This window comes from Tamandua tetradactyla, chromosome 5 (genome assembly GCF_023851605.1).
Source record: "Tamandua tetradactyla isolate mTamTet1 chromosome 5, mTamTet1.pri, whole genome shotgun sequence".
In the NCBI taxonomy this organism is placed as follows: Eukaryota; Metazoa; Chordata; class Mammalia; order Pilosa; family Myrmecophagidae; genus Tamandua; species Tamandua tetradactyla.
The window spans coordinates 116348503-116925218 of record NC_135331.1 but is presented as its reverse complement, the minus strand read 5'-3'; the positions used below and the strand labels follow the sequence as shown (position 1 = coordinate 116925218).

Here is a 576716-nt window from a genome sequence, read left to right as displayed (position 1 = left end):
TGTGCAAAATGACCGATTTGTTTAATAAGTAATTAGCACCAGGGCGATGCGATGGTGGCTCAGTGGTAGAGTTCCTGTCTGCCATGCTGGGGACCTGGGTTTGATTCCTGGTGCCTGCCCATGCCAAAAATACTGTTCTAGGCACTTGGAATAGGGCAGCAAACACAATAGATGGTCTCATGAAGCTGATATTGGTCTGGAATAGGGCCTATAAATATATGCATACACATGTCAAATGATGACAGGTGCTGTGAAGAAAAGTTAAATGAGGTAAGACGTGGCTAAGTATATGATTTAAATAAAGCTGGTAAGGACCTTTAAATAGAGGTCTGACTGTAAGGAGGAAATAAGCCATGCGGATATCTATGGAGTGTTCTAAACATACAAAGAGATTCTCCAAAGCATTGTTTATAATAGTAAAAGATTGAAAACAACCCACAAAGAAAGCCTGATTTAGTAGGCTCAGTATATACATTCCAAACTATCTGAAACATGGAGAAGAACATAACCACTCCTGGGGAGGAGCACTGGGTAGCTAGAGCTGGGGTAATGGCTTGAAGACTTACTATTCACTGTATCCTACTTTGTACCTTTCAAATTTTGTACTGTATGAATGCACTCTTAGTTTCACATACAAAACACCATATTGAAGTGGTTGGTGTTAAATAAATGTTTCAATAGCCTGAGGTAAAAATATCTGTATTGTTTGAAATATTTCTAGGGACTCTGGAAACCCAAAATGATATACAACCTAAAAATACCTGGTGTAAATGTATGGACAAACATATCTCAGGTGTGACACTAGGAATATTTTTGGACTTTCTGATAATGACAGACCCTTAGTAGGAAAAAAAAAGTTGTACATTTGAAAAGAGCAATTCAAACAACACATCATCATCTATGTCACTAAAGGGGAATGAGCCTCAGATCCATAATGTCTTGTCAAATTATAAGAATTCATATTATCACCCTTTCACTAGAAAAAAAATTTCTATGTATTTCCTTCCTTCACATTTTAAAGAAAAATGGTCATAAAGCAAAGGCCTAAATCAGAAAATAAATTCAAACCCAAAAACCAGCACAACAAATTAAAACAAACACACCAACACTGAACTCAGGGTCCTTATGAAAATCAAGGTTAAAATAAATTCAATGCACTCAGTTTCCCTGTCTCTTGATTTTTCATAGAATGTGAATGTATGAGGAAACAATGGATTTGATGTGGAAGGTGAGCTAAAGGACAGAAGATAGCTTTAGTTACAGGACAAATTCCCAATATTTATCTCCTAATTTGTAATCTTGATCATATTGACCAGGCACACCACATCCTGATGGCTGTCATCTGTCAGTTATATCCATAGCCATGCAGGTTGACCAGAGGCCCATACTGGGGGAAATGCCAGCAGGTGTCATGAAAGGGTCATACCAGTGGACTTGAATGCTCCACTCCCTGCCACACTTCACACAGAGTCTAGCTGCATCCTCCCCCCAGATGTCAATAAATCCAGCCTGGAGAGCCTCAGCATCAAGCAACTGTGACAAGGAGAATTTCAGGGATTCTATTCATTTTGCTTAATTATTTTCAAGTCTACGTAAAGAACTAGAAAATGCACCATGGGAAAGTGGAGCTGAAGGGGTTGTGGCTTGGGGTAGAAGAAAATAATTTCCCCAAAGTATGTTATTGAACTTTGGGGTAGCATTATTCCCTAAGGCAGCCTTGGAGCTCAAGGGTTATTATCCAGTTTGGACTCAGGAGGCAAATATTTGGAGGCAAGCTCAGAATTTTCTGCTTTCCCATTTTTATGCTCTTGTTATCTATATGTTTATCTTCATTGGTTTTGTAGCAAACAGAACATTCCCACTGGGTTTTCCAATCAAAATACTGAGACTTACACAGCAGTTGTCTTGCATGTGGCATTCCCTGTAATTGACAAGAGTGTCATTGCATAAGTCTGCTCTTATTTTTAGAGCATTCTCATTTTCTTTCAAGCCCTAATAATAAGCTACCAGAATCAGCCAGAGATATTTACAAAATAATATCCTTTCCATTCATTTTTCATATATCAAAGTACAGTTACATCTTACTACTTTCTATATATCCTGGTAACTATAGAGTATAGGCAAGTGAGAGCTATACCCTAGCTCCAATCAATCCCAAATCATTTTCAGATATCATAAACTCCATGAATGATGAATGGCCTGTATGACTGCCAACTTGCACGTCACAAATATTATTCCATAATAATAATATGGAAATAATAATAATATTTGTTGAAACTGCTTTAATTTTTTTACTTTACTACATAAATGTATAGCAATAAGGGATTTGTGTGTGAAGAGAGAGAAGAAGGAGACAGAAAAATTGAAAATGAAGGGAGACAGATTTTAAAATGCTCTTCTAAAAGCAGCCCTCTGCAATTTTGACAGTTTTAATTAGGAAATCAACATTATATTGACCTTTGCAGTCTCACCTTTTTCTGAAAATTCCATCCTAGCCTGCGCTGCATGGCGAGCAGATTGAACATGAGATACAAAAGAAAAGGAGGATAACTGACCTTACTCTTGGCTCTTGAAAACGATAGCACGAAAAACAGATCCAGCTGGATTTCAAGAATATCATTGTTTCCATGGAGTCCCATAGAAACTGTTTCAGGGTTTGGCAACAGGGCCTTTTTGTTTCCTGTGCAGATGTAGACACACATGGTGAATAACAATAATTCCCAAGCTGTAAAACTGAAGTTGTTATATTTTTCACACTGCATTCTGTACAAATTTGTTTCCAAGGTAATTGGAGTTTTCTACCTTAAGTCTCAAGAACATATAGTGGAATCTGATCAGTGAAGATTTCATCTTCAGTGCAAACTCTGAGGCCCCCAAAAGTGATGTAGGATAATTACCAATAAAAAAATCAGGATAAGAATGATGAGTAATATTGGAATATAGTTGCGATAAGATCTATTCGTGCTCTTCGTTTATACTGACTATTTGTATATATTGTTATATAATGATGATACAGGAATGGACAACTGAGAATGAAAAGGATGTGAGATTCTTAATGACTAAGAACTGTGACTACCGGTAAGATAATCAGTCTCGTAACTGAAGGGTCTACCATCAAGTGGCTGCTATAGATTAAAAATGCCAGACACATCAGAGTTAGCACTGCTGTCACCAACAATTAACTGTTAAATGTCCGCAAAGAATGCAATGGAAAATAATTACTGTGCTGTTTTCAAACATGGCACAGCCAAATACAGCCTGCTTTTATTAGGCAGAAATAACATGAGACAAGATAGAGAGAAGAAAGAGAAAAGGACTTATGTCAAACCCAGCTAACACAATGTACAACATCTAAAATCAAATTTCTTGTTCTGTGAAAAACTTTTTCAGAATTTTTTGACACTCTGGATCCAACTTAAACAGTGGTATTTGGGAATGTGGATTATAACCATAAAATTATTTCCTTATTAGTATATTATTACAGAAAAAGTGTCAGTTTGCTCTTCTGAGTTATCATGCCTTGTTTGTGTCAGATAAATATGAAAATACATTAAGAATAATAAGACGTAAGTCCCAGGCACTTTACCTTTCATCTTCTAAGAGGACAAGTTTGACTTTGAAAATAAGATTTCCCTGCTGTTAGTATATCACACAAGACTATTACACTTCAGGATTTTTCTGAACAGGGAACAAAAGAAAAGCATTCATAGCACAAGATGCACCTTATTGTTCCCCCAACACATTCTCTGGGCTTCTCACTTTCCCATCCATGAGAAGTTTTCATTGATTTGTCATTGAGTGCTCCCTGGAGTGCCATGAAAGCATAGAAAATGTGACCATATGTTTCAGCCATGCCCTTGGTCGGGGAGCTGCTGACACCTTCATTGTCCAGCCTTCGAAATTCTTTAGTACATTTTATGTCTTAGAGACAGAAGTTATTTTAAAGTGATTGACTGAAGCTGAGCTTCTGGAATTAGAACAGGTGTGATTTGCGTACACATCTGTTTGGTCATAAAATATTGGCAAGTAAGTGGGTATCCAGGTTCACAGCTGCTTTCCAACAGCTCCACGCTGCATTTAATACACTTCCAAGACAGGAAGAGTGAGAAATGAAATAGTCTCTCATCGTAGACAACAAAAACCAAATTAGTAATGCTTTTCTTACAGTTTATCCTTTTTTCTGGATTCTTAATAAAGCTAAGTTATGTAAATTCATTGATTCTAACTTATACCTTTCTTTAAAAAATGCCCATTCTGATTTATGATGGAACACACAGCAGAGATGTGAATGTATAACAAGGTAAACAATTTGAACCATGCAGAAATATTCCCATTTGCTTTCATCATTCCTTTAGAATAAAATGCTGAGGAATAAGTATAATATTTCTTAAGTATTCCCAGAAAACATGCATATAGACACATATATGCAAACCCACACATACTTGTGTGGACATTCCATTGATATTTTTTCTCTTTTATAAATATATGTATTAAAAAGTATTAACTGACTTTTGAGGTGGACATTTCTAGAAATATTTTATTAATATAGTCATACAATCAGACCTATATCTTTTAGTAGTATACTAACACATAAGAGAAAATAAATTTTTGTTCACTTCTATAATTTCCTTTAGACATTTATACAGAAATATTTTCTTAGTCCAGGAAACAAACTACCAAAGGAAAAATTAACCTTTCACAAGAAGATATAATTTCTTCTTAGTTTTTCTCTTGACAAGCCCAGCATTTCCATTGAGAGAGGTTGCATATGGCAAGATTTCATATTCATTAGAAAACCATGACTTGGAGGCTATTTTCATCAGTTTCCTACCCCAAAGGAACTCTGCATATAAGCCATTTGGTTTTAAGTGATTTAAGGCAAGGAAACACATCTTGCTTTCACAGGATTCCTCAAGTTTATTCTTTCCCTATACCCACTACAAATATTTGTTTCCCAACTGACAATCAACTCCCTGGTGGACTTCAAGACTGTAATTGAAGTTACCAGTATTTCACTTTGTAATTCCCTAGCAGTTTTCAAACATATACAAAGCACTAAGCACAGTGCTAGGTATAAAGTAAGCCTAGAAGACAGTGTCGGCCAATGACCAAGCAGAACCACTGAAAACTAAGGCCCTCCCCTGCCCTCACGTAAGGACAACCTAATACTGTCGCCCAAGAACTTTCAAAGGCTCACTCATAGGAAAGCTGAAATATAAAGGCAGGAGAGAAAAATAATCAGTATAGGCCTCAAGTTGTGTAAGGATCAAGAACCCTCTGAAAATCCAGTTGGTCAGTAACTAAGAGTCCCTCCTTTGGCAATTCCCCAGAAGTCCTATGAGAATTCCAACCAGGAAGTGCACTACACATTCTGTCACAAGGACTTTTTACTGAAATGCTCTGTAGTCAGATGGGATGCCAAATCAGATGACAACTCTTCCCAACTGGAAAGAGAGCAACCTTCCCTCTATGTCTCACTTCTAAGTGCCCTGTTAGGAATTATTTGTTTTTTACTTCCACCATTGAGCCACGCCTGCTTACAGGAACCATAAGGTTGTGTGAGTCAGCCTTCTCAATCTTCACCTCATTCTCCACCAAATTCAAGGATATGTAACTATAAGCCCAACGAGGGATGTCACACCTGATGTGTAGTTGGCCTTCAAAAAAGCCAAGTTCCTATTTAAGCCACTTCAATTCTATGCTACAATATGATCAAAGTTAATGCACAATAGCTCACATGTTCCTGTGCCAAAACCTTCTGCTTCCACTGTTTTCCCCACTGACCTCTTGATTACGCTCTCTGCCCTAATTACAGAGATTCTATAGACTTTCCATTTGAAGTGAAAATATTTTTCATGATCATAAATGCCCCTTATATTTCCAGAAGGTTAAGTAACGATATGTAAGGATGACATTGAGAATGCACCCTTGTAAGTTAATTATGTAATACATTTAATGCCTCATCAAATATTTTTTAACCCAGGGTCATTAGGCAAAAGAGGTGACAATGTGATCCTTCACAAAACTAGGTCGGCATTTGGACCAACCTAACTGTTATATCAAACAAATTAAACACATAAAACACACAAATACAGGGAAAAAAGGTTGTTTTATTTTAGGATGGGGTTCTTAAAACTTCTAGCACTCTAGTTTGTTAGCACATTTCCTTGCCTGAATCAGTCTTCATGCTCCTGTTCTTATCTTTCTAAACTCTTCATTCACCATCTCAGTGCTGATGACTCCCAAAGTTATATCTCCAGCCCCAAATTCCCATTTGCATATTCTGTTACTGTCTCAAATACATGTCCGACATTGTTTTCCTCAGAAAAGCTGAAACTTACTACATTTATCTGCTTCCAGTTCCTCTTTCCCCATTTTTTCAGTTGTACCAGTTCTTTCCAAACTTCCATAAAATATCCTTTCATCAAGTTATCCCCCTGTTGAACATCCTCTAAAGCTTCTCATTACCTTCAGGATAAGATAGATGGTATTTCTAGCAAGACATTCTGCAATCTTTCTCCGCAGTATGGAGACAGTGGAAGCCTATATTCAAATTCTCTTCAAGACCTGCCCTACTTAACACTTCAATCTTAAAATGGCATGTTTAGGCTCAATCTCTTTTCTATGCTTTTGATCATGCTGCTCCTCTCACATGGAATTCCTTCCCCTTCCTTTCTACCCCATTCCTGCTCATTTTTAAAGAAACAACTCATTTAACATAAACAAGGGATTCTTTCTGAACATTTCTGGCTGTATCGACCTTCATGTACCTATACAACTTATTTGGATCATTTATATATTTATATATTTATGTATCATACTTATGAATCATATTTTATGATACATATTTTTATGTATCATATTCATGTATATGATTTATATTTTTAACTATAGTTCTTCCTTGAGAACAGACACTTCACTTTTACATGGAGTATGATCTGGGGAGAGCTCAGAATAGGGGTCAAAGCTGTGTCAGGTCTGCAATGACTCCTGTTCAACTGTAAGTTGACATTGCTAAAAGTCCCTATTTCACTTCAAATACTTAAATACATTTTAAAACTCAATCAAATGTTAATTTATTTCATGAAAATAAATGCAGGTTAAGAGTATAACTGAAGCAACAGTTTCAATCTAACATGCTTGAAAAATTTTTAAAAAACAACTATCTTTGGCCTTGGTAGGAAGAAAAAATATATTTATATATGTATATCAGTATAATATGTCAGGAAGGAAATATATATTAAACAATTACATGCGACCAAAATAAAAATCCTGGAAGGACAGCAGACACAGAGACCAGTTTTAAAAATTTATTTTCTTGTCAAAAGTAGAGTCTAGTGTTTTTGAGTAACAATTTCTATTCAGTCATTCTGATATGTAAATGTCAAAATAGTAAGGTCAGGGATCTCTGTAAAATAAAGACCATCTTAGGCTCTTTTAAGTCTTATGAGAAATATCTAATTGCAAAGATAGAGCTTAATGAAAAAAAAACTAGCTGTGCGCTTACTATATACAAGGCCCTGTGCTATGAGTATTCTAACTTAATCTTCACAGCAAACCTATGAAGTAGATAATATTGTTATTCCCATTTTACAGCTGAGGAAACTAAAGGTAGAGAGGCCAAGTAACTTGCCCAAAGTCACACTGCCAGTAGCAGGCTGAGCAGGAAAGGGCTCCAGTAGTATAACTGCCCTGCTCAGAACTCTCACTGAGCTCACACTGTTTCCTTTATCCATGCAGGTAATCCAATAGTGATATACAACATCAGGCTCAATAATAACCCATAATTGAAAGGTGAAGTTTTGTTTAACACAGAGAAACAGAGGATTAGGTACATTTTCAAAATATCAAATCCTGGCTAGAATCTGTTTTAATACTCTGTGTTATTGTTTGTTTCAACATCCCTATCACTTTATTCAGCAAGCCTAATGGACTTCAGCCACTTCACCAGTCTATGAAGAGCTGGGTGAAGAAATAGAAAGCATCCCTGCTGATATTTCTACCCCTACTAAAACATGAAAGAAAAATAGCAAATATAAAAAGAAGAAAACAAAAATTCTCAAAAGGTCTCTTCTCTCTGATAAAATGTAATACAAAAGCTTTCTCAAGTCAACAGCCTGGAAAGAAAATTTTGACTATTCAAAGGACCATATTTGATGTTCAGCTGCTGTTTAAAGTTCACAGAAATGGAATCTTATACACAATAGAGTGTGACCTTAGGGAAATTAATGTATTCCATGGACCTGTGTCTTCATCTACTGTGGTGGCTTGGGGCTCTGCATTAAAAAAAAATGTTCTTAAATTTAATCCATTCCTATGGGTGTGAACCCACCGTTAGTAGGAACTTTTGATGAGGTTAAGTCAGTTAAGGGTCTTAATCCTATTACTGTTCTTATTCTTATTCCTGGAGTCCCTTATAAGCAGAATGAAATTAAGTCACAGAGAGAGAAAGCACAGAGGGAGCCGCCAGAACTGAACATCAGAGGAACCCAGAAGAGAAGGGAGAGACAAGAAGATACCACCATGTACATTGCAATGTGTCAAGCTAAGGACTAAGGATTGTAGCTGGCAGCCAGCCCCTGAATGCCACTGTTTTGGGGGAGGAAGCACTGACTTGATGATGCCTTCATATCCAGTTTTTTCCTAAACTCAAAACTGTTAGCCATTAAATTCCCATTGTTTAACCTGACCTATTTCATGATATTTGCTTGAACAGCCCAGGAAACAAAAATATCTGTCAAGCAAAGAGACAGATAGTTTCTACTTGTATCACTTATTCCTTGATGGACTTATATGTTTATTTCTTACATTTGCCTTAATTCATAAAGAATTTGAGATAATTGCATGGTCTATAAATATTCCTTATGTATTTAAATGATGATTTAATAACTTGATGGTGACTTTTTTGTTGTTTACCTTTTATTCCTCCAATTTTTATTTTGAAAAATTGCAAATCTATAGGCAATTGAATGTATAGTTCAATAAATATCATATACCCATCACCTAGATCCACCAATTGCTAATATTTTCCCTCATATGCTTTCTTGATCATTGCAAATCCATAGGAAATTGAAACTATAGTCCCATAAACACCATATACCCTTCATCTAGATCCATCAATTGTTAATATTTTCCCACATATGCTCTTACTCTAGCATTCTCTCTCACACACATTTTTTTACAAAACCATTTGAAAATAAGTTATAAATATCATGACACTTCATCACTAATTACTTCAGCATACCTCTCAAGAACAAGAACACTGTCTTACATAAACTCAATACTATTGTCATATCCAAGAAATTTAACATTGACACAATAATATCATTTAATATATTCCCAGATTCAAATTTCCTGATTGTCTACAATGTCCTTTCTAGCTGTTTTTCTTAAATGCAAAATCCAGTAAGGATCATACATTCCATTTAGTTGTCATGTCTCTTCTGTCCCCTTTAACCCAAACAGTATCCTCCCATTTTGTTGTTTTGTTTGTTTGTTTTCATGACATTGAAGTCATTTGCAGAGTTCAGATCAAAAGTCTTAGAAAGTATCCCACAACGTGGATTTGTCATTTTTTAATACAAAATCTGCTGTAAACCATTACTGTCATTATTCTTTCTATGATCATGTTGTGCCAAAGTTAGCCAGCCAAATGGTTGTTACTGTGTTCTTTCAATACACTTTCAATTCTCTTTCAGCAGTCCCTTGATTTCTCACACAAAATGTTCTAGGTTTATCTTGTGCTTTCTCCTCACAAGACCTGAAATAGCCAATATTTGAAGGAGTTCTGGTTCTTTTGAGTGGGCGATGGTATTTAGAAGCCAATATCTGGGTGCTTGTAGGTGTCAATGTATCATAGTACTTCCACTGGACAGAGCAAGAAAAAAAAGAATCTATTAAAATCATGAGTTCACTAAAAACAGTGATCAATTTGGAGTCGATTATGACATGTTATTATAGACTCCACTTTCTTTTTTTTCCAAGTCTATCCCATTGTGCAACACCATTTATTTAGAACTCATCTTTTCCACAGTACTTTAATATATAATCTTACCATACACTAACTTTAAATATACAGCTGGGTCTAATTTCTGCATGTGCTTGAGTCTATCTCTATCCTCTCTATTCTTTTCCAATGGCCTATCTATTCATGTGCCAGCATCATGTTCTTTTAATGACAGAAGCTTTAGGATATGTTTTAATATACAATTCAATAAATCCTTCCTCATGTTCTTATTTTTCAGTGATTTCTTAGTCTTTGATCCAAATTTATTACTTCCATATGATTTTCACTTAAAAAATACTTTCAATTTACATAAAAGTTGCAGAAATAGTACATAGAATTAACATATACATTTCATCCTGCATCCCCAATTATTTACCATTTCTGAACCACTTGGGAATAAATTGCAGACATGATAACCCTTCACTCCTTAATATTTCAGTGTGTGAAAACTCACCTATACAACCACAAGAAAACCATCAAAATCAGGGAATTAACACTGAAGTAGTATTACCATCTGTTCTAGTTTGAAAGCTACCAAAACATGATATACCAGCAATGGAATGGCTTTTAAAAAGGGGAATTTAATAAGTTGCAAGTTTGCAGTTCTAAGGCTGTGAAGATGTCCAAATTAAGGCAAGCTTATGAAAATGTCCAAACTAAGGCATCCAAGGAAAGATACCTTGGTTCAAGAAGGCCAACCACATGGCAAACATGATGTTCTAGTTTGCTAGCTGCCAGAATGCAATATACCAGAAATTGAATGGCTTTTAAAAGGAAGAATTTAATGAGTTGCTAGTTTATAGTTCTAAGGCTGAGAAAATGTCCCAATTAAAACAAGTCTATAGAAATGTCCAATCAAAGGCATCCCGGGAAAGATACCTTGGTTCAAGAAGGCCAATGAAGTTCAGGTTTTCTTTCTCAAGTGAGAAGGCACATGGTGAACACAGTCAGGGCTTCTCTCTCGGCTGGAAGGGCACATGGCAAGTATGGCATCATCTGCTAGCTTTCTCTCCTGGCTTCGGGTTTCATGAAGCTCCCCGGGAGGCGTTTTCCTTCTTCATCTCCAAAAATCACTGGCTGGTGGACTCTCTGCTTCGTGGTGCTGCAGCATTCTCTGCTCTCTCTGAATCCCTAATTCTCCAAAATATTTCCTCTTTTATAGGACTCCAATAAACCAATCAAGGCCCACCCAAACGGGTGGAGACATGTCGTCACCTAATCCAATTTAACAACCACTCTTGACTAAATCACATCACCCAGGGAGATGATCTCATTACAGTTTCAAACATACAGTATTGAATAGGGATTATTATACCTTTATGAAATGGGATTTATATTAAAACATGGCTTTTCTTACAGGGCATACTCCCTTTCAAACCAGCACACATGGTGACGTCTGCTAGTTTTCTCTCCAGGCTTCTTGTTTCATGAAGCTTCTTTAGGGGCATTTTCCTTCTTCATATCCAAAGGTCTCTGGCTGCATGGGCTCTAGAGCTTTTTCTAAAAGCTCTTAAAGGGCTCCAGTAAGCAAACCCCACCTTGAATGAGGGGAGACACATCTCCATGGAAACCATCTGTTTTAGTTTACTAGCTGCCAGAATGCAATATTACCAGAAATTGAATGCTTTTTATAAAGGGGAATTTAATAAATTGCTAGTTTATACTTCTAAGGTACTAAGAAGACGTTCTCTTCAATCAAGAAAGGCTGATGAAGTTCACGGTTTCTCTCTCAATTGGAAAGATGTGGAAAACATGGCAACATCTACTAGTTCCTCGCCAGGTCTATTACTTCATAAAGCTCCCCAGGGGCATTCTCCTTCTTCATCTTCAAAAGTTGCTGGCTGGGGGACTCCGTGGTTCTCTCATCATACTGAAGCTTTCTCCAAAATGTTTCTCCTTTTAAAGGATTCCAGTAAACTAATCAAGACCCACCTGGAATGGGTGGTGTCACATCTCCATCTAAAATAGTTAATACTCACAATGGGGTGTGTCACATCTCTGTGGGGATAATCTAATCAAGTTTCCAACCTATAGTGCTGAATAAGGATGAAATGAAAAGGTTGCTCCCACAAGATTGGATCAGGGTTAAAACATGGATTTTCTAGGACACATAAATCCTTTCAAATCAGCACACCATCTAATCAAAAGTTACCACCCACAATTGGGTGAGTCAAGCTCCCATCCAGCAATAATGAATGAAGAGTAAAGGACATGGCTTTTCTGGGGTACACAACAGATTCAAACTGGCACACCATCTCATCCAGAGATCCCAATCAAATAATTTATTTTATAGATTCAGGATGAAATTCAGGAAAACATGTTGCATTTAGTTGTCATTTGCTTTAGACCCCTTTAAGATGGAACAGTTTCTGTCTTTCCTTGGCTTTCGTGACTTTGAAATTGTTAGAGTATAGACTAGTTACTTTGATGAATATCCCTCAATTTGAATCAAATATTTCCTCATACTTTATACATTTTTGACAAACATGTCCCAGAAGTGATGCTTTGCCATTTTTTCAGTATATCACATTAGGAGGGCACAATATCAGTTTGTCCCATTTCTAGTAATGCTAAATTTTATCACCTCTATAAGATATCTGCCAATTTCTTCACTATAAAGTATGCTATATTTATTAATTAATAGGTAATTAATAAATATTTCCTGGGGAGATCCTTTGAGGACATATAAATATCCTGTTCCTCATTCATCTTTCACCCACCGATTTTGATATCCATTGATGATTCCTATCTAAGTCAGTTATTACTATGATGGTGAACAAACAGTGACTTCTAAATTCATTATTCCTTCCAGATTTGTTAGGGCACATTCTACTGTATGAAAGTGCTTTCCTTTCTATTTCATTTATTTATTCATTATTTATGTCATTATGGACTTATAGATTTATATTCTATTCAATGTGTCACAATTCATTACTTTCATTATTAATTTTCAGGCTTAAATTATCCTAGACATGGCTAGTAGGAGCCCCTTAAAGTTGGCTCCTGTGTCCTTTTGATATGTTTCCTTCATTCTTTGATATTGTTCTTTCTTTCTGGAACAATAAGATGTTTAAACGCTGACCTTGTATTTTCCCTATCCAAGCTTTAGAGGCAACCATTCCTTCAAGGAGCCCTGGCTCCTGTAACTGGGGAACTGTATTTAGAAACTAAGATCTGGGTGCTAAATATTCTCATTGCAACCTTGTCACTGCTTCTAAGCCCTCTCAAGAAACAAATCTAAGAAATAAACACATACACATACCTGTATATATATCTTTCTGTATCTAACTACACAGATGAAAAACCTTGAGTTCACACTGAAAAAGCTCCAATTCCAATCTAACACCATAGGTTTTTTCGTGGTTTTCTTTTTATATTGTAGCCCCCTTCTCTGACAGCAAGAAGCCTCATTCCTGTTATCTTCAGGGTATGTGCTCATTTGCTCAATCCCACTTGTGGGTAATTAGACTCCTGGTTACACCATCTGAAACTCTGCACCTGACACACAATCTATTCTCCACTCCCACCCACACCCTTGCCTACCCAAAGCAGGGAGAAAGAGAAAGATGGAAAGGTCGACTAGATACACGTCCGTCTCTGGATGTACTGGTCTAAAGCAGCCCAGGAAGGGAAAGAAGAAGGGGAAAGATTAGAAAGCTCGGCTCCAGGTATGCCACATTGGCAGTCTCACCACATAACTGGGTTCACTAGTTCAAAGCTGGGTCCCTAACGTGCCAGTCCTTCCCACCCCATCCCCCAATGGCCAAAACCTTGGCCTGGAGAAAGGAGGGGTATGGATGGAAGGCGAGGGAAGGAGGAGCCACATGAGATTTTGAATCAACCTGTCTAGCCCTAGAAAAAAATCTTATTGTTATTTTCATTGGGCTCACATTAAAATTTATCTTGGAGAAAATTGTTAACTTTATGATACTGATTATCTTAGAAACTAAAGATGATTTTCCAGTTGTCCAAGTCTACTTTTGTGTCTTCCAGAAATATTTTTAAAGTTTTCTCATACAGGTTTTGCACATTTCTAGTTAAATATGTTGTATTTTTGCTGCTATTGTAAATGGGGTTTTCTCTTCAATTACAGCTTCTGATTAAGTATTTTTTACAGATGACACTTATCTTTGTATGTTAACTTATCTTACTACCTTACCAAATTCTTTTATTTTGGGGGTTAATTTTATCACTGATTCTTTACATGTTTTCAGATATGTTTTCTTACTATCTGCAAATAGAGATTGTTTCACTACTTCTTTTCCAATTTTTATGCCTCCAATTGATTTCTCTTGTCTAAATTAATTAATTTAATGAACTGTTATACCAAAAGAAGTTCTCAGTACTGCAGATACTGGCATCCATGCCTTATTCCTGTCTTATTGGTAAAGTATCTAGAGTTCTCCCTTAAGTAAGATGCTAGCTTTAAAACTAAGGCCTGTGTGAGTTTCTCTAAGTTATGACTATAGGAATGGATTGCTGATATGCCAGATACTGTATCTTCAAGTTTTCTCCATGTTGTTCTCCAAATGGTTATTCAATTTATTCTCCCATTATAAAAGTTCTGATACTCTATGCCCTCAACAATAATGGGTAACTTCTCAGTGCAATTTTTGCCCATCTAATGGTTATCTCATTATAGTTAACACTAGGGTAATTTTTAAAAAATATTTTTATTGACAAATCTTCAGATACATACAGTGCACACATGGTGTACAATCAGTGGTTCACAGTATCATCACATAGTTGTACATTCATCACCATGATCATTTTTAGAACATTTGCATCACTCCAGAAAAAGAAAAAAGAAGAAACACATACATCTCATACCCCTCACCCTTCCCTCTCATTGATCACCAGTATTTCAATCTATCCAATCTTTTTCACCCTTTATCCCCACCCATAATTTATTATTTTTATCCATAAATTTTTTAGGTGCATGATCCTGGAAATATCCATTATTTTTTTACTAATCTGTTCATTCCCTGGATAAAAGGGGCATCAGACACAAGGTTTTCACAACCACACAGTTACATTGTAAAAGTTTTATCACTATACATCATCTTCAAGAATCAAATACTTCCCTCTGGCCACTCTAACACACCATAAACTAAATAAAGATATCTATGTAATGCATAAGAATAACCTCCAGGATAACCTCTCAACTCTGTTTGAAACCTCTCAGCCACTGAAACTTTATTTTGTCTCATATCTCTCTTCCCCCTTTTGGCCAAGAAGGCTTTTTCAATCCCATGATGCTGGGTCCCAGTGAATCTCAGGAGTTCTGTCCCACAATGCCAGGGAGTCATGTCCCACATATGTGTCATTAGAGCTTTAAATTGCAATTTCCTAATCACCAGTCACTAAATTAAGCATTTTTCCCACATATTTATCCACTATTCATGTTTCCCTTCCTTCAACTTGCCTGGATTTTCCCCATTTTTCTTTTGAATTGTTTGGCTTTTTCTCATTCATGTGAAGGAGTTTTTTTTACATTCATACATGCATACATATACATATATATTTTTTTTAACCCAGAGCTCAGTTTGCGACAGATGATTTTCTTTGTCATCTCCCTTTGCTAGCAGTTGAAGAGTTTTAGTACATCCTTTTCCACTGAAAATTTACCACACAGAACTGCTTTGTTCAGAAGTCTCAGTCTCAGCTCTTCATTCTGCACAGGGCCAAGGACTTGGCTCTTTCCCTCTATAGTTCCAGTTTCTCACTGTCAGAAAATTCTCTCAGAGCATTCCTGGGCTTGCTTACCTTTGTAATATCCTAAATCTTCTCTTTGGCCCCTGTGAATATTTCTTACTTTCTTGCAATTTCAACTATGCCTTCAAATGGAAGTTTATTGTATTTTATCCAGCAAAGGGTTTCTTGTGGTAGCTGACTTTTTATTTTGCTGGAAGCTCAAGTCCTATATTTTATGTGGTATCCCATAGTATGGATATGCTATAATGTACTTGATGCATATTTATATGATTTTTAAGTTTTCAGTATTAACAGAAATGCCTCAATAAACATTCCTGTGAATATATTATTGTGTCCATATGAAAATACTTCTATTGCATACACATCTACAAGTAGAATTGCTGTTTCAAAGGGCATGTGCATTTTTAATTTCCTCATCAAAGAGTTGTGTAACCTTACATTTCCACCAGCATTAGATGAGAGTGACTGGGATTTTATTACCTTACTAACAGTAAACTTATCACTCTTTATCAGGCATGAATAGTTTTTCTTCTTCTTCCAAACTGGATAGATATTTTTTGCAAATTTTTCTATTGTGCTGTATATGTCTACTTACAACTTTGAAAAACATATTTTATTATTCAGATATTAACCCTTTTCTGAGCTATAGGAATAAAATATTTTCTTCTAGTCTGTTTTTTCTTTCAGTTTTATTCATAATAAACAACTTTTTCATACAGAAGTTTCAAATTTATGTCAATTCAGATCTGACATTAATTTTTATATCTTTCCATTCCCCAAGATGATAGAAATATTGTACCAAATTTTCTTTCAGTACTTTCTAGGTTTTAAAAATCCACCCACAAAACATAATATTGTAACTGAGAAATTAAGAAATAACAAATGATTATGATTACTGAATTATTACATAGATGTTTTTCTTCTCTCTATACTTGAAATAGGTAGAAGTTAATATCTGAATTTACTGAAATTCAACTAACCTCACCCTTGTTTATGGTTACTATTGCAATGGTTATTCTAGCCTGTTCTCAGTCCTATAATGTAATTGTAACGATAACAACTCCATCTCCTCTTGTTTGAACCCATAAAACCGTGAACTTTTAAGACTCTGGGAGACAGATATTTAGACCTATAGGCCATCTGATCTCCTGCTTTATGTGTAGCATTAAACTCTTTCTCTCTTTGAAACCCCAGTGTCATGGATTGGCTGTTATGTGCCTCGGGCAGGGAACCTACCACATTTGTTCAGTATCAACATTAAGCAAATATCAAAGTTTTAAAAAATCAATAGCTAATTGCCCCAACATCATTTAATAGTGTTTTCTTCATTGATTTATATATACCTTTTAATATACATTTGATAACTATACTTTTCATATATATATATACATATACATATATATATATATATGAATGGGGATATGTGTCTGTGATACAGAAATTGTTACTCTGCTTCTTCAATCCACTTGCCTTTTCCTAAGCCAGTACCACAGTTTTGATTACTGTGACTTTATAGTATTTTTTATATCTGGTGTGGTAGGACCCTAATCAAAAGAGGATCCTTTTTAAAAATCTCTTGGTTATTAGGCATGACCAAATGAATTTTAGAACCATTATCTTTTCAAGATCTTCCCAATGGAATTTTATTTTCTTATTTTCTAAACAGATATACACTTTCCTTCACCAAACTGGGTGCTTAAAGAATCCTTTATGATTCGATTAGAAGTCCTGGAAATTGAATTCCATGGAAGAAATAAAAAGTAATAATAAAAACAACACTCATCAACAATCACTGTCCTTTCAAATGCTTTGTAAATATTATCGCATTTCTTCCTTTTAACAGCCCTGCTAGGGATGTTTTCTTAAACTCATTTTAATAGCAAGGAAGGCTACCGAGCTGGTAGCCTAGAAGTTACCCAGCTGAAAAAGTGGTAAAGCAGAGTTTATAACAGAATCCCAAACTAGAGCAAACATTTTTTTTCTCTTATCTGTAGAGTAGTGGTTCCAAAGTGCACCTGGATCTGCAGCATCTTAATCACCTGGGAACTTGTTATAAATGCAAATTATCTGGTGTTGGCAAAGTTCTTGAGGTATAGGAGAAAGAATATGGAACTATTAAACCTTACCATCAGGGAATCCCCTGATACTGTGTCAAACTTTAGGGACACCCAAATCAATAGGCCATGCCCTTCATCATGAGGCTTACTCTTGTGAAGCTTACGTAGGTAGCGGAGAAGCTTACACTACCCATAGGCATGCCCTAGAGCTACTTCTGAAGGACCACTTTGGTTGCTCAGATGTAGCCACACACTCTCTCTAAGCCCAATTCTGCAAGTGAAATCATTGCCTTCCCCCCTACTTGGGACATAACATCCAGGGATGACTATGTCCCTGGTTACATGGGAGATGACTCCTCGGAATGAAACCAGCCCTGGCACCATGGAATCAACAATTCCATCCTGACTAAAAGGGGGAAAAGAAATGTAACTAGTAAAGTATCAGTGACAGAGAGATTTCAAATAGAGTCAAGAGGTTACTCTGGAGGTTGCTTTTATGCAAACTTCAGTTAGACCTTGCTACCTATCATAACCTGTCAAACCAGGATCATCTCAGCCAATCCTAAAGACACCTTGGGCAATATATAAGTTTCCACAAAGGTTCCGTGCACTAGAATAACTTTCCAGAAACTTACAACCTCCAGACGGGTTCCTGGTCCAGATAAGTCCTGAAACTAAAAGGGCCCAACCTCTCCAGAACATCAGATAGTTTCATCTCCCTACCCCATATTAGTGATAGACCCTTCCAAAAAAAAATGCAAATTATCTGGCCCCACCTTGAGACCTGCCAAATCTGAAACTCTGGGTTTGGCCCAACAACCTTTGTTTTAAAAGCTCTCCAGGCATTTTGATGAAGCTAAAGTCTGAGAACCAGTTATCTAGAATCTAAAGGCTGAAGAATAAGAAGAGGCAACAAGAAATACTGTGTGAAAAATTAACTATATATATATATAAAACAAAAATGAACTGAACTTGTTAAACTGAAGAACAAGATGTACCACAGACATTTTATTAAATGACTTGTGTTTGGTAATAACAACAATCACTTTAGGACTCAAGAGGATGAAAAATAAAACAAAAGCACTTATGTGAAGAGATCCCTTACACTTTTCAGGTCAGAAAAATTGGGAAGCCACTAAACTAGAATTTTAAAGGACAATGCAGTGGTGGCTCAGTGGTAGAATTCTCACCTGCCATGCTAGAGACCTGGGTTTGATTCCTAGAACCCGCCCATGCCAAAAAGAAAAAAAAACCTAAGATATACCATCTCAGTTCTCTGAGATCTACAATGGATAAATGTATTAGTAACTATTTTTTCACATACAGATTCCCATTCATAGGAATTTTGACCTCCTTCAGAGGCCAGACCATAAGCAGAACTTGGCTCCTAAGTGAGGAAGGAAATTGGAAACCCTGTAAAGAAGAGAGAACACTGAGAGATGACAGAAAACGAGAAGGGATTGTTGAGAAAGACCAGCATAAAGCAGCCAGGGCAGCTGAAAGACGGAGACGCGGTTATGGGCCAAGGGAAAGAGTGAAGACTGCCAGAGTGGACTCTGGGGAGGCTGGGCCCCAGCACCATCTGGGGTAGTGAGGTGTGCCATATGCCCTGTGCATTTGGGGCCTTCCATAGCCGCCTCTGTGATTAAAAACGGGACAAAAATAACTTTTTTGTTATTATTTTTTAATTGGATACATTTACCATTATTTGCAGCAGGCTACAGTTTGGCCAAATTCTCATTTAGTGAAATTAGCATGGTTTTCTCATGCAAAGAGGACTTGGTGGGTTCAGATGTTTACCTCTTTGTAAGAATTACCTATTAATTAGGTGATTAAGGATAATTAGCCTTTTGATTAGGTATCCTGTCAGGATTAGGGATAAAACCTTGGAGAAGTCTGGCTGTAAAAAGCACAGGCTTGCATTGAATGCATTAAAAATATTCACTAAGTCTTTCATTTGGTAGTGATGTGCCTGCATGGCTTAGAAAATTCAGCCAACAAGATTTTCAGATTCACTGAATGACTAAGAAAATTGTTACTGTAGCATAGCTTCACCACCCCCTTGGAATTTAAAGCAGCATTTTCAAAGTTTATTATTTATATGGCTTTTAATAGAATTCTTTTATGAACCTTTTTAATGAGGAGTATTCAATTATTGCTTCCTGAAAACACTGTAATATCATACTCCTTGCTGTGAGGCCTCTTTCAATAGAAGTATATGTGATCTGAATGGAGAATAAAAGAACTATTAAATAGCCTTTTCTTTCTTTTACCGTATCAAGCTTTCTGCCTGCCAATGTTGGTGGACTGTGGATATATGCAAACATTCCATCTTTCTAGTTTGGGAAAGCCACCCAGTTTAAAAAGAAAATGTATTTAAATGTTAAAATCCATAAAATGGGACATTCGTCAGAGAAGGACTTTTTCAAACTGACCTGTCTCTTTTCTTTAAAAAATCAGAAAAGGATTGGGCAGAAGTTTCCTAAATCTGTGAAAAGATTGATTAGAATCCAAAAACAAATGTGCATATAATATATAAAGCTCTTATCTGGAGTGTTAAACAGGATTTGGCAACTTGGAGCATACACCCCAAGGCATGGCTCAGATGCTCTGCTAAAGAAATGTGACTGATAAACCTGAAGGAAGGAACCCATAATGTTAGTTCACTTTGAATCACTAATCATCAGAACCTTTAGGACTACTTAGTAAAACAAACCAGCATGGTCTTCCGTTTAAAGTGTTATTTGCCTTTCATGCATATTTAACTGCAGCTCTGAAAGTTCTCATAAGTTTGTGTATATAATAGATAGTATTCATTTTTAAGAATGATGACTGAGAATTTTCAAAATGGGCTTAGGAGGGTCTAGAATACAGCCATCACTGATATCCTGGATGCAGTGGGGAGAACATACTTATCTACCAAATCAAGACTGCCCTGGTCTGGCCTTTTCAACCAATATTTAATGACCCCAGCAAACTTCAAACTTCTATATAGAAAGAAGAGCATTAACACTTTGTAATTCAAATATTTGTAACTTGAAATTGGCCGACTTCATCTACAAAGTGAACTATAATTTATAAAAGAATATTCATTAACTTCTGTTGGGTAGTTAGGAAGTCATGAGCCCACCTAATGGGAAAAAGGGGACCACCCCAAGGCGACCCCCAGGAGCTAAAATCACCTTTAACAGATGGTTAAATTGAGCAAACTGCTGTCAGAACTTTCCACCTCTAACAGATGGTTAAATGGTTAAGTTGAGCAAAGTACAGTCAGAACACTCTGTTAAAGTAAGAAACAAAGCAACACTCTGTTAAAGTAAGAAACAAAGTCACAAAGGAAAAACCCCAAGAAAGCCCCCTAGTAATGTGTGTGCAATACTACCATCGGCTGGCCCCATAAAACCCTGAACTAAACTGGAACTGGGGCCAGTCTGGTTCTTCACCAACTGAGCCCATCCTTCTTTAGGATGTTTTTATTACTCTCTTAACTCACTGCTTTTAACAAATCACCTTGCTCACCCAACTTGACTTGAGTTATAATTCTTTGTCTCAGTGAGTCAAAGGCCAGGACTCCTGGGCCAGATAAGGCCAGGCCAACACTTCCATGGAGATGTTCTGGCCTTCCTTTGACATTTCAGTCCACACAGCTTAGTATCAACCTGTGAGAGAATGACACAAATCAGAAATTATGTGAACAAATAATGCTTCCTCTGAACAAAAAGTATTACAGGGATTATGCCTACAATAGGTGTGAATTGATGTGATTAAATTAATTTGAGTTCTGGAAAGGCAAAGTCCCAGGTCAGCAGGCACCAAGAAGCAGTCTATGGAGAACGTGGAGAAGGAGTAGAGCATCTTAACCCACCCCAAAGATCTCTCACCTCCATCTACCTGCCCCATCCCCATTCTTTGATATTAACAGTTGTCATTTTCATAATTTTAGGCAAAGTGATTGTTTTAGTTTTGCTAGGCTGGCATTACCTGAAACAATGGAAATTCATTGGCTCATGGTTTTGAGGCTAGAAGAGGTCCAAAATTGAGGTGTCAGCAGGGCGATGCTTTCTCTCTCAAGGCTGTAGTGTTCTGATGCTAGCTTCCAGGGATCTTTGGGTTCCTTGGTTTTCCCTGCTACATGGCTATGCACGTGGTGATGTCCTTTCCATTCTCTTCCAGGTTCCCACTGACTTCCAGCTCTTCCCATGGCTTTCTCTTCTTGAGACCTTGAGTTACAAAAGTAAGACCTCTACTGATTCAGTTCATCACACCTTAACTAAAAACATCTTTGAAAAGTATTTTACAATGGGTTCACACCCAAAGAAATGGGATTAAGACTGAGAACATATTTTTATCTGGGGTGCATAATTCAACCATGGTGCAATACTGATACAAACTCAAAACAAGCCTCCAGCCTCCCCATACCTTCCCAACTAAATTGCTACACTCTTTCTATAAAGAATATGTGGCTCTGTTTCTAGTATAATATGAATTCTTAGTACTACTGGAGGTTTTTTGGCTATTATCACTTTTACTATAATTATTATTGTAATTGTCCCCAGGTGAGGTAGAGAACTCTCAGAACTTACTGTTACAATTCTCTCCCTCCTACTGAGCTAGAAATTACCACCCATTATACCATGTTTTATTCATCACCAAAGGGATGCATGGGTGTGGGGGTATTGTTATTAAAATATTTTTCCTAACAGCTGATGATTTAGTCAATATGATTATCTTATTTAATTGAAGGGGAAAAAACACTGAAGCCAAGAGACGTCATATACTTCCTTGAAGTTAGCAGCAAGTTAGAAATTATATGCCCTGAATTTCTTGCTAGTAGTCAAAAAGCTATAAAATTTTTAAAAAAAACACTTCTGGCCAAGGAAATGTTTATCCTACAGTAAGGCAAACTGATATTAATAAACTTACCTTATTAGTTCACCAGACCATTGCCCCTTAGCACTCATTCATCAGCTATTAGACCATTCTATTGCTATTGAAAAACCTTACCAGGGAGAGAAATATCCCATCATGAAGAATGTGGCCCAATTTAACCAGCTTTTACTGACCATCCCCCATTAAAAATGTACCAAGCCTAGGGCTGTGAGGTTTTCAAAGATGAACAAAGTGTTCCCCTGTCTGTAAGTACTTTCCAGTCTAGCCCCATTGGGAACAATTCCTGTGAATCTCACCTGGCCTGTTGAAACTTGGTACAAATACCTCTTCAGATACTAGGCTAATGGGATGCTTATAATTCACCTCTCAGCCTCTGAGGAACCAATCTTTATCAACCTCTTTTATGTTCAAGTTAATTTAGAGTTTACCAAGTTTAGCAAGACAGCACAGCAGAAATCCCCCCAATATTAATATCATCAAAAAATGTTTTAGATTGAATTAAAATCAAGTCAAGCAATATTTTGAGTCCCAAATATGCAAGATACAATGTTACGTACCAACACTTGTTTGGTGCTGATAAAATCAAATAACAATAGTAAATGTAATGAATATGCCTTCAACCTATGCTTTTATATCCTCTCTGTTCAATAATACATCTATTCAAATAACACTCTGAACTGGCATCAAGATGTGCCCCTTTCAAGAAGTCTGTATTGTCCAACCTTACTCTAGATGAGTCTTTTCTTTATTCTGAACTCTCTGATATCTCTTCCTCACCATTCTATAAGTTCCTCAAGTGCCAAAATAAAACACCACTGCTCTTGAATGATACGGAAGTAGTTTCTAGAAATAATTCGTTTTCAGATATAAAATATAATTAGGCTTAGGTAATAAAAGTTTTTTTTTTTATTTAAAGGTGGTTTGTTTTTCCAACCTACATGAATGTGTGGTGAAATATTCTAAAGTTGTGTGAGACATAGGAAATTTCTTCACCATGTTAGCTTTACCCTCTAAATACTGATGATGGGCTCCAATCGTTTTGACAACTATTAAAGTCATTTTTATGACTTGTAAAACCTGTCTTATTGCTTTATAGAGTGTTTTATATGTCATACTAGATCATACACTGCCTTGTAATGACCTGCTAGTAATTTTTATGAATTTCTTATCTCTCTAACAAAGTAGCTCTTCAAGTGTCAGGGGTCACGAATTCTTCTAGTTTCGAATCATGTTTATAATCTAAAACCATAACTGATCAATAAAATCTGGATGAATCATTTATCTTTGTATTCTTACTTGATATTTTACTGCATTGTTCTGGGGAGGTAGTGGGAGGTGGGTCTCGTGACTAGCAGTAAAGAAATTGCCCCACAAAACAAATTCAAAAAAATAATCTATTAATTTTTTCATGTATATTTTAGAACAATGTAAATAGCAGTATTCAGTACTCTTGGAAACAGTGTTCTTTCAAATGTTATTCAAATAAACTCTCAGTTATTCAGGAGCTAATTATTCAAGGGTTATAACCCATGAATTCAATACTTATTCAAGTTGTCTTTCACTGAAAGTAATAAAATACAAGGTCTCAAAAAAGATACCGCCCTTGAAGATAGAGAAAAGAAATCCAATTAACAGCTCAAGAACAGGTAGGTGGGAATAAAAGATAGGTGGTGAACACAAAAACCAATTAACATGAGATATCTAAATAATTGTAAATCTGGTTATAAAACTAGGAGCAAATGTCAAAAAGATCTTTTTTTAAGAGAAAAAAGTCCTTGTAAAAATGTAGCTCTAAACCCTAAGACTCATTAACAAAGACTGAGAAGTAGTGAGAAAAGAACAGAAATCTTCTTCAATAAGAAGGAATTCAAAATAAGTCATTTCATGAAATTTGCCTTTTCATATCAGCAAACAAAATAAAAAATAAGACAACAATTGAAATTTGCCTTTTGATATCAGAAAGCAAAATAAGTAATTTCACTCTTGATTTTGACATGTATAGAAAATATTAATGAATGCTTTAAAAACACTTTAAAATAATCATACATAAAATGGAAAGCAAGGTGTATAACTTCCAAAACGCTAAAGAAACATAAAGTAAAACAAATGGCTGATTTATTAATTTATTAAATATATTCTAAACATCAAATTGTTTGGTGCTCTCGTTTGCTAGCAACACTTTAGTTTTGGGATGTAGAGTAGTGCTTTGCAATGCAGAGACCAAAGTGTCAGATGACTCCTCTTAAATTAATGAAATTTAACTAATTTCATTAATTAATCATTAAAATAAAAATGATTTTTTAAAATACATGCTATGTACAAGAAATAGCCATTAAACAAAACAAAATCTCTATGCATTAATGTGTTTAAATTTTTATCATAATGAAAATAAAGAAGTTATATTTGTAAACCCACATTCCCTAGCAGTAGGCACATTTCTCTACTATTTTGAATTGTTTGGGTTGCCTGTAATTATTTCATGTGTTCCCAGCTCTTTACTGCTTAATGAGTGCTGTACTATATATGTGTGTATATATACAAATGTATATTTAATTTGTATTTTAAAATATGCTTCTATCTTTAGCCATTTTTATTATTAGGTATTTTCGTATTTTTTAATTTGTAAGAAAGAGCTTTTTATATATAGGAATTTTTTACTTTAATCAAATAATACAAATATTTTCTATTTATCTTTTGGCTTCTTTATGGTACTTTTACAGAAGATCATGTTTTGTTTATAGTCAATCGATTGATTTCTATCTTAATATCTTCCTTGGATGTCATACTTAGAAAGTCTGCCTAAGTTTATTTGAATGTTAAGTTATTATTCTTTCATTTTGTGGTTTCATATTTGACATATATTTTTATATCTGAAATCTAATTATCTAATCCATCTGAATTTTTAAAGCTTTTTATTTATGAATAATTTCAAGCATATGTAAATAGAGTAGCTTCCTGAACTCATATACCCATCATCACCCAGTTTCAATACTTAACAGTCCATGACCAATTTTGCTTCATCTCTGCTCCATCCATTCCCTACTACTCCCAATCCTGCTTTAGATTTCTTTTTTTTTGGGGGGGAGGATGTTTTGTTGAAATATGTTCACATGCCATGCAGTCCATCAGGGATGTGCAATCAATGGCTCTTAGTGTGAGCTCAGAATTGTGCATTCATCACCACCATCAGTTTTGGATCATTTTCATTACTCCAAAAAGAAAAACTCCATGCACCTTGTACCCACTATTGTTGACACTTAGCATTAGTGTGACACCTTTGTCACGACTGATGAAAGAATGTTAAAACATTACTGTTAACTATAATAAAAAAAAATCAAAAGACTAAATAATGCAAAGACTTGCCAGATCTAAACCAAACAGAAAGCAATTGTGGCTTCAACATTATCCATGGCCCATCCAGGGTGTGCCACCCTTGACTATCCCACTGTGTTGTTAACTTCCAGGATGACCCAGGCCTAACCACCTCTCCAGTCCCACCTAAAGCATCTCTCCCCCTCAGTCACAGTATTCTTTTTTTCTCCAGGGTACGGTACATTCTCCGGGAAGTGTTTTATAAATTTTTGCTGTCACAATGTTTGAAGGCCACTATTGGCATTTAGTGGGTAGAGCTAACATGGCAAAGAAATTTCCCACATCTCACACAACTTTAGAATGTCCCACCAGACCTTCAGGTAGGTTAAAAAAGAAAACCATATTTTTAAAGTGTATTACCTAAGCCTAACTATATTTTTAATAAATATAAAAAAATTATTTCTATAAACAATTTCTATATCAATCAAGACCAGCGGCATTTTGTTTTGGTCAGAATTTTAGCAAAAGTTGTAGGAACATCATATCATCAACAGCAACTCAACACAAAGAATGTGAGTCACCAACCAATATGCCTGAATCTATCCGCATTTATGGCTGCCACATTTGTGGTGATTGGATGTGTGGGTACAAGCATCTGACAACTTTATTATACCATCTAGAATACTTCTGGACACAAGTTCGCTCATTAAAACACTTATTAATTTATAATATATGTATTTCCTTGTGCTATTCTTTCATATTACAGTTGGGATATTATATTGGAATTTTATTGAAAGTATGCATCTAAGTATATTATCTGTGAATTTCATTTCAGGACAGTATAAGGGATGCTGTAAATTATTTTGTTATGAAAGAGGGCTGGGACCAATGAGAACCACTGTGGTAGCCACTTTGGCTTCCCTTAGGTTATTCCAAAATGCCAAGCTTTTTTCCAACTCAGTGTTTCCATATTGGTGAAGTTCACTGCCCTCCCTACTTACCTCAACTCTAAAATTCCCACTTCCCGAACCAAAGGCTAGCTCTTTATCTCTCTTTCCTCAAGCTTCCCATCATGGCTGAAAGGTCATCTTTGCTGAGAAGACTTTCCTAATACCCTAGCACTTGGGTTTCCTGTATATAGTCACCTTGTTCATTCCTTTCCCAGCTCTTATGATTGGTAATGACTGCTGTGTTGGCTTACTTGTTTAATACCATCTCTCCCAATAAAAGCAAGGCCAAGTCTTTTTGGTTTTGTTGTTCATTAGTCTATAGCCAGGGACTAGTACAGGGCCTGAAACACAATGAGAGCTCAATATTTATTGGTTGAATGAATGAGAATTGTTATAAATTCAAGGGAAAACTGAAAGGAAAAGAAAAAAGCTCTCAATTTTAGAGTTCCCAATCTTGGAGAAAACAAATATGCAATTAATTGATCAATCAATGCCAAATCTGAATAGTATGATTAATAAGGCTGCTTTCATGGACATACACCAAACTTTGTGGCCTTACAGGATATTCATTTTTTTCCAGTAATTTTGAAATATTTTGAAAATAGATCATATAATAAACCACAAAATCACAATTATTTCCAAAAAGCAGAGATTAGACCACCCATATTCTATGATCACGGCACAGAAATTATGTTCCCATTCTATAATTTATTGAATTTATTTATTGTGAGCCTACTATGTGTCAAAGATCCTTCACTAGGCATTAGCAGTATAGCAGGGAATAAGATATGCAAGATATTTCTTTCATTGTGCTTATATTCTAGCAGAGAGGGACAGACACTATACAAATCAGTAAAACAAAAAATATCAATTAGGAAATCCTGTATTATAAATTGACAACCTCTCTCTCCTAAGTAACTCCAACATCAAGGATGAAAACAAAATAGCCACTGTGCTTTAGGAAGTCAGTACATTACAAATCAAAATTCATAGGCTGCTGCCAAAAGTATGCTTAAAGGAAAATTCCTGGCCTTAAATGCTTTTATTATTTTAAGAAAAGAGAAAGTACTGGGCTTTACCAGGTTACTGTTGTGGTTATAAGGAGGAATGGGAAATGTGGTCTCCAGCTGGGTAAGTACGGACCCACTAAAAACAGACCTTCTACTTTAAGGGATTTGAGTTTCAATCTTTCTCAGTCCCGAGGCCATGCAATGACCAGAAGACCTGGAGGAACCCTAGTTCCAGGAATGGATATCAATATTGGCTAACTGTGTATTCTTGAGATCAGTTTTACTATAATTAAAAATAAATAAGGGTAGGCCATGGTGGCTCAGCAGACAGAGTTCTCACCTTCCATGACAGAGACCCAAATTTGATTCCTGGTGACTGCCCATGGGAAAAATAAATAAATAAATGAGTGGTAAGTACATGGAAACTTGAATAGGGCATGAGATTTTGTAGGTTTGTCCAGGTTAGTGTGATGCCCCAATAAATCAGAGTGATTTGAACAGTGAATAAAGAACTATTTGCAAAGTCCCCTTGGGGGAATGGGGAGACAAGGGGAAAATTCAACTTCCCCATTTGGAGAATTCCTGGTATTCTTGCAAGCAGTGGGGACAACCAAATGAATAGGCTGAGACCTCAATCTTGGAATTTGTTCTTATGGGGCTTGTCCCCGTGGGAGATAGGCTGGGCCTACTTGGAATTGGGCCTGGAAGTTGCCCCTAGAGAGCCTCTTTTGTTGCTCGGATGTGGCCTCTCTCTCTCAGCTGGAATAGTGGGCGGGCTCACTGCCCTCCCCCTCTCTGCATGGGACATAACTCCCAGGGGAGTGAACCTCCCTGGCAATGGGGGATAGAGATCCTGGTATGGGATGGGACTTGGCATCAAGGTATTGAGAGGGCCTTCTTGGCTGAAGGGGGGAAGAGAAAAATGAAAAAAAATAAAGAGTCAGTGGCTGAGATATTTCAAGCAGAGTTGGGAGGTTGTCCTGGAAGTTATTCTTATGCAGTGTATAGGTATACCCTTTTTAGTTTATGGTGTGTTGGAGTGGTTGGAGGGAACTGCCTGAAACTGTGGAGCTGTGTTCCAGTAGCCATGTTTCTTGAGGATGACTGTATGGTGATGTGGCTTTCGTGGTATGGCTGTGTGATTGTGAAAACCTTGTGTCTGGTGCTCCTTTTGTCTGTGGTATGGACAGATGGGTAAAAAATATGGATGAAAAGATAGACAAATGATGGGGGGAACAAGGGTTGGAATGGACTGAGTGGATTGGGATACTGGTGGTCAGTGTCGGGGAGTGGTGGGGATATGTGGCATGTATGAGTTTTTTCTTTTTTCTTTCTTTTGCTGGAGAGATGCAAGTGTTCAGGGGAGTGATCATGGTGATGAGTGCAGAACTATGTGATGATGTGGGTCATTGGTTGTAGCCATGTTGGGAATGTTTGTGTGTCTTTTTGTTGCTTATAATAAAAATATTGATAAATAAATAAATGAGTGGGAAGAGGAGGGGTAAGATGGCAGCTTTGTGAGGTATGGCATTTAGTTCATCCTCCAGAAATGCTAGTAAATGACCAGGAACTGTACAAAACAACTGCAGGGCTACATCAGCAACTGGACACACAGCACATGCCAACCTGGACCAGATGGAGTGGCTGAGACCCACACAGAACTGTAAGTCCCCCAGGCCATAGAGGCCAGTGCCCCTCCCCCAAGAGCATGGAAGACTGGTTCCCCCAAGGGTTAATGAAACAGACTTTACTAGCAGCAAGGGTTTAGCTCAAACAAGCTCCAATTGCAGAATTAATTAACCAACCATGACTACTGAAAACAGACCCTGAGCACAGATAAACCGGGGGTAAGTACTAAAGGATCCAGGATTTTTCACTGCTGCACTGCCTCCCCTCTTACATACCCCCCACCTCACCTCCTAGAGAGGAGGTAGGGCTAACAAAAAAAAAAAGAGGCTTTTTGAGTTTGGCAGCACAAAATACTGGAAAAGGGCTGGATCCCAAGGAAAGGGGGCACATAAAACCTGGAGATACAGAAAGCCATGCATCAACTCAAGCTCTTGATTGGCAAACCTGGGAAATGGGGTCCAACTCTGAAAATGCTTTTTGCATTTTTTTTCTTACCACTTAACAGCTCATTAGATAGAACTGTAAGCACTCTCAATCTCCAGTACCCAGGCAAGGGCGGAACTAAGGCCTGTCTGAGAGACAAAGTAACTAGTCAGATGAAAGGGGCTAATTGTCTAAAGGCTGTATCTTCCGGAAGAAATGGGGGTGGGAGGGGTCTAGCTCAAGGGAAGGCCCACCTTCAGGGAATTCAGGCCCCAGCAGCTGGAAAAGAGAAGCAATCAAAGTCTGTCTACTAGTTCAGCCTCTGTCCCAACCATGAATCTGCTGGAAGGGAGAATCTACTGGAAGGCACCACATCACTTAACACTGGTGGAAAGCCACAGGCAGACAAGCACCACACGCTGGGCAGGATGGGAAAACCACTGAGGTAGAGGGTTCATTGGAAAGTCGGACAGACTGCTGGATCTCACCCTCAGGAAAAACTGATGCTGGCAACTCTTTCTTCCTGAAAGGAGGCCAGTCCAGTCTGGGAAAATCTGACTGGGGTCTATTATATTTGAGGAGAACCCCCTAAAAACAAACAAACAAACAAACAAAAAAATGACCCCATATAGGCAGGGCAAGAAACAGAAATACAGGAACTGAAAATTTCTGATCAGCTAAACAGAACCTATAATAGAGATCTAGAACAAGGTGAACTGATGAGCAGATAGAGAACAAAGCCATCCAGCAAGAAAACCCTAGGTAAAAGAGTGAAAACAACCTCCAGAATAAACTAATTAAGGAAATGAAATGCCTAAACACCAGCAAAAACAACAAGTCATACTAGGAAAATTGGTGATACGGTCCAGGAGTCAAAGGAACAAACCAACATTTCAAATGAGATACAGGAGTTCAAACAACTAATTCAGGATGTTTGAACAGACATGCAGAATCTCATCAAAACTCAAATCAATGAGTTGAGGGAGGATATAAAGAAGATACTGAGTGAACATAAAGAAGAACTTGAAAGTTTGAAAAGAAACAAATTGTAGAACATATGGAAATGAAAGACACAATAGAAGAGATGAAAAATAATAGAAATCTACAACAATAGATTTGAAGATGAAGAAAGAATGAGCAAGAGGACTAGACATCTGAAATCCAACCCCCCAAAAAAATAAACAGGGAAAGGAAGGAAAAAATATGAGCAGTGTCTCAGGAAATTGAACAACAAGAAAAAGCACATGAATATAAGTGTGGGTGTCCCAGAAGGAGAAGAGAAGGGAGAAGGAGTAGAAAGACTAATGGAGGAACTAATCTGAAAATTTCCCATCTTTTATGAAAGACATAAAATTACAGATCCAAGAAGTGCAGTCCCCCAAACAGAACAGGTTCAAATAGACCTACTCTAAGACAATTACTAATCAGATTGTCGAATGTCAAAGATGAATAATTCTGAAAGAAGCAAGAGAAAAGCAACCCATCACATACAAGGGAAGCTTGATAAGACTATGTGTGGATTTCTCAGCAGAAACCATGGAGGCAAGAAGGCATTGGCATGATATATTTAAGATTCTGAAAGAGAAAATCTGCCAAGAATTCTATACTCAGCAAAGTTGTCCTTCAAAAATAAGGAGGAGATTAAAATATTTTCAGAAAAATGGTCACTGAGAGAATGTGAAATTAAGAGGCTGGCTCTACAAGAAATACTAAAGGGGGCACTACAGGCAGATAGGAAAAGAAAGGAGAGGAAGTTCTGGAGAAAAGTGTAGAAAGGAAGACTATCAGAAAGGTAAAAAGAATTAGATATGGCATACAAAAGACAAAAGACAAAATGTTAGAAGAAAGTACTGCTTTTACAGTAATAACAATAAAAGTGAATGGATTAAAAGTCCCAGACAGACTGGCAGAATGGATTCAACAAACAGGACCCATCTATATGCTGTTCACAGGAGGTACACTTTAGGCCCAAGGACAAAAACAGGTTGAAAGTGAAAGGTTGGGGAAAGATATTTTATGCAAACAAGCAGAAAAGAGCAGAGGTACCTATACTAATATCCAACAGATTAGACTTCAAATGTAAAACAGTTAAGAGAGACAAAGAGACACTGCATATTAATAAAAGGAACAATTCATCAACAAGACATTACAATCACAAATACTTATACACCAAGAAAGAGTGCTCCAAAATACACGAGGCAAACATTGACAATACTGAAGGGAGAAGTAGACACCTCTACTATAATGGTTTCAGACTTCAATTCTCCACTCTCATCAATGGATAGAACATCTAGACTGAGGATATTTTAGTTTGATACCTGCTGGAATGCAATATACCAGAAACGGAATGGCTTTTAAAAAGCGGAATTTAATAAGTTGCTAGTTTACAGTTCTAAGGCCAATAAAATGTCCCAGTTAAAACAAGTCTACAGAAATCTCCAATCTAAGGCATCCAGGGAAGAATACCTTGGTTCAAGAAGGCTGATGAAGTTCAGGGTTTCTCTCTCAAGTGGAAGGGTACATAGCAAACACAGTCAGAGTTTCTCTTTCATCTGGAAGGGCACATAGAGAGCATGGTGTCATCTGCTAGTTTCCTCTCCTGGTTTCCTGTTTCATGAAGCTCCCCAGGAGGCATTTTCCTTCTTTATCTCCAAAGGTCTCACTGGCTGCTGGACTCTGCTTCTTGTGGCTATGTCATTCTGCTCTGCTCTCTCTAAATCTCCAGCTTTCTCCAAAATGTTTCCTCTCTTATAAGATTCCAGTAAACTAAACAAGACCAACCCAAATGGGTGGAGACATGCCTCCATCTAATTCAGTTTAACAACCACTCTTGATTAAATCACATCTCTAGGGAGATGATCTGATTACAGTTTCAAACACACAATACTGAATAGGGATTGGAAGAAACAGCTGTCTTTACAGAATGGGATTAGGATTAAAATACGGCTTTTCTAGGGTACATAAATCATTTCAAACCAGCACAGAGGATCAATGAGGATTTTGAATAACACGATAAATAAATTCAACTTAACAGACATTTACAGAACATTACTCCCCACAATAGTAAGATGCACATTTATCTCAAGTGCTTGTGGATCATTCTCAAAGATAGACCATATGCTGGGTCACAAAACAAGTATCAATAAATTTTAAAAGATTGAAAGCATAAAAAAAACACTTTCTCAGATCATAATGGACTAAAGTTAGAAATCAATAATAACAGAGGGCCAGAAAATTCACATATATATGGAGGCTAAACAACATACATTTGAACAACCAGTGCATCAAGGAACAAATTACAAGAGAAATCAGAAAATATCTTGAGGCAAATGGAAATGAAAATACAATATATCAAAACTTATGGAATGCAGCAAAGGCAGTACTGAGAGGTAAATTTATTGCCCTAAATGCCTACATTAAAAAAAAGAAAGAGCAAAAATCAAGGAATTAACTGTTCACTGGGAAAAACCAGAGAAAGAACAGCAAACTAACCCTAAAGCAAACAAAAGGAAAGAAATAGCAAAGATTAGAGCATAAATAAATGAAATATTTACTGCAAATATTTCTTTATTCACTGCCCAAATTACTATGGGATATATTGGGGCACCACAATAACCTGGACACACCAACAAATCTCATGCCAGATTCAAGATTCCATGTACTTATAGTGTTCAACTAAACTGAAAATAAAAGTTAAATTAGGTAATGCACTACCCAAAATATAAATTTTGCACCAAATAAACATCTCTCCGTTTGGTTTCACACAGAAGTTGAAGTTTTAAAATATGGATGATATCACCATTTACTGTGTATTCTGATCTACCTTATTTCTGTCCAGATCAGCTTCCTTCTTATTTCTAATTCCCCTTTGGGGAACTGAGGAGAAAGGAGGAGATATTCAACTTCCCCATTTGGAGAATTTCTGGTATTCTTTCAAGCAGTGGGGCCAACCAAACCAATAGCTTGAGCCCTTGATCTTGGGGTTTACCCCTATGAAACTCATTCTTGCAAAGCCTACTTAAAATTATGCTAAGAGTAGTCCCCAGGGAACATTTTTTGATTGCTCAGATGTGATCTCTCTCTCTAAGCCAACTCTGTAGGTGAACTCACTGCCCTCCCCTCTACATGGGACATGACTCAGATGTAAACCTCCCTGGCAACATTGGACACAAGTTCTGGGAAGACCCACAACCCAGCATCATGGGACTGAGAAAGTCTTCTTGAACAAAAAGGAGAAGAGAAAAATAAGACAAAATAAAGTTTCAGTGGCTAAGAGATTTCAAACAGAGTTGAGAGATTATCCTGGAGGTTATTCCTATGCATTACATAGACATCCCTTTTTGTTTGTGGTGTGTTGGAGGGGCGGGAGGGAAGTGCATGAAACTGTTGAGCTGTGATCCAGTAGCCTTGATTCTTGAAGATGATTTTATAACTATATAGCTTTTACAATGTGACCGTGTGACTGGGAGAACCTTATGTCTGATGTTCCTTTTATCCAGGCTATGAGCAGATGAGTAAAAACATAAGGATAAAAAGTAAATAAATAATGGGGTGGGGACAAAGGGCAAAAAATAGGGCAGATTGAAATACTAGTGGCCAATGAGAGGGAGGGCTAAAGGGTATAGAACGTATGATTTTTCTTTTTTCTTTTTATTTCTTTTTCTGGAATGATGCAAATATTCTAAAGATGATCACGGTGATGAATACACAACTTTGTGATGATATTATGAGCCACTGATTGTATACCATGTATAGACTGTATGTGTGTGAAGATTTCTCAATAAAAATATTTAAATAAATAAATGAGTGTGTTCTAGAGGGGTTTCAAGACAAATATACAAACAGCAATGGAAATATGGATAATATAAACACTATGTCTTTTGAGATTACCAAGTTGACACCAAAACTACATTTTGGAAGTTCTCTGGGACTCCAAGTCAAAGAGTCTTTTGAGGTACCTAAATTTGAGTTTGTATGTGGATGGATATCTTAGTGAGTTTGTTTGGGGGGTGGGGGTGGTGGTGTTGCAAATAATAGAAACCAACATAGACCAATGAGCAAAAAGGAGCACTCTATTTTGAACTATTACCATGGAGGAAAGGGCCTGTTACTGGTATCCCTAAAGATCAGGATCAGGAAGCTGAAACCCATTAGAGACCAAGACAGCTACTCTGTTGACCTCCCTCTCATACTCACTTGTTCTTACTCTCTCTACCCAGGTGGTCTCATCTCTTCATGTCTCAGCCAATTGCCTTCATTTTTCTCTTTCTCTGAAAACTAGCATGACTCAAAATGGCCTGCCCACCATTGTAGCCTAAGTTCAATGTCTGTGTCTCCTTAGAGACACAGCTGTAGAAATTAACTAGCATTTCTGAATTCCAATTCCACATTCCTGGTATAAAGACTAAAATTGACCAGGTTTAACACAACAAGCAAACTCACTGCCCTCCCCCGTCTACATGGGACATGACTCCCAGGGGTGTGGACCTTTCTGGCAACGTGGGACAGAAATCCTAGAATGAGCTGAGATTCAGCATCAAAGGATTAAGAAAACCCCTAGAATGAGCTGAGACTCAGCATCAAGGGATTAAGAAAACCCCTAGAATGAGCTGAGACTCAGCATCAAGGGATTGAGAAAACCTTCTCGACCAAAAGGGGGAAGAGCGAAATGAGACAAAATAAAGTGTCAATGGCTGAGAGATTCCAAACAGAGTTGAGAGGTTATCCTGGAGGTTACTCTTATGCATTAAATAGATATCACATTGTTAGTCAAGACGTAATGGAGAGGCTGGAGGGAACTGCCTGAAAATGTAGAGCTGTGTTTCTGTAGCCATGTTTCTTGAGAATGATTGTATAATGATATAGCTTTCACAATGTGACTGTGTGATTGTGAAAACCTTGTGTCTGATGCTCCTTTTATCTACCTTATCAACAGAGGAATAAAACATATGGAATAAAAATAAATAATAGGGGGAACAAATGTTAAAATAAATTTAGATTGAAAAAAAAATTGACCAGGTTTGGTTAGACGTTTGTCCCTAGTTCAATCTGCAATCACCAAAGGGAACAGTCATGCACAATCATCATTATTAGACCTACCCCTGTGGGTAGGCAATGATGGGAGGCTCTCAAGGGAAGAGATTTCTTTGCTGGGCAGATGCCATAAAATTTTATATACTAGAACAGAAGTTTTTTAACAAAAGACTATAAATTTAAATAGCAAGTCAAAGTTCAGTCCATTTCTCTGAAGAAAACTACTACAACAGACTTATTTTAAAATTAAATAAAAAAAACAAGAGCCTACATTATAAACTGCAACACCACGGGCTAAGAAGACTATAGAGGAAAATGGCTATATTGATTTTTAACATCTACACAATTTTTCCTCCATTGAAGAAAGCTAAAATGTAATTAAAGGAAAAGCCCCAAGACCATTATCAGAAAGCTTAGGATCATTCAAAAAAGGAATATAATTCTGCATCTCTTTTTCTACTCTTTGACTTTTTTTCCACAAGTAATCAGCTGAGTTCAGCTAGAAAACCTTTTACAGTGTTTAATGTCTAGAAATAGCAATAGAGAAAAGCTTTTTCAAAATAAGAGATTTCTCTCTGTCTCTGGAAGGTATTTCCCACAGAATTTGTTATCAGTTGTTTGGTTCTGATAAACATGTTATACTGTTCTTTTGACATTGACTCTGGGATAAGTGGGGCAAATGAGAAGTCTGTCATGTCCAGTGCCCACATGACTTAATTGAGGACTAATCAAACATTTGCTTGGAATTGAAATGTAGTTCATAGAATGGGAGATTTTGACCTCATTATTTATGGATGATTTCTCTCCCTCAAAGAGTTGACAGACTTTCTGAAATGAGAAATAGCTCCTAAATTTTGCTTACATTTATGAAAGATAGAAAAACTCTTTAGTAATTAAACCAATATGTTTTCTGTAAGGATCACTTACAGTACTAGGAAGTAGGACTGACAAATAGTGTAGAATAGTGTGTCACTTCATATTAGTTTTGGTCAAAGTTACCCTACAAAATAAGGTGAGGGAAAAAAAAGAAATAAACACTGACAGGAAACAAACTTATTATATAGCAGCATATTTTCTTTAATCTTAATTTCACATCTACCACTAGCTTTTATAAAGTCAAAGAAAGCTCTTCTATTGGAAACCTTTTTTGAACAGCTCTTCTGGATAAAAATGTCTTCCCTGTGAAAAGCCCTGAAACTTCCATTCACAGGTCCTAACATTATCCATGGTAACCACAAGGAAAATAGATAAAACTATAGCCAGATAGAAAACAGAAGGTACTCAATATGGTACAACACAAAATATCAAATAAATATAAATGTAGACGTTAATGGAGGAATTAAGACATACACTAAACAGCAAAATGGAAGAAAGACCTGCATTATCAGTAGTGCCTTTAGGGTAAATAGATTAAACTCTCTAGCCAAAAGGCAGAGATTAGAAGAGTGGATCAAAAGCATGAAGCAACTATATGCTGTCTACAAGTGACTCACTGTAAATCTGAAGAGTCAAGTAGGTTAAAAGTAAAACGATTGAAAAAATATACCATGCAAATAGTAAACAAAATAGAGTTGGGGTGGCTATACTAACATCATATAAAACAGACTCTAAAGTCAAAAACAGTTACAAGGGACAAAGAGGGTCATTGTATACTGATAAAGGAGACAATTCAAAAAGAAGATACAACAATTATAATACATAAAGCAAATACTGACAAGTTTGGAGGGAGAAATTGACAGTTCTACATTAATAGTAGGTGTCTTTAATACACCACTTTCAATAATGGATAAAATATCTAGTCAGAAGATCAATAAGGAAACACACGACTTGAATGATTCTCTAAATCACATAGACCTACAGACATTTATACAATACTTCACCCAACAAAAAAGAGAATACACATTCTTTTTGAGTGCACATGGAGTATTCTCCAGGATAGAGCATATGTTAAGTCACAGGAAAAAGCCTCAATAAATTAAAAAATATTGACATCATACATTGCATATTCTCCAACCACAATAGAATGAAGTTATGAATCAGTGATGAAAAAGAACTGGGAAATTCATATATATGTGGAAATTAAACAAAACACTCTTAAACAACCAAAGAAGAAATCCAAGGGAAAATCAGGAAATAACTTGAGACAAATGAAAATGAAATTATAACATACCAGAACTTATGGGATGCAGTAAAGGCCATGCTGAGAGGCAAATTTATAACTCTAAATACTTACACTAATAAAGAAGCATCAAATCTGAGACCTAACTTCAAAACTGAAAGAACTAGAAAAACAGCAAACTAAACCCATGTGAGCAGAAGGAAGGAAATAACCAAGATTAGATCACAGATAAATGAAATAGAGAATAGAAAAACAATAGAGAGAATCAACAAAATCAAAAGTTGGTTCTTTCTAAAGATCAAGAAAATAAATCTTTAGCTAAACTGACAAAGGAAAAAAGAGAGAGGATACAAGCAACAAAAATCAGAAATGAAAAGGGGTACATTACTACCAGCCTTGGTGAAATTGAAAGAACTATGAGAGGAAACAACGAACAAACATACATTAATAAATTAAATAACCTAAATGAAGTTGACAAATTCTTCGAAACACACAAATACCTACAGTGACTATGTTGGTTTGAATCTGTTATGTACCCAAGAAAAGCCTACGCTCTTTTAACCCAATCTTGTGGCAGCAGACCTATCATTGGATGGAACTTTTGATTAGGTTGTTTCCATGGAGATGTGGCCCTGCTCATTCAAAGTGGGTCTTAATTCACTTGCTGGAGTCCTTTAAGGGAGAGACATTTTGAGCTGAGAGATGCAAAGAAAGAGAAAGAAAATGCCTACAGACATTTTGGAAAGAAGGGCCAGCAAACATCACCATGTGCCTTTCCATGTGACAAAAAGAACCCCAGATGTCATCAGCCTTTCTTCAGAGTCAAGGTATCTTTATCTGGATGCCTTAATTTGGATATTTTCATGGACTTAGAGGCATAAATTTGTAACCTAATAAATCCCCTTTGTAAAAGCCAATCCATTTCTGGTGTGCTGCATTTGGCAGCCTCAGCAAACTGAAACAGCGACCCAAGAAGAAACAGAAGCTCTCTACAAACCAATTACTAGCAGAGAGAATGAATCAGTAATAAAAAAACCTCCCAGCAAATAAAAGCCTAGGACTAGATAGCCTCACAGAGGAATTCTACAAAGCATTCCAAAAGGACTTAACTCCAATTCTGCTTGAATTCCTTCAAAAACTGCAAAGGAAGGAATACTCCATAATTCATCCTACAAGGTCAATATCACCCTCATAACAAAGCAAGATAAAGATACCACAAGAAGAGAAAACACAGACCAATATCTCTTATTCATGTAGATGTAAAAATCCTCAACAAAATATTAGCAAACCAAATTCAGCAGCATATTAAAAGAATTAACACCATGATCAAGTGGTATTTATCCCTGACATGTAAGTTTGGCTCAACATAAGAAAATAAATTAATGTTAATATACCACATTACCACAATGAAGGAAGAAAAAACACATGATCATTTTAATCGATGCAGAAAAAGGCAATTGGCAGAATCTAGCACTCTTTGATAAAAACATTTAGAACACTCTGAACAGAAAGACATTCCTTCAACACAATAAAGGACATATGAAAAGCCAACAGCTAACATTCTACTTAACAGTGAAAGACTAAAGGCTTTCCCTCTAAGATCAGGAGCAAGACAAGGATTCCCACTGTCAATACTGTTATCAACATTGTACTGGAAGCCCTTGCTAGAGCAATTAATCAAGAAAAAAATGAAAAGCATCCAAATTGGAAAGGAAAAAGTAAAACATTCCCTATTTGCAGATGACATGATCCTATACAGAGAAAATCCTGAAAAATCCACAACAAAGCTCCTAGAGCTAATAAATGAATTCAGCAAAATGGCAGGGTACAAGACCAAATGCAGAAATCCAGTGTTTATATATGCACCAATGAACAATCTGAAGAGGAAATCAAGAAAAAAATCCATTCACAATAGCAACTACAGGAATCACACATCTAGGAATAAATCTAATCAACAGTGTAAAGGATTTGTACACAGAAAAGAACAAATATTGATAAAAGAAATCAAAGAAGACCAAAATACATGGAAAGACATTTCATGTTCATGGACTGGAAGACTAAATATTATGACGTAAATTCTACCCAAAGCGATTTATAGATTCAATGCAGTCCCAACCAAAGTTCTAAAAAACCTTCTTTACAGAAGTGGAAAAGCCAATAATCAAATTCATATGGATGTATAAGGGACCCCAAATGGCTAGTACCATTTTGAATGAAGTTGGAAGGCTCACACTTCCCATTCTTAAAACTTTTTTCAAAGTCACAGTAATCCAAACAGCACGGTACTTTCACAACGACAGACATATAGACCAGTGGAATGAATTGGAGCTCAGAAATCAACCCTCACATTTATGGCCAAATGATTTTTGACAAGGCACAAAGACCATTCAATTGGGAAAGAATCATCTCATCAACAAATGGTGCTGGGAAAACTGAATCCTCATTAGCAAAAGAATTAAGGAGGACCCCCACCTCATTCCTACAACCAAAATCATTATAAAATGGATCAAAGACCTAAACATAAGAACCAGAACTATCAAACACATGGAAGAAAATGTAGGGAGGCATCTTCAGGACCTTGTGTTAGGCAATGGTTTCTTATACTTTACACCAAAAGCACAAGCAACAAAAGAAAACTAGATAAATGGGACCTCTCCGAAATTAAAAACTCTTCCTCCTCAAAGGACTTTATCATGAAAGTAAACTGGCAACCTACACAATGGAAGAAAATATTTGGAAATATTTTCTGGTAAAGGTTTAACATCCAGAATATATAAAGAAATCCTCCAATGTAAAACACACACAGTCCAATTTAAAATGGGCAAAAAATTTAAATAGACACCTGTCCAGAGAAGGTATACAAATGGCCAGAAAGCACATGAAAAGATGCTCAACATCATCAGTTATCAGGGAACACAAATTAAAACCTCAAGATGATACCATTCTACACCCATTACATTGGCTTCTATTTAAAAAAAAAAGGGGGGGGGGAATAAATGTTAGAGAGGATACAAGACATAGGAACCACTCATTCATTGCTGGTGGAAACGTAAAAAGATGTAGTCACTTTGGAAGACAGTTTGGTGGTTTCTCAGAAAGCTAAGTATAGAACTACCATTTGACCCAGCAATCCCATCACCACATATATACCCAAAAGAACTGAAAGCAGTCACTCAAACAAGTATGTGCACACCGACATTCATAGCAGCATTTTTCACAATTGCCAAAAGATGGAATCCACTCAAGTGTCCATCAACTTATAAATGTATAAATACAATGTGGTGTATACATATAATGTAATATACTCAATTGTAAAAAGGATTAAAGTCCTGATACCAATGACAACATGGATGAACCTTCAAGACATCATGTTGAATGAAATCAGCCAGACACTAAAGGACAAATACTGTATAATCTCACTGATATGAAATTATTAGAATAAGCAATTTCATAGAGTCAGAAACTAGAATATAGGTTACCAGTGGCTGAGGTGGGGATAGGAATGAAGAGTTAATGCTTAACTGGTACAGAGTCTCTATTTGGGATGACAGAAACTTTTTGGTAATAGAGGATAGTGATGGTAGCACATTGTGAATGTAATTAACAGCACTGAAACAGTTAAATGTGGTTAAAAGATAACATTTTAGGGTATATATATATATATATATATATATATATATATATATATATATATACACTACTGGAATAAAAAAAATTAAGAAAAACCACAGGTCTGTACAACACTGTGAGCCCTAATGTAAACTATGGATTATAGTTAATATTATAATTATAATAACATTGTTTCATCAATTTTAACAAAGTTACCACACTAATACAATGTGTTAATAATAGGGAATGTATTAATAATAGGGAAAACTACATTGTGAGGGAGGTATATAGTAATCTCTATTTTCTGTATAATTTTTTCTATAAACCTAAAACTTCTCTAATAACAAGCAACAAAATATAAGCCTGTAAGTTTCCCCCTTGTCTAAAATAGCAGTTGAGAGACAAATGTGGACTCAGTTAAAGGGGAATGACATGGTCAAAATGACCTTTAAGAGGGAGCAATTATTTTTGACGCTCTCAAGGAAGGAACGTGCAAGAAGACTGACACAGGAGCTTTATAAGTGCCCAGAGGAAACCTGATTAGGATCTGGCTGTGAAAATGGAGGAAAAGAGGCAGATAGTTTAAAATGTTGCCCAAGTATAGATGGAACTTGCTCTTCTCACCTCCTGCATTTACTTCACAGAGATGTGATAAGGACACAAGAATTGTACCCACAGCAGCAAGACTTTATCTCCATTTTTCTATTTCCATCCTAAATTTAAGAAAAAGAATTGATGAATGTAAGAATATGAGCATTTTTGCATTTCATCAGACTTGCCAGGACACAATTTGTGTTTTGTTTTTTCCCAAAATGGGTTCCTTTGTTTTACTAACTTTAAACACTGTAGTTAACTTTAAATACTGCAGTGTCCTAACAGTAGGCCATCTGCCTTTGCTATCTAAAAGCCCCCACCTCGGTCCCCATTTAACCTACGTTTTCAAACACAGATGCTAAACTGGGATTTCTTTACAGACATTAAGTATATCTCCTACATACTATCAAAGGTCATAGACTGTCTCTCAGTAGTTATTCTAGGGACATATTAATTTTCTCCAAAGGTTTGTTTTTTGTTTTGCAAAGGAGGCAAACTGTGTTCTTAAGCAAAATGTCCAGGCATCCTTTATCTCACCACTGTAATCTAATAAGCCATCTAGAACACTTGTCAAATAAGTCATTTGCATTCTAAGACATTTACTTTTAAAGGCAAAAATTTGACCCAATTAGTTACACCCTGATAAAAAAAACATGTTGCATCCCTTTTTTTTCCATCTGCCCCTGCTCAGCAACAGTGTGGAGAATCTGTACAACAGGTGGCTTATTGGCAGGCCTTGAAAGTTTAAATTCCTGCTTTGAGTCTCCAGAGAGAGATGAGACATCTTAATGAAGGATAACAGAACACATAAGAGAGACTAATGAAAAAAAAACACAGTTATTCCCCCAAAGGTGCCTATTACATTGTGAATTCCATTGTAAATAAAATCTGATCATTTTTAGGTTCTTATCAAATGCATTCTATAAGCTTGTCTTTCATTCCTGCTGCAGGAAATTATTTTCTGATGCTGAATTGAAGAAGCGATTATTTTCCCCAACTGATGGCTTTGTGTTTCTGTAAAGATGACTTTCAACATGCAAATTGGATTCATCAAAAATCATTCTGATGCAAGACCAGAGCTTCACAACTCTTTTTACAATTTCAAAATGAGTTTGCTGCCCAAAGGAAAACATAAAACACAAAGCTTGGAGAAAGAGAATAACAGCTCCAAATAGCTTAGAAATTTCTTCCTGCCTGAAGAACTGCTTTTATTAGTCTATTGTTTTTCCCTAATTTAGAATGAATGTTTCTAAAAATGGATGACAGGTGAAAAGTTAAAAGGAAAGAAGCCAATGGACTTGTAACCACAGTATATCTGGACTCAAACAACTAAGAATGCAACAGTAAACCAGCAAAGATGCTATTGACATAATAATGATAGCAAATATGCTCAGAATGCTCATTATGAGCCAGGCATTGTTGTCAACCCTTTACATATAGTAACTCATTTAATCTTCGCAACAAGAGTAACTAATTTCCATTTTACAGATGAGGGAATTGAGCCACAAAATGGAAAAATATGCTGCCTAAGATCTAAGAGTGGGTTAGTGGTGCAACTGGGATTTAAATACAGTTAGCTCAAGCTCCATATTCCAGACTCTAATCACCATGAAGCACTGCTTAAGACGTCGAGCTTTGGACAACTAAAAATATCCTGTGGGTCTGGAAGAAATTGCTAGACTGTTTTCTTGGGACAGTGAAACCAGAGAGGGAGAGTAGAATCTCCATCCTTCCTTATCTCTTAAAAGTCTTCACAGTTTCTTATGGGTAGTAAAAGAAATATTTCCCAGGGAAAGCTGGTCCAGGGGAACAATAAAAATAACAACACTGCCTAAAGCTCCCTAAAGTGTCTGTCAGGAATTTCATAAGAAAACACAACAATTGCCTGGTTTCAACCATCCCTCCTGCTACTTTAATGGACCAAGATGTTTAGTTATATCTCTTTCAAGTTTTTATAGCAAAACGAGGTTTATAAACAATTTGTTTGGGGGAAGAAATCTACAAAGAACATTTCTGCATTTTAGTAGTAAATGGTGAGCATTTTTGGTCACTAGAGGAATTTTTGTCATTGAGGGTCAATAAGGAGCCAATGAAAATTACTCAATATCCAACAGGTCGATTGAATTATCTTATAAAAGCTGTAACTGATCAGGGAAGGCTGAATGTGCCAAATTATATATTATGGTTTGGGTTTTTGTCAGCACGATAAACTTAGAAAGATGTCTGCCTGATTAGGTTTTGTTTTCGTAGTTAGATAGAAATCACAAGTTGCTTAAAAAGGAAACATACTTACATGCATCTTTTCACATAGTAAATGTTTTCCCCAGGATTTTATTTGTTTCAAATCATTATTTTACTGAAAAGGAGGGATATGAAATCTGATGATTCATTGTTGGAAATAATGTTTAATTCATTTAATTAAAAAGAATTTCAGCTTCTTATTTCTCTGCCTTAAGTCAAATCTTATTATAGAATTTTAAGGCCTGCTGGAATCTTAAATACAGATTATTCATTTATCCAAGAAATTTTCCTTGAGAATCTACTCTATGTAAGGCATAATTCTAAGGGCTGGCATTCACTCTCCTCATTTCAGAGATGGGGGAAAGACCCAGAAAAGGAAACTGTCAACTCAAATTTAAAGAGTCTCAGGCTCTTTAAGCCTTAAGACTGCCTTGTTGAACTTTTTATTTCAAAGGCATGTTCTCTCCTTCTCCTGACACTGCTTCATGAGGCGAGGACATTGCTATGTGCTATGTGAAACATTTAACATGCAATAAAGACTATTTCCTCCAAAATTCTTTCAGTTTATGTGTGGAGACAGAGGCATATCAAAAGGAAAACAATGGTACCAGAGTTAAGTTCTGTACAAGGTACTTGTGTAAGTATGAATGGTTGTCTCACAGAGCTTGATGTCTCTCATTCTACTTACCCCTTCTGCAGCTCTACAGACCCTTAGAGGAAAAAAGGGCTCACATTCATTGAGCATCCACTCTGGACAAGGCACCATGATAGACATATCACTCAGGAGACCATTTCTTTTCACAAGGGTATCAGGGGAAAGATATTCTTACTTTGCATTTAGGACAGTGAGACTCACAAGAACTCACTTTGCCCAAGGACATAGGTATTACGTCTCAAAACTGGAATTTTAGCCAACAATTGCCTGATACCACAGCCCAAGCTCTTTCTGCTGCAGTACACGGCCTTCCTTTGCAACACAGAGAAGTCTATGGCATTTCCCTTTCTGAGTCAGAGCAGAGAGGGGAAAAAGGAGTTGCAAAGAATCCTGAAGAGTGGCAACCACTGTGCACTAAATCCTTGGCTTCCTCCAGGAGCCAAGGCAGTGTGGGAAATAGCATGAGGCACCACACAGTACTGTGGGTGGGACTGCTCATCTCCAAGCTATTTATGCTCAAAACAAAATGGAGTTTTGCATTTGTGATAAATTGGATTATTGTTCAGAAATATTCAGTCTGTCCCCCCACCCCACCCCCACTTCCATGGGGTGAAACCCTCATTTCATTAATTTTGGTCATGCTCATATGACTTATGTGCTGGTTTGAAAGGATGTATGTCTCCTAGAAAAGCCATGTTTTAAACTAAATCCATTTCATAAAGGCAAAATAATTCCTGTTCAATACTGTATGTTTGAAACTGTAATCAGATCATCTCCCTGGAGATGTGATTTAATCAAGAGTGGTTGTTAAGCTGGATTAGGTAACAATATATCTCCACCCATTTGGGTATGGGTCCTGATAGTTTCTGGAGTCCTACAAAAGAGGAAACATTTTGGAGAAAGAAAGAGATTCAGAGAGAGCAGAGAAGAACGACATAGGCATGAGAAGCAGAGAGCCCACAAGTCAGCAACCTTTGGAGATGAAGAAGGAAAACGCCTCCCGGGGAGCTTCATGAAACAGGAAGCTAGGAGAGAAAGCTAGCAGATGACACCTTGCTCGCCAGGTGCCCTTCCAGCCGAGAGAGAAATTGTGACTGAGTCTGCCACGTGCCTTTCCAGAATAAGAGAGAAACCCTGAACATCATTGGCCTTCTTGAACCAAGGTGTCTTTCCCTGGATGGATACCTTTGCTTGGACACTTCTATAGACTTGTTTTAATTAGGACATTTTCACGGCCTTAGAACTGTAAACTAACAACTTATTAAATTCTCCTTTTTAAAAGCCATTTTGTTTCTGGTTTTGCATCACGGCAGCTAGCAAACTAGGACAACTTATTTTGACCAATGGGGTGTGACACAATTAGAGATCTGCAATGTGCTCACATGGTTGGGCTTGTTCTTTTGAGCTTCTACCATGACCATGAGATGAGTGTGCTCCACTAGACATGAGGGCCACAATGGACTCCCCGTGTGCAGTCCCCAAATCTTTACGCTACTGAGATTTGGGGTGCATTTTACGTAGTAAAAGCTGATTGATTCACTACTATAGACCTATGATCTAACATGTTGAAAGTAAAAAAAATAGATAAATAAAGGACCCCTCTCTAACTTTAGTCATTTAGTGAAACTTTGACTTTTCCATTGTAGGTTAATAGTATCAAATTATTGGCTCTGGGCCATTATTCTCAGATATTAATCTTGCCATGGTGGCTATTTAAAAAAAAATTGACACAAATAAATTGGATATGGTTTTAACAAATACTATACATATGCAAATAACATCCATCTCACTTTTGTGAATAATACATTTTGCTTAACCATTCTAGGAGCCACATTTACTGACACCTAATATATTTATGATACTCCTGTGAGGAGATATTCAATAGACAGAGATTTCTTTGTCTTAAAAGAAACACTTATAAGATCTAATGAATATTTATGCCTTACATTTATAAAACCCCTTACCACCAGAGAGCTCAAGATTCTATTTTAGTTCTCTCTCAGTCTTTAGATGGATTTTAAAAAAGAAAGTCACTTACCAGTCAATGCATAACATAGGGATACCCAGGGAACATCTGGGACAATTATTTTCCTCTTTTTGCCTCATTTTATTGTTCTTTTCCAATCTGATGTTATTTCTCCAAAATAGCTAGAGAAAATTCCATTTCCCGCACATAATGGTAATAGGCTGAACCTCACATGTGTTTATGTTGATCTTTACTGCAATTCCATTAGATTTGTCTATGTTTTCACTCCATGTTACAATAAAAAAAAATCCACATATAAAGAAGATGTCATTACTTATCTCTCCATTTTTGGTGAGGGATGGAGAAATGACTAAAGTGCAGTCTATAAGGGATTTTCATAATTGGAGCTCACTTTCGTAATTAAGAAGAATTTTTTTAAAAAAACACTTTGGGAAAAATCTCTTCCAATGATGGCAGTGTTAGTTCTCAGATATGAAACTATTATAAGCCAGTAGGAAAAGAGCTAAATAAAGTCAACAAAATTTTACTAAGATAATGATAACCCAGGCTCTCTTCTCAGCCAGGCTATCAATTTCTACTTATCTGAGGATACAGCATTTCCTCTTGTCAACTATCTCTTGACATACATCCTTCCGTTATTGACGACACTTCACGCCAGTCTTTCAACCTCGCCAGGCAAGATTCACCAGTGTTTTAAAGTCTATATTGTATATGCACAGGTGAACAACCCAACAATAGCCTAATTTTTATAGAGAGAATGCCATAGGAGTCATGCTATAGCAAATCTACATCTTCTGAAAACTAGAACAAAAAAAATACCAAAAACGCTCCCTCCTTATTGTTTACTTTTTCCCTACACAGAGAAATATTTATCCCTTCTAAAATAAAATGGTTGATTCTATTTAAAGCATTTTCTACAGACTGGCAAGATTTTTTTTTTAATCCAAGCTCTGTCTTTAAGAAGGCAATCTGTCAACACAAAGTCGAAAGATCTTGACTGGCATCATGGCTTGCTCAAAGTTTTGATCTTGGGAAAGTTGTTTGCCTTCTCCAAATGTTCATTCTCTAATTTATAATATAATGATGCCAGGTACATCAACATCAAAACATTATTAAGAGTATAAAATGATAGAGTGCTAGAATTAACCTGATTGATGTTTAAATAGTACTGAAGATAAAATAATCAGTTAAAACTTAAAGAAATATCAGATGATAATGAAAAGAATACAATGATTAACTTACATTTAGTGATACTCAGTGCTGTTATACCATCATTTAGGTTAATATCCAATTTGAGGATAGTTTATTAGGTGTACTGAATCTTTCTATAGAGCCTCAAAGTTTATGCTCTGAGAAATCCTTATAGGGTACCTTGGTAGACTGAAGAATGTCTTCCACTGAAAAAGATATCCATGTCCTAATCCCAGGAACCTGTGAATATTATCTATCTGGCAAAAAAGGGTCTTTACAGGTATGATTAAATTAAGGCAGTTATGATGGAGGATTATCCTGGATTATCTGGGTGGGCCATAAATGCAATCACAAATTTATCAAAGGAAAGAAAAGGGAGAGTACATAGAAGAAGGCAGTATGACCACAGAGGCAAAGAACTGAAGTGATGCGGCCACAAGCTAAGGAATCCTGGCAGGTTTCAGAAACTGGAAGAGGAAAGGAAAAAATTTCCTCTGAAGTTTCTGAAAGGAGCATGGCTCTGCAAACACCTTGATTTTGGCCCACTGATACTGATTTTGGACTTCTAGCCTCCAGAATCATAAGAGAATAAATTTCTCTCTTTTTTTAAGCCACCTAGTTTGTGGTAATTTGTTATAGCAACTTTAGGAAACTAATGCAGGAACTTTGAATGAATATTCATTTAGCCTACAGTTACTAGTTATCCTGGGATAGGGGGCAAATAGACCTACTTTATACGAAATGGTGCTTAATAATAAATAAGTTATATAAAGCAACAGACTAGGAATTAAATATGTTTTTGTTTTCCCATTCTATCACAAAGCATAAGAACAAGGTTCTGCCAAGTGGCTAACTTTCTTTGGGTAGGGGGACTGGGAACATGGGCTGGCAATTGAGCCTGAGTCTCCCACATAGAAGGGGAGAATTCTACCACTGAACTACTCACGTACCTCCAAATGACTAACTTTTACTGAGAAATTACTATATACCAAGTAGTGATTTAGATGTTTTATGTTCATTAGCTTTATTTCATCCTCACAGTAATGCCTCTAGTTTTCAGATGAGGTCATTGAGACACTGTGAGGTTATATAACCTGCCCACATCACACAATAATTAGCAGAGCTAGAACTAAAATGCAGGTGGTCATGGTCTAGAGACAATTTTTTAACCATTACACAACATGATGTCTCAGTGTAACAGGGCAAGATTAAATGCCATTCTCAAAGAAATTACAGTCAAGAAGTATCAAGATCAAAGCAATGTAATACTCTGTGAATCTATATAATATAATCACTGGTTTCCTGCAAATAGTTCTGAAGTCATGAAAATGTCCAAATCAAGGCATGTTTGAAACACTACCTTCTTTCTGAAGACCTGTCAGTGATTCTTGACTTGTCTGTCATGTGGGAAGGCACATGGCAGTATCTGCTGCTCTCTCCCTTCTTTTCCAGGTTTTGTTGTTTCCAGCTTCTTGCTTCCATGCCTTTCTCTCTCTTTGTCTGAATTTCACTCTCTTATAAAGGACTCCAAAAAGAGGATTAAAGGTGGAGCAACACCGGCTCAGTGGCAGAATTCTTGCCTGCCATGCCAGAGACCTGGGTTTGATTCCCAGTGCCTCCCCCCACAACAAAAAAAAAAAGAGAGAGAGAGAGGATTAAGACCCACCCTCATTCAGACAGGTCACATCCTAACTTAAGGATCTATTTAAAAAAAGAAAAATACTATTTACCCAAAGATCCTACTTACAATGGGTCCACACACATGGAAATAGATTAATTTTAAGAACATAGTTTTCTAGAGTAAGGCTTCAAACCAACACATAGGCATTCTTTTGGAAACTCATACAATCAAGAGGGATGTGGGTAATGGTGCAGTGACACCTCTTGGCCACCCAATATACCATGTGTCTGCCCTGCCTCACCCAGGAAATCAAGATGCATAGATATCTTTCAATCTTTCCAGAACTTCACTGGGCATATTTTCACAGTTTATTAATGTGGTTTGCAATCTGTCCCTTGTCAGTACAGTCAACAATATCCTTCATTCATCCAGTCAACAAATAGTCATTGTGTGCTAACCACATGAAGAGTTCTCAGGTGAACATTACTTACCTCCTTCCCTGAAACAACCTACAATTTTGCAAGAGATCCAGTCTGCCAGGTTGTGTTTCTGAAGCACTTTATGATGTAGTACTGTATATCTATAGGTTCACTGGATCTTGCTGTTTACCATAAACCATGGTGAGATAAATTCCCTTTGGTGTTATTTGCATCACCATTATTTGTAAGCATTGTCAAAGGTCCTATTTCCATCATAAACAGAGTTTTTCCTGGAACATTTAGAATGATATTTTCAGGACAGCTGTTCTAGGGTGTTATGGTTCTATTTTGTATTCTGCCTTGTAGGCACTGAGCTATAAAAGTGACCCTGTGAAAATCAAGAATGCATGTCATCCTATTCACCAAACAGTGAAGAACTGAGTTCAGAATTCTATGTTTCTCTTGAAAGAGCCGGGGACATTAGAAGCATCTAAAGCAGAGTTTTCACCTGCATTGCCTGTAAGTCTTCAGCTCCTAAGATAATAACAGAAACTTGCTGTATTTTTCTTGTGTAAATGAGAGAAGACTGACATCCCAATTTTTTTTTTCAAGACAGTCTGAATTCTCTTTCTCTCAAAGCAATGTCAGACAATCCTGACCTGTTTTTGAAACAGACTACATCAGTTAAGAACTTGTTTCACTTAATATGTGGAAACAGCCCATCCTAGGCCAGGAGAGAACAATGCATTTCACCTCTACAGGTCATTTTTCATCCAACTTTAGAAATGTTAACCAAAAGTTCCAAAACATTCTTAAGAGAAATTAAGGAAGCTATTGCATGCAATTTCCATGAAATATTACACACACTAGAAAGGGAAGTTTAAATGGGGAGACATTTTGTGACATTGCATTGTAGACAAGTTCTAGAAGCAGCAGCCTTTTTTGATGGACCACTGGAGTGGTGGACTATTATCTACAGCTGTCTATTTTAGGCCATGCATAAATATATGTAGAGTACAGAAAACAGATAAAACACTTAATTTTTGTAGGTGAGCAGTATGTGCAAGAATCTGTACTCAATGCCTTCAACATGTAGCAGTTTAGTCATAAGATAAAAATAAACAGAAATAGGTCTTTTATCAAATTCCAATATATGCCAGGAACTGACTATAATGCTTTAAACATAGTCCTTCTGATTTCCCAACAATACTGCAAGGTAGATATTATTGTCTCTAATTTACATGTGGGATTCAGATAATTCACATGGTCAAAATATTACAGGACTAGACACTGTTCTATGACTCCAAAGCTCTTGCTCTTTCTGCCTGCCAACATAAAAGCACTAGGCAGCCTTTTTTTCAGAGACACAAGAACCACGGGAGCCCAAGCAGCCAGAGACCTTTGGAGATGAAGAAGGAAAATGCCCTTGGGAGAGTTTCATTAAATGAGAAGCCTGGAGAGAAGGCTAGCTGACGTTGCCATGTTCACCATGTGTCTTTCCAGTTGAGAGAGAAATCCTGAACTATATTGGCCTTTCTTAAGTGAAGTTAACCTCTTGTTGGTGCCTTAATTTGGACATATTTATAGGCTTGTTTTAATTGGGACTTTTCTTGGCCTTAGAACTGTAAACTTGGAATTTAATAAATTCCCCCTTTTGAAAGCCATTCTATTTCTTGTATATGGCATTCTGGCAGCTAGCAAACTAGAACAGGTTTTGGTACCAGAGAAGTGAGGTGCTGCTGTGGTTTGCAAATACCAAACATGTTGGAATGGCTTTTTAAATGGATAAGGAGAAGATTCTGAAAGAGTTGTGAGGAGCTTGATAGAGAAGGCCTAGAATGCTTCAAAGGGACTGTTGGTAGAAATGTGAACTGTAAAGATACATCTGATATGGCCCAAGACAGAAATGAGGCACATGTTACTGTAAACTGGAAAGAAGGCAATCCCTATTTTAAAATGGTAGATAATCCGGCAAAATTGACTAGTGGCTTTGGCTGGAAGGCATATTTTAAAAGCCATGAACTTGGATATTTAGCAGAAGAGATTTCCAAATTAAATGTGGAAAGTGTGGCCTGCTTTCTCCTCGCAGCTTATAGTAAAATGTGACAGGAAAGAGATAAGCTGGGAACTGAACTCTTAGGTACAAAGAAACCAGAAACTGATGTTCTGGAAAATTCTGGTCTCCTAGGAAGGGAGACCCCAGACAATAGTGCTCCACATGAGGATTTAACCAAATGTGGAACCAGTCAGCCATTTCAGAAAAAGCCAGGATTGGAAATAGAGTTATTCAGGAAGGATTTGTGGAAACACCTGCTGTCTGATGGGCATGATACTTGCTTGTTACATAGAAAGCCAACAAGAGTGCTAGGGGACCTGTATAAAAGTAACTGTTGCCAGTCTCAACTGTGGGGGGCTCAGAAAGGGACAATATGAAGGTAAAATAACTTCAGAGGCAGAACTATGGAAACTAAAGTTTAAAGTCAAGAAAACTTGGGACAGGAGAGTGGACCCACCCAAGTATTTGGTGAAGGTGAGTTTGCCCCAAAGGCAGAGCATGGGCCTTCTACCTTGTTGCAGTGGAAGAGTTGTTCCACCACAGGCCTTGGAGAGGCTGCAGCACATTCCTTGGAGTTTGGGGAGAGGCTGGCTGCCACCACATGGAGGGTTTGAGCGTGTGCCCCGGAGATGGCAGAGGGCCTGGGTGCAGCCCCAATGCTTGGAGAGGGTGGAGCCAAGAAAAATGTGGTCTCCCCACAATGTTCCCCCAAGATTGCATTCAGAGGGAGGCAGGCCACTGTGTAGGCCCTTGGAAAGGGTGAGACTGCCACTTTCTAACACCCAGAAGATAAATGACTCTCAGAATTTGAAATCTAATGATCTTTGCCCTGCAGGTTTTAGGAACTGTTTGGGTCCAGTAACTCCTATGTTCCTTCCCATTCCTCCCTGTGGAAATGGGTACATGTATCCTATGAGTGCTCCTCCTTTGTATGTTGGCAGCAAATAACTCATTCTGAGTTTTACAGGTCCAGAGTGAGAGGAGAGTTTTGCTTTAGGACAGACCATGCAAGTAACAGAATTTGATGGGATTTTGTAATGTTTCTGACTTTGTATTGTATTTATATTGTAACTGATATGGTTTAAGACTTTCTGATATTGTGATGGAATGAATATTCTGCATTTGGAAAGAACATGCCTTTTGGGGGTTCAAAGGGTGGAACGTGCTGGTTTGAATTTGTGGACCCCAGAAAAGCCATGTCCTTTAATCTTCATTCAGTATTGCTGGCTGGGAGCTTTTTTACTATTCTTATGGAGATGTGACTCACCCAATTGTGGGTATTAACTTTTGATTAGAGGGAGATGTGACTCTACCCATTCTAAGCCTTGACTGGAATCCTTTAAAAGAGGAAACATTTTGGGGAGAGTCCCTTTTTAGAGCTTCAAGACAGCCATGAGAACCACGAGAGTCCATGCAGCCAGAAACCTTTGGAGATGAAGAAAAAAAATGCCCTCGGGGGACCTTCATGAAATAAGAAGCTGGGAGAGAAAACTGGCAAACACTGCCATGTTCACCATGTGCCTTTCCAGTTGAAAGAGAAACCCTGAACTTCACTGGCCTTTCTTGTGTAATGCCCAGATAAAAGGAGCAACAGAAAAACTTGCACAGTCATGTTGTAAAAGTTCTATCTTTCTGCAGTGGTCTTCAAGAATCAAGGCTACTGGAACACAGCTCAACAGTTTCAGATACTTTCCTCCAGCCCCTCCACTCCACATGAACTCAAAATTGATATCTATCTATCTATCTATCTATCTATCTATCTATCTATCTATCTATCTATCTATCTATATAGCACTAGGCAGTAGGAGACAAGGTTCAAATGGACGCTACTGTATTAATCTAGAAGTTTAAGGGGTCTCTGTCAACACCTCCATACAGAGGGGATTCTCATAAGGTGATGTTTCTACTGTGATCACTGACTGGGAATAACATTCATCCGGAATAAGGTGCAGGGCAGCTGCTCTGGAGCTAACTGCAGAGCTGTAGAGTTGACTGTAGAGCAACTACAGTCTATAGATGTGGATGAACAGAACCAAAGACCACCTTTGCCTATTTTGCAACATTGCCCAAGGCCAGCCCTGCTGAGAGATTTTTTTTTTATTATTAATTAAAAAAAATTAACAAAACATTTAGAAATCATTCCATTCTACATGTACAATCAGTAAATCTTAATATCATCACATAGTTGCATAGCCATCATTTCTTAGTACATTTGCATCGATTTAGAAAAAGAAATAAAAAGACAACAGAATAAGAATTATAACGATAATAGAGAGAAAAAAAAAACTATACCTCACATGCAGCTTCATTCAATGTTTTAACATAATTGCATTACAATTAGGTAGTATTGTGCTGTCCATTTCTGAGTTTTTATATCCAGTCCTGTTGCACAGTCTGTATCCCTTCAGCTCCAATTACCCCTTCTCTTTTTTTTTTTTAATTAACGGAAAAAAAGAAATTAACCCAACATTTAGAATTCATACCATTCTACATATGCAATCAGTAATTCTTAACATCATCACATAGATGCATGATCATCATTTCTTAGTACATTTGCATCGGTTTAGAAGAACTAGCAACACAACCGAAAAAGATATAGAATGTTAATATAGAGAAAAAAATAAAAGTAATAATAGTAAAAACAAAACAAAACAAAACAAAAACCTATAGCTCAGATGCAGCTTCATTCAGTATTTTAACATGATTACTTTACAATTAGGTATTATTGTGCTGTCCATTTTTGAGTTTTTGTATCTAGTCCTGTTGCACAGTCTGTATCCCTTCAGCTCCAATTGCCCATTATCTTACCCTGTTTCTACCTCCTGCTGGACTCTGTTACCAATGACATATTCCAAATTTATTCTCGAATGTCCGTTCACATCAGTGGAACCATACAGTATTTGTCCTTTAGTTTTTGGCTAGACTCACTCAGCATAATATTCTCTAGGTCCATCCATGTTATTACATGCTTCATAAGTTTATCCTGTCTTAAAGCTGCATAATATTCCATCGTATGTATATACCACAGTTTGTTTAGCCACTCTTCTGTTGATGGAGATTTTGACTGTTTCCATCTCTTTGCAATTGTAAATAACGCTGCTATAAACATTGGTGTGCAAATGTCCGTTTGTGTCTTTGCCCTTAAGTCCTTTGAGTAGATACCCAGCAATGGTATTGCTGGGTCAGATGGCAATTCTATATTCAGCTTTTTGAGGAACCGCCAAACTGCCTTCCACAGTAGTTGCACCATTTGACATTCCCACCAACAGTGGATAAGTGTGCCTCTTAATCCGCATCCTCTCCAGCACTTGTCATTTTCTGTTTTGTTGATAATGGCCATTCTGGTGGGTGTGAGATGATATCTCATTGTGGTTTTGATTTGCATTTCTCTAATGGCCAGGGACATTGAGCATCTCTTCATGTGCCTTTTGGCCATCCGTATTTCCTCTTCTGGTAGGTGTCTGTTCAAGTCTTTTTCCCATTTTGTAATTGGGTTGGCTGTCTTTTTGTTGTTGAGTTGAACAATCTCTTTATAAATTCTGGATACTAGACCTTTATCTGATATGTCGTTTCCAAATATTGTCTCCCATTGTGTAGGCTGTCTTTCTACTTTCTTGATGAAGTTCTTTGATGCACAAAAGTGTTTAATTTTGAGGAGCTCCCATTTATTTCTTTCTTTCTTCAGTGCTCTTGCTTTAGGTTTAAGGTCCATAAAACCGCCTCCAGTTGTAAGATTCATAAGATATCTCCCTACATTTTCCTCTAACTGTTTTATGGTCTTAGACCTAATGTTTAGATCTTTGATCCATTTTGAGTTAACTTTTGTATAAGGTGTGAGATACGGGTCTTCTTTCATTCTTTTACATATGGATATCCAGTTCTCTAGGCACCATTTATTGAAGAGACTGTTCTGTCCCAGGTGAGTTGGCTTGACTGCCTTATCAAAGATCAAATGTCCATAGATGAGAGGGTCTATATCTGAGCACTCTATTCGATTCCATTGGTCGATATATCTATCTTTATGCCAATACCATGCTGTTTTGACCACTGTGGCTTCATAATATGCCTTAAAGTCTGGCATCACGAGACCTCCAGCTTCGTTTTTTTCCCTCAAGATCTTTTTAGCAATTCGGGGCACCCTGCCCTTCCAGATAAATTTGCTTATTGGTTTTTCTAATTCTGAAAAATAAGTTGTTGGGATTTTGATTGGTATTGCATTGAATCTGTAGATCAGTTTAGGTAGGATTGACATCTTAATTATATTTAGTCTTCCAATCCATGAACACGGTATGCCCTTCCATCTATTTAGGTCTTCTGTGATTTCTTTTAGCAGTTTTTTGTAGTTTTCTTTATATAGGTTTTTTGTCTCTTTAGTTAAATTTATTCCTAGGTATTTTATTCTTTTAGTTGCAATTGTAAATGGGATTCGTTTCTTGATTTCCCCCTCAGCTTGTTCATTACTAGTGTATAGAAATGCTACAGATTTTTGAATGTTGATCTTGTAACCTGCTACTTTGCTGTACTCATTTATTAGCTCTAGTACTTTTGTTGTGGATTTTTCTGGGTTTTCAACGTATAGTATCATATCGTCTGCAAACAGTGATAGTTTTACTTCTTCCTTTCCAATTTTGATGCCTTGTATTTCTTTTTCTTGTCTAATTGCTCTGGCCAGAACCTCCAACACAATGTTGAATAATAGTGGTGATAGTGGACATCCTTGTCTTGTTCCTGATCTTAGGGGGAAAGTTTTCCATTTTTCCCCATTGAGGATGATATTAGCTGTGGGTTTTTCATATATTCCCTCTATCATTTTAAGGAAGTTCCCTTGTATTCCTATCTTTTGAAGTGTTTTCAACAGGAAAGGATGTTGAAGCTTGTCAAATGCCTTCTCTGCATCAATTGAGATGATCATGTGATTTTTCTGCTTTGATTTGCTGATATGGTGTATTACATTAATTTATTTTCTTATGTTGAACCATCCTTGCATACCTGGGATGAATCCTACTTGGTCATGATGTATAATTCTTTTAATGTGTTGTTGGATAGGATTTGCTAGAATTTTATTGAGGATTTTTGCATCTATATTCATTAGAGAGATTGGTCTGTAGTTTTCTTTTTTTGTAATATCTTTGCCTGGTTTTGGTATGAGTGTGATGTTGGCTTCATAGAATGAATTAGGTAGTTTTCCCTGCACTTCGTTTTTTTTGAAGAGTTTGAGGAGAGTTGGTACTAATTCTTTCTGGAATGTTTGATAGAATTCACATGTGAAGCCATCTGGTCCTGGAATTTTCTTTTTAGGAAGCTTTTGAATGACTAATTCAATTTCTTTACTTGTGATTGGTTTGTTGTGTGGTCGTCTATTTCTTCTTGAGTCAAAGTTGGTTGTTCATGTCTTTCCAGGAACCCGTCCATTTCATCTACATTGTTGTATTTATTAGCGTAAAGTTGTTCATAGTATCCTGTTATCACCTCCTTCATTTCTGTGAGGTCAGTAGTTATGTCTCCTCTTCCATTTCTGATCTTATTTATTTGCATCCTCTCTCTTCTTCTTTTTGTCAATCTTGATAAGGGCCCATCAATCTTATTGATTTTCTCATAGAAACAACTTCTGGCCTTATTGATTTTCTCTATTGTTTTCATGTTTTCATTTTCATTTATTTCTGCTCTGATCTTTGCTATTTCTTTCCTTTTGCTTGCTTTGGGATTAGTTTGCTGTTCTTTCTCCAGTTCTTCCAAGTGGACAGTTAATTCCTGCATTTTTGCCTTTTCTTCTTTTCTGATATAGGCATTTAGGGCAACAAATTTCCCTCCTAGCACTGCCTTTGCTGCATCCCATAAGTTTTGATATGTTGTATTTTCATTTTCATTCACCTCGAGGTATTTACTAATTGCTCTTGCAATTTCTTCTTTGACCCACTCATTGTTTAAGAGTGTGTTGTTGAGCCTCCACGTATTTGTGAATTTTCTGGCACTCCGCCTACTGTTGATTTCCAACTTCATTCCTTTATGATCCGAGAAAGTGTTGTGTATGATTTCAATCTTTTTAAATTTGTTAAGACTTGCTTTGTGACCCAGCATATGGTCTATCTTTGAGAATGATCCATGAGCACTTGAGAAAAAGGTGTATCCTGCTGTTGTGGGATGTAATGTCCTATCAATGTCTGTTAAGTCTAGCTCATTCATAGTAATATTCAGATTCTCTATTTCTTTATTGATCCTCTGTCTAGATGTTCTCTCCATTGATGAGAGTGGGAAATTGAAGTCTCCAACTATTATGGTATTTGTGTCTATTTCCCCTTTCAGTGTTTGCAGTGTATTCCTCACGTATTTTGGGGCATTCTGTTTCGGTGCGTAAATATTTATGATTGTTATGTCTTCTTGTTTAATTGTTCCTTTTATTAGTATATAGTGTCCTTCTTTGTCTCTTTTAACTGTTTTACATTTGAAGTCTAATTTGTTGCATATTAGTATAGCCACTCCTGCTCTTTTCTGGTTGTTATTTGCATGAAATATCTTTTCCCAGCCTTTCACTTTCAACCTATGTTTATCTTTGGGTCTAAGATGTGTTTCCTGTAGACAGCATATAGAAGGATCCTGTTTTTTAATCCATTCTGCCAGTCTATGTCTTTTGATTGGGGAATTCAGTCCATTAACATTTAGTGTTATTACTGTTTGGATAATATGTTCCTCTACCATTTTGCCTTTTGTATTATATATATCATATCTGACTTTCCTTCTTTCTAAACTCTTCTCCATACCTCTCTCTTCTGTCTTTTTGTTTCTGACTCTAGTGCTCCCTTTAGTATTTCTTGCAGAGCTGGTCTCTTGGTCACAAATTCTCTCAGTGACTTTTTGTCTGAGAATGTTTTAATTTCTCCCTCATTTTTGAAGGACAATTTTGCTGGATATAGGAGTCTTGGTTGGCAGTTTTTCTCTTTTAGTAATTTAAATATATCATCCCACTGTCTTCTAGCTTCCATGGTTTCTGCTGAGAAATCTACACATAGTCTTATTGGGTTTCCCTTGTATGTGATGGATTGTTTTTCTCTTGCTCCTTTCAAGATCCTCTCTTTCTCTTTGACCTCTGACATTCTAACTAGCAAGTGTCTTGGAGAATGCCTATTTGGGTCTAATCTCTTTGGGGTGCGCTGCACTTCTTGGATCTGTAATTTTAGGTCTTTCATAAGAGTTGGGAAATTTTCAGGGATAATTTCTTCCATTAGTTTTTCTCCTCCTTTTCTTTTTTTTTCTCCTTCTGTGACACCCACAACACATATATTTGTGCGCTTCATATTGTCCTTGAGTTCCCTGATACCCTGTTCAAATTTTTCCATTCTTTTCTGGATAGTTTCTGTTTGTTTTTGGAATTCAGATGTTCCATCCTCCAAATCACTAATTCTATCTTCTGTCTCTTTGAATCTATCATTGTAGGTATCCATTGTTTTTTCCATCTTTTCTACTTTGTCCTTCACTTCCATAAGCTCTGTGATTTGTTTTTTCAGTTTTTCTATTTCTTCTTTATGTTCAGCCCATGTCTTCTTCATGTCCTCCTTCAATTTATCAATTTCGTTTTTGAAGAGGTTTTCCATTTCCTTTCGTATATTTAGCATTAGTTGTCTCAGCTCCTGTATCTCATTTGAACTATTGGTTTGTTCCTTTGACTGGGCCATATTTTCAATTTTTTGAGCGTGATCCGTTATTTTCTGCTGGCGTCTGTGCATTTAGACAGATTTCCCTGGGTGTTGGATCCAAAAGTTTGGAAGATTTTTCTGTGAAATCTCTGGGTTCTGTTTTTCTTATCCTGCCCAGTAGGTGGTGCTCGTGGCACACGTTTGTCTGCGGATCCCACCAGTGAAAGGTGCTGTGGATCCTTTAACTTTGGAAAACTCTCGCCGTCCAGGAAGTTCGCTAACCGAAGCGGCTTGGAAGAGTGCCAGCCGGCCTGGGGTCCGAACACGGGGAGGGTCTCTGGCCGCCGCAGCCCGGGAAAGCGCCCGTCCAAATTTCCTATTCGGCCTGGGGTGCCAAGCATGGCGGGAGGGCACCAGCCGCAGCGGCCCGCCCGGGTGAGTGCACCATTCCCGGGGAGTCACGGGTTTGGAAGGGGCCCCCCCCGGTCACCATTCTCCGCGGCCTGGAGATTTCCGATCCAATTCTCTCAGTTGGTCCGGGGGCCGCGCGTGGTGTGGGTGCCAGCCACCGCGGTTTGAGGGGACCGCCTGTCCAATTCTCCCAGCCGGTCCGGGGAGGGGGAAGGGAGTGACTCCGGCCGCTTGCTGCCCCCCCCGGTGAAGCCCACGCCCCTCGGTGATCTCACCAGAGCGGGTTCTCTCAGCCAGCCAGCCGTTCCAGGATGGGGTACTCTGTCTTTTTTATCTCTGTCGTGGCTTTGGGAGCTGTTCTGAATCGTTTCTACTCCCCTAGTAGCTGTTCTGGAGGAGAAACTAAGATCCGCGCATCTTACTAAGCCGCCATCTTCTCCCTGCTGAGAGATTTTATCATGAAGATCTCTTTCTTAACAATTTCAAATCCTTGACATGCTGCTATTAAACATTCATTTAATGCTACTATCAGGCTACTAGTCAATTGTTGCTTCAGCACACCGAGTGATATCCCAGTGGTCTGAAGGAAGGACTGCAACTCCACAAAGTTCCAAAGCAATTTTTCCCACCCTTGTTAAAGTCTGACTCAATGCCTCCCTTTTACTAGTGGACTATGGGCTAAATTTTAGTCAGATATTTCACATATGGGTGTCAAAAAAAAAGGGTATATGTTTTATGTTCTACCACTATAATAACAATTCTTGATTATTATTGCCAGGCAGTTTACCTACATGATCTCAAATTCTATCAAAACCCCTACAAGCTAAGTGTTATTATACCCATTTTAAAGGTATTGAAATGGAGGCTAGGAAAACAAAGTCCAGATCACAAGGAAGCAAAGGAACAGAGTCTGGATTTGATGACAGGTCCAAGCACATTCCAAAAGACTGCACTGCTGCTCTACAAGGGAGGATCTTTCGTTTTCATTTATCGGTACTACTGATCCTCATCCTCATTACCATCAAACAAGACTTGAGGGCTATTACCCGCCAAGAAAACAGAACAGAGAGATGCAGCTACTTAGAGAGCTTATAGGTGAACATACACACAAAGAAATGATCAATAGTTCAAGAAAGCATTTGTTATGCTTGAGGAATAATACACACAAAGAGGTCTATACACGTTTTTAATCATTGAAGATTACCATGATCAGAATAAAGGGCTTTGGAGGACAATTTTATTAGTACCCATTAGAATGATGCTGTAGAACAGAGTTTCTCAACTTCGGTGCTATTGACATATGGGTCAGATAATCCTGTGTTCTGGGGCTATTCTGTGCTTTGTAGGATGTTTAGCAGCACCCACACCTCTATTCACTAAATTTAATAGCGCTCCCCAGACATATGACCAAAACTATCTCCAAACATTGCCAGTTATCTGCTGGGAGGGAAAAATCAGTCCCAGTTGAGAACCTGCTGTCCAAGAAATGTTTAGCAATATGTGAAGATTTTTTTATAATATATCATTTTTAGGTGAAATATAGTTATAGAAAAAAATATATTGTCTGGGCTAACTTTTTTTAAAGATGTATACTATGCAAAAATAGAACTTTAAGAAAACATTAAAATATTAAAGTGTCCAGCCTGGTGTTAGGTCATAGGCAATTTTTATTTTCTTCTTTGTGTATTTCTGAGCTTTCCACATTTAAATATAAATTTCCATTGTAGTATATCATGACAGACTAGGATTTCTAGGCATTTATTTGTTTTTAAATCTGCACAGCAAGACAAGAGGGAACCATATCTGTCTCTGGACTCAAGAAAAAGGAAAAAGGAAAGATAAATATTCTTTAATAAATTTAAACCCCAGGTTCTTTAAATCACAAATTTGAAAGCTTAATTTCCTCTACGTTTGTGGTCTAGGGACCTCTAAACTTAGAAATTAACATAAAAATTGGTCCCAGATCAGTGGTATCCCTGGAGCATATGGCAAAAGTAAGTAAACAACTGCTGTAGAGGAATTCTTCCCCATCCCAGGCTAAATGTAAGTGGATGGGGGTGGGGATAGGGGGTTGGTGTGATATTTTCACCAAAAAACAGAAGCAACAAATAAATCTCTCCTAAGAGTGAGTCACAGTAATTTGGGGATAAATAAATCACCATGGGAAAGAGTCAGCTGACCAAACAAGAGGATTAGAGCTGCAAGAACTTGAAATAACTAAAAGAGAATCTGAAAGAGACTGTGAAAATAGAATGTTTAAAGTAATAAGAGCAGGAATAAACCATCTCAACCCAAACAGAAGGACAAAGTGAAAACAAATAGATAACCAGTAGGTGTCTAGAAAATAATAAAATAACTTTGAGAAATGCAATCTACAGTAAAAAAAAAAAAAAAAATAGAGAACTGAGAGGTAAATTTGAGAAAAGTACTGCAGCACAGAGACAGAACTTAAAACAGACATGTTAAAAAATAATGGAGAGGGCAGTGCAATGGTGGCTTAGTGGCAGAATTCTCGCCTGCTATGCCGGAGACCCAGGTTCAATTCCTCATGCCTGCCCATGCCAAAAAAAAAAAAATGGAGAACCAACTAAATCCAAAATTTTTTAAATAGGACTTTCCAGAAGGAAGGAATTAAAAGAATGTGAGAGAGGCACAATTTAAAGAGATAACAGCTGAGAAATTTTTTAGAATTGATTAAATCCATGAATTTTCAGCTTCAAGAAGCCCAAGATAAATAAATAAAAATCCATAGCCACACACATAGCAATGACTTGTTAGAACATGAAAAAGACAACTAGATTTATAGCTTTTATCACAAAAGAAACAGTAGAGATTGTTAGGCAATGGGGAAGTAACTTCAAATACTATGGAAAATAGCTGTCAGCCAAGTATTTTATTCCCAGATAAATATTATTCAATAGGGAACACAAAAAAGACATTGAGACAACCATTTACTTTTGCTGAAAGAACTGCTAAAAAACATAGTTTAAAAAGAAGGTAACTGGACAAGCCACGGTGGCTCAGCAGGCAGCAGAGTTCTCATTTCCTGTGCCAGAGACCCAGGTTCAATTCCCAGTGCTTTCCCCATACAAGCAAAAAAAAAAAAAGGGAACTGAAGCCAGAACGAATGAATGAGGTGAAAATGCAAAGATGGACAATAAAATTGATAAATGTGGGGTTAAACAGGTATTGCCTGTGTAAAACAACAGTGACAAATTTTAGGGAATACAAACGATAGAACTAAAATACTGAACTATTTATCTTTTTATTTCTTAGAAAACATATAGAATTATTTACACATAAAAGATATAATGTCTGCTATTTACTTTAAATAATTCAAAGGTAAGTGGAAGCAGTAGGGGGGAAAGGATGAAACAGAATGGAGCATTACTGATAATTATCGAAGCTGAGTGAAGAGTACATGGAGTTGCTTGTTTTCTCTTTTGTTATAATTTTGTGAATATGGGGAAAATTCCATTATGGAAGGTTTAAAATAAAATAAAATACTAAGAGAATCATATATAAGATAGAAGGGAGAACTGGAATCCAAGAATTTTCTGTTCTTTTATTTTTAGGGGGAGAGTAGAGAAGTACTGATTCCTTTAACTGCTGAGCCAAATAGGGTATGTTACAAATTTAAGGGTAACTACTGAAAGAATAGATATAAAATATATAACTTTCAAAACAGTAAAGGAAAAATAATGAGGTAAGGAAAAGCAATCGATACAGTAAAAGGAAGAAAAAAAAGGAAAACACACAAGGAAAGCATGGTAGATAGAAGGCACTAAATAAGATGATAAAAGTAATATAAAAATATCACTAATCACTAATCAAGGTAAAGGCAAACAGACTAACCTAGTAAAAGGGAGATCTGAGGCTAGATTAAAAATAGAAAAGAAATTCAGTTATTAGCTAAAAGAAGAAACAGAAAGATTAAAAATAAAAAGGCAAATATCTAGCAGCATTAATGCAATTTGCTTATAAGGCAAAAACAAATTATTAGAGATAAAAAGGGACACAACATAATGAAAAAGAGTTGCTTTGGCAAAAAACCTGAAATCATTCTTGATATTTCATTCGTTTGTATTACAAATCCGAACTACCAGCAAATTCCTTTGGCTCTATCTTCAGAAGAAATTTCCAGAACCAGACCATTTTTTACTATCTCCATTTCTATCACCTTGGTCAAGCCATTTTCTTTTCCCCCTATAATCACAAAACCTCCCAATGGGTCTCCTAATTCTGGCCTTTTTCCCCTTTAGCGAATCCTCAACACAGCAGTCAGAGTGATCCTCTAAAAACAGAAGTTATATCATGTCATTCCTCTGCTCAAAACCTTCCAATGGCTTCCCATTTCACTCAAAATAAACACCAAAGGCACTGAGATGGCTTTAAAGACACAAACTGTCTGTTTGTGCCATTACTTCTACAACCTGTCTCAGTCCTTTCTCTCACACTCACTCCACTGTAATCACACTGGCCTCCTTGCCAGTCCTGGATCATGGCACTTAAGGGCAATTTCGCTTGCTCTTCCCTCTTCCTAGAATGTTCTTCCTCTAGATATCTTCATTGCTAACGCTCTTTACCTTCTTTAAGTCTTTACTGAAATGCCACCTTCCAAGTGAGGCCTTCACTAATTGCCCTGTTTAAAATTACAAGTAACCTCCCTCGAACAGATCCTGCCACCTTTTCTATCCATTTTTCTCCATAGCACACTTATCATCATCTGATATAAATAAATAAGTATATATATATATAAGTATATATAATAAGTATATATATAATATATAATTATATATATTATATATATTATATTATTATATGTATCATATGTAATTATATATAATATAATTATAATTATATAATATATAAGTATATATAATAAATAAGTATATATATGTGTATATATATGCATATGTGTTATATATGTGTGTGTGTCTGTGTGTGCGTATATATATATTTATTGGTATTGCTTATTGTTTTTCTTCACTAGAATGTAGACTCCGTGTAAGCAGAACCTTTTTCCTTCTGTCTCCTACTATATCTCTAATCCTTTGAGAAATGCCAGACACCCAGTGGACTTTATGAAGCGAAGGAATAAAAGAAGTAATTCATGAAGAAGATATATTTCTCAACTTATATGTGCTTAACAACATAGCCTCAAATATATAAAGAAAAAATTAGAAGAACTACAAAAAAAATGCTTGGAAATTTCAAAACATGGCTCAAGAAGCCTTCAAAATGATGGATGGCAGAAAAACATAAAGCTAAATAATGTTTAAATAGCACATATCAAAATTGGTAATACAAACACAATCACCTGATTTATGACTTACTATTGGTAAGATGTGGAAACAATCTCACTATGACTTAGTTGGAAAACAAATTAATAAACCAGTATGTTCATATGATGGAATATTGTATAGCAATTTAAATCATTGCAGTTCATCAATAACTATCTGCATGGATAAATCTTAAAAACTATGTTAAGAAGGAGGAATGGCTGCATCACTGCTTTCCCCAGTTAAAAAGCAAGTTGGCCAGAAGCCAGGTGGACAGGAGTGGTGTTTCCAGCATTTCATGAAATGGTTCTATCCTGTATGCACAACATGCATGGAGATAACTATAGTACTCAGGGGGTGGAGTTATTTAAGGGTTTTTAACATTGCAGAAAACATTCTTAAAATCCACGTTTTCTTATTTTAAATGTACAGTATTCCCCCCACTCAGTATGAAACCTAAAATATGTCAAATAGTGGTATTCTAACAGTTGCAAAAAGGGGTAACAGGGAGCACTACAACCCACACTGCAGGTGCTGCCAAGGACAGAAGCTGATAGGCAAAGATGTGCCACAGCCAGGACCTGTGGTCCCTGCAAAGTTGGCAAAGGAAATCTCTCATGTTAATTGTTAACCAGTTGGTAACCAGACATTTACTTAACTATCTTATCAATTACAGTACTTATTAGCACGAGCAGACTCAAATTGAGAGGTTTTGGCTTAACCTGGTTTATTATAGTTGGTGTGTGTTTGTAAACAGACGATCTGTAATGTCTGGATATTTGCATTGCAGACCTACAGCTGCCTTGGACTTGAATCTATGCAATTTTTAGAGTGTGAAGTTGGTTAGTTGTTGACATTTTCTTACTGTATCAGTGAAATACATATTGTCATGTCAGTTCTTCCCAGGAATTTCTCAACAAAATGGAATTTTTTTTCAGTATTTCAATACATATTGCCATGCCCAGCCTGAGGGGGAAAAAAAAAAAACTATGTTAAGAGGGAGGAAGAAAGTAACTTTGCAAAAACTAATAATATATATGTGTGTGTGTGTATTTGTTGTGTGTGTGTGTGTGTGTAATATTGTTTATGTTACTTTCCCAAAAACATGCAAAATAAAGCAAATGTTGTTTATGGATGCACACAGATATAATAAATATATAACAACATGCATAAGAATGCTGAACCCCAAATTCAGAAGAGTGGCTAACTCTGAGAAGAAGAGGTCAAGAAGGGTGGAATGTATGGGCTTTAGCCATATTAATAAAACGTATTTATTTTTAAAATAAGAAACATTAAGCAAATATGACAAAACATTTATATCTGTGTAATCTTGGTGAAGAGTATGTGGATAACTGCATATAATTTCCTATGATTTTCTAGTATGTGTGAAGCATTTCACAATTTAAACAGTTTGAGTAATGGCTAGAATTATCTCAGCTTTATTGAAATTTCAAAGAGAAAGAGTCCATTTAGAGACAATCTAAGGTGGTCTACTTGATTCATAATTTGGATCTCAAACATCTCCCACCCCCATAAGTACCCAATCTTCCCCTCTTTTATCAAACTTCTGAGTTTCATCAAAATGCAGGGTAAGAACGTGACAATGGCAACCAGATTTAAATATTCTGCTTAACAACAAAGCAGAATGCTTTTTAAAAAAACTAAATAAAAGGGGCGCAAGGGTAGTTCAGTGGCAGAATTCTTGCCTGCCAGGAGGAAGACTTGGGTTTGATTCCTGACCCATGCATTTCCCCCCAAAATAAATAAATAAATAAACAAGCAAACAAAAACAATAACAAAACAAACAAACAAAAATTGAACAAATGATGCTGCAATAACAGGATACTCACATGGAAAAAGAATGAATGTGGCCCCCACCATAGAGCATACAAATAAAAAAGACTAAACTAAATAAAGCATGGAAACCAGTTACAAAATAAAAGCATGGATTACTCCTATCCTCAAAATCATGCTAAGAATCTCTACACAAGTCTTCTAGTCCAACTGTCTTCCTAAACCCTAAACATTTCTCCCACTGCTATTAAAGACAGACTCCACTTCCTTCTTAAGTGAGGGGGTAAAAGTACAAACAGCACCCAGACACTCACTGCTGTCCTCAGATCTATCACCTGGATCCTAATTGTGTTTAGTGTGGAAATCCCTTTTCCTAGGCTCAGAATTTTCCAAGGTTGTGGCAGTTATTGGGTTATATGTCTCAGCTCTTTAATTTTAATGAACCACTTTATACAGAAAAGGAAAAATTCACTTATTTGTCTAATTATATAATAAAAGGTCTAAATTCCAAACGAGAACACGTCCATCATATTTTAACAGTTAACACTATTAATGGGGGATATTTGAGTAAAGAAAATAAAACTGGCACATTTAACCTAGTATTTTCATTACATAAATCTGAAGCATGTATTTAAATTTTGTGTACACAGTGCAACCAAATTGATTATTTTAACTAGAAAGAGTATTAAAAACTTTGAAGCTGGATGAACACTTGGATTAACTTGCTGTTTGCATAGAATTGCCTGGGTGCTTCTTTTCTTCCTTTCTGAAAAACACTAAACACTAAATAAGCTACATTGATAACACAATGAGTGGGTAAAACATTAATCTCTCTTTCTTTGAGAATGATACAGTATGCAAGATTTGCTTACCTTTTCAGTTGACTTTCTAAATCAGTCCAGCCTGTGCATTTCTGGGTAAGTATACAACATAACAATTTTCACTTTTTTGTACAATATAATTTCTGAAATTCAAAAGCTTGCATTCTCCATCAAATATCAACAATTTCATAAAACCCAATTTCATGACGAACAATGACAAAGCCTTCAGTCAGAGCAAAAATTTGGCCCTAAAAGTTTGTCGTGCATGTTTCTGCCTAAACCTGACTGACTAATCATACAATATACCTTCAGTTTTTTTAAAACTGTAAGTACTGTAACAAGGCCAGAAGCTTTAAAATGAAGCTTTCTATGCTAAGTCAAATGTTATTTGTCTGTTGGCTTGCTTACTTGTCTGACATATGTGGAAAAAATGGTCTGGGAGTAAATACATTTTCTAAGAGTTTTTATTTGGATTTGGATTTGCATTTGCATTTATGAATCAATAATAGCTACTGGGTATGTTTCAACATTGTGCTGGTATGATTCTTTCCTTCCTTCATAAATTGCTAGAGAAACGTGTACATCACCATCCACTCTCATTTCTTTTGCGTTATTAAGCAAAAATCAATAGCCTTTCCCCAGAAGTTTTTCTTTCCCCTTAAATTCTCCAGTGAATGCAAACATGGCTTTTTACTGGATGTAAAGAAGTTAATGAATTTCTTCCAGCTTTGCAATCCACTGAAAACCATTTATTTCATTGTCTAGTCTACAACTATTCACTGCTGTGATTCTGCTAATGGAAAGCAAAGAATACATTTTAGAAATTTAATAAGACTTTAACCTTGAAAGAAATACTTAAAGCCTGTCCTTGTTTTTGTTAGTAAGAGAAACTTGGTGGAGGGGGAGAAGGGTGGGAAGGAATTGTTTGCACAGTTACCTGAATATCTGTATTTCTAAAGAAATTAAAATAAGACATTTAGCTGAGACTCATTTACAGTAGTTTAAAATACTTTCTACCTCTGCATTCCTTCACCTCTCTCTTCTCTTATTTCCTCTGACTTAGAATTGAGTTGATGTATAAGAAGATCAGCAAACATTCTATGAGAATCTAGCCTGTGGATGAGGGAAATTTTTTCGTGGCTACAAGTTGCTGGACAGATATACATAACAAGACAACCCAAAAAATCCAGGCCATGTATGCTAGGGATCAAATGACAAGATACACACTGTGGAATTGGGATTAACAGAGATGTTACCCGTAAAATGCTCAGCATGGGACAAGTAGCAAACTATTAGCTTAAAAATAGAGCTCAAATGGGAGATCAGGTCTAGAGAGGTCAATTATGGCACATAAATTTTAAAACTTGAAAATCTCTTAAATTTTCAACATGGATAGCATAGAGATTAAAATCAGAGGCCTGGAAACTAGTCTAGTTCGGACGATACCAAAGAAGAAAAACAGGAAGTTGAAACACTGGAGAAAATAAAAACATTGCTAGAGAAATAATTCTTACCTGCCATGACCTTACAAAAGATAGACAGGATGGGACAATAAGGAGAGGCATTCTTTTTCTGAGAAGTAAAATGCAATGTGGTGAGAAGCTAATGATTCAGCAATGGAATTTCAAATGGAAAACACCAAAAGCTATTAAGAATGGATGCAGAAATGTGAAGCTCCCAAAATGTCCACCTTGCTGGAGAAGCTGTATTAAGGATCAAGTAGGATAGGCAAGTGTCCCAAGAACTGTGCAAATTTCAGTGGACAAATATGGGAGAAAAATGAAGAGAAGGGACCAAGTAGAGTGAAGATGGATTGGAGTGAGTCTGAATTCAAGAGGATAACTGACTTGCCCAGCCAGTCACCTAGAACTGAAAAAAAAATAATAGTAAAAAAAAAGACCTGCTCAGGTCTACTTCAAGGAGGTAGGAGGAAGGAAGTTGCATAGGTTTCTGAATCCTTTACTAAAACATGGCAAAATAGGTGTCTTTGGAATCTGATCAATTAGATCAACAAGTATTCCTCCCATTAAGGCAGTTGGAAAAGAGTAGAAGAAAAGGAGCAAGTATAGTGTGAGAAGAAAGACAGATGGCACCAGGGTTACTGTCTCCTTGTCTTCTGGTCTAGCCATCATGTAGGATGACTCCAGTGTTCATCCATCATTTTCCCTCCATCTCTTCAACTCCAGCCACCTTAACTTACCTCTGCATCGACAACCCTCCTGCCAATGTCACATGCTGAACAAGGTCATTCACAGGAGCACCACATCTTTGAAATTCCTTACACCTGCCACACAAACAGGTGCCCTTGCTCCCAACTTCCTCTCTTTCTCTCTCCCAAATACACCTATCCTTCAACCTCATTCAGCTATCCTGCTCCACTCCATTTCATCAGCATCTCTATAAAGAGGCAATAGATGTAGTGATTAAAAATAAGGAATTGAATAGCCAACTCTGTTCCATGGGTGTCAGAAATGTTCAAGTGAAATTCATCATCTCCCCTCACCACTTGCTTTTTTTCCTGGGTTCCCTATCAGTGTGTATCCCATCTATTCCACAGTATGCAGCAGAAACCTTAAAGCAAAATTTTTCAACCTCAGCACTATTGACATTTTGGGCCAGATAATTCTTTGTTGTGGGGACAGTCCTGTGCATTGTAGGATTTTAGCAAAATCTCTGGCCTCTACCCACTAGATGCCAGTAACAATGTCTCCTTCCCCGAGGTGGGTCAGTCAAAAATAAATCCAGAAGTTGCCAAATGGTATCTTGGAGGTAAAGTCGCTTCCAGCTGAGAACCACTGGCTTAAAACCATTCTTGACTCTTCTGCCTCATCTGTATCCCATTACCATCAATAAACTTTAACTTGTATTTTTCCTAATAATAATAGATAGCATTTTTTAAGCACATCCTGTTATGTTGGGCAATATGGTAGGTCTTCTATATACATTGTCTCATGAATTCCTATATTCTAGGAATGTTGTAGTGATTACTATGGCTATTTTAAATATGAGGAAACAGCTTCTGAGAGGCTCAGTACCTTGTCCAAGTCTATACACCTAATTTTTCTTCTTTTTTTAAATTTATATTGAGCTATCTTCATCCAATGGTTCACACTCACAGTTAATCTCTAACAAGGAAAGATTTGAATTTGGTCTGACTAGGAAACCTGCATTATTTTCCATTACATTACACTGACTTCTTTTTATCTCTATTCACACAGCCTTGGTTCAGGATTTCATCTTTTCTTACCCAAGCAGTATATATAGCATATTAACCTGGCTTCCCTGCTTCTAACTACAAAGTGACACAAAAATCACATGATTCCTCTGCATAAAAATTTGCAGTGACCCCACATCACCCAGGATGAAGTTCAAGCTTCTGAGCTTACACAAAAGTCCCTTCACTGTGGCCCAGCTCTCTCTCCCCATCTCTTCCGTGCCCTTACCTGCATCTTACTCAGGACGCTTAGATCTGTTCAGGCTTTCTCCAACAAGCTGGGCTTCTTCTTGCTCCCATGCCTTTACCCATGCCATTCCCTCTGAACGGTAAGTCTTCTCTCAACCTTTCCGTTCATCTCACTGATCCCTTCTGTGCTAGCAACTCTAAACTCATGACGCCTCATCAAACCCCCATCCCTGATTCCTTGCCCCTCTTCACACTTACTGCAAGTCTCTCGACCAGTTACACCTTCTCCTCGAAACTTCCTCCAGTTAACCCAACCACATTATTTCTCTCCTTTAGGATCTCATTTGCCATACAAATTAGCAACTGATTCACATTCCGCTGGGCTTCAGAATCTCACCTGGAAAGCTAATTAAGAACACAGTTGCTAAAAACGAAATGGAGCAGGACCTGGGCCTTTGTATGGCTAACAAATAACACAGGTGATTCTGATACCAACGAAAATTGAAAACGACAATACTATAGTATCTTGCATTGTTCACTAATGGACCAGGTGAGGGGTTTCTCCAACATGAATTGAAATGCCTAAGGAGAACTTCGTATTTTGTACCTCTCTTCCTAGCCCAGGGCACTTCCTCATCATCAAGATAAATTAATAACTATAAAAGCTGCAGCTCTCCTGTACCAGCTCTTTGCAGTACTATGATTTTTGATAATTTGGGGTGGGGTAGGATGGAGATGCCTAATTCTGAAGTGTAAGAGAAATAGATTACAGTGAGCAGCACTCTGTGTTTTGCCCAATTATTAATTCTGTGGTACACTTGGAATGGTGCACTGCCATTTTCTGTTTGATAGTTTTGTGTCTGCTCTTTGGACAATTTGCCTCAGCATTTGCACAATGCCAACAAATAAACATGATTTGCTCTATACTATAATGTTAAATATAATAATCAAGAAAAAAATCATAAAGTTTTTACTTCCAACTCAGCCAGTTAATATCACACCGAACTAATAGAAAAAAAACTGACTTACAATTCATTCAAGAAGCTGGAATACTGTGTACCCTATGGACACCTGAAGGCTTTTGGAACTGAATATCATTTGACTCCATTGTGCATAATCTAATTCCAGAACTACAGAGACGGTAGTTACCCTCAGAAGGCATTTAGTCAGCGCGGCCTCCAGAGATAACTGCATCTAAGAACTTCCTTACAGATTGCTATGTATCCAGTGCATTAGTTCTCCAGGGAAAGGGAAGCAGGTCGCCTGGGTAACCTGTCCCAGGCCCTCACAGCATTTTATCATTGAGTCCTGTCAGGACCTAGGCCCTGGCCTCAGACCTCCCCTCTGACCCACTAAATCAGAATCTTTATTTTAACAAAATCCCCAGGTGGCCCATGCGCACATTAGGGTTTGGGATGCTCTGCCCTGTTTCAGCAGGCTGAGAATCTAAGTAGGAAGCAAGTGCCTTTGCAAGTGATGAACTAGGCTTTGTAAGCATTGAACTAAATGTTTAACATAATTGAACTCGTCTCCTGACTATGTAAGAGATTTTAGGAATAATCAATCAACCCAAAGGATTTGGTGGGGGTTATTCTGTACCACCAGAGCACAGGCATTAGGTTCTGCTTTAAAATCTCGGAGAATATAGGGGAGAGACGCCCATGGAAGATGAGACCGTGAGGGGTATTAAGTCAGTTGGCAAGGGGAGGAGGGACCACTTCTGCAACATTTCACCATAAATTAAACTAATGCATGGAATTATTTCAGTTACAGCACATGGGATTATTTAACAGAGGTGCCCCTCACTGTACCAAATAAAGTGGTTCTGAGAAGATGTCGAAGGTGTGAACGCAATACAATTTCTTGACATTGCTTTCTCAGAATCACCTCAAAGGTTGTCACTTTCAGTTCATATTGCCTTTCAGTGATCAATGTTTCCTAATGCCACATCTTTAAATTCATTTTCTAAAGTATTTCCCTCTCAGGATTATTGAAATATCTATAAAGAAAAATATAGCCAACAGATGAAAGCACATCTTTTAAAGACAGTTAATCTTAACAATACTAGTGCATAGAATGCTCATTATGTGCCAAGCTTTATATAGATTAAATAATTTGATTCTCACAACAAATATACGAGGTAAATTCTACTACAGTCCATTGTTCAGATGGAGCAACTCAGATGCAATTACTATTTTTGGCTAATTTGTCCAAAGTCACATAGCCAGAAAGCAGCAGAGCTACCTCTGAGTTTAGGCTCTTAACCATTATATGCTGCGCCAGTGCAGAAACACAGGTGTGCAGTAAAATACATGCTTTGATTTTCTACAACTCACCTTAATTCACCACTAAGCCGGGCTTATTCCTGGGGCTTCCCCATGCACACTCCCTAGCATGGCATCGATTGCAGGGTGATAGAGGGTTCCCAACAGCGGCGAGGCCTGACTTGTCGTTGGTCATCTTTCCACAGTGACAGCGTCCAGAGCACTTACCCTGCTCCTGCCCACTCTTTTCAGGTTTCCTGGTCTGCTATTTCTGTACCACACAGAGACTTGGGCATCTTAGACACAGTCTCTCCAGTTCTCCACATTCCCTGGTGTCCCCAGGGTACCCCATCAGGTCAGGTTCCCTGGTGTGCCATGGGGCCACGCTCTCAGTTTCCCACAGGGCCATCCTCCCTGGTCCCCTACGGCCACATCTCTGGTATGGCCAAGGTAAAGGACTCAATTATACAACCTCTTCTCCCCACCAATCCTGTTCTGATCAATTGAATTATGCTTTTGAGAAACAGAACAGGAAACATCTGAAATGAACCTTCCCCAAGGCAAGGAAGAACAGGGTTCACTGTCTGCTTGAATTGAGAAGGAAACAAAGGACTGTCTGATAATATTGTACAACTACACTTGAATGCTAGTCATTGAAAAAATAAAAATTGAGAGTGTCAAGGAGGTGGAAAATTTGGCTCCATTAGAATGAAAAAGAACAAAAGGATACCTAGATTAAAAATAGGTCCTAAGGCCAAAACTCAAACACGCATAAAGAGAGGGATGGAAAGATCAAAGGTGATGGTGGAATTATACAGAGAAGATAGGATTTAACAAATGAATATGAATGCTGAATCATTAAATTGAAATCTCTTTTAGACTCTAGTATCTGAGAGCTGCTAGAAGTAAAAACCTAAAATTGTGGAATCGTAAGCCCTGTTAAACTTTGAAATGTGCTCTACAACCAATTGTGGTGCTGTGCTTTGAAATTTATTGCTTTTTTGCATATATGTTATTTTTCACAAAAAAGAAAGAAAAAAGTCGATTGTGGTGATAAAAACATATTTAAGCCTTCTAGCCTCCTATATTCTGGGGTAGCTAGAAGGAAAAATCTGAGAGGATCATATGGTAGCCCATGACCAACTCTGGGATCTGTCCTGTAACTACTTGCTGAAGAGTGCTTTGAAAACTATTGTTTTTTTATTTCTTTGCTTTATATATGTGTTATACCATACAAGAGAAAAGTTGGAAAAAAAAGGGGGGGTCCTAAGGATGGTGAGATAAGTATGACCTGTTTAGTGCTGGTATGGAATAGCAGTGACTAATCAAGAGGAAGCTATGGTCCTCTTTTGTGCAGTCTGCCCAGGTCATCCAAAGCAGATCAGGGCTGGAAGTTGAAGTTGGGTTTTTTCGGTCTACCTCCTTGGTGTAGCTGCACGGCCTCTCTAGTACTATACTCAGGGCTGCTGGCTTATATTCTGGCAAGGATAGAGGGAAGAAGTACTTGTCCAGATGAGATGAAAGGATCTGTGACCTGTGACCTTTTAAGCTTCCTTTTAATCTGTGATGACCAAATTTCTGACCATAAAATACCATAAAAGCCTTTTCATATTTGTCTTCACAAACATTAGAAGCTAAAGAAAATGCCTAAGTCACCTGTAAGTCTCCCCACTAAATAAAGCATTTCCCCCTTGTTTTTGTGGTTGTTAAAGCTACTGAAGTGCAACATACCAGAAAAGGAATGGCTTTTAAGAAGGGAATTTATTAAGTTGTAAGTTTACAGTTCTAAGGCCATGAACATGTTCAAATTAAGGCACAAACAAGACGTTACCTTTACTCAAGAAAAGCTGATGCCATCCCAAACACGTTTGTCAGCTGGGAAGGGATGTGGCTGACATCTGCTGGGGTCTCTGGCTTCTGGAAACTTTTGTCAGCTGGGAAGGCAGATGGTCATGTCTGCTAGCTTTCTCTCTTCATTTGGTAAGGCTTCCCTGGGAGCACTTTCCTTCTATATCACAAAAGATCTCTGGTTGTATGGGCTCTGTTGGCACTGAAGCTTTTTCCAAAATGCTTCCCTCTTAAATGACTCCAGAAAGCAACCCCACCTTGAACGTGTAGAGACATATCTTCATGGAAACCACCTAATCAAAAGTTATCACCTACAATTGGGTGGGTCACATCTCCATGGAAACAATCAAAAGATCCCACCCAGCAATATGAATGAAGATTAAAGAACATGGCTTTTCTGGGGTATGCAACAGTTTCAAACTGGCACACCCCTCAAGCCAAAAAGATTTAAACCTTGAAAAAACAATTAGTAACATGACCATCTCCCCTGCAGAGGGGAAGGGTGGTGCTTGGAGATAGGAGAAAGTGGATTCTAATATTGTACAATTCAGCTCAGCAGTTTAAGTACAGGTGCACCCCAAAAACCAAGAGCAGTGCCTGTTCCATAATGGAGGATCCACAACTATTTGCTATCTGAATGAATGACTGAATGAACCAAATAACAAACTGGGACTCTGACTTGGGCCTAGGTATGGAAAAGCATAGAAAGACTCTACTGGCTCTGACAGAGCTGAAGCCTGATCATTGCATCATGCACACAAGTCTCAGAGGAACACAGATGTCAGATCATCCCACAGGACTTGGGGGGGAGGTAGAGAGACTCTTGTACCTTTCATATCTTGGATAGTGCTGTATTGCACTGTATTAGCTAAGATTAGGTTGGGCTGTGAGCAAAACTTCATATGACAGTGGCTTGCACAAGACAGAAGTTTGTGTCCTTCTGGCTTAAAAGTTGAGGGCGAGAGGGGATGGATTGGGAGTCAGTCCAGAGTTGTGTGACAGCTCTGCTCCATAGAGCAGGTTTTTAATTTAAGCTGGCATTGGGATTCCAGCTAATTTGCAACTCTGTCCTGTATAGCCTCTGTTCCCAGAGTTACCTCTGTTTTGTGGAACTTTTTTTTGGGTGATGAGGCATAAACACAGCCAGTAAGCCAAGAATGCATGAAAGGACACTTTTTTTTGGATCAAAGGCTTTAGAGAGGCAGAAGGGAGAACAAGGACCATGGAGGCCTTATCTTACCTAACCCAGGTTCCTGCGACAGTCCTGGGGGAGGCGGGAGAAGCGCTTGTAGTCTGGGATTCTTTCCTCTACCGTGACACGAGAAGAGAGAGCTTTCCCACGAATCCTGGGGATTGAAGGTTTCATTATACGGCATGAAAAGCAGAAGCAGCAAGGGCCATTTTGGAGAAAGTGAGGGCAGTTTATCTTTCAAGTCATATGGAGATACAGGCCTTGCTAGTGAAGTATGCTGGGCAGCCCAGGCAAGCGCCACTCAGGGAAAGTGGCAGGGGCCATTTAGAGAAGCTAAGGGCTGCTCTTACCATCCAGACCATGTGGAGACACAGGCCCTGTTAGTTGTAGTTATGCCAGGACAGGGCTAACCAGGGTGGTTCTCAAAGGAAAACTTACAACTAAGCCAGGCAGGATGAAGAGGCACCAAATAGAATTTATTTTATGCCATTACAACCTCTCAGTCCAAAATAGCACCTACAGGCCCAGCCATCTTCCCAGCTTTCCAATCAAAAGAAAGCAAATGGGTGCATCCAGATATGTCTGATGAATGTAGACTTAGTTCTGGATAAATACATGTCCTTAAAAATTCTACTACTGGTGCACAGGTAGTTCAGTGGTAGAATGCTCACTGACAAGCTGGAGACCTGGGTTCAATTCCCAGACCATGAACCCAAAATTAAAAGAAAAAAATAGTTGTTAGCCTTGATTCTTGAAGACAATTGTATAAAGATATAACTTTCATGGTGTGATTATGAAAACCTTATGTCAATGCTCCTTTTTATCCAAGGTATGGACAGATGAGTAAAATATGTGGATAAAAACAAAATAAATAATAGGGGGTGTAAGGGGTAAAATAAATTGGGTAGATTGAAATACCAGTGCTCAATAAGAGGGAGGGGTATGGGGTATGGGATGTATGAGCTTTTTCTTTTTTCTTTTTATTTCTTTTTCTGGAGTGATGCAAATGTTCTTAAAAAAAAAAAAATGATCAGGTGACAATACACAACAATATGCTGAAAGAGTAACACCTGGGATTTTTTAACACTTTCTCCCCAAAGAACCCCTTGTTTGCATATAACTCACCCAATAACAGGAAAGACCAAGGGCTGTTACTTTATGTATGTAGACAGAAGCCATGTTAAATGATAATGAATTTATTGCTGTCATTTACCTCATCATTCCATTAACCCCCTACAACAACCTGATGATAATGATACCAAAACTGAGGCCCTAAGAGGAAAAATAACTTGCCAATAATCAGAGGAGGTAGAATTGCTTCTTGGTGTTCAATGCCCGAACCTGTGATTTCAGACTTGGCAATGTATATGCTCATTGGTTAGCACGGAAGGCCCACCCTGTATGACCAAGTCTGTTGATTTTTTATTATTTTTTAATCATGCATTAAAAATATTACTGAGCACTTATTATCCTGGTGCTGGTGTTTCAAGGTTATATATGGTGACCAAAAAGAGACACAGTGCCAAGTCTTATGGAGTTTAAGGACTTGTGGAGGGTTAAGTTGTTAATTATCTAATTCTAAGAATAACTATTAGCAAAACTGTGAAAGCAAATGTTCATGATTCCATGAAAGCATAGAATTTAAGTATGTGACCTAGTCTGAGGGATCAGGGAAGACTTTCACAAGGAAAAGACAGTTGAATCAGGATCTGAGGGCCAGTATGGGGTAATGGAGGCTGAAAGCATTCCAGGCAAAAAGTACAGCATGTGCAAAGGCACTGGGGTTTCAGGACAAATGGCGTAATTAAAGAACTGAAACAAGGCCACAAGGCAAGGGTGGTTAGTGTGAAGTGAATGTGGCTACAAGGTGAGGCTAGAGGGATATACAGGGACTTGATTATGAAGGCCGTTGGATGGATTCTGGGTTTTAACCTACGAATAACTAGAAATCTATAGAAATATTTTAATATGAAGTGCTGGGGAGTGGGCAGATGGGAGGAGGAGTGGCTGAAACTGTTTTGTATTTTCATAAAGGTAGAACTTTATCTACCTTGCTCCCACTGTACACCTTACACATTATAGGCACTAAAAACATTTTTAAGATGAAATAGTATATCAATAGGTAACATTGAGAATATCACCGTAGCTATAGCGTAGAGAATAAATATCTGAGGGTAAGCTAGATGATGTAAAGGAGGCCAGTTCAGGGGGCAGCCCAGAAACAATAGAAAGACCCCAGCTAGGGGAGAGGAAGGCATCAGAATAGCTTCTAGGTTTCTGGCCTGAGCCACTAGGCAGATGACAGTCCCATTCATTGAGACTGGGAAAAGGGCCAGGCTTGAGGAGGAAGGTCACATCATAGCACAGAAGTAACTTCCATTTATGTAACCACAAGCTGTGAATTCTGTCTAAAAAGGTAGCAGGAAATAATGAAAATATGTCTAAATGAACCCAAACTGCAAATGCTAGAGCTAGCAGTAGCGCTAGGTCTCCTGACCCTGTCCAGTTCTTCAGCTTTAGGAATCATCAATAGAAGTTCACATAGAATCTCCCCATGCACTCTTGTCCTCAACACTTGTGTAGGGCTCAAATAAATCAGAAAAGTCCGTCTGTGATGACAGATGCATAAGGGAGGTAAAGTTGTTCAAAGTGTATTTTGCCCTGGTAACTCTAGAGGCAATTTGGGTGGATGGTATGTGCATGAATTTCAGGGCTTTCGAAAAAATAAATCACCACTAGATTTACCTCGTCACTGAACTGGTGGCCTTTCTGAGACACTGCTGAATTACCATCATGTATATTGTTCTTTTTACCCCCTTTTCACCTCCTTGTCCTTACCACTACCACAACTACCAAAAACAGTTTAGAATTCACAGTGACCAAACAGCTTGTCTGAGCAATTTTTTTATTTCCCAGTGACACTTCAGTTTCATTCAATCTGAGGCACCTAGACTGTCAGACTTGATAATACAGTTCTGCCCTGGGAAGGAAAATTTATGACCTAGTAATCTGATAGACATAAAATGAACTGCTTTCATAGGCTAGGAGATTATTCCTGTACTTTAAAATCTGAAGTCTACAATCCGCATATCCAGGAATTCATCAAAAGTGCGAGATGTTAAAATAGCTTTACCACTGGCATCCTGCTTTATCCTTATACAGGACAGTAATTTTCCAAAACTAAAATCTCATGGTTTCCCTGAGGTAAGAATGATTGACAATGTTTTATACTACAGATGGTTGAGCAGATGTGTGCAGAGGCATGATACCTCACTGCAGACAACCTGGCCAATCAGTAAGGAGTTGAGAATTGCACTCTGAAGCAGTTACAACTTCTATCCAGGGAGATTAAAGATCCAACTCGTATAGATAGAATGGTCCCATTTACAACTATGTTGGAATGCAGAATTTGACTATCCTTGAACCTAAGCAGGCATTATCTACAACCCATTCCCATCCCTAAGAGATAAGCAAGGAGTGCCAGTCCAAGAAACCTTTTGCTTAAACAGTATTAGGCATAAAGAGCACAGTCTATACGGACAGACTTGATGTTGAATCTCTACTTTGCCTGGGAAATGGAGGCTCAGGTGCCTCATCTGGAAAATGATATAATGTTGCACACTGTGTAGAGATGAAAGTATAAATAAGGCTACAGTGTTTGGCATATACCAACAGAGAAAAGAGTATTATTAAATTTTAGAATTGCATATATATCAGAGTCCTGCAAATCATGGCACAAAAATACTTCACTGTTTCCCTGGATCAGAAGAAATAAAGTGCCACATAATAAATATCAAAAATTCCTATGGTGATTTTGGAGTTATAACCCCAAACAAGCAGCTGCATGAATGTATTTCTTTGAATTCTTCTGAACCTTCATAAAAGATGGCAACATTTATTATACTATATAACATATCATTATATTTTGAAATTTAAATTAACTACCCTTGAGTAAAATGTCCTCCAGTAAAATATGCCAAATTTATCCTATATCGCTTAGTCAGGTGGTCTGTCTCCATATACGAAGCGTGATGAAGAAGGAACAAGTAGAATGGAACCAGACATGGCTTGAAGGCTTGAATTTTGGCTCTACTTCTCACACGGGCAAGTGACTTACCTCTCTAGTTTCCCATCTGTAGAATTGGAATAAAATATATCTGTGTGGGTTCCAATCTGTTGTGTACCCTAGAAAAGCCATCATCATTCAATATTGTTGGGTGGGAGCTTTTTGATTGTTCCCAGGGAGATGTGACCCACCGATTATAGGTGGTAACTTTTGATTAGATGGTTTCTGTGGACATTTGTCTCCACCCATTCAATGTGGGGTTGCTTACTGGAGTCTGTTAAGAGGAAACCATTTTGGAAAAAGCTTTAGAGCCCAGGCAGCCAGAGACCTTTGGGGATGATGAAGGAAAATGCCCCTGGGGGAGCTTTGTGAAACAAGAAGCCATTGATGAGAAAGCTAGCAGACTTCACCATGTGCCCTTCCAGCTGAGAAAGAAACCCCTAACTTCCTCAGCCTTTCTTTAGTGAAGGTAATCTCTTGTTGCTGATATAGTTTGGACATTTTCATAGCCTTAGACTGTAAATGTGCAACTTAATAAATTCTTGTTTTTAAAAGCCATTCTGTTTCTGATATATCACATTCTGGCAGCTAGCAAACTAGGACAATATCTTTCACATGGTTTACTTTCATTTCCTCTCTCCTATGACACCCAACTCTCCATCTCATCTCTTCTGGCCTTTTCAAGTCCCTAGAAGTTTCTAGGTACTGCAAAATATAATACTGTATAAACACTGATTTTAAGCATATTTAGGGAGTGTAGTTCCAGGCACCATAGTAGAAACTGAATTAGTGAAAAATAACTGAATGTCAAAATTCTAAAAGTAAATGTCCATGATGAGATCTGGCTCTTTCTGATATAGCCTGGAAAGTTATGCACGATAAAATTCTGGTGCATTCTATTCGTTACAAGCAAATCATGAAGGCCAGCCTAGAGTCAAAGGAAGGGGGCATATCCCAATGGCTTGATGGAAAGAGTTCCAAAAACTATGTGTACTTGTTTTAAAACATGTATTATGGAAATTACTCTCTTTTTATAGTTCATAGCAGCTTTATTTGTAATAACCAAAAAATGGGAAATAACTCAAATGTCTCTCAACAGATGAATGGATAAACACATTAGGGCATAACCATATAATGGAATGGGTAAGCAAGCTAGGACATATCCAGCAATAAAAAGGAACAAAAACCATGCAGAAACATGGATGAACGTCAAAATAATTATGCTGAATGAAGGAAACCAGGCCAAAAAGGGGGCATACTATATGATTACATTTAATAAAATTCTAGAAAATATAAGCTATTTTATAGTGGTTGGTTGGGGTTCAAGAGGCAGAGAGAGGGGATAAGGAAAGAGCAATTTCAAAGGGGCATGAGGAAACTTTTGGAGGTGATGAATATTTTCATTATTTTATTATGGCCATAGTTTCATGGTATATACATATGTCAAAAGGCATCAAATTGTATACTAAACATATGCAGCTTACTGCACTGTGGACCTTCATAGGGAATGAAATGAATCTTGATTCCCAGATTATACCATATACTAAATCAACTTCAAGTAGATTGTAGATCTCGATGTGAAAAGTAAAACAATCAAACATCTAGAAAGCAACCTAGAAAATATCTTTATCACCATCGGACAATGCACATATAACCCCAAAAGAACTTCTGCCATACAAATCAGTAAGAATAAGACAGTTAACCTCATTTCTTTTAGAGATGGGTGAAATACTTGAACAGACACCTCACTCAATCATCTGGAGTCTTTGCAAATGTGATTAAGTTAAGGATTTTTTAGATGATGAGATTATCCTGGATTAGCTGGGTAGGTCTTAAATGCAATCAAGTATCCTTACAAAAGGGAGGCACAGACAAAAAAGAAGACAATTTGACACCTGAGGCCAAGAGCAGAGTCATGCAGCCACAAATGAAGGAAAGCTGGCAGCCACCAGAAGCTGTAAGAGGCAAGGAACAGATTCATCCCTAACGGTGTGAGAACAAGCATGGCTCTGCCTAGATCTTGAAATTAGTGATTCTGGTTTCAGGCTTTTGGCATCAAAACTGTGAAAAAATAAATTTCTGTTGTTTTAAGCCACCAAGCTGGTGGTAATTTGTTACAATAGTTACAGGAAAACTAATATGACCAGAAATTCTACAGTAATGACCACAGGGCAAGTTACTTAGTCTACGCATGCTTCAGATCACTTATCTGTAAAATATTAACTGCATTTATGGCATAAGGTTGTCAGTGAGTAAAGTGCTCTAACAGTGCTTGGCACATAATAAGCCAATTAATAATTACCAAATTCCTCTCCATTTCCCTGGCTGAACCATAAGTTTGAGGGGACAAGTTCTTGTCTTGTCACAAGAGTGAGGCAGAATTTCAGGTTTTAGAAGTGTGGCACCAACCAGAACAAAAAGTAGCTGACTTGAGGCATCTAAGCTACTTGGCAGATTCTCTTGTGGGGTTCAAGTGATCCCAGAGAGCAGAGCTGAGCAGATGACAATGACAAGGGTCTCTAGCTGTAAGGAATGGGAGATACAGAGGCAAAGAGCCCCGGAGAGGTTCTTTTGCAAAGACTTCAAAAGATGCCAAGGCAGAAAAGGATGCTACTTTCTTTACCACAAAAGGAAGTCTTAAGTAAAATGAATTTGTAAATTATGCATTTATTGGATAATCACACATTTCAAGTGATTCAAAGAATTGAAGAAATTTAACAAAGTTAGATGGGCATCCTGAGACAAATGCGGATTAGATTTAGAAAAGACACTGTGGAAAATTATACACAGGCAGATAACTCCCAGTGGGTCTCATCATTGTGGAGCATAAAAATCACTGAAAGTCATTTTACTCATTTGATGTTAACAGCTATTCACCATTTTATTTTGTGGTTCCCCACAGTGCTGAGGAATCAACCACAAGACTGGATAGTGCTCCACCTTTGGCCACTGACACAAGAAATAATGCAACAGGCACTGCAGGGCAAGGGCCGGTGGCAGAGGTACAAGGCTCTCCCACACAGGGAGTGGCTCCCAGCAGGCCTTGGGTGAGTTTTTAAAGCGGGTGTCAACAAACTTGATTCGAAATGCATGGCGAGGCCTCTGTAAATTGTTACATAATATATTATGGGTAAGAAAAAGAAAAGGAAACAATGCAACAGAGAGACTGTCAAAGCCAAGGAACTCCTGCTCCTTAGCAGAGAAAAGGCAGCTTACTAAAAGACTTAATGGGGATTATAGAGCTAAACCAGGAGATAAGAGCTCTCCTAATGCAGCAGCAAAATTAATTTGGTGAATTTTTATCGTTTTTTTTTTATCTTTGCTGCCATTATAGATGGAAATATCAAGAAAGTCAAGAATCATTTCAGGGATCAAAACATTTTTCTTAGTTATACTACGTGTTTTACATGAAAAAGATTTGTAATAATTATATTTCAAGTGATATCATCAACTGAAAAGTAAAATTTGGGATATAAATTCTATTGAGTAAGAACATAAGTGCCTCGACGGTGGGAACTAGTTCTTATTTCCTGTTGTGAACCTCACAAAGTGTCTTGCATATAACAGGTTCTTAGTAAAGATGGACTAAAAGGAAACTCGAAAGAGGAAGCCTTCACAGAGAAGGCCAATTTAACGGTGTACTTTGCTAAAACTTGGCAAATTCTCAGTGATGTCAAATGCACTTATAATTGTTCAACAAATATTTGTCAAGAACCTATGATCTTAGAAACTTGTGCTTGGCTTCCTCCAGACTTGACCCCAAGAGTCTTTTTCCTCTGCTAATTTTCACTTGTGTTCTTTTGCTATAATAAATCATGCCCATAAGTACCACTATATTGTGAATACTGAGTCCTTCAGTATTAATATTAATGAACCTGAGGACAGTTTCAGAGACCCCTGACACAGGGTACAGAGGTAAGTACTGGACTTGCAACATCGATGCATGCCTTCCAGGAGCTTAAAGGTGTATTGATAAAGAGGCATGGATCAAATGATCATACACTAAGAGCAAACACAACCGTGATAGGTGGGATGAAGAAGGTCATGGTGCAGGAGGTATATAGTGAGAAATCTGGTCTAACCAAAGAGGTTAGGAAGATTTCCCTAAGGAAGGTATGATGGGCAGGAAGGAATCAGTGGGTTAACAAGGAATATAATAAGTATCCCAGTGAGAAAGAGCAAGTTATGGAAAGACACTGGGGTAGGAAGTTACTGGAGCTGAGAAACAGCAGGTGAGCATCATGAGAGACAAGGCTAGAAAGGCAGGCAGGATACAGTCCACAGAGGGCCTTATGGTCCAGGTTAAAGGAATTGCCCTTTATTCTAACAACACTGGAAATTCACTAAAGAGCTTGTATATTCAGATGTGTGTTTTAAACATGGATTGATTTAGAGGGGAACAAACTTGATGTAAAATAATATTAACTATTAAGACGGAGAGGTAGTACTTCAGGCTTGAGCTTATGGAAAATTGGACTATTGAGCTTATGGAAAATCGGATGGTAGCAGTAGATATGAAGAGAAGGTGATGGATTCTGGAAATAAACTATGCAAGTTTTGTTGATGAATTTGATATGAGGTGTGAAGGTGAGATAAGTGTTAAGAAGGACCCTGAATTCCCTGTGTAGCAGGTTGGAAGCTTATTCCACAATCTGTGTGTAAGAAAGATCACATTATAACTTTCTTAAATTTCAACTCTAAGACCTCATCCTGCTATTGGCTACTAAGACTTCTTCCCTTCACCTCTTCCCCAGGTTTATGATTAAATTTCTGGTAGTCCTTCTCCAAGGTCACTGGTGATCTGTTCAAACTGGTTACCCTTAAGCTGTCCATTATTTTGAGTGCCCCCCTCCATCCCTTTGGCTCCTAAAATATTCTACACCTGGGTCACAGAAACCTTTGATGAGGCTGAATCCAGCCTCCCTAGGACACCATAGAACCATTCCCCTGAATGCTAGCTGTCTCCTAAGAAAGCTACCATGGAAGTGTCCCACAGGTTCCACACAGAGATTCTCAAAGGCTCCTCTCTTTTCTTCCTACTTGGGGTGGTCTCCTCCCTCCTCTCTCTTTGTCCTCCAGAGCCTTCCCCTACTCAACTCCTGTCTCTGTAACTGGCTTAAACCATTTCCAGAAGACCGGCCCTAGCCTGTTGACCACTTGCTTCAGGGTCAATCAAGAGCCTTAAGGCTTGGAGTCACAGTTTTTAATGAATACGAAAGGAAAAGTATTGGGAGAAGAAGCACAATTCAGCATTTCAATTCACTGTTCTGCCACATTTCACTGGATGATAGGTGATACATGCACTGAGGTAAGGAACACAGTGAGATGGCCATGTTTGAGGCAGGAGACTTGTTTCTTGTGTGTTGAGTTTGTGGTATCTTTGAGATATCCAAGAGGAGACATTTACAAAGCAACTGGATATACAAGTCTAGAGCTCTGTGGCTAGCTTTATGCAGACCCCAGTGCAAATTGCTATTATTTTCCCACTTGGCCATTTCCAGTAGGGACGAATAATATGTTTCCTCATTGTGCAATAACTTATAGAGCCAAGCTTATTTATTTCCAATGCTCTATTTGGTTCTCTAGTGTCACTAGCATCCTGAAAACTACTTATAATTTCATGTTGGAAGAAAGAACAAGAATAGAAGTTCAGCAAAACATTTTTGCTTTCCTAGGAGCATTTAAGGTCCATGAACTTATTTAAAGGCTCTTCAACTTGAAAACAAATTATTACAGGTGAAAGAAAAATATGTCCATGGAGATGAATGTCTCCTTTCAACTGACCACAATCTCCTACATTGTTGGACAAAAAAAAAAAATGGTAATAAAAATATTTAATAAATCATAAGAAATTTACACTCAAAAAGGTGCTGATTCAATCCCTAGAAAATGCCAGCTAGTTAATCTTGTTCTCAACTTCCATGACTGTTACCTATTGCTGAAGGGACAATTCAAAGAGGGGGGACAACCCTAAAGAATGGTTTAGAGTGTAAAAAATTTTGAATTGAAAATAATTAAAATTATAGGAAAATGCTAGGAGCACTCTGTACTTAATGTTTTTCTGTGGCATTGGTGGATTTTCATCCATGTGTTTTATGTCATAGTGGGATGAGCTGTAAAACCAGGTTATAGCCCCAGCAGAATGAAATATAAAGTGAAAAATAGCACGGAGTTTATTGTACACACACCAAGAGCAGAGCTACCTGGAAATGCTACCATGATACAATGGTATCTCTACTCTACCTGGGGTTTCTTTTCATCACCTAAGGTAGAGCAAGCCTGCCTGATGAGAACAATCTACTCTCCTTCATTACTGAACATGAGAGAGAAATGCCACTAGCAAAAGTTTGTCTACTTCAAGGTTCTCTTTCAATGAACAAATCACAAAATTTGAACCAAACCTACCACAAAGGGCTAGAGTCAGCAAACAGTACTCTTGTCAACAATATTGTAAAATTGGGTGAATTTTCATGATATTCAAAAATCCAAAATAAGGAGGTGCACAGGTAGTTCTGTGTTAGAATTCTCCCCTGCCATATGGGATACCCAGATTCAATTCCTGGTCCATGCACTTCCAAAGAAAAAAAAAAGCAAAAACTTCAACAAGTGGTGCTGCAATAACAGGATAGTCATATGGAAAAATAAATATAGAAAACACAGTTGCCTATGTAATGAAGTCAGATTCAATTTGTAGTTTCCCTCTATGCTGTGTGAAGTGAAATTTGGCAGAATTCTGATGGCATTATGGACAGAGAGCCAAAAATGACAGGTTCCTTATTTGTTCACCCCTTCTCCCTGAGAAAATCTGGACTAAGGGAGTTATATTCAAAATATGATAGCAGATTTGGAATCAAAGTCAAACTTGAATAATAGCTGGACAGGTACCCACTATACTCAGTGCAACAACTCTGTGATAGAAGTCAGTTTGGAAAACATAGCCTAGGTCCAAAGGCCCAAGTGAGGACCCTTGCTCCCTCCCCACTCCTCTCTCACCTCCCCAGCACAATTTTAGATGGTTGGAATCCCCAGAGTAAGACCTGGAATGGCTTACACTCTCACCTGTGTGAATTAGGGTACAAATACCTTCCTTCCCTAAATGTAGTCCAACAAATGGCCTGACAAACCTGAACAGCAAAAAAATCCTTCCTTGGTTGGACGGTGCTACAAGACTGGGCTGAGATGAGTCTGATGCAGAAAGATGAGTAGAAATGCCTCACTCCTAACAAACAGCTCTTATTATAGTGGATAGTGGCTTTTATCAAGACAACTTTATATTGATTCAACCAAAAATTTACTGACTGTCTCTCATATTCAAACTGCTATCACCAATGTTTTTTACTTAAGTGCCAATATTAAATAATTAGTTAATTATAGTATAACAAAATAGGTTATTATATGCAAGACATTGGGCTAGCTACTAGGGAAGATATGGCAATGAATAAACGCATGAACTCTGTGATGGTTAATTTTGTCTGTCAAATTGATTAGGGACCAAATTGTTCGGTCAAATACTAGCCTAGATGTTGCTGTGTGGGTATTCTGTAGACGTGATTAGCATCTACAGTCAGTTGCCTTTAAGTAAAGGAGATTACTCTCAATAATGTGGATGGGCCTTATCCAATTAATTAGAAGCCTTAAGAGCAAAGAACAGAGTTCAAGAGAAGAAATTCTGCCTCAAGACTATGACATCAATTCCCCACAGAATTCCAGCTTGCTGGCTTCCCCTATGGATTTAAGACTCAAGATTGTAACATCACTCTTACTGGAATAAGATGTAGTGCTCGCCTGTTCCACAAATCTTGGACTTGCCAGCCCCCACAATCATGTGAACCAATTTCTTAAAATAAATTATATATATCTCCTGTTGGTTCTTTTTCTCTGGAGAACCCTGACTGATACAAGCACTCTCTTCAAAGGATTTATAATCTGGAAAAAAAGATCAGATAATCAATTCATTCAGTAAATGTGTCTCCTCTAATACCAGGCAGAATGTGGTAAGCACAGGGAGAGGCAATGAGAATTCAGTTTGAGATTCCCTTTTGGACTGATAAGATCAGAGGCACCTTCAAGGAGGTAGTTAGATTTGAACGAGGCCTGAAAAGATTGGTAAAATGTTTAAAAATAAATACATATGTTTCCCCAAATAAAAGCAGTGTGTGCTCCTAACAAATGGTAGCTATCAGGTGGGAAATATTTTTTTTAATGAAGAAAAAGAAATAAAGCAAAGCACCAATTGTCCCACCAGATCCAAATTATTTTGAGAGAGAATAATGGAAATGGGGCATTTCAGAAGAAAGGACAACACACTCCAAGGCACAGAGGCAAGAAGGGACTAGGAGAGGTAAGAATACCTCAAGGGATCTAGTTTCATTGGGATAGAGACTTTATGTAAGGGATCATGCAACAGTCTCTACCTGACCCATACGTCTGAGATAGACCAAAATGCCTAACAACTTGGCTGGGCTAAGATACTGCTGGAGAGAGAATTAGATGACACCCTCCTCTCTTGTTGCCCCAGACCCCATTTGTCCTTGAGAGTGGGATTCTTCTCAGCTGTGTACTGGAGCAGTGTCCCCTCTCTAAATACCTATTTGTATCTACTAATTTCCAAAGACACTAAAAGTTCTACTTAAAATATACACCAGATATGCTGATTATCTTCAAGGGTCAAATATATCACAGCCTGTGATATTATAATATAATCATATTATAAGAAAGACTATGGAGACCCTGCAAAGAACTCACCATATTAACCCAGACTCCATGAACTCCAATTCAGAGAACTCATGAACTTGAATGGAAAAATAAAAATCCATCTTTATTTTCACTAAACTCTAACTGCCACATAGCACTTCCTTCCATTACAAACCAGGGCAGTGTTAGCAGTGTCCATGGGACTATGTCACCAACCAAAAATCACAAAGTACACGAACATCCAAGCATAAACAGCCCAGACAAATGACCAAATCAAAACTCCAGAGGGAATACAAAATATAGAACAACTACTCAAGGATATTTATAAAGAAATAAAGAATATCAGGAACATACTAGAAGAGCATAAAGAAAGTTCTAGTTTGCTAGTTGCCAGAATGCAATATACCAGAAACAGAACAGGTTTTAGAAGGGGCAATTTATTAAGTTGCAAGTTTACAGTTTTAAGACCATGAAAATGTCCCAATTAAAGCAAATCTATAAGAATGTCCAAATTAAGGCACCAACAAGAGTTTACCGTCACTCAAGAAAGGCCGTGAAGTTCAGGGTTTCTCTCTCAACTGGAAAGGCACATGGCGAACATGGTAGCATCTTCTAGCTTTTTCTCCAGGCTTCTCATTTCATGAAGTTATCCTGGGGATGTTTTCCTTCTTCATCTCCAAAGGTCTCTGACTGCATGGGCCCTCATGGTTTTTGTGGCTCTCTTGCAGCTCTCCACTTTCTCTAAAATGTTTCCTCCTTTAAAAGATTCCAGTAAACTGATCAAGAACCACCTGGAATGGGTAGAGTCACAGCTCCTTCTAATCAAAGGTTAATACCCACAATTGGGTATCTCACATCTCCATGGAGATAATCTAATCAAGTTTCCAACCCATAGTGCTGAACAGGGATTAAAAGAAACAGCTTTGTCTACAAGATGGATCAGGATTAAAATTTGGCTTTCCTAGGGTATATAATCCTTTTAAGTTGGAACAAAGAATTTGAAAGATTAAATAGAAAAATGGCAAATCTTACAGAAATGAAAGATGCAATAGACTAAATTAGAAATAAACTAGAGACACATGATAGCAGATTTTAAGAAGCAGAAGGAAGAATACGTGAGCTAGAAGAAAAAATAATTGAATTACAGCGCACAAAAGAGCAGATGGGCAGAAAGATGGAGAAATGCAGTTGTACTTTAGGGGAATGATAGACAACAATAGGTGTGTGCGGTTTGAATCTGTGGTGGACCCCAGAAAAGCCCTGTCCTTTCATTGTCATTCACTATTGCTGGCTGGGAGCTTTTTGATTGTTTACTTGGAGATGTGACCCACCCAACTATGGGAGGTAACTTTTGATTAGATGACTTTCATGGAGTTGTGACTCCACCCATTCCAGGTGGGTCTTGATTACTTTACTGGAATCCTGTAAAAGAGGAAACATTTTGGAGAGAATCACTTTTAGAGCCAATACAGAGCCCTGTAGCCAGAGACCTTTGGAGGTAAAGAAAGAAAATGCCCCTGAGGGGAAACAAGAAGCCTGGAGAGACAGCTAACAGACGTTGCCATGTTCACCAGGTACCTTTCCAGTTGAGAAAGAAACCCTGAACTTCATTGGCCTTTCTTGAGTGAAGGTAACCTCTTGTTGGTGCCTTAATTTGGACATTTTTATAGACGTGCTTTAATTTGGACAATTTCACAGTCTTAGAACTGTAAACTTACAACTTAATAAATTCCCCCTTTTTAAAAGCTGTTTCAGTTCTGGAATATTGCATTCTGGCAGCTAGCAAACTAGAATAAGGTATACAAATATAAGAATCATTGGTATCCCCAAAGTAGAAGAGAACAGTAAAGGGCTGGGAAATTTAGTTGAAGATATAACTGGGGGAAACTTCAAAACCCTGATAAAAGACATAAATATGCAAATCAAAGAGGTCCATATAGGCCTACTCCAAAACACATACTCATCAAAACTGCCAAATGTTTCAGATAAACAGAAAATCCTGAAAGTAGCATAAGAATAGCATTCTACTACATACAAGGGAAAACACATAAGACTGACTTCAGACTACTCAAAGGCACCATGGAAGCAAGAAGGCAGTAGTATGATACATTTAAAATCCTGAATGAAGGCAGTGGTATGATATATTTAAAATCCTGAATGAAAAGGTTTTCAACCAAGAATTCTTTATTCAGCCAAGTTATTCTTCAAAATTGAGGGAGAGATTAAAACCTTCAAAGACAAATAAAGACTGAGAGAACTAGTCAACAAGAGACCTGCCCTACGAGGTACTAAAGGGAGTCCTATCAGCTGAAAAAAAAAAAAAAAACAGGAGAGGGAGGTCTGGAGGAGGACACAGAATTGAGGAATACCAGTAACAGTAATTTAAAATATAAAAAGAGAGAGAAAGAAAAGAATACATAGCTCTGACAAATAGAAACTAAAGGATAAGATGGTAAACTTAAGAACTACTTTTACAGTAGTTACTTTGAACATTAATGACTAACCTCACCAATTAAAAGATACAGACTGGCAGAATTGATTTTAAAATATAGTCCTTTTATATGTTCTTTATAAGGAGACACATCTTAGATTCAAAGACACAATTAGATTGAAAGTGAAAAGATGGAAGAAGATCTTCTACACAAGCTGTAACCAAAAGAAAGAAGGAGTAGCTATACTAATATCAGATAAAATAGATTTTAAATGTAAAGGTGTCATAAAAGACAAAGGACACTACAAAGTAATAAAATGGACAATTCAGCGAGAGGAAATAACAATTGTAAATTTTTACACTCTCAATTAAGGAGGTTGAAAGTATATGAGACAAACATTGGCAAAACTGAAGAGAGCTATAGATGTTTCAACAGTAATAGTCTGAGACTTCGATACACTGTTGTCTGCTACAAATAGAAAAACCAGATAGAAGATCAACAAGGAAAAACAGAACTTAAACAATAGGATAAATGAATTAGACTTAATAACATATACAGATCATTGTACCCCAACACATCAAGCTTTTCTCTAGAGCTCATGGAACGTTCTCCAGGATAGAGCATATGCTGGGACACAAACTGAGTCTTTATAAATTTGATAAGATTGAAATGATGCAAAGCTCTGACTACAACAGAATGAAGCTGGAAATTAATAATCACCAAAGAAACAGAGCTTTCACAAATATATGGAAATTAAACAACACACTCTTAAATAATCAGTGGGTCAAGAAAGAAATTGCTAGAGGAACTGGTAAATATCTGGAGACAAATGATAGTAAAAATAAAATATATCAAAACATGAAATGCAGCAAAGGCAGTGCTGAAAGGGAAATTTATTGCATTAAATGCCTATATTAAAAAACAAGAATGAGCAAAACTTGAAGATTTAATTGCTCACCTGGAAAATTTAGAGAAAGAACAGCAAACTAACCCCAAAGCAAGTAAAGAAGAAACATAACAAAGATTAAAGCAGAAATAAACAAACTGGAGAACAACAAAAAAAAAACCAATAGAAAAAATCAGCAAAATCAAAAGTTGGTTCTTTGAGAAAAACAATAAAATTGATGATCCTTAGCTAGACTAACAAAAAATAAAAGATAAAAAAGAGAGAGGGAACGTAAATAAACAAAAGCAGAAATGAGAGGAGGGGACATTACCACAGATCATAAAGAAATTTTAAAAATCATAAGAGAACATTATGAACAACTATATGCCAACAAACTAGTTAACTTAGAAGAAATGGACAAATCCTAGAAATGCACGAATTACTTATAATGACTCAAGAAGAAATAGAAGCTCTCAACAAACCAATCACTAGTAAAGAGATTCAGTCATCAAAAATCTTCCCACAGAGAAGGACCAGATTGCTTCACAGAGGAATTTTATCAAACATTCCAAAAAGAACTAAGGCTAATCCTGCTCAAACTCCTCCAAAAAATTGAGGAAAAAGGAATGCTACCTAATTTTGTGAGGAAGCAAACATCACTCTAATATCAAAGCCAGGTAAAGATACTACATGGAAGGAAAACTACAGAGCAATCTCCCTAATGAACATAGATGCAAAAATTCTCGACAAAACACTAGCAAAGCAAATCCAATGACACATTAAAATAATTATACATCATGACCAAGTGGAGTTTATACCATGAATGCAGGGGTGGTTCAACACAAGAAAAATCAGTCAATGTAGTATGGCACATTAACAAATCGAAAGGGAAAAATCACATTGTCATATTGATTGATGCTGAAAGAGCATTTAACAAAATCCAGCATCCTTTCCTGATAAAAAACATTTCAAAAGGAAGGAATCAAAGGAAACTTCCTCAATATCAAAGGGCATACATGAAAAACCCATAGCCAGCATCATACTTAACAGTAAAAGATTGAAAGCATTCCCCCTAAGATTGGGAATGAGTCATGGATGCCCATTGTCAACACTATTAATCAGCATTGTACTAAAATTCCTAGCTGGAGCAATTAGACAGGAGAAAGAAATAAAATGCATCCACATAGAAAAGGAAGGAGTAAAACTTTCATTATTTGCAGATGACATGATTCTATACTTAGAAAATCCGGAAATATCTACAATAAAGCTATGTGAGCAAATAAACAAATTTAGCAAATTGGCAGAATACAAAATTCATGTACAAAAATCACTAATGTTTCTATATACAAGCAATGACCTACCTGATGAGACAATTAAGGAAAAAATTCCATTCAAAATAGTAACCAAAAGAATCAAGTATCTAAGAATAAGTCTAACCAGGGTCATCAAGAACTTGTACACAGAAAATTACAAAAATTGTTAAAAGATTTAAAAAATCACTTAAATAGGTGGAAAGACATTCCATGCTCATGGATAGGGAGGTGGAATGTCATTAAGATGTCAATTCAACCCAAACTGATCTACTAATTCGATGCAATATCCTATAAAATTCCAACAACCTATTTTGAAGACTTGGAAAATCTATTATCAAATTTATTGGGGAGGGAAGGAGATCCTGAATAGCTAAAGATATCCTTAAAAAGAAGAATTAAGTGGGAGGACTATCATTTCCCGACTTCAAAGCTTAATATAAAGCCACAGTGGTCAAAACAGCAGGATACTGGCACAAAGACAGAAGCATCAACCAGTGGAATAGAATCCAGAGTGCAGAGCTAGACCACCAAATCTGTGGACAATTGATCTTCGATAAGGTCCCCAAATCCACTGAACTGGAACAGGATAGTAGTTTCCATACATGGGTATGGGAGTATTGGACATCAATAGCCAAAAGAATGAAAAAGAACCCCTACCTTATCCCCTATACAAAAATGACTTCAAAATGGATTAAAGACCTAACTGTAAAAGCCTATACTGGTGAGGTGGTGGTGGCCGAAGAGGCAGCGCTGGCAGTAACTCTGGAGACCACATTTCTGGTCCTGGCCTCGGCCCTACCATGGAGACCCTCACCAAGCAGCTGGTGCTCCTGACCACTGCCTTGGGCTACCTTGTTAGCATCGATGCACATGCCAACAGTCACTCTTCAAGCGGGTCACCTCAGGCACCTCATCTTCGAAGCGGCTGAGGGTGGCTTCCTGGACATAGATGTAGAGATTTCAGAGCCTGATAATAAAGGAATTTGTAAAGGAGACCAAGAGTCCAGTGGGAAATATACATTTGCTGATCACATGGATAGAACACAGAAGTTTTGCTTTAGTAATAGGATGGCCACAATGAACTCCAAAGACACTGATGTTCACCAATGATACTGGGGAAGCCCCAAAAGGACAACATGGAAACAGAAGCTCACCAGAACAGGCTAGAAGAAAGGATCAATGAGCTAGCAATGGCAGTGACAGCTGTAAAGCATGAACAGGAGTACATGAAAGTTTGGGGGAGACTACACAGAGCGATCAATGACAACACAAACAGCAGAGCAGTCCTTTGGTCCTTCTTTGAAGCTCTTGTTGTAGTTACCATAACACTGAGACAGATCTACTACCTGAAGAGATTTTTTCTTAATCTTGTATGCTGTGTGGTGGGGGTCACATTTCATTCTTTTTCCATTTGACTATCCCATTATTGCAGTACCATTTGTGGAATTTTGGGGTGGGGTGGAGGGAGTGCACAGGCTGGGAATCGAACCCAGGTCTCCACAAAGCAGGTGAGAATTCTACCACTGAACCCATACACCTTGAAGAGATTTTTTTGAAGTCTGGAGGGTTGTTTCAAAGCCTTTTTCTCATATCTGACTGTTTACCACACAATGTCAGTAGCTTTTCTGTTTTTTACTTTCTGAACTGTACAATCACAGTTTATGTTTCTTTTTTATTAATAGTTATGGGGAAAACATTTTTTTAGGAAAGTGATAATGAATATTTGATGTTTGATTTGCATTAGTTCTTATTTGAATTTTCCATTATATAGTTCTTCCAGAACTCAAACACTGTAAATAAAATATAAGAGCATGGTCTTTTTTTCTCTGTTTTCATAATAAAATGCAGTTTGTTCAAGAAATCAGCAGAAGGGCTGATAGTACTTCACTAAACTTACTGCATTCTTTGGATTCCTCTCATGCAGTTCAAGTCATTAAAGATTCTTTTTTTTGAGTCATGAGATACAATCAGTCTGCATCTTGACATTTTCTGCCAAGCTAATAGCACAGCTCTCTCACTTTGGAGAATGCTACCACAGCTGGGTACTTTAAACTTCCTTTCTTGTTTTTGCTTTAAAGATAAAACTTACCCCAATAAGCATTTCCCCCCTAAATTTTTACATTGAAGCTTAAGACTCAGTCACCTCCATGTAAATTGATGACACAAGCAGCTAGCAACCATTTTTTGGTTACTTCCTAACTTATAGAAGTCTCTTAAAGCCAATTCTCTGGGTATCTCAGCAAATGGTAGCTGTTTTTCATTCTGTGCTGGTATGTCTACTTTCTCCACTTTTGGAAAGGAGGAAGTGTATATTCACGCAACTGGAAAAATCTGGGTTTCTGATGCCAAAGGGTTAAAGCCAGTGTAAATATATATATATCATTGCAATGATATACAGACACTACATTATTTTTGATCAGTGGCATTTGGGGCCACTATTTAATTAGCATACTGGACATCAGCGTCAGTACTAGGGTTTTGTCTTTGTTTTTGTTTCTCTTGGGTCTTTCATTTTTGGCACACATGAATTTTGTAGAAAATGAAAAATCAAAATGACTCTTGGTCTCTGATGATGGGTTTAAAATTAAAGGAGCATCTGGTCTGGTATGGGGACGATCCAGAATTATCCTGTGATGGATGTATATTAATTACTTGAACATTTTTTTTGGGATCTTTGCAAGGGGAAAACTAGAAGTAACGAGTTTTATATAATTAATTTAAATTTGTTACAGGTTTTCATATTCAGAAGAAATAATTTTTTTTTTTACTTGGGTGAAAATATTTGCAACAGTTTTTTGGTAAGGTGACTGTGTTTCACTTTAGGACAACTGTTGGCATACCAATCATTTTTGTGTGTGTGAAAACACTTCAAAATTGAATTTAAAGATATAAATTTAAAATTGGTTCAGTAAATAAGCAATTCTTTCAAAAAAAACACAAAATTTTAAAAAAGCCAGTACCATAAAACTTCTAGAAGAAAATGCAAGGAAAAATCTTCAAGATCTAGTAATAAAAGGTAGCTTCTTAAACTTCATATTTAAAGCACAATAGTGAAAGAAAAAATAGACAAGTGGGAAGTCCTTAAGATCAAGAGCTTCTGTACCTCAAAGGACTTTGTTAAAAAGGTGAAGAGGCAGCCAACTCAATGGGAGAAAATATCTGGAAACCACATATTGGATAATGGCTTGATATCCTGTGTAGATAAAAAATTATATAACTCAACAATAAAAGAACACACAGCCCAATTATAAAATGGGCAGAGGATATCAGTAGACACTTTCCTGAAGAACAAATACAAATGGCTATAAAGAGCACATGAAGAGATGCTCATTTTCATTAGTTATAATGCAAATGCAAATTAAGATGACAATGAGATATCACCTCACACGTATAAGACTGACTGCTATTAAATAAACAGAAATCTACAAATGTTGGAGAGGATATAGAGAAATTGGAACAAGTATTCACTGTTGGTGGGAATGGATAATGGTACAGTAACTGTGGAAGATAGCTCGGTGATTCCTCAGAAAACTAAATATTGAGATGCCCTATGACCCAGCAATACCAATATTTGGTATATACCCAGAATAGCTAAGGGCAGTGATATGAACAGACATTTGCATGCTGATGTTCATAGCGGCACTATTCACAATTGCCAAAAGATGGAAACAATTCAAGTGCCCATTAACAGACAAGTGTATTAACAAAATCTGGTATATGCATACTATGGAACATTATACAGCAGTAAGACGAAATGATGTCCTGGAACATGAGAACATGGATGAATCCTGAGGACATAATGCTGGGTGAAATAAGTCAGACACAAAAGGACAGATACTATATGATTTTGCTATTGACTCTGGTAAAGGTCATCTCAAAGGTTACACTGCAGAATTTAACTGACCTAGAGCTACATATAAACTAGAGATAGAGGAAAGGCTACCCAAAGAAGTTGAATCTAAATGTAAGGTAATGTATAGAAGTGACAGTAACTAATTAGCAGGTTTATAAGTAACAGTGCCATATTGAAGGTGAGTATGATTGAAAGGGCATGTATAGTGCCATGTATCCCACTGTTTAAATTTACAATTATAAATAAGTTCTCACATGAACTATTTCAATGGCTCGATAGTGAACAAAGAGTTGGCAGAAGAAGGTTATGGGGGGGATTGAATTGCATGATATAGCCAATAGTTAACAAGATTTCAACAGTAGCACAGTACCACCAGGGGCAACTGGGGGGTGGAGGGGTGGACAGAGGGACAAGTGATAAAAGGTAGTTTTGATTTGACAGCTGGTGATGTGTTTTCTGGTTCTTTGTCATTATGGCCCAATGAAAATTGTCTAAAATTGAGAGTACTGCTGATTGTACAACCAAGCAAAGACACTGTAAGACATGGTTTGTCTTATATTATTACATTATTTTGGACATTATCCATGATGCCCAATCGATGGAGGGAGCCAAAGGATACAATGACTGAGAAACACAATGGTGAATGGTGACACATTTATATGATGGAATAGTGCAGCTACAAAAAGGAGGGATGTCAAGGGGCACACAACAAACTGAATAAACCCTGGGGACAATTTATTGTGCAAAATAAGCCAGACACTAAGAACAAATATGCTAAGGTCTCTCTCAGAAAATACGTATAAGAAAATGGGAGCCTATATTGTGGGCCCTTACAGAAGCCACTTGGTTGAAGTTGTAGATATAATCCTGGATTCTGAGACACTGAACTATAGGTGTATCAGCTGGTATTTCCCTGGAACTTTGAGTAGCTCTGTGACACCTAAGACCCAGAAACAGAGTGCTGCAGACCTGAAAGTAGCATAGGTATATATAATAACAAAGTAACCAAAAAAAGAGATCAGGCCTCAGTTAGAGTTTAAAACAAAGCCAATCTGGCTGGGTCTAAGGTAAATTAGAATGGAGGGTAAAAGATGGTAGTGTACATACTCTAGACCTTTAGCTACTGTATGAGATCAAAGGCAGGTTTATTATGTCAAAACCTAAATTTTCTGTAATATGTAATCTAAATCAACCTGTCTGGATAGCTCATTTAAAAAACCCAAACTCCTGGAGTCCAGAACAGGAAAGAGGTCTTGTAATTCTGTATAACTTAATGTAATACCAGGATATATCTCATACTATGGTGGGCCGATAAATAAAAAGTACTGTTAAAGTCCCTTGAGGGTCTTAAGAGGGGATATATATAGAGAGAGAAAAAAAACATATAACTATTAAATTCTCCAATCTGGAAAACCCTGGGTACTTTCTCAACCACTGGGGACTTCGAAGAAAATAAGCCATGTCTTAGATTTTGAAACTTACCCTTATGAAACTTATTTCTGCAGGGGGGAAACTATGACTACCCATGACAAGGCCTAAGAATTGCTTCCAGGAAGTCTCTTGTTGCTCAGATGCAGCCTCTCTTTCTCTAAGCCCAACTGTGCAAGGGAAATCGTTGCCCCTCCCCACTATGTGATACAAGCCATTCAGGGATCAAAATCTCCCTGACAACATGGGGCGTGAATCCCAGGGATGAGTCTTGCCCTGGCACCGTGGGATTCACAATGCTTTCCTGACCAAAAGGGGGAAAATAAGTGTAATAAAATAAGGCATCAGTGCCTAAGAGATCAAATGGAGTCAAGAGGCTGTTCTGGAGGCTGTCCTTATGTAAGCTTCAGTTAGATGGTGCTAACTGCCATGATTTGCTAAACCCCAACCAGCATCATCTAGGACTTGAACTGTTGACTCTTAAGAACACCTAGGGCTTGAACTGAGACTCTATAAAGGTTTCATGCACTAGGTTTGCCTTCCTGGAACATCTAATTCCCAGAAGTTTCCCAGGTCAGATAATCCTGAAACTCAGAGGACCAACCTTTCCAGAATTATCAATTAATTTCATCCCCCTATCCTTTAGTGTGGACACACCTTCTCAACATGAAAAAGCCAGAGCAGGCATTGCCCAAAGATCCCTATAGATTGGGAGAAGGATTAAAGGAGAAGGAGAAGGTATAACAGAGAAAACGGGATTGAACAAATGAGTATGGCTGCTGAATCACTATATAAATATTCCTTCTGGCCTCCAGTGTTTTGGAACAGCCAGAAGGAAAATATCTGAGATGATGGAATGGTGGCCCATGACAAACTCTGGGATCTGTTCTGTAACTACTTGTTGAAGAGTGCTTTGAAATTATTTCTCTTTTTTCTTTGCTTTGAATATATGTTATATTATACAACAAAAAAGTTTAAAAATAATGTTATTACTATTTCTCAATTGGTTATTAGACCCACCACTGGATCTTGTATTAAATTTATTAATAAAAAGTCTGAATTTTGGCAAGTACTTGGTTAATTATATTTCATTATAATCATAATTATCAGTCAGTTGGGTGAAGCCACATGAAGGAGGCTCAGGAGGAGCCGCTGAGCCTGACAAGCTGGTGTCTGAGCACTGAAGGTGTCTGCTTTCCTGTGCCGTGCCTTTGTTCCAGGTTGTCGAGGGGCTCCCCGTGGGTTCCCTACCCCCCACAGCGATGCTCTTTGCCTAAAACCCCTTGATCAGGACGTGGAGAAAGCAAACAGTGAGGAGAATACTGCTGAGGACTGGAGCCTCATTTTGGGTAATTGTGATAAAGTTGGTCAGTCTCCCACTGGACCTAAAGTTTGTCTTTAGTCCACTATGACAAGGGTCAATCATAAAGATCTTCATGCTGCTATGCAAGCTCTGGTACTTCTAGGACATGAGTATCCACGGTGAAATGTTTCATTTAGAAGCACGTCCAAGAGATTTTGCTAGTGAAGTAAGCAGCATATTAAATAAGGGTCATCCTAAAGTATGTGAAAAATTAAAAGCTCTTATGGTTGAATGGACAGATGAATTTAAGGATGACCCCCAGCTGAATCTGATAGCAGCAATGATCAAGAATCTTAAATAGCAAGGAGTCACCTTTCTCAGTGTTGGTTCTCAGGCTGAAGAACAGGCCTAAGCAAGCCGAGTTCTGGCAGCTAAAGACCCTAGCACAGCAACTAACAGCAAGGAAGAAGATCCAGTAAAAGGCACTGAGTTAGCCCTGAAGGAACAGAGGCAGTCATCAATCCCACCTTTCAGTTTGTATCCAAGCACATTCAATCTCTTAACTAACTACCAACATGAAGGATTAAAAGTTCATTCTATATACGACTTTGAAGCTGCTGAAGATAATGAACTTACTCTAAAGCTGGAGAAATTATTACAGTTCTTGATGACAGTGACCCCAATTGGTAGAAAGGTGAGACCCATCAAGGCCTGGGGTTATTTCCTTCTAATTTTATCTCAGCAGGTCTCACTGCTGCAGAAATGTTTAAAATGGAGAAGAAGGCAATAGAATTCAGTGACAATGTTCAGGTAGAAACACTAGACCCCAAGCCAGAATCAGCCTTCATTGATGGAGATAAAGTGGAAAATTGGTACATAAGATGCAAAGTACAGACCCTAACAGTGACCAGCCAGAGTTCCCAGAGCACCTTCATCTTGAAGTAATGTGTAGCCAGATAGGACCTCTCATTGAGGCGAAGCTGGAAGATATTAATAGAAAATATTCAGAACTCTCAGAGCTTAATGTGAAAGTGAGGGAGGCTCTTTAATTGTCCGCCACGTTAATTAATGAAGACATTCCACATATGCAAAGTTACAGAATCTACAGTATTATGTACAGTCACCTGGTGATTCTGGTTCTCAGGTGTACCCAGGACCTCCTCTGAGTGGTGCTTATTTGATGATGGGGAATACCCAGATGAGCCATTTCCAAAGCTACTGTCTTTCCCTCAAGCAGCTGCCTGCTCTCAGCCAAGGGGCCGTGCCTCTATCTGCAAACCTGGCCCTTCCCTGTCAGCATTCCCAGGCTTCTTACCCTAACATGATGGCCAGTTCTTTCACAGAAATGCATATCTCAGCAAGACTGCAGTGTACAGTCTTCCTCCTGCTGCTGCCATTGTCACCAACCTCACTGGGTACCAGAATGCAGAGACTATTATTTCCCAGCTGCTAGACTATGCCCATGGGCAGCTAGCAGCCACTGCTACTGCAGAAGCTGTATTCCCAGAAGGTTCTGCATAGGGCTTGGAGGCCTGTCTGGGGTCAGTGTGTGCTAAAGGCAGTTCACAGCATGAAGATAATCTTCCTGTCTCAAGATTGGTTTGCCCCAGCTTATAGGAATCTTGATCAACAAGTTCAAATGTTCTAGAAGACAGAACTCTATTCAATTTGTACTGATTTTTTAGTAGGATCCCCTCCCCTGAGGAATGAAACTACTTACATTTAATTCCTTCCTTTCATAATATAAAAAAAATGATACCAGATTATTTGTCTTATAAAATTGCCTGGTCTATAACAAATCAAACTCATAAATACTGTTGTGGCAAATATTATGTACATACTGCTGTATAACTTCCTAGGCCATCTTGTATCACAATGGCATTCATGTAAATATATTTAACAGTTAAATGAATTTATATTACTATTTTATTTTAATCATGAATAACTACCATGTTCCACAGAATTTTGTGTAGATGTAAGATAATTATGCTATTCTTCTAAACTGCAAGAGAACCAAATTGTACCATATTGACATGAGGCACTATGTTATCCCAGTTTCAGTTTCACATTAGACTGAACCTTCCCTTTACTAACTGTGAAAGATAAAGAAAGGAAGGAACAGAGAGAGGGAGAAAGGAGGGAGGGAGAAAGAAAAAGAAAGAAAGTTCTCTGGCAAAAATACGGATATGGGTAAATATAAATGCTAGTACTATTGTATTTTTGATTTGTAGCTCCAATTTTTACTTCCTACAGGACTTAAAAGGCAAATGAATAAAACATAATGATAAATCAATTGTTTGGGGCTTATAATGTATAAATTTGTAATTTGTGACAAGACCTACTTGAATATTGGGGGACGAAGGATATAGGAACATAGTTTATTTATGTATGCTATTGAAGTTATGTTGACATCAAAGCAAACAAGATTGTTATAGATTTAGGATGTTAAATTTAAGCCCCATGATAACCACAAAGAAAATATCAGAGAATATGCAAGCTCACAGAGACAGAAAGTAGAGTACAAGGTACAAGGATTTGGGGGGAAGGGGAAATGAGTTAATGCAAAATGAGTGTAGAGTTTGTTAGGTATGAAAGGGAATCTAGTAACGGGTAAATGGGTAGGATACTGCAACATTGCAAATGCAATTAATCTCACTGAATGGTATGCTTGGGGAGGGGCTGAGATGAGAAGATACAGGTATATATTTTTCCACAATTAAGAAAATAAAGAGAAACTAAAGAGATGGTGACAATAAAATGCAAAACATGAGACTGGATGGGGACTAAGAATGAAGGAGAAAAGGCTCAAAAGGAAATAATTGGGACATAAGAAAGAAATTGAAAATAAAATGTAAGCTTTAAATCAATGTTAAATTTGCTCACCTTGATAACTGCACTTGAAGTGGTAAGTGAATTTTTTTCCATTGGAAATTGTACATGGAAGTATTATGTGTTCAAGGATTATGATGGGTCCAACCTGCTTTCAGATATTCAGAAGATAGATAGATAGACAGACAGACAGACAGACAGGCGGTACATTGAATGACATGGCAAAGGAAGCAAGGTGTTAAAGCTGGTGGATTTGGGTTAGGGTACACTGGAGTTCTCTGTATGGGGTTTGTATTATTTTGCAACTGTCCTGAAAGTTTGAAATAATTTCAAAATAAAAAGTTAAAAAAGGGAAGCAGGTCCAAATAAGAGGACAATAATTTAGTGCTCAACTTAATTCTACCCATTTCCCTGCTCTTCACTTTGGAGGCAAGACATGCAGGGTGCTTTTTGGAACATGACATAATGAAAAGTCTTACACAACATGGAAATGCTGGCTCCACAGTTTAGAAAACAGTAACAAGGAGGACTTCCCAGATTGTCTCTTTTCACGTCTGCTTTGAGAGATTGGACTGAGGAAAATGGTTCAGAGAGTGATGATTCTATGTAATGGAAGATCTGTAGTCCACCTGCGACCTTCATATTACTAAGGCACTTCTGGATGGTTTGCCTAGGGAAAAGACAGAGAGATATTAATCAGAGCTAAAAAAATTCTCATGGGGAGAAAAAAAACTTGCCATAAATAAATCAAAACAAAACATGCAAATCTAATATTTTAATTGCAGGATTGTCCAACTGCAGTTAGGGCTGTACAAAGATATTCAGGGTAGGAAGAAGGACTTGAAGTGAACATAAAGAAGAACTATCCTGTAGAGTATTAAGAGAACAGTGACAATTTTAGGTCCCTAGAAACCAAATCAAGTTCCTTATCACTCTTACAAAAAGGTCCTCACTTATGGGAGTATCTCGTTAAGTAAACACTCTTTCATGATAATCAGCACTTAGCAGCTTAATACTCAGAAGCAATGCAATGGTCAACCCACAAGAGGACATGGACAACTTGAAGCCCAGAATCAGACTTCCCATCTGAAAACTCCTGTCTTTTATTATGAGCAGTGAGAAAGTGGGGCGTTAAGGAGCAGAAGATGTAATACATATAACTATTTAACACATTATTTAAAAATTGCTTATGCCTTTTCAATTGGAAGAAAGCCAAGTCCTCAGTTCTGGGAAAAGTAAATTGAGGTCAACCCATTTTCAATAGAAATTCTTCATGCATCCATCTCCAAACATCACTGCTTGAAAATTTAATTGAACGTGTTTTCATGCCCAGGAAGCCATGAATAATGGCAACAGGGATGGTAAATAATAATTCAAGGTCCTTTGGAAATCTTAACTTTCAAGTAGACAGTAGCCCTCACCATGTCTCAAAGTTGAAATGAACAAATTTACATTGTCTAGTATTTTCACTAAACAGTATCTAATGTCATACAGGTACTGCATGTGGGGGAGAGATCTGTGGACAATAAGGGATGAGGATCATTTTTTAAATGTTTTTTCCTTTCTTTATTGCTCAAGGGCAAATGCGAGCTGTTATGTGGAGGGTCTTTAAGCCCAGAAGGGTGGTGCCCAAGTTTGCACTGGCCTCCCATTGACTGTCTAGGCCCCTGACCAATTCCACTTTGGACCTCCATCTTGCCCAGGGTAAGCCCCACCCTTTGCACAGACTTAAATAGTGAACTGGTATGAAGCTTTCTAATTATATGGTGCAGTGAAAATAACACTGATCCAGGAAATAGGAGATCTGTCCTCCAGAATTTACTACTAACAGCTGTTTTCCATGAGTGACCATTTTCCTCATCTGTCAAATGAGAGAATGGACTAGATCAGGGCTCAGCAAACTTATTCTGTAAAGAGTCAAATAATAAAAATTTCAGGCTTTGTAGGAAACCATGCTCTCTTTCACAGCTACTCAGCTCTACTATTGTACACATAGGCAACCATAGACGATACATGATCAAAGAGGTGTGGCTGTGTTCCAATAAAATTTTATTTAGAAAAAGAGGCAGCTGGCCAGATTTTGCCCTAGGATTGCAGTTTGCCAACTCCTAGTTAGATGGCACCCCAGGTCCCTTACAGCTCTGAAATTCTGTGAGTCTGTAATTCTAAAAGTGAGTTATGCAGAGTGAGGCCCATCAGATAGGTTTGCACTGTCTAAGAATCTCCAGATAAATCCAAGATGACAGCAGAGCAACCCAGGATGCTTCAGTTGTCTCTGCAGTTTATAAATCCACCCACAACTAGCCAGTTTAATACTGTAGGAAAAATAAATAAGCTATATGGATTTAAAAGGACATAATAAAACTGTCATTATTTGTAGAAGATAAAATTGCATATATTGAAATATACATACATACAGGTAAATCATCAGAATAAGTGAATTTAGCATGTAGGCCAGTCAGCTACCTATTCATGCCAGATCTATTTTCCATTCATTCCCTGTTCTGCACCGGTTGAAAGGAATGAAATTTCACATACTCCTTTGCCCTCTGGAGTCTACAAACATTCAGCCAATGGAATGTGCTGGCTGATTATTAGTAAGCAGGAGGGTTGAAGAAGCCAGTGGATTTTCCTTCCTCTCTCTGTTTTCTGTGGCTGATCAGCTGATTCTCTCCAGCACCCACTGCACCCTCTGTAGCTCTAGCTTCTGTCAAGTGCTCCTGCTTTAGATCTGGGGATAGCAATGGCCAGCCCTGAGATACTGCAACCTCTCTTGCTGAGTTCCCTTAATCTGGCTCACACCTTGTAAATAGTCTCTTTACAAAATTCTTTTAAATCCCCTTTTAGAATATACTGTTTGTTTCCTGCCAGGAACCTGACTGATACAAAGCCAGACCCAAATGCTAACCAGTAACATTTATATAATATCAAAAAAATAAACAAAACTAACCTACGGTTTTGGAGAATGCATACCTAGGTGGTGAAATTATAGAGAGAAGTGAGGAAGTAATTGCCATAAAAGTCAGGATAGTGGTTAATTGTGGAAAGGGAGGGAGTTGTGATTGCAAAGGGCTTGTGAGGTGATTCTGGGGTGTTGGCAATGTTCTATTTCTTTACCTGGGTGATAGGTAAATACTCTCTTGTTTTATAAAAATCCTTTAAGCTATACATTTATGTTTGTCGCATTTTTATGTAAAGTGTTTTCTCTTTTTCACCACAAAAACAGTTCAGGAAAAATAAAATAAGGGGGAAATTTTATTTGATTGCTGCATCCCATTAAATGTGCTTCTGTTTTAAGAACATAGATGTCAAGTGCATAATTTAATCAGCTTCACACAGTTTGGAGAGAAAAGCAGAAATCAGGAGTGTTGAGAGCCCTGTTCCTCTAATTGCACTGAGAATTAACCAAGGTTTTTCCATTTACAAGTCTTCAGTTGATTTAGTTGGCCCAGGAGAATACAACAAAAGGCAAGAGTACAGAGAAATGGAGGCAGAGTGCTTGAGCAAGAGGGGCACAAAGATAATGAAAAGGAAGAGATGAAAGAGATTTCAGGGATACACAAGACCAAGTTATTTTTAGCATTGTAGAGGTAGCTGGATACAAGAAGGGCACACAATAAATGTATGCCTGCAAGCGGAGCTGGGATTATTAACACGGAGTTGTTATGGTCCTTGATCTATTAAGTTCTTCATAATCCTCATGAAATCTCAATAAAATAGATACGAATAAAATTCAAAATGTTTACTTGCCTAAAGCTATAGAAAGAATTTCTTAACAAAGGAAAACTAACCACATACAGTCTATATGAAATGTGTCTTCTAACAGGTGAGGTCATTCCTTGCCCAAAGGAAAGGAAAATATAAAATATTAGGAGAATAAATATAGGGTCATAGTATGAATGCAGACTATAGTGGATTCACATTAATATTTTACTACATAACTGTGTGTAAGAAGTACACGGCCCCATCTAGTCCTACTCTTTGCATGTGTTCACATCATACAAGCAGATCACAAAAATTACCAATTTGTGTAGCAAATGGCATTCCAAATGCTATTGTAAGCTGTGTCTTGGAGAGTCTCAACAATTGCCAATTCGTCAAATTTCCAAAAATGAAACATAAAAATAACAAAACATAGTTAAGATTAGGAAACCTTCTCTGTTGTGGAGAGGATATCTTGGAGCACATTTTACTCTGTGGAAGGAGGCGGCAGTCCGCTATACTTAGTTCATGGCTGAATTTGAGTTATCCTTTCTATATTCTTTGCGGTTTGAGTTAGGGTGATTTGACTACTGCAGCCATATTACTTGTATTGGAATATAATCCAGTATTAAAAGCAACATCCTCTCTATATATTTTTCATTAATCCAGGAATTCTTAATCATACTTTCTGCATGTAACTCTTTTGTCATATTCCTTTGACACTTCCTAGAGAACTAAATTGCATACAGAGTTAAAAATTTTGACATAACAATTTAACCTACAACTGCAGTGAAAATTTTTCTATTGTCAGTTGTATTTTTTTAAATGTTAAATTATATTTGTACCAGGTGCTAATATTATCTTTTCCAAAGCTCAAATGTAGAAGAGGGTATGCCATGAAAAATCTCCCTTCCATCCTTCTTCCCCAGGCAACCAATTCCCTACTAATGGGCGGGGTTACAGAGCTGAGAAGACTCCAACTGTAGAGTCTCCCTCCCCATTCCACAGTAAAAACTGTTGGGAGGTCCCCTGTTCACAAGGACCTTTACAGCCAGACCACTCCATTTGTACAATGCCCTCTGGGTTAGGGGGCCTAAGATGGGTCCAAGCCCTGGACCTGTTTATGAAATACAGCATCCCCTCAAGGTAACTGTTCTAGTTTGCTAGCTGCTGGAATGCTATATACCAGAAACAGAATGGCTTTTTTAAAAGGGGAATTTAATCAGTTGCTAGTTTGCAGTTCTAAGACCGAGAAAATGTCCCAATTAAAACAAGTCTATAGAAATGTCCAATCAAAGGCATCCAGGGAAAGATACCTTGGTTCAAGAAGGCCAATGAAGTTCAGGGTTTCTCTCTCAAGTGAGAAGGCACATGGTAAACACAGTCAGTGTTTCTCTCTCATCTGGAAGGACACATGGTGAACACGGTCAGGGTTCCTCTCTCATCTGGAAGGGCACATGGCGAACACAGTGTCATCTGCTAGCTTTCTCTCCTGGCTTCCTGTTTCATGAAGCTCCCCAGGAGGCATTTTCCTTCTTCATTTCCAAAAGTCGCTGGCTCGTGGACTCTGCTTCATGGTGCTGCAGCGTTCTCTGTTCTCTCTGAATCTCCTTCATTCTCCAAAATGTTTTCTCTTTTATAGGACTCCAGTAAGCCAATCAAGACCCACCCAAATGGGTGAGACTCATCTCCTCTAATCCAGTTTAACAGTCACTCTTGATTGGGTTACATCTCCAGGGAGATGATCTAATTACAGAGTCAAACATACAGTATTGAATAAGGATTAGTCTGCCTTTATGAAATGGGATTTAGATTCAAACAAAGCTTTTCTAGGGGACATACATCCTTTCAAACCAGCACCACAGCAAAGCTTTAAATGAACTGACCAGCCCATCTGTGGTCACTGGGTCGCCATGGTCATCACTGGCTAACTCCTATAGAATCTCACAGAGATTGTATTCAATCACAGAGATTGAATCTCTCCCTAGCCTTGAATTCTATTTACTAATACCCATCTCAGGGGGATTTTTTTCATCAGCAAAGGGGCTTGCTTACTCCCTCCCTATGCTGTCACCTTGGCAAATACCATTCTCCCCTACACTGTTGATTGAGGACCCCATAGGAATGTTCCAGGAGGAACATTATGGTTGACCCTGGCATATATATTCGTTTGAAATTTTACCTGCTTCACATTGCACAAAATAACAATCTTGTGATGTGAAATAAAGTTTATTTCCTATGCCAATTTTATGGATCTTTAGTATGATTGAAGCTACCTTACATCAAGAAAAAAAGAAGAAGGGGACATCAAAATGTGAGGAAATTTGATTGAATTTTCAGTGCTCATTAATCACTGCTAAAGGATGGCACCTGAAACTGAGGAGACAAGAAGATAATCTGGGGGTCTCAAGGGCTATAAACCAAAGTAATTATTTCCTCTGTGTGAAGGGGAGAAGGGAAGGAGGATTAAGCATGTACTTATGCATTCATTTTGCTTACCTGCATTTTTCCTCAAATGTATGCTTCTACAATATAAAGAAATTGCAAGCTATTAAAATACATAAGAAACCATTGTTCCCATTTTATAGATAGCAAAATGAAAGCAGTAATGGGCCAAGTAACTTTGCCACTGTACCTCAGAGATTCAGTAGTGAAATGAATGGCAAATAGAATCCCTCTAAGTCCTAGTCTATTTTTTAGCCCACTGACTCTGTCTTCTTTTATAAGAGTACTGTATCTTGAAAGAATCTCTTGAAGACACCTCAGAGGTTAATGCCTTAGAAAAACCTATCAAACATAATGACTTTGATAGAGACCATTTCATATTACTTTTACCAATCTATTTTTCTTGGTTCATGCTCTCAAAAATGTCTAACTTTTCCCAATGACACTGTTCACACTGATTCTAGTTTTTAACAATACAGGCAAAGATTTAAACTGATCATCTATGAGGCGAAAAGAAAATGACAGTAGAATTCAATTCTCCAGGATAGACAGAGAATATGCAATATATCTCCTTGTTAGAAATCATCAGCACTGCATTACCCAGCAAGCACTACAGCTGCTGAAGCGGACAATCCTGGCAGCTTCACAAGGTTCTTGGAGAAACCTTTCTCCCCTCCCTCCTCTCACTCATCCCCTAGAACATCGTTTGTAGCTATTGAGGTTGCAATGTCAGTGGCTCCATAGCCCTGAAATATGAATATAGTGGTGAGGAGATGTAGGAAATATAGAATATGTAATTTGCAGAGAATAGAGGATTCTGGGGATAGATATTTAATCTAATTCCTTCACAGACTGAACCTTAAAAAAAAAATGCCAAATCTTCAAATTCATTAACAAATTGTAGGCTCTGCTTCCTCCCAAGAATTTACATCTCTGTGAATAAATAAAAACTTTTTTTTTTAATTTACCCAGAACTTTTTTTCTGGAAAAAGGAGTGGGAGCAGAACTAGTGGGTGGGGGTAGGGTTGGGGGTGGCGGATCTTTCAAGGAGAATCTAGGAGGCAGGATGTCTGAGTGCTCCAAGACCTCACCCCTTTTAATTGACTTATTAGACTTGCTATCTCTCCTCTAATGTCTGAGTTCTTCTCCCTCCATGCCATGTTTTCCATAAGACATAAATCACCTCTACCCCACGGGACAACTGGCTTGCCCCTGAATCTAGAGAGCTGTAGCAAAATCAGTTGACATGGGCTAAACAAATCCAATTGGAAAACCTACCAAGCTACCTGGAATCAGAGCTAGTTCCTCAGGGGCTGATCAACAAGTTGACAATTCAGATGTGAACAGCCTAAGAAGTTGGTTTGGGTCCTATTCCTCAAAGAAGAGATGAGAGTCATCAGGAAGTCCAATATACAAAGGTCCAAGGATGGTCATACATAAATAAGACTCAGGTGCAGGAAAAGATCTGGAACCGAGCTGGTCAGAGATGAAGATATGGAGGGTCTACACAATTTGGAGAATAGAATTGGAGATGCCATCACTTGCATTTAATTTATCATTGGACAGAATATCTAGGATTCTGATTGGCTTGAAATACAAGGTTGGTTGAAACAGAATACTACTATGTATAAGAGTGGCTCCTCAACCCATATCTCAAAGCCCAGTGGGAATCTCAGATTCATGTTCCATGTAAAGTTAAAATGTAATTTACTACCTAGAAGTCTACTTTACCTCCCCTCAGAGCATGGGTTAGCTGCAAGCAACAGAATTCAATGATGGCTAATGAAGCAAAAAAGAGATAATCCACAGAAATGTTAGTAGGGAGGCCCAGAGAACTAGGCTCAAGGAGGAGGTCAGGCACAATGCCCAGAACTATGATGTGCTGGCCTGTTAAAGAAACAACTGCCATTGCTATAGTCTCACCAAAGACTGAGGGAATACACTGTGGCCCTGCTGACTCTGTAGCCAGAGAGCAGGAAGCTCCATGTAGAGCCTGGTTGCTTACTTTGCTCTCATCTGTATCAGAGTATCCCATGGATACATCTGATGCTGAATCCTAAGACACATGCCTACATTTTAGCTGCAAGAGAGTCTAGAAACTTGAGCTTTGACTCTGCACGGGAAGATGGGACTCAAAAATGAAAATTTCTCCAAATATAGAAAACCATTCAAGAGTACAATGATAATTCAATAGGGAAAAATATTCTTTTCAATAAATGGGCTGATAGCTGGATATCAAAAGAGTGATGTTGGATCTGTTTCTTATACCATACACAAAAATTAACTCCAAATGAATCAGAGGCCTACATGTAAGAGGTAAAGCTATAACACTCATGGAAAACATAAGGAGTAAATCTTCATGACCTTAGATTAGGCAAAGGCTACTTAAATACAATACCAAAAGCATGCATGACTAAAAAAAAAAAAAAGAAAAGATAAATTGGACTTTATCAAAATTAAAGCTTTCATCTTTCAAATGACACTGTTAAGAAAGTAAAACACAGTCTACAAAATGGGAAAAATGTTTTCAAATAATATATTTTATAAAATACTTATATACAGAATATATACGAACTCTTACAGTCCAACAATAAAAACACACATAATGACAGTTGAATAATGTATAAAGGGTTTAATGGGTATTTCTCCAAAGATTGTATCCTAATGGCCAATAAGCACATGAAAACACATTCCATATCATTAGGGATTAGATAAATTGCAGATCAAAGTCACAATGAGATATCACTTCATACCCACTATGATGATTATACTAAAAAAGACAAAGAATAGCAGCTATTAGTGAGGATGCAGAGATATCAGAACCCTCATGATGGCTGGAAGAATGTAAAGCTGCTTTAGAAAACAGTTTGGCAGTTCCTCAAAATGTTAAACGTAGAGTTACCATATGTTTTGATTTGCTAGCTGCTGGAATGCAACACACCAGAAACGGATTGGCTTTTAATAAAAGGGGATTTATTTTGTTAGTTCTTCAGAGGAAAGGCAGCTAACTTTCCACTGAGGTTCTTTCTTAGGTGGGAAGGCACAGGATGGTCTCTGCTGGCCTTCTCTCCAGGCCCCTGGGCTTCAACAACTTTCCCCAAGGTGACTTCTTTCTGCATCTCCAAAGGCCTGGGCTGAGCTTCGAGTGCTGAGATGAGGAATGCCGAGCTGCTTAGGCTGTTCTATGTTGTGGTCTCTCATTTAAGCATGAGCCAATTAAATCAAACAGCAGGCACGCCTCCTAGCCTACTGCAGATATAAATCAGCAACAGATGAGGTTCACGTACCATTGGCTCATGTCCACAGCAACAAAACTAGGTATGCTCACCTGGCCAAGTTGACAACTGAATCTAACTATCACACCATATGAACCAGAAATTCCACTCCTAGGTATATACCCAGGAGAAATGGAAACATACATCCACAAAAACTCTCGTATATGAATATATACAGCAGTATTAGTCATAACATCTAGAAAGCATAAACAACCGACATGTCCATCAGTTGTTGAATGGAAATCGATTTGGAGAAGTTGTAGACTGCACAATAAAAACAGACCCAGTCACTGGAAGACTAAGAGGATTTGGATTTGTGCTTTTCAAATATGCTGCTCATGTTGATAAGGTTTTGAAGCTGAAAGAATACAAACTGGATGGCAAATTGATAGACCTCAAAAGTGTAAAGGCTTTAAAAGGGAAAGGACCCCCAGAAAGGTTTTGTGGGTGGATTGAGCCCAGATACTTCTTAAGAGCAAATAAAAGACTATTTTGGAGCATTTTGGAGAGATTTAAAAAATATTGAACTTTCCATGGATACAAAAAGAATGAAAGAAGAGAATTTCCTTTGATCACAGATATAAATGAAGAGCTAGTGAAGAAATAATTAGAAAGCAAATATCATTAAATTGGTTCTGGGAAGTGTGAAATCAAAGTTACACAACCCAAAGAGGTATTGGTTATAGCTGCTCATAGCAGCAACTGGAAGAAGGAAGAAGGGCTGCAGTTGCTCAAGAAAGTGGCACTAGGGGTTGGAAGAGATCAGGACTCATACCAGACGAAGCATTGATTAACCATTATGATTGAGGACAAGAAATCAGAATAGTGCTCATGGTGGTGATCAAAACGGTAGTAGCTATGGTGGATATGGTCATACTGGGCGAATCTATGGGGACAATGGATATGGACAGGGATATGCTGGCTACTGTGGCCAACAGAGCACATAGGACAAGGCATCTTGAGGGAGTGGCAATCATCAAAACAATTACCAGCCATACTAAAGCAGGACACTGGGAAAAAGAGGAGGATGTGCTAAAGTAACCCATCTTGCAAGATAATGTTGAAGATTGGTCTTCTGTTGACCTAATGATTATTTTGTAAAAGACTTTCTGGTGTAAAAGACAAAACTGTCCAACTGCATATAGCTACCAATTAGTTTTCTTTGCCCTTCACTATCTGTGTTATGCCTTGGTGTGGATTTGTGTTTATACAAATTTTATTTGTATGATTTCATGTTAAACCTCAAATAAATGCTTCCTTATTTGAAAAAAAAAAGACCAAAATTTCTATACTGGATGCATATTTAATCTCCCCTCACCCACCCACACACACACACACACACACACACACACACAAACACACAAGTACAGGTCTACCTCTTGAACTTCATCCAATACTACTCTCCTCTCTCATGTACTGCAATCACATGGACCTTTCATTTCCTGGAGCAAATCAGTCTTTCCTGCCTTGGAAATGTCACAACTGCCATCATCTCTGTCTACGGTGAGCTCCAGTCCTGCCCTATCCACCAGGCTCTTTGCCTGATTGGTTTCTTATTCTTTTCTATTCTTATTCTTATTTTTTCCTAATATGAGATTAATATCACCTCATTTCCTGCCCAGACTCCCTCTTATTATTCTTATTATAGAATAAAAGAGAATTCTTATTATTTTTTCTTTTTATAAGTTCTTTGCTGTTTATAACTGTAAATTTATTTACTTGTCTATTGCATCTCTACCTCTACTAGATTGTAAACTCCATTAGAAAACAACCATGTCTTTTATAATCTTCTAGACCCAATGTCCAGAACAGTGCTCTGAATATATTAAGACTTTATTAATAACTGTTGAGTTAATAAATAATAATAATAATTGAGACTTACAGAATCAAAGAATACTTACTTTAGGGTTACAAAATCAAAAGACCTTTATAAGCCAAAGGATATTCTTCTGCAAAAAGTAGTTATGCCTTCAGTATTACCTTAATATTTAAGTAACATATTAAACACAATGGTGCAAAATCACTCCCATTCACATTTCCAACAGCTGCATATCTGTGCATATGGTTGTGTTTCTTCCTTAGCAGTTTATCTTTTCTCTTCTAATTCCTGTTTCCAGTACTTTCTGAGTTAGACTGAACAAGGGCTGGGTGGAAAAAAAATTTAAGCTCTTGATTCCTACTAGATTATTTGACCTTAAAAGGCCACCTATCAGAAGCCTAAAAATGTCAGCATTTCCCCAGATGCAGAGGCTTGTCTCATTTCTTTTAACCACTAAACTAAATGATAAATCAAAGACAGTGTATGGGGAAAAAAAACTATCAGAAGTCTTACTTGTAAAGCAGAATTGAAGTTGAAAAGAAAGGAGGAAAGAGACACACTATATGGGCATCAGAAGTCATGGGGGAATCCTGCCAAAAAGGTAGAAATAGCTTCTCAAGGGTAACCATTCTCAATCTATTTTATTTCTTTTTATTACTCTTCCTAGGTAAAAAAAAAAAAAAAACAAAAACAACTTCAACTGATATGAAACCTTTTAACAAATGCAGCTTGTAATATGGTCTATTTATATTCTTATTTTATTTGATTCAATTATTCTTCTCTAATTCTCCTGGTATTAAAAGCCTTTTTGATGGTTGTTCTGTTTTCCATTTCCAAAGTCATTAACCTCCATTCCCTAGTGGAGGCATGAAGAATGTGCTGTGAGTGACAGCCTTGTTTACAGAGCGCAAGAAAGGACTTGGCAGCTGTTCCAAGGTGTCAAACTAGATAGCCTGAAGAATGCGATAGAAAAGTCACCAAATGGGGAAGCGACATAACACTAACTAGACTGCTTCCTTGTTGTCGACTAATAGAATTCTCTGACATGTACCTGTTGAGAGAGGAAGAGTTGCTTGGAGGGAAGAGTGCAAGATAATTTCTTTGTGCACCTTTCATATGACTTTCATAGTCTTCAAACTCTCCAAACGTAGAAATTGGCTTAAAAATGCAAATAATGAGAAGAAACAAACAAACAAAAGGACTGTATTCATTTGAATAAAAACAGTGTCCTTTTGAGAATGAAAGATTTTATTTTTAACAGCTCAGAGTACCTCTGTTACACTAAACTATTAGCACAAAATTAATGCTTTTCAATAATTTCGAATGGCATGTGCCAAGGTGTTAATCTGAACTGTGCCATTATTTAAAAAACATTAAATCAGGTAGTAATTGACCAAAGTGCTATAAAATATTTAATCAGTCAATATTCTATTCTCTTGATATACCTAGTCCCTTGATGAGTTCAGTTTGTTCATTCAACACACGTTTCTTAACTGTGTCCTGTTAGGTACTTAATCAAATAAAACAAAATTTAAAAATTTGTTTTATTAGTTGCACTAGACATACTGACGAGATATCAAATAGTTCAGAGCCTATGGGAAAGAGAGAAAAAAGGGTGGCTATAGTAGTCGAAAGAACATCCATGAGATTTTATTCTCCTGCGCTTTCTCTGGACCTAACTCTTATATCTAAATTTTAATTCAAATCTTTGTGTATATCTTCCATCTTGATCTCAAAGTTGAAATGTTCAAAACAGATTTTGCCATTCTTCCCAACTGCAGCCCTTATTCCCATCCCTGGATTCCCAATTGTCAAAACAACATCTACATTGATCACATCCTATGTGCCAGGCAATGCGTTATGTGCATTCATGGATTATCTGGTTTAACTGCTATAATTTTCCTTTGAACTGAGTTCTATTACTAGCCCCATTTAAAAAATAAGACTCGTTTACACATCAAAATTCCTAGAAAGTGGTGGATCCAGTCAGGTTTTTCAGACTTAAAAGTGCACTGTTTTCAATAGCTTCATGCAGCTATTGAGTATTTGAAATTTGGCTAATACAACTGTGAAACTAAAATTTTTATTTCATTTAATCTTAATTATTTTAAATTTCATTTTTAAAACCAATACTTACGACATTCAGTTATTGGAAAAACTTTCCGTTTGTTTGGAACAACTTGGGTATGTGAACATACATTTCCAACTGTAAATTTTATGAAATCTAAATACAAAGTCTTTCTCATGAAAATTTAGCTTATGCATTGATATATGCTGTAAATGTAAAATACACATCAGATTCCAAAGACCTAGTGTGGAAAACAATGTGAAATAGGTTGTTGCCAATTTACTTTGACTATGTGGGGAAGTGATAATATTTTAGACATATTAGGTAAATAAAAATATGTTATTAAAGCTAACATCTATTTCTTTTTACTTTTTTAATGTGGCTATGAGAAAGTATTAAACTACAGATAGAGCTCATTATATATTTCTATATACTTACATTGGACAGCGCTGGTCTAGAAACTATATGCTTAACCATTACACTATACCAGTTTCCAGGTAGGTTTAGGCTCACTATTCATGCAGGAACAAAGATCTATCACTCAAATTGGAAGTGCTAATTTCAGTCTCCTTGCTTTTTTCCCCAATGTCTGTCACTTGTCTTGAATTATCCCCCTTCACCCTCTAGCCTTGTCTCAACGATTCTTTAAGAACTAACTTAAGTTGTACAACTACAGGATGATTTTTCTTAACACCTACTCCAAAATACTTTTTTTCTTTCTTTCACTTCAAGATCGAAATGTGGAAATTGCCAAACAGAGCAATCTAATCCAGTATTCTATTGCAATGAATGGCAACAAGCTACTTGCTTGTGGGAGTGTGCGTGTTCATATATTCATATTCATATTTCAGCTTCTTTTTCTAGTTCCCTATGGCTATGTCATTCATAAATTCATTCAAATAATTCTTGAATTCATTTAGATTTATAACTAGCACCATTTATTAAGCTCCATACGTCTTCTACAAATGCTTTCTCCCATATGCCTAAATGACCTTCACTCAAGTTTTACAGACTGCCACATTATTCCTTCAAAGTTTGATGAGATAATGCGTCAACCTTATCTTTTGTTTAATTTATAGATTTTTATCATGTCCTATTTCAATTTTAACTCCCTAGACTGAAGTTTCTCAATCATTCTTTAGGCCAGTTATTATTACCTAAAGCCAAAAACACATCTTCGGTAATTGTATCCAAATCTACTATATCTTTTCTGAGCTGCATCAGAATTAACTATGGTCTTCCATATTTCAGCCTAAAATACTGTAAGAGAGTATAGAATATTTTCTGCTTAGTTTCTAGTTCCCTTAATACTAATGCCGGGTATTTTTACTCTTTAGGATTACATTTATCTTATGTTCTCAGGGAACATTCTTTAACAACTCTTCTCTTTGGGTTACAATCAAACTTTTTTATTTTTTACAATGAAGCTGTATAACTATTTTATAATTCTGTTTGGTATTCAAAGTCATTTGTAACGTTCTATTTATATGCATTGACTCATAAATATTCACTGCTGTCTCTATCTTCCTGAAATTCAATGACTAGGAGGTTAAGAGCAGTCTTGGAGATTTTGCCACCTACCTTTTGATCATTTATACCTCTACTTCTCAAACTTCAACATGTATAAGATCACCAAGATCTTATAGGCTAGGGAAGACAATGAGAGAAGTAAAAGCATGCTAAGGCCTTCTCATACTGATTAACTCTGGACATTGACTGAAAAACATAATATGGAAAAACTTATCCATAGAAATTTGTATTTTTGGCAACAAGGTGAATTAGATAGCCAGAAATAAACTCCTCACATAAAATACTCACAAATGCTAGATAACACACAAACATTCTTAGGAATACCAAAATGAAGTTATAAGAAAGTAAATAAAATTCTCAGGGGCCAACCAAGAGGGAGCAGACAACTAAGAATTCATAACCATGGCAAAACTTCATATTGATTTGGGGGTTGGAGTAATGAGTTCCTGGTCTAGGAAACCTCAAAGTGAGAAATCGAAGTGGCCCCAGGCCTACAATTCTCCTGGGCTGTCTGGCAAAAACAAATGCAAATCCTCAACCTAGCCCATACAGAATTTCCACACATAAATTCTTATTCAATATAGGCTTAAACTCAACCTAAAAATACACAAAGAAATGAGAGTCAACCCAAACAACAAAGAGAAGAATTAGACACAAAAATTTCAAAGAGAGAAATTATATGTATAATACTTAAAATTAAAAAGAGGAAATTGGATAAAGCTGAAGAGAGAATTAGCAAACTGCAGGGTAAATCTGAAGAGCACAGTATAGAGAAAAATGAATATAAAATGAGAAACTTAATGTAAACATAAAAGTGTAGGGGAGGAAAGAATAGAGAAATAAAGATGATATATGTAGAGATAATAGTTTAAAATTGTTCAGAATTATTGATGCATGTAAATTCAAAGACATAAGGAAAGCAACTTTTATAATATTATCAAAGGAAAACTAATAAGCAACAATGACAAATAAACAAACATAAAGAGAAGATCATAAAAGCATCCAGAAAGAAAAAACATAATACCTTTAATGGAATAATAACTGTATTGAAAATAGACTTTTCAACAGCAAGAGTGGAAGCTATAAGACTTTAGAATAATATCTCCAAAGTGCTGGAAAAGTTAACTATCATTCTAGAATTGTTTATGGAATAATAATTTCTTTCAAATAATGAAGGTAAAATATTTTTTCAGACATACCAAAATTGAAAAGAATTTCCACCTAAAGGTCTTCACTAAACTTTATAAATGGTATTCATTCATACATGATTATATCTTTTGGAAAATTACATCATTGGATCTGTACTTCACAGCATACACCAGGATAAATCGCAAATGAATTAGATATCTACTGAAAGAGCATGGGAGGGAAAGAGGGAAATTGAAAGAGAGAATGAAAGTGAGAGAACCATAGTACTAGAATAAAATATCATAAATTCCTCTATCGTTTGGGAATCAGAAAGAAAGGTTTCTAGACATGACTCAAAATACAGAAGCGTTAAAACAAAAAATAATAATTTTGAAAAAATAATAAATAACTTTTGCATGACCAAAACAGTAACACAATAAAGTCAAATGACAAATGACAAACCAGGAGGAGATATTTGCAATCTCAATTACAGCAGAGAGTTGATATCCCTAATATATAAAGAGTATCTAAAAATCAAGAAGAAAAAAACATATACTAGAAAAATAGGCAAAAGAGGATGTATAGTTGTATAAAAAAGGACAGATGCTAATAATAAGAGAAATGAAGTTAGAACGATAAGATACTATTTCACATCTACTATATTGGGAGAAAAATGCCCAATTGACAATATACTTTATTAGAAAGGCTTTGGGAAAACAGGCACTCTCAAACATTACTTGTGGAACACAAAATGCTAAAATTCCTATAAAAGTGAATTTGCCAAATTTATGTAGTTGCTGTTTGACTCAGCAACTCCACTCTTCTAGGAATCTATCTTAAGATATACTGACAAAAATGCAAAATTGCTTTACAAAAGATTATTTATTACAGAATTATTTGTAATACATAAAAAGATTGGAAATAATAGTCATGCCTTTTTTTTTTTTTTTTTAACAGGGCCACCACAGATTGTACATTCATCTGATTTGGCCTCCCAGGCCCAAGACAGCTGTCACTAAGAAGTCCTTTCTTTGTGATAAATCAATGTCTAGTTTATCATCAGTCTTACAGAATTTTCATGTCAGCGTGTCCTACACTAGTTTCACTTCAGTAAAATAACAGTACCCAATTATGTAAAATGTAGACAGTGGTAGAAAAGTCCTTCCAAACATTATTATGACAGGTAAAACTGTAGACAGTGTAAATGTTCTTTATACTTTTTAAAATGCTTTCTATACTTCAGTGACTCAAGCAAATTCCCTTTACACCTTAGAGATGTTGACAAGTACATGAGAATATACGTAATGTGTAATACCTAGAGCACAGTATTGCCCAATATACCATAATCAGTGTATTTATTTTCTATATGCAATACTATTTCCTTATCCATCAAGAAAAGTCACCCCCAAAATATCTTACTTATATACCAATATTCATAGCAGTATTCACAATGCTGTAAAGTGGAAACAACTTAAGTGTCTACCAAGAGATGAATGCACAAACAAAATGTACATACATACAGTAGAATATTATTCAGCTGCAAAAAGATATAAAGTTCTGATACATGCTACAATGTGGATGGAACCTTGAAGACTTCATGTTGCATGAAATGAACCAGACATATCAAGAAATATGAGTCCACTTATATGTTATATCTATAACAGGCAAATTCATAGAAAATTTGATAATTTGATATAGAAAGTTGATTACAGGTTACCAGGGGATGGGTGCAATGAGGAGTAACAATAAAATGTATATCAACCCATTTCTGATCCTATAACCTGAACTCTGAAATACAGGTCAATTAATCAATGCCTGTTAGCAATCAGACTTCATTGTCACCATATTTACAGTCCCAATTAATTCTCTGGTTAGCTCTGCAAACTGAGGACTTTAGAGAAAGCACAGAAACATCTTAAGCCAGACAACCCTATGCACCAATGTTCCTGTGGGTCAACATGACCCTCAGAGTCTGAACAAGGGGCATACAGTCAAATCAGGCCATCTGCCTTTTTAAGAAGTTTTATTGAAGGTCTATATAAAGCAATATCCAGACTCCAGAGCCAACTACCAAGGAAATCCTTTTATGCAGTAGGGACGGGTTGGGGCATGGCAGGTGGCTCTGTCTTCCCTCCCTTCTGCTCTGCAGTGGGAGTGGTGGGCAGGATTTCATCTTTTGATCCCATGATGCTCACCTGGTCAGGCAGGGGCTTCTTTGGACCACTCTTGTCACTGGGGTCCCAGGACAACATGTTCTTCACTTTGACACCCAGCATCCAGCACACCCTATCTGAACAACACATCGTGCATGATGGTATCAGCATAGTCATCAACAGGTTTCCCACTGAAGATCATTAGGACATCCACAAACTTCATGAATTTAGCCCTCTGTCCTTAGAGTTTCCCAGAAACCAAGACCTCACAGCCCTTGGCCCCATTCTCCGTGATGAAATAAAGCACACCATAGCAGGCCCTCCACACACAAAGCCCTCCTAGGAGACTGCAATGCAGAGACTCTGCATAGGCAATGGCACAGAGACCTCTTGCAGTCACCTTTTCAGCATAAAGCTCTACACCGCCCTCAGGGAAGCCAAACCTCTTCTGAACTACAGCAGTCAATTCCCAGATACACCAGCCTTTCTCACCAAGAACATTCTGTGTCCTAGAGGCCAGAATAATAATCTCTGTCTGGTTGGTATACTTTGAACCTCAACTCCATAGTAGCTTCAGCTAGGCCCATAGTGAGGAACTCATTCAGTTCATCTTGGAAGATACCATCAGTGACAAACTTCCTGTTCTTGGAATTTATACCACCATCTTGCTGCCAGGTGCTGACAAAAGGGGAAAGGCTACTAAGGTCTTTTAAAAAGTCACTGATTGAATAAAATATGATACTTTCCCAAATGGAATACAATTCAACTGTGAAAAAAAGAAAAGAATAAGGAAGATCTCTGTACTGACATGGAGCCCCAGGGTATATCATTAATTGATAAAAGCAATGTGCAGAATAGCAATGAGTTATTTTGCATTTTTACAAGTTTTTATTTTTGTCAAACAAAAAATAAAAAGGACAAATTACAAAATAATAAAGATGCTTGGGACTAGAGGAGAAGAATGGTAACAGTATTCTAGTTTGCTAGCTGCTGGAATGCAACACACCAGAGATAGATTGGCTTTCAATAAAAGGGGGTTTATTTAATTAATGTATAGTTCTTCAGAGGAAAGTCAACTAACTTTCAACTGAGTTTCTTTCTTATGTGGGAAGGCACAGGACAATCTCTGCTGGCCTTCTCTCCAGGCCTCTGGGTTCCAACAACTTTCCCCAGGGTGATTCCTTTCTGCATTTCCAAAGACCTGGGCTGAGCTGCGAGTGCTGAAATGAGGTATGTTGAGCTGCTTGGGCTGTGCTGTGTTGAGCTCTCTCATTTAAGCACCAGCCAAATAAATCAAACATCATTTATTGCAGCAAGCACTCCTCCTAGCCAACTGTAGATGTAATCAGTGACAGATGAGCTTCACATGCCATTGGCTCATTCCACAGCAATAGAACTAGGCACCTTCACCTGGCCAAGTTGACACCTGAACCTCACTACCACACAGAGTAAAGGAGACAGGAATAGAAACAATGCCTCTCTAAATGAACCTTTTTTATATACACTTCTAACTTTAGAATCATTTAAATGTTTCCAATAAAAAAACAAAACCATATCTTTAAAATGTCACTAAAAATTGAAAGCAAATTAACTGCACATCAAATTGATGGTGTGGGCAAACAGATAAAGAATGACTCTAACAGAGTTTATGATGTGGTGTTTTGATCCTATATCTTTAGTGGGATATACACTAAGGACAAAAATGGCCACAAAAAAATATTAAACTTTAAACCTAGTTGTTAGTGATAATATTGATAATATCCATATTGGTATTGTTACTTAGAAACTATTATATACATATATTATGGGGTTAAACAAATGAGTTACTATTAATGTTATTAGGTATCAATAGTTTCATCATGACATTAAAAATTTTAACTAAACACCATGTAATCTTGAATTAAATAGCAAATACAATGTGAACATATATTTATTTCCTTTTTATTAATATGTATTTCCTAGCTTTGTCTACGGAATAGGCCTAGAAACAATGTCAATCCAGGAGCAATACAGCATGTTCTCAAAGTTTATATACCATTAAAAGAGTCTAGATTTTCTGGGAAATGGCTTATTCCAGACCTGAGACAGGAAATACACAAGATGGGCCTGGAACATATTGCGCCAGACAAAAAACAACCTCTAAATTGCAAATAGGGTTGTATAAAAAATTAATAGGTTTCCTGCCATGAAAGGGCTACAGTTAGCTACAGGAATTGTTCTCCCATTATAAACAGGGAAACCAGGCAAATTATATGAAACAAAAGGTTTTCAAATATTTGGCAACAGTCAAGATTGTGACCCCTGAACAAAGGGAAGCAAATGAGGTGAACACTAACTCAATACCTGGAAACCCCTTCCAGGTACGGTTTAGAGAAGAAGATCCAAATTAAGGAACATGGATCAAAGTTTGGGGAGGCTGAGGCTATGAGAATTTGCAGATCAGAAACCAAGAGGAGATTATTTCAAAAGAGCCATGGGATTCTGCAGAAGAATCCAATCAAGTGTTTGGCTTAGTGCTTAGATGTGTGCACATGAGTGGAGACTACTCAGGCTGGCTGAGTGATTCTCCAAGGGCTGGAAATAGTCATGTTCCCACTTGCCAGAGTGAAGAGACTCCAGTATGGGGCACTGAATAGAATCCTCTGAGAGTCATGCGTTACTATTGGGACTAAATTAACCTAGACTAAAGGCTTCCCTTGACACACCCTAACAAAGTTTAAAATTAAGCTTAAAAGAATAAGGACAGTCTGTGTGTTACTTGACTGCCTGTCAGAATAAAATCCAACACTCCTAAAAGAGATACAATAAAGTCCAGCATACAAAAACATAAAACACAATGCTTGCATGAATTAGAAAATCACCAGGCATGCAATTAAGTAGAAAAATATGATTCATAACCAGCAGAAAAGTCAGTCAATGGAAAAAGATACAGAAATAACAGAAGTGATCAAATGAATCTTTTAAATATGCTTAAAGATGTAAAGAAACACATGAACAGGCTGAGGAGAGAAATAGAAGACATAAAAAAGGCCCAAATGGATCCTCTACACACATATACACACACTCACACATGTACACATACACACACTATTTAAGATGGAAAACGCTGTGGATGGGATTAACAGCATATTAGATGCTGCAAAAGTGAATAGAAAATCTGAAGACAAAGCAACCAAAGCTATTCAAAATGAAGCACAGAGAGGAAAAAAGACTGAAAAAAAAATCAGAGCCTCAGTAAGCTGTGGGACAGTATTACGAAGTATGCAATTTGAGTAATATACAAGAGGCAGAAGCAGGACAGAAAAATTATTTAAAGAAAAGTGGCCACTCTCCCTCTTTGTCCGCCGGCCCGGCGCGCGGCGCCCACGCCCCGCCAGCCAGCCGGCCTGCCCGCCCTCCTCTCCCTCTTTGTCCGCTGGCCCGGCGCACAGCGCCCACACCCCGCCAGCCAGCCGGCCCGCCCGCCCTCCCCTCCCCTCTTCCCCCTTCTGCTCCGGCGGCACTCCATCCGCCATCTTATCCTTCCCTTTCTCCTCCTGCTCCGGCGGCTCTCCAACCACCACTGTGCCCTCTTCCGCCTTCACCGGCTCCTCTGCCACCAGCCTCGACAGCCTTGCCACCCTCACCTTTCCTCCTCCAGAACAGCTACTGGGGGAGTGGAGAAAATATAGAGCAGCTCCCAGAGCCACGACAGAGATCAAAAAGAAGGCATACCCCATCCTGGAACGGCTGACTGTCTGGGATAACCAGCTCCGGTGAGATCACCAAGGGGCGCGGGCTTTCCCGGGCAGGACGGCAAGCAGCCGGAGTCCCTCCCTTCCTCCTTCCCAGGCCAGCTGGCAGAATTTGGCAGGCGGTCCCCTTGGGCCGCGGCGGCTGGCGCCCACACCACGCGAGCCCCCCGGACCAACTGAGAGAGTTGGGTCGGAAATCCCCAGACTGCAGAGAACGGTGACCGGGGGGTCCCTTCCAAACACGTGACTCCCCGGTCTGGCTGGGAACAGTGCACTCTCCCGGGCTGTGGCAGCTGGCGCCCTCCCGCCACGCTTGGCACCCCGGGCTGACTAGGAAATTCGGTCGGGTGCTCTCCCGTGCTGCGGTGGCCGGCGACCCTCCCCGCGTTCAGACCCCCGGGCCGACTGGCACTCTTCCAAGACGCTTCGGCTGCCGAACCTCCCCTATGGCGAGAGTTTTCCAAAGTTAAAGGACCCACAGCAACTTTCACTGGTGGAACCCATAGACAAACGTGTGCCATGAGCGCCACCTACTGGGCAGGATAAGAAAAACAGAACCCAGAGATTTCACAGAAAAAATCTTTCAACCTGTTGGGTCCAACACCCAGGAAAATCTGACTAAATGCCCAGACGCCAGCAGAAGATAACGGATCACGCTCAGAAAATTGAAAATATGGCCCAGTCAAAGGAACAAACCAATAGTTCAAATGAGATACAGGAGCTGAAACAACTAATGCTGAATATACGAACAGAAATGGAAAACCTCTTCAAAAATGAAATTGATAAATTGAGGGAGGACATGAAGAAGACATGGGCTGAACAAAAAGAAGAAATAGAAAAACTGAAAAAACAAATCACAGAACTTATGAAAGTGAAGGATAAAGTAGAAAAGATGGAAAAAACAATGGATACCTACAATGATAGATTTAGAGAGACAGAAGCTACAATTAGTGATTTGGAGGATGGAACATCTGAATTCCAAAAAGAAACAGAAACTATCCAGAAAAGAATGGAAAAATTTGAACAGGGTATCAGGGAACTCAAGGACAATATGAAGCGCACAAATATACGTGTTGTGGGTGTCCCAGAAGGAGAAGAGAAGGGAAAAGGAGGAGAAAAACTAATGGAAGAAATTATCACTGAAAATTTCCCAACTCTTATGAAAGACCTAAAATTACAGAGCCAAGAAGTGCAGCGCACCCCAAAGAGATTAGACCCAAATAGGCGTTCCCCAAGACACTTACTAGTTAGAATGTCAGAGGTCAAAGAGAAAGAGAGGATCTTGAAAGCAGCGAGAGAGAAGCAATCCATCACATACAAGGGAAACCCAATAAGACTATGTGTAGATTTCTCAGCAGAAACCATGGAAGCTAGAAGACAGTGGGATGATATATTTAAGTTACTAAAAGAGAAAAACTACCAACCAAGACTCCTATATCCAGCAAAATTGTCCTTCAAAAATGAGGGAGAAATTAAAACATTCTCAGACAAAAAGTCACTGAGAGAATTTGTGACCAAGAGACCAGCTCTGTAAGAAATACTAAAGGGAGCACTAGAGTCAGATACGAAAAGATAGAAGAGAGAGGTATGGAGAAGAGTGTAAAAAGAAGGAAAGTCAGATATGATATATATAATACAAAAGGCAAAATGGTAGAGGAAATTATTATCCAAACAGTAATAACTCTAAATGTTAATGGACTGAATTCCCCAATCAAAAGACATAGACTAGACAGGACTACAGTTGTCAGCTTTATATTACCTGGATATGGAAGGAAACTATTTTTAATCTGCATGTTTTGTCCTAAGTGTCATCTTGAGCCTTGCACATGATAGATTCCTTACCCTTGCTTAGGAGTAAAACATATTTTATAGGGTGATAATATCTTCATAGTTAATTGAAGTGGTTTGGAAAAAGCAAGATTGACTTTTCTGACAGTGGATAAAATCTACAAATCAGCCCTAGAGTTGTTCGGTGGTAATTGAGGAAACTAAAATACATCCCATGAAAGGAAGATGGAAGGAGTGGAGTGTGGTTTGCAGAAGAGCTGCATTTCACAGCTTTTCCAGTTAAATTGGAGCACTGAATGTTTCGAATGCATATCAAATTATGCATGGGCCCTTGATCACACATTTAAGGCTGGCTACCAACTTTGACACTGCACTCTTCATCATCTGGCCAAACTACTGTGGTTAAAAACATGTAAATTGCTTTTTAGCATCTGATACTATGTAAGACAAAGCCAAAATGCAAAATTAGGCTTTGATTTGCACTTTTTGAAAAAAAGACACAACAAAAATGGGATGTGATCTGGATGGCCACTTCTGTATTTAATGTGAGCTATTTAGATACTTTTGAACACTTAACAGTTTTTCTTTGACAATGACTTTTGTAAGGATTGGTACCATCTATCATTCCTTATGACCTGTACATTGTCTTTCACTAATTCTTGAATTTTGCTGTAATGTCACCTAAATTGATACAGGTACTGATGAAAATCTTTAATGGATAATCATAACACTTTTGGTCACGTGTTTTTCCTGCAGTCTGAAGGTTTTTAAAAGAAAAAAGATATCAAATGCCTGCTGCTACCACCCCTTTAAATTACTCTCTTTTAAAAAAGCACCAGTATGTGTTTTAGATTGATTTCTCCGTTTTGGGAAATGACAAGTAGTTTTCAGTTTTGATGGTATAAGCAAAACAAATAAAACATGTTTATAAAAGTTGTATCTTGAAACACTGGTGTTCGACAACTAGCAGTTTATGTGATTTACCCCATGCATTGTTAGTGTCACAAATTTTATGCTTATCTCCAGCAGTTATTTCTTAGTACATACACTTAGCTTGCATTGTTAGTGTCACAAATTTTATGCTTATCTCACAGCAGTTATTTCTGTAGTACATACACTTATCTTTTCTCTGATTTAACTCTAATTGAATTCTCCCTTTCTCATGGAGGCGTTTATATTCAAAGTGGTGATGTCTTCCCTTGGATGCATAGGGAAAGTTGCAAGTTTGATAGAGAATGGACAGTTAAGTAGTGACTTAGCCTTCCCTATGTACTATGTTGGAATTTGTGTTAGCAGTTTGAGCACTAGTTCTGTGTGTTTGTGAACTTAATGCTACTTCTTGTTGAATCCTGCTTTAACTTCATGGGAAATTAATATCATCTATTAAGCAAAGGCTACTAAGTTAATGGTATTTTCTATGCAGATATTGAATTTTATTTCAGCCTTTAGCTAAGGAATTTTTTTCTATTAGTTGCCTCATCAACTTAAAAAAAAATCTCCAACATTCATCATCAGACAACTGGAGTTTTTGCTGGTTTTTTAACTTACTACAAATGGATAGGCAATTGAACATTCCACATTCAGAAGTTTTATAGGGTTGTAGGGATGGGGATCTTCAATGTTTATTTTCAAATAAAATAAGTTCTTGACTTATAAAAAAAAAAGACATAGACTGGCAGAATGGATTAAAAAACAGGATCCTTCTATATGCTGTCTACAGGAAACACATCTTAGACACAAAGATAAATATAGGTTGAAAGTGAAAGGTCGGGAAAAGATATTTCATGCAAATAACAACCAGAAAAGAGCAGGAGTGGCTATACTAATATCCAACAAATTAGACTTCAAATGTAAAACAGTTAAAAGAGACAAAGAAGGACACTATATACTAATAAAAGGAACAATAAAACAAGAAGACATAACAATCATAAATATTTACGCACCGAACCAGAATGCCCCAAAATACGTGAGGAATACACTGCAAACACTGAAAAGGGAAATCGACACATATACCATAATAGTTGGAGACTTCAATTCACCACTCTCATCAATGGACAGAACATCTAGACAGAGGATCAATAAAGAAATAGAGAATCTGAATATTACTATAAATGAGCTAGACTTAACAGACATTTATAGGACATTACATCCCACAACAGCAGGATACACCTTTTTCTCAAGTGCTCATGGATCATTCTCAAAGATAGACCATATGCTGGGTCACAAAGCAAGTCTTAACAAATTTAAAAAGATTGAAATCATACACAACACTTTCTCGGATCATAAAGGAATGAAGTTGGAAATCAATAATAGGCGGAGTGCCAGAAAATTCACAAGTACATGGAGGCTCAACAACACACTCTTAAACAACAAGTGGGTCAAAGAAGAAATTGCAAGAGAAATTAGTAAATACCTAGAGGCGAATGAAAATGAAAACACAACATATCAAAACTTATGGGACGCAGCAAAGGCAGTGCTAAGAGGGAAATTTATTGCCCTAAATACCTTTATCAGAAAAGAAGAAAAGGCAAAAATGCAGGAATTAACAATCCACTTGAAAGAACTGGAGAAAGAACAGCAAACTAATCCCAAAGTAAGCAAAAGGAAAGAAATAACAAAGATTAGAGCAGAAATAAATGAAATTGAAAACATGAAAACAATAGAGAAAATCAATAAGACCAGAAGTTGGTTCTATGAGAAAATCAATAAGATTGATGGGCCCTTAGCAAGATAGACAAAAAGAAGAAGAGAGAGGATGCAAATAAATAAGATCAGAAATGGAAGAGGAGACATAACTACTGACCTCACAGAAATAAAGGAGATAATAACAGGATACTATGAACAACTTTACGCTAATAAATACAAAAATTTAGAGGAAATGGATGGGTTCCTGGAAAGACATAAACAACCAACTTTGACTCAAGAAGACATAGATGACCTCAACAAACCAATCACAAGTAAAGAAATTGAATTAGTCATTCAAAAGCTTCCTAAAAAGAAAAGTCCAGGACCAGACGGCTTCACATGTGAATTCTATCAAACATTCCAGAAAGAATTAGTACCAACTCTCCTCAAACTCTTCAAAAAAATCGAAGTGGAGGGAAAACTACCTAATTCATTCTATGAAGCCAACATCACCCTCATACCAAAACCAAGCAAAGATATTACAAAAAAAGAAAACTACAGACCAATCTCTCTAATGAATATAGATGCAAAAATCCTCAATAAAATTCTAGCAAATTGTATCCAACAACACATTAAAAGAATTATACATCATGACCAAGTAGGATTCATCCCAGGTATGCAAGAATGGTTCAACATAAGAAAATCAATTAATGTAATACACCACATCAACAAATCAAAGCAGAAAAATCACATGATCATCTCAATTGATGCAGAGAAGGCATTTGACAAGATTCAACATCCTTTCCTGTTGAAAACACTTCAAAAGATAGGAATACAAGGGAACTTCCTTAAAATGATAGAGGGAATATATGAAAAACCCACAGCTAATATCATCCTCAATGGGGAAAAATGAAAACTTTCCCCCTAAGATCAGGAACAAGACAAGGATGTCCACTATCACCACTATTATTCAACATTGTGTTGGAAGTTCTAGCCAAAGCAATTCGACAAGAAAAAGAAATACAAGGCATCAAAATTGGAAAGGAAGAAGTAAAACTATCACTGTTTGCAGACGATATGATACTATGCGTCGAAAACCCAGAAAAATCCACAACAAAATTACTAGAGCTAATAAATGAGTACAGCAAAGTAGCAGGTTACAAGATCAACATTCGAAAATCTGTAGCATTTCTATACACTAGTAATGAACAAGCTGAGGGGGAAATGAAGAAATGAATCCCATTTACAATCGCAACTAAAAGAATAAAATATCTAGGAATAAATTTAACTAAAGAGACAAAAAACCTATATAAAGAAAACTACAAAAAACTGCTAAAGAAATCACAGAAGACCTAAATAGATGGAAGGGCATACCGTGTTCATGGATTGGAAGACTAAATATAATTAAGATGTCAATCCTACCTAAACTGATCTACAGATTCAATGCAATACCAATCAAAATCCCAACAACTTATTTTTCAGAATTAGAAAAACCAATAAGCAAATTTATCTGGAAGGGCAGGGTGCCCCGAATTGCTAAAAACATCTTGAGGAAAAAAAAACGAAGTTGGAGGTCTCGCGATGCCGGACTTTAAGGCATATTATGAAGCCACAGTGGTCAAAACAGCATGGTATTGGCATAAAGATAGATATATCAACCAATGGAATCGAATAGAGTGCTCAGATATAGACCCTCTCATCTATGGACATTTGATCTTTGATAAGGCAGTCAAGCCAACTCACCTGGGACAGAATAGTCTCTTCAATAAATGGTGCCTAGAGAACTGGATATCCATATGTAAAAGAATGAAAGAAGACCCGTATCTCACACCTTATACAAAAGTTAACTCAAAATGGATCAAAGATCTAAACATTAGGTCTAAGATCATAAAACAGTTAGAGGAAAATGTAGGGAGATATCTTATGAATCTTACAACTGGAGGCGGTTTTATGGAACTTAAACCTAAAGCAAGAGCACTGAGGAAAGAAATAAATAAATGGGAGCTCCTCAAAATTAAACACTTTTGTGCATCAAAGAACTTCATCAAGAAAGTAGAAAGACAGCCTACACAATGGGAGACAATATTTGGAAATGACATATCAGATAAAGGTCTAGTATCCAGAATTTATAAAGAGATTGTTCAACTCAACAACAAAAAGACAGCCAACCCAATTACAAAATGGGAAAAAGACTTGAACAGACACCTATCACAAGAGGAAATACGGATGGCCAAGAGGCACATGAAGAGATGCTCAATGTCCCTGGCCATTAGAGAAATGCAAATCAAAACCACAATGAGATATCATCTCACACCCACCAGAATGGCCATTATCAACAAAACAGAAAATGACAAGTGCTGGAGAGGATGCGGAGAAAGAGGCACACTTATCCACTGTTGGTGGGAATGTCAAATGGTGCAACTACTGTGGAAGGCAGTTTGGTGGTTCCTCAAAAAGCTGAATATAGAATTGCCATACGACCCAGCAATACCATTGCTAGGTATCTACTCAAAGGACTTAAGGGCAAAGACACAAACGGACATTTGCACACCAATGTTTATAGCAGCGTTAGTTACAATTGCAAAGAGATGGAAACAGCCAAAATGTCCATCAACAGAAGAATGGCTAAACAAACTGTGGTATATACATACGATGGAATATTATGCAGCTTTAAGACAAGATAAACTTATGAAGCATGTAATAACATGGATGGACCTAGAGAATATTATGCTGAGTGAGTCCAGCCAAAAACTAAAGGACAAATACTGTATGGTCCCACTGATGTGAATGGACATTCGAGAATAAACTTGATATATGTCATTGGTAACAGAGTCCAGCAGGAGTTAGAAACAGGGTAAGATAATGGGTAATTGGAGCCGAAGGGATACAGACTGTGCAACAGGACTAGATACAAAAACTCAAAAATGGACAGCACAATAATACCTAATTGTAAAGTAATCATGTTAAAACACTGAATGAAGCTGCATATGAGCTATAGGGGTTTTTTTTTTTTTGGTTTTTTTTTTTACTATTATTACTACTTTTATTTCTTTTCTCTATATTAACATTCTATATCTTTTTCTGTTGTGTTGCTAGTTCCTCTAAACCGATGCAAATGTACTAAGAAACGATGGTCATGCATCTATGTGATGATGTTAAGAATTACTGATTGCATATGTAGAATGGTATGATTTCTAAATGTTGTGTTAATTTCTTTTTTTTCCGTTAATAAAAAAAATAAAATAAAATAAAATAAAAAAAGGAAAGTGGCCAAAACTTTGATGAAAATGACAAAGCAACAGATACAGGACGCCTTTCCTCAGAGGTCACAGTCTTGTCCTTCTTGTTGCCGAATGTTTGAAAATCAAAGCAGAAGAAACATTAAAAAAAAAACATACAAAAGCATATTATAATGAAATTACTGAAAACAAGTGATAAGAAAATATTAAACAAAGCTAGAGGATAAAATGTTATCATTTACAGTTGAAGAAAGATAATAATTACAGTAGACTTCTAGCTGGAGACCATACAAGTCAGAAGACAATGGAATGACATCATCAAAATGATAAAAGAAAAAAACTGTCAACCTATAATACCTTACCCAGGAAAACTATTTTCTAAACATGAAGGCAAAATAAAGTCTTGTTCAGATTAGCAAGTTGAGAGAATTTCTTAAGGGTAGACCCGAACCTAAATAACCAAAGTAATTACATTATTTCAAGTAAAGCTATATAGGCAAAACACTTTCAATTCCCTCAGTAGATTCATTTCATAGACCATTACTCTGTTGTCAAATACTGTAACTCAGTGATTTTTGAGCCTCCCTATACATTAGAATTACCTGAGAAGCGTTTTTAAAAGCAGAGTTATCATTTGGGGGCAAGATGGCAGCTTAGTCAGGTGTGGGATTTAGTTCATCCTCCAGAGTAGCTAGTAAGTAGGCAGGAACAGTACACAACAACTGCTGGGGCTGCATCAGTGACCAGACACACGCAGCGTACACCAGTCTGGACAAGCTGGACTGGCTGAGACTCCACACAGAATGGTAAATTTCGCAAGCCACAGAGGCCGGCACTATTCCCCCACAGGCACAGCAGACTGGTTCCCCAAGGGCACAGGAGATAGACTTTATTAGCAGCAAGGGTTTAGCTCAACCAAGCTCCACCTGCAGAATCAATGAACAAATTCTGACTACTGAAAACAGTCCCCCAGCACTGAGAAACAGGGAATAAGTACTAAAGGTACTAGGAGTTTTTGCCCTGGCAGAGAGGGGGTGGGGCTGATGGAAACAAACAAACAAACAAAAAGCCTTTTTGAGTCAGACAGTATGAAATACTCCAAAAGGGCTGGACCCCAAGAAAAGGAGCACTTAGAGCCTGGAGATGCATAGAGTCACAAACCAACTTAAGCTGTTAATTGACAAACCCCAGGAGTGGGGATCCTGCTCTGAAAAGGTTTTTGTTTTTGGTTTTGTTTTGTTTTTTTGCTTTGTTTCTCCTACTTAACAGCTTATTAGATAGAAGTGGAAGCCTTCTCAGACTCCAGCACTGTTCCAGGCAAGGGCTGAATTAAGCTTGTCTGAGAGACAAAGTAACTAGTCAGGTGAAAGGAGTTAATTCCTTAAAGGGTGTATCTTCCCCAAGAGAATGTTGCAGCCCAGCTCAAGTGGAATCCCTCCCTCAAGGAATTCAGGCCCCAGGGACTGGAAAACTGAAGCAATTAATGCCAACCTACAACCTCACCTCTGTCTCCCTGGCAGGGAGAGTCTGCTAAAATGAAAGGTGTCACATACCCTGGTGGGAAGCCACAGGCAGACAAGTACCACATGCTGGGCAGAATAGGAGAATCATATTGTCTAGAGGCTTTGTAGGAAAGTCTGTCAACCTGCTGGGTCTCACCCTCAGGGAAAACTAATGCAGGCTACTCTCTCTCTCTCTCCTCCTGAGACATTGGCCAGCCCGGTCTGGGAAAATCTGACTGGGGTCTACACTGTCTGAGGAGATATCCTCAAAAAAAACAGGCCACCATATAGGCAGAGCAAGAAGCAGAAAAACAAGAACCGAAAGATTCTCATCAGTTAAACAGAATCTATGCTAGAATAAGTTGAACTGGATGCCAAAGAACAGATAGAGAAAAAAGCCACCCAGGAAGAAAATCCTAGGTAAAAGAATGAAAACAACCTCCAGAAAAAAACTAATTAAGGAAATCAAATGCCTAGATACTAGCAAAAAAAAATAAGGAATCAGACTAGGAAGACTGAAGAGATGGCCCGTCAAAGGGAAAAAACAACAATTCAAATAAAATACAGGAGTTGAAACAACTAATTCAGGATGTTCAAACAGACATGGAAAATCTCATCAAAACTCAAATCAACAAGTTGAAGGAGGATATAAAGAAGGCATTGGGTGAACTAAAAGAAGAAATTGAAAGTTTGAAAAAACAAATCACAGAACTTGTGGGAATGAAAGGCACAATAGAAGAGGTGAAAATAGTTTCTTCAACTCAACAACAAAAAGACAAACAATGGGAAAAAACATTAAGAGACATTTCTCAGAAGAGGAAATACAAACTGCTAAAAGACATGAAAAGATGCTCAATTTCACTGGCTATCAGGGAAATGCAAATCAAAACCACAATGCGATATCATCTGACACCCACTAGAATGGCTATTATCAAAAAAACAGAAAATGACAAGTGCTGGAGAGGATGTGAAGAAAGAGGCACACTTATCCACCATTGGTGGGAATGTAAAATGGTACAACTTCACTGGAAGGCAGTTTGGCAGTTCCTCAGGAAGCTAAGTATAGAATTGCCATATGATCCAGCAATTCCATTGCCATGTATCTGCTCAGAGGACATGAGGGCAAGGAAAAAATAGACATTTTCACACCAATGTTTGTAGCAGCATTATTTATCATTGCAAAGAGATGGAAACAGCCCAAACATCCATCAATGGATGAGTGGCTGAATAAGCTGTGGTATATACGTATGATGGAATATTATGCAGCTGTAAAACAGAATAAAGTCATGAAGTATGTAACAAAATGTAGATGAACCTTGAGGATATCATGCTGAGTGAAATTAGCCAGAAGCAAAAGGACAAATACTGTATGGTCTTACTAGTATGTACTAAGATTAATAAGTGAAATGCAGAATTAAAGTTAAGAACATAAGTTATCAGGAGATAAAAATAGGGGAGAGATTGGGCAATTGGTGCTGAAGGAATACAGATTGTGTAACAGGACTGATTATAAAAATTCAGCTATGGATAGCACAATACTACCTAACTGTAGCACAATAATATAAGTACACTGAATGCGAGTATGATAGAGGGAGAAGGGCTGCGGGCCCATATGAAACCAGAAGGAAAGAGAGAATAAAGATTGACACAGTATAATTTAGGCATGCCTAGAGTATACAATGATGGTGGTCTGATGTACAAATTAAAAAATGTTTTTCCATGAGGAAGAACAAATGAATGTCAATATTGCAGGGTGTTGAAATAGATGGGGAAAAGTATAATCAGTGTAAGCTAGGATCTATAGTCAACGGTAACATTGTAATATGCTTCCACTGAATATAATAAAGGCATTATGCCAAAACTAAATGTCAATGGGACGGGGGTGGGGGGGGGCTGCTGGGAAAGCATATGGATTCTTTTTGGAAGAAGAAAAGGAAATATCTTCAGATAGAGTATGGTGGCAAATTTATGTCTGTACAATTAAGCAGGACTGTATGATGTGTGAATAAAACCTTAAAAATGAAACAAACAAACAAAGAAAAAAACAGAGCTATCCAGGTCCCACCCCAGACCAGTTAAGCAATACTCACAGTGTGAGGGGCCTGGCCTCCTCAGGGGATTCTAATATTCAGCTAGGGTTGAAACCTGCTGTTTAACCTCATCCCTTAGCGTCCCACCGTGTTTTGGTTTGCTAAAGGTGTTGGAATGCAATATATCAGAAATGGGTTGGCTTTTACAATGGGGATTTATTAACTTATAATTTACAATTCTTAGGCCATGAGAATGTCCCATGTAAGGCACCAATGGATGATACCTGGACTCTGAAGTCAGGCTGTTGACATCTGGGGTTCCTCTGTCAGATAGCAAGGGACATGGCTGGTGTCTACTGGTCCTTCACTTCCAGGTCTTGTCTCTTTCAGCTTCTGGTTCCAGTGGCCTCCTCTCTGAGATTTCGTGGGTCCTTTCTTAGAACTCTGGGGCTTTTCTTTCCAAATTCTTTGGCAGTTTCTCTCTGAGCTCTCTGGGATTTTTCTGTCTTTTATCCTCTCATAAAGGACTCCTTAATTTTAAAAAGGATTAAGACCCACTTTGAATGGGCTGAGTCACCTATCAATTGAAATAACCTAACCAAACGTCCCACCTCCAATAGGTCTACATCCATGGGAATGGATTAAAAGAACATGGCCTTTTCTATAGTACATAAAGGATTCAAACCAGTACATACCCATTCTCAATCTTTTACCTGTCCACAGGTATGTTTCCATTAGTTAATTAAAAGAAATACAATGAACAGGGAAAAGTCACATAAGGAATAGAAAGTGAATAATTTCACATTACACCTACCATCAAAATCCAATAAGATGTATTTTATTTCACCCACTGTACTGAAGGATCCCTTTGGCCTCTCCTGAGGTCATCACTTTCCAATCTTCCAGAACTGACAGGCAAGGCAATCTTGTGCATATTCCTGGAATACTACAATATATGGTATCTTTAAGAGAAAACAAAAGAGGAAAAATAGCTGTTCCTTTTATCTTTTCTTTGTCATCTTGACTGCTCCTTCCTGTGTCCACCTTTTCTTTTCTCCTTTACACTCTTTCTTTGCTGACTGACAAAGGCCTGAAGTTTCTATGGTCAATCAGTCTTTCAAGGGCATCTCTTTCCCACTTCAATCTACACTGAATGCTGAATCACTGTAGTGTTAATAGCAAAGAACAAGTATATTTCTCCCAATCTGGCTCATAGGCTTAGACCTAAGATAAAATCAAAGCAAATGTTTATGGGTCCCAGATATTCATTCACTTTTCCAGTCTTTTCCATAACAAATGTACACTTTTGTCAAACTTATGTTAGGTGAATTCAATTCTCTGCTAAGAATTATACAAGAAGAAAGAGCTTTTCACAAGAATACGGAATGCTTAAACCAACCTATTTCTCAATAAAATATCTGAGAATGTGAGGATGTTATGCTCCTATTTTAATTCTTAATAGCATGCCTGATTATTCTCAAAACTGTCCTACTTTGGATGATAAATATATATGTTCACCCTGTTTGTAGACCAAATGAAAACGAGCTTTCATCAGAGTGTTGCACCAAAGATTTTTATCCACATTAGTCACATTAAAAAACTAGCAGAGCTCCTCTTCCTCTTTCTCCGCCAGTGCTCCCGCTGCCTCCAGCCCTCCTCTTCCTCTTTCTCCGCTGGCAGCGCTCCCGCCACCATCCAGCCCTCCCCTCCCTCTTTCTCCGCCGGTGCTCCTGCCGCCATCTAGCCCTCCTCTTTCCCTTTCTCCGCCAGTGCTCCCACCGCTATCTAGCCCTCCTCTTCCTCTTTCTCCGCCGGTGCTCCCGCCGCCATCTAGCCCTCCTCTTCCCCCTTCTCCGTCGGCGCTCCCGCCGCCATATAGCCCTCCTCTTCCTCTTCCTCTGCCAGCGGTGCTCCCGCCGCCATTCAGCCCTCCTCTTCCCCCTTCTCTGCCGGCGCTCCCGCCGCCATATGCCCTTCTCTTTCCCCTTCTGCTCCGGCGGCACTCCATCCGCCATCCTATCTTTCCCTTTCTCCTCCTACTCCAGCGGCTCTCCATCCACCACAGTGCCCTCTTCCGCCTTTACCGGCTCCTCCGCCACCGTCCTCGACAGCCTTGCCACCCTCACCTTTCCTCCTCCAGAACAGCTACTAGGGGAGTAGAAATGATACAGAACAGCTCCCAGAGCCACGACAGAGATAAAAAAGACAGCGTACCTCATCCTGGAATGACTGACTGGGAGAACCAGCTCCGATGAGATCGCCGAGGGGCGTGGGCTTTCCCGGGTGGGGCGGCAAGCGGCCGGAGACCCTCCCTTCCCCCTTCCCAGGCCAGCTGGCAGAAATGGACAGGCGGTAACCTCAAGCCGCGGCGGCTGGTGCCCCCACCATGCAAGGCCACCCAGACCAACTGACAGGATTGGATCGGAAATCCCCAGACCGCGGAGAACGGTGACCGGGGGGATCCCTTCCAAACACGTGACTCCCCGGTCCGGCTGGGAACGGTGCACTCTCCCGGGCAGCGGCGACTGGCGCCCTCCTGCCACGCTTGGCGCCCCGGGCTGACTAGGAAATTCGGATGGGCACTCTCCCGGGCTGCAGCGGCCAGCGACCCTCCCCACGTTCGGACCCCCGGGCCGGCTGGCGCTCTTCCAAGCCGCTTTGGCTGGTGAACCTCCCCCATGGCGAGAGTTTTCCAAAGTTAAAGGACCCACAGCACCTTTTACTGGTGGAACCCGCAGACAAACGTGTGCCACGAGCGCCACCTACTGGGTAGGATAAGAAAAACAGAACCCAGAGATTTCACAGAAAAATCTTTCAACCTGTTGGGTCCAACACCCAGGGAAATCTGACTAAATGCCCAGACGTCAGCAGAAGATAAGGGATCACGCTCAGAAAATTGAAAATATGGCCCAGTCAAAGGAACAAACCAATAGTTCAAATTAGATACAGGAGCTGAGACAACTAATGCTGAATATACGAACAGAAATGGAAAACCTCTTCAAAAACGAAATCGATAAATTGAGGGAGGACATGAAGAAGACATGGGCTGAACAAAAAGAAGAAATAGAAAAACTGAAAAAACAAATCACAGAACTTATGGAAGTGAAAGATAAAGTAGAAAAGATGGAAAAAACAATGGAAACCTACAATGATAGATTTAAAGAGACAGAAGATAGAATTAGTGATTTGGAGGATGGAACATCTGAATTCCAAAAAGAAACAGAAACTATCCGGAAAAGAATGGAAAAATTTGAACAGGGTATCAGGGAACTCAAGGACAATATGAACCGCACAAATATACGTGTTGTGGGTGTCCCAGAAGGAGAAGAGAAGGGAAAAGGAGGAGAAAAACTAATGGAAGAAATTATCACTGAAAATTTCCCAACTCTTATGAAAGACTTAAAATTACAGATCCAAGAAGTGCAGTGCACCCCAAAGAGATTAGACCCAAATAGGCGTTCTCCAAGACACTTACTAGTTAGAATGTCAGAGGTCAAAGAGAAAGAGAGGATCTTGAAAGCAGCGAGAGAAAAACAATCCATCACATACAAGGGAAACCCAATAAGACTATGTGTAGATTTCTCAGCAGAAACCATGGAAGCTAGAAGACAGTGGGATGATATATTTAAATTATTAAAAGAGAAAAACTGCCAACCAAGACTCCTATATCCAGCAAAATTGTCCTTCAAAAATCAAGGAAAAATTAAAACATTCTCAGACAAAAAGTCACTGAGATAATTTGTGACCAAGAGACCAGCTCTGCAAGAAATACTAAAGGGAGCACTAGAGTCAGATACGAAAAGACAGGAGAGAGAGGTATGGAGAAGAGTGTAGAAAGAAGGAAAGTCAGATATGATATATATATAATACAAAAGGCAAAATGTTAGAGGAAAATATTATCCAAACAGTAATAACTTTAAATGTTAATGGACTAAATTCCCCAATCAAAAGACATAGACTGGCAGAATGGATTAAAAAACAGGATCCTTCTATATGCTGTCTACAGGAAACACATCTTAGACCCAAAGATAAACAGAGGTTGAAAGTGAAAGGTCGGGAAAAGATATTTCATGCAAATAACAACCAGAAAAGAGCAGGAGTGGCTATACTAATATCCAACAAATTAGACTTCAAATGTAAAACAGTTAAAAGAGACAAAGAAGGACACTATATACTAATAAAAGGAACAATTAAACAAGAAGACATAACAATCATAAATATTTACGCACCGAAACAGAATGCCCCAAAATACGTGAGGAATACACTGCAAACACTGAAAAGGGAAATAGACACAAATACCATAATAGTTGAAGACTTCAATTCACCACTCTCATCAATGGACAGAACGTCTAGACAGAGGATCAATAAAGAAATAGAGATTCTGGATATTACTATAAATGAGCTAGACTTAACAGACATTTATAGGACATTACATCCCACAACAGCAGGATACACCTTTTTCTCAAGTGCTCTGGATCATTCTCAAAGATAGACCATATGCTGGGTCACAAAGCAAGTCTTAACAAATTTAAAAAGATTGAAATCATACACAACACTTTCTCGGATCATAAAGGAATGAAGTTGGAAATCAATAATAGGCGGAGTGCCAGAAAATTCACAAATACGTGGAGGCTAAACAACACACTCTTAAACAATGAGTGGGTCAAAGAAGAAATTGCTAGAGAAATTAGTAAATACCTCAAAGTGACTGAAAACGAAAACACAACATATCAAAATTTATGGGACGCAGCAAAGGCAGTGCTAAGAGGGAAATTTATTGCCCTAAATACCTTTATCAGAAAAGAAGAAAAGGCAAAAATTCAGGAATTAACTGTCCACTTGGAAGAACTGGAGAAAGAACAGCAAACTAATCCCAAAGCAAGCAAAAGGAAAGAAATAACAAAGATTAGAGCAGAAATAAATGAAATTGAAAACATGAAAACAATAGAGAAAATCAATAAGACCAGAAGTTGGTTCTATGAGAAAATCAATAAGATTGATGGGCCCTTAGCAAGATTGACAAAAAGAAGAAGAAAGAGGATGCAAATAAATAAGATCAGAAATGGAAGAGGAGACATAACTACTGACCTCACAGAAATAAAGGAGGTAATAACAGGATACTATGAACAACTTTACGCTAATAAATACAAAAATTTAGATGAAATGGACGGGTTCCTGGAAAGACATGAACAACCAACTTTGACTCAAGAAGAAATAGATGACCTCAACAAACCAATCACAAGTAAAGAAATTGAATTAGTCATTCAAAAGCTTCCTAAAAAGAAAATCCAGGACCAGATGGCTTTGCATGTGAATTCTACCAAACATTCCAGAAAGAATCTCCTCAAACTCTTCAAAAAAATCGAAGTGGAGGGAAAACTACCTAATTCATTCTATGAAGCCAACATCACCCTCATACCAAAACCAAGCAAAGATATTACAAAAAAAAGAAAACTACAGACCAATCTCTCTAATGAATATAGATGCAAAAATCCTCAATAAAATTCTAGCAAATCGTATCCAACAACACATTAAAAGAATTATACATCATGACCAAGTAGGATTCATCCCAGGTATGCAAGGATGGTTCAACATAAGAAAATCAATTAATGTAATACACCACATCAACAAATCAAAGCAGAAAAATCACATGATCATCTCAATTGATGCAGAGAAGGCATTTGACAAGATTCAACATCCTTTCCTGTTGTAAACACTTCAAAAGATAGGAATACAAGGGAACTTCCTTAAAATGATAGAGGGAATATATGAAAAACCCACAGCTAATATCATTCTCAATGGGGAAAAATTGAAAACTTTCCCCCTAAGATCAGGAACAAGACAAGGATGTCCACTATCACCACTATTATTCAACATTGTGTTGGAGGTTCTAGCCAGAGCAATTAGACAAGAAAAAGAAATACAAGGCATCAAAATTGGAAAGGAAGAAGTAAAACTATCACTGTTTGCAGACGATATGATACTATACATCGAAAACCCAGAAAAATCCACAACAAAACTTCTAGAGTTAATAAATGAGTACAGCAAAGTAGCAGGTTACAAGATCAACATTCAAAAATCTGTAGCATTTCTATACACTAGTAATGAACAAGCTGAGGGGGAAATCAAGAAACGAATCCCATTTACAATTGCAACTAAAAGAATAAAATACCTAGGAATAAATTTAACTAAAGAGACAAAAAACCTATGTAAAGAAAACTACAAAAAACTGTTAAAAGAAATCACAGAAGACCTAAATAGATGGAAGGGCATACCGTGTTCATGGATTGGAAGACTAAATATAGTTAAGATGTGAATCCTACCTAAATTGATTTACAGATTCAATGCAATACCAATCAAAATCCCAACAACTTATTTTTCAGAAATAGAAAAACCAATAAGCAAATTTATCTGGAAGGGCAGGGTGCCCCGAATTGCTAAAAAGATCTTGAGGGAAAAAAACGAAGCTAGAGGTCTTGCGCTGCCTGACTTTAAGGCATATTATGAAGCCACAGTGGTCAAAACAGCATGGTATTGGCATAAAGATAGATATATCAACCAATGGAATCGAATAGAGTGCTCAGATATAGACCCTCTCATCTATGGACATTTGATCTTTGATAAGTCAGTCAAGCCAACTCACCTGGGACAGAACAGTCTCTTCAATAAATGGTGCCTAGAGAACTGGATATCCATACGCAAAAGAATGAAAGAAGACCCATATCTCACACCCTATACAAAAGTTAACTCAAAATGGATCAAAGATCTAAACATTAGGTCTAAGACCATAAAACAGTTAGAGGAAAATGTAGGGAGATATCTCATGAAACTTACAATTGGAGGCAGTTTTATGGACCTTAAACCTAAAGCAAGAGCACTGAAGAAGGAAATAAATAAATGGGAGCTCCTCAAAATTAAACACTTTTGTGCATCAAAGAACTTCATCAAGAAAGTAGAAAGACAGCCTACACAATGGGAGACAATATTTGGAAATGACATATCAGATAAAGGTCTAGTATCCAGAATTTATAAAGAGATTGTTCAACTCAACAACAAAAAGACAGTCAACCCAATTACAAAATGGGAAAAAGACTTGAACAGACACCTCTCAGAAGAGGAAATACGGATGGCCAAGAGGCACATGAAGAGATGCTCAATGTCCCTGGCCATTAGAGAAATGCAAATCAAAACCACAATGAGATATCATCTCACACCCACCAGAATGGCCATTATCAACAAAACAGAAAATGACAAGTGCTGGAGAGGATGCGGAGAAAGAGGCACACTTATCCACTGTTGGTGGGAATGTCAAATGGTGCAACTACTGTGGAAGGCAGTTTGGTGGTTCCTCAAAAAGCTGAATATAGAATTGCCATACGACCCAGCAATACCATTGCTGGGTATCTACTCAAAGGACTTAAGGGCAAAGACACAAACGGACATTTGCACACCAATGTTTATAGCAGCGTTATTTACAATTGCAAAGAGATGGAAACAGCCAAAATGTCCATCAACAGACGTGTGGCTAAACAAACTGTGGTATATACATACGATGGAATATTATGCAGCTTTAAGACAGGATAAACTTATGAAGCATGTAATAACATGGATGGACCTAGAGAATATTATGCTGAGTGAGTCTAGCCAAAAACTAAAGGACAAATACTGTATGGTCCCACTGATGTGAACGGACATTCGAGAATAAACTTGGAATATGTCATTGGTAACAGAGTCCAGCAGGAGTTAGAAACAGGGTAAGATAATGGGTAATTGGAGCCGAAGGGATACAGACTGTGCAACAGGACTAGATACAAAAACTCAAAAATGGACAGCACAATAATACCTAATTGTAAAGTAATCATGTTAAAACACTGAATGAAGCTGCATCTGAGCTATAGGTTTTTTGTTTTTGTTTTTGTTTTTACTATTATTATTACTTTTATTTCTTTTCTCTATATTAACATTCTATATCTTTTTCTGTTGTGTTGCTAGTTCTTCTAAACCGATGCAAGTGTACTAAGAAATGATGATCATGCATCTATGTGATGATGTTAAGAATTACTGATTGCATATGTAGAATGGTATGATTTCTAAATGTTGGTTTAATTTCTTTTTTCCGTTAATTAAAAAAAAAAAAAAACTAGCAGATCCATATGGCCTAACCATCTACCTATGCTGTTGGCTAAAAGAATAGTCAATCAGTAATTGTAATTAAGGCTGAATGCAATTAATTCTATAAGGCTGGGCTGTGATGTTTAATTCTCCTAAAATTAAATCATATAACTGGAGTATTAGAAAGGATTGCTGACAAAATGAAAACAGAGTAAGTATGTATAAGACCTGTGAACCTGGCTTGTACCTATTATTCGTATGCTAAGCTTGGACCCTTCTTTACCCACCATTGTTCTCAATAAAACATTCACATGGCTTTTACATATTCAAATTTCTTGCCAGGTGGTGTCCACCTGAAACAATTCAGATGCTTCTTATGTTAACACCATTTCTCACAACTTCTAGCTTCATTTCTATATACCTCTATCCACTCTCAGGAGCTACTGACATCTGGTTTTCCAGTTTTCCTGGTTAGAAAATTCCTTCCTACTCAGGTTTTATATAGATTCTGGACTATACATTGGTAGTATCATATCACAGCATAAGGTAATATCCACTATTAGAAAGAATAGGAAGAAATACAGTAGAGTCACTCTTATTTAGCCTAAGTTACTGAAATGGAAATACTAAATTTTAAAAAAAAGAATATTTATCTAACTCCCTATAAGGGTCGAAAATATCTAACAGTGACTTTCGCACTCAAGCAAGATGTCCTGGGAGAAACTGGGTGAAGACTGACCTTGCTTCCATAGTCCCTAAGAGCAAACTTGGTAGCAATAGTTTGGTTGTATTTCCTCCAGTAGATCCACATAAAATATTCTTTGACAGTAATTTTGTTGTTTTTCTTGTTGATGTTGTTTTTTAGCAACGAACAAATTTGCGACAATCATTTCTACATGGTTATTCACCGTAAAAAACACCAGACCTTACACCCAGGACATCACTGAAATATTGCAGACAGTTTTCTCTGTAGAGTTAAAAACCAGAGTGATGTGCTACATACATTGATCGTTCTAAATAATTTTGTTTTGTGAACAAAAAGGCAATGCTAATTTCTTCAAGAGAGAACTGAAGCAGTTCTCAAAAATAAAAGAAACAGGACACAATAGCAGCAAACTTCAAATGTGCTCTGGATACTGAAATAATGTTAGCAAAGGAGATCAGTGACCTTGAGAATGACAACAAACTAAAGTAGGATTTGGAGGTTCCCAAGTATAATGTATTCACTGACACTTTTTATTTCAAATGGATAAGCAATGGAGCAGAATTAATGCCCTGTGCAACTCATGGTTGTGCATTGAAATCTACCAAGTTACCATGACTTATTGGGCCTTCCAGACAACCCAGGTGAAAGTGGCACTCTTTACAGTGTGCCTGACTAGCAGAATACAGATTTGATTTTCTGACCCTTGAGAAAAATATAAAGCAGTCACTTTGAGCTAAGACTCCAAATTAAAGCTGTGGCTCAGCTAAGATTTCTTTTGCAGGATAAAAACTTGCTGACTAAGGCCATAAGATTTGATTTATCTTTTCCTTTTAATGGTGTTTATCAGAATAGAATTGGCCTCTTGTTACCACTCTGAATGCATTGGGCTTCACTGGATACCTAGCCAGGCACATTTATTCTAACCTCTTTGTGGCTATCAGGACATGAATTTGCTAATTAATAGCAGAAATCCAAGATTAAAAAGAGAGAGTAAATGCAAAAGGATTATATTCTTTAGGAACAGTGTTGAACTATATTTCAGACAATTCCCTCTTGGCCACCTAACACACCCAAAACAAATCACACAGGGACTTTCAGCCATGAAGAGCCAGAGAAAAGAAAAGTACGGCAGATTGAATGTAGAAATAAAGAATTTGTCATCTCAAAAGGCTTCCAAAGTTGCAAATGTACAATAGAAAACCTGTCAAGAATGAACCTCAAATGATTCTGGAAATGAAATGACGTCAGCACTTGATGAAGACCCTTTAGGAAAACATAGCTGCCTCAGTGAAAAACTAATGGAGCCCTCAGCTTGGCCTAATGGTCCATGGGCAAAGGCACTTTCTAGGGTCACCAATTCAATGTTGTCACAAATCAGCATGATGGAATATACCAAAGACACTAGGCAGTCCCATTTGGTAGTGCTTGCCAATGAGACCCCCTCTGACTTCAACTGGAAGTACTTGTGATAAGAAAACCAGGGCTTTGTCAAACAATGCTCAGGAATTCTTTTGTCAGCTTACCTGGGGTTAAATAATGTTGCTCATTCCCCAATACAAATCAATACAAATAGTAAGACAGCCTTTTATTTTATCCCCTTGGAAAATGGAAGGAAAGGCCTAGGCCCTATATTTCTTTAAAATAATTCCATTTATTTCTACCAACATTAACCAAACATTTACTAAGTTCTAGACAGACACTGTACTTAGCACTGGGGATACGCAAAAGTCTCAACACTTATTCTTATGTAATCACTACCTAGTGGAGGATAAATTTTAACATTATAGTGTGGTTATGTTAAAATCATACATGAAGCCTAGAATGATTTGTTATATCTGAAAGGCCAAGAAGAATTTACTCAGGAGGAGATGCCTAAGTGTGATTTTGAAGCATGGATTTGAGTTCAGCATACAAATGAGTCAGGGAAGGGTAAACCCACCTGGCACTGAGCATGAAGTAATTGAAGTGAATATCCAGAGCTGCTATTGCCAGGGAACATTTAGGGTGTTATTCAGCAAATGTCAAGTTGCTGTCCAACTGGGTACCCATTTAAGTTTAGACCCTAAGGAAGCATGAACAAAGATTTCCCAACAAGTCTTCCGTTGAAAGAGTTGTCTACATTATTTTTCTCTGATCCCTCTTTTTTCATTTTCTCTTAAACTTACACAAAACAGAAACAGGTTTTTTACTCCACTACTCTGCTAAGACGTTTGCCAAGGTCACCAGTAATCTTCATGTTGCTGAACCAAAGGCAGTTTTCAATCTTTAAAAATTGGACTTAACCACAACATTTGATATAGTGTATCACATCATCTTCCTGGAAATAACTGTCTTCCTTTTTTCCCCACAGTCTCTTGATTTCCCTCTGTGGTAGACTGAGTTACGTACCCCTAAAAACACATGTTCCCGGTCTTAGGCTGTGTTTCTGTGGGTTTGAGCCCATTGTAAATGGAATTTCTTGAACATTAGTTTGGGTATGGCCCAACTGAATGGGGGTGGCCTTAATCTGATTAGGAGAGGCCTTTATAAACAAAAAAAATTTAGATATTGTCAGAGAAAGTCATGGGGAAGAGCCAGAAGATGGAAGTCTGAGCGACCCCAGAAGAGAAAGGACAGGGCATCACCATATAACAGGAAAGACAGGGAATTCACTGAGGCAACTATGTTTTCCCAACGGGCCAAGTTTACTGACTAGTCAGAACACTGGTGACCTTGGGAGGAAGCAAGTCCCCAGTCTCCGAATCTGTGAGGCAATAAATTCCTATTGCTTAAAGCCAAAACCAGTTCACGGTATTTGTGACAGCAGCCTGGCAAAACCAAGACATCCTCCTATCTTCAATCCCTTCCTAATTTCTTTGCACTCCAAATGTCGGAGAGCCCCAGACTCAGTTTTTAGAATTCTTTGCTCTATTCAAACTGACTTGCTAGGAGATCTCACCCAGTCTCATAATTTCAAAAAGCATCCATATGCTGATGACTCCCAAATTCATACCTTAGACTCAGATCTTAACCATGAATCCCCAATTTCTTTTATCTCATTGCCTACTAAATATTCTTACTTTGACTCTGACAGGAATCTCAGCCTTAACATATCCCAAATGAAACTGCTCATCCCTCTCCCAACCTATTCCCTAGTCTCACCATCCCAATTAATGGCAACCCCATCTCCCCATTGTTCATGCCAGAAATCTTGTTGTTTCCCCTGGCCTCACTCTTTCTCCTATATCCGATATCAAATCCAACATCAAATTTTGTTGGCTCATCTTTCAAAATGCAACCAGAATCTGAGCCCTTCTACTCTACTCCAGTACTTGGTCCAAGCCACAGTCATCTCTCACCCAGACGATTTTAATAGTCTCCTCACTGGGTCTCCCTGCTTTTGTACTTGTCATCTTACAATCCAAATAATTGTTAGATCATGACTACTTTTTGCTCAAATCTCTTCAAAATCAGAGTAAAATCTGATTTTAAATTTTAAGTAGGTCTTAAAGTGGCTCAAGTTTCCCTCCCCCACCACCACTACTCCTGACCTTGCCTCCTGTCACTTTTTTTTGCCCGCTTCTGGCTCACACTACCTCAGCCACACTGGCTTCCCTGCTAGTCTTCAAGCATGCCAAGAACTTGCCCACTTCAGAGCCTTTATACTTTCTCTTCTCTCTCCTTCAAAATCTCTTTTCCATATAATCACACGACTTGCTTTCTGACTTTCTTTAGTTGTTTAAATATTACTTTTTGGTGAAGTCTTCTGTATTAGTTTGTAAGCTGCTGGAATGCAATATGGCAAAAATGTAATGGTTTTTAAAAAGGAAATTTAATAAGTTACAAGTTTATAGTTCTAAGCCTATAGACATGTCCAAACTAAGGCATCCAGGGAAAGATACCTTAATTCAAGGAAGGCCAATGGGTCTGAAACATTCTGTCAGCTGGGAAGTCACATGGCTAAGGAAAGGCTGGCATCTGCTGGGCCATTGCTCCTGGGCTCTCTGTTTTCAACCTCTGTGTGGGGATTCCTCACTTTACTTCTCTGGGGCTGGTTTTCATCTCTTGGCTTCCCTTGGCTCTCTCCAGGCTCTGGCTTGCTTAACATCTCATTGCAACTGCTTTTTAGGTCTGAATTCCTACCCACCCACCCACCCAGGCTCTGGCTTGCTTAACATCTCATTGCAACTTCTGGGCTCCAAGTATCTCCAAATATCTGTGTCTCTGTTCTCCAGGTGCTGGCATCCGTGTCAGCACTAGCTCTCTCCAAAATGTTTCCTCTTTTAAAGGATTCCAGTAAACTAATCAAGACCCGTCCTGGGATGGGTGGTGTCACATCTCCATCTAATCAAAAGATCATACCCACAATTGGACATATCACATCTCTGTGGAGATAATCCAATCAAAATGTTCTACCTACAATATTGAATCAAGATTAAAGAAAACAGCTGCTTCCACAAGAATGGATCAGGATAAAATCCTGGCTTTTCTGGGATACATAATATTTTCAAAGCCAGCACACCTTCCATGACTACTTTTTAAAAAAGAGTAGTTCTTCCCTATTAGTACAGTATTGATTGACTATTGCCCTTGCTCTACTTTTTCTGCATTGCATTTAATAACAGTCACATATTATATGTTTGTGTATTTATTTATTAGTTTGTATACCCTTACCAGAATATAAGTTCTGTGAGGGCCAGGACTTTATTTGTTTTGTTCAGTGGTGTATCTGAAGGAAATATGTCAAGGTTTTAAGAGTTGACAAAACTTGGTGATGTTTTTCAATGTTTCTCAATACTTTCCTATGTGTTTGACATATTTTGTAATGGAAGATTCTGTTACCCAATGTGTGAAAAACCAGATAAACAGCCTCTTACCACAGTGTGATATTAATGATGCTCCATTATATTTACAAGGGCATTCCAGGTGGAGAGAACTGTATTTGCATAATTGTTTATTTTCGATAACACGAGTAATCAGAGTTAAATCATGAAGGACCTTTTCAGTCATGCTAAGGAGTTAGAATATTGTCCTATAGGCACCGGAAGTTCATTGTTTTTTAAGCAAGAGATTAGCATGGCTTGATTTACAAATTAGTGAGATCATTGTTAGGGAGCAGCTTGGAGAACAGAATTGGGGTGGGGGGAACTGAAGTGAAGGGTGGTAGCAAGACCAATTTGGGAACTTTTCAATGATGCATGCAAGAACTGAGGAGGTCCTGGCCTAAGTTAGTGACAGCAAGGGTAGAGAAAAGTAAGTGAATATAAAAGTATTTGGGAAATAAAATCCATAGGACTCTGATAGGCACAGTGCAGAAGGAAGTCCAGGGAGACTTCAGGTTGTTGGAATGGATGACAATGGTTACTCCAATGGGATGGGGATCTCAGATGGAGAAGCAGATTTGGGAGTGGTAGGAAGATAGAGTTAATACATGTTGACTTCTGGCCTAGGGTGAGACATCCCAGAGGAGGATACAAACCAAACAGGTAGATAAGTCTGTATCTCTGGGTGAGTGGGTGGGAATTCAGATATAAAAATAAACATTTGGTGCTCATCTATCAAGAGTTGGCAATTAAAATGATGAAAGTATATAAGAGCTCTTTAGTAAGAGTATAGAGACTGGAGTTTAAGAAGAAAAGAGAACCAAAGAAGGAATTCTGGGATCCTCACATTAAAAGGGAGACACTGAAGATGACAACAATGAGCAGAAACAGGTGGCGGTATCGAGGGAGAACCTGGAGATCATGGAAGGCAACTCCTTGCCTCTAAGCCTGTGGGTTTAAATTCATCAGCATAAATCCTCTGCCCCTCCCTAGTATGGAAAATGACTGAGAACTGCCTCCTCCTACTGATTTCTCCACCTGAGCCTTAGAGGTATTCAAAGCTGGGTATATAGACCACCAAGGGACATTGGATATTTTGTCAAGAAAAGCATTAAAGTAATCAATTCCCAGATCCTCAAATTCCATATGAACTCACTTAAAACTGACTTGCCTGAGAATGTACTTTGGATGCATTAGAAAAATTATCCTTTTCCACCTTCCCTTTTCTAACATGCTAACAAAATAACTGAGGGAAGATAAGAGACATGAGAGACAGCCCGAATGGCACTGTCAAGCACAAACTGATGGAAATATTATGGTGCCTCATCCAAAAGCCCATGTACTAAAAAGAAAAGTTAAATGTGGTTGGCTTAGCTTTCATTTGCTATTTACCCAGGGAGAGAAATAATCAAACTGCTCCAGTGGAAAATTTTAGAGTATTTTCCACAGGATTTCACATTTGAAAGAATCACAAAACTTTCCCTAGAAATATCTTTAGAGATCATCTAGTTCAACATTCCCTCCACCAAATTTTATTTCATACCCTATTTACCCATTAGTTGGCATGGAAGAATTGCCTGTATTTAAAAATTCCTATACACACACATAATTTGTGTATAAATATCCAATGTGAAGCAGTAACAAAATATATACTTATTATACATTATTTACTATATTTTTGTAGCTTCCTCCTTGAAGCTCTAATACAATGATACTTCCTGAGTAAATATTATTTTAAAAACCAAGGGTGCCTAGGTGGTTCAGTAGTAGAAAGCTTGCCTTTCATGCAGGAGACCCAGGTTCAATTCCTGGACCATGCACCACCCCGCCCCCCCCCCAAAAAAAAACCACATACATTAAATATTTGATCCTGAGAATCCCAACCACTAGAAGAGAAAGGAGTAGTGTGGGATGGAGAAAAGGCAAAATCAAACTATTGAAGGAATGTAGGAAATCCAAGGGTAGAAGGAGGAATGGAGCAAAAGAAAGACTCATATTCTAAACTTAGTCTAAGTAGAAACTCAGTACCACTCACCAAGGAGGGAAGTGGGGTAAGAGTCAGTAAACAGATCCACTGCTTGGAAAAAAATAATATCAAGGTCAATTTTCCTCCCACATCCACTTGTTTTCATTTGGAATAAGAGAATCTGAACATGTTCATCCTCCTTGCCTGCTACCCCTGTGCTTGCTGAGTGGCAGAAAAAGTGCCATGGAAGAACTAAGGTTGGATGTAAAGAGCAGTGGCTTGGGATTAGGGTGTGGGGGAGTCAGGTTCAAAGTTCTGTTCTGATCCGAGTTGCAGAATTACCTTGAGGATCCCCAACCTTTCCTAGCCGCAATTCCCTTATCTGATAAACCTCTATAAGTCCCTTTCCAGCTCTAACACCCTATGATGACCACCTGAAAGGAGAAATAAACCAGAGCCCTGCCTTACATAGGCTGCCTTGCATGGGATTCAGTGAAATGTGCATTCATTTAGGTTCCTGTCTTAGTGAAGCAAAAGGACCTCATGAAAGCTCAACACTCCTCTAAAACTACCACCTAAAATGAGGATCTGCTCGAGCTTACTTTTGGAAGCTGCCTCTCTCACAAGGCTTCATAGTGTGCCTGTAAACTGCAATGATGAAATAAAATTCATTCACTCAGTAAACGTTAATGCCGGGCTCTAGGGTTGGAGCTGGGAGCAGGAAGATGAAAAGCAGAGCCCTTACCATCAGGAGAGCAGAGATAACTTTACTCTGTGAGCGGGAGAGAGAAGATGTGCATGGAGGGCTGAGAAGGCCAAAGGGAGAGATAAACTCTGTGTGCAGGGAGGGATGTTGAAAGGAAGGCTGCACAGCCTTTGAGCAGGGTCTAGAAGAGCAGGAGCTTGTAAGGTGGATGCATTTCAAGCAAAGAGAACAATTTGGGTAAAGGCACGGTGAGAGGCATTGCTATTTAAAGGAATGCTGGAAAATTTACCAAGACTGTAATATCAGACAAAGGATTACAGTAGCCAGAAATGAAAGGGGCGAATTAGTTTGAAGCCAAATTGTAAAGCACCTTATATGCCCATCAAAGGAATTTGGAATTACTCCTGTGGGCAACAGCTGGGAGTTGAGAGGTTTTCGAGCAGGGGAGAGAGACTTGGGTTTGTTTCCATGAGGAAAATGTGCTGGCGGCAGCATGGAAGATGGAAGAGCCCGAGGAGAGGCTGGTGGAAGGGAAATGAGAGGGGAGTTCCCTGCAGGGCAGATGAACTGCTCACAGGGCGCTCCGTTTGCGAAACTGGGACTGCATTATGTTTACATGCTCCACTATACTAAGTCCTTCTGATTTGACCAATAGTCGACATGAAAGTGCAGAAACCCCTCTAGGAGACATCGTGGGAATAAGCCCACTATAGGTCAATAGTGAAGGTCTTTAAACAGCACCATTCATTATAGAAATTATAATATGCCCATTGTCCCTGTTATAAACCATATCCAAAGTGAAGACTCCCAAGGACAGAGTTAGATGCCCATTTTACCACCAGCAACATTTTCCCAGCTATAGGTAGTAAGACTGCTGGCCATTTTTGAATGATGATCATATGGATACTGTTACATTGTTTTGCTAGAGAAGTGGTAGTTATTAAGATATTATTGTCCAGTTGTTGCTGTTTTTATTGTTTGCTTTTTTTATTTTAACAAGAAATAACCAAGTAAATCGGTTTTCACAGACTCGCATAGGTATACAAAAGGCTCAAGTCTGGGGCCAAGATGAAAATTTAACTCAAGATTTCTAGTTTCTCTCCACTAGATTCCACTTCTTATTCATAACAACAATTCAAAAATGCAGTGGTGAGAGACTGCTGTAACCCTGAGAGAGCAGCTCTGAAATACCAAGAGTAATGGCATTTTAGATTACTATAGCAGCCCATCTCCTCCCAGCACCTCTTGCCTCAGGATCTCCCAATGCTCTACAAAAAAATTCATTAAGGGTCCCCTTGTAAAGTAGGCAGCATTATTATTCTCATTTCTCACATTGACAAAACAAGATAGAGGGATGTTTTTCAGTTGCCTGCCCAAGGTCAATTACAGTGGCACGACTAGAAACACAACTCAGTTATGTAACCCTCAACTATTGTCAGGCAGCTTTGTACTTTCAAGTAAAGCTAAAGTAACCTACCGAAAACCTGAGTAAATTGCATTTCAAAATGGGAATGAGGATGAGAACTGCTGCTGCCTCTTGCATATTACCTGTGTCTTTTCCACTGAGCACCAGTGGATCTTCCCTGAAAGGATGTGATCTGATTACTACCCAGTTAGATTAATGTAACCCATTTCAGACCCTATCAACCCCACATATGGTAACTGAGTCACACCCATAAATAAATCTACCCCTAGGACAGTCAGGCCAGGTGGGGAGGGAAAGGACTACTTTTTCTTTTTTCTTTCTTTTTTTTTTTAACATGGGCAGGCACCAGTAATCAAACCTGGGTCCTCTGGCATCGCAGGCAAGCATTCCTGCCTGCTGAGCCACCGTGGCCCGCCCGACAGGGCTACTTTTAAAGAATGAACAGCAAAGAGATATAATGAACAACTGAAAATGAAAAGTTATAAATATAAATATATGTATAAATAAGTATATATTTCTATGACAATGAAATTTAAGCTGCAAAATAGTATGGCTCAGTATATTAAATAGCATGGAACTCAATAATGCCACTCATGATATTTAATATACAAAATATTTAATACCATGCTAGTGGACTGACTTTCTATGAGGAAAAACACCTATATGTGTGTATGTTTGTCTATATACATATATATATATATTAAGTTTTTTAATTCTATAATTATGATGAAAACTGTAGTTCTAAAATAAGAGATGGCATGTTGAAAAATCATAGCTAGGGAGTTCAGACAATAAAAATATACATTTTGAAGAGAAAAGCTAATTTCAAATTAAGCAAACATCTACTCATAATTGGAAATCTATGAAGAGATGGAGAAATACATTTAAAAAGCAATAGTCTGTACATAAAACTTACATAGTAGGATAGTTACAATATAATATTACTGGACCATATACGTTATGCTTGTAAAAGAAAGACGGTTTAGAATTTTAAGAGCTAAGTTGAAAACTTGTTTTTAACCAGAAGATAAAGTAAGGAGATGAATAATGCTACATGGCTTACAGAGATCAGTTGAGATTTGGCAAATAAAATTTGAGTAAAATTGTGATATATACACACACACATATTTCTGGTCTTTACAAAATGGTTTCACAGCTCAACAGCATTTGAAGAAACAGAAAATGTAATTGCTTAAGCTATATGCATTTACATTAGGTCTAAGCCACAATAAAATTATTTTCATCTATAACATGTAGAATGACATTAACAGCTCTTCTGAATAATGTCCTACAGAAGCCATCTTAGAAATTTTATGGTTAACTCTAGATACTTTCTAACCTGCCATGTTTGAACTGAATTCTTCTTACAAAAGTTTATTTTCTAATGTGGTGTTAGTGAATGCAATTTGCATGATGATTAGCATCATACCTGATGTTTCAGCATGGCCACTCCTTGTTTATTAAGTGAATGAATACACTCTGCCTAAACACTTGGAGCTTCTCACCTGTCTTGTCTTACCCTCACCAAGAGAACGAGAAGCCAGAGTGCCTGGGACCTTCCAGACAACATGAGGCAAGACCACGTGCAAACTGCTCAGCCTGACACTGGCACCTGGTAAGCCCGCGGTTATTGTCTACTCACTTCCCTTCTCCCCAGGGCCATGCACAGAATCCAGGGACACAGAACCTATGGTTTGTGGTGTTTTTTTCTTCCATTTTACTCCTTACCCATTCTCTTCCAACAGTGCAGACTGCCGGTGAGCAGAAAAATTTGGCCTGCCTTTGTAGGTTCCAGAATTATGCTAGTGGCCTAATTGTGCAACTCTATTGGAATGTCAACGTTGATATTTCTCAACTCTGATTTATCATAGATCATAGATTTTTGTCCAGGTCTGTCTTAAACTGGGTTCCCCACAGGCAGACTCTCAAGACTAGGATTTGAGTGCAAGTAGTTTATTTGGGATTTGACATTAAGAAATACCAGTAGGTGCGGGCCTTACCGGGCGGGGTGGCAAGCGGCCGGAGTTACTCCCTTCCCCCTTCCCGGGCCGGCTGGGAGAATTGGAGAGGCGGTCCCCTGAAACAAAGACGGCTGGTGCCCACACCACGCGCAGCCCCCGGACCAACTGAGAGAATTGGATCGGAAACCCCCAGGCCGCGGAGAACGGTGACGGGTGGGGGAGGCCCCTTCCAAACCCGTGACTCCCGGGGAACGTGCACTCTCTCGGGCGGGCCGCTGCCGCTGGCGCCCTCCCGCCACGCTTGTTGCCCAGGGCCGACTAGGAAATTCGGACGGGCTCTTTCCCTGGCTGCGGCGACCAGCAACCCTCCCTGCGTTCGGACCCCGGGCCGGCTCAAGCCGTTTCGGCTAGCGAATCCCCAGGATGGCGAGAGTTTTCCAAAGTTTAAGGTCCCACAGCACCTTTTACTGGTGGGACCCGCAGACAAACGGGTGCCACGAGCGCCACCTACTGGGCAGGATAAGAAAAACAGAACCCAGAGATTTCACAGAAAAATATTACAACCTTGCTGGGTCCAACACCAAGAGAAATCTGAATAAATGCCCAGACGCCAGCAGCAGAAGATAACTGTCCACGCTCAAAAGATTGAGAATATGGCTCAGTCAAAGGAACAAACCAATAGCTCAAATGAGACACAAGAGCTGAGACAACTAATGCTGAATATACGAACAGAAATGGAAAACCTCTTCAAAAATGAAATTGATAAATTGAGGGAGGACATGAAGAGGACATGGGCTGAACATAAAGAAGAAATAGAAAAACTGAAAAAACAAATCGCAGAACTTATGGAAGTGAAGGATAAAGTAGCAAACATAGAAAAAATAATGGATAGCTACAATGATAGATTTAAAGAGACAGAAGATAGAATTAGTGATTTGGAGGATGGAACATCTGAATTCCAAAAAGAAACAGAAACTATAGGGAAAAGAATGGAAAAATTTGAACAGGGTATCAGGGAACTCAAGGACAATATGAACCGCACAAATATACGTGTTGTGGGTGTCCCAGAAGGAGAAGAGAAGGGAAAAGGAGGAGAAAAACTAATGGAAGAAATTATCACTGAAAATTTCCCAACTCTTATGAAAGACCTAAAATTACAGATCCAAGAAGTGCAGCGCACCCCAAAGAGATTAGACCCAAATAGGCGTTCTCCAAGACACTTACTAGTTAGAATGTCAGAGGTCAAAGAGAAAGAGAAGATCTTGAAAGCAGCAAGAGAAAAACAATCCATCACATACAAGGGAAACCCAATAAGACTTTGTGTAGATTTCTCAGCAGAAACCATGGAAGCTAGAAGACAGTGGGATGATATATTTAAAATACTAAAAGACAAAAACTGCCAACCAAGACTCCTATATCCAGCAAAATTATCCTTCAAAAATGAGGGAGAAATTAAAACATTCTCAGACAAAAAGTCACTGAAAGAATTTGTGACCAAGAGACCAGCTCTGCAAGAAATACTAAAGGGAGCACTAGAGTCAGATACAAAAAGACAGAAGAGAGAGATATGGAAAAGAGTGTAGAAAGAAGGAAAATCAGATATGATATATATAATACAAAAGGCAAAATATTAGAGGAAAATATTATCCAAACAGTAATAACACTAAATGTCAATGGACTGAATTCCCCAATCAAAAGACATAGATTGGCAGAATGGATTAAAAAACAGGATCCTTCGATATGCTGTCTACAGGAAACACATCTTAGACCCAAAGATAAACATAGGTTGAAAGTGAAAGGTTGGGAAAAGATATTTCATGCAAATAACAACCAGAAAAGAGCAGGAGTGGCTATACTAATATCCAACAAATTAGACTTCAAATGTAAAACAGTTAAAAGAGACAAAGAAGGACACTATATACTAATAAAAGGAACAATTAAACAAGAAGACATAACAATCATAAATATTTACGCACCGAATCAGAATGCCCCAAAATACGTGAGGAATATACTGCAAACACTGAAAAGGGAAATAGACTCATATACCATAATAGTTGGAGACTTCAACTCACCACTCTCATCAAGGGACAGAACATCTAGACAGAGGATCAACAAAGAAATAGAGAATCTGAATATTACTATAAATGAACTAGACTTAATAGACATTTATAGGACATTACATCCCACAACAGCAGGATACACCTTTTTCTCAAGTGCTCATGGATCATTCTCAAAGATAGACCATATGCTGGGTCACAAAGCAAGTCTTAACAAATTTAAAAAGATTGAAATCTTACACAACACTTTCTTGGACCATAAAGGAATGATGTTGGAAATCAATAATAGGCAGAGTGCCAGAAAATTCACAAATACGTGGAGGCTCAACAACACACTCCTAAACAACGACTGGGTCAAAGAAGAAATTGCAAGGGAAATTAGCAAATACCTCGAGGCGAATGAAAATGAAAACACAACATATCAAAACTTATGGGACGCAGCAAAGGCAGTGCTAAGAGGGAAATTTATTGCTCTAAATGCCTATATCAGAAAAGAAGAAAAGGCAAAAATTCAGGAATTAACTATCCATTTGGAAGAACTGGAGAAAGAACAGCAAGCTAACCCCAAAGCAAGCAAAAGGAAAGAAATAACAAAGATTAGAGCACAAATAAATGAAATTGAAAACATGAAAACAATAGAGAAAATCAATAAGGCCAGAAGTTGGTTCTATGAGAAAATCAATAAGATTGATGGGCCCTTAGCAAGATTGACAAAAAGAAGAAGAGAGAGGATGCAAATAAATAAGATCAGAAATGGAAGAGGAGACATAACTACTGACCTCACAGAAATAAAGGAGGTAATAACAGGATACTATGAACAACTTTACGCTAATAAATACAACAATTTAGATGAAATGGACGGGTTCCTGGAAAGACATGAACAACCAACTTTGACTCAAGAAGACATAGATGACCTCAACAAACCAATCACAAGTAAAGAAATTGAATTAGTCATTCAAAAGCTTCCTAAAAAGAAAAGTCCAGGACCAGATGGCTTCACATGTGAATTCTACCAAACGTTCCAGAAAGAATTAGTACCAATTCTCTTCAAACTCTTCAAAAAAATCGAAGTGGAGGGAAAACTACCTAATTCATTCTATGAAGCCAACATCACCCTCATACCAAAACCAGGCAAAGATATTACAAAAAAAGAAAACTACAGACCAATCTCTCTAATGAATACAGATGCAAAAATCCTCAATAAAATTCTAGCAAATCATATCCAACAGCACATTAAAAGAATTATACATCATGACCAAGTAGGATTCATCCCAGGTATGCAAGGATGGTTCAACATAAGAAAATCAATTAATGTAATACACCATATCAACAAATCAAAGCAGAAAAATCACATGATCATCTCAATTGATGCAGAGAAGGCATTTGACAAGATTCAACATCCTTTCCTGTTGAAAACACTTCAAAAGATAGGAATACAAGGGAACTTCCTTAAAATGATAGAGGGAATATATGAAAAACCCACAGCTAATATCATCCTCAATGGGGAAAAATTGAAAACTTTCCCCCTAAGATCAGGAACAAGACAAGGATGTCCACTATCACCACTATTATTCAACATTGTGTTGGAGGTTCTAGCCAGAGCAATTAGACAAGAAAAAGAAATACAAGGCATCAAAATTGGAAAGGAAGAAGTAAAACTATCACTGTTTGCAGACGATATGATACTATACGTCGAAAACCCGGAAAAATCCACAACAAAACTACTAGAGCTAATAAATGAGTACAGCAAAGTAGCAGGTTACAAGATCAACATTCAAAAATCTGTAGCATTTCTATACACTAGTAATGAACAAGCTGAGGGGGAAATCAAGAAACGAATCCCATTTACAATTGCAACTAAAAGAATAAAATACCTAGGAATAAATTTAACTAAAGAGACAAAAAACCTATATAAAGAAAACTACAAAAAACTGTTAAAAGAAATCACAGAAGACCTAAATAGATGGAAGGGCATACCGTGTTCATGGATTGGAAGACTAAATATAGTTAAGATGTGAATCCTACCTAAATTGATTTACAGATTCAATGCAATACCAATCAAAATCCCAACAACTTATTTTTCAGAAATAGAAAAACCAATAAGCAAATTTATCTGGAAGGGCAGGGTGCCCCGAATTGCTAAAAACATCTTGAGGAAAAAAAACGAAGCTGGAGGTCTCGCGCTGCCTGACTTTAAGGCATATTATGAAGCCACAGTGGTCAAAACAGCATGGTATTGGCATAAAGATAGATATATCGACCAATGGAATCGAATAGAGTGCTCAGATATAGACCCTCTCATCTATGGACATTTGATCTTTGATAAGGCAGTCAAGCCAACTCACCTGGGACAGAGCAGTCTCTTCAATAAATGGTGCCTAGAGAACTGGATATCCATATGCAAAAGAATGAAAGAAGACCCATCTCTCACACCCTATACAAAAGTTAACTCAAAATGGATCAAAGATCTAAACATTAGGTCTAAGACCATAAAACAGTTAGAGGAAAATGTTGGGAGATATCTTATGGATCTTACAACTGGAGGCGGTTTTATGGACCTTAAACCTAAAGCAAGAGCACTGAAGAAGGAAATAAATAAATGGGAACTCCTCAAAATTAAACACTTTTGTGCATCAAAGAACTTCATCAAGAAAGTAGAAAGACAGCCTTCACAATGGGAGACAATATTTGGAAATGATATATCAGATAAAGGTCTAGTATCCAGAATTTATAAAGAGATTGTTCATCTCAACAACAAAAAGACAGCCAACCCAATTACAAAATGGGAAAAAGACTTGAACAGACACCTCTCAGAAGAGGAAATACGGATGGCCAAGAGGCACATGAAGAGATGCTCAATGTCCCTGGCCATTAGAGAAATGCAAATCAAAACCACAATGAGATATCATCTCACACCCACCAGAATGGCCATTATCAACAAAACAGAAAATTACAAGTGCTGGAGAGGATGCGGAGAAAGAGGCACACTTATCCACTGTTGGTGGGAAAGTCAAAGGGTGCAACCACTGTGGAAGGCAGTTTGGCGGTTCCTCAAAAAGCTGAATATAGAACTGCCATACAACCCAGCAATACCATTGCTAGGTATCTACTCAAAGGACTTAAGGGCAAAGACACAAACGGACATTTGCACACCAATGTTTATAGCAGCGTTATTTACAATTGTAAAGAGATGGAAACAGCCAAAATCTCCATCAACAGAAGAGTGGCTAAACAAACTGTGGTATATACATATGATGGAATATTATGCAGCTTTAAGACAAGATAAACTTATGAACCATGTAATAACATGGATGGACCTAGAGAATATTATGCTGAGTGAATCCAGCCAAAAACTAAAGGACAAATACTGTATGGTCCCACTGATGTGAACGGACATTCGAGAATAAACTTGAAATATGTCATTGGTAACAGAGTTCAGCAGGAGTTAGAAACAGGGTAAGACAATGGGTAATTGAAGCTGAAGGGATACAGACTGTGCAACAGGACTAGATACAAAAACTCAAAAATGGACAACACAATAATACCTAATTGTAAAGTAATCATGTTAAAACACTGAATGAAGCTGCATCTGAGCTATAGGTTTTTGTTTTGTTTTGTGTTGTTTTGTTTTGATTTTACTATTATTACTTTTATTTTTTTCTCTATATTAACATTCTATATCTTTTTCGGTTATGTTGCTAGTTCTTCTAAACCAATGCAAATGTACTAAGAAATGATGATCATGCATCTATGTGATGATGTTAAGAATTAATGATTGCATGTGTAGAATGGTATGATCTCTAAATGTTGGGTTAATTTCTTTTTTTCCGTTAATTAAAAAAAAAAAAAAAAAAAGAGAAGGGATAATTGGAGATGAAGGGAGACAGACTGTACAACGGGACTGGATATAAAAACTCAGAAATGGACAGCACAATACTACCCAATTGTAATGCAATTATGTTAAAACACTGAATGAAGCTGCATGTGAGGTATAGGTTTTTTGTTTTTGTTTTTTTTGTTTTTTTTCTTTCTATTATTGTTTTAATTCTTATTCTGTTGTCTTTTTATTTCTTTTTCTAAATCGATGCAAATGTACTAAGAAATGATGAATATGCAACTATGTGATGTTATTAAGAATTACTGATTGTACATGTAGATTGGAATGATTTCTAATTGTTTTGTTAATTCTTTTTTTAATTAATAAAAAAAAAAAAATTTGAAAAAAAAAAAAAAAAAAAAAAGAAATACCAGTAGGGGATCTCACACCCACCAGAATGGCCATTATCAACAAAACAGAAAATGACAAGTGCTGGAGAGGATGCGGAGAAAGAGGCACACTTATCCACTGTTGGTGGGAATGTCAAAGGGTGCAACTACTGTGGAAGGCAGTTTGGCGGTTCCTCAAAAAGCTGAATATAGAATTGCCATATGACCCAGCAATACCATTGCTAGGTATCTACTCAAAGGACTTAAGGGCAAAGACACAAACGGACATTTGCACACCAATGTTTATAGCAGCGTTATTTACAATTGTAAAGAGATGGAAACAGCCAAAATCTCCATCAACAGAAGAGTGGCTAAACAAACTGTGGTATATACATACGATGGAATATTATGCAGCTTTAAGACAAGATAAACTTATGAACCATGTAATAACATGGATGGACCTAGAGAATATTATGCTGAGTGAATCCAGCCAAAAACTAAAGGACAAATACTGTATGGTCCCACTGATGTGAACGGACATTCGAGAATAAACTTGAAATATGTCATTGGTAACAGAGTTCAGCAGGAGTTAGAAACAGGGTAAGACAATGGGTAATTGAAGCTGAAGGGATACAGACTGTGCAACAGGACTAGATACAAAAACTCAAAAATGGACAGCACAATAATACCTAATTGTAAAGTAATCATGTTAAAATACTGAATGAAGCTGCATCTGAGCTATAGGGTTTTTTTTGTTTTTGTTTGCTTGTTGGTTTGTTTGTTGTTGTTTTTTACTATTATTACTACTTTTATTTCTTTTCTTTATATTAACATTTTATATCTTTTTCTGTTGTGTTGCTAGTTCCTCTAAACCGATGCAAATGTACTAAGAAACAATGATCATGCATCTATGTGATGATGTTAAGAATTACTGAGTGCATATGTAGAATGGTATGATTTCTAAATGTTGTGTTAATTTCTTTTTTTTTTTCTTTCCGTTAATAAAAAAAAAAAGAAATACCAGTAGGGGAAATAGGGAATGAGACGGGAAAGGGAAGAAAACCACTAGAGGCTGTGATGATAAGCACATTATTACTGGAGGCCACTGGGCTCAATCCTGCTGGAACTTCCAGGAGATGGTTGACAAAAGACTTCAGAGCTGACATACACAAGAGCTGAGGAAGCTGGGAGAGCGACCTGCTAACTATTGTCACTTTTGGTGGAGGACTGCTCCTGGAGTTTCCCGATCACCTGGCACTTGCAACCTGCTGTGCAAGCGGCAAAGCAGACTCCTGAGGCCAGAAGACATCCTCAGGCCTCTGTGACCTCAGAATCACAGCGGTTTTCAAGAGGGGCTGCCCTAGTCTTACGTGGTACTGTAATGTGAACCTTTGGATACTTGGCCAGGGTTCCTCCTTTTCCTGCAGTGCTGGCTATCTTCCACTCTCTTCTCTATCCCTGTCCTTCCAGTCCTAACGGTATGTAGTTGATTCTAGTCCCAAGGTACTGCGGTGTGCCTTATGGCTTTCCTACATTCTTCCCACACCTTTATAAATCATCCTGCAACTTTGACATCAGGAAAATCTCTTCACCTCCACTATGGCAGTCATTAAATCTCTCTAAAAAAAACCCTCTCTAAACTCCAATCCCTTGGCCAATTTAACCTCGACCTTTTTACTCCCTCCCTGTAAAAGAAGAGCTAAAGGTCAGAAAACCAGTTGGTGTACATCAAATTTGCAGGGGGTGGGGGGCACAGTTTGGAATGTGGAAGTGGTTAGTTCCTATGATTTTAGAGTTTGGGGCACGTCTGAGGTAGAAATATAATTATTCACAGCTAACACAATCTACTTCGTTCCTGAATTCGAGGAATACCTGTGGTTTGATTTTAACATAATGTGAGGACATAAACCAGAGAAGCCATAAATTTCTAGATAAGGCAAAAAACAAAAACAGACAACCCTGTGTAGGTGGATCTAAAGGGTATGTGCACATTTCAAAGCATGGTAGCTCTCTGTACTAAGACCACTCCGGCCACACATCAGTAACTTCAAAGAAACATGTTTATGATCTTGTAGATCCCAACTTTGAGCCTGGGATTTATAAACCCCAGGGGTACATGGAGCACTACTTCGAACATCCCACGGCCACCCAGGACCAGCTTTCGGCTTGTAAACTCCCTAATAAACTATTTTGCTATATGGAGTGGTCTGCTTCATTTTTCAGGCTCACGTACATATCAAACTTTGGTGGAACTTAGTCTGTAGGCTCATCGTCAGACACATAACATTAGTGGTATTTTTATAAATTTCTCAAAAGCTTCTCATAAGATGCAGCAGAGGTGGTGATATAGCTTGGAGAATTCGAAGCCAGTACACCTTGGTGCACTTTCTGTATCTGTAACTTTGGGAAACTATTTCTCAGCAGTAAAAGGAGGTAAAACGTGGACTCATGTTTGTGTTGTGACAATTCCGTAAGATAATGTCTGTAATACAGAGCCTATAACATAGTTAATTGCTCACTCATTCGTTCATTCATTCCTTAAAAAAAAAGTATTAAGAATTTCCTAGTTACTAACCACTGCAACTGAGTTTACAGCAGTGAAGAGAACAAAGTCTCCACTCAGATCCTAAAAAGGCTAACACGTATATCAGACGGTGATAAGTGCTATAATAATAAGAAGGTAAGGAGGATAGAGAGTGATGATGGAGCAGAGTTGTTCTTTTTAAAGGGTGGTCAGAAAGGTGTTTTTGATCAAGTAGTATTTGAGTAGAGATTTGAAGTAAGTGAGGAAATAAACTCTGAGGATTATTCGGGAAAAGCCTCTTCCAGGCAGAGGGAACAGCAAGTACAAAGGGAGAGGATACTTGGTATATCTCAGGAATAATGAAGAGGCCTGTGTAACTACAGCAGAATGAACAAGGGGGAGAGTGAGAAGACAAGGTCAAAGAGGTTATGGGGACATAGACCTTACAGGCCTTATAAGTCATTGTAGGGACTTGTAATTTTAGAGCAAGTCAGAAAACCACCAGAAGGTTGTGAGTAAAGGAGTGACATAATCAGACAAGTTTTAATAGGGTCACTCTGGCTGCTATATTCAGAATAGACTGAAGGGAACCAGCGGAAGTAGAGATGCCCCTTGGAAGCTACTGTGGTAATCCAGTGGCTTGGGCTAGGGTGGGAGCAGCAGAGACAGTGAGAAGTGGCAAAATTTTGGATGTATTTTAAAGCTAATAGAATTTTCTAGAAGTTTGGATGTAGAGTGTGTGAGAGACAGGATTCTAAACCTAAAGTCGGTTTAAGGAGGTGATTACAATTAAGAGTTCAATTTTGGACAAATTTATGATGCAGGGAAATGTCAACTGAGCAGTTGGATATGCACGTGTGAGGGAGGAAGGAGGGGTATGAGTTGGACCCATGAGAATATAGAGCTTATATATGGTATTTAAAGCTTTGGGACTGGAGTATAACACCAAGGTAGTAATTTAGATACAGAAGAGGACCAAGGAATGAATCCTGGCCCACTGAAATATAAAGAGGTCAGGGAGACCAGGAGAAACCAGCAAAAACCACAATTCTCCCCAAAAGAAGGAAGTCCAATAAAGCAGGTGAATGATGGCAACTTCATGATCCATTAATAAGAGCATTTCATGTCATGCTATAAATGAGCATGTGCCTTAAAAGAATTTTCCAGCATAGAATGATGTTCTTCCCCAAACTGGTCAATTTCAGTGAAAAGAATAATCTAATCCAAACTCATAAACATAGCCGAAACTGGAGCCACATAGAACATTAGTTGCAATTTGGCCAGAGCGCTAATTTTAAATTGTGGTGGCCCAAGGACTTTATTTCAATTGACAGGATATTGTTTTCCAGCTCATTAGAACTGAGCTTTATACTTCCTGGAAACACTAGGATTGTGCTATGGAAGGCAATTTTATCTAGGTTTAATTTTAACAAATTTTTTTAATATAAATACTCTGAAAGTTTAAGAATAAGGCATATAAAAACTACTGGCCATAAAGGAAAGAAAACGTAGCATGCTCCTTTACAATGGTTTTACTAGAACACGAAATATATACTACCGCGCAGGGTCAGAAAACTTCTTCTTTAAAGGGCCAAATAATAAATGTCTTCAGCTTTGCAGGTTATATAGTCTCTACTTCAGCTGTTCAACCCTGCCATTGTAGTGGGCAAGCAGCTGTAGACTACTTACAATGGGAATGGCTGTGTTCCAATAAAACTTTATTTACAAAAACAGGTAGCAAGTTGAATTTGACCCATTCCCGTTTTCACCTCCCCCCCCACCATGCAAAAGCTTTAAAAAAAGCAGCTATTTCTTTTTTTTTTTTACATGAGCAGGCACTGGGAATCGAACCCGGGTCCTCTGGCATCGCAGGCAAGCATTCCTGCCTGCTGAGCCACTGTGGCCCGCCCAAAGCAGCTATTTCTGACTTGTGCATTTTGCTGTTCATGAACAAGTAAAATATTGTCTTTTCCTTGAGCTGTCATTAGATGCTCAACAAATTTAGGTAAAGGATATATCAGCTAGATGTTATTACAGTAATTCAGGCAATTGATAAGAACTTGGAACAGGCTGATAGCCATGGAAGTGGTTGAAAATGGTCACATTCTGGATACATTTGATGGTAGAGGCAACAGGATTTGCTGAAGAATTGAATGTAGGATGCAAGAGCATAAAAGGAGTTGATGATGGCTCCAAGCATTTTGATTTACCCAATAAATAGTAGCTATTATTATCTTTATAAATCTTACCTTATTAACCTGGCTTCTGTAAGCAGTCCATCAAAATTGTGTTATGTTCATGATCCAATTTCCATACCACTGCTCCATGGATAAGATATTCTTCATTTCAAGGAAACTGTATTTTAGGAACCTTGCCTTGCCATTCATTCTTAAGGATATACTTCATAAGGGACATCACAAAACAGCATAATCACTCTCCCAAAGCCAGTCTTTAGTTATGGTTTTCTTTATTTTCCCTTTAGCGTCTCATTGGTTGGTATGAGTTCTCAGAGACACAGCACTGATGAAAATCTTTGCCACAGTATGAGTTCCCTGGTGTGCAACCTCTTCCTTAGGCTTATCAACTGTCTGTAACATTAGTACACTCATTCAACAAAGTGACTCATTATCATTTGCATTTTGCTTTGACAACTAATCATTAACATGAAGTCACTGTGCCTGACTTTCTGAAGGACCCATGAAGATGTTCATGGGTTGTTGAACTGTGAATTTCTAAGAGAATTCAAATTATTCTAGGCTAAACTTCTGGGTCTTAGAGTGTGTTCTTTGGTTTAACTATGAAAAACCAATTGTGAGTCCTCGTAAATGACTCAGTTTCAGTCTACTGGAGAAAGAGGCCTAAATAGTCAGATAAGGAACTATTAACTCTGACTTAACTTGCTGCGAGGCAGCCTTAAAGTCTTGAGAATCTTTGGAATGAAATTCAGTAGGAGGCATTCATTCATTCATTTATACATTCAACAAATATTTATTGAATGCGTATTGAATTTCATGAATTGTTCTAGATGCTGTGTATGTGGAAATCAACAAGATGAACAAGATCCTTGTTCTGTGGAGCTTATCTTCCTTGATAGATACTCATAAGGACAGACAATAAACATGTAATCAAACAATATGAGACAGAGTTAAGTGCTATGAAAAACATATTGGGACAGGGAGTGCCCTAAGATTGGAACCATTTTACATAGTTTTTGTTGTTGTTCTTGTTTTGGGTTTTTTTGCAGATGATATTTGAGCTGAACCCTGAGTGATGACAGTTGCAGGAAGATTTAGAAGAACATGCCAGGCAAAGGAAAAGCAAGTTCAAAGACCCTATAGCGGAAATGAGCTTGACATTTATGGGGATATCGGGCAGCATTTTAAATATTTAGGCATTTGCTGACTCACGATTATCAGCCAAAACACTCAAAAGCTGAGCAGAGCTTTCAGCCATCTCATGAGATAAAAAAATGGAAAGTGGCCAATTGCCCCAATTTGCGTGGAACTGAGAGGTTTTCTAGAATGTAGGACTTTAAATACTAAAACTTGGAATGTCCCAGACACCCTGGAACAAGTTTTCAAGCAAGCCCCAGGAAGAGAAAGGGTCTTTTTAAGCATTCTTTACTTTCATTTTAGACCCCTCAAAAGCTTGAATAAAATAAAGGAGAAAAAGGCTAGCCCTTGCAAAGACTGAAACCTACCCTGGAAAGATAGCCATCTGTGTCTGAACCGTGGTAATCTGCTCCTACCTCAAGCGGTGACAGAGAAGATGAAAAGCTGAACAGAGCTTTCAGTAGGCTTGTGGGAGTCAGGGAGATAAAAATTGGAGTTCAGGACCTTCCAAGGAGTCTAGGTCTTGGTAGAAACCCAAGGCTTCCACCTAGGACATGGGAAAGCCTCCTTTCTAGGAAGTGAACAGTGAAAAATAGGCCAACTCTCACAAAGACTGAAACCATCCCTCAAATCACTTTAATTCTTGATTGGATTGAGGTGACATGCTCCTGCCTAACTGCTTGGCAGAAACAAAAGTAAATCTTTTCTGGAGGAAGATATTATCCAGAGCTTCAAATTGTATCTATAATTTTTCATACACTAGTCTGACATCCAATAAAAAATTATGGGGCAAACTTGGAGATAGTCCATCAAACACCAAGGAAGAAAGCAAATAATAGAAACAAACCTAGAGGCAATCCAGATATGAGTTAACAAACAGGAACTTTAAAATAATTGTACATATTATGTTCAAAAAAATTTGAGAATTAGAGAATTTTAGCAGAGAACAGCAAACTACATAAAAGAATTAAATGGATATTTTAGAACTAAAAGATATAACAAACTAAAATCTCAATGAATAGGTTTAACAGCTGAGTATACAAATAATAAAAGAGGTTTAGTGAATTAAAAGATAGGTTAGCAGATAATTTTCATGAACTGAAAAGGGTCTTAAGATTTTACCCTACTTCTAACCTAGTAAGTTAGCCTGCTGCAGTTTCATAGATGCTAGCAGAAAACATGAAACTCCTGGGTTAGAGAAAAGTACTTTATTACTCAAGATTTCACATTTGCGTGAAATTTTTTTCCTCCTCTGTCCCATGAGGATGATATGGAGGTGGCTCTAGATGGAGGTTGTGGACATATCAGGTCTGCAGCACAGCTGAGGAACACTGAGTTTACAAAACCCTTAATCTGATAAGGGGCTTCTAGCTAATATGCCCAATCTGTGTTTCAAAAGGAGACATTATCTTTATTATCTTGATCAGGAAACAAAGCTACCCTCTGTTCCAGAGGGAAACTTAATTCTACCTATAAGGCTGCCTGTTATACAAACATACTTTAAAACGATAGCCTGAGACATATGCCCAACAGAAATTCAGATACATGCATAACAAAAAAATAGGTACAAAATGTTCATTCATTACAGATAATGGTCAAAAACTAGTAATAACCCAAATGTCAATTAAGATTAGAATAAATAAATCATGCATATTCATGCAATGGAATACTGTGCAGTAACACAATGAACTATTGCTATGTTTAACAGGGATGAGTCTCACAAACATAATGTTGAACGAAAGAGCAAGCCATTGCACAAAAGAGTACATACTGGATATACAATTAAAAATATAGGGAAAACTAGTGTATGGTATTAAAAGTCAGAGTAAGTGATTATCTTTGGAGAGGAAAGGGGGCTGGTTACTGGAAGGTGAGGGCTTCTGGAGTGTTTGCAATGTTCAACTTCTTAATGTTGTTATACACATGAGTTCAGTTTGTAAAAACTTGTAATTTCTGTTTTATGTACTTCTGGTACATATCTTATATTCAAATTTAAAGTTTATTAATAAATGAAAAGAGGAAGCATGACAAAGCAGGAAGCTTGAATAGTAAGAAGGTAGATTGGGATAAAATTCTAGAAGAACAATTGGAATAGTATAAAAGCTATAATAAATCAAATTCAAGCAAATGAATCAAGGAACCTACAGAAAGACCATCAGAAGGAAGGAAAATCCTTGACAAAGTTCTGAGCTGAATTGTCTTAGTATCTAGTGGTCTGCTCTGGTGTTACTGGAGGATATAAAAGCAAAGGGATAAAGCAGAAACATCCTTAATCGTTTGATACCCTTTGTTCTAGTTTGCTAGCTGCCAGAATGCAATATACCAGAAACAGAATGGCTTTTACAAAAGGGAATTTAATAAGTTGCTACTTTACAGTTCTAAGGCCGAGAAAATGTCCCAATTAAAACAAGCCTATAGAAATGTCCAATCAAAGGCATCCATCCAGGGAAAGATACCTTGGTTCAAGAAGGCTGATAAAGTTCAGGGTTTCTCTCTCAAGTGAGAAGGCACATGGCCAACACAGACAGGGCTTCTCTCTCAGCTGGAAGGGCACATGGCGAGCAAGGCATCATATGCTAGCTTTCTTTCCTGGCTTCTGGTTTCATTAAGTCCCCAGGAGGCATTTTCCTTCATCTCCAAAGATAGCTGTCTCGTGGACTCTCTGCTTCGTGATGCTGCAGCATTCTCTGCTCTTTCCGAATCTCTGTCATTCTCCAAAATGTTCCCTCTTTAATAGGACCCCAGAAATTAATCAAGACTCACTCAAATGGGTAGAGACACATTTCCCCCAATCCAATTTAACAACCACCCTTGATTGGGTTGCATCTCTAGGGAGATGGTCTAATTACAGATTCAAACATACAGTCTTGAATAGGGATTATTCTGCCTTTACAAAATGGGATTTAGATCAAAACATGGCTTTCCTAGGGGACATACATCCTTTCAAACCTGCATACCCTTGCTACCACTTCCCACCCTCATGCCATGGGTCTCCTTTTCCGAAAGTATTGGAAACCAGAGTGGGGAGAAATCAAGAAAGCAATAGCTGCAGAGCTCCAGAGTTGCAAAAGCAGCCATGTGGTTAAGGCAAAATTTCCAAGCCAATATTAATTCCATGTGTTTTGACAAATGCTAACTGACACAATTTATGCTTGGTTTGACCTTCAAATAGATAAGGAAAAAATGCCTTGGGATGGTTAATCAGAATTCTAGGATTTATTGAAAACTTGAAGATCATTAGAACAGTGGGAAAGTCTCTGATTGAAAAATTTTATCTGATATAAAACTCAGAGAGGAAATGGTAGACAATATGATTGCACAAAGAGGCAATTTATAAGAATAAATATAACCTGTTAGCAGTTGAAGAAATTCAAGATATTTTGTTCCATAGTTTTAAAAATAAGGGAAAAATTAGCTGTGCACACACAACTGAATGAATACATATATCATCATTAAATAAAACTTCAAATTTTCAGCTATCTCCTATTACGTATAAAAGCAGATTCCCAAGAGAAGCCTGAAATATGGAAATGGCCTTCAGTGGACTAAGAATTCAGTCACTTCTGCATTTGAAGCAAAAGAAGGAAAATGAGGTGAGGAACAGAAAAATAAATATAAAGGGTCATTTGACCATATAAGTTGGGTCTCTTTTTAGATTCTGTTTCCTTATACCTATCCTTACTTCAACATCACACTATTTTGACTATTGTAGGTTTATATTAAATCTTGAATCAGTAAAGTAAGATTTCCAACCTTTTATTTCTTGTTCAAAATTAGTTTGGCTTTTTTGAACTGTTTGTGTTTCATATAGATTTTAGAATTAGCTTAATTTCTGGAAAAACAAACAAGCAAACAAAAAACCCAAAGCAACAAAAAACCTGGCAGGAATCTATAGATCAATTTGGAAGTATAGAGGCTAAACATTAACTGTTCAAATCCATAAACATGGTATGTCTATGTTTCTCCACTTATTTAGTTCCTCTTTAATTCTAGCTGTGTTATGTCTTATGTACATGTCAATTATTACATTAATTCCTAAGCATTTCATGTTTGGGGTGCTATTGTAAATGGTATTTTAAATTTTTCAATTTTCACCTGTTTGTTGCTAGTATATGACTATAAGTATTTTTTGTTAATGAGCCTTGAATCCTGGAACTTTGCTAAACTCACTTATTCATCCTAGCAACACTTTTAGCAATCATAGGATTTTTCTATGTACATAATCATTTCATCAGTGAATACAGTTTTCTTTATTTATTTCCAAGCTGCCTTTCATTCCTTTTACTTCCCTTACTGTACTAACTAGGTTTCCAAATAAAATGTGATGAGAAGTGGTGGAAGTGGACATTTTTGTCTTGTTCCAGATCTTAAGGGGAAGGCATTTGGTCTGTAGGATTTTCACAGATGTCCTTTATCAGATTAAAGAAGTCCCCTTCTATTGCTTTACTGACAATATTTTTATCATGAACAGATGTTGACTTTTGTCAAATGCTTCTTCTGCATCTATCGGGATGATCATGGGTTCTTTTCCCTGTTATTTTGTCAATATGGTAAGTAACATTGATTACTGAATGTTAAACTGGCCTTGCAGTCCTGGGATAAATTCCACTTGCATCATGATGTATTGTCCTTTTTCTATGTTGCTTGATTGTATTTACTAATGTTTTGTTAAGGATTTTTGCCTCTATGTTTATAAGGGGTTGTGCCAGTTTGAATCTGTGGTGGACCTCAGAAAAGCCATGTCCTTTAATCCTCATTCAATATTGCTGCCTGGGAGCATTTTGATTATTCCTGTGGAGATGTGACCCACCCAATTGGGGGTGGTAACTTTTGATTAGATAGCTTCCATGGAGTTGTGACTCTACCCATTAATCCTTTAAAAGAGGAAACATTTTGGAGAGAGTCCCTTTTGTAGAGCCATGAGAAAGCCGGCAGATGCCACCATGTTCACCATGTGCCCCTCCAGCTGAGAGAGAAACATTGAATGACACTGGCCTTCTTGAACCTACGTATCTTTCCCTGAATGCCTTAGATTGGATATTTCTATAGACTTATTTTAATTGGGACATTTCTCAGTCTTAGAACTATAAACCTTACCACTTATTAAACTTCCCTTTTTAAAAGCCAATCTGGGCAGTGCAATGGTGGCTCAGTGGCAGATTTCTTGCCTGCGGTGCCGGAAATCCAGGTTTGAGTCCCAGTGCCTGCCCATGTTAAAAAAAAAAAAAAAAAAAAAAAGTCCAATCTGCAGTGGTAGAATGCTTGCTTTCCATGTGGGAGACCTGGGTTTAATTCCCAGACCACGTACCCACCCCTCCCCCCCAAAAAAGCCAATCTGTTTCTGGTATATTGCATTCCGGCAGCTAGCAAACTAAAACAGGGGTATTGATCTGGAATTCTCTTTTCTTATAGAATGTCATTGTCTGGCTTTGGTATCAGGGCAATACCAGCCTCATAAAATGAATCAGAAAGTGTTTTATCTTCTTTTATTTTCTGAAACAGTTTGTGTAGGATTGATATTATTTTTTCAATAATTCATAGACTTCACCAGTGAAGCCAATTTTTTTGTGTGTGTGTGGGAAGGTTTTAAACTAAAAATTCTATTGTGTAAATTAATATGGGCTATTCAAATGTTCTACTTCTTGAATCGGTTTTGGTCATTTGCATCTTTCAAAGACTTTGCCCTTCTCATCTTGGTCAGAGATTGGCAAACTGTGTCCCATAGGTCAAATCTGGCCTGTTGTGGGTCAAATCTGGCCACCGATACACCCATTTCTTTATGTATATCCACAGCTGCTTTTGCACTTCAAGTTTAGTATTCGTGACAGAGACCATAGGGCCCACAAAGCTAAAAATACTGACTATATTGGTTACAGTCTGAATTAGGAAACTCAGCTGTGTGTGCTATTAGACAGGCTTAAGAAGGGAATACAAAAATGGAATTTGGGTGGATTATATTCTCCCAGTAAGTGGGAGAAATCTGCCAACAGCCTTCCTTATTAACTCTGTTGTCCTAAATAGTGGAGAACACATTCACAAATATCCTATTTTTCCTCATTTAAGTTTAAGGTCACCTAGAGACATTGTACATTCCCTTTTACCTTGGTGCTTTTCACATCCTGAAATTCTAATATGGTTAGAAGTTGTATGTAACCCTGGCCCTTATTTTCTTTTGATGTTCAAGTTATTAGAGACAATGGGTATGGATTTAAATGGCATGCTCAGTGCCAAGAAATTGGGTGCACCCCAAATATGGGACTTCCACCATAACAGCACAGGGGGCTGGGTGGGACACCAAAAGGGAGAAACCTAAACTTCCCTCTTTGATTTCTATGATTAGCAACACGAATAACTTCTTATGTGAGATAGGTTGTTGTGGTCTAGGGAGGCGGATTGAATTGAGAAAGGGCAGGTGCCATAGTGCAGAAAAGGTAATAAAAGTGTACTGTGACCAAAGTATGAGAGGAGACGTTGAATGTTTTCAAGAAGCTGGTGGGTAATACAAGGCATATAAGATTTTCCCATGACTTTGTGTGATGGTTCTGGCTCTTTTTGTTCTGGATTATTCCATGATTCCAAGGAAGTCACAGCTGGGAGAAATTCTGGTAGCAGAAGCTTCTTATAATTCTGAGAGTCTATAGTTTGTTTTATCTGAAGAGGTAAGAGTTCTGGAAATTTGATGCTGTGGGATAAATTATAACATCATTTTTTTTTTTGTTCTCAAAATTTCAAGTAGAAATTTATTAGAAACATCAAATTTGTTCTAGTAATGACCTACGTTACTGAATGTTTTCAAGTTTTTCATTTCAGGAAAATATAAAGATACAAATGCTTTTTACAATTCACATATGAAAACCTTATCTCTTATAATATCATAACTTTTAAAATCCATTTTATCATATTACACAGCTACTTGTGCTTTGTTTTGGTTACAACTTACATAGAACAACTATTTCGATCCCTAACGTTTTCAATCTGTTTGTATCTTTGGGTCTAAGATAAACCTCTTATGAGCAGTATGTAAATAGATCACATTATTTAATCCATTCTGCCAGTCTGTGTCTTTTAATTAGTAAGTATAGTTCATTAACATTCAAATTTACTGATATAAAAGCAATTCTTGGATCTAGAGTCTTATTCTATAGTTTTTTTTCCCAACATTCGTTTAGTGTTCCACCCTTTCTCCACTGATTTTTTTTCCTTTTTTTTTTTGTGAAAAATAACATATATATATAAAAAGCACAGCACCACCATTAGTTGTAGGACATATTTCAGAGTTTGACATGGGTTACAATTCCCCAATTTTAGTTTTTTACTTCTAGCTGCTCCAAGATACTGGAGACTAAAAGAGATATCAATTAAATGATTCAGCATTCATATTCATTTGTTAAATCCTATCTTCACTGCATAATTCCACCATCACCTTTGATCTTTCTATCCCTCTCTTGAGAGGTGTTTGGGCTATGGCCATTCTAAATTTTTCATATTGGAAGGGTCTGTCATTAATATGGGGTAGGGAGATGAAACTATCTGATGTTCTAGAGAGGCTGGGCCCTCTAGGTTTCAGGATTATCTGGACCAGGGACCCATCTGGAGGTTGTAGGTTTCTGGAAATTTACTGTAGTGCATGGAACTCTTATGGGATCTTACATATTGCCCTAGGTGTATAACAACATTTTTAATCTTAAAAACACAAAATGTTCTATTGTGGCTTCCAAACTTTATTTTGGATAAACCCTTACTTCCAATGGAATTTAACAGAATCCCTGTATAATAATACCTAACACTTACTTAGTGCTTACCATGTGCCATACTGTGTGCAATGCATTTTACATGAATTATCTCATTTGACCTCACCAATAATGCTGTGATGTAGGTAATATTACTATCCAAATTTAAAGCTGAGAAAACTGAAGCAGGATAGTTAATTAATTTGTAATGTAATAGAATTTGCTTAGTCTACTTGGGTCCTGCAGTTTGCATTGCTCAGTCATGGGAACTGTCCGAAGGCCCTCAGTGTGAAAACCAATGATGGAGAAGAAAGAGCACAGTTCAGGGTGTCACAGTACCTAATTTGGTCAGGTTGCTTGTGACCCAGTTTAGGAGATTCAATCTCTCGGTGTCTTATCTTCTTTTTTAAGAAGAATTCAGAGGATTACTATTCCAGAGGTGCCATGGTGGCACCTAATCTGATCTGTCAAAGTACATTTTAAATGCTTGGAGATTAAGTGCCACACAAGGCATCATTTTCATTAGGAATCATATGTAATCACTAAAATGTCACAACCCTACGAGAGGAAATTTTAGGACACTCTGTTCATACTGAAGCTTTAAAGCTCAGGTTGCCTCAGTTCTTCCTTTGTTAGGATAAGCAGTGCTCTGTGATACCAGTTTAACAATTTTGATACCTCATGATGGAAGAAATCCTCTACTTTCATGTTTGCAATTATCCATCCACCTTAATATCCACAATGGTGTCAAAGGTGTGGCAGTTAAGGGATGGAGCCACTGACATTAGCCTTTTTTTTTTTTGCATAGGCAGGCTCCGGGAATAGAACCTGGGTCTCCAGTTTGGCAAGCAAGAATTCTTTGCCACTGAGCCACCATTGCCACTAGCCTTTTTTGGTAAAACTCTGTTTGGCTGATTTTTTTTCCTGCCTATATAATATAATGTTCACTAAGGGATCACTCTAGGTAAGAAGGGATCTTCAGAATAGATAACCCTCAAACAGGGAGGGCCTCATGTATAAGATTTTGTTGGAGGGGCTGATAACTAAATAACAGTTAACATTTATTGAATGCTACCATGTGCCAGTCAGTGTTTTGAGTGCTTTAGACCTAATAGAATAAACCCTTAAATTAGGTGCAATTATTATTCCCACTTTGTAAGTGGAGCAAATGAAGAACAGGGAAATAAGTCAACTTATCCAAGTTATACTGTTACGTAGTGGCCCAGGTCTGCAGCCCAGAGTCTATTCCACCCCTATATGTAGGCTTTGGACACAATAAATGACAGATTCTTGTAAGATGGTAAGAAACCATTCATTCATTATACAAACATTGACTGAGTACCCAGGATTTCCATACTTCATACTGAGAACTAGAATTATTAGGGATTCAAATATGAAAGTAACATAGTTCCTGTTCTCAAGAATTGCACAGTTCAATGAAAGAGAACTCAAGTAACTAGGTTATTAGAATATAGTACAAGTGCTGTGATATAAATACGTTATATGGCCTTAAGGGACAATGAATCCAGACTGGAGTCAGCAGAGAAGGCTACCTAAAAGAGTTTGTGCCTAACCTAACTTTCACAGGTCAAACATACTTAGCAAGGAAGGAATATGAGTATATTCTAAGCAGGAAGAGCAAGAAGGATAAGAGAGTGAGAGAACACTGTGAACGGGCAGGGAATGTGTGTCAATGACTAAATGACAGGGTTGGGTCAGAGAACAAGAGGGTGAATGGCAACATATGGTACTTGACAGGTAGGCAAAGCCAGATCATAGGGTCTCACACATTAAACCAAAGGCATGAGGACTTCATCACACTGGTAACAGAGGGCCATTTTTAAGAAGACAGTACTTTAGGGGAAAAAAAAGAATAACCATGTACCTTGAAGGATGTGGCCTGTTGTGCAGGGTAGGTAAATGGAGACTAGGATACTAAATTAAGAGCATTGTGGTATACAGGCTAGAAGTGATGACAGAGTAATCGAATGTAGTATAAGTAGAGATGAGAAGGGAAGAAATTCCTTAGAACACAGCTTCTCAACCTCAGCACTTCCTTCTCCTCCACCCCCAATAATGTAATAGGGTGATAGTCATCATTATTGAACACCCATTACCCATTACCACCTTCATGAGAGGAGTCCTATCTCATGGAGGACAACAGAGATATGAGTCCACGCCAACAAAGGTGTTGGAACCGACAAAAAAAGACACAACTTTACACAGGCGCGGGACGGAACAACACTTCACTCAAATAAAGAAGAGACAGAGCAAGGTCAGCTTCAATAGTATTAGTCCCCTGTTGCCGGCAAGCCTTGATCCATGGCCATTGTAGGGAGATGGTCTATACAAACCCCTCTTGTGCAAAAGGCAAAGGATCCCACTGCTCTCTCTCTGCCAGGAATTGACAAGCAGTAGGGGTGAGATAGATGCCGTAAAATATACATATAGCCAAATAGTCTCTAGTGAATGTCTATATATACTTGGGACAAAAGGCGACGGGATGTACCAGCAGGCCACTATTTCCTAGGGGATGGATTTTATCTCCAGGCACACCCTGGAAGAGAGTCAAGCCCGCACTGATCATCTTAGGAGTCAAGCTAACATATCCAGTCCCAAGCACAGGGTTCATTTACGAGTTCCAGGGAAAGGCAGCAAGCTATACTTGCACAGTCTCCTACCACACTGACATTTTGGACCAGATGTTTGTTCATTTTGTGTGAGTGCTTCTGTGTGTGTGTGGGAGCTGAACTGGTGGCCAATCACTTGATGCCAATGGCACCCCTCCTCCAGCTGTGACAACTTAAAATATTTCCATAAATTTCCAAATATCTCCTGAGGGGCAAATTGAGAATCACTTGTTTAGAACATGCTAGTAGTAAAACAGAATCAATTGGACTTGGATGTGTGGAGGAAGAATAATCAAAGACAACTTTGATTTCGACATTAATTTTGAGATACTATGGGATATCCTGATGAAAAGGTCCTGGAGGCAGCTGGATGGATGGATCTGTGCTCAGAGGAGAGATTTCAATTGGAGATGCAGATCTGGGAACCATTTGCATATAAATGAGGACTAACACCGTGAGAGTGGATGAGATCACTCAGGGAGATTCATGGAGTGAGAAAAGCACATGGCAGGAGAACTAAGATTTAAGGATGGCAGATTATTAAATTATAATTTTAATTCATTACAATAAAAGAGAAGGATGCAGCACTTCAACCTTTTTAATCAGTAATGAAGGTCTTGGTATCCTTTTAGGACCCAAGTGGAAGCTTAAGTTAAAAAAAAAAAAAAAGGTGTAGGAAGAAGAGCGGCAATTGAAAAGATTTGCATGAGATGGTTAGTTTTCTCATTACAAAATCCTAAGTTACATGCGTCATTTATTGAATTTACTTTTACTGTATGCTTTCAGTGCAAAAGTAAAAAAAAAAAAAAAAACAGCAACAACAAAAAAACAAGTACTCTTAAGCCTTATAGTGCTATTACGGTGAATGGATACATAGAAATGCAGGGCTGAATTGAAAAATCCATCATGCATTTATTAGCAGTGTTGTTTCACTACCTTGCCATCAATGTTCAAAAACAATATTGCAATTGAAGGCTCAGGGGAAATACAAGAGCATTATACACAGACATATTCTTTAGCTTTTGATAAGGTTCTGTGGTGATAATTCCTGGAGAAAATAAAATGTCATGAAGCAATGGATGAAAAGAGCATATGGAATAGAAAGCAAATCCACTAAAAGGAAATAGTTTCATTTTTGGCAGGAAGGTCAGATGGAGTGGGAAGATAATTTTCTACATGTAACAAGATTTCCATACAGTCACAAACCTAATTGCCTACAATGCCAATTATGGTGAGAACTACACTAGAGCAATAGTTGCCTGTCGAAAGGAACTCAACATCCAAAAGAAGGCCAGATGCTTTGGGTAAAGAAGGGATTACCTGAATGTAAATTAGATAGCCTTGTGAGAAACTAACTGTCAAGCCAACAATGTATCACTGTTAGTCTGCTCCCAAATAATGCTCTATGTCTTCCAAAGCGCCTGATGAGCACATTGGGACACTGTTTAAAATGCAACTTCCACAAACTGGTTCTTTCTTTGTTTTGAAAGGCAGACAAACCAAATAAAGGAAAGTTCTTGAAATAAAATTTCCCCACTGTATTCATTTGTCAGAAGGGGTTATTTGCCATGATTCTCCACAGCACAGGGCCCTCCTTGCCTAATTTCTATACGGAGCACTAGGCTGCCTTCCTGGCTCTAGTCCTTCCTATCTCTCCCTTAACCTCCTCTTCCCCTCCTTTTCTCAACATTAGAAAATAAATCAACAAATGGATCTAATTACCACAGTGGTTTGAGGCTTCTCAATTTTTTTTTCCCTTCCAGCTGTAAAGATGTCCTCAGACTGAGCTTCACATTCAGAACTGCTGTCAAACTCTCACTTTAATGGGCACTTAAATTTAATGTCAAGCTGATGCCTGTGGAAGACCTTGATTAAATTTGCAAACAGTAGACTAACCAAACCAGAACTTTTAGAGTTTCTCATTTTGCCTCTCAAGCTTAAATCCCAGAAGTTTTCTTTTCTTCTTTGCAAAGAATTACAGAAGTTTGCTTGCAAAGACCATGAGTACTACTAAGACAGCAAAGTGTAACAAGCACAACATTGCATGCTTTTGAGAGAGAAATCCCTCAGCTTATTAAAATTCAATTTGAATTAAAGATCTTTTCCATTGCTTTATTCTGTTTCTTCTCATTCAAAAATCTCTAGTCACTTTTATGACTCTATATCATATGAAGTCCTAAAAAGTTTACTTAAAATCTTCCTTGTGTTCTCTTATGCACACTGCAATTAGGAGTTTTATATTGTATGGGCAGAGTAGAAACATTATGGAGAAACAATATGAAAGAAATGGTAGAATCTCCACTAACAATATAACGTCACTGCTCCAAATCAGCTACAAATTTCCAACCTAGTTTTTTAAAATCTGCTGTTTCTTCTTTTGTCTCTAGTAATCATACAGCCTCTCCCTCTTGAAGAGGTTACAAAGACTGAAAATAAAAGATCTGGAAGATTCATATTTTTTTTCATTGGTTACTGTTTTGAAAAGAGTCTTTTTTTTGGAAGGGCGGGGGCAGTGTTCTTCCTACATAGCACAATTCAAACAAGTCTGCTTTCAAAGAAAACAAATCAAAATTGTCAAGACCTATGAAGCATGAAAAATAAATTGCTTTTTCCAACTCCAAAAAGCTCCGGAAAGCATTAATTTCTATCTTCCTATATAAAGCTCTAATCCTGTCTGCTAATTTACAGACTTCACAAAATGTTTATATATTCTTTGGTTTAACATGACAGGAAACCAAACCTAAATACAAATAAATTGAACTTGTAATACAACCAATACTTAAACTAGTGTTATTTTTGAGTTTCACAAGAAATATAAAACATATAAACAGCATGATACAAATTCTTAGGGCTGTCAGTATAAAATAGTCAACTAAGACACATCTGCTGCGTTGTTAATGGTTCTGTCCTTTTAGCTGGTGTAAGAACAGGCTTCCTAAAAGATGGAGAACATAAGGCAGCAGAAAAAGACAATCTCACAAAATGTTGCCAGGCACAAACTGTTTTCTCATGAGATTTATCATTGACCTACAGCAGTCAAACCACTTCTAATATCTCCTTTCTTTTAATACAATGGAGACCTACATTTTTATGCTCTGCTTTCTAAAACTTACTTCTGTGGTTAAATCAGCCCCATGTAGTACTTGTTCTTAACATTAAAAAAAAAAAAAAGACTGGTGCTTTGCAGTTCACAGATAGTGAAAAGTAGTGACCAGATTCCTGTTAAAAACTACACGAAAAGAACAGTAGATGGCTTCAGAACAGTGAGATTTATAGGGAAATTTGTAGCAGAATAGTAGTATTTTCTGAACTAGGTATTAATTCACAAAGACAAGTAAAAGTTCAGACACTATCTCATTTAATTATTTGCTACTAAATAGTCCAAGAAATCCTTGACTCAGAAGCCTAATACAAAAACTCAGTCACGCGACTTTTTAAGGTTCTGATGTTCTCTTTGATCCTATTTAAATCCTTATTTTTATATTAATGCAGTTTATCACAGGATTACAATTGTGGTGCCTCTAATAGTTCAGTTTTCTGAACACAATGTCTCCTTTCCAGTTTTTTTTTTTTCCAGTTGGTATTTGATTCAAGAGGATAAGGGAAAAGTGAAGACTGAAGTAGACCAATATTTTTCTCATAGTTCAAGGTAATATATGTGGAAGGGTATGTTTCAAACTCAGTCTTCCTCCTAAGGGCCCCAAATTCTCTAGCTAAGTGAGTATAGACCATGGTGGAGAAACTCAGATACTGGCATTCACAGGACAATGCAGTGCAAATGGAGGTCTATAAGGTGCGAGAATATCAGAAATTCTCCAAATAGGGAAGCTGAATATTCCCTTCTTTCTCCCCAGTCCCCCAAGGAGACTTTGCAAATACTTCTTTATTTACTGCCTGCCCCCCATCTCACGCAAAGAGAGTATTAATCTAGTACGTTCATAATCATCCATAGCATTTGGTAAATTCCATTGCTGGCACTGAAAGGATGGTGTTTTGGTTTGCTAAAGCTGCAGGAATACAATATACCAGAAATGAAACAGCTTTTATGAAGGGAATTTATTAAATGAAACAGCTTTTATGAAGGGAATTTATTAAGTCACAAGTTTACAGTTCTAAGGCCATAATAATGTCCAAACTAAGGCACCTAGGGAAAGATACCTTGATTCAAGAAAGACTGATGGGTCCAGAACACTTCCATCAGCTGGGAAGGCACGTGGCTAGCATCTGATGGGGTCTTTTGTTTCTCCTTTCAAAGAGTTTCCCCAAGGGCATTTTCCTTCTGCATCTTCAAACCTCTGGGTCTCATGTTGGCTGTATCAGCTTTGAAGCTTTTTCCAGAATGGATCCCTTTTTTTTAATATATATATTTACTGAGAAATCTTCACACATACTTTTCAGACATGGTATACAATCAATGGCTCACAATATCATCACATAGTTGTGTATTTATCACCATGATCATTTTTTTGAACATCTGCACCACTCCAGAAAAAGAATTAAAAAGAAAAAATTCATACATACCATAAACTTTACCCTCCTCCTTCATTGACCATAATATTTTCATCCACCCAATTTATTTTACCTTTTGTCCCCCCGTTTTTAATTTTTTAATTTATTATTCCTATTTTTTTACTCATCTGTCCATACCTTGGATAAAAGCAGCATCAGACATAAGGTTTTCACAATCACATAGTCATGTTGCAAAAGTTTTACCTTTATACAATAGTCTTCAAGAATCAAGGCTACTGGAATATAGCTCAACAGTTTCGGGTACTTCCCTCCAACCACTCCAATGTACCATAAATTAATAAGGGATATTTATATAATGCATAAGAATAACCTCTAGGATAACCTCTTGACTCTGTTTGAAATCTCTCAGCCACTGAAACTTTATTTTGTCTCATTTCTCTCTTTCCCCTTTTGGCCAAGAAGCCTTTCTCAATCCCATGACGTCAGTTCTGGCTCATCCCAGGAGTTCTGTCCCTTGTTGCCAGGGAAATCTATACCCCTGGGAGTCATGTCCTATGAAGTGAGGAGGGCAGTGAGTTCACCTGCCAAATTGGCTTAGAATGAGAGGCCATATTTGAGCAACAAAAGAGGTTCTCTGGGGGTGACTCTTAGGCATAATTTTAAGTAAGCTTAGCCTATCTTTTGCAGGAGTAAGTTTCATAGGCACAAACCCCAAGATCAATGGCTCGGCCTATTGATTTGGTTGTTACCTATGCTTTCAAGAATATTAGAAATTCTCCAAATAGGGAAGCTGAATATTTCCTCCTTTCTCCCCAGTCCCCCAAGGGAACTTTGCAAATACTTCTTTATTCACTGCCCAACTTACTCTGGGATACATTAGGGCATCACACTAACCTGGACAAACCAACAAAATCTCTCTTCCTATTCAAGACTCCATGTACTTATACTGACCATAAAAGTGAAATTAGGAAATGTACTACCCAAAATATAAATTTTGCACCAAATAAACATTTCTCTCATTAGTCTCACATAGAAATTGAAATTTCAAAATATGGATGATATCATCCTTTACCCTGTATTCTGTTGAAGTCTGATTCTTTTTTCAACTTTTTAAACAGTTTCTGTATGGGGTATTGCTGACTTTCATTGCTTCAGAGCTGTAACTCCGAGTCTCAAGTGTTACATAAATACCCGAAGTTTTTGGAAATGATCAGGTTATAAACAAACAGCTCAGTATCTCAGAACGTAGAAACAACAGTTATACCTCCTGAATACATATGACTGCTGTAAGAGCTTACAATCTAGGACCCTTTACAATAGACCCCAACCTGATAATCCATGTCCTCAACTTCAGTTTACTGAGTTTTTATATTATAGTTAATCCATAAGATTGAGGCATGACAATATTTGTCTTTTTGTTCCTGACATTTCAATCAACACACAGTCCTTAAGGCTCATACACTTAGTTGCATGCCTCACAATTTCATTCCTTCTTGCAGCCACTCAGTAATCCATTGTACTTACACACCAAAGTTTCCCCTTTCATTCCTCAGTCGTTGTACCCTCAGGCTACCTCTATTCACTGTGGATGGTGAACACTGCCGCCATAAACACCAGTGTGCAAATGTCCATTCGTGTCCCCACACTCAGTTCCTCCAGGTATATACAGGATCATATGACAACCCCACCCCTAGCCTCCTGTGGAATCACCACACTGCCCTGCAAGGGGCTTCACCTCTCAGTTTCCCTACTGACAGTGAATAGGTATATCTCTTTCTCTGCATTTTCTCTAGCACTTGTTTTGTTCATTTTTAAACTGTTTTATTCATACATCACACAATCTAACCTAAGTGTACAGACGTGCCTTTGTCACCATAATCTTTATGAAGGCATTTCCTTTTCTCTCACAAGAATCCATACCCCTTCCCCATGGCCTCCTATTCCACCACTCCCCACTGACATTTAGCTTTGGCATAATGCTTTTGTTACATTCAGCGGAAGCATATTACAATGTTACTGTTGACTATAGACCCTAGCTTGCATTGACTGTACTTCACAGATATCTCCTATACCCTTTATAGGATATCTCCTTTACAGATATCTGTTTCTCCCAAATGTGGGATCATCTCCATTGAATGAAATTAATAAAAAGATCTCATACAGCAATAGTCAATCAGGATTAAAGAACATGGCTTTCTGGGGTACACAACAGTTTCAAACTAGCACAGATGAGTTATTACATACATTAGAATAATCATTACTGAAGTTAATCGATCTATCAAGCCTATATGAAATTTCATAACAGCCACAGAAGCAATAAGGTGTGGAAGGTGGGGCATGGGCTGAGGAAACACTTCACTTCAGATTTTCCTCACAATGTTCTTTCCATCCATCCATTCATCCACCCACCCATCCATCCATCCATCCATCCATCCATCCATCCATCCATCCATCCTGAACCTGACTGCAGAGTGAATGAAAAATGACAAGAGATAAGGAGGAACGTAATTTTGTATAATAAAACACTCTGCTTCATTAATAAACATAACTGACCATACAAATTCTGTTTTTCTTAATTGTCAAGCAACACTTCATTTCAATAGAGTCTGTTGCTATTCAAAGGGGCAAAAGTTCTTCTGGCTGATGTGGAATAAATGTATTAAAAAAAAGAGGGGAAAAAGAAAGAAAGAAAAGAAGGAGGGGAGGGGAGTGGTGGGGAGGAAAGAAAGAGGGAAAGGGAAAGGAAGGGAAGAAAGAAGGAAAAAAGAAACAGTATAAAATCTTCATTGGTGACTTGTTCATATTGGATACTCTAAAATACCACTTGAAAAACTGAGTCAATGTGCAATCTCTTATGACATAATAAGACTTTTATCTATACACAAACACTCTCATATATATTTTGATATTTATTAATAAAAATGGATCAGGGTCAAAATTACAAAGTAATAAGGCTAAAATAATACTTGTTTCCAGTTATATTATTTCTAGGAGACTACAACCAGACCAGGAAGCTGTGTTTATCTCCTAAAACAGGACATAAATCACATCAATCAGGTGCTAGATTTCAACAGAAACTCTTCCTCTTCCCTCTTGTTAAGGCAAAATAGAGTGGAGGTTTTAATGTTACCTGCAAGCCTGCTTTCCTTAGAAATGTGTGGTGTGTGGTAGAAGGAAAACTTAAACAAAAAGGTTAAAAAAGAAAAAGTCAAAATATTAAAAATAGGAAATGAAAGCTGGTGAGCAAAAAGGATTACTAAACTACCCAAGAATTATTCACTGAAGTAATCTTCCAGTCCCTCCATATCCACTTCCAGAGAGGAATTTAAAGAAGACAGAGCAGATGATGCACCCTGGGTTTTCTGGACACTTGGTTTGGGTTGAGGAGTTTCAGGTTGGATGGATTCCTTCTTAATGTCTTTACCACCATTTCGAATCCGCTGGCTCTCAAAAAAGAACTGATTAGGATGACTCAAAGAAAAGCCACAATCATCCACCTGTGTAAGGAAGCAGAGTTATCACATCAATATATAGTAAAACTGTAAGCAAAGCAGTTTCAAACACTGTCCTAACCCTCACTTAAAACCTTTTACTATCTGGAATGTGGACCTTAGTACTTCTTTTTCATAATAGTCCACTACTTATATGATTTCATTCAGAGCCAGCTTCAATTACTACTGAAACAGGACTTCATAACTTAATTTTTTTAATTTATGACTTCTGAATTTACATTTCCAGCCCAAACCTCTGCACTTAGCTCTAGTTCCTTATACCCAACTTTTATCTAACATCCCATATGGCTCAACTGCAGCTCAGACTCAACATTTCAACTAGAAATTCATCCTTTCCCCTCTCCCCTGCTCTTCACTCCCAGTGACTGCTATCACCACCCATTCTGTGGGGCCTACTTTATGTCTCCTCCCCCTTACTTTCCAAGCATCTCTCCCTGCCACACTCTGCCCTCAATCCTGGCCATGTCCAAGTCATTATCAATTCTTATTGATGATTACTTTGAAATTAAAACTTGAAAAGAATAAATAAAAATATGTTTGAGAAACAAACATGTTTGTGAGTGTGTGCGCCACAATGCACTTTGGTGTAAAAGTTCTGACAAGTCTAAGTAAAGATACCTATCTAATTTTGTTCAGCTTCTTTTCTCCCAATGTTTCTGTTTCCGAACAAATTTTTTACTTCCAAAGAGTACCTTGGAAACACTGTCTTACAGAATCACAGCATTCTATGGACTCTTACGGTTCCTGTAGCATCTTGCCCAGGATTTACTAGCAAGTAAAATGTTGTGATGGTTAAGTTCATGTGTAAACTTGGCTAGGTTCTGGTATCTAGTTGTTTGTTCAAGCAAGCACTGGCCTGTTACTGTGAGGTATTTCACAGATTTAAGTAATTCATCAGTTGATTGCATCTATGGACGGTTACATCTATAATCAATAAAGGAGACTACCTTCAGCGATGATAGAAGTCCCCTCCAAACAGATGAAGGCCTTAAAGGGAGAAGTGGTGATCTCAGCACTCATAAAGAATTTCTATGTCTACCTCAGCCAGCCAGCTTCTCCAGGGAAATTCATCAAAACCTTCCTCAGAGTTCCCAACCTGTGGCCTGCTGCATGGAATTTGGACTTGCTAATTCCCACAGTCACATAAGCTAATTCCTATAATAAATGCCATAATATTTACATACCCACCCACCCCTCTCCTGTCGGTTCTGTCTCCCTGGAGAATGTTAATACACACACATACTTAAAATCCTCTATCAAGAATGGAAGAGTGACAAGGATCATGGATAAAGGATTATTTTGCTCCACAGCGGAGAGAAATTCTGTCTGAGAAGATTGGGGAAGACCTGGTGAGGGGAGTGCTAGTCTAATCAGGCCTGGAAAAACAGTGAGAATGAAAACCTGGGAGAATGAGGGGAAAAAGCATTAAGAGCAGGAGGACCACATGAGCAAGGTAAAGAGGGAATGTTCTAGGAAACTAAGTAGTTCAGATAGCCTGGTGTGAAAGGCATATAAAGGGAATACAAAAGAAGGATGGAAGGAAGGGCTGGAGCCAGACCTCAGAGAGCCTTGAAAACCAGGTCTATAATGTGGACTCCATTCAGTAGGCAACAGGGAATCACCAAAGATCTTTAAGTAGAGAAGTGATGTGATTGGAGCCATGCATAATCTATGGTAGATTAAAATGGAACAGCAAGGGAGAAAAGGAGTTGCTGGGGTCCAGGATGAACACTTCTGATGGGTAAACCAAAAAGCAGAAACATGGTCTCTTGTGGTAAACACCTGAGCACCCCGGGATTCTCTTTAGACAGCTGCTGATGCATGTGGGCCTACTGGCCTATTTTACAATAAAACTTAAGGGTACCACAGATTCCTAGTATACAAACTGACTTTAAAAGTTACTGCCTAGATCACCAAGAACACTTTTTAATTGGCTACTATGTTGCTTAATTTCAAAATGTTTTCTGAATTTTGTATGATATATATTTATATTTTTTAACAAATGAACTCATTTGCGAATTTCCTTTATTATTTTTAATTTTTAAACCAATTCATTAAAAACTCAAGAGATAGAAACTGTGCAATTTGCAAAGTTTGCCATGAAAAGTAAGTTTATTGTTTAACACATTTCAGTCAGAAAATGTTTCAGTTTGCTAACTGCCAGAAGGCAGTATACCAGAAATGGATTAGCTTTTACAAAAGGGATTTATTAGCTTACAAATGTACAGTTCTAAGGTCATGAAAATGTCTAAATTAAGGCATCTAGAGGAAGATATTTTCTTGGAGGAAAGGAAGCTGGCATCTGGGGGTTCTCTGTCACATGGAAAGACACATGGTGACATCTTCTAGTTTTTCTCTCCAGGCTTCTGGTTTCAAAATCGCTCCCTCAGCTCCTATAGGGTCCTTCTTGTGTCTCCCCAGGGTGTTTTCTTTCTTAACTTCTCTAAACTCTCTTAGCTTTCTTAAAGGTCTCCAGCAAGCAGATTAAGACCCACCTTGAATGGGTGGGGTCACATCTCCATGGAAACAACTTAATCAAAATGTTCCACTCAACAACAAGACTACACACACCAAGATTGGACTAAAAGAACATAGGCTTTTCTGGAGGTATATAACAAGTTCAAACCAGCACAGAAGGCTTTAAGTTTTATAAATAGAGAATGTTAAGAGATTGGAAGGATCTTGGGGATCCCTTAGTTGAATGTCCTCCAATTATAAATTAGGAAACTGAGTACTAAAGAGATTACATGGTTTACCCAAAGCCATAGAACTACTAAATGCTTTTGTCTGAATTATAATTAAGTTCTCTTGACCAGATGATTTACTTGCTCTGAAGTCTGTTTCAAGAAGTTTTACTCAGAGTCTTTAATCCTTTAGCCCCTTAAAAGAGAAGCTTATATAGAAAAGGCCTCGAGAAGCTAGGAGAGAACCCACAGAAGCTCAGAGAGGAAGCTACTGGAAGTCGAAAGCAAGGAAACCCAGAAGTGAAGGAGTAGGAGATGCTAACTATGTGCCTTCCCATGTGACAGAGGTGTCCCAGACGCCAGCAGTCTTTCTTCAGAGAAGGTATCATCCTGTTGATACCTTAAAATTTGGACATTTTCACAGTCTTAAAACTCTAAATTTGGAAGCTAATAAATCCCCATTGTAAAAGCCAGTCAGTCCATTTCTGGCATATTGCATTTGTCAGCTTTAGCAAACTGAAAGATTTTTCATTCTGTCATATTAGTTTGGAAGTCCCAAGGTACTTTAAAAGATATGAAACAAGATCAGCATAGCTGGAGTCTAGAGGAAGGAGGGTATAGAGGCCTTTGTAGGCTACATTATAAATTATGGACTTCATCTGAAGAGCACTGGGAAACTCCTGAAGGTTTTTTAAAACAAGTTATTGAAATGATCAGATTTCTCCATTTAAAAGATCACTCTGCTTTTGCCACATCTACTGGAGAATGACAGCAATCAGATTGTCAACATTCCAGAAAACATCAATATCATGCTGAAGGGATACACAGTTATTGTGAAGGGTCCCAGAGGAACCCTGCAGAAGGGTTTCGATCACACCAGGGTAGAACTCAGTGTCCTTGGAAAGAAAAAGAAGAGGCTTTGGGTCAACAAATGGTGGGGAAATAGAAAGAATTGGCTACAATTTGCACTATTGATAATCATGTACAGAACATGATAAAAGACGTTACACTGGGCTTTCCTTACAAGGTGAGTTCTGTATATGCTCATTTCCCCATCAATGTTGTTATTCAGGAGAGTGGTCTCGCTTGTTGAAATTTTAAATTTCTTGGGTTAAAAATACATCTGCAGGGTTCAGATGAGGATTGAGTTGCTTGTTCAGTATCTCAAGCCCAGAATGATAAGTTAATTCTTGAAGAAAATGACACTGAACTTGTATCAAATTCAGCTGCTTTGATTTGGCAAGCCACAACAGTTAAAAACAATTTTAATTTTTGGATGGTACCTACATCTCTGAAAAAGGAACAGCTCAGCAGGCTGATAAATAAGATCTAAAAGTTGTCCAGCTTTGGACACAGTAAGATGCCAGATGATTCCTAAGACTTTTTTGTGATAATTTAAAGATGCAATAAAACTAATCTGTTGGGGGTTGGGGGTGGGGTGAGTAGATCACTCCAGTAGCTGTGTGGAGGACAAAGAGATGGAATAAGGCAAATGTAGATGCTGTGAAATGAGTTAGAAAGCTATTTCAGTGATCCAGGAGAGAGATGATGGTGGCTTCTAGCCCAGCACTTTAAGTGATATTCATATTGATGATCCTGAGTTATAAAAAGGCTTAATTATACTTGGTATTTGCTGCTCAAGATTGCAGGAAAATGTGTGATAGGTTTTAATGAGATTTCTGTATCAATTTATATGATAGAAAAAAAATTATGCTCAGCTAGTTGGAAATAAGCATCCAGAGTGACTTATTGCACAAAAAGGTCTATTGCTAAAGAAATTATTTCCAATTAAAATCCAGAAACTATCTTACACAAGGCCTAGTGTTTTCTTTTACACATGGAATAGGTAGAAAGTAAAAAACACACAAAATGATAAAATTATATTAACCATTACTCCCTAAAAACACTGAAGCAAACATGTTTCAAGCAGGCCAGCTTTTGACATCTACTAAATGATTGTCTCTTGCTTGGAATCAACACATATTGCGTGCAATGACCTTCATACAAGCATGGGTCTCATATTTCTGCTATAGCAAATGTAGATTTTGAAGGAATGGGAGCAATATTGTTTTACCTATGGGATCTTTGGGTTTTAATCAAGAGGTTTTGCAATGACAGCTTATAATGAAGCAGCTGGTATTACCAAAAAAGCCATATGGAACTATCATAGTGCTGCTGCAAATGGTATCAATTAACTGGCTCATTTTCAAAACTTTCATCTAAGTGAGGTTTGATCACAGAGGGCTCAGGAAAACAAACATAGGTTATGGCTTTTTTTGGGGGGGCAAGGGGGGCAGGATGGCATAAACCTAACAATAAAAATAAAACCTATTTTAAATCAAATTAAAAAAATAGTAAGGAAAGAGATATTCACATCTAAAAATCTGTATGGGATATCTAGTGAATATAAACAGCCTTTTTATTTCACTGAATTACATGTGGTTTAACTTAGTCTATTTCTATATGGGGGAGAATCGAGTTACATATCTTTTCAATATCTTCATTAATCTAAGGCAAGTTTCAAAAATTGGCAATAGTAGTAGCAATACCCTTATGAGAATAATCAATAGGAATGACAGACTAAAACAGCAAATTTGAGGAATAAAATATATATATATTCCTTACTTTTTAAGTGATTATGTCACAAACTCAATTTTAAACCTAATTTTCAAATCATATTAAAAAAAGAAAAGGCAACAGGGAACAGAACTCAATTTGTGAAAATTCTGAGACCTTTTTAAGAGACTCCATTACAGGAGTCACATATATTCAGGAGTTGTAACTGTTATTTCTAAATTCTGAGATACTGAGCTGTTTGTTTAAAAAAAAAAAGAGGGTCCACAAATAATTAAAAACATGTATGAAATAAACAGTCTGAAGCTGAGCAAGCAAATTAAGGAATGCAATCTACAAGAGTAAGAGTTTTGAGAAACTAGAACTGAAAACAACAAACACGTGGCTTATCTAGTAAAGATTCCTATTCTGATAAAACAGATTTTGTGTTTACTTAGTATTTTTAAGATGTTTCATCCTTTCAATTTTGTAAAAGGAAATTCTTTATGTTTTTAAATAAGAAAAACATTTTTGGAAGTTAGGTACAGTAGAAAGAGGACTAGATCCACAGCAGACTTGGGTTCTAGCTCCAGCTTTCCCACTAACCAGTTGTGGTACCTTGGGCAAGTCACTTAGAATCTCCAGACATCTATTTCTTCATATATAAACTATGGACGTTAGATCAGATGACCTTTAAAGTCCCTCCATGCTTACCACTCCCATGAATCTAGACGCAAAATGCTAAGCAATTATTATTTCAAATGTGCTACCAGATACTACAGTATAGCACAATCATGGTTAGGCTCATAAGCTTTGGCTGAATTAGATAGTCTGGGTTCCAACCCAAGTTCCACCCCTATAAGCTGTCAGACCTAACACAAGTTACTCAGATTCTCAAAGCTTTATTCATAAACGGGACTAATAGCACCTAGCTGTAGTGCTACAGTGTGCACTGAAATATTGGTTGCTATCATATTTTCATTATTATTGGTATTATTGCAGAATATATTCTTCCCATGAAACATCTTATCAAGTAGGATATTCTGCAACTATACAACCAGAATTGAAAAGCTATTTCATGAAAAAGAAAACTCACAAAAGTAATTCAAAAAATTAACAGGGTGGATGCACAGGTGGTTTAGTGGTAGAATGCTCGCCTTCCATGTGGGAGACCCAGGTTCGATTCCCAGATCATATACCACACTCCCTCCAAAAAGAAATTAACAGGGTATGGTAGCTGATGATGAATGCAATAAATGCAACAACTTTGAGTGTGTGTATGAGTTATGGATCCCTTTGAAATCTGATAAATACCATGGACCCCAGAAATATGTACATATGCTTTCATAGACAAAATGCTTCCAGAGGTGCACGGACCTCCAAAACCCATTCTTGGATATCTGTCCCAGGTTAGAAACCTGTGCTCAGAATCAGAGGCTGCAAACTGGGGGCACACAGGCTCAATTTTTTTTTAATAATCTTTTTTTTATTAATTAAAAGAAATTTTTTTAAATACCAAAAAACATCAAACAAATGTAAACATTCATAACTTTTGATCATTCCATTCTACATATAATATAACCAGTAATTCACAATATCATTACATAGTTGCATATTCATCATCATGATCATTTCTTGGAACATTTGCATCTATTCAGAAAAAGAAATAAAAAGAAAACAGAGGGCAGGCCATGGTGGCTCAGCAGGCTGAGTTCTCGCCTGCCATGCCAGAGACCGGGGTTCAATTCCTGGTGCCTGCCCATGAGAAAAAAAAAAAAAAAAAACAGAAAAAATTTCATACATACCATACCCCCCACCACTCCCCCTCACCAATCACAGTATTTCACTCTAAATTTATTTTAACATTTGTTTCCCCTATTATTCATCTTTATCCCATATGTTTTACTCATCTGTTGATAAGGTAGATAAAAGGAGCATCAGACACAAGGTTTTCACAATCACACAGTCACATTGTGAAAGCTATATCATTATACAGTCATCTTCAAGAAACATGGCTACTGGAACACAGCTCCACATTTTCAGGCAGTTCCCTCCAGCCTCTCCACTACATCTTGACTAACAAAGTGACATCTATTTAATGTGTAAGAATAACCTCCAGGATAACCTCTCAATTCTGTTCGGAATCTCTCAGTCACTGACACTTTATTTTGTCTCATTTCACTCTTCCCCCTTTTGATTGAAAAAGTTTTCTCAATCCCCTGATGCTGAGTCTCAGCTCATCTAGGGGTTTTCTCAATCCCTTGATGCTGAGTCTCAGCTTATTCCAGGATTTCTATCTCACATTGCCAGGAAGGTCCACACCCCTGGGAGTCATGCCCACATAGACGGGGGAGGGTGGTGAGTTTGCTTTTACTGGAGAGAGAGGCCACATCTGAACAACGAAAGAGGTTCTCTGGTCTAACTTTAAGTAGTCTTGACCTATCCTTTGTGGGGTTAAGTTTCATATGAACAAACCCCAAGATTGGGGGCTCAGCCTATAGCTTTGATTGTCCACACTGCTTGTGAAAATATCAAGAATTCAACTTGGGGAAGCTGAATTTTCCCCCTTTCTCACCATTTCCTGAAGGGGACTTTGCAAATACTTTTTTATTCAATGTTCAAATCACTCTGGGATTTATCAGGGCATCACTCTGGACAAACCAACAAAATCTCATGTCCTACTCAAGGTTCCATGTACTTAAAAGTGTTCAATTAAGCTGTCTACATAAGTTACATTAGGAAATGCACTAGTCAAAGTATAAATTTTGTACCAAATAAACATTTTTTGCTTTAGTCTCACACATAAGGTGAAATTTTATTAATTACCATCTATTTTCAGCACCCTGTAGTAATGATATTCCTTTGTTCTTCCTCATGCAAAAACATTTTTTAAATTTGTACATTTAGTCACTATCATTATACACTCAAGGCATTCCTAGATTATACCATCTTAGTCTTTATCATCTGTCTCTTTTTCTGATTTCATTTGTGCCCCAGCCCTCCTCCCTCTATCATTCTCACATTCAGCTTCATTCAGTGTTTTAACATAATTGGATTACAGTTAGGTGGTATTGTGCTGTCCATTTCTGAGTTTTTACATTCAGTCCTGTTGCACAATCTGTATCTCTTCAGCTCCAATTATCCAATATCTTACCCTATTTCTATCCTGATGGTCTCTGTTACCAATGAAATTCTCCAAGTTTATTCACTAAAGTCAGTTTATATCAGTGAGACCATACAGTATTTATCCTTTTGTTTCTGGCTAATCTCACTCAGCATAATGTCCTTAAGGTCCATCCATGTTGTTACATACTTTATAACTTTATTCTGTTTTACGGCTGCATAATATTCCATCGTATGTATATACCACAGTTTGTTTAGCCACTCGTCTGTTGATGGACATTTTGGCTGTTTCCATCTCTTCACAATTGTAAATAATGCTACTACAACCACTGGTGTGCAAATATCTGTTTGTGTCCTCGCCCTCATGTCTTCTGAGTAGATACCTAGCAATGGGATTACCAGGTCATATGGCAATTCTATATTTAGGTTTTTGAGGAACTGCCAAACTGCCTTCCACAGCGGTTGTACCATTTGACATTCCCACCAACAGTGGATAAGTGTGCCTCTTTCTCCACATCTTCTCCAGCATTTCTCATTTTCTGTTTTATTAATAATGGCCATTCTGGTGGGTGTGAGATGATATCTCGTTGTTTTGATTTGCATTTCTCTAATAGCCGGGGAAACTGAGCATCTCTTCACGTGCCTTTTGGCCATTTGTATTTCCTCTTCTGAGAAGTGTATGTTCAAATCTTTTGCCCATTTGGTAATTGGGTTGGCTGTCCTTTGCTGTTGAGTTGAACAATCTCTTTGTAAATTCTGGATACTAGACCTTCATCTGATATATCGTTTCCAAATATTGTTTCCCATTGTACACAGGTTCAATTTGACATGCAGATGTGTTCTATTGGTCTGCATGGTACATTTTTTAAAATGTCAGTGGGAATACCTTTAACTGTGTACCATAGTTCCTACAATCCTGTCTGTTCTTAATCTCAGCAAGCCTTATTTTTTTTTGAGTTTATGCCTGAGAACTATATGAAGTGTCACTCACAAGGTAAAGACTCAGATATTCTGCAAGAAGATGGGAAAAGGCTTTAGCTCTTTTGGGCAGCTGTGGCAAAGGTTCTAGATCTAGTACAGGGGTCAGCAAACTAAGCCTATTGGGCCAAATCTGGCCTGTCTTCTGTTTCTGTAAAGTTCTATAGGAACACAGTATACCCACTCATTTATATTTTGTCTAAGGCTGCTTTTGTGCTTCAAGGACAACAGAATGGTTGTTATAGAGACCATATAGCCCACAAAGACTAAAACATTTACTATCTGGCTCTTAGAAATATCTGCTGACTCCTGGTCTAGTCCCTATATGTAGAGTGGTGAGTGACTGCTGCAATACATCTCATGATGTAGTTTCTCCTAGTTACAATATTCCTGGTTCTGTAGCATCCAGCTTTGATTCTCTGGTCTTTCTATAAATTTATAAGCAACCTAACACCATCTAATAAATTCCTATCTGCTGAAAATAGCTACAGTGGTTTCTATGGCTGTAACTGAGAATCCCGAATGAAATACACAATAACAAAAGATAAAGAAATACAGAATAATAACAGGCGAAAGAGGCTATAAAGTTAAAAAAAATTCACTTACATTATGTATCATCTCGAAGTACTTTTGACAGGCTACCTGGTAATGTGTCCCCTTTATTAACTCTAAAATCTAAAACAAGGAACAAAAGAAAGAAAAATTAGAAATTAAGTTTCCTTTAAGCCATGTAGTTCATAGTTGTTAGCCTTTTCATAATCCTCACTGCAGACAGGAAATGCATTAAATTATGTACCATGTAATTCTACAGTATAGACACTGTGATGATTTTGAAATTAATCAGTAGCTGTTTAGGTCAGCATTAAACCACTGATAACAAGAGATAGCAAGTGATCTTTCTGACAGACCAACTGTGAATTTTTTTTTACCTCAATAACAAGGTGAGATTAGATACCAGTATTACAACTATGATAATTATTGTCAGAACATCACATTGCAACATCTCTTCCAAAATTATAGATACAAATCTAGTAATCTATGTGGTTGGTGCATGAATCAAAGAAGTATACCATTTATATTTTTATTTTCCATATTACCAGTTTATACAGATACAGCATAAAATATTGCTGTGTGCCCATCAGGAAAATTTAATGTAAACCCTTTAGACAAGTATCTGTGGAGAGGGAATGCTTTACCTTCAATCAGATTTGTCCTTTTTTTAAAATGAAGTTATTTCTAGTAAAGCTCAGCAGAATATGAGTGAATAGCCTATTCTGAACACCTATTAGGGACATCATCCTATCTTTTGTAAATACAATTTGCTTTCCAATTCTACTTCATGTAATCTCTTCAGAGAGGTGCAAACTCCCATTCCTATCAGCAGAATGCAATACCAGTTGAAATTTGTAAAGTCTCATTGCCTCCCCCCTAATAAATAAAATGTATATTCAGGCTGTTTATCAAATATAGTAAAATGCTGGAATTAAGAGATAACCTCAAATGAAGGGAAATATAATTCTGGGGAAATGTTCATTTCCAGTCCTTTTCAAAAGGCTGACCTTCTTGTGACAAACAGAAATGTACATGGAGTCTCAAATTCCTGCTATATTTTCATTATTTATGAAAATGATGTTTTCATATTTACTTAATATGGCTTTATATGTTTTGACAGATATACAAATAAATTATAGTTTCAGAATGAACATCATAAAATGCTGACAAGACTGTGCTTAAAAGAATTGTTTTTCTCTGACTGCCTTATAAATTAAATTTCTGATTTTCATGACATCTTTCGCTAAATCTTATATGAATGACCTGCATTAATGCCAGCCAATCACAGCACCCAGAATTTGACCTGTCCAATTTTCCTGAATTATTAGAGCAAAAAAAAAAATTAAAATGAATGACTACAAATACAAAAAAGTGAAGGAAATCCCAAGTTTTCCAAATAATTCTAACTTAGAGCTCAAGTCTCTGATGCTTTTACAAATAGGTATTAAAATTGCGTTGAGATGAACTTGCAATATCAATAACAATATATTATTATTGTTAATTATAATCTGTGAATAAAAATTTGGGGGAACTGTCCAAACATAAATTTAAGATTAAAATGATGCCATAAATTATTCAAAGAGAAAATGAACTCACAGAATTAGACAAACAGGCTCAACTGTGGTATAAAATAAGATCCTTTTATGTAAAAGCAAAGCAAAAAGTCCATCATCTCATTCTATGAATAAAAATTTCTTGTTCTATGAATGTAAAATAGAAGTAATATATTTAAAATATCTCTCTTATAACATTATATACACACAATTTAATATATGCTTGTGAAATATACCATAAAGAAATACTTACAAGAAATACTAATAAAAATAGAAGGTAATATATACATATGTAAAGAAATCTTTAAGGAAAATCTACAGGAGTAACAGAATGTGAGAAATGCAGATTTATGTGTCTTGCAATTTTAGGTTCTGTCAAAAAAAATTAAATTCAGATTAAACACGCAACAATGACCTCCACCCCTCTCTCCACTACCAGAGAGGCTCTTTCATGACAAAAAACATTTGCTTTTCCTTCTACTTTGGAAGGAAAGAGTTTTCTTCCTTTTTTTTAGGAAGAGTTTTTATTTGAAATGTACTTGCATATCCATAAATTAATCATTCAACCCTCTATCCTTAACTCTACCAGTCACATCACAGCATATTTGAGATGAGTGAGAGTTTCTGCACATGTTTTATGTAAAGGCATGAAGAGGAAAGAAGCAAGAATGTTTTTCACTGGTATAGGACAGCAATCCAAGGAAAGGAAGATATGTTTAGGTCTAAGTGTCACGGGGAAGGGGAAGGGAAGGAATCTGTCAAATAATGGAGATGCAGGAAAAAATGCATGAGTTTAAAGGAGCAATCCAAGAGAAAGACTGGTTTGAAAGATTAGATATTATTGGTAAGAATTATTTTCTTCATTTCAGAGATGAAGAAATATATTCTCTTGAAACTGGGGGTCTGCCCTAGAGAGGACGATTGAGAAAGAATTAAAAAATCATATGCAGGGGAGTTTCTGGGTAAGATGGTGGAGTAGGGAGCTTTAAGACTCAGTTAGTTCTCCCGGGCAGCCAGTAAAAAGCCAGAAATTATCTGAAACAATTGTGTCGGGGCACCGAAGACTAGAAGAACATTGTACACCACCAGGGAAGAGTAGAAGAAGGAAGAGGCTGATAACCTGTGGTGAAGAACTATGAGTAAAACTCTCCACACCCCGGAGGCTGGTACCATTCCCCATCTCACAGCAGGCCACCCAGAATATAGCCTCTGACTGGAAATAAAAGTTGTCTTTCCAAATAAGGGGGGAGGGGAGGCAAGGACAAGCACTGATTCTGGCTTTTCATTAGTGAATTCAGAAGTCAGGCCTAGGCTCTGAGGGCAGTTACAGTTTCAACAAGCCCGGAACAAAAAGCAGCTGGCAACCTCTGTTTCAATACTGTTCCCAATAGGGTTGGAAGCAGGGGTGATTTAAAAACACGGCACCTTCCTGGGGCTACAGGGAACAGTTTGCTGAAGGGTAGCTGTTCCCCAAGAATGGCTAAAAAGCACAGGAAAAGATGGTCAACATTACTAGTCATTAGGGAAATACAAATCAAAACCACAATGAGCTATCATTTCACATCTACTAGAATGGCCACTATTAAACAAACAGAAAACTACGTGTCAGAGAGTATATGGAGAAATAGGAACATTCATTCACTGCTGATGGGAATGGAAAATAGTGTAGCCACTGTGGACAAGTTGGGCGGTTCCTCAGGAAGCTAAGTATAGAATTGCCAGATGATTCAGCAATCCTGCTACCAAGTATATACCCAGGAACTGAAAGCAGGGACGTGAGCAGACATTTGCACGCCGATGTTCATAGCAGCAATATTCACAATTGCTAAAAGGTGGAAGCCATCCAAGTGGCCAACAACTGATGACTGGATGAACAAAATGCAGTGTATACATATCATGGAATATTATTCAGCTGTAAAGACAATGAAGTCCTAATGCATGTGACAACATGGATGAACTTTGAGGATATTAGGTTGCATGAAATAAGCCACACAAAAGGAAAATATTGTATGATCTCACTAACATGATCTAATTATAATAAGCAAACGCACAGAGTTAAAATCTAGACTATAGGTTACTAGGAGATGAGATGAAAAATAGACAATGGAGAACTGATGCTTAATTTGTGAATTTTTAATGACACTGATTATAAATGGTACAACCATTACATTAGGATTCACTGTTTGTGTTGGACAGTCCTGTGACATTTAAAAAAACTTATTCTACTAATCTGTGTGTGTGTATATGCAAACACACACCATAAAATGTCCCCTTTTAACTACATTCAAATACACAATTCAGTGTGTTCATGATATTCACAATATTGTGCTACTATCAAAAATATATATTATCAAAACTTTTCCATCATTCCAAACAGAAATTCTCTACCATTAACTCCCTATTCCCTAACATCCCCCCAATGCTGATCTTCTGGTACCCTATATCATAGTTTATAACTCTATGAATTTTATTCTGATTATTTCATATCAGTAATATCAGAAAATATCTGTCCTGTTGTGTCTGGTTTATTTCATTCAATATGATGTCTCAAGGTTCATTCATGTTGTTGAATGTATCATAGCTTCACCCCTTTTATGGCTGAATAATATTCCATTGCATGTATATACCACATTTTGTTAATGTCATAATTAACACTTCAAATGTGCAAATATCTGTTTGAGTCTCTACTTTTCTACTCTTTTGGATATATAACTAAGAGTGGGATTACCAGGTTTATTAGTCAGGGTACTCTAGAGAAACAGAACCAACAGGAGAGATCTGTAAATATGAGATTTATAAAGGTGCCTCATGCAACCGTGGGAATAGAAGAGTACAAAATCCATGGGGCAGGCTGTGAAGCTGGTGGCTCCAATGAAGGGTCTGGATGAACTCCACAGGAGAGGATCACTGGCTGAAGAAGCAGTGAAAGAGTCTTTCTCCTTCTTTAAAAGCCTTTGATTGATTGGATTATCAGTGAGAGGCACATCTTAATTAATCACAGATGTAATCTGCCACAGATGCAATCAATTGACTGGTGATTTAATGTACCAGCCTTCCGGTTTATCATCCAGCCATGAAATGTCGTTGCAGCCGCAATCAGGCCAGTGTTTGCCTGACCAGACAACTGGGCCTCATAACTTGGCCAAGCTGACACCAGAATCTAACCATCACACCAGATTATATGGTAACTATACTTAACTTTCTGAGAAAATGCCAAACTGTTTTCCATTGTGGCTGTACCATTTTACATTCCTGGCAATAATGAACAAGTGTTCCTATTTCTCCACACTCTTCTGTGAAGATCTAGGAATACTCCTCAAATCACAGTTCAATTTTCAGTTTTTAATGCCCATATTTCCAGACTAATACACAAAATGTCAAGTGTAACAATCGATTGTTCTAATCTAGTTCATAAGTAATCAAAAAGATAAGAAAAATTAAGAGGAGTACTGACATCAGATTACTGTATTTTGGTAATTCACATTCTTTAACTTTTTTTTCTCTATTTTTAATTATTTCCCTTCAAGCTAATTAAATTCTACCAAGAAGAATATTAGATCTGCTTTTTATAATGCAGTCTGTAATCTTCACAAGGAAAAGTTAGTTCACCATATTTGTATTTGCTACATTTAGTTAAGGTTTTAACTATACTTCATTTATTCTTTCATCTTCAAGCCAGATTGTTGTTTTGGGTTATGAAGCGGCTAACCAAGATATCCTTGCAGTTACAGAACAAACAGCAAATAAGGTATTTTTCTTATTTGATCAGTGACAGGTCATAGCCAGCTGATGAACAAAATGACACAAAATACTGGGGAGGAATGTTTATATATGTGTGTTATAACTGAGTTATGCTTCCTTCACTCTTCCTAACACTCTCCAATATTCCCTGCCATCTGCAACATACTTTCTGCCTTTTGCTTCAGTGCCTGCCAATGAGATTCAGATGATTACCTGGCAGCAGAATGTAGCCACCTGCCTGTCTTTGGCTTTGGTGAGAAGAGTGTGCTGTACAGTTAGGTCTTCGGCACTCACCAATTAGATATGCAGTTAACCTGTCTCTAATTCAAGGTCATATTCTGTCTTAAGTAGCGTCAACAAGCTTGTTTCTTCCTAAAAAGCTTAACCTTGCAAAACTAGACCTCACCGATATTTTTCCTCTCCACTTCTTCCTTTATTTCAAAGGTGAAAGAAAATGTGGTAGAGATGTAGAATCTGGAACATTTTTTAACATACTACTTTGCTCCCATTTCTCACACACACAGCATAACTTAGCTTGCCACTGCCTTAAATTCTGCTGTGACCTTCATTTCTTAACAGATCAGAGTAAGTTTCCCTCTTTTGACGATGCAACTTTTGTTCCTTTAAAACATTATATGCAAGGCTCATCTTTATTGGCTATAAACATAGTTAACTGAATGAGTTGATTATACCTCCAAATGTCTTTAAAACTTGCCTTCTCTCCACTGTTCAGAACATTATCATTCTCTTTTTTTCACTGAAAAGATTCTTGATTTATCCTTTTTCTCTCTCAGGGCAGCTTCCACATCGCCACCAAAGAAACTTCTCTAAACCTCAAATCTAATCCTGGCATTGCCTCTGCTTGCTGGCTCCCAGCCGTGATGGGGCACAAACCCTTCATCGTGGCTCAAAGGCTTTCCCTCGGGTTCCAGTCTCCTTCTCTGGGCTCCTCTCCTGCCCAGCTTACACACTCGGCCAGCTTCTCTGACAGTTTATTATTTGGAATTTAAGTTCACAAAATTCTAGTGATTCAGGAGTTCTCTCATCTAATACATTGTTTGATTTGGCTTAAATTCAGAATTATCTAAATTTCTTTATGGCAGGAATTTTTGGGGTGGTGTTTCTGAAAATAATTTGTTACCAGAACCTGTTTTCATAGATCTCCCAGACTAGGTTTCCTCAGACATACTGTGACAACCTTATCTAAATTAACATGCTCCTCTCCCTCAAATCTCTTTCTATTCCCTTATCTTGTCACGGTTTTCGTTCACTACACTTATTTGTTGATTGTCCATACCTGGTGTCATGGTTAGGGACAGGTGTCAACTTGGCCAAGTTGTGGTACCTGTTCATCTGATTGGGCAAGCGCTGGCCTGTCTGTTGCAATGAGGACATTTCATAGGATTAGGTCATGATCACGTCAGCTACATCCACAGCTGATACCATTTGTAATCAGCCAAAGGGGAGTGTCTTCTGCAATTAGTGATGCTAAATCCATCATGGGAAGCCTTTTAAGGAGGACTCAGAGGAGACAGGTTGTATTCCTGCTTTGGCTGGTGAGCCTCTCCTGTGGAGTTCGTCCAGGCCATCCATTGGAGTCATCGGCTTCGCAGCCTGCCCTGTGGATTTTGGACTCTGCGTTCCTACGGTCACGTGAGACACTTTCATAAATTTTATATTTGCAAGTGTTCCCTGTTGGTTCTGTTTCTCTGGAGAACCCTAACTAATACATCTTGGTACCAGGAGTGGTTCTTAAGGAACAGAATCTTAAAAATGGGTTTTTATGAATGGTTTTCTACTCTGACTGGGCTCAGAGACACTAAGGACTCTGATTCCCGTAATCAGAATGACACTCCCAATCCATGGACTGAGTTGGCAAAGGAGATAGTCAAAATATCATTATTCGATTTTCCTAATGCTTCGCTTGTACGAAGCCAGACTCTGGGGGATAATGTTTTTGACACCTTTACAGAGTTTTGTAGGAATAAGAGTTATAGAGATGTTGGTTGGTTATTGTTAGATACACTGTCTACATTAAAGGGTGAAAGGGATGGGCTTAAGGCTTCAAACAAGAAGCTTAAGTGCCGTCTGAAAGATGTAGAGGTTTCTATGAGTATCCTGAAGGAAAATTTTATTTCCTGTAGCCGTAGACTTGAGATCTCTGAAAATCAGACTCAGAATCTTATTGTTAGAGTAGCAACTTTACAACGTAAACTGAAATCTCAGTCTTGCATGGTGTCTGCCGTTAAAGTGAGGGCATTGATTGGAAAGGAGTGGGACCCTGAAAAATGGGATGGTGACATATGGATTGATAATGATGTTGGGGGTGAGGTTGAAACCCAAGACCATGCTGAGCCTTCTTTAGATAACCCTGTAATAGTCTGCCCTGAGGACATAGCCACCCCACCTCCAGCCTGCCTTGAGGAATTGGCCACCCAACCTCCTCCTGAAGGGATTAGCCCTAAAGTTATTAATCCTGTTTCACCAGATGAAACTGCAAATGAAAGCCCTGAAGCAAATGGCTTGGAAGATATTTCTAATTCTTTTCATGACCCACCCCCACCACCCCTCATTTCTTCTAGACCTATAACTAGACTAAAGTCCCAACAGGCCCCTAAAGGTGAAGTACAAAGTATCACACATGAGGAGGTACGTTATACTCCAAAAGAACTGTGTGAGTTTTCCAATTTATATAGACAGAAATCAGGGGAATATGTGCGGCAATGGATTTTAAGAGTGTGGGATAATGGTGGGAGGAATATAAGGCTGGATCAGGCTGAATTTATTGATATGGGCCCACTAAGCAGAGATTCTGCATTCAATGTTATAGCTCGAGCAGTTAGAAAAGGTGTTAATAGCTTGTTTGGGTGGTTGGTTGAAACATGGATCAAAAGGTGGCCAACATTACCTGTGGTTGAAATGCCAGAACTGCCCTGGTATAATGTAGATGAGGGGATCCAGAGGCTTAGAGAGATTGGGATGTTAGAGTGGATTTATCATGCAAAGCCTGCTCTTACACCCCAGGAATGTCCACAGGATGCACCTTTTACCAGAACAGTGAGAAATAAATTTGTGAGACTAGCACCATCATCCCTCAAGAGCTCTGTGGTTGCACTTCTCTGTAGGTCAGATATTACTGTAGGAACTGCGGTCACTGAGCTGGAATCCTTAAACACAATGGGGATGACAGGATCCCGAGTTGGCAGAAGCCAGGTGGCAGCACTTAATCACCAAAGACAGGGTAGACGTGGCTATTATAATAGACAACAAACTCAAAGGAGGCATCAAAATTATATGACACGCAGAGATTTGTGGCATTGGCTAGTAAATCATGGGGTGCCTAGAAATACAATAGAAGGGCAGCCTACTAAATTCTTGTTGGAGCTGTATAAACAAAAGAGTTCTAGGTCAAGGGAACAGAAGTCTAACCTGAATTACAAAAACACAGAGTCACGGCCCCTTAACCAATTTCCGGACTTGAAACAGTTTACAGACCCTGAGCCCCTTGAATGAAGGGGAGGCCAGGTCCCTATGGGGAAGAAACCTGTTACACTGCCACAAATTTATACTGTTAACCTTCCTCTAAGTCTTCCCCAAGGAGACTGACGGCCTTTTACCAGGGTAACTGTGCATTGGGGAAAAGGAAATGATCAGATATTTCGGGGATTATTAGACACTGGTTCAGAAGTGACATTAATTCCAGGGGACCCAAAACGTCACTCTGGACCACCAGTCAGAGTGGGGGCTTATGGAGGCCAGGTGATCAATGGAGTTTTAGCTCAGGTCCGTCTCACAGTGGGTCCAGTGGGCCCCCGGATCCATCCTGTAGTTATTTCCCCAGTTCCGGAATGTATACTTGGCATAGACATACTGAGCAACTGGCAGAATCCCCACGTTGGTTCTCTAACTCGTGCAGTGAGGGCTATTATGGTGGGAAAGGCCAAGTGGAAGCCACTAGAGCTGCCCCTACCAAGCAAAATAGTAAATCAAAAGCAATACCGTATTCCTGGAGGGATTGCAGAGATTATTGCCACTCTTAAGGACTTGAAAGATGCAGGGGTGGTGATTCCCACCACATCCCCATTCAACTCTCCTATTTGGCCTGTGCAGAAAACAGATGGGTCTTGGAGAATGACAGTGGATGATCGTAAACTCAACCAGGTGGTAACTCCAATTGCAGCTGCTGTTCCAGATGTAGTATCATTGCTTGAGCAAATCAATACATCCCCTGGTACCTGGTATGCAGCTATTGATCTGGCAAATGCTTTTTTCTCAATAGCTATTAGTAAGGACCACCAGAAACAGTTTGCTTTCAGCTGGCAAGGTCAGCAATATACTTTCACTGTCCTACCTCAGGGGTATATCAACTCTCCAGCCCTATGTCATAATCTTGTTCGCAGAGACCTTGATCGTTTCTCCCTCCCACAAGACATCACACTGGTCCATTATATTGATGATATCATGTTGATTGGACCTAGTGAGCAAGAAGTAGCAACTACTCTAGATTTACTGGTAAGGCATTTGCGTGTCAGAGGATGGGAGATAAATCCAACAAAAATACAGGGGTCTTCGACCTCAGTAAAATTTCTAGGTGTCCAGTGGTGTGGGGCATGTCGAGATATCCCTTCTAAGGTGAAGGATAAATTGCTGCATCTGGCCCCTCCCACAACCAAAAAAGAGGCACAACACCTAGTGGGTCTTTTTGGATTTTGGCGACAACATATTCCTCATTTGGGTGTGCTACTCTGGCCCATTTATCGAGTGACCAGAAAAGCTGCTAATTTTGAGTGGGGACCTGAACAAGAGGAGGCTCTGCGACAGGTCCAGGCTGCTGTGCAAGCTGCTCTGCCACTTGGGCCATATGATCCAGCAGATCCAATGGTGCTGGAAGTGTCAGTGGCAAATAGAGATGCTGTCTGGAGCCTTTGGCAGGGCCCTATAGGAGAATCACAACGCAGACCCTTAGGATTTTGGAGCAAAGCCTTACCATCTGCTGCAGATAACTACTCTCCTTTTGAGAAACAGCTTTTGGCCTGCTACTGGGCCTTAGTAGAGACTGAACGCTTAACCATGGGCCACCAAGTTACCACGAGACCTGAGTTGCCTATCATGAGTTGGGTGTTGTCTGACCCACCAAGCCATAAAGTTGGGCGTGCACAGCAGCACTCTATTGTAAAGTGGAAATGGTATATACGAGATAGAGCCAGAGCAGGTCCTGAAGGCACAAGTAAGTTACATGAAGAAGTGGCACAAATGCCCATGGTTTCCACTCCGGCTGCCACATTACCTTCTCTTTCCCAGACCAGAGCTATGGCCTCTTGGGGAGTTCCTTACAGTGAATTGACTGAGGAAGAGAAAACTCGGGCCTGGTTTACAGATGGCTCAGCATGATATGCAGGTACCACCCGAAAGTGGACAGCTGCAGCATTACAACCCCTTTCTGGGGTGTCCTTGAAGGACAGTGGTGAGGGGAAATCCTCCCAGTGGGCAGAACTTCGAGCAGTGCACCTGGTTGTTCATTTTGCTTGGAAGGAAAACTGGCCAGAGGTGCGTTTGTATACTGACTCATGGGCTGTTGCTAATGGTTTGGCTGGATGGTCAGGGACTTGGAAAGACCATAATTGGAAAATTGGTGACAAAGAGGTCTGGGGAAGAAGTATGTGGATAGACCTTTCTGAGTGGGCTAAAAACATGAAGATATTTGTGTCCCATGTGAATGCACACCAGAGGGTGACTTCAGCAGAGGAAGATTTTAATAATCAAGTGGATGAGATGACCCATTCTATGGATACCAGTCAGCCTCTTTCCCCAGCAACTCCTGTTATTGCCCAATGGGCTCATGAACAAAGTGGTCATGGTGGTAGGGATGGAGGTTATGCATGGGCTCAGCAACATGGACTTCCACTCACCAAGGCTGACCTGGCTACAGCCACTGCTGAGTGCCCAATCTGCCAGCAGCAGAGACCCACACTCAGCCCCCAATATGGCACCATTCCCCGAGGTGACCAGCCAGCTACATGGTGGCGGGTTGATTACATTGGACCACTCCCTTCATGGAAGGGGCAGCGATTTGTTCTAACTGGAATAGACACATACTCTGGATATGGGTTTGCTTTCCCTGCACGCAATGCTTCTGCCAAAACTACTATCCATGGGCTTACAGAATGCCTTATCCATCATCATGGTATTCCACATAGCATTGCTTCGGATCAAGGAACACACTTCACAGTAAATGAAGTGCGGGAATGGGCACATGCTCATGGAATTCTCTGGTCTTACCATGTTCCCCATCATCCAGAAGCTGCTGGATTGATAGAACGGTGGAATGGCCTTTTGAAAACTCAATTACGGTGCCAACTAGGTGGCAAAAACTTGAAAGGCTGGGGTAATGTTCTCCAGGAAGCTGTGTATGCTCTGAATCAGCGTCCACTGTATGGTGCTGTTTCTCCCATAGCCAGGATCCATGGGTCCAGGAACCAAGGGGTGGAAATGGGTGTGGTGCCACTCACTATTACTCCTAGTGATCCACTAGGAAAATTTTTGCTTCCTGTCCCTGCTACCCTAAGTTCTGCTGGTCTACAGGTTTTGGTTCCAAAACGGGGTGTGCTTTCTCCAGGAGAAACAACAGTGATACCACTGAACTGGAAGTTAAGATTGCCACCTGGCCACTTTGGGCTACTTATGCCTCTGGATCAACACACCAAGAAGCGGATTACATTATTGTCTGGGGTAATTGACCCTGACTATCAGAAGGAAGTAGGACTGCAACTACATAATGGAGGTAAAGAAGAGTTTTCTTGGAATATAGGAGATCCCCTGGGGCGTCTATTAGTACTACCATGCCCTGTGATTAAAATCAATGGAAAACTGCAACAACACAATCCAGGCAGGACCACTAATGGCTCTGAGACTTCAGGAATGAAGGTTTGGGTCACCCCACCAGGCAAAGAACCATGGCCAGCTGAAGTGCTTGCTGAGGGGAAAGGGAACATGGAATGGGTAGTGGAAGAAGGTAGTGATAAATATGAACTTCGACCACGTGATCAGTTACAGAAACGAGGACTGTAATGCTGTTTTGTTTGTGTTATACTATTTAAGTTGTAAGATATCAAGTTTAAGAATGAATGTTGCCCAAGGATTTGCACGCTATTCTGGAGAGATTTAATGTGTTTCCAGTTATATGCAGGACAGTTGAGTATTGTCAGGTAAAAGAAAAAATGTGTGCTTATTTGTTTGCATTTGGAAATTAAGTATGGTCTAAGGTGATGTATATATATATATATATATATGGTCTAAGGTGATGTATATATATATGTGCCAAGTTGACAAGGGGTGGACTGTCATGGTTAGGGACAGGTGTCAACTTGGCCAAGTTGTGGTACCTGTTCATCTGATTGGGCAAGCGCTGGCCTGTCTGTTGCAATGAGGACATTTCATAGGATTAGGTCATGATCACGTCAGCTACATCCACAGCTGATTCCATTTGTAATCAGTCAAAGGGGAGTGTCTTCTGCAATTAGTGATGCTAAATCCATCATGGGAAGCCTTTTAAGGAGGACTCAGAGGAGACAGGTTGCATTCCTGCTTTGGCTGGTGAGCCTCTCCTGTGGAGTTCATCCAGGCCATCCATTGGAGACATCGGCTTCGCAGCCTGCCCTGTGGATTTTGGACTCTGCGTTCCTACGGTCACGCGAGACACTTTCATAAATTTTATATTTGCAAGTGTTCCCTGTTGGTTCTATTTCTCTAGAGAACCCTAACTAATACATCTGGAATGCCAGCTCCATGAAGACAGGGATCTTGCTAGCTTTATTCATCGCTATACTCCCAGTGCCTTTAAAAATGACCAGAATATAGCATTCACTCAATTGTGGTATTGAATGAATGCTGTCCCTTTTACTTCATATGCCTCAACTCCCTCCACTGGGGAAACTCCAACCCAATTTTCAAACTCACTTCAAATGCCATTTCCTACATTCATCATTCTCTTATGTAACACCTCTTCTACCTCAACAGAAGATCTCCCCCCTCTTTTTGATTCTACAACTAGCATTTTGAATATATATTTATTAAGGGTGCCTGTGGTAGATTATGTACGATAGAAAAAGATGCTCTTAATCTTAAGCATCCTGTGGGTGTGAACCCAATGTAAATAGGATCTTTTGAAGATGCTACTTTCAGAGTGGCCCAACTGTATGAGGGTGGGACTTAATCTGGATTGTTGGGGACTTCAAAAAAAAGAGAGCCACAGAGAGGAGGTGAAAGCAGGAAGCCATTGGGAACCAGAAGAGCAAGGAGAGGAGGTTGCCATGTGACAAAAGAAAGCAGAGATGTAAATGAAGGAACTCCAAGGATTGTATAATCTATACAATTATACCAGAATGCTACCAACACAAGGAGAAAGCAAACCTTCCTAGCCTCTGAAACCATGAAACAATACATTCCCATTATTTAAGCCAACCCACTGTAAAGTATTTGTGGTAGAAGCTCAGACAAACAAAGACAGTGCTTATCCTACTTCATTATAATTAATTACGCCTTTTGACTCCACTAGACTGAATATTCTAAAATAGTTTCTTTTTCATCTTCCTACATCCAGATTTGAACATAGTGAAAACTCACCTACATACCAAGTACTCAATAAATGTTGAGTAATAAAATGAAATGTCTTTCCTTGCCAAAGCAGCTTCTGTTTCAATCAGTCTTACCACACTTTTGATAGAACCTTCGCAATTAGTTGCTTTTCATTTCTTTTTTGTAGCACTACAGAAAAAGATGATTAACATAATTTAGTTCTTCCACAAGGATAAAAGGGCTTGAGAGGTTTTTCTAGTCATATCTAAGGACACTTTGGAGAAGAGAATAAAAATTCTCTTTCAAATTAACTTGAATCCAAATGTAGAAATCTGCTATTACTACAGTCTTATACATATTTGCAATCATAGTAATTAATATATACAAGTACAGAACAGCCTCTGCTAACACCTTTCAGATGAGCTTTTACTATGAATTGATTGAGCGAGTCATTTATTTACACACTCCATTCATTCAGCCAATATTTACTAAGCACCTACAATGAACCAGGCACTGTGTTAGGGATTGGATTTGATAGAGACATAAGATATGATTTCTGCCCTCAGGGAGGATATGACAGCAGTCACAGTCCAGAGGGGAGAACAAACAAGAAAATAAACCACACAATGCTCTATTGTGTTTAATGCTCTAATACAGGAAAACACATTTAGAAACAGAAATTTTGTCTAGAAAAAAATAACTTGTAAATTGATGGTAGATGCTGCCAAGAAGTCTGTAATGGCATAAAGCTGAGCAGACTAAGAATCTGAAACACTCACTTTATGAAGTAAAGTTACTTAATTTTCTGGGTACTTCAAGTTTCTGTAAAAAAAATAATGGGCCCTAGGTGAACACTCTAAAAAACTGATCATGAAATCAAGATAAGAGAATAGTCGATTTATGTCTACAGGTAGACAGGATGGACTTTAAGATAAGAATCCTGAAAGTGTCAGTATCATATGTCATCTAATGAAATTCCTCTAGACACAGCAGTAATTACTCATGTAATGAATAAATATTAAAATAACTAAAGAATGATATATATATATGTAAACAGAGTGCCAAATTTTCTTTTAGGAAAGAATGTTTTCCATTTTAATGTAATTTTAATGAAAGTAAGCTGTGATTAGGAGGTTTGGCTAATTATGGCCTATGTTAGTCGACTTTCAAACTGATTTTTCTTTGAACCACCTTCAAGAACATTAAATAATGTTCAGGCGACAACTTATTTTCAGCCTATAAAAAAGGAAGGTGAGGGCGGGCCACGGTGGCTCAGCAGGCAAAAACGCTTGCCTGCCATGCCAGAGGACCCAGGTTCGATTCCCGGTGCCTGCCCATGTAAAAAAAAAAAAAAAATACATATATATATATATATATTCTTAAAAAAAAGGAAGGTGATACAAAGAAGTCAAGTTAGATGTTTAGTGATTTTTTTGGGAGGTGTAGGCGGTGCATGGTCCAGGAACTGAACCTGGGTCTCCCACATGGATGGTGAGCATCCTATCACTGAACCACCCATGTACCCAGATGTTTAGTGATTTTTGTGATAAAGCCAAAACTATAACCATAGCTTCCTGATACCAATTTTAATGCTCAACTTACTTTCTTTTCCTTAATGCAGTTCTAAGACTTATCAAGAGCAATATACTCCTTTTTAACTACAACACTAAGAAAAGCAAAGCTAAGTACAGCAAAGTATTGCTTTCATAATTAAGTAAAGATATTCTTGGAGATGAACTAGATAGAAGAGTTGCTCTTAAAAGCAGTTACTGTTCATAAAGTAAGGGACAGACTGAGTGCTATATTTAACTGATAAGTACTCCTTACTTAAGAAAATCACAGGAGTTTTAAGTGGTTCCAATTTTAATGAATAGTTAAGTTCCTAGCAACATGTCTAGCAATATTCTAAAGACTTAATATATTATCTTATTTACTCTTCATAACAGATTTATGAGATGAATCTTATCCCCATTTTATACATGTGGAAACTAAGCCACACAGTAACTGTCACCACTCGGATTTGAATCCAGATAGTCTGAGTCTAGTGTCTATACACTTAACTACTATGCTATATTGCCTCTATAACAGGAGTAAAAACGGTACTTAAAACTTCACAGGATTGGGTGAGAAAATGAACTGATTTACAGAAAGCAGTCAGCACAGTGCCAGGCATAACATAGGGAGCAATAACTGATATAACGATCATAATAACGTGTGATAGGCACCATAAGAGAAGTATAAAAAATTAACACGGGAGCATAGAGAGTGACTGACTGGCCAAGGAGTTCCAGAAGCTATGACAGAGCAGGTGACACTCAGTTGGATATTAAAGGAGAGATATGCTGAAGAAGGCAGGGAAGAAGCATACTGCAGGCAGAAGGAATCATACTTTTTTAAGACAAGGAAGAACGAAAAGGCACAGAATGAATGGGTACAGTATCTTCAAAGAGCAGTAAAAAGTTCAAGATGGCCAAAGCTGCAAAAGTTAATTTTTGCTAAAATTTCATTCTGCATCTATATTCATGATAGTGGTCTGTAATTTTTTTTTTTCTTGTAATCTTGTTATAAAATTCGTTGAGAAGTATTCTCTCCTCTGTTTCCCGGAAAACTTTGTGCAACACTGGTATTAATTCTTCATTAAGTACCTGACAGAATTTACCAGTGAAGCCATCTGCTTTTATAGTTTTCTTTGTGGTAAGGTTTTCATTACAAATTCAATTTCTTTAACAAATGTAGGGAAGATTTACTATCTATTCTTTAGTAAGTTTTGTTAAATTGTGTTTTAAAATCATAGTTACTTTATCGTAGTTTCTTATTCTTTTAATGTGAGCAGGATCTATAGTGACATCACCTTTTTCAGTTCTGATATTGGTGATTTGTTTTTAATCTTTTCTTGATTGGTTTTGCTAGACGTTTATCACATTTTATTAAATCTTCAAAGAATCAACTTTCAGTTTTATTATTCTTTTCTGTTTTTTATTTAATTGATTTCTATTCTTATTTTTCATTATTTTCTTTCTTCTACTTAATTTGAGTTTTATTTGTTTCTTTCTAGCTTATCAAGGTTGAAACAGATCACTGAGTTTACATCTACATTCTTTTCTAATATAAGCATTTAAAACCATAAATTTTCTTCTAAAGATTGGGTTAGCTGTGTCTTGCAAATTTTCATATGCTGTACCTTTATTATTATTCAGTTGGACTTATTTTATTGTTCTTACCGATTTATTCTTTAACTCATGGGTTATTTATAAAGATCTGTTGTTGAGTTTCCAAATATTTGGAGATATTCTAGTTATCTTACTAGAATACTGCTAGGCATCTTATTAGGTACTTGTGCTGGGTTGAAACTGTTATGTACTCCAGAAAAGCCATGTTCTTAATCCTAATCCAATCTTGTGGGGACAGACCCAATGTTTGGGTGGGGTCTTTTGATTAGGTTGTTTCCAAGAAGATGTGATTCACTTAGTTGTGGGTGAGACCTTCTGATTAAATGGAGATGTGACTCTGCCCATCCAAGGTGGGTTTAAATTCACTTACTGGAATCCTTAAAAGATCCAACACTGAGAGCAGATGCCTAGACACTGATGTTTGCAGACAGCTGGAGAGCCAACACAGACAGATGTTTGGAGATGGTGAGCTAAAAAATGAAATCCAGAGTTTGTCCTGGAGAAGCTAAGAAAGAACCCATAGATGTGAGACAGATGATGCCACTGGAATTAGGAGTTGAAAGCAACAAAACCTGGGAGCAAAGGGCCAGCAGACATAGCCATGTGCCTTCTCATGTGACACACATCAGCTTTTCTTTGGGGTCAAGGCATCGTTAGATGCCTTAGATTGGACATTTGTATGGCCTCAGAACTGTAAACTTGTAACTTAATAAATTCCCTTTATAAAAGTCAATCCATTTCTGGTATATTGCATTCTGGCAGTATTAGCAAACCAAAACAGTACTCAAGAATTTACCCCAAGAAAAGGGAACACATAGAGCCAGGAGAAAAACAGAACCACATATCAATTCAAGCTCTAGATTGGCAAACCCGAGGTGTGAGGAGCAAGGGTCTGGCTCTGTAAAGGCTTTTTTACTCTGTTTTAAACTTTGTAACAGGTCATTAGATAGAACTGCAAGCACTCTCAGGTTCCAGCACTGCCCCTGGCATGTCTGAGAGACAAAGTAATTAGGTGAAATAGGTTAATTCCCTAAAGAGTGGATCTTTCCCAAGAAAAGGGGGTAGGGCCCAGCCCAAGTGGAATTTCTCCTTCAAGGAATTCAGGCCCCATGGGCTGGAAAATAGAAGCAATCAAAGCTTGCCTACTATCTCACCTGTCTCAACCACATCCCTGGCAGGGAGAGTCTGCTGAAATTAAAGGCACCACATCACTTTAAACTGGTGGGAAGCTGTGGGCAGACAAGTGCCACATGCTGAGCAGGATAAGAAAAGCAAAGAGTCTAGAGGCTTCATAGGACGCCTGAAACCTGCTGGGTCTCACCCTCAGGGAAAACTGATTCTGGCTACCTTCTCCTCCTGAGATGTGGGCCTGTCTGGTCTGGGAAAATCTTACTACAGACTATATCTGAGGATACCTGCCTTAAAAAAAAAGAAGTCTTCATATAAGCAGGGCAAGAAATAGAAAAACAAGAATTGAAAAATTCTGATCAGTTAAACAGAACCTATACTAGAGGTCCACAATAAGTTGAACTGAATATCAAGAAACAGATAAAGAATAAAGCCATCCAGAAAGAAAACTCTAGGTAAAAGAGTAAAAACTATGTCCAGAATAATCTTATTAAGGAAATCAAATGCCTAGATGCCAGCAGAAAATAATGAGTCATACTAGAAAATTGGATATGGCCCAGTCAAAGGAACAAACCAACACTTCAAATGAGATACAGGAGTTGAAACAACTAATTTAGGATATTCGAGCAGATATGCAAAATCTCATCAAAAATCAAATCAATGAGTTGAGTGAGGATATTGGGTGAGCATAAAGAAGAACTCATATGTCTGAAAAACAAATTGCAGAACTTATGGGAATGAAAGGCACAACAGAACAGATTAAAAAAAATGGAAACCTACAACAATAGATTTGAAGAGAAAGAAGAAAGGACTAATGAGCTAGAGCACTGTACATGTGAAACAAGACACACAAAATAAAATAAAAACAAAAACATGAGAGCTCTTGAGGAACTGAATGACAACATGAAGCACATGAATATATGTATTGTGGGTGTCCCAGAAGGAGAAGAGAAGGGGAACGGAACAGAAAGACTAATGGAGGAAATAATCACTGAAAATTTCCCATCTTTTATGAAGGACATAAAATTACAGATCCAAGAAGTGCAGTGTACCCCAAACAGAACAGATCCAAACAGATATACTCCAAGATGCTCCCTAATCAGATTATCTAATGTCAAAGACAAAGAAAGAATATGAAAGCAGCGACAGAAAAGCAATCCATCACACACAAGGGAAGCCCAATAAGATTATGTGTGGATTTCTCAGTAGAAACCATGGAGTCAAGAAGGCAGTGGTCTGATATATTTAAGATTATGAAATAGAAATACTGCCAACCAAGAATTCTGTACCTACAAAACTGTCCTTCAAAAACGAGGGGGAGCAGAATTCTCACCTGCCATGTGGGAGATTCAGGTTTGATTCCTGGTCTGTGCACTTCCCCAAAAACAAACAAACAAGCAAAATAAACAAATAAAAGGCAAACAAACAAAAATTCAACAAATGGTGTTGCAATAACGGGATACTCATATGGAAAAATAATGAAATGCAACCCCACCATACAGCATACAAAAAAAAAAGAGGGGAAAATAAAAATATTTTTCAGACAGTCACTGAGAGAATTTGTGACCAAGAGACCAGCTCTACCACAAATACTAAAGGGAGCACTACAGACAGAGAGGAAAAGACAGGAGAGAGAGATCTGGAGAAGAATGCAGAAAAGAAGACTATCAGTAAAGGCAAAAACCAAAAAAAAAAAAAAAAAAATTAGCTAGGATATATAAAATCCAAAAGACAAAATGGTAGAAGAAAGTATTGCCTTTACAGTAATAACATTAAATGTTAATGGATTAAACTCCTCAATCAAAATATACAGACTAGCAGAATGGATTTTTTAAAAAGGTCCATCTATATGCTGCCTACAGGAGACTCACTTTAGATACAAGGACAAAAATAGGTTGAAAGTAAAAGGTTTGGAAAAGATATTTCATGAAAACAATAACCAGAAAGGAGCAGGGGTGGCTATACTAATACCCCCAAAATTAGACTTCAAATGTAAAACAATTAAAAGAGACAATAACTTTGTATTGATAAAAGTAACAATTCAACAAGAAGACATAACAATCATAAATATTATGTACCAAGCCAGAATGCTCCAAAATACATGTGGCAAACAATGACAACACTAAAAGGAGAAATAGACACTTCTACCATAAAAGTTAGAGACTTCAATTCTCCACTGTCGTAAATGGATAGAACATTTAGACAGAAGATCAGTAAGGAAACAGAACTTTTGAATAATACACATTATTATACATATGTGATGATGTATAATAAAAAGGCAATTTTCCTACAAAAAAAGCATAAGACATGGCAGGTTGTTATGGGTGCCAGCAAAAAAAAAAACTGCATTGTGAAAATTTCACATGAACTAGACTTAACAGATACTTATAGAACATTACAGACATTTATAGAACATTACACCCCACAACAGCAGGATACACATTTTTTTTCAAGTGCTCATGGATCATTCTCAAGGATTAACCATATGATGGGTCACAAAGCAAGTCTCGATAAATTTAAAAAGACTGAAATTGTACAGCACTCTTTCTCAGATCCTAACGGAATGAATGAAGCTGGAAATCAGTGACAAGAAGAGAGCCAGAAACTTCACAAATATATATAGGCTAAACAAGACACTCTTAAAAATAACCCAGAAACAGACTTCTGAAAGCCACCTATAATTTATACTTTGTGAATTATTCTCATCATTATTTATCAATGTTTAAATAAGGGATTAAATATATTAATTAATTTTAGGTATGTGAAAAACACTATTAACTTTACAATAATGGCTTTCTCTGAAAGAAGAAACCACAAAGAATTCAACCTGAATTTAAAAAGAAAAAAAGAGAAAGGAAAAAATGAGATTGTTTATGTACAGCACACACACCCTGCCCCAGTCATAGTACTTGCCAATAGGCAAAAAAATAAACAAATAAAAATAAAGTACTGTGGCCTCAAATTGTTCTGTCCCCAGTGACAGAGTGAACACTCTACTCATTCCTACTTAATAAGAAAAAACAACTAGTAAGGAATAAAAGCATCCATAGATTACAACAAGGGTGTTGCCTCTACTGAAGCATATATTACAATGAACTAGATCTTTCTGATTAGTCTGCAAGCAGCAATTATTGCTGTTTATTATTAAATTCTGTGAGAATTAAAGGTATACCATATGTGATGATGTATAATAAAAAGGCAATTTTCCTCAAAATGAGCATAAGACATGGCAGGTTGTTATGGGTGCCAGCAAAAAAAACTGCATTGTGAAAATTTCACAGGAACCTTTCAAAAAAGAAAAAAAAAATCTCTTCAGAGTTAAGACTATTCAGAGATTTTATTTTTAATATTTTGAAGTCATTCTTAAGTTTTCTATATGTCAAGATATAAGCATTTCCATCATAAAAATGCAGTTTTTCCTTGAAAGCTAAAAAACAAACTAAAAATGTCTTTGGAATAAAGAAAAAAACATATCTAAATTAGGCTGGCACTAACCACAGATACGGTTGACTGAACAAACTAACAAAACATGTAAAGGATTGTCAACTCAGAAAAATTTTAAAGAAATGTTAATAAAAGTAAATTGAGATTAAAATGTACATCAATTTTTTAGGAGAAAAGGTGAATGAAGGTGCCAATAAAAATTTGGAAAATGTAGCTCATAGACATATATTATTTATTCATTTCAATTTCTATATTGGTCATCTGCTAAGTACTGGTGAAACATAGCCATCCAGGGGTCTTGAGTTTCTGAACACTGAAAGTAGAGGCATCAATGGCCTTTGTTCCAGGCCACTTTTTCAAGGATATTCATATACCGTCAAATTTGGAATATATAGAGCCTTCTTCTGAATCAAAGAATAGACATGCTTACTGCCCATTATAAAAGATTTAGATTCCTAAACTCAGGGTTCCTCTCCTATAACAAAGCCCACTGCATATACAGCTATTATCTGGCCATCCTCACATCACTCTGTGGGAGGTGGGGCTCAAAAAAGTTGGGGTCCAACAAAATGCTGAAACTCCAGCTACTGCTATTGCTGTAATAAAATCCTTTGTCTCTGAGCCAGGAATCTCATGCCTTCTGCTAGCATCCATGAAACTATGGCAGACTTAAATTCTAGAGCACCATGTACTATGTTAGGTGCTGGGAATACAGAGGTATAAAGGTTAAAATCTCATACATGAAGGTCTCACAGTCATCTATTACTACTGCTACTGCCATCTACCCATTAGGCAAAGGACCACTTAAACTTCATGTATAATCTCATAAAACTTGTTTTCTTTTCTAACCCTTAATCAAAGTAATGCTTTGGAAGTGAGTACAACAAGTACAGTATGGCATGATTAACATCAACAGATCCCACATCACATTTCTTCCCATGCTTGGTCTACTTCCAAGAGGCAATTACTTCTGACTCTTTCCATTTTTATTAGAATGTTGTCTATATAATTCTAAATGATATGCTTATACACTGAATTCTTGGTTTTAAATTAATTTAATCTACTGAATCCCAACTATGAAAGATGAATATATGGCACATTTATGCTACCTCCCACTTACCCTTTTTTTCACCAAAAAATCAGTATAATTGTCATATAGTAAAATATATGTTTTAGAGTAGTTCTGCCAAATTTGACAAACTCAGTCATGATACCACAATTACCACCACAATGAAGATCCCCCCAAAGTCCCCCATATCCCTTTATAACTAACACCTTCCCTCATCTCCTGCAGTCTGTTCTTTGTCTCTACAGATATGCCTTTTCCAGAATGTCACATACATGGAATAATACAATAAGTAGCTTTTAACTCTGGTTTCTTTTATTAAGCAAAATTCATTTCTGATTCATCCATTTGTTGCATGCATAAATACTATGTTCCTTTTTATCACAGCTTAGCATTCCATGTATGTATGACTCTACCACAGTTTGCTTAACCAACTAGCAAGTGAAGGGCATTTGTGTGGTATGCCAGTTAGTAAGCTGCCAGAATGTGATATACCAGAAACGGAATGGCTTTTAAAAAGGAAAATTTATTAAGTTGCCAGTTTACAATTCTAAGGCTGTGAAAATGTCCAAATTAAGACACCAATAAGAGGTTACTTCCACTCAAGAAAGGCCAGTGAAGTTTGGGGTTTCTCTCTCAGCTGAGGGAGTACATGACAATGTCTAGCTTTCTCTCCTGGCTTCTTGTTTCATGATACTTCCCCAGGGGCGGTCTCCTAAATCTACAAAGGTCTCTGGCTATATGCACTCTGCTGGTTCTGGTAGCTCTAAAGTTTCTTCCAAAATGGTTCCCTCCTTTTATTTTTTATTTTATTTTATTTTATTTTTTATTTAAGAAAACAGACAATATACTTAGAACCATCAAAAATGGATATCTTAGTTAGCCTAAACACAGGCATATTTAAATAACCTAGCCATACAATCATTGTAAAACCTGTGTTTGTGCAGTAAGTTTCATAAACCAATTTAAAATTCAAGTACTTTTTTTTCCACCAGGAAAAAATCTACATATTCAGATAGCAAAGTTCTTAAATTCTTATTAAAAACTAACTTAGATACCATTTGATCAGCTGTCAAACTGTGAATGTTTTCAAAATATCAAGTAAAAAGTTCTAACAAATATCTACATTGCTATAGTAATGACCCATGTCACTAAATATTTTCCTTATTTAGGAAAATATGAAGATACAAATCCAAAATGGTTCCCTCTTAAAGGGCTCCAATAACCCCACTTTAAATGGGCAGAGACTCATCTCCATGGAAACAGTAAAAAAGCTGCTACCTAGCAATACTGAATGAGGATTAAAGAATTTGGCTTTTCTGGGGTACACAACAGATTCAAACTAGCACAGCCGTTTTTCAGTTTTGGGCAATTATGAATAAATCCAATATAAACTTATGTATAAGTTTTTGTGTGGGTTTATACTTTCATTTTAATTTTTTTTTTATTGTGTAAAAACCTAGTTATGGAATTGTTGGATCACATGATAAGTGTATATTCAAACTTTTTAGAAACTGCCAAACTGCTTTCCAAAGTGGCTTCCACTTCCATTTCTTCTAGCAATGTATGAGACTTTCAATTGTTGTACATCTTCACTCACACTTGGGGCTGTCATATTTTTTTTTGGGGGGGGTCAGTTCTAATTGACATACAGTATTATTCAGTTTGATTTTAAAATTCACTCTCCTGATGACTAATGATGTTGAGCACTTTTTCAAGTATCTACACATATTTTCTTTGGTATCTACATTTTTTTAACAAAAATGTCTATTTAAACCTTTTGCCTATTTTTCAAAGTGCTTTCTTATTATTGTGTTTTTTTTAATTATTATTGAGTTTTGAGAATTTCTTGTATATTCTAAATACCAGTCCTTTATAAAATATGTGATCTGCAAATATTTTCTTCCAGAAGGCGGCTTGTCTTGTCATTTTCTTAATGCTACCTTTCACAGAGCAAAAGTTTAATTTTGATAAAGTCTAATTTATTATTTTTTTCTTTCATGGAATTGTGCCAAACTCAAGGCTATGCAGATTTTCTATGCTTTCTTCTAGAAGTTTTACAATTCTACATTTAATATTTCGGCATAAGATTCATTTCAAGTTAATTTCTATATAAAATATTAGGTATGCGTTTGGGTTTGCTTTTCTCTTTCATATGAATAATCAAATATTCCATCATTATCTGCTGAAAAATACTATCCTTTCTTTGTTGACCTGTACTCTCACCTTTGTTTAAAAATCAATTGCCCCTATATATATGGGTCTATTTCTGGACTTGCTAATCTGTCCAATTGATTTATATGTTAATCATTTCTCTAATATCATTGTCTTGATTACAGTAGCTTTATACTAAATCTTAGTAGTATGTGCCTCTAAGTTCTTCTGTTTCAAAATTATTTTGCTATTTTAGTCCCTTTGCCTTTCCATATGAATTTAAAAATAAGCTTGGCATTTTGATTAGAATTACAAAGAGTTCACAAATCAGTTTAAGGAAAACTGATATCTGAACAGTACTGATTATTTCTTCCAAAACATAAACACTAATTTTCTACTTATTTAGATATTCTTCACTTTCTTTCATCAGTGTGCTGTAGTTTCAGCATAAAGATTTTGCACATAGTTTGATACATATCTAAAATTTATAGGTTTTTTTTGTGGTTACCTCCAAAAATTAACTTCTAATTGTTCACTGCAAGTATATACAAATACAATTCATGTTTGTGTATTGACTTAGTATCCTGGAACCTTGCTAAACTCATCTATTAGTTTTATTATACAGTAACAAATTTGTAGGTTCTTAGATTTTCTACATAATGGCATTGCCTGAGACTATAAAAAGGTTATTTTTCTACCTTCCCAATCTGTTTGCCTTTTATTTCTTTTACTTGCCTTATTACACTGGTTAAGTCAGAGAACATACTTTGTATGATTTTGATAATTTGAATTTGTAACTTTTTTTTAAAGACCGAGAATATGATCTGTCTGGGTTGTTTTTTACATGTGAAAAAAATGTATATTTTTCTTTTGGTGAGTGATCTATAGAGGGTAATTAGATCAAACTGCTTTTCAGTGTTGTTCATCTTCTATTTCCTTACTAGTATTCTGTCTACTTGTCCTATTAATTATTAAAGTATCCAAAAATAATTGTAGATTTGTACATTTCTCTTTTCAGTTCTTTCTTTTTAATTATTCTGAAGCTATGTTGTTGGGGTATACACATTTGGAATTTTTATGCCTTGTTGGTGAACTGACCACTTTGTTGTTTTTCTTTTTGGGGAAGGGAAGGAAGTTAAGTGCAGGACTACCTATTTTCTTTGGCTTTATTTTTTGTTCAATAACTATTTTGTTAACGTGGATACACTCCTCATTAATTTACAGTGATTTTGTAATACTATTAAGGATAAATCAAAAGGAAGATTAAATATGATACTTTAAGTATGCTTAAAAAAAATGTAGGCAATGCCAGATAGGTCAAAATTACCTCTCTTCAGATTATCAAAATTCTGATTATTGAAAATATTCAAGTGTTTTCCACAGTTGAAGGTATCTTGTACAAGTAGTTTTCCTTTGATACAAAAATGGTTACCTTTAATTTTACCTTAAATGTACTTTTATGGTATGTTTCTCTTGACTTTCATTCCATATTTTAATATACACTTGGAGTATTGAAGATATAATTATACCAATCTTTGTTCTAGTTTGCTAGTTGCCAGAATGCAATATGCCAGAAACGGAATGGCTTTTAAAAAGGGGGATTTAATAAGTTGCAATTTTACAGTTCTAAGGCCAAGAAAGCATCCCAATTAAAACAAGTCTATAGAAATGTCCAATTTAAGGCACCCAGGGAAAGATACCTTGGTTCAAGAAGGCCGATGAAGTTCAGGGTTTCTCTCTCAAATGAGAAGGCACATGGTGATCAGGGTAAGGGTTTCTCTCTCATCTGGAAGGGCACATGGCAAATACAGCGTCATCTGCTAGCTTCCTCTCTAGCTCGCCCTGAGGCATTTTCCTTCTTCATCTCCAAAAATCTCTGGCTGGTGGACTCTCTGTGGTGCTGTGGTATTCTCTGTTCTTTCCAAATCTCTTGGCTTTCTTTCTCTTTTAGGATAACAGTAAACTAATCAAGATCCACCTGGAATGGGTGGAGACAAATCTACACCTAATACAGCTTAACAACTTCTCTTGATTGAGTCACATTTCCAGGGAGATAATCTAATTAAAGTTTCAAACATACAGTACCGAATAGGGATCAGAAGAAATGGCAGCCTTTAAAAAATGTGATTAGGATTAAAACACAGCTTTTCTGGGGTACATACATCCTTTTAAACTGGCACAACCTTCAACTAAGTATTTGTCAACTAAGCATTTATCAAAATATTTTACATGGATTTTTCATTTATCAACTCTCTACTCTTTAAAATACAGTCTACCAGCTGCCTTACTCTGCTGAGATCCACTCAATAACATCAAATAAAAGCAAAATATCATTTACAGCTTGCCCACACACATTATACATCTGTGTCCATTTCAGATAAAAGGTTACAATGAAAGTTTAAAGGCAGTAGAAAGAAGTGGAATTAGTGAAGACTGATTTTAGTTTCAACTAAGTAAGGGACATAGCAATGGGTAAATAAATAGAAGAATAAAGTGGAGTCAACAGAGAGTGCAAATGTAGTTATTACTATATAAACATTAATCTTACTCTTAGGTCAGCAAGTCTTAAAAAAAAAAGATGATTCTTTACAAGTGCTGAACTTGTCTCTAAGTCCCCTTTTCTGGGTTTCCTTTCAAATTTGTTAGTGGCAGCTCCTAAACTTTCCTAAGTACAGAACATCATTCCTAACCCCTTTACTTTCACAGCTGATGACTAGACCTTTTACTTTATGAGGAAAAGCAAGGCCACTTGATAAACTCCATCAATTTCCCTTTGCTTTATCTCAAATCTTTTTTCTTTATTTCTCCACTGGCTGTGTGGGTCATGCCTTTCTCTATCACCATCATTTTGTCCGAAGATATTTCATATTTATTCAATAAGTTACTTTCCCACTTGTGTCCTTGCTTTAGGACCCAACTCATATCTAAATATACCTACTTTTTCAACATTTTTTTTTTTTTTTTTTTTTTTTTTTTAAAGGAAAGACAGAGAGAAGGAAGGAAGGATAGAAGGAAGGAAGAGAGGAAGAAAGGGAAACATCTTTTTTAAACATTTTCTTGTTTTTATTGTATTTTGTTTCTCCGTTTTCGTTACATGGGCTGGGGCCGGGAATCGAACCGAGGTCCTCCGGCATAGCAGGCAAGCACTTTGCCCGCTGAGCCACCGCGGCCCGCCCTTCAACATTTTTTGAGTACCTATCAGGTACATGTTGCTGAATTAACAGGAGAAAGAAAGTTAAGTAAAAATCCAATCCTCCTTTCAGAGAAGTCACAATCTAGTGGGAAAGAGGAATAGGTAAACAGATGATTATAGTCTACTATAGTAAGCATTAGGAGCAAAGGCATGCAAAGTTTACTCATGGTATAAAGGAAAAAGCACTTATTTCCATGTGGTTGGAGAAGGATTTCCTTTCTCTTATCTTTATCAAGTCCACTCTCTGATGGTTCTATTTTTTTTTAATGTTCTGATTAACAGATCTTAGCACACATACAGTCCATACATGGTGTATAATTGATGGCTCACAACATCACCACACAGTCATGTACTCACCTCCTTTAGTTATTGGATCATAAACTAAAAAGGGGCATCTATATACTTCATAAGAATAACCTCCTCTGATAAGCTATCTTTTCTTCCTACAAACAGGTTCAGATATCCTCTTCTCTAAACATATAAACAAATCATCCTGTGATGTTTAAACACCACTGTGCTGGTTTGAAACTGTTATGTACCCCAGAAAAGCCATATTTTTAAAATTCTGATTCAATATTGTGGGGGGTGGAAACTGGATTGTTTGCATAGAGATGTGACACACCCAGTTGAAGTTGGGGGTGTGGGCTTTTGATTAGATCAAGATGTGACGCTGCCCATTTGAGGTGGGTGTTGATTAGTTTATTGGAGTCCTTTAAGAGGGGAGACATTTTGGAGAAAACAGTTATTTCAGAGCCAAGAGAGATGCAGACATTTGGAGATCCTTGGAGTGTCAACAGAGAGAGCAGACACCTAGACACCGATATTGGAGATAAAGAGCCCAGTAAATGTTGCCATATGCCTTCCCATGAGATACCAAGCAATCCAGAACCCAGAGTTGTGTTCCAGAGCTGCTAAGTAAAGGCCCACAGATGCTTAAGAGAGGAAACCACTGGCATCAGACACTAGAAGCAATGGAACTGAGAAGAAGGAGCAGAAAACACTAGCCACATGCCTTTCCATGTGACAGACATGAGCCTTTCTTAAGTCAAGGTGTCTGGATATCTTAGTTTGGACATTTTTATAACCTTAGAATTGTAAACTAGTAACTTAATAAATTCATTTTTTAAAGGCCTTTCCATTTTTGGTATTTTGCATTCCAGCAGCATTTAGCAAACCAGTACAACCACTATCTGTCATCTCCATCACTGGTATTTTTTTTTTAAAAGGTCACCTAAACACACTGACGCACATCTAATGCACTGTTCTTTATGCATTCATTCCTTGTATGTACGACCTTGCTTTTGGTTTTCATTCCTACACTGGGATGATTCTCATCAAAGTCAAAGTTGAGTACCTTGGTGGGAGTAACTTACTCAACACAAGCCAGTAACCTTTTGCAGTCCCCACCCTCACAATCTCTCTCCTACAAGGGACTATGAACCATACCCTATTCTGCCCAAAGGCTTTCATGATACTTCACTTCCTTAATGTTTCCTCCTCCTCTTACCATTTCTGTTCAGTCTTCACTGACTCCACCTCCTTCTACAGCCTGACAAAAAAAAGCATTAGCCAAGACTCAGCTTGAGATACAGCTTTTGACTCTACTTTCTCTCATTTTTCCTCCCTCCCCTACAGCAAACTAATGAGTGGAGTTGGAAAAAAAAAAACCTTATAGTTAGAGGCCTAGTTCAATTTCTGGTTCTAGCATCAACTTTACTAGCTGTGCATCCACCTGCCTGTCACATCCTGGTATTCCAGAAAAGAAAGAAATGGAATTCTAATTTCTCTTCAAATCTAAACACCTATAATTCTAACTGAAAATGATGGATTTCTAGTCTTAACTTCTCTCAATTAGCTAAAAATCTATTTTCAGTCTGCCACTTAAATGGTTCACATCTAAAACTACTCCCCCAAACCAATTACTTCCTTTAAGTTGCCTATTAATGTTTATGTACTGGTGCTACTATTGTCCTAAACTTGTAACCCTAATAATCTCATACTTTATCTGCCTTTCACTCATGTGTTCTCTCTTCCTAATTCCCAACCCTCCCTCAAGATGTAATTAAAAAAAGCATCTCTTCCAGCAAGTATTTCTTGGCTTCCTTGGCTGGTTATCATCTCTTTTTCCTCAGAAGTTGAAAGATATTATCTATACCTGTCTTATAACACTTGGCTTGTTTCCCTCTAGATCCTGGTTCTGTGGGAGCAAGATCTAGATCTGATTCTTCTTTGCACTACCTCTCCCCTCTCTTCCTCTCCTTTCTCTCTATCACTGGCCATATCACCTTGGGCGATGCCTTGACTAGAGGAGGGACTCAAAACTATTTAAGATTTGAAATGTGCTAACTAAACTCAACCTGAACTTAGCATGTAGTGGAAACAACAGTCTTCTCCAGTGATTATTTTCTTCAAGTAAAAATAATTGCTTAAGAATTCATAATGATTTAGACATTTCAGCTATAAAATATATATTGTTCTTCTTAAGCTAAGGAAGCAGAAGTTACTCTTCAACTCCCTCAAAATCCAAGTCAACGCAAAAGCAAATCACAGTAGTCTTTGAAATGTGTGTGTGTATATATAAAAAGCATTCACTAAAAGATGTACTCAAATATTTAGTTTTGCAATTTGTGCATTTCTTTTTTTTACTTAATTGATTAATTAATTGTTCATACAAAACAGGATTTTGATAAAATAAATAACATTTGATGGCTATCAGAATATTCAGCCAGTATACACTGTATCATCTTCTGTTCTAACCTATATGCAGCATAGAAAACAATTTCCCAAAATGAAATATGCTGTCATTAATTTTTAGCTTCATTAATAAGCTTCAGTGCATTGCTCTAAAAATTTATTTTTTAAACTGTGGTCCTCAATTGAGATAATAAAATAAATTGAAAGAAAAAAGGTTTCCAGCTTATTTTATTAGCAAGAAAAACAGAAATGCAATCTCCTTCACAGATAAACTATAGCTTCCAAGCAGTCTAAACCAGAAGAGTCAAGGCTTTAGCTTAGTTCATCTAGAAGATAGGATGTCCGGTGTGAAGTCTGACAAGAAATACACAGTATCACTGCAAGAACATTAAAAGAAACCAAGAGGAATTACGTGTTGCCTCATTACTGAGGATGATGAGAGAATCTGACCTACCTGGTTTATCCCCCCGGAAGAGATCTTGTATGACTGCAACTTCTGCTTCAGCAGCTCCGGATCACTGTGACGGAATGGGCACCCTGACAACAACAACAACAACCACAAAAACCAGTACATCAACAAGGTTATTTACCAAGGACTTAGTACAACACCACACTTGAGAGACTGTCTGAACTCCCCTTAATTGTCTAACAGCTTATTAATAAAAAAGTTAATTGCCCATGGGTATAACTGCTTTCCTCTCTTTATCTAAATGACAACTTAGCTGTATGGTTATCAGGGAACTACAGGCACAAGAGCTACATAAAACATTACAGCATTCTCAGGCTAACATGTCCATTCACTTGGAAGCAGATTATAGCTTTAGTTATGCTACTTGCTAACAAACAGAGATAACCACAAAGTAGCCATAATAGTTTATCTAAAAACTATACAATCTCACTTTCCTTCTAGTCTAAAAAGAATTCCATAAAAAGCATATTAGAAAAGGGAGAAATATAATGAGAAAATATAAAAAATACATAAAAAGAAAAAAAAATCTCCCATTTTCAGATATAAACTTTGTGCCTATTTCCTGTAGAATATAATTTAAATAAATTTAGAGGATTTTCAGATGGGAAAGAAATGGACAAACAGGAAATCATTTCATAAGAAAACAATTCATAGTAGATACATATCATTTCTATATCATTTCAGGAGAAAGACAGATGTACTACTACAATATTTGTACAAATATGAACATAGGAGATTCAAAACATAAAAGCCTTTCTTTATTAAGCCAAAATTTAGAAAATTTTAGACATTTTAATAGGAAATTGTAGTGGTAAATCAAAATACTTATTTAAAAATTCAATAACACAGAAGTCTGGATTTTTTTAGTCATAAAGTTGATGGCTTTATAAGTTAATTAGAAACAAACGTGCATTTTTAATGAAATCAAAAGGAAAGTGGTTGTGGTTAAAATAATAAAATAGGCTGAAAATGCCAAACCAATGTGTTTGCCAAAATTCTTAACTATGAATAAAATCATCCATGATAACACTATGGACTCTACAAATTATGAAATTAAAAAAATTTAAAGCATGTACTTTTAATGATATTTTTATTGAGATTAAAATTATAATGTAAAAGGAAACATACTGAGAAGCAGTATAGTATATGGTTAAGGGTTTGTAGCTAGACTCCCTGGGCTTAAATTGTTTATCATAAGAAACCATTTTCCAGCTGGGGAAACCCAGGTAAATTTTTTATCTTCTTGTTGACTCAAGCTTCAGTTTACTTAATGGTAGTAATTGTACCATGTTACAGAATGCTTACGAAATGGAATATAAAACTCTTACACGTGCCTACTACATAGAAGCATTCAACATGTGCCAACTATCATTATTATTATTATTATTATTGAAAAATCTGATTAAGATATTGTAAAGGACAGGACTTCTGGTTGACCAAAACGGTGGAGGCAAAGGATTTCTCACCAGAAACCAGAAACCAGAAAAGAAAAAAGTGGGATGAAATATTTAAAGTGTTAAAAAGAAATAATTGATTTCTTTGGCAGCGAGACTGCCTTTCAAAAATAAAAGAGCAGTTAAAACATTCCTGGATTTTAAGAAAAGCTGAGGTAATTTGTCACCACTAGTCCTGCCCTACTGAAATGAAAGAACACTAGACAGGAGATTGAAATGGCAGGAAGAAATAAATATCTCTGGTAAGGTAACCACATGGGTAATTTTAAAGGGTGGTACTGTTGTATTACATTTTGGAATATTACTCCACTTTTTACTTCTTACAGTTTCAAAAATGAAAATTTATAAAAAGTAATATAAATCTTTGGTTCTGGACACACAATGTCCAATAAGCATATGAAAAGATGCTTAACATCATTAGCCATTAGGGAAATGCAAATCCAAACTACAATGAGATGCCATCTCATAACCACTAGAATGGTTACTATTAAAAAAGAACAAAAAATAACAAGTGTTGGAGATGATGTGGAGAGATAAGAATACTTTAAATTGCTGGTAGACACATAAAATAGTATAGGTGCTGTGGAAAACAGTTTGTCCATTCCTCAAAAAGTTAAGTACAGAATTACTACATTACCCTGCAATCCCAGTACTAGGTATTTATCCAAAAGAATTAAAATCAGGAACTTGAACAGATATTTGCACACTGACATTCATAGTGGCGTTATTTACACTTGCCAAAAAGTGGAAGCAACCCAAGTGTCCATCAACAGATGACTGCACAAAATATGATATAAGTGTAGAGCGGAATATTATTCAGCCATAACAAGGAATGAAGTTCTGACGCATGCAACAACATGAATAACCCTTGAAGACATCATGCTGAGTGAAATAAGCCAAACAAAAAAGAACAAATATCATATGATATTGTTTATAGGAAATAATCAGAATATGCAAATTCTTAAGGTCAGTAACTAGAATACAGGTTACAAGGTGGGGGTGTGGCATGGGACATTAATGCCTAATTGGTATGGAGTTTCTGATTGGGCTAATAGAAAACTTTTGGTAATGGATGGTAGTGATGGCAGTACAACATTGGAAATGTAATTAGCACCACTGAATTGTATAATTTAAAAGTGGGTAAAATGGGAAATTTTAGGTTGTATGAATGTTACCAGAGTAAAAATTTTTAAAAATCCACAGAGCTGTACAATACAGAGTGAACCCTAATGTAAACTGTGGACTACACTTACTAGTCTAATTAAAATAATAGTTTCTTCAATTGTATCAAAGGTACCACAGTTATGCAAAATGTTAATAATGAGAAAAACTATGAGTGTTGGGGGGATTGTGGGAACTCTACCCTACCTGTATAATTTTTCTGTAAACCTACAACTTCAATAATAATAATAATGATATAATAATTAAAAAAAACATTAAAGAGTATAAAATAATGCTACCCTTCCTAGTAATTTTTTGTTATTGTTTTAGAAAGTAGTTTTTTTGGATAATAGAAATGTTATTTATGTTAACAATAAAAGAAAGAAATTGCAAAGGATCCCAATGAGAAAGAAATGAGGCTGCATAGGGAATTCTTGATTATGCTTAGAATTTTAAAAGACACAAAAAAAGGTGGACTAAATTGAATGACCTAGATTACACTGGAAATCATGACTAGACCTGTATGAAAAGTCAGAAAGCATAAAGACAAGAAGAAACTGAAGATTGCCAAAGTGCTAAAATCACTAAAAGGCCTTCTAAAACTAAGCATACAATAAGAGAGCAGAGAAAACAGACTACTGCTTAGAGAAGCTGATATTATTTTAATGGTTGATGGAAAACAGAACTCATCAACTCTTATTCTGTTTCTATCTTCCACATCAAAGAGAATGATCTTCAAATTGGAAGATTTGAACTAAACAAGGTCACGGACAAGGTAACTAAAGATGACATGAATGCATACATAACTAACACTGATTTCAACTAAGTGTTTGACAGTTTCTCAACATATGTTTGTGGAAAAGATGATGTAGGCTGAAATACACTATACCTACATAGATCCATAACTGGTTGAACAAATGTTTGCAGGCAGTGTTGGTAAAAATAATGTTAACTTAGGGAACTAAATAGTTTTGCAAAGAACACAAAACTAAAATAGAAAGATAACTCAATCTCTCCAGTTAATATGAGTTTATCAAGTATTTGCTAAGCATGATATTTGATAGAGTTTAAATTAAAAACAAAATAAAACAGAATAGACAATTTAACAGAAATAAGAAACATAAAATACCACATTTAAGCTAATAAAAATAAACTAAATATGTAAAGTGTGCTAAACCCTGGAAATTCGTATAGAAAGAATCTCTAGGATTACCTGGCTGGCTATAGGCTCAATGTGAATTAACTGCCTGATGTACTGCTAAGGAAAGCTAAAATAGCTTCCTCAAGGGAGGTATCTAGGTCAATAGTTCTCAGAATCCAGAAGACATTCAGGGAGTTTGTAAATAAAGTAGACACCCAGGTCAGTTTCCTATAGTTTTGGAAGTGAGGCCTAGAATATGCATTTCTTAAAAATCCTTGGCACAAGCGATAAGGACCACTTGTACAGAACTGACCATCTCTTCATCTATCTGTGCATATTCATGATTGTCTACAGACAGAAAGAGCCCAATGTCCAGCAACTGGTGAGTGGATAAACAAATTGTAGTATATACATACAATGGAATATTATGCAGCTGTAAAACAGAATGAAGTCACCATGCAAGCAACAATGTGGATGAACCTTGAGGACATTATGTTGAGTGAAATAAGCCAGAAACAAAAGGACAAATATTGTATGGTTTCACTAATAAGACCTAACTATAATGAGCAAACTTTTAGAATTAAATTCGAGAGCACAGGAGATAAAAACAGCATAAAGATTGGGCATCTGATGCTTAAGGAGTACAGAATGTTTAATGAACTTGAATGCAAAGGTTCAGAAATATAGCACAATATATGTAGCACAATATTTTAAGTGTAATGAACAATGCTGAGTGTGAGTATGGTTGAAAGCGAAGGCTAGGGTTGTATATGTCACCACAAGGAAAGCTAGAGGATAAAAAGTGGGACTGTATGACCTAGCAAAACCTAGAGTGAATGATGACAGTGGTTAATTACACAAATGTAAGAAAGTTGTTACATGAACTAGAATAAATATTTGAAAAAAATACAATTAATGCAAACTGCAATCTATACTTAACAGTAACACTGTAATATTCTTTCATGATTGTGACAAAGGAACTATACTAAAGCTGAATGTCAATAATAGGGGGATATCAGGGAGGGGTATGGGATATATATTTTTTGGAGGGGAAGAAATGGAAATGTTCTCATATAGATTGTGATGAATGCATAACTACATGATTATAGGAGGAGCCAATGATTGTACACTTAGGATGGACTGTATGGTATGTAAATAAAACTGTTAAAAAATGAATACAGATGGCATATTTAATGTCTGGATATGCAGAGCATGTTTCTAAAAATTCTTTTTCTGATTATTTGATATTTAACATCTGGAAGTGTTTAAAAATTTTTTTAAAGAGTTTCATTTAATTTTTCTTTTTAAGAGTTTCAAGATTGTAAAAAACAAGTTTGGACATATACTGTGGTGAGCTTTGGTAATCTGGAACACTAACTAGCATGGACTATTAAATCAATCTATGACAGTATCAGACAAATGAGGAGCTTTTCAAGGTAAGTTTTAAGAACATTTTTAGAAAAGAGTTGTTGAATTCAGAAGTTTATAGAAAACAGTTTGATGTAGTTTTTTTTTTAACCTACAACTCAGGCAAATTTATAGTCTGATACCACAACTTGTTAAATTCCTCAGCTAGTCCTTGTTTGTTAATCAGATGATAATAATGAGAATAAGACATACTTTTCCTGAGTAGTCTTTTGAAAATTAGTATCGACTATTCCAAGAGTAGAGTTTGTCAATTTCAAAAAGCTTTGAAAAACTTTTCTCTCAGTCTTCTAAGACACTTGAGAAAGACAAAGAACAGCAGGTAAAGGGAAAAACTGAGAACTGAAAAGCCTAGCCAAGCACAAACTAAAGAGTAGCTTAATGAATTTTCTTTTCCTTGACTTGGTGCAGTAATAAGACAAATCCTTGGAAGAGTAATAGAGCTCTAGCTTGACACTGATGACTGACATAAGTTACAAACTAGTTCTTGTCAGTAATAGAGAAAGCCATTAACCTGTGTCTATGTTTCTTACAGAGCTCTTGGTTTCTGTATTTTACAAACATATCCAGTAGAAGCAATTACCATGATAATCCCCTTGGCTTGGTGGATTGGTCAGAATAATCTTGAGGCAACTGAAAGGAGTATAGTCTGTCCTCTTGCCTTCCTTTCCATAGCTATGACGGATGTTGTAAGAGTAGCCTTTATCAAACTGATTGGGGGGAAAGGAAAAAAGAGACAAGATTAGTCACTATTATATACTGATGTCAGCAAGACAGAATCACAAAGTACAAAGTGGTATTTTTTCAAATAAATTCAGCATTCATAGACATACATTCATGGTATATATATCATTAAGGTCCTTTATTTTTTTAAAGGTGCAAAACCTACATGAAACAAATTTCTCAGGTAGAGGGCAGCGAATGTTACCTACATGTTTAAAGATGAAGACAATCCTTTCCTGAGAGGAATATCTATTTACTCACTTTCGAGTTTGATTCTAGAGAGTATACTAGAGATAAATCACTTTATAGCCTCTTTTCTACCCTCCTTCACCCATTATCCCTGAATTCTCACATCCTAACCATTCAACTTATGAAATGCCTCCTAACATAATTAAATCCACTCTACAGAGCCAGCTATTAGTAAATGATTGATGGAGGATTCAACTACTCCAATTACCTGGAATCCCTGACTACATGTTTATGAAACAAACTAATGGGACGGAAAGGATTTTGAAATAGTGGGATATATAGAGAAAAAGGAACTAATATTTATTGAAACACCATTAGGTGCCAGGTACTATACTAAGTGCTTTTAAATATGCAACCCCATTTAATCATTTGAAATCCTAACAACTCTACTATGATCTTACAAATGAGAAAATTGAGATTCAAAGAAATAAAGTAATATGACGTAAGTCATATTAGCTATTAAGTGGCAGAGCTAGAAATCATGGATGGACCAATTTGATTCCAAAACCCATGTTCATTCCATAATCCTGTACCTTTTTCAATAATGAGATAATTTAAAAATCATAGGTTCCAGTTAAATCTTTGTAGGACATAAGTTCTTTCTTTTAGACCCTATTTCAAATGCCTTTTCATATTGGAACCCAGAGTCAGAAATAATCTCTTCCTTCAGACTTTAATAACTTTTTACCTATACCTGTAACTCTCCTGAAGGTAAATCTTCACTGCATATTTGATTCTTATAGAGCTTATCTGTATTTCTCTTATGACATATTATCACTCTACCTTCTATTAATCATCTATCTGTAACCTTCTCCCCTCCTGGAACTAAGTGTCTGAGGCAAGATCTATTTGATTTTTGTACTTAGTTTAGTAATACCGTGCATGTAAAAATGAACTAATGAATATAGAAGGAGTCTTAGGTATACTAAAACATTTGAAAGGGGACCTACCACCCATTATCCTGCTTTCATTATATATTTTCCAATACCTGATAGTTGGTGATTTTACCATTCCACGATTAGATGACACCCATTTGGCATAGGAGCCCATACCCCATGGGTCAACCGAAAGCAGACAATGCACCAGATGTGTGACAAGAAGCATATTTAATGCTCATATTGAGTCTTACACAAAAGCCCAACTTTCCTGGGAAGGCGCTGGGAGGTGGGTGTCTCATGTCAAATGAGGAAAAAAATGTAGGCCTGAAACCACTAAGTTTCTAAAATGAATTTTAGGCCATGACAAATGACAAATTTAATCAAAAGTTATTTTCTACTCTAAAATGTAAATGTTTGGTTAAAACAAAAGCTTTGTCTTGTTTATTCTGGAGCACAATCTTAGGCTATCACCTGCTTTTACTACTCAGCGATCTCTCAGGTCCTTCAAAAGCAGAATTATAAGACAATATGAAAGGTCTGTAGGGTACCTCAAATATTCCTATATAACACGTTGAGCAATACCTATTAAATAGGGAGAAGTCAGGGAGCACAAGTAACAACTCATTTTCAAAGGGCAAAATTTTCAAGATTTTGAATTCAATGATTAGAGTTATATGGCTATAAGGAGGTCACGGTACTTCTGTGATTCTTTAAATTTAACTTATAAAACTTATACTCTTAACTTATGCTCTGGGAAGCTTAGAAAATGATAATTCCACAAATTTTCACAAGTGAAATTACTAAGCACAATTCTACAGGTATTATTATATAGATATAAAAATTAAACATTATTTTGAGTTTATAAATAATGATGAATGTTCACAATGAATTGAAACTTAGGAATACAAAAGGTGGATAGACCATATTTTGGAAAATAGCTAAATCCTTCCTATTTTAAGTGACCCCATGGAATCTCAGTCTGGCAGAGTTAATCTTTGCTTCCCTTCTCTAGGCTCATACCAACAGCAATACACTGACAGCAAGGTTGTTAGAGAGAAAACATGCAATACGGTCAGATCCCAGGCTTCCAGGCTTTGGAAGCAAAGGGATCTGGTACAGAACACCTTGGCCATTTACAAAGGGAGTGACTGCAATCCTCAATTTTCTTAATGTATAGGGACATTAATATTACTTAACACACTGAGTTTACTTTAAGATTTAAATTAAATTCAAACATTAAGCAGAGTGCCTGTCATATCCTTTCTTCTCAATATATGTTACTGCTATTAGTGAGAAAAAAAAAGACAGATATGTTGGCATCCAAATTCAACACTGACTATGCTATTGATAAAAGCTACTATCATCAATAGCTATTAATAGGATCTTTACCTGAGGCTCTAGGAGGATGAAAGACTCATTGAACTATTTAACTGAATTTCTAATTATCCGCTTGAAATATCCTTCCTTTTTCCAACTCCTACCCAAAGCTCTGAAAAACTATTCATACAAACTTGGCTTAAATATCATTTCCTCTATGGAATCTTCTGAAGCTCCCTAGGCAGAGGAAGTGGCTTGCTCAGGAGAACACATGGCAGTGGTTTGTACAGTACTGTATTTCTCTTGTTTAAGCAGAATCTATTTGTCTCCTCTTCTGAACTATGGCCTCTCTAAGGGCAGGGATGGTGTGGACTCATCTTAGTTTGCTTACTTGCTTTTAGACATAGTGTCTACTTGCAGGATGTGCTCAATAACCTTTACTTGAATAAAAGACAAATAAGTGGTTGGCCAAAAAGATGAATGTAATAAACATACTTAAAGGGCTTTTAATTTAATTTATCAGGATTAAATAACTATTTTCTTAATGTTGTCTTCTGATGAGCACATGTTTTTGCTTTTGATGAAGTCCAATTTATCAATTTTTCACAGTAATGCTACTCTGTGTCCTCTCTAAGATAGATTGCAAGGTTATTCTCTTATGTTGTTCCTTAGAAGCTTTAATGTCTTAGCTTTTAAGGCAAGGTGCAAGATTCAACACAAATTAATTTTTCTTTGTGGTGTGAGATAGGACAGGCTTTTTTTTAATCCCCCATATAGATATTCAATTTTTCCAACACCACTGTCCTCATTAAGTTTCTCTGGCGCTCTTTTTTAATTTGACCAGATATATATGGGTTTTTTTTGAACTAGGTATCACTGCATTGATCTACATATCTATTCTTTCATAGTTGCACCACTGTTTTTTGACTATAATATTTCATAAATCTCAAACTCAAATAATACTCCTGCTTTGTTTTTTCCTAGATCTTTTTGGCTATTTTCTGTCTTTGTACCTTCATACAAATTCTAGAATCAGCCAGTCAATTTCCAATTTGAGATTTTGGATAATCATTAACTTATGACTTCACAAATACCTATCTCCCAAAGGTAGCCAACTACCACATGAAAATGGCATTTCTATGTAAAGAAAATGTTCAAGAAAGAAGAAAAACCTTCAAATCATCATTAAATTTCATTGGCAAAGACAATGATATGAAAACTTTCAGCAAATGCCATTCATAAACAATTTGTTTTTTTCTTTATTTTTTTTTCAGTCAGAAACATTAACTATAATCAATCTCTTTGTGCAAAGTTTTAGGTATAAATTGAATTTAATTAGATACAAGATTTCTGTATGTCCTTTAGAAAACAGTGAAAAAATGCTTTGCTCAGCTATTCTGTTAACAATGAAAAGCTACTCTCTCTAAAGGGAGAAAAAGAGTACATTTTAGCTTTGTCTTCTTTCTAAGTTATTTGCTGCCTGTGTATGTATATATATATATATATATATGTGTGTGTCTGGAATTTGAACCTTACTAAGTTTTCAAATTATCCACATATTTATCACATAAACTGTCTTTTCTAGTCTTCAGAATAACAAATTCTTGAAATATTGTACAGAAGGTGTATTTACTGGGAGTTTCTTTCTAGAAGTATTTTTTAGGTCTCAGGTTTAGTTTCCTTGGCTGCCTAAGCAAATACCATGCAATGGGTCGGCTTAAACAAGGGGGAGAAGGCCCAAGTCAAGACCTCATCAAGGCGATGCTTTCTCCCTGAAGACTGGGGTTTTCTGGGAACAGCTGCTGACAATCCTGTAACTTAGCGTGTCACATGGCAAGTTACAAGGCAGCATCTCCTGGTCTCTCACATCTGTTCTGGGTTCTGTAGATGTTCAGCCTCCAGGTATTCACTCCTCCTGTCACTTTTTCTCTCTTTCTGCTTGAATTTCATTCTTATGAATGACTCTAGTAAGAGGAATAAGACCCATCCTGATTGAGGTGGGCCACAACTTAAATGAAATAATCTCATTAAAAGATTTTACTTACAATGGATTCACACCCACTGGAATGGATTAAGAACATGCTTTTCTGGGTACACCTCTCCAAACCACATAGACTCCATATCCACAACTAAAAGGAAAATCTTTCAGTATTAACGCAGGAAGAACTAAGCGGAAAACACACTTCTTCCTTTTTGGCTCCCCCATTCTACCTCATCCAGTGAGAAGAAACCCAGAAAGTCGACAGTGGTCTGAAGGTGGGTGAGTGGCTGTTTACAACCTCCCAAATTAGTAGTCCTGGCATCCCAGATGTGGACCTGGCAACATACATTTCTGCCAAACACAGCATCTATTATTTCCAGGAGCAGTTTGTAAGTTATCAATTGAACCTAAGAAAAATCATAAGTCAGACACACCTTTATTCTGTTTCAACCTCTCTTTAACAGACTCTCTCACAATTTTACGTTCTATCCCATCCCACCCAGGGTCTGGTGACCTTATCCTATTATACTATAAAAAGTATTTATGCCCAAATCTACTCAGAAACCAGAGTGTAAATATATGATTGCCTCCAATAGTAGAACATGGGCTTCCTTAGAATCAAGGCTCCAAAACACTCAATACTGCTCCTACTCTCAAAGCAACTGCCATTGATCATGGTCACCCTCAGCTAGATCTGAAATAAATAAAGTAATAGACAGTAAAGTATGAGTGGTTAAAAATGAAGATATTTTTAATCCTTTTTTAACTGACAGCTGAATCCTATCCTCACAAATGTGGAATTCTAATTTGCTTAAAAAACAAAAAAAAACCCAGAAGGTCTCCTAAACTGCAAAAGGACCTCATTATTCCAATACTTACCAATGCCTAGAATTCAGCATAACAAAGATAATAGACTAGGAGGTTCCAGGAAATTTAGTTACTATAAATACTAACAAAAAATTCATAGCACATCATGCTCATATGTATATATGTGAACTTGGAACTAGGAAAGGGCATGAAATCACCAGATGGCCTTTTCTTGGTGCACATTCTTGCTGACTGCCCTACGATTTGACAGGTTTGACCTTCATCAGCTACTTCTCTAGATTAAATTTGTACCTACAATTTTAATGATCAAAAGGTATGCTATAAACCTTTTTATATATTAATATATATATTGTCCCTCTTTTAAAATGCTTACTTATTAAACTACTCAGTCACTATCTATAAAGCTAATATTGTAATCAGTCATTACAGATTCAAAATACTTTCTTTACCGTTGTCTTTTAATTTCTAATGTGGTAACATACACGACACAGAATTTCCTATTTTAACCACCTTCATGTGTAAACTTCAGTCATATTATTCACCATTTTCTGCTACCATCACCACCACACATTACCCAAACTTTTCCACTACCCCAAACTGAAACCCTGTTCCGAGTAAGTTTTAACTCCCCATTTCCGCTGCCACTCCACCTCGGCTCAGTCCCTGGTAACCTGCAACCTACTTTCTGACTCTATGAATTTGCTTATACTAGGTAATTCATATACGTGAAATCATACAATAGTTGTCCTTCTGTGTGTGACTTATTTCACTCAACATGATGTCTTCAAGGTACAACCATATTATAGCATCTATCAAAACATTCCTTTTTTTTATCTTTAATATTTTTATTGAGATATCTTCACACACCATATAGTCCATACAGAGGTTATGGAGTCGATAACCTTTGTGGAGATAATCTAACCAACTTTCCAACTGATAGTACTGAATAGGGATTAAAAGAAATGGCTGCCTCCAGATTTGTCAATCAAGAGCTGGAGTTGGTACATGTCTCTATGTGTCCTCAGGGTTCTATGTGCCCTTTTTCTTGGGATCCAGCCCTTTTCCAGGATTTTGTGGAAATCCAACTCAAAAAGCCTCTGTTATTGCTGTTTTTCCATCAGCCCCATCCCCTCTACCAGGGTGAAAACTCATGGTTACTTAAGCGCTTATTCCAAGCTTATTGGTGCTCAGGGCCTGTTTTCAGCAGTCTGAATTCGTTAATTAATTCCACAATTGGAGCTTGGTTGAACTAACTTTCTTGCTCTTAGTAGGGTCTATCTCTTTACTCCTCAGGGAACCAGCCTGCCAAGCCCATGGGGGAGAGGCGTCGGCCTCCCTGGCTTGGAAGACTTACAGTTACATGTAGAACCTCAGCCATCCTGCCTTTTCCAGACTTGTAAAAGATGCATGCCAGTCACTGATGCCCACCCCCCACAGTAGTTGTTCCTTACAGCTCTTGGCTATATACTAGCTGACCTGGAGAATGAATTAAATTCCACACTTCACTATGCCGCCAATTTGCCCCCCATTTCTTTTTATGGCTGAAATATATTTCATTGTATATACATTTTGTTCATTCATTTATCTGTTGATGAGCACCTGGGCTGCTTCCCCAGATACTTCCTTTTAACTCTTAACTTTAACTATAGTTTAACTCTTAGAAGTAACTAAAACATCACACATATGTTAACCATACAAAGACCAAGGGAGACTTGGAGCTCCCAAAGGGCCAGGAATGCAGAAGGTTAAGACAAGGTTTCTGTAACTGGATAAACCTGAGTTTAAATCTTGTCTCTATCACATGCTATCTTTGTGACTCTGAGTAGGTTACTTCATCTCTCTGAAGTCTCTCAGTTCCTTTACATATACAAAGTGAAGGAGTTATAACTATTATATAGGGTTGTTGTGAGGATTAAATGAGTTCATTTTCATAAAATACTTGGTATCCTGTCTGGTATAAAGTAATCCTTCAATATTTTAGAAGCACTATCATTATCAATATGGCCAGTTTTACTATTAACTAGAAAAAGCTATCCTGAATGAATCAGATCTGATGTCTTATTTAATACAACCTAAATTACTTATATGCTTTGCTCCCAGCTCCCTAATCAGAAAAACCTGCATCTAATCATTCCTTCTCATAGGACCTTAAAAAAAGTCAGTTATTTAAAGTCTATAACACAGATGGAAGACACTTCTGCTATTACTATAATTTAGTAAATTACCTCTTATGGTAGGCTAAATAATTCTTCTTCTGCTCTGTAAGAGTTAATTCATTTCTCATTGGTGAGGAAAATTTTATTGGCTTATGAGATAACACAGATTTTGGTTCTACCTCTGCCAGCTCTATTAGCTGAATAATGTGAGGCAATTATAAATTATCTCTCTCATTTTATTCATTTTCCATTTAGTAATAATTGAGACTGTCCTTCACTCTCTACAAAGCATATTGCAAATTATAAAATGCTATTTTTATGCTAATAATTACAGAAAACCAATCATAGTATATATTCTATAGAACATATTTTAAATATTACATAGCATATATTATATTTTACTATTATATACTATGGTTATCTTTCTACAATTACTTGTATAAAATTTGTACAAATTAGTTTGTGCCACTTTTGGAAAGCAAAATTATAATAATACATTTTGTTTTATATTCAAAACACCTGTGAACACTCCTGGGTGCTCACTTGCAAAAGAACCAACAACACATAAAAATTTTACCCAAAAGGAAGGCATATGCTCTCCATCTTTTGCAGCCTAATCCCTTCCCCTTAAGCCAAGGAGAAGATTTTCAACACTGGACCCCAAAGCATGCAGATTTTCTTCTCAATTTTTCCTTGAAGGAGTCAAACTAAAATTATTTTATTTGTTGCCAGAAAATGGAAATGAAATGGAGTAAAATGCCAAAATCCACAGAAGAAGTATTAAATGGAATAATCCTATGTAATCTGATATGATAAATCATTTTGAGTAAAGTCAATAGAGCAAAAGAAAGTTCAACTGTGTATCAAAACCTGTCACAATGAACAACAGAAAATGAAGAGATATATGTCCTGGAATTCAAGCAGTGTGTGTGGTCTAGTGGTTTTGTTTTGTGTTTTTCATATGCTACTACAAGAATTACACCCAAATAGACTCACAAAACAAAGACTGGAGTATCATCTGTCGCATAGGGTTATGTGTTCTAATATCATTTTAACTGTATCTGTTCAGACAGATATTAAATGAAGAGGATTATTTCTAGATTACAGAAGAGGAATTCAGAAGAAATGCACTATTGTTATTAGTAATAAAAATACTAAATGATATTTCAAATTCCTAACATTTTTACAGATCTTTAAAAGTTAACAGGATGATTTTTTCTGCCGGCTTCACTACCTGTAAGGCTTATAAGACAGGTATCCTTATTTTACAGATGAAAATATTAATGTTTTAAGAGGCCAACTGAATAGTTATGAAATAATTACTTTGTGGAAAACCTCAAATTAAAATAAGTCTTCTACTTATCAGAAAATACTATAAAACTGTAAATGGAGAAAATAAGTAAAAACGGACAACTATCCATCATCCATGGCAAACAATGAACAATAAGATGTTTCTATCCTGTCACTCAATTGCTTCAGGGACATCTGGAAGTCACTCTGAACCCCAGGTTAAACAAAATGGTTTTGATTCTACCTAGTGAAAATCCAGAGAAAAGTGTTGACTCTAAAGAAAAAGAAACTCTAACAAGCTAGTCATATATCATTTATTCACTTTTGAATTTACCATGATTTTAGAGTAGTAAAATATGGAAAATTACAAGCTAAAAAGTCTGAAATGAAAAAGCCTAAGTAGTATTAAAGAATGCTTTCAAACTACCAGTTTTTCAGATTCCTCCTTCTATAACTTCCTAGCTGGGAACACAAGGAACTAGAATATGAAATTAGAGAATAGGGAGAATAAAAAATGGAAAGGAAATGGCAGAACATAGTGGCAATCTGATTTAAAGCTTTAGCAAATTTAGCATCCTCATCGGTTAGAATTAGAAGGTAAGAATTGGGAAGGGCTTTAGACACCATCTAATGTTGTCTAACCTTTATTATACAGAAAAGCAAGGAACGGTTATTAGATTAATGTTAAATAACAAGGTGAGTTAGGAAAAGAGCCTCAGCCCCTACACTGCCTAGTTCATATACTACTTTTCATTTATGTAAACCCCTGCCAAGCACAAAACCTAGCAAACTGCAGTTGCTCAATAAATGTTTACCCAGCTGAACTGTAAAGAATCTTTTTTGTGCTCATGTCCATAGGGTTGTCCCTACCAGAGGACTGAAAGCTAATCTTATGATACATTATTCTGCCTTTCGGTAATAAAAGAGATTTAGCAAATTACTACTACTAAATACTGTAATTTAACACACTATTTAAATAGAGACCTTCTACAATTCAACCTGGAGGAAACGGTTTGGGAGAGTTGTGTGACAGGTCATTTTAATTGGCTATCTGTTCAGCCAAGTGTGCCAGATATTATGGAAAGGGTAGATTAATGTTGCAAATTTTGGCCTCTCACCTGACATATTTGTTTTAGAAAAATCCACTTTGTTCACTGATATGAATGCCACAGACATAACAATGAATGAAAACTTATTAAAATCCCAAATGTAATTTGCCAAAATTTGAAGGCAGAAACCACAGACGACTCCTCATTCACTAAAGTGAATGCATTTATGGAATCATATCCTCATGGCCTAAAAGACTAAACAAAACTGTTAAGAGGTGGCCAATTTAGCCTCTATCTCACTGGTAGGAAAACAGCCAACATAATACAAATATCACCAGGAAACAACAGGAGCAGGCTGACTGATGTGGAATGAGCTAGTCCAAGACGAGTTGGCTCAGCTTGAATAAACTGGTCTTTTCACTCACTGGAAACAGTGAGGCAAACTGAACACATCAGCCAAGCCTGCAATCAGAGACTGCACAAAGTAGCTGATGAGGGCCTCTAATCTCCAAGAGAGGGGCTCCTTCTTCTTTACAAATATAGGAATTACGATTTTTAAACAACATTTTGAAGTAAAAATTATATGTAAATGCATGTAGCATCTGCTAGATTAGTTTCATCCCATTTACTTATGTTTCCAGATGTATTTTTCCATAATTTGCTTTTCCAGGTTTCCTGACCTGGCCACTTTAATTCACAGTAAATATTTTGTAGATCTAGTTTTCTAGTATGATGGAATTTTAAAGACCTAGCTTTGATCATTAAAAATTGTTCAAGATACTACTTATACCCTAATAAATAAAAAAAAAAAAGTCAATGAATCTGGGGTTTTGAAGAGCTACCAGTATGACTGCAAAATATAATACCCTCAGCCCCACTAATGTTAGACGCCTCTAAATAATTTCACAAAAATATTTACACAAATATTAATTTATTTCAAAGATGTGTTTCTAGGTTCAGGCTGGTCACATATTCTTAGTAGGCAATATAACTCTTTTTCCTGCTTAATACTTTAATTCTTAAATTCCATTTTGTGTGATATTGTCACTCCAGCTTTACTTTTGATCCCACTTGCTAAGCATCTTCCCCACCCCACCCCCTATCTTCCCACCCCTTACTACTATTTTTTTTAACATTTTTTATTGTGAAATATAACATACATGCAGAAAAGTGATATATTTCCAAAGGACAATTTAACAAGTAGTTACAGAGCAAATTTCAAAGTATGGTATAGGTTACAGTTCCACAATTTCAGGTATTTCCTTCTAGTTGTTTAGTACACTGCAGATTAACAAGAAATATCAGTATAGTGATTCAGTAGTCACAATCATTAGTTAAATCCTATCTTCTCTGTTACAACTCCTCTCTCTCATTTGATCCCTCTCCCAATCTTCAGGGATATGTGGGCAATGACTTTTCTAACTTCTTCATATTAAAAAGCCCCCCCCTTACTATTTAATTTCCAGTCTTTTGGTGTCATTCTAGAAATGTCTTGAATAAACAGTCACCTATTACCACCCTCTAGTGTTACTCACAGCATATTTAAATATATATTTTTCTATCCATGTCAAAAATGAATCTGATTCTCTACATAAAAGAAAAGATCTTTAAGCATGTTTTTACTTCCATTATAATCATAAAATTAGCTCCAAAATAACTCTAAAACTGAAGTTCTGAAAGGCTTGAATGATTTCCCAAAGTCACAAAAATATAGTGAGATATTTCATTTATTAGATTATATGTCATCTTCTAGTTATCTAAGTTTACCTACATAACAGATGACCAAAGAGAAAAATTACATTGGATTTTAAAAACTAGCAATATATTACAGAAGAATATATCATGCCCTGAAATGACAAAAAGCACTACAGAAAGTTTTAATTTATGGGGAAAAGCAAGATTGCTGATCTACAATTTCAGGGACAAAGGGTAGATGAATATGGATTTGTTGCCTCCTGTTGTGGGCAAGTATTTTGTTTCTCTTCTAAAGGTTACGAACAACAGTTCATTCTGTAAGACTAAATTTCCTAAGACTGCATCTCAAGGAGATCAAAAGTAAAAGACTCAAAATATTCTACCAAAAATTAGAAAAATGTTTAACGGGTGATAGGTGGCTAATTTTTTTTTTTTAAAGAGCCTTTACAAAGTTTTTTGGGGAAGTGGTTGATTCCACGGCACAGGCAGGGAAAACACAGATGAGCTTGGAACATCTTGGGGTACCAGAGAGGATATGCTCAAAAAAAGAATGGGGGCTGATGAAAGGGTACTGGAAGCAACCTGAAAGAGTTCCCAATGGCCAGAGCTGTAACAGTCTGAGTAAAATAAATGACAATATTGGATTATAACCCACAGAATCAAATAAATATACATGAGTGCATACTCATAAATAATTGAATAAATAAATGAGGAGAAAGGACAGCTCTTCCTTACAGAAGAATTGCATTTAATAAATGTAGAGGGAATAAGGGAGTTACCATTAGAATAGGCAAGATCTACCCAAGGATGCTGAAATTAGTGGAGAAACAGGGTTTACAAGTTTAAGAAACGATATTTTGAGGGAAAACAGTAACTCTACATTAAAACCCACAGATAACACCTTTAATCAAGCGATTAAGGTTAGCATTACCAATAATAAGTCAAGTCGAAACATATGCCCCCTGGTATATCACTCTTGCCAAAAACGCATTCTCTCAATCTAATCATAAGAAAACACAAAAGATTTGATCTTATAATAAAGGGGAATTTACTATTTATTTAAGAGAAGTCATTTTAATTTATTGGAACATCCAGCAAGTCTTGAAGAATTGTACAAATTATAGCACACTGCTATGTTTTGGGCTATAAAGCAAAAGAAAGGTTGTTTGGTAATAAAAGCCATTCAACTTCAACAGGCATAGATGTTTTATTATACAGTTGAAAGATATCTAGTAAAGAAAACATAAGCAACTTTTCAGATATACCTTAGTTTTTTTCTTGCAGCATTGTAACACTGACCTATATAACCTCCACATGCAAAAGAAAAGCATATCGAATCCCAGAAATATTGAGAAATAGTAAAAAGTTCCTGATAGAAGAATACTTTTTTCCCCTTTTTAGTGATATATGATCCACAGGCAAATATATGAGTGCTGTATTACTCACAATAACGGCAGGTTATTTCATCTTGTGAATTATGATAATCAGAATTACAGCCTCAAAACAAACTAGCTGCTTTCTTATAACCAAATGCAACTGAATTAAATCATTGATGGATTATGTTCTCACTAATGTAGGAAGACGGCTCTATCAAGAGAGAGCTATGTAAACTTCATTGTATGACTTTGGGTTATCTCTTTGCTTTTCAGCTTTGATGTGACTGCTCATTAAGAAACTTGAGTTTATTTTGCCACACTATTCTTTCTAATCTACACTGGAGACATTCTAACAGAAAAAACAAACCAGGAAAATGCATATTTTTCAATCTCACTAGCTGAATGATAAAAGTACATAACTTAAATGGTAGAAGATGTTTTAAATTAACAAGTTTCTCATATATTCATTCATAGCATTTAATCTAAAAATTAACATATCAATAATATATTATAATGAACACACTCAAAAGAAGAGTTGCGAACATTCTGCCCTCTGAACAAAGACTAAAATCAGATGGTTTAATTCACTTCTAAACAAAGTACCTTACTCAAGAAAAACAAAAAATCAAACAAAAACATGCAGATTACATGAAACTATGAATATGGAAACTGTATTCTATATTTTATATTGCAATTCTCAGCCATAGAGAGTGAATTTTCAAACCACTTGGTAATTATTATTTCATTTATTTTGAAATCATTCCAATATGTAGGAACACTTAATTTTTTATATTTGCTGATATATACTCAAGTATTGAATTCCTCAATAGCAAATCTGAAACTTCAATCTAATCCTGTTGATTTGCTTATCAAGAGCTCATTCACTGAATCCTAACACATCTAAGCTATTTGCCATGTGTACTGAAGGATACAGAATAACTTGTTGTAATGTATTAGAAAGAGCAAATACATCACAGCTGTGTTTAGCAGTCTACCTGACTCCATTTTCTTATCTGAGTATACTTTAAAATTCAATAGTTAAAAATCACCTTTTTTGGTGCTACAGAAATTGCTGACAATTACTTATTGGATGTATCTTCTCAATAAAGAGAGAGAGAGAGAGAGAGAGAGAGAATCTTTGGCTAGGTCCGTTTAGCCCTGATTTCTACCTATAAAAAAGGGAAGATCTAGGTGTATTACCCAGTCACCAGGAGATTGGCTTTGGGCATGTTAATGTTCATAAAATCTGTTAAGGCATCCAAGTAGAGATGTGGAGTAGGCAGTAGGATATATGAGTTTGGAGTAAGGAGAGAAATCTGGGCTGGAAATTAGAATGTAGACCCCATGAAGAGGGAGATTTTTGTCTGTTTTGTTAATTTCTGTGTTCTTAGTACTTACAACAATGCCTGGCACACAATAGGAGCTCTATAAATATTTGAAGGAACAGCATGGAACTGCCATGATATTACAGAGTATTTTTGATCTATATAAATAGCAATTTTATGGCTCCACCTAATATTTGTTAAATCATGGTAAATTACTATTTTCCATTTCACAGCTTCTCCGCTAGAGCTAGAAAAATGGTTATCTTTCTGGAAAAAGAGTAAAAGAGAATGAGTGGGAAGAGCCCTAGGTTGGATTTTGCTCCTTTTTTTTACTACAAGGGTACTCAGGCTCCCTCTTTCCTCCCTAGTGCATTATAGGCACTGCATAAAACATGTATTATTTGTGGTGCTGATGAAAGAAATTTCCTTTTCTGGGTATTTCCTATAAATAGTTATTAGAAAATTCAGAAGTAGTCACTAGTAAATTATATAAATAGTTGGCTTTAAAAGCATTTACAATACCTTTCTCAGTAGTACAATCACCATTTTATAGCTAAAATAACTCCAAAGCCATAGCAGAAGATCAGGGAAACAAACTCTAGGTCCTCAACTTAAGTTTTGTGTTCAATTCATTACAACCTGTCTCTGTCACCAACTATATAGAAATATTATATATGTTCAATATAGGTATGTAGCCTTGCTATTTAATTACCTTAAGGAATTTTTTGTCCTTAATTTAATTTTCTTTCTATGCTATGTCACATTTAGAAACTTTTGCAGAAAAATCCAATTATTATAGTTTTACATGAATAGTTTATCCAGATAGACTGTCATACAAAAAACATCTCCTCCTGAAACACACACACAATCTTTAAAAAATACAAATGTATAATGGTTTAAATTACCACACTGGTACAGAAATTTCAGTAGTAACTATTTTTTTTGGTTTATCATGTCAAACTGAGCATTTACTCAAAATTATTATTTTCTGTTTTGTTTCACAAGAAAAGCTGTTCCTGAAGTAAAACCCCTTAATAAATATTAATTAAAACTTAACAATTCTAATGGCAAGGTAGTAACAAAAAAGAAGGCTGTGGATATCTGTGTAAATCTAAGCACAACACTTTGATATGACAACTTCTAAGATCACAAGTCTACTAGCCACTTAATATGGAGATTAATTTTCTTTAAAATCTAAAAGTTGCCTCTGGTGTCCTATACAGTAGAGAAATGAAATGGTAATGAGAAATATAACACATGTAAAATTACAGGAATAATAATATTTTGATATGGAGCTTTAAAGATAATTTGTTGAATACTAATAACCTCCAAATCAAGTTGATACACTTAACTTGTTTTTTAAAAATAGAAAAGCACAACACTTTTGAAGCATAAGTGCTGCAGATGATGAGAAATCTTTCACCAAGCAGTGTCAACATTAGATGATTTACAGAAATTCTGAAGAATTTGTTTTACATTATAATACTGAGCAATTTACATTCCACAAAACTTTCTGCTCTGAGTTGTGTTTAGCAATGAATATTCCCCATTATGTGTTTTGGGTTTTTCTTCCTTAATTGTATCAGTTGATCTGGATAGTGAACTGTGATGGCAAGGACTTCTCTATATTTCCGTAATCTATCTGCCTCATGTCCTTATGAGATCTTCAAAATTTATAAATCAAATTCCATAAATGTGACATAAAATTGCATATGAATGTATAATGAACTGTTAAACAACAATTCCTTAAAGATTCAAAGGACCATTATCTACTCTTCCCTTCTGTGTGAAAACACCATTATCTACTCTTCCCTTCTGTGTGAAAACACCATGTCCCACAAACCAGCAAAATTAAGCTACCCAAACCAACAAGCACCAGCTGTTTAGCCCCTAAATTGAGGTGACAAAATGTGCAAAAGGAAAGTCACCTTAATTCTAGTATCGGGGGAAAAAAAATGCACTAAAACCCATCTCTCTCAGCTGAGCCTTCATTCAATATTGAAGCCAGTAATTTCAAATTCTATGGTTTTGGCTGTTGCTCAACCCTATTTCATTCAACTGGGGATTGAACAAAGCAAAATAAAAAGCTTTAATCTGTCTTTTCTTTTTGCTATACTACACTGACAGCATCTTGTTCATTAATTAATTTTTTTTCCTTAAAGAAATAGACTGTGAGGTATTATGTTGGAATACACTGGAGGAAGAAGGCATAAAATAAAGGACATGGTTTTAAAAATTTCAGTAAGAAATGCAAAATATCCATGAATGATAAAACCAATACAAGGAAACATTTCAAAAATAAGAGCTGGTAAGAATTTAATACATCCAGGATTGAGACAGAGGCAGGATGAGGAGTAGCTGGGGTTCCTCTCACAGATTACACATGAATCCAGTTTTCTCTCATCCATTAAATAGAAGGGCTAGAATTTAAGTCTTTAGAGACTATGAACATAGTTAATAACGACTATAATCTGCTAAATTTGCTGGCACCCTCAAAACAATTTTTGGTTTTGTTAGTCTTTCACTGCATAGTCTTTCATTTCATTATACAAGAAAAGAAAGCATTCATTATTGTGTTCGCTTTACAATACCCAGCACAGGGAGAACATGGGGTGGGGGTAGGGACGGGAGGAGGTAATTCTTATTCATTACCATATTGATGTGTAAGAACTTTTGCTTTGATGATAATTTAAAGAAGATATGTCATTTCTAATTTTGCCATCTTATAGCTCAAAATAATGCAGTAAAACTCTAAGTTTATGCAAAATCTTTTGACAGAAATGATTGGTGATCTAAAGGGAAATGACTGAAAGGTAAAAATGATGACAAAATGCTTTAATTTTTTTTTTTTGCTTTTTATGTATTTTTGATTTGGGCTTTTGATACCTCAATACAAGGGAAATAAAGGAACACAGACATCTTTATTGTTTTATCAGTATGTAAATCAAATAGATTTTCTTTTCCAATAAAATTCTATGGATAAATTGCCAATGTATGTATCTTGAGGGCAAAAAAATTATAGAAATGATACCAGTTTGATGGTAACGTCAATACAAATGCTGCTCAGTTTTACACCTGAAGACTTTATATACCTTCCTGAAGTCTCTCACTAAAAAACTGATGGCCAGTTAGAAGAATATTCTCTGATTATTCATTATATAGTAATCCCAGAATTCAAACTAAGCAATAATCTTGAATTCATATTACATCTTTTATTTACTTGCTGGCAAAGAGAAGTCAGTTTCTAACTAAATGATAGCTACCTCTCATCTCTCAGGTGCTTTTTCTGTTCTAGGCACTGCTTTACATGTATTATTTACTGATTCACCTTTTTATTTTGCTTTAGTCCTAATAACTCTATGAAAAAGACTCCAGTCCAATTTTAAAGACAAGGTAACTGAGGCTCAAAGAAATGAATTAACTTACTCAACCAGAGTTGGGGAGTTAATCATGCCCCCAATAAAAGGCATGTTCAGATCCCAACTCTTGGTCCTATGAGTATGAACACACTTGTAAATAAATAGGGCCTTTGAAGATGTTTAGTAGAGGACTGTCCAAACTAAATGAAGGTGGATCCTAATTCAATATGACTAAAGTCCTTATAAGCAAAAATGAGACACAGAGAAGTTATGAAGAGAGAAGCTGGAAGCTACCAGGACCCCAAAGGAGAAAAGAGAAGATTCTTTCACATGCATTGCGATGCATCAGAAAAGCCAAGGACCCAAGGAATGCTGCCAGCCGGCCCCAGAACACCATAGACTTTGGGGAGAAAGCAGCACCTTGCTGATGCCCCAATTTTGGACTTTTCCTAGCCTCAAAATAGCAGGTCAATAAATTTCCTATGTTTAAACCAACCCATTGTATGGTAGTTGTTTTAGCAGCAAGAAATTAATACAAAAAGTCAGTGGTGGAACTGAGATTTGAATTTAGGTGCAACTGACTGTAAAGTATCTGCTCTGAAAGCCTTTTCTTGCTAATCAAATCAGTGAGTTAAAAATTTGAAATATGCAGGCCATGGTGGCTCAGCAGGCAGAGTTCTCACCTGCTATGCCGGAGACCCGGGTTCGATTCCCAGGGCCTACCCATCCGAAAACAAAACAAAAACATATCTGCATATGAACAAATTTGAAATATGAAATTCAACGTGCATCAAACATTATTTGCAAAGTCTGATTATGATTACTTCTTCTACATTGCCAAAATGAAAAGTAGACACCATAGTCACTTATTGTATCTAGATCATACTGTCCAATCGGAAAAATACAATGTTCAAAGAATGAATAAGTACACCAAAAGTTGTCAGCCTAGATATAAGATTAGATCTATTGTACATAAATAAAAAGTAAAATTAATTTAGCTAACAAACACTTATGTCATCTGACAACATTCTTAAAAATACATGAGATTTCACTCTCTGAAAGCACAAGTAGTTACTGTAATTTTATAGGACAAGATATTTTATCATTTAAACAAAATTCTCAATGCTTTAATTATAATCATGAAATTTATTATTGAAAATGTTGAATGGTGTGGTTTATATTCCTCCTAACTGAACTGTAGTTTTACAGGTCAAAGGCTGAAAAGAACTTTTACAGTTTATCTAGGATATCCTACAAAGCCACTTAATACCCCCTCATTAGAATTCTGAGAAAGGAATCCATTCTTTCATTGTTAAGTACCCAAGTATTTTTACAACACTTAAAATCGGATAAATTATTTTAATATTACACAACAATGCTGTTTATTGGTACCACGAGAAAGCCAGCAGAATATACAGAACTGTGATAATAAAGATTATTGAAAGCAAGTGGGGAAATAAAACTGTCATGATCAGATTCATGTGTCAACTTGGCCAGGTGGTGGTGCCTGTTTGTCTGGTTGGGCAACTACTGCCCTGTCTGTGGCTAAGAGGACATTTCATAGAATTAAATCATGATCACATCAGCTGCATCCACAGCTGACTGCATTTATAATCTGCCAAGGGGAATGTCTTCTGCCATGAGACATTTAATCTAACCACTGGAAGGCTTTTAAGGAGGATTAAGACAGTCTCTCTCTTCCTGGTTTGGAGCCTCTCCTGTGGAGTTCGTTCAGACCCTTCATTGGAGTTGTCAGCTTCACAGCCTGCCCTACAGATTTTGGACTCTATATTCCAACGGTTACGTCAAATACTTTTATGAATTTTATATCGATGGCTATTTCCTGCTGATTTTGTTTCTCTAGAGAACCCTAGTTAATACAGCTTGGTATCGAGAGTGGAGTCTTAAAAGACAGGACATTAAACATCGGCTTTTGAAATTGGTTTTCTACTCTGACTGGACTCAAAGGCACTAAGGACTCTGATTCCCGTAATCAGAATGATACTGCCAATCCATGGGGTGAGTTAGCATAAGAGAGAGTCAAAATATTGTTGGATTCGTCTAATGCTTTGCTTGTACGAAGCCAGGATTTGAGGGAGAATGTTTTTGACACCTTTATAGAGTTTTGTGGAAATAGGAGGTAGAGAGATGTTGGCTGGTTGTTGTTAGATACACTGGATACATTAATGAGTGAAAGGGATGGCCTTAAGGCTTCAAATGAGACATTTAATGCACTGTCTGACAGATCTAAATGTTTCTGTGAGTGTCCTGAAGGAAAATCTTATTTCCTGTAACCACAGACTTGAGATCTCTGAAAATCAGACTCAGAATCTTACTGTTAGAGTAGTAACTTTACAATGTAAACTGAAATCTCAATCTTGCATGGAGTTTGCCGTTAAAGTGAGGGCACTGATTGGAAAGGAATGGGACCCTAAAAAATGGGATGGGGACATATGGACTGAAAATGATGTCGGTGGAGAGGTTGAAACCCTAGGTCATACGGAGCCTTCTCTAGATAACCCTGTAACAGTCTGCCCTGAGAAACATAGCTGCCCTCACCTCCAGCCTTCCCTGAGGAGTTGTTCACCCAACCTCCATCTGAAGGGATTAGCCCTAGAGTGATTAATCCTGTTTTGCCAGATGAAACTGCAAACGAAGGTCCTGAAGCAAATGGCTTGGAAGATACTTCTAATTCTTTTCATGACCCACCCCAACCACCCCTCATTTCTTCCAGACCTATAACTAGACTCAAGTCCCAACAGGCCCCTAAAGGTGAAGTACAAAGTATCACCAATGAGGAGGTACGCTATACTCCAAAAGAATTGTGTGAGTTTTCCAATTTATATAGACAGAAATCAGGGGAATATGTGTGGCAATGGATTTTAAGGGTGTGGGATAATGGTGGGAGGAATATAAGGCTGGATCAGGCTATATTTATTGATATGGGCCCACCAAGCAGAGATTCTGCATTCAATGTTATAGCTCGAGGGGTTAGAAAAGGTATTAACAGTTTGTTTGGATCGTTGGTTGAAATATGGATCAAAAGGTGGCTGACATTACTTGAGGCTGAAATGCCAGAACTGCCCCGGTACAATGTAGATGAGGGCTCCATAGGTTTAGAGAGACTGGAATATTAGAGTGGATTTATCATGTAAAGCCTGCTTTTACACCCCAGGAATGTCTGGGGGATGCACCTTTTACCAGAACAGTGAGAAATAAATTTGTGAGAGTAGAACCATCATCCCTGAAGAGCTCTGTGGCTGCACTTCTCTGTAGGTCCGACATTACTGTAGGAACTGCTGTCACTGAGCTGGAATCCTTAAACACAATGGGGATGACGGGATCCTGAGTTAGCAGAAGCCAGGTGGCAGCACTTAATTGCCAAAGACAGGGTTGATGTGGCTGTCATAATAGACAGCAGAATCAAAGCAGGAGTCAAAATAATTTGACTCACAGAGACTTGTGGCATTGCCTAGTAGATCATGGGGTACCTAGAAATACAATACATGGGCAGTCTACTAAATTGTTTGAGCTGTATAAACAAAAGAGTTCTACATCAAGTGAACAGAAGTCTAACTTGAATTAAAAAAACATAGAGTCATGACCCCTTATTCAAATTCTAGACATGAGACACTTTACAGACCCAGAGTCCCTTGAATGAGGGAGAGGCCAGGTCCCTTTGGGGGAAGACGCTGTTACACTACCTCAAATTTATACTGTTAATCTTCCTCCAAGTCTTCCTGAAGGAGACTGATGGCCTTTTACTAGGGTAACTGTGCATTGGGGAAAAGGAAATGATTAGGTATTTCAGGGACTATTAAACTCTGGTTCAGAAGTAACATTAATTCCAGGGGACCCAAATGTCATTCTGGTTCACCAGTCAAAGTGGAGGCTTATGGAGGTCAGGTGATCGAGATTTAGCTCAGGTCTGTCTCACAGTGGGTCCAGGGGGCCCCCGAACCCATTCTGTAGTTATTTTCCCAGTTCCAAAATGCATAATTGGAATAGAGATACTGAGCAACTGGCAGAATCCCCATATTGGCTCTCTAACTCATGCAGTGAGGGCTATTATGGTAGGAACGGCCAAGTGGAAGCCACTAGAACCACCCCAACCTAGCAAAATAGTAAATCAGAATACCGGATTATTGGAGGGATTGCAGAGATTACTGCCATGCTTAAGGACTTGAAGGATGCAGGGGTGGTGATTTCTACCACATTTCCATTCAACTCTCCTATTTGGCCTGTGCAGAATACAGAAGGGTCATGAAGGATGACAGTAGATTATCGTAAGCTCAACCAGGTGGTAACACCAATCACAGCTATTGTTCCGGATGTGGTATTATTGCTTGAGCAAATCAGTACATTTCCTGGTACCTGATATGCAGACATTGATCTGGCAAATGCTTTTTTCTCAATAGCTATTAGTAAGGACCACCAGAAAGAGTTTGCTTTCAGCTGGCAAGGTCAGCAAGATACTTTCACTGCCCTTCCTCAGGGGTATATCAACTCTCCAGCCCTATGTCATAATTTTGTCTGCAGACACCTTGATCATTTCTCCCTCCCACAAGACATCACACTGGTCCATTATATTGATAATATCTTGTTGATTAGACCTATTGAGCAAGAAGTAGTAACTACTTTAGACTTATTGGTAAGGCATTTGCATGCCAAAGGATAGTAGAGAAATCCAACAAAACTACAGGGGCCTTCCACCTCAGTGAAATTTCTAGGTGTCCAGTGGTGTGGGGCACGTCAAGATATCCCTTCTAAGGTGAAGGATAAGTTGCTGCATCTGGCCCCTCCTAGGACCAAAAAAGAGGCACTACGCCTAGTTGGTCTCTTTGGATTTTGGCAACAACATATTCCTCATATGGGTGTGCTACTCCAGCCCATTTATTGAGTGACCAGAAAAACTGCTAGTTTTGAGTGGGGACCTGAGCAAGAGGAGTCTCTGCGACAGGTCCAGGCTGCTGTACAAGGTGCTCTGCCACCTGATCCAGCAGGTCCAATGGTGCTGGAAGTGTCAGTGGCAAATAGAGATGCTGTCTGGAGCCTTTGGCAGGCCCCCTACAGGAGAATCACAATGCAGACCCTTAGGATTTTGGAGCTTATCATCTGCTGCAGATAACTATTCTCCTTTTGAGAAACAGCTTTTGGCCTGCTACTGGGCCTTAGTAGAGACTGGACACTTAACCATGAGACCTAAGTTGCCAATCATGAGCTGGGTGCTGTCTGACCCATCAAGTCACAAAGTTGGGTGTGCACAGCAGCACTCCATCATAAAAATGGAAATGGTATATATGAGATGGGGCCAGAGCAGGACCTGAAGGCATAACTAGGTTACATGAGGAAGACCAAACGTCCATGGTCTCCACTCCTGCCACATTATCTTCTCTTTTCCAGACCAAAGCTAGGTCCTCTTGGGGAGTTCCTTACAGTGAATTGACTGAGGAAGAGAAAACTCGGGCCTGGTTTACAGACAGTTCTGCAGGATATGCAGGTATCACCTGAAAGCAGACAGCTGCAGCACTACAGCCCCTGGGATGTTTCTGGGATGTCCCTGAAGAACCGTGGTGAGGGGAAATCCTCTCAGTGGGCAGAACATCAAGCAGGGCACCTGGTTGTTCATTTTGCTTAGAAAGAGAACTGGCTAGAGATGTGTTTACTAACTCATGGGCTGTTGCTGATGGTTTGGCTGGATGGTCAGGGACTTGGAAAGACCATAATTGGAAAAGTGGTAACAAAGAGGTCTGGGGAAGTGGTATGTGGACAGACATTTCTGAGTGGGCTAAAAACATGATGACATTTGTATTCCAAGTAAATGTGCACCAGAGGGTGACTTCAGCAGAGGAAGGTTTTAATAATTAAGTGGATAAGATGACTCGTTGTATAGATACCAGTCAGCCTCCTTCCCAGCAACTCCTGTCACTGCCCAATGGGCTCATGAACAAAGTGGTCATGGTGGTAGGGATGGAGGTTATACATGGGCTTAGCAACATGGACTTCCCCTCACCAAGACTGACCTGGCTACAGCCACTGCTGAGTGCCCAATCTGCCAGTAGCAGAGATCCACACTCAGCCCCCAATATGGCACCATTTCCCGAGGTGAGCAACCAGCTACATGGTGACAGGTTGGTTACATTGGACCACTCTCTTCATGGAAGGGGCAGTGATTTGTTCTAACTGGAATAGATACATACTCTGGATCCAGGTTTGCTCTCCCTGCACACAATGCTTCTGCCAAAACTACCATCCATGAACTAACAGAATGTCTTATCTATCATCATGGTATTCCACACGGCCTTGCTTCTGATTAAAGAACATACTTCACAGCAAATGAAGTGCGGGCGGGAATGGGCATGCTCATGGAATTCTCTGGTCTTACCATGTTTCCCATCATCCAGAAGCAGCTGGCTTGATAGAATGGTGGGGTGACCTTTTGAAAACTCAATTATAGTGCCCACTAGGTGGCAATACCTTGTAGGGCTGGGGTAATGTTCTCCAGGAAACTGTGTATGCTCTGAATCACCAATCACTACAGTGCTGTTTCTCCCATAGCCAGGATCCATGGGTTTAGGAACCAAGGGGTGGAAATGGGAGTGGCACCACTCACTACTACCCCTAGCAATCCACTAAGAAAAATTTTGCTTCCTGTCCTTGCAACCTTGAGCTCCGCTGGTCTACAGGTCTTAGTTCCAGAAGGAAGAGTGCTTCCACCAGGAGAAACAACAATGAATCCACTGAACTGAAATCAAAGGCTGCCACCTGGTCACTTTGGGCTACTCATGCCCCTGGATCAACAAGCCAAGAAGGGGATTACTTAACTGGCTGGGTGACTGATTCTACTGGGGGAAATAGGACTGCAACTACACAATGGAGGTAAAGAAGAGCTTTCCTGGAACATAGGCGATACCTTAGGGTATCTTTTAGTACCACCATGCCCTGTGATTAAAATTAATGGAAAACTGCAACAACCCAATCCAGGCAGGGCTACCAATAGCTCTGAAACTTCAAGAATGAAGGCTTGGGTCCCCCCATCAGGTAAAGAAACACAACCAGCTGCAGTGCTAGATGAGGATAAAGGGAATATGGAATGGGTAGTGGAACAAGTAGTGATAAATATGAACTAGGACCACATGATCAGTTACAGAAAGGAGGACTGTAATGCTATTTTGTTCATATTATACTATTTAAAAGTTGTAAGATATCAAGTTTAAGATGAATATTACCCAAGGACTTGTACCCTATTCTGGGGAGATTTAATGCATTCCCAGTTGTTCACAGGACAGCTGAATATTGTTAGGCAAGGAAACAATGTGTCTTCTATTGTTTTCTATTTAGAGATTAAGTATGGTTTAAGGTGATGTGTATAGCTGCCAAGTTAACAAGGGGTGGACTATCATGGTCAGGGTTCATGTATCAACTTGGACAGGCGGTGGCCTGTCTGTTGCTATGAGGACATTTCATAGAATTAAATCATGATCACATCAGCTGCATCCACAGCTAACTGCATTTGTAATTAGCCAAGAGGAGTGTCTTCTACCATGAGACATTTAATCTAATCACTGGAAGGCTTTTAAGGAGGATTCAGAAGAGACAGTCCCTCTTGTCCTGCTTCAGTTGGCAAGCCTCTCCTGTGGAGTTCATCCAGACTCTTCAATGGAGTCATCAGCTTCAAAGCTTGCCCTATGGATTTTGGACTCAACATTCCCATAGTTATATAAGACACTTTTATAAATTTTATATCTATGGATATTTCCTGCTGATTCTGTTTCTCTAGAAAATTCTAGCTAATACAACGACCAAGTTCACTTAAACTTGAGAAATCTATTATTTTAAGAGATCTCTTAATTAAGCAGTAACAAAAGAAATGGTAAGTATCATTTCTCACTCTACAATACTAACAAGGGATGAAACCAAAAAGTTGAAACAAAGACATGGCTTTCATTATAAGTCTATATAAAACAGCAGAACTTTTTTTAAAAGGTTATACATAACTCTTTCATATCAGTTAACTCTGATTCCTAACATTTTCCCAGGCAAGTGTTTCTATTACCTTAAAGATGCCGCCATGGCTCAGCAGCTGCCATGACGAATTAAACTAAAAAGAGGGTTTCTCATGCACACACAATTCATTTCCACATCCTCAAGAAAATAATCAGCAAGAATAACTAATATAGATAACCAAAGCTGAGTGGAAACTGAAATGAAAGTTGGAGGTTTGTGAATTCATCTCAGATTTCATAGGTAGGACATGAACTTTAACATATATTTTTCTTATTTATTATACTTTTACTTTCACAACTTTATGTTCAAATTCTAGTTTAAAAAAATAGTCTGAATAATGAACATAGGAAATGATAGCATTCAGGGAAAAAAGAAAAAGATGTAATGAAACTTAGACTTAGAATTTCCTTACTTACTGTAGTTATCAATCCCTTGGTTCAAGAAAACTTTTTATTTCTTAATTTTGCAATGATATTTAATTATTCCTATTATCTTTAATAAGAAAATCATTTGAGACTCATACTCTTCACCAAATGCCAACATATTAATATGTACAACTTCCTCCTGGATCTACCAAAGTGCTCATTTGCTTTCTTTTATATTAATATGCATAAAATGAATATTTGATAACTATCAAAATTTTCTATAAGCCAATAACAACAACAACAAGGGCTACCATACACAGAGTACCTATATACTGGGCCTTTGACAGACATTATCACTGCTCCTCACTTGAACCCAGGTAAAATAGGATTATAATTTCCACAGAGAAAAGAGGACACATGATGCTGGTGAAGTTAGGTATCTTGACCAAGGTCATAAAATTCACTAAGCCAAATCTTAGTAGACCCAATCGATCATCACCATACTCATTCATACCAATATAGTTTGTCCTAACTTAGGTATAATAGCAATCTGTACTTTAGAAAGAATTCTCACCTCCTTGAAACGTATTCAATCCTTGTCCTCACATAAAAAGCAGATATTATTTTCTTCATTAGCAGGGGAGAAAACAAGAGAACCACAGAGGGTGACGGTATTCTTTGGGAAAAGCAGATGTCTATGCAGTGGTCTATAGCCTGTAGCCTTCAGATACAGTTTTCTTTTCAATAACCCAGTCTTACCAGAACAGTTGTAAGAGTATGTATCTATCAAAGTACCTTGACAGGTTAAACTCTCTGAAGACTTTGACAGCTCTCTAACCTTCAAATTTATCACATACTTGCTCACCATTTTTATTATTCCCTTAATGTCTATACAAGGATAGACTTTTACAAACTTCTCCTTTATTTGAAAATCAGCTGGGGTTTCCCCAGTGATAGAGTTTATTCATTCCATATTTTTTTCTCCCATCCCTTAAGGGACTTTGCCAATACTTTTTGATTATCAATGAGCAGTAACATTTTGAAAGGAATCTTAATTTCTCAGCAACAGGTCTCAACAGTGGGTTTAACACATGCCATAAACCATGTGTGAACACACATATTGCCATCTAGGCCTTGTTTTTCCATTTACAGAGCATGGGCAGGGTAGATTTAACATAATTCTTAAGGGCCCTGGGATTTTCAGAATGGTAAATGAGCACTGGCTTCAACTTAAAGTCACCAGCTGCATTATCACCTAACAAGAGAGTAAGGCTGTCTTTAGAAGTTCTGAAACTAGGCCTTGACTTCTCTTCTCTACCTATGAACATCCTAGTGGTATTTTCTTCAAATAGTGGGTTGTTTCATCTAACATTGAAAATCTGTTTTCTAGTGTAGCCACCTTCATCAATTCTCTCAGTTAGATCGTTTGGGTAACTTGCTGCAGTTTTTCCATCAGTACTTGCTGTTTCATCTTGCATTTTTATGTTATGGAAATGGCCTCTTTCCTTGAACCTCATGAATCAACCTCTGCTAGATTCAAAGTTTTCTTTTGCAACTTCCTCACCTCTCTTGGCCTTCATAGAATTGAAGAGAGTTAAGGCCTTGCTCTGGATTAGGCTTTGGCTTAAGGAAATCTTGTGGCTGGTTTGATCTTCTACCCAGACCACTAAAACTTTCTCCATAACAGCATTAAAGCTGGTTTGCTTTCTAACTCATGTGTTCACTGGAGTAGCACTTTTCATGCCCTTCAAGAACTTTTCCTTTGTATTCACAAATTGGCAGGGAGGAAAGGATGGCACAAGAGGCCTAGCTTCTGGCCTATCCTGGCTTTCGACATGCCTTCCTCATTAGGCTTAATTATTTCTAGCTTTTGATTTAAAGTGAGAGGTCTGTGACTCTTCCTTTCACTTGAGGCCACTGTAGGGTTATTAACTGGCCTAATTTCAATAATTGTGTCTCAGGGAAAAAGAAGATCCAAGAAGAGGAAGAGAATGGGGTATGGCCAGCTAGTGGAGGCAGTGAGAACATGCACAACATTTATTAAGTTTGCTGTCTTATATAGGTATGGTTTGTGGTGCCTCGAAACAATTATAATTACTATTACAATTACAGTGAACCAAATTACAGTGACCACAGATTACCATAAGAGACATAATAATGAAAATGTATGAAATATCGCAAGGATTACTGTTTTAGTTTGCTAGCTGCCAGAATGCAATATACCAGAAACAGAATGGCTTTTAAAAAGGGGAATTTAATAGGCTGCTAGTTTACAGTTCTAAGGCTGAGAAAATGTCCCAGTTCAAGCAAGTCTATAGAGATATCCAATCTAAGGCATCCAGGAAAAGATACCTTGATTCAAGAAGGCTGATGAAGTTTAGGGTTTCTCTCTCAAGTGAAAGGGCACACGGCAAACCCAGTCAGAGTTTCCCTCTCATCTGGAAAGGCACATGGTGAACACAGTCAGGGTTCCCCTAATCTGGAAGGGCACGTGGCAAACACGGCATAATCTGCTAGCTTCTTCTTCTGTCTTCCTTTTTTCATGAAGCTCCCCAGGAGGCATTTTCCTTCTTCATCTCCAAAGGTCACTGGCTGGTGGACTCTGCTTCTTGTGGTGCTGCAGCATTCTCTGCTCTCTCTGAATCTCTTTCATTCTCCAAAATGTTTCCTCTTTTATAGGACTCCAGAAACATATAAAGATCTGCCCAAATGGGTGGAGACACATCTCTACCTAATCTAGCTTAACAACCACTCTTGATTAAATCACATCTCTGGGGAGATGATCTAATTACAGATTTAAACACACCAGTATTGAATAGGGATTATTCTGCCTTTACAAAATGAGATTTTGATTAAAACATGGCTTTTCTAGGGGACATACATCCTTTCAAACCAGCACAATTACCAATACGTGACAGAGAGACATAAAGTGAGAATATACTGTTAGAAAAGTGGTCGACTGACTTACCTGACACAATGTTCCTACAAACCTTCAATTTGTAAAAAACACAGTATCTGCAAAGTGCAACAAAGTGAAGCACAATAAAACAATGTATTAGTCTAATTTCAGTTTTTTTTAAAATGATGTTTAATGAACTTTCATCAGATCATTCACTTTTGTAAAACAGCAATAACTTAATCACTGCCATTTTAAGTCTTTTATCATCTACAGATAGAATTTCTGAAAACATTTGCAATCAGCTTTAGGCCAGAGTGCTTCATCTTCAACAAAAAGAACTATCTCAGAGACTCATGGGAAGAACCATGCCACGTACTCTGGGGTACAGGCTTCTAATGATATTGCTTAAATAACTTTGACATGGTAGCATTGGACTGAGTCAAAATTTCCAGAATTCTAGTGAGAAACCTAATGGATTCATGAGATTGCTAACACAAGATTGAACAGGACAAGGACTCACTACTATTCTGGTTTGAAACTGTTGTATACCCCAAAAGAGCCATGTTCTTTAATCCTGACTCAATATTGTTTGGTGGGATCTTTTTGATTAAGTTGTTTCCATGGGGATGTGAGCTACCCAATTGTGAGTGGGTCCATTTGATTAGGTGGTTTCCATGGAGATGTGTCTCTACCCATTCAGGTGAGGTTACTTACTGAAGTTCTTTAAGAGGGAACCACTTTGGAAAAAGCTTCAGAGCTGACATAGACTCAGACCTTTGGAAATGCAAGAAGAAAATGCCTCCAGGGCAGCAATTTGAAACGAGGAGAGAAGCCAGGAGAGAAAGCTAGCAGACACTGCCATGTGCCTTTCCAGCTGACAGAGAAACTCTGAACATCATTGCCCTTTCTTGAGTCAAGTTATCTTTCCCTGGATTCCTTAGTTTGGACATGTTTTATGGCCTTAGAACTGTAAATTTAAGATTTAATAAATTCCTTTTTTAAAAGCTGTTCCATTTCTGGTATATTGCATTCTGGCAGCTTTAGCAAACCAAAACAACTACCTAGGACTGAATGAACTAATAAAGAATGGTTAGAGTTTTGTTAGAATTATTGCTGATGTTTTAATGTTTTATTTCAAGATACAAGGAAACCCTTAATTTTTCCTTTGAGTTACCTATAATTCATAAGACATTCATCCTTTTCTCCCTGCTTGATCCCTCTAGGATTTAGAAACTTGAATTGAATATTCTTATTTTTATAAAATAATTATTTGCATAGTTCCCATCTGAATCTTTCCTCCTTGTAAAGAGGACATAATTGGAGACACTGGTAATATAACCAAGGCTTTGACTAGAATTCCATGTTTGAGAATGATGTTCATTTAATCAGACATGATTAGAAACTTTGAGGGAATTAAGGTTGACTTTATGGAGTCAATGCTTATACAACCCTCTCTGAAAAACCAGTGTGGAACATGGTTCCAGGGTTCCAAGCCTTACAGGTAAGTAACAAAGGTTACTTTCTGGCAAGCATTGGAAAAATAATACTGTGGGGACCTTGAGAAAGAGGACATTGCCCAAATCTATAGATACTGTAGTTGAAATATGGTGTCAAGATTTGGCTTGGCTTCCTAGCCTCAAGAGACTTTTAAAAGTCCAATTTGAGGTTCTTTATGAAAGTTACATAAAGAAAACTAAAAAAGCCTATATGGTAAATCACCACTTGTTCACCTATGTAAATAATCAGACCAAATCTAATAAAACCAGCTTTATTTCATGATCAAGAATACTCTCTTTGGGATTACCTTATATGAAAAGAAGGGTGACTGCAGAGAGAAATTTTGTGCTTCAGTAGAAACTATGGCATATTCCTGTGGACTATCCAACTTTGCTCCTGTTCATTATCTGAATTATTTTACATCCCCTTTGTAATCTGCAGATAACTGCTTGGATTTTGTTACCTAACTGTAAATTGAACTGGTTGCTGTGATCTTGCATATATTGTATACCTTAAATGCTCATTAGAAAGCTAACGTCAGATCTTTTGTGTCTCAGACCTCAAACTGACATAAGAGGGATAATATCACCAATCCCTTAACCTACCATAATTCAGGGTTCCACTCCTTCACGTACACTGTCATACTCTCCCTAGGAATATATGACCCAGACTAAGCAGTTTTAAATACATGTGGGGTCATGAAACGGAGCCTTAACACTACCCAAATGCTCTTCAGGCCCTCTAAGCTGAAGTTAACAGCTTATCATCAGTGCTTCTTGTAAAAGATACCCTGACTGCCCATGAACAATGTTGCTTTTGTGTTAATAAATCTGACACAATGATAAAAAAAATCTGAATATTTTAAAGGACCAAATTAATATGTTTCATGATATTTGTCACTCTCAAACATTTCAATGGACAGGCTTATTTCTTGACCCAGGTTTGGTTTAATGGAATATGGAAATAAATAACTTTCACACTTTGGATTTATACTTTTAATGTGATTATCCATCTTTATGTTTTTATTTCTTGTACAACTGTTTCAGGATTCTGTTCAGATTCTTTAAACCCTCAAGTCAGATAGTTGCTCTTGAGATAGCTACATAAAAAGAAAAATGAGACAAACATGGTACTATTTCAGGTGGACCAAGACTAAAAATAAAAATAAAAATAATAGACATCCTGACTTGGAAAGAGAGCTGTGCCTGTATTCCACTCAACTGAGTAAATAGCCCCTTTCCAAGGGTTTTAAATGTAATTTGAAGAGCTTCCCAATGAATTCACTGCAACCAAGAAAGGAAACAAGCATGAAAACTGAAAAGGGAAAATGGCACAAAATGAATGATCAAGCCTATTGAACTGCCTGACAAGAAAAAAATAAATCAATAGTGGGGACCAAAGTATATTGGTTAAGTTTACAATGAGATCATTTGAAAAGTAACTACAAGGGAGATCTATTAAGTAAAATAAAATGGCCACCTACATTGGGGATTGCTAGGGACCCTTCTCTGAGAAAGGATTTTCCAGAAGACAAACACAATTGACCTGTAGAGACTTTCCGAGAAAATGGAGCGCATCCTACATAAACAACATGGTGGCATAAACCGATTTTAGTCCAGTAGCGACAGCCTATCAAAATGGATAATTATACCATATTAATCAAACGATATCTGCTCCCCACTTTGTAAGACCCTCGTCTATATAATGGAAACTTAATTTTAGCCAACTAGAATATTTCCTCACCTGCTTCAACGTTTGTCCTACGTAAGCTTCCTTTTCAACGGAGCGCCCTTCTCCATTTTGAATGGGGTGCTGCTCAGTTCACAAATCGCTTGAAAAACTTGTGAGATACTAAACTGCACAAAAAGCTTTTCTTTTTAATAATATATAATGATAAGGCTATAAACAACTTCATTGTAGTATATCTGAAAAACATATAATTATTATTTCCCCTCCTTTATAAAGGATATAAATACTTTGGTAAAGGCATCTTTTAAAATCACCCAAAATACAACAAAGATATGATTATAAACAGAATTTAAATGAGGGGATATCATCTATAACTCTAGGAAGTAGGTCATGGAATATGGGAAAGAAAAGGAAGAATGCACTTTGCTTTTCTCACATACTAAACAATAAAGAATTTTATGTCCTGTTGAAAATATGACAATATATCTAGCAGCTTTTCCTACCATGTCCAGGGAAAAATCTAAAACTCCAAGGAGAAATATTCTTCACTTTAAGAAAGTCAAACATTAATAAAAATCGATAAAGCAAAACATTTAGATTACATGTACCTTTTCAACTACTATCCACAATTTCACTAAATAACTAGTCCTAAGTACGTAAAGAAACTTTTTTTTAAGTTTCTCTGCAGTTACCTGTGTTACAGAAACGCAACGTTCAGAGTTTTCATTCTTTACATTCATTCTATTTCTTAGGCCTTCATATATGATCACTCTAATACTGACCTAACATCAGTTTTAGCATCAGCAACAGGACATAATACTGATTCCTTAACAATTACAACAGGGAGAGGGAGGGGGAGGAGGAGAGGGATGTGAGGGAGGGAGGGGGAGGAAGAAAGAGGAATTCTCCTAAATTATCCTATTTCTCACCCTTTAACTTCTAAAGTTATATAACAATAAATAAGATTTTGTTATATGTCAGTCAGCTGGCATCTGAGGTAACCAGAATTGGTATCAAAACTTGGGTTTGATTCAAGTGTTAAGTAAAACAGAATGGCTGCCAACAGTGGTCATTGCAGGGAAAGTCCTTTCCAAGAAAGATTTTCCAGAAGAAAAAAACAATTGACCTGCAGGGGTTTTCTGAGAAAATGGAACACATTCTGCAGAATTGCAGATAAGCAATACCTGGTGAAAAGACAGCTTACCAGAACGGACAAGCCTACCAATCTTCTCCCCACTTTTTAGACCTCTCCATGTAATAAGGAATTTAATGTCAGCTAGTCATTGTAACCTACCACTTGGAAATTCCCTAAATGCCTTTATTGGCAGCCATGACCACATTGCTATTGAGACTCTCACTTTGGCTCTCCTGTTTTACGTACTCCTGCTTAAGTAGTTTTTCTTCAATAAAAGGAACAAAACTGAAGTTTTGATTACACTGGTGAACTTAGTTTCATTTGACAGGAGCTATATAGGTTACTAGGTTTATGACTTCAGGCAATTCATTAAACCTTTCTACAATATCAAACTATAAAATGGGGTTCAAAAATATTAGCTTCCTTGTGAATTGTATTTCAGGGTGACCAAATATTTAAGATGATGAGGAAAAATGTTCTTTACAGACAAATTCCAGCTAATAAATGCAGAAAGAATGACAGAAATGAAAACAAAATAATTGATTTGGGAAACATCACTCAATGGATAAAACTAATAGATGAAAAGCGGATGGGGAACTTTATAATGGTGCGTTCAGGCCACTGCTACACCATATGTCTCCTCATGTGACACAATATGAAAAACAGTACAAGTGTGAAGAGCTTGTAAAAAATGTTCAAAGTAAATCTAAACAGATCTTTAGAACTAGCTTCTATTTATAGAAAAAATGGGAAATACTGGAACAAGTTATATGGCATTACAAGGAAGGCAAAAAAAAAAAAAGAAAAAAAACCCAGAGTATGAAACATTTTATAGAACAACCGGTTGAAGCTCTTCTTGAAGGGAGGAAGGGTAGACAGGAGGGAGGGAGGGAGGGAAGAAGAGAGGAAGTAAAGGAAAGGTGGGAAAGAGAGGAAAGAGAAGGGGAGGTGGGTGTAGAGTAAGGAATTTGGCCTCCTGAAAGATTTAGCCTCAGTCCTGACTCCTAGAGGACAATCTGTAATCTGATAAGGAGTTTTTGTTATTCATGGTGGGCTCTAGAATGCACCAGATAGTTCATGCTAAGGAGAAAATTCAGGAGGGAGCTGGCTACACCACACTTTTAGGGTGGAAACTGTGGACACACCAGAAAGACCAACCATGTGATTAGAGGGCTGGGGCTGTGAGCTTGTAAAATATGACCTTACTCAGGTAGAGTCAGAAATGCAGTGAATAAAGCATTACTAAGGGAGATTTATGAAACAACAGGCAAAGTAACAAGTAACCTGATGTGAAAAAAAAACAACAAAACATTTTTCAGGCAATCGGGGAAATCTGAACATGGCCTAGAGATTACATGTTATTAAAAGTATTGGCAAATAAGGTAAGATAATAGTATCGTAATTATGTAATAAAATGTCCATATTTTTAAAGAGATGCATATTGAAGTAGGCATCACACAGCATAGTGTCTGGAACTTGCTTTAGGCTAAAATACAAAGAAAAAAAGATAAATAAATCAAGCATGGAAAAATATTGGCAATTGTTGTCTACAGTGACAAATTTATGGGAATTTGCGTTTGAAACATTTTATAATGCAAAGAGTTTAAGTATGTTTTCTACTTGTTTCATAAACAGTTGGTCGCTACTAAAAAGAAAAATAATAGTAGAAGCACATATTAAGCCCTTGACAAATGTCTGTTTGAAAAATGAATAGAAAAAAACTAAAGAATCCATGTTCTAAATCAGAGGTCAGTAAACTAGAGCCCACTGGCCAATCTAGACAGCTGCCTGTTTTTGTAAATAACTCAGTGACATCCATTCATTTAGATACGGTCTATGACTGCTTTTATGCTCTAACAGCAAAGTGCAAAAGAAATCGTATGACCCACAAAGCTAGAAATATATACCATCCTGCCCTTTAGAGAAAGCTTGCTGACTTCCGTTCCAAATTATGCATTTTTTACTGTTTGACAGAAAGTTAGCCTCAAAAGATTTTCAGTCTTTTGTTTTTTTAAATATACTTACCAAGGATTTTCTTTTATTTAGCTTCTCACAAATAAAAACAAAACTCCTACAAAAGTAATATTTAGGTAGCCTCACTAATTTTATCCCATAAGTGAAATCATTTCATAGCCTCAAGGAAGTTATTTTTCTGCTAAATCTAGAAGCTTCTGAAAGATAAATAAAAAAAATTCAAAAAAGCAAAAAGGTTAAGTACACATACACACACACACACACACATATATATATAATTTCATGTTATTATTATTGTTTTATTTCAAGTTTCCAGAGTTTAATAAAATAGCTCAAGCAGAGGGAGGGAGGGAGGGAGGGAAGAAGGAAGGAAGGAAGGAAGGAAGGAAAGGGAACATACACAAATAAATACCAACCATGCTGGAATTTTCTTCAAGTGAAATCCAGCAAAGAATACTGTAAACCTGTGGTTACTGTTTTCAAACTATAAACTTCGGTATGTTTTGGATTAATAGCTTAAACACATTCTGTGGCATCCTTCAATTTAGCTTACATAACCTTGGGATACACCCATGAGCTGATTAGTAATTTAAGGCCCGAGAAAAGCAAAGTTTCAGAGGGAAATCACAGAGACATGAATGAGTTTAATATGCAAATATACTAGCTAAAGGGCATAATTAAAACTACATCACTCCTTTAAATCTACATAATTATGTCCCAAAGACATTCTCATTAGTATCTTTTACTTTGCCACTAAACTAGTAAGGGCCTCAGGTCAACACAGTTAGGAATTAAATATAAAGTAAAAAAGTTAAGGCATATACAAGTCAAATAAAATTCCTGCAAAATTCAATGACAGAATTTTCCTTTTTTAAGTAGTGTGTAAAAGTCCACCAAACTTCATTGCTAGTGAGTTCACAGTACCAATAGGCAGACTTAAGCCCCAAATTTCAGACAGGAAAATAACCAAAAACCGTTTAATAAACTATTTTCAGTTTTAGCAGAGAGAAAGATGCTTTTCTCTGACACTAACTCAACTAGAAATGTCTACTAACCAGCACTTCCTTTACTATGCAATGATAATTGATATTCTTAATGATCAGCCTGAAGCTGCTCCAAATCCTGGAAGTTTGTTCTAAATCATTAAAAAGATGAAATTTATGTTCACGACACTTTTGATAGTAAGTGCATTTCATTAGAATCTTATTATTTTAAGCGTAGAAATATATTTAGGATATATAGGGCAACTGTCCATCAAAAGACAGCTCTACTCAAAATCAGACACTCGAAGGGGCCATACTGAAAGGCTCTTAAATTATCGTCAATTGATAATACATGGGGGGAAAAAATCACCTCACCCAAAATTTATGGCATGATGCTAGGGGGTATTAATAGAGATTTTGCTCAAGGGTTTGAAGGGATTTTAAATTTCCTTTTAGAGAAAATATTGGCCCAAACAGTGGCCTTTCTTCTACTTTTTTTATTGACACTGATCAGTCCTCTGAAATCAAAGCTGGAAGAGCAGCTAGTAAACTGTTGCAGTAATCCAGATGAGAGTTCATGATGATGGTGTGGACCAGGGCTGCAGCAGCAGAGATGCAGAAAAGTGTCCAACTTTAAAGGTAGAGCCAAATGGATTTGCTGATAGATTAGATATTAAAGAGAGAAAGGAGTCAAAGACTATATACGTTAAGATTTTGGATCTGAACAATTGAAAGAATGGAATCACCATTAATGAGGTAGGAAACACTGTTAAAGAAGCTGGTTTGGGGCAGGCTGGTAGAACAGGAGCTCAGTTTTTGGATATTTTAAGTTTGAGATGCCCCATAAACATTAATGTGGAGTGTCTAGATTATAAGCAGGCAGTTGAATATTTGGATTAAGAGCTCAGGGAGAAGGTGAAGGCTGAGATTTAAATTTAGGAGTCATCAGCTTATAGAAATGTTTAAAGCCATAAAACAGGATGAGAGCACCTAGGGGGTGAGTGTAAAAATAAAAAAGAAAAGGACTAAGATGTGTCATGGGGCACCATACTATTCAAGAAAAATGCAGTACTGCTTGAGAGATGTTGACTATCTATGACACATATCCTGTTTATGATCTATCCCATCAGGTATTCCATGAACCCTTCAGAACCATCCTTCCGATTCTGATCAGAGGGTAAATTTATCTTTGCTGCTTCTGAAAATAGCTGTTTATTGTGACATCAATTATATGGGACCCTGAACTGAGAGGTCCTAACATACAATTATGAGAAAGGCAGAACTTGCTGCAGGTAAGAAGTATAAGATAAAGACAAGAAAAAAGTGTGTGAGTATTCACTAGAATTAGTAAAACACTGAAGTTGAGGCTCAATGTTTTGCTCAGACAATGATCCAGTGCTGAACAGTGATTTTTGCAATAACTTCTAAGGATTCAACTTAATTCCTTCAAGCATGACTCCGAAAATTCAAGTATCCAAAAATGTTTGACAAACATAAAATTTAAGAGGCAGTGATCTAAATCATCTTTGTATCCCCTCAGAGCCCAAAAGGAATCTTTTAAATGGCTACCTAAAAGACAGTACTTTGGCACTCATTGGAAAATTCAACTATGAAGAGATCTCTCTCAGCTCAGCATCAACTTCCTTTGGACATCTGACATTTTAAAGGAAAGCTAAACAGATGTATCAAGCAATAATTTATTCAGATTTTCTAACCTCTCTCTGTGTGTTACATAAAATCACTGGTCAACAAGGAAATCAGCCTGTAATGTCTCAGAAGCCAACAGGAATACTCTCACTGAGATATGATAACATGTCCTCAGCTTTTACAGAGGTTTAATATAAGACTCATCTATTTGAGTAATGGTTCCGCATCATTAGCCAAACCATGGTTTAAAAGGTCCTACATTACATGATACCCAAGAGTGTAAATCTCCCTGGCAATGTGGAACAGAAATCCTGGGATGAGCTGGGACCCAGCATCAAGAGATTGAGAGATTTGGTCATCTTTTTGACCAAACGGGGGAAGAGAGAAATGAGAAAAATCGTGTCTATGGCTGAGAGATTTCAAACAGAGTTGAGAGGTTATCCTGGAGGTTATTCTTACACATTATATAGATATCCCCTTTCAGTTTATGGTGTATTTGAGTGGTTAAAGGGAAGTACCTGAAACTGTAGAGCTGTGTTCCAGTAGCCTTGTTTCTTGAAATGATTATATGAAGATATAACACAATGTGACTGTGTGATGATGAAAATCTTGTACATTATCCTTTTATCTAGAATATGGACAGATGAGTAAAAAATATGGAAAAAAAATAATAGGGGAAACAAAGGTTAAAATAAATTGAGTAGACTGAAATACTAATGGTCAATGAAAGGGAAGGGTAATGGTATGCTATGTATGAGTTTTTCTTTTTTATTTCTTTTGCTGGAGTGATGCAAATGTTAAAAAAAATGATCATGGTGATGAATACACAACTTTGTGATCATACTGTGAGCCACTGATAGTATACCATGTATGGAATGTCTGATGTCAAGATTGTTTGTAGGTTAAATTTTTACAATAAAAATATTTAAAAAATAGAAACAAAAAAACAAGTTCCTACATTATGTTTCCAAGAGCCTTTATGTAAACACTCCACGTATCATAAATTACTCATGTGCCCCCAAATCTATATGTTCAAATCCTATTATCTTTCATGGTTCAATTTAAACATCATCTTCTGTACAGTATACGTAACATCTCACTCCTGTTCTCCACTTCATACTATACTTATCACTTTCTGGTTCATATTAAATGACAACTAAGGGAAGGGCATTTTATTGAGTAATAGTATTATCATTTATAATCTCCATATCAATTCTATCATTATCCCTATTTGAGAGATAAGAAAATTGAAGTTTTTTTCTCTTAATTTCTTCTCTCTTAATTTTTTTAAATTAAGAGAGGCTGACATGCAAAATCACATGGCTAATAACTGGCAGATGATATCTGAGCTGTGGTCAGATTCCAGAGTTCACATTCTCCCCCACTATACTAAACTGCATTTTTTTTTTTTTTTTTAATGTGGGCAGGCACCAGGAATCAAGCCTGGGTCTCTGGCTTGGCAGTTGAGAATTCTGCCACTAAGTCACCGTGGTACCGCCCCCATGCTGCTTTTTGAAACAAGGTGAACTACTCTGCTTAGGAAGCTAGTGTTTTACTTAGTGTGAAAGATTTTTGAGTATCAATAAATGTTGTTTGAACTTCAACCCAAAACCAAAACACAGTCTTTGACCTTCAAAGTGTTATAATTAACTGGAAATAATTCAACGGCTGTTTTGTAATTAGGTAGGCATTATATCAGTCCAGTATACACTATGCTTCTTGAGGTCAAGAATCATGTCTTATGCATATTTTTTCACTCATAGTCCTTAAAGCTATTATAGAATTTAATTAATATGAATGTGTAAGCTGTTTTAGTTTTTTTTTCCAAACTTTAGATTTGTTTCCAAAAATGAGGATCATGAGATTCGCCCCCTTAGGTAAATGTAGGGCTCTAGTACAGTAGTTAACTTAGCTAGATACTCAGAAATGTCTATTTTTGTTTCCTTTAATATTGTCTTTATTTTTCATGTTCCTAAATGAAGAAGACAGTATCATTAAAGCTAATCTAGTGGTCATGGTATGGCTGATCTGACAGGAAGATGAAGCAAGTCGTAGAGCATCTACTTACTAGCAAATCCACTGAGCTTCAGGATGTTTCTTTGCAAAATTTAGATAATAATAATACCCACTCTCATATGATGAGTTCCTGAAGATTAAATAAGAATATTTATAGAAGGTGCCAGATACCTTGCAGGACTAAATTAATATTTGCATTTCTACTGTGATAAATTACTTTAAATTCCTTAACCATGTCAGAGAATGGAGAGTTTAAGTCAAGCATCTTCTCTAAAATCCATTTGAAATACTAAATATGTTTCTAAAAAAAAAGGGAGGGGGGTCACGGTGGCTCAGGAGGCAAAGTTCTTGCCTGCCATGCCAAAGACCCGGGTTCAATTTCTGGTGCCTGCTCACGCAAAAAAAAAAGAAGAAGGCACTATTTATTTGCTTCTTTAGCTTTTTTTAGCAAACTTAAATGTTGTATGACCTACTGACAGATGTTCCTTCTTTCACTCTAAATATACCCTACAAACAGTATAGAAAATTCTCTTTTAGGACTTTGACATAACTTTATAAAGAGAAAATATAACATTCATTCTAGCACTCAAAGTCCATTTGCTCTAAGGATAAGATACCTTATGTGCAGGTTTGAAGCTGTTTTGTGCCCAGAAAAGCCATGTCCTATTTCCCGATTCAACCTTGTAGGGGCAGCCATATTTCTTTAAATCCTGATTTAATATTGTATGGTGGAAACTCTGGCTTGTTTCCATGGAGATGTGACATACCCAATTGTGGGTGTGGCTTTCTGATTTGATGGAGATGTGACACTACCCATTCAAAATGGGTCTTGATGAGTCTACTGGAGTCCTTTAGAAGGGGAAACATTTTGGAGTTGCTTCAGAGCCGACACAGACAGGAACATTTGGAGATGCAGAATCCAGCAGATATTGCCTTCTCATGAGATGTAAAGCAAGCCCAAACCCTGAGTTGTGTCCCAGAGGAGCTAAGTGAAGGCCCACATGCACTTAGAGAGGAAACCACAGGCAGTGCAATGGAACCAGGAACATGGACCAGAAGACACCAGCCACAGGCCTTGCCATGGAACAAACATCGGCCTTTCTTGAGTCAAGGTGTTTCCCTGGATGCCTTAATCTGGACATTTTTATGGCCTTAGATCTGTAAACTTGTAACTTAATAAATTCCCTTTTTAAAAGTTGTTACATTTCTGGTATATCACATTTCTGCAGCTTTAGAAAACTAAAACACCTTATAATAGAATAGCAAATTCTCTGGCTGGAGGGATTCCCTCACAGTGACAATATGTTCCTAATTAAGTATACTATTTAAATGAAAAGTATTGCTTTATTACAACAACTAGTTTCAAATATGAGAGGGGGAAAAATAGCACATCCTGGGCTTTTAATAAAGAAGACTAATGCCTTGACATATTTAGGTTCATTTTCAAGCAATGAATGCATATTAAGGAAAGACTGGTTTAGTTTGTAAGCTGCCAGAATACAATATAACAGAAATGTAACAGCTTTTAAAAAGGAGAATTTATTAAGTTGTAAGTTCACAGCTCTAAGGCCATGAAAATGTCCAAACTAAGGCATCCAGGGAAAGATACCTTGATTCAAGAAAGGATGATGGATCCAGAACACTTCTGTCAGCTGGAAAGGCACATAGGACATGTTCGCTTTCTCTTTTCACTTTACAAGACTACCCCAGGGGCATTCTCCCTCTGCATCTCCAAAGATCTCTGGTTGTATGGGTTCTGTCAACACTTTCCAAAATGGTTCCCCCTTAAAGAATTCCAGTAAGCAACCCCACCTTGAATGGGTAAGACACATCTCCATGGAAACCATCTAATCAAAAGCTGCCACCCACAACTGCGTGGATCCCATCTCCATGGAGACAATAAAAAAAATCCTACCCAGCAATATTGAATTAGGATTAAAGAACATGGCTTTTCTGGGGTACACAAGAGTTTTAAATTGGCACAACTAGGTACAGGACATTCTAGCCAGTGAAAAGAGACCAGTGGGGAGAATATAAAAACTTTAAGATATTTTAAGATAGAGTCCCTGCTATTTAGACACTAAAAATCTAGTTGAGATTTAAAAAGGGGCTTTGGGGGATGGGGAGTCACTGCTGGCTTGACATTCAGGAAAGGATTTATACAAGAGATGGGCCTTATATAATGAACAGGAAGGATTCTTTGGCTCTTACCAATAATGCCTAAAAACTAAATCTAGTTTATCCTTAGTAGTACTGACATTAATTCTATCTAACTGCCCCCTGATAACTCAAAACTCTCTTTCCATTAGAAAATACAATTCTTCCCTCCCTTTCACTAGATAATAAATTAATACTTACTATAGATAGATAAAATTCACTTTTAAAAAATCAAATAAGGCTTTACAAATAGACTTGAATGTGAATATCTAAGTTTAAGGAAACATAACTTTTAAGGTGTATTTACATGTAAATAATATGTGCCATGGACTTCATAGGAAGGAGTTTCCATTATTGGCTGGAATGGTACATATTACAATTATAAACAGAGATTCAATGACTTTACCACAGCATTATTCAAAGGATATCCTTCGGGTAAAAGGCCTCAAGATGTAATCAATAAGTTAACAATTAAACCATATAAAACTGTAGCAGATAATAATCACCACAAAATTATGTTAAAATATGTTTAAGTGTTGACTTGTCAGAAGGGGTCCATTATTATAAATAGATTTTTTTTTGTACTATTCCTAGAAGGTCTATAAATTGGAGAGAGAGAGAATGATCAACATATCTTTGCGAAATTATCTTGACTATAGTTCCCAAGAATATGGAAACTGGAGAAACACACTGCCTGACCTCATGTGTGGCCCAGGCAAAGCTCTGCAAGGGATAAGGAAGCAAGAACAGGGGACAGAAAGTAGCGAGAAGTGCTGTGATCCCTTTGAAACTGTAAAGACTAAGCTGGAGTATTTCTGCAGAATGAGAAACCACAATCCCCTTTAAGGACAGAAAGAATGGAACATTCTCTAGAAAAGCAAGGAAAAGACATCATCATCTTCATGAATTACCTTGCATGAGATCAATCTTGCTAGTGAATATTATATTCTAAATATGTAGATTAAAACGTATGGAACTATATTTCTTAAATACATATTTTCAAGGGGACATTACAAATGTTTTAAAATTGAAGGTAGAAATAAAAGTATAATCATGATAAAACTCATATCTAAGAGAATTAATCAACATATACTCTTTTTCCTCTGTGGGAAGACAAACGTCCCATCTATGATATATCTAAAAGGATCATAGTTGTAAGCAATAGTCGGCACAACTAATTTTTGCATGGGTTTAACAGTATTATCATTATATCTGAATTACAAAATGATATTTAAACAAATGAAAATGCCTTTTAACTCACCACACTTCCAATGAAATGTTGGCTTTTACCACTCTGACTTTACCCTTACATACGCATTAGCAATTTTAACCATTATCTAAGCTAATGATGATATATTGATTCATAAATAGTTACTTATCCTGACAATTGCTTTGTTTTCCACTACACTGTCTAAATACATCTAATAAGGTATAATGCAATTTGATTGTAGAGTTTTTAATATTATAATGGAGAATACAATACCTGAGATGAATTTTTATCACAGCGTTTAATTTGAAAGACTATGGAAAATAGGGTTTAGCCATAAAAAGAACTTCTGTCTAAAGGTTGCCCAGAGTAAGGACCCAAAGATAGCTGGGCAGAAAGACGGATTCTCTGTATAACAATGGCAAAACTGATCAGTAAGAGGCAGGAATAGGATGTGTGATTAAGATAGGCTTGTTTCACTCAGCCTACTCAGTAACAGGGATCAAAGACCTGACAGCAAGAAAGTCAGCCTAGTAAGTTCTAGAATCATCACAGATCAGGCCTGGAACCCTATTTTAAACCATGCTTCTTTCAAAACATGGGATACAGTGCTGGCCTCACATAGTCCCAAGGCTCATTTAGCCTTGTCTCCTCTTCTGTAAACTTCTGCTATGTTTACCGCCTTGTGACTGGGAGTGGGCTTGAGCTCTTAATGATACTGCAATGCCTCTTGCTGGTCACCCTGAACTTCTTTAGGCTGGATCTGACTATATTCCAGCTTGACTCCCTAAGATGCAAATCACAATATTCAAGGGTTCTGAGATCCAGTATCTACTGTTTTTTGATATATCTTGGATAGCTTCCTTGCCTCAAGTCTTCTTCACTATAAAATGGTGAACAGCACTATCTGATTATTCATGTCTCAGATAAATAACAACGTCAAGCTCAGAGTCTTTGTGCAAAGCACAAGGTGTGGTTAAACTGTCATCTTTTTAGTTAAGCCTTCCCTAACTACCTTATTCAAAATTGTACCTTGCCCCTACCAAGCACTCCCTATTCTTTCCCTGAAAAATTTTCTCCATGGCATTTATTATAAACTAAAATTTCATAAGTCGCTTATTTACTTGGTTTACTGTCTCTTCCCCACCAGCATATACGCTCCAGAGGATTATATTTTGTCTATTTTGTTCATTTCTAGTGCTCTAGAAGAGTGTCTGGAAATAGTAGATACCCAACGAACATTTGTTGTATGAATGAATGCTTTATACACCCCTCCAGTAGAAGACAAGTTACTTTAGGCATGTCTGGGATGGCACAAAATGAAATGACAAGCTTATTCTACGGATCCTAAATCAAAAGAAATCTACTTCTTAGAATGCCTCATCAATATCGTCCTCACCACTCATAATTTTCAAGCTGAGTATCTGTGCCTCAATCTTCCCTGGGCTTATTCTTACTTAAAAGTCTTCCTTCACTTAAATGTTGACATCTTGTCAATCTAAAACAGTAAACATCTAGAGCCCTCCCTTGAGCAAACATTCTCTCTATTCCTTATCTGGCTAAGTTCCTGCTTTTCTGATAATCTACACATAACAATAGTTACCACATTAAAGCACATCCATTCTCCAAGTTCCCACAACTGTTAGAACATACTTTTACTATAAAGAACAACACACATATAAAGCCTTAAAATACCTTTAGTTATTTTAAAAATAGAATGCAATTCTTTACACAAAAGTAAGCTAACTGAAAAGACGGTACAGAGTAATCTTTTAAAAAGCAAACAAACAATAAATTCAAGAAAGATTTATAGGAAATTGATGAGTGATAAAACATGCAATAAGTTGTTAAAGAAAGCCAAGAACATAACTCTCACTATGCCCCAAACGTCCCATAATAAATCTTTCAAAGGAAAATCCTCCCATATTGGAAGTCAAATCAATTTTGGAACCTGGACACCCTCAATTTCTTCTCAGATAATTTACTATCAGGACATGGCCAATTAAGACAGACATTGTAAAACCTTAATTAAATTGGCACCTGAAGAAGCTCCTTGTTCCATTATTGTTTCTTCCTAAAAAAACCAAATATATTAACAAAAATTTGTCTCATCTTTTAAAATGTTGTGTGTGTTATTTCAATATAGCTACATAATCCATAAATTATCATTGGCAAAACGAAATTTATAAATTAACGTTAAATTTAAGTCTTCTACTTTTTATTTCATTTCCATAATTTAAGAAGTAAAAAACATTTTGGAGTAGAACACCAAAAGCAATTAGATTTACAAAAGTTAATTTTTACTAGAATAGTGTGATGGGAGGGGGAGGTAATAACACCTGTTGTATTTTAATCATCAGCTTAATCTAATACATAATTTAATTGAAAATAACTAGCTAGATTCCTGACAATTTGTGAAAGCAAGGCCAACCTTCTCAAGTCAATGTTTACATATTAATTTTTATACTGCGCTATCAAGAATTAATAATCCAATTGCCATGGAAGGCACAGAGATACGAGTTAAGCCCTTAACATGTATACATCCTTATCATGCACTATTTAAGAGAGCATATAACAGAAAATTTATTATAATAAAATGTAAAAATATATATATTCTAGATTACCTGGTAATTTCTAAGGTACCTTTAAAATTGCTGCCGAAAAACAACGGTGACAAAGAGTAGACTACTATCTCAAGAAACCATTTTTTATTATATTACCATATTGCTAAAAGGAGCACTGAAGAAAAAAAAGTTTTATTTGAAAGAAAAATAAAACACTTAACCAATTACTATAATTAGCATAGCCAATCAGTAAACTAATTAAGGTTTGCATCCACAAGTTAATAGAGTCAGGTTTATAAATACATTGAGAAAATGTGTGAGTATTATAGAATAAGTCATCATCAAAGTTTTAAAATTAATGTTAACTAATTTGGTTCAGTACTTTATAAATTATGTATTATTTCATATAAATACTTACTTCTTTGCAACATTTTAGTACGCACTGCCGCTGTCCCCATTTTAATTATCAGTGTATTGAAGCTCTAGGGATTAACAGTAAAACCAAAACCCATCATTTTAAATTGTGTCCTCTTTAGTTTACATGGTTGGTTATACCAGTGCAACTTAAACAACATGCTTTGTCTTGCCTATGAGAGTACTGTGTAAAGCACAGGATTTGGACTAAAGTAGTTCTGAGTTCAAACCCAGATTTGATCCTTTACTACCCTTCCTGTCTGGGGAAAGATGATCAAACTCTCCACATAAGGAGGATAATGCCTGTGGGATTAAATGAAATAGGAAAAATAGGAAGGTTACAATAATTGTATGCATCCTTTGCCAATTTCTAAGTCTGAATAAATTTTAATTTTACTTTATGCCCTTTCTGTCTCTGCTTTAAGGCTGCAAGACATTAACAGAGAAAGCAATATAATTGTGCTGATTTAGCTGATTACAAATTTATAGCCTACTAGTTTTCTCATTAGTAAACTAGACATAAATAATACTTACATATCATAAGACCATTTCAAAGATTCCATAAGATGGTATATATAAAGTTTTAATCATACTGCTTGCATATACTAGGCACTTGATAGTCAAACTGCATAGCATAGCAATCTTTGTATTTATTGCTGGTTAATTCCTTAGCATACTCCCACGAGGTTCTATTCTACACCCTCTTCAACTTTCCTTAAACCTCAATCTCACCAAATTCTTCTGATAATCTCTCTGCCTACTTTATTTTTATTTATTTATTTACTTATTTATTTATTTGGCATGGGCAGGCTCCAGGAATCAAGCCCGGGTCTCCGGAATGCAGGCAAGAACTCTGCCACTGAGCCACTGTTGCCCACCACCTGCCTACTTCATTGAAAAGATCAGGGTACTAGGTATCAGTTTCCACATCTCTTCTTTCTTTCTTCAAACTCTCCTTTATCAACTTGTAAATTCTATATATCCTTCATGTCCCAGACAAATAGGGATTCTCATTGAACTCCTTTATCCAATTCATTCATTCAAAAAATTTTATTGAACTTATGATCTTCCAGACACTATGCCAAGGGCAGGATATAAGATGGTTAAAAAGAAAAAATGGTCCCTAGTCAGGGAGCATCACAGAGGGGAACAGTGACGGTAATGGTTAGGGTCTCTTTGTCAACTTGCCCAACTGATGGATCCAGTGGTCTGGTCAGGTAAGCACTGGCGCGACCACTGCTAGGAAGATTAATTCATGTCTACTTGATAAACTGCAAGGATGGTGTATTAAACCATCATCAGTTGATTGCATCTGTGGCTGATGACATCTGAGATCAACTAAGGAACGTCTTCCACCAAGGAGACATCCCAATTAGTTGAAGACTTCTTAAGAAGAAGAGAGACCTTTCACTGCTGCTTCAACTAGCCAGACTCTCCTGTGGAGTTCATTCAGACCCTTCCATCGGAGCTGCCAGCTTCACAGCCTGTGCTGAGAATTTTGGGCTCTTCCATTTTCACAGTTGAGTGAGACATCTTTATGAATCTCATATTCACAGATAGCTCCTTTGTTTCTATTTCTCTAGAGAACCCTGACTAATAAAGCTTGGTATCAGGAGTGGTTCTTGAGAACCGAATTTTAAAAATGGGTTTTTATAATTACTATTCTACTCTGATTAGACTCAGTGGCACCAATGTTTCCAGTAATCAAGATGGCACTGACATTTCATGGGGTGAGTTGGCAAAAGAGATACCCAAAATATTATCATTAGATTCTGCTAATTATACACTTATACAAGGCAAGGTTCTGGGTGAGAGTGTTTCTGATACCTTTATGGAGGTATGTAGAATTAAGAGGTATAATGACATTGGCTGGTTGTTGCTAGATACGTCAAATACAGTGATGAGGTAAAGGTATGAGCTGAAGGCTTCAAATTTGCAGCTTAAGCACCATATGAAAAATGTAAAAGTTTCCAGGTTTGCCCAAAGAAAATCGTATTTCCTGTGGTTACAGACTTGAGATCTCTGAAAACCAGACACAGAGCCTCATTGTGCGAGTAGCAGCTTTTCAATGTAAACTAAAATCTCAACATTGCAGGGTGTCTATGCTAAAATAAGGGCTTTGAGTAGAAAAGAATGGGTTCCTGAAATGTGGGATGGGAATATATGGCTCGATAATGATGGCAATGGGGAGATGGAATCCTAGAATGTGCTAAGCCTTTGCAGATAGATTTATAAAGGATTGCCCTTAGGAAAGAGCTTCCTGACCTCTAGCCCGCCTTGAGGAAATAGATTTCTGGGCTCCAGTCTGCCTAGAGGACTCTGCCATCCAATCTCCACCTAATGAGATTAACCCTTCAGTGCCTACTAATCCTATAAACACCACCTGTGGGGAAAGAGCCCTCACTCCTCTGTATGGAACGACTAATCCTTTTTCACCAAATGAAAATACAATGTAATACCCTGAGGTAATTGTCTTGAAAGAGATTTCTATTTCTTTTCATGACCCACCCCCACAACCCCTCTTTTCTTCAAGACCTATAATTAAAACCCCAACAAGCCTTGAAAGGTGAAGTACATGAGGAGGTACGCTATATTCCAAAAGAATTGCACGAGTTTCCCAATCTATATAGACAGAAATCAGGGGAATATGTGTGGGAATGGATATAAGGGTGTGGAATAATGGTGGAAGGATTATAAAGTTGGATCAAGCTGAATTTATTGAAATGAGCACACTAAGCAGAGATTCTGCATTCAATGTTGTAACTCAAGGGTTAGAAAGGGCATTAACAGTTTGTTTGGATGGTTGGCTGAAACATGGATCAAAAGGTGGCTGACACTAGCTGAGGTAAAATACCAGAGCTGCCCTGATACAATGTAGATGAGGGGATCCAGAAGCTTGAAGAGAATGGAATGTTAGAGTGGATTTATCATGGAAGACATGCTCACATACCCCAGATGTCCAGAGGACACATCTTTCACCAGACCATGAAACTAGCTCCTTCATCCCTGAAGAGCTCTGTTGTCACCCTGCTGTGCAGGTCAGCTATTACTGTGGGAACTGCTATCATTGAGCTGGAATCCTCAAACACAATGGGGATGAGTGGATCCTAAGCTGGCAGAAGCAATTTGGTAACAGTTAATCATCATAGATGGGTGGGGGTGGCCACCATAATGGACAGTAGACTCAAAGCAACAGTCAGAATAACCTGACTCTCAGAAACTTGTGGCCTTAGCTAATAGATCATGGGGTGGCTACTAAATTTAGTAGACATGGGCAGTCTACTAAATTCTTATTTGCATTGTATAAACAGAAGAAATCCAGATCAAGTGAACAAGTCTAACTAGAATTACAAAAACAGAGAGTCAGGCCGTTTAATCAATTCCCAGACTTCAGTGTACAGACCAGATCCCCTTGAATGAGGGGAGGGCCGGGTGCCCTTGGGGAAGGACCCTTTCACACAGCCCAAAATTTACATTGTTAAACTTCCTTACAGCTTTCCCCAAAGAGATGTATGGCCTTTTACCAGCATGACTGTGCACTGGGGAAAAGGAAATGATCAGATACTTGGAGGATTATTAGACTGGCTCAGAAGTAACACTAATTCCAGGAGACCCAAAACATCACTCTGGTCTACCAGTCAGAGTAGGGGTTTATGGAGGTCAGGTGATCGATGGAGTTTTAGCTCAGGTTATTTCATAGTGGGTCCAGTGAGTCCCTGAATTCATTCTGTGGTCATTTCCCCAGTTACAGAATGTATACTTTGAATTGATATACTCAGTAACTGGGAGAATCCCCACATTGATTCTTCAACTCATGGAGTCAGGACTACTATGGTAGGAAAGGCCAAGTGGAAGCCACTAGAATTGTCCCTACCTAGCAAAATAGTGAATCAGAAGCAATATATATTCCTGGAGGGAGTGCAGAGATTAGAGCCACTCTTAAGCACATGAAAGATGAAGGGGTGGTGATTCCCAACAAATCCTCAATCAACATTCCTATTTAGCCTGTGCAGAAAACAGATGGGACTTAGAGGATGACAGTGGATTATCATAAACTTAACCAGGTGGTGACTCCAATTGCAGCTGCTGTTTCAGATGTGGTATCATTGCTTGAGCAAATCAGTACATCCCCTGGTACCTGGTATACAGACATTGATCTGGTAAATGCTTTTTTCTCAATAACTGTCAGTAAAGACCACCAGAAACAGTTTGTATTCAGCTGAAAAGGCCAGCAGTATACCTTCACTGTCCTGCCTCAGGGGGATATCAAGTCTTCAGCCCTATATCATCACAATCTTGTCAGCAGGGACCTTGGTCATTCTCTCTCCCACAAGACATCACACTGGTTGATTATATTGATGATATAATGTTTATTGGACCTATTGAGCAAGAAGTAGCAACTACTTTAGACTACTGGAAAGGTATTTGTGGGTCACGGGTTGGGAGATAAATCCAATAAAAAAACGGAGGGCTTCCACCTCAGTAAAATTTCTAAGTGTCCAGTGGTGTGGGACATTTCAAGATATCTGTCTTTAGGTAAGGGATAAGCTGTTGCATCTAGCCATTCCTACCTCCAAAAAAGAGGTACAATGCCTAGTTGGCCTCTTTGGATTTTGGAGACAACATATTCCTCATTTGGGTGTGCTACTCTAGCCCATTTATAGAGTGATAAGAAAAGCTGCTAGTTTTGAGTGGGGACCGGAATAAGAGGAGGCTCTGTGACAAGTCCAGACTGCTGCACAAGCTGCTCTGCCACTTGGGCCATATGATCCAGCAGATCCAACGGTGCTGGAAGTGTCAGTGGCAAATAGGGATGCTGCCTGGAGCCTCTGACAGGCCCCTATAAGAGAATCCCAGCACAGACTCTTAGGATTTGGGAGGAAAGCTTTACCATCCACTGCAAATGAACACTCTCTTTTTGAGAAACAGCATTTAGCCTGGTACTGGGTCTTAACAGAGACTGAATGATTAATCATGGGCCACCAAGTTACCATGAGACCTAAGTTCCCTATCATGAACTGGGTGCTGTCTGACCCATCAAGCCACAGAGTTGGGCGTGCACAGCAGCACTTCACTTTATATACAAGATAAGGCTTGAGCAGGTCCTGAAGACACAAGTAAGTTTCATGAGGAAGTGGTCCAAATGCCTGGGGACCCCACTCCTGTCACATTACCTTCTCTTTCCCAGACCAGAGCTATAGCCTCCTGGAGAATTCCTTACAGTCAGTTGGCTGAGGAAGGGAAAACTCAGACCATTTTACCAATGGTTCTACGTGATATGCAGGAAATCAACTAGAAGTGGACTGCTGTAACACTACAACCCCATTCTGGGATGTCCTTAAAGGACAGTGGTGAGGGGAAATCCTCCCAGTGGGCAGAACTTCAAGCAGGCACCTAGTTGTTCATTTTGCTTGGAAGGAGAACTAGCCAGTTTTTATAGTGACTCATGGGCTTTTGCTAATGGTTTGGCGGGACAGTCAGGGACTTTGAAGGAGCACGATTGGAAAACTGGTGACAAAGATATCTGGGGAAGAGGTATGTAGGTAGACCTTTATGAATGGTTAAAGAACATGACAAAACTTTTGTTGCATGTGAATGCTCACCAGAGGGTGACTTCAGCGGAGGGTTTTAATAATCCTGTGGACAGAAGTCATCCTTTCCTCAGCCACTCCTGCCACTGCCCAATGCACTCATGAACAAAATGGACATGACGGTAGGGATGAGATTAAGCATAGGCTCAGCAAAATGGACTTTCATTCACCAAGGGCAACCTGGCTATGGTCACTGTTGTGTGCCCAATCTGCCAGCAGCAGAAATCCACACTCAGTTTCCAACATGGTACCATTCCCCCAGGTGATCAGTCTGCTACCTGGTGGCAGGTTGATTACATTGGATCACTTCCATCATGAAGGGGCAGTGATTTGTTCTAACTGAAATAGACAAAGACTCCAGATATGGGTTTGTCTTCCCCACACACAATGCTTGTGCCAAAACTACTATACATTTACACAGAATGTCTTAGCCACCACCACGATATTCCACACAGCATTGCTTCTGATCAAGGAACCCACTACAAAGCAAATGAACTGTGGGAATGGGCACATGCTCATGGAATCTTCTGGTCTTACCATGTTGCCCACCATCCAGAGGCAGCTGGGTTGACAGAATGGTAAAATGGCCTTTTGAAGACCCAATTACCTTAACAATTACAGGTCAATACCTTGCAGGGCTATGGCAATGTTCTTCAGGAGGCTGTGTATGCTCTGAATCGGCATCTACTTTTCGTGCTGCTTCTCTCATAGCCAGGATTCACGGGTCCAGGAGTCAAGGGGTAGAAATGAGAGTGGCACCACTTACAATCAACGCTAGTGATTCACTAGGAAAATTTTTGCTTCCTGTCCCTGAAACCTTAAGCTCTGTTGGTCTACAAGTCTTAGTTCCAAAATGAGGAGTGCTCCTTCCAGGAGACACAACAATGATTCCACTGAACTAGAAATGAATAACGTCTGAATCAACAGACACGAAAGGGGATTACAGTTCTGTCTTGGGTGACTGATCCTGATTATCAAAGACAAATAGGACTGTAACTACAAAATGGAGTTTTCCTGGAAAACAGCAGATACCTTAAGGCATCTCTTAGTAATATCCTGCCCTGTGATTAGAGTCAATGGAAAACTGTCCATCTAGACAGGACTACCAATGGCCCAGAAACTTCAGGAATGAAGGTTTGGGTCACCCTACCTGGCAAAGAATTACAGCCAGCTGAAGTGCTTGCTGAGGGTATGGGGAACATGGAATGTGTAGTGGAAGAAGGTAGTGATAAATATGAACTATAATTATGTGATCAGCTAGAGCAGTGAGGACTTTGTATGAATATTTCTTCCGTTTCGTTATGCATATGTGTGCCTTTGTACATAAGCAGATCTCTTGTTCTCCTCTTATCATATGACATAAGTTGTATTGTTCATGTTATAGTATTTAATTCATAGGATATGAAGTTTAAGAGTGAATGTTACCAAAGAACTTGCATCCTATTCTGGAGAGATGTAGTGAGTTTCTGTGTATGCAGGACAGTGTGAGCATTGTTGGGTGACATATGCCCGTTCTTTTGTTTTATTTGGAAATGAAGCATGTTTCAATGTGATGTGTATAGCTGCTAAGTTGACAAGGGGTGGACTGTGATGGTTAGGTTCTAGTATCAACTTGGCCAAGTAATGATGCCCAGTAGTCTGGTCAGGCAAGGACTGGCCTGACTGTTGCTGCAAGGACATTTCATGGCTGACTGATAAACTGGAAGGTTGACGTTTAAATCATCGGTCTGCATCTGCGGCTGATTACATCTGAGATCAACTAAGGCACATCTCCTACCGTGGATCTAATCCAATCAGCTGAAGACTTTTTAAGGAGGAAAAGACTTTTCCTGCTATTTTAGCCAGTGTGCCTCTCCTGTGGCATTCGTCCATACCCTTCATCAGATTTGCCAGTTTCACAGCCCGCCCTGTGGGTTCTGGATTCTATTCCCATGGTTGTTTTTCTTGGGAGGGACTTCTAATGACAATACCCATGCCTTTCTCAGTTCTGAAAGTACCAAGTATACACCATTTTTAAAAATTCTTCACTTTCTTAGGGCTTTAGATCCTAGATGATTGCTTTGACTCTTTTACTCCAATTTTTCTGATAATTCTAATTTCACTTCAAGTTTTTCTATTTCCATTCCAAACAGTGGATATTACTCAAAGTTGAATCATCTGCTCTCCAAATTTCTCTCTATACTGTCATCCAGCTTATTTATCCTCAAAAGATTTCTCTCATTTTCATTTGAATGACTCTCAAATCCACATCCTCATGTTCTCCTCACAGGAGAAACACTGATTTTCACAACGTGCGTACACAATAAATAATTATTTAATTCATGAATGAACAAACCAACCAATCTACCAACTACAATTTCTACTTGCATTATCAGTTCAACTGTACACCTCAGCTCATGATCCATTTCTCCTTTACTTCCATCCTAGCCAATTCGGCTCCCTACTCATAAATAAACTGTCAAACCTTTCTATATTACTTAGTCTGATCACCTCAGTTAAATTTAACTCTTTGTTTATTCTGTCCTATGTTCCCCAAAAACATTTCTTGTACCCACCCTTTCCTCTTTGTTCTTATTACCTATCACAAGACCTGACCTGGTCAACTGCTTATCTCATTTCCTTTTTATTCTTCTTTGCCTACTTCTTCCAGATTAATCTTCTAAAAACCTAATTTTCTCCATTCAAAATTCATTCATGGCTTTCCTCTGACAAAAGGACAAAGCTCATTCAAAGATACTATGTTCTGCACTAATATACTACTTTGCCTCACTCTCTCTCTCCCCTTATTTTCCACTACTTTCCTACATTCTACACTACAAATAAACTAGAATAGTATTTTTTAAAACACATTTTTAAGTAGCAAAATCCTCCTTTTAAGTGAAATCATAAACATAACCCCAATATACAAAAATATATGAAGATGCAGTTGCACTTGTTAAAATCGGGCCCGAGTCCTGACAACTCAATCTCCCATGTCAATCCCTTACTCTTTTACTGTGGGACATGAGAATTAGCTCCCAAAAATACAGCTTGAATATTTTCCAGTAGACTATCCCCTGAACATTCCCTAAAACAAACTATCCCTACTTGAATTCAGACCCTAATTCTCTTCTTTGCCCTTAGCCTTCCCCTCCATTCTAAGTTATTTGAAGTCCATTAATAACCCAGTACAAATTCTATTCTATCTGTGGAGACTTTCCTGATTACTCCATATCAAACTAACTTCTCTTTTCTACGAGCTCTTAGAATAAGAATAACTAGCACTTACTTAGTCAAGACCTATACTAAGCCTTTACTAGATCCTCCCCCTAATCAATATATAGTCCACATTACTATTTACATTCTGTGGATAAAGACATGTCAGGGAACTTGTCCAAGATCACAGCTTGTCTCTAGTGTAACAAAATCTGAACTCAGTCTGAGTCCAAGCCTGTACACGATACCAGTTCTTTCCAACTCTTTTTGGAAAGAACTGTGCCCAGTGTCACTGAGCACATACAAAATAATATTTATAGGGCACTTGGGGTAAATGGAGGAAGATGATCAAGGTTGATGACAACTGGCTTTGTATATTCCAGACCAGAACCTAGCTTCCCCAAGGGCTCACGGATTATTGTCTGAATATACTGTAAATTCATCAGCAGACACTAATGATCTGAGAGACTCAGCTGTACTTATTCATTTAGTATTTACTAGTACTGGCATGTAAAAGGGTTCAAGGATATATGTGTGGGTTTCCAACTAAGGACAATGAATTATGTTCATAATGCCAACAGGAAGGGGACAGGAGAACAGATAAGACCTGAAGAGTTTTGATACCTATACATTTAGTAAGCAAATAATCAATTTAGACTTCTATAAGGGCAATATCTAAAATAGTAGTTCTCAATCTTTTTTTCATTTTATTATTTTTTTATTAATTAAAGAAAAAAAAAGAAATTAACCCAACATTTAGAAATCATTCCATTCTACATATGCAATCAGTAATTCTTAATATCATCACATAGATGCATGTTCATCATTTCTTAGTACATTTGCATCGATTTAGAAGAAGAACTAGCAAAACAACAGAAAAAGATATAGAATGTTAATATAGAGAAAAAAAATAAAAATAATAATAATAGTACAAAAAAAAAGACAAACAAACAAACAGACAAAAAAAACACAAAAACCTATAGCTCAGATGCAGCTTCATTCAGTGCTTTAACATGATTACTTTACAATTAGGTATTATTGTGCTATCCATTTTTGAGTTTCTGCATCTAGTCCTGTTGCACAGTCTGTATCCCTTCAGCTCCAATTACCCATTATCTTACCTTGTTTCTAACTCCTGCTGGACTCTGTTACCAATGACATATTCCAAGTTTATTCTCGAATGTCTGTTCACATCAGTGGGACCATACAGTATTTGTCCTTTAGTTTTTGGCTAGACTCACTCAGCATAATGTTCTCTAGGTCCATCCATGTTATTACATGCTTCATAAGTTTATTCTGTCTTAAAGTTGCATAATACTCCATCGTATGTATATACCACAGTTTTTTTAGCCACTCGTCTGTTATGGACATTTTGGCTGTTTCCATCTCTTTGCAATTGTAAATAACGCTGCTATAAACATTGGTGTGCAAATGTCCGTTTGTGTCTTTGCCCTTATGTCCTTTGAGTAGATACCCAGCAATGGTATTGCTGGGTCGTATGGCAATTCTATATTCAGCTTTTTGAGGAACCGCCAAACTGCCTTCCACAGTGGTTGCACCATTTGACATTCCCACCAACAGTGGATAAGTGTGCCTCTTTCACCCCATCCTCTCCAGCACTTGTCATTTTCTGTTTTGTTGATAATGGCCATTCTGGTGGATGTGAGATGATATCTCACTGTGGTTTTGATTTGCATTTCTCTAATGGCCAGGGACATTGAGCATCTCTTCATGTGCCTTTTGGCCATTTGTATTTCCTCTTCTGATAGGTGTCTGTTCAAGTCTTTTTCCCATTTTGTAATTGGGTTGGCTGTCTTTTTGTTGTTGAGATGAACAATCTCTTTATAAATTCTGGATACTAGACGTTTATCTGATATGTCATTTCCAAATATTGTCTCCCATTGTGTAGGCTGTCTTTCTACTTTCTTGATCAAGTTCTTTGATGCGCAGAAGTGTTTAATTTTGAGAAGCTCCCATTTATTTATTTCCTTCTTCAGTGCTCTTGCTTTAGGTTTAAGGTCCATAAAACCACCTCCAATTGTAACTTTCATAAGATATCTCCCTACATTTTCCTCTAACTGCTTTATGGTCTTAGACCTAATGTTTAGATCTTTGATCCATTTTGAGTTAACTTTTGTATAGGGTGTGAGATACGGGTCTTCTTTCATTCTTTTGCATACGGATATCCAGTTCTCTAGGCACCATTTACTGAAGAGACTGTTCTGTCCCAGGTGAGTTGGCTTGACTGCCTTATCAAAGATCAAATGTCCATAGATGAGAGGGTCTATATCTGGGCACTCTATTCGATTCCATTGGTCGATATATCTATCTTTATGCCAATACCATGCTGTTTAGACCACTGTGGCTTCAAAATATGCCTTAAAGTCAGGCAGCGCGAGACCTCTAGCTTCGTTTTTTTTCCTCAAGATGTTGTTAGCAATTCGGGGCACCCTGCCCTTCCAGATAAATTTGCTTATTGGTTTTTCTATTTCTGAAAAATAAGTTGTTGGGATTTTGATTGGTATTGCATTGAATCTGTAGATCAATTTAGGTAGGATTGACATCTTAACTATATTTAGTCTTCCAATCCATGAACACGGTATGCCCGTCCATCTATTTAGGTCTTCTGTGATTTCTTTTAGCAGTTTTTTGTAGTTTTCTTTATATAGGTTTTTTGTCTCTTTGGTTAAATTTATTCCTAGGTATTTTATTCTTTTAGTTGCAATTGTAAATGGGATTCATTTCTTGATTTCCCCCTCAGCTTGTTCATTACTAGTGTACAGAAATGATACAGATTTTTCAATGTTGATCTTGTAACCTGCTACATTGCTGTACTCATTTATTAACTCTAGTAGTTTTGTTGTGGATTTTTCCGGGTTTTTGACGTATAGTATCATATCGTCTGCAAACAGTGATAGTTTTACTTCTTCCTTTCCAATTTTGATGCCTTGTATTTCTTTTTCTTGTCTAATTGCTCTGGTTAGAACTTCCAACACAATGTTGAATAATAGTGGTGATAATGGACATCCTTGTCTTGTTCCTGATCTTAGGGGGAAAGTTTTCAATTTTTCCCCATTGAGGATAATATTAGCTGTGGGTTTTTCATATATTCCCTCTATCATTTTAAGGAAGTTCCCTTGTATTCCTATCCTCTGAAGTGTTTTCAACAGGAAAGGATGTTGAATCTTGTCGAATGCCTTCTCTGCATCAATTGAGATGATCATGTGATTTTTCTGCTTTGATTTGTTGATATGGTGTATTACATTAATTGATTTTCTTATGTTGAACCATCCTTGCATACCTGGGATGAATCCTACTTGGTCATGATGTATAATTCTTTTAATGTATTGTTGGATATGATTTGATAGAATTTTATTGAGGATTTTTGCATCTATGTTCATTAGAGAGATTGGTCTGTAGTTTTCTTTTTTTGTAATATCTTTGCCTGGTTTTGGTATGAGGGTGATGTTGGCTTCATAGAATGAATTGGGTAGTTTTCCCTCCACTTCGATTTTTTTGAAGAGTTTGAGGAGAGTTGGTACTAATTCTTTCTGGAATGTTTGATAGAATTCACATGTGAAGCCATCTGGTCCTGGACTTTACTTTTTAGGAAGATTTTGAATGACTGATTCAATTTCTTTACTTGTGATTGGTTTGTTGAGGTCATCTATTTCTTCCTGAGTCAAAGTTGGTTGTTCATGTCTTCCCAGGAACCCGTCCATTTCATCTAAATTGTTGTATTTATTAGCGTAAAGTTGTTCATAGTATCCTGTTATTACCTCCTTTATTTCTGTGAGGTCAGAAGCTATGTCTCCTCTTCCATTTCTGATCTTATTTATTTGCATTCTCTCTCTTCTTCTTTTTGTCAATCTTGATAAGGGCCCATCAGTCTTATTGATTTTCTCATAGACACAACTTCTGGTCTTACTGATTTTCTCTATTGTTTTCATGTTTTCAATTTCATTTATTTCTGCTCTAATCTTTGTTATTTCTTTCCTTTTGCTTGCTTTGGGATTAGTTTGCTGTTCTTTCTCCAGTTCTTCCAAGTGGACAGTTAATTTATGCATTTTTGCCTTTTCTTCTTTTCTGATATAGGCATTTAGGGCAATAAATTTCCCTCTTAGCACTGCCTTTGCTGCGTCCCATAAGTTTTGATATGTTGTGTTTTCATTTTCATTTGCCTCGAGGTATTTACTAATTTCTCTTGCAATTTCTTCTTTGACCCACTCGTTGTTTAAGAGTGTGTTGTTGAGCCTCCATGTATTTGTGAATTTTCTGACACTCCACCTATTATTGATTTCCAACTTCATTCCTTTATGATCCGAGAAAGTGTTGTGTATGATTTCAGTCTTTTTAAATTTGTTAAGACTTGCTTTGTGACCCAGCATATGGTGTATCTTTGAGAATGATCCATGAGCACTTGAGAAAAAGGTGTATCCTGCTGTTGTGGGATGTAATGTCCTATCAATGTCTGTTAAGTCTAGCTCATTTATAGTAATATTCAGATTCTCTATTTCTTTATTGATCCTCTGTCTAGATGTTCTGTCCATTGATGAGAGTGGGGAATTGAAGTCTCCAACTATTATGGTAGATGTGTCTATTTCCCGTTTCAGTATTTGAAGTGTATGCCTCACATATTTTGGGGCATTCTGGTTCGGTGCGTAAATATTTATGATTGTTATGTCTTCTTGTGTAATTGTTCCTTTTATTAGTAGATAGTGTCCTTCTTTGTCTCTTTTAACTGTTTTACATTTGAAGTCTAATTTGTTGGATATTAGTATAGCCACTCCTGCTCTTTTCTGGTTGTTATTTGCATGAAATATCTTTTCCCAGCCTTTCACTTTCAACCTATGTTTATCTTTGGGTCTAAGATGTGTTTCCTGTAGACAGCATATAGAAGGATCCTGTTTTTTAATCCATTCTCCAGTCTATGTCTTTTGATTGGGGAATTCAGTCCATTAACATTTAGTGTTATTACTGTTTGGATAATATTTTCCTCTGCCATTTTGCCTTTTGTATTATATATATCATATCTGACTTTCCTTCTTTCTACACTCTTCTTCATACCTCTCTCTCCTGTCTTTTCGTATCTGACTCTAGTGCTCCCTTTAGTATTTCTTGCAGAGCTGGTCTCTTGGTCACAAATTCTCTCAGTGACTTTTTGTCTGAGAATGTTTTAATTTCTCCCTCATTTTTGAAGGACAATTTTGCTGGATATAGGAGTCTTGGTTGGCAGTTTTTCTCTTTGAGTAATTTAAATATATCATCCCACTGTCTTCTAGCTTCCATGGTTTCTGCTGAGAAATCTACACATAGTCTTATTGGGTTTCCCTTGTATGTGATGGATTGTTTTTCTCTTGCTGCTTTCAAGATCCTCTCTTTCTCTTTGACCTCTGACATTCTAACTAGTATAAGTGTCTTGGAGAACGCCTATTTGGGTCTAATCTCTTTGGGGTGCGCTGCACTTCTTGGATCTGTAATTTTAGGTCTTTCATAAGAGTTGGGAAATTTTCAGTGATAATTTCTTCCATTAGTTTTTCTCCTCCTTTTCCCTTCTCTTCTCCTTCTGGGACACCCACAACACGTATATTTGTGTGGTTCATATTGTCCTTAAGTTCCCTGATCCCCTGTTCAAATTTTTCCATTCTTTTCCCGATAGTTTCTGTTTGTTTTTGGAATTCAGATGTTCCATCCTCCAAATCACTAATTCTATCTTCTGTCTCTTTAAATCTATCATTGTAGGTATCCATTGTTTTTTCCATCTTTTGTACTTTATCCTTCACTTCCATAAGTTCTGTGATTTGTTTTTTCAGTTTTTCTATTTCTTCTTTTTGTTCAGCCCATGTCTTCTCATGTCCTCCCTCAATTTATCGATTTTGTTTTTGAAGAGGTTTTCCATTTCTGTTCGTATATTCAGCATTAGTTGTCTCAGCTCCTGTATCTCATTTGAACTATTGGTTTGTTCTTTTGACTGGGCCATATTTTCAATTTTCTGAGCGTGATCCGTTATCTTCTGTTGGCGTCTGGGCATTTAGTCAGATTTCCCTGTGTGTTGGACCCAACAGGTTGAAAGATTTTTCTGTGAAATCTCTGGGTTCTGCTTTTCTTATCCTGCCCAGTAGGTGGTGCTCGTGGCACACGTTTGTCTGCGGGACCCACCAGTAAAAGGTGCTGTGGGTCCTTTAACTTTGGAAAACTCTCGCCCTGGGGGAGGTTTGCCAGCCGAAGCGTCTTAGAAGAGTCCCAGCTGGCCTGGGGATCCAAACGTGGGGAGGATCGCTGGCCGCCGCAGCCCGGGAAAGCGCCCCTCCGAATCTCCTAGTCGGCCTGGCGTGACAAACCTGGCAGGAGGGCACCAGCTGCCGCGGCCCGGGAGAGTGCACCGTTCCCAGCCAGACCGGAAAGTCATGTATTAGGAAGGGACCCTGGTCACCGTTCTCCACGGCCTGGGGATCTCCAATCCATTTCTCCCAGCTGGTCCGGGGGGCCACGTGTGGGCGGGGCGCCAGCCGCCGCGGCTTGAGGGGACCACCTGTCCAATTGTCCCAGCTGGCCCTGGAAGGAGGAAGGGAGGGACTCCGGCCGCTTGCCGCCCCGGCCCGGGGAAGCCCGCGCCCCTCGGAAATCTCACTGGAGTGGGTTCTCTCAGCCAGTCAGCCGTTCCAGGATGGGGTACACTGTCTTTCTGATCTCTGTCGTGGCTCCGGGAGCTGTTCTGTATCGTTTCTACTCCCCTAGTAGCTGTTCTGGAGAAGGAACTAAGATCCCCGCGTCTTAATAAGCCGCCATCTTCTCTTTCGATTCATTATTTTTTATATCTAGTTCTCAATCTTTAGTGTTCATCAGAATCACCTGGAAGCCTTGTTAAAACACAGACTGTGGACCCCACCCCTAGAGTTTCAATCAGAAATTCTGCATTTCTAACAAGTTCCCAGAAGATGCCAAAGATACTGGTCTGGGTCCAGGGAAAACCACTGGTCGTAAAACAATACAAAACAAATAGCCTTAAAAATAAATATGCTTTACATACACATACCCCACCAGCCACAAATTTAATCCTTTGGCAGGCAATTTTTAACCAGATAAGTCTAAGTTATAATGTAAGCTGGACTCTGGGACAAAAGATAAGCTTTTTAAACAGTGCTAAATGTTCCTTGACCCAATTAAAACAACATGTAGTAGACCTTAAGCGTGCTATAATCAGGGATGGGAATTTCAACTTTATAAAGTGTACATGATCTGTGTTGTGTTTAATATCCAGTAGAGCCAGGTTAAAGCAATTCAGAACAACAATGCTGTAAGCAATCTGATTGAGAGGGCATATTCCTTTAAATTTATTAAAAGAATTACGCAGTTCAATTTACTTCTTAACAAGCTAGTAGTTGAAATGATTTAATATCCAGGTTCCAAATGAAAAATATTTTAGTGGTATGTTTTACACATTCTAAACAGAGGTTTGATTAATGTTATCTCTTGCCCACAGGGTGAGTTTTTTTTTTACCAAGACTGGAATGTAATTTAATTACTAAATTAAATTACAACTAAGAAAAACTTGCATAAAACTTTACTGCGATTAATAAAATAAATTTTATTTGCATAAAGCATAGATGCATTTATTTCAGGAATCCAAGAAATAAGAATCCAAGTAATAAGATGCTCAAACCTCAAATACCTCTTGTAAAACCGTTCACAAATTCAAAGAATCCTACTTGACAATCTAAGTGCAATTTTCAAATGTACCCCACCTCCTACTGACAGAGGTAACTGAAAGGATTTTTTATTTTTATTTTTTAATATTTTACAAGTATTCATAGTCAATACAATTAAATATAAGAATAACAACCCTATGTTATGAAATTTATGGGAGTAAGGTATATCCTAAAGTAATCAGTTTGCTATAAGATGATTTGCAACAACAAAATGTTCTCTTGAAAATATCTGATGTTTGTTTTAGTTTGCTAAATGCTGCAGAATGCAATATATCAGAAATGGAATGGCTTTTAAAGGGAGAACTTATTAAGTTACAAATTTATAGTTCTAAGACCATAAAAATATCCAAACTAAGGCATCCAGAGAAAGATACCTTGACTCAAGAAAAGCCAGTGTCCATCACATGGGAAGGCACATGGCTGGCATCTATTGGTCACTATTCTGGTTCCAGTGCTTCTGGCTTCTGATGCCAGTAGTTTCCTAAGTTTCAGTGGGCCTTAGCTCCTCCAGGGCACAACTTTGGATTCTGGCTTGCTTAGCATCTCCTGGAAAGGCACATGGCTATGTCGGTTGGCTCTGCAGTCCCAAACTTCCATGTTTAGGCATCTGCTCTCTCTGTCAGCACTACAAACATCTCCAAATGTCTGTGTCTCTGTTGGCGCTGAAGCAATTGTGTTTTCTCAAAAATCTCTCCCCTTTTAAAGGACTCCAGTAAACTAAACAAGACCTCCCTTGAATGGGTAGAGTCAAATCTCCATCTAATAAAAGGCCACACCACAATTGGGTATGTCAGTCTCCATGGAGGCAATCTAATCAAAAGGTCCCACTCACAACTAGGTGTGACACATCTCCATGGAAACAATCCAACCAACATTTCCACCCCACAGTATTGAATCAGGATTACAAGAAACATGGCTGCCCCCACAAGACTGAATCAGGAAAAGGACATGGCTTTTCTGGGTACGTAACAACTTCAGACCAGCATATTTTAATACTAAAATCCCTTATCTTCTAGTACAATATACAATCATATAAAACAGTATTCAAATATATTGGGAAGGTTAAATCCAAGGAGAAGTCTAGAAGCAAGCAGAGATTTTAAAATGATAAGTAACAACAACAACCACAACAACCCCTAAATCAGCTAACAAAAAGCATCAGTGAATGAATAACATTTGTGCTGGTCTGAATCTGTTATGTACCCAAGAAAACCCATATTATTCTAATCCATTCCTGTGGGGGGGAGATCTATTGTTGGGTGGGATCTTTTGATTAGGTTGTTTCCATGGAGATGTGACCTGCCCATTGAAGGTGGTCTTAATCCGTTTACTAGAGTCCTTTTAAAGAGAGACATTTTGGAGAAAGGACAGACATTTGGAGAGAAAATGCCTCAGGAGTTGCTAAGCTAACAGATGAAATCTAGAGTTTGCACCAGAGAAACTAAGAGAGGACCCACAGACACCCAGAGAGAGAAATGCCCTGGAAACAGTAAGAGAAGACCCACAGGACACAGAGAGAAAGCCACTGGAATTAGAAACTGAAGGCAATAAACCTTAAGCAAGGACTAGCAGGCAACAGCCACATGCCTTCCAACCAACAGAGAGGGGATGCTGGCAGCCTTTCTTCAGAGTCCAGGTATCCTGTTGATGCCTTAAGTGGATCCTTTTAATGACCTTAGAACTGTAAATCTGTAACCTAATAAATTCCCTTTGTAATAGCTAATCCATTTCTGGTACATTGCATTCCAGCAGCTTTAGCAAACCAAAACAACAGTAATGGAAGAGTAACAAAATAAGGGAAGAAAAATAGCAAAAAATGGAAGAGCAAATAATGTTTTCTCTATTCTCCTCTTATTTTCTTTTTTTTTAACTTTTTTTATTAATTAAAAAAATTAACAAACAAAACATTAAGAGATCATTCCATTCTACATATACAATCGGTAATTCTTAATATCATCACATAGTTGCATATTCATCATTTCTTAGAACATTTGCATCAATTTAGAAAAAGAAATAAAAAGACAACAGAAAAAGAAATAAAATGATAACAGAGAAAAAAAAGAGAAAAAAATCCTCTTATTTCCTTTTATACTGTGTGTTCTTACCTCTCTACCAGTCTATGTCATTTATCTCTTTCAAATCCTAATTCAAGACATTTCTCTAGGATGATTAATCCTAATAACTTCCTTATTCCACACAACATGTTCATAATTACTTTACAGACTACTTCTGACTCTAAATTCACCTCAAGATCAAGCAGATTAAAATCTTAAAGCAAAAGATTTTTTTCCTCAACCCTGGCCCATATGATCAGACAACCGTATTTAGAGAGGCCAAATTAATTTGAACCAAGTGAGAACTTTATTCATACTATTTTCTTTCTGTCACTAAGCTTTCTTCTATATCCCAGATTCATCACACATATATTAAAATTTATGAAATTATGATTAACTACAATTACAGTTATCAATCACACCCAGTAAGCCCAGTTACTAATGACTGATAGCCCATCTACCTTTGGTAAAAACGTAAAAAACATTTCCAGAATCATCCCTTGTACAATTACATTTGTATAATTCAGTTATCACCCCCTAAGGATGGGCTATTCTCTCTCATATGGACTTCTGAAAAGGTTGTCTCCTCAGTGTGGAATTCCCTTCTTTCCCTGGCTAACTCCTTAACTTCACTTGGCAAATACTATATCCTCAATCAGTGAAACACTCAGTAACTATTTCCCCTCCCACAGCTCCCTCCTCTGATCTACTATAGAATCATATGAGCAACTCTATCATAGCAGTAATCATACTGATAATTATATTTGTATTTATCTGAGTTTTGAAGAGACTGTAAAGTCCTCATAAATAAGGCCTGTGTCTTTTTCTGCAGTATCTTTAGAACAACAGCATCTGTCCTCAGTGAACACAATAAAAATCTGTTAAATGACATATACAACATAGATGGCTGAAACTAACTACAACATCACATCATTTTATTGTACTATCAGGAAAAGAACTATTCTACAGAAGTGACTGCTCCAGGTCATTCAAACCCAATTTTAACACCAAACTCCTTTAATTAGGAGTAAAAACAAACAAACAAAAATATGTCTTACACTACATTCTCCAGAACTACAGTGGTTTTTTTTTAGCGTTTTTTAATTGTAAAATATAACATATATACAAAGCAAAGGAAGGAAAAGCAGTAATTTTCAAGGCACACTTCAACGAGTAGTTACAGAACAGATCCCAGGTTTGTCATAACTACCATTCTACCATCTCAGAATTTTCCTTCTAGCTGTTCCAAAACACTGGAAGCTAGAAGGAATATTAATATAGCAATTCAGCAGTCATATTCGCTTGTTAAATCCTAATTTCTCTGTCATATCTCCTCCTTCTCCTTTGATCCTTCTAAATATCTATACGGATATTTAAGCAATGCCCATTCTGACTTTTTCATGTTGAGAAGGGGGGGTCAACACTAAAGGACAGGGGGATAATCTTGATAATCCTTGAAAATCTTGGAGAGGCCCAGCTTTCTGAGTTTCAGGATTTATCTGACCTAGGAACCCTCGAGGAATTGTAGCATCCAGGAACGCAAATTTAGTGCATGAAATCTTTACAGAGTCTCAGTTAGAGCCCTAGGCGTCCTTAAGAGTCAACAGGAGCGATGTTGGTTGGGGTTTAGCAAACCATGGCAATCAGCACTATCTAAGTGAAGCTTTCTTAAGAGTAGCCTCCAGAATAGCCTCTTTCAGAATTATAGTATTTTAAGAAAACAATTTTCTACAATTTTTAAGAGTATTTTCAATGGAAATATCACTTAAAATAGGTGCAATTATTAAATTGAAGAGAATATTTGACAAACTTATTGTATATTACATTACATTTCATTGCAAAAGTATGTAAGAAAAGATATCATTGAGAAAAACATTAATTGACAAAGACTAACAACAAAATACTAAACACTCACAGTAAGTCATAAGTATAACTTGTGTTTTCTTAGTCAAAATAATACATTTGCTGTAATCAATAATTAACTAATGTAACTATAGACTGCTCTATTATCTACAAAGAAAAAAACTTTATTACACAATAATTTTTGAAGAAAGCTACTTTTACAACACAAATACAAATTCTATATGTAATTGTTTTTAAACATACAGTTTTAAAAAAATAAACACTAGAGACATTGACACATAGGTCGTCCCAGAATAACATAAAACAAAGAAGATCAATGAATGGGTGTTCAAGTTAGGAGGGCTAGGATGCAAAACAAGTGTTTGCATCTTCTGGCAAGGCTTTTTCCCTACTCTCTTCTTCCTTCTTTCCCATCATAATTTATAGCAACAATCAAGGTGAAATGCAGCACAACTTACTTCTCAATTCACTTTACAATGACAACCTAAATAGTTTACCTCAAAAAAACCTTTAACTAAAAAGATCAAAAAATATTTTAAAGTAATATACAATGACAATGACAGAGCAGATTCTGACATAACTTGAAGATGGCCTAATCAAAAACTTTTCTGAACAGCCATAGCGTGCATCAAAAACTTTAAAACATTTAAAACTGTTTAAAATTGTCAGGTAATCGTGTTTTCCAATGGACATCTCTAAAGGTCATAATCACAATTACAATCAAAGATTCAAATGCTCAGGATACTGGTTGCTATACATTTACAGCACAGTCAACTTACACATAACCAAACGTTCAAAATTAGGAAAATGATTAAACTAATTACATAACTTTCAAAGGGCAGTATATTTTGCAACCATTTAAATTGATATTTCCAAAGATTACTCAACAATATGGAGAAATGCTTATAATACAATGTCAATTTTAAAATGGGGAAAAAAACACATTATGATATTTAGCTAACTAGACTAAAAAGAAAGTCTGAAATGTTGAAGTAAGTATTTTTGAATGCAGGAATGACAGGCAATTTTTCATCTTTTCTATAATCAGAATATATTACCTTTAGAATTAAAGAACCATAAGTCTAAGAAACATTATCCAAAATTGTATTAAACTGCCACATCTTTGTATATAGTACTTTAAACAAGGACCTGAAATTTTTAATAAAGCAAACAGCTAGTGACATAATAAAGTGTCATTATAAAATTCACTTGCTAAATATTCTTTGTTCTGTAATTTATTTTTTCTAGGAGAAAGCAAACCAAGAAATAAACAATTAAAAAATGTGCTTCATACCACAGAGACATGGTGTAGAAAGGACAAGGAAAGCCATTTGCAAAATAAAATATTTAACTAGCACTACTAAAAAAAATAAGGAGTAGGAGTGGCAATCTGAGTACTATGGATAGGTTTGAAAGCAGTTTTTCATATTTATAGCAATTAATTTCTATCTAAAAATGCTTTATGGGGCGGGCAACGGTGACTCCATAGCAGAGTTCTCGCCTACCATGCCAGAGACCCGGGTTCAATTCCCAGTGTCTGACCACACTAAAAAAAAATGCTTTACGAAAAGTTTTGCATAATACAATAGAAAACATTTTAAATTTCATTCACTTTATTTGTTCTCAACATTTCCTAGTCTTCAAAATACCATTATGCATGTATGTATGTATATCTGTATATACACACACACACACACTCCTATAGAAATATAACTCAGAAAGTAATTTCAGTCTTTTAAGTACTACTGTCAATATATCTACAAAAGAAAAGACTCTTCATTTAAGTATTACTTTATATTTTATATTGTTGCTTCAATCTTACCCTCTGAATTAAATTATCTTTCCCAACCTTTTGTTGAGCACCTATTAGATTAATATTTGAGTTTCTTTTTACCTAAATGCAATTATAATTATCTTCAAAATTTTCAGCCACATTTCAGGGAGAATATTCAAAAGATAGAACTTTCAGTTATCAGACCAAATCAAAATTTTAGTTACTTCTCAGATTTTTAAAAATTACCTTATCTGGATCCATCTTTCCTCTGATAAATTCTTGTTTCCAGAACTGTAAAGCCTGTTCCAGTGTTAAACCAATGCCCTTTAGGAAAAGACCATACTGCATTCGACCTCCATGACGAAGATGGTGATTTTCCCGCAAGGCTTTATGTAACTGACGCATGCAGGGTGGGAAAGACTTGGTAGAAAGCTACAAGAAAAAATAGTTTTGGGTTACTTGGAAGATTTACCAGGTCCCATAATATCTGTTGTGATGGCAAAATTCAGTCTAATCAGAATAAAAACAAAAACTGTAAGGAAGTATTATTGTACTGTTATGACCACAGACAAACCTTTTCTTACTAATACTCTTTACATTGATTATATGTTGAAATTATACTCCGGGTAATTGGGTTAAGTAAAATATGTTAAAAACTATTTCCCCTGTTTCTTTTTACTTTCTTTAATTAAACCTTTTCTTTTGAGATAATTGTAGATTCACATGTAGCTACAATAAAGAATACAGGGAGATACTGTGTGCCCTTTACACTGTTTCCCTCAATGCTTACATTTATAAAACTATAGTACAATATCACAACCAGGATACTGACATTGATACAATACACTAATCTTACTCAGATTTTCTCAGATTTACATACATTCAATTGTATGTGTACATGTGTACTGAGTTCTACGCAAAATTATCACAAGTATAGGTATGTATATCCATTACCAGTTAGGATGCAGACCATTTCCATCACCACAAAGATCCCTCTAATGTTGCCCTTTTATAACATTCCCCATCTCCTTTCTGTACACTCTTTACTGCCATTCCCTACCTGGCAACCAGTGATCTAGTTTCTGTCTCTGTAATTTTGTCATTTCGAGACTGTTATATTCAGTACGTAATCTTCTGTTAATGGCGTTTCTTCAGTCAGCATAATGCCCCTGAGAGCCACCCAAGCTGTCATGTGTATCAATAGTTTGTTCCTTCTTATTGCTGCACAGTATTCTATGGTATGAATGTATTACAGTTTAACTGTTCACCCACTAAAGGACAACTGGGTTGTTTCCAGTTTTAGACTACATGAATAAAGTCTCTGTCAACATTCTCGTACATGCTTCTGCATGAACCTAAGTTTTCATTTCTCCTAGGTAAATATCCAAAAGTGCAATTGCTAGGTCACAGATGACCTTTTAAAATAATTCAGATACAAAGTAGAACACACAAATAAGAGAAATGGCTCTTAAAAGGGGAATTCAAATACATGCATTAAAGAGATCAATAATTAAAAGAAAAAAATGCAGGTTTTTCTTTTAATGTCAAATATGAAAATATCACTGCCCACTTTCTTTTTCTTTCTTTCTTTTTTATTTTCTCCATGGGCAGGCACCGGGAATCAAACCTGGATCTCAAGCATGGCAGGCGAGAACTCTGGCTGCTGAGCCACTGTGGCCCTTTTCACTTACGGTCTCAAGTGCATTATTTCTGACTTCTTCAAATATCCTCCTCCCAAGACTTAAATTCTCACTCCTTTGCATATTCCATGGCAAGTTCTCCTTTGCCTGCATACCAAAGCAGGCCCCACCCTGCGAATCTTGTTGCTCCCTCTAGTGACCACCCAGTTTTTCTTTATCCTTTCACAGTAACAACTTGGTAATTTTTCTATCCCAACCAAGTTCCTTCAGGCCTAGCTCCTTCCTTGGCAGGCCTATTTCAAAAGCCTTCCACTCATTTTCATACTCCCATACGTGTTTCCTTCTACTGCTAGTAGATTTTTTTCCTCAAAAATTGTTCTAATTAAAAAAACGTAATTGATATTCAATATCATTAGTATGCACATGCAAGGTTCCCCCAATACCTGATAACTACATTCACACAATACAAAATAAACACAATTCACACAATATAAGGTAAAAAACCATTCACATAATGTAAAGTAAACATAACACTTATGGGGGAGAAGTATTAGTGATGAAGGAACTGAGAAAATTGAAGGGCAGAACATGTGAGAACAAGTTTCGAAGGGACACAATCTATTGTCATTTCTAGACATAGTACCTGTAAGTGCATGATTAAATTTTTTCAAAGAAGAAGATCTATTCATTTTGGTCTCTAAATCTCATAGATCTTTTTACTCATGTCATTTCAATTTTTTATTTCCAAGTATTAAAAGCTCAGTATGTTTTTAGTTTACTGCAAATAATCTGACAATTGTCTAAAGATTATTTATGTCGGGCTTATTTTCCCTTGTTTAGTGGGCTCATGCTTCAGTTTGTTAATGCTGCTGAAATGCAATATACCAGAAATGGGTTGGCTTTTAAAAAGGGGATTTATTAAGTTACAAGTTTACAGTTCTAAGGCCATAAAAATGTCTAAACTAAGGCATACAGAGAAAAATACTTTGACTCAAGAAAGGCCAATGCTTCTCACATGGGAAGACATGAGACTGGCGTGTCTCATTCTCTCCCACTTTCTGCTTTCAAATGGCTCTCTCAGCTGTTGTGGATCCCTCTGGCTTCTGGCTTGCTTAGCACCTCGTGGGAAAGCACATGGCAATATGTGCTGGGCTCTGCATCTCCAAACATCTCAGACTGGGCACCTGCTCTCGCTGTTGGCATTCCAAGCATCTCCTTTACCATTCAAAACTCCAAATATCTGTATCTGAGCTGGCTCTGGTTCCTGTCTAACATCCAGCAACTCTCTTAGCTCCTGACAGCTCTCTCAGTTCCTGTTTTCTCCTGAGGTTTCTGTATTTCCAAACAACTGTGTCTGTATCTGTATCTGTGTTGGCTCTGAAGCAACTGTGTTTTTTCGAAAACATCTCCCCTTCTAAAGGACTCCAGTAAACTATTCAAGATCCACCTCGAATGGGCGGAGTCACATCTCCATCTAATCAAAAGATCACACCCCTAATTGAATGGGTCAATCTCCATGGAAACAATCTAATCAAAGGTTCTACCCTAAAAAATAGGTCTGGCCCCACAAGATTGGATCAGGATCGAAAACTGGATTTTCTGAGGTACGTAGTTTCAAACTAGCACAGAGCAGAAATCCTATTCTGCATTAAAGAGAAATTATGAGAATTACAGTAAAATGTTTTGCTCTTTCATTTTATTGATTGAAACACGAAATGGAAATAAGCTGGAATGTGCCAACCATTAACCTACTGACAAGTTAGAGATGGGAGCTCATACTAAGCATTTTCCATTTCTCCTTTTCTAAATGTATATGGTATTTACATATAAACAATAAACACAGTTTAGTTATTGTGCTGGTTTGAAGCACTTATGTAGTTCATAAAAGGCCATGTTCTCTTAATCTATCCCTGTGGGAGCAGACCTAATGTTGGGATATTTTGGTTAGATTGTTTCCATGGAGAAGTGACCCAACCCATTCAAGGTGTGTCTTAATCCTCTTGCTGGGGTTCTTTATGAGGATAAAAGACAAACACCGGGAGAGAGGATTTTGGAGAGAAAATGCTGCAGGAGTAACAAGGAAGGACCCAGAGAAGCTAAGACATGAAATCCAAAGAAAAGCCTCTGGAGGAAAGAGAGAGTCACAGAAATTGATCCAGGAACCCTGGATGCCAGAAGCCATTTCTTCAAGAAGGCATCTTCTTCTTGATGTGTTAAATTGGATATTTTCATGGCCTTAGAATTGTACTTTTGTAACCTAATAAAATCCCATTGAAAATGCCAACCCATTTCTGGTGTAATGCGTTTTGTCAGCTTTAGCAAACTGAAAGATTTTGGAACCAGAGAAGTAGAGGTGCTGCAATTTGCAAATACCAAATATGCTGGAATGGCTTTATAAATGGACAAGAGGGAGATTGTGGAAGAACTGTGAGAAACAACAGGAAAGATCTCAAATACTTTGAAGAGAATGTTGGTAGAAATGTGAACATTAAAGGGACTTCCAATGAGGTCTTAGAAATGGTGAATGTGTCACTGCCAACTGGAAAAAAGGTGATCTTTGTTTTAAAATAGCAGAGAATTTGGCAAAATTGAGTACTGGTGTTGTATACAAGGGAGAATTTGAAAGTGATGAGTTTAGCTATTTAGCTGAGGAAACTTCCTCTTTGGAATAAATGCTTAATTTTCAAATTAAATAATTAAATTAAATTTTCAGATTTAATTGTATTTTTTTTAAGTCATATGAATAGGACATGGGATTTTCTTTAAACTGATTGGGAAATAATGAAATAACATTCTTTCCCCACCCACATCCACACCAAACCAATCTTTGGTTGGAAAAAAGTCTGTGCTTCTTTCACTGACAAAGTCTAAGATTAATAGAATAGATACTTACCGAATCAATCTGATCTAAAGAAATCTTCCCAGCATTTCCCTGTACACTATAATCTTGACCAATGTAGGAATGACTAAATAAAAAAGAGAACAAAATATTAAAAAGGGATTTTTACAAAAATTTTTTGAGACCACTTCAAAGGAAATTATCCTGATAAAGATTAAAGTCAGAATGAAAAAATATTTTACATATAAAATCTTAGCAGAAATATAGCAAAGTCGTTTTCTTTTTCAATTAAAGAAAATATTTTTCAATGAATGTAGGTTTGTAGAAAAACTATGCAGAAAATAAAGTTCTCATATAACAACCCTCCACAGATAGAGTTTTTCCTGTGTGGTACAGTTGTACCAAACAATGAATCAATATGATTATAGCTATGTTATTAAAGTCCACAGTTTACATTAAGGTTCATTCTTGGAGTTCCATAGTTTTTTTTTTTTTTTTTATTGTGGTAACATATATAAAACATAAAATTTGCCATTTTAATTTTAACCATTTTCAAGTATACAATTCAGTAGTTTTAATTATATTCACACATATGTGCTATCATCACCATCCATTAACAAAACTTTTCCATCACCCTAAACAGAAATTCTGTATCTACTACGCACCAAGTACCCATTTCCCTTTCCAAGTGCTTTAAATATATTTAAGATAATATACTTAAGTTACTTACCAAAATATAATATAAAAATACAGTGACAGTCTGGATCTCCTATTTCCTAAGCTAGTGCTACTTCCATTCCTAAGAAGCATTACCCAAATTGTTGCTAAACTTCAAAACTCTTTAGAAATACTAGAGAGAAGACAAGATGGCGCTTAGTGAGGTGTGGAATTTAGTTCGTCCTCCAGAGCAGCTAGTAAATAGGCAGGAACAGTACAGAACAACTGCTGGGGCCAGCTCAGTGACTGGACACACAGCGTAACCTAGTCTGGACCAGCTGGATGGGCTGTGAGCTCCCCCAGAACCGTGAGTTCCCCAAGCTGCAGCAGCGGGTGCCCCTCCCCCACAGGCTGCTTCCCAGAGGGGAAAGGAAAGGGATCTTACTAGCAGCAGGGGCTGAGCACAACAAAACACCAAATGTGGAATTAATTAACAAATTCTGACTTTGAAAAATAGGCCCTAAAGCTCAGCTGATCCTCCAGTAAATGTGGAGGTTGTTGGTTTTTTGCCCCAGTGCAGAGGGGGCAGGGCTGACAGAACATTGTTTTTGGATCTGAAAAGGTCTGGGCCCTGAAGGAAAGGAGGGGACACAGATGAACTGGAGATACACAGAGCAACATAACAACTTAAGCTCTTGATTGGCAGACCCAAGGAACAGGGTCCTGCTCTGAAAAGGATTTTTCTTTTTCTCTTTTGTGGCTGTGTTTCTAGGGCTTGATTACTCTTTGGATACAGCTGCAAGGCTTCTCCGGCTCCAGTGCCCCAGGCATAGGCAGAATTGAGCTTGCTTGAGAGCTTGTCTGGAGCCTGCGCTTTCCCTAGGAGAGGGTGGGGCCCAGCTCAGGTGGAATCCCTCCCTCAAGGAATTCAGATCCCAGGGTCTAGAAAAGTGAAGCGATTAACGCCGGCCTACAACCTCTCCTCTGTCTCCACCACACCCCCAGCAGGGAGAGTCCGCTGAAGTTAAAGGTACCGCATCACCTTATGCTGGTGGAACCTGCAGACAGAAAAGGGCCACATACTGGGAAGGATAGGAAAAATGCAGAGTCCAGAGACTTCATAGGAAAATCTTTCAATCTGCTGGGTGTCATCCACAGGGAAATCTGATGCAAATGACTCTTTCCTCCAGAGAGGGGGCCAGTTTGGTCTGGGAAAATCTGACTAGGGTCTATAATACCTAAGTAGACCCTCTTAAGTGCGGGGTGGGGAGAGGCACCATACAGGCAGGGCAAGAAACAAAAAAACAAGAACTGAAAAATTCTGATCTATTAAACAAAACCTAAGCTAGAGGAATAGAATAAACTGAACTGAATGTCAAAGAATAGATAGACAACAAAGTCATCCAGCAAGAAAATCCTAGGAAAAAAAAAGTGGAAACAATTTCCAGAATAAACTAATTAAGGTAATTAAATGCCTAGATGCCAGCAAAAAAAATAATGAATCATACTAGGAAAATTGAAGAAATGGCCCAGTCAAGGGAACAAACCGGCCTTCAGATGAGATGCAGGAATTGAAAAAATTAATTCAGAATGTTCAAACAGGCATGGAAAATCTCATCAAAAATCAAATCAACGAATTGAAGGAGGATATAAAGAAGGCAAGGAATGAACAAAAAGAAGAAATTGAAAGTCTGAAAAAACAAATCACAGAGCTTATGGGAATGAAAGGCACAGTAGAAGAGATAAAAACAACAATGGAAACCTGCAATGTCAGATTTCAAGAGGCAGAAAATACGATTAGTGAACCGGAGGAAGGAACATCTGAAATCAGACAAGCAAATGAAACTAGAGGGAAAAGAATGGAAAAATATGAGCAGGGACTCAGGGAACTGAATGACAACATGAAGTGCATGAATGTATCTGTTGTGGGTGTCCCAGAAGGAGAAAAGAAGGGAAAAGGAGGAGAAAAACCAATGTAGAAAATTATCACTGAAAATTTCCCAACTCTTAGGAAAGACTTAAAATTACAGATCCACGAAGTGCAGCATGCCCCAAATAGAACAGATCCAAACAGACATACTCCAAAACACTTAGTAATCAGAATGTCAGATATCAAAGAGAAAGAGAATCTTGAAAGCAGCAAGATAAAAACAATCCATCACATACAAGGGAAACCCAATAAAATTGTGTGTAGAATTCTCAGCAGGAACCATGGAGGCAAGAAGACAGTGGGATGATATATTTAAGTGGGATGAAAAGAGAAAAACTGCCAATCAAGAATTCTATATCCAGTAAAATAGACAGGGATATTAAAATATTTGCAGACAAAAATTCACTGAGAGAATCTGTGACCAAGAGACCGGCTCGGCAAGAAACACTAAAGGGAGCACTAGAGACAGATAAGGAAAGACAGGAGAGAGAGGTGTAGAGAAGAATATAGAAATGAATATCAGTAAAGGTAAGAAGAAGAAAAATTAGATACAACATATAACATCCAAAAGGCAAAATGGTAGAAGAAAGTACAGCCTGTACAGTAATAACACTAAATGTTAATGGATTAAACTCCCCAATAAAAAGACATAGGCTTGAAGAATGGATTAAAAAACAGGACCCATCAATATGCTGTCTATAGGAAATGCATTTTAGACCCAAGGAAAACATAGATTGAAAGTAAAAGGTTGGGAAAAGACATTCCATGCAAATAACAATCAGAAAAGAGTTGGAGTAGCTATATTAATATCCAACAGATTAGACTTCAAATGTCAAACAGTTAAAAGAAACAAAGAACAACACAATGTATTAATAAAAGGAACAAGTCAACAAGAAGACATAATAATCATAAATATGCACTGAGACAGAAAGCTCCAAAATACCTGAGGCAAACACTGAAAAGAGAAATAGACACATCTACCATAATAGTTGGAGACTTCAATTCCCCATTCTCATCAATGGACAGAACATCTAGACAGAGAATCAATAAAGAAACAGAGAATCTGAATAAGACAATAAATGATTAACAGACATATATAGAACATTACACCACACAACAGCAGGATACACCTTTTTCTCAAGTGCACATGGATCATTCTCAAGGACAGATTATATGCTAGGTCACAAAGCAAGTCTTAATAAATTTAAAAAGATTGAAACCATACAAAACATTTTCTCAGATCATAAAGGAATGAAGCTGGAAATCAATAACAGGCAGGGTGTTAGAAAATTTCAAATATGTGGAGGCTCAACAACACATCCTTAAACAACCAGTGAGTCAAGGAAGAAATTACAAAAGAAATCAGTAAATATCTTGAGGCAAATGAAAATGAAAACACACATATCAAAATTTATGGGATGTAGCAAAGGCAGTGCTAAGAGGGAAATTTATTGCCCTAAATGCCTATATCAAAAAAAGAAGAAAGAGCAAAAATCAAGGAATTAACTGTCCACTTGCAAGAACTAAAGAACAGCAAATTAGCTCCAAAGCAAGCAAAAGCAAAGAAATAATGAAGACTAGAGCAGAAAAAAATGAAATTGAGAGCATGAAAACAATCGAGAAAATCAACAAAACTGGAAGTTGGTTCTATGAGAAAAGCAGTAAGACTGATGGACTCTTAGCAAGGTTGACAAAAAGAAGAAGAAAGAGGATGCAACTAAATAAAATCAGAAATGGAAGAGGAGACATAACCACTGACCCCACAAAAATAAAGGAAGTAATGAGAGGATACTATGAACAACTTTATGCTAATAACCTTGACAATGTAGATGAAATGGACAACTTCCTAGAAAGGCATGAACAACCAACATTGATTCAAGAAGAAATAGAAGATCTCAACAAACCAATCACAAGTAAAGAAATTGAATCAGTCATTAAGAAGCTCCCCAAAAAAGAAAAGTCCAGGACCAGATGGCTTCACATGTGAATTCTACCAAACATTCAAGAAAGAATTGGTATAATCCTGCTCAAACTCTTCAAAAAAATTGAAGAGAAGGGAAAGTCACCTAACTCATTCTACAAAGCCGACATCACCCTCATACCAAAGACAGACAAAAATATTACAAGAAAAGAAAACTACAGACCAATCTCCCTAGTGAATATAGAGAAAAATCCTCAACAAAATTCTAGCAAATCAAACCCAGCAGCACATTAAAAAAACTAATACATCATGACCAAGTAGGATTCATCTCAGGTATGTAAGGATGGCTCAACATCATTTAATTAATGTAATATACCATATCAACAAATCAAAGCAGAAAAACCACATGATCATCTCAGTTGATACAGAAAAGGCTTTTGACAAAATTCAACATCCTTTCTTGTTCAAAACACTTCAAAGGATAGGAACAGAAGGGAACTTCCTCAACATAATAAAGGGAATATATGAAAAACCCACAGCTAACATCATCCTCAACAGGGAAAAACTGAAAACTTTCCCCCTAAGATCAGGAATAAGACAAGGATGTCCACTATCACCATTGTTATTCAATATTGTGTTGGAAGTTTTAGCCAGAGCAATTAGACAAGAAAAAGAAATACAAGGCATCAAAATTGGAAAGGAAGAAGTAAAACTCTCACTGTTTGCAGATGATATGATACCATATGTTGAAAACTCTGAAAAATCCACAGTAAAACTACCAGAGCTAAGAAATGAGTACCGCAAAGTAGCAGGTTACAAGATCAACACTCAAAAATCTGTAGTATTTCTATACACTAGTAATGAACAATCTGAGAGGGAAATCAAGAAAAAATTTCATCTACAATTGCAACAAACAGAATAAAATATTTAGGAATGAATTTAACTAAAGAGACAAAAGACCTATACAGAGAAAACTATAAGAAATTGTTAAAAGAAATCACAGAAGATCTAAATAAATGGAAGGACATAGAGTGTTCATGGATTGAAAGACTAAATATAGTTAAGATATCAGTTCTACCTAAATTGATTTACCGATTCAATACAATACCAATCAAAATCCCCAAAACTTACCTTTCAGAATAGAAAAACCCAATAACCAAATTTATCTGGAGGGGCAGGGTGCCCTGAATAGCTAAAAATATCCTGAGAAAGAAAAATGAAGTCGAAGGCCTCACGCTACCTGACTTTAAGGTGTATTATGAAGCTACAGTGGTCAAAACAGCATGGTACTGGCATAAAGATAGATATACTGACCAATGGAATCGAATAGAGTGTTCAGATATAGACCCTCTCATCTATGGACAATTGATCTTTGATAAGGCAGCCAAGCCAACTCACCTGGGACAGAACAGTCTCTTCAATAAATGGTGCCTAGAGAATGGATATCCACATGCAAAAAATGAAAGAGTTCTCATATCTCATACCCTATACAAAAATTAACTCAAAATGGATAAAAGACTTAACATTAGATCTAAAACCATAAAACTTTCAGAAGAAAACCCAGGGTATCTCATCAATCTTATAATAGGAAGCAGTTTCCTAGATCTTACACCCAAAGCATGAGCATTGAATACATAAATAAATAAATGGGAACGCCTCAAAATTAAACACTTTTGTGTATCAAAATCTTCATCAAGAAAGTAAAAAGACAGCCTACACAATTGGAGACAATATTTGGATTTGATAGATCAGATAAAGGTCTAGTATCCAGAATATATAAAGAGATTGTTCAACTCAACAACAAAAAGACAGACAACCCATTTACATACAAAATGGGCAAAAGACATGAACAGACACTTCTCAGAAGAGGAAATACAAATGGTCAAAAGGCACATGAAAAGATGCTCAACTCTCCTGTCTATTAGGGAAATGCAAATCAAAATCACGAGATATCATCTCACACCCACCAGAATGGCCATTATCAATAAAACAGAAAATGACAAGTGCTGGAGAGGATGTGGAGAAAGAGGAACACTTATCCACTGTTGGTGGGAATGTCAAATGGTACAATCAGTGTGGAAGGCAGTGTGGCAGTTCCTCAGGAAGCTAAGGATAGAACTGCCATATGATCCATCAATACCATTGCTAGGTATCTACTCAGAGGATACGAGGGCAAGAACACAAACGGACATTTGCACACCAATGTTTATAGCAGCATTATTTACAATTGCCAAGAGATGGAAACAGCCAAAGTGTCCATCAACAGAGGAGTGGCTAAGCAAGCTGTGGTATATACATATGATGGAATATTATGCAGCTGTAAGACAGAATAAAGTCATGAAGTATGTAACATGGATGGACCTTAAGGACATTATGCTGAGTGAGATTAGCCAGAAACACAAAAGGACAAATACTGTATGGTCTCACTGATATGAACTGACATTAGCTAATGAACTTGGAGAATTTCAGTGGGTAACAGAGACCATCAGGAGATAGAAATGGGGTAGATATTGGGTAATTGGAGCTAAAGGGATTGTGCACAGATTGTGAAACAGGATTGATCGTAAAAATTCAGAAATAGATAGCACAATACTACCTAACTGCATGCAGGGTGTTGAAAATAGATGGTAATTAATATTTTAAAACTTTAACATATGTGTGACACAAGCAAAAAATGTCTATTTGGTACAAAATTTATATTTTGACAGTGCATTTCCTAATATAACTTATGGGGACAGCTCAGTAGAACACTATAGTACTTGGAAACTTGCACAGGAAATGAGATTTTATAGGTTTGTCCAGAGTGATGCCCAGACAAGTCCCAGAGTGATTTGACCAGTGAATAGGGAAGTATTTGCAGAGTCCCCTAGGGGGAATGGTGAGAAAGGGGGAAAATTCAACTTCCCCAAGTGGAGAACTCTTGATGTTTTCACAGGCAGTGGGGACAGCCAAAGCAATAGACAGAGCCTCCAATCTTGGGGTTTGTTCATATGAACTTAATCCCGCAAAGGATAGGCTAGGCCTACTTAAAATTAGGCCTAAGAGTCACCCCCAAGAGAACCTCTTCTGTTGCTCAGATGTGGCCTCTCTCTCAGCCCACACAGGAAGCAAACTCACTGCCCTCCCCCTCTCTACGTGGAACATGACTCCGAGGGGTGTGGCCCTTCCTGGCAACGTGGGACAGAAATCCTAGAATGAGCTAGAACTCAGCATCAAGGGATTCAGAAAATCTTCTCAACCTAAAGGGGGAAGAGCGAAATAAGACAAAATAAAGTGTCAGTGGCTAAGAGATTCCAAACAGAGTCAAGCGCTTATCCTGGAGGTTATTCTTATGCATTAAATAGATATCATCTGTTTAGTTAAGGTGTAATGGAGAGGGTGGAGGGAGCTGCCTGAAAAGGTGGAGCTGTGCTCCGGTGGCCATGTTTCTTGAAGATAATTGTATGAAGATATGGCTGTCGCAGTGTGACTGTGTGGTTCTGACAGCCTTGTGTCTGATGCTCCTTTTGTCTACCTTATCGATGGACAAGTAAAACGTATGGATTAAAAATAAATAACGGGGAACAAATGTTAAAATAAATTTAGTAGATTGAAATGCTGGTGATCGGTGAAGGGGAGGGGTAAGGGGTATGGTATGTATGAATTTTTTCCTGTTTTCTTTTTTTATCGCTTTTTCTGAATTGATGCAGATGTTCTAAGAAATGATCATGATGAATATACAACTATATGATGATAGTGTGAGTTACTGATTATATAACAAGAATGGAATGATCATATGATAAGAATGTTTGTGTTTGTATGTGGTTATGTATCATAAATAAAAAGTAAATAAATTTTTAAAATAATAAAAAAAATTTCAAGACTCTACCATTTCTCTTTTATTAACAGCATAGCAAAGAAGAAACTAGGGTTTAAATCCAGGAACCATCACTTAAGACTGGTAGATCCATAAGCAAGTTACTTAAGCCCCTTTGAATCCCAGTCAAACCTCCTGTCAAATGGAGATGATAATGCCTATTCTCCAAAGTTGGTGAAAAGTCTGAATTGAAATAAATTTTGTAAAGGGCCTGACATGCAGAAATCACTGTTTATTTAAATGAATATCTGAATAACATTTTATAGTGTGCAAAGAATCCCCATCTGTATCTTCTAATTAGATCCTCACAACAACTCTGAGGAAGCATTTTTATTTTATATTTGACAAATGAGGAAATGGAGGCTCAGAGAAGTCAGAAACTAGAAAGGATCATAAAGCAACCAGCACTGCAGTGGCAACATCAAATCTTTTAACTCCCAATTCTCTGTTTATTCACTACATCATGCCATCCCCTTCCCTATAATAAGTTCTGCTATAATATTATTTATAAATTAAGAAACAATACTTGGTATTTACTACCTGAAACAATTCACTTTTGTAATTTTTCATCTCTTTGACACAGTATCACACTACCCAAGCCCAACATAAACCCTGGTTCAGATGCAGATATATAAGGTATGATTAGCTAAAAACAGCTGCTACAGAAAACCACAATCAAACCATGGGTTATGCAATCTCCACAACTAAAGGAAACTCTTAGATTGAAGTGTCATAGAGAATTCTGGACTCTATTTCCTACCATCCCAGTATTCTTCCTGCAAACAATATAATATAAACACTTCAGATGCTCAGTAGAGAGGCCATTGTTCCACAAAATAAATCAGTTTTATGTATCAAACGATGGGTATGGATTATGAAACAAAACTACAGTGTTATCTTGGGAGAGGTGAGGATGCTGCAGCTTCTGGCCAGGAGACTATTACAATAAGGTGGTAGATTGCATTCTGGGGGCAGAATGGAAAGATTGCCAAGGAGTGATACAGAATGATCCATACCTTAAAACTTATATCCTTCACTCTTGAATGACTTCCCACTCAACAGCACATTTCTGTCAATAAATTTAACACTGGATTCTATCCATTCCATTAATCATAACAGTACTATGGCATTCAAAACTCATGGTACGTTAAACCAACAAATGCCATTTGATTTTAATATTTTAATTTTAATATAGAGCATAACTGGAAAATTGTTTCACTAAAATCCCAAGATAGAAAATGCATTTCATTTTCTAATACATCTTACAGTGGAGGGCAGGACACAGTGGCTCAACAGGCTGAGTTCTCGCCTGCCATGCCAGAGACCCAGTTCGATTCCCACTGCCTGCACACGTAAAAAAAAATATATATATATATATATATATATATATATATATATACACACCTTACAGTGGAACAAAGAGGTAGCATAGGGTAATGGAAATGGCAGTAAGCTAGGAACCTTTAGATCTGTTCGTTTTGTTTTTAATCTTTTTTACTACAAACTGGGGCAAGCCCTTCCTGATTTGTACCATCCTCATATGTAAAATGGCACTAATAATTCCAGGCCTGCCTAATAACAAAAATGCTGGGTAAATCAAATGAAATAATATATTCAAAGTGCTACTTAAAATCAATAAAGTATATTCCAGTACAAAGAACAGCTGCATTCTTAACCAGTAAGTATAAAAATAACAGGATAGGAAAGGAGCCATCAACCAGCTGGGAGGTATTCAGCCATTCCACTGAGCCCTATAAGCCTCAGCTTTTTAGTCTATAAATTGAGGATATTCACTACAGTGACCTAATGGGATTGCTCAGATCAAATAGACTAACAAATACCTCAATAAATGATAAATTGGTGTACAAACATGACTATGGTTATTGAGTAAACAGAGTCAAAAGATTATTGTACCAGAAGAAGGTGTTCTCTGTCCAGATCAATGCAGCATACTAAGTGCAAAAAGAAGACATATAAAAGAAGACACATACATATTCCTGAACAACAGTATAAAATTCTTCATCCTCAACATTTTAATAGAATAAACAGAAGAGCAAAATTTCAAGGAAAAAAAAGGAGAAAGCAAGAGAATTGTAGCAATATTATGCAAAAATTTTATTAGGTATAAATCACTACAGAGAGACTGTAAAAAAAATATATAGACATTGGACTTCTAAGATTATTAATAGAAAGGGGGATGGCCACAGTCCAGTGAGGACAAGCATGGAACTCATGGGGAAAAGTAGACAGAATGAAGATAGTGAGCGGAAGAATCCAGAATGGGATTATTTCTCTACCCCCCTTTATGGAATATCACAGGTATTCCATACACATTTGAAATAATCATGGATAAATGAAGCTGAGGTGGGAGCAAAATTGTCAGATACAACATGGAAAACACAGATCATAAATCTTAAATCCCATGCTCTGTACACAATGAAGAACCATGAAAGGATTTTAGAAATGAACTTACATAATCAGATTTACACTTTAGTAGACAGGAATATGAAGAAGCAACTAGAAAGGGGAGAGACCGGAGATCAGAAAACCAGTTGGAAGAATATTACAATACAAGAGATGGGGACAGCCTGAAGTAAAGGAGGAGCAACAGATAGAACCAAGAAAGAGTAGTAGATAAAGGGGATTTTCTGGAAAGATATGGACATGACTTGATCAGGGAAGTAGAGAAGTCAAGGATAAAACATAAGTTTCTATCCTGAGTGACTGACTGGATCCAAGGTATCATTTTACTTTCCACAGGATAAAACCTACTTAGGTAAACAATGAAACATCAATTCAGATAATAGGCTTGCAAAGAAATTATAAAAAATATATACGTTCAGATAATAAATTCTCTTAAGTCTATTAGAATGTTTCTAGGGTGATGGTTTTTTTTTCATAATAATGAAACACTGATACAAGCTCAAAAAATAAGTAGAAGAAAAAGGAATAAACAGTGCTGCCATAGGAAAAAAATCCTTAAGAACAATTCACAATAGCTCACGAAACTAGACTTTTGGCTTTTACTTGACAATGCCAAGGGATGTTACTAAATGAGATTCAAAATAGGTGCCCAGTCAAGCTATGATGTATACATACAATGGAACCTTGTACGGCTACAGAAAGGAATGAAGTCGTAAGGCATCCAACAAGGTAAATGAACTTTGAGGACATTATGTTCAGCAAGCAAAAGGACAAACATTGCATGTCTCGTTTAGAAAATTCTTATAAGAAAATTGGGGCCTAGACTATAAGCTTTAAAGCAGTCACATTTATTCTTGAGTTTTAAGTGTTATTTCTAAATTCTGAAATGCTGTGCTTTTTGTGTATTACTTGATACTTCCCTGGATCTACGGGTCCCTGTGTGACACCTAAGACTCAGAGTTCTACAGCTCTGAAAGTCAGCATTACTCCATATAGCAACTATTAAAGAACACGAAAGAGAGGTGGAAGAGCAATTAGAGATATGAATGAAGCTGATCTAGTTGGGATTAAGGTAAATCAGAATACAGAGTAAAGGTTGATATTGTCTGTATTTTAAAACTTCAACTTCTGTGTGAGACCAAAGGAAGAGATGTTTATTTTGTCCAAACTTTTAATTTTCTGTAGCACAATATCTAACTTAGCCTGTCTGGTCAGTATATTTAAACTATCTAAATACATAGAGCCCAAAAATAGGGAATGAGGTCTGGTTATTCTGTACAAGTTACTGTAATATCCTGATACATTTCAGAGTATTTGGGGCAGAAAATTAAAAAGTATTTGCAAAGTCTCTTGAGAGAATGGAGAAAATATGTGGACCTATTAAACTTCTCCACCTGGGGAATTCCTGATAGTCTCTCAAGCATTAGGGACTTTAAATTTAATGGCTAAGCCCTCAATCTTGAGACTGGCCTTATGATACTTATTACTATAATGGTGAAGTTGAGTCTACTTATGCCTGAGTCACGACCAGAGAACCTCCTTTGTTGCTCAGATGTGACCTCTCTCTCTAAGCCAAACTCTACCAATTAACCCACTACCATCCCTCCTACACAGGACATTACTTTCAGGGATATAAATTTCCCAGGCATCACAGGATTGAGAAATCCTGCTTAATCAAAAGGGGGAAAAGAAAAATAAGGTTTCAGTGACTACGAGATTTCAAGTAGAGTCAAGATGTCATTCTGGAGGTTACTCTTACGCAAGCTTCAGCCAGATATTACAAATTGCCATGGTATGCCAAGTCTTAACCAGCATCCCTAAAAAATCGAATAAAACCCAGAGCTCACTAAGACTCTATAAACAGTTTACTTGTTATGTTTATTATTCATAAATTTAAAATGTCCAGATTGTTCCTATGCCAGATAAGCCCTGAAACTTAGAGGTATCAGTCTCTCCCAGAACTTTGACCAGTCTCATTCCCCTACCCCATAATGTTCAACAGCCCTTTCAACATGAAGTTAGAATGATCATTGACCAAATATTCCTGAATACTGAGAGAATGATCAAATGAAAGGGAGGAATTATAACAAAGAAATTAGGATTTAACAAAGGATTATGACCACTAAATCATTATATAGACATTTCTTTTTAGTTTCTAGTATACTGGAACAGCCAGAAGGAAATACCTGAAATTGTGGAACTGTAACCCATATGATAATTTGAAGTCTTTTCTTTAAGTATTTGTTAAACTGTACTTTGAAATTTACTACTTTTCTGTATATATGTTATATTTCACAATAAAAAAATGTTTAAAAAAAAAAAATAGGTGACCAGGAAAAGTGAAGCACCTTTCTGCCACATTCAAAGCTCATTATCAGCTTCCAAATGAATACAGCATCTACACCAATGAGCTGTCAAAATATAGCCTATATTCATGGTAAAAAAAATAGATCAATTTGATGAATCAACATTTTTTCATGGTTATTTTATTGGGGAAACATGGAAATAATAATAATTTTTGACAGCAAAAACTACTTCCAATTGGCTCAAGATATGAATTAACAAATACAATAATGTTTTAAATAATCACAGCTTTATTTTGGAAAACAATCACTGTCACCAATGGTCAGTTTTTAACAAGATATCTACAATATATGTAAAAACCTTTGATGTTTATAACCTTTCACAAAAGAATAAAGTGAGACATACCACAAATGACATTATTCTCAATATAGTAGACCAAAACACATTTTATTGGGCCCCAAAATTCAAATTAAGTCACTAATAAATATTCAGCCAAATATAAAGAGAAATGTTTGATTAACTAATTGGGAGGCAAAAAAAAATCAATATTTGACTTAATTCATTCTCACTTTAGTCACTGATTGATCACAAGTAAATAAGAGAAAAAAATATGCCTCAGTTAGTTCCTCCATAAATACAGGTGTTGGTGAGGGATTATGAACTGCAGTGATTTACTCATGCTCTCTATGCATGGTTTATCTTTTATTTCCTGGAGTCTTAAGTGAAAGGCACTAACAGTAAAATGTCATTTAGTTTTCTCAAGTTACCAAAAAGTCAGGAAAGTAATGAAAACAATAAAGTCATGGTTCAGTGAGTACTCAATTACCTTAGAATACTATCCAAAGACACTGGGTGTAAAAGGAGATAGTGTACTTTTGCTAAATGTAACACTGCACAGAACCAGCAAAATAAACACCTTCACCACTCAAGCAGAAAACCCAGAGTGAACTTTATTTTTTAAAATGTCATTAGATTGTCAGATTCTTTCTAACAAGATATTTTCCACATCCCAGTAGAAAATTAAGGATATACTATTGCTCTCATCTGGATATAACTGATACTAATTACCAAAAAAGATCCTTCAAGAGTCCCTGTATAGACCATCAATCACTCAGCATATGCTTGTTAAACACCTTTATGACCAAAGAAGAGGTCAAACAGTGAAGGATCCAGAGATAATCTAGACAGCACAATGTTTTGAGCATAACAATGCTCAAAATAAAAAGACCCCAAATAAGAGAGAAGAAGTCTCTTCTAAAAGAAGGATGGGAAGAGAGTATAATCAATTTGTGGTATTAAAGGCTTTTGAGCAAGATAATGGAACCAAATACAAAGAGTTATGCTTTAGAAACACAGACTACAGGACACTCAACTATTACTAGAATGCTGAAATGGCTGACAACAGGGTCTAAGCTAAATAGATAGCCAGAAGGTAGAGGACCTGAAGGGTCTAGCAGGAAAAGCTGAGATTATGGGGAAGATAATAGTTAGTAGGAATGAGGGATGAAGAGTAAAGCGGAAGACTGAAAGAATGTAGTCTTCACAGAATGACTGTGAAGGCTTAGAAGTAGGATAGTTCCATGAGATTCTCACATAGGGTCAAAAGCATGTTTGCTTTCATATTTTTATCTTTTGTGGTTTAACAACTTTGTATTCTGTGATGGTTAAATTCATGTATCAATTTGGCTAGGTTATGGTGTTCAGGTCAAGCAAACACTGGCCTGATTTTTACTATGAGGGTATTTCCTGGATTTTAATCATATCTAGGTTGACTGCACATTTGGTGGTTTGAAGCTGTATGTATCCCAGAAAATATGTTCTTAAATTTAAGAACCCATTTTAAGTAGGACCGTTTGATGAGGTTATTTTAGTTAAGGTGTGGCCACCTCAATCAGGATTCTCCCTAATCCTATTATGGAATCCCTATAAGTGGAATGAAACTCAGAGTGAAAGCCATAGGAAGTAAGAAACTGAACATCAGTGGAACTCAGATGAGAAGACAGAGACCAAAAGACACTACCATGTACCTTGCCATGTGACAAGCTACGGACCAAAGATCACCAGCAGTCAGCCCCAGAATGCGACAGTCTTCTGAAAGAAAGCATTAACTTAATGACTCCTTCATCTGGACTTTTTCCCATCCTCGAACTGTGAGTGATTAAACTCCCGTTGTTAAATCTGACCCATTTCATGCATTTGCGTGAACAGCCTAGGAAACTAAAACAGCATCTATGGCTGATAACATCTACAATCAACCCAAGAGACTGCATTCAGCAATAAGAGAAGTCTCATTCAATCAACAGAAGGCCTTACAGAGAGAACGGATCATTTCAGCAGTGAGAAGGAAGAATTTCCATCTCTACTTCAACCAGCCAGGTTCTTGCAGGGAATTCATCAAAACCTTCATCAGAGTTCCCAGCTTGAGGCTTGCCCTATGGTATTCATACTAGCCAACCACCACAGTATACATGAGCTAATTCCTATAGTCTCATAATACATACATTTTATATATATGTACATATTTCTTATTGCTTTTGTTTCCCTGCAGAACCCTGCATAATGCATACATTTTAAAACATTCTTAAAATTCAACTAGGTTCATAGAAGTATATGATTGGAGTTTATTAAGGGTATTGGAAGGGTTCTAAAATAAACGTGATAAGGGGGTGGCATTTTGAAATAAAGTCTATTTCCTCAGGATCTGAAGGGTTAACACATATCAGATGGTCAGGCAGAAACAGATAAGCAAAGCCCAGGAAATTTCTCCATTACAATTTATTGTTGGGTTGGATGGCAAAAAGACAAGCAGAGGCAGGGATTAAAAAAACTGCATACTTGGGTACGTGGGTCCTGAGACACAGGTCTATTCATAAAAAAAAAAAAAAATTAAAATAAAAACAAACTTAAAATTCTAACAACTTTTGTAATAACAGTGCTGTCTCCATTTTAATGAAAATTTGAAGCTTATCAATTCTTTAAAAACCTGATGTATACATAACAGTATTTTCTAAGAAAACATGATTTTTGCACTTGTGTATAACAAACCTTTTACTTAGAATTAGGTGTGCTCTTATCTGTTCCACTTTTGTCTTGAGTAGATGGTGTTATCTAATCTACAGTAAGAGAACTAATGATACACAAAATATATAAAACATCTTCTTAATGTAGAATTAATTCAAGAAGCCTATATGCAATTTAATTAAAACTCAGTAACATCTGAGGAATTTTTTTTCCTTCCATATTATCAAGTTCATTAAACAGTAAGATGAAACACTTCTGATTTTCAATAAAGCTTAAAAATCACAATAAATAGGAAATTTTAAAGTTAACTAAGTTGGGATAATTTAAGAACTGAAAGGATAAAGGTAAGGCTTTTAAAATATTCAAAACACATATTTATGGAACCAAATGTTAGAATGACACTATTTAAAATTCAATTAAATCAATCCAATATGGGGAAGGAAAGTATGACTGAGGCCTTATTATCACATCTACCAAACACTACCACTCAAAGACTTAATTTACAGAATAAAAATACACTTGGCATATAAAAAAGATAACTTGAAAAATATACAGTTGCAGACATCTGATCTGTGAATCTTAAATGAAAGGCAAACCTACTCCTGTAGAAACAACAGAAATTTAAGTCCCATTCAATGCACCAGAATATCAATATGAGCATTTAGGTACTCAACAGGGAATTGTCTTTTGAGTGTTGAAACTGAGAGTTGAAAACAAAAAGCAGAAATTACATGAAAGTGGATTTGTGGGTCTCATGACAAGATTAGCTGGTTAAGAAAAAAAGTAATCTTTTCACGCTGTGGCACTGATTGTTAGCAGAAGATGGATCGTCACACTTTAGCTCCAAGAGCAGTATTCACAAACTCCACTACTGTGACATAAATGCCACAGGGTACAACTGACAAAATGAGAGGGCAAAAGTCAGCTTTTCAAGGGTGATCATTTCACCAATCATTTTCTCTTTTTCAGAGCACAATAAACAAGGAGTAGTCAAATCATTCCAATGGTTTAGGAATTAGTTACAACTCCTTACTTGCACAATTTTCTAAGTCCTATTTGTTCTAGGTAGTCACAGAGGCATGAACAAGAAAGTAAGCAGAGAAGAACGGCTAAGGGCAATAATTGCAGAATCCAATAGTCTTAGGTTTGAGTCCATGCACCATCTATGTGACTTTGCATAAACCTACTATTCTCCTTCAGTTTCCTCACTAATAAAATAGGGATCACAAAAGTACCTCCCTCAAAGGGTTGTCGTAAGGATCAAATGAGATGTTTGCAAAGGGTTTATCACAGTGTTTTTCACTCAAATCATAATCATCATCATCATTCAGGCCTAAATTTATTACATTTAAATCTTTTGGTGATTGGTTTTCTATACTTTTAACATTCATTCACTTCTTTGAGTGAATACTACAAGAAATGATATTTCTTTTCTACCTTCTTTGTATTCTCACATAAAATATTTAACCTTGAAGTAGTAGAATTTAGATGCCTTAAATAATCTGATGATTTGGAAAGGCTGGGAGGCCTGTCATTATTCTCTTTGATTATACTCTGTACGAAAATTCAATCTCAAACACCAGGGATTCAAATAGAATCAAGTTTTGTAGAATTGCACTGTCCAATATGGTAGATACCGGCCACATGTGCCTACTGAGCACCTGAAATGCAGCTAGTCTGAACTGAAATATGCAATAAGTATGAAATATGTACCAGATTTTGAAGATGCATGAAAAAGAATGTAAAATAGTTCATTAAAATTTTTCATATTCATTACATGCTGAAATTATATTTTATTAATTTTTTTAAATTTAAAATTACACATTTGCGGCTCCCATTACGAGTTTCTAATGGACAACATTATTGTAGAATAAGGACATAATGACATGAAGCAATCACACGATGAGGACAAGGTATATCTGTAGAATAACCAAATGATCTACCCTGACTTCTTATTTACCAAGTTAAAATCAGTCTCTATCATTCATGAACAGACTGCTAGCTACAACTGGGCCCACTAAAGGAAGGTCTCAAGTCTACTGCAAGTATGCTTATTTTCACACAATTTACTAGGGGATCAAGTTTTTTAAAATTTACTCACAGTTTGCCATTTATATTATTAAGGAAGCAATCTTGAATTCTGATTAGTTTGGAGGTAACCTGAATTGTTTCTTTGGGGAAAAATAAAGCCATGATACCCTTCTAATGGGAAGTCATGGTATCTGCTTGGTTCACCTCAATACCTAGCTTCAATGACCTGTTCTTCTCTCTCATTTGTAAGAGACCAACCTAAGTGTGATATGAATGTGGATTACAGCAAGACCCTGGGTCAGACAGGAAAGAATTCCTCTCCTACCCTCTGGGGATATCTTTCTGCCCACCCTCTCCACCAAGAAATAAAGATTCTGTTCATAAACCAGTAACATATAAACATATTTCCTTTCTTTGTCAACTTTTCCCCGTACTCTAAAACCTAAAGAAGTTAAAACTATTTGCTCCTTTCTGTCTGGCAGGCTATAGTTTATCATATTTTGAACACAGGCATAAAATAAAAAAGCAGTAAAGAAAGCACCACAAGTAATCAAAACTGATCTCTGCATCAAGGAAATGTGTATTTGGATCATTAAAAAGAGGTAGGCTAATACATCTTCCAAAATGAACTGTAATCTTCTAAATCATTCTATTAAAGTATACCAAGTTCCAATATGACCCCTTCACATAAAGCCAGGTATAATCATAGCACAAATGGAAAAACAATTTCAGGAAGAAGAAACAAATACATCACTCTATATTCACTTTTACAGTCACAATTTTGCCCATTTTGGATGTTTAAAAAAAATACTCTGCCCCCATAAACTAGGCCATTCAGACATTTAGAGAGCACAATCCCTGCAGTTTGGACTTGCTGGGTGAGTAGGAAATGATGGGAGCTGAAGTTAGAATATATCATTTCCTGCCTTGAAGGATATCACACAAAAATTCACTCAACAGCTGTCACCACTGAAATTGAAATGAGTTTCTTTTTTTTGTAGCTAAATCCCTAGTAAATAGTATCCAAATTGTGTTTGCCCAGGTGATTTACTGTGCAGCTATTCCAAATGAGAATAGAATCAGTAAAATTCTGTTTCAGTTGTAGAACATAGATTATTTTCTACAAGTGCAAAGCTTACTCAATTCTGTTTAAAAAAAAGTCCCAGAAAACTACCATCAGACAATATGTAGTATAATGATCTATATTTGTATACAACTGGGCAGAAATTATATGATTCCAAGTATACGCATATCCAATAAAAATTAGGACTGTTATGGGTTTCCATATCAGATAATAACTATTAACTGTGTAACTGCTACTTTATTTTAGGTTGCCCTCATCTTTCCTCATGTGGTCCATATTTTCCTATTTATTCTAATTTCTAAACTTCAAGAACCCAATGAACTGCAAGAGAGCTTATTTTTCTATAAAAACATCTGTACCTGATATTTGCCAAAGTTATCAAACTGTATATTTAGAATGAGTGTGTTTCACTGTATGTAAAGTATACCTCAATAAAATTTATTTAAAAATCAAAATTAATATACACACACATACACTTATAATGTGCATTTAAACTAGAGAGCCCATTTTAAGTATTTCACCACATACATTTGAAGGCCCCAACAAATATCTCTATTTTCATGGGAAAAGGTTTTATATTCTTTTACTCTACAATCTTGGTATAAATTCCAGTAATATAATGACCCCTAACAAAAACTTTTTGTTTTGTGCCTGGGATTGTCAAATAAATGCAATAAAGAAAGGATGCCTACACCACTACTCGGTATATACACAGAAGAGCTGAAAGCAATGACACAAACACACATTTACACACTGATGTTCACAGCAGCATTACTCACAATTGCCAAAAGATGGAAACAGTCCAAGTGCCCATCAACAGACGAGTGGATTAACAAAATATGATACATTCATACAATGGAATCTTATGCAGCAGTAGGACAAAATGACGTCCTGAAGCACATGATGGAGGAGTCTTGAGGACATAATGCTGAGTGAAATAAGCCAGACACAAAAGGATAGATACTGAAAAGGCAAAATCAGAGGTTTAGAATAAAGAATACAGGGGACCTAGAGATAGACAGAAGCTAGACAAGGGTAACGGTTAGCTTATAAGATTGAACTCAAATGTAAGGGAGTAGGTAGAAGTGAAGGCAGTTCACTAACTGGTCTATAAATAATATTACCATATTGAAGGTAAACAAGATTGAAAGGGGTTGTATAGACCCATGTGGCCCACTGATTAACACTACAAATATAAATAAGCTTTTGCATGAACTACTCCAAAGGTACGAATCTTACATAAAGAATGTATAAATTTAGGGTACAGGGGGTGGAAACTGCTATTGTATGCTATCGGGTGTGTTTAACAGGAAAACATCAACAGTACCACAGCAAAAATAGGGGTAAATAACAGCGGGATGGATAAGAGTTAAGGGTTATCTTAACTCTTATTGGTGTTTATTGGTTATCTTTCTCTTGGGACCAATGAAATTATCTAAAACTGAGAGTGGCAATGGACTGTTGACTTTGGATATTATACATAATGCCAAATGAATGGCTGAAGGGTGCACTGAGAAGTAGATTGGTAAACAAGGGTGTATACATATGAGCAAATATTGTGCTGCGACAAAAACACCAAAGCTGTGAGGCACACAACATTGTGAATGAACTGTGGGACATCTGGCAAGGCAAAATAAGCCAGAAACAAAACAGCAATTATTGTACGGTCTCATTTAGAAAATACTTATAAGAGCACAGGGGCCTAGATCGTAAGCTCTTAGAGCAGTCACATTTAGCCTGGACTGGTAACTACGGTTTCTGGATTTGGGGAGGTTGTTTTATATATGTAAACCCGGTATTTAGAGTTAAGAACAAAGCCAATCAGTTTGGGATTAAGGTAATTCAGAATACAGGGGTAATGAAGACATTGTCTATATTTTAGAACCTGATCTACTCTTTGAAACCAAAAGGAAGAAAGGTATATTTTGTCCAGAACCTAAATTTTCTGTAGCACATAATCTAACTCAATCTATCTGGATAGATCATTTAAACAATCCAAACACAAGGAGCCCAGAATAAGAATGAGGGCCTTTAATCTGTATAGCTTAATATAATGCCTGGATATATCCTAGAGCATATCAAGCAGATAATCAAAAAGTATTGGCAAAACCCCTTGAGAAATGGTAGAAAAAATATGGAACTATTAAACCTTATCATTGGGGAATCCCCTGATACTGTGTCAAACTTTACGGACACCCAAATCAATAGGCCACATCCTTGATCCTGAGCCTTACTCTTGTGAATCTTATGTAGAAGCTTAGACTACCTATAGGTATACCTAAGAGTTACTTCTAGAGGACCTCTTTTGTTGCTGAAATGTAGCCTCACTCTCTCTAAGCCCAACTCTGTAAGTGAAATAATTGCCCTCCCACCTACGTGAGACATGACATCCAGGGGTGAAAGTTTCCCTGGCAACATGGGAGATGACTCCCAGAGATGAATCTGGCCCTGGCACCATGGGATCAACAATTCCATCCTGACTAAAAGGGGGGAAAGTAGTGTAACTAACAAAGTATCAGTGGCACAGAGAGTTCAAATGAGTCAAGAGTCTACTCTGGAGGTTGTTCTTACACAAGCTTCAGTTAGACGTTGCTACCTATCATAACCTGCCAAACCCCAACCAGAACCATTCCAGCCAATCCTAAAGAACACCTAGGGCAATATATAAGATTCCACAAGGGTTCCATACACTAGAGTAACTTCCCAGAAACCTACAACCTCTAGATGGACCAGAGAAGTCCTGAAATGCAGAGGGGCCAGCCTCTCCAAAAATCAACTAGTTTCATCCCCCATCCCGTATTATTGACAGACCCTTCCAACATGAAAAAGGTAGAATGGGCATAGCCCAAATACTCCTAAAGGGTGGGGGAAAGATCAAAGTTGATAGTGGAGTTAAACAGAGAAGGTAGAGTTTAATAAACAAGTATGATTACTGAATCATTATATTGATATTTCTTTTAGTCTCCAGTATCTTAGAGCAGCTAGAAGTAAAAACCTAAAGTTATCGAATTGTAACCCATACCAAATTCTGAAATCTGTTCTATAACTAACTGTTGAGATGTGCTTTGAAATTTCTTGCTTTTTTGTATATATGTTACTTTTCACAAAAAAGAAAAAATAATTTCTTTTAGCCTCCAGTGACTTGGAGCAGCTAGAAGGAAAAATCTGAAATAGTGGAATGGACACCCTTAACAAACTCTGAAATCCATTCTGCATCTACTTGTTGAAGTGTACTTTGAAAATCATTGCTTTTTCTTTCTTTTCTTTGTATATACGTTATATATTTTTTAAAACGTTAAAAAAAAAATAAAGGATGCCTGAGAGAGTGCTAATGAGAAATGGGGGTGGTGGTGATGTAGTTCTAACAACTAGCAGAATTAATACATCAAATTGATGGTAAACCTCTTCCCATACTCTCTCCTGTTTGTTCCCAATATCAGTAGAGAAACAATTACACAATGTTTTGGAAATCTGCAGGTTTTCTGGGGAACAGAGAATGATGGGGACAAGTAATAAGGATTATTTGTAAATCACAGTCCAACAGTCACATCACATACCATCCTTATACATCTCTTTAGGCTTGCACAGATATTGATGATTAAGGCTTCCATTTCATAGATCAAAATAGCAAAGTACATAATAAGTTATGCTTTTTAAAATACATATCCTCAACATTTGAATAAGGGATTGGAAGAAAAATAATGGGACTACTTTTCTGAGGTCACATAAAGGAATAAAAAGTACTCTCTTTCCTCCATGATGAGTTCCTGATTACATGACAGAGTCCCAGCTCCCAAAACAGAAGGCAAAACAAGGACTCAATTTTCCCAAAGGTAGAGAATATTTCTTTATCAGAGTTTTTCCTTAGAAATGACAGAAATTTCATCAGCTCTGTATCCAAATTATCATATCTTTCAGTCTCAATATTTAGCAGCTTCAAAAAATGAGTGATAAAAGTTGAAATTTTAAAAGCTGAAAGTGTTTTTCATTCATTCTTTCAAGTATATACTGAGGCCCTACTTAGTTAACCACTGTTAAAATTATGGGGAGACAGCGATGAACAAAATGGGCAAATTCCTTGCTCTCATGGAGCTTTCATTCTAAACAAATAAGCATCACACGAACAAGTGAATAAATAAAAATGATAATGTAATAATTCCATATAGATGTTACTGTGAAAAAAAAACAGAGTAAGATGATATAACAAAGCATTTGTGAGGTGGGAAGGGGACTTTAAATTGAGTATTAGGGGCAGACTAAGATATAACGCTATATGCATTTTGTCAATGTTTCTAGGGGTCTCCTTTAGATTATAAGTATGCAATAAGAACCAAAGTAGTGATATTAAAAAATTTTTTTTTATTCACTTTGTATTATCTTCCACAGCACTACTACTTTTTAAATAACAAGCAGAAACAATTGAGAAGGCATTACACCTTTAATGAGTCTCAGTAGTTTGTCTTTCCTTGGCCCAACTATGGAAGTTTGTTTTGTTTTTTCCTGAGTGAACAACGGTTAATTGTGTCTGGAATGCAGGGGTTCTTCTTAGGCTAACCAAGCATTTAGACTCAAAGACTACCAAAGGTCAAACTTGGCATTAGTCCTCAGAAAGACCCAGGACAGAAATCACAGCTTGGCAGCAGGGCAATTTCAAACATTTCTCTTCTACAAGAGTCTTTGCAGCAGTTCTGCACAGCTGGACAACTCAGGTGCAAGGAGTCAAGAATCACATCTAACAGGTGCAAGAGTTACCCTGGCTTAGAAGACTCATCACCCTCAGTAATCACAATTTCTTAGTGCCTCATAAGTACACCTTCCAGGGCCACTTCAAGGAACAAGACAAGGAAGTCCAAAGTTATGGCTTCTTTGTCAGGTGTTTTAGTTCCTTCCAGTACAGATGCAATTAATTAATCAGGGATCATTTCTTCCATAGAAGTCATGGTATCTAGTAAAATAACTGATAAATACCATCATTATCTGTTTTCAGGAAAACAATTCTAAGAAGTTAACTGAAGGTCAAATTCTCATGCAGAAAGGAAAGAGGTTTTGTTAACTAGTCAGTCACACTGTGGAAAGGGTTGAAGGAAAAATGGTAACGATGTGTGTAAAAATATCCTCTATACTGATATCCAGGTGAATGAAGGCAGGATGAAAATGGTCAGATGACTCAGAACAATCACAGAAGAGAAGAAAAAGTTGATATTATCTCTCCCTCATGCTTCACCATCTCTGTAAATCCTGATAAGTTTAGACTCTAATGGTTAATATCACAGGTTTTGAAGTCAGACAGAGCAGAGTGAAATTCTGGCTCTGCAACTTACCAGGTGACCATCCTATTTTTTAATGAACCTCAGTTTCTCTCTCTGTAAACCAAGAATAATATTTACTCTTGACTGGATTATTGCAGGGATTAAATGTAAACAATAAGGATTTAACAAGTGCTCTATAGACAGTGGCTGCTGTTATTATTATTCATAGAAAAATTCTCTATTAAATTCACACCATGAGTAAAGCAAAGTTCTGAGCATGAGTAAGTTTGATTTTTGAGAGTTAATCTTTGCATTACTCATCTTAGGCATTACAGCTGCCAGATTTTGGAATGCTGGTCCTACTAGTATCATTTTGCAAAAATATATGGTACATGCACTTACCAAAAAAACAAACAAAACTTCAACAAATGGTGCTGCAATAATGGGATACTCACATGGAAAAATAATGAAATGTGACCTTGCCATACAGCATACAAAAAAAAATATATATATATGACTATACAAATGTATTTAAAATACGATGTGGAACTGCACTGCCCAATTTCATAGCCATTAAGTAAAACTGGCAATTCAAATTTAAACTGAAACTAATTTTTAGAAATTTAAAATTCAGTTCTTCACTCACAACAGCCACATTCCAAGCACTCAAAAGCCAAATACGGCTATTGGCTACCAGATTGTACAGCACCGGTATAGAATATTTCCATCACTACAGAAAGTTCTACTGAACTTAAGTAATTGTACTTAAGAAGTTACTTTTTAGCTGTTAATATATTGCTTCTACAGTGCTTTCTAGGGCTCTTTAGGAAAGTTACTTTCTATAGCATTATCATCATTTTGTACCTTATTAGCACTTTATGACTAACAGTGTAAAATAATTCATTTTCTTACTACATTACTAGAGAGCAATCAATGTTTTAAAGAAATCCAATGAGTGAAGAATAGGAAATTAAATAACTGAAATCATTAAATAATTGAAAAGCATAAGAAATCACAAGTTTTGCTTTTCATTAAGATTACTGGCATCCACAATTCAAATGCTCTTAAGAAACTTCAGAGTTTGTAAAGAAAGAGAAATTTTAAATGTCTAGTTGGAAATAAGCAGCAAGAGCATTGTGACATGAGGTTTCATTATTTCTATGATGCTATGCACTCTGGTAGCATCACATATTACAATTATGCTAACAGTCATCATAATGTAATTACTTTAAAGTTCTCTCTTTCCTGAAAAATATTAAGCTCTATGAAGGCAGAAATAAATACGTATCCCTAGACACTGGCATCAGGCCAGGACTTAGTAGGAACTTCCTTATATGTGTTGAATAAATTATGACTAAAACAAAATCTAAGAATGCTAAAAGGTTTACAACCATGCATTACTAAACAGCTCTCAGACCTAAGCACCTTCATAAGTCTCAGCCAGTACTGTACAAACTCATTACAAAATTTGCTATTTACAAAAGTATATATTTGCCTTTGGCTAGACAGCTAGTTGAAGAAACAAGGAAGATTTTCTTCTTTCTATATCATCAAAAAAAAAATCAGTAACATTTATATTTCTATAAAAAATCATTTTTTACTCTTTTACAATTTTAAAACATATTAAGCTAGCAAAGTGATTTAACCTATTCAAAACCCCAGGAAAATTTAGTATTCTATGTAAATTAAGAGTGGTGAATTACTTATAAAACTAGTGAAAAGTGATTCAAAATTGTTTCCTCTCCCCAAAAGAAAATTTGTACTGAAATAGGTAGAACTAATGGCCCTTGAAAAATGTCACTCTAAGTCCCAGACCTGTGAATATGTTAGGTTACAAAGCAGAAGGAACTTTGCAGATATAAATAAGGTTAAGGAATTTGAGATAGGGAGTGTATCCTGAATATCTAGGTGGCCAATCTAATCACATCAGCCCTTAAAGCTGAAACCTTTCTTAGGTTGGAGGCAGAGGAATGCAGCAACCAAAATCAGAGAGATCTGAAGCCTGAGAAGGACTTGTACTGTTGCTGGCACTGAGAGCAAGGACAGGTCAGGGGCCTGTGGGAGCTCATGAAAAGCAAGAAGGAATGTGAGGAACCTCTAGGAGCAAAGATTGGTCCCTACTGACAGCCAGCAAGCAAATGGGACTTCAGTCATACAGCTGCAAGGAAATAATCTTAGCTAACAACATAAATGAACTCCCAAGGAACAGAGGCTTGCTGACACTTTGATTTTAAACCTAGCGAGATTTTAAGCCATGGGGAGACCCATGCTGGACTCCCAACCTACAGAAGTGTTAGATAATACATGTTCATATTTATTAAACTTACACATATTTGAACATATATGATTTTAAATAATATTCTAAAGAAGAGTTCACTGATAAGATAACTAAAAAGGTTTTAATCTAGACACACTAATAAGGTTTAATATTTGGTTTCCTGAATCCCATCTTTACCAAGTAACTGATTGACTAGTTAAGAACTATGCCACTTTTCTTGCTTAGGAAACATGACACCTTTAGACTAATGAGCTCTGCTATCTCTGCAAAGCTATGCACCACCTAGTTTGCTGTTACTCTTTGTTCTTAACTCTATCTGCTAGAAAACATCCACACTCCAATTCCTTCTTCATGAAGTCATTACAGCATTTCTGTTGCCCAGTTTATCTCATCCGGCCATACAGAAACTGCTGATATTAAGAATTTGCTTTCTAGGAGTTATTCAACCAAGAAAGATTAAATAACCAATAAAATGGAAAGGCAAGTAAAAATAGGCATATCTTGCCTCAACTGAGTATTGTACAGGTGCTTAAAATTACAGCCATGTGTATTAGGGTTCTCTAAAGAAACAGAACCAACAGGAGATATCTGTAAATACGAGATTTATTAGTGTCTCATGCAACCGTGAGAATGGAAGAGTCCAAAATCCACAGGGCAAGGTGTGAAGGGTATGGATGAACTCCACAGGAGAGGCTCACTGGCTGAAGGAGCAAAAAGTTCTCTCTTTGCCCTTAAAAAGTCTTCAACTGATTGGATTATTTCCTTCGTGGGAGGCATGCCTTATTGACTGCAGGTAATCAGCCACAGATGCAATTAACTGACTGATGATTTAATATGCCAGCCTTCCATTTTATCAACCAGCCACAAAATATCTTTGCAACAATGGTCAGACCAGTGCTTGCCTGACCAGGTAACTGCGCATCATCACTTGGCCAACCTGACACCAGAATCTAACCATCACACCATGAAAACCAATTTTCTAATTTATTGCATAGTTATGACATATTAAGTGAAAAAAGAGTTTTAAAAGTTTAACCACTTTAATTATAATTATATAAGAATATGCATATATTGCAACATAACCTTAGTGGCAATCACAAATAGGATCCTCTCCTCTATTTTTTTCTAAATTTTATATACTGTGGCCACATTTTATTTAAAAAAAACATTAAATTGCATAAGTTTGTAACATAGTCTACATACACATACAACTTTTCACAAATAAAACTTCCTACCTCTCTATCCTCTATTTGATTAAGATGTAGCAGTGATTTCAGTTCATTTTGTGTGCATGTGTGAGTGGGGTGTATAAATTTTTTTTCCGTTCTACTTCTGAAAAATATGTCTCAAATGAGGGAACCACATCTATTAGTGCCTTTATAAATAATCAGAGTACCTATTAGTACAATGGGCTGGTTCTAACAAAGTGATGGTTTGTAACAAGTATACCACTAAAAAGACAGAAATGTTTTCCAGACAGACATGAAAAAATAATGCAAAGACAGTAACTAATGGAAAATAATATATTCTTTCTCATTTATTAATATCTTACATGGCATCTGGAAAACCTTCACAATAATCACTGAACTAAAAGCCTGTGTTGTTGCATATGGCAAGGGAAATAAAGAGTTCAGGGCACTGCCAGAAGCTGGAAACAGGTGATGAGAAAGAGCTGACAACAACTGAAGCATGTGGACCACATTAATGAGGCTTTCATTTTAGACTTCAAATGGTGAATCTACTAAACCTATCTCTAGCATTTATTTACATATTTACCACAATAAACACATGAATGCCCAGGAAATTTTCTGATTTCAAAACGAGAATTGATTCAAAAAGAAAACACAGAGAACTGAACTACTGTGATACTGGGAAAAGCTTTCTTACAGAGGTTGCATTTCTGATATAAGATTTGTGACAGCATATTCTTTAGAGAGTAAAAAAAACAAATGTGTACATATGTATTAGAAAAAAGTTTTACAAAACTGGTTTGTAATGATACCAATTGAAGGAAGATGCTTTCATTATTTTACACTGGGGGGAATGTTGTTAAGGAAATAAATCACAATCATACCACTGAAGTTGTAATATGTAGAATATGGGCTACAAGTTAGCTTCTCTGGTTTCTTTAAATATTATATTTATAACTGAGATAACAAATAAACATAGCAATCTTTAACATACACTCTTGCTAGCCTAATATCACTTTATAATTATTATCACATGGGTGCCATCATTAGATAGCAAAGATAAATATTTAAAATAAAATTCTACACCCACAAGTAGAATTTAGTAGACCTCCATATATCTCAAATTTAAAAATCCTAGTATGCTAAATAATTCAACCAAGAAAATGCAGTGATAGATAATCATCATGATTACTGTTAAGTCACATTGAGATGTAGACTCATTAAATGATACATTTAATAACATAGGACTTTAGGAAAGCAGAAATGATGATTTGTACAAATTGCCCTAATTTTAAGTGTATACAGTGATGATTCCCAAATGTCTCTTTCTGGTCTAAACCTCACTTTTAAACTGTGGACCTATTCACCTACTATTGACACTCCATCCATATATTCTACAGACAGTTTGAAGATTAAGATGCTGAAACTATTGAACCTATCATTTCAGCAACTCTAGGCATCTCCCAATTTCCTCATCTTTCTTTATTCTCCTTCTCAGCTAATGACATCATCATCCTCAAATTAGATTAAAGTTCAGTCTGACAATCTGAGCACTCATCACAAGCCAGTATTGTGCGCAGCAAGTCAAAGCAAGTAAGTCAGAGCTTATTACCTAAGGAATAACCCAGTGAGGAAGATGGTAAGTTTAATTAACCGAATTATGTATTTTGTATTTAAGTCTAATAAAAATTTGTAACTTGTTTAAGAGTCTTCCTCTCACATGAAACCAAACCTCTCCATTCTTTGAGAACAGAGATTGGTTCTTATTTTCTTATTCTAAGTACAGAAGGGATACTCAGTAATTGATGAATGGATGGCTATTACTAATAAATAAAAAATAAACTAGTATTTGCATAAAATATTGAAGCAAAATTTTTTTAGTTCATTCTAATGAGAACTGAGTTCAACTAAGAAGATTTGGATACACTGCTTCTGCAATCTCAAAATAATATATATTGTTAAGCAGTATCCTAGATTATTAGCTTGGCAAACTGTTACACTGATTATCTTTGCGTGTTCAGATCCTATAAAATGATTTGAGAATTTCTCTTCTCAAATACTGCTTCTTCAGTTTTCACAGGTATTTATATCATCCTCCAAATTAGTTTTATTGACAAATTTAATTAAAATGCTATTCATCAGTCGTTACTGAGCATTAGAAGCACTAAACAAAATTAGTCTTAATAATTACCTTAGTGTCAGCCTGCTAATGTCCATCCTTTCTAAGGAACATTTAAATTATACAGTTCATGCAAATCAATGGTGACTATTTTTTCCTAACAAGATTATCATAAGAATCTCTCAAACCAAATAATATTCTTAAGCAAAACATAAACAGAAGGAAGATAAAATAAAAATACTACATTTAGATAGCCAGAAGAATAATTCAATAGCTTGAAAGGGAAATCACAAGGTTATCTTAAAGAACAGGAAGTATCAAACAATGCATATCAACTGCCACTCTATACACAGATGTTTCTGACATGGTAATAAAATAAGAAACCATTTGGTTTAATAATAAAAAAGCAACATCCGTTGGTGCATATTACATATAGCATCTAGCCCTAGTTGCCTAGCAACTAGTCATGCATGACATCCATAGAGAATAAAAGCACTAAATGAATATACAGTTTGTTCAATGTCAAAGACCTCAACAGACATGCCAGTAGTTAATATAGATTCTAGTTGACAATTACCATACTAAAGTCTAGGAAGGAAAATTCATTACTATTTTACAGAATCATGTATTAACTAAAGGTTTAAATCTTTTGAACCAATAGTTTTATAAGAAAAATTGTGAAAATATTTATAAATTATCAAAAACTTTATGCAGAAAAAAATGATAAAATATCACTGTTATTAATGCGTCCATTCATTCAACAAAACACATAACGAATACCTATCATGCCAGATACTGTTCCCAGCCACTGGAAATACAGCGCGAAAGTCACTTTACAAACTCTAATTCAGTTCATACTATAAAGGCGAGATTAGACAAGTAAGCAGTTACAATACATTAGTTCAATAATATAGAGGTAGCCATAGGGTATTATGAAAATACATTTAGAAGGCACTCAATTCAGACTAGAGGAGATGAATTAAATGGTTAAGGGAAGGCTTACCAGGGAGGAGACACTTGAGCTGAATCTTAAACAAAGGGAAAAAGTTAGTGAAAGAAGAAGGGAAGGAAAGGAGGATAAATTATTTATTACTTATTTATTTATTATTTATTTATTTATTACTGTAAATTATTTACAAGTGCACAGAACACAGTGTATAGGAGGAGCATCAAGGCATCTGGTAAGACTAGAATTTGGGGTGCTAGGGCTGAAGAGACAGACCAGACCCCTTTCAGAAGGACTTCTTATTCCAGGCTAAGTAAGGAATATTATGCTGAGGAATGATAAATGATCACATCTGGCAATGACATGAAATAAAACAGAGGGGGGAAAGCAGGAGTTGGGGGAGAATAGACAAGAGGCTATTATAGTTAACAGACACTCAGGAGATAAACCAATAGGTTTAATCACCAATAGATTTAAACTGGGAGAGAGACTTTGGGGCAGAAACTCAAACATGATTCTTGGGTTTCTTAACTCACTAATACAGAACGCCACAAAATATAACAACTATTTACAATATTTATGATATACCATCCATGATGAAATACTGTCTGGATATCCCCCCTAACCCCCTTCTAAAAAAAATAAAAAAACACTACAATTATACAGAGGTTAATAAGTGTCTGTCTCAAAGTTGGAAAAATATATCAAAGAAAAGAAAATCTCAGACCAATCTCACTAATGTATCGAGATGCAAAAATCCTCAACAAAATACTTGCAAATAGAATCCAACAGCATATTAAAAGAATTATACACCATGACAAAGTGGATTTTATTTCAGGTATGCAAGGGTGGTCAACACAAGAAAATCAATTAATGAAATACACCATATTAGAAAATTAAAGTGGTAAAATCACTTGACCATCTTAGATGATAAAGAGATTGATACACATCTGGCAAAACTGAACATTCTTTCATGATAAAAACACTTCAAAAGGTAGGAATCAAAGGAAACTTCTTCAACATGATAAATGGCATACATGAAAAGCCCACAACTAACATCATACTCAATGGTGAGAGACTGAAAGCTTTTCATCTAAGATCTGGAATAAGACAAGGATGCCCATTGCCACCACTGTTATTCAACATTGTGCTAAAAGTTCTAGCTAGAGCAGTTAGGCAAGAAAAAGAAATAAGAGGCATTCAGATTGAAAAGGAAGAAGTAAAACTGTAACTAATAACAGATGAAATGATCCCATATTTAGAAAACCCAGGAAAAAATGACAGCAGAGCTCTTGAGCTAATAAACAAGTTCAGCAAAGTGGCAAGATACAAGATCAACATGCAAAAAATCAATGGTGTTTCTATACACTAGTAAGGAGTTATCTGAGGAGGTAATCAAGAAAACAATTCCGTAAAACAACTAAAAGAATCAAGTATCTAGAGATAAACTTAACCAAGGATGTAAAGGACCAGCACACAGAAAACTACAAAACATTGCTAGAAGATCTGAACAAATGGAAAGAATTCTGTGCTCATGGATTAGAGGACTAAATGTTGTTAAGATGTTAATTCTACACAAATTGATCTACAGATTCAATGCAATACCAATCAAAATGACAACAGACTACTTTGTAAAAATCGAAAAGCTAATTATCATTTTCATTTGGAAGGTGGATTAGTTAGGGTTCTCTAGAGAAACAGAATCAACAGGAAATATACATAAATATAAAATTTATAAAAGTGTCTCACATAACCGTGTGTGTTAGTTAGATTCAGTTGTCAACTTGGCCAAGTGAGCATACCTAGTTCTGTTGCTGCGGACACAAGCCAATGGTACATGAATCTCATCTGTTGCTAATTACATCTGCAGTCGGCTAGGAGGTGTGTCTGCTGCAATGAGTGACCTTTGACTTAATTGGCTGGTGCTTAAATGAGAGAACGCAATGTAGCACAGCCTAGCAGCTCAGCATTCCTCATCTCAGCACTCGCAGCTCAGCCCAGGCCTTTGGAGATGCAGAAAGACATCACCCCAGGGAAAGTTGTTGGAACCCAGGGGCCTGGAGAGAAGACCAGTAGAGACCATCCTGTGCCTTCCACGTAAGAAAGAACCTCAGTGGAAAGTTAGCTGCCTTTCCTCTAAAGAACCAACAAAATGAATCCCCTTTTATTAAAAGCCAATCCGTCTCTGGTGTGTTGCATTCCAGCAGCTAGCAAACTAGAACACCGTGGGAACGTAGAGTCCAAAATCTGTAGGGCAGGCTGTGAAGCTGACAATTCCAATGGAGGGTCTGAATGAACTTCACAGGAGAGGCTTCCTGGCCAAAGCAGGAAGAGAACCTGTTTCTTCTTAATCCTCCTTAAAAGGCTTCCAGTGATTAGATTAAGCATCACTCATTAAAGAAGACACTCCCCTTGGCTGATTATAAATGTAATCAGCTGTGGATGTAACTGACATAATCATGATTTAATTCTATGAAATGTTCTCATAGCAAAAGACAGGCCAGCACTTGCCCAACCAGACAAACAGGTACCACCACCTAGCCAAGCTAACACATGAACCTGACCAGGACAGAATGATAAGGGGCCTCAAATAGCTAAAAACATCCCAAAAAAGAATGAAGTGGTGGATATCACATTTCCTGACTTAAAAGCATATTATAAAGCCACAGTGCTCAGAAGAGCATAGTACTAGCATAAAGATAGACATACTGACCAATGGAATTGAATTGAGAGTTCAGAAATAGACCCTCAGATCTACAGTCAATTGATTTTTTATAAAGCACCAAAGTTCATTCAACTGGGACAGAACAGTCTCTTCAATAAATGGTGTTGGGAAAACTGGATATCCATAAATAAAAGACTGAAGGAAGACCCCTACCTCACACCCTATTTAAAAATTAACTCAAAATTGATCAAAAATCTAAATATAAGAACAAATATCATGAAACTTCCAGAAGAAAATGTAGGGAAACATCTTCAAGATCATCTAGTGATAGACGGCAGTTTCTTAGACTTCACACCCAAAGCACACGCAATGAAAGAAAAATAGATAAATGAAAACTCCTTAAAATTGAATACTTTAGTGCCTCAAAGACTTTGTCAAAAGGGTGAAAAGGCAACCAACTCAATGGGACAAAATATTTGGATACCACATATTCAATAAGGGTTTGATATTTAGACTACATAAAGAAATTCTACAACTCAACAATAAAAAGACAAACAACTCAATTAAAAAAATCGACAAAAAGACATGAATAGACATTTTTCCAAAGAGGAAATACAGATAACTAAAAAGCACCTGAAACGATGCTCAGCTTCACCAGCTATTAAGGAAATGCAAATCAAAAACACAAAGAGATATTTCACACCTACTAGAACAAATGCACCACAAACAGGAATCAAATGTCAGAAAGGATGTGGGGAAATTGGAATACTTACTCACTGCTGGCGAGAATGTAAAATGATACCGCTGCTGTGGAAGACAGTTTGGCAGTTCCTCAGGAAGCTAGATTGTCTTATGACCTAGCAATCCCACTACTAGGGATATACCCAGAAGATCTGATATCAGAGATGCGAACAGACATCTGCACACCAATGTTCATAGTGGCATTATTCACAATTGCCAAAAGATGGAAACAACCAAAGCATCCATCAACAAATGAATGGATAAACAAAATATACACAATGGAATATTATTCAGCTGCAATAAGGAATAAAATCCTGAAGCATGCAACAACATGGGTGAACCTTGAGGACTTAATGTTAAGTGAAATAAGTTAGGCACAAAGGAAAATATTGTATGATCTCACTATATGGACTAATTATAATATGTAAGCTTATAGACATAAAACGTAGAAGAATTAGGTCACCAGGAAGAAGAATGAGGCTAAAGAATGAGTAATGGTTGCTTATATACGAGGAATGCTTAACTAGGTTTAACTTAAACTTGTGGAAATAGACAGAGGTAATAGTTGCAAGTTATTGTGAGAATAATTAACAGTGAATAGTATGAATGTTGAGTGAATGTGGTGGAAGGAGGAAGTTTAGGGTCATGTATATCACCAAAAGGACAGCAGGAAGTTAAAATATGAGAACCCATAACACAGTGAATCTTGTGGTGGACAATGTCAATGACTGACTGTATAAATACAAAAAAGTTCTTTCATTAACTAGAACAAATGAAGGAACACTTAAACAAAGAGTTAATAATAATAAACGGATATATGGGGAAAACATACATATTGCCAACTATGGACTAATTAGCAGTAATGTTTTAATATTCTTTCATCAAGTGTAACAAATGCACCACACCGATACTATGGGTCAATAACAGGGGGATAAGGGGTATGGGAAGATTTGGGTTTTCTTTTTTATTTTTGTTTCTTTTCTGGAGTAATGAATATATTCTAAAATTGATCATGGGATGTATGCACAGCTACATAATGATAATGTGAGCGAGTGTATACTTCAGATAGTTTGTACAGTGTGTTAATATATCTCAATCTCCATCTCTGGAAAGGAAAAGTTACTCAAAATGGTGAGGCGAGGGGAGAAGGGTACAAGAGAAGGAAAGAGAAAGAATAAATGAAAGACAAAAAAAACTAAAAGATACTAAAAAATCAACATCCATCCAAACTTCTAAATGAGAAATAATAGTCTATGATTAAAAAGAAATCACAAAGAAAAAAGACTATTGATGTTTGGCTGTATAAACCTTGAAAATGTATGTATGCTCGATAATGTGACACAATAAACATTTTCAGAAAAAAAATTTTAGTAACAAATACCATAAAGGGTTACTATCCTTTATATCTAAAGTATATAAGATCAAATAAAATCAGGAGACACTATTTTAAAATGGGCAAAGAATACAGATAATCACCCCCCACATAAAAATTAATAATCAAACATTTAAATTAATTAATGAAATGTACATGATCACATTGGTAGCTCTATGATTAACCTAATTAATTAGCAACAGTTTGGGCTGCCCCACCTAGAAGTCAGGCTAATAAAATACGCAGTCTTTGTGCAATAAGAGAGTATAAGTAGAACAGGGTTTTTAAAAAACAAATATATATACTTAAACCTTAAAAAAATATCCACACCCTTCAAAAAAGTAATTCCACTTCTGAAAATCTACTCCAGAGAAATATTATAAACTACAGATAAGAATTTCCATACAGACTTATTTATAAGTAGTGAAAAGAATTAGAAGTGGTCAAACTGCCCCCCAAAGCAGGATAAATACATTATAATACAATAATCATACAAAAGAAAAAATCAGTCACTAATTTTTAAACAGGAAAAAATTCCTGTACACCTTATTAAAAATGGAAAAATAGCAAATTATATAAAAGTATAATTTCAACACAGATTTTAAAAAAACATGGAGGTAAAGTTACTTCTGGGTAGTAATAATGAGTTTTTCATTTCCTGTATTTTCTAAGTTTATTTTCTAAATAGCAAGGGGATACTATTTTTGTGTCTGTAAAACAAATCACATTGTTTCACTTATCCCCAATAAAATACGTGATCTCAAAAGTATACTTGAGCCTTGCATTTAAATAAATAGCTTTGAGATTTTTCTGTAAAGTTAGTCATTTAACTCTGAATTCATTTTAAAGTTATCAATCCATTCTACACATTTTTATTTAAAGAGTTTTCTACAATACCCTAAAGTCAAGGGTAACAAGCATGTTGCATTGAAGACTTCAATTTGAATAACAATTGAAGGAAGGAAAATATTTTTAAAGTTTTAGTAATTAAAGGGGTTTACCCATTTTCAAATACTTTAACCATTTTAATGTATTTGCATTTATAAGCATAGCAAGGTTGTACCTTCATATTACCTGAGATGGTTAAGCAGAGGCTGAAGTCTCTCATCAGACTGCACAGCAGGTAGGGATCTGGCAGTTAACTAAAAGCAGAAAAGAGGGTTAGTAAAAACAGCAAACTTCAAACACTGAACACATTTGAATACTAAAAGTGAAAAACAGAAGGTGAAGTGGGAAGGAATTACTTAAAAATATGGAGAAATTTTTCTCTTTTTAAAATTAAGGATTATATAGAAAGCTAACATATGTGATTAAAACTAACTACTTGGCATAAGGTTGTAGGGTAGGGGCACTGAGATTAAAAATAAAGAAAAAAGGATGCAAAGAGAGTTCATTTGAGTTCATGATCTAGCCTCTAATCATGAAAACATGATCTTTGTAAATAAAACTGGAAAAATTTTTAAATGCTGATATGTATGGCAACCAACCTTGTAGCACTGAATCCCAGGATGGTGAAGAAATTGGGGAAGAGAATTTTCATTTATAGCTAAACCACTGTGAAATTGGTTTTACACACACACACACATTCATACACACATACACCATGCACTCCTTCATTTTGATAACCATATTACTATAGGGAACAAAGACCACCTTCTAAACATACAAGAGGATTTAAGTATTTAATATTGAAATATGACTTCAAATTGATCTAGAAAACAAAAAACGTCAAAGGCTTATTTTAAAATATTATGCATCATGGAAATGTGAACTTCTGATATACTTAGTATAACAATATTAATTGTTTCTTTATGTGACTCTGTTTTCTTCTCTAAGAGAATATCCTCTTAATCTATAAGAATTTGACCCAAATAAATTAAAGACATTCATCAAAAGCAATTAGATAGCTTGAAGCAAACTTAATGAAACCACAAAGTAAAAAAAGAAATTTCTTCTGGATTCAATTACAATAAAAATAGTTCTTGTATTCTGGCAAATCACCTGAAAATTCACAAAAGAACCTTAAAACAAGCAAAAAACTGAACATTTCCTTTACTCGTATATCCTTTCTGTAATTTTTTATATGCTAGTGCTTTGTTAACCAAAAATTTCTAAATAGAGAACAGGCATTTAATTTATAAAACCTAATTTTCTGACACAGTATTCCTGAAAAACGTTGTCTAGTATTTCATAACATATCAAATGGTACAATGTTCTCAAGGTTTTATAAACAAAAACACTTTAATATGCTCTGTATCTGTTAATGTCAAATCCTTTTTAAAAATGTCACTTTTGTTGTTCAAGATGTTTCTTTGCTCAGAACAAAAGTTATGCTCTAAAATGGTTTATTTAGGTATTTCAAAAGTCAATGAATTCTCTGAACACAGACGGGTGGCCTGACTGGGCTTTTCAGTCACTTCTGTCACTATATAGCATGCTTCCCAATCAAATCAGCTTTTCTAAACAAAAACAAACAAAACCACCTAAGTAACAACATATTTCTAAACATCTGTTCATTCCATATTGGAAATATCTCTCAAATCTACCCCTTCATTTCAATTTTAAGTTTCATTTCCTTTTTCCTAAACTATTTATACATGTCCATTAACTATTGCTTCTGTCTCCATTCTTGCCTTGCTCCTAACTTATTCTCCACACTGGGGCCATAATAAAATTTTCAAAATGAAAGGTAGTCACTCTCCTAATTAAAACCATCTAACAACTACCTCAGGCTCCAGGATAAAGTTATTACACCTAGCTTTTCATAAAACACTTTCCTTAAGAATTTACTTTTGGGCCACAAAAGGGGGTATAGGATGAATGTGAATGGCTACACAATTTCTGCCTACTCCACAAAACATAATGGGATTGTATCAGGTAGAAACTTGTTATAGCTCCAATTTCTGGAACATATATGCTCAACAATTACACCCTTTCAACACACACACACTGTGCTGGTTTGAAAGGAAGTATGCCCCCTAGAAAAGCCATGTTTTAATCAAAATCCCATTTCTTAAAGGTAGAATAATCCCTATTCAATACTGTATGTTTGAAACTGTAATCAGATTATCTTCTTGGATGATATGATTTAGTCAAGAGTGGTTGTTAAATTGGATTAGGTGATGACATGTCTCCACCCATTTGGGTGGGTCTTGATTGGTTTACTGGAGTCCTATAAAAGAGAAACATTTTTGAGAAAGGAGATTCAGAGAGCAGAGAATGCTGCAGAACCATGAAGCAGAGAGTCCACAAGCCAGTGAGCTTTGGAGATGAAGAAGGAAAACGCCTTCCAGGGAGCTTCATGAAACAAGAAGCCAGGAGAGAAAGCTAGCAGATGATGCCATGTTCGCCATGTGCCCTTCCGGCTGAGAGAGAAGCCCTGACTGTGTTCACCATGTGCCTTATCACTTGAGAGAGAAACTCTGAACTTCATTGGCCTTCTTGAACCAAGGTATCTTTCCCTGGATGCCTTAGATTGGACATTTCTATAGACTTGTTTAATTGTGGTATTTTCTCGGCCTTAGAATTGTAAACTAGCAACTCATCAAATTCCCCCTTTTTAAAAGCCATTCCGCTTCTGGTATATTGCATTCCAGCAGCTAGCAAACTAGAACACACACACACACACACACACACACACACACACACACACACACACACACACACACACACACACACACACACACACACACACACACACACACACACACACACTCATTTTTAAGTTTGAATTTCAGACAAAAATAATTCCTAAATCATGAATCAATGCTCTGAGTAAAATCATTTCAGGGATGATTTTAAGTTTCCCAAAAGACTGCTTTCAGCTTTTAAAACATTAGCATTTTCAAAAAGAGCAAGTGTCTCTTCATGTTAAGGACATGAAGGTGAGGTAATAGAGCCATTCTAAAGCTCCTGAAAGTGGCAAAGCCATCTGTTGACCTTTGCCTAATAGAATGTAAACTTCAATGTAGGGACCAATGACTCCATTGTGTCTTCTGAAAATGTTTATAAGCCAATGTAGTTATGACTCACTCACAGTCATTGGACTATGAGGGGCACTGCATCACTAGAATATGCAACGTAATACATGCCAATAAATATTTATTGAATGTGTGACAAACCCAAGAACTTGTAACTGCAATTCTATTAATTGACAAAAAGGGAATTATATCTACACATACATTTACATTTCATAGTTAAAACTTTTCAAATTTCTGCTTTAAGCAAAACTAAAAATTGGACCAAGTAAATCACAATGGTCAGCTTTCCACAAATGCAACACACTGTCATAAGATTTTTCACATTAAAGACTTTCTTCTATAATCTGAGCTATCTGTCTAGTTTTAATAGACTTTAGTTTCCAAATGTTTCAATTTTCTTTTTCTTTTTAGGGAAAATACAGTGTTCTTGATACATAAATCATCAAAAACGAAAGAGAAAGATCTATCACAATTTACATGCAGAAATCTGAAATGAGTTGCTGAGTAAGGCTTTTCACGGGAACCACCATAAAAGGTGGCATAACTTAGAGCTGGTATCTTATTGTTGAGAGGTTGGAGATGAGCTATTAATATATCTTCCATTATTAAGACTGTATCTAGCACACTAATCCACACACAGGGTGCTTTTAAGCAAATCTGACAGGTCAATGTTGCTTAAATAAATTGCATTATAAAGATTAGTATCATTGAGTAAATCTTGCACTTCACCATATATTTGAGTACAAAAAAAAATAATAATACATTTTATCCACATAATAGGCCTTCTTTTAATGCCATTAAATATCACATAAATTCAAAAAAATAAGAGAGAAAAGAGAGTCTGGAAGTATCTGGTCCAGCATTGTCATTTAACACATGAAGAAAACAGACGCCACTGGCCAACAGAGCTGATTGCTGGCATATGCACAAAGCATGCGTCAGCACTTGAGATCTGGGCTTACACAGCACAGGGCACTTCCCACTGCCACAATACCAGGCAAGGCACCTTGCACATAACATGGGATCCTGCCAGAGTTCACTGCCTGATTCCAGTATGCTGTTGTCCCCTTATTCTCTTCACTTCTAAAAATGGAATGGTACTCTTTACTTCATCCATGTATTATCAGTTTTGAAGATTCCCCAATTTTTTCAGAAAAGGTCCCTTCACATCATAGGGGATTTGGCTCAAATGTGACCTCCAACCAGAGGCCTTCCCTAACCATCCTTGAGTAAAGTAGCATCTTCTTCACAGGTTTTAAAGCTATTACTCACGTATCTCACAGCACTTATCACTGTCTAAAATGATTTTATTTATTAATTAGCTCACTTGTGCCAGTCTCTCTTCCTCAAAGAATACAAGCTTCATCAGGGCAGGAAGCTTTCCTGTCATGCCTCAAATCTATTTCCCCTACTGCTTAGGACAACATCTGGCATACAGTAGGCAATAAGTAAATACTGCAGAGGGAACTAAAGATCCATGTGTCTCAAATACTGAGTAGGAGCATGAGTTTAGAAAAGTCATACTAGATACTGATCCTTTTGGTCTTGTACTTCTAATGTTTTTAAAAAGTAAATATGGCTTATTACACATACATATGCACATTTCTCCTCTTATTTCCAGCAGAGTGGAAAATCTTAGGTTCTTCTTTAAAAAGAGGTCCCATGCTCCACCACTTACTGCAGGTGAAACAATGGCTCCCTAGTTCAAAGGAAACAAGAAGCACCAAACCAGCAGTTGGGAATTTAAATTACAGGCCTACTATAATAGGCCTTACCAAAAAAGAAAACTTGACATAGCTCCTTTCTTCTAATCTAGGTCTTTTTATTTTTGTTTTATCATTAAATGATAGCTACAAGGGCAAATAATGCAGAAACATCAACTCTGTTGGTTAATGAGTCAACTGGACGATGGTGTCCAGTTGTTTGGTTAAACACTAGCCTAGATGTACGTTGAAGGTATTTTGTAGATGTAATTAGCATTTACCATCCATTGACCTTAAGTAAAGGAGATGAGCCTCCATGGTGTGGGTGGGCTTCATCCAATCAGTTGCCTTAAGACCATGGAACTGAGGTTTCTAGAAGAAAAAGAAATTCTGCCTGCAGACTACATCAACTTGTCTCTAAACTTCCAGCCTGCTGGTTTGCCCTAAAGATTTCAAACTTGCCAGCCCCAATGATCAGGTGAGCCTTACAATAAGCCCATTAATATGTACACACATACATATATCCTGTTGGTTCTGTTTCTCTAAAGAATCCTGACACATTAATTGAGCACATTTATTTCCACATTCTGAAAAAGTTCAAACATATATAAAAGTTTGAAATCTTTTACAGTGAGCACCTATATATCTACTACCCTGATTCCATCAGTAACATTTTATCATACTTATTTATAATATATCTATCCCTCTCTAATAATTATATTTTATGATTGTTTTTTACCAAAGGATTCCTCCCTGCTTCTTTCTCTTTTTGCAACTTTGATGAATTTGACATGAATAGTGCCCAGAAAGATAATCTGCGATAAATTACACTAATGGCAAAGAATCCTCACCTAATCTGCCAAGACTGGGTGGGTCTATTTTAAAAATGTATAGAAAGCGACTAAGGAACAGACTATATAAAAGTGACTCTACTAAAATAAGATTTACATAATAGTTGTAGAGAAACATATTTTGTTAATTAAATCACAATACTAAAAGGAAAGCATTGTTTAAACATCTTTTAAGATACTACTAGCAAATTAAAAAAAAAAAAGATAACATTGCTAAATAAATGGATCTCTCTCTTTCTTGTTGGTAAGCTACTTTGAAATGGGGTCCAAAATATTTTTCTCAAAACATCATTACCCCAAAAAGGACATAAAAGTTCAGGAAATCCAAATTCTACTCAAGGCTGAAAAAACCTGGAAATAAGGCATATCCTCTAAAGTTTAAAAACTATCTTGAATCTGTACAGTTAAAATTATAAAGAAAAACAAAAACAAATACAGAACAGTTGGAGGTTATAATAAATTATCTAAAGCATAATAAAGTTAATTCATAAATGTTAGTCTAACTAAACCATGCAGTATTTTAGACCATATGAAATTATTTTACTATTTTATTCAGTAATTTCTTAACATTGCTACGTAAAACTGAGTTTAATCAAAATGAATGACAAATATAATCAAATTGTTAGTAAAATACTCCCCTCCTCTAAAAGGAAGAGCTTTCAATAGATACAGTTATTCTTGAAATTTGCTTTTTCTTTCATTAAGCAAAAGGTTAAATCTTCATTATTCAAACATTTATTGATACCAATTAATATGGTACTTCTTTTAAAAATAAGTAGTCTTTCTTCAAAGAAGAGTGGCATTTTTTAATTCTGAAGGAGCAATTAAGTTTCTTACAATAAAAAATGTTACATTAAACTAAAGCACACAGACGTTACCATTCAGCAAAAATGTACACAATCATTTATCATTTTGTGTCATTCTTCTATTCAATAATTCATAGTAACCACTTCTTTCTCTATGCTCCTAACTAATCCTACCTTTTCCTATACCCTCACATACTAACCTCTTAGCAGTCAAATTTAATGAGGACTATTATAAGGTATTACAGAACACAAAATAAGTAAGGCAGTTTGTCTTTGTTGCTTTTGGTTAAATTATTTTTGTACTACGTTTTGTTTCATTACTAGATTTTGCATGTTTATTACGTCTTTGAAGGCAAAGTATGCAGAAACTGATTTCTACTACTTTATATTTCCTATAAGCCCTTTAAATAAAATGTTTTTCAGAGCTTAAACTTAAGGGAAACTTTATTTAGTCTTCTTTCTAAAGCAATCTAGTTTAAAAGAGAGTTGAAGATAAGAGATGTGCTGGTCTGAAACTGTTATGGACCCCCAGAAAAGCCTTGTTTTTCTAATCCAATCTTGTGGGGGCAGAGTTATTGTGGGTGGTGCTTTTTGATTAGATTATTTCTGTGGAGATGTGACCCTGTCCATTCAAGGTAGGTCTTAATTAACTTACTAGAGTCCTTTAACAGAGCTGATACAGACAGCAGAGAGACAGACATTTGGAGATGCTCGGAGAGCGGACATAGAAAGCCACTGGAATCAGAAGCTGAAAGCATCACAACTCAGGAGCAGAGGACAAGGAGATGCCAGCCATATGCCTTCCCACCTGACAAAGAAACTCTGGATGCAATCAGCCTTTCTTGGGTGAAAGTATCCTCTTGTTGATGCCTTAGTTTGAATATTTTCAGGACCTTATACCTGTAAATTTATAACTTAATAAACCCCCTTTGAAAAATTGTATCTATTTCTGGTATATTATATTCTGGCAGCTTTAGCAAACCAAAACAAAGGAGAAGAAAGTGTATGTATTAGATATGTATTATACTGATAGATACCAGACAATGGTTTGTGGGATATTCAACTGCCTAAGACAAAGCCCCTTTCAGCCTAGCTGGGTTGTGATACACCAACATTAAAAGCATGTGTTGGCATAATGGTTGGCCCTCACAACTCTTAAGGAGTAAAGTAAATGCAGAAAATATTTTCTTTTCAGACTTTCCACTGAAAGAAGACCTCTATAATATACTAAAAATAAGCCTGATCAACATAGAAAAAGCAATAATTAGAATTATGATCTCTATTTAATACTAGCTTAAAATATTTAGGAGGGAAGAGATTTATTGCAATTTTGGTTTCCTCTAGGCAAGGAAAGAGAGGAAAATAGGATTGGAAACAAGGGATGCTTCAATTTTATCAGTGCTCTTTCCCTTACCTTAAATTCCAAAAAAAAAGTTCTGAAGCAAACATGGCAAAAAGTTAACACTAGTTAATTCTGGGAGTTAGGTGTATGGGTGTTTGTTATATTATTTTTCACACACTTGTGTGTTTGAAATAGTTCAAGGAAGGAAGGGAGGAAGAAGCGATTGATTTTCTGGCTGAATGAGGAATGGCTTGGAGAAGGGTATGCTAATTTGAAACTGCTATGTACCCAGAAAAGCCATGCTCTTTCAATGCAATCTTGTGCATGTATGCAGACCCATTTTGGGATGGACCTTTTGATTAAGTTGTTTCCATGGAGATGGGATCCACCAATTGTGGGTGGAGATCTTTTGATTAGATTATTTCCCTGGAGATGTGGCCCCACCCATTCAAGGTAGGTTTTAATTAGTTTACTGGAATCCTTTTAAAAAGTTCACAGAGAGAGAGAGAGAGAGAGAGAGAGAGAGAGAGAGAGAGAGAGATAGTTGAGAGCCAACACAGAGAACAGAGAGATAAGGCCAAGACAAAGATGACTGGAGATGCTAAGCTAAGGGATGAAACCCAGAATCTGCTCTAAAGAAGCTAAGTGAAGAACCACAGATGTTTAGAAAGGAAGCCACTAGAAATATGAGCCAAAAAAGAGCCATTTGAAACCAGAAGCCAGAACAGCAGACATCACTGTGTGCCTTCCCATGTGACTAAGAAACCCCGGAGACCATCGTCCTTTCTTCAGAGACATTTTCATGGCATTAGGACCATAAATTTGTAACTTACAAAAATCTCCTTGGAAAAAGCCATTCCATTTCTAGTATATTGCATTCTGAATGCTTTAGCAAACCAAAACAAAGGGCAAACCAAAATAGAGGCAAGGAGGCCACTTAAGAGAGTGGCAAATTTAGTGATCCAGGTATCGAAGATGAAGAAACAAACTGTGGCAGTGGAAGCAAAGATAAGAAGACACAAATGCAAGAAATAGAAAGGAAAGAATTTTGTCAGCTAAAAGAGAAGCTAAAGAATATCCAGGTGGGTGGGTAGAACTATCAATAGCAAGGTTAATGGATACAGGAAGAGGAGGTTGGCAGAGGAATGGAAGTTGTAAATTTAGTTTTAGGAATGCTGGATCTGAGGTGTTTTTGAATATCCTTGAAGCAGTTTAATATATATGGTTCTAGAGCACAGGAGAGGATATGGGACTGAATATTTAGAATTAAGTATTACCAGAATAAGTAGTAGCTGAAGTGACAGAACTGTTTAAACATTCTAGGCAGTATATATAAAGTAGGGATGTCCAACCACCGCTGACTAGTAGGGGCTTATTAAAGTTTGTGTTAGGGGCAGTGCAACAGTGGCTCAATGGCAGAATTTTCACCTGCCATGCTGAAGACCCAGGTTCGATTCCTGGAGCCTGCCCATACCAAAAAAAAAAACAAAGCTGATTTAAACTTTGCGTTGAAGGTTCATTCCAAGCCACATCCAGGAAAGATACAGGAATGATCACCCAAGCTTGCTTTGGACTTGGATAGGAGACTAGAGATATCTGGAGATTTGTGCCACCTCTAAATAGAGTAAGAAAATAAGAAACAAGGAATTTGGCCAAGCCTTAAAAGTTTTAAAACAATCATAGGTTTATCAGAGAACACAATCATAATTTATCAGAGAACACAACCAGCAGTTCCTTTAATTTAACTCTTAGTTGCACACCTGGAATAACTGAATTTCAATTTATGAAAAAACGTTCCCTGAGGAAAGCACTCTGCCTCAAGCTGTGAAGCTGACTCTTGGTTTTAAACCCTAAAGAATATTTTGCTGCCAGTCAGTTGCTATTTTGAAGCAGAACTTTTTAAAGAAGCTAATAAGGTGCCTGCAGGAAGAACATCTTTTTCATGACTTTTTTCTTCAAATGATGGATATGAAGGGAAAGAACAAGAATACACAGGAGGTAAATATACAAGCAAATGCAATAAATGGTGCTTAAGAGTCAAAAGCCATTTTGAAAATAAAGGTGGTTCAATCAGTTGAAAATTAAAGAACAGAGGGTGGTTTCATTTAAAAATAATAAATCCATTCTTTCTTAACTGCTCGCCCTACACTGGCTAAATTAAAACCCATAAAAATTACTGGAAACAATGCTCACTTGGAAAATATTGCTTAATTTGGTCTAGTGCTTTTATTCTCTACCATTTACTTCGCACTCCTTAAAAAACTCAAGAGGATGTGCACTAATAATAACAAAGTTGTACCTTAAAAGAATCCAAGGTGGGTAATTAGCACAGGTTAGTCTTCTTTTCTTCATATAATATTGTCCTACTCAAAGAAGCAGAATAACACTCTAATCTAATGATATTAGGGCAGTGGCATTTATATACATTTACAAATGACAAAGATCAAAGTCACATTTTCTTTCTAAAAAACACAGAAATTTTTCAGAAATGTCTTTAAATTCTCCTCATTCTATATGAGATGTGAGATGGCTCCAACCACATCTGATAACTCCCCAAGAGCACCAACTCTAAATCTAGAATCCCAACCCTTTTCACTAAATCAAGGATGAATAAATTAGGCTTATGTATATTATTCTAAGAGACACACTCTTATAAAGCAAGAAAATAATTTTCTGAAACCGAAAGGCAATAATTTATTTAAACAGACCTCATAGTAACAAAAGGATATAGCTCGAGAGAGAACAGCTTGTTCAACAGAACTAACACTTTAATTATTGGGACCAAGGCAGATGTCAATTAAAATTTTAACTTTTACAAGCAGCTGCTCTTTTAACTTCATTGATTTTAACAACGGAAAATCCTGCATCTTTTTTAACTACATCTTCTTATAACAGTAAAAGATCCCAATTACAAATCCCAAACTGTAAGATTCCATATTACATTTTCCCTTGCTCTTGTTACCAAATTTGCTCTCCAATTTCATGTTCTCCCTTGGCAGCCTGAGATGCTGTTCATCACTAATCAGAACAGTCTAGTGCTTAGATGCCCACAGCACTTTTTGGTTTTTACAGATCTCCAGCACACATTATCTCGCTTGATCTTCACGACAGAGGTGGTTTCATCAGTACAGTGCATCAGTACATGGAAATTTCTCTATCAGCTGGCTATAAACACGATTTTCAATATGTAAGCTCTAAAAACCAACCAATGACCTTGTCAAGCAAAACGCATAGATTCCATTTGAGCTCTAAACATGCCCAAGTAGTTTAATTTTCAAAGAATATTAAACAGTGCAGACTTAACAAGATATTTCCAGTTCAGAGGCCTGGATGATATGAAGAACTGAGAGAGAGCAAACCTGGGAATAGTGCAGGCAGACATCCCAGTGCTGAGTTTTGATCATGAAACCTATGGTGTGCAAAGAAGCTTGTCATTCAAAGGCTAACCCAAGTACCTTACTGAAGCTCTACATCATTTAAAAATGTAAAACAATTGCTTGAGCATGAAAAAAAAAGGTATTAAAAGATATTCTGTGATAAATGTACATGGATCGCTGAATTTTCTCCCTTAGAGTAAAAACACCCATAAAATCATTTTACTACTAGAATTCCTGACCATTTTGGGTCAAAATCCTTACATTAGAATAGCAGGCAGTTTCACAATTAGACTTCTCACAGGTGAAAAAAAAATGATCTGCAAGTCTAAGTTAACAGGTTTTGCTTTTCATGTTGGCACCCAGGAGACTGAACTGCCAACCCGTTGTTTGACTGCTTAAAGGATGCTTTTGTGGGGCAGTCAAAGGTACAATGGTACCTGGAACTTCTGAGAAGTGTGAACATGTGCCCTAACCATCAACTTCTTTTCGTCTCATGTATTGATCTTAAACATTTATACAAAATTTGCATTTCATTCTAGAATATGTTATTTTCGAGTTTTGCTATAAAAACATTTAATTATGTTATCAATGAGTAAAATTGATTCCATAGAATCAATCGTTGTTCTCCTATGGCTCTAAATACTCCCTAGGATATTTAGCCTCATATAAATGGCCATCCTGTAGCTTTAGAAAACATGTTTCTATATTTTTACTTCTTACAGTCCCCCTGAGAGAAATCTCTAGTGGTACAAGTTAAAGACTTGATGAGATGATTCTGGGTTGTGCTACATTTTGCTGATCATGACCTGTGTCATTCCATACAAATTCCACAATTAGAGATAGATAGACCTGCCATTTGTGTATGCCATAAATAATTATATACAAAGTCTTAGATTTTTCAGTTAGTAAATTTGAGGCATTAACTGAATTTCTGAAGTTCTTTATTAATTTTTATCATATTTTCAATTCATCATTTTTGTCTCCCAAAACTTCTATACAATATAAGCCTAACAAATATACTTATCTGGGTTTTCCAGAACTAGACTGTTCATTTACTGTTTATTGTAGACATGAATCATGAGCAAAATCTTATTATGTGGAAGTTTCTCACAAAGCTTTCTAAATATGCACATAAATTCTACTATGTGAGCTATTATTGTCAACTGCACATACAGATTTCTAATAAATGTTTAAAAAACTGCCCAGACAGAATCGCAGCCTTCTTAGTTCAAATTGTTTATCTCCTTTAAGTAGTACAGTCCATGATTCCTTTAACTTTCTGCTGAGTATATTTTTTGTTACAAATGTCAGACATGCAAGCTGCCTCCTACATCAGCAGTCTTATCTCCTTTCTAAATATTACCAAACAGTGACCATTCATCATGTAGAAACCTTAAACATAGTTTTCATTCACGTCAAAGGATTTGAAATTACAAAGTGAAGAAACACAAAAATATGTGTATGTGTAAGTGCACATTTTAATTTTTTTCTTACAGGAACTCTTTTTTCCACTGATTTGGACTTTATTAGCACTTAGGGATAGAGAAGGAGCACTGGGGAGTGGGGTGAAAGAGGTAGGCAAAATTTTTATGAAAACTTCAGTGACAGACATCTGTCGTGTGACAAAACATAGAAAACAGTCCTCGGAAATGCACTTAAAGAGTTGGAGGGTCTTAGGTGTTTTTTTTTTTTAAAAAAGAAGTGATCAACAAGAAACATACAGATTTCCATTTTCCCCAGAGCTGAACTTCAAACCACTGATTCAAATGTATAATTCAAGGATGATAGGCCCAAATGGCTAACAACATACCTCTAATGTTTGCATGAACTGATGCTGCAGAAAGTACTCATTTACTCAGTACTTCAGATACTTTTCCTTGCCTCTGTGACTTAGTTTTCCTGCTATCTCAAAACAGTATGATTTTTTTCCTTGCTAGAGAGCTTGTCTTTGTACATGTAGGAAATGCTTCTAGTTAAGTGTGATATAGCCCAGTGTGCTTCACATCTCACTCACACTAACTTCTCTAGCCTGAAATAATGAGATACTGCATTATTTTGGAATTCATTCAGTTTAGTAAAATTTAAGCTACTCTACTTTATTCATGACTCAGTCCTTCAGCTTTTCCTTCGGGAAAAAAAAAAGAGAGAACTACTGGTGAGTGTATGTTTGGTGATAGCGGTGATGAGGAACCTGGGGACGCAGTCACCAAAATCTTCCTTGAGCAAACCTGGGATCTAACACAACTCTGAGGCTTTGCATCGATCATAGATAGACCAGGCCTTTGGCCACAGGAGCACCAATTGGGGCAGTATAGCAGTAAATTACTCTACACTATCCTAGAGGCCTAAAGAGTTCATGCAGCTTCCAGGAGAATCGAATACCTGGTTAACAGTTGTTTATCATTTTGCTGACCTCTATGCCCAGTTTCCAGGGGGTTCTGAGTAAGATGGCAGAGAAGGGAACTTCAAGACTCAATCTGTCCTCCAGGGCTCCTAGTAAATAGTCAGGAACTATCTGAAAAATCTGTTGAGGAGATGTGGATACCAGAAGAACACCATACACAACCCAGGGAAGAGCAGAAGGAAGAGACAGATAACATGTGATGAAGAGCTGTGAGTAAAATTCTCCACACTATAGAGGCTGGTGCCCATACTCCACTCTCATGGCAGACCACCCCAGGATCTAGTCCCTGACTGGAAATAAATGACCTCTTCCCCAAAAACAGAGATGGACATGGCTGAGCACTAATTGTGGCTTTTGATTAGCAAAATCAAATCACTGTGTTGCAGCCCTGTCATAGGGTTTTGATCAGGCCTGGACAAAAGCAGCTGGCAGCCTTTGCTTCAACCTCACCCCTAACAGGAGCAGAGTCCATTAAGACTTAAAGACACTGTACCACCTTAGGACTGTGGGGAACAGTTTGCTAAAGGGCACCATCTACTGGGCAGGCCAGGAAAGCACAGATTCAGGGAACCACCAAAGAGAAGTTTGGCATCCTGCTGGATATATCCTTCATGGATCTTTGAACCTGTTCTGACTGGGAAATACTGACTTGAGAAAGTCTTCTCTGGAGTGACCCTCCTCCCAGAATTTGCCCTCCAGGCAAAAGCACCTAGAGATAATAAAAGGAGTGTTAAAAAAAAAAAAAAAACAACTACAGAAGTAAGTAAAAAAACAAATAGAACAGATCAACATTTCCAGAGAAGGAACAGGGAAAAGGAATCTTTCTCCTGGGAGCTGAAACAATTGCACACGTAGTGCAATCTCAAAAATTGTATCATATATCCAGGGCAAGAATCAGATGTATAAGAGCAGAAAAAATCTGAGCAGTTAAGCATGAGCTATTCTAAAGGTCTTTAATAAGTTCAAGTGGTCACAGAAGTGCCTTAGTACAAAACCAATTAACAAGAAAACCCTAGACAAAAGAGAGAAACTAACCTCCAGAGTAAACTCACCAAAATAATCAAACGTCTAGACAGCAGCGAAACATTACAAGTCATATTAAGAAACAGGAAGATATGGCACAGTCAAAGGTGGAAAACAGAAGCAACCCATGTGTCCATCTACTGATAAATGGATAAACAAAATGTGGTACATACATACCATGGAGTATAATTCAGCTGTAAGAAGGAATGAAGTCCTGAATCATGCAACAAAATGGATGAACCTTGAGGGTATTATGTTGAGTGAAATAAGACAAACACAAAAGTACAAATACTGTATGATCTCACTATTATGATCTAATTACAATAAGCAAACTTGTAGCTTTTAAAATCTAGAAAGACCACCAGGAGACAGAATGACGGTAGATAATGGGGAGCAAATGCTTAACTTGCGAAGAATTTTTAATTAGGTTGATTACTAATGTTTGGAGCTAGATGGAGGTGATGGTAACATATTATTATGAGTGCAATTAACAGAGCTGAATTATGTACACGACTGTGGATAAAGGAGGAAGTTTAGGTTCATATAACTCCTTAGAAGGAAAGCTAGAGGATAAAACATGGGACTGTATAACATAGTGAACCTTGTGGGACTGGAGCTAACAGTATAAATACAAAAATGTTCTTTTACGAACTAGAATAAATGTACATAAAGTAGAATAAATATACAACATTATTATAAGATGTTAATCATAGAGCAGTATATGGGAAAAATACACCTAATGTAACTATGAACTATACTTAACTATTTTAATATTCTTTCACCGGTTATAACAAAGGTACCACACCAATGCTCAGTATCAGTAATAAGCAGGTATAAGAGGTATGGGGTTATTCTTTTAAGAGTAACGAAAATGTTCTAAAATTGATAGTCCTGATGAATACACAACTCTGTGAATATGCTGCGAGCCATGGATTATATACTTTGGATGGATTGTATGGTGTGTGAATGTATCTCAATAAAATTGCCATATCTAAAGTTCATCTTTTGTAAAATTTTAAAAATTACTTGGTTATCTTGGCTTTTTAAAACACATGATTATCATCATATTTTGCTGCTTATCAGCAAAATAACTTCAGTTTTTTAAAACGTGTCTCATAGACACTATTTTGGCAAAAGCTGCAAAGGTGGAAAGATAAATAAAAGAGCTGCTTCAAACTGGGGGTGGAGTGGGGAAGGACCAGGAGTACTATTGTATAATTTTGTTCCTCTATTAAAGAACTTCTATTTTTAAGCACTCCTTAAAAAGACCTTCTTAAAATATCTGAGTATCTTACAATTAAAAACACAGAGGCATGCTTTAGCTACTAAAACTACAAGTCCTGTGATTAACTATAAAACTTATTGGTTATATTTAAGACAAATCAGAACAGAAAAAAGAAATTTTCATTACTAGGACATACAAATCAATTACAATCATTATGAGATGGAAAAGTATATCTTTAATGTGATAAACAAATTTAAGTAACGCCTACTTGACTTTTCATCTAAGCATTCTGATTCAACATTAAATAAGATGCAGATTTAAGCACAAAACTTAATAGCCCATTTAATATTCCTGAAGAAATAGGAACGAAAATGAAACACAAGTATTTTTAAATATTTTGAAAAACACATAAGTGTTCCCCAAATCCTTTCCTTTCTTTTTTTTTTTTTTTGTGCCAAATTAGGAAGCATCCCAAGTAGCAACCTACATCGCTGATGTCTTCTCATTTCTAAACTCAAAGTTTCAAATAATATAAAACCTCCTAAAAGCATATATATCCAAGCCTTTGAACTTAAAGGATTAATAACAATAAAAGAATAAATCAGTTCATTGTTAATTTACATCACCCAGTAAATTAAAATAGCATGCAAAATTTAATTTTTTAGAAAAATTAGCTGTTTTACTTATATCTTGTTTTCTTTCAGGCTTGGCCTTTTTCTATTTTTTTTTTTCTTTTAAGTTACAGAGAGTAAATGGATTCTGTGATAAAGAAGAGATGTGGGTCTGAAAATTGAAAGATGAATCCTTAGCTGCTTGCTTAGCTAGAAAAGATTTTTACAAAATAACATAACAGCTGCTTGTTGTCTGTACTGTCCAAAATTATAAGCTGCCATTTCAGTGATAGAATGGAACCTAGGTAGTATCTTCCTGCAAGCCAACTATGGTACTGATTTGAAACCACTGGCATACTATTACATGCACCTAAAACCATCCAACTCAAAGAATCAAGGTATAAAATCCAGATAGAGGGCTAAAAGTAGCATGTTTAGAGATACATTTCCTGACAGTAATCATTTCAGCACTCACATCCTTTGATATCAGAACTGCTACTTGAGACTTTTAAAAGACCTTGACAAACATGTGACTGACTGCTTTCCAATGACATTATTTCATACTTTCTAGCACAATCAGGCTAATAGAGTTTGATGGATAACCAGGTAAGCAAAGGACAAGTCTGAACAATAGCCATCCTTTATAGCTGACATCTTCTTTTTTTATTATATATCTCAGGAAAAGGGAAAAAGAACAAAAACTATAGACAATGGTTCTTCCAGAACATCTCATTATACGAAGTCCCAAATGAGTATTATTTTGAAGAAGCAAATCTTTTATAAAAAATGCACTTTGTTGCAACCACAGAATTATCAACAGTTATAAAACTGGGGAAAGAAAGATCTGCATCTTGCCCCTCTTAATTAAATTATGCCTTCTCTAGTAGATTTTTTTTAATAAATGGGCAATTGATCTCATGGTCAAAGCATTCTACACGAAATGCAAAGCTTGATTTCTCCTGTTCTACTATTTCTGTGTGATTATTTATCTACCAATTTGTTCATTTTAATCAAATGTAATGAATGCCAACCTGAACTAAAATCAGTTCTATCAAGATGCTTCAACAGTGCTGGTATAAAGATTATCAGACAGCTAACTGAATATTTAAGTCAACTACTAAAAAACACATAGTTATTTAAAAAAATATGTTAACAGTACCTAAAAGTACTAAGCAGACTTTTTTTTTTTTTTGGTTCCAATATTTCACCACATATATTTCTTCTTATGCAGTCTAAACTGAGAATGGCATAGGTCACTGCAAAATGCAGCAATTTCATTTTTCTCTAATCAAAATAAGTCAGCATGGTCTCACTTCTAGTAACTTTTGAAGGTGTATAGCAGTTTAAGAATTTTTGCTTCTATATATGAAGGTTAAAAAAAAATCATTTTTTCCCCATAAAATACAAGAGCAACCAATTTCAGCATAAGTAAAAGTAAAACTAGGATTGCTTTTTAAATTAGTCCCAAGCAGCATTTAGGAATTTAGTTGTAGGCTGCTGTGCTGACATCATGACAAACCAAAGTGCAGAGCAGGGTCTAGTTTAGTTTCAGTTTTCTTTTCACTATCCAATGCTCATGGACTAAGTTCTAGAAATGTTCCAATTGCAAGGTAGGGATCTGTTTGGATTCCACCATGGGTATGCCTCCTGGGTTGGATGCTAGAGGGTAAGGCACAGTTTGCTGGACCCAGGTCGACTACCTAGCAGTCACCAAAGTAAAAACATTCATCGTCTCCTCCTTGGTATTCCATTCCCTGGAAATCTACTCGGTACCACAAAATACCTCAATTTCACCAAATTCTTTCACAAACTGGGATCCTTCTTGTGATGTATCTGTGACAATTTCCAATGTATCTCTGAATTTCTTACAGTTGTTAGCAAACCATTCCAGCAGGGGCAGCTCTCAATCAACTCATGTTCCTGTCCTGTCTCTCTGTTGTAAAATGAGATTTATCCTGCATTTGTTGTGGAGTTAATTAGAGAATTTTCTCCGCTTTTGAGTCTTGGCAATGAAGAACATACCTCACTATCCAGATTTTCATTCACTATTAGAATCTCTACAGCTCCCACTTCCAAAGCCTTAAGTGTATCTTCAACTCCAAAACAGTACTTGCCTGTGTCTTGGCTGTTTTCATCAAAATCAAATAACATCCTATTAACTTCTTCTCTTGAATAAATTTCACATGGGAGAGAACTTCAGTAGACAACTTAATAGCTTGGTTGAACCCACTGGCTGAATCCATTTTCACCACCATAGGAGATATCAACTAATTTTAAAATTTTTGATTGCAACCTGTGATCAAACAAATCAGACTGACAGTTCACTAGCTGATCAAGCTAAAACAAGACCAGCCACATTCACTTTGTCCCCAGAAATAAACAGCTGCACAGCTGTCTCAGCTACTTTCTAAACATAGTTGTGTCGTTTTTCCATTTTTAAGTGGGCAAAACACAATGCAGACTGATCTTTGCTGTGTTTCTTTGGGAGATCCACACTGACTTTGTGCAGGGCTTCTCTTGTGTTTCCTTGGCATGTGCCAAAAAGGGCAGCCTACCAACTACTACAATGAAGCCAAACTTACAATCATCTGAAAGTCATGCTGTAAGAGCCTCCATATGGAATTTGTTGTCACACAAATACAACATATTAATTGGATGGAAAGGCTCAAAGTCAATGCTGACTTTCTTTTCCTTTCCTTCTTCCATTACAATTATTCCACAGTAAACACCCAGACCATTTGGAGGTACTTTGTTATAAAGTTCGAGTCTTTGTTGCACAGATGTAATGACTCCCAGAACTGAAAAGTGATTTACTCTTGACTTAATGTTAGATGCAGTTCCAAACTCATCTGCTAACATTTTTGCCATTCGTGAAATCTGGTCTTTGGGAGGAGTGACCAATGAAACCATACTTGTGCCACTGATGGGAAAGTCACTCTAGGCGATTCCTTTTCAAAAATGGGTCCTAAGCTGCATTGCTTAAGTGTTTTCTTCTTGGGGACTCTGCGCGGGCCACCTCCAAGCTCTTGATCTTCCAGATCTCCACGTTCCTGTCGGCAGCACTGGGGTTGTCTGCCATCTTCTTGCCTCCAGCGGCTACTTGTCTCAGGCAGTGACACAGGGCAACAGTTTCCTCTCTCCAGGCAGCTGCATGTGTTGCAATCTGCTCGCCTGGGGCCTGTGACATCACTTCCCTAAGTAGATTTTTTAAAATTAAAGACACATTATAATAAATGTGTACATAAATAGGAATTAAGTGGACCACCGCAACAACAAACTAGGAGTTTTCTTTTGTGTTCTAGCTGGAAGCCAAAGAAAGAAACTCCTTTACAGTCACCTGGACCTGAGTATATGGCAGCACTGAAGTAATTTCATACCAGAGCCTCTTTCTTAGTCCTGTAAGTTAAATCCACAGACATGCCAGATGCACCTCAATGTAAGCACCTCCACTCATTTATCAACTACTTCCCCAGTGTTTATGTAATTCTTCCCCATTACTAACATCTCTCTAATGCCGGAAAACAAATCTTCTTTGTTCCCTCTAGAATCCTTCCCATTTTATTGTAAACAATATTCCCTACAACTTCTTCATTTTGATAAAATATTTCTGTCCATAAAATATTCTTTATAACTTAAGCATGGTGCAGAAGCAGAAATATGAGCTTTGGAGTCAAACAAACCTGACTTCAAAAAGCTGGTGTGTGACCTTTATCAAGCCATAAACATGAACTTTTATTTAAAAGTGCAGGTGAGCAACCTGAAATCCTCCTGGGTTTGGGTTAGAGCCCAAGTTCTAATTTCAAATTCTGCCTCTCAGCTCACACAAAATAGATAGGTTAGTGAAATAAGCCTCAAGAGCAATCAATAATGTTGATTTTATTAGTTCCAATTGATATATGAGAAATCTGAAACCCAAAGAAATTAAGTTACTTGTCCAAAGGCTAGCAAGCAAAGAACAGCTGAGATCTAGGTCTTCTTGACTCCAAAGCCTATACTTTCATACTACTGAGTTTCTTTCCTTCTTGAAATTCTCTCTTCCTTGGCTTTCAAGACAACTCCCCCTTTTTTAGTTTTCTTCTTACTTCTCAAGCTCTTTCTCAACTCCCTTCACAAGCCTGCCTTCTTCCTACTATTCATTAACTGTTGGTATTTCCCCAAGGTTCTATTTTCAGTCTTCTTGCTCTTCCTACTCAAAATACGCTCCATGCATTTTGATTCATGATTCAAACTCAGGTGTTCATTTTGGTGACTTATAAACCCTTATCATGACCACAGATCACTCTCCTAAGCTCCAGATGCTATATTTCTTACTGTGTACTAGACATATCTCCCCTGAAAATATCACTGTCATCTCAAATCACAAACTCAATACACATCTATAACTCATCTTCACTGGTACCCACCTTCACACCTTTCTAAGAATGATGTTCCTCCGCCTATTGCGTTCCTAGTCAGACAACATGGCATCTTCACCCAGAAACTGGAAATCTGACCTATGCTTTATTTCCCCTAAAATCTATCAATCTCACACCATCTCTGACTCTACCTAATACTATGATATGGACACCCATTGCTTCCCACCTGGAATAACATAAAGTCCTCCAAATTGGTTCTCTCACTCTTAGTTTTATCCGGCTCCAATCAATCTTCCCTGGAACTACAAGAATGGTTTTGTCAAATAATGTAAATGCCACAACAGTCCCTATTCAAGTAAAGTGTTTCCTCAACTAGTCTGACTGGCCACTATTATCTACTTAACTATTCAGCTGTTAATTACTTAGTTCAATTCGGTAAAGCAATTCAGAAACCTATTTCAAGAACATTAAAAGTTACAACCTTTGACCCGGTAATTCCAATTCCAGGAATCTATCCTTAGAAATTACCAAAGACTTAAATAAAAACATACAATTAATATTAAGTAGAGTGTAGTTTATAACAGCCAAAATTAGAAGCATCCTAGACATTCAACAAAACTAGTTAAATAAATAATGGAGTACTCATGTGATGCAATACTGTTGTAGCCTTTAAAAATCACTTATAATCAAAGAAAAACTGATAAATTGGACTTCATCAAAATTAAAAATTGTTGTGCATTTAAGGGCATTAACAAGAAATTTAAAATGCAATCAAAAGAATGTGAGAAAATATTTGGAAAACATATTATCTGATAAGGGTTTAATATCCATAATATAAAAAGAACTCTTACAGCTCAACAACAAAAGACAAACAACTAATTCAAAGTAGGCAAAGGCTAACTGTGAGCTATTACAGTAGTCACATTTATTCCAGAGCTTTAAGTGCTATTTCTAAATTCTAAGATGCTGCGCTATATGTGTATAACCTGGTATTTTCCTGGAACTTTAGGTACCTGTGTGACACCTAAGACTCAAAGCTGGAATTCTGCAGCTCTGAAAGTCAGCATTCCTACATATAGCAATGGTTAATGAAGCTGAAGAAAAGATCAGGTTTCAATGAAAGATAAAAATGAAACCAATCTGGTTGGGACTAAGGTAAATCAGAATGCAGGGTAAAGGATGATATTGTTTGTACCTTAGAACTTCACCTACTGTATGAGATCAAAGGAAGAGAGGTTTATTTTGTCAAAAACCTAAATTTTCTGTAGCTCAGAATCTAACTTAACCTGTCTGGCCAGTTCAGTTAACAACCTAAACACATGGAACCTAGAATTGGGAACAAGGTCTTGTAATTTTGTATAGTTTAATGTAATACCCAGATAAATTCATCAGCCAGTTGCATCTTCTATCCCCATAATCTCAACACCCCTTTTCAACATCAAGAAGTGAGAATGGTCATTGCCTAAATATCCCTAAAGGTTTGGAGAAGGATCAGAAGTAGCTGTAACAGAAAAGATAGGATTTAACAAATGAGTATGACTACTGGATCATTATACTGATATTTCTTTTTAGTCTCTGGTGCAGCTAGAGCAGCTAGAAGAAAATACCTGAAAGTGGTTTAGAGAGTTAATTGTAACCCATACCATATTTTGAAGTTTGTTCTATAACTACTTGTTAAATTGCACTTTGAAATTTATCACTTTTTTGTATAGGGTATTTTTCACAACAAAAAAGTTATAAAAAATCACATAAATTTTTTAATGAAAGAAGAAAATGCTAATGGTATAATTTTAAGTGAAAATTTTTGGTTAAAATCCTTATATTAGCATTTTCATAATTGTGTACTTATATACAGTGAAAGAAAAATAGAAGGAATTAGGGGTTAAAAACTATGTCTTATTCATGTACTATATATTCCCAGTGAAACATCTGGAACACTGTAGACCCTGAAGAAATGCTTATGGAATGTATAAATATTTAGGGTACTTAATCAGTGATTTTCTTTTTTGTTTTTATAATCTACATTTAAAATGTAAAATTTTTACAGTAATAAATACTACAGAAGAAAATAAAGCAAAAAATGAGAATAAGACTGTTGGGGATGGGTTGAGGATTTTAAGTATAAAGAATAAATAGAATGATGTATCAATCAGGATATGCTGGGTTTGCAACAACAAACACCTCTAAAATCTCAGTGGTTTAAAAAAAGGTTTATTTCTTGCTAACACTATGTGTCTTTCACAGGTAGATGGTGGGCTCTGAGCTCACATTCAGACAGTGAGGAACACTGGCAAAAGAAAAAGTTCTAAAAGCTATTAGCACTGAAAATTAAACACACATATCACTGCCATTGCACAACTCACTAGCCAGGACTAGTCACATGTCTCCATCCAATCATAAAAGGGCCATGTAATACATCCTCTATATGCCCAGAAGGCAAAAAGCCAAATATAACTGCATGAATGACTACTACAGGTGGTCAGGAAAGACTTTAGTTAGAAAGTGACATTTGAGCAAAGACCTAAAAGAGGTAACAGAGCAGTGCCAATAGCCTGAAGCAGGAACATTTTTGGCACTTTCAAGAAATAATAGGGAAGTCTGCAGGACTAGAGAAGAAAGAAAAGGTGAGTATGTTGGAAGTTAAAGTTAGATGAGAATTAGTTGAAGAGAAAGAGATCAGCCTATGTAAAGTCTCTGAGTGCAGTAGAAAGCCATTAGAGGATTTTGAGGAATGACATATGCTGATTTACATTTTAAAGATATCACTGACTGCTGTGTTGATAATAGACTAATAAGAGACTAGACAGACTGGAAGAAGAATGTTTAAAAGGCTTACAGCAGTATCCAAGCAAGAGATGATGATGGCTTCGATTAAGGATGGGGATGGAAGTATTAGCTTCTGGATTTATTTTGAAGATATAATTAAAGGAATCTGCTGATGAGGGCATAAAAGAAAGAGAAGAGTCAAGAATGATTTCAAGGTTTTTGGCCTTTGCAAGGAGAGACAGGAGAAGTCATTCACTAATTTGAGGAGAGCAATCTGGAAGGAAAGACCAGAGCTTTAGATTTATCTGTGTTAAATCTGAACTGCCTATTAACATCTAGATAAAACTATTTGGATTTAAGAAATAAAACTTCAAACATAATAAATTCATATATATGTACATACATACATACATCTCGAAACATTCTGCAAAGTTATATGTTTTAACATAATGCCCTGAAGCTAGAGCAATCAAATAATGTCTTGCAGTGTTAAAATCATTCATTTCACATTTTGAATGCAAAAATGCATTTCTAAGGAAACACACACTTCAATATGAGATCAAAGAACACTATATGACAAAAAAAGTAAGACATACTTCTTTAATGAAAATGATGGCAATTTTTCTCAACTATTTATAGAAAATTATAAAATTATATATCATTTTTAATGAGCTGGAACGTTATAAAGGAAATATGTTCCTTATTAGGTTGACAAATATTTTATCAAATGCAATATGAATTTATGAATTTATTTTCTACTGTGGAAAGAGTTTTGAATTATACATTATATAGATGATTTCCCTCACCTCAAATAGGCAGAATAACTGAGAACCTAAAGGCTGAACAGATAATTTAGTCTGATTCATGTTTCTTGGTGGTAATGTATTCCTTCTCCTTGAAAGTTTTTAGATTTCTTTGGTTTTGATATTCTTGAATTTCACTATACGTCTACCAAGATGTGAGTTTTTCTTATTTTTCCTGTTTGGTATACTCTATTAGCTCTTGATATTTTATTATCTCTTAGTGTCCTGTTTATTCTTTCTTAATTCTGGGTGACTTACCATCTTTATTTCTTCAAATACCTTTCTCTCCTCCATTTTTTTTTCTCTCTTCTGAGTCCTATTATTTGAATGCTGGCACAGTCACCTCTCTCCACATTTCTTAGCTTTTCTCTTTGATATTTTCTATCTCTACTTTTCCTTCTGCTTTCAGAGTTCCTCAACATAATATACATAATAGAGTTCAATAGTTCATTTTCATTTATATCCATAGTATTCATCTGATTAAGTTCTTTACTTCAACTTTTATATTTGTCATATCTACCTTTCCCAGTTGGTTTTTTTATGATTTCCTGTTTCTTCTTAAGACAACTACTATCCTCCTTTATCTCTGAATATATTTATTATGTTTATTTTAAATTACTGATACCTCTGTTCTAGTAATTCTACTTCAAGTGATTTATACTAACCAGTTTGTTATCTTTTTTGTTTTCAAAAGTGGTTATACTCTTCAGGTGTCTAATTATTTTGGCCTGTGAGGTCATATTTATCAAAAGATATTAAGCTACTGTTCATGTGGTCAAAAAAAAAAAAAAAAAAGGCCAGGGTGGGCCATGGTGGCTCAGCAGGCAGGAATGCTTGCCTGCAATGCCAGAGGACCCGGGTTCAATTTCCGGTGCCTGCCCATGTAAAAAAAAAAAAGGCCAAAACCTAAATCCTAATTTTGTTCCTCCTGGTGAACTTGAGAAGGGTAGAGTGGGGGGTGGATGAGGTTATACTCTAGGCACCAAATAATCACTCGAGCAGTTCTGCTTGCTGCCCACCAGCAGGCAAGTCCTTTGGAAAGACCTAGGTTTTAAACTTTTAGAACGCAGCAGCACTAAGGAAAGGCAACCTCCTTAGAGTACAATCTGCAAGCCCTAAGAGGAGAGAGTATTTTGGGAGAGATGGTTGGCTGGTACCTATTTTTTTTAGCTCCTCACGCCTTACTCATGCCCTGACATGACCCACCTGCAGGGGCAGGCAATTATTGTTCCACGGCAACCATAGAAGTCAGGTTGAAAACAAAACTTAAAACAATTTTTCCCCCTGATCCCGGAGACTACTCTGTACCCTAGGCAGAACCACCTACACATACACACCATTTCACAACACTCTCAATTCAGTTACCCCTGGAGTTTCTCAGTTATATTAGCTATTTGCTCAGATCTGTGTTTTCCTCTTCTGCAGTTTCTCAATAATTAGAAGCCAGCAGTCACATAAACTCTCCATCTTGATGGAATCTCAGATAACTTAGTAAAGTAAAAACCTCCCTGTGCTTATGAAATTGATAAAACATGACTGTGAGGATTAATTGATGATACTGACTACAAATAATCTGAAACATTTAAGGACCACACAACCTCTTAAAAATACAAACTTTTAATCCAATTTTCAGTCTAGTATTGATAAGAATAATTCTTAAAATAGAGTAGAACTTTATTACATGAATCCTAAGCATGAAATATTTCAGATACACAACAACTTTCTCAGAATCACAGATTGCTCAGTGAGATTCCAGGAGACCATTTAATCTACACTCTAATTTTGAACTTACTACACAGTAGGAACTGTTAAAAGACATGGCTCTAAAAACCGAATGTATCAACTCTAGAGTTCTCCCAGGACCCCTGTTCCTGATTCCTATAATACTGTAGCTGGTGAGAGGCAGGAAATGCTGCCGAAGTGGTAATCCTGGGAAATCTGGATCCAAGAAATACCAATATAATCATCAAACTCAGTAAACTTAACATTATTATTGGCCACTGGTTCTACTGGGATTTTTCTTTTCCAATCACTTCTAATAGAAAATTAGTACTGCACATGCTCTGATTGCAGTCAGGGGTACATATTAGTATCATAATATATGTAAGACTGAAAGGGGAAGTCAGAAATCAGGTGGAGGTGGTAAGGACACAGTAAACCTAAGCTTAACGTCAAAACATGGCTGGGGGCAAATCTTAGTCCTTAGATTTGTATGACCTTAAAGTAACTATTTATTCCAGTGCCTCAAGTTTCTCATCTGTAAAACTGGGATACTAATTCCTATTTTACATGGCTGTTATAAAAACTAATAAGAAAAAAAATGTCACATGGCAAAATATGATTTCAATTTGCTGAACGCAAATATGTTTTATGCAAACAATGGACTCTGCTAAGAGCTAGTGGCTGATGCTAGGACTAATCACTATTAAAACTACATCACCATTACTATTACTTCTAATATTTCAAATAAATTGAGCTTCACTCAGAATTTATATGCTTAACCTTGAGGCAATTGCCTTATGAGTACCATTACTGAATTTTCAAATTATTTTAATTCCCAAAGGGTCCAATCAGCTTTAAACAAAATGATGATGATGATGATAATGATAATACTGAACAATTTATTATTATATGGATTATAGTAAATGCTACCTCTACAAGATGGTGAATGTGTTTTCTTCTCATTATTTCTAAATATAGAACTGACAGTACATGAAAATAATGACTCCAGGTTCCAAATTATATTGATCAAATACACGCAGACCGAACGAAACATGACATATATTGCTACATTTTTACAATATTATCCAAAAAAAAAACAATGCTTTAAACAAGAAGTGTAATATATATCATTTAAACAAATACATACACAAACACACACCTTCAAACACACAGACTCATATCTCTCTTATACTAATTTCCACCTTCTTGTCCATCTTTATTTATCTAAATATTTTATAGAAGAGGGTAGACTTAAAGACATTGATTTAAATCCAAGTTGAGTGTTCCAATTAAAATTTAATATTAAACAATCTTATTAGAAGATATTTCTTTGTTGTAACTTTCTGGGGAAATTGTTATAACTTGACTAGTAATCTTTTAAATTATTTTTTCAATGTTAACAGTGACTGCAAAAAACTCAAGGGCCACAAAAAAGACACCAAAACTGGACATTAAAAAGCATTCGCCACTTAGCACACAAGTTTTTCTGAACTGCCTTATTTTTTGAATGTGAACAAAATCCTTAAGTTTCATATTAGACGAAATCAAATGAACACTCTGTGAATTATATATTATTAAATTATTTAAACCTCACTTTATAATGTACATATTTTTATTAGGATGCCTTTTTTCACTTTTCAAAAACTCCTATCTTATGAAGTGCCTAGGTGAAAAATACGAGCTGTGTTGTCACAGACAACTGTGCCAGTAACAGGTCACCAGCAATATTGGAAAGAAAAAATAATGCCTGATTTCTCAAAATTGGTTTTGTCAACTAGTCAATGATTGGCCACATATGGCAACAGTCGGTAGGGTGGGGTCAGTACTCTGCCTTCACAAGTCAACAAACACCAACTGGTAATGCTCTAAAAATATTTTATAAATTCAGTTTAGTCCACAGAAAATAATGCTTCCCAGATGAGCCAAAAAATACTAAATTTTCAGTGTATTTGAACTAAGGTGATAATTTTGTCAGCCTTAATTATGGATAATAAGCAGAGTAAAAAGCAAAAGAGAGAGCAACATTATGCTCCTTTCCTTTTGGTAAAAGCCTATAAAACAAGAGCGGTGCAACGGTGTCTCAGTGACAGAGTTCTCGCCTGCCATACCTAAGATCCGGGTTCAATTCCCGATGCCTGCTCATGCAAAAATCAAAAAGCCTAAAAACAAAAATTCAAAGCACACAAGTTTAACTACTGTTCTCCCTATTTCCAGTGGCCCTTCTTTCACCCCAGTGTATCCGTGCTGCACACCCAGGTCAATCAGAAAACCTACTGTGTCAGTGTAGGAAGCCTCAACTAGGGACAAAGAAGTAAGTAATAAGAAGAAATCAATTCAGAGGAAAGAATGATTAGCAGCCCACGGTCTTCACAGTAGGATCTGCATTTTTAAAAACATGGCTGTTTTAGTTTGCTAGCTGTCAGAATGCAATATACCAGAAACGGAATGGCTTTTAAAAGGGGGGATTTAATGAGTTGCCAGTTTACAGTTCTAAGGCCGAGAAAACGTCCCAATTATAACAAGTCTATAGATATGTCCAATCAAAGGCATCCAGGGAAAGATACCTTGGTTCAAGAAGGCTGATGAAGTTCATGGTTTCTCTCAAAAGTGAGAAGGCACATGGTGAACACAATCAGAGTGTCTCTCTTATCTGGAAAGTCACATGGCAAACATGGTCAGGGTTCCTCTCTCATCTGAAAGGGCACATGGCGAACACAGCATCATCTGCTAGGTTCTTCTCCTAGTTCCTGTTTCATGAAGCTCCCCAGGAGGCGTTTTCCTTCTTCATCTCCAAAGGTCGCTGGCTGGTGGACTCTGCTTCTTGTGGCTATGTCATTCTGCTCTGCTCCCTCTGAATCTCTTTCTTTCTCCAAAATGTTTCCTCTTTCATAGGACTCCAATAAACCAATCAAGACCCACCCAAATGGGTGGAGACATGCTGCCACCTAATCCAGCTTAACCACCACTCGACTAAATCACATCATCCAGGGAGATGATCTGATTACAGTTTCAAACATAGAGTATTGAATAGGGATTATTCTACCTTTATGAAATGGGATTTTGATTAAAACATGGCTTTTTTAGGCAGCATACTTCCTTTCAAACCAGCACAATGGCTTACTAACACAAATACCTAATTGAATATTTAACAGAATTTTAAACTGAGTGAAATTTCAAAAACTATGGAGGATAAATCTAAATTAAGGGGCATTAGATGGGAAAAATCACACCTTTTGAACCGAATCCTATCCTAAACTAATCTTCCTTATCCGGCTTTTTTCCTTTTCTCCTCAAGTTAAATCCACATGTTCTCTAAGAGCCCTAGGTTTTGGGAAAGAAAATCTTAAAACTCCACATGATGGTGATGCAATAATAACAATCATTGCTGTCTTTAGTCTTCCTTTCACCTTTGCAAATTATCTGGGAGAAAAGCATTCCAAGATGAAGAAAAGCAAATGCAAACGATCTAAAATGTGGTTATCCAAGGGACCACTAAAAACTGGAAAAGAAGGGTTCTATGATAAAGGAAGAGCAAATACAAATGCCCTGAAATGAAAACAAAATGGTACAGCTAGAGAAGGGTGAAGTAAAGAGAAGTTTTTAAAAAAAGAAAATGGACAGACAAGAACCAGACTGTGTCTTGTGGGTTATGGTTAGGCACTGGAATTTTTTATTTTGCATGCCATGAGAAACCATGTGAATTCTTCTCATGCCAAACAAACTGCTCTCAGTTGAATTTAAGTCTACGCTTCCCTATTCTACTCAGGGGAGGGTTTGGAGGGAAGCAACTACAATGGTTAATGATAGCATAATCCCCAAAGCAATCCTATCGCTATCATTCACTTTTTTAGTATCTGTAAATACTACCAAATATTAGTTGTGGAATCTGTGTTATAAAAAGATTTCATGCAATCATGCAAGTGAAAAACATGATTTTAATTTTCCATTGTTTGAAAATTTTTAAATCTCTAAAGCTAAAGCAAGGTCAAAATAGTATTTGTGAAATACGCAGAATGAAGTAAATAAATATTAGCTATTAATAGTAACTGTGATAGTTTGAAGCTGTATGTGCCCCCGAAGAAATCATGTCCTTAAAGCCAACCTTTTGATTAGGTTACTTCACTTGAGGCATGCCCCAGGTGCCTTAATCCTCTAACTGGACTCCTATATAAGAGATGAAATGCACAAAAAAATGAGAGAGCAAAGCAGAGGAACTGCAAAGAGAAGGACAAACAAAAACCAGAGAAGCTGAGAAAGGAGCAGCTAAAAGCTGGAGGCAATGAAATCCAGGAGAGAAGGCCCAGCAGATGCCAGCCACGTACCTTGCCATGTGCCAGAGGAGTTGCAGATAACCGGTAGCTGGTCTTGGGGGACAAAGCATCACCTGTTGATTTGGACATTTTCACAGCCTCAGAACTGTAAACTTATAAATTTATAAATCCCTGCTCTAAAAGCCAACACATTTCTAGTATATTGTATTGTGTCAGCTTTAGCAAATGAAAACAGTAAACAACAATCAATAGGATCAACTATTCATACCATAAAGTAAAATTAAATTGATGAATAAAATTATTCAAAGTCTAGTACTAGTTCAATGACATCAGAACTATTTAATGTCTAAATCATTTTAGCACCAAACCCAGGCCACTTTATTTTTATACATTTTACTACTTTTACATCTTAATTAAATTGTCTCCTTGTGCCTTTTTTATTTTAAACCAATAGTGGCTCACATGAGATTACAAATCATGGAACCTTACACTTAAAAGAAGATAAATATTTCACTTTATAGCAAAGGTACTTTTATTATATGTGTCCTAGTTTGCTAGCTGCCAGAATGCAATATACCAGAAACAGAATGGCTTTTAAAATGGGGAATTTAATAAGTTGCTAGTTTACAGTTTTAAGGCTGAGAAAATGTCCCAATTAAAAAAGTCTATAGAAATGTCCAATCAAAGGTATCCAGGGAAAGATACCTTGGTTCAAGAAGGCCAATGAAGTTCAGGGTTTCTCTCTCAAGTGGAAGGGCACATAGCAAACACAGTCAGAATTTCTCTTTTATCTGGAAGGCACATGGTGAACATGGTCAGGGTTCCTCTCTCATCTGGAGGGGCACATGGTGAGCATGGAATCATCTTCTAGTTTCTTCTCCTGGCTTCCTGTTTTATGAAACTCCCCAGGAGGCATTTTCCTTCTTCATTTCCAAAGGTCGTTGGCTGGTGGATTCTGCTTCTTATGGCTATGTCATTCCTCTCTGCTCTTTCTGAATCTCTTTCATTCTCCAAAATGTTTCCTCTTTTATAGGACTTCAGAAACTAATCAAGATCCACCCAAATGGGTGGAGACATGCCTCTACCTAATCCAGCTTAACAACCACACTTGATTAAATCACATCTCCAGGGAGATGATCTGATTACAGTTTCAAGCATACAATACTGAATAGGGATTAGAAGAAACGGCTGCCTTTACAAAATGGGATTAGGATTAAAACATGGCTTTTCCAGGGTACATACATCATTTCAAACCAGCACAATAGGAAATAACAAGTATAAGTGATTAGTAATGTTAGATTGACTTCAATAACTACTCTCTCTCCCTGTAAAACAGTCCTACATGTAATACAACAAATTGCATCCCCTTTACCATAGCCATTCTCTTCCTGTTGCATGAATCTTTTCCTTCTTTTGCTTCTTCAGCCCAAAGAATTTCATTATCTACACTGCATTAGTAGTCAATATTAACACTGCCTTATCCAGCAATTTAGTCTTCTATCCTGTATCACTAAAAATCCTAACTTTTGGTCTAAGAGTCATAAATTTTAGTTTGGGTGCTTGTTTGTTTAAAGTGTATATTAGATGTGATTAGTATGTCTTGATGTTTGCAATTATAATTCTTAAGATACAAATTCTTTCCACTTTCTGACAAGATACGCAGGTAGATGTGTGTGTGTGTATGTGTCTTTTAAAACAAGCCTGCCTACAGGTATATAAGACATATTGTTTATGCTTCTGGCATTTCTTTTTGCTGCAGCTGCTGTCTGAACATTTTAATGAAAGATTGTATTGTACTCATATCCTGAGGCTTTAATCAAAGCCATAGTTTTAAAACAAATAATCTAGAAACAAACCTAAATGTCTTATATGAAACAATCTACCTTTCTAAAAGGATCATGGAGGTCATCAGATGTTACTCCACAGCTTCCCTCCTCAAAATCTCTCTGTTTGGAAGATTCCCTCTTCCTTCTCTCTTGGGCCCATGAAAGATGCATTAATCTCCTTGGCAAAGTTGATGCTTTCCCTGTGTCTTGATGCTATCACTAACACACTCCTCATATGTTGTTTTCAAGTACCTTTGCTCTGCAGCTTGAGACAATCTGCTTTCACATGTAGCTTAAATCTCTTAAGAGGAGCCTACTTGTTCGTCTTTCCTCTTTATATAAACATGCTCATTTCTTCTGTGTTAAAAATATATTTCCTCAAACTTACTGTTCAAAATACTCCTCAAACTCTTCAGAATTACATTTGCCTGTACCAATGGACTGAAACTATCCTTATCTTCCTCAATTTTCTATAGCATATGACACTGCTGACCATCATTGCCTATTAAATTAGTCCCTCCTGGGTTTCCTTCTAAATCTCTGAACCTGAGATTTATTTTATTTTGCTTACTAGTGCCCATCCCAAGCAAAATGTGAAGGATCATTGCTCTGTATTGGGTTTTCAAACCCCCCATGGTCCTAGCCTAATCTATCTAAGCTACAGATTCAGATTTACAGCTCCTTTCTGAACACCTCTACCCAAATGATCTATCTGCACTCAAAATGATCATATTCCAAATCAAATTCATCATTTTGCTTTAAATTTTAGAAAAACACTGAATGGTTTTCTGTGTGTGTGAACAGCACCCCATCATCAAGCATCAATACCCAAAATGTGATTTTACTTCTTCTCTCCATTATCCTTATTCCTCCACATCCATGCAGAAATGCCCACCATCTTTTCAGTTCTCACCTTGGCCATCCTAGCGAACTTTTGAGATTCTCACCTAAACTAGTTCAATAGCTTCCAAATTAATGTCTATGTGTATTATTTTTCCCCTCATCTGCTTAAATAAAAGAAATCTTCCTAAAACTAATATCGTTTCTAACTCAAAAGTCTTTGACGGGAAAGAAAAGTTCATCATTATTAACTATTAGGCAAATGCAAATTAAAATTACAATGAGATTATCATTATACACCTAATTAAGAATGGTAAAGACTTCCGGGTTTCATGGCTTTCGATTGTTTGGGCGCCAATTTCTCTGACCGTTACAACCGCAGGAGTTAGTGCCAGTAATGGGGCGAAATGCTTAGAGATTCATATTTAGATTGAGATATTTGACTTCAACGACTTTCAGCAAGTTTGTCATTAGGGAAAACGACAAACAACCGAGGATGCTTGCCTGTTTCCTACAAGGTTGAGAAATTGTGCCAAGGTTGAAAAATCTTGCACTAAAGTATACTGCCTCACGTAGATGTAAGTAGAATCAGCACTTCTCAGACTGTGATTTTTGAAGCACGATTTTAATTGTTCGCACTTATATCAGGATGCTGACAAAGCAAATGTGTCCAAGAAAAAATCTCAAAAGTTAAAAAGAAATCCAAAAAGAAAAACTGACGAAGAAGAAATGGAGTTATCAGAGAAAGAGGTTAGAGACACAATGGAAAAAATTTAAAAATACCCAAATGATCTCTCTTCTGAAGGAAAAACAAAGCATACTAATCTGAAACAGATAAAGATAACATCCAACAAGAGAAAAACCTGGCAACCTCTTTCAAGGAGTAGCAGAGAATATTTACAATCTATGATGGAATCAGTAATAATAGCAATTTTGAGTAACAATATTAAAGAAAACAAACAAATCCAATATCATCTCAACTGGCTGAAGAAAAGATTGTTACAACTGTGTGAAACACTGGAAGTGCCTCCCAAAAACCAGAAAAATTTAACTAATGTGTCAAGTCTGCTGAAAATGGAAAGGGCACAGCACAGTGTTAATGAGGAAGGTCTGGCAATATTGCAGGCACCAGGAATCAAACCCCGACTTCCAGCATGGCAGGAAGAAATAGATAAAACAGTGGCGACCACAGAGTCAATGATCGAGAACATTCAAAGCCTCAAAAGCAAACTTCACATTATGACTAACGAATTGGAAGAAGAGGAGGAGAAGGTAAAACAGATGTTTCAAATGGATAGAAGTGAAGTACTCTCTCTTCCAGAACTTTCTCAGAACAGTCTCAAAGCACCAGTACTTCAGAAAGAAATTTTGATGCTAATTCCAAACCAGAATGCTCTTCTGAAGGACTTGGATGTTCTTCATAATTCATCCCAGATGAAGGACGTACTAACTTTCATTGAAGAAGCCTATAAGAAACTGGATGCCTCTTAACAAGTTTTTATATGAGATTGTTTCATATTAATTTAAACTTTATGAATTTATTAAACTATTACCCTGCAAATGGTATTTCAGAAACTCAGGCTTCTGTGGGAATTACTGTCCCTTAATTACATGCACTTTAAAATTAGCCTGTGCCGATCTACCATAAGCATCTTGTGTAGTCCTGGAGACTCTGTTTTAGCAACTGGCAAGCCTGGTAAATGACATCTATTATGCTGCTGCATCTCTGGGTTATTTCCCTGGAACCAGAAAATAAGAACTGCCACAATCTGTTAGTTAATAATGGCTGACTGAAGGTCATTTATTGCTTAGTGTAGATAAGGTGTGATGCTATGAGTTAATATACATAAAGTCTTTGCATGATATCTGGTACCTAGTTTGCTCTCACTAGTATCATTTACCTGATATCTTGCAGTTTGTTGTCTGGTCATCTAGATGTTGAGAAATCCCCAAATGCCTTTAATCTTCTTCAGAACTCCCTAGTCTTTTTGTAGTAGTTGATATTTGAGAGGTGCCTTTCACTGTGATGGTAGCATCAACGTATTTTTTTTTTATTGCATTAGTGAATATATGTTGAATTTACTTTCCATTGTGATCAAAGGATGCTTTTATTTCAGAAAACCATTAAAAAGGAATTCCTAAGCAAGCTTATTCTCTTTAGTGACCCCTTTAAACAAATATCAACAAAAAACCCTTCTTTCCAAACCATTTTTCCTCATTGTGATAAGCATCTGTATATGTGTAACTGAATTATCACTCAACTATATAAAAAAACTATTTCTAACCAAAAAAAAGAATGGTAAAAACAAAAAGTGGTGATGACACCAAATGTGGTGAGAATGCAGAGAAACTGGATTGTTGCTATATTGTTCATGGGAATGTAAAATGGCACAGCCACTATGGAAAATAGTTCGGCAGTTTCGTAAAAAGCTAAACACTTTATCACATGACCCAGTTAATACACCCTTCGACATTTATCCCAAAAGAAAAACCCATGTTCCCACAAAAACCTGTACATGAATGTTCACAGTTTTTTTTTCCTAATAGCCAAAAACTGGAAACACCCAAATAGGGAATGGCTACACAATCTGTGGTACATCCATACCAAAGAATGCTATGCAGCAATAAAATGAGAGAAGCTACTGACATACACAACATGAATGGTTTTCAAGGGTAAGGGGAAAAAAAGAGGCCAATCTCAAAAGGTCACATACCTATGATTTCATTTATATAACAGTCTCGAAATGACAAAATTATACATGAAAAACAGGTTAATGGTTGCCAGGAATGGGGATGGAGTGGGGAAAGAGAGGAGGAATTAACTATAAAGGGAGAATGAGGGAGATCTGTGTGGTGAGTGAATAGTTTTCTATCTTGACTATGGTGGTCAAGACCTTGTACCAAGGTCACTTTCCTGGTTTCGATATTATACTATAGTTATGTATGATATAAGCACTGGACAAATTGGGTGAAGGAAACACACGATCTCTCTCTCTCTCTCTCTACTATATGTGCAACTTCCTAATAAATTTATAATTATTTCAAAATGAAATTTTTTAAAAAGTTACATAATGTGTGATTCCATGCATAACATCTTAAAACAACAAAATTATAGCAATAGAGATCAGATTAACGGTTGCCAGAGTTTAGGGCCGCGGTAAGAGTGTAACTATAAAAATATAGCATGAGAGAAACTTGCAATGGTTACAATGATCAGACTACATGGTTCTTCCACATTAAAAGCTATATTACTCATCCTTTTATCTCGACTAGCATCTAGCTGGTGACTTTGCACAAGGTAGGCAATATATTGGCTGGATTTTCAACAGGCAAAGTATTTCTCATTTTACAGGTGAAGAAACTAAGATATACAGAGAGGTTAACTCAACTTGCCAATGGTCACCTAAACTTGATTGTTTTCATTTTCTATGTTCTTGATAACTGTCATATTGCCATTTTTGGTGTTATTTTCTATTGGACTGTTTTTCTTAAGTTATACTGTAACAGGTATATTGCCTTATACCCGTACATTTTTTGACACACACAAAAATACACTAGAGATCATCCTATTCTATTAACATGATTTAATTTTGACTTTGTGAGAATGTATCTTTTCCTGAGCTGGAGGTTTTCAAATGAATTTGACAGGTGGTTGCATTAGAATTGTAAGGCTTTGGAGTATGACAGACTTGGGTTTAATCTTAGCTTTGCCAGCTTACTATTTGTGTTAAGTTGATCAAGCTCCACTAACATCTCTGAGCCTTAATTCCCTCATCTATAAAATGGGGATAATAATAGCTATCCCACAAGATAGGCGTGAAGACTGAAGATAATGTATACAAAGTCCCTGGCAATCATGGGCATTCAGATGGTAGTGGTTATCATTATTTCCATGATTCTTTTACTGATGATCTTAAAAGAGGAAAAAACAATGATTAAACTGTATTCTAGGCTGAACAGCTATTATGGTCATTCCAAATAATTTCAATCATTGCCCTAAAAATAGAAAGAAATCCCATGAATTAAAAATAGATCATCTGAACTGATTTGAGTGTTAGGTGATAATTCTGAGCATTAACTGATTGTCTTTCTCATAAGGTAACACATTTGAAATTGGTGGAACAGCTATGGTTACTTGGTTAATGTGTTTGTAGACTACTCAAAAAAATGTCTAAAAATTTAGAATAATTCTTTCAAGAAGGACAGAATTAGGAAAAGTTACATGTAGTCTGTCTTTATTCATACCCTTTTCAGAAATCACCTTGTTTCTCAGGTCTTAACTTGATTAGAGAGAACTCATGATTTTTTCCTGTGTGATTAGGGAATAATTCACAGCTATTACCTGATTTCTAAAAGATACATTTTTAAGCATTATCTTAAAATGTTATTACTGTCTTACAGGGAAAAGGGCTTTTCTTTTTTTCCTGCCAATGCCCAAGCTGGATATATTGTCCTATGTACAAAAGACCTTTAAAGAACCTTCAAGTGTACCATTCTTATTATGGTGCTCAGATGACTGAGGGAATAGAAGTTTTGTTTTGTTTGAGTAAGAAATCCTTACACCTCATGGGATGGGACTGTTAATTTACATATATTATACGGTTTATAGTAAATAATCAAAATTAGGCATTTGACTATTTTATTATTTATATTTAAGTATATTTTTAGTGTACTACAGGATTCTAAATTATTATTGACACCTATTGAGTATCTACTATGTGTTATAAGTAGGAAAGTCTAAGCTAGATAAGACAAAAACAGCTTTCAACACAAGTGAAGTTTAAAATGTTCACTTTAAAAAGTACTGCTTATAATCACATGCACATACTACTAGTTCTATGCTCCAATCGTCTATCACTACTTAACTCTCACAACTACAGCTTCCTATTATTTGACTCTTAAAAACCTACTTTCATTAAAATATTGATTATAGTTATAGTTATTAGTGGTAGTATACAGTTAGGAGACAGGTAAATGTAAAACAAATTTTATATGTTGACTCCCAAGAATGTAAATCTCCCTGGCAATGTGGGACAAAACCCCCAGGATAAGCCAGGACCCAGCATCATGGGATTGAGAAAGCCTTCTTGACCAAAAGGGGAAAGACAGAAATGAGACAAAATAAAGTTTTAGTGGCTAAGAGATTTCAAACAGAGTCGAGAGGTTATTCCTATGCATGATACAGATTTCCCTTATTAGTATATGGCGTATTGGAGGGAAGTACCAGAACTGTTGAACAGTGTTTCAGTAGCCTTGATTCTGGAAGACAATTGTATAACATATAACTGACAATGTGACTGTGTGATTGTGAAAATCTATGTGTGTGATGCTCCTTTTATCCAAGGTATGGAGAGATGAGTAAAAAAATATGGATAAAAATAAATAAATAATAGGGGGGATAAGGGGTAAAATAAATTGGGTAGACTGAAATACTAGTGGCCAATGATAAGGAGGGGTAAGAGGTATGGAATGTATGAGTTTTTCATTTTATTTCTTTTTCTGGAGTGATGCAAATGTTCTAAAAATGATCATGGTGATGAATACACAACTGTGTGACGATTTTGTGAGCCACTGATTATACAACATGTATGGACTGTATATGTGTGTGAAGATTTGTCAATGAATATATTTTTTTAAAAAGCCAAAAAAATTATGTGATTGTGATATAAAAAAATTGCTCATTAAAAATTTTTAAACAACACATGCTATACAAATGGAAGACATTTTGTTTTCTTCTGAAGAGTGGTTGACTATTTTTACATTTAAAGAAACATTTTTAATATTTGATGTTATTAATTCTAAAGATATCTTTATACTACTTTAAAATTATTAACACACAGGCTCCAAACTATAGCTATTCAGTACTATTTGTACGCAATACCTGAGTTATCATTTTCAAACACTAGGAATTAAATTTCACAAAATTTTTACTATCCATTTCATTCACAAAATTAGTACGTAAAATATTTTTCACACTTCTTTTATTATAAAGATTTAAAGCACAAATTCAAATTATTTGCTTTATATACTACTTAAACCAATGAATCAGAATGATCTACAAAATTCTTAGCAAAGAACAAGATTAGTTCACAGCAGAGCACTCATTCCACAGCCAATTATGCTATACTGCAAATAAAATGACTGTGACATTGTGAATATTTTTAAATGGTATAATATTAATTAACATATATAAATAGGAGGGAATGACACACTAGGTATAAAATCTAACTGCAGTAGAAGAATGGTGTTTCAAAATATCCTAAAGAGAATTTCTCTTATGGATCTGTAGTTCACCCAAGTGGCTACAAGAGGTATTTGCGCGCTGCTTATCAGACTGTGCAGGAGCATCCTGCACAAGGTTTCCCATCCATTAAACCTGTCTTTAACTTGAATTTGAGCTGAATTCAATATGATATTATAATTGTACAATTCTGGTGGCTGAATGTACTTTACGATTTCTGAACATTTCTGTGTAAAGTTGGTACCAACACTAAATTTTAAAATCTGTATGACCCATGACCTTCAATATTCTAATAAACTTTAATATTTATCAGTTTTAAACTAATTCCAAAATGACTTGCATTTTAATAATGGAGCTCATGATGGTCAGGTAGGTGGGCACTGAATTTGGGTCTCCTCAGAGACCCCAGGGCTGCATCAATGAAATGTAAGGTAATATTTTAAAAAACACTGATCTAAGAAATAAGAGTTAAAAAACACTGACCTAAGAAATAAGAGAAGTGTCATCCATGAAATTCCAAACAGAAACAATTCTCTCCTTTTCAATCTGACTTTGCTTATAACACTCTTATGGCATAGGTTATAAACAGAGTACTTCATTTCTCAACTGCTCTAGAAGATTATAAGCTCCTTTAACAAGAGGAGCCATGCCTTTTATGTGTTTGTATACACCATCAAATCCAGTATAATGTTTACGCACTGTAAATGTGGCAAATAAAAGAATGAAAGTGAAATTTTGGAAATCCTTTAGTTTGTTCTATGTTATTGAGGGGTGCGGTCTTGGCTATGGCATTCGAAACAACACTGGGAGTCAGAAGAGTAAGATAAACCACCAAACTGGTATATTCATACAATAAAATGTTCTCCGACCATGAAAACGAACAACAGTAATGATACCTGCTACAACACGGATGAATCTTGAAAACCTTATGCTAAGTGAAAAGAAGCTAGTCACAAAAGACCACATGTGGTGTGATTCCATTTACAGGAAATGTCTACAACAGGCAAATCTACAGAGTAAGAAAGTAAATTAGTGTTTCCCTAGGGCAAGAGGGGTGGGGTGATAGGGTGGATTGGTGGAGTGACAGTTAAAGGTTAAGAGATTTTGGGGAGGGATGATGTAAATGTTCTAAATTAAGTGTGGTGATAGCCATACAACTTTGTGAACATACTTAAAACCACTGAGTTATACCCTTTAAATGGGTGAACTCTATGGTAAGTAAGTTATATCTCACTAAAGCTATTACTAAAAAGAAAAAGTAAAGAAATAAAGAATACAGTTACCAATTAAACTGTGTTTGCATCTGTAAGGGAAATTTGCTAAACACTCTCCAAAAGGCCCTTCTGGCTCCTTCCTTCACTTTGCAAAACCCCAAAGCACACCTGCATTCCGCACTGCCTGGTCCATTAAATGTGGAAAAGGGATGGCAGGAGCAGATGGCTGCCTGATGTTCAAGATTGGGAAGCAGGAAACTAAGAGGCTGAGGCAGGTCAAGTCAATGAGTTCCTCTGGAAGGGAAATGTATGGATTGAATTGCGTCCCCAGAAAAGATACGTTGACGTCCTAACCCCCAATACCTCAAAAATGTGCCCTTACTTGGAAGTAGGGATACTGCAGATGGAATTAGTTAAATTAAGAGAGGTCATTCTGGAGTAGGGTGGGCCCATAGTACAATATGACTGGTGTTCTTAAAGAGACAGGCAGGCCATGTTTAAGAAGGAGGAAGAAGAGATTGGAGTACTGCATCTACAAACCCAGAAATGGCAAGGATACTTGGGAAAAGAAAATAGGAGAGGCAAGGAAGGATCTTCCCCTACCGATTTCTAAGGGAACACAGTCCTGCTGAAACCTTCATTTCAGACTTCTAGAAATGAGAGACAACACATTTCTGTTATTTTAAGGCATGTTGTTCCTGGTACTTTGTTACAGCAGCCCTAGCAAACTAAGACAGGAAGGGAATGGGAGCAAAAGTTCTATGCTATTTTGTGTCAGTAATGCAGTGTATAGAGTTAGGAGAAAAGATAGAATATAGCAAGTAAAAAGCTGGGCTCTGGAGCCAGGTAAATCTGAGCTCTTCTACCCCCATGCTTCCATTTTCTGTTGGTCTATAGGGATAATAACAGTATGTAACCCTCATAGGTTAGTGTTAGGCTTCAATGGGTCCATGTATGTGAAGGATTTAGCATTGTGCTTAGCACAAATAAACATTCAAAAAATTATAACAGCTACTGTAGGAGGCAGGGTTAATGGAAAACCTGTGGAATTTATTGGGAGCAACTGGCTTCAGAGTGGCGTTGGCAGCAAACTGTGGAGACTTGTTATCTGCTTACTTGGAGGACAGTCTGAGAGGGAGAGAATGTTTGTTTTTTCTTAAACCCCAAGGTCTTGTTAGCTATCTCTTGTATGTAGGCAGTAATATACTGAAAAGTAGGCACTGTTTTATCACGAAATGTGTGCATGCTTTTAGTCATGTAAACCCTGCAATATATAAGCAGGAACTAGTTAAGAATAAAGTTGTCTGTTGTCTGTTATTGCTAAGCTTCAGACCCCATGATCCTTTTCTCTTTCTCGTTTTACTTTAACATTTCTTAGGGTCATAACTGAGGCCAACAAGCTACTACTATTATCAGTATTATTAATATAATATTTTAGCTTCAGAACTACTTACAACACTGTTTAGGAACACTTGCTACAACTAGACCATTATATCCAAATAAAAGATAGCATAGTAGCAGACATAGATAACAAACACTAACCTCATTTTCAAATGGGCAAATTGATGTTTCACAAGGTTAATCTATACTTAATATGTCTCCTCTCCTTATAAAAAAAGATGAATAATACTTATAAACTCCTCAAGCATGTGAAATCTAAACAAAATGAAGCTGGAGTAATTTGCTAGAAGGATGTAATGTAAAACACTATAATTCCTTATGCTAAAATTTTTCCAGGTAAAGATATGGTTTTAAATATTCAGAGAGAAAAGAAATGGCAAAGCCCCACTGAAAAGCAAGTCTCTTATAAAGTAATAAAATGGTTAAGTTCTAGCAAAGAAATTGTATAGAAGACATTCTTCAGAAAGGAAAAAAAAAAGTAAAATTACAGCACTTTAGGGAGCTGCCAGGGAAATATTTACCCAAATGGAATGAGACTATCACAGAAGCCCAAGAGACAATTATGCAGCCTAGTTTTGTTCTTCTGTTTGTTTTTATTTGCTTACTTGGTCATATTTCCAATATATTGCTTCACATTTCTGGAAGGAATATGAAGCAGAAAACAGAAAAGAGGAAATCTAACTTTTCAATTGAAAAGCCACCAAAAAAGGACACAATAAATTCATGTTTTCGGCCTTAGCTGTACATTAGGTTCACCAAGAAACACTTTAACAACATCCATGTCCAGTATTTAATTGCTCTGGGAACAACTGCTCTGAAGCTTTTTTTTTAATCTCAAACTTCTCAAGTGAATTTAAAGAATAGCTGGAATTGAGAACCACTGAGCTAGTTGGAAACAGTAAACAAGGTACGACATGTCTAGCATGGGGCTATAAGAATGATAAGCATCTGGTGGATAAATACCTTTTTATTAATGCTAAGCAGTTTTCTCCTTAAACTGCAGAGGCCCACTCCTCATCACAAGACCAATACCTCTTCCAGTTATTTCACCATCCTACAAAGTTAAATAGCTTTAGCAAAGCATGTTTAAAGCTAACTGAGAAGTTCTAGCTGTGTCAAGTACCTCTGATGAGATTTTTTTTTTTTTTTTTACATGGGCAGGCACCGGGAATCAAACCCGGGTCCTCGGGCATAGCAGGCAAGCACTCTTACCTGCTGAGCTACCGTGGCCAGCCCTCTGATGAGATTTTTAAAGACAGGATTCGCTATTTAGCACAAGACCTAACGTACACAATTCTTCTTCAAAAGGAGAATTTGGGTTTACTGAAGCAGAAAACTAAAAGCCTTTAATACAAAGTTGTAATTAATGGGTAATATAAATCATAGCGGCGCAACTCTAATTTCAGGTTTGCGGGATGCACTGCATGCAACACAGTAATTCAACAAAAAGTGGCCTCCCGCATATAATTGCCTTTCTTGGAAAAAACCAATTTGATTCCAAAGAGGTTGAAAAGGAATGCAGATAATTACACATGCTTATAATACAATTGCCTCCTGCTCTCCAAAGCAAACTTCTAAAAGTATGCTTTCATTTTAAGCCAAATGGTTTTCTTCTGCTACACCTTTTATATCCAATTTAATAGACTAGTAAGGCCAAACTTTCACATTTGCCTATTAGATCTTTAATTTGTTATTCTGAGACCTGAGCATCCAAGACTTCATACTGATTAAATTCCTCTATTCCCTGAGCAGAGTTAGGTAAACTGCCTTAACATATAAAAAATACAAAACAAGGATTTCAAAGACCCCATACTTAGGATGCAACAAGTATAGAGAGTACACTATTAGGAAGCTACCAATAACAACTGATCAGCAATCTCTACTACACATTAGATCTTCACTTGAGACAGTAAGGGCTAGCCCTAGGCAAAACTTTACTCCAACACAAGAGGGCCCCTTTAGAGGATCCTGTCTCTCCTCCATAGCAAAGTTCACACTACTCTTGGTATACACCTATCAGACACCCCAGAATAACTCCAGATCAGAGTACAATCTGTTTAGAGTTTTAAAATACTACCCTGTAATTACACTGACAGTTCACTAGAAAAACAGCACCTCAAAAAAGTGCTCTATAAAAAATGTTTACTTGGTACAAAATTTATACTTTGACTAGTGCATTTCCTAATATAACTTATGTAGACAGCTTAATTGAACACCATAAGTACATGGAAACTTGAGTAGGACATGAGATTTTGTTGGTTTGTCCAGAGTGAGGCCCAATAAATTCCAGAGTGATTTTAACAGTGAATAAAAAAGTATTTGCAAAGTCCCCTCCAGGAAATGGTGAGAAAGAGGGAAAATCCAGCTTCTTCAAGTTCAATTCTTGATATTCTCACAAGCAGTGCAGACAAACAAAGCTATAGGCTGAGCTCCAATCTTGGGGTTTGTTCCTATGAAACTTAACCCCACAAAGGATAGGTCAAGCCTACTTAAAATTAGGCCTAAGAGTCACCTCTAAGAGAACCTTCTTTGTTGCTCAGATGTGGCCTCTCTCTCCAGCCAAGACAACAAGCAAACTCACCACTCTCCCCCTGTCTACGTGGGACATGACTTCCAGGGGTGTGGACCTTCCTGGCAACGTGGGACAGAAATCCTAGAATGAGCTGAGACTCAGCATCAAGGGATTGAGAAAACCCCTAGAATGAGCTGAGACTCACCATCAGGGGATTGAGAAAACCTTCTCGACCAAAAGGGGGAAAGACTGAAATGAGACAAACTGTCAACGGCTGAGAGATTCCAAACAGAGTCGAGAGGTTATCCTGGAGGTTATTCTTATGCATTAAACAGATATCACCTTGCTAGTCAAGATGTAGTGGAGAGGCTGGAGGGAACTGCCTGAAAATGTGGAGCTGTGTTCCAGTAACCATGTTCTTGAGGATGATTGTATAATGATATAGCTTTCACAATGTGACTGTGGGATTGTGAAAACCTTGTGTCTGATGCTCCTTTTATCTACCTTGTCAACAGACGAGTAAAGCATATGGAATAAAGATGAATAATAGGGGGAACAAATGTTAAAATAAATTTAGATTGAAACGCTGGTGATTGGTGAGGGGAAGGGGTGGCGGGAACAGTATGTATGAATTTTTTTGTTTTCTTTTTATTTCTTTTTCTGAATAGATGCAAATGTTCCAAGAAATGATCATGATGATGAATATGTAATTATGTGATGATATCGTGAATTACTGATTATATAGAGAGAGAATGGAATGATCAAAAGTTATGAATGTTTGCATTTGTTTGGTATTTTTTGGTATTTAAAAAATTTTTTTAATTAATTAAAAAAACTACAATAAGATACTATTTCACACCCACTAAAATGACAACTTCTTTAAAAATTGAAAATAACAAGTGTTAGAATGTGGAAACATAAGAACCTTCATTCCTATTGTTGGTGAAAATGTAAAATGCTGCAGCCTCTGTTGAAATCAGTTTGGTGGTTTCTCAGAAAGTTAAGTATACAATTTCCTTATGACCTGGCAACCTCATTTCTATGTATATACCCCAAAGAAATGAAAGCAGGGACCCAAACAGATTTCTGAACACTGATGTTCATAGAGAGAGGCATTATTCACAATTGCCAATAGGTAGTACGAATCCAAGTATCCATCAAGAGAAGAGTGTATAATCAAAACATGGTATATACATGCAATGGAATAAGGATGTACATCCTTATTTTACAACATCCACTGTAAAAAGGAATGAAATTCTGATATATGCTACAACATGGACAAACCCTGAAGACATTATGTTGAATGAAATAAGTCAGACACAATAGGACAAAATTGTATGATCTCACTAAAAATAGTTAAAATTTGCAAATTCAGAGGACTTCCTGGAAGATGGCGGCTTAGTAAGACGCACAGATCTTAGTTTCTTTTCCAGGACACCTACTAGGGGAGTAGAAACGATACAGAAAGCGCCCAAAGCCACAACAGAGATAAAAAAGACAGCGTACCCCATCCTGGAACGGCAGGCTGGCTGAGAGAAGCAGCTCGGGTGAGATCGCCGAGGCGCGCGGGCCTTACCGGGCGGGGTGGCAAGCGGCCGGAGTTACTCCCTTCCCCCTTCCCGGGCCGGCTGGGAGAATTGGAGAGGTGGTCCCCTGAAACCAAGGCGACTGGCGCCCACACCACGCGCAGCCCCCGGACCAACTGAGAGAATTGGATCGGAAACCCCCAGGCTGCGGAGAACGGTGACCCCGTGACTCCCGGGGAACGTGTACTCTCTCGGGCGGGCCGCTGCCGCTGGCGCCCTCCCACCACGCTTGTTGCCCAGGGCCGACTAGGAAATTCGGACGGGCTCTTTCCCTGGCTGCGGCGACCAACAACCCTCCCTGCGTTCGGACACCCTCCCTGCGTTCGGACCCCGGGCCGGCTCAAGCCGCTTCGGCTAGCGAACCCCCAGGACGGCGAGAGTTTTCCAAAGTTTAAGGTCCCACAGCACCTTTTACTGGTGGGACCCGCAGACAAACGTGTGCCACGAGCGCCACCTACTGGGCAGGATAAGAAAAACAAAACCCAGAGATTTCACAGAAAAATATTACAACCTTGCTGGGTCCAACACCAAGAGAAATCTGAATAAATGCCCAGACGCCAGCAGCAGAAGATAACTGTCCACGCTCAAAAGATTGAGAATATGGCTCAGTCAAAGGAACAAACCAATAGCTCAAATGAGACACAAGAGCTGAGACAACTAATGCTGAATATACGAACAGAAATGGAAAACCTCTTCAAAAATGAAATCGATAAATTGAGGGAGGACATGAAGAGGACATGGGCTGAACATAAAGAAGAAATAGAAAAACTGAAAAAACAAATCGCAGAACTTATGGAAGTGAAGGATAAAGTAGCAAACATAGAAAAAATAATGGATAGTTACAATGATAGATTTAAAGAGACAGAAGATAGAATTAGTGATTTGGAGGATGGAACATCTGAATTCCAAAAAGAAACAGAAACTATAGGGAAAAGAATGGAAAAATTTGAACAGGGTATCAGGGAACTCAAGGACAATATGAACCGCACAAATATACGTGTTGTGGGTGTCCCAGAAGGAGAAGAGAAGGGAAAAGGAGGAGAAAAACTAATGGAAGAAATTATCACTGAAAATTTCCCAACTCTTATGAAAGACCTAAAATTACAGATCCAAGAAGTGCAGCGCACCCCAAAGAGATTAGACCCAAATAGGCGTTCTCCAAGACACTTACTAGTTAGAATGTCAGAGGTCAAAGAGAAAGAGAAGATCTTGAAAGCAGCAAGAGAAAAACAATCCATCACATACAAGGGAAACCCAATAAGACTTTGTGTAGATTTCTCAGCAGAAACCATGGAAGCTAGAAGACAGTGGGATGATATATTTAAAATACTAAAAGACAAAAACTGCCAACCAAGACTCCTATATCCAGCAAAATTATCCTTCAAAAATGAGGGAGAAATTAAAACATTCTCAGACAAAAAGTCACTGAAAGAATTTGTGACCAAGAGACCAGCTCTGCAAGAAATACTAAAGGGAGCACTAGAGTCAGATACAAAAAGACAGAAGAGAGAGATATGGAAAACAGTGTAGAAAGAAGGAAAATCAGATATGATATATATAATACAAAAGGCAAAATGTTAGAGGAAAATATTATCCAAACAGTAATAACACTAAATGTCAATGGACTGAATTCCCCAATCAAAAGACATAGATTGGCAGAATGGATTAAAAAACAGGATCCTTCTATATGCTGTCTACAGGAAACACATCTTAGACCCAAAGATAAACATAGGTTGAAAGTGAAAGGTTGGGAAAAGATATTTCATGCAAATAACAACCAGAAAAGAGCAGGAGTGGCTATACTAATATCCAACAAATTAGACTTCAAATGTAAAACAGTTAAAAGAGACAAAGAAGGACACTATATACTAATAAAAGGAACAATTAAACAAGAAGACATAACAATCATAAATATTTACGCACCGAATCAGAATGCCCCAAAATACGTGAGGAATATACTGCAAACACTGAAAAGGGAAATAGACTCATATACCATAATAGTTGGAGACTTCAACTCACCACTCTCATCAAGGGACAGAACATCTAGACAGAGGATCAACAAAGAAATAGAGAATCTGAATATTACTATAAATGAACTAGACTTAATAGACATTTATAGGACATTACATCCCACAACAGCAGGATACACCTTTTTCTCAAGTGCTCATGGATCATTCTCAAAGATAGACCATATGCTGGGTCACAAAGCAAGTCTCAACAAATTTAAAAAGATTGAAATCTTACACAACACTTTCTCGGACCATAAAGGAATGATGTTGGAAATCAATAATAGGCAGAGTGCCAGAAAATTCACAAATACGTGGAGGCTCAACAACACACTCCTAAACAACGACTGGGTCAAAGAAGAAATTGCAAGAGAAATTAGCAAATACCTCGAGGCGAATGAAAATGAAAACACAACATATCAAAACTTATGGGACGCAGCAAAGGCAGTGCTAAGAGGGAAATTTATTGCTCTAAATGCCTATATCAGAAAAGAAGAAAAGGCAAAAATTCAGGAATTAACTATCCATTTGGAAGAACTGGAGAAAGAACAGCAAGCTAACCCCAAAGCAAGCAAAAGGAAAGAAATAACAAAGATTAGAGCACAAATAAATGAAATTGAAAACATGAAAACAATAGAGAAAATCAATAAGGCCAGAAGTTGGTTCTATGAGAAAATCAATAAGATTGATGGGCCCTTAGCAAGATTGACAAAAAGAAGAAGAGAGAGGATGCAAATAAATAAGATCAGAAATGGAAGAGGAGACATAACTACTGACGTCACAGAAATAAAGGAGGTAATAACAGGATACTATGAACAACTTTACGCTAATAAATACAACAATTTAGAGGAAATGGACGGGTTCCTGGAAAGACATGAACAACCAACTTTGACTCAAGAAGACATAGATGACCTCAACAAACCAATCACAAGTAAAGAAATTGAATTAGTCATTCAAAAGCTTCCTAAAAAGAAAAGTCCAGGACCAGATGGCTTCACATGTGAATTCTACCAAACGTTCCAGAAAGAATTAGTACCAATTCTCTTCAAACTCTTCAAAAAAATCGAAGTGGAGGGAAAACTACCTAATTCATTCTATGAAGGAATCATCACCCTCATACCAAAACCAGGCAAAGATATTACAAAAAAAGAAAACTACAGACCAATCTCTCTAATGAATACAGATGCAAAAATCCTCAATAAAATTCTAGCAAATCGTATCCAACAACACATTAAAAGAATTATACATCATGACCAAGTAGGATTCATCCCAGGTATGCAAGGATGGTTCAACATAAGAAAATCAATTAATGTAATACACCATATCAACAAATCAAAGCAGAAAAATCACATGATCATCTCAATTGATGCAGAGAAGGCATTCGACAAGATTCAACATCCTTTCCTGTTGAAAACACTTCAAAAGATAGGAATACAAGGGAACTTCCTTAAAATGATAGAGGGAATATATGAAAAACCCACAGCTAATATCATCCTCAATGGGGAAAAATGGAAAACTTTCCCCCTAAGATCAGGAACAAGACAAGGATGTCCACTATCACCACTATTATTCAACATTGTGTTGGAGGTTCTAGCCAGAGCAATTAGACAAGAAAAAGAAATACAAGGCATCAAAATTGGAAAGGAAGAAGTAAAACTATCACTGTTTGCAGACGATATGATACTATACGTCGAAAACCCGGAAAAATCCACAACAAAACTACTAGAGCTAATAAATGAGTACAGCAAAGTAGCAGGTTACAAGATCAACATTCAAAAATCTGTAGCATTTCTATACACTAGTAATGAACAAGCTGAGGTGGAAATCGAGAAATGAATCCCATTTACAATTGCAACTAAAAGAATAAAATACCTAGGAATAAATTTAACCAAAGAGACAAAAAACCTATATAAAGAAAACTACAAAAAACTGCTAAAAGAAATCACAGAAGACCTAAATAGATGGAAGGGCATACCGTGTTCATGGATTGGAAGACTAAATATAGTTAAGATGTCAATCCTACCTAAATTGATTTACAGATTCAATGCAATACCAATCAAAATCCCAACAACTTATTTTTCAGAAATAGAAAAACCAATAAGCAAATTTATCTGGAAGGGCAGGGTGCCCCGAATTGCTAAAAACATCTTGAGGAAAAAAAACGAAGCTGGAGGTCTCGCGCTGCCTGACTTTAAGGCATATTATGAAGCCACAGTGGTCAAAACAGCATGGTATTGGCATAAAGATAGATATATCGACCAATGGAATCGAATAGAGTGCTCAGATATAGACCCTCTCATCTATGGACATTTGATCTTTGATAAGGCAGTCAAGCCAACTCACCTGGGACAGAGCAGTCTCTTCAATAAATGGTGCCTAGAGAACTGGATATCCATATGCAAAAGAATGAAAGAAGACCCATCTCTCACACCCTATACAAAAGTTAACTCAAAATGGATCAAAGATCTAAACATTAGGTCTAAGACCATAAAACAGTTAGAGGAAAATGTTGGGAGATATCTTATGGATCTTACAACTGGAGGCGGTTTTATGGACCTTAAACCTAAAGCAAGAGCACTGAAGAAGGAAATAAATAAATGGGAACTCCTCAAAATTAAACACTTTTGTGCATCAAAGAACTTCATCAAGAAAGTAGAAAGACAGCCTTCACAATGGGAGACAATATTTGGAAATGATATATCAGATAAAGGTCTAGTATCCAGAATTTATAAAGAGATTGTTCATCTCAACAACAAAAAGACAGCCAACCCAATTACAAAATGGGAAAAAGACTTGAACAGACAGCTCTCAGAAGAGGAAATACGGATGGCCAAGAGGCACATGAAGAGATGCTCAATGTCCCTGGCCATTAGAGAAATGCAAATCAAAACCACAATGAGATATCATCTCACACCCACCAGAATGGCCATTATCAACAAAACAGAAAATGACAAGTGCTGGAGAGGATGCGGAGAAAGAGGCACACTTATCCACTGTTGGTGGGAATGTCAAAGGGTGCAACCACTGTGGAAGGCAGTTTGGCGGTTCCTCAAAAAGCTGAATATAGAATTGCCATACGACCCAGCAATACCATTGCTAGGTATCTACTCAAAGGACTTAAGGGCAAAGACACAAACGGACATTTGCACACCAATGTTTATAGCAGCATTATTTACAATTGCAAAGAGATGGAAACAGCCAAAATCTCCATCAACAGAAGAGTGGCTAAACAAACTGTGGTATATACATACGATGGAATATTATGCAGCTTTAAGACAAGATAAACTTATGAACCATGTAATAACATGGATGGACCTAGAGAATATTATGCTGAGTGAATCCAGCCAAAAACTAAAGGACAAATACTGTATGGTCCCACTGATGTGAACGGACATTCGAGAATAAACTTGAAATATGTCATTGGTAACAGAGTTCAGCAGGAATTAGAAACAGGGTAAGACAATGGGTAATTGAAGCTGAAGGGATACAGACTGTGCAACAGGACTAGATACAAAAACTCAAAAATGGACAGCACAATAATACCTAATTGTAAAGTAATCATGTTAAAACACTGAATGAAGCTGCATCTGAGCTATAGGTTTTTGTTTTGTTTTGTTTTGTTTTGTTTTGTTTTGATTTTACTATTATTACTTTTATTTTTTTCTCTATATTAACATTCTATATCTTTTTCGGTTATGTTGCTAGTTCTTCTAAACCAATGCAAATGTACTAAGAAATGATGATCATGCATCTATGTGATGATGTTAAGAATTAATGATTGCATGTGTAGAATGGTATGATCTCTAAATGTTGGGTTAATTTCTTTTTTTCCGTTAATTAAAAAAAAAAAAAAAGAGAAGGGATAATTGGAGATGAAGGGATGCAGACTGTACAACGGGACTGGATATAAAAACTCAGAAATGGACAGCACAATACTACCCAATTGTAATGCAATTATGTTAAAACACTGAATGAAGCTGCATGTGAGGTATAGGTTTTTTGTTTTTGTTTTTTTTGTTTTTTTTCTTTCTATTATTGTTTTAATTCTTATTGTTGTCTTTTTATTTCTTTTTCTAAATCGATGCAAATGTACTAAGAAATGATGAATATGCAACTATGTGATGTTATTAAGAATTACTGATTGTACATGTAGATTGGAATGATTTCTAATTGTTTTGTTAATTCTTTTTTTAATTATTAAAAAAAAATTTGCAAATTCATAAAGTCAGAAACTAGAGTACAAATTGCCAGGGGTGGGGGAGAGAATGCAGAGTTAACATTTAGTTGGTACAGAGTTTCTCGTTTGGGATATGGAAAAGTTTTTCTAATGGATATGGTATGAATGGCGATGCCGTGAATGTAATTAATGCTACTGAACTGTATACTTGAAAGTGATCAAATGGGAAATTTTAAGTTGTTTATGTATATTACTAGAATAAAAACAAGAAGAATCCATAGGATTACCACACAAAGAGTGAACTCTAATGTAGACAATGGACTACACTTAACAATACAATGTTAATAATTTTAAAAAAAAGTGCTCTAGGTAAATTCTACTGAAAGTGGGTTTATAATAACTTGCATCTTTAAAATATTTTAAGTTTTCCTTTCTCATATCTTGAGTAAAATACATAAAATTCAACTTCTGATGTATGTAATAAATCATTACCATCACTTAAAGAAATTCTCTTACCTAAGTATGTGCTTCAGATTCTCTTCCCCAACCTCCTCTCCTTTTCTCCATATTTCTTTTTCACCACTCCCAAGTTTTTCTTTTCTGCCCCATTCCCTCTTCTTGCATTTCCGCTCTTCCCCTCTGCTGAAGCCATTTTTATCCAATATTTGTCTAGTGACTTGAACTTATCATTTTTCCATGAGCACAAACCTTGGTTCACTCTCCAAAGACCTTTCCCAAACTAGGTGCTCCTTGGAGAAAGGGAAAAGGCAAGAACTAGAAAAACTAGACTCAGGATGGGGGAAAAAAAGTTCTTATCTCGTACACTACAAATACTATAAACCATAAACAATTGACAGCTCAATTATTGCTATAGTTTTATTTTCTACAATACTTTTTTCAAAAGAACTGGATTCTGATCTTACAGAATTAAATAAGCACTTTTATTCATCTTTTAACAGTAGCATGGACGCTACATTGGCACTCCTCTTATTCAATCTTTCAGGTCAACAAGAAGAGATGGTAGAAAAAGTGTCCAACATGGGGAAATAGTGTGGTTTGTCATGAAAATCTAGAACGGAGGCACTGTTTGAACCATAAAAATGAAAGTACATGGCAATAGGTTGTAACAAAAGCTAGCTGCAACTAGAATCTCGATTATAAAAGACAAAGTACATTAAACCTACCAAACTAAAATTAATATTTGCTAACAATGAGGTGCCATGTAATTATTTAATAAATACCTTTTTCAATATAATTTCTCAATGTATTTTAAGATTAAAACAGAATTCTGGTAGATGCAAATGTTCCAAGAAATGATCATGATGATGAATATGCAACTCTGTGATGATATCATGAATCACTGATTACATATGTAGAACACAATGATCAAAATAGGAATGTCTGCATTTGTTAGGTAGTTTTTGGTATTTAAAAAAATAAAATTAAAAAAAACAGAATTCTGGGATTTCAGGTTTACAAATCATTCTGAAATATGCCTGTTCCTATTTATTCTTTGTGCCAGTTTGAAAATATTATGTACCCCAGAAAAGTCATGTTTTAATTCTGATCCAGTGTTTTGGGAGCAATCGTTTCTTTTAATTCTGATTTAGTACTGTAGGTGGAAACTTGTGATTAAATTATCTCCACGAAGAGGTGGTGCACCCAATTGTGACTGTGATCTTTTAATTAGATGGAGATGTGACTCCACCAATTCAATGGGGGTCTTGATCAGTTTACTAGAGTCCTTTAAAAGAGAAAACATTTTAGAGAGAGCCAGATATGACAGAAGCCTCAGAGCCGACAGAGAGAGCAGAGATAGATGCTTGGAAAACAGCTGGTTCAGGAAACAGACAACACGGATGTCTGTAGATGCTTGGAACCCTTCAGACATCACCATGAGATGTTAAGAAAATCAGAACCTGAAGAGAGTCACAGGAAGCCAAGAGATGAAAGCCAGCCTCTGAGAAACAAAGTGAGGAACCCCCAAAGGAACAGAGGCTGAAAGCAATGCCAGGAGCAAGGGACTAGCAGATGCCAGCCCCACAAGTTCCCAGTTGACAGAGGTGTTCCTGAATGTGCCAGTTTGAATCTTTCGTGCACCCCAGAAAAGCCAAGTTCTTTAGTCTTCGTTCAGTATTGCTGGGCGGGACATTTCTGACTGTTTCCATGGAAATGTGATCCACTCAATTGTGGGTGATAACTTTTGATTAGATGGTTTCCATGGAGCTGTGTCTCCACCCATTCAAGGTGAGGTTGCTTATTGGAGCCCTTTTTAAGAGGGAACCATGTTGGAAAAAGCTTTAGAGCCCATGCAGCCAGAGACCTTTGGAGATGAAGAAGGAAAACGCCCCAAGGGGAGCTTCATGACACAAGAAGCCGGGAGAAAAAGCTAGGAGACTTCACCATGTGTCCTTCCAGCTGAGAGAGAAACCCTGAACTTCACTAGCATTCCTTTTTTTACTTTTTCTTTTGCATGGGCAGGCACCGGGAATCAAACCTGGGTCTCCAGCATGGCAGGCTAGAATTCTGCCACTGAGCCACTGTGGTCCACCCCACTGACCTTTCTTGAGTGAAGGTAAACTCTTGCTGGTGCCTTAATTTGTACACTTTCACTTCCTTAGAACAGTAAACTTGTAATTTATTAAATTTCTTTTCATAAAGACATTCCATTTCTGGTTATATTTCAGTGGCTTGCAAACTAGAACATTCTCTCTGCATTTCAAAGCAGCACTGTTCCAGTTGTAATCTTTGCTAGAAATTACCTGATGATTACCCTTTACCAAAAAAAACTGTAAAAAAAAAAAAATTGTCCCTTGTTTTACAGTTAAAACATCTAGCACATTAAAAACCAAACCAACCAACTAGTGATCAAAATTAAGTAAAGAGCTAACTACAGAGCAAAACACCACAAAGAAAAGAAGGCCACAAGGACAAGAGGCTGCAAGGACAAGGGAGCTATCCACAGTGAGGAAATAAATGTGTTTTTAAACACTGGTAAAGTGTGATTGAAGAGATTAAGGGAAAATGGAAAACAGTTCTGATAAAATGACACAAATGCTCAAATATAAACTTACCTACATTATTGTTTTAGGAAGCAGAATTTATTGAACACTATTTGTCCAAAAGATTATCTGTGTTCCTTAAGGTCAACTTAAGCTAAAACGGAAAAACTCCTTTAACAGGTCAGGATAACTCAACTTTATTTTTAGCCTCCGGTGTACTGGAAATTGACAGATAAAGCTCTAGATGGGTAATTTTACAAAAAGGGAAAATTTATAGGCATGCAAGTGCAGAAAATTATTTTCAAATGCAGGCAGGGGAAATTTACAACTGTGGCTGGGGTCTTTTAAAAATTTAAGATAGTACATTAGGCGCCTCACAACAGTATATCTTCATCATTAATAAATGAATTCATTAAGTTTTTGAAAACAAAAATTAATATATATTAATAATATCAGGTTTTAAAAATAAATAGCTATAAAAAAATGAGAAAACTGAAGAGCCCTTCTGTTAAATGTTAAAATAGTATAAATATATACTATTCAACATAAATTCAAATCAACTGTGTAAGATACTGATTCATTGATTATTGTGAAATCAAAAATGAAAACTCACTATTTTCATACCCTGCATACAAAAGAGCTAGGTTCTCCAAAAACCAGTAAGTCAAATATTAGATCTGCGTGCTCTGATTAGAGAATTCACATCACTAAGGTCAAAGCGTTCTATCTGAGCTTTCAAGTTTTCCACATTAATAGTCAGTATCAGAGGTTGAGTTTTCCTATGTTTAAATGTCACTATCTGTTCTCATTGTAATAGTGACAAAACCATAAATGTGATTCAGTAGTGTTTTCATACTGAGGGTGGTAAGAATTTGCCTGCTGTGAAAATACCAATAGTTCACCTTGCATGACATTTTTCCATTTGAAAGTATCTGCTTTCATAGACTGAAAGCTAATGTGCCAGAAGGCATTGTGTAATATAAAGAGGGTTCCAGAGGGAAACTCAGACTCTGGATAGCCCTTCACTCAGATGAGAAATGAGTTAAACAGGTTCTTCACAGAGAATACCAATTATCAGTAATAAATGTATGCCAAGATAATTGCAATGGTGATAATGAAATCATGTCTAACAAAAGCCAGCACATTCTAACATGATAATTCCTCATAATTCACAACTATACAATCCTCAGGAAGAAATTTTGTTTCATAATTTATAAACAACTATTGCCGTAAGTCAGAAGTCAAAAGCCTGAGGTGTTAAATGCGGTAAGTCAATTTTAAACAAACTATAGAAAGTAAAGGAATAAACCATTTTAATAAAATAACGTAAAACTTGGCTCCAGACATACATGAGGAAAGGTTCTATTAAAATCCCTGCAGAAAGGAAACCCTTCAACATACTATATCCCACACATAGCTATTAACTCAATAAACACATGCTATATCTTATCAGTCAGGGTTCTACGTTACAAGCAATACGCTTCCACTGATAAATTTAATCAAAAAAGCTATTAAAAATAATAACATATACACAGAGAATATCCAAAGGGTCAGAAAGTAATAATAGAAAACCCTAACACATAAATATGCTAGACAATGTTCTAATTTTTATTTAATTAACTCATCTAATCCTTACAACAACTCCATGATGTACACATTAGTATTTTCTCCTTTTTTTAATTTGAGGAAACTGAGGCACAGAGAGATTAACTAATCTCCTCAATCAAGATTACAAGCTGATGAGTAGCAGAGCTAAGATTCAAGTTGAGAAACGAACCAAGCCAGTGTGGCTCCAGGGTTCTTGCTCTAGGCTGCCACTCCCAGAAAACAAAAACGATGCTTTGGGGGATCCCATAAAGAACTACTGCATTTCTGGGTATAGACAATTTGTACCAACACCAACAATGCTAAAGCTGGGCTCTGGACACTGCCTCTAAAAGGCTGCCAGTGCTGTTTCTGAAAAACCAATAGAGCTATTGCTGGTGTCTAATCCTCAACAGAATGAACCTTCCCAGTACCACCTTCTCTGCATCACTAGCTTCTGATTCAGAGCTGCAGTAAGCACATCACATACTACCAGGAAAGCTGGGAAAGCAATTATCTGATATTTTCAGCTTATGTAAAAGGAGGGAGGCTCTGCTCTAATAGGAGGAAGAAAAGATTTCCACACAGAGGAATTTCCCAGGAAATTAGTGGTAGTCAAAATGAATGACAAGATAAATGCTACACTCTGGTGGCTGTGGTGGATACAATAAAGAAGAATAAAGACTTTTATGCAAAAGACAAGTCTTAAGTTGGGAAATAAATGCTACAGAAAGCTTTTGATCATTTCTGTAATATTCCTAATTGCTGACTATTTCAATTCTAGAGTCCACGTACCCAGGTTAAAATAACAAGTCTGTGTCTTGGTAGCTTGGATGAGTTATTAAACTTCTCTGAGCCTCAATTTCCTTACCTGAAAAATAGGAGTAATAACAGTGCCGAACTTTAAACATATTGTTAGAATTAAATGAAGTAACACGTGAAAAGTGTTATTTTTTAAATATATTTTTGCACCGTTGCCTGGTATTATAAATGATTATGACAATAGGGATTGTAACGAGAGCAAGAGAATAGTGCCAGGCACACTGAAAGTGCACAATAAATATTAGCTGCTGTTATTGTGGTTGTTTTTATTATTATAATTATTTATTCCAAATCACGAGGCTCCCAATACCTTTGCTCATTCATTCACCCAACAAATATAAACTGGACACCTATGTTCTAGACACTGAGGTAGTATCTAGACACTAGATATATAAAAGAGCAAAAAGAGGCACAATCTCGTCTCATAGAGCTTACCGTATATTGGGGAAGGAATTGATTAACCAAATAACCACACAAATAAATGTGACAATATAACTGTAGCAAGTGTTGCAAGAGGGACACATACTATAAGTGTATAATAAGGAAAAGTGACCAAATCAGGCAGGTCACTTCAAGTGGTGCTTGAGGAAGACTTGGAGAATGGAGTAGGCATTAACTCAAAGAGGTGAGACAGCAAAGAGCCTTCTATTGAGAGACACCGAACAGCAAAGATCATTCCTGGCAACGATATTATTAACAAGCATACAGAAGACCCTGTATTAGGACAAACATGCTGCATCCTAGGAAGAAGGCAACCGTGACTACAGAAGAGGAAGCAGGAAACAGATTACAAAAGAGACTTCCAAGTCATGTAAAGAAAGAATACTGATCCGATCCCAAAACGACTGAGTGGGGCACAATATCCATTTCTCTTCTTTTTCCAGCCAACTTACCTACCCTAGTGTTGTTGGAATACCACTGCCAGCTGAAGATGGGAACCCCTGTGTGAGGAAGATAGCTTATGGAGGTTTAAGGTATTATTAATACCCAGTACTCTCATGTATTTCACTGTAACAGTGTAAAGAGAGCTTGAATAGTGTTAAATCTCTGAGAATGCTTTAAAAGTCATTTAGTACCATTTCTCCTGCCCTCTACTTCCCCAACAGTATTTTGAATCATAGAGCAAAAGAAGGATAAATTAAAGGTAGAAAAAATATGAGAGATCATCTAGCCTAATCTCCCTCATTTTGTAGTTGAGGAAATCACACCAATAGTCAGGCAAAGCAAAGGACTAGAATGCAGAATTCCTGATATTCTTACAAGCAGTAGGGACAACAAAATCAACAGGCCAAGCCCTCAATCTTGGAGTTCGTTCATATGAAACTTATTCCTGCAAAGGACAGGCTAAGCCCACTTAAAATTAGGCCTAAGAGTCACCCCCAGAGAACCTCTTTTGTTGCTCAGATGTGGCCTCTCTCCCAGCCAACACAGCAGGCAAACTGACTGCCCTCCGCCTCTCTACGTGGGACAAGACTCCCAGGGGTGTAAACCTCCCTGGCAACATGGCACAGAAATTGTAGAATGAGATGGGAATTAGCATTAACGGACTGAGAAAACCTTCTTGACCAAAAAGGGGACAAGAGAAATGAGACAAAATAAAGTGTCGGTGGCTGAGAAATTTCAAACAGGGGTTATCCTGGAGGTTATTCTTACACATTATATAGATATCCCCTTTTTAGTTTAAGGCGTATTAGAGAGGCTGGAGGAAAGTGCCTGAAACTGTAGAGCTGTGTTCCAATAGCCAAGTTTCTTGAAGATGACTGTATAATGATAGAGCTTTTGCAATGTGACTGTGTAATTGTGAAAACCTTGTGTCTGATGTTCCTTTTATCTACAGTATGGACAGATGAATAAAAAATATGGATTAACAAATAAACAAATAATAGGGGTAACAAATGTTAAAATAAATTGAGTAGACTGAAATACTAGTGAACAATGAAAGGTAGTGATAAGGGGTATGAAAAAAATAGGGGGAGGAAAGGTTAAAATACATTGTAGATGGAAATACTAGTGGTCAATGAGAGGGAGGGGTAAGGGGTACAGTATGTATGAGTTTTTTCTTTTTTTTTTTCTTATTATTTCATTTTCTGGAGTGATGCAAATGTTCTAAGAAAATGATCATGGTGATGAATATAGAACTATGTGGTGATATCATGAGCCACTGATTTTACACCAAGTATAGAATGTTCATATGTTAAGAATGTTTGTCTTTGTATGTTGTTTTGTGAATAAAAATATTTTTAAAACAAAGAGAGAGAAAGAAAAATAAAAAAACAGGACTAGAACTCAGTTCTAGATTTCCAACTCAGGGCTCTTCCCACTATTGTTCGGCCACTCAAAAAATCCCATCTCTTTAATCTGCCCCAATGTCAAAATGTCTTAACACCCTGCGAAAGCTGGCTCGCTTCTTACTGTTGAGCACTAGCCTGCGTTGATATAAACAATACTAACATGCAACATAATGAACCATAAACTAAAGAGTAGTGTGTAGCAGGGGATGTCAGTCCACATTTGTTTAACAGCTGTCAGCTTTTCTCCCAAGCAGTTAAATCTTGATTATCTGGAAACTTCCCTTTTTCTCAAAGACTCCATCAGAGTTTTGTTAAAAATAATAATTAGAGGGAATAAAAACTTCCAAAGCATACTAGCTGACCCTCTTAGATTAACCCACACAATAGAAAGAAGATATGGCTGACATGGCAGCTCCAAGAAAATGGTATTCTTTTAAGCAGTAAAGGAAATATTCCCTACAACATTTAGCTCTTTTCCTAATGCCACAGCCCATGGAGGTCAGAAATTTTAAGTCCACAGGAAAGTAACAGAGAACAAAACTAAAAATAAAAACCCTTGCATATCCCTTGACCAAATCCTACATCAGTTTGGATCAGACATAAGAAATAATCACCTATAGTTTGGTGGCTGGTAACAAAGATGCTGATAAATCTCATTTTTCTAATGTCCATGGAGGACTTTGGCTTTTTGTCAAATAAAATAAAACATCAGCATAATATTAATCAGAGGTTATCCAGTTTGAAACTGTTATGTACCCCAGAAAAAGCCATGTTTCCTTAATCCTGATTCAACATTGTGGGGTGGAACACGTTGATCGGATTGTTTTCATGGAGATGTGACACACCCACTTGTAACCTTTTGACTTATTTCCATATAGATGTGACACACCCAATTGTGGGTGTGGCCTTTGGATTAGATGGAGATGTGATTCCACCCATTCAAGATGAGTCTTGATTAGTTTACTGGAGTCCTTCCTTCCTCCAGTCCTTCCTCCAAGAAACATTTTGGAGGAAGTTCAGATGCTTGGAGAATGCTCAGATGCTTCAGAGCTAACAGAGATGCAGATATTTGGAGATGCTTGGAGTGCAGATGCCTAGGAAGGGATGTTTAGAGAGCCCAGCAGACATCGCCATGTGCCTTCCCATAAGATGCTACACAAGCCAGAACACAGAGTTGTATCCCAGAGGAGCTAAGTGAAGATCCACAGATGGTTACAGAGGAAAACGATGGCATCAGAAGCTAGAAGCAAAAGAACCGGGAACAATAACCAGCAGATGCCAGCCATGTGCCTTCCCATGTGACAGGTACTGGCCCTTCTTGAGTCAAGGTATCTTTCTCTGGATGCCTTAGTTTGGACACTTTTATGGCCTTAGAACTGTAAACTTGTATCTTAATAAATTCCCCTTTTAAAAGCCATTCCTTTTCTGGTATAATGCATTCTAGCAGCATTAGCAAACCAAAACAGAGGTTCTAGAATAATAGACTGGTGAGTCCAATATAAAGTCTCAAATAGACAGAGGTGAAAATGCTAACAAATGAGCTATACTGAAAGTCCAAAATTATTCTTTCTTGATACTTTCAATTTTCATAAAGAGATAGAAGGTATTTGCATTCATTTTTGTCATACCTCCTGTGCCAGTGTGAAACTGTTGTGTACCCAAGAAAAACCATGTTCTGTAATCGTGATTCAATACTGCAGGCTGGGATCTATTTGATTAAGTTGTTTTCATGGAGGGTGACACACCCAGTTGTGGGTGGGACCTTTTGATTAGGTGGTTTCCATAAAGCTGTGTCTCCACCCATTTAAGGTGGCTTTTACGTGAGTCTTTTAAGAAGGAACCACTTTGGAAAATGCTCAGAGTCGACACAGACAGAGATGTTTGGAGATGCAGAAAGAAAACACTTCTAAGGAAGCTGAAAACAGAAGCCAAAGGACTAGCAGACAGCAGACGTGTTTTCCCAGCTGACAGAGGTGTTCAGACCCATCAGCCTTTTTTGAATCAAGATATCTTTTCCTGGACACCTTAGTTGGGACATTCATATGGCTTTAGAACAATAAACTTTTAACTTAATAAATTCCCTTTATAAACACCAACTCATTTCTGGTATATTGCATTTCCAGAAGCATCAGCAAACTAAAACACCTAATAGGCTTTACTTTAATCTGTCACCACACTCTTATTTTTGACAAAATGATCACAAACCATCTATGTTTATTTAGCTTCCTGTATTTTTTTTTTTAACTTAGTTAAGCAAGGAGAATGTCACATGGAAGTCATGACCATCAAGACAACAAGCATGTTATGGGCATGTATCTGTGCCAAAACCTGTCATCTAATTTAACCCTCTTATCATCTTATTTAACCCTTTGGCCTATTACTATCCTTATGTTGTAGGAAAAAAACAATGGCAGTCTGGTGGGTTTAAATAGTACAGAAGAGAAGATGGGAACCCAGTCTGGTTCCAGCTCCAAGCTTTTAACCACTACACTACAGCTGTCTTTCCTACCAGCATGGTATTTTTTAATCCTTAATGATTTAATTCCTCGAATATCTTTCCTTATTTTCCAGCTACTATTCTTTGTAAGTTGATTTTGATTGCTATCAGTTCTACATATATATTATTCTGGAACTGGCTGATTCAATTCAGCAAAGAGAGACAAGAAGGTATGGCACCTGAGGTATACCAACATCTTTATATACAAATTATTTTTGGAGTTTCAAGAAGACATATGAATTCCCTATCTTATTCAAGTTATATACACTTAAAATTAACCAAAGTTGATAATGATTAGCAAAAGACAACCACATAGAACATCTTGATTTCCAATATTTCCCTTCTAGAAGTTGATTAACACTGGATTAAGTTTCAGATTAAGCTACCCAACACTCACTGTGAGCTCTGCTACAATGTTCAGACATTCAGAAACACTGAAAATGCAGTTACACATCTGCCAGAAGCTTCTGTTACCAGGACTTGTCAGAGCAAGAATGATTTAGTACTGATTGCAGTGCCCTTGACAGTCTTGAACTACAAAGTTTATCCATCTCAGTAAGATCGAGCAGGTGAAGTAGCATGTGAGGGCAGATGTAGGAAGCAGCACAATATTCTCTGACAGCTAAACAAGACAATCAGTAACACTGCTCATCTTTCTACTATGTCAGCAAAGCTACTTACTAGCCAAGGTTTTTCTATAACATTTGCTCGGTTAGCTATATGACTTCCTCTTCCCTTCCTACAAGTTGTTTTCAAAACTGCATCTCTGCATGAGTCTTCTCCTTCCTTTTCCCTCCTTCTCTTTACCCCACATTATTAAACTAAACCCTGACTTTTCCTTCCCTTTCATGGATCACATCATTCTTAAGTAAAGACTTTCAACTGTCTTAAAATGAGATAAAGGACTTCTAGTTTCCATGAATCTAATCCCCCTGCAACATGGTACATTTTTCTTATCTGTGTCGTTAATCAATAAAGGAGCTGATGAGAGAGTCACTCAATGTTATGAGCCATTCAGTTAAGCTGGAACATCGCTCGAGTGAAAATCAGAATAAGAAGTCGTCAGGCTTCATAAAATTGATCTTACCCCAATAAAACCTGGTTAAGGAATCCTTCATTTTTCATACAGAAAATCCAAGAGCCAGGAAAACACAGCTTAGAAGCAGTATTGTAAAATTAATTATATTACTTTTGCAGTAAATCAAACACAGAGAGAATTCGAAGTTATATCTAGAAATGAACCTTAAAGTTCAATTTTAAAACACTAAAAAATATAAAATCAGACAGACAGCCATAAGCCAGACCTATTTTACATCAGTAAACTCTTAAAAGACACTCTTTAGATAACAAGAGATTTAAAATCCAAGAGAAACTTAAAACTGAAACAGAACTTATCAAGCATTATAGAAAATACTCCTTTAATGGTTTTCAAAAAGTATTCTTGGCTTTAAAATTGAAGAGACCATCCAATTATAAGAGTAGAAGCTTACACAGGCTCAGGTATCTTTGAGAATTCCAGGAAAAGTTCTACAAAAAAACACCAAACCTATCATTAAGTAAGCCTGCCAACATATTTCACAGGTTTTTACTGATTAGCAATGGCCAGGTCTAGAAAAAATTTTCTAGACCCATTCTCTCCGATTTCTAACAAGCCACTTATAGCTATAATTATGAACAAAATACCCTACATTTTCTTTAAATGTAAGTTTGAGAAAATAGGGCACCAAAGAGTATGGAGACCCAACAAAGCCATTCACATTGTTTCATGTATTATTGCTTACACCACATATCCTAAAAAAAAGTACAGAAAACAAGGCTGCTACAGTCTTCAATACTTTATGAATGGGTAAAGGAGCACCCCTCACATCCTTTTCAACCTTTAGGAAATCCCCACATTCACCTGCCTAGTAGATACTTGAAAATTGCTGGCACAGAAAACCAGAGAAGACGTCAACAACAAAAAAAAGTCTTTGGATAAGAATAAAGCAGAACATCTTCTATACTTTTTTCCAAATTAAGTCATGCTTTTTCATTTCTGTTCTCCCTTTTAGCGCTTTACTAAAACTGCCATTTTTAGTGGGGAGCAAATGAGACACAAATTGTAGATGTGACAACTTCTCTTTTTTTTTTTTTTTTTAATTTTCAGTCATTTTGCCTAAATGAAAGAATATACCAGGTGTTACTGAAAAGACATTTTATTCTCTTCTATAGATTCTAATTATTAGCATTAAAAAAAAAATCTCTTCCCCTATAGATAAAAGTTCACTAAGTATATGAGATCTGCTTCACAGGTGTCTCATCTACTTGACTTAGAACAAATCTTAGGCCACTGGCCAGCTATTAATTAACTGTCCTTGGTTCCAATGCAGTAGGCCAACCTCTATGAAAGAGGCACTTTGAAGGGGGGGGGGGGGGGAGGAAGAGCAAGCATTATCAACCAAACCGACCATTCAATACTCACGAGTTTCCCTCAGAATGGGTTTCGTAAGCATGCCAATTCAATTCTTTCTATAAAAACCTAGTTGACTTGTCACTGTACAGAAACTTATCATTTTGAAAAAGAGGTTATTTATAAAACAATCTTAAACTCTCTTGAGAAGGAAATTCTTATATTTTGGCTAGAGATCCACCTTAAAACCCATTTTATCCAATCCCTAATCTCAAAATTGATTCCTGTCTACAGAATTCTTAACAGGTAATTATATACTTGTATAACTCTACTAATGGAGAAGTAAAGCAGAAGCTGAAAGGAAGGGAAATGAAGTCTACATATGTGTTGAGGACTGTATTAAGCAAGCACTTTATACACTATCCAATTCAGTACTTACAGCAAAACTTGAGCAAGCCATTATCTTCATTTAACAAATGAAGAAACCCACACTCAAACAAAATAACTTACCTGAAGTCACATGGCTAGGAGAACCAACACCCAAGCCCAGGTTGTCTTGATCCAAAGTTCAATTGTTATAAAGTTAATTTTGCTAGTAGCAACAACTTCAAAATTTTCAGTGATTTATCACATCAAATATTTTCTGCTCGCTCATTTAAATGAAAGTTAAGGATAATAAAGCTCTGTTCCATGTTGCAGGTCTGTTCTACACGTCTGCTCATTCTAGGATTCAAGGAAGGAGCAGTGTCTATCTAGAATGTGTTGTTATCATGGCAGTAGACAAAAATGCAGTCCCAACCTTACAAATCACCATTAAAGCTTATACTCAAGAGTTAGTGTATGTTATATCCAACCATGTTTCGTTGGTGTATGTCATATCCAACCATGTTTCATTGACCAAAGCATGTCACATGGACAAGCCTATTAGAAGTTACCAAAAGTCACATGGATGAGAGTATAGATATACAATCCTTCTCTTAAGATTTTTAAATTGTCTCCTATGAAAAAAGAGTGTGTTCTCCATGTAGGAAAATAAGTAAAATAAATATCTGGTAACGACAAGAGCTAACTGTAACAGTCACTTGTGATATCAACCAAATAATTACAGTTCTCTTCCAAGACACATGGAAAAATTGTATTTCCCTATCTCATGTATTATATGGCTACATACAAATTTGCTTTGGTCAATGAAATATGAGTCAAATGATGTGTCACTTTTGGGTGGAAGCTATATGAGCCAGTGCATAACTGGTCTCATTTTTTTTTTCCTGGCAATGTTTTAAATGATGATTGCTCCATCAACCTGGGTTTTGGAATAAGGCCAATACAAAACTGAACCCCCCACCAAACTATGATGAATTTGGTGAGAAAAAAATCATTTAGGTCACTTCTATCACATCAGTATAAGTTAGCTCAGAATCTGAATCAATCAGATTCCTTCCCTCATGGGTGAACTAGGAAAGAGAGATTACTGGGTAACAGACAATGAGTCACAAATGCTGTGCCAATTTAAAGCTGTTATGTACCCCAGAAAAGTCATGTTCTTTCCCGAATCCAATCTTGTGGGGCCAGACCTACTGGTTAGGGTGGAACGTTGATTAGATTTTTTCCATGGAGATATAATCTACTCAATTGTGGGTGTGACCTTTTGATTAGATGGAGACGTGACTCCACCCATTCAAGGTGGGGTTTGACTAGTTTACTGTATTTCTTTAAATGAGGAAACATTTTGGAGAAGCTTCAGAGCTGACAGAGCCAACAGGAGACCCAGTGGGTGGGAGATGCAGAAAGAAAATGCCCCCAGGAAAGCTGTTTGAAAACAGAAGCCAAAGGACCAGCAAACAACCAGCCATGTACCTTCCCAGCTGACAGAGGTGTTCTGGACACAATGACTTTTCTTCAGTCAAGGTATCTTTCTCTGGCTGCCTTAGTTTGGACATCCTTATGCCTCAGAACTGGAAACTTGTAACATAATAAATTCCCTTTTTAAAAGCCATTCCATTTCTGGTATATTGCATTCTGGCAGCTTTAGCAACCAAAACAAATGCCAAGGTAAATCTGGAACACTTTATGACATGTCAAAACTAAATTATAAGTAAACAGAAGCTATGAGACAGAAAGAAGACAAAGTAAAAAATGAAGAAGGCAGCATATAGTGAGAAAAGAATGGAGAAGACTCAAAGAAACAAACACACCAGAAGAGACCAGGTTGCTCATGAGTATACTGGTGAGTGTATCCAAACCCTAGACCTGCCTTTATCACTACAGCTTTCTGGCCCTGTTCAGTATGAATGAATCATTACAGTGTCCTCCTTTTTCTGAGACAGCCTGAGTCACCCATGAAAAAAAGAAGGGACAAAAACAAGACTAGTTAAGTAACCCAAGTCAATTACTTAGAAAAACTCTGTGGTGAATCCAATGATAGAGTTAAGATTTAGTTTCCTAATATAAACATTAATTTTTCAATATATCAAGGTTATTTAGAGTAATAGTCACATATTGAAATTATTAAATATACACTTATATAAACTCATTAAGTATCTCCTACTAAATATCATCTAGGTAAATTTCAGACAAGTGGAGAAGACAAGAATAAGAAAAGATGTTCTCACAACCAAGTGTATAAAACAAAAATGAAAAAGAAACTCACCTTCCTAAAAAGTTTTCTTATTTGTAAAACCAAGTAGAGAAGCTGATTATTTTATAAACACCTGCTGATTATGTACAGCCTCTCAAGGGAAAACCTTAAGCACATGAAAGTACCTACTTCAATACAGGGCTCAGAACAAGAATTCAATAAATACTTGGCTGACTGATGAGTACATAAATTTTTAGGGTAAGGATTCCCTTTACAAATCATTTACTACATATATTCTTACCTCAGCTGCCAGAAAAAAAGCTTTTGATGATGATTAGGTTGGTGGACTAGTAGGCCAGATGCCGTAATTCTGAAACTAAGATCTAAATAGAAAGTAATGTATTAAATTAGGCATATGACAGGGGATACCCAATAGCTCAAGAGCATAAATTAAATTTAATTTTAGTTTCAAAACATGCCAAGCCTTTTAAATCTAGATAGAAAGTACTTACTGAAAAGCTACTTTGTGTCCAGCCCTAAGCTATGATTCCTCATAAGGAAAAACATAAAAAATAATTTGAATAAAATTTTATAAACTATGGTACAGTAATAAAGCACTGAATTCTTTAGTAAATTCAAACAGCAGCTAGCCAAATGGGGAATAATTTATACAAAATTAGTTCTCAACAGGTTTCTGAGGGTCAGGCACTAAAAAGAACCAATAGCTAAGCTACAGTGGTCATTTTAATTAAATTTTTACAAAGCAATAAATTTAAAGTTGCTAGTTTTTCTTAAGTTATAACTTGTATACTCCATTGTCCTTAAATATTGCTTTTGTATTTAATTCAGCAGGAATCATGGATACATAGGAAAGTAACAAAATTTACACTTAACTGATTTAAGTAAAATTGGATAAATTTTCATCTTTAAGTGACAGGCACTCCAGAACAAGTAACGTGACAGGTAAAAGTAGATGAAACAAAACTGAATTACACTTGCAATTAATCTTGTTCCTCTGTGAAATAAATCCAGCTTGGGAGTGACACATTCTGAATTTTCCTATTCAAGCACTAAATGAATCTGTCTCCTCCACAACAGTTTCACCACAGCAGTAATACATATCCTCATTTTAATTAACCTAATGGTCTATACACTGGTCATTCTTGGAGGTTCATTTCATTACCCTAAATTAACATTTTCTTTCCATTAAAGTTACAAATGATAAAAAAAAAGACATTGCTTTCATGTGTAGTTTACAACACATTTAATCTATAGTACTCCTTTGCTTAGTGATTACAAGCATTTAAATGCTCTTTGGAAAGCACTTAGAACTACCAGCATCTCCATGATTTATTTACTCATACACTGGAAAGACCATTAATAAGGAAAATAAAAATGCAGTATTTCAAGAATAAAAATATTCATTAGCAAAATGAAAGCAATTCTGAGAAAGGTGTTGATTGATCTCATTTTAAAAGGTGTGATGGTTCTCCTCAAAGTAAATGGATTTGCAATTACATAAAATAATTGAATAATCCTCACATATATTTTGTCATTTTATTCTCCTTGCAATGAGGTTTAGTTTCTCAAGTTTACAATCAGACATAAGAACAATAAAGTAATTTTAATCGTTTAAGAGGACTATTTATAGACTTTTCCTAGCCAATGTTTGCCAATTTAATGAGAAATTATTTGAACAAAACTCTTCAATACAAATTTAGCACCTAGGGCTAAATAGTTTTATCTTGGATAGAAATTTACATATATCAACCAATTTTTTTTTACTGTCCAAATTAGTCCCTGTTGTTCAAAATGAAAACATAAACCTGAATTTGATCTAAAGGTGGTTTTAAAAAAGTCTTTCACATAATCCAAAGTTAACAAAGTATTCTCAAAAGTGTTACTTAGACTAAAGTACATGCCTTCAAACATCCTCTTTTCACCAACCCATTTTGGAATTTGTTCTAAAAAATCATGCTGATTCCTCAAAGAAACCACAAATTTTAAATGAATATTCTATTTTCATTACATGGCTGTCAAATCCTTACTGGTATGAAAATTTAGAAACTTTATAAAAGTGAACACATTTCAAATTAATATATTTTAATTTAGTTCACTTATCATGAACACATCTTAAGAAATGTTACACTTTTCTAGAAAATTTTCTGTATAAAACACTGTGCTAATAAATTGTATTAGATAAAGGTTTGCTAGTTAGAAATGGCTTACTATACATTTGAAGGCAGGATTTTTATATTCTTTCAAATTCACTTCAGAAAATCAAATTGATTTGGTTATACCATTTTCCAGAAGTAAATGAAACAGACAGCAACATTTCAAATGAACTACCACCAAAGTTAACTTTTGAAGTGTGTAAATAATTTTGCTCTTTATTAGGATAATACTATAAGCAAAAAGTTATACATTCCAAATATTTTTCTTCATAGCCTAATATATAAAACTATTTTATCAAAACATATGTACATATCTTTGAGCTTTTGGGTATTTTAGTGAGAAATTAGAAGGTTTTTCTAATTCCATAACATCCTCAATTTGGAATCAATTTCTTTGAAAGACAAATTGTTTTCTATAAAGAAGCTACTGCTGAGGAAAATTCAATTTTAATAGTCCTCTTAAAGATCAGATTCACAATTTGCAATTTCTCTTCTGCCTTCCACTTTGTAACAAATGTGCTTCTAACAGACCTTTTACTTCAGTCAAAACAACTGGATCCTTATTATCTCCTAGGATTTATTTCTTTCATCACAACCTCCCAGTCATTACCCCATATCTTTATCTCCAAGAAACACTTCCCTCCCACCCCTTTTCTCACCTATGGCCATCTTCGAGACCTGCCTTAACACAGATCACTTCTGTGAAACCTCTCCTATTAGCTTTAGACCTTACGGATCTGACTTTCCTTTGAATTCCTAGAAACTAACTGCCACACATGGTATTACTCTGTTCATCAACTGTTTCATATGTGTGTCCGTCCCATTGGCTGAGAGGAAAGGGAACAAGGCTTAGCTTCCCACATACATCCACAACCACTATTCCATAAATCTGTACTTAAACATCCAAATATAATAGGATATGTCAAGCTCCAGAGCTGAACAGGCCCAGCACTAAAGCAAAATCATTAAAGCTATTCTCATATAACATAAACTTTTATTCAGTATATACTGACAACTCTATACCTCCATCTTACTCAAACAGAAGGTGGAAAGATTTTATGTCATTGTTCGGCGGCACCACCACTGGCCTGGGCCAAAGCAGCATGAGTAATTCCCTGACCTGTGTCTCCTGGAACTGCTATACGTGAGGCCTCAGTTGAGGAGAGCTCTAAGAGCTTCCAGTGTTAAGTCTCTAGAGCCTGCTTCCTGAAGTGACAAAAGGGTAGACATCTCTGTCCACCCCAACATCTAATCTCCCTTCCATCGCGGAGTAGTAGGTATGCGCTGACATACAGGCTGTTGGCAGACTAGAGGCCTATACCAGGATTATATATGAATTAGGAGTAACTGAGTCTTAATTCTAGAATCTTCCTATTCTAGAAACCTAGCAAAGTCCTGTGCAGAAATTTAAAGTTTAAGGCCTGCTTAACCAACAGCCCTGGGACTAGTCCCCATTAACAACTGACTGTATATTTATGTTTCTCACCTACCTACTTACTTCGTAGCCTGTGTCCAGGGAAGCAGCCTCCTGTAAACCCTAATAAATAATTTTAGCTTTTATTTCTCTAGGAACTGATAACCCATCACCCACTGTCACAACATATTCTATTATTAACATCCCAGACATTCCACTTTCAAACATATTTTCATGAAATTATTACATATGAAGGCTAAGAATGAAACTCTCCTACTTGATCTTAGCCTCCACTTTGGCCTTTAGCTTAGTTTATTATTATCCAATTTATATAAGTTACAACTATTATATGAAAGGAGGATAGACCCTAGACCTTAATATTAAAAATACTGGCAAAGTAATGGTATTAAGATCTATATTATGAATTACTGATTATATAACAAGAACAGAATGATCATATGGTAAGACTGTTTGTGTTTGTATGTGGTTATGTATCATAAATTTTTAAAAAATCACAACTAAAAAAAAGATCTATATAACTCACCATTTTTTATGCAAAAAACTTTTCTTAAGGGTATTTTAAAAAATATATTACAGCAATTTTAAGTTTACAGAATAACCCTGCAGAAAGCACAGAGTTTCCATATTCTGCACACATATATTTAATTTTCCCTACTATTAACATTTTGCATCACCATCTATCTTTGTTACAAGTAATTAAACAATACTTTTATACTTATTTTGCTAACTACAGTTCATAATTACATTGGGATTCTATCTTTGTGTTATACAATACTATGACTTTTGTAATTATATGTTACTCTGGTAACATATACAACATAGACTTCCGAATTTTAACCACTTTCAAGAACACAATTCAGTGGTATTAATTATATTCACAATGTTGGGTTGCCATCACCAGTATCCATTACCAAAACTTTTCCATCACCTCAAAACGAAACTCCATACCAACTAAGCATTAACTCTCCATTCCTCATCACCACCCCAGTACCCTGAATTTCAACTTCTGTGAATTTACATGTTCTAACTATTTCATTTCATGTAACTGAGATACAATATTTGTCCTTTTGTGTGTGGCTTATTTCACTCCACATAATGTCTTCAAGGTTCATCCATCTTGTAGTATGTATCAGAATTTCTTTCAGAATTTCCTTCCTTTTATGGCTGAATAATATTTCATTGTATGGATATTCAACATTTTGTTTATCCATTCATCTGCTGGTGAACACCTGGGTTGCTTTCACCTTTTGGCAATTGTGAAAAATGCTATCATAAACATCAGTGTTCAAATATCTGTTCAAGTTCCTCCTTTCACTTCTTTGGGGCATATACCTAGAGTTGGAATGTGAGATCATGTTAATTTCATACTTATTTTCTGAGGAGCCACGAAACTGTTTTCTACATTGCTACCAACAATGGATGAGGGTTCCTATTTCTCCAAAGTCTCAGCCAACATTTGTTATTGTCCATTTTTTAATTATAGCCATTCCAGTAAGTGGGATCTCCTTGTAGTTCTGATTTGGATTTTCCTGATGGCTAATGATGTTGAAATGAACATCAGCCCTGGAGAAGTAAAGTGAGGAACCCCTACAAGAACAGAAACTAAAAGCACTGGAGACCAGGAGCAAGGGACCAGCAGATGCCAGTCATGTACTTCTCAGCTGAAAGAGGTATTCCTGACCCATCAACCTTTCTTGAGGAAAGGTAACCTCTTATTGGTGCCTTAATTTGGACATTTTCACTTCTTTAGAACTCTAAGCTTGTAACTTATTAAATTCCCCTTTTGTTAAAGCCATTCCAGTTCTGGTATATCGCATTCTGGCACAATCCTGCCACAAGGAGCTTTCTTGTGGATTTTCCAGGATTTTGTATATATAAGTTCCTATCATCTACAAATAAGGAACGTTCTACTTCTTCCTTTCCAATGTCGATGCCTTTTACTAATTTTTCTTTCCTAAATGCTCTAGCTATTACTTTCGGTGTGATATTGAAGAACAGTCACGACAGTGGACATTGTCTTGTTCCTGATATTAGGAGGAAAACTTTTTTAGTCTTTCAACACTGAGTGTGATGTTGGCGGTGGTTTTCCATATATACCATTTATTATATTGAGGAAGTTTCCTTCTATTCATAGTTTTCTAAGTGTTTTTATCAAGAAGGAGGGCTTGATTTTGAAAAAATGCCTTCTTTGCATCAACAAAGATGATCATATCATTCTGTTAATGTTGTGTATTACATTAATTGATTTTCTTACATTGAACCATTCTTGCATATCTAGGGTAAATTCTACCTGATCATGGTGTATAACTCTTTTAATGTGCTAATAGATTTGGTGTGCTTGTATTTTGTTCAAGATTTTTCCACTTAAATTCAAAGGCATCTATAATTTTACTTTCTTGTGATATCTTTATTTGGCTTTGGTATGAAGGCAATGCTGGCCTCACAGGAGTTGGGAAGTGTTACCTCCTCTTCAATCTTCTGAAAGAGATTGACGTGGACTGGTGCTAATTCTTGAAATGTGTGGTAAAATTCACAGTGAAGCCATGTGGTCCTGGGCTTTTCTTCACTGGAAGGCTTTTTTAATGACAGCTGAGATCTTCTGCTGCTTCTTTTTTTAAAAGAAATAAATACATTTTTACTGACAAATCTTCACACGCATGTATTCCATACATGGCGTTCAATCAATGGCTCACAATATATCATCATATACTTGTCTATTCATCACCACGATAACTTTTTATAACATTTGTATCACTCCAGAAAAAGAAATAAAAATAAAAAAGTTATACATCCCATACCCCTTACCCTTCCCTCTCACTGACCACTAGTACTTCTATCTACCAAATTTATTTCATCCTTTATCCCTCCTATTATTTATTTATTTTTTATACATATTTTTTACTCATCTGTCCACACTGTGGAAAAAAGGAGCATTACATACAAGGTTTTCATAATCACAAAGTCACATTGTAAAAGTTATATCATTATACAATTGTCTCCAAGAATCAAGGCTACTGGAATACTACTCAACAGTTTCAGGTACTTCTCTCCAGTCACGCCAATACACCATAAACTAAAAAGGGATATTTGCATCACGCGTAAGAATACCCTCCAGGATAATCTCTCAACTCTGTTTGAAATCTCTCAGCCACTAAACTTTATTTTGTCTCATTTCTCTCTTTCCTATTTTGGTCAAGAAGGCTTTCTCAATTCCATGAAGTTAGGTACCAGCTGATCCTGGGAGTTCTGTCCCACATTGCTGGAGACATTTACACCACTGGGAGTCACATCCCACATATGAGTTCATCTGTGAAGTTGATTTAGAGAGAGAGGCCATATCTGAGCAACAAAAGAGGTTCTCTGGGAGTGATTCTGGGGTCTAATTTAAGTAAGCTTAGCCTATCCTTTCAGGAATAAGTTTCATAGGGGCAAACCCCAAGATCAAGGGCTCAGCCTACTGATTTGGTTGTACTCTTACTATTTCCTCTTCACTCAAAATAGTTTGTGTGTTTCTAAGAATTTGTCCATTTAATCTAGCTTATATTATTTGTGGCATGTAATGTCCACAGTATCCTCTTATAATCCTTTTTATTTCTGTGGGGTCACTAATAATATCTCCCCCACTTTCATCTCTGATTTTAGTTTTTTCTGTGCTCTTATTTTCTTTATCAGTCTCAGTAAAGGCTCTTGATTTTACTGATCTTTTTAAAGAATCAATTTTTGGTTTTGTTGATTCTCTCTATTGTTTTTTAATCTCTCATTTGTCTACACTCTAATCTTTGTTATTTTCTTTCTTCTGCTCACTTTGGGTTTAGTCTGCTCTTCTTTTTCTAGATCCTCCAATTGTGAAGTTAGGTCTCTGACAGGAGAGCTTTCCTCCCTTTTGATGTACATATCCCTCTCAGCACTGCTTTTGCTGCATCCCATAAGTTTTGGTTTGTTGTGTTTCTGCTTTCATTTGCCTCAAGACATTTCCTAATTTCCCTTGTGACTTCTTTTTCTGCCCATTAATCGTTATAAAGGATATTTTTATTGAATTAATATATTGTAAGTGCCATGAAAGCAGAAGTTATAAGCATATCTGTGAGGATTACAATGGTGAGAATTTTAATTCCTACCCTCTTAAGATCCAATAAACTTCTTTATTTTGCAGTATTTCAGCTGTTCTAGATGTAATCAACCTCCTCAGTTCTATGGATGGATCCAGAATGGCCTCAATCAATCAACATAATCCCATTTCTAATGCTACAATCTTTCATTTACAGATAGCACATGACTGAGTAGGTTCAATCAGCATAAACTTAAAACCTTATCTTTCCCTCTGAACTATGCGGTATGTGAATGTAAAGGCTGGAACTTTTGCAATCATTTTGCTACTTTCCATTTTGCAGGGAAGTCAGTCAAGGTCAAAGCTAACGCAACAAGAGCAGAATGAAGAGAACTGCAAAATGATGGAGCCAGACCATTCTAGACTTATTGGTCAATCTACCTCTCAATTTTGTCAGTTATATGAACTGATTCATTTCCTTTCTGAAGCAAGTTCCCTATGACCTTACAGATATCCTATCAAGTAACACTGAACTTGGGGACTGAAATTTTTATTTTCATAATGTAAAACATTTTCAATTTCATATTTTTTTTAATCCACCCTTAATATATAGTATTATAAAAACATGAAGATTTTCCTTAAAGGAAATGACACTTGTCATGGTCAGGTTCATGTGTCAACTTGGCCAACTGGTGGTACCTGTTTGTCCGGTTGGGCAAGTGTTGGCCTGCCTGTTGTGATGAGGATATTTCATACAATTAGATCATGAACATGTCAGCTGCATCCACAGCCGATTCCATTTGTAATCAGTGAAAGGGGAGCGTCGTCTGCAATGAGTGATGATTAATCTAATCACTGGAAGCCTTTTAAGGAGGATTCAGAAGAAACAGGCTCTCTTCCTGCTTCGGCCAGCAAGCCTCTCCTGTGGTGTTCGTCCAGACCGTCCATCGGAATCATTGGCTTCACAGCCTGCCCTACAGATTTTGGACTCTGTGTTTCCATGGTCACGTGAGACACTTTTATAAATTTTATATTTGTGAGTGCTTCCTGCTGATCTGTATATCTACAGAACCCTAACTAATACATCTTGGTACGAGGAGCAGTTCTTAAAAAACAGAATCTTAAAAATGGGTTTTTATGAATGGTTTTCTACACTGACTGGACTCAAAGGGACTAAGGACTCAGATTCCATAATCAGAATGACACTCCCAATCCACGGAGTGAGTTGGCAAAAGAGATATTCAAAATATCACCATTCGATTCTCTTAATGCTTCGCTCTACGAAGCCAGGCTCTGGGGGACAAAGTTTTTGATACCTTTACAGAGTTTTATGGAAATAAGAGGTATAGAGATGTTGGGTGGTTGTTGTTAGATACACTGGTTACAATAAGGAGTGAAAGGGATGGCCTTAAGGCTTCAAATGAGAAGGTTAAGCGCCATCTGACAGATGTGGACGTTTCTATGAGTATCCTGAAGGAAAATCTTATTTCCTGTAGCCGTAGACTTGAGATCTCTGAAAATCAGACTCAGAATCTTATTGTTAGAGTAGCAACTTTACAATGTAAACTGAAATCTCAATGTTGTATGCTGTCTACCGTTAAAGTGAGGGCATTGATTGGAAAGGGGTGGGACCCAGAAAAATGAGACGGTGACGGGGGTGAGGCTGAAACCTTAGGTCATGCTGAGTCTTCTCTAGAAAACCCTGTAATTGTTTGCCCTGAGGACATAATTGCCCCACCTCCAGCCTGCCTTGAGGGGTTGGCCACTCAACCTCCTCTGGAAGGGGTTAGCCCTAGAGTGATTAATCCTGTTTCACCAGATGAAACTGCAAATGAAGGCCCTGAAGCAAATGCCTTGGAAGATATTTCTAATTCTTTTCATGACCCACCCCCACCACTCCTCATTTCTTCCAGACCTATAATTAGACTAAAGTCCCAACAGGCCCCAAAAGGTGAGGTACAAAGTATCACCCATGAGGAGGTACATTATACTCCAAAAGAACTATTTTTGAGTTTTCCAATTTATATAGACAGAAATCAGAGGAATATGTGTGGCAAGAGATTTCAAGGGTGTGGGATAATGGTGGGAGGAATATAAGGCTGAATCAGGCTGAATTTATTGATATGGGCCCACTAAGCAGAGATTATGCATTCACTGTTATAGCCTGAGGAATTAGAAAAAGTATTAACAGTTTGTTTGGATGCTTGTTTGAAACATGGATCAAAAGTTGGCCAACATTACCTGAGGTTGAAATGCCAGAACTGCCCTTGTATAATGTAGATGAGGGGATCCAGAGGCTTAGAGAGACTGGAAAGTTAGAGTGCATTTATCATGCAAAGCCTGCTCTTACACCCCAGGAATGTCTGGAGGACGCACCTTTTACCAGAACAGTGAGAAATAAATTTGTGAAACTAGCACCATCATCCCTGAAGAGCTCTGTGGTTGCACTTCTCTGTAGGTCAGATATTAGTGTAGGAACTGCGGTCACTGAGCTGGAATCCTTAAACACAATGGGGATGACAGGATCCCGAGTTGGCAGAAGCCAGGTGGCAGCACTTAATCGCCAAAGACAAGGTAGACGTGGCTATTATAATAGACAGCAAACTCAAAGCAGGCATCAAAATTACATGACTCGCAGAGATTTGTGGCACTGGCTGGTAAATCATGGGATACCTAGAAATACAATAGAAATGTAGTCTACTAAATTGTTGCTCGAGCTATAAAAACAAAAGAGTTCTAGTTCAAGTGAACAGAAGCCTAACCTGAATTACAAAAGCACAGAGTCACAGCCCCTTAATCAATTTCCAGATTGAAACAGTTTACAGAACCAGAGCCCCTTGAATGAAGGGGAGGCCAGGTCCCTTTGGGGAAGAACCCTGTTACACTGCCACAAATTTATACTGTTAATCTTCCTCCAAGCCTTCCCCAGGGAGACTAAAGGCCTTTTACCAGGATAACTGTGCACTAGGGAAAAGGAAATGATTAGATATTTCAGGAATTATTAGACACTGGTTCAGAAGTGACATTAATTCCAGGGTACCCAAAACGTCACTCTGGTCCACCAGTCAGAGTAGAGGCTTATGGAGGTCAGGTGATCAATGGAGTTTTAGCTCAGGTCCATCTCACAGTGGGTCCAGTGGGCCCCCAGACCCATTTTGTAGTTATTTCTCCAGTTCCAGAATGTATAATAGGTATAGAAATACTGAGCAACTGATAGAATCCCCACATTGACTCTCTAACTCTGCAGTGAGGGCTATTATGGTGGGAAAGGCCAAGTGGAAGACACTAGAACTGCGCCTACCTAGCAAAATAGTAAATCAGAAGCAATACTAGATTCCTGGAGGGACTGCAGAGATTACTGTCACTCTTAAGGACATGAAGGATGCAGGGGTGATGATTCCCATCACATCCTCATTCAACTCTCCTAGTCGGCCTGTGCAGAAAACAGATGGGTCTTGGAGCATGACAGTGGATTATCGTAAGCTCAACCAGGTGGTAACTCCAATTGCAGTTGCTGTTCCAGATGTGGTATCACCGCTTGAGCAAATCAATACATCCCTTGGTACCTGGTATGCAGCTATTGATCTGGCAAACGCTTTTTTCTCAATAGCTATTAGTAAGGACCATCAGAAAAGGTTTGCTTTCAGCTGGCAAGGTCAGCAATATACTTTCACTGTCCTACCTCAGGGGTATATCAACTGTCCAGCCCTATGTCATAATCTTGTCTGCAGGGATCTTGAGCGTTTCTCCCTCCCACGAGACATCACACTGATCCATTATATTGATGATCTCACGTTGAATGGACCTGGTGAGCAAGAAGTAGCAACTACTCTAGACTTACTGGAAAGGCATTTGCGTGTCAGAGGATGGGAGATAAATCCAACAAAAATACAGGGTCCTTCCACTTCAGTGAAATTTCTAGGTGTCCAGTGCTGTGGGGCACATCGAGATATCCCTCCTAAGGTGAAGGACAGAACGCTGCATCTGGCCCCTCCTATAACCAAAAAAAAGAGGCACAATGCCTAGTTGGTCTCCTTGGATTTTGGCAACAACATATTTCTCATTTGGGTGTGCTACTCCAGCCCATTTATTGAGTGACCAGAAAAGCTGCCAATTTTGAGTGGGGACCTGAACAAGAGGAGGCTCTGCAACAGTCCTGGCTGCTGTAAAAGCTGCTCTGCCACTTGGACCATATGTTCCAGCAGATCCAATGGTGCTGGAAGTGTCAGTGGCAAATAAAGATGTTGTCTGGAGATTTGGTAGGCCCCTATAGGAGAATCACAATGCAGACCCATAGGATTTTGGAGCGAAGTCTTACCATCTGCTGCAGATAACTATTCTCCTTTTGAGAAACAGCTTTTGGTCTGCTACTGGGCCTTAGTAGAGACTGAACATTCAACCATGGGCCACCAAGTTACCATGAGAATCCACAAGCAGCTGGACTGATAAAATGGTGGAATGGCCTTTTGAAAACTCAATTACGGTGCTTACTAGGTGGCAATACCTTGAAAGGCTGGGGTAATGTTCTCCAGGAAGCTGTGTATGCTTTGAATCAGCATCAGCTGTATGGTGCTCTCTCTCCCATAGCCAGGATCCATGGGTCCAGGAACCAAGGGGTGGAAATGGGAATGGTACCACTCACTATTACCCCTAGTGATCCACTAGGAAAATTTTTGCTTCCTGTCCCTGTGACCCTGAGCTCTCTGTTCTACAGGTTTTAGTTCCAAAATGGGGAGTGCTTCCTCCAGGAGAAACAACAGTGATTCCATTGAACTGGAATCTAAGACTGCCATCTGGTCACTTTGGGCTACTTATGCCACTAGATCAACAAGCCAAGAAGGGTATTACATTATTGTTTGGGGTGACTGACCCTGACTATCAGTTACTATTATATAGTAACTATATAATGGAGGTAAAGAAGAATTTTCTTGGAATATAGGAGATCTCCTAGGGTGTCTTTTAGTACTACCATGTCCTGTGAAAAATGGAAAACTGCAACAACCCAATCCAGGCAGGACTACCAATGGCTCTGAAACTTCAGGAATGAAGGTTTGGGTCACCCTACCAGGCAAAGAACCACAGCCAGCTGAAGTGCTTGCTAAGAGTAAAGGGAACATGGAATGGGTAGTAGAAGAAGGTAGTGATAAATATGAACTAGGACCACATAACCAGTTACAGAAACGAGGACTGTGATGCTGTTTTGTTCCTGTTATGTCATTTAAGTATTAAGATATCATGTTTAAGAATGACTATTACCCAAGGACTTGCACTCTATTCTGGAGAGAGTTACTGTGTTTCCAGTTATATGTAGGACAGTTGAGTATTGTTAGGTGAAAGAAAAAATGTGTGTTTTATTGTTTTTTTTAGAAATTAGGTATGGTTTCAGGTGGTATGTATAGCTGCCAAGTTGACAAGGGGTGGACTGTCATGGTCAGGTTCATGTGTCAACTTGGCAAAGTGGTGGGACCTGTTTGTCTGGTTGGGCAAGTGCTGGCCTGTCTGTTGCGATGAGGATATTTCATAGAATTCAATCATGACCTTGTCAGCTGCATCCACAGCTTATTCCATTTGTAATCAGCCAAAGGAGAGTGTGTTCTGCAATGAGTGATGCTTAAACTAATCACTGGAATTCTTTTAAAGAGGATTCAGAAGAGACAGGCTCTCTTCTTGCTTCAGCTGGCCAGCCTCTCCCGTGGAGTTCGTCCAAACCCTCTATCAGAATCGTTGGCTTCAGAGCCTGCCCTGCGAATTTTGGACTCTGCGTTCCTGCAGTCATGTGAGACACTTTTATAGATTTTATATTTGCAAATGTTCCCTATTGATTCTGCTTCTCTAGAGAACCCTAACTAATACATACTCATCATCCTGAGGCAAGAAAACGTAAACAACCACAGGTTTAGGAACAGAAAGAACACTTATGTCTTCAAGGGTCAGAATGTGAAGTTGTCATGAGGGGTATTTTTAGACACAATGCTAGCTAAGGCTGCAAACCCTCCTCATTCAGCCCCTGGTTCTAGGGGAATAAACCCTGGGAAATGGCTCTGTGTTTTGCACTCTGAAAGAGCTGTAATTAATGAGCTGGAAAGTCCATGACTGAAGCTCATACCACCATTAGAAATAAATGGACCAATAGAAACAGCTCATAGATTCCTGTGGTATTTCCAGGCTGCTGTTCATCCTACTGGTGGACAAGGCCTACATTAGACTGTAAGGAATACAATCCTTTGTCAAAATAATCAGATCTTTGTTTCACTTCAGTGAAAATAGTAGCCAGGAGCAATTCTAAGAATGAGTAAGCACCTGGGGATTCCCAGGCTACTAAACAGAGAGGAGTCTAGAAAATAAGAGAAATTTTCAAGAAAAAGTAGTGGGACTCAGTAATCTACGTGGAATTTTAAAGAATTATAGCTTGCCTTTTCCTTTCATATCCCCTTCCTGGTTCCAGCATGCAGAAGTAAGTACAGTGGCTGAGGTGAAGAACTGAGGTCAGTGAGGAAGAGTTAGGAGTCTGTTCAGAGCCCCAGGCTGACAGGGATAGTGGTGGAGAATGGCTTATTTGTGATATGCAACAGAGACAACCAGGGTGACTGGGAGCTCTACATAGAGCAAATTATTTTTCATTGAACGAATAAGAAAATATACTGAATATAATGGGTAGTGCATTTCTCACTTCTGGGAAAGAAATTTACAAAGAGCTCAAAGATAGCAGGATTAGAATTGAAGGTATTAATAAAACCCCACAGTTTTATAACATACATACAGATGCAGACAGATAGACAGACAGATACAGAATACTTATAAACATGTATATATACATATGTATATATTTCCTAACTTTGTTCCCTGAGAGTGTCTCAATTTATTCAGTTCATAGAAATAAAGATACTCCAGAATCATCACCTGAATCCCTCCCAGCTTTAATAACCAATGGTATATTAGTACATTGACAAACACAAAGACATTCACCTTTCTATGATCTGTCTAAACCTACCGAAAATCATACTTCAAAAGACATATACTATGAGTTAGAAATAGATATTCAACAAGAGAAAGCAGAATTAGTAAATATATCTACCAGAGAGCACAAAACATGAAGTACCACATTTTAAATGTTCACACTATAGATGTTGTTAGCACTTTGAGAAATTGTTACCTCAGCAAATAATTTTTCTTAATGTTAGAAAGACACAACACGAACATTACTCTGCTTTAAAAAGAGGGCAGGGGGGACTATCACTGACAAAAAGTTGCAACCTAAGTTATTTCATTTCCACTTTTACCAGAGATGAAATTTTAAATATTTAAAAACCAGAATACATAACATGCAGAGAGAAGCCAAGCAAAAGCAATTAGAATTTTGAAATATTAATTTTAACTTTTGCTTCTTATAAGTTTGATAAATACATCAATCAAACTGTTAACTTTTCCGCTAAAAACTAAAGTACAAAATGCCCTTGTAAAATGGACATACATCTATGAACTGTTCTATTTCTTTTTACAACTTTACACTCCAATAAGTAACAGAAACAAATTTAGCATTAGATACCAGAATATCCTAATTATTTTAAGAAATATATGTTTAAGTTGTTTCCTACTAAATGACTAGACAGAATTATGTTTAGCCACCACCCCTGACAATATCAATAAATATACTTGGATAGGTTGTCTGGGTGATCCAATGTTTTTAAATAAATGAAAATTTAACCAAAATGCATTTAAATTAATTTTAATAGCACCACCAATTAAAATTAATATACCAAAGACAGAATCAAAATGATAGTATCTGGATCAAATAAGATGGCATATGTGAAAGTGGGCTTGATGCTACACCAAGTTTGCCCATCTGAGAAAACAAAAGCTTCTTGCTCATGGTTCCCCAGTCCTCCACATACTTACTATGTGCTGCTTTTTAATAGTTTCAGTTCTGATTTCCGAAAGCATTTACTCCCATTAATGACTCACTGAATATTTTTTATATCCCTCTCTGTGTTAGAAATTCTTCAAAAACTATTACTAATACTGAGTCCCTTCAGTTAGATCTTAAGCCCTTCAGAGTAGGGATTGTGTTATCTTTTTTTTTTTCATGGGCAGGCACCAGGAATCGAACCCAGGTCTTGGCATGGCAGGCAGAAACTCTGCCACTGAGCCACCATCGCACTGCCCTGTTATTATCTTTTTGTAGTTTAAATACATTGCACAGTTACTAACCTAGTAAGCACACAATATTAAATACGGATTACAGTGTTCTAAGTGCTACACTTCACAATTATGTATGTAAAGTGACCAAGCGCTAGACTAGAAGTAGCAAGAATGAATTTCCTTTCTCATTCTGTCCAGAATTAGCCCAATTAGTCACCTAGCTTCTCTGTGTTTTAGCTTCCTCATCTATATGAGCTGACTTCTGTCATCCTTCCCAGTCTTAATCTAAGCTTCTACACTATAGAATAAATACAAAGCATATTTAGTATTATTACTGGAATTACATGGACATTTCCACATTTTTCACACAACAAAAGATACTTACAGAAGAACTGTGTTTCACAAATGTAAGAAAGTATAAAATGACTAAGTCAACTGCTGAAATATCAACCATATCACAGTCTAACTGAGAGTTCATTCCACTCAGTTGTAGGACAAACATAAGCCCTAGAACATGAACAATTCAACAACAGTTACACTTTTTCCACTGTTTGTGGGGAAAGCACATATATTACAGACAAAGAGAAAAGGGAAGAAGCTGTTTCTTCTATAACATGAAATGTGTTTGGTATTTTACATAAAAACTTCTTGCCTAACACATCCTTTTTCCTAATTATTTTCTCTCCATTTTCTTGTTTATAAATGCAGACACCATGTCTTTTTTCTTTTCCTTCTCTATCAGAAAAAGTACATAAAATCTGAAAACACAGAAAAGAGCTGGGCTTTTCTTTACTAATATCATGTGGAAGCAAAAGGCACTCCAGGCAAGCGTATCTAGTGTAACTCACTGTTTATTCTTTTTTTTTCACTGTTTATTCTTGATAAAAAGTCCAAGACTTGGTGAAGTCACTTGTTAATTTGCAGCTTTTTGCCCAACAGTTCTGTTGGATGTTAAGCAACTTTTCTATCTACTCCATGAACATTTCTTCATTAGATTGCTATATATACCTAACTTCTGAAATGCTCTTTGAAATAATCACAATTACTTACTGGTTTCCTCATTCTATTAGTCAGGTTTCTCTAGGAAATAGAATCAACTGGAGATATCTGTAAATATGATATTTTATAAAAGGATCTTACACAACAACGCATGAGTTCAAATTCCATAGGGCAGGCCGTGAGCTGGCAACTCTGATGAAGGTCATTGATGAACTCTCCAGGAGAGGCTGGCTGGTTAAAGAAAGCATGAAAATTCTCTCTTCTCCCTTAAAAGTCTTCAACTGATTGGATTAAGTCCAACAGATCGGATTTTCTCATTGCAGAAGACACCCCCTTAGTTGATCTTAGATGTAATCAGCCACAGATGCAATCAGTTGATTGATGATTAAATATACCAGCCTCCTGGTTTAATAACCAGCCATGAAATGACCGTACAGTAACAGTTAGGCCAGTGCTTGCCTGACCAGATGACTGGGCACCAGCACCTAACCATTAATTTCATGAGTTAAATCAAATCTTTGAAACAGGTTCATTTCATATTCATTGGAGAGTAATAATCTCATCTTTGTGAAAATTATTATTTAACAATTATAAAAAGAGAAATCATGTCTACTCAGAATTGTGGTGGGTCTAATTATGCAACCATTGTTCATTATTAACTGCTTAGTTCATACCAAATGATGAAAATCAAAACCATTTATATGGGTGGTGCAGCAGTGGCTCAGTGGCAGAATTCTCATCTGCCATGCCGGAGACCTGGGTTCGATTCCCAGTGCCTACCCATGTGAAAAAAAGTTATGTTAAAAAACAAACAAAAGGACAGAAAATGGTGGCACAGGGGCAGAATTCTTGCCTGCCATACCAGAGAGCCAGGTTTGATTCCCAGTGCCTGCCCATGCAAAACAAATAAACAAAAAAACATTCACATATTACCATGTGTTCTGGTTTGCTAGCTGCCGGAATGCAATATACCAGAAATGGAATGGCTTTTAAAAAGGGGAATTTAATGAGTTGCTAGTTTACAGTTCTAAGGCTGAGAAAATGTCCCAATTACAACAAGTCTATAGAAATGTCCAATCAAAGGCATTCAGGGAAAGATACCTTGGTTCAAGAAGACCGATGAAGTTCAGGGTCTCTCTCTCAAGTGAGAAGGCATGTGGTGAACACAGTCAGGGCTTCTCTCTCAGCTGGAAGGGCGCATGGCAAACATGGCATTGTCATCTGCTAGTTTTCTCTCCTGGCTTCTGGTTTCATGAAGCTCCCCAGGAGGCATTTTCCTTCTTCATCTCCAAAGGTTGCTGGCTTGTGGACTCTGCATCTCATGGCTACATCATTTTGCTCTCTCTGAATCTCTCTGAATCTCTCTTTCTCCAAAATGTTTCCTCTTTTATAGGACTTCAGAAACTAATCAAGGCCCACTCAAATGGGTGGAGACATGTTATCCCCTAATCCAGTTTAACAACCACTCTTAACTAAATCACATCAACCAGGGAGATGATCTCATTACAGTTTCAAATATACAGTATTGAATAGGGATTATTCTATCTTTAAGAAATGGGATTTATATCAAATCATGGCTTTTCTTAGGGGGCATACTTCCTTTCAAACCAGCACACCACGTTATTACCTCCCTTAAAAGAATTTACTATTTTCAGTGTGAAAAGAGAAAAAAATTAATATATTGGTTCATTTACTCCTACTGACTTTATTACAATTTACCTGGTAAGCTCAAAAAGCTGAAAAGGAAAAGGTCAGTAAATCTATCAGAATGAACAACTCACAGACAAGAGGGCTTCAGCTCTGGCAACTGGCACAGGGTTTCCTTCTTGATTGGGCTTCTCTTTAAATAACATTCAAGAAGGCAATTGCACAGAGATGTGAAAACCCGTAAAATACATGGATTGATGAACAATGGGACCTGAAAGGCTAATACCAGCATGATATCATTGACTCTTATTAAATGGCAAGCAATTCATTTAACTTCAGCAAAAAATAAACAGCAGCCTATAATTCCAATAGCCTTTAGGGATGCTAAATCTGAGACACAGACATGTCTTAATGCTGGGCACAGTGAGAAACTCTTATGCTGTTTATGCCAAACCTGCCTGATTTCTGTTCTCTTTATTTTCAAAGTCATTATTTGAATGTTGCTTTTAAATGACGAGTAGAAAGGTCTTACCTTAAGATTTTTCTGTGGGAATTTCTACAGGGAAAAGGTTTACACAGATAGAGCTTCACGTAGAATGAACAAACAAGCCTACTAGGAAGCAATTTAATATGGTCAACAAATACATTGAACTAGAATACCTTGTTAGTTGATAGAATCATCCAAAGTACTGCCAGTCAAAAGTCAAAAATATTCTCTAAACGACAAAAGATTTCATGAAGAATGTATTAGTCAGGGTACTGGATAGCCTGAACTCAGAGAAAACTCTTTTACCTAGGGCACAGAGGACTTTATGTATATGTTTCAAAGTAAATCAGCTGTCCATAAACATGTCCAAATACTTTTGCAAAACACAGAATTAAAGGGGAATATGATCCCAAACCAAGAAAATAATCTCTAATTTCTTTTCCTACATTTCTCTCTGGATATCAATAAGTAATCAAGACTGTTTACAAGATTCGTGGTTCAAAGTGTTGATTTAGAAGGTTCCACTAAAGATAAAATGCAACTTGTGCTAGAAAAATCAATGGAAAAATATTTACCAGAATGTAAACTGTGGTATATATCTAGGTGATGGGATTATAAGTGATTTTAATTTTCTCACTGATGTTTTTATATATTTTTTGAAATTTCTACAGAGAACATATAATACTCTAGTTATCAGAAACAAACAAAACAATGGCAGTATATATGTATATACACATATATTTAATTCAAAAATCATCCACACCTAATACTTTGGGAAATAACCTAAATTTTGCATTAATAATGCAGTCAGGGGCGGGCCGCGGTGGCTCAGCGGGCAAAGTGCTTGCCTGCTATGCCGGAGGACCTCGGTTCGATTCCCGGCCCCAGCCCATGTAACAAAAAACGGAAAAATAAAATACAATAAAACAAGAAAAAATGTTTCCCTTTCTTCCTTCCTTCCTTCCTTCTATCCTTCCTTCCTTCTCTCTGTCTTTAAAAAAAAAAAAAAAAAAAAAAAAAAAAAATAATAATAATGCAGTCAGCAGCTTTTAAAAAAATTTTAAAAGCTTTATTCTGGATATCTACAATGTTTGATGCACATATTTTACATAATTTTAAATATCATTTACATAACTTTAAGTGACAGAATTTATGTAAGTTTTCAAAGGATTAATAAAGCAAATGTTTTCAAAGTTCATGGCAGCCCAACCCTCTCAAAATAGGACAAAGATAGTAAAATAATTCAGTCTACTGGTCAGGATAAGGAGAACTTACTGAGAAACAGAACGGTTTATTTAGTTTAGATTCTAAATCCAAGTTATGTCTGCTCAACTCCCTTAAAAAACCAATACTGACCACGTCATTTCTATTCTAATATGCCACATTTCCCAAGAAGCTCAAAAATAAGATGTGGAGTTCATTAACTTGGGGAATAATCCAAGAGATCTAGGGGCCACCCTCCTCTAAAGAGAGCATAGTTTGTCTATTCACAAAATGAACAGCCTTTAAATAGTCTCCATAAAATTCTCCAAGTTTCAGAAACTAATTATTTTTTAACACAAAATTTCCCATTTTAATCACTTTTAAAAGTGTACAATTCAGTGGCATTAATTGCATTTACAATGTTGTGTAGCCATCACTATCATGGATTACTAACATTTTATCATAGCCCAAACATAAACCCTGTAAACATTTTAAACTAAGTTCTTTAATGAACACATACAATTTCCCTTAATGCTTGAGGTAATATAACTTCCTATGCACCAATATCCAGATTTAGGATGATTTCTGAAATATCTTACTTTCACATTTATCAGCCTCAGAGAGAGCTGCAACTGCAGGCTAGATTTGGTAGGTAATTTCAGAGGAGATACCTCTTTATTGGAGTTGTAAGAGTTGTAAAGTATTCCCATGCTATTTTTGGCAACAATTTTCCTTATCTTCATTTCCCCTCATACAGTCCCTAAGATACAAGAGCATTTGAACCCAGGACCAAGCAATAAGCCTCCCTTGAAACACTTTTTGTCTTAAGGCACTTGAGTTTGTAAACCTGAACAATTTTACAGGCAAAACTTTGGACACTGATACATTACTAAAAAGAGAATCTTGCATCTTTGAGCTTTTGTTATAATTTTTTTAAAAGCAAACCATGTATTTGAAGAAAACTAATAGTTTTTTTGTTTGTTTGTTTTTGCATGAGTGGGCACTGGGAATAAAGCCTGGGTCTCTGGCATGGCAGGCAAGAGTTCTGCCTGCTGAGCCACCGTTGTTCCGCCCTAGATTTTTAACTGAGTATTTTAAACAGAAAACTACATCTTACATATTTCAAAGCTGAAAACAGATGGTTTTTTTAACCAATTTTTTAAAACATTTTTTATTGTGAAATATAACATATATACAAAAAAAAGCAATGAATTTCAAAGTACACTGTAACAAGTACTTATAGAACAGCTTTCAGAGTTTGCTTGGTATGGGTTGAAGTTCCACAATTTTAGGTTTTTCCTTCTAACTGCTCCAAGATACTGGAGACTTAAAGAAATATCAATATAATAATTCAGCAGTGATAGTTATATCCTGCCTTCTCTGTTGTAACTCCTCCTTCTCCTTTGATCTTTCTCCCAAACTTCAGGGGTATTTGGGCTCTGCCCATTCTAACTTTTTCATGTTAGAAAGGGTGTGAATAATATGGGAGATGGGGATGGAACTAGCTGGTTTCTTGAAGAGGCTGGCCCCTCTGGGTTTCAGGACTTATCTGGCCTAGGAATCCATCTGGAGATGTAGGTTTCTGGAAAGTAATCTTAGTACATGAAACTTTTGCAGAATCTCATAGAGCCCTAGGTGTTCTTTAGGGTTAACAGGAACGGTTTCGTTTGGGGTTCAGCAAACCATGATAATTAGCAATATCTAGCTGAAGCTCATATAACTGTAGTCTCCAGAATAGTCTCTTGACTCTATTTGAACTCTCTAAGCCACAGATACCTTATTTTGTTACATTTCTTTTCTCCTTTTGATCAGGAAGGCAATGTTGATCCCACAGTGCCAGAGCCCGGCTCATCCCTGGGAATCATGTCCCATGTTGCCAAGGAGATTTTCACCTCTGCATAGTCATGTCTCACATAGAGGGGAGGGTAATGATTTTTCTTGCAGAGGTGCACTTAGAGAGAGAGAGAAGCTGAATTACAACAACAAAAGAAGTTTTCTGGGAGTTAACTCTTACGCATAATGATAGGTAGGCTTAGCTTCTCTACTACAGAAATAAAGCCTCAAGATCAAGGGCTTGGCCTATTGATTGGAGTCCCTCATGTTTGAGACAGTATCTAGGTTTCCCCACTGGTAAAGTTTTAATAGTTCCACATTTTTTCTTCCATACCTCAAGGGACTTTGCCAGTACTTTTTAATTATCTACCCAACATACTCTGGGGGGTTATCTGTATATTATATTAAGCTATACAGAATTACAAACCCTCATTTCCATTCTAGGTTCCATGTGTTTAAATGAGCTGTCTGGGCAGGATGATTAGATTATATGCTACAGAAAATTTAGGCTTTGGGCAATAACCTCTCCTCTCTTCCTTTGGTCTCATATAACAGGTGAAGTTCTAAAATACAAACCATGTCATCCTTACCCTGTATTCTGATTTACCTTAGTCCTGACCCAATCAGCTTCTTTCTTATCTCTAACTGAAGCCTGATCTCTTTCCAATTTCTTTAACAATTGCTGTATGTAGCAATGCTGACCTTCAGAGCTGCAGAACTCCAACTCTGAATCTCAGGTGTCACACAGCTGCCAAAAGTTCTAGGGAGATACCAGGTTATACATATATAGTACAGCATCTCAAAATCTAGAAATAACATTTACAGTTCCAGGCTCAATATTATGGCTATAAGAGCTTACAATCTCAGTCCCAACTTTCTTGTAAGCATTTTCTAAAAGAGACCATAAAGTATTTGTTCTTTTGTTTCTGGCTTATTTTGCATCATATAATGTCCCGAAGGTTCATTCACCTTGTGGCATGCCTCAAGACTTCGTTCCTTTCTATAGCTGCACAATATTCCATCATACATATATACCACAGTTTGCCACTCTACTTCTTAATATATCCTTCAGTCACCCCCATGCACTGGACATCATGGATAATGTCCAGTCAACAATCCATGTCTCACGTTTTTCTCACTTCATTGTACAATCATCAACACTCTCAATTTTATACAATTTGCATTTCTCCAAAGAGAAAAATAACTGAAAAACACATTCTTACCAAACAGAAAATCCAAACTACCCCTTAACTCTTGTCCTTCTCCTCCAATTATTTACCCCCATTTTGCTGTGGTACTGTTGGTGTTTTCCTGTTAAATACTGACCATAGCATGCAAGAGTAATTTTCCCTCTCTATCTCAATATTATTGACCCTTTTGCAAGAGTCATACCATTGAAGTAGTTCATACAAGAACTTATGTATATTTGCATTGCTAGTTAGTGGGATATATGGCTCTATAGAACCCTTTTCAATCATGTTCACCTTCAACATGGCAGTATTACTTATAAACCCACTAATGACTGTCTTCACTTCTATCCATTCCCTTAGACCACCCATCTCTAGCTTCTGTGTATCTCTAGGCCCCCTATATTCTATAAGCCTCTGAGTTTCCCTTACCAATAACCAACTTTTAAAAATGCTGTTAGGGAAAAATAATTTTCCCTTTTAATGACCAAAATATTTAAATGTGGAGTGGAGTCAGGAAAGGACTGTAGTTAAAAATCCTTCCCAATGATCTCTTAGTGGCTAACATATAGATTATCTCTCTTTTAATTTCACTGTCACATAAAATGCAACACAAAAAATGAAATCTAGATCTTATCCCTCTACTCCCCACCCACAAAATTTCTGGCACCTCCCACTCTCTATCTGATCTAGGCAAAGGGTAGGCAAGAAAACTTGAGCAAGAACACATAAAAGTTAAACAGATGAAAAATGAAAGAATGAGTGAGTAAAACTGGGGTAAAATAACGACAGCACCTCAAAACCCTACCCCTTAGCAAACAAGTAAAATCCCTCATCTTTATAAGATGTATAATTATTTTCTATATAAACTATAATAACATGAAATAGAGTGTTTCAGTTTGTTACTGCTTCCAGAAATGCAGACTGGCTTTTATAAAGGGGATTTATTAAGTTACAAGTTACAGTTCTAAGGCTGTGAAAATGTCCAAATTATGGCACCAACAAGAGGATACCTTCACTCAAGAAAAGTCGACCATGTCCAAAATTTCTCTGTCACATGGCAAGACACATGGTGACATCTGCTGTTCTTCTCTCCTGGCTTTTGGTTTCAAACAGCTCTCTTGTGGGCATTCAGCATCTACTGGGGCGGTGTCCTTCTATATCTCCAAACATCTATGTTTAGGTGTCTACTCTCTGTATCAGCTTTGAACTCTTTCTCTCTCCACTCAGCCAGCCAGTCTCTCTTGGGGGTTCATTAAGACCTTCAATGGAGCTGTCAGCTTGTGGCCTGCCCTAAGGAATTTGGACTTGTACATCTGCACAATTCCATGAGACACCTTTATAAAATCTCTTATTTACAGATATCTCCTTTTGGTTTTGTTTCCCTAGAGTACCTTACCATATAGAGGATCTTTTAAAAGTAAGCACTTTCTCCCAATTTAAAAAACAATTCACAAAATAATTTTGTTACATATGTGCACAGCCAAAAGGCAAGCAGGGGTGTTATGCCATTTAATTAAATTAAAAAAAAAGAATCTATGGGGAAAATGCTCTATTTTATTCTTTAACTCAAGTTCTTTGCCAACAGTAAAATAAATTTGTTCACACAACAACAAAAAGGGTTAAACTTTTACATGAAATGCACCAAGTATAGTTCATCACCAGCCCTTTGTACATCAAAATCCAAGCCTAATGTACATCTTTAAGGCCCTAAGGGCTGGGTAAATAAGTAGCATCCAATCTAACTCAAGTCACGTGTATTTTACTCTTAAACACTCCCCAAATATTCAGTATTGCCAATGGGAAAAGAACTCATTACTGCTCATAAATTTTGTGACTCCAAAAAAGCTGAAAATCACACTTTCTGAAGACAAATGATCAAACATTTAAAAAAAAATTTTTCTTTCTCATGATTAATGATATCTGCAGCTCACAACAGTGACAACTGACAAATCACATTATGTTCTGGAAAAGAGTTAGGGACCTGATAAAGATTTATAAAATATAATATAGTCTGTTCACAGTTTTACTCATTCAAGTCTCCTTCATATGAAATAAAGCTGCCCCCATGGTTCCTGAAAAATTACAACCCAGTCAATGCCACTGTTGGCAGACTCAGCAAAAACCCTGAAATCAAAATTAGCCTTCTACTTCTAATACATGGGGGGGGGGGGGGGGGATTTAAATTCAAGGAAGAGCTAAAGAAGAAAAGAGGGGATGAGAACAAAACAAAAGGAGGAGATGGGAGAAGTATTTAAAACTCACAAGATGAACTTTAAACAGCTTTTATTAATGAAAAGAGGATGGCACTATTTTTCAAAGATCTGAATGCTATTTATCAATTTCTGAGAAAAGAACCAGATACATAGAATTCTAAATTAAAAATGATCAGTCCTTATACTAAAAAAATATAATAAAGCCTAATGATGGGTTAAAAAAAATACTCAAAACGCGATGTGTGCAATGTCCAGTCACACCAAGTTGGAAGCAGTGAATGATGTCCTAGCAGGAAAAGACCACAAGTTTAATCAATCAGCATTAAAAGGCAATTTAAAGAAACCTGAAGGGAAAGATCAGTATAGCAGAAATGTATTCTAGTCCATAATCTTTATTAAATATTAGAACAGATTACCATGACAGTGAAATTGTCTCTCCTACAGCTTTTAAAAATAGGATAGAATAGTTTAAACACAGACACCTCTGTAGCCAATGCCCCTAGCAGCATTCAGGCTCCCTGACAACACCTATAACATCTACAGCAGGCACACATTTTCAGTGATAGTCACTGAGTGGCTCTCAATTATCCACAAAAATGGGACCAGACATTATATACCAAAAGAACAACCTTGTCCTTCTTCAATTGTGTCTAAATCTTATGGCAATTACACAATAGATCAATCTGCATATAAAGTATTGTTATACTGTGAAACTTCCTCATATGGAAAACTTAAGTAAGGGAAAGAAAAGGAACTCTTTTGATAGTTGTAATAATAGAATATTCCAGAAAACTAAAAAAGATCACAAACCTTTTGTTTGTTCATTAAAGTTATCTGGGTATCAATCCCTCCTAATTGCAAAGAAACACTGAATTTGGGAAGATTCTTGTAGCTAAATTAGGAAGTCCCATGGAGTCTGAAAATCGGGAATTTTTACTGTTTTGAAGTGAAGCAAGATGGGCAGGTAGCAGATGGCCTCAATGTGGCATTAAATAAGAATGTATCCATAAGATAACAAAAAGAGGCAAAGTTTATCCAGGCAAGTTACACCAGCTCACCAAGTGCTAGAAGAAGGGGATCTAGAGCTCAAAAAAGTTCTTCAGTTCCTTCACTAGGATTCTTAGAGCAGAAGTACATATTTCAGAAGTGTATTTTTATAATGTTTGCCTCTTTTTTAAAAATCTGTTTTCTCCTTAGCTTCAAAAATATTATTTGGAAGCATCAGGCTGTCTTAACAACGTTAGCTAAGTCTAAGCACAGTCGAGGTTGGGGGGTTAAAGTGATAACGGTACATGAGAACTACAGCAGGAATGCAACTAAGAGGAGGGAGTTTCAGGGAGAAGATTCAGAAATGATGCAGGAATGGTTACACAGTTCAGACCTCATGTCATACCTGAATGTTTTTCCTCCACAGTCCCTATTCAAACCCAAGCAAATTCTGTGATCTGACAGAAATCCTTTTTCTGACAATAATTTTCATGTCCTGCACAGTTCAGCCTCTTACCAAAAATACTGAAAAAGTCAGAGAATTCAGTTATTTGCATTCGAAATCATTTTGTTTCCGGTATCTGGTTCTCGGATTTCAATGTGCATGAGAATCATCTCATGTCCGTCTCCAGAGATTTTGATTTGGTAAGATCAGAGCAGAGAGCCAGGAATCTGAAATCTGAATCTGAAGTATTAACAAGTTCACTACACTTCCAGAAACCCATGCTAGTCATGAAAAATAATTAAATGGCAGAAGGCAGGCATTGGAAAGAAAAAATTACATCAAAGGATTAAGAGAACCACATGCTTCAATTAATTTGTTACTGAATAATTAAAATTGAGTGTACTATATGGGTAATCTCCATGATATTTGAGAAATACAGTTTCCCTGATTGGTTCCCTACTCTGATATCATATATGAAAAGCATCATTTGACAGTTTTGCTGTTACAGAAAAAGCAAAGGTTTCAGGTAAATCTTGTTTACATTCATCCAAACACACTACTTTCAATATTAGGGGCTACCACCTATCAGAGTTCCAATGAAGTATTATAAAAGCACAGCCATATTGATAATTGACATATATTGAGTATACACAACATCCAAGGCATTAAGTGCCTTACATATATTAACCCAACAACACTATGAGGTGGGTTTTATTTATTGTTCCTATTTTAAAGATACAAAAATTGGGGCACAAGGAAGTTAAGTTACTACACAACTGTTAAGTGTAGAAAGTGGTATTCATAGCCAAGTCTCTCTGGATATAACATACAATGGACTCATTCATGCTTTAGGGGAAAAAAACTTAAATGGTTTCTATATCATAAAACATAAACTAGACAACCTGCTATAGAAAGTAGAACAGAATAAAATATGAAAAGCAGGTTCAAGCACCTGCTTTTAGTGTCTTATATAATTTAACTGTTAACTTCTCTAAAGACATGGCTTTGTATCATTTAGTCAAGCATTAAAAATTCTAGGGAGCTAAAGTTCTATGTTGCATGAAGTAACTTTTGTTTCATACTCAGAGAATTAAACTGCCCTCCAAGAGTCCCAAAATTTGCCAATATATATGCCTTGTTTCCTTCAGTATTAGCTCAATTTTTTAACTAGGAAGAATTCTATTCTTTCAACATGATTTAAAAGAAAACAAACAAACAAAAAAGAAAGCAAAGATTTTTATGTGCTTTTTCATACCATCATTTAGCACTGAGGTCAATATTTTAGTAATAGTAAACATTTTAGGTTTTGCAAGCCACAGGGTGTCTGTCACAACTACTAAACCTTGCTTAGAGTAACCAGGGACAATTCATAACAAACAGGGCATAGCTGCATTCCAATAAAACTTGGGCCTGGCAGGCTATGGTTTGGCAACTCCTGATTTAGCAGATACTAATAATAAGAACAACTTAGGGAAAGTTGTGTTACTTGTATTGTCAATTAAAATTCCTAGGATTTTTAGTAGATGTTTCTGTTTATGGTGTGGGTTGGGGTGGGCTATTATCTAGGATGTGAGAACATCATCCTGCTAACACTGCTAAGCCACAAAAATTTAGTTTTCCAAATCAGGTAAATAATCAACTGCCTACTAAGTGAACCACAAAGGACAGTTCTATAGGGATTTAAAAGAGTTTAACATCCTGTGAGGCATATAAGGCTCTTTAAAACAAACAAACAAAAAAACAACTGAAAGACTTGTTATATGCTTCCATGGAATTATAATTTTTTTTTCCAAAATTATTTATAACTGTCATACTCTTAAAAGGAAGACTTTATTTTAATGCCATTTTAAAACTATTTATGGGTTGTTTTCTTTAAGTATGAACACTTCTTGCTAACTGAATCATGGCAAACAGGTTTTCTTTTGTTTATTCTCTAAGAAACTACTGAGTGTCCACTCTCTAGCTTCAATGATCCCAATCACAGAACAAGTGGAGCAGAACTCTGGCCTTCCAGACTCCTCATTAAATACCTTTTGGACTTCCTGCTTTACAAAAAAAGAAATGTAAATACAATTTTTAGTACCTTAACATACCAACCCTTAACTCTGAAGTTTATCTGCTGTACCACAGTCATTCGAATAAAATAATTTTCTTTCATGCAAGCAATTATATAAACTATCCTGGAAACAAATGTAAAGTTTTCTCATATTACCTCCATGTTCATTTAGTCCAATAGTTGGCATATTTGTAATATTAACGTATAAGATTTCCTCTCCTTTTCATAGAAAAGAAATCTTAAGTGCTACTATTTCATTCACCTTAATTTTTACAAAAGTTAACTAAATTGGTGACAGCATATTTCCTGTAATAGACTATATCTATAATAAGAAAATACATTTTTAGATTATCTTAAAATTCCTATGGTAAAGTCAAATGCTAAAGTGATCTAAAGATTGCTTCAGTCTTGCTGAAATTCAGCCACATCTACTCATGCAATTCTATCATTTTAAGTCCAAATTATAGAGACAAATAAAACATAAAGCTCAAGCTAAATTTTAGGAAATTTTAACTTATAAGAATGAAAGAATGTTATGTTCAGAAGCAGAGAACGAAAAGGGAAATAAGCACAATAAAGCTGTCAGAGCTAGATCTGGGCCACATTACCAGTAAACATTTAGCAGCTTTTCTATAAAAGTATCACGAGATCAATATGACTAAACTATATCTAGGTTTATTTCGTAAAACTGAACAGATCAAACTTTCCTTAAAAGCATGCTGGGGGAGTCTAGTTCACTGAAGACTGAAACAGGCAAGTCTGATCTTTAGGAAGTATATTTAACAAAACTGAGGTAGTGCACAGTTGTTATATAAAGAGGAGGCAGGATGGTTTGTTTATATGACCACCTGAGAAAAATCAAGTCCTGAGGGTGCTCTCCATTGTGCTAGAGATTATGCAGACCTAAGAATAGTACTTCACAAAGTTGCTATGTAGACACATTATAAAAGAGGAGATGATGCAAAAGACAGAAAATGTCAAGTCCAAAAAATAGAAGAAAATGAAAGGACTAAAGGACTACCTTTAAGTGTATGTGTGTGTGTGTGTGCAGAAGAATTTGCTATTAAAACTTTCTCCCTAAAACTGTCATCTACAAATCCAAATACAGTTATAAATGCTGTGAGAATCTGGTCTGAAATGATTGCTAAAACTCAAAAGCTTTTCTGTTTTGGTTTTCTGCAATAGCTCCAATTAAAACTAGAAATAGCGTATTTACAGAAAATGCCTGAAGTCAACAGAGGATATTATTTAAAAATCATTCATTACACAATAAACTACAAAACGTACATTAAGGGGCTTACGTGTACTACTTAGTTCTTCAGCCAAGTTTGCTTCTCTGGACAGTAGCTTTTCAGGATTTGAGATACTCATGTCAGAAGCTAGCAGTTCATATAAAATGGCTTTCTTTTTTCCAGTACTTATTTATAGACTCAGCCTTTAATTCAGTGTCGTCAGGGTCTGGCTTTTACTAACTACTTAACATCTAGCCCATAGTACTATTAGCAAAAGTGCAAAGGGGTAGAAATTAGTTCACTTATTACCCTTCAGGAGTAATATTCATGCATTTTAAAAGTCTCTAGCAAAATGGATTTCTCACTCAAGCACTGATTTTTCTTATAACACACAAAGGACAGACCCCAGCTGCAGAACTCAGTTCAAAGGGCTATTTGACTGTGACTGAACTAAACAGTTTATTAGTTCCTAAAGTATCCCACCTCCCTCTGGTCAAATGACCGTAATCCCCAACCCAATTTCAATTTCTTGTACTTTCGTCTTTATGTTTGCAATGCTTGACCTCTGAAGTATAATTAGAAATAATTATTCTACCAAAGAGGATACAGGCATGACACATAAACACATGAAAAGATGTTCAACATCATTACTCCTCCTTAGAGAAATGCATATTAAAGTCATGATAAAATACCACTACACACCCATCAAAATGGATATAATAAAAAACACTGACAATACCAAGTGCTGATGAGGATGCAGAGCAACTGGAACTCTTATGCTCTGCTAATGGAAATGCAAAATGGTACAGCTACTCTGGAAAAAAGCTTGATAGTTTCTTATAAAGTTAAATACACACTTACCATGTGACCCAGAAAGCTTATTCCTGGTTACTTACCCTAGAGAAATAAAGTTATGTTCAGACAAAAACCTGTATATGAAAATTCATAACTTTGTTCATAATTTCCAAAAACTGGAAACAACCCATATATCTTCAAAGAGTGAATGGATAAACAAGCTATGGTACATTGACACAATGGAACACTACTCAGCATTAAAAAGGGAACCAACTAACTAATACATTATTGGATGGAACATTATACTAAGTTAAAAAAAAATCTCAAAATGTTACAGGTTGTATGATTCCATTTATACAACATTCTCAGAATGACAAAACTACAGTGATAGAGAACAGATCAGTGGTTGCCCCAGTTGGAGGAATGGTATCACTATAAAGGGGTAGCATGGAAACTTTCTTCGGGGTGATAGAAAAATTTTGTATCCTGACTCCTGATTGTGGTAGTGGTCACATATATAAAATTTGTTAAACTACACACACACATACATATACACACACACAGAGTAAAGTAAAACATCATGAAATCTGCATGAGTTCTATAGTTGACTTAATAATAGAACTATGATTATGGAAGGTGTTATCACTGGGAAAAGATGGGGGAAGTACAATGGAAACTCTCTTGTACTATTTTAAAAACTTCTATGTAAGTCTAAAATTATTTCCAAATAAAAAGTTAAACGAGAAATAAAGAAAGAAAGATGTTTATACCTCACTAAACCTCTAGAAGGCCTAAAGAACCAAGATCAGAGATTGTGTTGCCAAGTATATTACTCACCCCCAAAAGGAAACAATTCCACTACCAGGCTTCCTCCTATCCCAAACATTTAAGTCCCACCACGACACTGTGTGTATGCTGCCAAGAAAATCCAAATAGGTAATCCTGGTAGAAAAGACTTGAGAATCAGAGCTTAAGGCAAAGATCATCAATGGTTTTATTCTTTTCTTTCTTCAAAGTACATTTACAAGAGGATTTGAAAAATTTACCTTGAAATACATAGTGCAGGTTTTCAACAGCAATTGCACATTAATTTTTAATTTATTTTTCTAGATTTAATTTTGGAAACAATGAATTTATAAGTTAGAGGGGGTTAAAAAAAAAAAAAGAGGGGGGTGGGCCACGGTGGCTCAGCAGGTAAGAGTGCTTGCCTGCCTGCCATGCCCGAGGACCCGGGTTCAATTTCCAGTGCCTGCCCATGTAAAAAAAAAAAAAAAAAAGAGGGGGTTAAGTAAACAACTACATCTTGGTATTGATTCATATTCAATGTACTACAGAGTTGCCTAAAAAATGATTACATTTCAGCAATAAGACAATGACAGGTTTAACACATATTTTGTGTATATAGCTATTTACTAAAAAACAAACAAACAAAAACCCTTCTCCAGAGTATAAGTAAACATTGGATATTTGTTTAAAATATGGTTTTCAAATATCTATTAAGCTACACAGCTAAAGTGTCTTTTTTAAAAGTTAGCTTTTAATCTTGCTTCTCTCCTGTCTAGATGCTGCCACAGGAGTTCTAGAGTTTCCTTAGGAAACAATCACTTCTGAGTATTCCATACTAATTTCAATTCATTTGAAAAAGCCTAAAACTTACACGCAAAGTCCCATATGTAAGAATAAGGACCAAATTTAATACTCTTATTTCAAGAAAAATCTGCATTATATAAAAATATATAAACCATACATAAAGAACTCAGGAATTCTGACTTCTGACTGTGATTTTTCTATTATCTCAGTAAGTATTCAAGAAAGGTCCCTGAATTCATAATTCCTTTTTTTTTTTTAATTTTTCTTTTTAAACATAACAACATACAAACATGAACATTCTTACCACATGATCATTCCATTCTTGGTATATAATCAATAATTCACAATATTATCACATATTATATATTCATCACCATGATCATTTCTTAGAATATTTGCATCAATTCGGAAAAAGAAATAAAATTCTCAGCATAATGTCCTCAAGGTCCATCCACGTTGTTACATACTTCATAATTTTATTCTTACAACTGCATAATATTCCATCATATGTATATATCACAGTTTGTTTAGCCACTCGTCTGTTGATGGACATTTGGACTGTTTCCATTTACAATTTCCATAATTGTAAATAATGCTGCTATGAACATGGTGTGCAAAGGTCCATTTGTGTCCTTGCCCTCATATCCTCTGAGTAGATACCTAGCAATGGTATCGCCAGATCATATAGCAATTCGATACTTAGCTTCCTGAGGAACCATCAAACTGCCTTCCACAGCAATTGTACCATTTTACATATCGACCAACAGTGGATAAGTGTCCCTCATTCTCCATATCCCCTCCAGCACTTGTCATTTTTAATTTTATTGATAATGGCCATTCTGGTGGGTATGAGATCGTATCTCATTGTTGTTTTGATTTGCATTTCCCTAATAGCCAGGGAAGTTGAGCATCTTTTCACGTGCCTTTTGGCCATCTGTATTTCCTATTCTGAGAAGTGTCTGTTCATTTCTTTTACCCATTTTGTAATTGGATAGGGTGTGAGATATGGATCCTCTTTCATTCTTTTGCATGTGGATATCCAGTTCTCCAGGAAACATTTATTGAAGAGACTGTTCTGTCCCAGGTGAGTTGTTTTGACTGCCTTATCAAAGACCAACTGTCCTGAGATAAGAGGGTCTATATCTGAACAACCTGTTCAATTCCATTAGTCAGTATATCCATCTTTATGCCAGTACCATGCATAAAGACCATTGTAGCTTCGTAATATGTCTTAAAGTCAGGTAGTGTGAGAATTCATTCTTCTTTCTCAGGATATTTTTAGCTATTCGGGGCACCCTGCCCTTCCAGATAAATTTTGTTATTGGTTTTTCTATTTCTGAAAAGTAAGTTTTGGGGATTTTAATTGGTATTGCATTGAATTTATAAATCAATTTAGGTAGACCGACATCTTAACTATAGTCTTCCAATCCATGAACACAGTATGCCTTCCATTTATTTAGGGTTTCTGTGCTTTCTTTTAGGAATTTCCTATAGTTTTCTTTGTATAGGTCTTTTGTATCAGTTAAATTTATTCCTAAATATTTTATTCTTTCGGTTGCAACTGTAAATGGAATTTTTTTTTCTTGATTTCCCCCTTAGATTGTTCATCACTAGTGTATAGAAATAGTACAGATTTGTGAGGGTTGATCTTGTAACCTGCCACTTTGCTGTACTCATTTATTAGCTCCCATAGTTTTGCTATGGATTTTTCAGGGTTTTCAACATATAGTATCGTATCATCTGCAAACAGTGAAAGTTTTACTTCTTCCTTTCCAATTTTGATGCCTTGTATTTCTTTTTCTTGCCTAATTGCTCTGGCTCGGACTTCCAATACATGTTGCATAACAATGGTGATAGTGGACATCTTTGTCTTATTCCTGATCTTAGGGGGAAAGTTTTCAGTTTTTCACCATTGAGGATGATGTTTGCTGTGGGTTTTTCATATATTTTCTTTATCATGTTCAGGAAGTTCCCTTCTATTCCAATCCTCTGAAGTGTTTTCAACAAGAAAGGATGTTGAATTATGTCAAATGCTTTTTCTGCATCAATCGAGATGATCATGTGGTTTTTCTGCTTTGATTTGTTGATGCAGTATATTACATTAATTGATTTTCTTATGTTGAATCACCCTTGTATACCTGGGATGAATCCTACTTGGTCATGGTGTATAATTCTTTTAATATAGTGCTGGAATCGATTTGCAAGAATTTTGTTGAGGATTTTTACATCTATATTAATTAGAGAGATTGGTCTGTAATTTTCTTTTCTTGTAGCATCTTGTCTGGCTTTGGTATAAGTATGATGTTGGCTTCATAGAATGAGTTACTAGCCTCCCTCCTCTTCAATTTTTTTGAAGAATTTGAGCAGGATTGATACTAATTCTTTCTCAAATGTTTGGTAGAATTCACATGTGAAGCCATCTGGTCCTGGACTTTTCTTTTTGGGGAGCATCTTAAGAACTAATTCAATTTCTTTACTTGTGATTGATTTGTTGACATCGTCTATTTCTTCTCTAGTCAATGTTGCTGTCCATGCCTTCCTAGGAAACTGTCCATTTCATCTACATTGTCTAGTTTATTAGCATAAAGTTGTTCACAGTATCCTCTCATTACCCCCTTTATTTCTGCGGGTCAATGGTTTGTCTCCTCTTCTATATCTGATTTTATTTATTTGCATCTTCTCTTTTCTTCTTTTTGTCAACCTTGCTAAAGGTTCATCAATCTTACTGATTTTCTCCTAAAACCAACATCTGGTTTTGATGATTTTCTCGATTGTTTTCACGTTCTCAATTTCATTTATTTCAGTTCTACTCTTCATTATTTCTTTCCTTTTGCTTACTTTGGGGTTAGTTTGCTGTTCTCTCTCTAGTTCTTCCAAGTGGACAGTTAACTCCTCAATTTTTGCTCCTTCTTCGTTTTTGGCATAGGCATTTAGGGCAATAAATTTCCCTCTTAGCACTGTCTTTGTGCATCCCATAAATTCTGATATGTTGTGCTTTCATTTTCACTTGCCTCGAGATATTTACTGATTTCTCTCGTAATTTCTTCCTTGACCCACTGGTTGTTTAAGAGTGTGTTGTTGCACCTCCATAAATCCGTGGATTTTCCAGCCCTCTGCCTATTGTTGATTTCTAGCTTCATTCCTTTCTGATCTGAGAAAATGTTTTGTATGATTTCAATCTTTTTTAATTTGTTGAGACTTGCTTTGTGACACAGCATATGCTCTATCCCTGAAAATGAACCATAAGCACTTGAAAAAAAGGTTTATCCTGCTGTTGTGGGGTGTAATGTTCCATAAATGTCTGATTCAAATTCTGTTTCTTTATTGATCCTCTGCCTAGATGTTCTATCCACTGATGAGAGCAGGGAATTGAAGTCTCCAACTATTATGGTAGATGTGTCCATTTCTCTTTTCGGTGTTTTCAGTGTTTGTCTCATGTATTTTGGAGCATTCTGGCTCGGTGCATAAATATTTATGATTATTATGTCTTCTTGTTGAATTCTTCCTTTTATTAATACATAGTGTGTTTCTTTGTCTCTTTTAATTGTTTAACATTTTTGAAGTCTAATTTGTTGGATATTAGTATAGCTACTTCTGCTCTTTTCTGATTGTTGTTTGCATGAAATAGATTTTCCCAACCTCTCACTTTCAACCTACATTTGAAAACGTCTTGGGTCTAAGATGTGTCTCCTGTAGATAGTATATAGATGAGTCCTGTTTTTAAATCCATTCTGCCAATTTATGTCTTCTGATTGGGGAGTTTAATCCATTAACATTTACTGTTATTACTTTAAGGGCAGTACTTTCTTCTACCATTTTGCTTTTGGATTTCATGTTGCATATCTAATTTTTCTTCATTTTACCTTTATTGATAGCCTTCATTTTCTACACTTTTCTCCACACCTCTCTCTCCTGTCTTTTCCTATCTGTCTCTAGTACTCCCTTTAGTATTTCTTGCAGAGGGTTTCTTGGTCACAACTTCTCTCAGTGATTTTTTTCTGAAAATATTTTAATTTCCCCCTCATTTTTGAAGGACAATTTTACTGGATATAGAATTCTTGGTTGGCAGTTTTTCTCTTTTAGTATCTTAAATATATCATACCACTGTCTTCTCGCCTCCAGGGTTTCTGCTGAGAAATCTACGCATAGTCTTATTGGGCTTCCCTTGTATGTGACTGTGCTGGTTTTGAAGATGTGTGTACCCTAGAAAAGCCATGTCTTAATCCTAATCCCATTTCGTAAAGGCAGCTATTTCTTCTAAGCCCTATTCAGTGCTGTATATTTGAAACTGTAATTAGATCATCTCCCTGGAGATGTGATTTAATCAAGAGTAGTTTTAAGCTGGATTACTGGAGATGTATCTCCATCCATTTGGGTGGGTCTTGATTAGTTTCTAGAGTCCTATAAAAGAGGAAACATTCTGGAGAAAGCAAGAGATTCAGAGAGAGCAGAGAATGTTGCAGCTCCACAAAGCTGAGAGTGCACCAGCCAGTGACCTTTGGAGATGAAGAAAGAAAATACCTCCCGGGAAGCTTCATGAAACCAGAAGCCAGGAGAGAAAGCTAGCAGATGATGCCTTGTTTGCCATGTGCCCTTCTAGCTGAGACTTCATCGGCCTTCATGAACCAAGTTATCTTTCCCTGGATGCCTTCAATTGGACATTTATATAGATTTGTTCTAATTGAGACATTTTCTTGGCCTTTGAACTATAAACAACTTATTAAATCCCCCTTTTTAAAAGCCATTCCATTTCTGGTATATTGGTTTCCAGCAGCTAACAAGAACAGTGATGGTTTCCTTGCTGCTTTCAAGATTCTGTCTTTCTCTTTGACACCTGACATTCTTATTAGTAAGGGTCTTCAAGTATGTCTATTTGGATGTATTCTGTTTGGGGTATGCTGCACTTCTTGGATTTGTAATTTTAAATCTTTCATTAGAGTGGGGAAATCTTCAGTGATAATTTCCCCCATTAGTTTTTTACCTCCTTTTCCCTTCTCTTCTCCTTCTAGGACACCCACAACATGTATATCCGTGTGCTTCATGCTGTCATTCAATTCCCTGAGTCCCTGCTCATATTTTTCCATTCTTTTCCCTATTATTTTCTTTTGTTTGTCAGATTTCAGATGTCCCATCCTCCAGTTCACTAATCCTATCTTCTGCCTCTGGAAATCTAACATTGTAAGTTTCCACTGTTTTTTTTCATCTCTTCTATACTATGCCTTTTATTCCCATAAGTTCTGTGATTTGTTTTTTCAGACTTTTAATTGCTTCTTTTTGTTTGTTTCTTGCCTTCTTTATATCCTCCCTCAATTTGCTGATTTGATTTTTGATGAGGGTCTGTTCAAACATTCTGAATTAATCGTTTCAACTCCTGTATCTCATTTGAATTGCTGGTTTGTTGCTTTGATTGGGCCATATCTTCAGTTTTCCTAGTATGATTCATTATTTTTTGCTGGCATCTAGGCATTTAATTTCCTAAATCAGTTTATTTTGGAGATTGTTTTCGTTTTTTTACCTAGGATTTTCTTGTTGGATGACTTTGTTGTCTATCTGTTCTTTGATATTCAGTTCAGCTTATTCTAGACTTCTAACTTGGGTTTTATTTAACCGATCAGAATTTTTCAGTTTTTGTTTTCTTGTTTCTTGCCCTGCCTGTATAATGCCTTTTTTTCCCCCTTAGGAGGGTCTACTTAGGTATTATAGACCCCAGTCAGATTTTCCCAGACCAAACTGGCCTCGTCTCAGGAAAAGAGTCACCTGCATCAGTTTTCCCTGAGGGTGAGACCCAGCAGGTTTAAAGACTTTCCTATGAAGCCTCTGGACTCGGTGTTTTTCCTATCCTGCCTAATGTGTAGCAATTGTCTGCTTTGCAGGTCCCACCAGCATAAGGTGATGTGGTACCTTTAACTTCAGCAGACTCTCCCTGCTGGGAGCGTGGCTGAGTCAGAGGAGAAGTTGTAGGCTGGCTTTAATCACTTCAGTTTTCCAGACCTTGGGGTCTGAATTCCTTGAGGAGTCCACCTGAGCAGTAGACTGCACCCCTCTTCCAGGGAAGGCACAGCCTCCAGACAAATTCTCAAAGAAGCTTAATTCTGCCCATGCCTGGGACAGTTGGAGCCTGAGAAGCACTGCAGCTGTATCCAAAGAGCAGTCAAGCCATAGAAACACAGCCTCAAAAAAGAAAAAAGAAAAAAAATTTTCAAGCAGAACCCCTGTTCCTCAGATTTGCCAATCAAGAGATTAAGTTGGTAGGTTGCTGTGTACATCTCCAGGTCCTATGTCTCCACTCCTTTCCTTTGGGGCCCAGACCTTTTCAAGTATTTTGTCTGTATGATAAAAAAAAAACCCGTTGTGTTTCTTTTTTTTACTTTTCTTTTTTACTTTTCCATCAGCCCTGCCCCCTCTGTACCAGGGCAAAAACAGCAACCTCAGCTTTTACTAGAGGTTCAACTGAGTTGGGAGCCTATTTTCAGTAGTCAGAATTTGTTAATTAATTCCACAACTGGAGCTTGGTTGTGCCAGGCCCCTGCTGCTAGTAAAGTCTCTTTCCTTTCCCCTCTGGGAAGCTGCCTGTGGAGGGGGGGTACCAGCCACTGCTGCTTCGGGAACTCACAATTCTGGGTAAGTTTGCAGCCGGTCCAACTTGTCCAGACTGAGATATGCTATGTGTCCAGTCACTGACGTAGCCCCAGCAGTTGCTCTGTACTGTTCCTGGCTATTTAATAGCTGCTGTGGAGGATGAACTAAATCGATACCTTACCAAGCACCCATCTTGGTTCCCCGATTTATAATTCTTAACGTATTAATATGATACAGCTTAATTTCATTTATAAATTAAATAAACCACAACCCACAAGAGATTATGACCACCATATAGATAACACTGACACAAATTCACAGTGCTAAGAGGTTGAAAATTAAGTGACACAGTTAAAATACACTTCCAGGAAAGTTTTTGGTGTGAAAAGCAATCTGGCTAGCAGTTTCTGATAGGCCCACTCACAACATCTCATTAAACACTTATAAAATTTGGAAAATAAGAAAGGTATATCACAAAAACTATGACTGATAGAATTTGATAGGAATTAAAATAAACCACTTTATTATTTAAGCCAATTTCTGCCAAGTTGATAGAGAAGTCTACCCCACTTTCTAGATGATTCTATCCTAATGCAGAGAAAGGATTTTTGGTACACAGCTATTTTCATAAAAGCAGAAATGGCTGAGCCATACTGTCAATCAAGTTCTACTAGCTTATTCTAGGCTATAGAGACAAGCCACTGCTTTTTTAACACTTAGGGATAAAATGATAAGAAGAGCTTAGGGCTGACTACAAAGTTAGAGGCAGAATCTCCACACAAGAATATCTTCACTTTTGACACCAATTGCAAGTTCAGGGGGTTCTAAAAACAATCAACAGGCAAGATAACTCACTAGAAGATGCACAGAACTCACTGAACACTGTTACATTCACAATAATGGTTTATTACAGGGAAAAAAATATGGATTAAAATGATCCAAAGGAAGAGATGGAGAGGGCAGAGCCCAGGAGGGTTCAAAACATAGAACTTTCATTGTCCTCTCTCCATGGAATCAGGATATATCACTCTCCCAGCATTGTGTATGGAGTACTGCTAACCAGAGAAGTTCACCCAAGCTTTGGTATCCACAGATTTTATGGTACCTCAAACAGACATAATTGATTGATATCCCACATAATTAATTTGTCTCCAGGTTGACTGCTACTATTTGACTCCAAACCCCTACCCTAACTCATATTGCTGATCTTTCTGGCATGACCAATTCCAAATTTAAAACTATATAAGTGTGGCTAATTCCTGGCCTTCACTTTTATTAGACTATCCAGTATGACCCAGAGACCCAGGAAAATGAAGACATTCCTATCAGGTAGGTATAATATTCCAAGGGCCCATAAATTACCTCCCAGCAGCCAAGGGAAAAGGCCAGATCTCTTTGAGAAAGGCCAAATTCTTTACTACACAAATGAAATAGGACTCTTTTATGGCTTTTAGCTTAACAAAGGACTATGTTATTTTTCTTTTTAAGAACACTTCTAAGCGTTCTTAACCTTACTAGAAACTTACTAGACTAAGGGTCCTGTATCAAGCATATATAAAGAGATTCTTCAAATCAACAACAAAAAAGACAACCTAATTTTTTAAAAAAAAGGGCAAAAGATATGAACAGACACTTCTCAGAAGAGGAAACACAAATGCTTAAAAGGCACATGAAAAGATACTCAACTTCACTGGCTATTAGAGAATACAAATCAAAACCACAATGAGATATTATCTGACACTCACTAGAATGGCCATTATCAAAAAAACAGAAACGACAAGTGCTGGAGAGGATGTGAAGAAAGAGCCACACTTACCCACTGTTGGTGGGAATGTAAACTGGTACAACCACTCTGGAAAGCAGTTGGGCAGTTCCTGAGAAAGCTAAATACAGTATTGCCATATGATCCAGGAATCCCATTGCTAGGTATATAGTCAAAGGATATGAGGGCAAGGACGAAAACGGACATTTTCATGCCAATGTTTACAGCAGCATTATTTACAATTGCCAAGAGATGGAAACAGCCCAAATATCCATCAATGAATGAGTTGCTAATCGAGCTGTGGACTATGCATATGATGGAATATTACACAGCTGTAAGACAGAGTAAAGGCATGAAGCATGTGACAATGTGGATGGACCTTGAGGATATTATACTGAGTGAAATTAGCCAGAAGAGAAAGGACAAATACTGTATGGTCTCACTATTATGAAATAACATTAATGAGTGACTTGGAGAATTGAAGTTAAGAACACAGGTTATCAGGAAATAGAAATAGGGAAGAGATTGGGCAATTGGTGCTGAAGGAATACAGACTGCAAGAGGACTGATAGTAAAAATTCAGAAATGGATAGCACAACACTACCAGACTGTAGCACAATAATATAAATACACTGAATGAAACCGAATATAAGTATAATAGGGGGAGAAGGGCTAGGGGCACCCATGAAACCAGAAAGAAAGGCAGAGGATAAAAACTGAGATGGTATCAGTTAGGAATGCCTAGAGTGGACAACGATGGTGATTAAATATACAAATTAAAAAATGTTTTTACATGAGGGAGAACAAATGAATGTCAATATTGCACGATGCTGAAAATAGACAGTATATGGGAAAAAGTATAATCAATGCAAGCTAGGGTCTACAGTCAACTGTAACACTGAAATATGATTCCACTGAATGTAACAAAGGCATTATGCCAAAACTAAATATCAACATGCAGGGGGCATGGGAAAGGGGTATGGATTCTTTGTGGAAGAAAAGGAAGTGTCTTCAAATAAAGTAAGCTCGTGAAGACACATCTTTACACTTAAGTTGGATTGTATGATTTGTGAATAAAACTGTTTAACAATGAACACAGAGAAACAAGTGCTAGAAAAAATGCGGAGAAAGAGATGTACCTACCTATTCACTGTCAGTAGGGAAACTGAGAGGTGCAGCCCCTTGGAGGGCAGTGTGGTGGTTCCACAGGAGGTTAGGGGTGGGGTTGTTATATGATCCTGAAACCCCTTTGCTCAGTATATACCTGGAGGAACTGAGTGTGGGGACAGGAATGGACATTGGCACACTGTTGTTTATGGCAACAGTGTTCACCATCCACAAAGGATGGAGGTAGCCCGAGGGTACAATGACTAAGGAATGGAAGGGGGAACTATGGTGTATACATACAATGGACTACTGAGTGGCTGCAAGAAGGGACGAAGTTGTGAGGCATGCATCCAAGTATATGAACCTTAAGTACTGTATGTTGAATGAAATGTCAGAAACAAAAAGGCAAATGTTATATCGTGCCTCAATCTTATGGACTAACTATAATATAAAAAATCAGTGACCTGAAGTTGAGAACATAGGTTATCAGGCTGAGGCCAACTGTAAAGGGTCCTAGATTGTAAACTCTTACAGCAGTTACATATATTCAGAGATGTAATTGTTATTTCTAAATTCTGAAATAGTGAGCTATTTGTTTATAACCTGGTTGTTCCTAGAAACTTAGGGTATTTATACGACACCTGAGACTCAGAGCTATAGCTCCGTAGCTATGAAAGTCAGGAATACCCATACAGGAACTGTTTAAAAAGTTGAAAAAGGGATCAGACTTCAAGCAGAGACATGAATGAAGCTGATCTGAATAGGACTAAGGTATATCAGAATGCAGGGTAAGGGATGATATTGTCCATATTTTAGAACTTCTGTGTGAGAGACTAAAGAGAGAGATGTTTATTTGGTACAAAATTTATAATTTGGGAGTGCATTTCCTAATTTAACCTGTATGGTCACTTCAGTTGAACACCATAAGTACATGGAATCTTGAAGAGGGCGTGAGATTTTGTTGCTTTGTCCAGGTTAGTGTGGGGCCCTGATATATCTCAGAGGAATTGGGGCAGTGAATAAAAATGTACTTGCAAAGTTCCCTTGGGGGATTGGGGAGAAAGGAAGAAATATTCAACTCCCCCATGTGGAGGATTTCTGATCTTCTTGCAAACAGTGAAGAGAGCCAAATTAATAGGCTGAGCCTCCAATCTTGGGGTTCACCCCTATGAAACTTATTCCTGCAAAGGATAGGCTAAGCCTACTTAAAATTAGGCCCAAAAGTCATCCCTAGAGAACCTCTTTTGTTGCTCAGCTGTGGCTCTCTCTCTAAGGAAACCCAACAAGTGAATTCACTGTATTCCCTCCTACACGGGACATGACTCCCAGTGGTATAAATCTCCCTGGCAACATGAGACAGAAATCCCGGGATGAAATAGGACCTGATAACAAGGGATTGAGAAAGCCTTCTTGACCAAAAAGGGGAAGAGAGAAATGAGCTATATAAAGTTTCAGTGGCTGAGAGATTTCAAACAGAGTCAAGAGGTTATCCTGGAGATTATTTTTATGCAACATACAGATATATCCTTTTAGATTATGGTGTATTGGAGTGGCTGGAGGGAAATACCTGAATCTGTTAAGCTGTGTTCAGGTAGCCTTGATTCTTGAAGACAACTGTATAAAGATTAATGTTTACAATGTGACTGTGTGATTGTGAAAACCTTGTATCTGGTGCTCCTTTTATCTAGGGTATGGACAGATGAGTAAAAAATATGGATAAAATAAATAAATAAATATAAATAAATAAATAATAGAGGGGACAAACGGTTAAATAAATTGGGTAGATGGAAATAATAGTGGTCAATGAGAGGGAAGGGTAAGGTGTATGGTCTGATTTTTTCTTCTTTTTATTTCTTTTTCTGGAGTGATGCAAACATCCTAAAAAATGTTCATGGTAGTGAATATACAATTATGTGATAATATTATGAGCCACTGATTACATAACATGTATGGAATGTATATGTTTGAAGATTTCTCAATGAAAATACAAAAAAAATAAATTCTTCTGTATCAAAATTTCTGAAAATTGTACACATCTCCAATTAAGTTAGTATGTTAGAAATCACATACTATATGATTTCTCTTGTATAAAATTCTAATACAGTCAAAATTAATATATAATATTCAAAATCAGTCAATGGTTGCCTGAGGCAGAGAACCCCAAGTGCTTGGGATTCAAGCACTTAGGGTTCAAGTGCTTCAAGTCTATATTGAGAGTCCCTTCTGGGCACAAACCAAGGTTAAACTTTGACTAAAAGGCCCTGCCATTCTGAATTTCTCTCCCATTTCACAAAATGATCATGGAGGAGAAAATGAATTGACAAACTGATTTAAAAATAAGTTTCACATGTCTGACAGGTGTGATTTACTGTTGTCCCTGCCACTCTCTGTCCCTCAGATTCTCTTTAAAATACCTTGGAATTGTATTCCTAAAATGAACTTATATTATTACTCAGACTGTCAATGACTTCTGACATCTGAGAATTATCTGATCTTTAAAAAGGCCACTAAACTTCCGTAGACTAAATGTTTTACAAGCTTGAAGGAGATTTCTAATATTTGAGGAAATTTTCATATATCTAATGTTACTATAAATTAGACCAAAAGATTATTATTATTCAAAATAATTCTTTGAAAAATTTGTTCATATTCTAAATAAACGAATCTTAATTATTTGCTCAAAAAGGAAACAAAAAATAATTTAAGTACACAATTACATAATAAAAACCAGATAAACACAATACATATTTTAAGTAAAGAAAGACTGAAAAGTCAAAGCTATTCCTAAGTATCATACTCCATATTTATCTACTTAACCAAGAAAAAACATGTTATATAAATAGCTGTGCTTGCCTACTCATTCATTCTTTCAGTATTCCTCTATCTTACAGTTGAGGGAAAATTATCAAGATTCTTTTAAAGTAAATTTATTTGAGTAGCATTTATTTGTGTCTGAATACAAGAACTAAAGCCATTCTTAATAGTTCTGTTCCAATTGTTTCAGATTATACTGACTGCATCAAAATTAATAACATTTTTGCAAAGATTTTATTGATCAAGAAAGCTATTTCTAGCTTCAAGTGCAATAACTGAAGTCAGAAATGCATACTCCAATTCCTGCCATTTGAATTACCCAATTCGATGTTTTTTTTAATGTATTTTTCTACATAACTAAGATTTTCTTAAATTACAGACCAGTACTATTTTTTAAATGCTTCTTTGCTTTAACAGTACTTTAATCTCCTCAATATAAGAGTTTCCCAAATTTACTACAGACTTTTAAGAAGTTATTGCAAAGATATTCATGCTTGGTAAAGCTGTTTACTAATTATTTAACAAACTTAAATACCTTTATTTTAGCACTTCCATTATCTCCTGAAGTCAGACACTTACTCATATCTTTTGTATCTGTTCTCACCTAATTATCTAAATACCTAAAATCTAGTTTTTTGCTTTGCCCAGTCTCTCAATTTTGCTTATTCTTTCCCCTGATACAGCTTAAAGAACTTTTCCCTATGCTTTCTAATTTGACTAGAATTTTACTATCCTAATGTTAATAATAAGTATAGTACCTGAAGTACCATAAGAAATGGTTGTTACAAACAAGAAACTCATCTCTGGCATTTGGTTAAACCCCCGAGAGTTAACCAAGAGCAAGGAAACACAGAAAGGATACTTCTGTAAGTATCCAATATTTCAATTAAATGTTCTTTTTCTCATTGCAAACTTTGAAAGCATGTAATTTACTGAAATAAATGCACTTTTTCACAGCCACACTGGCTAACAGATAATGCCTTCTGATAAGCACTAAGTCAAAAGCAAGAATGCTAGTCCTAAGAAAGAAGACATTAAAAAGAAAATGTTTGAATCAGATTTCCAACAGAAATAAACTAGATTTTAATCTAGCCTAAGTCTTGTGGGACACACACACATAAACACAAACCCACAAACATGCACACACCATGTACTACACACAATGAGGCATACACAAGGAGCTTCAAATAGAGCCAAAGGTGTAATTCCATTTTCAGAAAGGGATTCTTAAAGGTCCTGCACAGACTGGATGATTCTATGCCTCGTGGGGATTTGTTATTAAACCAACATATACCCTTAATCATAGAGTGTGCTACTTTAAGGGCCATGCCTACTAGACAGCCCTGGGTCCTTCAACATTAAGTTAGCTAAAGATGCTTATAAAGCAGCAGGAAGTTTCCCTTAGTTTTGTACGTAATAAGCTTAGTTTGCTATTTTACAGTAATCACTTCAAGAAGACTTGACTATGACCTTATCTTAGGCCCTAAACCTTTCTTTATCTTAAATCCCAGTCAGCCTAGTAACTGCTGACCTCTTACTAGGCCCTAATCCTGCTGCCCCCAAGCTACCTGACCTTACCATGCAGCCTCATCTACCGCACACATCTCACTCCAACTGTCAAGGTTCCCATCTTCAAAACCAGTTCAGAGCAACAGGATTCAATGTATAGTTTGTGTTGTCATATGTCAGACTGGAGACTTTTAGATTTCTCTCACATTAATCTTCAGCTGACTGACTGATTTATTTTACATATTGTCAACTATAGCATTTCTCAGCTCACTCACCTAAAATGAGGTTTATACACATACTTATTTGAATAGGGGCAGGAAATTAAAGGAAGTAGTTAAAAACATTTAAAAGTCTATTAAAACACATCCCCACACCAGGAACTTCTCAGAGGAAATATTTCCATAAATAGCAAGGTGTAATATTTTGCATTTTTTCTTGATAGAATTTTTCTTAGCAGAAATGAAAATAAGATCTCTGATAGGCTTGCAAGTCAACTTCAATGTGAAAAAAGGCTCTAGACACTACGCTTTTACTGTGTGGATAAGTTATTACCTTACTACACGACCCTGTGTGTGCATATTATAAAAATCATCCACTTGTGATACAAGAAATTACTGTGGGCTAACACTGGAAACAGAATGCCTGAAGTGAATTCCAAGCAAAAAGCTCCTCATTAATCATTTTGAGATTCTCATACTTCAATATAAAGTCCTTTTTTTTTTAACCTCACTGTTTAAAATTTCAAGTAAATGGGGCATCCCAAAGTTTCACCTGCAAAAACTATATTTTTCCATCTCCTCTTTGCTCTTAGTACCTGACATGCTTACCAATTTATTCTGAAAGGTCACAGTGTAAATCGAATCCTGCTGCATCTAGGATATGTTCAGCATAAAACACTGTTATTTGTATATTAGCAAAATACACCACAGGAAAAAAATTCCATCAAGAAAAAATACAAAAGGTATCACTGCCACTGAAATTCTAACAATGTTATTTTTAAAATTTTATTTCTTTTGTGTAAGCAAAATTTAAAATTTTAGCAGTCAACATAATCAATATAGCTACTGGGGAAAAAATAAAAACAACTTAATTTTTAGACTTCATGAATCATCTTATAAACATCTTTGCCAAAACTATTAAAGCAAAATATATTTCAGGCTAGGAATCCAAAATACCTAGTTTATATCCACTCATCACTAGACACTTGATTAGGTACAAGTCAACTTTGATGAGCCTCATTTTCTTCATCCTCATGGTGGGATTATGTCATCAAAAATAAGGGAGTTTAGGTTCTGAAAGTCCACTAAAGTCTACTTACTTTAAAGTTCTATGATATGTAATAATATTCAGATCATCATTTTCCATAAGTTGAAAGTGAACTATAAATAATTTTTAAATGTTCTACAGAAAAATGACAAAATATAAATGAATATTTATTTTATAAAACACTTTGAATTTAATATCTTCTATTTAACTACATAAATTAATGCAGAAAAAGCAAAGGGCTCTGTACATTTAAACTGTATGTTTAATAAAATACTGTAGTTCAAATTACAATGCAAGATTCACTTTTGAGACAGGTACAAGCCAAGATTCAGTCTTGTTGATAATAAACTCTTGAAAATTAAGACTGGCATTTTTGCATCTTTCATCTTCCTCTACTATCTTCTATCTATTCTAGATTATTATTTTGAAACCAGAATTCAAGAAGCATTGATTTTCATTTTGAGCAGATAAATTCTATCAGAATATTAAATGTAAAGAGACAGCTCTTAAAATAGAGAAAATAAAAATGTAAAATGGTGGTACTTCAAAAATACACAAAATGAAAACTTGGGTGGCAGAGTTCTCATTTTCGCTAATAATGAAAAATCACTGTTTATGGGAAGAGAGGAAAATGCTAGAATAAAAAGAAGGAAAGGCAAAATGCAAATAGCTAGCATTACATAGCCTGGCAAAAAAAAAAAAAAAAAGTAAGGCAAGGTCAAACTGTTAACAATGATCATTATAACTTAACAAAAGAAAACTTCTCACATTCACAATAAAAACACAGATGTTACAAACATTTAAATTCTCTAACATTTGCTTACAACTTACATAATAATGCTTAATGAGCACTAAAACTGTAAAGCAAAATATTTTCCCAAGTGTTCTATGCTGAAGGACTGTTGCCTCATAAAAATAAAAGAATTTGATTCAACATGCATTTACTCAAACAAACTTAACAAATGATCTAATAAAAATCTGTTAAGGAAAAGATATGAGTTGTTCTCCAGTTTCAGACTTTATTTTATAGTTTCGATTCCAAGAATGTCTAATAAAACTTGAGCAGAATCTTGACTTAACCTCTTTTGCTCTAGGTTTCACCTCAGTTCTTTGCTCTACTTTGTAAGGTTTTGTTATGTTCCATGGCAGAAAAGTAGAGAGCATTATTTTCCTCTTGACCCACAAAATGTGTCCTTCAGCCCTCTTAAGTTTCAACATCGTAATGAATACTAAGGGGCCAATATGGGTAATATGTGTAAAAATTAATATTTATTTTCATGAAAATTACAGGTACAAAATTTGGCCATGATTTTTCTATCCCCATCAACTATCACTAACATGAATTTTGTCAATAGCCATTTTAATGATCTTTGCCAAATATTGGGCTCAAAATCCTCTATCTTTTCAATTTATGCCTTAATATTGCCCATCTTAAAAATAAACAGTCCCTTGCACAACTCCACTCCCACTTCCAGGTCTTTGTTCCTATCACTCTAAAACTTCCTGAATATGTTGTCTATAACAAAAACATTTACTTCCTTTACTGGTGTTCCTTCTTCAACACATCTCGGCTTTCATTTTCACAGTCTACTCAAATTGTTCTTGTTAAAGTCACAAGGGATCTCCATGTTGGTAAATTAATAATCTCTCTGTTATCATTTTACTTAACCCTACATCTAGAATGCTCTTTCCCAGATCTTTGCATGACCAGCTTCTTCTTATCATCAGGTCTCAACAATCCTTCCTCAGGAAGGACATTCTTGATTGCCAAACATAATGTAGTCAATCAGTTTGCCTTACGACATGTTCTGGTTTTATTTTTAATTAGAGTAGTTATTATTGCCAGATATTTATTTTTATTTCTTTGTTCAATGTCTATCTCCCTTCACTTGACTTATAACATATAAGAGTAGGGACCTTGTCAATATTGGTCAACTCTATTCTTAGCCTAGAAAAAAAGCACTTGGCACAAAATATTCTGTTTGGTTAATAAACAAACGGATAGACAAATGAACAAATGCACAGACAGCCTGAATACACAAGTGAGTAAACAAACCAGGTTCCAAAGACCATCTTCACTACTACCCCACAGCCATTCCACACACAGAGCCAGATGACAGACTCTACCACCACCTAGAATTGCTCAGCTAACATTTCTATATCTAAAATTACTTACTCAAACTAAAATCTGTTCATCTTCTACTTTACCATTTCCCTCACCTCTAGGTCCCCAAACTATTCTTAACCTTCTAGTAGTTTCATATTTTTCTAGATTCACTTGCTTCTCTACCAACCAAAGCCCATGGCCAGGCATTTTAACTAGGTTCTCAGAAGACCCCAAAACTGTTCCCTTGGCTTTCCATCACATATACTGTCAAATGCTAATCTGCAATGTACAGGGATTTTATGCCCTTCATTCCTACTACTGAGCCACTGAAATTACCGTAGAAACACTTGGGTATATATCAACTCACAGAAATCTGTTTTCAACTCCCAATGTCTACTGCTTTCTCCAAGTCACACAGACACACACAAAAAACCATGTCCTCTTTTCAGTCTATTTCTACTTTGTACGATTTGATACTACTGACTCTCTGTTCCTTGAAATTTTTTAACTACCTTCTCTGAGCATCTGAAACAGTACACCCACTGAGATATCTTCCATTCTTCCATAACATTACCTTTTCAGATTTCTTTACTCTGTCCTTCCTTTACCCGTCCATAATTACAGACATTCCTCAAAGATCTGTTCTCAGCCCTCCTGTCTCCCCATTCCATGTTGCTATCCTTTCACCCACTGCCAACATAGTCATGACTGTGTCTTTATCCAAGATCTCTCTTCTGAATATGAGAATTATATTCCCAATTATTTGACAAATAAATCCATAGGTGAATACTCCTACAGCACCTCAAATGATAATATGTCTGAAGCAATATCATTGCTTCACACCCTCCAATATCCAAACAGACCTATTATCACATTTTTCCCACTTTACTTCATATCTCATCCAAATCACCCCAAATAACCATCTGATGCTAAGTCTCACAGACTGAAGGTTAAGCCCTAGCCATCCTCACTCTTACTCAGCAGCAGGCACTGGATGGCTAACATGAAGAGACTCAACTAACAAGTAAGAGCACTTGTTAGCTTGACTCTTCATAAAGCCTAGCACACATCAGGAGCCTTGTCTTCACTTGCTCCCTTATTTCCTAACCAACCTAAGACCAAGTAAGGTCCTTAGGTGAACACAAGAAAGTGACCCTGACTTATTAAGTAGAAAAGGAACTTACTAAAAGGCTACTGGTTATTCCACAGTTTTGGGGAAATGAAGAACTATCTAGAAAGTTAAGCTGTCAGGAAGAATGCCCAATCATGCCAGGAAACAGAATTACTTAAAAAAATGCTATCACTAATGCTTTTTTCACAAAGACTCAAAGAAAACCACCCCCACTATTAGAAATCAACCTTACAACCACTGAGATGTCACAATTCCCACACACACGAAAGAAAAAAACAAACAGAAAGCATCTACTGATACCCATCACTTGCCCAACACAGAAGTTCTCTAGAAAGCCTGTTACCAAGTTGAAGTCTGTTGCAGGGTGATTCTAAGTAGTAAAATCTAAGTCACGTGACTATAATCTGACTACAAAAGAGGCCAAGAATTTGAGTACTGCTTTCCGTATTCACGAGACTGATTCCCATATTAGCAAAGTTAAACTTATACTGGAGACATTTCTCAGAAATGAAAGGCTATTCAAAAGCTGAAGAGAAGAGGACTGACTGTGAGAACACAGTGGAGCAGGAAACTTCAGGAATCAGTCCTTCAACCACAACAATTATTGAACTGGCAAGAATGTCTGAATCAACCATTGTGAAACTGTGAAATCCAGTGGAATACTAGGGCTTCCAGGGAAGAGGTGGAGGAAGAGGCTGGTAAGCTATAGTAATTATCAGTGAATTTCATCCTCCTTGCAGTAGCTACAATCTCCTACCTCCCAACCATGTGGTAAATACAGCCTGCACCAGGTTCCTGGTACAGCTATGCTAGGGCGGGTTATAAGGATCTAGTTCTCCAAAATCTGGAATTATAGGGTCTGATCACTAATCACTGTTTTTGATCAGCTACTTCAGATGGCTGAGGGCTGGCTGAGGATGGCCATTGTTTCTATCACACCCACCTCAATTCAGGCAAAAAAAAAAAAAAAAGGCAAAGGAGTTTTAAGGAATCAGCACTTATTTTTTCTCTTTTTGTTTTCTCTTTCCCCATTTGGGAGCAAAAATAATTTGGAAAAGTCACAAACTGACAGCACCAGCCCTCAATTACAACAACAGCAGTAGCAGCAGCAGCAAAAAATAACAACCTAGCAATCCCAGAGGAGTGGGAGAATTAGATTTCCAGAGCTATAGTAACAACACTCAGAATGTTTAGCTCTCAACAAAAAATTACAAAACACAGAAAGAAACAGGAAGGTATGACCCATTCGCAGGAAAAAAAAGAATTTGCTAGAAGCCATCCCTGAGGAAGCTCATACACTGGAACTATTAGTCATAGACTTAAAATCAACTGTCTTAAAAATGTTCAGTAAGCTAAAGGAATTCACACCAAAAGAACTAAAGAAAAACGAAGATATGTTAAATATAAAAAAGAATCAAACAAATTTTGGAGCTGCAAAATACAGTAATAGAAATGAAAAACTCATTAGACAGATTCAAGAGCAGATTAGAACAGGCAGAAGGAAACAACAAACTTGAAAACAATTAAAATTATCCAGTACGAAGAGCTGAATGAAAAAATAATTAGGAAAAATGAACAAAGCCAGTCGAAATTGTCAAAATCAAAAGACTAAAAGAAATTCTGAAAGCAGCAAGAGGCACAACTTGTCATATGCAATGGATCATCAGTAAGTTTAACAGCACATTTCTCACCAGAAACCATGGAGGCCAGAAGACAGTGGAACTGCATATGAAAAATCCTTAAAGGGGGAAAAAACTGTCAACCAAGAATTTCACAGTTGGCAAAGCTATTATTCAAAAATGAAGGAAAGTTTAACACATTTACAGAAAAACAAAAGCAGAAAGATTGCATTACCAGAGGATCTACCCTGTAAAAAAAAAAAAAGTTAAAAAGCATCTCCTTCTGCTGATATAAAAGGACATTAGACAGAATTCAAAGCCATAAAAAGAAATAAATATCATTGGTAAAAATAATGATGTAGATAAATTATTATTGTACTTTGCCTTTGTAGCTGCTGTTTTGCCCTCTTTCTCCTCTGTCCTTATAGACTCCTTACCCTATTTAAACATTTGACTTAACAGGCAAACATGTAAATAACATTTAAAATCTACAAGAATGGGCAAAACAATGGATAAAAATGTAATCTAAAACAATAACAAGATAAAGGAGGTAAGAGGATATTTAGGAGAGGAAAGTTTGTATACTACTGAAACTAGGTTGGTATAGGTCAAAGTAGGTTGAAAATAACTTTCACTAAGAAAATAACTAAAAAATACATAGTGAAAGGGTAAAGGAAGGAATCAAAATGATGTATTACTAAAAGATCAACTCAGTACGGAAAAACAAAAAGAGGGTCAGTATTGAAGTAACTGAGGACCAAAAACATACAAGAAAACTCCCCTTGGGGAAATGGGGAGAAAGGAGAAAATAGTCAACTTCCCTATCTGGGGAATTTCTCATATTCTCGCAAGCAGTGGGGACAACAAATTCAATAGACTGAGCCATCAATCCTGGGGCTTGTCCCTATGAAACTTATTCCTGCAAAGATAAGCCTATTTATAATTATACCTAGGGGTCAACCCCAGAGAACTTCTTCTGTTGCTCAGATATGGCCTCTCTCTCTAAGTCAACTCGGTAAGTGAGCTCACTGCCCTCCCCCCTACATGAGACATGACTCCCAGGGGTGTAAATTTCCCTAGCAATGTGGGACATGAATCTTGAGGATGGGCCATGACCTAGCATCATGGGATTGAGAAAGCCTTCTTGACTAAAAGGGGGAAGAGAGAAATGAGACAAAATAAAGTTACAGTGGCTGAAAGATTTCAAACAGAGTTGAGAGGTTATCCTGAAGGTTATTCTTACACATTATATCGATATACCTTTTTAGTTTATGGTATATTGGAGTGGCGAGAAGGAAGTACCTGAAACCGTTGAATTGTATTCCAGTAATCTTGATTCTTGAAGATGTCTGTATAACTATCTAGCTTTTACAATGTGACCATGTGACTGTGAAAACCTTGTAGCTGACATTCCCTTTACCCAGGATATGGACAGATGAGTAAAACAATAAGGACAAAAATAAATAAACAATAAAGGGACAATAAGGGGTAAAAACAATTGGAAAGGCTGCAATACTAGTGGTCAATGAGAGGGAGGAGTGTAAAGCACGTATGTTTTTTTTTTCTTCTTATCTCTTTTTCTGGAATGATACAAACATTCTAAAAATGATCATGGTGATGAAGACACAACTATGTGATGATATTGTGAGCCACTGATTGTATAGTTTGGACAGACTGCATGGTGCATTAAGATATCTCAATAAAAATATTTTTTAAAAACATACAAAAAATGCCCAAAAGTCAGATGATTAAAGTTTTAAAAACAGAAGTATAGGATTATGTCAATCATACAGTTGTAAAGCCTAGAACAGGCATAATTTTTGTCTGGCCAAATAATTGTAATAGTATTGTAGTAAAATTCTGTTGATCTGACTTAAAAAAATAATTTTAAACCAAGGAAACCACCATACGCCAAATGACTTGTTGCTTGTGCTTTTACATAAATAATGTTAGAGAATTAAAAAAAATTTGGATACTTTAAAAAAAAAAACATGCAAGACATACAGAAAACAAACAGCTAAAAGGCAGGGGCAAATGATTCCTTCTCAGTTATTACTTTTAAATGCCTACTGACCGACTTTCCTTTTAAAAAGAGGAGACTGGTAGACTGCATGAAAAAGCACGAGCCATCTATATGCTGTCTACAAGAGATTCACTTCAGGTACAAACACAAAGATGAAAGTAAAAGGGTGGAAAGAGATTTTCCATGCAAACAGTAATAAAAAAGAGAGCTGAGTGGCTATATTATTGTCAGACAAAGCAGACTTTAAGGGAAAAAAAATGATTACAAGAGATAAAGAATATTACATATTTATAAGAGGTTAAAACCAGCAAGAAGATATAACAACTATAAACACATATGGACCTCACAGAGGTGCCCCAAAATACATGAAGCAAAAATTGTCAGAATTAAAGGGAGAAACAGACTTCAATATACCACTTTCAATAACTGATAGAACTTTTTAACATCGGTAAACAAGAAAAAGAGGACTTGAACAACACTATTAACCAATCAGACCTAATGGAACAAAGAAATTACAAGGGAAATTAGGAACTGTCTTCAGACAAATGAAAACAGATTTCAGAAAAAATTTTGGTACAGCATACCAAAATTTATGGGATGCAACAAAGGCAGTATTCAGAAGGAAATTGGTAACTCTAAATTCATACACTAAAAAGTAAGAAAGATCAATAACCTAACTTCCCTCCACACCAAAAGAAACTAAAGCAAGAGCAAACTAAACCCAAAGTTAGTACAGGAAAGGAAATAGTAAAGACCAGAGAGAGGTACACAAAATAGAGACTTTAGAAAGACAATAGAGAGGCTCAACAAAACCAAAAATTGGTTCTTTAAAAAGATCAACAAACCTTTAGCCATACTGACAAAGAAAAAGACACAGAGGACACACATAACTACACTCAGGAAGGAAAGTGGAGACAATACCACCAACCACACAGAAAAACTGTAAGACAGAACCATGAACAATTACATGCCAACAAATCAGGAAACACGGATTAAAAGGACAAATTCCTTGAAACAAACACCTTACCTAGTCTGACACAAGAAAAAAATTATAAAATCTCAACAGACCTATAATAGGTAAACAGATTAAATTGGTAATTTAAAAACCTCCTAACAAAGAAAAGTTCAGAAACAATGATTTCATTGCTGAATTCTACCAAACATTTAAAGAAGATTTAACACCAATCCTTCTCAAACTCTTAACTCATTCAATGAAACCAGTATTACCCGGATATCAAAGGTAGATAAAGGAAGTAAAAAAAAAAAAGAAAGAAAATTACAAGCCAATATTCGTTAAGAATACAGATGCAAAATACCCAACAAAACACTGGAAAATGAAATCCAACCGTATATAAAAGGATTACATACCATGACCTAAAAGGATTTATTCTAGTACAAAAATGGTTCAACAAGGAATATCAATGTAATATACTATATTAATAGAACGAAGGAGAAAAAAAGAAACACATAATCTTCAGTTGATGCAAAAAGACATTTGACAAATCCAACACCTTTCATGATTTAAAAAAAAAAAAAATCATATTCAATAGTAAAAGACCAAAAGCTTTCCCCTTAAGATCAGGAACAAGGTAAGGATTTCCTGTGTCACCACTATTACTCAATTTTGTAGTGAAAGTTCTAGCCAGAGAAAATGAGGCAAAAGAAAGAAAGAAAGACATCCAAATTTGAAAGGAAGAAGTAAAGCTACTTTTGTTCAAAGATTTCATGATCCTATATATAGAAAATTCCAAGAAGCCCCAAGAAAACAACTAGCTAAATTAAACAAATTCAGCAAAGTTGGAGAATACAAGATAATTACACAGAAGTCAGCTAGGTTTCTATATACCATTAATGATCAGTTTGAAAAGGAAATTAAGAAAAGAATTCCATATATAATAGTATTTAAAAGAACAGAGTGCCTTGGAATAAATATAAGCAAGGAGATGAAAGACGTATACATTAAAAACTAAAAAATATTGCTGAAAGACTTAAATGAGAAAATATCCTATATTCATGGATTGTAAGTCTTAATCTTGCTAAAATGTCAACACTGCCTAAAACAATCTACAAATCAATGCAACCCCTATCTAAATTTCAGCAGCGATTTTCTGCAGAAATGGAAAAGCCAATCCTCAAATTCATATGGAATTGCAAAGGGCCCCAAATAACCAAAAGAATCTTGAAAATGAAGAATAAAGTTGGGGGACTCACACTTTCTGATTTCAAAACTTACAGTAACTAAAGTTACAGTAACTAAAACAGTGCAGTACTGGGATAAGGATAGATAGAGAGCAGTGAAGTAGAATTGAGAATCCAGAGATTATCCACACATCTACAGCCAGTTAATTTTTGACAAGAGTGCTACATCAATTAAACGGGGAACTTAATAGTCTCTTCAAAACATGGTCCTGGGATAACTGGAAATCTACACGTAAAAAAATGAATGTGAACCCCAACCTTTCATCATAAATAAAAATTAATTCAAAGTATATCAATGACTTAAAAATGAGAGCTAATACTATAAAATTCTTACAAGAAAACCTATGGAAATATCTTTAGGACCTTGTAGTAGGCAATTGATTTTTTTTATACACCAAAAGCACAAGCAACAAAAGAAAAAACAGATAAAAATAAACATCATAAAATTAAAAACTTTTGTACAAAGGACATAATCAAGCAAGTGAACATACAACCTACAAAATGGGGGGAAATATCTAGAAACCATTTATCTGATAGAGTTTTCATATCCAGGATATGTAAATAACTTCTACAATGCAACAACCGCCAAATTAAAAAAATGGGGCAAGGACTTGAACAGACATTTCTCCAAGGAAGTTATTCAAATGCCCAATTAGTATATGAAAAGATGCTCAACATATTAGCCATTAAGAAATGCAAAATAAAATTACAAGCTACCACTTCTTACTCACTAGCATGACTATTACTAAAAAAACTGAAAATAACAAGTGTTAACAGGGATGCAGAGAAATAGGAACACTCATATATAGCTGGTGAGAATGTGAAATGATGCAGCCACTTTGGAAAACAGTTTTACATTTCCTCAGAAAGTTAAAATATAGAATTACCATATAACCCAACAATTCCAGGTATATACCAAAAGGAATTGAAAGCAGGGACTCAGACATATATTTATATACTAATGTTCATCACAGCATTATTTACAACAGTCAAATGGTAGAAGCAAATCAAGTATCTATGAAAAGATGAATGGATAAACAAAATGTGGTATATCCATACACTGGGATATTATTCAACCATATAAAGAAGTGAAGTGCTGGTACATGCAACAACATAGATGAACCTTGAAGACATCATGCTAAGTGAAATAAGCCAGACACAGAAGGGCAAATATTACATGATTTCTCTTTTTTTTTTTTTGCATGGGCAGGCACCGGGAATCGAACCCGGGTCTCCAGCATGGCAAGCAAGAACTCTGCTGTTGAGCCACTGTGCCCCACCCTGTTTTCTCTTATATGCAATACTTAGAACAAGCAAGTTCACTGAGACGGAAGGCAAAGTAGTGGATACCGGGGTAGGAACAAAGGCGAGTGGCCAGTTATTACTGAATAAGTAAGAGTTTTGGTTTGGGACAAAGAAAATAGGCTGGAATCAGATAGTGATCAAAGTTACACAGTTTTGTCAACGTACTTAACGTCAAACAATCATCCACTTAATAAGATTTTTAAAGTTATATATATTTTTACAATTAAAAATAATTTATTTAAAAGCTGAGGTTAAATATGATTTTAATTACCACTATATACCTCTCCTTCTTCCTACCCACCCCTGTTCCCAGGGCTACACTGGATCCCTCCAAGATATGCCTGAGTTGGGTGAGCATACTTCAATATAATTGCTGGAAATGGACCCAGCCTGCAGCCTAAATCACTTGGCTGGGGCCCAAATCCCTGACTGAGTCTTGCCAGTCACATGCCTTGGGAGATCACATCTTGCTTCTGAGACCCCTATATACACACCCAAGCCAAAGCTAGTTCCTCCACACAAGACAGATCACAATGCAGACCACTACAGACCTTGAGCACTGGCAGTAACAAGAAATTTTTGCTGCTGTATCTTGTACACTCAAGTGGACTCTCTTGGGAAGCAAAAACAACCTAGAATATGCCTGAATTTAACATATGCTTTGAACACTAGGGTCTGGATGGCAACTTCCCACCATCTCCCTATATCAGTCTTCTGGGCTACCCCTTTCCCACTGACTGGATACCAAGATCCTTGGTATAAGATACCAAGATCTTATAATTCCCTTCCCTTCTATCCCCACTGACAGTATTCCAGCCTGGGTTCTTAGGACTTCTTATCTGAACTCTGCAATACCGTCTTAAAAAATTCTCCTATGCCAAACTACCACCACCACATATGCATATAAAATCCATGTCTAATATTACAATTCTTGGAAGGGTCAACAACTCAGAAAAGTAGATTGCATATAAATACAGAAGGCTCTGTGAAAAATGTGCTCCAAATAATTAAATCGCACTGCCTTAATGTACTTTGCTAAAATAAAGGTGATCTACACCTGGTTCTACATAACCCTCATCATTTTTACATGATGAATGTGAGTTGAGATATGAAACATAATCAGATTTGGCAAGCAAATAACTCATTTCTTTTCTGATCAATCTGGCCAACCAAAAATATGAAAAATATTTCCTAAGCTCTTCTTTCTGCTTATGAATAGAGGAGACAATTAGGAAACATTTAATGAATGTATCAGAATTTAAAAATACAGGAAATGTGACCTTATCCTATTATTATCTCTAAATTTAGTCCTTACCAATGTTACAAATTTCATCCTTTATCTTTTTAATTCATCCCTAGACTTCTTGTCTAAAACTCCCTTTTGCCTAATATAAACTTGTCCTTTTAAAATTTCCTCCCCCAAATTTTCCCTATATCTTGTGTCTCATGGTTTTCTGCTTGTCTCATGGTTTTCTGCCTAGTTATTTTTTCCCATTATGGCATTAGCATATGGCCATTTTTAATCCTTTCTATTTAAAAATACCTTCTATTCCCTTAGTTTGGTGAAGCATTTTTTAAGCAATTATTTTATACTACATTTTTCCTCAGAGGTGTCCTGTGACAGCCTTCTGGCTATAGTCTCATAATACGCAATGAGGCTAAATTCTTGTTAAAATAATGATTTACAATCTTTGTGTTCTAAGAGATTAGCAAGGATCTAGATGACTGCACACATACTTGTCAAAAGAAGGAATACATAACTCCTTTTCTTTATTTAACCAGTAAAAAAATGACTGAATAAATCAATGAATTTCTATCTTTGTTGTAAAGATTAATCAATGTTGCTTTCAGAGTGTTTAACAAATTAGAGATCCTTTCCTTCTCCGATCTAATAGCTCTTCGCTATTTAGTTATGTTTTTATTATGCTATACTAATTTATCTGTTTATCTCTTCACGTAACTACAAGAGTATATAAGCTATCTACATGTCGTATGTAGAAAGAACTTAAGAAACATTTGTTCATGCATTCCATAAATATTGTGTCAGATACTATACTAAGTGCCAGAGATAAAAGGATGAATAAGACTCTAGTCCCTGACCTCAAACATATAACAATCCAGGAGGCTAACTAGTAATAAATAAGGTAATCAAAGAACTTTGGTTATTAAGAAGCATTAAGAAACCTTCAGCTATTCAAAATCTGTGGTTTCTTTAGCAAGTCATTAACAAAGGGCTCAATATGTGAATTATTTTTTAAGTATGGAGAACTTCCTATAAATTAGGATTGTTTCAATTAAATATTGACAGTAAACTACATTCTAACAAAAAACATTAAGTTGTCACTATGGTATTACAAAATAAACAGCTTGTTTCATCAAACCATTCCTTTCAATCTCTCTTTGAAAAGGTTTCTACTTTATACTTGATTAATATCTTATTTCTCTTATACATTATTATAGACCACCTCCCTATTTTTTCTTTACAGTCATTCATTCGATAAACATTTATTCATGTTTTTTAACATAATAACATTCACAGAAATATTCATGTTCTTCAAAGGGGTATTATTTTTTGTTTATTTGTTTACATGGGCAGGCACCAGGAATCGAACCCAGGTCACCAGCATGGCAAGAGATAATCTGCCACTGAGCCACCATCGTTAACACCCAAATGGGTATCATTTTTTATCATCCTTGCAAAGGATATAAGAAATGGTCTCTTATTCTACACCTTGTTGTTACTTGGGCTCTTATTTGAATCCAAAAGATAAGATCCAGCTGTACACACCATCTTTGCTACATTAGATTTCCAATGGACCATCTTCTTACCCCACAACTTATTTACCATTTAGCCAACTGTTTCTAGATCATGTAACATGCATAGTCCACCTCAGTGGCATCTGTTTGTATTTACAAGTACCTTTGAGCTTAGTTTAGTTATTTTCTAAGTATTTTCTATTGTTCATTTGCCTTCCAGTCTACAGCTTCATGATACAGGAACTACATTAAGTGACTGTATATCCTTCAAATACCTGGTAACAGTGCGGAGTCCATAGCAGCTTCTCAATGAACACTACATACATGGGATAAATATATAAATGCAAAGATAGATGGGTAAGAGGTCAAACTACATACGTCCTGGGTATTATTTTTCTCAATATACTAGAAGATGTAATCACTTTGATGACTTACTGCTTTTCATATTAATTCCTCTAACCACCATCAATAAAAATTTTCACTTAACTGGCACAGTACCTTCCTAAAGTCATTAGATTTCAAAAATTAGTACAGTCCTTCTTTTCTATGTGAACAGAAATCTTTTGATCAAATCCAAATAGGAAGCTTATAATCAAATCTAAAGCATCCATATTGACACTTAAGAGTTATTTGTTCTTTAATTACAATTTTTTTATTTCTTTTACTATTTCAGTGGATGTATTTTGCTGTAAATTTCCTCAGACTTTGTAGAAACCAATGGGATATAAATGAATTTACCTGCTATTGAAAAGTTATACACTAAGTTTCTATTTAAAAATTCGTATTTTCTTTTAACCACCAACACTATTTCTATTCAAATTCATTCGTCTCCATTTCTCCTTCTCTCCTAAATGTGTTGCTAGTCACCTCTGATATCCATGTTCTTAAACTGCATTATGCATCAAATTTACTATAAAGACCAAATTTTCTGCCTATATCTTCACATGCCTATTTTCTTTCACTTCTTTTCTAATTACTACTTTTGGATGGATCAATATCATGGCTGTGAAGCTGAACATGTTCTCTTTTTCCATACAATAGATATCTATTTTTTAGATAAGAGGTAGTCTCCCAAAACTTCTGTCAATGATATATGTCATAAAAAGCAAATTTGTAAGTTATGAAGTTCTTTCATTAAGTTTATAAAGGTACATTTTGAAAAAATCAGAATGTAAGACACATGGCTCTTCAATCCATGATTCCAAACATTTTTCAGTAAACTAATGAGACCATTTAATACAAGCTAAAAATTTTTCCCTTTCTTTGTATTATATACTACACAAATTTTATCTTTTAGTATAGACCCCCTTTTGCAACATGAAAAAGTCAGAATGGCCATTGCCTAAAGATCCTTACAAATTGGGAGAAGGATCAAAGGAGAAAGAGAAGTTATAACAGAGAAAACAGGATTTAACAAATAAGTACGACTGCTGAATCACTATATTGATACTTCTTTTTGTCTCCAGTGTTTTGGAGCAGCTAGAAGGAAAAATCTGAAACAGTGGAATGGTAATCCACAACAAATTCTATTCTGTAACTACTTGTTGAAGTGTATTTTGAAAATTATTGCTTTTTCTTTCTTTTCTTCGTATATATGCTATATTTCAAGATAAAAAAAAGTTTTTAAAAAGTCAATACCCACTCATAATAAAAACAAAGGGGGGCGGGCCGCGGTGGCTCAGCGGGCAAAGTGCTTGCCTGCTATGCCGGAGGACCTCGGTTCGATTCCCGGCCCCAGCCCACGTAACAAAAAACGGAAAAACAAAATACAATAAAACAAGAAAATGTTTAAAGATGTTTCCCTTTCTTCCTTCCTTCCTTCCTTCTATCCTTCCTTCCTTCTCTCTGTCTTTCCTTTAAAAAAAAAAAAAAAAAAAAGACCATCTATGGAAAAGGTAGAGCAAATATCATATGTAACAGCTAAAGACTAAAAGTAAATTGCTGTAAATTTCCTCAGACTTTGTAGAAACCAATGGGATATAAATGAATTTACCTGCTATTGAAAAGTTATACACTAAGTTTCTATTTAAAAACTTATGAGATCAAAAACAGGATAAAAATGTACTCTCACCTCTATTTATCACTGTACTGGTGGTACTGCAATAAGACAAGAAAAATAAATAAAAGGCATACAAATTGGAAAGAAAGAAGTAAGACTGTCTCTACCCAGAGACTGTATGAGCATCTATTAGAAAATCCTAAAAAATCTACCAACCAGGTTAGTGTGATGACCTGTTTTATCCCAGAGTAATTTGAGAAGCGAATAACGAAATATTTGCAAAGTCCCATCAGAGGATGGGGAGAAAAAAGGAAATATTCAACTTTCCCATTTGGAGAATTCCTGATATTCTTGGAAGCAGAGGGGAGAACCAAATCAACTGTCTGTGCCCTCAATCTCAGGGTTCGCCCCTATGAAACTTATTCCTGCAACGGACAGGCTAAGCTTACTTATAATTATGCCTAAGTAAGTCACCCCCAGAGAACCTCTTTTGTTGTTCACATACGGCCTTTCTCTCTAAGGTAACTCAGCAAGTGAATTCACTACCCTTCCCCCATGTGAGACATGACTCCCAGAGGTGTAAATCTCCCTGGCAACATGGGACAGAACTCTGGAGATGAGCCAGGACCCAGCATCAAGGGACTGAGAAAACATTCTTAACTGGGGGAAGAAAGAAATGAGACAAAATAAAGTTTCAGTGGCTGAGAAATTTCAGAGTCAAGAGGTTATCCTTGAGGTTATTCTTATGCATTATGTAGGTATCCCTTTCTGGTTTATGGTGGACTGGAGTGGCTGGAGGGAAGTACCTGAAACTGTTTCAGTAGCGCTGATTCTTGAAAACAACTGTATGACTATATAGTTTTTACAATGTGACCATGTGATTGTGAAAACCTTGTGTCTGATGCTTCTTTTATCCAGGATATGGACAGATGAGTTAAAAAAAAAAAAACATGGATAAAAAAATAAACAACGGGGGGATAAAGTGTAAAACAAAATTGGGTAGACTGAAATACTAGGGGTCAATGAGAGGGAGGGGTAAGGGGTATGAGAAGTATGAGTTTTTCCTTTTATTTCTTTTTTTTGGATTAATGCAAATGTTCTAAAAATGATCATGGAGATGAATACACAACTATGTGATGACACTGTGAGACACTGATTGTATACCATGTATGGACTGTATGTGTGCGAAGATTTGCCAATAAAAATATTTTTAAAAAAAGAATCTATCAAAAATTTATTAAAATTAATAAGTGAGTTTAACAAAGCTACAGAATACAAGGCAAATATTTTTAGAAATCAATTCTATTTCCATATACTAACCACAAAAAATGCAAATGCCATTTATTAAAGCATCAAAAAATATAAAATACTTAGAGATAAATTAAACAAAATACACGAAAAACACACTACACTGAAAACTACAAAACGTTGTTGAGAGAAGTTTTAAAGACCTAAATAAATCATAAATATACCATGTTTATGGATTAAATGACTCAATATTGTTAAGGTACCAATTTTCCTCAAATTGATCTATCAATCCAACACTATCCCAATCAAAATTCATATAGGCTTCTTTGCAGAAATCAACAAACCAATCCAAAAACTAAATATGGGAACACAAAAGACCCAGAAGAATCAAAACAATTTTGAAAAGAACAAAGTCGAAACACTTACATTTCCTGGTTCCAAGACTTACTATAAACCTATACTAGTCAAGAGTATGTGGTATTTTTATAAGGACAAACATATACATCAATGGTTCAGAATAAAGTACAGAAATAAATCTACGCTTACATGATCAAATGATATGAATTACAAATAAGCACTAAAAAGAAGTTTGACAGCACTTGTCATTAAGGAAATGTAAATTAAAAGCACAATGAGATTATCACCATACACCACCAGAATGGTTAAAACTATGACAATACCAAGTTTTGAAAGGAGTGTAGAGTAATTGGCCTTCATACACTACTGGTGGGACTGCAAAGGAATCCAGCCACTTTGAAAACAGTGTGACAGTTTCTTATAAACTAAAACATTCTTTAAACATACTTACCATACAACTGAGCAATTCTGCTCATAGATATTTATCCAGATGTTCAGAGCAGTTTATTTATAACAATTCAAACTGAAAAAAATCTACAATCCATTAATTGGGGATTACATAAACCAACTGTGGTATATATCATACAATGGAATACTACACAACAATTAAAAAGCTTAAACTACTGACACATGAAAGAACATGCATGAATATCGAAAACACAAAGCAGAATGAAAAAAGCCAAATACAAAACAGTATGTACTGTATGATTCAATTTAAATGAAATTCTAGAACAGAAAAAGTTTAAGGACAGAAAGCTGATGAATGCTTGCTGAGGGCCATGGATGGGAAGAGGAGATTAACTGTTAAATGACATGGGAATTTTTGGCAAGATGGTAATGTTACATATCTTAAGTGGGATGATGACACAGTCATATATATTTGTCAAAACTCTTCCACCTTAAAATTAGTGGATTTTAATGTATGTAAACTCCTGGTTTAAAAAATCCAATAACATAATACAAATAAAGAGCAACATTCACAATCTATATTATAAAAAGAGAACAAGAAAAATACTTTAAAGAAAACAACAGAGTTCATAAACACTAAAAAATAACCTGCATGCATTACTAACCTAAGGCATAATATGGCCATATATAATTCTAACCTTCACTATACTTATTCTCCAAAGATATGTTGTAAATTTTTAACAAGTGAAAAAAAGGAAAACAGAAAAGCCTTGTATACTCTTCTTTCAAATAATTTCTATGCTATTTGATGGCTTTAAATTAGTCACAGGAGAAGTATATCTGGTCCTTCAGGAACCAGATTGTGAAACCAGGAATGAGGTATTCTTAAATGATGTGGGGCCCCCACTGCTGAAAAGGAGTTCCATTGTGAGGCATTTCTTAACAAAATGTCAGTTTCGATGACTCAGATGCCAAGGATAACTTTAAAGAGAAATACCAAGCACAGTTAAAGCAAACAGACTTTTACGGAAAAAAGATTACTAACATTATTCCTTAAGGAAAAAAAAGGACACTAAAATAAGTGGGAATAGGAGTTTTAACAATGTCCAGAGGATGGCCTAGAAAGGAAGAACAGCCTGCACTGCTCATAAAGGGGAGAACAGTTTTCTATTAACAAAGCATCTAGTAGAAACAAAGGTATATAATTTATACTATGCTATTCAATATTCTCTTAATTTTTAAACAGCGTTCTCTAACAAAAAGCAAAATAAATCAACATTTAGGTATTTTTAGAGAAGAATTATATATTTGTACATAAAAGCAGACATTATTCACACTGAAGACAAAGTCTATACACTACTCAATCTAGGCTACTTTAAATAGCTATTTATTATTGTCTAATTGCATCTTGCCAGAAGAAGTTCACTTTTCTTACCTTAGTACTATGACAAATCAGCACAGTCATACCCGTAAAACAGTGAAAAAATAAAATAGAGATTATATATCAATGTGTGAATTATGTACTTTTAGCAATAGCACATGCAGGAATTTCAACTTGAATTAAAGGAATCATGAATTACATTTGGTCACAATATAAAAGAAAAGTTGTAATCAAACAATACAAACTCAAATGTGGTTCAGCAACAGAAACAGAAAAAGAACCCATGGGGTTTCCACAGCTGTCAAAATACACAAGAGCTTTCTTCACAGAACATTCACCTCCAACAAAAATCAGAACCAGGCATATGTTCACCCATTTATGAGATGTTATTAATATATTAATAAGTATATATTGTAATTAATATTTTGTTGTAAAATATTTATTTAAAGACTTTCAGAGAAGATGGCGGTGTAGTAAGACGCACAAGTCTTAGTTCCTCCTCCAGAACAGCTACTAGGAAAGTAGAAATGATACAGAACAGCTCCCGGAGCCACAACAGAAACCAAGAAGACAGCGTACCCCATTCTGGAACGGCTGACTGGCTGGGAGAATCCGCTGCGGTGAGACCGCCGAGGGGCATGCGCTTCCCCGGGGCGGCAGGCGGCCGGAGTCCCTCCCTCCCTCCTTCCCGGGCCGGATGGGAGAATTGGACAGACGATCCCCTCAAGCTGCGGCAGCTGGCGCCCCCCCAGCACGCGCGGCCCCCCGGATCAGCTGGGAGAATTGGATCGGAGATCACCCAAGCCGTGGAGACCGGCGACCAGGGTCCCTTCCAAACACGTGGCTTCCCGGTCCAGCTGTGAGAATTGGACAGGCGCTCCCCCAAGCCACGTAGGCCGGCGCCCCACCACCACGCTTGGCGCCCCGGGCCGGCTGGGAAATTCGGACAGACGCTCCCCCAAGCGGCAGAGGCCAGCGACCCTCCCGACGTGCGGGTTCCCGGGCCGGCTGGGAGATTCGGATTGGCACTCCCCCAAGCCGCTTCGGCTGGCGACAAACCCCCACAGCGAGAGTGTTCCAAAGTTAAATGAGCCACAGCATCTTTTACTGGTGGGACCCAGAGACAGACAAGCGCCACGAGTGCCACCTACTGGGCAAGATAAGAAAAACAGAGCACAGAGATTTCACAGAAAAATTTTTCAACCTGCTGGGTACCACACCCAGGGAAATCTGATTAAATGCCCAGACGCCAGCAGAAGATAACGGATTACGCTCAGAAAATTGAAGATATGGCCCAGTCAAAGGAACAAACCAATAGTTCAAATGAGATACAGGAGCTGAGACAACTAATGCTGAATATACGAACAGAAATGGAAAACCTGTTCAAAAACCAAATCCATAAAGAGGGAGGACATGAAGAAGACATGGGCTGAACAAAAGGAAGAAACAGAAAAACTGAAAAAACAAATCGCAGAACTTATGGGAGTGAAGGACAAAGTAGAAAAGGTGGAAAAAACAATGGATACCTACAATGGTAGATTTAAAGAGACAGAAGCTAGAATTAGTGAATTGGAGGATGGAACATCTGAATTCCAAAAAGAAACAGAAACTATAGGGAAAAGAACTGAAAATTTTGAACAGGGGATCAGGGAACTGAATGAAAATATGAAGCGCACGAATATACGTGTTGTGGGTGTCCCAGAAGGAGAAGAGAAGGGAAAAGGAGGAGAAAAACTAATGGAAGAAATTATCACTGAAAATTACCCAACTCTTATGAAAGACCTAAAATTACAGATCCAAGAACTGCAGCACACTCCAAAGAGAATAGACCCAAATAGGCGTTCTCCAAGACACTTACTAGTTAGAATGTCAGAGGTCAAAGAGAAAGAGAGGATCTTGAAAGCAGCAAGAGAAAAACAATCCATCACATACAAGGGAAACCCAATAAGATTAAATGTAGATTTCTCAGCAGAAACCATGGAAGCTAGAAGACAGTGGGATGATATATTTAAATCACTAAAAGAGAAAAACTGCCAACCAAGACTCCTATATCCAGCAAAATTGTCCTTCAAAAATGAGGGAGAAATTAAAACATTTTCAGACAAAAAGTCACTGAGAGAATTTGTGACCAAGAGACCAGCTCTGCAAGAAATACTAAAGGGAGCACTAGAGTCAGATACGAAAAGACAGAAGAGAGAGGTATGGAGAAGAGTGCAGAAAGAGGGAAAATCAGATATGGTATATATAATAGAAAAGGCAAAATGGTAGAGGAAAATATTATCCAAACAGTAATAACACTAAATGTTAATGGACTGAATTCCCCAATCAAACGGCATAGACTGGCAGAATGGATCAAAAAACAGGATCCTTCTATATGCTGTCTACAGGAAACACATCTTAGACCCAAAGATAAACATAGGTTGAAAGTGAAAGGTTGGGAAAGATATTTCATGCAAATAACAACCAGAAAAGAGCAGGAGTGGCTATACTAATATCCAACAAATTAGACTTCAAATGTAAAACAGTTAAGAGAGACAAAGAAGGACACTATATACTAATAAAAGGAACAATTAAACAAGAAGACATAACAATCATAAATATTTACGCACCGAACCAGAATGCCACAAAATACATGAGGAATACACTGCAAACACTGAAAAGGGAAATGGACACATCTACCATAATAGTTGGAGACTTCAATTCATCACTCTCATCAATGGACAGAACATCGAGGCAGAGGATCAATAAAGAAATAGAGAATCTGAATATTACTATAAATGAGCTAGACTTAACAGACATTTATAGGACATTACATCCCACAACAGCAGGATACACCTTTTTCTCAAGTGCTCATGGATCATTCTCAAAGATAGACCATATGCTGGGTCACAAAGCAAGTCTCAACAAATTTAAAAAGATTGAAATCTTACACAACACTTTCTCGGACCATAAAGGAATGATGTTGGAAATCAATAATAGGCAGAGTGCCAGAAAATTCACAAATACGTGGAGGCTCAACAACACACTCCTAAACAACGACTGGGTCAAAGAAGAAATTGCAAGAGAAATTAGCAAATACCTCGAGGCGAATGAAAATGAAAACACAACATATCAAAACTTATGGGACGCAGCAAAGGCAGTGCTAAGAGGGAAATTTATTGCTCTAAATGCCTATATCAGAAAAGAAGAAAAGGCAAAAATTCAGGAATTAACTATCCATTTGGAAGAACTGGAGAAAGAACAGCAAGCTAACCCCAAAGCAAGCAAAAGGAAAGAAATAACAAAGATTAGAGCACAAATAAATGAAATTGAAAACATGAAAACAATAGAGAAAATCAATAAGGCCAGAAGTTGGTTCTATGAGAAAATCAATAAGATTGATGGGCCCTTAGCAAGATTGACAAAAAGAAGAAGAGAGAGGATGCAAATAAATAAGATCAGAAATGGAAGAGGAGACATAACCACTGACCTCACAGAAATAAAGGAGGTAATAACAGGATACTATGAACAACTTTAGGCTAATAAATACAACAATGTAGATGAAATGGGCAGGTTCCTGGAAAGACATGAACAACCAACTTTGACTCAAGAAGAAATAGATGACCTCAACAAACCAATCACAAGTGAAGAAATTGAATCAGTCATTTAAAAGCTTCCTAAAAAGAAAAGTCCAGGACCAGACAGCTTCACATGTGAATTCTACCAAACATTCCAGAAAGAATTAGTACCAACTCTCCTCAAACTCTTCAAAAAAATCGAAGTGGAGGGAAAGCTACCTAATTCATTCTATGAAGCCAACATCACCCTCATACCAAAACCAGGCAAAGATATTACAAAAAAAGGAAACTACAGACCAATCTCTCTAATGAATACAGATGCAAAAATCCTCAATAAAATTCTAGCAAATCGAATCCAACAACACATGAAAAGAATTTTACATCATGACCAAGTAGGATTCATCCCAGGTATGCAAGGATGGTTCAACATAAGAAAATCAATTAATGTAATACACCACATCAACAAATCAAAGCAGAAAAATCACATGATCATCTCAATTGATGCAGAGAAGGCATCTGACAAGATTCAACATCCTTTCCTGTTGAAAACACTTCAAAGGATAGGAACACAAGGGAACTTCCTTAAAATGATAGAGGGAATATATGAAAAACCCACAGCTAATATCATCCTCAATGGGGAAAAATTGAAAACTTTTCCCCTAAGATCAGGAACAAGACTAGGATGTCCATTATCACCACTATTATTCAACATCGTGTTGGAGGTTCTAGCCAGAGCAATTAGACAAGAAAAAGAAATACAAGGCATCAAAATTGGAAAGGAAGAAGTAAAACTATCACTGTTTGCAGACGATATGATATTATACATCGAAAACCCGGAAAAATCCACAACAAAACTACTAGAGCTAATAAATGAGTACAGCAAAGTAGCAGGCTACAAGATCAACATTCAAAAATCTGTAGCATTTCTATACACTAGTAATGAACAAGCTGAGGGGGAAATCAAGAAACGAATCCCATTTACAATTGCAAGTAAAAGAATAAAATACCTAGAAATAAATTTAACTAAAGAGACAAAAAACCTATACAAAGAAAACTACAAAAAACTGCTAAAAGAAATCACAGAAGACCTAAATAGATGGAAGGGCATACCGTGTTCATGGATTGGAAGAATAAATATAGTTAAGATGTCAATCCTACCTAAATTGATTTACAGATTCAATGCAATACCAATCAAAATCCCAACAACTTATTTTTCAGAAAGAGAAAAACCAATAAACAAATTTATCTGGAAGGGCAGGGTGCCCCGAATTGCTAAAAGTATCTTGAGGAAAAAAAACGAAGCTGGAGGTCTCACACTGCCGGACTTTAAGGCATATTATGAAGCCACAGTGGTCAAAACAGCATGGTATTGGCATAAAGATACATATATCGACCAATGGAATCGAATAGAGTGCTCAGATATAGACCCTCTCATCTATGGACATTTGATCTTTGATAAGGCAGTCAAGCCAACTCACCTGGGACAGAACAGTATCTTCAGTAAATGGTGCCTAGAGAACTGGATATCCATATGCAAAAGAATGAAAGAAGACCCATCTCTCACACCCTATACCAAAGTTAACTCAAAATGGATCAAAGATCTAAACATTAAGTCTAAGACCATAAAACAGTTAGAGGAAAATGTAGGGAAATATCTTATGAATCTTACAATTGGAGGCGGTTTTATGGACCTTAAACCTAAAGCAAGAGCACTGAAGAAAGAAAGAAAGAAAGAAAGAAAGAAAGAAATGGGAGCTCCTCAAAATTAAACACTTTTGTGCATCAAAGAACTTCATCAAGAAAGTAGAAAGACAGCCTACACAATGGGAGACAATATTTGGAAACGACATATCAGATAAAGGTCTAGTATCCAGAATTTATAAAGAGATTGTTCATCTCAACAACAAAAAGACAGCCAACCCAATTACAAAATGGGAAAAAGACTTGAACAGACACCTCTCAGAAGAGGGAATAAAAAATGGCCAAAAGGCACATGAAGAGCTGCTCAATGTCCCTGGCCATTAGAGAAATGCAAATCAAAACCACAATGAGATATCATCTCACACCCACCAGAATGGCCATTATCAACAAAACAGAAAATGACAAGTGCTAGCGAGGATGCGGAGAAAGAGGCACACTTATCCACTGTTGGTGGGAATGTCAAATGGTGCAACCACTGTGGAAGGCAGTTTGGCGTTTCCTCAAAAAACTGAATATAGAATTGCCATACGACCCAGCAATACCGTTGCAAGGTATCTACTCAAAGGACTTAAGGGCAAAGACACAAACGGACATTTGCACACCAATGTTTATAGCAGCGTTATTTACAATTGCAAAGAGATGGAAACAGCCAAAATGTCCATCAACAGACGAGTGGCTAAACAAACTGTGATATATACATATGATGGAATATTATGCAGCTTTAAGACAGGATAAACTTATGAAGCATGTAATAATATGGATGGACCTAGAGAACATTATGCTGAGTGAGTCTAGCCAAAAACTAAAGGACAAATACTGTATGGTCCCACTGATGTGAACGGACATTCGAGAATAAACTTGGAATATGTCATTGGTAACAGAGACCAGCAGGAGTTAGAAACAGGGTAAGATAATGGGTAATTGGAGCTGAAGGGATACAGACTGTGCAACAGGACTAGATACAAAAACTCAAAAATGGACAGCACAATAATACCTAATTGTAATGTAATTATGTTAAAACACTGAATGAAGCTGCATCTGCGCTATAGTTTTTTTTGTTTGTCTGTTTGTTTGTTTATGTCTTTTGTTTTTTTCCTTTTCTTTTTTTTACTATTATTATTATTTTTATTTTTTTCTCTATATTAACATTCTATATCTTTTTCTGTTGTTTTGCTAGTTCTTTTCCTAAATTGATGCAAATGTACTAAGAAATGATGGTCATGCACCTATGTGACGATGTTAAGAATTACTGGTTACATATGTAGAATGGAATGATTTCTAAATGTTGTGTTAATTTCTTTTTTTCTTTAATTAATAAAAAATAAATAAATAAAAATTTAAAAAACATCCTTAAAAAAAAATATTTATTTAAAGGTAAATTCAAGAAACAGCTGACGAAAACCAGCAGGTGAATGTTCAAGTCAACATTTTCCAGGTACCTCCCTTATGCCAAACACTATACTAGAAGGACTAAGGATATTTAGACAATTATGAATAAGTGTGATATGGAACAGACACAAATTACTGCAATTCAGAGTTCCAAAATAAAATATAGCAGGATACAAACTCCAATAGATATCCTTTAAAACAACAAAACTACAGTGTAAAATTTTTTCCTTTTTCAGGTTATTTTCATTAAGCTGTATTAACATAAGCATCTTATTCTACTCATTTCAAAACTGTTATTTACTCATAAAGTCCTCCCCACTTCTCCCTTCTACCTCCTCAGGCCTTACCTTGCTTTATCACTAAAAGAAAGTAGAAAAAAAGATCAAGAAAAGGGAGAGAAACACCCAACTAGAATTATGATTGAAGAGTTAAAAGGAATTGACGGAAAAGTACATTTCCAGAGAATATGCTAGACCCATATTAGGAGACAACATTAAAAATTTTATTTAAAAGGATAGGTGGTTTAAGTGCTGTATATTCATAGACTGTGCAAGGTACTTAGTCTAAAAGAGCAGTGAACTAATGGACCTCAGTCAACGGAGCAATCTAACATGGTATCAAATGAAGAAAGGAACTTGATTTTTAAAAGCAAGGATATACCAAAAGGGAACTAAAAGTAAACTGTGTTATATAGACATGGACTGCCCTGCCACCTGCCAGGCACCCAGGCCTAATGGAGTGGATGACAACAACAAACTTGCATTTACTGCAATATCATCCATTCTTTGCAGAATTTTACTTTGGACTGGTAGGGACTGAGCTAACCCAGAGAGCTCTAAGTCATAACAGAGAGGGTGCTTTTCCACCTTCCCTTCTACCTTCCACAGGTACCTGGTCCGTTAAAACATGTGAGCAAGAAGGGTCAGAGACAATTCATTCCCAAGAAAGAATATCTGAGAGAGTGACTAACTTCACTCCATTACTGAAGAAGCAATCAATCTAGACCTAGTAAATTAAGTGATAAGGATAAAGTCAATCTGATAATTTCAGAAATACCTACCAAAAACAGAAAAAAAAAAAAAAAAAAACGGTAAGTCATTTATCACTGAGTCCCTGATACACACAGGTGCACATGGATTTAACACATTTTTTATTGTAGTTTCTCTCTCCAAATCCAGTTTCTCTCAAAAATAAATTCCAAGCTCCAGTTTCCCTCAAAGACCTCTTTTGTCTTCCCAACTTGCTAAGGAACACCAGCCCACTTAACTGAGTATAAAGGTAGATTCCTTTAACTCATCAGCAAAACCATCATCTCCTCACACCCACTGTGAAATACAGCTTATGTCCACGAGGTTCACATTAAGAGAGACTTCAGACCCATCTATACTTAAGTGCATTTCATCTCATTCAGCAAAGTTGAATCCTGTGCTAAGCACTACAGGTTGACTAACTCTCAACCCCCTTCTCCTACCTCCACCAAAGTGCTGATGAAATAAAATATTTGCTCTTCCAAACAAATAAGGCTATGAGACATAATTCTAGCCAAAGAAACATAAAGAGAATTTTACTGAGGAAAGGGGGTAGGTGGCAGCAATTCTGAGAAAGGATTTGTTCTCTTAAAGAAGAGGGGGGGTTGACCTTCTTAACACGGACATGAAAACTGAAACTAAGCAGCCAATCTTTCCAGCAACTAAGAAATAAGTAAGAGGGAAAGTCTAGAGGATTAAAGGGATACACCCTGACATTGTTGAGCTACTGCAGTAAGATGAGTAAACACTACGTCTGAGTGAAGAAAACAATCCCTACTTGTTTAAGCCACTGTTAAACTATGCGTTTAAGATATTTCTAACCAGTAAAATTCCCAATTCTACCATCATTTCTGGAACAAGGTGTTGATATACATAATTACAATCCCCAACACTGATCAAAAAAGAAAAAGAAAATTAAATCATACTTGTATCTACTTTCCACAAAGCACGATTAAAGATAATGAGCAGAGAAACTACGGATTCAGGCAGACTGGCCTGGAATTTTCTTGGGTACGTGACTTAACCTTTTAAAGTCTCAGTTTCCTAATCTGCAAAAATCAAATGAATAAACTATCTCAAAACACTGCTGACAGGATTAAATCAACAACACATATTACATATTTAAAAGTATCTGGCATACAATAAGTGCTTACTAAAACAATAGAAATCAGTCTCCATCATCCCCACCACCACCATCACCAGATAGGCTGATTCTTCAGCTAACATCGGTAAAATTCAGAGGCTCTTCACCTAAGAATGATTCAGTGCTCTTCACCTAAGAAGAATGAAACTGTAAAGGGAAAAAAGCAATTTCAAATTTATCTTCTCACTTTCTCTCTTTCTGCGTGCATGCCTGCATATATATATATATACATTGCCTCAACACTAACGTACAGTACACAATTGACAAACATTTTGCTGAAGGATAAAATTGCTTCACTAAAGGATAAATTCCCTAACCAAAATGTTAAGAAATAAAAGGGAAAATACATAAAATATTGGACCCACAAAAGTAAAGAAATAATTTCCATGACTCAATATGTATTTTTTTTCAGCCATCTACAAGCAGAAGAGATGATTTATTTCTTAATATTTTAAACAGAACTCAAAAGATGACCAAAGGATTAATGAAAATGTACTTAACAAAACTTTACTTGGGAGAAAAAGGCTATAAATGCAAACTGCCATTCTCTTTCTATGGGATTATAGGTGCCCTGCCCAAATCCAAAACTATTAGTTTTTTTCCTCAAAAGACTGAATATTATTTTGTCTTCTTTCCATTATCTTAGACTTTAATGCTCAATGTGATAACCAGGATGTTTTGATGGAACGTTTATAGAATTTAACATTTTAGCTACCAGTCTTGCTGGCTTTTCTTCTGTTCTCAAATTTATGAGGAAATAATCTGTCATCTATATCTTCCTCCAGGTTCAGTTCTCTATTTTCTACCTCATTACACCATTCACACCTCGATTTAGCAAGTGCATTGACATTGTTCACTTGGCTGTTTTGCAAATCAGGTAATATAATCCTGTACATGAGCAAAATCATAGTGTCACAAAGGACAAGCATAATTTTTTTGAAACAAAAGTTTAAGTGATTCCTATGATATTACTGAAATCATGAGACTGTACATAGGTTTCTAATTTTAAATGTGCACATTAAAACATTAAGGCTATGAAAATGGTAATTTTGCAGTGCAAGTTTTAATGCAAGGCCTCACATAAAGAATAGATCAATAAATAAGATCTTGCTGTTTAACTTTCAAAGTTCACTTTCCACATGAGACACAAAACTAAGTGGTGAAGTAGAAAGAAGATTCAACTATGAATGAGAAACTCTATCACACAGCATTATCTGGGCGTTACCTTTTAACACTTTCCTTCCCAGTTCATATATTTGATGTACTGATTTACAAATGGATTGTGGTATGATAATAATTGTATGACACAGTCATTATACTTTTAGACAATAGCATTTAAAATATCTAATGACACTTCAACCTCTCTTTAAATATATACTTAACATTTTTTAATTGTAAAATAAAATACATAAAAAAAGCAATACATTTCAAAGTATATCATAACAAGTAGTTATAGAACAGATTTCAGAGTTTGGTCTGGGTTACAATTTCACAATTTTAGGTTTTTCCTTGTAGTTGCTCCAAGACACTGGAGGCTAAAGGAAATATCGATACAATTCATCAGTCATACTCGTCTGCTAAATCCTACCTTCTCTGTTATAACTCCTCCTTCTCCTTTGATCTTTCTCCCAAACTTTAGGGGCATTTGGACTATGCCCATCCTAACTTTTCCATAATGGAAAGGGATATTGATAATATGAGATAAGGGGATGGAACTAGTTGATGTTCTCAGAGAGGCTGGCCCCTCTGGGTTTCAGGACTTAACTAGTCTAAGAAAATATCTGGAAGTTATAGGTTTCTGGAAAGTAATCATAGTTCATAAAACTTTTCAAAAATAATACAACACTTTCTTAAAAACTAATCCTAGTGATTGAATTTTTAATTTATTAAAACATTTTAAGTTCCAATTTTAAAGTTTCCTCTTTATAAAACCTCAATTGCTCAAGCACTTGCCTGACAAATTTCACTAGATTTTTGAAGAAATTTAAATTATATTACACACCATTAAAATATCTTAGTTGCAGGGGTGCCATGATGGCTCAGCAAGTAAGAGTTCTCACCTGCCATGCCAGAGACCCAGGTTCGATTCCCAGTGCTTACCCATGCAAAAAAAAAAAAAAAAAAAAAAAAATCTTAATTGTAAGTATGAAATAATTAGAGTTGAAATTTATTAAAATAAACAATAATGGTAAAGAATAGACTTTCATTATCACTATGCACTCAATGACCTAAAGAATACTTTAGCACTTCAGATGTAGTGTACCACAAAAATCAAGGCTAGCTAAACCTTATTGTTATTGTGTCCCACACTTTTTTTAATTTTTGTATTTTGCAACATGTGCAAGTTTTGCCAGATACCTTACACAGCTATATAGTTGTACTGTTTTGTAGCTGTCACTCTTCTGGTATTGTCGATTATCAATGGCATTCTTTTTTTCCCAAACCAAACTATTTTTCTCACTAACTGTATAACAGGGAAGTCACTGTGAAGTATACTTCTTAGTCAAATCAAACTCCATTGTATGACCAATGTGCAAAGAATAAAATTTCCCTCTGCTCAGTTTCATGTGCAGTAAGAACTAATTAAGCACTTTCCAAAATGTCAAAAATTCAACCCAGAGCAAACAAACCACAACTACACACAACCCTAATTCCTACTCAGTTTAAGATCCTCTTTTTTGCTGCCCCAACCCAGTTGAGAGATTGTCAAATGCTCCCATCAGTTATAGGTCAGTAAATGGGGGTGGGGAGGAATAGATTTTTTAAAGCTCAAAGAGAGGGTACAGAGAGTTTCAAAGTCTCCTCTGACTCTTTTATACCCCCATTCCATCAACCCCTCACATTCGTGAGGGAGTGACTGCTCTGGAGTGGGTTTTACTATCATGACTTATACGCCTGTTACAAAAGGTTACTCCTAAACCCATAGCAGAAAATAGCAGTAAACAAGTAACAATCAGGTACAACAGGCCTAGAAATGTGATAGATATAGTTCTGGGGAACTGAAATACAGCAGATAAGCCAGACAAAGGATCAGCTCCTTAAGAAGATACCAGTTTCTCCCAAAGTTTAAAATTTTCATAAGGTTACCTCACCTAATATCATATTATAAAACGCACCCTAAAAGTATAAAATCATAAGAAAAATTAATTTTATACAAAATAGCAAGAGTTTCACAAAACATTTATTTCTACTCTTAATGTCTCTTTAAAAATATATGGGAAACTGTGGTCTATACATACAATGGAATATTGAGTGGCTGCAAGAAGGAATGAAGTTGTGAGGCACACAACTAGGTGAATGGACCTTGAGGACAGTATGTTGAGCGAAATAAGTCAGGAATGAAAAGACAAACATTATAATGCCTCACTAATAGTGGACTAACTACAATGTGCAAACTCTAAGAACTGAACCCAAGAGCACATGTTATCAGGGGAAGGCTTATTGTAAAGGTTACTAGATTGTGGCTCTGACAGCAGCTCTATATATTCTCAAGTTTTAGCAGTTATTTCTAAATTCTGAGATGTGCTCTTTGTGTATAATTTCTCAGTCCCTGGAACTCTGGGTATCAGTGTATTACCTGAGACTCAGAACTAGAGTTTTGCAGCTATAAAAGTCAGCATTAGCCCACACAGCAACTATTTAAAAAGCTGCAAAAGAGATCAGATTTCAATCAGAGATAGAATGAAGCTGATCTAGTTAAGACTAAGCTAAATGAAACTAAAGGACAAAGGATGATATTAACTGTGTTTTAAAACTTCAACTTCTGGGTGAGATCAAACGAAGAGATGTTTATTTTGTGCAAAATTTATATTTTCTGTAGCACACTAGTTCAACTTATACAGTCAGTTTATTTGAACACCATAATTACATGGAACCTTGAATAGGGTGTGAGAACTTGTTGGTTTGTACAGGTTAGTATGATGCCCCAATACACCCCACAGTAATTTGGGGAGAGAATAAAAAAGTATTTGCAAAGCCCCTGTGAGGGACTAGAGAAAAACGTGGAAATATTAAACTTCCCCACCTGGGAATTCCAGATATTCTCGCAAGCACTGAGGACTACCAATTTAATAGGCCAAGCCATGGATCTTGGGGCTTGCCCTTATGAAACCTATTCCTGCAGAGGAGACTCTAAGCCTATTTAGAATTATGCCAAATAGTCACCTCTGGAGAATCTCTTTTGTTGCTCAGATGTGGCCTCTCTCTCTCTAAGCCAACTTAGCAGGTGTACCCACTGCCTTCCTCTCTACATGGGACATGATTCCCAGGGGTGTAAATCTCCCTGGCAATGGGGATGTGATTCCTGGGGATGAGCCTGGGGATGAGCCTGGCTCTGGCATTGTGGGATTGAAAAAGATTTCTTGACCAAAAGCAGGAAGAGAAATGAAGCAAAATAAAGTTTCAAGGGGGAAAAGAAGTATAATTAATAAAGTATCAGTGGCAGAGAGAGTACAAATAGAGTCAAGAGGCTACTCTGGAGGTTGTTCTTACGCAAGCTTCAGGTAGACCTTGCTACCTATCATAACCTACCAACCCCCAACCAGGACCATTCCAGCCAATCCTAAAGAACACCTAGGGCAGTGTATAAGATTCCACAAGGGTTCCAGGCGCTAGAGTAACTTTCTAGAAACCTACAACCTCCAGATGATTCCCTGGTCCAGATAAGTCCTGAAACCCAGCCCAGCCTCTCCAGAACATCAGATAGTTCCTTCCATCTTCCTACCCCATATTAGTGACAGACCCTTCCATTATCAAAGTTTTAGAATTGCCATACCCCAAAACAACCGCAAAGAGAGGTATGAAAAGATCAAAGGTGATGGTGGAATTATACAAGGAAGATAGGGCTTAACAAATGAATACGAATGCTGAATCATTAAATTGATATCTCTTTTAGTCTCCAGTATTTTAGAGTAGCTAAAAGTAAAAACCTAAAATTGTGAAATTGTAACCCATGTCAAAGTCTGAAATATGCTTTACAACTAATTCTGGTGCTGTGCTTTGAAATACACAACTTTTCTGTATATAAATTATTATTCACACAAAAAAGATGATAAAAAAGTATTTAAGCCTTTATTGTGATGATAAAAAGTACTTAAGCCTTCTAGCCCCCTATATTCTGGAGCAGTTAGAAGAAAAATATGAGAAGATTGTATGGTAGCCCATGACAAATTCTGGGATCTATCCTGTAACCATTTTTTGAAGAGTGCTTTGAAAACGACTGCTTTTTTATTTCTTTACTGTGTATATATGTTATGCTATACAATAAAAAAAGTTTAAAAAAATGCAAAAAAAAAAAATTAACTTTCAGCAGCTGAGAGATTTCAAATAGAATCGAGAGGTCATTCCAGAAGTTATTCTTATATATTATACAGGTACCCCTTTTTAGTTATTAGTGGATTAGAATAGCTAAAAGGAAATAACCTAAAACTGCTGAACTTATTCTAGTAGCCTTGACTCTTGAAGACAACCATATAACTATATAGCTTTTAAAGTATGACCCTGTGATTGTGAAAACTCTGTGATTCAATTCTCTTTAACCAGTGTATGGACAGATGAGTAAAAAATAAGGACAAAAATAAATAATAGCGGGTAATAGGGGCATGGGAAGTTTTGGATGTTCTTTTTCACTAAAGAAAAAAAAACCCAATGTATATAAAGGATATTCTGCTCTCACAGGTTGTCATTATATAAAAATACTGTGTGGGCTAAATCACCACAAGAAAATGTAAAACGTGAAATTCAGGTACATAATTTCTGACAGTCAGCCAATGTTCATAGTAACTGGTAAAGGGGATATCACTTCAAATAAAAAAATAATGTAAGGGACACCAAACTTGTATATTTAATGTTTGCTATACAATCATTCCTAGATTATTTATAGTATAAACTAATCTTGGACAATTTTCATTTTTTTTGTCTTTATTTTTATTTTAAACTTACACATTACTTTCCTAGAACACTTAAGATAACATTTTCTGTTTCACTACAATTTGGTATATATACTGCCAGCTTGAGTTCACCGGGTTCTCTCTGTCACTTGAATAAAGACATAAAAATCTTAATAAGATTTTTATTCCTAACACACAAGATTCTCAATGCATATAAAATAAGATGATGGATTCTGCACTCCCTGACAAGTTCCTCAAATATATACATGCAATTAAACAGACAAGCAGTGAAATTTAAAAGTACAGCATTAGGAACTGGTTATGGACAGTACTCACCTGCCTAAATTTAATGAAGTAGGCAGAAAGACACCAGGCAAGAGTATGGACAAGGAAGGAACAAGGAGGGATCTTAAAAATTAAGATGAGTAACAGCTGTCTTATTTCTCACTCCCCTCCAACCCATCCCCGAAAAAACAAGGTCAAAGGATTGCTAGCATCTGAGAAAGAGCTGAGCTGAAAAACCCAGCTGAGAACTGATGTCTTCTTTAAAGCTTCTCTATGATCCCTAGATAAGTTCATCACTCTCTTTTCTGCACTGCCCTTGTGTCTGGTACACACTTGTATTTTAACTGACCACACTGTATAATGTAAACCTTTTACATCTCTTGCCTTTCCTGCCCCTCTCACACATTCTGAGCACCATGATTCCAAGAACTGCTGTTTAGTCATACCTGTACCCCAGTGTCTTTGCCTGGCACACAGTGTATATTAAAAATAAATTCACAGAACTTAAATAAAATTATTTTTCTAAACATTATACAACTATAATGAAAATAAGCATAAAATCATTTATAAAAGAAAGCCCCAAACTGATTCTGACAAGCTACTTTTTTTAAATTTATTTTTTATTAACAAACCAAAACAACATACAACCATGAACCTTCTTAACAAGCATTCCATGCATGGTGTACAATCAATGGCTCACAATATCATCACATAGTAGTATATTCATGACCATGATCATTTTTTAGAATAGATGCATCACCCCAGAAAAAGAAATAAGAAAAAAGAAAAAACGCATACATAATATACCCTTCACCCCTCCCTCTCACTGACCACTACTATTTCCATCTACTCGATAGATTTTAACCTTTGTTCCCCCTATTTTTTTTCTATACCCCTTACCTCTCCCTTTCATTGTTCACTAGTGTTCTAGTTTGCTAGCTGCCGGAATGCAATATACCAGAAATGAATGGCTTTTAAAAGGGGTGATTTAATGAATTGCTAGTTTACAGTTCTAAGGCCCAGAAAATGTCCCAATTACAACAAGTCTATAGTAATGTCCAATCAAAGGCATCCAGGGAAAGATACCTTGGTTCAAGAAGGCCGATGAAGTTCAGGGTTTCTCTCTCGAGTGAGATGGCACATGGCAAACACAGTCAGGGCTTCTCTCTCAGCTGGAAGGGCACATGGCAAATACGGCGTCATCTGCTAGCTTTCTCTCCTGGCTTCCTATTTCATAAAGCTCCCTGGGAGGCATTTTCCTTCTTCATCTCCAAAGGTCACTGGCTGGTGGACTCTCTGCTTCGTGGTGCTGCACCATTCTCTGACCTCTCTGAGTCTCTCATTCTCCAAAATGTTTCCTCTTTTATAGGACTTCAGAAACTAATCAAGACCCACTCGAATGGGTGGAGACATGTCATCCCCTAATCCAGTTTAACAACCATTCTTAACTAAGTCACATCAACCAGGGAGATGATCTCATTACAGTTTCAAACATACAGTATTGAATAGAGATTATTCTACCTTTACGAACTGGGATTTATATTAAAACATGGCTTTCTTAGGGGGCATATATCCTTTCAAACCAGCACAACTAGTATTTCAATACTCAATTTATTTTAACATTTGTTCCCCCTATTATTTATTTTTAATCCATATGTTTTACTCATCTGTCAATATTATAGATAAAAGGAGCCTCAGACGCAAGGTTTTCACAATCACATAGTCACACTGCAAAAGCTCTATCATTATACATTCATCTTCAAGAAACATGGCTACTGGAACACAGCTCTACAGTTTCAGGCACTTTCCTCTATCCTCTCTAATACATCTTAAACTTCAAAGGGGTATCTATAGAATGCATAAGAATAACCTCCAGGATAACCTCTCCACTCTGTTTGAAACCTCTCAGCCACTGACACTTTACTTCGTCTCATTTCTCTCCTCTCCCTTTTGGTCAAGAAGTTTTTCTCAATCCCTTGATGCTGAGTCCCAGCTCATTCTAGGATTTCTGCCCCACGTTGCCAGGGAGGTTTACACCCCTGAGAGTCATGTACCATGCAGAGATGGAGAGAGCAGTTAGTCTGTTTGCTGTGTTGGCTGAGAGAGAGGCCACATCTGAGCAACAAAGAGGTTCTCTTAGGCCAAATTTTAAGTAGGCTTAGTCTATCCTTTGCATAAGTTTCATATGAACAAACCCCAACATTGAGAGCTTGGCCTATTAATTCTCCAAATGGGGAAGGTGAATTTTCCCCTTTTCTTGCTGTTCCCCCAAGGGGACTTTGCAAATACTTTTTTATTCACTGTTCAAATCATTCTGGGATTTATCGGGGCATCACTCTGGACAAACCTACAAAAACTAATGCCCTATTCAAGGTTCCCTGTACTAATGGTGTTCAATTAAACTGTCCATGTAAGTTATATTAGGAAAAGCACTAGTCAAAATATAAATTTTGTACCAACTAAACATTTTTTGCTTTAGTCACACACATAAATTAAAGTTTAATAATATGAATTACCATCTATTTTCAACATCTTGCAATATTGACATTCCATTGTTCTTTCTCATGCAAAAACATTTTTCGTTTCTACGTTTAGTCACTATCATTGTACACTCTAGGCATTCCTAGCTTATACTATCTCAGTTTCTATCGTCTATCTTTCCTTCTGGTTTCATTTGTGCCCCCAGCCCTTCTCCCGCTATCATTCTCACAGCTTCATTCAGTGTACTAACATTATTGTACTACAATTAGGTAGTACTGTGTATCCATTTCTGAATTTTTACAATCCGTCCTGTTGTACAATCTGTAATACTTCAGATCCAATTACCCAAAATCCACCCTATTTCTATCTCCTAATGTCCTCTGTTCTTAACTGCAATTCTCCAAGTTCATTCATTAATGTTAGTTCATATCAGTGAAATCATACAGTGTTTGTCCTTTCGTTTCTGGCTAATCTCGCTCAGCATAATGTTTTTAAGATCCATCCATGTTGTTACATGCTTTATAACTTTATTCTGCCTTACAGCTGCATAATATTCCATTGTATGTATATACCACAGCTTGTTTAACCACTCATCTGTTGATGGACTTTTGAGATGTCTCCATCTCTTGGCAATTGTAAATAATGCTGCTATAAACACTGGTGTGCAAATGTCCATTTGTGTTCTTGCCCTCATGTCCCCTGAATGGTTTTGCTAGATCATATGGCAATTCTATATTTAGCTTACTAAGGAACCATCAAATTGCTTTCCACAGTGATTGTACCATTTTACATTCCCACCAGCAATGGGTAAGTGTGCATCTTTCTCCACATACTCTCCAATACTCGCTATTTTTTGTTTTATTGACAATGGCCATTCTAGTGGGTGTGAGATGACATCTTATTATGGTTTTGAGCTGCATTTCCCTAACAGCCAGGGAAGCTGAGCATCTTTTCATGTGCCTTTTAGCCATTTGTAGTTCCTCTTCTGAGAATTGCCTGTTCATGTCTTTTGCCCATTTTGTAATTGGGTTGTCTTTTTATTATTGAGCTGAACAATTTGATATATTCTGGATATTAGACCCTTATCTGATATATTATTTCCAAATACTGTCTCCCATTGTGTAGGCTGTCTTTCTACTTTCTTGACAAAGTTCTTTGATGTACAAAAGTGTTTAATTTTGAGGAGTTCCCATTTATCTATTTATTTCTTCAATACTCATGCTTTGAGTGTATGATCTAAGAAACCACCTCCTATTATAAGATTTATAAGATATTTCCCTACATTTTCTTCTAAAACCTTATGGTCTTAGTCTAATATTTAGGTCTTTGATCCATTTTAAGTTAATTTTTGTATAGAGTGTGTGAGAAGGATTCTCTTTCATTCTTTTGCATGTGGATATTCAATTCTCCAGGCACTATTTATTGAAGAGACTCTTCTGTCCCAGGTGAGTTGGCTTGACTGCCTTATCAAAGATCAGTTGTCCATAGATGAGAAGGTCTATACTGAACACTCTATTCGATTCCATTGGTCAGTGTATGTATCTTTATGCCAGTATCATGCTGTTTTGACCACTGTAGCTTCATAATACACCTTACAGTCAGGTAGTGTGAGACCTCTGACTTCACTCTTCTTTCTCAGCATATTTTTAGCTACTCGGGGCACCCTGCCCTTCCAGATAAATTTGGTTATTGGTTTTTCTATTTCTGAAAAGTAAGTTTTTGGGATTTTAACCAGTATTGCATTGAATCCATAAATCAATTTAGGTAGAATTGACATCTTAACTTTATTTAGTCTTCCAAAACACAAACATTGTATGCCCTTCCATTTATTTAAGTCTTCTGTGATTTCCTTTAGTTTTCTTTGTATAGGTCTTTGGTATCTTTAGTTAAATTTATTCCTAAATATTTTATTCTGCTGGTTAAAACTGTAAATGAAATTTTTTTTCTTGATTTCCCCCTTAGATTGCTCATTACTAGTGTATAGAAACACTACAGATTTTTGAGTGTTGATCGTGTAACCTGCCACTTTGTTGTACTTATTAGCTCAAGTAGTTTTGCTGTGGATTTTTCAGGGTTTTTGACATATATAGTATCATATCATCTGCAAACAGTGAGATTTTATTTCTTCCTTTCCAATTCTGATGCCTTGTATTTCCTTAATTCTCTGGCTAGAACTTCCAACACAATGTTGCATAACCGTGGTGATAGTGGACATCCTTGTCTTGTTTCTGATCTTAGGGGGAAAGATTTCAGTTTCTCCCCATGTTAGCTGTGGGTTTTTCATATATCCCCTTTGTCATGTTGAGGAAGCTCCCTTCTATTCCTATCCTTTGAAGTGCTTTCAACAAGAAAGGATGGTGAATTTTGTCAAATGCCTTTTCTGCAACAATCGAGATGATCATGTGGTTTTTCTGCTTTGATTTATTGATATGGTGTATTACATTAATTGATTTTCTTATGTTGAACCATCCTTGCATACCTGGGATGAATCCTACTTGGTCATGGTGTATAATTTTTTTAACGTGCTGCTGGATTCGATTTGCTAGAATTTTATTGAGGATTTTTGCATCTATATTCATTAGAGAGATTGGTCTGTAATTTTCTTTCCTTGTAGTATCTTTGTCTGGCTTTGGTATGAGGGTGATGTTGGCTTCATAGAATGGGGTAGGTAGCCTTCCCCCCTCTTCAATTTTTGAAGAGTTTGAGCAGGATTGGTACTAATTCTTTCTTGAATGTTTGGTAGAATTCACAAGTGAAGCCATCTGGTCCTGGACTTTTCTTTTTGGGGAGCTTCTTAATAACTAATTCAATTTCTTAACTTGTGATTGGTTTGTTGATGTCATCTATTTCTTCTCTAGTCAATGTTGGCTGTTCATGCCTTTTTAGGAAGTTGTCCATTTCATCTACATTGTTGTATTTATTAGCATAAAGTTGTTCATAGTATCCTGTTATTACCTGCTTTATTTCTGTGGGGTCAGTGGTTATGTCTCCTCTTCCATTTCTGATCTTATTTATTTGCATCCTCTCTCTTCTTTTTGTCAGTCTTGCTAAGAGCCCATCAATCTTATTGATTTTCTCATAGAACCAGCTTCTGGTTTTATTGATTTTCTCTATGGTTTTCATGGTCTCAATTTCATTTATTTCTGCTCTAATCTTTGTTATTTATTTCCTTTTGCTTGCTTTGGGATTAGTTTGCTCTTCTTTCTCCAGTTCTTCCAAGTGGACAGTTAATTCCTGAATTTTTACCCTTTCTTCTTTTTTGATATAGGCATTTAGGGCAATAAATTTACCTCTTAGCACTGCATTTGCTGTGTCCCATAAGTTTTGATATGCTGTGTTTTCATTTTCATTTGCCTCAAGATATTTACTGATTTCACTTGTAAATTCTTCCTTGACCCACTTGTTATTTAAGAGTATGTTGTCGAGCCTCCATTTATTTGTGAATTTTCTGGCGCTCTGCCTATTATTGATTTCTAACTTCATTCTTTTATGATCTGAGAAAGTGTTTTGCATGATTTCAATCTTTTTTAATTTATTGAAATTGCTTTGTAACCCAACATATGGTCTATCCTTGAGAATAATCCATGAATACTTGAGAAAAAGGTTTATTCTGCTGTTGTGGGGTATAATGTTCTATCAATGTCTTTTAAGTTGAAAATCACTTCTTTTTAATAGTTATTCTTTTTCTGATCATAATTACTAGTGTTGTAAATGAAAGAACAGACCTGGGTAATTTAAAAAAAGATGTGGACAATCCTATTTCTATAAGACAAAGTTAGTTTAATAAATATAGTTAGTTTAAATCCCCACGTTCTCACTGTCTGTGTGTGTTTTGCTGCTTGTTCTCATGCTCTCTCATTAAAGATGAATCAGAAAACTAACAAAACTGAAATTCAAAGAGATCCATAATCATCACTTTTCAATGTCCAGTCACTGATAAAAATTACACTCTCAACATTTAATCAATCCTGTAACATTTTTCATATTCCTAGTCTCCCTGTGCAAAATTTTTTAATTGGAAAACTAACAGATGATACATCTTTCATTATAGTAACTGAATAAATTTTGTTCAATGAAAGTAGAACTGTCAAAGTACTGAATTTATAAGTACCAAAATAAATTTTTTTGTTATTCATCTGTTTCCTAGCAACTAACACTGCTGATATTTTCTCATCACAGGTAGGTAATAGGGATAATATCTGTCTTTCAGAGCACTCGTATCAATGAAAGCAATGCAGCTCAGTGAAAAAAAATAAACTATAAATATCGTGTAAAAGCAATAAGTATTCCATCTATGATAACGCTTTAAAATGGTTTATTAGTATTCTTATATGATAAGTGATCTGGGAAACAGGAATGTTTATAAAGGGGATTAGGGATGGGGGATGATCTTTTCTTTTCTGTGAATGGGGGGGTGGGAGCGAATCACAAAGTTTACCACAAAAGTAGTAACTTAAGGATTACTCTGGAGACTTCAACCATGAAGGATGAAGCTGCTATTCTCATGGTATTCAGAGTTTAAACTTGGTTTATACTGCATGGTAAGTTTCAAAGCAAAATTAAAAACAGAAAAGCTGTCAAAAGAGTAACAATTTTAACTACTGTAACCAGCTGTAATAGTTCTTCAGAAGTGTTCTGTGGTCATAAAGATTTGCAATTGACATTGCAGAAATATTCTGTAGGTACAGCACTTTACACACATTATCAGGTACTTTTACTCTTTCCTCTCATAAACAGTACACTGAAAGCAACCCCATTTAACTTAAGTTTTCTCAACAAATCTGGAGAAGAATACAAGCATGTAGGTCTCACAAGGTAATCAGATCCTGAGTACCTACTCTTCACAAGGCAATGTGCTAGGAGTCAGAGATAATTAAACTGAATATGGCACTATCCCTCCTCAGGAGAAACATGCAATGGAAACATCTGCATGAGGATGAATCTGAAAAAGCAGTAGAGAGGCGGTGGTGTTTGGGTTTTGTGAAAGACAACAAACTATGGTAAAAGGGCACAGAACTCCGAGCTGTAAGAAACCTGAAGTCTAGGTCCATGGCCTTCACTATTTAGCTGCATGCCACTAAACCTCTTCTGGAGCTGAACTTTCATGGGTAAAATAAAGAAGCCTAATTGGTGAAAGAAAGCATTGTACTAACCACTACCATACATAATAGGACAAGCAAGCATATTCAGTGATGTAAGCCTAGAGTGTGGATTCTAGTTGTTAAGAAAGAGGGCAACATAACACACAAATGATTACCACACAATTCTAAAATTCTCTCTGCTCTAATTCTGTGACTATGTGCTGCTAGCATTTGTTGGCAACAAGAAAGCAAAGAAAAGCTTGACATGAGTAAATCATTAAAATTCTTGCCACCAAATTCATAGGTTATGGGGAGGTCAAGTGGGAGTTACTGCTTAATGGGCACAGATTTACAGACTTTCTATTTGGGATGATAGAAAAGTTCTGGTAATGGACGGTGATGGTGGTAGCACAACACCATGAATGCAATTAATTCCAATGAATTGTTGTTCTAGTTTGCTAGCTGCCGGAAAGCAACACACCAGAGACAGATTGGCTTTTAATAAAAGGGGATTTATTTAGTTGGTTCTTCAGAGGAAAGGCAGCTAACTTTCCACTGAGGTTCTTTCTTACGTGGAAGGCACAAAATGGTCTCTGCTGGTCTTCTCTCCAGGTCCCTGGGTCCCAACAACTTTCCCCGGGGTGACTTCTTTCTGGATCTCCAAAGGCCTGGGCTGAGCTGCTAGTGCTGAGATGAGGAATGCCAAGCTGCTTGGCTGTGCTACATTGCGTTCTCTCATTTAAGCACCAGCCAATTAAGTCAAATGTCACTCATTGCAGCAGACACGCCTCCTAGCCGACTGCAGATGTAATTAGCAACAGATGAGATTCATGTACCATTGGCTTGCTCGGCAGCAACAGAACTAGGTATGCTCACCTGGCCAAGTTGACAACAGAATCTAACTAACACAATTGTATATCTGAAAGTAATTAAAACAGAAAATTTTACATTATAAATATTTTGCCATAATAAAAATTTCTTAAAAATTAAAAAAAAATCCTTTGCCATGAACAACTTCTATAATCACAAAATCTAGTAGTATACTGGGCAGCGCAGAGAACAAAAAGAAAAATTAAAGCTCTTAAAATATTATTTCTTACATGAATTATTCCCTTCAGATGAACTCCTAATACAGGGAATTTCAAAGCCCTTTCATATACGTTAGTACTAATTTTTTTCAATGAAGGAAACCTGTTCTATCAAAAATCTACAGTATCTCACTAAAACAAAAAAAAAATACTTTCATGCAACCCTATTCTGTTAATGATGTCACTAGCCTAATTTCTCTAAAATAAAGTACATATGGAGGAAGATGCTAAGACTTACTAGTAAAGACTTATTCGTTTGTAATATCTAACTCGTTGGACCTGCCTGATTCAGCCTCATATTCAGTTTAGTGTTTGGGGTCCTCTTCTCTCTTTATTTTCTACTCCTTAAAGAGTGCATCCACTAAGTATAGCTTCAAATTTTACAACCATACAGGTTAACACCCATATCTATGTCTGAATCCCTAAGCACTCTCCTGAATTCCAACCTTAATTTACCAAAATGTCCTGTTAATCCTCTAAATTCCACATGCCTAATACCAAAATCATTTTCTCTCCCAAATAGTTCTCACATATCTATTGCTAAAACACATCTCCAATGGTAACACCAGCAACTTCCATTCCATTCCAAACGGAATATATATAAGATAGAAAGGAAATAATTAAAATTTCTCTTCCTATTTTTTTCTCATCCTTTTTAAAATTCCCATTTTATTATGTAATACAACTGTACATTGGTTGGGGTGGGGAGGTGATATTTAAACCAAGGGAGAACAATCAAAAAAGTTTAGAAACAGTAGCACCCAAACTCATTAGCTTGGTGATACCCACAGCTCCAATTTCAGCTATCACTATTCTTCACAGACATTAATCTCAACCAATCATACAATTAACCATTACCCAAACATAGCCCTTGCTTTTCCAACTCCTAACCATTTATTGCTATGCTTTCTGAAAACTGTTCATCTCCTTATAGTCAAATCATTTAAAGCCAGTGTCAACTCTATTTTTCCTCAAAATTCAAGATTAGGTGATAGAGCTCTTGGGATACTCCCCTCTCTCTACCTAGTAATTAAGTCTTTTATGTACACCTTACCTCTACCTATTAGTCTAGAGAGTTCATGAGAGCCAGGGTCTTGTCTTATAACCTTCCTGTTTCCTATAAACCTAAGGTACCATGCAGTAAAGCTGACATATGTTAAAGAAATGTTTGTTGAATGAACCACAAATTGTTAAGGAAAACTTATAAAGGGTATATAACAAAGCATTATCTCACACATGGAGCAAAGATAAAGCTCAGCTTAGCATCCTCAGTCAACAAACATATGTCCAAGTAGAAAGAGCATATGTTTTGTTTTTCTCAAAATGAATTATTTCTTTCTGTTCGTTCCACAGCTTTCAACTGCAATTTTTCATTTCCTACAGATCCATTCCATGGAAAAACAAATGGGCTGGTGCCTGATAGTAATGGTGGAGGTAAAGATGTGCTATCCAGAATAATTTGCTAATTATATCACCTATCTGCATATTGATGAATTAGCTGTAGTACTGACTGGTTCATAGCAAGCCTCTTTAAAATAACATTAAATAATCAGAAAGTAATATCAGAAAAGACATACCAATCATTTCAAAACCCAAGAAATCAACTTGCTAAACACAAAGACAAAGAAAACTTCTACATGATTCCAAAGTAAATAATCATTCAAGAGAATTAATTCTATTTAGCCAAGGTTTAATAAATTGTTTTTTTAAAGAGGATTAAATATCTAAGAGAATTCTTAGCTCTTTAGAAATAAAAATTACTTGATCAAGTTCCTACAAAGCATATTTTTCAAAAGCAACAAACATTTTGTGAACCACAGATTCAGCTAGCATTCTAAAAACATGAAAAAGAAAATCCTTCTCAAAACAAAGAAATCCTTTCTTTTCTTTGCAATTCCAAGAAAGAACAGCTTACCTGCATGTCAGTTTCCTTAGTAACTTCTCAAACTCCTTATTTCTATATCTAAATGAGAAGTGTATAATATATTTTTTGAAAAGTCTTGTTTTTAAAGTTTTACCATAACTCTCTAATCACAAGCCTCAAAAATAGAAAGTGAAATGAGGCACATTGTGTGAGAAAAAAAGAGAATCTGCCTTAAAGAAATAAAACTATATTTTAAGAATCTATCGCAGGGCGGGCCACGGGGGCTCAGCAGGCAAGAATGCTTGCCTGCCATGCCAGAGGACCCGGGTTCGATTCCCGGTGCCTGCTCATGTAAAAAAAAAAAAAAAAAAAAAAAGAATCTATCGCATTTTTTAAAACAAAATAGTTCCACTGCTTAAGGACACAGGTGTGTGAAAACCCAAGCTCAGTTGTGGGTCCACTTCTATTCTCTATAATATAATTGTATGATCTCATATAATCTCAAGGTTTCATATTCCCCTCCCCAGAAATCAACATTCTTAAATCCAATTTATTACTTGCCATCTCCATTTGGATGGCAAATAGCACCTCTCACTTCATACAGTCAAAATACCATTCTTGATTTTATTTTATGTACTTCTCTCAGTTTTCCACATCTTGGTAAAATGGCATCACTATCTAACCACTTATTCCTAGGCAAAATCAAATAATCGGTGGGAACACAGACTCTGAAGTCAGAATGCTTGGATTCAAATTCTCCCTTTGATTCTTACTATCTGTGCAAAGATACAAACCCTTCCATATCTCCCCAGAGTTTGAAGACAAAAACACCCCAATTCTATGATTTCTTGCAGTTCATCAAAAGATCCCAAGATTACAGTCAGAAGAGCTGAGATCCAGTGATGGCTCCATCAATTACTAGCCAACATAACCTTCAGCAAATTATTTAGCCTCTCTGAGTAGAATTTTCTTCATATGCAAAATGCAGATTATAATCCCTACCTATCTCAATCACTCTGGTTTGTGGTGAAGATCAAATGAGATAATGCTCAAACCATAAGCCAAGGACAAATGGAATTTCTTATCACACAATATCTATCAAAATTCAACAAGATTTTACTGAGCACTGACCCCATAAGCCAGATGCTAGACAACAGAGAAATCCAATTAAGATAAAGAACTCACTCTCAAAGAGCTTACATTTTAGTTGGGGAGAAAAACACAATCAGAATAATTCCATCACAGTTTGGTAGTGTGCAGAGTGCTGTGGGAGCACAAAGGAGGTATACTTAGCTGGAGAATTAGAAACTTAAGGGCCTTAGGGGAAGTTTCCTGGAAGAAACGGGAAACAGCTGAATCTCAAAGGATGCATAGGCTAAGAAAAGAGTTATTATCCAAGAAAGTAATAATCAGTTTTTACTAGTTCTAAAGCATATTCAAAAGCCAGATTAAATATACTATCATAACAATCACATAACAGGTTAAGAACAAGCTTTCAGATGTTACCTGGGGTAAAACATTTCTATCAACTCAGATTTCCCCTAGCACTACTTATTTCATCCTTTACCACTAATTAAAATGCCTTTTTATCTACTTTAGGGCAATTTTTCTCATCTTACTAGAATATTTCTATGATTAAGGCCAAAAACATGTCAACTACATTTTCACAGTCAAAACCTTTGTCACAGGAAACTAAAGTAGTAAAAAGATTATACCAATAAGTTTAGATTTCTCTTTCAACACAACCATAAAAGAAACCCTTTCTCCGTCCCACTCCCTTTCTCAGCTCCCAGAACAGGTTCCCAGTCAATATATGCCATCTTGCATGATGTCACAGAGGACTCTCTGGATCTCCTCTCAAGCAGATCTGGCCCTGACCCACACAAGAGAAAGTCAAGCATTGCCTGAGGCAACAAGTCACTACTCCTACTCTATTAATTCTAAAGATACTGAAGCCAGAACTTCCTACAACACACTAGTGGCAAACTTATTAAAAGTAAATATGATTCCCACAAGGTTTAAAACGATTTGCCTTTCATACTATTCCCTCAGAACTACAGAGTGAAGTTATCCAAAGGCTAATTAATGTATGATGATATCCACTTTGATGGCTAATAAGATAGATGTTTGTACATTCTTAAAATTATTTTAGAAATTTTTAAGGTGATATATCTAGGGGATTAATAGGTGTATCACCAGAGATTAACTCAGTTTGTTCTCAGTAGTGCTATGGTGCCCTTACTAGATCTCTTCAAGTTATCTGCTATAATCTACATATCAATGTGAGGTCATACTTCTTTCATATACTTCAACCAAATTCTACACAATAGATAGAATGTAGAAGCAGATACAAATCCAACTGTCTTCTATTAAGTCAAGTATTAAAAGGTTGCAAAAATGTAAAACAATGACTATTTTTACAATTTTGTTGTTGTGGAAAACTATTTTTTAATAAAAGGAAGCTATTTATATTAGCATGGTAAGAGTTTATTATAACTATATTTAACTATCAATAAACATTTTTTAATGTCAAAAAGAAGTCAATCTATTAAAGCGGAACAGACACCAATATCCTATATTCTTTAATCCCACTCCTAGGTATATAACCATATGTTTGCCATAAGACTATAACAAAACGTTAATAGCAGCAGTATTTTAGTAATAACAACAACAAAAAAGCACACCAAAAAAATCTAGAACTGTTACTGGATAAATAAATTTTGATAAAGTCGACCAGAATTGGGACCAATCAAAATCAAACACCACCTAATATAACACAATGAAAAGAATACAGCATCAATTCTATGATCTTCCTACTCAAGATATATAACTTGAATCTCAACATGCAGAAACATTAGACAAACTCAAATGGTGAAAGAGTCTTCAAAATAACTAGCCCATAATATCCAAAAGTGACAAAGTCATCAAAGTTAAGGAAGGACTAAGAACCTGTATCAGACTGAAGTAGACTAAAGAGACACAACAACAAAATACCACATGGGATTTAGGACTGGATCCTTTTGTTATAAAGGACATTTTTGTGATTTTAGAACTGATAAAACTTGAAGGGGGTCTAACTATTAGGTAGTAGTAATGTGTCCATGAATTTGACAGTTGAATTGTGATTATGTGGAAAATGTCCTTGTTTGTAGAAATTACACATTAAAGTATATAGGGGTGATGAGACATCAAGTTGGCAAAATTCGCAAATGGTTCAGGGAAAGAGTTCATTGTTTTTAATGTACAACTTCTCAATAAGACAGTGATTTTTTCAAAATTTAAAATTTCATATTAAATTTTTTTAAATGTATGTTGGAAGGGGGAAAGAATGAGTAGGAGGGAGGGTAGGACAAAGGAGATCAAAGTTCATAGGCTATACTTCTTAGACTAAGCAATTCCTCTGGCCACAATAACTGGTTCAATGATAGACAAGCGACTTAAGCCATTCCAAGCTCAGTGAATTTTAAAGCTAAGGATAGAAATCTGGAACAAAGATACTCTCTTTTTTTGGATGGTATGGTATATAGATATATAACCTGACCTAATGACAGTGATTTTTGCTCCCATGAGAGAAGCCAGACTTAGGATAAAGCCATTGCACTAAGCACTAAATTCAACTGCAGAGAAATAGCTAGAACCTTGATTAAACTATGTCTGATGCTCACACTACATCTGGCCCTTTCAATTTTATGAGCTAGTAGATTCCATTTGTTGGTTATGTTAGCATGGATTGGTTTAAATATTGAAATTTCATTATCCCATAAAACAGAAGTTTTGGTGGTTCCAGGATTCTTTAATTCAGCAACTTACCCACCTAAAGAAGGACTCAGATTTTTTCCATCTTTCTGCATGTCCATCCTCAGCAAACTGGACTGCCTTTATTTTCTCAAGATGGCTGCATCAGTTCTAGGTACCTCATTCAGTTACAAAAACACCCAGAGCAGGGGAAAATTATTTGGTCCCCTGTGCCACCACATTTTTTTTTTTAACAGTGGCAGGCACCAGTAAACAAACCCACGTCTCCAGCATGGCAGGCAAGAACTCTGCCTGCTGAGCCACCATGGCCCACCCCCCTGTGCCCATTTTTTAAAAAAAGAAAAACTTTTTCCAGAAGCCTCTAAGCAATTTCTCCCTCTTTTTCAGCCACAATAACACTTATAACATGCCTAAATTATCAACTGGGAAAGGAAAAGGAGACAACCATGATTTGCTCAGAGGTAGAATCAATACCCAAGAAGCTTTCTAAACTGTAGGCTGCCATATTTGGTGGTCATCAGAACTGGGAATCAATACTGATATCTAGTGGATGAGTGTCCAATGTCCTGAAAAGTATATGGCTACTTCACACAAAAAAAGCACTGCCCAAAATTCCAACAGAGAGAAAATGGTTGAACAAAACCAAGAATAATTAAAGAATTTATGGCTGACCAAGAAGACAAACATCAGTGCCACCACATGGGCTCACAGTGATGAAAGACACTATCCTTATATGTAAATAGCTTATAGTCCAGGATACATCACAGGCAAGTAAAGCATCAACTTTAATGAGAATAAAGATATCCAATGGGATTGCAAAGGGAGAAAGAATTCCGACAATTGTTAAGCACATTACAATAGCTGTTTTCATAAATTACCTCATTTCACAAAACCAGAGTTAATATTTTAGTTTTCCCAAATATTCATATTGCTGAATTATATATGTTTAGGTAACTGTAAAGAGTCAATAATAAAATTATTTATATCAAAACTACGATCTCAAAAAGAAATGCTTGGTGGAAAAATAATGAAATGCGACCCTGCCACACAGCATACAAAAAAAAAGCTAAACAAACAAACAAAAAAAAAATGCGTAGCATATGCTTACATGTCAAACAGTACAGCTTAAAAAGAGCAACATCAAGTAACTTTGGTGTCCCATTCTGTATTAAGAACCAAAAAATTCAAACCAGATTAAAAGACAACATTGGAAAATGTATACATTTTCACAATGTCACCATTTAAGTGTCGTGCTTTCAATATACAACTTAAAAAGCATTGGCCAATGAATGAATGAATAAATAAATAAACAAAAACAAAACAGCACTGATTATGCTATTTGTTGAATACAGTTAACTACAATTTCACTCAGCACTGGGCTGTGCATTGTAGGACCAGCTTATTTCTATTTCTAATACTTCAGTATAAGTACTAGAATTATACTAGATTACACTTATATATACTACATTATATAATGTAGTATAACGTTATACTACATTAACCTCTACTGACACAAAATACCAATTTAGAACAAAATGTGGAGTTATGTACCACAGGCCACACTAATTGTGAAGGGCCCCATATGAAGTTCACCTCAAGGGAAAAAAGCCACGATCTTAAAGAAACCCACAGACACCATTCATAAAATAAATCAGTTCACTATTAGTATTACCAAGAGGAGAAAAACTGAGAAAACCAACTATGAGTAACAGCACATGAAAATCTATGGGTTTTTAATTACCAGTATAGCAACATATTTAAATGTCATTATGGAAGTTAAATCAATCTATTCCCTAAAGAAGCAGAACAAAACTACCAAGGGTATATAATTTTAAATGTGAACAAGACAAATATGAAAATAAAGTGAAATACATACTGCCAGAGCCTTGGACAGTTTGGCTCTAAACTCATTCAGGATGATTGCCACAATGTCTTTAAGTGGTACATAAGCAAAGCCATCTTCCAAATAGACTTTCCTTCCTCGAAACAAATCCAGAGCATCAGCAAAAGGGATCTGCATTCAGAGTGCAACAGGGAAAATAAAGTCAGCACCTGTAATTAAAAAGTCCTCCTCACTCTTATAAGTATTAAGTCTAAACAAAATCTTTTCTGTTAGAAATACATTACTCTCAGCAGACTTAAAAGAAAAACAAAAGATTTCATAAAACACTTAGCAACAGGAAGGAGTGGCAATTCAAAAAAGTGCCTATTTCAGAGTAGATATTTTGGAAAAAAATAAAAAGAAATAATTACAATAATATGTCAAGTTAGAATGCTTCATTCTTATTCTAACCTATGAATTTATAAACTATAATCTCTAGGACTTCAAACTCCTAACTCAAGACATTATGCACACTGTATTCACTGTAGATAACATTTTCTACACATTTTATTCCGCATCAAATAAAATTCTAAAGGATATACAATGTTTGTTACTGAAAAATTACCAGTAAGTAAAGTAATGTGAATTTCTTCTTCTATGTTTCCATTCTTTCTCCAGAGAAATATATTGGAAAAGCTAATCAAATACTAGGAAACGGAAATAAAGTGTTCGGTTTTGTAATTAAAATAAGTATTTGCTAGTAAATTTGAAAAAAGTTAAAAAAAAATTCTACTTACACTTTTTAAATGCCTATTAACTATCCTAAAATTCTAAGGCATGAGCCAAATATGATATTAATAATTGCAAAAATCATCTCCACTCTCTAATATATGAGGAATCTATCTTTTTTAAAAAAATAAAGTAAAAGCTAGGTTGAATCTTCTGCACATGCAACGACATCTCATCCTTTAAGCAATATAGTTTTTAAACAAATAGCTTTTGATTAACTTACTGATTTCTATTTTCTATAATTACGACACTTTTTACCATAAGAAAGTCATCACACAGTTAAGGAAACAAGACTAAAACCCATGAAAAGTAAATGGCTTTACAATGTTGGGTGTGAAATGGGACCAAGAAGGTAATTCACATAGGACATACTAGAGGAACAGGCAGACAGTTTATTGAAATAAGCTAGACCAGAAAAAGGAATGAAAGACGTCTGAAAATATGGGTTCTAGTCCAAGTTCTAGTACTGACTAGACTTGTGATTTTGGTAAATTCACTGAATCCCTCAGCAGCCAGATCTGTAAAACTGGAGGAGAGAAGAAGGGGTGGACTAAATGACCCTTTAGGAGTTCTTTGGCTCTAACATTTCATGATTCTATTTTATTAGGGTTGTCATAGTAGAAATAAAAATGCCCAGGGAGAAGAAAAGAAGCTATGAAGGCAGAATAATGGGAAATGTGTGTTATGGGAGGAATAAATATTGATTCCCACACTCTAAGCTTGGAAGGCTAACAGAATGATGACCTAATTGGTAGAAAGAGAGGAAATTGGAATGGGGACCTAATGTGGAGGCAGAATTTTTAACTACTAGCACATGCCAGTGAAAGAATGAATTCATTTCAAAAAGAAATTGTGGAGTTACAGTTATCAATTTTTAAAATGAATTTCAGCTCTTAACTCTTTTCCCTCTAGACTATTCAGTCCAAAAAGTAATGGTGGATTCAAGCAAAGTAGGCACCTATGCTGGATTTGGGGAAAAGCAAATGATCCAGCCACAGGATGAGTGGGTTATGTAAGATGGTCCATGGGATAGCAAGTGGGCATAGTGTCAGATTCTAAGCAAAATGAGGACTCCATGTGGGAAGGGGATCCAAAGCATGGTGTCAGAGCCTAAGTGCAGTGAAGAGGGCTTCCATTCGGGGCAGTGATCCAACACAGGCTGCTGGTGCCAAGTGGGTGATAGGGCATTCACGTAGAGGGCAGCCCAGTGTAGGGTGCAGAAGTCCAAGCATTTTGAGGAGGACAATCCTTTAAGAGAATGGGCTTCAGTGGGGATCAGAGCCCAAGCAGGGTTAGGAGGGGTGCTGGTTTGAAAGGATGTATGTACCCTAGAAAAGCCATGTTTTAATGTTAATCCCATTTTGTAAAGGCAGCTGTTTCTTCTAATCCCTAATTAATACTGTATGCTTGAAACTTTAATTAGATTATCTTCCTAGAGATGTGACTCAATCAAGAGTGGTTGTTAAACAATTAGGTAGAGACATGTCTCCACCCATTCTAGGTGGGTCTTGATTACTTTACTGGAATCCTATAAAAGAGAATTACAAGAGAGAAAGACATGAAATTCTGAGACAGCAGAACAACACAGTCACAAGAAACAGAGACTCCACCAGCCAGCAATCTTTAGAGATGAAGAAGGAAAATTCCTTCCGGGGAGCTTCATGAAACAAAAGGCCTGGAGAGAAAGCCAGCAGATGCCGCCATGTCTGCCATGCCTTTCCAGATGAGATGACAGAAAAGCCCTGACTGAGTTTGCCATGTGCCTTTCCACTTGAGAGAGAAACCTTGAACTTCATTGGCATTCTTTCCCTGGATACCTTAGATTGGACATTTCTATAGATTTGCTTTAACTGGGACATTTTCATGGCCTTAGAACTATAAACTTGCAATTTATTAAATTCTTCTTTTTAAAAGCCATTCCGTTTCTGGCATATTGTATTCTGACAGCTAGCAAACTAAAACAGAGAGTATCTGTATAGGAGGATGGTCCAGCACAGAATGGCAGTATGTGGCACATCCTTAATGTGGTGATCTCTCACTCTCTCTGTTTCGTGGTGCTGCAGCATTCTCTGCTCTCTCCAAATTTCTCATTCTCCAAATCTTCCCTCTTTTATAGGACTCCAGTAAACCAATCAAGACCACCCAAATGGGTGGAGACACATCTCCCCTAATCCATCAACGGATGTTAATTAATCAACAGATGCTGTCCTCACCACATTAAGGATACAACATCTGTGCTGGAGAGGGGTAGCTGCGGTGAAACAAGTCTATACGAATGGGTTAATTAAAGATGTATATAAAGTTCAATGTGATAAATTTAATAAAATGTTGGAAAAATTTTTAAAGTTTACATACCTTATAAACTGACTCAAACTCTAACTGAACCCCACTTGGTGATGAGGCAATAATCTCCTGTTCTCGGAGGTTCTTCTCTTCATCACTTATCTAAAAGGAAACATATATTAAGAAATTAAAAGTCTTAATTCAGTTTCAATAAAATGTTTTCCTGTTCTACTGAAGAATCTATACTTACATAAAAAGATTTAAAACCCTGATATCACAAATCTTTCCTAATACGGTAAATGAATCATTACTTTCATTACTGAAGCAAAAATTGGAAAGAAAATCTAAATTCAATATTATTTCAAATCTCTAATTTGCCAACCTCCAAAAACATATACCAAACACATACATCAAAAGAACATTAGCAGAGAAACAGAAAGTATTATAGTAAGGAAGAGAAAAAGAGTTGTAATTAAAAACTCAGGTTAATAGAGACTAAAAATAAGCATTATCCCAGTCAAGAGTTAAATTAACATATTAAAACATCTATATGCAATTGAATGGAAAACTATGTTTTCAACTTTTTAACAATATAAGGCAACTCCATACTTAAAACATTATTTTTTTCAGGAGCAACTATAAATCTATTAACTCAGACAGATTATGGCTTTATAAAAGATTTGCTAAATCTGACTGTATAAAAGACTAAAAATTTAAACCTCTATGCAGAAAAATAAAATCTATAAATGAAGATAAAATGCAAATGACAAACTAAAGGAAATGTTTGCATTACCTGTCAAAAAGTTACTCTCAATTAAAACCCTAGGCAGTAGTAATCACAAAAGTGGTAAAACACAAATAACAATATTTATATAAGCAAAAATAATAAACAGAAATTAAATAATAATGTGGTACTATTTTCTAAAATACCTATTAAAATGGCAAAAGTTAAAAAAGGCTTAGCATACACAATTTTGGGAAAATCTTGTTGTAGAAGTTTGGCAATATATATTAAAAAGCATTAAAAAATGCAGCCTCTAACAATTTCACTTTTAAAAATTAGTCTTCAGTAAATAACTGGACACATGCACAAATAGGAACAACATTTCTTCATTGCCATATTATTTACTATAACAAAAAGAAAAAATTCCTAAATGTAAAACAGGTATCTAGTTAAATAAACTGCAGTACAATTTTCTGTTTCAGGAAAGCAAGTTACATTTTCCAGATCAACTTCTCACAGAAAACAAGAAAATAATTGATATAATTTAAAACCATCTTCTTAAAAGCACAGACCATTAATATACAAAGTCATGCTGACACAAAGTAGAGTGTCTAATAAGACGCTTTTCTGCTCAAATTGGATTACCAGGGGAATCTGAAATCTCAAATTTATGTTAAGGTTATCTCTGATTCAAAAGTCCCAGGTACATGGCACGAGTAAAAAATCTTCTCTGGAGGAAAATAGCTTCTCAGCATGCTTCAAAAAATTCCTACAAATAGTTTTTCAAAAACAACATCAAGAACATTGCATTTTGTAATAGGATACAAAATTAAACTAGACTGCATGAACAAAAGCAAAAGAAACAGATTCGTAAAGTACACAGATAATAAGTATGCTACTATGCACAAGAAACAAAGCACAAGCCTGAAGATATCTGTATGAATGGAAAAGTATAAAAAGCGGTTTGAGAAAAAAAAGTTCTAAAAACAAACAATTCAGTAACAGAAATTAAAAACTCAATGGTATCATAAACACCTTAAATTTCAAAATTGTGGCCTAGATAATTAAGAACACTCTAATTGCTAAGGTAAAGAAGTTACACAAAGCATCAAAATAGTTTTATAGGAACCGCTAGGCGAACAGGGAAGCCCTGCCATTTAAAGTCCACATTTATTACTTGCTAATTCTGGGAAAGTAGCTTCAAAGAGACTCTGTAAAAGTGGAAAAAATCCACCCCTCAACCTCCTCTAGGATCCCAAAGGATTAAGCCAGGATGAAACAGAAGTGCACTAGCCTTCACACAGATCTACAACCCAGCTTCCCTTTATCTAGTTTTATCTACTTTTCCTGGGCCTCAGCTCCTGAATTTGAATCAAAATTGTCCTGGACTAGCAGTACCCTCAGGTCCATGGAAGGGCCATGTTACTTTCATCCAGTACACAAGGTAACAAAACACACAAAGAAACAAGACTGCTGATAGGTAAGACAAGATTGGAAAAGAAAAAAACAAACGTTGTCATTACAGATTGTTTTGGTTTGTTAAATGCTGACAGAATGCAATACACTAGAAACAGAATGGCTTTTATAAAGGGGATTTATTAAGTTACAAGTTAACAGTTCTAAGACCATAAAAATGCCCAAGCTAAGGCACCCAGAGAAAGATACCTTGACTCAAGGAAGGCCAATACGTGTAACATGGGAAGGCATGGGACTGGAGCTTGCTGGTCCTTGTTCCCAGTTCCACTGCTTCCACCTTCTGATAAGCGTCTGTGGACCTTCACTTAGCTCCTCTGGGTCACAACTTTAAGTTCTGGCTTGCTTAGCATATCATGGAAAGGCACGTAGTGATGTCTGCAGGGCTCTGCATCTCAAAATGTCCATCTGCTCTCTCGGCACTCCAAGCATCTCCAACATCTCCATCTCTGTCACTGATTCCTGCCTGGCTTCCATTGGCTCTCTCAACTCCTAGTTGCTCCTGAAACTCCTGCATTTCCAAATGCCTGTGTCTACATCTGCATCTTCATCTGAGGTTTCTCCAAAATCGTTCCCCTTCTTAAAGGATGCTAGTAAAGTAATCAAGACCCACCTTGAACGGGTGGGGGTCACATCTCCATCTAATCAAAAAGTCACACTCACAACTGGATGTCACATCCAATAAAAGGTTTCCTGAACAATAGGTCTGCCCTACAAGACCAGGTCAAAATTTAAAGAAACATGGCTGTACTCCCAAGATTGGATCAGGAAAAAGAACAAGGATTTTCTGGGGTACATGACTTCAAAGCAGCACACAGATTATCTTGAATGATAAAACTCAGAAAATCTAGAAAAATCCATAGAAAAATTACTGTTATTCTTGACATAGGTAAGCAAGGTTTCTACAGACAGGGTCAAATAAAGAAAAACCAATTATATTTCTATATACCAGCAACAAAGTTCAAGAATGAAATTTTTTTGAAGGATCAAAACTATGGATCTTCTAGGAATAAATCTAATAGAAGATGTAAAAAGCCTCCACAAAGAAACTATAAAACCCTACTGAGAGAAACTGGAGAAAACCTAAATATCAGAGATATATCATAACAAGGTACCAGAAGACAACTCTCTTGAACTGATCTACACAACCAATACAAATTCAAACAAAATACAATAACTTGCATCTGCGTTTGAGTGGACATTTACAAGCTGATTCTAAAATGTGAATGGACATGAAAAGGACTAACAATAGCCAAGACAAGTGATGACATGATAACATAAGACAACCCCTGGAAAAATCTTCCCTCAGGATCAACTAATAAAAGAACAAATCGCATTTGTTTAGAATGCTGGGGAACAAGAGACTCTGGAAAATAATTCCACAAATGCTGGATAAAAGAAAAAGAAAAAGAGTGCAGGCCACAATGCCTCAGCTAAGAAAGAGTTCTCACCAGTCATGCCAGAGACCTGGGTTCAATTCCCAGTGCCTGCCAATGCAAGAAAAAGAACTTCCAAGATCAGGTAGGAAATTTCCATCCTAGACTTGCTAGTCTGGATCCCAACCCCTCACTCAGTACTGCATAGGTTGGCAGTTATGCAGGGAAGGCACAGCCTGAGTTCCTGCATCCAATCACAATAGAACCACTCACAGAAGCAGTGTTTAGACCACCATGCATATAAAGGCACAGGGAGCCAAGTCTGCAAGGACCCAGGGTGGAATGCAAGCCACTAAGTCAAGCTAAATACAAAACAGCCATTGGGGGGAAAAGAATTGTAACAAAAAAGATGTCAGTGGGTGAGAGAGTTCAAAGAGAGTGGAGAGGCTACTCTGGAGGTCGCTCTTACACAAACTTCAGTTAGACATTGCTACCTATCATAGCTTGCCAACCCCAAACCAAAATCAATCCTGCCAATCCAAAGAACACCTAGGGCATTATATAAGATTCTACAAAGTTTCCATTTACTACGGTAACTTTCAGAAACCTATAACCTCCAGATGGGTCTCTGGACCAGGTATGTCCTGAAATGCAGAGGGGCCAGGCCCTCCAGCACATCAACTCTATCTCTCTATATCCCTCTATCCCATATTATCTACAGGCCCTTCCAACATGAAAACGTTAGAATGGCCATAGCCCAAATACGCCTAAAGAGTGAAAGATCAAAGGTGATGATAGAGTTATACAGAGAAGGTAGGGTTTAACAAACGAGTATGACTGCTGAATCATTATATTGATATTTCTTTTAGTCTTCAGTATCTTAGAGTAGCTGAAAGTAAAAACCTAAAATTGTAGAACTGTAACCCATACCAAACTCTGAAATCAGTTCTACAAGTAATTGTTGCAATGTGCTCTAAATTTATTGCTTTTTTGTATATATATTATTTTTCACAAAAAAGAAAAAAAAGTTGATTATGATGATAAATGCACAGCTATTTGATGATATTGTGAACTTCCCATTGTACACCCTGGATGATTACATGGTATGTGAATATATAATATATATCGATAATATTTTTTAAAAATTAGAGATCAAAAAAAAAAAATACCCTTCCCAGAAGTTTCCAAAATGGGTCCACTAACAACTGCAGTTAGGAGTCATGAGGCGAGAAACAGCACAATTGTCTGTTGCACAGCAAACTGCTCTGTGCGTCACTGTTCAAGTTTCACAAGAAGATGAAAAGGGTTTTGAAGGACCTCTTTTCCATCTAACAGGCACAGTACAACAACTTGAGAGGTTCCAAGTGGAGGTGGAGGTGGGATTTAATAGCTTCTAAGAAATTGCGAGTACACTAAGCTTTGATACTGCTATGAGAATAAGTTAGTAGGAAGGTCGTATGGTATGCTTGTATTAGATAGGGTTCTCTAGAGAAACAGGATCAACAGGAAATACACGTAAACACATAATTTATAAAACCGTCTCACGTAACCGTAGGAATGTAGAGTCCAAAATCTGTAGAGCAGGCTGTGAAGGTGACGATTTCAATGGAGGGTCTGGACTAACTCCACAGGAGAGGCTCACTGGCTGAAGCAGGAAAGAACCTGTCTCTTTGGAATCCTCCTTAAAAGGCTTCCAGTGATTAGATTAAGCATCACTCATTAAAGAAGACACTCCCCTTGGCTAATTACAAATGGAATCAGCTCTGGATGCAGCCTATGTGATCATGATTTAATTCTACAAAATGTCCTCATAGCAAAAGACAGGCCAGCACTTGCCTAACCAGACAAACAGGTACCACCACCTAGCCAAGTTGACACATGAACCTGGCCACGAAAGTCCACCCCGTGTCAACTTCGCAGCTATACTAATCAACTTAAACCATATCTAATTTCTAAACAAAAAACACATTTTTTTTCACCTAACAATACTAAATATCCTGGATATAACTGGAAACACATTAAATCTCTCCAGAATAGGGCGCAAATCCTTGGGTAATATTCATTCTTAAACTTGATATCTTACAACTTAAATAGTATCACAGGAACAAAACAGCATTACAGCCCTCGCTTCTGTAACTGATCACATGGTCATAGGTCATAATTATCACTACCTGCCTCCACTATCCCTTCCATGTTCCCTTTACCCTCAGCAAGCACTTCAGCTGGTCATGACTCTTACCCTGATGGGGTGACCTAAACCTTCATTTCTGAATTTTCAAAGCCATTGGTAGTCTTGCCTGGATTGGGTTGTTGCAGTTTTCCATTAATTTTAATGACAGGGCATGGTAGTACTAAAAGACGCCCTAGGGGATGTCCTATATTCCAGGAAAATACTTCTTTACCTCCATTGTGTAGCTGTAGTCCTATTTCCCCCTGATAGTGAGGGTCAATAAACCCAGCCAATAATGTAACCCCCTTCTTGGCTTGTTGATCCAGGGGCATGAGTAGCCCAAAGTGACCAGGTGGCAGTCTTAGATTTCAGTTCAATGGAATCATTGTTGTTTCTCCAGGTGGAAGCACTTCTCCTTTTGGAACTAAAACCTGTAGACCAGCAGAGCTCAGGGTCGCAGGGACAGGGAGCAAAAATTTTCCTAGTGGATCACTAGGGGTAATAGTGAGTGGTGCCACTCCCATTTCCACCCCTTGGTTCCTGGACCCACGGATCCTGGCTATGGGAGAAACAGTACCATACAGTGGATGCTGATTCAGAGCATATACAGCTTCCTGAAGAACATTACCCCAGCCCTGCAAGGTACTGCCACCTACTGGGCACCACAATTGAGTTTTCAAAAGGATATTCCACCATCCTATCAATCCAGTGCTTCTGGATGATGGAAAACATGGTAAGACCAGAGAATTCCATGAGTATGTGCCCATTTCCGCACTTCATTTGCTGTGAAGTATGTTCCCTGATCACAAACAATGCTGTGTTGGAATACCATAAATATGGATAAGGCATTCTGTAAGCCCATGGATGGCAGTTTTGCCAGAAGCACTGCATGCAGGGAAAGCAAACCCATATCCAGAGTATGTGTCTATTTCAGTTACAACAAATTGCTGCCTCTTCCATGAAGGGAGTGGTCCAATGTAATCAACCTGCCACCATATAGCTGGCTGGTTACCACGGGGAATGGTGTCATATCGGGGGCTGAGTGTGGGTCTCTGCTGCTTGCAGACTGGGCACTCAGCAATGGCTATAGCCAGGTCAGCCGAGTGGAAGTTCATGTTGCTGAGTCCATGCGTAACGTCCATCCTTACCACCATGACCACTCTGTTCATGAGCCCAATGGGCAATGACAGGAGTTGTTGGTGAAAGAAGCTGACTGGTATTCACAGAACAGGTCATCTTATCCACTTGATTATTAAAATCTTCCTCTGCTGAAGTCACCCTCTGATGCACATTCATATGGGACACAAATATCTTCATGTTTTTAGCCCACTCGGAAAGGTCTGTCCACATATCTCTTTCCCAGACCTCTCTGTCATCAATTTTCCAATTATGGTCTTTCCAAGTCCCTGATCATCCAGCCAAATCATTAGCAACAGTCCATGAGTCAGTATACAAACACACCTCGGATCAGTCCTCCTTCCAAGCAAAATAAACAACCAAATGCACTGCTCAAATTTCTGCCCACTGGGAGGATTTCACCTCAATACTATACCTCAAAGATACCCCAGAAAGAGGATGTAGTGCTGCAGCTGTCCACTTTCGGGTGGTACTAGCATATCATGCTGAACCACCTATAAACTAGGGCCCGAGTTTTTTCTTCCTCAGTCAGTTCACTGTGAGGACTCCCCAAGAGGCCATAGCTCTGGTATGGTAAAGAGAAAGAGTGGAGACCATGGTCATTTGGGCCACTTCCTCATTTAACTTACTTGTGCCTTCAGGACCTGCTCTGGCTCTATCTCATATATACCATTTCCATTTTACGATAGAATGCTGCTGCACACGCCCAACTTTATGGTTTGGTGGGTTAGATAACATCCAACTCATGATAGGCAACTCAGGTCTCATGGTAACTTGGTGGCCCAAGATTAAGCGTTCAGTCTCTACTAAGGCCCAGTAGCAGGCCAAAAGCTGTTTCTCAAAAGGAGAGTAGTTATCTGCAGCAGACGGTAAGGCTCTACGCAAAATCCTAAGAGTATGCATTGTGAGTCTCTTATAAGGGCCTGTCAAAAGCTTCAAAGAGCATCTCTATTTGCCACTGACACTTCCAGGACCATTGGACCTGTGGATCATATGGTCCACGTGGCAGAGCAGCTTTGTACAGCAGCCTAGACCTGTCACAGGGCCTCCTCTTGTTCAGGTCTCCACTCAAAATTAGCAGCTTTTCTGGTCACTCGATAAATGGGCCGGAGTAGCACACCCAAATGAGGAATATGTTGTCGCCAAAACCCAAAGCGACCAAGTAGAAATTGTGCCTTTTTTTTGGTTGCAGGAGGGGCAAGATGCAGCAACTTATGCTTCACCTTAGAAGGGATATCTCAACATGTCCCACACCACTAGACACCTAGAAATTTCACTGAGGTGGAAGGGTTGATTTATTTCCCATCCTCTGATATGCAAATGCCTTGCCAGTAAGTCCAGAGTAGTTGGTACTTCTTGCTCACTAGGTCCAATCAACATATCATCAATATAATGGACCAATGCAATGTCTCGTGGGAGGGAGAAACAATCAAGGTCCCTGTGGACAAGATTATGACATAGGGCTGGAGAGTTGATATATCACTGAGGTAGGACAGTGAAAGTATATTGCTGACCTTGCCAGCTGAAAGCAAACTGTTTCTGGTGGTCCTTACTAACAGCTATTGAGAAAAAAGCATTTGCCAGATCAATAGCTTCATACCAGGTACCTGAGGATGTAACAGCAGCTGCAATTGGAGTTACCACCTGGTAAAGCTTACAATAATCCACTGTCATCCTCCAAGACCCATCTCTTTTCTGTACAGGTCAAATAGAGTTGAATGGGGATGTGGTGGGAATCACCACCTCTGCATTCTTCAAGTCCTTAAGAGTGGCAGTAATCTCTGCAATCCCTCCAGGAATCCAGTATTGTTTCTAATTTACTATTTTGCTAGGTAGGGGCAGTTCTAGTGGCTTCTCCTTGGCCTTTCCCACTGTAATAGCCCTCAATGCATGAGTTAGAGAGCCAATGTGGGGATTCTGCCAGTTGTTCAGTATGCCTATTCCAATTATACATTGTGGAACTGGGGAAATAACTACAGAATGGGTCTGGGGGCCCACTGGACACACTGTGAGATGGACCTGAGCTAAAACTCCATTGATCACCTGACCTCCATTATTCTCCCCTCTGACTGGTGGGCCAGAGTGACATTTTGGGTCCCCCGGAATTAACGTCACTTCTGAATCAGTGTCTAGTAAGCCCCAAAATATCTGATCATTTCCTTTTCTCCAATGCACAGTTACCCTGGTAAAAGGAAGTCAGTCTCCTTGGGGAAGGCTTGGAGGAAGATTAACAGTATAAATTTGTGGCAGTGTAATAGGGTTCTCCCCAAAAGGACCTGGTCTCCCCTTCATTCAAGGGTCTCTGGTTCTATAAACTGTCTCAAGTCTGGAAATTGATTAAGGGGCTATGACTCTGTGTTTTTGTAATTCTGATTAGACTTCTGTTCACTTGACCTAGAATTCTTTCGTTTACACAGCTCAAACAAGAATTTAGTAGACTGTCCATTTACTGTATTTCTATGTATCCCAAGATTTACTAGCCAATGCCCCCAATCTCTGTGAGTCAGATTATTCTGACTCTTGCTTTGACTTTGCTATCTATTATAATAGCCACATCCACCCTGTCTTTGGCGATTAAGTGCTGCCACCTGGCTTGTGCCAACGCAGAATCTGGTCATCCCCATTGTGTTTAAGGATTCCAGCTCAGTGACAAGCAGTTCCCACAGTAATATCTGACCTATAGAGAAGTGCAACTACAGAGCTCTTTAGGAATGATGGTGCTAGTCTCACAAATTTATTTCTCACTGTTCTGGTAAAAGGTGCATCCTCCAGATATTGCTGGGGTGTAAGAGTAGGCTTTACGTGATAAATCCACTCTAATATTCCAATCTCTCTAAGCCTCTGGATCCCTTCATCTACACGATACCAAGGCAGTTCTGGCATTTCAACATCAGGTAATGTTGGTCACCCTTTTATCCATGTTTCAAGAAACGATCAAAATGTTAATGCCTTTTCTAACCCCTCGAGCTATAACACTGAATGCAGAATCTCTGCTTAGTGGGCCTATACCAATAAATTCAGCCTGATCCAGCTTTATATTCTTCCCACCATTATCCCACATCCTTAAAATCCACTGCCACACATATTCCCCTGATTTCTGTCTACATAAATTGGAAAACTCACACACTTCTTTCGGAGTATAACATACCTCCTAATGTGTGATATGTTGCACCTCACCTTTAGAGCCCTGTTGGGACTTTAGTCTAGTTATATGTCTGGAAGTAACAAGGGGTGGTAGGGGTGGGTCATGAAAAGGCTTGGATATATCTTCCAAGCCATGTGCTCCAGGGCATTCATTTGCAGTTTCATCTGATGAAACAGGATTGATCACTCTAGGGCTAATTCCTTCAGGTGGAAGTTGGGTGGCCAACTAACTCCTCAAGGCAGGCTGGAGGTGGGGTGGTTATGTTCTCAGAGTAGACTATTACAGGGTTATCTAGAGAAGACTCAGCATGACCTACAGTTTCAACCTCACCCCTGACATCATTATCAATCCATATGTCGCCATCCCATTTTTCAGGGTCCCACTCAATTCCAATCAGTGCCCTCACTTTAATGGCAGACACCATGCAAAACTGAGATTTCAGTTTATGCTGTAAAGTTCTACTCTAACAATAAGATTCTGAGTCTGATTTTCAGAAATCTCAAGTCTATGGCTACAGGAAATAAGATTTTCTTTCAGGACACTCAGAGAAACTTCTACATCTGTCAGACGGCATTTAAGCTTCTCGTTTGAAGCCTTAAGTCCATCCCTTTCACTCATTAATGTATCCACTGTATCTAACAACCAGCCAACATCTCTATGTTTCCACAAAACTCTTGTAAAGTTGTCAAAAACATTATCCCCCAGAGCATGGCTTCATACAAGAGAAGCATTAAGAAGAGAATCGAATGGTGATATTCTGACTATCTCTTTTGCCAACTCACTCCATGGATTGGCAGTGTCATTCTGATTATGGGAATCAGAATCCTCAGAGCCTTTGAGTCCAGTGAGAGTAGAAAATTATTCATTAAAATCCAATTTTAAGATTCTGTTTCTTAAGAAGCACTCCTGGTACCAAGTTGTATTAGTTAGGGTTCTCTTGAGAAACAGAATCAACAGGAAATATTCATAGATATAAAATTTATAAAAGTGTCTCACGTAACCATGGGAACATAAGAGTTCAAAATCTGTAGGGCATGCTGAGAAGCTGATGATTCTGATGGAGGGTCTGGACAAACTCCACAGGAGAGGCTTCCCGGCCAAAGCAGGAAGAGAATCTGTCTCTTCTGAATCCTCCTTAAAAGGCTTCCAGTGATTAGATTAAGCATCACTCATTGCAAAAGGCACTACCCTTAGCTGATTACAAATGGAATCAGCTGTGGATACAGCTGACATGGTCATGATTTAATTCTATGAAATGTCCTCATAGCAAAAGACAGGCCAGCACTTGCCCAACCAGACGAACAGGTATCACCACCCAGCCAAGTTGACACGTGAATCTGACCACAACAATGCTCTCTTTCTCACTAGAAATACTTTACACACCAGCAATTATTCTCAAGAGAGATATGTAATTATTGTTAAGCATCTCTCCTACATATCTCTGGATTGTAAGCTCTAAAAGGGAAAGGTGGTGTCACCATGTCTGTCCTGTTCACCACTCTGCCATCAAGCAGCTTTCACAGGGGTGAGCGTATATAAATACCCAACAAGTGCTTACTGAATGGTTGGCCAGAAATTGGTGTTCTGACTGGAGCAATGACTAGTAATATCAATTATTATTAATAACAGAAAAAATTAATATTTTGGGAAAAAGAGGGAGGCCCTCAGGAGGTAAGGAAGAGAGAGAGAGACTATGACAGATCTGTTGGCAAGAGGTACACACACTCAATCCAATTTATATTGACTGGGGGTTTAAACTGAACTGCTATAAAACAGAACTGTCACAGAACTAAAAAGTATAACAAAAGGGGGGCACTGAGTGAGGGAGAAAATTAAAACAAATCATAAGAACTGGGGAGAAAATTCTGCACCAAAAAAACCTGTTGATTACCTCAGAAGTCGGCTAGAAGGCATGCCCGCTGTAATGAATGGTGTTTGATTTAATTGGCTGCTGCTTAAATGAGAGAGCTCAACATAGCACAGCCCAGGCAGCTCAGCATACCTCATCTCAGCACTCGCAGCTCAGCCCAGGCCTTTGGAGATGCAGAAAGGAATCACCCTGGGGAAAGTTGTTGGAACCCAGAGGTCTGGAGAGAAGGCCAGCAGAGATCGTCCTGTGCCTTCCCACATAAGAAAGAACACCAGTTGAAAGTTAGCTGCCTTTCCTCTGAAGAACTATATGTCAATTAAATAAATCCCCTTTTATTGAAAGCCAACCCGTCTCTGGTGTGTTGTATTTCAGCAGCTAGCAAACTAGAACACCAACTACACTGACTCTTTGGCGCTATCTAAATCTTTTTCCCAGGCCTTTAAAATCTTCCTGGTTTCAATTTTCTTCCACAAAATATTGTATCTTCCAATTACACCAAACTATGTGCACTTCCCATAGCACACCAAAATTTTATCTCTGTAACTCTATACATTATTTCCCCCACCTGAAATATCCTTCCATAATCTGGAAAATTTGTATGCATTAAAATTATCTTTGCGGGCGGGCCACGGTGGCTCAGCAGGCAAGAACGCTTGCCTGGAATGCCAGAGGACCCGGGTCGATTCCCGGTGCCTGCCCATGTATAAAAAAAAAAAAAATTATCTTTGCAAAGCATCTCTAGGGGAACTGATAGGTTAAATTCTGAAGAAACATGAACCCAGGAGAATTAAAGCAGCGTTGCCCTGAGGATACTTGCACATGAGATCCTCAATCTCAAGGGGCATGGTGGCAAAAAGAAGAATTAGGAACTGTCACACATGGGGATCATACAGGAAACCCTTCCCACATTAAACTGAGACCCAAAAGCATAACAACCTCAGGGGAAAAGTGAACTAGCATTGACCCATCATCTGCACCCCAACCACATAAGAATGAAGAGAAGGCTATCTTGGCCTGGGCAGAGAAAAAAAAAGGCAAGAAAAACAAAAAGTTCCTGTATAATTGTGGCCAACCCAAGGACACACAGTACAGACAGGTCAGAGAGCGACAAACCTAAGTATGGCTCTAAAAAATTCCTTACTGATAATACTCCCAGAAGCCTGGCAAAGCAAAAACAGTTCCTCTTGGAGAAAAGCACATTCACCCTGGAAATCCCCTCAAAACAACTGTATGAGGACAGTAATCAATCAAAAGATAACCAGGCACACAAGAAAAGAAGGCAACATGAATGAGAAACAAGTACAAACAACAGATAGCAGAAACAGATCTACACAAATTTTTAAATACTGGACTTAGCAGACACAGATTATAAAAAGCAATCTATACTGCTGAATCATTATATTGTTATTTCTTTTAGTATATTAGAGAAGTAAAAAACAAAAAATCGTGGAACTGTAACCCACACAAACTTTAAAATCTGTTCTATAACTACTTGTTAAAATGTACTTGGAAATTTGCTTTTTTTGTATATGTTATATTTCACAATTTAAAAAAATACTTCAGAAGCATCACATCGTGGTAACCTCATCTTCTGAAAATTCAAAATACAGGGATATTAAAGCACTGGAAACAAAACAAACAAAAAAACAGCAATCTATACACAAAAAAAGGTGGGAAGTGGAGTCTCTGCCCCAGTTGCCATTCAGTGTTATGTTCCTTGCCCTTTTTATCACAAAAAAAGGGGAAGAAATACTTCATTTCCTGAAGATTCTTCTGCATTTTAGTATTGCTTTTTCTCTTTTAGTTGGCTTTTGAATGAGGATGACAATGGAAGAGATGAAGAAAAAAGCTGAGACCATTTCCATGGTTTCTATGCTCCTCTATGCAGTCATGTATTCTGTGCTTAATGAGCTAGAACAAGTAAATCTGTCTGAAGCTCAGACACTGACAGCAGCTTTCATTAAGGCTGCAAAAGAAAATCCAGGTCTCACACAAGATATCATTATGAAAATTTCAGAGAGAAAAAGTGTAGAAGTTAATCTCACAGTGTCTCTTCTTCATATGGCAGCTAATGATGTAGAAGAATTTAAGATTGAATGACCAGAACCAGAATCCCAGGGTCTAAATGAAAAGGCATGAGCACTTAAACAAATTCTCAGTAAGATCCCAGATGAGATCAATAACAGAGTGAAGTTTCTGCAGACAATCAAGGATATAGCTAGTACAATAAAAGAATTTCTTGATATAATAAATAATGTCTTCAAGAAATATCAATATCAGAACTGCAGAGTACTTGAATACCAAAAGAAAGAATTTGTAAAGTATTCCAAAAGTTTTGGTGATACTCTGAAAACCTATTTTAAAGATGGCAGGGTAATGAATGTGTTCACAAATGCCAACCAACTAATTCATCAAACCAACTTGATACTTCAGACCTTCAAAACTGTGGCCTGAAGTGAATATATTAAGAGAAGTACTTCTTGGCAGCAGAACTGCACTACCTTTATCTGTAAATTTTAAAGTCTGACTGTATAAATTATCAGCTCCTCTTGAAGGGACCTAATCCACGATGTTGTATGGGATTACTGCCATCCTATATCATATTCCTGTAAAATGTAGCTTAATCATAATCTCACACTGAAGATTCTGCATCACTTTTTTTATTATCATTCTTTTAAGCATTATAAGCCAAAAGAATTTACGTCTTAATGTATCATTTTATAACATTCCTTAAAAGAATTGTAAATACTGGTGATTGTTTCTGACATTTTCACCTGAAAATGATATGCTGCAAGATAATGTATTTAACAATATTTGGTGGCAAATATTCAATAAATAGCTTACATCTGTTCAAAAAAAAAGCAATCTACAGCATTTAGACAAAGAAGAACAAATTTTAAAGTATCTGCCTAGCCTGTAACAAGAACCCATAAAAAAAAAACATAGCAGATATGAAAATAGAACTTCTAGAACATACAATAACCAATTAGCCAAATGACAGCAGAATGGACAAAACATAATAGAGTATTAACAAACTGGTAAATAGTTCAGGAGAGGTAATCTGTAATTCAGCAAAGAAAGAACAAAAAAGAAGGAAAATGCAGACATGAGACTAAGAGGTGGAAGACAGATCGAGAAGGTCTAAAACACACTTGTTTGGTATCCCAGTCAGAGAGGAGAAAGAACAGGTAGAAATTTTAAAGCAATAATGGCTGAGAATTTTCCAGAATTGATACAAGACACCATTTTAAAGACTTAAGAAGCCTAGTGAAACCCAAGCAGAATAGATTAAAAAAAGTCCACTCTTAGACAAACTGAGAATGTTTAAAGAAAACAAAGTGAATCAAACAAAGAATCTTAAAATGAAACAAAGGAGGAGATGTAGGTCTACTACCTTCAAAGGAGCTAGTTAAAGTAACAGCTGACTTCCCAACACCAAGTGTAGAAGCCAGAAGACAGTACAATATCTCCAACGTGCTAAAAGAAAGTAACTGCCAAGGAAGAACTGTACATCCAGCAAAAATAGCTTTAAAAAAAAAATGTAATCACCTTTCTTGTTTTTTGTTGAGTGGAAAAGTATAGTAATAAAACCTAAAAACCTAAAAACTTTCAATTGCAACATGAGAACAGCTGGATATTTACAAAAACATTATTTAATGTTTTCCTATACATCTTTACACATACAATCACGTTTTATTATTAATTAGTTCCTTAGAAAATTGTGTCAAGATTCTTCAGTAGATAGGAAGTTGGGTGAAAGACCATTTATGCAGTCCACTGAATTTTCCTGCAACACTCACATTTCACCTAGTTTGAAAAATTCATTGACTGCTGAGACAGTTTTAAGAATGAACTCCTATGACCAAAATTCATTTTACCCAAAAATATTTGTAATTTTATTTCAATGGTTTAACATAAGATATTAGATGTAACAATCCTCTCACCTTACATCATTACATTTTATAATCAATGAACATTTTGAAGCAAAACCATATAAGAATGCTTGACAACTAAAGTACCCTGAAGTTTGTTCCCTGTACCCGTTTCCCTATGAACTAAGTTAACTGAGACTTTGAAATCTGCAATTGTTTAATTTCGAACTAGTTATTTCAAGCACCCAGTTAATTGGCAGAATGCCTATTTCTCCACACAGCTTTCTAATACTGAACTTCAAATTTTCTTCTTTATGACATCTCCCTTATGTTATCTTCTGCAATAACCTTTTGGTGCACAATTAAAGGCCTCCCAAACTCAATCTTCTTTGAGGCTCCAACTGGCAAATGTCTTCCAAAAAAAATAAAAGGAAGTAATTTTCCTTTCCCACTTTTACAATGTGGCCCAATGTAAAATTATTCCACTTTACTTGGTTCTAAGTTTTAAACTATATCACATTTTGGACATTTCAAGATCATTACAAGAGAAGCTGTTAAACTGATTCATGGAAGATATAGTTATGATTGAAGCCTTTCAAGTCAATCAAATAACACAGTAAACTACAAAAATGTGGTGGGGAGGAAAGGCTGAAATTTGCTGAGAGTCAAATGGACCCCTGGTGCAATTAAGTTTATTTAAGCAAATGGAGAATGAAACAAAGCGGTAAGAAAAATAAGGTTAGAAAAGGAACTGATATAAGATTTTCTCTCCTAGATCATTGGAAACCAAATCTTTGGCAATTAAGTTTTAATAAATCAGGTGTTATTAAATTTAAATTTCCATCATATATTTTAAATTCAAGTTGACAGAATAACACTAGCTACTTTTTGTGCCTAGGGTGCTTTCTGTGCCTAGGGTGAAGGAAAAGGAGGTGTTTATTCCAACAGATTCCCAAGTATATATATTTGTAATTGAAAATATTAAAAGTTGGCTTTATGGCTTTGACAAAGGTGTCCTATATGCCAACTCAATTCAATATTTTTAGTTCCTCAAAAATCATTCAGAATTTAAGACTGCAGTTGGCACAAGATAGTGTACCCATCAGAATATCTCTGCCACTCTTTTCTGTCTTATCTTTTTGACTGAGCTCAAATACCGTCACTTCAATGATGCCTTCCTAGATTAATCGAGCCCACAGCAATTTCCCTATTCCTTTTTCATACTTTTTATAGTCTGTTTCAAACATTCTGGCATTCAATTATTTTGCCTTGTTCTCTGTGTCATGAGAACAGTCTTTTCCTGATCTCCAAAATGATAAATATGTTAATGCAAACCCTCATAATGTGCAGCATAATACTGGATATACACAAGACATTTATTAAGTACTAGCTATAAAGTAATATAAAGGGTAGCGGTGGCTCCAGAATTTCTGTGTAGGAAATAATGGCACTGTATAAGAACACCAACTATCTTCTTACCTAATTTCTTAGGGTCCTAAAAAGGTAAGAGAGCTGTCTTTGGTAGTAAAGAAGACCTCTAAAGATTCTGAGACTCCTGCAAATTTCAGAGATATGGCAAGCCTCTCCAAAATGAAAAAAAGGCCTAAACTTCTCAGCCAACTCTTTTCGAGCAACTCCACCAATCGAATTTCTAAAAGATGAAAAGCTAATTCAATATTTTCCCATTTTTGTTTAAGTAACCTGAGTTCCCTCAAAGTTATTTTCTCAACTCACCTAATTGTCAGAATTATCATTTTTCATATTATTAACTGATGGAGAAGTCATAAGATCTTGCCAAACATGGCTGCTGTGGCTGATGGAAGGCAACACAAAATGGCCTAACCCGCGACCGGCTTTCTTCTCGGAACTGGCGGTGGTTCGCACCAAAAGCGCTAACCTTAAATCTGCCCTCCACCCTAGCAACAATGGTGACCAATCCCAGCCCGACACGTGTCTCTGCATGCTCCCAGCCTATATAAGCCTGTGCACTTCCTCAATAAAGCAGACGCCTTCCACTCACCCCTGAGGGTTGTCTCCTGAGTCGTGTGCTGTATGCTGTGTGTCTGTGTGACTGACTCAGTACGGCCGCTTACCCCCAGCCATCAGCTAACCAACAATTAACAATAATTTGAGTTACATCATCTTTCATTACATTTCATAAAGTCTTACCAAATCAAGGTGGGCTTACTTGGAGATACTTGGAATAAATTTTTTTGTTTTGTTTTCAGCTCAAATTCAAGGAGCCAGAAGCTCTAGCTTAGCCACTGGTTCCAATTATCTATTAGTGCACAACAAATTACTACAAACTTAGGCAGCTTAAAGCAACCATCTTAACATATTTCCCAATTTCGTAGGTCAGGAATTCAGGAGGCGCTCAGCAGGGCAATCTTCTGTTCCATATGACATCAAATAAGGTTACTACGGGTATTTCAACTGGTGAACAGACTCATCTGCAGGATCCAAGATTGTTTCAGTGATGTGAAACCTTGGCGGGATGGCTAAAATGCAAGGCTCAGCTGACACTGTTGAAGAATACTAAGATATGGCCTCTCTAGCATGCTGGCTGATGGTTATGCCAGTTCTAGAACAGGCCTCTCCGGCAAGTCAACCTCAGGGTAGTTGAACTTTTTACGTGACACCTCAAAGCTCCCAAAGAGAAAGTTCCAAAGACAGAAAGTAGAACTGCCAATTCCATAACATCTGGGTCCAGAAACTGGTACAGTGTCACTTCCAGCACATTCTATTGATCAAAGCAGGTACAAAACCTGCTCATATTTAAAGGCAGGTGACACAAATCTCACCTCTCGATGGGAAGAATGTCAAATAATCTGTGGCCATATCTAATCCACTACAGCATCTAGGGTAATTTCTTAGAAGGTACAATATTCATTAGCTATAATAATTTATAGTCCTTCCTAAATACCTTTATTATCTAAAAATACTTGGCTACTAAGTTTCACTACTTACTTAATTTTCACTACATTACCAATACAGAATTTGGGATATTAGAATACTCACACTTTAAGAACAGAAATTATTTTTCATTTTTATCACTTCAAGAATTTCCCAATTTCACTACATTTACTTCATCACACTGAGAAACTGCTAACCTATATAAAATCTTTTAAGATGAGAGAGAATTGTAAACCCTAATTTGTAAATCCCAGACAATCTAGTTTGCAGCTGTGCTAGGTGAGAAACACCACATATCTCCAATTCTGAAGCCTAGTATAAACCAGCAACCTTCTAGAAGACTTTTGAACTTTAAAGATATGCCCTATTCTGAAATCTTGGAAATCTCACCAATCTGCAAATTTTTCCTGTTTTTAACCCTTTTCCAGCATATATCGAATCAAGACTTTTATTTTCCCTCTCAAAGTCTATTAAGTTTTAATGCAAGAAGATTGACCTGACTTCTCTAAGTATACAACTCGCAGGAAGTGGCTCAAATCCTGAGTTTTTCAACCCAATTTGCTAATAGCACACTATTGCTAGATCCACTTATTTTATATGGCTGTTAGCACAAGTTAAGGCACACAGTACAAACTACTAAGTATCTCAACTTTATAATAAACATTCAAAGAGCCAAACAATTCTAGGGTACTAAAGGTAATCTATCTTCCGTGGAATGTCTACACTCCTTTATTCAACCAATGTAAATTAAGCAGCTTCTTTGGGCCAGACATTGTTGTTAGATAATGAAATGAATATGACATTCAGAATCCTTTCTCCTCAAGAGACTTACAGTCTACTGGAAGATAAGCTGGTGATAGCCCACAAGCATGATATATGCCTGAAAAAAGATAAACAGAGTATTTTAAAACACAAAGGAAGAGTTTCTAACCCAAATTTGGAGGAAAGAAAAGCTGTTTAAGCTGAGACTTGAAGGATAGGTAAGAATTAGGTGAAATCGAGGGTTGAGGGTTCCAGGACAAGGCAACAAAAGCATGTTTTCAGAACTGAAAGAAGTTCCTTATGGCTAGCACAGAGTTTAGAGAAATAAAGGTAAGAGATGGGGCTAGGGAAGTAAAAGAAGATGCTGAAAGGAAACAGATTCTAGAGATATTTAGGCATGGAATTGACAGTATGACTATTTAATCTTAACCAGGATAAGAACCAATAGCACTCCATTACCCTTTATGTTATAATAAATAATTCTTTTTTAATTTTCCAGTGGGTAGATAATAACCAAATTTTAAAGGAATCTCCCCCCCTTACCTTTGGAATTCAAAGGTTAAAAAGTGCTCATGGGGAATACCTAAGGCATGGTATAATAGGATTTTAGAAGTTCCATGCACTGGGGTAGATTTAGGGGTCTGCGGCCTCCGGATGGTTCCCTGGATCAGACGGGTCCTGGGGTGCAGGGGTGGGGGTAGGGGGCAGCCTCTCCTGAGCATCAACTGGTTCCACTCCCCCTGTCCCACACTGTCAACAGTCCCTTCCAGCATGGGAAGGTTGGAATGAGCATAGCCCGGATGCTCCAAGGGAGTGGGAGGCAGGGAGGGAACGGAGCAGTGGTGGAGCTGTGCAGAGAGGGCGGGGTTTGGCAGATGAGTACAACTGTTGAATCATTGTATTGGTGTTTCTTTTGGTCTCTGGTGCCTTGGAGTAGCTAGAAGTGAAGGCCAGAGATTGTGGAGTTGTGGTCCACGCCAGACTCTGGAGTCTATTCTACAACTAGCTGCTGCGGTGTACTTTGAAATTTATTGTTTTTTGTATGTGTGGTGTGTGTCACAAAAAAATTAAAAAAGAGAGAGAAGGAGGAGTACAACAGAGAAAATAGGATTCAACAAACGAATATGACTGCTGAATCATTATACTGATATTTCTTTTGGTCTCAAGTGTCTTGAAGCAGCTAGAAGAAAAAAACAAAAACCGGGGAACTGTAACCCATACCAAATTTTAAAATCTGTTTTACAACTACTGGTTAAAATGTACTTTGAAATTTATCACTTTTTTTGTATATTTGTTATATTTCACAATTTAAAAAACATTAAAAAATACAAAATAAAAAGTCTTCATGAGGGCTGGAGTTTAGACCTCAGACCCCCTCCGCAGAGCCTCTCAATAAATTTCTTGCCTGCAATCGTCAGTCTCCAAGACCTCATTTTTGCACCTTTTTCCTAACATTCTAGTGCCAAAACCTGGGACCAGGATCGCATTGAGACTGACGATTGGTGAGGAGCCTCCATTTTGCCTTGCTGACCAGAGCATCCAACACTGGACACTGATTGATAATTGGGGGAGTTTAAACCTCTCTAGAGTGTTCTGTCATTCCCTGTTGTCCAGGACAATGTGAGGACTTCACGCCAAAATATCTTAGTGCTAGGTCAGTGACCCTCTCGGGCTTCGTGAAGGTACAAGGTCCTCCAAAGCCAGACCTTCCTAACCTCGGGGACACCCAGGCATGGGTTCAGTTTCCCAACTGACTGTGACAGACCCTGGGATGCCTGGCTCCCTCAAGCTGATCCTCCCTGACCCCAAGGGTTTCTAGAACTCAGCCAAACACTCCCCCCAACACACACACACACACACACACACACACACACACACACACACACACAACATGAGCAATACCCAGTCAGTCCCTTCCAAAAACACCCCCTTAGGGTGTTTCCTTGACCCAAGAGGAGATAACTGGTCAAAAAAAATTCTCTTTTACTCCACTGTTGCCTGGTCCCAGTATAAACTAGATAATGAGAGTAGATGGCCAGAAGGTGGTACTTGTGACTTTCAAGTTCTCCAAGACCTGGAGAACTTCATCCAGCACAATGGCAAAGGGTTTCAGGTTCCACATCTTTACCTTCACAATCGCCCCTCCCTCTGTTAATTTTGCTTCTCATATCAAATCCTACTCCTTTACCAGAAACCCCTGCAGAAGCCTTCTCCCATGCCCTGCAACACCCTCCCCATCTGCAGATTCACTGCAGAATCTCAGCCTTTCTCTAAGCCCTCCCCTCCTTCTCCTCTTCCCAGCACAGCCCCTCCTAACCAAGGCAAAACTGCTGCCATGTTCCCTTTTCCCTTTCTAACAGTTTAATGCCTTTTTGTTAGCTGGTGTGTTCAGTCTAATTACTAATTGGTGTGTTACTTAAATATAATAAGTGTTAAATGTTTGTTTCAATTTTCTAATTAGTATGTTCCCGCATTTGTATTGGTCAAATGCTCCTAATTAGTTACTGATTATAAAAGCTCTTTAAAAGGGGAACCTTTAGGCTATATTAAAAATTAGAAAATTTTAGTTATGAGTCTATAAAAAAGGGTTTATTACTGTAACATAATCTGGCTTCAAAATGATTTAAAATGAAAACTACCATTACAATTAAAATTAGAGATATTACAGTTGAAATTGTTCTGCAATAGGTAAAAATGGGATGAGATAATATATTCAATCCCTCTCAGAAGTACTTCTGTGTTTCTGTTTCTTGTGTAACTGACTTTCTATTTCTGTCTATCTGCCCGTTCAATGTATATTCTCATACCTCCAAATGGTAATAGCAAATTAAAAAAAAAATCTTAAAAAGCTCTATTTGAACAGCTTAGAAATAACTGTCTTAGATATAAATTGATACTTCTGAAGTAAAAGAGAAAAGAAACCTCTGAAAGGTAAAATTCAGAAACCTTAATTTTGTAATTAGTGTAAATACCTGGAGGCCTGGGTTCAATTCCCAGTACCTACCCATGCAAAAACAAAATATATATATACGACTGTAAACAAACCTGCACTTAAAAAGAAACTGCCCCTGGAATTTCCCTAAAGCAGCAGAAAACTGCTAAAAGACTGTCTCTGAAAGAACAAAAAAAGTTGTTTTTTAAATCATCTGAGTACTCTGTCTAGAAAACAAAAATTTTACATCAAACTAATATCCTTGTTAAAATCCTTAACCTTCTCATCCTTTATTTCAGAAAACAAGTCTTCTCACTATTGAGGAAAAACTGCTACAAATAATTTATTCTTTCACCTCCTGTAAATAAGATACTATAATAGTCTAACCTACTACACAGAAAGTGTATGAAAAATACTGCAGTGGTTGAAAAGATTTTCTATCCTGTTGCTGGTTAAATTCGCGTAAGTAAAATAATATTCATATATTTAAAGACCGTATAAAATCCCTAAGAATCTAACAATGTTCTCACTATCCATGTTATATCCTGATACTATACAATGTTCAGCAATGATGCAATATTGTTGGTCATGGCTTTAACATTTTTTAAAAAGCTACAAATAAGGGTGGGCCACAGTGGCTCAGCGTGAGTTCTCACCTGCCATGCCAGAGACCCAGGTTCAATTCCCGGTGCCTGGCCATGCCAAAAAGAAAAGCTACAAATCACAGAAACGGTCAAATTATTACTTGCACTGCTTTACTCTAATACTTCTTTAAAAGTATATGTAGGGTGGTGGAAAAAGTTCTGCTCAGTGGCAGAACTCCCGTCTGCCATGCCAGAGACCCAGGTTCAATTCCCCCTGCCTGCCCATGTAAAAAAAGGGAAAAAAAGCATTTGTATGTAGTCAGCTGGTCAGATCTCCATCTGTAACAAGGAAAACTTTTTTTTTTAAGCAGGACAAATATATATATATTTTATTTGATCCTTTAATTGACATAACTCTCATAAATGTAAAAGTGAAACAGAACAAAAGGCTCTGCTATAGTTTGTTAGTATAAAACTGTCTAATGCTTTTGTTTCTGAAAGTAGCTTCATTTAATAATGCTTATAAAAATTAAAGCTCAAATTGTAAGCTATTAACTATGATGCAAGAGGGGTTCAAATTTAATAAGCTGACAACTCAATTTTAAAGCTTGCCATTATGAAACCTATTTCTATAACAGCAAACTAAACCTATTTATAATTAGTTCCTAAGAGTCACCTCCAGAAAATCTCTACTGTTATTCAAATGTGGTCTCTCCTCAAGTCAAACTCTGAACTTCTCCCCAGCATGGGACATGATTTCCAGGGGTGTTAGCCTAGCCTTAGCAGCACAGCACATAACTGGCCCTTGGCATCGTGAGATATAAATTTCAAGGATGAACCTGGCCCTGGCATCGTGGATTAACTGACCAAACGAGGGAAAAGAAATAGAGTTTTAATGGCTAAGAGATTTCAAATAGAGTCGAGAGGTCATTCTGGAGGTTACTCTTACACGAGTTTCAGCCAAATACTGCAAACTGCCACAATATAATAAACCACAACCAATAACATTCCTGGCAACCCTGAAAAATACACTGTGCTCTATAAAATTTTAATTGAGTTTGTTTTTCAGAGACCTAAAATGTCCAGATTGTTCTAAAGTAAGAAACGCTCTACAACCCAGAGATACCAGACTCTCCAAAAACAGCAGTTACAGTATATCATTCCTTTACCGTCTAATGACAAAACCCCTTTTCAGCTTTGAAGCAGTTAAAGAGTCATCGCCCAGATATCCCTTTCTCATTTGTAAGCCCTGTCTCTTAAAACTCCTTGCTAGCTTAATTTGAAGAACTGTACAAACAATGACAAGTCAGGCTGTCCACAACAGGTTACTCCTCTGGAAGGAACCTCAGTACCAGCCACTGCCTATTTCTTAATTTTTGGTCCGTCTCTCCTTAAATTTCTTACCACTTTTATTCACAGAACAGTACAGACCCTAACCCAAGAACATGTCAAAACTGTAATGCTAAAATAAAATAAGAAAAAAACAAACTATAACGTTACTGTAGGAATACTAATACCAGCCCCTGCAAAACCATATGGAGATTACAGGTAGATCAGGTGAAAACAAATTTACTCTACCCCGTAACAGCAGGAAATAGCCAGTACAAACCAATGGCCCAACTCCCTCCCCATTTCCTGTCCGACTGGCACCCACTTGTCTGCTTCCATATGTTATAAAAACTAAAACTCAGGGATGTCAGGGAATCCCTCGGGTTGGTAAGGGTTTCCTTTGCCCGGGTTGATTCAGAGGGGCCCCTTATCAAACTGCACCATTCATTCACCATGTACGGCAACACCGTAGACAGAACCAGTTTCCTCCTCAGTAACTGCCAAGCCTAGTTTAAACCCACCAATGAAGAGCCACCAACTTCCCACTTGATCCCCCGCTTTTTAAAATGGCAAAACCTGCCATTTCCCTGCACCCACCAAAACACTCAGTTCCTCTACCATAAATGATCTTCTCTTTGCCTCCCCAAATGGGCTGGAGTTTACACTTCAGACCCTCTCCACGGACCCTTTCAATAAATTTCCTACCTGCAAAAAAAAAAGGGCTCTCCCAATTGTCCAGTTCTAGTCTAGCACTTATCGATACATATTCCTAACCCCTCACACTTTATAAAAAGAAGAAAGATTTGTGCTTATACATTTAGTAAGATTATTATTTTAAATTCTGTTAACCTATCTAACAATTGAAGTACTTCTAACTATGTTATTGTACATATATTTGTAGAAATCATTTTTAAATAGCTCAAATGGATCCTGGGGGATAAAATTCCATGTTCTCCATATATATACAATCTTTTGCAATGTTCATGCAAAAGCTAGAATAGTAAATAAGAATAATAATAGCTAACATCTGTTACATGCTTACTATATGCCAGGCACTGTTCTAAGTACATTATATATATTAACTCATTGAAGGCTCCCAACCTTATGAAGCAGCCCTATAATACTCTAGACGAGGAAACCAAATCACAGGGAGGATAAACAATAAGTGACAGAACCAGTATTTAATACCAGGTAGCATGGCATCAGAGCCTATGTTCACCACCAAGCTAAACTGCTTCTCTGGTTTGCCCCCACAGCATACTACCTCATCCTATTACCCTTGATCTTGGTACTAATTAAAGTAGGATTCATATGTAGCCACCCCCAGAGAACCACTTTCTGTTGCTCAGATATTGCTCTCTCTCTAAGCCAATTCCACAGGTGAACTCACTGTCCACCCACCTACATGGGACCTAACTCCCAAGATGTAAATCCCCCTGACAATGTGGAGGTCTCCAACGCAAAACCCAAACAAATTTCTCTTACCAGGCCATTTGTATCTGTATGTGGTCAGGTGTACTGAAGTTTCTGCCTACGTTTCCATAATCTTAACCATAAATCAACCATGCACACTTGACTAATCTACAAATTGTTTTTTATCTTCACTCTCCCTAAGAAAGAGATAAGCCAGGAAGAATACAACAGCTGGATCTTGCTCAGTTACAGAGCTAAGATGGATCTACTGTCTCCTGGCATTGACAATGGCCCATACCTGTTGACTGTTTCCTGCCACATATCTTAGATTTGTAAAAGGAGGGTACAGCCACCTGGAAGGGGAGACTGGCACACCTGTCTGTGATACATCTTCCTGTTTCTATGCATGTTTTGTTTTTAGTATTTTTATTGAGAAATTGTCACATATATACAGTCCACCCATGGTATACAATCAAGACTCACAATGTCATCACATAGTTGTATATTCATCACCATGATTAAGTTCTAGAACATATGCATCACTGCAGAAATATCCCATACCCATTACTCCTTCCTCACTGACTACTAGTATTTCAATCTATTCAATTTTTTATCCTTTATCCCCACCATTACTTATTTTTTTATCCTTATTTTTTTACTCATCTGTCCATACCCTGGACAAAACGAGCATCAGACACAAGGTTTTCACAATCACACAGTCACACTGTAAAAGCTATATCATTATACAATTATCTTCAAGAATCAAGGCTACTCGAACAAAGCTTGACAGTGTCATGTATTTCCCTCCAGCCACTCCAATACACCATAAAGATAAAAAGGGGTATCTATATAATATATAAGAATAATCTCTGAGAAAACCTCTCAACTTTGTTTAAAATCTTTCAGCCACAGAAACTTTATTTTGTCTCATTTCTCTCTTCTCCCTTTTGGTCAAGAAGACTTTCTCAATCCCATGATGCCAGGACCCAGCTCACCCCAGCAGTTCTGTCCCACACTGCCAGGGAGATTTACACCCCTGGGAGCCATGTCCCACTTAAGGGGGGGGACACTGAGTTCACCTCCTGAGTTGGCTTAGAGAGAGAGGCCACATCTGAGCAATAAAAGAGGTTCTCTGGGGGGACTCTTAGGAATAATTATAAGTAGGCTTAGCCTATCCTTTGCAGGAATAAGTTTCACTGGGGCAAGACCCAAGATTGATGGCCCAACTATTGAATTGGTTGTTGTCCCCACTGCTTGTAAAAATATCAGGAATTCCCCAGATGGGGATGCTGAGTATTTCCTCCTTTCTCCCCAGTCCCCCAAAAGGACTTTGCAAATACTTTTTTGTTCACTACCCAAATTACTCTGTGATATATTTGGGACATCATACTAACCTAGACAAACCAACAAGAAGATCTCACAACCTATTCAAGATTCCATGCACTTACAGTGTTCAACTAAACTGACCATACACATTAAGTTAGGTAATGTGCAACCCAAAATATAAATTTTGCACCAAATAAACATCTTTTCCTTTGGTCTCACACAGAAGTTGAAGTTTTAAAATATGGGTGATAGCATCCATTACCCTATATTCTGATTTACCTTAGTCCCATTCATATCAGCTTCATTCATATCTCTAGTCAATGTCTGATCACTTTTTTAACCTTTTTAACAGTTGCTATATGGGATACTGCTGACTTTCATAGCTTCAGAGTACTCAGGTACCTGACTACTTAAAGTTCTGGGAACAACCAGGTTATATACAAACAGCTCAGTATCTCAGAATTTAGAAAAAACAGTTACAATTCCTGAATATATGTGACTGCCTTAAGAGCTTACAATCTAGGATCTTTTATAATAGGCCCCACCTGATAACCCATGCTCTTGACTTCAATTCAATGAGTTTATACATTTAGCTAGTCCATCTATGCATGGTTTTAATGCATCATTAATTTAATCTTGTATGACTTCACAGAGGGAAGAGAAAAGACTCACTGAAAATAATTCAGAAATCTAAAGGACCAACGAAGTTACTACTAGAGAATCTAAATGAGCTCAGTAAAAAAGCTAAAATTCAACTCTTAAACTTTGGGAATACTAAAATTCATAATGACATTGTATATACTAAAGTCTTTAGCACACATCATTCATGATTACCCTGCCCTGAATCACACTGAAAGTCTATAACTAATGTTACGGTTTGCTGGAGCTTCCAGAATGTGATATACAAGAAATGGACTGACTCTTACAAAGGGGATTTATTAAGTTACAAGTTTACAGCTCTAAGGCCATAAAAATGTCCAAATTAAGACATCAACAAGGGGATACCTTCACTCAAAAAAGGCCGATCACATGCAAGGTTTCTCTGTCAGTGGGAATGCATGTGGCTGGTATCTCGTCCTTAGCTCCCAGGTTGTACTGCTCTCTGATTCCAGTGGCTTTTTATGTTGGCTCTCCAAGTCTGAGTCTAGGTGTTTGCTCTCTGTATCAGCTCTGACTCTCTCTCTCCATGAGCTCTTTTAAGGGCTCCAATAAACTAATTAGACCCAACTTGAATGGGATGGGTCACACCTCCATGAAAATAATCTAATCAAAGGGTCCCACCCAAGCGATAGGTCCGCCCCCGCAAAATTGGATTAGGATTAAGAGAACATGGCTTTTCTGGTGTACATAACAGTTTCAAACCAGCACGCTAAACTACTAGTACTTGTTATTCCTTAAGTTTATGTCTTATTAGTGTGACAAGTTGATTTTAAATAATGAAAGCCATCTCTGAAAGGTCCATTTAGACTTGGATAGATAATCAGCATCTGCCTCTAATCAAACTGAGATGATTAGTAAGTTAAATCTTTTAATTAGCATTTCACATAATTTAGGCAAATTATCCTTCTTAAATTTGAGAAGGTGAAACATGGTGAATTTATCAGTTAAGTATCTTTTAAATTTTTATTATTCTTACCACATACAGAATAGAAATAAAGAAATACAAGCTAAGTTCAACTTAATACAAAAACTAAAACTAAAACTAGCATTTCACAACATTTAGGATTATCCTGTCACTGGTGGCAAATTAAGACAACACTTCCCTTTATTTCAATTTTCTCCTCTAACTCCTAAAGATCAACTACAAAACTAGATTCAAATAACATTAAAAAAAACAAAAAATGAGAAGGAACGGAGGGAAGGAGGGAGAAAGGGAGGGAAGAGAGGAGGGACACAGGGAGAGAGAGAACCAAATTTAATTTCAGCATTGCAGAAAATAAGATTAATTTCACTAGTCATTCAATCATATGGTTTTAAAGAACAGTACTCATAAAGATATGTAACCTGCTCATTTTATCTGTTAGAAAGAGAAACCAGAAGACAATAAAGTAGCAAAGCTGTTACTACAATAAACCAAACTGTTTACTTCTTCTACAGGAACTACATTCTCCTACACAGATGACATTTTAAAAAAGTATTTCCTCTCTTAACCCACAGAAAATACCCCATTAGCTAACAGAAAGAAGTAAGCGATTCTGGAATTTCACAACACACGCCAAGTAACAGATAACAACAACTTAAAGGGATGGTAGAAGATGCATGCCATGTCTAACATATATGAAATCCCAGTTTCTAATGAAGACATGGTCTTATAGACAGCCCCTCTATTCAATCCCCTTATAAATAAAAGAGGCAGCAAAATTCTGAGGTAGACTTTTTTCACAACTTCAGATAGCAACCTACTAAAAAACTCAAGTAAATCATATCTTTAGCCTACTATAAATACTAGCCAAAGCGTGTCTTCTCTTTTATGTGTGCTGAGTGCATGCGTATGTCATGGGGGTGTGGTAATGAAAAAGAAAAGAAAAATAATCATGCTAAGGTTATAGTAAAAAGGGGATGCTAAGATGAGTTCTAATCTATTTTAAATGGTACACAACAAACTAAATGACAATCTGGATAAACAGAATAATTTTCTAATAAAAATATATAGATTTTTTTTCCAAATCCAAATTCCAATATGCTATCTATGTAGATCCAATTACATCCCCTGGAAAACCTATATCTAGAGAGTCCAAACAATAGTTTCGATACACACTAATCAACCAAACAGTACCAAAATTGTTTTTATAAGGACTTATTCAAGTGGCAATATTTTAAATATAATTAAAGGTTTGCATCTACAGGCACTTAGAATATATTAGTCAGTTCACCAACGGGGAAAATTTAGCCTACATTCTGAAGGCTGCTTTTTCAAACATTTCATAGTGGGAACAATCTAATTTGGAGCAACTACAGTTTTGAGGTGATATGATAATTATCAAACTGAAAATACTAATTTTCCTTAAACCTTAAAATATACATCAACAGGACAACTAAAATGCAAACATAAAAAATTAATACCCTAAGTGTACTTAATACGTAGTCTTATTCATTTACTATTTAGCAATCCTATCTAATTATTTACTGTTAAAGCAGAAGGAAGAAACATAAAACCAGCTGAAAAGCATGAACTTCAATTCATTTCATATATTTTTTTCCTATCCATCCTGGACTGTTAGAAATTTAACACAGTGCTTTGGCTCCCCCAAATGACACTTCTAGAGCATAATACCCCTGTCACAGAAAAAAAGCAAATGCCAAATACAATTGGGTTCTCCGTAGACCATCTTCATCAAAGAAAACCTATCAGGCACCAGATTCAATTTTAGTATCTCTACTCCTCAGTTATCCAACTAAGAAAACATTACGTATTTAACCAAGAGTCTATCTTTCTAAGTCCTAAGCGGTGATGGAATTATATGAGTAAGAAAAAGAGGAGATAAGTGAAGGTGAAACTACGTACAAGAATCTGTATCGCAGGGGCATTAAATGTCAAAGTGGGGCTTTATAGAAAAATACCTACAGAGTTAATTATATAATTACCACAAAAATTAGTGCCAGGATTACAAATGACCAGAAGTTCAAAAACCAAAAATTTCTAATTTAAGAAATTAAAATAACTCTAATAAGATCACTTTAATTTTAACATTCATAAATACAACTTCTAAAGTTGGTATTAGAAACAGTCATTTCTGTCTTTATCTGCTATACCCAAAGTGCTTAATAAATAATAATATAGCTAACCTTTAGTGAGCACCAGACATTATGTAATTTACAAAGATAATTTCATTCAAGTATACAACAATCCTATGAGTTAGATACCATGATTGTGTTAGTTAGATTCAGTTGTCAACTTGGCCAGGTGAGCATACCTAGTCTTGTTGCTGCGGACATAAGCCAACGGTAAGTGAACCTCATCTGTTGCCAATTACATCTGCAGTCAGCTAGGAGGCTTGTCTGCTGCAATGAGTGATGTCTGACTTAATTGGCATGTGCTTAAATGAGAGATTGCAACGTAGCACTGCTAAGCAGCTTGGCACTCCTCATCTCAGCACTTGCAGCTCAGCCCAGGCCTTTGGAGATGCAAAAAGAAGTCACCCCAGGGAAAGCTGTTGGAACCTAGGGGCCTGGAGAGAAGACCAGCAGAGACCATCCTGTGCCTTCCACGTAAGAAAGAACCTCAGTGGAAAGTTAGCTGCCTTTCCTCTGAAGAACCAACAAAATAAATCCCCTTTTATAAAAAGCCAATCCGTCTCTGGTGTGTTGCATTCCGGCAACTAGCAAACCAGAACAATGATTTTTTCCATTTTAAAACAAGGAAAAATAAGGCATTGAAGGCTAAGCAACTTGTCCAGGGTCGTAAGAAATTCACTACAAGATTAATTTTCCCAAGTCTTCTCTTCTCACTCATACTTTCTCCCTTAGCAATCTTATTTTCCACAGCTTCAAATTTCACTTTTTTGAGATATTTTCATCTGTGACCTCCTGAACTTAGCTTAACATTTTCAACCATCCACTGCTTATCTCCATTGGCCTACCAGCAATTATGCAAGCAAAATCTTCACAGCCAAATCCACTAACCTACCCCAAAACATAGTCCTCTTTCTATATTCCCTAAAAATCACTAGCATTATGCTATTTTTGTCCTCTTTAGCAGGTATCTTGGAGTTTTGTCTCACATTCCATGAGTCATCAAATCCTCTTCAGTCTACACCTATAACATCTCCCATATACACCTACTCCTTTCCATTCCCCAGCTACTGCCATAGTTTAGACCCTCATTCAACCCTTCATTTGGCCTCTCACTCAACAAATATTTCTCATCATTAACACAGATTACGATAATATCCTTCTAACGGAACTCTGCCTGAAGTCTCAATGTTCTATTTCTTAGCAATCTTAAGTCTCCACTTAGGTTTTAACTCTCCATTTCCTTGTTCACTCTGCCACTTCTGTCAGCTCTATAATACTATATTATAGTATGTCAACTTCAGTCCTCAAAAACCTTCACTAGGAGGGCACGCGGGTGGTCCAGTGGTTAGAACACCTGCCTTCCATGCAGGAGATCCAGGTTCAATTCCCGGACAATGCTTTCAAACAAACAAACAAACAAAAAAAACCTTCACCAGTTCCCTGCTGCCTTTATTCTATCCTACTGCCTTTATTCTATCTAGTCTCATCTTCCACTATTACCCATAATTCAACCTCAAACTTACTTGTCAAAAAAAAAGTGAAATCAGGACCCAGATTAATGTAGGAAATACATGAACATATTTCCTTGAAATATAAAAGGAGATGAAGCTATTAAAATAATGTTAAATGAGCAGTGTATATGACATCTAGGAGACCTCAAAGGGGCAGGGGTTGTGTCATTGTTGAGAAAAATGAGATGATGGATCTCTTTGTGTTCAAGCTTAAAAGTAGGATGCTCTTTTGCTGGAAAAAGAAGAAAGGCAGGGATCAAGTCCCCTCCATCACCAGCAGGCCCTCAGAACAGAGCTCCAGCAGTCATTTAGCATCCGCAGAGAAGCAAGAGAAGGAGGTCACCCCAAAACACCCATCTCATCCCATCCCAAACCCATCCCTAGACCGCCTCAAGTTTATCTTCAGGATCTATGGTTCAACAAGTTAAATTTCTAAGGTCCCCTAGTCTAAAGTAAAGTTCTCTCAGCGGTTTATGATGTTTAAATAACATCTATATGTCATTTACACACATACATATCATCATAAACTAAAATGTGAATAAATAATGAAAAGTTAGAATCCATTTTATGATTATCCACTGTATCAAGACTAAATATTTTGAGTCAAAATCATAACTGGATAAGTTCTAGGAATTATTTTTATGCAAAAACAATTCAAAGACTTGAAATTCTAAGAACCTTGATCACACTATATGGACAGCACAATTCCAGGAAAAAAGCATCTACCTCACATGCTCTCTGAAGACAACCCCAAGGGGAACACAAAGAACCAAATTCCCAACTTCAAGCCCACCACATAATCTGTGAGCAGAGAGCCAGTCACAATCTTCCCCACCTGCAAAGTTTGCTTGCCCTGTTCTACTGGGATACTGGAAAGCTTTGTATTCACAAAGATGTGCTCTGAACTCTGTTTAAGAAAGGAACTGCAAATAAGCATTACAATCATGCTGCTTTTGGCTGTTTGCTTCATCTGCTATGAATATTTGAGGGTTCAATTTTAAAAGATTATTTTGTACAAAAGATAGGAAGACATCCAGATAAAATTTATGAAAATAATTTGTCTGGGATGACAGCTACTTTAGTATTAGTGAGGTAAACAATATATTTAAAAACTAAGAAAAGGGGAAAATGCTTAAAAAGAAAAAAGTCAAACTGTAAGCCAAAGCTATTCTAAATCTTCCAAAAAGAAAAGTAAGTGCTAAGTAGTGCTGATAAGGCTACAGAAGAGAACGTAAATGAGCCCTACCTGTGAATCGCAAAGCTAAGGACCACATTTTTGGATGGAACTATCAGTTCACAACCCTATCAGACCCAATGCTTCCTTTGAATATTTAAGTATTTTAAATATTTTAAGAGACCTTCTTTACTATCCCAAACTGAAATTGAGAGATAATAGCCTACCTACAAAAAATTTTTAAATCAATGTAATTCCATAACTAAAATACAGACTAGAAATAAAATAATTTAAAACAATAATTTTGACATACATGAATGATCAGGCACAATGCACTAGAAGACATGATAATACTCAGATAATGTACCCATTCATACAAGCAGACTGCATGTGTATTCGTGCCTCAAATACTGCATCCATGATGTGCTTCTCCAAAAAGGTAAACAACTCATAGAAACATTCAGATCAAAACAAATTATAATTTTCCCTCAATGCGCACAATATTTGCATTCCTAGAATAATCTGGGCATATAAAAACCATGAAAAAACAAGGCATTTTGTGTTTATTTGTAAAACTGTGTTTAGTTTTAGATTCATAAAATTAGAAACAGATTTTCTCTGCCCACAAAAATATCCAGAGGACCATGCAAAAATCAAGGACATGGGACCATTCATGGTTGCATAACTATTCATTGCATCATAGGCATGCAAGCAAATCAGTCTCCTGTGTACTAAACGCTGTAGCACCAGCCAATTATTGTTACAACCACCAAATAGACCACAAAGATGTCCAGAATATCTATAGGAGAGACTACCACCCCTACTGTGAACCCCTGAAGAGGACCAAGACGCCACTCTCCTGAAAGACTTAGTCTGAAATAAATAGTTGGCCTCCCTCTGTGACATCTCTTTTTCTTGTGAGCCAAGAAAAAAAGACTTGTTCAAGTCTATAACTGTTCTTTTCCTTACCTGTTAAATTAAACTATTTCTACTTCAAACACAAACCCTCTCTTGGATTTGGTTTACACTCATCTTTGAAGATTATATGAATCGATTGTTGAGCAAGAACTAAAACATACAATGTGATCAAAGAAATGTTTAAAAATGGTACCATAGAAGAAAAGTAGAAAAGGATATAAAAAATCCTTGAGCTAGATAATGAACCCCTTTGCGTGAATTTAATGTCGTCCCTACAGACAGCACAAATAAATTGGGAGAACTATTTACAGTATTTTTAATATATCTGATTTTCAATTCTGTCAAGAACTGTCAGCTAAAATAAAACATCTCAGTAAAATTACAGCTTTAATTTCCTACATTAATGTAAATCTCTAAACTCACACCTGTGTTTGTATATTTTTTTTGATAGGCCCTGACACCTTAAATGTCAGACACATTCCACTTCATTTCAGTGCTAGTTAAGGACTAGCTGGGAAGAAACCAGCTCATGTATTTAATAATATGCTTTGCAATTTATGCATCTCAAGATAACTTGGGGTTTGATTTTGGGGTTCGAGGTCTATCACTTAATTCTGGGCAGTTATTTAGCTTCTCTGAGCTTCAATTTCCTCATGGAGCTGTTATGAGGATTAAATTACATAATTCATGTTAAGCATTTAGCTTAGCACCAATTGTTATGTGTTATACAGTTAGCACATAACAAATATTAGCTATTAGTGACTAACTTCTCCCCTCTGTCTCCCTGTTATCACTGAGCAGACTCAAATCTTACATTTAGTAATAAACAAGTATTCCTTTCCTAGGGAACAAGGACCCCATGCAATTACATGAATGTTCCAGCATTCATATAGAAGCCCTACTCCCTAGACTAACTAAAGGGAACTGGAATATATTTGGCTATTAGGACCCCAATATAGATGGCAAAAGTATTATCTTGCCCACTGACACTAGAATTGGGAAAGTATACTTCACCCACATATGAACAGGCAATGAAGCCATAGGAGTTGACAGATATCAACAGCTGGTGTATAGTACCAGAGAGCTGAAAGCCAGGGAGATGAGCAATCAGCAGTAGGTAGAGGGTAAAGGGAAAGAGGTCCAGATTAGGGATTTTAACTGCTCTGTCCTTTGTATGCCTTCAGAGGGCTGGAAAGTAGCAGAATGCATACATTCATAAGACCTGGGCTGACTGGATAAATGTTACTTCTGCAACTACTTTTTTCTACCTCTCTAACCCATTATTTGTCCACTCAACAATTTTGAACACAAAATGATTATTTGCTGCACCTCCAGTAGCCTTCCTTAACCCTGGTTCTTATTCTCATCCAAGAAACCTAGGATAAAGCAATCTGACCTTTATGACATGATTTCAATAAAAAAGGATTACATTTTCAGGGAACTTGCAGGGTAATGGCGAAAGGTTAGGAAGAGTAGGAATGAAGTAATAATATATACATAAAAAAGCTCAGTATCTATTTCCTGAACACCTTCAGAAAGCATGAGTAAGACTTTGCAATGAAAATGTTTAACTACAGAGAATATTATCACAATAGAGTTGATGTTTAGTAAATTAATTTCATTCTTCTAATATGTAGATATGGGCATACATACAGATATAGATAAAAAGCATCATAAGACAAATAGAACATAGCTCTATATACAGGAAATTTCAGCTAATATATGGTCATACATTTTTTCAAGGGCAAAAGTCCAGGGCAAGAAGATTCATCAACAATAAACTACAAAGAATTCTATATTCAAAAGCTATCTGAAACTTTAAAAAAGAGAAATGACTTTCACCAGTTATTTTGAAAGTCTGTGCATATGTTAATTTTAGCCTTCAAGGGTAATTCAGTTTGAAGTCTCACATTTAGTCATGGCATCTCTAAGTTTAAAGTATTTTATAATGAGCAGAATCTAATTTTGAAGCTTAATAAAGAAAATCCAAATTCTCTGAATTTCTAAAATATTACCACTGAAGACCATCTGCTGTGGTGTATTTTTATAACTATATACATAAATGTTTAGGCCTCAATTAACTAGAGAACTCAGTGAAACTTTTCCTGATTTTCCAAATACTAAATTTTATCAGTATTTTACTACAGCTGCTCAACAAATATGCATAAAATAATACAAAGTTGGCCCCCAAACTTATTTAGTGTCAAAAATCAACATGAGAACCAAAGTATTATATGTGTAGTCTGCTTTATAGAAAAAAAAAAAAAAAAGCCTTCTTTAACAACTTCGTTTAATTATATGCCAGAGATCCAGATTCGATTCCCAGAGCCCACCAAGCAAAAAAAGAAAAAAGACATTAATCACATTAATCATATGGAAAGACGGCACAAGTAATACAATTATAACTGAAACACATAAAGATCTCTGCCTAATTACTGATTTTTCTATATAGAAATAGAGCAAATTGAGGTTTGCCAACCAACATACTTCTCAAATACAGTCAACAGAAAAAGCTCATGTCGCATATACCATATATATCTATCACCTAATTTTTATCTACAAATAAGTATTGTATGCTACCATATTCATATTAAAGATTGCCTAGTGCTCATAAAACAGAATAGAGACAAATCTTTTGAATTTGACTGCTATTTTCTATAGAAATTAACTCAAAATTCAGAGAGCAGTGTGCTTGGAACTGTTAAACAATTTAACTCAAACTTGCCTACTTCACAGTCTTAAAATATAAAAAAAATTTACTCCCCTACTCAGAAGATAAATTCATTCCATCACCTGATTATTAATCCTTTCCTCCCTCAATTCCTTTTAGGTTTGGAATTTCCAAAGAGTGCTGAGAGTGTATGTCTTATCATACCACTTCACTCGTTTCCAGGCCCCATTTCCACTTGTCATAGTCAACAGCTTGTCAGAAGTTCATCCCTCTTGTCAGAAGCTTCCAGGCTTATCAAAAAAATTTGTTCTCTAGTCTGTCCTACTTTTATATCTGTGTGTTCCTTCTCAGTTATATTAACAAACTCCCTATTGGTTAAAATTTAATTTGCATCAAAGGAAAAAAAATGCAAAATAAATATCTCTTTATTTTGCAGGCACTGCTTTAAAATCACTTGGCAACTTATTAAGAGGTCCATTATGACTTGCAAACAGAACCCAGACAGCAGATAGGAAAAAAGCCATAAATACCAGGTAAATGGCATTTTCGTATTTTAAGTAATAGAAATGGAGTTGACCACAATGATGAAAGCACATTCCAAAAGAAGTAAAATTACCCAACCTAGATCAATTAACACTGAAAACAATATGAGGCAAATGATAAGAGAGCCACAACTATCACAAGATCAACTTCCAAATATCTAAGAAATAATATTAGACAAGTAAGTACCAAACACTATTTTAAAATTCTACCCAATAAACATTAAATGACAAATTAAACTTCAGTTTGTGTTAATTAAAAAGAAGTTACTGTCAAAACTGACAGGAAATAATCTCTAAGAAGAAAGTAAGATTTCAAACTACCAGGGATTAAAAACAAATTTTAAATCTCAGGTTCAGTGTAAGAAAAACTATTTTAATAACCAAAAATAAGCAATTCAAAGTTTTACATATACTTATTTTCAGTGAGCCAGGCAATAAGGTGACCTGCATCACTAGCTATTACTCACAATCCCTCACTCACATGAACCTATTTGGCAACTGGATGACTCTAGTTCTATTTAATATGCAACAGTTTCATTTGTGACACACAGAACACATTTTACATCTTTAAGCACGCTCATCTTCACTGTACCTGCCATTCTATAATTTTCTAATCAAAGTATCCTGGCATTAGATCTACTGATATTTCAAATCAAACAGAAAACAATTTCTGTTTTAGAACATCACAGTAAACTACAAGCTACTGTCAAAGAGTAAACTGCAACAGAACAAAGACCCTTTGTCCATGAAGATGACAGCTGCCAAAGCCTGACTTTTTTCCCTAACTAGTCAACTGAAAAAGCATAAATAGAATCTGCTTAACATTATCCATTCACCTTTTCTATGGCTCAAAGTTAACTCAATCAACGCAGAAATGAGAGATCCAAATTTGTTCATATAGATAACAATATTGATCCATTTCTAATACTGTTTGAAAATCTCAGAATCAAACTCCAAGTTATTTATATATGTCAAAAATGTAAAAAACAAAAAAAGGAAGTTGGAGGGACTTCCGGGAAGATGGCCCAGTATAGTAGCTCGAGATTAGCCCTGCCCCGTGGAAAAGTTAGAGAAGGGACAGGAGGGCAACTGAGGCGCGATTCAGGAGGGCAGCTGACCTGGAAGAGCCTTCTGCACCACATAGGGCAACACTGGCTGCAGAGGCCAAGGAACTGAGAGGCAGAAAGCTACAGCCTGGAGTGGAGGTACGGAGCCCACGGGAATACATGGACAGGAGCCAGGAACTAGGAAGTAACCCAGACCACGTTTCTTGGACGCGCTACCTCACCAGCACAGCCCAGTGACTAGAGACTTACCCCACATCCCATACACCCGAACCCCCTCTCACCGGCTCCCATTAGCCACGCTCCAGGCGCCCCCACCCCACCAGTGCCCAGCACACACCCCCACCCCAAGAGCAGCCCGACCCATCTCTCCTGCACCCCTACTGAGCACTACCTGTTCCCTGCAGGCTGTTGCTAGTGCATAAAGACAGCAGGCAGTAACCTCCATACCCAGGCTACCCTACCCCCCTGCCCATAGTGTCGCACAGCCTCACCCTGCCTCCCCGCCCCCTCAAGGTCTGAGTATCAGTTTACAGTACTCCTAGGCCCATGCATGCACACAGGCCCCCAATCACTTCATTCAGCTCTGGGAACCACACTTGACAGCAATCCTAGAACCATACATGTGCATGGGCCTCAGCCACACTTCCCAGGTCTTAGAAAGTGCTAACCTGAACAGCCCAGTCATATCTGGCCCCAATCCACAAAGGCATAACACCAACCTGCTGCCACAGCTCTATGCATGCACACAAAGGTCCCCGTGCCTTAGACCAGTGCATACCAGGATTATGCTCCCCAGACCAGTGCCCCCACACAGCTACATTCTCCCTGGCTGCTGGGCACCCACGTTCACAAGCATCAATGTAACATCCCCAACCTGTGTCTATACCTGCCCTGAAACAAATCACTGCACTGAGTACCCCACCCCATACCCTGCTCACTGCTGTACAACCACCCCACAAACACAAGGTTTTAGACCACTGAAAGAAATCAACTCCCAAAGTAAACCAATCAAGATACTTACATGTCACAAAGACAGCAAAAGATCATTAAGCATATCACAATGCAGACATATATAGCCCTATCTAATGACAAATTAAATCACCAGAGGAGACACGGACGTTGGAAGAACTAATTAAAGATATTCATACAACTCTACTTATAAAATAAGTGAGATGGCAAATGACATAATGGAGATCAAGAAGACAGTAGAAGAGTATAAAGAGGAATTTGAAAGAATAAATGGAAAAATAGCAGATATCACAGAGATTAAAGACTCCGTTGACCAAATAAAAAACATACTTAGAGGCACACAACACCAGAATTGAAGAGGTAGGAGAAAGAATAAGTGATATACACGACAGGATAACTGAATTTGAAGACTCAAAACAGCAAATGGCAAAAAAGATGGAAAAAATTGAACTGGATCTCAGGGAAATGATAGACAAAACAAAGGGCACAAATACTAGAATCATTGGTGTCCCAGATGGAGAAGAGAGGAGTAAAGAGCTAGGAAGAGTAGTTGAGGATATAATGGGTGAAAACTTCCCAATGCTCATAAAGGGCATAAATATGCAAGTCAAAGAAGCCCAATGAACTCCAAACAGAATAAATCCAAATAGGCCTTTCCCAAGACACATACTAATCAGTCTGTCAAATGTTGAAGAGAAGCAGAAAATCCCGAAAGCGGCAGAGAAAAACATTCTACTACATACAAGGGAAACCAAATAAGACTGACCTCAGACTACTCAACTAGCACCCTGGAGGCTAGAAGACACTGGTATGATATATTCAAGATCCTGAAAGAGAAGGACTTTCAGCCAAGAATTCTGTACCCAGCCAAACTGTACTTCAAAACTGAGGGAGAGATTAAAGTTTTCATAGACAAAGAAGTCCTGAAAGAATGTGTCAACAAGAGACTAGCCCTACAAGAAATACTAAAAGGAGTTTTGCCGCCAGCTGAAAAAAAAACGACAGGAAACGGAGGTCTGGAGGAGGGTACAGAATTGAAGAGTACCACTAAGGGTGTATCAGTTTGAAAGGATGTATGTACCCTAGAAAAACCACGTTTTAATCCTAATTCCATTTTGTAAAGGCAGTTATTTCTTCTAATTCCTATTCAGTACTGTATGTTTGAAACTTTAATTAGATCATCTCCTTGGAGATGTGACTCGATCAAGAGTGGGTGTTAATCTGGATTAGGTAGAGATGTGTCTCCACCCGTTCAGGTAGATTTTGATTTGTTTACCAGAATCCTATAAAAGAGGACACGTTTTGGAGAATGTGGGAGATTCTGAGAGAGTAAAACAATGTAGCTATAAACTGAGAGTTCACTAGCCAGTGACCTTTGAAGATGAAGAAGGAAAATGCCTCCCAGAGAGCTTCATGAAACAGGAAGCCAGAAGAGAAAGCTAACAGATGACGCAGTGTTCGCCACGTGCCCTTCCTACAGAGAGAGAAACTCTGACTATGTTCACCATGTGCCTTTCTGCTTGAGAGAGAAACCATGAACTTCATCAGCCTTCTTGAATAAAGGTATCTTTCCCTAGATGCCTTAGATTGGACATTTCTACAGACTTGCTTTACTTAGGACATTTCCATGGCCTAAAAACTGTTAACTTGCAACTTCTTAAACTTTATTTTTTAAAAGCTGTTCTGTTTCTGGTATACTACATTCTGGAAGCTAGTAAACTAGAACAAGTGCTAATTTAAAGAATACAAAGAGAAAGAGGGAAAAGAATATATAGGTCTGACAAATAAAAAAGATGACGGATTCAAGAAACACCTTTTCAGTAATAACTCTGAATATTAACGGACTAAAGCTACCAATTAAGATACAGATTGGAAGAATGGATTAAGAAACATAATCCAGCTATATGCTGCATGCTTACAAGAGACTCATCTTAGACATAAGGATACAAATAGATGGAAAGTAAAAGGATGGAAAAAGATTTCCCACACAAGTTGTAACCAAAAGAAAGCAGGAGTAGCTATACTAATATTGGACAAAAAAGACTTTAAATGTAAAGATATTATAAAAGACAAAGAAGGGCTCTATATGCTAATTTAAGGGTCAATTCACCAAGAAGATAAAACAATCATAAATGTTTATGCTCCCAATCAAGGAGCTCCAAAGTACATGAGACAGACATTGGTAAAACTGAAGGCAGCAACAAGATGTTTCAACAATAATAGTACACTTCAATACAACACTCTCCTCTATAGATAGAACAACCAGACAGAAGATCAACAAGAAAACAGAGAAGTGAAATAGCCTGATAAATGAATTAGATCTAGCAGACATAGATAGGTCATTGCACCCCAGAGCACAAGGAAATACGTTCTTCTCTAGTGCTCATGGGACATTCTCCAGGATAGATTATATGCTGGGGTGCAAAAGAGGTCTCTATAAATTTAAAAACATTGAAATTATCCAGCACCTTCTCTGATCACAATGGGATGAAGCTGGATCTCAATAACCACCAAAGAATGAGAACATTCACAATATATGGGGAATAAATAACACTCTTAAACAACCAGTGGGTCAAAGAAGAAATCGCTAGAGAAATCATAGCTGTCTGGTGATGAATGAAAATGAGAATAGAACTTAGCAGAATTTATAGGATGTGAAAAAGGCTATGCTGAGAGGGAAATTTATAACACTAAATGCCTATATTAACAAGAAAGAGCAAAAATCAAGGACTTAACAGCAAACCTGGAAGAATTTGAGAAAGTACAGCAAACTAACCCCAAAACAAATAGGAGAAGAGAAATAACAAAGATTAAAGCAGAGATAAATGAATCGGCAAACAAATGAACAAAAGAAAGAATCAAAACCAAAAGCTGGTTCTTTGAGAAAATGAATAAAATTGATGGGCTACTAGCAAGATTGACAAAGATAAAAAGAGAGAGGATGCAAATAAACAAAATCAGAAATGAGAAGGGGTGTGTTACCACAGACCCTGAAGAAATAAAAGAAATCATAAGAGGATACTATGAACAACTATACACCAATAAACTACAAAACTTAGATGACATGGACAAATTCCTGGAGACACATAAGCAAGCTACACTGACGCCAGAAGAAATAGAAGATCTCAACAAACCAATCACAAGTAAAAAGATTCATGAGTTATCAAAAATCTTTCCAAAAAGAAAAACCCAGGGTGAGATGGCTTCACGGGAATTTTACAAAACATTCCAAAAAGAACTAATACTAATCCTGCTCACATTTTTCAAAAAAACTAAGGAAAAAGGAACTCTACCTAACTCGTTGTCATGGTCAGGTTCATGTGTCAACTTGGCCAAGCGGTGGTTGGGCAAGTGCTGGCTTGTCTGTTGCAATGAGGACATTTCATAAAATTAAATCATGATCATGTCACCTGCATCCACAGCTGATTCCATTTGTAATCAGCCAAAGGGGCATATCTTCTGCAATGAGTGATGCTTAATCTAATCACTGAAAGCCTTATAAGGAGGATTCAGAAGAGACAGGCTCTTCCTGTTTCGGCTGGTGAGCCTTTCCTGTGGAGTTCATCCAGACCCTCCATTGGAATCGTCGGCTTCACAGTCTACTATGTGGATTTTGGACTCTGCGTTCCCGCGGTAACATGAGACACTTTTATAAATTTTATATTTGCAAGTGTTCCCTGTTGATTCTGTTTCTCTAGAGAACCTAACTAATACATTTTGGTACCAGGAGTGGTTCTTAAGAAACAGAATCTTAAAATGGTTTTCTACTCTGACTGGACTCAAAGACACTAAGGACTCTGATTCCCGTAATCAGAATGACACTCCCAATCCTTGGAGTGAGTTGGCAAAAGAGACGGTCAAAATATCACCATTCGATTCTCCTAATGCTTTGCTTGTACGAAGCCAGGCTCTGGGGGATAATGTTTTTGACACCTTTACAGAGTTCTGTAGAAATAAGAGGTATAGAGATGTTGGTTGGTTGTTGTTAGATACACTGGCTACATTAAGGGGTGAAAGGGATAGGCTTAAGGCTTCAAACAAGAAGCTTAAGTGCCGTCTGAAAGATGTAGATGTTTCTATGAGTATCCTGAAGGAAAATCTTATTTCCTGTAGACATAGACTTGAGATCTCTGAAAATCAGACACAGAATCTTATTGATGGAGTAGCAACTTTACAATGTAAACTGAAATTTCAATCTGTCATGATGTCTGCTGTTAGAATGAGGGCACTGATTGGAAAGGAGTGGGTCCCTGAAAAATGGGATGGTGACACATGGATTGATAATGATGTCAGGGGTGAGGTTGAAACCCTAGGTCATGCTGAGTCATCTCTAGATAACCCTGTAATAGTCTGCACTGAGGACATAACCGCCCCACCTCCAGCCTGCCTTGAGGAGTTGGCCAGGAACCCTCCTCCTGAAGGGATTAGTCCTAGAGTGATTAATACTGTTTCACCAGATGAAATTGCAAACGAAGGCCCTGAAGCAAATGGCTTGGAAGATATTTCTAATTCTATTCATGACCCCCCACCACCACCGCTCATTTCTTCTGGACCTACAACCAGATTAAAGTCCCAACAGGTCCCTAAAGGTGAGGTACAAAGTATCACACATGAGGAGGTACGTTATACTCCAAAAGAAATGTGTGAGTTTTCCAATTTATATAGACAGAAATCGGGGGAATATGCGTGGCAATGGATTTTAAGGGTGTGGGATAATGGTGGGAGGAATATAAAGCTGGTTCAGGCTGAATTCATTAATATGGGCCCCCTAAGCAGAGATTCTGCATTCAGTGTTATAGCTCAAGCAGTTAGAAAAGGTACTAACGGCTTGTTTGGATGGTTGTTTGAAACATGGATCAAAAGGTGGCCAAAATTACCTGAGGCTGAAATGCCAGACGCCCTGGTATAATATAGATGAGGGGATCCAGAGGCTTAGAGAGACTGGAATGGTAGAGTGGATTTATCATGCCAAGCCTGCTCTTACACCCCAGAAATGTCCGAGGATGCACCTTTTATCAGAACAGTGAGAAATAAATTTGTGAGACTAGCGCCATCATTCCTGAAGAGCTCTGTGGCTGCACTCCTCTGTAGGTCAGATATTACTGTAGGAACTGCTGTCACTGAGATGGAACCCTTAAACACAATGGGGATGACAGGATCCCAAGTTGGCAGAAGCCAGGTGGCAGCACTTAATCGTCAAAAGACAGGGTAGACGTGGCTATTATAATAGACAGCAAACTCAAAGCAGGCGTAAAAATTATATGACACACAGAGAATGGTGGCACTGGCTAGTAAATCACGGGGTACCTAGAAATGCAATAGAATAGCAATCTACTAAATTCTTGTTCGAGCTGTATAAACGAAAGAATTCTAGGTCAAGTGAACAGAAGTCTAATCAGAATTATAAAAATACAGAGTCATGGCCCCTTAATCAATTTCCAGACTTGAGACAGTTTACAGACCCAGAGCCTCTTGAATGAAGGGGAGGCCAGGTCCCTTTTGGGGAGAACCCTGTTACACTGCCACAAATTTATACTGTTAATCTTCCTCCAAGCCTTCCTCAAGGAGACCGATGGCATTTTGCCAGGGTAACTGTGCACTGGGGAAAGGAAATGATCAGGTATTTCAGGGATTATTAGACACTGGTTCAGAAGTGACAGTGATTCCAGGGGACCAAAAACATCACTCTATACCACCAGTCAGAGTGGGGGCTTAAGGAGGCCAGGTGATCAATGGAGTTTTAGCTCAGGTCCGTCTCACAGTGGGTCCAGGGAGCCCCGAGACCCATTCTTAGTTATTTCCCCAGTTCCAGAATGTATAATTGGAACAGACATACTGAGCAACTTGCAGAATCCCCACACTGGCTCTCTAACTCATGCAGTGAGGGTTACTATGGTGGAAAAGGCCAAGTGGAAGCCACTAGAACTGCCCCTACCGAGCAAAATAGTAAATCAGAAGCAATACCGGATTCCTGGAGGGATTGCAGAGATTACTGCCACTCTTAAGGACTTGAAGGATGCAGGGGTGGTGATTCCCATCACATCCCCATTCAACTCTCCTATTTGGCCTGTGCAAAAAACAGATGGGTCTTAGAGGATGACAGTGGATTATCATAAGCTCAACCAGGTGGTAACTCTAGTTGCAGCTGCTGTTTCAGATGTGGTATCATTGTTCGAGCAAATTATTACATCCCCTGGTACCTGGTATGCAGCTATTGATCTGGCAAATGCTTTTTTCTCAATAGCTGTTAGTAAGGACCACCAAAAACAGTTTGCTTTTAGCTGGCAAGGTCAGCAATATACTTTCACTGTCCTACCTCAGGGGTATATCAACTCTCCAGCCCTATGTCACAATCTTGTCTGTAGGGACCTTGATCATTTCTCCCTCCCACAAGACATCACACTGGTCCATTATATTGATATATCAAGTTGATTGGACCTAGTGAGGAAGAAGTAGCAACTACTCTAGATTTACTGGTAAGGCATTTGCATGTCAGAGGATGAGAGATAAATCCAAAAAAATACAGGGGCGTTCCACCCCAGTGAAATATCATGGTGTCCAGTGGTGTGGGACATGTTGAGATATCCCTTCTAAGGTGAAGGATAAGTTGCTGCATCTTGTCCCTCCTGCGACCAAAAAAGAGGCACAACGCCTAGTTGGTCTTTTTGGATTTCTGTGACAACATATTCTTCATTTGGGTGTACTACTCCAGCCCATTTATCAAGTGACTAGATAAGGTGTGGCATATTTCTCAGGGACTGGAGCCTAGCCAAACTTAAAATTTTTTAATGTTTCTCTCCCTCTCTAGGTTCACTCTCTGCCCCCCATATCTGTAACCTAGCTCACTGTTCCCCCCTTCCCCCTACTGACCGACTGGAGCACTCCGACGGCAATAAGGTGCTAATTTTGAGTGGGGATGTGAACAAGGGGAGGTTCTGCAACAGGCCCAGGATGCTGTACAAGCTGCTCTGCTACTTGGGCCATATGATCCAAAAGCTCCAATGGTGCTAGAAGTGTCAGTGGCAAATAGAGATACTATATGGAGCCTTTGACAGGCCCCTATAGAAGAATCACAACACAGACCCTTAGGATTTTGGAGCAAAGCCTTACCATCTGCTGCAGATAACTACTCTCCTTTTGAGAAACAGCTTTTGGCCTGCTACTGGGCCTTAGTAGAGACTGAATGTTTAATCACAGGTCACCAAGTTACCATGAGACCTGAGTTGCCTATCATGAGCTGGGTGTTGTCTGACCCACCAAGCCATAAAGCTGGGCGTATGCAGCAGCACTCTATTGTAAAATGGAAATGGTATATATGAGATAGAGCCAGAGCAGGTCCTGAAAGCACAAGTAAGTTACATGAAGAAGTGGCCCAAATGCCCATGGTTCCCACTCCTGCCACATAACCTTCTCCTTCCAGACCAGGGCTATGACCTCTTGGGGAGTTCCTTACAGTGAATTGACTGAGGAAGAGAAAACTCTGGCCAAAATGGTTCACAGATGGTTCAGCATGATACGCAGGTTCCACCCAAAAGTGGAGAGCTGAAGCATTACACCCCTTTCTGGGGTGTCCTTGAAGGACAGTGGTGAGGGGAAATCCTCCCAGTGGGCAGAACTTCGAGCAGTGCACCCGGTTGTTCATTTTGCTTGGAAGGAGAACTGGCCAGAGGTGCATTTGTATACTGACTCATGGGCTGTTGTTAATGGTTTGGCTGGATGGTCAGGGAATTGGAAAGACCATAATTGGAAAATTGGTGACAAAGAGGTCTGGGGAAGAAGTATGTGGATAGACCTTTCTGAGTGGGCTAAAAACATGAAGATATTTGTGTCCCATGTGAATGCACAACAGAGGGTGACTTCAGCAGAGGAAGATTTTAATAATCAAGTGGATAAGATGACCCATTCTGTGGATACCAGTCAGCCTCTTTCCCCAGCAACTCTGAGTGCCCAATCTGCCAACAGCAGAGAGCCACATTCAGCCCCCGATATGGCACTATTCTCCGAGGTTACCAACCAGCTACATGGTGGCAGGTTGATTACACTGGACCACTCCCTTCATGGAAGGGGCAGCGATTTGTTCTAACCGGAATAGACACATATGCCAAAACTACCATCCGTGGGCTTAGAATGCCTTATCCATGGTATTCCACATAGCATTGCTTCTGATCAAGAAACACACTTCACAGCAAATAAAGTGCGGGAATGGGCACATGCTCATGGAATTCTCTGGTCTTACCCTGTTCCCCATCATCCAAAAGCAGCTGGATTGATAGAATCATGGAATGGCCTTTTGAACACTCAATTACGGTGCCTACTAGGTGGCGATATCTTGAAAGGATAGGGTAATGTTCTCCAGGAAGCTGTATATGCTCTGAATCAGCATCTGCTGTATGGTGCTGTTTCTCCCATAGAAATGATCCATGGGTCCAGGAACCAAGGGGTGGAAATGGGAGTGGTACCACTCATTATTACCCCTAGTGATCCACGAGGAAAATTTTTGCTTCCTGTCCCTGCTACCCTGAGCTCTGCTGGTCTACAGGTTTTAGTTCCAAAACAGGGAGTGCTTCCACCAGGAGAAACAACAATGATTCCATTGAACTGGAATCAAAGACTGCCACCTCGTCACTCTGGGCTACTTATGCCACTAGATCAATAAGCCAAGAAGGGGATTACATTATTGGCTGACCCTGACTATCAGGAGGAAATAGGACTACAACTACATAATGGAAGTAAAGAAGAGTTTTCTTGGATTATAGGAGATCCCCTAGGGCATCTTTTAGTACTACCATGCCCTGTGATTAAAATCAATGGAAAACTGCAACAACGCAATCCAGGCAGGACTACCAATGGCTCTGAAACTTCAGAAATGAAGGTCTGGGTCACCCCACCAGGCAAAGAACCACAGTCAGCTGAAGTGCTTGCTGAGGGTAAAGGGAACATGGAATGGGTAGTGGAAGAAGGTAGTGATAAATATCGACCACGTGATCAGTTACAGAAATGAGGAATGTAATGCTGTTTTGTTCAATTATACTATTTAAGTTGTAAGATATCAAGTTTAAGAATGAATATTGATCTATACCTTGTAAGATACGTACATAAGAATCAAGATGGCGGCTTAGCAATGTGCGCGTTTTAGTTCCTCCTCCAGAACAACTACTAAATAACCAGAAACAGTACAGAACAGCTCCTGGGACCACATCAGTGACCAAACACACAGCGTATCCCAGTCTGGACCAGCTGGACCGGCTGCAAGCCTCCCCAGAACCGTGAGTTCCCCAAGCCATGGCAGCCGGCGCCCCTCCCCTACAGGGTTCCCAGAGGGGAAAGGAAAGAGACTTTACCAGCAGGAGGGGCTGAGCCCAACCAAACACCAATTGTAGCATTAATTAACAAATTCTGACTACTAAAAATAGGCCCCTAGCTCAGGTGAACCTGGTCAAAGTGGAGGTTGCTCATTTTTGCCCCAGCGCCAAGGGGGCAGGGCTGATGGAAAAAGAGAAAAAACAGGAAACAGAGGTTTTTGTAGCTGTGTTTCTACAAAGGCTTAACTGCCTTTGGATTCCGCGGCAGGACTTCTCAGGCTGCAACTGCCCCAGGCATAAACAGAAACAAGCTCGTTTGAGGGAGCTTGTGCCTTCCCCAGGGGAGGGTAAAGCCCAACTCAGATGGAATCCCTCGCTCAAAGAATTCAGACACCAGGGCTTGGTAATTTGAAGCCATTAAAACCAGTCTACAACCTCTCCTCTGTCTCCACCATGTCCCCAGCAGGGAGAGTCTTCCAAAATTAAAGGTACCACATCACCTTATGCTGGTGGGACCTGCAGGCAGACAAGCGCCACATACTGGGCAGGATAAGAAAAACAGAGCCCAGAGACTTCCCAGGAACGTCTTTCAACCTGCTGGGTCTCACCATCAGCGAAAACAGATGCATGTGACTCTTTTCTCCTGATCAGAGGCCAGTTTGGTATGGGAAAATCCAGCTGGGGTCTATAATACCTAAGTAGACCCTCCTAAGGTTGGGGGGGAAAAGGCACCATACAAGCAGGGCAAGAAGCAAGAAAACAAGAACTGAAAAATTCTCCTCTGTTAAACAAAACCTAAGCTAGAGGCCCAGAAAAAGGTGAACTGAATGTCAAAGAACAGATAGACAACAAATTCATCCAGCAAGAAAACCCTAGGTAAAAGAAGTGAAAGCAATCTCCAGAATAAACCAATTAAAGTAACTAAATGCCTAGACACCAGCAAAAATTAACAAATCACACTAGGAAAACTGAAGATATGGCCCAGTCAAAGGAACAAACCAACAATTCAAATGAGATACAGGAGCTGAAACAATTAATTCAGAATATACGAACAGACATGGAAAACCTCCTCAAAAACCAAATCAATGAATTGAGGGAGGATATAAAGAAGGCAAGGAACGAACAAAAAGAAGAAATCGAAAGACTGAAAAAACAAATCACAGAACTTATGGGAATGAAAGGCACAGTAGAAGAGATGAAAGAAACAGTGGAAACTTACAATGGTAGATTTCAAGAGGCAGAAGATAGGATTAGTGAAATGGAGGACAGAACATCTGAAATCCGACAAGAAACAGATAATACAGGGGAAAAAATGGGAAAATATGAGCAGGGCCTCAGGGAATTGAAGGACAATATGAAGCGCACGAATATACATGTTGGAGGTGTCCAGAAGGAGAAGAGAAGGGAAAAGGAGGAGAAAAACTAATGGAGGAAATTATCACTGAAAATTCCCCAACTCTTATGAAAGACTTAAAATTACAGATCCAAGAAGTGCAGCATACCTCAAAGAGAATAGATCCAAATAGACGTACTCCAAGACACTTACTAATCAGAATGTCAGAGGTCAAAGAGAAAGCGAGGATCTTGAAAGCAGCAAGAAAAAAGCAATCCATCACATACAATGGAAGCCCAATAAGACTATGCATAGATTTCTCAGCAGAAACCATGGAGGCGAGAAGACTGTGGGATGATATATTTAAATTATTAAAAGAGAAAAACTGCCAACCAAGAATTCTATATCCAGCTAAATTGTCCTTCAAAAATGAGGGAGAAATTGAAATATTTTCAGACAAAAAATCACTGAGAGAATTCATGACCAAGAGACCAGCTCTGCAAGAAATACTAAAGGGAGCACTAGAGACAGATATGAAAAGACAGAAGAGAGAGGTGTGGAGAAGAGAGTAGAAAGGAAGACTATGAGTAAAGGTAAAAAGAAGGAAAATTAGATATGACATATAAAATCCAAGAGGCAAAATGGTAGAAGAAAGTACTACCCATACAGTAATAACACTAAATGTTAATTGATTAAACTCCCCAATCAAAAGACATAGACTGGCAGAATGGATTAAAAAACAGGACCCATCTATATGCTGTCTCTACTCAAAGGACATGAGGGCAAGGACACAAACAGACATTTGCACACCAATGTTTATAACAGCATTATTTACAATTATCAAGAGATGGTAACAGTCAAAATGTCCATCAACAGACGTGTGGCTAAACAAACTGTGGTATATACATACGATGGAATATTATGTAGCTGTAAGACAGAAGAAAGTTATGAAGTATGTAACAACATGGATGGATCTTAAGGACATTATGCTGAGTGAGATTAGCCAAAAACAAAAGGATAAATACTGTATGATCTCACTGATATGAACTGACATTAGTGAATAAACTTGGAATATTTCATTGGTGACAGAGACCATCAAGAGACAGAAATAGGGTAAGATATTGGGTAATTGGAGCAGAAGGGATACAGACTGTACAACAGGACTGAATATAAAAACTCAGAAATGAACGGCACAATACTACCTAACTAATACAATTATGTTAAAACACTGAATGAAGCTGAATATGAGAATGATAGAGGGAGGAGGGCTAGGGGCATAAATGAAATCAGAAAGAAAGATGATAAAGATTGAGATGGTATAATCTAGGAATGCCTAGAGTGTATAACGACAGTGACTAAATGTACAAATTTAAAAAATGTTTTTGCAAGAGGAAGAACAAAGGAATGTCATTTCTGCAGGGTGCTGAAAATAGATGGTAATTTAATTTGTCCTCCAGAGCAGCTAGTAAATAGCCATGAACAGTACAGAACAACTGGTGGGGCTACATCAGTGACTATATACACAGCGTACACCAGTCTGGACTAGGTGCACTAGCTGAGACCCCACACAGAACTCTCATTAGATAGAACTGGAAGCACTCTCAGGCTCCAGCACTGACCCAGGCCAAGGATGGAATTAAGCTTGTATTAAAGGCAAAGTAACTAGTCAGGTGAAAGGAGTTAATTCCCAAAAAGCTGTACCTTACCCCAAGAGAAAGGAAGGGCCTAGCTCAAGTGGAGTCCCTCCTTCAAGTAATTCAGGGCCCACAGCTGGAAAACTGAAGCAATTAGGATCAACCTACAACCTCACCTCTGTTTCAACCAAGCCCCTGGCAGGGAGATTCTGCTGAAATTAAAGGCACCACATCACTTTACACTGGGGAGAAGCCATGGGCAGATAAGTGCCACATGCTGGGCAGGATAGGGAAAGCAAACAGTCTAGAGGCTTCATAAGAAAATACAACACCCTGCTGGGTCTCACCCTCAGGGAAAACTGATACTGGCAATTCTTTCTTCCTGAGAGGAGGCCAGCCCAATCTGGGAAAATCTGACTGGGGTCTGTAATATATGAGGAAAAACCCCGCTCCCTCGCAAAAAAAGACCCCATATATGTAGGGTAAGAAACAAAAGAACAAGAACTGAAAAATTCTGGTAAGTTAAACAGAACCTATGCTAGAGATCTAGAATAAGTTGAACAGAATGTCAAAGAACATATAGAAAACAAAACCATCCAGCAAGAAAATCTAAGGTAAAAGACTGAAAGCAATCTCCAGAATAAACTAATTAAGGAAATCAAATGCCTAGGTGCCAACAAAAAATAACAAGTCATAACAGGAAAAACTAAGCTATAGCCCAGTCAAAGGAACAAACCAATGTTTCTAATGAGACACAAGAGTTGAAACAACTAATTCAGGATGTTCAAACACTCATGGAAAATCTCATCAAAAATCAAATATACAAGTTAAGGAAGGATATTAAAAAGATTGAGCAAACAAAAAGAAGAAACAGAAAGTTTGAAAAAACAAATCAGAAATTATAGGAATGAAAGGCACAACAGAAGAGATTAAAAAAAAATGGAAACCTATAACAGATTTGAAGAGGCAGAAGAAAGGATGAGTGAACTAGAGGACTGGACATATGAAATTCAACACACAAAAGAAAATAGAGGGAAAAAATGGAAATATAAGAGCAGGGTCTCAGGAAATTGAATGACAACATGAAGCACGCAAATACACATGTTGCTGGTGTCCCAGAAATAGAAGAGAAGGGAAAAGGAGAAGAAAGACTAATGGAGGAAATAATCACTGAAAATTTCCCATCTCTTTTGAAAGACGTAAAATTACAGATCCAAGAAGTGCAACATACCCCAAACAGAATAGATACAAACAGACATACTTCAAGACACTTACTAATCAGATTGTCAGATGTCAAAGAGAAAGAGAGAATTCTGAAAGCAGCAAGAGAAAAGCAATCCATCACATACAAGCGAAGCCCAAAAAGACTGTGTGGGTTTCTCAGCAGAAACCACAGAGATGAGAAGGCAGTGGTATGATATATTCCAAAAGAGAAAAACTGCCAACCATGAATTCCATATCCAATAAAATTGTCCTTCAAAACTGAGGGGGAGGGCAGTGCAATGGTGGCTCAGTGACAGGATTCTCACCTGCCATGCCAGAGATCCAGGTTTCCTGGAGCCTGCCCATGCCATGCCAAAAAAATAAAAATAAAAAGAAGGAAAGATTAAAATATTTTCAGACTAACAATTGCTGAGAGAATTTATAACCAAGAGACCAATTCTGTAAAAATGTTAAAGGGAGCACCACAGGTAGATAGGAAAAGGCAGGAGAGACAGGTCTGGAGAAGAATGTAGAAATGAAGACAATCAGTAAAGGTAAAAAGAGAAAAAAAATTAGATGTGGCAAATAAAATCCAAAAGACAAAATGGTAGAAGAAAGTACTGCCTTTACAGTGATAACACTAAATGTTAATTGATTAAATTCCCCAATCAAAACACAGTGACTGGCAGAATGGTCCCATCTAAAAGCTGTCTACAGGAGATTCATTTTAAACCCAAGGACAAAAGTAGGTCATAAGTGAAAGGCTGGGAAAAGATATTTCATGCAAACAACAATCAAAAAAGAACAGGAGTAGCTATACTAATATCCAAAAGATTAGAATTCAAATGTAAAACAATCAAAAGAGACAAAGAACGCAATGTATTAATAAAAGGAATAATTCAACAAGAAGCCTTAATAATCATAAATATTTATGCACCAAGCCAGAATGCTCCAAAGTATGGTAGAGGCAAACACTGACACCTCTACCATAATAGTTGGAAACTTCAATTCCAAGCTCTAGTCAATAGACCGAACATCTGAACAAAGGATCAATAAAGAAACAGAAATGTGAATAATACAATAAATGAACTAGACTTAACAGACATTTACAGAACATTACATCCCACAACAGCAGGATACACATTTTTCTCAAATGCTCATGGACCATTCCCAAGAATAGACCATATACTGGGTCACAAGTCTCAATAAATTTAAAAAGACTGAAATCATACAAAACACTTTCTCATAATGGAATCATAATGGAATGAAGTTGGAAATCAATAACAGGTAGAGGGCCAGAAAATTCACAAATACACAGAGGCTAAACAACATACTCTAAAAGAACCAGTGGGTCAAGGAAGAAATTACAAGAGAAATCAAAAAATATCTCAAGGAAAATGAAAACACAATATATAAAATTTATTGGATGCAGCAAAGGCCGTGCTAAGAGGGAATTTTATTGCCTTAAATGCCTATTTTAAAAAAGAAGAAAGTGGGGGTGCAAGGGTAGTTCAGTTGTAGAATTCTAGCCTGCCATACGGGAGACTTGGGTTCAATTCCCAGCCATGCACTTCCTAAAAATAAAACAAACAAACAAACCCAACAAATGATGCTGCAATAAAGGGATACTCACATGGAAAAAGAATGAAATGTGACTCCACCATACAGGATACAAAAAAAAAACTTATGTGATCACATAATACCATTAAGAAAATGAAAAAGCCTCAGATGGGAAAAAATATTTGCATATTATATATCTGACAAGAAACTTGTATCTAGAATATATATAGAACTCTTACAATTCAAAAGTAACAAGAAAAATAACTCAAATTAAAAATGGGCAAAGGATTTGAATGCACATTTCTCCAAAGAAGATAAACAAATGACCAATAAGCACATGAAAAGGTACCAGCACTATTAGTCATTAGGGAAATTCAAATTCAAAACCACAATGACACACCACCTCACACCATTAGGATGGCTATAATAAAAGACAGACAATATGAATTGTTGACAAGAATGTGGAGAAATTGGAACCCTCATACACTGCTGGGGGAATGTAAAATGATACAGCCAATTTGGAAACAGTTTAGTAATTTCTCAAAATGTCATGACCAAGCAGTGCTACCTCCAGGAGAAAAGAAAATATATGCCCACATAAATACTTACACACAAATATTCACAGCAACATTATTCTTAATAGCCAAAAAGTGGAAACAACCCAAATGCCTATTAACTGATGAATAGATAAAACACAGCATATCCACATAACAGAATGTTATTCAGCAATAAAAAGGAAAGAAGTTAATGAAAACATTAAACTAAGTGAAAGAAGCTAGTCACAAAAGACAAAATATTTTGAGTCCATTTTTATGAAATATCCAAAATAGGCAAGTTCAAGACAGAAAGATCAGTGGTTGCCAAGAACTAGGAGAAAGGAGAAATGGGGAGTGTTGCTAATGGGTACAAGTCTCTTTTTTAGGGTGATTAAAATATTAAAAAATGAGAGTGATGAAGGCCGAACAACTCTGTGACTAAGCCAAAAACCACTGAATAGTATACATTAAAATAGTAGGTGAATTCTATACCATTAAAGCTATCATAAAAAAATTAAGGTTGACAATATGTTGGGATGTTCTGGATTAACAATGCACCTTCTCAAGGTCATTTTTCACTATTTTCAACAACAAAAATGGTTTTTAAACTGAAAACATAAATTAACTGTAAATGACATTAACAATAATGGCCCTCACCAAGGGATCAAAGTTAAAAGCAAAGTGGAGGATAGATGGGCTTTATGATTTGATGGTCTTGTACATGGCACTTGTCCCTGCCACTTCCTAGGTAGATGTTATCTAGAAAATCTCTGAATTTCATGGGGTCTTATGAGAAGTAAATGAGAGAACCTATGGAAAGTGCTTACTCAGCACATAACAGATGCTAAATACTTGCTTCCTTCCCTTAATGCAATCTCTTTCCCCAACTCACATAATCTACAGTATCACTCACATAATCTACAGTATCCCTTGCTACGGTGAGTACACTTTCCACTTGTCAGACAGAATGATGTCTTTCACTTACTCTGCTTTCTAATTTTATTTGGCTTCAAGCCACCTATTCCAATACCAAAATTTAGTCTCAACCAGTCTTACTACCTCTAACTGCTCTAAATCACCCAAAAACAGAATTTTTTTTATCTGTCCACTACAGCTTGGATCTACCTAAAAGACACAAATTCTATTTCCATCCATAATACCTGTTCCTGATAAATATGTTCTAGATATAATTTTATAATCATATCAAATTATGCTTTTATATAACTATATTATTTTCAAAGAACTTACTTACAACATGTAAATCATCCAGACTTGTCTGCAAAATATTTTTAAAACTATTCTAACAGGCAGATTTTACTGACAACTGATTTTTTAAATATAATATTACCCTCTCCACCTTCATTCCTCCAAATCAGTAACTATCATTTATCTGTTTTCTTTAATATATCAAAAGCTTTAATATTTTGACCTACAAGATTCTGGTTAAAGATGAACTTTTACAAACTAAACCTTTTTGTGCTTTACTAAACCACATATTTAATGATAAAGTCACTGAATGTAAAGGCTTTTGTGTTAAGGACCCCTTTCTCCTCTACTTATGGAAGGAGAAAGGTTCGTCACTGCACAAAGTCACTAGCTGTCTACTCTTTCAGGCAAATACTTGACAACATCAAATGCAACCTGAAATTGTATCAGCACTTAAAAGAAAAAGAGAAGGATGAATATTGAACATAATTAGAAATAACTACAAAAACATACTTACAGCCTCAAACTGCAAATGGCTATCCTTTAAGAAATTTTGAATATTGTCCTTAGATAAAATATTAAAACGAAATCGAAGGAGATCCATCTCTTGTTGAATGAACCAGCGTCTAAGATCCTCACTAAAATGGAAACAGGGGAGTTATAAACGTAAATTAAAAGTCCAATGATTTCTAAGTGCTAGAAATTTTATGAAAAAATATTCAAACATGAGCCAAGGTGCCAACAGATAGTTTTTAAAGCACACAACTCCTTTATAACGGTAAAGAAAGCATGACTGACATATTTGTTTCCACAATCTGCAAGGGATGTCTTGGATTTAAGCAGGAGGGGTATTATGGGCATAAAATTAAAAGGAACACCAAACACAGGGAGCCAAGAATAAGAATGAGGGCCTTTAATCCTGCATAGCTTAATGTAATCCCTGTATACATCCCAGAGTATAATAAGCAGATAATCAAAAAGTATTGGTAAAGCTCCTTGAGATGGGAGAAAAATATGGAACTATTAAACTTTACCACCAGGGAAATAGTGGGAAAAAAAACTTTGCAGGGCATCAGTAATTCATTTACTGCATAAATTGCATAAACTGCACATGCTTTTTTTTACAAAAGGAAAATTCTAGGAGCAAAGCTAATGAAAACCTTCTCAATTATTATTATCTTGTGATAGTAAACAAAATATTAATTTGATAAGTCTATTAATAAAAAGAAGACTTCATAAATACATTATTTTACAAAATTATTACAGAAAGAAGAGAAGAGACGAGATGAGATAAGACAAGATGAGAAAAGCAACAAACTCCTTCTCCCTCTGGATGGCACTATTAATTGGCAAGAAACCAACTACCAAAGGAAAATATCCTAGATCTAATAAGTACAAGCCCATATACCTCTACTTCTAAAAACTTGTATTATATTCAAGGATGTATTTGCTTCCTCATTTCTTATAAATATTACCACCTTTTTTCTAGAGAAAATAACCAAAAGCCCTTCCTAATGAAATCGCTTCCAATTTTAAAAACCAAATAAAGAGTCTTTCCCATAAAGTTAAAAAGTGTTTAGAGAGGCAAAATATTGCAACAGAAAATTTTTTAGTAAACTATTAGTCTCAAACAATTCACTGCAACAGTGTTCAACTCATTAAAGTTGCAATCAAAGGGCATTTCTTGATCTTTCCAAAAGGGGGGTTGATATCTTTAAAATATTGTACCCCAGCCCCTTTCCCTCCAGCCATGGAGGAGGAAAAGTTCATTGCTGTACAAAGTCACTAGCTATGTACTCTATCAGACAGATACTTGGGGAGAAAATATAAAGAGAACCAATTCCACACATTAAATATAATTTGAAATTTTACCACTTGAAGGTAAAAGAGAAGCGTGAAGGGTAAAAACAACTGGAAATAAGCCAAAGAATATCAATCCTGTACCAGTGGTTCCTGATGCTATTCTGAATTTTTCTACTTTCAGTACAATACATGCAAACTCTTCATGTGCCAATTTACAACCCAGGATTTGACTTTGAAAGTATAAATGTATACTCACGACTGGCAATAAGCAAGGCGCAAAATAAAGTGAGAAATGTGATCTCTTCTTCGTGGTTCATATTCATCTTCTAAGTTTTCCTTAAAAATAATACAACAAAAAATAAAAATACAACACATGAATAAAATAAATGTATTCAAAACATAAAATAAATGCTTAGCTTAAGTCAATGGTAAAGTAAGTTCCAAAAATGCAAATTTCAAAATATGCTTTCTAGGACAACTAGCATTGTACCTAAGTTAGCAATCCTATGAAACTAAGAATTGAACTGATCTCAAAAAAACCTCCTGAGTTTGGACCTCACTATTTTCTTCCTATCTATCAGCCTTCCCAGTCTTAACTTTCTCATCCAGCCTCTACCAAAGATTCACTTCTTATACAAACCCTCAACTTATTTAATTCCAACCATCTGGCAAACCTTAGATTCTAAAGTAATTTACGGATATATTCTCCAGTCCTATTCCCAAAATGCTAAGAACCTCTGAAGAAAAAGCACACAACTGTGGGAATTTAGAATACTAAAGATTGCTTACCAGTGCTTAGGAATCCTTATTCAAGTCCAAAATAGAGCAAACATGTCTTGAGGAATTACAAGGTACCAGGCACTACTGTATGCATTTTTCATGTATTAATCCATTAATCCTTAAAATAAACCCATGAGATAGGAACTATTATGTGCCTATCTTAAAAATGAGGAAACTGAAGTATAGGGAGGTCATAAAACTTGCCTAGGGTCACAAAGCCTATAAGCAGCAGAGCTAGGCTTTGGCACAATCATCTCTTTCCTCACTTCTCAGAAAAGTCATTTCAAACTTCACCAGTTACCCCCAGTCCTCTACCATGCCATTTCCCCCTTCTTTCTCAGATGTCTTCACCTACTTTAGAGAAAATAAAGGCCACCAGTCAGAAACTCTTTCAACCCAAAATTTCTGCACCCACGTTATATTGCCTTTCCCTCTATCTCCATGAACAAAGCATTTATCCTTCCTCCTGTGAAAAGCTAATCCCCATACCCTGCATTCCATCTGCTCTTGCCTCTTAAGGATCTTGATTTATCAACATCTCTCTCAATAAAGTATCCCCTCCTCTTCTTTCTCTTCTAGATCTTTCTGTTCAGCTCATAAACATGCTCAATTATCTTGTCATATATTTATGTATGCATGTACATACTTTTTTTTCTTTTTGGCTAAGCACCTTAAGAGTAAATATTCTATCCATACCATTCTATCCATATCCTCCCTCCTCCAACCACTGTATCAATCTAGCTTCTTCCCCTATCTACAAGTGCCCACCCACCTGGCAAATCCAATGGGTGCAATACTGCTCACCTTACATGATCTATGCTAAGAATCTGAACTGTGTGGCTAGAACATTCACCATGGAGCACCAAACCATGCCCAGATTCAAATCTTAGCTCTGCCACTTACTATTTTATGAGCTGCAAGTGACTTATACCAGTAACCCAGTTCCCTGATCTGTAAAATGAGGATGATAATAGTTTCTACCTCATAAGACTATTGTATGGGTCACATGGGCTAATATAGGTAAAGCACTTAGAACAGGGTCTGGAGCATAATATAAATGTTTGCTATTTCTATTCTTATTATTATCATTATCAATATCATTAAACTCCAGCCTTCCTAGGCTTCTATGAGACACTATTCCCCTGGGCCATCTCCTACCTTTCTGGCAGCTCCTTCCCAGACTCTTCCACTTTCACTTCACCTTAAATATTGATATTCTTCACATCCTATCCTCTATCATCATCCTTTCTCCCTCAAATACTTTCCTGGATGTTCTCAGCTATTTCCTATGTTCCCAACATTCCCTGAAATCTATACTTCTAGAATTTCCTAAGTCCAGACCTACATATCCAACTGCCCATGAGACATCTCCACAAGCACCTCAAATTCTCAAGAACTCAACATTTTCCTTTCCAGACTCCTCCTTCTCCCGTCCACCACATCTCAAAACATCACCACCATCTACCATCCAGCTGCCATACTTAGAAACCTGAATGTCATTCATAACTCTCATAACTTTTCCCTCTCCCTTCTACCTGCAATGAGTCACTAAGATCTTCTGATTCTATCTGCTTATCATCTCTTAAACCTGTTCTCTTTTATTTAATTCAGACTCTCATTCATTTCCAGGCTCCTAAATGGTCTCCATTCTCAGACATAACCCTTTTAATCTATTCTTGGCAGACATCTTCCAAATAAAAATTTGGTTCCATCTATGAAGATGCAGATCAGGCACTACCTCCTCTAGAGCCTTCCCAAACCTCCCCAACCTGAACTAGATAATTACACATGCTTTCCAAATTCCTGGAGCATACATCTATAAACAGTATCACAATCCTATATCGCACTGATTTTGTCCCCAGAAGACATCTGGTAATGTCTGTAGACATCTAGTGGGTTCAGGGCCAGGGATGCCACTAAGCATCCTATGATGCAAAGGCAATCCTCCACAATAAGGAATCACCAACCACAAAATGTCAATAGTGCCAAGGTTGAGAAATATTGCTGTACTGTAATCATCTGACTAAATGTCAATCACCCAGCAGACTGTAGGTTCCTTTAAGCAGAGTCTACACTGTATAAGACTTTATATAAAACCCCTGTGCTGAGAAAATATTTGGAAACCAAATATTTGGAAAAAACATACCCAATAAGAATCTAATATCCAGAATATATAAAGAAATCCTACTACTCAGTAATAAAATGGCAAACAACCCACTTTAAAAAATAGGCAAAAGACATGCATGGCATTTCTCCAAAAAGGTATGTCAAAAAAAAAGCATATGAAAATATGCTAAACAGCATTAGCTATTAGGGAAATGCAAATAAAAACCACAATGAGATACATTTCACATCCACCAGAATGGCTACTATTAAAGAAACAGAAAATTACAAGTATTGGAGAGGATGTGAAAAATACTAACAAACACCCCTTCGTTGTTGGGCAAAATGTAAAATTGCACAGCCACTGTGGGAGACAGTTCTGCAGTTCCTCAGAAAGCTAGTTATAAAATTATCATAAGATTTGGCAATCTCACTTCTAGGTACATACCCAAAAGATGTGAAAACAGGGATTCAAACAGATATTTGCACACCAGTGTTCACAGTAGCATTATTCACAATTGCGAAAAGATGGAGGCAAACCAATGAATGGCTGAATAAAATGTGGTATATACATACAATGGAATATTATTCAGCTATTAAAAGGAATGGACTTCTGATACATGCAACAACGTGGATGAACCTTGAAGACATCATGTTGAGTGAAATGAGCCAGACATAAAAGGACAAATGTTGTATAATCTCACTGATATGAAATAATTAGAATAAATAAACTTATAGAGTCAGAATCTAGAATACAGGTTACCAGGGACTTGGGTGGTGGTAGGAAATGAGGAATTAAAGCTTAAATTGTACAGAGTTTCTATTTGGGTTGACTGTCAAGTTTTGGTAATGGACAGTGGTAATGGCAGAACAACATTGTGAATGTAATTAACAGCACTAGATTATATATGTGAACACAGTTTTAAAAAATTAAAAAAAAAACACAAAACCTGTACCTATTACACCTTTCCCACAACTGATACTAAGTATATGAATATATGCAAACAGCAGGATTTTTTCCCCCCATTTTACTTACTCTGTAGGAAAACTTCAGCTTTCGAATCTCAGCCTCCAACTTACTCTGATATTCCTCACTTCCTTTCACATAGCTCACACCAAGATTTTCAATTGATTTTAGCACTAAAAAAAAGCAAAGAAAAGAAAGGGAAAGAAAAAAAGTATCAATGGAAGATAATTTTTTAAAAAATTAAATCCACACACAAATAAAATCTAGGATACCTTAGCAATCTCAAAATTACTTAATAAAAGATGACAAGATGTAACAGTTTTATTTTCTGCAAGTAGATTATATAAATTATATATGTTTGTAGGATAATTTCCATCCACGTACAGAAAATATCCATGTCTCATAACCAAGGATTGTCAACTGGGGAAGAGGGTAGGATGGTGGATAATCACTGCTGTACTGAGCCACTATTGTTAAGCAAAGAAATGTATCCCTCGCATGTGTCAGGGTAGAAAAAAAATTAAACTCCACATGTTTACATCCTTCATTTTAAACTATTAGGTTGTCTACTTCATTTATTTACCATCGGCTCATCAGAAGAAAAATAAATTTAAAAAAACCTGTCCTTCCTTTCCTGAAGAAGCAGGGCCATCCAATCATCCAAATGAACCATCCTGAATAGATGTATATACTGTTCAAAAGTTCCTAATATTCCTAAAAGGGTCCCTAAAATACTTTCCTAAATGAATTCTTATTCCATTAATGAGGCACTTTTAAGTTCAAGGATGAACCCCACATCCCACAGGTGACTCCTTATTTTGGTATCCCATACCAAATTTACCTTCCCTTCAATCTTGCTCCTCCCCCTGCCTTCCCCATCTCCATAAGCAGAGTTTCTGTCCATCAAATCATCCAAACAGGAACTCTAAACAACCTCCTCCTACCCCCTCACTCCTCACATCCAGTTACCAAATTCTGTCAATCATACTTCCTCAATATCCCTTAAATCTCTCCGTTTTTATCAATGTCACTGTCACTACCTTAGTTCAGGTCCATACCATTTCACCTCATTTACCACACCCAAGGGACACTTTTCAATCATCATCTTAATCCCTATAAGGCACCTGATAACTAACTTCCTAAAACCCTTCTCTCTCGCCTTTGCTCTTTCATTCAACCAAGAGGTATCAAGTGCTCATCTCTCTGTATTAACAAGTTCTCACCCTGCTCCTCTAAGAACAATTAACAGTATCTCAACTCTCCTTCTGACTATACCACAAGGATATCCTGGAACATAAACTCCAAAGATTAGTGCTGGTATTTCTGCTTCAGTTCCTGTCTAGCCCATTGCCTTCTTCTTTCAACACATAAAGGATAAGTAGGGCCGCAGTACAGCTGCCACATCCTTCTTACATCAGCATGACACAAAATGCCTTCATTATCCATACTCCTCCATCCACTCTAATTTTGACACTGTTCCCTCAAAATATGAGATTCTCCTTCATGTCCCTAAGTTTTATATAGGCTATTATTTCAACTTGGAAAATCCCTTCACTTCTTTGTTGCAAAATTTCTACCCATTCTTCAAGTTCAGACATTTCAATTTCTCTAAGAAGCTTTACTTAAATTGTCAGTCATTTCCACTTCTGTGCTTCAAAAGCACTATTTACCTCAACTAGAGCACCTAAAATACTGAATATGATTATTCTGAAGACGGAATTACATATTTCATCTCAAAACCCCTACCCCCTGGAACACAGCAGCACTCAATACATATGCATTTTACAGTAAATAAATGAATTAACAGCAAATTCTCAACAAATATGCATTGAATGACTGCTGAATGAATGGGGAAAAGTGCCTTCATTCATTCCTACAAAGCATAAGTAAGTTTTTCAATACTCTGTAAATTCTAATTTAAATATGACTCACATTTAAGTCTATCGATAGCCAAGTTTTCAAATTCTATTAAAGATATGTTTTCAGATGGAGGCTGCAAGTAAAACTGAAGGCTATGAGGGTAACAAGCACTTCTTTGGTCACCTGCCAACCTCAACTTCCTCCGCTTTCCTCCAAAAAACTGCATCTTGGTTACCTTGGAAAGAAGCACATAAAGTTAAAATGATGGAAAGTGGACTGGAAAAGAAAAAAACAAAAAGCATGAAAAATAATCCCACATGCATTTAAAAGAACTGAAGTTGAAGGACATGCATAAAATGTGATTATCATCTCTGGGTATGTTTTCCGTATTTTTCAAATTTTCTACAATACATCGGTAGTAACTGGGTTGGGGGTGTGGGGGGGGGGGCGCTGGCAGAGCTGCAGTGCGGTGGTCCTAACTTCCACAACCAGTAAGTCAGGTGGCGTTCTTGCTCAGGACAGGTCTGTGTGTCGTCACCCTTAGATCCTTGCAGTCTCAAGAGTAAAGGTTTTTGTTTTGTTTTGACTTCCTGACATTTGGGCAACAAACGATTCCCCAATCGGCAGCGCCAAACCGAAAGCTCCCAAAATAAGACTTCAGGCTGCCGTCCCGAATTCGGAAGAAGGCGCGGTAGGCTCTGATTAGATAAGAGACGTGGCCGGCAGGGTAGCAACTTACCTTCGGAACTCCTTTTAGGGAGCACCCACAAGTTATTTTCCTATTCCCACTCCCGATCTCCCCTCCTCGGGGGAAAGTCATCTCCCCTCAACCCGGCACCCGCCTCCGCGTCTCTGCCCAAAAAAACCAATCAATACCCAATACCCGCACCCGGTACCGATCAATCCGTCTGCTCCCGCCGCCCGCAAAGTGCTCTCTCTTTTCTTCTCGGCTTGTAACCCTCGATACCAGCATAGCAACCCATCCTACAAGCCACGGGAGCTTCTCTCACCTGCAGCCACAGGAAATGGGAGAAAACAGAAACACCAACAGACCCTTTCCACCGGTGGCGGGAGATTTCACATAGAACCGGAAGCGCCTGCGGCAGCCCGCCCTCCGGAAGTCCCGCCCACCCCGCTCGCGCCCCGCGCATGTTCAATGGGCGCTTCTGGGCGTTTCATCCGCTTGACCAATTTCTTTGGTTTTTTTTTTTTATCTTTTATTTAATAGAAGTTAGCATTTCCACCCCCCAAGATTTTAAGCTACGCTTCCTGAATGTGGAGTAGGTAGGTTCTGAAAGTTGAATCTGGGGTTCTGGAATGGTAGAAGCAAAAACGTCCACATATTGAAGCATGAGCCGATATAACTTCGTTTGTGGACATCGACAAAGATTTCATAAATTGAGGGAAATTTTTACCCGTAGGGCCATCACTCATCACTTCCAATCTAGAGGAGGAATGAACACGCATTTTGTTGAGGTCTTCTTTTGCATCCAGCTCACCATTAGGTGCTCCGTTTTTGACTCGTTCGGCTTTTCAGCACCCAATAAAGATAGATCGTGTTGCCATGTTTTTGCAGATGAGAAACTGAAGCTAAAAGATAATCGTTAGCCTATCTGTGTTCAATGCATGTTTTAATTTTTCTGTTGAACTTCAAGCCCAATACGAACAGGTTCAGTTCTTCTCCACCCCCAACGCCTCGCACATAGTAAGCACCTAGCAAAATATATGTGAAAGGAAATAGAATTAGCGAATGAATGCACACGCGCAGAAATCAC

At 37.0% G+C, this 576716-nt stretch overlaps 1 protein-coding gene and 6 pseudogenes across 3 annotated transcripts; 4 read left to right on the top strand and 3 right to left on the bottom strand.

The window, feature by feature from the left end:
* The first annotated feature begins 95354 nt into the window (after positions 1-95354).
* On the top strand, positions 95355-101237 carry LOC143683299 (transmembrane emp24 domain-containing protein 2 pseudogene; annotated as a pseudogene).
* Positions 101229-102659, top strand: LOC143683297 (signal transducing adapter molecule 1 pseudogene; annotated as a pseudogene).
* A 19359-nt stretch (positions 102660-122018) lies between these two features.
* On the bottom strand, positions 122019-122917 carry LOC143683296 (small ribosomal subunit protein uS3 pseudogene; annotated as a pseudogene).
* Positions 122918-186522: 63605 nt separating this feature from the next.
* On the bottom strand, positions 186523-576045 carry PRIM2 (DNA primase subunit 2). Of its 3 annotated transcripts, none has more exons than XM_077162165.1 (14): positions 575952-576045; positions 575014-575176; positions 573151-573254; positions 569488-569567; positions 567946-568066; positions 511114-511203; positions 508024-508161; positions 343710-343777; positions 306902-306974; positions 302615-302800; positions 233986-234112; positions 228207-228289; positions 197090-197158; positions 186523-187130 (listed from the first exon to the last, which is right to left on the bottom strand). In XM_077162165.1, the coding sequence occupies exons 2-14, from the start codon at positions 575165-575167 to the stop codon at positions 186906-186908; spliced, it is 1518 nt and encodes a 505-aa protein (XP_077018280.1). In that variant the 5' UTR covers positions 575168-575176; positions 575952-576045; the 3' UTR covers positions 186523-186905. The 3 variants fall into 3 exon arrangements, with proteins under 3 accessions (XP_077018280.1, XP_077018281.1, XP_077018279.1); XM_077162166.1 differs by lacking the exon at positions 575952-576045 and adding an exon at positions 575838-575949; XM_077162164.1 differs by lacking the exon at positions 575952-576045 and adding an exon at positions 575831-575943.
* On the bottom strand, positions 359982-366011 carry LOC143684816 (eukaryotic peptide chain release factor subunit 1-like; annotated as a pseudogene).
* Positions 363682-378091, top strand: LOC143682302 (centromere protein Q-like; annotated as a pseudogene).
* LOC143682702 (programmed cell death protein 10 pseudogene) lies at positions 524752-525390 on the top strand (annotated as a pseudogene).
* Positions 576046-576716: the final 671 nt, after the last annotated feature.

Excerpts from the sequence above, each read along its gene's own strand:
- PRIM2 (XM_077162164.1), bottom strand. The coding sequence starts at position 575,914 with ATGCTGGTATCGAGGGTTACAAGCCGAGAAGAAAAGAGAGAGCACTTT. Across the intron at positions 575,177-575,830 it reads GACGGATTGATCGGTACCGG|GTAACCAAGATGCAGTTTTT; the intron begins GTGCGGGTATTG and ends CTTCTTTCCAAG. Across the intron at positions 343,778-508,023 it reads AACTGTCCAAGGCTCTGGCA|TTAACTGCCAGATCCCTACC; the intron begins GTATGTATTTCA and ends TTCTGCTTTTAG.